Source organism: Passer montanus, unplaced genomic scaffold, assembly GCF_014805655.1.
Source record: "Passer montanus isolate IOZ18808 unplaced genomic scaffold, ASM1480565v1 scaffold31, whole genome shotgun sequence".
Taxonomy (NCBI): domain Eukaryota; kingdom Metazoa; phylum Chordata; class Aves; order Passeriformes; family Passeridae; genus Passer; species Passer montanus.
In genome coordinates, this window is record NW_024367819.1 from 2,849,643 (window position 1) to 3,426,358 (window position 576,716).

Sequence of the window (576,716 nt, forward strand, 5' to 3'; positions counted from 1 at the left end):
GAGTTAAAAGATGTCTTTTGTTAAGCATCTTACAAGAATTAGCCATACACTTGCATAGCTAATCCAAGTTACTGATCTTCAAAAAGACATGACAACATAACACATGGGCTGTAACTTGTTAAAATGCCCATAAATCATTATGACATGAATAATAAACTTAGCTAAATGCATGGCTGTCAGTTCTATAGGATTAAAAAGTGCATTTGAAGGGTTTAATTTAAGGGGTTTATATAAATATCCCTAAGGCCTTGCATTAATGCACAAGTTGTTTTGCAAATTTGCTTTTTAAATTGCCAGTGACAGTAAAAAGAGAATTCTTTTTTTTTCCTTTGGATAAAACCTTTACACAAATGCCATAAAGCTTTCATGCCATGGTGACTAAGACTAGATCTAATGAAGAAATTAAACACCTACAACTTAGGTCCTAAAATGTTTTAATGATTAGCCCCTCCTCAATAACAGAAGCTCAGAAATAGGTTTGGAGTTTGCTTCAAGTAAATAAGGCGTTCAGATGTCATACCTTTTTTTCTTTTAAATCTGGATGTTCATTTCAGTTGGTTTTCATTCACTCTGAAACCACAGAACGATAGGATGCTAGGAAAATTGCTCAAAGTTTTTCAGGGCTTTATCCTGAGAATCTGGAACCTTGAAAATCTTCAAGGATGGAGACAGCATAACCTCTCTGGACTGCCTCTTCAACTGCTTGGCTGCCTTCAGGGTGAAAAATAATTTCCTTACAAAATACTATTTCTCTCTGTGCATGCTGTCTGTCATTTTCCCACTGTGCACCACAGCAAAGGTGACACTATCTTGTTGATAAACTATACAGAGGTGCCACCAGGCTGCATTTATTTCCACCCAAAGCCCTTTCTCCTCCAGGCTGAACAAGCCTGGTCCCTCAGACTCTCCACACAGGAAAAGTGACACAGACCTCAGCCAACTTGAGGGATCCCATAGCTTGGAGTATACAGATGGGAGCTTAGGAGTGCTGAGCAGAGGGGGATAGTCCTTCCCCTCAGTGTCCTGGCTATGACCCTGTGACTAACTCCCAGGGTGCTGTTGGCCATCTCTGCACCTGGACACGCTGCTGGCTTGTGCTCAGCTGGTGTTTTGCAAGGCCTCCCGGTTCTTTCCGTCTGCCTGTGCCTGTGCTCCCTTGTCAAGGGAAGCACTGACTTTGCTGTAAAGTTCAATACTATGAACTGACTGAAATAATATGCCTAGTGTTACTTCTCAAAAGCCTGAGAATGAAAATAGGATCATTAAATCCCCAGATGAACCAGCAATCGATTGCTGCTAGATGTTCTAGCTAGCAAAGTATTGAACTGCAATCACATACTTTCTGAATTTTTGGTGTGGTGCCTTAATTCTGTCTAAAGCCCATTTTAGATTAATATATCTTTTACTAAATGGTTATTGATAGCTTCTAAACATATGGTCTTATAGAAGAACATTCACCAGACCCTGTCATGTTCAAACCTATTCCAGCACTACACTGTTCTTAAAGTCAAGTCTTGTAGGATGTTTCCTTTGTTGTTACTTTATGGTTGTGTTTGTCTAACAGTGTTGGTTTTTGTCAGACAGTTTCCTGGCAAGGTATAACATTCTGGTCCACCTCAGCTATCAATAAATGAGGATGAAACATTTCTGCATCCACTCTAAAAGCAAATACACTGCTGGGATTTAGCATTCCACAGGAAATTTATTTCTGGAGTTACCCAGAAATGTATAGATAAATATACTGCCATTTTTCAAAGAAATTAAAAGGTAGAAAATGTATTAATTTTCAAAAACAATTTTAAAGCAAATTTGAGGAAAAAATAGCCTTTCAGAAGGAATCTAAAATTGTTCTCTGCTTAAATTAAAATAAGCTGGCTGTCATTGTGTTCAAATAGTGTACAAAGTGAATTAAAATAAAATTCTCTAAATCCATAGAATTGTGGCAGTAAAATTATGTATCTCTCTTCTGGAGGTTAATAGAATATTGAACTGTGGCCTTAGTATGAATTTTACTAATGTTCGCCCTAGGTTGTCTTTAGAGTCTGAGCATTTTTTTTACTTACAAACTAATTTGGGAGCTCTAACAACATTCAAGTAAGTTTGAGGTTTTTGTAGGTTTTGTTGGTTTGTTTTGTTGGGTTTTAAAGTGAAGGCAAAGGTTCAAAGGTGTCCTCTGAGAGGACTTTACAAAGAAAAGAAAGACAGAATAGAATGAAATTCTGGGACCAGAAAATGTCATAATGGAGTCCTCTTTGTTCATTATTTTCAGCAATTTTTCCTTCTCTTCCTGCCATCTACTGAAAAATCCTGTCTGTTTTTATAAAATCCTGTATTTGTTATATCTTGTATTGAAAATGAAAAATGGTAGCCAGATCCAGCAATTTTCAAGCAAAACAGATATTTCAGTACCAGCTCTTTTGTGACAAATATATTTTTTTTATTGATGGCATCTGACAATTCCTGAGCTCATGATACTAAATGAAAGCAATTGAAACTTTTTCAAAGTCTTTGCAGAATTTGTTGAAGTGTTATAAAGAATAGCCAGGTTTTTGTCACTACTCTTTCCATAACTTGCCTTTTTTTTTTTTTAGCCACTGTTTATACAGGAAAAAGTACTTGTATATTTTTCTTACAGAAGTTTAAGTTGTTAATCTTTTACATTTTTATTTGCTTATCTGTGTTCATTTAAGCAAAGCTGGCCCATGGGTTTGGAATCTTTTTCCCATAGTTCAAGCTCTTGTCAAATTCTGATTTTGCATTGCATTAAAATATGCTAATACTATATTCTTCTTCCTACTCTCCCACCATATCTAGCATTGAAATTTTATGCTTAAAAGTGAAACTGCTTGTATTGGTTTTTGATATCAGGGGGGCCACAAAGACCTCTCCTGTGAGAAGTGGCTGGAAGCTTCCACCATGCCCAGCAGAGCCAGTCCTTGATGGCACTGAAGATGGACAGGCTGCTGGTCAGGGCTGGGCCAGTTATAGAGGCTGGTCACACCTCTGTGATAACAAATTTAAGGAGAAAATCAAAACATAGTTTGGGTGCAGTTTTAATTCCATCCAGAGAAGAGGAGGAGGTGAGAGCATGTGAGGGAAACCACATGGAGACACCAAGGTCAGTGGAGAAGGAGGGGCAGGAGGTGCTCCACGTGCCGGAGCTAAGATTCCTCTGCAGGTTGTGGTGAGACCATGGTGAAGTAGCTATGCCCCTTCAGCTTGTAGGGATCCATAGGGAATGAGAAGATCCACCCACAGCCCGTGGGGAGGTGCCCATGCAGGAGTGGGTGGATGTCTGGAGGAGGCTGTGATCCAGTGGGAGACCCAATGGAGAGAGGGGCCCTGCTTCCAGGCTGGAGCAGCCTGGCCTTGGAGGACTGCATACTGTGGAAGAAGAGAGACCCATGTCGCAGCAGTTTTGGGAGGACTGTCTGCCCTTGGGAGGGACTCACGTTTGCAGCAGGTGCAGTTTGGCTGCTGGTCCTGAGAGTGGAACCATATGGGAGAAGTTCACGGAGAACTGTCTCCCATGGGAGGGATCCCACAGCCTCACAGGGGAAGTACTCCTCTCCCAGAGCAGTGGAAAAAAATCTCGGTGATGAACTGACCTAAACTCCCATTCCCTGTCTCCCTATGCTATCAGTGGGAAGGAGGGAGGGTCTGTGGGGAGAAGGTGTTTTAAGGGCTTATTTTACTCCTCATTATCCTCCTGGGATCCTGTTAGCAATAAATTCACTTTGCAACTAAAGTCCAGCCTGTTTTGCCCTTAAAATATTTTCTCCTTGTCCTTATCTCACTCATGAACCCTTTGTTAATTTTTTTCTTTTTTTTTTTTCCCTCCCCTGTACCCAGCTGTGGCAGGGGAGGGTGAGTGAGTGACTCTTGTGGGTGCCTGGAGGTGGGCCAGTGCAAACCATGACACTGGTTTACTAAATTGACAAGCATTCTGATCACAAATGCATTTTTTAGTAAAATTATTTACCATGAGAACCTGAAGAAATTATTTCAAACTGAAAAAAAAAATGAACAATACAACAGCAACAGAAAAAATTTAAAACTGGAGGTCATTTAATAAGAAATAAAAGCAACATCATTATAACTTTTATACCTAGTTATAAAATGGTACAGGCAAATGTCCAATCTATTCAACAACAAGTCTGGTATCGCAACCTAACTTTTGCAAATATTTCGAAGTTGCTTTTGCTCTGTTGTGTTAAAGCAATCTTTCAGTGCTGTAGCAATTCTTAGACAAAAAAAAAGACAAGTAATTTTAATTTCTTTTTTAACTGCTTATGCAGGTTACAATCCTCCACAAATACAAAAAAAGTACTTTGATGTATCTGATGTTACTATATTTATGCCAAGAAAGAAGAAGATCTGCCAAGAAAAATTATTCCTGTTGAAGATTGTTGTGATGCTTTTGATGTGGCATTCTGCCCTTTTTTTTTAACCTTGAAAGCAGTGGTGTTGCATTGAATATATGATGGCTGAACGGTCAAAGGATTAACAACAGGACATCAACCACAACACATGCTACTCTTTTTAAAGTCACATTGAAGCTGAGAAAAATTATTCTTTTCAGTGACTTCATTGGATGCACATATCACCAGCTATTGCTTTTCATTGACTCAAAAATTCTGTGGATAGCTGTTGCTTCTACTTAATGTCATGAACCTGAAATTTGCTGCTATATTTGAAATGAGTTGTATTTGTTCTTAAATTTTATAATCACACTTTCTTTATCATGGGAAGCTGTCATGGCACCTTTAAAAGGCATTTAATTGTTTCTTTCATCCAGTATAGTCTCTGAGATATCTCTTTATCTTCATTGGATTTAAATAAGTATTTAAATTTAGTTTCAAATTAGTCAAAGCCTATATTTTGCATAGATACTGCAAGCTCTTTGTATAATATTTTTCATTTTAAACGGCTCTTAATGATATATTTAGTACAGAATGATTATCAAAAAGCATGATGTAATTTTTTTGCTTGGTATTCTGAGGTACCATGTTCTTACCTTTTCAGTACACTAAGGATGTGTACAATTGATAAATTCTTAATACAGATAGTGTAATACTTAGATGTCCTACCATGTAAGCAACCTGCAGTGATATGACACAGAACAAAAGCACACTGAATGAATCAATCATTGTTGAAAGTCAACAATGTTTTTTTCCTAGAAAGAAAGTATTTTCTTCAAGTGTTCAAAATAGAAAAATTAATTACTTTTATAACTAAAGGGTGTTATAAAAACAAACAACTCCTCCATACATTCCCACTAGTTTAGTTTGTTCTGTGAGGTTTGAAAAATCCTGTAAGGTCAAACTTGGTCGATTAGACTTTGGCTGAATGCTTAAATCATGAACCCTGTGGGGTTCATGAGATTTAATGATTTTGCATCTGGTGGTTATTTACTGTTATTTTTTTCTCCTGTTGCTCTTTTGCTTGTTTGTAAGTTATTTTTAACTTATATCTAGTTGTATTCATTCCTCATTGGTAGAAAGGGATTTTTTAAAACTAAGGGGAGATAACTCAATTTAGAGTACCCACCTCCTAAATTATCTTAAACCAAGACAAGCATATGATTATTTCCGCTGAATCATTTGATTTTTTTCACTGGTAAAATGATGATAAAAATGAAGTTTATCTGGTTACAGTTTTTAAACTTCACTCTTCTGTAAAGTCTTCTTAAAAAGTTTAAGTTTTTTTTTTTCTGCAGTATTAGATTCTTTGACAGGACTGCTATAAAGTTTTGTCTCCATTCCCTTTTACGCATTCTTCTAGACATGTCTCCTTGTATGACAAAGAAGGAAGTAATTCTCCAGTGATTTACACATGAGAGGTCTGACATCCCCCGAGAAGGAATCCATTTTTGTAATTCTATTTCCTGCTCTGGGCAGGTAATGAGGGGAGACAAGACCTTATTTTAAATGAAACAGATCATACAAGTTGACAGTATAATTTACTCTAACAAATAGAACTTGTCCTGAAACCCACCTCAGAAATACCAACTTTTTTTTTTTTAATTCATAAAGGAAAAAAACCACCAGGTCACTACATTTGTACATGACATTTGGGTAAAATGAGTATAAATATCATCTTAAAGAAGGATATAGACTGACAGCACTAGGATGACTAGTGATTAGTACCTGTATTTCATTACATAGCACACTCTTAGGGTTTCAAGGATTTCTTGTTGGTACAGTTTTTCTGTCATCAATCACCTTTCTTACTGCCATATTCTCTGTCTTCCAAGCTACACATGTTGTTCTCATTACAGCTGGCCTTTATCCTTCCTTCATACAGTGCTTGGTTATATTTGTCTAATATTAAATTAAGCCTTATGTATCTGTCATGCTCAATCAGTTTCATAATTTCTGAAAAGATTTGTCTGTATGAATGGATGCTGAAGTGAATATGAAAAATGGGTAGAATTTTAGATGATATGTAATGTCTCCCACATTTGAAAAATGTGCTTATTTACTCTGATATTTTATGCCACAGAGAGAAATACTAATTAATTTTTTTCCACATGCTGTTATCTGTGCAGTCTATCTATATTCAAAGCACTCATTTTATATGTTTTTATGTCATTGCTGAGTCTGTAAAATATGAATTTAGGGAGGAAGATGATTTTTATTAAATATAAATTGTTGGAATGCCTATTGTCACTGCTTCCAGGAATGTTTGCAAAAATACTTAGAAACAAACAAAACACAAAACTAAAGCAAAAAAACCCCCAAAACAAAAAAAACCAAACCAAAACAAAAAAACACAAACAAAAAACCCCAAACAAACAAACAAAAAACAAAAACAAACCCAAAACCAACCAAACAAACAAACATACAATAGCAAAGAAATAAAAAAACAAACTTGTATTTCTGCCTCTCTCCTACTTTTCCCTCCATGGCATGGTGAACAACTAATTCCCGATTCCCTTTGGTAATGTCAGAGACTGGACTACCATTCAAGCCATGTAGGTATTGCAAAGAATACTTCCATCTCAAGCACCCTAAAATCACCCAAATATATGTAAGTATCATGTTAAGGAAATATCATGGTAAGGAGGATGTAATTGTTTGACAGCTACATCATACCTGTTTATTATTTTCCAAATAAACAAACAAACATACAAAAGCAAAGAAATAAAAAAACAAACTTGTATTTCTGCCACTCTCCTACTTTTCCCTCCATGGCATGGTGAACAACTAATTCCCGATTCCCTTTGGTAATGTCAGAGACTGGACTACCATTCAAGCCATGTAGGTATTGCAAAGAATACTTCCATCTCAAGCACCCTAAAATCACCCAAATATATGTAAGTATCATGTTAAGGAAATATCATGGTAAGGAGGATGTAATTGTTTGACAGCTACATCATACCTGTTTATTATTTTCCAAATAAATTAAAGTGTAATCTGTGAAGGAGCCCAGAAGATTTTTGATACCTACTAGGCTGCATAATGCTAAGGGTGTCAGAAAACTGCTTATGTCTCTCTTATGGGTATTTGAAATACCCATTTTTTTCAGTGCTGATAATTGCTTTCAGCTTACTGTTTTGCCAGCCAGGTTTCTATTCTGCTGTCCCCCAGTGCTGTGTCATTAGCAGTAGGATTAGTGCTTCCTACTGTCTTTTAGTCAACTGCATCTGCAGAGTGGATTTGCAAATGCCCAAGTCACTTTAATTAGCTGTGTTACCTCTTTGGGGTGATATCAAACGACAGAGAATTGAGAATCCCAGTATTTTTCGGGCACATTTCCATGTCCTGTGGGCATACCAGGAGTGTAATGGTAAAAAATATTGTTTTGAAAAGTCTCACTTAAGAAATTATTTAAAATGCAATATCCAAGCTCATTCAATCAAACTTCTCTGCTTCACTCTGAGTACAGTGTTTTAATGAAAAATTGTTCTGTCAAATTATGTCCACTGTAGAGGAAGAACATGAAAGGTATCTGCAGCTGCAGGCTGACAGACTGCATAGAATGCCCTAGCTGTCCTGGTATTTTAGTACAGTGCTGTGTGCTGACATGGTGGAAAAAAGAACAACTGATAAAACCTCCATAATGTAAATATATTTGCTATTTTAAATAGAGTAATTTAATTCTATATAGTACAAACACATTTGCTATTTTAAATCTAGCAATTTAATTCTGAATACTCTTCAGTACACTTGGTTTTATAGGAATTTGCTGTGTGAACATTTCTTACGTTCTGAGACCCCACGGCAACAAAAGCCGTTAAAACTTTATCTTTTCCTTAAAGTAAGGTAGAGAGAGATATCAGAAAGCTTTTTATATTTAATGATGTTATATTGCAGCATATTTTATATTGAAATTAATTTTGAATGTTTAAAAAAGTCAGTTTTGCCAGCAGATACAGGTTCTGAAAGTCATTTCCTCCCTTCATCTCAGTCTTACACTTTGTAATTCAGAAAGTTATCGCCTCAAACTTGCCCTCATTTAGCAGTTGTCAAGGGCATCTTAGGCTGGTAAAGGCTCCACACAGTCATCACTGACTCTTTAGGAGAGTCTGTTGTTTTTTTTCTTATCACACCAAAGTTTGGCTCACAACTCTCCTTCTGCCACGTTAGAAATTTCCAGTCTCTCATGGGCAATGGTCTCTCTGTCTGGGGTTTGGTGTGGTCATCTGGTCTTCAAGAAAGATCCAGCCTCTTCCCACCTTCTTATAGTTGTGCCTTACCCAGCAAGCAACAGCAAGAAGATGGTAAAGTCAGTCTTTCCAGCTGCCTTTAGTCAAATGTAGCATGAATTTAACATTAGGTAACCATAGTATTATCTTCATCATAGGAAGCAAGCCCATTGATCCTCCAGGTGTACAGTTATCAGCTGCCAGCTAATAGAAGTGGAGTCAGCAAAACAGAAAAAGGTAATTGGAACATCAATACCACTGTTTGAGCAGCAGTCACTCCTCAGAAATGTCTTAGCCATCCAATATTTTTAGGAAATCCAAAGAATTTCCTTTCAGGAAGCTTCTGACCTTCATTTAGGAATTTGACCTTAAAGTTGCAATGAGGTTGCACAAAGAGCAGTGACTCCTAACTGAAGTGCATTCCTAAAAGTTACAATAAGTTGAAATAGTTTTAAAGTCTCTGTACATGCTTATATAAACTGTCATATGTTTTCTTTGTATACCCCACAACAAATCAGTCTTAATATAGAAATAATCAGAATATTCGTTTTTGTCTTGAGTGTCAAGCAATAGCTTCCTTATTATCCCTGCAATCTGAATCCATGTCAGAATGCATCTTTTGGAAGCTTTGGACTGTCCTCATCAAGAGACAAAACTCAGATGTTCAATTTTTGCAAACCACATTTCTGTTAGTTGCACTCACAATGACAAAATACTTAGATATAAGAAATTATTTTGAGTCTTCTGCAATGGTAATTCACTGAAAAGCCATGCAACCTGTATAATAATTAATAAAGGTATATCCTTACATACCAAAAATGTGTACTGACAGTTCATTCAGGTCCTATTCAAAAATTATTTGTGAAATGAGGTGTGGCTTTCACCAGAGAATTCCCAGTGGAAATCAGTCCCAAGGATCTTAGGAAAGTAGTCTGTATTAGCAATGATTTTTTGTGAGCTACTCAGGTATTCTAAGCTATACTTTAAGCTAGAATAAAATAACAGAAGGTCTTTTCTTTATTCCTTTCCCCTTCTTTTCCTAAGTTATCAAAGACTAAATGCAACAGTTTCAAACAGAAAATGGGCTCACAAACTGCATTCATTCCCAACTCTGATTTTTGCCTTCAAAATGTTGTTCTCTTCTGCTGGGTCTAGCTGTGTTTCACCACATCCCTTTACTCTGGATGTTTACTTCAGCTCTTTATTTCCTGTAGATGGTATCAGCGAGGCACAAAAATATTGAAATTTTCAATTTGCATAAGTTGGAAAACTCTATTTTGTATTCCATAATGGAAACTATTACTGCGTCCTAAATATCCTGCAAACATTTTAAACATGCAGCCATTTTTATCCATTTTCTGTAAAACATTATCCACAAAGGTTCAAAAAGTTTCATTAGGGTTGCTATAAAAGTCACTCTTCTCTTAAGCTGAAGTGTCTTATACCTAATAGAAAGTACTTTGTAGACCACTCGCTAAGTGTGTGGCAGACAAACAGTGTAGGTGATTCATTTTTATATGGAGTGATAATATTAGAAGAGTTAGAAGCTAGTACATCTTTAGTCAATGATTTTTCTTTAGTTTTCAGTACATGAAACATTAGTTCATGCCCATTTTTCTATTTCTGTGCAGTAGTTTTGGCTGAGGTGGAGTTAATTTTCTTCTTAGTAGCTAGAGCAATGCTGTCTGTTGGACTTCACATGAGAATAATGTTGATAACACACTAGTATTTTAGTGGTTGTTAGGTAGTGCTTACTCTGATTCAAAGGATTTTCAGTTTTCCATGCTCTGACAGTGAAAAGTTGCACAAGAAGCTGGGAGGGAGCACAGCTGAGGCAGCTGATCCAAACTGGTCAAGGGGTTAATCCATACCATAGAATGTCATGCCCAGTACCTAAGATCATCCTTGAGGGAAAGGTTGCTTATTGGGGATTGGCTGGGCATTGGTCACTGGGTGGTGAGCAATTGTGTTGTGCATCACTTGTTTTTCCTGGCTTCTCACTCTCTCTAACCCCTTGCAATGCAATTAAAAGTAGTAGTTGTAGTAGTATGTAGTAGCTGTAGTAGTAGTATATTTTTCTTTATTTCAATTATTAAACTGTTCTTATCTCAACCCATGAATTTTACCCTTTCTCTATGCTTCTCCTCATTCCGTGGGGTCAGGGAGGGGAGGGTAGCGAGCAAACATACGTGTCGTACTTGCTGTTTGGGGTTAAGCCGCAGTTGTCTTTCTTGGTGCCCAGTATGGTGTGGGTGATACAGCAACAAAAGTTTTTGAGAAAAGGAAGAATAGCCCAAATCTTTCTGAAATCTGATTTTGCCATAAGCCAAAGTAAGGTCAAGGGGCCTGCACAACAGATACACTTTTTAGGAATAAACTGGCAAGAAGTATGTTGTCAAATGCCGGGGGATGTGAAGAACAAGATAACAGCAATGTCTCCACCAACTAACGTAAAAGAATCACAAGCTTTTTTTTATCCATTGGGCTTTTGGAGAATGCACATTTCACACTGCAGTCTGATTGTAAGCTGTCTCTATCAAATGACTGAGAAGAAAAATTATTTCAAATTGACCCCTCAGCAATGACAAACCTTTGAACAAATCAGGCATTAATTAGTTCATGCAGTAGCCCTTGGGCTAGTCAGGACAGAGCAAGATGCAAAATTATTCCCTCCACTGCACCTGGAAAGAATGGCCCTATCTGGGGCCTCTGGCAGAAGACACCAGGGAACACCAGAGGTTTACCCCTAGGCTTTTGGAGTCAGGGATACAGACGATCTGAAGCCACTGTACTCCAACTGAGGAGATAGTGGCAGCTTACAAAAGGGTTTGAGCTGCTTCAGAAGTGATTGGTACTGAAGCACAGCTCTTCCTGACACCTCAGCTGCCAGTGCTGTGCTGGTTGTTCAAAGGACGGGCCTCCTGTACAGATCATGCAGCTGATGCTGTATGAATTGAGTTGCACTGATTAAACAATAAGCTCAAATAATAATCCCCAGTCATTCAGAAATCCTAGAAGTGGTCTGTCTGACCAGGAGGCAAAGACTTGGGAATGCCACCAGAGGACAGTGACCTGTGCTGAAGAAGCTCCACTGTGTAATAAATTACCAGGAAGTGAGAAGACTTAATGGGTCCTGCTGTACTGTAGGAAAGCATCAGAGGTTGAAGGTGGTTGTATGGAGTCCCACATGACACATCAGAGAAACTGCTGAAGGAGAAGGTGAATCAGTTTGAAGTCAGTTTGCAGAGGTGAAAGCCATCCATCTAGCTTTAGACATTGCTGACCAAGAAAAATGGCTAATATTCTCTCTTTGTTCTGGCTCATGGGTGTCAGCAAATACCCTGTGAGAGTGGTTACAGAAGTGGAGGTAGAGCAACTGGCAGCAAGAACTAAACACCTCTGAGCTGTGGCAAAATGTTGCTGCTTGGGTGAAGAACCTGGTTGTGAAGGTCCATCATGTGGATACTCAGGCACACAAGAGCTGGGTCACTGAAGAGCACCAAGACAACCAGCAGGTGAATTAGGTTGGTAAGACTGAAGTGGCTTAGGTGGCTCTGTGGCCCTGCACAATCAAAATTTCTATGTACTGTATGTTGAAAAGGGATAAAGTTTCTCAGAATCATAGAACCACAGAGTAATGAGGTTGGAAGAGACCTCTAAGATCACTGAGTTCAACCTATGCCTAACATCTCAACTAGATTATAGCACCAAGTGCCATGTCCAGTCTTTTTTTAAACACATCCAGAAATGGTGATTCCACCACCTTCCAGTATTTTATTATTCTTTCAGTGAATTTTTTTTCCTAATATCCAACCTATACCTTCCCTGATGTAGCTTGAGACTGTGTCCTCTTGTACTGTCAGTTGCTGCCCTGTGGAAGAGACTGACCCCCACCTGGCTACAACCTCCCTTCAGGGAATTGTAGAGAGCAATAAGGTCACCTCTGAGCCTCCTCTTCTCCAGGCTAAACAACCCCAGCTCCTTCAAACGTTCCTTACCAGGCTTGTGTTCCCAGCCCCTCACCAGCCTCATTTCCCTCCTCTAGATGTGCTGAAGTCTCTCAACGTCCTTCCTAAAATGACGGGCCCGGAACTAGACACAGCACCCAGAACTGGACACAGCACTCAAGATGCAGTCTCACCAGCCCTGAGTACAGGGGAAGGACAACCTCTGTGCTCCTGCTGGCCACACAATTCCTAATGCAGGCCAGGATGCCATTGGCCTTCTTGGCCACCAAGGCACATTGCTGGCTCATATTCAACCGGCTGTTGACCAGCACTCCCAGATCCCTTTCCACCTGAATAATGTCCAGCCACACTGTCCCCAGCTTGTAATGTTTTTGGGGATTTTTGTGGCCAAAATGTAGAACTCAGCCCTTAAACTTATTAAACTTCATGCTGTTGGACTCTACTACACAAGTTCATACAGGGACGTTGACTCTTGTGGAGTACATCCCTCCCTTTGCCACTCTCCTTTTCTCCTTTGACTGTCATGGTTTAACGCCAGCCAGAGGCCAAGCCCCATGCAGATGCTCACCCACCCAGCCAAAAGCAGATTTGAAGAGAGAATAGCAAGAGTAAAAGGTAAAAAACTCATGGGTTGAGATAAAGTCAGTTTAAGAGGGAAAGCAAAAGTCATGCACACAAGTAAAGTGAAATAAGGAATTATTCATAGCTTCCCATGGGCAGGCAGGTTTTCAGCCATCTCCAGGAGAGCAGGGCCCCATCACATGTAACAGGGACTTGGGAAGGCCAAAACCATCACTCCAAATGTTCCCCCATTCCTCCTACTTCCCCCTAGTTTGTATGCTGAGCATGATGCTGTACTGAGTGGAATATCCTTTTGGTCAGTTTGGGTCATCTCTCCTGGCTGTGTCTCCTTCCACCCCAGGAACTCCCAGCTTCCTCATCAGCAGGGCAGTAGGGAAAGCAGAAAAGGCCTTGGCTATGTGTGAGCCCTGCTGAGCAATAACAAAAACATCTCTGTATTATCAACCCTGTGTTCAGCACAAATCCAAAACACAGCCCCACACCAGCCACTCTGAAGAATATTAACTCTGCCCCAGCCAAATACCACACATTCTATTTCTTGTGTCCTGTCAGGCTAATCTCAGCCTCCAATACAGTCAGTTGTTTGTATCTCCCTGTCACTACAGGCGAGTCACTGATCAATACAGAACAGTACTGTATTTATTGATAATTGTTTCCTGTCCTACCTAGTAAAATAATTTCTTTTTTTTTATCAGGGCTCAGGACCAATAGATAAATAAATACACTTCTATTTGGTAGGAATATAGAGCTGAAATTTTTGATTCCCATTAAATAATAGCTTCCATTTCACTCAGAGATATAAATGTGTCTTGATAGGATGGAGATTTTAAAGTATATGGAAGAGAAGAAAGAATGTCCCGCAATAGAACTCTATTCTCTTGGCTCTTCAAGAAAAGGTAAATAATGTTTTAATAATAATCTGACAGTTTTGGCCCAGATAGAACTTTTAAACAAACCTCATATCTATTTTCAAAATCAGCATTTCCAGCATCTGCATTTTTCTTTATTTTTTTTTTTAGTTGAAAAACTGCTCAACTCTTATGTTAATGCAGAAGTATTTTGCTAGCACAAAGTTTTCCACTGGATCAGATTAATCCTGTAAATCCTCAATTTAGACAGGGCCTATTTCAGTACAAGTATACACTGCTGTGTTAGCACTGTTGCAGTGAATGCTACTTTAGGCAGAGCAAATAACATCCCTAGAGCAGCAAAGAAAACCTGAGTTATAAAATAATTTCTCAAATATTCATTAATAGTTTTGGGAACCCCTCAAAGAACTTTTCATCCCTCACCTGACACTCTGTGTAAAAAACTTTAATCTTGCTTAGGAGTAATAGGTAATTTGGCACCAAATGACCTTATCAAATTTTATCAAAAGGAAAAGCAATACAACCAGATTCCCTCAGGTAATTTCTTGGAAGAACTTTTAATATAGCATTCAGCCAGGGAATTTTTTTATCACTTTCTTTTAGCACAACTTTATCTGGGATCATGTTAAACTGATGCTACAACACTTTCATCTACTACAACTCAAGCATTAACTTTTTTACTTAAACATGTCATGTTCTATTTTTAAAAAAAGCTTTAGAAATACATATAGAACATTTCTGCTCTTTGTACCCCTTCTTTGATTTGTATATAGAAGCAGCTGAAAGCTGCTGAATACATGAGGGAAACTGTACTTAACTAACCTGATTGCCTTCTATGATGGCACAAGGGCTGGATAGAGGAGGGAAGAGCAGTGGATATTGTCTGTCTTGATTTCAGTAAGGCTCTTGACACTGTTTCCCATGATATCCTCATAGACAAGCTCAGAGTAAATTTGAAGTTTTGTGGAAAATAAACTAGACATGTGACGGTGGGAATCAGAGTATGCGATTAACTAAATCTTTTAAAGGAAAGACCGACAAATTTTTACGACATTATGAATTAGGTAAAGATAGAATTACCAAAAAAAACCCACTTTGGATAACTGTGGACCAAGTTTAATAACTTCTAATGAATGGTCTTTTCTATAATGCTTGTGGTAAGGATAGCTGAGGATCTGTTCTTCTGAATATATATTCATGTTACTTGATTTTAAATGTTGAGTTCAAAAATTGAATGTTAAACAAATATTTTCATAAAGTCATCGAAAAACTAGACACCAACTTGAATTATGCATTATTTAAAGAATGCAACTCATCTTTATTTTTGTAAGTGGAGACTATTACATATTTTTAATCTGCTGTCTTCTATAAATTGTTTAAACTTCAGGGATGTTTACTGAATTACAAGAAAAAAAGTTTATCAGTGATTTGGATCAATGGAGCTAGTTGAAACATTTATCTATTCAAATATCCTAATATATTTCATATAAAATCTCATTCTGTACTGAGATCAGAAGCCAAGTATCAAAACAAATACAGGAAAAGCTATAACTGTATAAATTCTCCCATGTTTAGGGGAGAGCCACATCCTAAGAGTGATACACATTTTTTCAGTCAAGTATCTCGTCAAAATCCTTTGCACTTGATTGTAGAAATTAAACTGAATTTCTCATAATGTCTTTGATAATAGGCCCTCTTTTATAAGAGTAATATACAAGAGAAGACCAACTCAAATGGACATCTGAGAAGAAGTAAAAATGCAAATAACAATGAGCAGCTGATGAACACAACATTTCTGAGATATTTTGAGGAAAAAAATATATGTAACAACCTAATTTTTACTCAGAGTGTTTTGGTCTTGAGCTCTTAGAAGTAAGGAAATGAGGAGAGTAGGAGAATTGAACAAAACTGAGTAAATGCTTGCATGATGAATTGTTGTTAATGAGTAGAAAAGTCAAGTGTAAAATTTGCACCTATAAATGTAGGAATCCTAAGTAACAGCTGATGTCCCACTTTATCAGTTGTTGCATACAGAATTTCTGGGATATTTATTTGGAAGATGCTCAAAATCCTGGACTGCCTGGACTGCCTTCAGAAGCAATCTGTCTCAATTATGTATTATAAGAAGGTTTAAGGACTGATTGAAATAGATCAAACAAAGTTAAAAGCCTTCAGTGATATTTCTTTTGGCTGTTGAATCTGTAAATTCTAATTTTATTTTGTAAGTTTATTCACATATAAATGATTGTTAAATATATTCATTCATGCTTAAACTGATCATAGATCCATGTTGCACTCTAAAATTTAGTGGCAAAAATAAAAATAGTACTTTTATTGCAAAGAACACACAAAAACAGACTGTGACTCTATTACTCACTAGAGCATGCTTTCAGAAGAAAAATACTGAAGATCATAGTTTCATTAAGATTTTTTCAAACTAATCCATATAAAAACTGAGACTGCATTCATGAATTCAAGTGATGTGTATGTTAATATTTGGATAAAAGCCCACCATATTCAATATAGAACAAATTAAAAAATCTGACAACAGATGGATGTGTGTTTTGCACACAGTTTATACACAAATACATATATAAGTATATATACACTTGTATTAACATATATCTGCATGTATGGGTATGTAAATAGATATAGGTGTATAGCTGCATATAAGCCTACAAAAGGAGATTTAATGACAGAAATAAAAATAAGGCAGAGAAAGAAGAAAATAAATCTTATTTTTGAATCAATCAATATATTGCCATTTTTATCATTTGATAAGTTTCTAAATTAAAGTCATAACTTGACTAGAATTAAAGCAAAGCTCCCTCATTCCCTAACAGAATCAAAGTTCTACCCCTTATGCTTACATTCCTTGTACAAAATCATTCAGACCAGTCATTACAAAATCAACACTTTATATAATTCAATTGAAGAAAAGGAAATATGTAAGAGATGCATTTTCTTCTAATCCTTTCTAGTTTCTTACAACATGAATATAACTCCAGATCACAAAGATGTCTTAAGATTGATCTCTTATTCATTGGTGAAATAGCTAAAGAAATAAAGCCAAAACATTTTCACAGGTTTTACTTCCTTGAATGACTAACATGGTCATTGTCATGGTTTGACCCTCACACAATGCCAGAGCCCCCATGAAAGGTGTATTTCCAAAATGGTTACTGTGAGATGTGACCCGGAAACAGAACAAAGCAGGCTCCAACTTGGGAATGGAGGGAAAAACACAACACTTTATTAATTATCTCCCGCTAAATACAGTCTCCGGGTCACAGGAAAAACATGGGTCTGTCCATGGCCATACAAGAAAGAGTCCAGCTCAAAGCCACTCCATCATCTCTACCTACCTAGGATTCTTCTCACCTCTTCTGACTTCTCTCACTCGTACTCGCTTTCCTCACACTTGCCCACTGCTTCATCTCTCTCTTTTCATTCTGATTCAGGAGGATCAGTATTTGTAAGGTTTCCATTATTCTACCAAGGGGTTAAAATCTTCACCTCTGTTTGCCCAGGACTCCCACAGCTGCCGGGCACCTTCTCTCGCCGCATCCCCCACTTCTGGCCGGCTGCACTGCCAGCACAGTCTCTATCACTCTCTCCAGAGGGGCTGCCCAAACATCCCAGGTCTCCTCCACCCGTGCACCTTGCAGGGCTCCGGCCTCTCCCCACAGGCCGCATGGCCTCCCCCTCCCCCACCCAGACGCAGCTGGGCAGGGGAGAGGTCAGACTCAACTCACCGCTGCCGGACTCCAAAAGAGGAAGTCCTCTAGGAATCTTCTGCTTTTAACCCCTGTGTGTTCTCAGAGGCGTATCCACGTCCCCAGTGGCCACAACAGGTGCCAGTTTCAAATCTGGCCACTGTTTGGTTTGACCACAACTTTTCCAGAAACTCACTTCCTAGTGAAACCACGACAGTCATACACCAGACTTATATGAGGAGGAGCATTAAATCAAGAAAACCTTAGCATTCATGTATTCTAACTTGCTAGGAAGAATATCTCACTTAATAATTATTTAGATTGTAAACTGAATACCCTTTGAGATCAATACCCAAGTGAAACTGATCATGTTACTGAAAATAAGGATTGAGAATAAGTGGGCGCAGAAGTGCGACATATAAGAGAAAGGAGTAAAACTGACTTTTAATGAGAGGGAAGTTATTAGCTCATTATAGAAACAATGCAGGAGGGACTGTTGTATGAGCCAAATGGGGTGAATAACTCTGAGCTGTCAGTAGGTGACTGTAGCAGATAATACTAAGTAAAATATAAATTTAAATCCATGTAGGAATTGTCCATCATAGAAAAACATTATAGAAGGCAGTATTCATACTCTTCAAAAGTACTGTTATTATGATCAAATAAAACCTTTACATTTTGTAATTTTGAACATCTGGTCATTATAAGGAGAAAGTCCAAAGCAAAAGGATTCTGTTTGTTACTCTGCCTCACATGCAGTTGTGGAAACTAATATTCTGAAAATATCACTTTGGTATTCCAATAAGGAGCTTAACCCCATGGCACACTCAAGTTTTACATTAGAAAACCTGACTGAGGTTTTTAGAATTCTCCCTTTTTTTTTTTTCTTTTTTTAATTCATAAAAGCTACAGAGCTCCACAAGAATTATTAAAATAACTTCTATCTTGTTCTGTCTTGACTCCTATTCTTTACTGAGAGAGTGAGAGTGGTGGGGGCACCAGAACAGGTTTCCCAGATATGTACATGTCCCATCCCTGGAAGTGGTCAAGATCAGATTGGATTGGACTTTGAGCAACCTGGTCTAGTGGAAGGTATCTAAAAGATCTTTAAGGTCCCTTCCAATGCAAGCCTCTCTTTGATTCTGACTTTCATAGGTTTGGATATATTACTGTGATTTACTTGTCCTCAAATATTTTCCTTATCCTCAATTGCCAGTTGTCCAGTGGATTCCTACCTCTTTCTCTTTTTGCACATCTTTTCCATGCGCAAATTAATTCAGTAGTATTAGAGTACTTCATGTGGAAAAAGAGTTCTTTTTGCCTGGGATTGTATTATTATAATTGACAAGTGTCAGGGTCCATCACATCTGTGTCACTTCTTTTTACAAACTGAATAGATTGCACTTTGGAATACCATGAAAAATAACTTGCTTCTAAAAATGCCACAAAAATATCATCTTGAGAATTATTAATAAGGTATAAACCTTCATTTTTTTAACAAAAGTAGGGGAGGGAATGAAACAATAGATCATTTTGGAATTTTTTATCAAATGTAATGTATTTACCTCTGCCAGTCTGTCAAAGTACTTGTATTTTACTGTCAATTTATTCTGAGGAAAATGGTTTCACTCAGCATCATAATACATACAAATTCAACACAATACAGCTGAGGTAAGAAGTCTTAGCTGCTGTGGAGCTATTTTATTATCTTTCTCATTGTATTGAGTTCCTGGAAGATCTTTAAGGTCCCTTCTAATGCAAGCCTCTCTTTGATTCTATGACTTTCATAGGTTTGGATATATTACTGTGATTTACTTGTCCTCAAATATTTTCCTTATCCTCAATTGCCAGTTGTCCAGTGGATTCCTACCTCTTTCTCTTTTTGCACATCTTTTCCATGCGCAAATTAATTCAGTAGTATTAGAGTACTTCATGTGGAAAAAGAGTTCTTTTTGCCTGGAATTGTATTATTATAATTGACAGGTGTCAGGGTCCATCACATCTGTGTCACTTCTTTTTACAAACTGAATAGATTGCACTTTGGAATACCATGAAAAATAACTTGCTTCTAAAAATGCCACAAAAATATCATCTTGAGAATTATTAATAAGGTATAAACCTTCATTTTTTTAACAAAAGTAGGGGAGGGAATGAAACAATAGATCATTTTGGAATTTTTTATCAAATGTAATGTATTTACCTCTGCCAGTCTGTCAAAGTACTTGTATTTTACTGTCAATTTATTCTGAGGAAAATGGTTTCACTCAGCATCATAATACATACAAATTCAACACAATACAGCTGAGGTAAGAAGTCTTAGCTGCTGTGGAGCTATTTTATTATCTTTCTCATTGTATTGAGTTCCTGCATATTCTGTCCTCCATAAAAAGAAACTTGCCTATAGACATGACATCCTTTATTTTTCTCACAATTTATAGGAATTTTTCTTAATTTCTTTGTTTTCAAAAAGATCAGCAGCTTTTGAGCATTTTCAAAACCACATCCTCTAACTGATGGCCATACATATATAAATAGAAAGCAAGGTTACATGTGGCCTACTAGAACATATGTGGAACAGAGCCCTCTGAATCTTTGGGATGATTAATGGGAAAAAATGACAGCATAAAACCCCTCTGATTGATGTAATGCTCTTGATATATAAGTTTAAGACCTGGTTTACCATCAGTGTTACTCCGATTTTTTATTGGCACATCCCGGTGAAGTCAATTGACTAAAGTTGATAAATGCTATCTCCATTAGTTTAGAAACATTTTAAATACTAGTGTTTTTTTTCCAGTGGACAGAAAATTCTGTCACTTCTATTTCTTCTAGTCCTATTAAAGCCCATTAACATTTTTGCAGATAAGTTAATATGCTGCAAGTTTTAATCCAGTGTTTAAAATTAAGCGGTCTTGAACATTTTCTTACTACAAGTGGTTTTTACCTGTGCTGGGTTTGGTTGGGGTAGAAGTAATGTTTGTTGTAGTAGCAGGCTGGCATGGTGCTGTGTTTTGGGTTTGTGCTGGAAACAGTGCTGGTAATGGAGAGATGGTTTTGTCACTGCTGAGCAGTGCTTACACTGAGTCAAGGCCTCTTCTGCTGGGGTAAAAGTTGTGAGGGTACAGAGCTGGGATGGCTGACCCCAACTTCCCAAAAGGCAGAATGTACCATATGTCATCAAGCCTAGAATACAAAACTGTGGGAAGAATAAGGAAGGAGAGAACATGTTTGGAGAGACGGCATTTGTCTTTTCAAGACATTGTTGTGTGTGATGGGGCCCTGCTTTCCTGAGATCACTGAACATCTGCCTGCCCAGGGGAAGAAATCAATTAATTCCTTGTTTATTTTGCTTGTGCATGTGGCTTTTGATTTCACTTTTAAGCTGTCTCTATTTCAACACATGAGTTTTCTCACTTTTACTCCTCCAATACTCTTCTCCATACCTCTGAGGACAAGTGAGTGGCTATGTGGCTTAGTTGGCTGGGGTTAAACCACAGCATTACTTTACAGCATTGTCATATACCGAGGTCATGCACCTAAATAGGTGAGTGCAAGTAGTCCTACTCTCTCTCATATGCTGTCAACCATCTATGAACAGCATCAACTCTTATAATTAGTTAACTGGCACAATTAACAAACTGATGAGCTGAAGATAGGTGCTTATGGTTTCAGATTGGGCACCAGAGTAAGGTAGTTTGACATCTACTAGACCCCATCTGCCTGACAGATGTACCCTTCCAAATAACAGGCCTTTTTTGCTACAGACTAATCTTTCACTCTGAAAACAATAATACCAAGCCTACCCAAAAGATGCAGAATTAGGGCAAATTGTGGGATAAGCAACACGATTATATACTTTTTAAAATTTTAGACATCCATCCAGTTTACTAAATGAACTAGAGGTCAAACAGAAAGAATAGGATTTATTAGAGACTGCATTATTGTGTATAGTACGTTTTGCAAAAAATATGTGCAAAAAGAATTAAAGGATGGTTACATATTTTAACTTTACTGGTTCATAAGCACCTAAGACCAATCATATCAGTTCAGATCAGATGTGCAGAAACCCTCAATCCTAGTTTCAAGAATGAACTAGATACTTTGAAAAGAGCACTAGGAGAAATAAATTATATAACAAGACTCATCTAGACACCAGTTTTTTTTTTATCTTAGCAACTTCTTGAACGAGAACTGCTATCTGTATGTAAATAGTCCTTGACCTTTTTTTTAAATTTTAAAATTTATTTTAGGGTTTCATCTATTTGGTTTTGCAGTTTTCAGAATTCAGAATAACATGTGGTAGGGAGTTTCATGGCTTATTAGATTGTCTGTGAAGAATCAAATCTTTCAGTGTGTTTTGAATGTTACTTGGATTCATGTAATAACCTCTGGGGTTGTTATTAAGTGTGGAAGATAAAGTCACCTACAATTCTCACAATTTTCTAGACTGCTCTCTCTTCCTACCCGAGTTATCCTTTGTTTCTCTACATGGCAGCACTCTAGCCTATCCACTGCACAAACATCAGCTGCTTCATCCCTGTGGTTATTGCTATTACGTTCTTTGAGAATGTGCCAGTTTTAGTATACTCTTTCAGAGAGGGAAGCCCCAAACCCGCAAGAGCTGATCAAGATGAAAGTTGACACACAACTGTGTCCAAGCCCAGGTTGGATGGGGATCTGGGTACCTGGTTAAGCCAAAGGTGTTCCTGCCCACAGCAGGGGGTTGGAACTAGACGATCTTCAAGGTCCCTTCCAATCAGAAGCATTCTATGATGCTATGAAGGATTTTTTCTGTTTTGTCCTCTATTCATACCAGGTTGATTTCTGACATCTGTTCACCTTCTGCCCAAGTTTTAATTTGGGAGTGGTGTTATCCAGTTCAGAGCCAATCTTCTGTTATGTAAAACTAGGGCTCTCATTTTGAAGGTATGGCATTTCACATCCATGTATGTTGAAACGATTTACTGTTTTATTACATAATTTCCCATATTATGAGATCCTTTTGCAAACTGGTCATGTTTGGGTAACATTTTTTTACCTTGAATTCAGTAGTCAGCAAACATTATTATCTCAGTAATTCTAATGTTTCCAGACTATTCTTACTGATATGCTTAGTAGAGATATTTGATTTGATGGCTTGGCATCTCATAAAGTGGCCTAGAATATTTTCTAATAATTGAAAACCCATCATCTGTCTTAGGGTAGGACAGCATTTGGCAGTTTGAAGGGGAATTTCATATGAAGTCAGTATTTCAGGTGTTTCATCCTTTGGGAGTTTTTGCCAATCATATTCTCATCCTTGTGATTTATTACAGTTCTCACTAGCTTTTACTGAGTATCCTTTATCAGCAAGTTTTTAATTCAAGAGAGAACTTCCCAAGGGCCACCCATGTTCTGACATGAATATTTCCCTTTCTGTTCCTCTTGTACTGCAAAAAAAATCTTACTATTTTTTCAACATTTTGAGGTTAGTCTTCCTTTTTTTTCATGCTTATGTCTTCTGTATTCTATATATGAACACAACTTCATGTTTAGACTGAGTGCTTAAAACAACACAAAAACAAGAATGCAAAATGTACTTAGCTAATTCCCTTTTTTCTCCTCCCAAAATTCTTCTGTAGTCAACTGGCTTTACTTACCCTCACCATTTTTCACAAGTCTGCTCAGACTCCCAAGTGCAACCTGTTTCTAAGCAGCTAATATTTCTTCTGAAAGGCTCAGACCCTTTATTATAACTTTTGGTAGTAGTTTTACCCCACCAAATGTCATTAGAAAATTTGTCTGCTGATCTGTTGTCTGGTCTTCATCACCTGTGCATTTAAATGTTTCTCTTACTCTGATAAAAAAATCATTTCATGGTATATTAGGGAAACAACAATTTGAAGGTGAAAGCAAATTGGTTATATAATTTTTTTTTTTTTTGCTTGAGGAGAGGCATAAATAGATTAAATAGTAAAATACATTATTGATTCATATTAAAAGATGCTAACTCCGTTATGTAAGCACACTAAAACATGCTTCTTAGTTTTGTTAGTTGTGAAATGAGGCTTTAAATTAAAGAAACTGTGTTTCTCCTGACTTAATAGACATCATGGATGGGATAAAAAATGAGGAGAAAACACAGAAATGTTTGTTATATGAAAACTTCATTGCAGCTTACTGGATTGTTTGAAAATTTTATGTTTAATGATCATATTGTGAAGTATGGGTGACTTAGATTAGAAATCTGATCATAATAGGCATTTCTTTTATTACTGGCTAAACATAAATCCAGGGATTATGTTCCTGGCAGGGATGTCTATTTTGACTTTGAAATTTGTCTTACAAAAACATTTCATGATGTTTCTGTCAGTAAGTTTCCTTCACTAGAATTATTCTAGAAAGTAATCAAAATGGTGATCACACAGAGTTAAAATTACATAATTTAAAAGATACTAGTGTTTACCTAGGTGCAATTATCCTTTGTTTACACTTGTTTCTTCATCCCTTGATCCATACACAGCTACAAATGAATAAACAGATCCCAGGATAAAAACTTAGACCCCTCATTACAGTGCTGCACTGCAAAACCTCAACACTAGCAAGATCCACTTCTGAGTACTAAAATGCAAATTGAGACAGTTAAGGACAAATTAATATCTCAAGTTAATTATAGCTTCTGGATTTAGGAATACTCATGAGTTTTGAGCTATACTCTCATGCATACATATTTATGCTATTATTTTATTTAAATCTATACAGAGGATGTAAGCAAATATATTAATTTCTTTCTTGTCTTTACCTGTCGATAACATGTTTGTCAAACTTTCATCCTTTGTAAGAAGGGATCATAAATTACAGAAATCATAGAAATCACAGAAACAATCAAGTTGGAAGGATCCAGTTTGGGTCATCTGATTCAACCTCCCTGCTCAAGTGGAGTCATCCTGGAGCACATTGCATAGGATTTTGTCCAGATGGCTCTTGAATATCTCCAGTGAGGGAGGCTCCACAACTTCTCTAGGAAACCTTTAGTGCTTGGTCCCCCGCACAGTAAAGAGGTTCTTCCTCATATTCATGTGGAACTTCCTGTAAATTAGTTCCTGTCCATTGCCTCATGTCCTAGAGGCTGGCACTACCAAGAAGAGCCTGGGTCCATCCTCTTGGCACCCCCAACTTTAGATATTAGTACACATTGATGAGGTTCCTTCTCAGTCCTCTTCTCAAGGCTGAACAGGCACAACTCCCTCAGGTTTTTCTTACAAGAGAAATGCTCCAGTCCTCACATCATCCTTTTTGCCCGGCATTGGATCTGCTCTAGGAGCTCTATGTCTCATACTGAGGAGCTCAGGACAAGACATAGGACTTGGCACTGGACCTGCTCTAGGAGCTCTATGTCTCTCATACTGAGGAGCTCAGGACAAGACATAGGACTCCAGATGTGGCCTTTCTAGGCCTGAGTAGAGAGGATTTCTTGATATATTATATCTCTGTGATTTCTTCATTCTTATTTATTACAGTCACTTCTGAGTTATTGTTGTACCAGTTCTCAAAACCAGTTCACAGAATTTTGTTGATGATTCATAATGACTTCCAAGCAGACTCTGCCTATGTATCAAAAAAGATGCATTTTCCTTTATCAACCACTTTTTATGAACAGAGTTTCTTTGTGCACCTGTATTACACATAAAGCTGAAATAAATACTGATAAACCTTTGGGATATGGTACCTAACATCATTTGTAGGAGAAACAGAAAAGAAGACTAGATGAAGAATTGCTTAAAGGACAGTGGTAATATTTTTTGTTTTGATGCATTTCTCTTGATGCATTTGATTTGGCTAAGGAACAAATTGTTTAAACTGTCATTTCAGTACTCAGACTTTGTTCTTTATAAATGACATGAACATAATGTGAACTTAAGAATGAAGTTGACACAAGGAGTTATATTCCTGAACTGGGCCAATGAGGACAAAATTGAAAAAGTAGAAGAGCCTCTCAGTGCTCAATCTACCACCACTGATGAATCATGTTATCTGTTATGGTAAGAGTACACAGTCATTTTAAAATTGCTTTGTGTATTTTGTTCTGTTTTTAAATAAATATGTGCAATAGAAACTGGATATAAATATAAATCTGTAAAACATATAACAGTTTTTTGAGTGATGATGCAATCACATTAATACAGGTGGATAATAAAAATACAGTGCAACAAATGGGTTTTGGTCACAGACCAACTTTTTATAGTGCTTTATTCCTTCTTCCACGTGTGTAGTCAAACACTGAAAAACAGCCTTTGGTTTTCCTCTGTTCCTGTCAGTATAATTGGGGTGAACACCGCCCACTCCTTTCTCCCTAAACACAGCAAAAACAATGCTGCTCTTTCCAGGTTACATTGTTTTGGTAGCAATAATGACTGATTTGCTTGGGGGAAACTGTCAAGTCTCTGTGTAAATTATTAACAAACATATTTCTGTATTATTTATAAGACATTGAAAATATGGCTTAATGATCACTTAAAATGATGGTTTTAGAAAACAATTGTTTCTTTACAGTTCTTATTGACACAAACAATTTTTCATTTTATATAGGGAATATCTCACAGAGTAGCAAAGAAAAGCACAATTTTAATAGCATGATTTTTGCTTTTACCTCAACATTTTATATCCCTTTTATAAAGTAAACTTTTATTGTAACAGACACAAAAATTCTGAGGAGAGAGTATGAAATAAGCTTTACTGTGAACATAGCTGTAACACATTTTTTTTTTAACATTTGCAATTTAATCATGTTAAATTGTTCCTCCTTGATGAAAACCATGAAGAAGACACACATATGTGATAACTATTTCTCAAGTTCATTAAAGCCCTGGGGAATACTACACTAATGTTCAGGTCCTGAAGAAAACAAGCTATATAAAACATACTGTGCTCTTCTGCTGGACTTCAGAGAGGGAGCTTGGTCTCATAGTCAGGAACAATCTCTTCCACAGATACCTATCCTGAACTTGGATGAATACATTACCCTCTGTGTTCCTTTATGTTTCTGATTTTAATTAATTGTGTTGGTAACTTCTCTGCACACCTAAAGTGATGTCAGTATTTACACACTGTATGTCACTGTGCCCATATTAATGGGATCACTGATGGAATATTTTCACTGGAGCACAGCCTGACTCTCATCTGGGACAAGGATGTTTGCATCAGCTTTTCTGAGAACACCTGCTATAAAGTTTGGTAAAGACAATCAAAAACTTCATCATTTACCTTAAAAAGTTTTTAAATCAAACTTCTTAATTTAACTCTGAGATTGTTTGAAACTTTAATGCCTTCCTGTGTGTGTGCCACATGCTTTCATGGATACTTCCTTAATTTGAGAACTACAATTAAACTCATAGCTCTGATTCTTGATAGCAATTAGGTGAGATGTCTTAATTGTAAAGAATGAAAACAAGGCCTATTGTTGTTTAATGATTTGTTGGACATTATTTAGGGTGTAATTATTTAAAGGAAACATTTTATGTTAATTCTTTCTTTAGATATAATTTTACTTATGAATTATGTAACAATTCAGGGGTATAAATAATGAAAAGCAATATTCAGTGTCATCTATTTTTCAGTTTGTCTCTCTTGCATTTTTTCTTCATTAATGAACATTAGAAAGTGAAGAGTGTCTCTCTTTCAAAGACAATAAAAATATGAAGTTCTATTTTGTTAATCATCAAACTGTTTTGAAATATGGTGAGGTTAATTTTTTTTCAAGCAAAATTTGGATTTTGGAAAGGAATCTTTCTACTCACATGGAGCAATATCAGCTCTTTCCTCCAAACTATTTGGTCTTCATTAACACTCAGGTGACTGCTGTGAAGGTATCATAGGAAATTCTTCTTTATTCAGTCCAGCTGCATCAAGAAAAAGTGTTCAGACTCCATTAATTTCCTTTTGTTACTATCGCTGCAGGCTTTCTAATGGGATTGCATCAAATAATGGGCTATCAGAGACTGCATTGACAGTAATATAAGGAGAAAACATCCTTTCATCAGATTGTGTCTATTGATGATCTGAGTTGTGTAGACAAACGGATTATAGTACCCTTATTTCCATCCATCTGTACGTGTTTTTTCAGGGTTGATTTTGTGCATGAAAGGATGTGGCCAGGGTCCAGAACATTGCAGCAATTTTCTGGCAGACAATTTTAAGTAGCAGAGCATGTTATGATATTGTTTGGGCTGTACATCTTACACTTGGAGCAGAGGTATAAAAATACTCTGAATATAATCAACAATTTAACAGCATCCCATTTCCTTGCCTTATGTCATATTTCATTCTTCTTTTAAATGCAAGGGCGCAATGCATGAAAGCCAGACTGGTGGGCAGAAAACATTTCTGCTGGATTTCCCTTCTCTCCATTAGAAAAGTAATTCAAAAGGGAGTTTGAGAAGAAAAAGTCAACTTGTTCACTAAAGTAAAATTTCATACATTTTTACCTAGAACTGAATCTGAAAATTCACAGGCTGCTGAAAAAGATATACACAAATGATGACACTGACTTTTTTAATATTAATGAGGTGAATGCAGCTATGAGAGAAGCTAATAAAAATATTTTTAATCCATTTGCTTGAAAGGCAATAAAAATTCTTGTTCCTTGGTGGAAGAAAAGTGTAATACAGCTATTAAAGAAATTGCAGGGAGAGAGAGATCTAAATAAAGCTGACACATCACAGTTAGTATAAGGCTTAATGGCATATAGGAGTCTCAAAATGCTATGAGGCTGAGAGAAAGTATATATTGCCATAAGTTTTATTCAAGTGTTAGATGAAATACAGTGTCATCAAAACTGAGATGAAGAAAAGGTCTACAATGCTAGGATGAGTAGAGGCATAATTACATAAAAAATGTATTACTTTGTGAAATTCGAACTGTGATTGTATATAATGGAAGGCTTTGTTGCAATGCATCTGTGGCACCTTTTGATGCATTAGGGCAGGATAAGCATAAGGATGATTTGAGTGGCTATAGAAGATGCCCTGATAAGAAGCAGATATATCCCTGTGTCAAAAATAGGTGCTACATTTAATTCATTAAAACTCACCACTTTAGAGATGAGTGGTATATGGAGCATTTCACTTACAGGCATCTTTGATTCTGGCTTTATGACAGTGAGAAGATGAACATAAATGTTCTCCTTTAAAGGTGATCCTTCCAGTAAGTAGAGACATCCCTCAGTAAAAAAAAAAAAAAAAAAAAAAAATGCTGGAAAACACTCCTACTCACCTTGCTCTTGTCTGAAAGATATACTGCTTTTATTCCTTCCACTCTGAGTGCATCTGTATTAGCATTCTAGTTTGGATCAGAAGATCTTTTGCTGTGGGTCTCCTGATTCACTCTCAAATTATTTTGATTTTGAAATTGAGTGATCTTGGAATTCATGAGATATATTCATCTTGAATGATGCTAAACCACAGATACACATCAGGAAGCACACCTGGTACACTGCATCCACAAATGAACATTCAGGGCATGGGGACTCACGAGGGTCAGTTTTACATACCCTCTTCCCCCCATACAGTGTGTATATTGGTCCTCAATGTCAACTATTTTTCTTCATAAATTCATACTTATTTGCACATGGTAGTTGCTGAAGTAGCCATCATGTAGCCATCATGTTGAGTACTCCTCGTTATTTGAGGATGTGACAAAAAAGTAAAAGACTTTAAATCAATGGACTTTAGTAAGCAATAAGGCATAGCTAGTGGAAAGGGCTGCAAAATATTTTTTTTTTCTTTATGAAAATAATCTCATTCAAAGTTTTTCTTAGTTAGAGTGCAGGAAAAAGGTTGACATATTGATTTTGTCCTTGAAGCTTTCAACAAAAGAAGTCTTTTCATTAGTAAACCCCATCTTTTTCCTCCCTCTAGTTTTAACAAATGAGCAAGCCTAGCCAAAGGAAGGCCTGTGCAATTTATTGTAGGGTTTCAGTAGTGATTTTGTTTGCTAAACCTATTCAATCATTTGTTCTAAGTCTATTTAGAGCATGCCATATTGAGCTAATATTGAATGGATATTTGCATTAGTTTAGTACATTGAACTAAACAGGACATGAAGACTCCAGTGAAATCACTTGGTTTATATATCATAACTGATTAATCTGTAGTAGATGGTAAGAGCTTCTTTTGGCTCAGCAGACAGTTCCAAAAGACAGCTGAAGTTCAAAAGTGATGTTTGAATGCCTTGTTAATTTGACCTTTATATGTACTTTGTCTTGTTTGAGGAAAAATGAAGAGATGAGCAAAGACAGCTTCTCATAAAACCGCAAGAAAATTCTTATAATCACTTAATTTACTATTGTTTTCTAACGTAAATGTTTTCTATTTATCCAGTAGAGGGAAATTAAAGGGCTGGGAAATTTCAACTTAGATTAAGTCCTATGAGCCATATGGGAAGCAAAAGTCTCCCTGGTTAAAGAAAAGGAAACAGTCTTAGGAAAGAGTAATTAAAGTGCAACTAAAGTACTTTCATGAAACACAGATTAGTGAGTCCCTCAAAGTAGAAAATATGTAATTTTACATAACATTATGACTAGGTCTGATGATAAAAAGATAATGTAAACTCCTAATACAATCTTATGATTCATTATAAAAATCCCCAAACATTTTTTCAGAAGTTTTCAGACTGCCTCAAATTTCTAGATTTATGGATGTTTCTTTGAAATTCTGACTGCAATCCTTAAAAGCAAAAGATAAGGAAATAATTTAGCAAATGCATCTATGTAGTGTTCATACTAACTGTGGTGCTTAATGTCTTTTTTTATATTGTGGCACCCAAAACTGCACACAGGACTTGAGGTAAGGCCACTCCAGTGCAGAGCAGAGTGGGACAATCCCCTTCCTTTCCCAGCTGGTGATGCTGTGCCTGATTCCCCCCAGGACATTGTTGTCCCTCCTGGCTGCCAGGGCACTGCTGACTTAACTTGTCATTGACCAGGAACCCCAGATCCCTTTCTGCAGTGCTTTTTTTAGCATTTCTCTTCCCAGTCTGTCTGTACATCCAGGGTTGTCGCATGCCAGGTGCAGAATCCAGCACTTTCTCCCACTGAATTTCACATGGTAGGTGATTGCCCAGCACTCTGATTTGTTGAAGTGTCTGCAGGACCTCCCTGTATTGGAGGGAGTCAACAAAACCTCCCAGTTTTGTATCATCTGCAAACTTCCTAAGTATCCACTCTAGACTTGTTTCCAAGTCATTTATGAGGATGTTGAAGAGCGTGGGGCTGAGGTTGAAGCCCTGCAGAATCCCACTAGTGACAGGTCACCAGTCTGATGTTGCCCCATTCACTCTTACTCTTTGTGCTCGACACAATCTGAACACAGTTCTGTATTGGGAAGTCACCAAGCCTATGTGCTGTGTGCATTGGTATTACATGGAAAAATCCTCCAGTTCTTTCCATATAGCAAAAGTACTATTAAATTAATAGATACTGATCATAGAAAATTGGTGTATAAATATTCATGTGGGTGAATGCTTACATGTTTGTGGTAATAAGCTTGCACAGCAAGACTTCCACCTTAATGTTAAAATTCTGTCTTGAAGATGACCCAGTTATTATATCCATTTCCTTTCACATATGCCAACATTAAATTTTTTTCCATGTAAGCGACCATTGCTAGACATCAAAATATCAGGAGAACAAGTCTGGCTATTTTTTTTAGTATCATTACTTTTTATTATATATGTAGTGCTCTTGGCTCTTTATAGATGTGTTAGAAGAAAACTTTTCTGCCAGTTACCACTAAAGAAGCTATAGCTGACCCATCCTTCTGATGAAAACTTTTACAATATATTGCTTTATCTTATTTGCTACTAAAGCAGATATATAAACTTTTTTTTTTCTAAGAGCGAAACGCACACTGTTCCAGTTTGAGAAGCTCAAACTTTCATTATCTCTGTGCTTTTAGGTTCTCTTTCTCACCACCCTTATTTCACTTTAAGAAATGAGATTTAGCAGGCTATTACAACCCTTAGGTATTGTGGTTTACTTCTTCACTCATTTTGTCTTTTGTATTTCATTATGCAAGTATTTCTTTTCTGCTGCCCTGAAGCATTTCTTTTTCATTATGTTGACCAGAATTTGCTTATGTGTCCTCATTTTGTTTGTATTAAAAATTTATGCAAAAGTATTTGTAAATAGGAACAAACCATACAGCTCATATCTGGAATCAGCACAGTGATACTCTGCATATACACTGCAACATAAGAGACATAAAAAGGAGAATTTAATGTAGTACCCACTACATGGGAAAAGCATAAAATTAATTGGCAAAATATCTGTGGAGTGATTTAATATCATGATTTTTAATATAGGAAGGAAAAGGCCTAACATCACAGCTTGTCCCAGACAACCTGCAGCATATGGCAATCTGTCACAACAGTATTGGAGTATGCTAAATGTCAAACCAAATGGTCAGCCCATCCCAATCCACACATGAATTTTTAAAATCTTTTGAACCAGAGACAATCCAGGGACCTTCAGAAGATATCCTCACACAAAATAGATAAAAATAAGATGGTTTTTGTGTTGGTCATTCTCTTTTTTAAAATATATTAAGTTTATTTAACATTTTATATCTCAGATAAATTCCTTAGAAATTAAAAAAGGGATTAGAAAAGGAAATATGAAACCACATTCTTTCTCTTTTATGTATTGCATATTTATCATTCCATCTTTTCTTGTCATCCATACTGACAGTATTTTCTTTTGTTTTTTTTCTTGAAAATGCCAGTTCTTCTCAACTGTATAGGTTTCCATATTGTTTTCTTTAAATATAAAATGCTTAACATTCCATGATTTTTTTTTTTGGAAACTGTGCTGCTCAGGAGCCAGAGGAGATCAGGTGCTTTTCTCATTTGGTCTTTGATTACAAGGCACAGTGCAGAGAGTGGCAGCAGGCTGGTGATCCCACAGCTGACACCTAAATCCTGGTTATAAGGCAGCAATTTTGCTTAAAGAGCTCCAAGATAGTCAGTAAGGGTGGCTTCCTTGACTCCTTTCAAAGCCAGCCCTGTTGGAGCCCCACTTAACAAGTTTTCCCTGGAAGATAATGCTGCTGGTGACTGCTCCAGTTGCATCAGACCCAGCTCCACATTACTGGGTCCTACTTTAAAAGAGTTCCCTACTTCCCAGCAGATGTTATTTCCAGACAGGTCACTCTGCGTGGCCAACAGGATGGGGTGAGACCTTGTGGGCAGAAAATATATCCATGGAGATGCAAGGGCCAAAGCTATTCATGGGGATCAGGCACCAGATTTCCTGTGGTGACAGGAGGACAGGCTGCTTTGGAGAAGAAGGGAGCTTGAGCAACAGCAAATGCTTTTCTGCCACTAAGCCTGGAGGAAAAAAATGCCTGCATTCCTTTTGTTTCTTGTTGCCCTCCCAAGACCTGGATGCTACCGACAGTGGCTCTGATAATTTATTTACTTCGGCTTTGGGTTAAATGCAAAAAAGAAGCTCTGCATGAATTTTAGTAAAACTGCTATAAATCCTGACTGAAATGTGAACAATGCTAGCAGGTGCCTAAGACTCTTAGGAACAGGCCACTGGAAACTCATTTGTGTCAGCTCAGTGCTGTGCAAGGAAGAAATGAGCTTCCTGATGTGTGGATACTCCTACATAATTTAGACTATAAAAAAATCCTTTCTCGGTTTATTCACTGTGTTAGTTCAAGGTCCATGGAAGCTAGTGTCATGCCACTTACTATGAAGCCTTTTTTTGTGCTGAATTTCTCTAAATCTATGCTCATTTTGTCAGTTGTATCCCATGCTACTTTGCAGATTGTCATTTAATATTAGCAATATTTTAGAGGATGGCAACAGGCTCACTGTGAAGTAAAAAAATAAACTCTGAAGTTTGGAGAATAATTTTTTTCTTCTTAGTTGATGATTCATCTTTTTTATTATGTATTTGAAATTACTGGGTGTGTAACTCACAGAAAAAAGCAAAAAAAGGTGACAAGGGAGGGGGGAACTGTACAGATGGCAACTTGAATACTTTTTCTGACAAAGCTATAAGAATCCCAGGGATTATTTCCAGACTGTTTATTATACTGGGTCCATCCTACTGTGTGGTAATTACATTACTGAGAGCTTGAGACCCTTGTACAATATGGAATCAGATTACAAGCAAGTACCACTGATCTCAAATTCTGTTCCTTGTCACTGTGAGTTTCCCTTTCTTACCTTGTAGGAAGGAACGATAACTGAAGACAGGGGAGGCCTTTCAATGGAGGCTTATAGCATATACTGGATAGTGAAACAAGGGTCATGCAGGCAAAATCATGTCTGTGTGCACAGCTTCCTGACTTGACACAGCATTACTCCTCTTTCCAGTCGGACTCAAAGGTTCGTCATCTGAAAGCAACCTTTGGACTGCAGCAACTGTGGTTCTGTATCAGCAGGACAGGTAAGAGTGGCATGATCATTACCATAATCCATGGTCATCCAAATCCTATATAGTGACCTAAGAAGTTGCTGTAGAGGAAGCTAAAGCATGGCATATGTGATTACATAATTGTTAACAGAGGCTTTGAGTTTATACAATGAGGTTGCCTTGGGAGAACAATGTGTCCCTGGCTGGGAAAATTCCTGTGATTGCTATCCAGCTCTCTCTCTTTCTCTCTGTCTCCCCCTGGACACAAACACTTAGTTATCTCGTTGGTGCACAGGTTCTTTATGATGAGTAGCTCACTTCTCCTTTTTACTTAGCACCATCATAATGTACTGATACAGTCAGCATTTCCTGCAGAGCAGACTGCACATGGCAGCCAGCAGCTCTTGGGGAAAGTGGGGCTCCACTCATAATGGTCGCTTGGGAAGGCAAACGTCCCACCTCCAAATGCACCCTGCTTCCTTCCTCTTCCCCCTCCTCATATGCTGAGCATGATGCCAAAAGGTATGGAAGTTGGTCAGTTGGGATCAGCTTACCTGGATGCATCCCCTCCCAGATTCTTGCGTACCAACAGCCTGTTTGCTGCTGGGATAGTGTGAAAAGTAGAAAAGGCTTTGATGCTGTGCAAGTACTGCCCAGCAGTAACACAGACATCCCTGTGTTATCAACACTGTTTTCAGTACAAATCTAAAACACACTCCTATGCTGGCTACTATGATAAAAATCAACTATTCCAGCCAGACCAGGTACATGAGTGCACATGCAGATGACCCAAATTCTAGCAGTCTGCACACACTGCAAAACTTCTGGGCAATACCTGGCGTGTGGTACAAATCTGCTATATAAGTGCTAAAACCCATCAAATTTCTGGTGGTAAAAAAAAAAAAAAATTAAAAAAAAAAAAGAAAAAAAAAAAAAAAAAAAAAAAAAAAGAAAAGCCCTCCATCTAAATTAGTTGCGCATCAAAAACCTTTATTGTACAAAATTAGAATGATTTACAAGACATCATCCTTAAACAGCCTGAGCATTTGATAAATATCTGTTTTGGCAATATATATATATATTTGAAAATATGTGATTCTTCTGTTCAGTAACACTTGCACTCTCTTTTCAAGCAGTCTTTCATTGCAATGTTGCATGACTTCAAATATGTACAGGATTAAAACCAACCTTGCTATAAAAATCATGCCTCACACCCAACACAAGCTTCTGAATTGATCTTTCATGGAGCAAAAAAAAAAATCAGTGAAGAGGAAAAGTTAACAGCTAAATGCTGGCTTCTGTAGATCTGAAGTAGCAAGGAAGGAATATATGTATTTCAACATTTTTCTCATTTGGGCAAAGAGAATTTCCTGTGTGGTTTGAGAAGTGAATAGTAGTATGAATGTATATGAGTTTGATATGTATAATGTCTGAAGTGTTATTGAGTACAGATCACAAATCTTCACTGCCTAATTTCACAAATTCCTATTAGAGTACTATAATAACACTGAGAAAGGTACACCTTGCAAATCCAAGCTTTTAATGGTGGCCTATTTGTCTTGCAATGATTGCATTTGACCAAACTTTAATGAAACATAAAAATTTGCTAAAGCTCTCACAGCCTTCGCACTTGTCAATGTCCTTTCCATTCTGTGTGAGTAAGACCAAAAGATGAATGAGCTGTAAGTCACTTAAGTCCACACAGGAGGTGAAATGAAACTACCACTTTGAAAAAACATCCCACAGATAGCTTTTACAGTAACTAAATTGCACCACATGGCAATGTCAGATTTTCTGTCTTATAAAATCCGATAAAAAACCCATGCAGAAGACAACCTACATTTTTCAACAACTCACAAGTCAATACAACTGCCTCAGACCTTATCTCAAAATCAGTAATTATAAAGAAATTACTTCAGTGTTGCACTAGCATCCGAATTTAAGAATTAGCAGAAATTCTACTTAACTTTCATATTATATATGAGAATCTGCAAATATAAACAATGCATGGTAAACGTCCACTTAGGTCAATGTCAGCTAGAAAACACCAACACCATAGACACACTCTTACAGTGACTGTATGATGTGAATGTGTCAGCTTGTCAGTGAAAGGTGGGCTTTTCAAGGTGAGGATTAAGAGGGTGCTTTATTCCCTCATTTCACATATGCCTTCTTCAGATATGCAACATGAGGCTTTATTACTTTGGGCGCATAAAAGCTCCATGCAGCCTTGAGTGGGTGCCTTTGCAAATAGAAATGTATTCAGACATGTCTTTGAAACTGTGGAGATTCAAATCTTCAAAGCCCTACATCAAAGAGGTTATGAAAAAATGGCAAAGACTAAGTTTCAGAAATTAAACCAAAGACCTATTCCCTGCTCTACCTACCAAAATATGAATGTTTAATTAGTGAAGAAGGATCTGTAGTCCATTTACATGAGACATCTGTTCTAAGAAGGCTGTGGGAAGGCCCAAGTCCTAGGCAGGTATGGCTGGGGAGAGCGTGGATGAAGTCCTGGAAGAAGAGGCTGGTTCCATGCACAGAGCACCTCTTGAGCAAGGCTGGCAAAAGCATGCTAAGCCCAAAGCACAAAAGGAAAAAATACGAGGAGAGTTAGCATCACCATTCCTGCTCTTTTTGGATTCTTCTTTGTGGTAAGCTCTAACAGAGATTGTGCTAGTTATTTTATCATCTGGCTTGGAAGTGACCCCAAACAGTATGGCAAATCTGTAGTGAATCCTACACTGATCTATGAAACAGATTCTAATTTATGTAATCTGAATAAATACAGTTAACTCTCATTTTTTCCTCATAAAAACTATAGGATCAGTTTAAAAAAAAGAAACAACAACATAAGATTGACAACTCAAAAATGCCCCTAATATACAAAGATTAAAAGCAGATAAGCTGTAAAGGAACTGTTCTGAGACAGGCCCATTGAATCATAAAACCTCTTCTATGTGTGAATTGAAGCCTTCTATTCAGTTTCTACACTGTAGGCTAGCTCATGAATTCAGTTGTGCTCTATTGAAACAACTTCCTGGTTTAAAACTGCTGACCTCTTCAATGCAAAAGGCAAATCATTACACACTAAAATAACAGTAACAAATAAATAACTTCACCGTAGTACTAATAATTGTTTGTTACCTGTTCACAATAAATTCGTAGTGACAGTGAAATTTGTACTAAAAGATTACTTCCCCTGGTGCTTATAAACTCCATTTCATCTGAGAGTGTTTATCACAGGTCTTTTGCCTCTATGAGTTTAGTTTAAAACAAGAACAAAAAAGAATGTGAGGGAAAGAGTGAGCGACCTAATCTGTTTAGGAAAGTTTTGTAATTCGTTTTTCCATAAGCTACTGAGAAATAAAAGTATGCATTCTCAGTGTGCTATTTCCCATTACACCTGAATAGAATTCCATCAAAAGATCTCATTCCCAAATTCCGGATTGCAGATTTTTTTCCCTAGTCTATGTCATAAACCAATTCTGAAGCTTATTTGAACATAAAGTAGTTAATTAAATTTTGTAATTGGCAAAGTAACTAGCATGCACTCCTTAAAAAGGAAAAGCCCTTTTTCTTGGATTAGTTTTCTGCAATTTTACTGACTTAATCAGGTAAGCTTCAAGTCAGGATATAATCAGCAAAAGAATAGAAGAGGACATATGACTTCTGTCGCTGTTAATTTGTTTCTACTCATAAGAAGAAACTTCCATTCCTTTTCAAAACTTCAGATATCAATATGTGGTCCTCTTAATGATTATGCAGTATATACTTACTAGCTGCTATTTTCAGTAACAATTTCTTAAATTTTCTTAATATTTTGCTTTTACATTTAATGAAAGATGTCTTTCTGGGAGATTTCTTTTTCTTAATAGGAGTTTGAACTCCTCTCAAATTTCAGAAATATTTTCTTGATAAATCATGTAAAAAACTGTGGGAATTGATTTTTTTTAATTTTATCTAATTTCATTTCTAAGAAGTTAAATGAAAGAAATAAAATGTTTTCTTTTGAAAAACTTTTAAACTTGACTTTTATTCTCAATGAGCTAGTTGTGGAAAGTCATTAAGCATTGATGCCTAAAGGATTTCTTTAATTAGTAGTGGCAATTTTCCATGGTGAAATGTATCCTATTACTATTCATCACATACATCATACTACATTAAATAGAAATTATTTCAATTTCTAAAACCTTACTAACATAGGTAATTACTGTTAGAAATAATAACCACACACTTTAAAAGGTGTTTTTTGACGAAAAAGCATGTATGCTTTTAGAACTGTATGTACAGGATACATTCCAAAATTTCTCCAATTGCAAAAGTTTTGATTAAAATGAGAAAGTTTTTTGTAAGTGCTTGTAGAAACAAATCTTTCATAATAAAAAAAAAAAACCCTTGACCCTATTTCACTACTTTCTTTGCAAGGGGGAAAGAAAAAAGTGGGAGGAAAGAAGGTCCTTTTAGGGATAATGTCTTATGACTCATACAATGCATATGTCCTGAACAAAAATTGTCCATTCAGGATGTTATAGTCTCTTTTAAAACCCTATTTGTCTTAAAATTACTGAATTGTAGAGATAAAGATTACATCTGTACTAAACTGCATTGAGTTTCATTTATTTTATTCTTCTTCTCCAATACCCCATGTTTATAAAGGAGGTACACATAGTGATTGCTACTGTGTCAACAAAATAACTTCTTACAAAACTTACAAAACTTACAAACTTACAAAACTTTGGGTTTTGTACATTCATGTAGTAGATAGGTAATTTTATTTAAAAAATTGTTAGATGCTTTATCCAAACAACTGAAGCACATTAAAAAAAAAAATAAACAAACTATAACAGTAGATGTTAAAACTTCACTGTAGAGTGCTTATAACACATTTGTTTTATAGTCATGACTGTTGTTTCTGTTAATAGCTGAGACTCATCTAAATGTCGCAGCAAAGAAAATTCTCACAGAATTCCTGAATAACTGTAACACACATCTTGATGAGATGACCAGTCAAAACATTAATATATGGTTTTCTTCAAATGTTTTGAGTACAAACATAAAGTGTCGCGAAATGAATAAAAGATCTGTTGACATATATGTTTAACATTATTACAGTGTAATAGCTTTATCTGTTGATCTATCTTCATTAGCAGCAAAGTTTTGCCTGGCACCAGGTTAATTTTCAATTTGTGTCACTTACAAAGTCTGACTTTCAGAGATGCTGAACATGAAAAAATTCTTTCTTTTGTAGGACTGGAAATGCTCAACTGTTCCTCCAACACAAGAATCCAACTAAATCCACCAGTACTGAGACATCCAGGAAGAATGATCCTGTGGAAATGAGGTATTCAATTCCTTTTTGTCCTCTTTTATAATGAGCAGCACAAGTATTTTCTAGGGAATTTACAAGGTTCTGTTAATTGATGACTAGTAATTTACTTAAAATCCCTGAAGAAAATGTAATTTTAAAATATTATTATTTCTCCTTCAAAGTATGAGCTTTATTTCTCATTTTACAAGAGGAGCATTTTGTCTGCCTTTCTGCTGGCTAAGTTCCAAAGTGGGAATATTTTTAATTACCTGCTAGAATGACAAGGGCCATTAGGCAGCTTTGGGTGCAGCTTCTCATTGAGAAGCCAGTGCTTCCAGCCTACAGAGAATTGTATGTGCCATCTATTGCACGGAAGTCAATTAAAAATCTGAAACGTCAGCTGAAGAAGAGAAGAACGAGCTGTGATGGCGTTATGCTAATTGATTCCTGTAGTTGTACTGAAGTGACTCATAGAACAATATTATAGGGTTAGTCATTCAAATGGATTGGAATCATGGAATCGTTCAGGTTGGAAAAGACCTTTTAAGATCATTGAGTCCAACCATTAACCCATAATGCCAAGTCCACCACTAAACCACATTCCTAAGTGCCACATCTACAAGCCTTTTCATAAGATAAGATGAGTGCTGTTTCAAGTAAAGCTCATTTTGTTTATCTAACCTTTGATTAATGTTTTTTGAAGTGGTACCATTTCCTGCCACATATTGATTACTTCAATTGAACAGTGTTCTAGTATCTCAGCAAGAGCACAAAAATCAGACATTCATCTGAGCATGTTTCTTGAACACACAGAAAAATTATGCATCATGATACTCATATTGACAATTATTTCTGTAAATATTCTAGAACATATGTTTTCTGTCTTACCATTTCCTGCTATACCAAAACAGTCCATGTGAATTTGAATTGCTTTTTACTTGGTATTATTCTTGGTATTGAGTATCAATACTCAAGAAAGAACAGAAATATAGCAGAAAACATTTCTTAACTTGATTTTTGGATACCTTCACTGTACTTTTGTTTGCAGAGAGATTAATGTTTAAACTTACAGTATTTGTAAACAAAAAATCTGAAAATGTGATCTTGTAAAGGATGAAGAATATTTATTGTCTGGCCTGCAGGATATTGCGTACATAATACACTGCAGGTATTATGCACATCATGAAATCTTCTTATACCTATTTTACAGAATGGAGAGAATTTCTGGTTAAACAGCAACTCCTTTGACTCCATGCAATATTCCAGTCAGATGGAAATATTCATTGTGAATTAACTAAAATTGGGCATGTTTAGACAATAATGAGTCATTTAAATCACATTGATTTCTATGTATCTTTCCAAATATTACTCACAGTTATGAAGGAGGAAGAATGGGATGCAAATAGAATAATCAATCAATTGGTCTTGAGTAAACAGTCAAGTATAGAAAGGATGGCATTAGACAGAGGTTATAAAACTGTATTTATCAAATAGATGATAAATGATGGGATAAAGCTGGGAACTCCACAAACAACAAAGCTATCCTTTCTAAGAAATCTAACAAATCATTCAGGTTTATCATAACCTTCAGTGTAATCATGCCAGAAAATATTTAGGTACATCATGGCTATTTACTAGTCAGTTAAAATGTATAGAATCCTTCTCAAGTGGAGTTCTATTTTGACAATAGGTGAAGTAGTGGATGTTCTTAAAAAATTTGAGAATGTTACTTAACCACACAAGAAAAATGAACCATGCAGAGGTAACTTCAGTGAGAATGTAAGCTATAGAAAAGGGTGAGCTCATGACTGTCAGAAACCACTACCCTTAATTAATTATTCCTAGCTCTCGGGATCTCCTCTAGTCTGGTTAGGAAGATCCCAAGGTGTGTCTCTGTTAATAGTCTATTTTTTCAGGGATGTCCTGGGTTCCGACACCTAGATATTTTTATTGTGGTACTCCTCTTCTGGAGCCTGCACCAAAAAGCAGGACGTTCCATTACCAGAGACTGTGCAAAGTGAGCATTGCTTCTTTCTCCTTTGCCCTAGCAAAGCCCCCTTCATCCACTGGTCCTGCCTCCCATGGTCTCTTTTTGTATGTGTGTTCGTTTCCTTTAAACTGATTGTTCATATTCCCACTTCCTTTCAACATTTTCTCTTGGCTGAATCTCCACTAAAATAGCTTTCTTTTAAAAAATGGGTTTTTCATAGTGTTACAAAGTGGAGACTAGGGAAAAGAAAACTCTGACCTATTTTCTCTGACCTAGGTACTTGAGAATGAATTCTGCTGGTCAACACAGCAGGATGTTAGTCTTTGATTGGAGCTTGTACCTATTAATGTCACAAAACAAAGTTTGTCACAGCTCAAGGTGTGTGATGCAGTCATTCTCTTTTAAGAGGAAGAAATAAAGCAAAGGATGCTTTTTTCTTTAATTCTTTTTTTTTTTTTTAATTGGTTTGTTGTTTTGTTGAGGATATTTTTCTTAGTTTTGTTACAGTTCCTTGGACCACTATAAGCTATTCTGATATTTTATTTCTGGTGTAGCTGGAGGCGTCTATTTATATTTAAAGGGCAGAACACTGCAGCTATATATTGATGTAATACAGACCAGTTGCACATTCATTTGAAAAGGACCTGATAGGATATCCATCAGGAACGTCCTTGTGATTTTTGGAAAATAACCAGTCATCCTGATTGCACAAAATATCCACACATAAGAATTATTAAGAGGACTATATAATGAGTGATTGCTATTTCTTAAAATCTAGACATAAATCCTTATCTCCTATTGAGACATTGAAGAACTATTTGAATTTAACATCCCAGATAACACCTGGGAATGCTCATGTCACAGCTCATGTGCTTGGGGTTGGATCGTACTCCATGTCTAGATCACAAGTTGTAGCCTTTTCACCTCAAAAATGTGTAAACAGACTCCAAAAACTTTCCACCCAGCAGAGAGAGGGAGCATTCATTGCTATTATAAGGAACCTGACAACCCCTGCCTGCCATTAATCCTGCACTCCAAATTGTAAAATAATTCAGATTTCATGAAATAACATTTCTCTTTAGTTTAATTTAACAATCCTGATTATTGACTTAGTGGAGGATTATAAATTTTTAAATGAGAACAAGCTTATGTGGTTCAGGTATATTCAGCCTGTAACTAGGGATCTTTCTTTTCTGGACATGCTGTCATCTGTATTTTCTAGATGGAAAGCAGAGTGTCAGCATCTCATTGGTCACTACACGTCCTTAATCCAATCAATAGCAGGTAAATGACATAAGCAGGAGGAACCTCCACAGAAAAGTTTTGTCTAATTTGTGTTGAGTTGGATTCAGTATATGGGGGAGGGGAAGCTTGTTTGGTTTTGTGCTTGGGAGTTTTTGTTGTTGTTTTTAACCTCAGATAGCTGTTCGCCTTTGAAAGCATATTAGCAGGTCATTTTTGTCTACCTAGCTTCACTGTCACCAACCTCCACATTTAGTGAGTCCCATCTGGATCTTGGTAGCAGATCTAAATGTTTCATTTGATATTGTTTTCAATATATATTGTTTTATATTTGGTTTATTTTATACTGTTTTCTTGAGTCACAAATGGTCTTATTTCTAGGGTGACTCAGCATTTGTATCACTGCCCTTTCTTGCCTCCCATGTTCTTTATGAAAAGTTTTAAATTCAGCTTTGCCTATCACTATTATCCCAATTTTGCTGCTCACATAAGAATAGTGAGAAATTCTGCAAAAAGTTGGCAAAGGGTATCTAAATCAAGGCAGGAATGAGATTTCAGTGGGTAGATAGATTTCTGTGATAGAAGAGAAATAAGAATGAGGAAATTTGGTTTTTTTTTGTCCATTCCCATCTGTTTTGCAATAAAAGCTATGCAGCCTTTGTAAGTGTACAAGAGAAGTGACTGTAAAGGACACACAGCATTTTTGATCAAAAAAAAAAAAAAAAAATCAATTTATTTCCCGGTACAGGAGCTGTTAATGGCAATTGTTAGCACCTACATGGAATTCTATTTTTCTTCTTTCCAGGCATACTGAGCCGCATTTCAACAGAAAATAAATAGCTTATTACTTTCTGGGTTAGGAAATAGCTGCTATAGAGATTGTTGACTGGGTAGATGAGACTTCTCTCTATATGAAAAGAAATTACTTGTGTGTCATTATTAGTTTCATTCTATCTGTATTAAATTATTTTAGATGTGTTTAATTAAGAAAAAGGCTGCTTTTCTCCAGCTATTTTTATATTATGAATGGCCTTTCTTTTGTAATGGAAATAACTCTGCCATCTTCTAAAGGAATCTTGCTTCTCAAAAGTTAGCTAGTACAAAATCTGCTTCTTGCTCCCATGTTGATTGTATATTAGTTAGGTATGGAAAGTTGAATACAATCCTTTTTGTAAAAACAAACAGATAAAGCAAAGGATCCTGTATTGGTATTTTCTAACACTTTTGACATACATGTCACAGCAAAAGCAGAAAAAAAAAGGGGAAAAAAAGAATATTTAGAAATATTTTTGCAGAGTCAAAATAGCATCCTTGTTTGTTTAGCCAGTTATGGAAATGCATTAAACAATCTGCCCTAAAATGGAATATTATATTTTCTGTAGACAAAGATTACTCACTACATTATAAAATGTAATGCTTGATAGTTTTCTGCATGTAATTTGCATGGAATTAATGTTCTTTAGGATTCTTTTGATATGATGCTGTTGTCATGTTTGGGATTGGTGTAACAGGAGCATTCGAGCCCCATTTGAAACTGGAATTTATACACTTCAGCTCATAATGACAGCAAACACTAAGTGCTCGATATGGACATCATGCAGCAATATATTTCAGTTTAGAAATACTGTATTTTGCTAGCCAAGGGTCTTTTGCTGGTCCACCTGGCCCATACTCACTCATGCATGTAAAAGCCATTAAAGATTTTCTTGCCCCATGTTGCTTTCTGCCCTTGGCAAACACCTGTTTGTGCATATGGCAAAATAGGCCCTATAAGACGAGTGTTTCTTAGCAATCACTACTTGATTCATTTAATGCCCGCCTTCCCTAACCAAAAAACCAAAACACAAACCAACCAACCAAACAAAAACAAACAAAAAACCCCAAACCCACAGAAAAATTACTTCATTTGGGCATTTGTGGTCAAAATAATTTGGAGACTTTTTATCTGATATTTTTATTTTTCCTAGAATCTCTTCTAATATTTTATTTCTTTGCAGCAATTGATAAATCTATTTGCCTTTACAAGGAGGGAGGTTTAAGAACTCTATCCTGAAAGACATTATTTTTTGCAGTGCTCCAGTGTAAGTCTGGTATTGTTCTCTTAGCTACCTATATGCTTCATGAATTTTTAATTTCCCCCCAAAGGTTATCTGTTTCTTAATTTTTAACTTCTTTAATGTTGAAGAGCATTTAAATGAAAAATAAACATTTAAATGAAGCTGGAAAAGGCCTTGTTTGACTGGCACAGATTGTTCTTAGCTTTGCAGATCTTAGCTTATCTATAACATGGCACGACTTGCACTACAGCTACACCTAATCACTGCCACATGTGCAGTGAACCGATTGCTTTCTGGCATTTCTGGATTTACACATCAAGGTTCATGGGCAGGCTGCAGTACAGCTCAGTGTGTGAAATCCTTGGGAAAGACAGCAGCTAAATGAGAGCTACTGCTGCCTGAGCACTTCAAGCAGTCTGATGTAGGCAGACTGAAATGACCAGTTCAGATAGGTGCTCAGGTCATGGCAATTTCGCCTTGAGGCTGACATGAACCGCCCTCTGCATCTAGAAGTTGTGTTTGGAGCATCTGGGAAATGGAGGAAAGCTCAAACTAAATGGGTATTTTGTGCAAACATCTTTAGGTTAAATTAACTATTTGTGGTAATGATAAAACTTTTAACTGTACAGGCTATTTCCATCACAGACCATAAAGAGGAGATAATAGCTCATGTGCAGATGTAAATAGCACCTGAGAGAGTGATAAAGGTTAGCAGGTAAGGTGATGCCAGCCCTCTGTTTCAACTGAAGACAAAAACGCCAGTCAGAGCCCAAGAGGACTTTTTTTAATTAATTTTTTTTTTTTTAGCAAAAAAGGACCTTAAGATTACCCTTGCTCGGTATTTAAAGCTTCCTTATGCTTAATCTTAATGACAGTCTCAAGCTCCCTCCAGTACAGGAAGTCTACTGGGGTTTAATCTGACATAGTGCTCAGGGGAAGAGGGGGAAGAAAAGCTGAGATATCTTCACCAGAGGCCATTCACCATTTGCCTAGGAAGCCATTCCCAGGAGACCAGGTAAACTGGGACGGGCTCAGGCAATCCTAAGGGTGATGCAGAGCAAAAAAGGAGTATGTAAAAGCATCAGACTCTGTTCTATTGTTACTATTACACTTTATTGAGAAGGGACAGGAAAAAAGCTAGCAACTTATAAATTACTTGTGTGAGACTGCTTTTAAGTAATACTGTATTGATTGCACAGGAAAATAAGATTCTAGCTGTAAAGTACCAGACTTTAATGAAGGGTCCATCTCAAATCACAGTATACTATGAAATCACTTTATATAGGTTGCTAAGAAACTTTCTATGAGTAGTTCCCAAGCTCATATATCATATGGGATATATCACTTGGTACTATCCATAAACTACCTAGAGCCACATGTGTAAAGAGGTAATGGTGAAATTATATCATTGAACTACTGCAGGCATTATTAACAGTAACTGGAGTAATAGGCACACAATCAACAACCGAGGCTAACAGAGAGCCAGGCATTTCTGGCAAAGCTCATCTGTCATGAGTTCAGAATGATAATGGTCCTGTTGCCATGGATAACTAAAACACTGGCAGTGCACAGCAGTGCCCTGACTGTATCATTTATGAGCTTGACAGTGTTTAGAACATTTATTTACAGTTATGGTGATGTACTAGCGTCTCAGATTGCTGCAGTCTTTGGAACACTTGACTACAAGAGCCATTCACTGAAGAAAGCATGGCGTATCTGATACCCAGTTCTGAGGAAGCAGAGATACAACAAATAGGAAGGTTAAAGTATTTGTTGTCTTTATCTGTGGAGCTGCCATACACCAACATGTGTATGTGTGCGTAACATCCCTTTATCCTTTCAACCTTGAAGAAGAAATTAAAAGGAAAATGAGCCAGTTTTTCACTGATAAATCTCCCAACCTGACAGGATCAGAGCGTCTGGTGCCTGAGGGGCCAGCTTGGCCCTGCTGGCACTTATCACCCTGACTGCCTGGGTGTGACTGATTCTCACTTACCTGGGGCTCTGTGAGACCATCTGCCCCAAAGGCAGGAGCTGCCAAGGAGTGTCAAACACCAGCTCTGGATGTCCCTAGGGTGGGGGTCAGCCAGTTTGTGCTGGCCACACTGCCCTGGTTGCCTGGGGAGGGTAGTGACATGTACTGAGGGAACATATGGAAAACAAATACAAGCATACCCCAGTATTAAAAGGAAAAAAACTTCTATCATGAACACCAGATTCTGCTTGACAAAGACATCAGGATTGTTATAAGTAAAAATTAAATATGCCCAATTCCAATAAAAATAAAAAGAATTTATTTCGCGACCATAATACAGTCCCAACAGCCAACAATCAAATGGACAGCATAACACTCCCAGGAGGTAAGCTGGGTGAACATGGGAAATGGCCTCTCTACAGCACCAGATCCCCCTCGTCCACACTGGCTGCTCCAAGGCAGTGGTTCTTATACTCTTTAATTTGCTCGTGGCAGAGTCCCTTTGTTTCTTTTTAGAGTTCTTCATATTCAAGTTGGTTTCTTTCTTCGGTCTGGACTGCACAAAGCCTTCGTCCAGGAGTTGATTAATGCGCTTCCACGATTCCCGGAATCTGGCATTCAGATGGAAGGTGTTGATAGCTCTGGTCATCTCAGATAGGTGTCTGGGCCATCATCTTTTGGGTGTCACTGGACACATGCCTTTGTGAATGCCCATCTCCTGTGCAGCCGAGGTGTCCTTCGCATGTAAATGTTGCGGTGCCTCCCTGTCCATCTGCCGCAGTTTCGCCATCCAGAGGATGAAAATTCTTCTTTCTCCCCTCCCCTATGTACAGTTGGTTTGGTTTATATATTTTATACAACTTTATCTGCATGAATTGCTAACTATATCCTTAACAAGGATGCTGATGGTTGTTGCAAAAAGCCAGTGACAGTCACTAAAGGCTGTCAACTAAGAAGTTGCATAGAAATGCAGGCATAAGTGTATGTATGTATAAGGGTGTGAATAAAAATTTCCTCTATGCTATTAATTTCCTTAAGTTGCTGAAAACTAGGGATTGTTGTAATTTGACTGAAAATTTAGTGAAAATTTTAGTGAAAAATCCATATTCAGTCTCTTCTCATCATCACACACCTAAATCATGCTTTTTTTTCAATTAATTAATTATAACTAGTTCTCATATAAACAGTACTACTCATTAAAGCACTTTGCAAAAGAGGTCGACTCATCAACTGCACTTTGCCATCAGTGAAACTGAAGCATAGAAGCTGATGTCACAACTGATCCATACTGCTTAATTTTTGAATACATATTGTGATTAAAATAAAAAAAATTAAAATCTTGCTGCAAAAAAAAAAGCTTTTTTCTTTTTTAAATTCACAATAATTTAAAAGTTTGTTACGATTATGTCTTGTTTGCTTCCTAAATTGTTAGTAAATCAACTCTGAAACCAGAAAGACATAATAAAATCCAGAAACAATACATTCGAGTGGTGTTCAGCCTTATAACTTGCATTTGACAAACAATAAATCTTTGGGTTAAAAGCAACAGCTTGATAATTTTCTGTCAAACCTGACCCTCTTGCTGTCAACCCTAGTGCCAGCTAGGTACATAGCCCAAAGTTGACTCAGCCTACAAAAACAAAATACAACTAATTTTGAATTAGAATTGTATACACAAGAGCAGCTTTCTTCCTCATGTTATAGACTATATAACTGCATGGCTTTGTTTGCTGCTAAAGCCAACCTTTCTCACCATATTTTCTTTAAAGAGAAGTTGATTCTAAACTTACTTAATGAGGGATTTTTTATTTCTTATTGCCTATTCCAAACTTATTTGTGTTGAGGAAAATGGGAGAGAGTGAATGACTGCAGATCCTACTGAAAATCTGTAATCTTCAGAATTTTTTGAGATTCTTTTATATGAAAGAAAAATATTCTATTTATCATAGAATTATGGAAAAAGAGAGTACTAAGCACTGAAATGGACATTAAAGTTCATCTAGTCACATCCCCCTGCCATGTGCAGGGACACCTCCCACTAACCAGGCTGCTTAATTCCTTATCCAACCTGCCTTTGAACACTACCAAGGTTGGGGCAATGCATAAGTACGCATTTTTTCACACATAATTTAAATTAAGAAAAATAAAAGAATTTTGTGTTTAAATGTAGTTTCAATTTTATGCTAAAATTATACAGTTCTATCTATTTTTGTCTCTGACATGTCCCTGCAAATCCATGGGAAGTGTCTTTGAACTCAGTGCAAAACTCTTTATATGTGCAACTAAGTACTGGTTTAAAAAAAGTGTTTCTCTTATTTTCTTTTTTTTTTTTTCTGGTCTCTTTCCTTAACTCTAGGTGTAATTCAGAATCATACTACTTTTATTTTGCTCCTTATTTGCTTTTTGGTTTTTAATTATGCTAGTAATGTGTAGGTTGTGGGTTTTTTCTTCTTTCAGACTAGGGTGAGAGCAAAAGGGCAGTGTATAAACTGACATTGATTTTTCACAGCATGACCAATAAAAACTATGGCAAAGGCTCTTAGAAAGCAGTGTCCTGCACTGACATGCCTTTCTGAAAGATCAAGGTAATCTGTATCTTTTCACAGTAACCTGCAGGGAGTAACATCATAAACCAGTGAAGTGCATCACATGGTGGTTATTTGTGCTGTAGACCAGCAGATTAATCCCAGATAACAGGCTCTAGATGCATGTCATATTACTAAGCCACCTGTAGAGAACAAACAGACAAGGTCACAGAGATTTCAATACAGTGGAAAGAGTGAAAAAGTTTACAAGAATAAGATATTAAGTTAACTCCTGGCACCTGTTTGTTCCCTTGTACTATGGCACCCCTTCTGTCTCTGTTTATCTGGTGCTGGAAAAAAAAGCTTGAAACACCACCATCTTAATCCTAGCCTAAACTAGCATCATGCAGACATGGTGTCAAGAGCAAGTTGGTTGCATCTTTGTGCTTTAGTTAATATATTTTAAAACATATATGAAATAGAAGGTAAATGGAATCTTTCCTGCCAGTTTCTCTGTGGCTGTTGCTTTAATGGCACAGATGTGTGTGGAGAAGTACTCCTTGCCCAAAATGATGTAAACAAAATTTAAACACTAATAAGCTTCCATATTTTAGTTCAAATTCTAGTTATTAGACTAAAATTTGAACCACAGTTATTAGGCTTACCCTTGTGACTGAGATCCCAAACAGATATTTTAATTTTCTCAGACTTTAAGCAAGAGTATGAGATTGAGTTAAAGGAAGTCGGAAATGGATGTAAAAGAAGTTCAAACAGCAAAAGCCATTTCTGGCAGCAAGTCAAATCTTGTTTAATCAGGACTTTGGCACAGGCAGAGTTGGGAGTGAGCAATCACATTGCAAGTTTGTTTTGCCTGACAGGAAATCACAGCGTGATATACTCAAGTGCTTATTTTCCCTAAGGCAAGGGATTTCCATGTCAAGCCTTGATTCATGCATGATCTTCATCTAAAACATAGAAAATATTAATAATATTAAGAGTATTTCTTTTAAAGTTTCCTTCTCACTTTAGAATATATTTGCTGAGCTGATTGATTTTCCTAAGTAATATAACCATTTTCCTCATATTTCTCTTCTTTTTTTAATTTTTTTTTTTTTGTGCAGAGATGATAAAACTACACAAAACATTTATGCACTTCCTGAAATGTATTTTGATTTTTTTAAAGGTGTGTGTTTATGTGGATTTTTTCCCCTAAATAGTTATTTTCATGGAACTAATAAATATAAGAAATGTTTAAAAATACCTAAATATAATTTTCATGTCTGAATAGATAAGGAAAAACTGGATAAATACTTTTTTTTAGATCATATCCTTATATTGAAAACCTCTAACCAGGAATATCAGGGAAGAGCTAATATTGTGGAGGTTTTTCTATTTTTCCCTTTACCTGCAGTGTTCATCCTTTTTATTTGTGTTTTGCTAACCTAATTTCCTTAAATTACTTTCATCATTCACATCCACTCTGCTGAACCTCACAGTGAAAACTTCAATCCATCTTGAAGGAAGTTACAATTTCCTAGTAGGTAATCTGATCTCAACACTTACTAAAAAAATCCCCCAGAGCTGCTGGACTAAGTGTATAAGACTTTCTACAAACAGTCTATGAGAACTTCCCAGAAACACAGTTCTGTGGCTTGATTAATTTCCCTCCCACCTGATGAAGTTTTTAAAGATGATCATAAATTTGAAGAAAGAAAAGAAATATTATAGTGCCAAAATGGCCTGCAGCCATCTGTGATCTCATGACATGAGTTAATTTAAGTATGATCAGGGACTTCTAAGGAAAGTCTCATTCAATAATCCTTTTTTTATACTGGGAAAGTAACCTATTTATCTGCTTTAAATACATGACTTTCAAGAATGTTTTGACCTAAAAGGGAGTGTGACAGAAGCAGCTAAATGTCTGTCTCCATCCAGTTCCCTGTATTAGTTTATCTGTTCCAGCTGTTATATCTACTACTTAAGAATGGGTTCAAAACTTATCCTGAAAGGAAGAAAAAATGAAAATTGGAAAGAAATTTTTCCTGTACTCAACTTTTTATGTGCTTGTTCAACTGTCAGTCACTGTTCCTTCAATCTTACATCATGTTTTAATTCTTCCTGTTACCTCAAAAGTTTCCTAGATAAAATAGGTAGAAAGCGAGTGTTTTAACCACACCTCATATCATCTTATTTGGTTTTGCTTCCTGCTAGTCTGCTGCTTGATTACATGATGCCGTAAGGTACTTTTTTCATTATTGCTAGGAACCAGTCTTTTGCCCCTGAAAGTATACAAGGCCAAGTTGGTGTCCTGGGAACCCTGATCCAGTGGAAGGTGCCCCTACCCATGGCAGGAGGGTTGTAACTAGTTGATCCTTCAGGTCCTTTCCAACCCAAACCATTCTATGATTACCTTGTTGCCATAGCACAAGTTACCTGCTTTATGAGACACTGGGCCAATAAATTAAAAACTAGCATGGAAGGAAGACACAGGAAAGAGTTTTCTCATCAAAAACTCATAATGATTTGTTTATCAATTAGTAAAGTCAAAAATAGGAAACAGTTACCCCTTGGAAAGATCTAAAGCATGGAGCTGGAAACTTGATGCATTGACAAGCTAGAACTGGAACTCAAAACTCATTGATTGGTTTTCATTAGCGTCAGTAAGGTAGTCTTTAGCTGAAAATTTCATGTGCAGAATTAGCAAATGCAAGATACTATGTTGCATCCATGCAGGAGCTGATTTTTTCATCATTTCTTGATAATCAGCTACTATCAGTCAGTGTCAGAGCCATTTACTGTAGGCAGACTCGTTTATGTATTTGTGTAAATATATATATATGTATATAAAACTGTTAACTCTCATTTTTTCTTAAAAAAATTCTTAATAACAGCAACAAATAGACCCAAGTTTGTCTTCTGCATTAGACGATATAGGGGTGAAGGGTGCTAATGGGACATCAGTGCACGTACAAAATAATTTGCAGGTTGCAAACTATTAGGATTTTACTATAAAAATGTTTTTGAAGGGAAATCTACAATAGAATGCAATACTCCATTTGAAAGAATGATTATAGAAAATTTTATCTTGACTTTCAGAGATAGTGCACTTGTCAGACTGTAAAAGGAGAGGCTAAGACATATAATTAGGCAGGTTAGTGGTGTGGCAGAGAGTCACCAAGCAGAAGCTCTTTTAGGGGGCAGCTGTACAGTCATTTATAAGAAGATTTCCTATCTGAAGTCAATAGGAGGTCTGAGTCCATCGGGGATTCAAAACAAGCTCATATAGGAAAGAGTAGAGACAGGAAGTCAAGTGTCTGTTGTTTGCTCACCAAGAAAGACCTAAGGGCAGGGAAGATCAATACAACTGAAGAACTGGAGTTAAGAGGAAGATTTATGAATTATTTCTCAGACTCTTCATCTTTGAAAGAAGACAGAGAAAGAAAGTATCCAATTTTCTTGTGTGAAAGTTGTTTTTTTTTCTCTTCTAGCAAATTTCAAACATGTAGGTAGCATTTTATTGACGCTAAAGTTAAGAACTGGAAGAATTTTCAGAAGTATAGTTTTTGCTAAGCTCTTTAATCTCTCATCTTTTTTCTCACTTTATTTATTTTTTTTTTTAGCCCCAAACTAGCTCAAGGTCAAAAACTTAATCGCATCTTCTTTTACCCAGTCAAACTTAAGCTGAGGATTCTTCCCAGGATCATTAAACATAACATTCCCCCCTCCCCCCTTTTAAATATATATACAATTATACAGACTTTCTCAGTATATTAAAAATAAACCCTGGTGAACTTTTCTAAACACATCCTCAATATGCAAAGTGTAATGTGCCAGTGCCAGTATCTTGTATGCATATATATATTTATCTGTCTTGCGTGTGTGTGTACACTTGTGTGCATTTAAAGTCATAAGCATTTCTTATATCCTTTTCTTATTTGAGCTTCCCTAGAGCTATAAGGTATTTGTAAATATAGTATATTTTAAAAACATGTCAAGAACTTTAATTAAAAAAAAGGCAGTAACTTTTCAGTAAGTTTTAGACTTTCAAGCTAAAATTATTTTACTCTGCTTTGGCATCTTTGTAATCAGTGCAAATAGGAAGATACATACTCTGTAAATGACTGGTTTTATTTATAGGATGAGCTTAGATGAACAGCCTAAACAAAACATTTAAGTTTTATTAGTCATATTAGTGCTTTTGCAATTGCATTCATCTTGAAAATGAAAATACACATTTTTTAAATATCACATATTTATTTATAACATTAGTAGTGATATAAGCAATAAAACACACTCTATTATGAGTTACAAATAATAGGTTTCCTTCATACATTGTTTTTGTTTTTGCATTATCTCTACAATTTTAAACTTAAATTTTGTGTTATGCACCAGTTCTAACTTGAGAACACTTCTCATTTACCATTTAAGGAAAGAGAAGAGAATGAAAAAGAAATCTTAGACAAAAGGAAAAATGCTAAGTGAAGGAATGATAAAAAATCCTTTAAAAATATCTTAATTTAGTAAATATTGGAGCCTGACAATGAGTTAAAGAAAAGATTAATTAACCGTAATGATTTCAATACAAAAGAAAGACTACTAGAAATTAACATTGAACATAACTTTGTTATTGTCTAATTTAACCGTAATGATTTCAATACTTCTCTATACTTTAGCAATAAAAGAAAGACTACTAGAAATTAACATTGAACATAACTTTGTTATTGTCTAAACATAAGTGGTAGTGGAGTAAAAAAAATATTTTAAAAAAGTTGAGTTACTTTGTTAGGAGCAAGTAACTCTGTCCACACCATTATTACAGGGCTTCCTTACAGGTGTTTCTATGCAGCTCGATAAAGCTGCTGTCATTTTAAAGGACACAAATGACATTGTCCTTAAGGAAAATAATTAATTGAAGTATTTTATTCTTGAATTACACTGGTTTCAAGTAAAACACTATTTCACACTGTTCGCATGTGCATACTAAAATTAAAAATTCAAATATTATTCTCATACTATTTATGTGTTGTAAACTTGCATTCTTAATCTTGTGCTTTTATTACCTTTATGAAAAAACAGAATATTAGAAAATACTCTGATAGCTATATCCAAAACCAAATGTGAATTCAGATTCTGCTCCCCTTGAAAGCTAACATTTCATCAATTTTCTTTTCATTACTATATTTATATTTTTGTCCATATTCAAAAGGATTATCTGAAGCAACATTTCTAGGAAAGCACCTGTTGAAGCTGGTATGTCTCAGATAACCAATATAATAACATATATACTATATACTATATACTATATACTATATACTATATAACATATATAATATAATAGCAGTTAAATAAATAAGCAATATTAACAAGAAGGCACAATTCCTAGTCTTTTGGATCTAGTTTCTTCAGTTAATGGTGCTGATTTGATGTTGCCTTATAAATGTGTCTTAGCCATGCTCCTGATGTTGTTACACCTCAGCTCACAGACGGGATGCAGCAGGAAGAGTAAGATGACAAAACAATTCAGTTGATATGAAGTATCTTGCAAACAGGATCTAGGATATTCAGAAACTGCATTTGGTTGTTGCCCCTGTCTGATTTTGTTTATTTGTTTGTTGGTATAGAGTGGGATTACTGTGGGAGTGTTGTGGGACCAGCTAGTGAATGAAAAAAGGAATAAATAATTTACATGTTTGCAGAAGAGCTTGTGAAATGGCAGGAAAGCCGGGTTCATCAGCAATTTTGTCCAGTTGAAGTAAGTGGAAGTAGCAGTAGACATCCAAAAATGCAGGAATTGAAATGTAACCTCCTAATTCTCTGTCTTGTTTATGCTTTCTTTATTAAAGATAGTTTGTGAGTAGGGAGAATTAATTCTATATGTGCACTAAAGTCCAGATTAAACTCACCATGATGTGGCAGATCTAAGCTATGTTTTTAGTGTGTCCTCTAATTTGACCATAACCATGACCTATATTGCTGCAAAACAGCTTTTACTAGAAGCTTATATAAAAATGGATGTGATAGTATAAACTACTTCCAGATTTTCTTGCAGAAAAATATGTTAGCTGGTCATAAAGTATAAGAAAAGAAAAATAACTTTCCAATTTTGTGTGATATTGAACACAGCAAAGCTATTCTTGCATCTCCAAATTATCTGTTACATTCTGGATGCAAATGCATGCATGTAGCTCTTTTCAATTTCACTAGAGCCTGACTCATTTAAGAAATGAGTATTATCCTGTGTACCAAATTTAGAGGCACTGGTGCAATGAACTGAATACTAAAGAACTATTGAATCCTGGAAATTTCTACATGCAAAGTGCCTGTAAAAATACTATTCCTATGTCTGAATAATATAGGTAATTTTTTAAAAGAAATTTATCTTCTGTCTAAAAGTCTTATTCTATTAAAGGGATTTGTAGAATATCTCAAATTATACAGTAAATTAGATATTAATCTTGATATTTATACCCAGGAAATCATTCCTGTGTTATTTAACCTGGATAGTTTGACTGCTTCCATTTCGCTGTTTTCCTGCACTGTCACTAATTCACTCTCTCAAAGTCAAGACTTCTGGCCCACATCCATTATCCTATTCATATTCGCCTCTATATTGCACTAATTTCAGAGGCATCTCCATGTGCCAGCATTGCTCACATTCAGTCTGAAAAACACTTTGGCTCACCATCAGCTGCAGAACAGATCCTGTGTGGCTGCTCATCGTTCTAGAAAAATATACTTGCTTACCATGCAGTTACTGATAGCAAAAGTCTGACTTTACTGAAGATTTGTACATTTTCTGGGCAGCTTTTGTGGGTTTGGCTCATTGATTTTAGGGGGGGGAAATTTTCCACAGAGGTATTTCTCAAAGACAACTGGAGTTTTGGGATATTTTTATGAGCTCAGAAAAACCCAGTTTTGTTATTCTGAGTTAGTGCTTGTATTTTCATAATTTCCCTCCAACCTGAATTGATATACCTCTAAACAGTTCTCAGTCCTGAACACAGAAAGGATTCTAGTGATATTTTTTCAGAAATAAGAATTATTTCCATCAAAATTTTGAAGAACATGATTACCTGAAAGACAGTGAAGTTTATTTGTGAAAAGCAGATCCTATTAATATCTTCAGCAATGACTAGTCCCAAAGTATCTGACATCAGAACTGACTGACCAACTCAAAGCAAGGGGAAAACCAGAGGATTTGAAAAAAAGGAAGGAAATTAATTCTATTAATTTTTCACTTCTAGAGGGCCTGAGATGTTACCACAAAAATATAGCCACTGAAGAACCCAGAAGGGTCCAGATATAGTCCTCCAAATCTCTCTTCTGATGCAAAATTATAAAAAAGGTTGTAGCACTAAGTTGTTCAGCTGCCAGTACCACATAAATATGGCTCATATTATAAAAATAATACGGCTATCAAAATTTTTTTGATACTTAATTCTCATCTGTTGCAGTGTAAAATAGATGCAACACTGCATTTTTAGCACCACATATGTCTATATTTAGTTAGTTAGTTTTTAAACACAGATAAAGTTTTGATGCTTGTCTTCCACCCAGATTCTATGGAAAGCAGAACAATGGCAAGGTGTAAGATGACTGAGAAATTATAGACAAGTGCAATCCTCTACATCTATGATACCCAATTTGGTATCAAACTGATTGAATAGCAGGCCAACTGGTGCACATTTCAAATGAATACTCTCTTCTGTTCTTAGATTTAGGATTAAGTAGATTACTTGTTGTATTCTTTTGTCCAGTCCTGCTGTAGAATTACAATGAAATAAATAAGTAGTATTAACAAGAGCTAATCATAGAGTTTGAGCTCTTCAATGCCAAGCTTTTGTCTAGAAGCTTAGTAATCAGACATGTTCCATCCTATTTTATAGCTCCAGCAATTGAATCGCAGCTAGAGACAATCAAATCATGGATTTAGGAAAAAAATCTGTTAGGGAAACAAAACAAAGTAGAGAAATGGAAGAGTAGGGTTTGTATAATGAGACAATACAATTTAATAGGTTTTAATCATTATATTGGTTGCATTATGCAGTGTAAATAGAAAAGAGAATCTCTATGTGATTGTCTTGAAACACACAGTAAAACCAGATTCCTTTAAATTCTATCTGCAAAGACCGGAATATCAGAGGTCATGGCTCTTTCTGAAATATCTTGATTAACATGATGAACTGTAATTTTGGACCCCTCTATGTGAGAACAAGAAGTGTGATTTAATAGTACATAATTATCTTTTTCCAAGGTGAATTGTACATTGATTATTCATATTCATGTTCTTTGTATTTCTAAAATAACAACTACAGCACACTTAAAAATCTTCCTGTAGCTTTTTGCCAGAGATTTCCATATTTCAAAATACATTACAATAAAATTTCAATACACAACAATATAGATCCCATTACAAATTAATATGGATACCAAAGCTCTTTGCAGTTTTCTAGCCTTCTTACTACTTTCTCAATAAAAAGGCAGAGGCCCTTCAGACTGACGAAAAGTTTTCTTGTTTGATCTGTTGTATTTATGGGTATGGGAAAATGCATTTCTATCAGTCATGCTTGTTTCAAAATCATTAATCACCCTGGACACAAAACTTTACCTCACTATCATGGTTAGACCCTGGCACAATGCCAGGGCCCCCATGAAGGGTGTATTTCCAAAAATGGTTCCTGTGAGATGTGACCTGAGAACAGAACAAAGCAGGCTCCCATTCAGGGATGGAGGGAAAAACACAACACTTTATTCACTGCCGCATCCCCTGTTTCTGGCTGGCTGAGTTGCTAGCACAATCTCTGTCCCTCTCTCCGGGGGGGCTGCCCAGATATCTAAAGTCTCTTCCACCCCTGCACGGTCTCCTCCACCCCTGCACCTTCTGGGGCTCCCGGCCTCCTCCCTGTCATGGCCTCTCCCTCCCCCACCCAGACGCAGCTGGGCAGGGGAAAGGTCCAGACTCCATTCACCAATGCCAGATTCCCAAAGAAGAAGTTCTCTGGGAATCTCCTGCTTTTAACCCCTGTGTGTTCTCAGAGGCGTATCCAGATCCTCAGTGGCCAGCATTAGATGCCAATTTTGAATTTGGCCACAGATTGGCCTGACTTAGACCTTTCCAGAAACACATTTCTGGGCCAAACCACGACACTCACATTCTTCTCCAGTTCAAAATAGGAAAAAAAAAAAAAAAACAAAAAAAAAACAAAAAAAAAACAAAAAAAAAACAAAAAAAAAACAAAAAAAAAACAAAAAAAAAACAAAAAAAAAACAAAAAAAAAACAAAAAAAAAACAAAAAAAAAACAAAAAAAAAAAAAAAAAAAAACAAAAAAAAAACCCACCCAAACGCTCTGCAATAATTAATGTCCCAAAAGTCACTGAAATTATCCTGATGCTGCAGCCAGTTTCACCAGTCTTGGTAGAATAGATGTATTTACACCAGTCTAAACTGCAACTGAATCTGACTATGTTTACTGCTGATAAAACTTTCACTTTTATGAAGATAAAACTATTCTGTGCATAAATCTATCAAACAGTGCTGAAATGCATTTTCAATTTGGGCTTAACTTAAAATATACATCCATTTTATATCAAGATTTGATTGGTTTAAAATGATACACAATACTAGGTAATGAAATAATGGCTGTGCTTCATTAAAGGAAAGCTTTTTTGGTAACTGCCGCAGACTTTCTAGCAATACTTGATGACATTAATATCCCCTAATGAAAATTGATTTTGTTTATGTATAGTCATAATGGATATGGCCACATAATTACTATGTGTTGACTGCTACTTATTAATTAATTATTATATTTTCTTCTATAATTTATTTTCCAGGAGAAAAAAATCAAGTATGAAGCAGCATCTGTATTCCAGTGAAGTTCTGCTTTGACTTAATTTCACAGCTGATCAAGAAGGAAAACATGGAGCTTGAATAACTTGCCCAAGGTCACCAAGACTGCAATCTGCCTTGATTTGAGCCAGGTGCAAATTGTTTTTCATTCTTGTGTTCTAGACACTCATGCTGATGTGGTTTTAGTTTTCAACAGCTGTTCCTGAAGTTACCAAGAGAGGCCACAATCTTAGATTATTACATCAACCACTTTCTGTGTATGGCAGCCAGACAGGCAGAAATTCTTCAACATTGTGTAAAAGAAGAACAATTTGAACATAAAGAGAAAAAGAACACCACATTTTCACTGGCTCTTTCCCTTTCCCTTTCCCTTTCCCTTCAGAAACAGGCTTGGGGTAACAGCAATAACTGTAGCAGAATTGAAGCAGTAGATTAAAATCCATCAGGTGGCTACAGCCTTACAATTGGTACCATCCATTCTGCTTCTCTGATGCATGTCCTTGCTATTAAGGCAGGCACAGCTCCTACTGCATCAGTTCTTGTAGCAGGATGGTTTTCATCTAGATATATTAATAGAGAGAAAAATAATTTGTTTTGCCTTGATGTGCCAGGCTGCAGATCACAGGTTTAGCAACCTATCTGTGAGACAATCAAATGTCTTAGGTTAGGTAAGCACCTTAATTTGGAAGACTGCTTATGTGGTTTAGGTGGATCCTGCAAAAAGATACCTCCTGACTCATCTTTTGATTCAGATATTTTTCATATTCATCCTGGACAAAATACCCTCCAAGTGCCACTTGCACTTGCCTGTGGAAGTTGGAGTACAGAGGCTGTTCTGTTCTTCTACCCTGTGTCTGTACAAGGGCAGTTTGCTGGCAGCACTGGCTCCAACAGGACAGGCTCAGAGTCCTTAGAATGTATCATTTCAATACAGCAGTCATGCTTTAAATAAGAATGCTGTTCTACAGGACTTCCAGATTCTATTCCAGACTTATTTTTAGTTTGCTACTCTCATCCCTCCTTCTGAAGACTGTCATAACACAAATAAAAAACCAGAGAATTCTTGGGATCAGAGAATAATCATGGAATAATATGACTCTAGATCTGGGAGAACTAATATCACTACAAAAGAAAGATGCTGGCTTCCCCAAATGCTGTGCAACCTAAAGTGTGTACATGTTTTCTGGCTGCAGAAAGAAGAGTCTGTCTCTCCTTTTCCTTTCTCTGGAGGACTGGAAAGCTATAGCTGATGTCACTTCTGTTGTTTGCTTTTCTAGACTTTTCACAGCACCAAGCAATCACATATACAAGGATTTGAATTCAGGTATGAAAGTTCTTATTTTCAGGGTACTTTATTAATGGCAGCTAGAAAAATGAAAAGCATGGCAAAAGAAATGGGTTCTGAAATAACTTCAAGACAGTATAATGACCCATTGAAAAAAAACAGCAACCAAAAATTGATCTTAGAACCATTTAGAGTTACAGAAATTTACTGGAGATTTAAGGATAATATGCACACCTTGAAGACATAACTGCAAATATTTTTGTTTCGGAAAACTAAGTCTAATAAAGTATATGTTTACAGTGGTACCCAGGTAATAGATTCTAGGAGTGTGTTTTAAAATGTAGTGAAAGAGACAAATAAAATTGGGCAGTAGAGTAAACAGGAATTTTATGTGGGTTCATGAAGATCAAAATTCCCTAGAGACCAACTAGGAATAATCTTAAAACCTATTTTCCTCTATAAGAGGGAGACAACCACAGAAGCAGTGTCTACCATGCCAGTGCCTGGGAGTATGACAGCATAAACAAAACAAAGCATTCTTCTTTTGGGGATGGTGACTCCAGATTTCAGCTAAAGCTGGAACAGGGTAATAGCTGAAGTGTTACTTGAAAACACATGCACTGCTGTGCCGAAGACTGCTATCATGGGAGAAAAACTAAAAGATATTTCCAGGCAAGCAAAAGCATCGTGCTTTTGCACTATCAGGGTTAAGATCAGTTTTACTAACATATTTCTTAAGTGTTTTGATCAAAAAATATAAGACACAACAGGTGAGTCTCACAAAATGGTCATGGTTAAAAAATAATACAAAGACAGAAAATAGAAATTAGAAATTCATGGAATCTCAATGCCTGGAAGGACAGGGCTTGGAACCACAAGCTGAGGAATAGAAAGATGTTCTTATGAACAACCCGGGATGAAATTTGGATGATCATTGTATTACATGGAGAGGTAAAGACATTTGTCTTTCATTTTGTTTCTTTCAAATACATCTTCAAAGAATCAACATCCTCTTGCACAGGAGGCCTCAAATATATGTAATACAGATAGCCCTTGGAAAGTGATAGTGCCAGTAATAGCCCAAAAAGTCCCAGTTGGAAGAGTACATGTAAAAATCAAAACATTATTTCTTGGTATGGAACAGGAAAAAAAGGTAATCTAGTATTCATAGCTAGCATATATTCTCTAGAGGTTTTTTAAATATCCATTGTCTTGATTCTATCATGCTTATATATGCAGTTCCGTTTCTTTGCCTCTATTTGATCTTCCTGGAAGCAATGGTGTATGCAAGAGCACCTAGGCTTTGTACAAACTGAGACAGCTAAATGAGAAACAACAAAATAGGCACCATCTTTGCCTGAATCTGTTGGAAGATTCAAGCCAGGAAAAGAAAAAAAAAAGAAAATTCTGAAAATACTGTAAAAGAGAAGGGTGACTAACTTGTGAGGGAACATTTTGCAAGAAGAGTGCATGTATACCTAATGGCTGCAAGAAAACATGACATATTGTCTTAACAAAGTGTTAACTCCAAGAATTAAGAAACAGTACTTCATGTAAGCCTTGAAGAAAGAGGTAGGCATGGTAAAGTGAAATCAGGTAACAATTGCTGTGAGAAAAATCATCACTGCAGCAGTATTTTTGGAGTAGTCTCCAAAGGCATGGATTATGGGTTTCAAATAAAATATCTGAAAAACACTAAAAGAAACCCCCTATTTTCAGGAACCATACCTACTTTTGCAGCAATTAATAATCTAAAATATCTTCCAATTGTAACACATCATACCGGCACATATAGGCATACAAATACACCGGCACAAGTCAGGAGCAGCAGAAAAAGAATATCAGTAAATCCTTTTTGACAACTATAATATTCCATTATGTAAATCTGCCACCTAAATAAATCTATAAGGGTCAGACTGTTGTCTCTTTTTTGGTGGATGGTGAGGAAAAGTTGGTGTGAAAATCTAAATGAAGCTCTTATATACAGAGATTTTATATGTCTCCTCCTCTGCAATCTGGTCCTTCAATTGCTGGCTTCTATTCCTAGAATGTAGGAGGATGAACTTAAAGGCCTCACTAAAATGACTAAATTAACCTCCCAAGTTTAAGGGTACTTTTGAGGTCCATCATCTTTTGAACTCAATGGAACTTATCCAGATGTTGAATTGTGGATTCCAGGCAATGCATTTTTCCCAAATTTTGTGCTTATTCTCCTAAATATGTATTTAAATTTCAAGAGTAAGTTACCCTTTTTCCTCACCAAAACTTAAGGAAAAAAATTGGATGCTTTTATCTAAAGGCAGATGCTGTACTTCTGATATTCTTGCTGTTACTTATTTAGTAGCTTGATGTCAGGAATGTGCAGCCCCAACCACACCTGACACCTGTGGTGCAATGTTGCTGTAGTCACAAGAACTGAATCAGTTTATTCCACCTGGGGACTATGTTCTCTACTACCAAAATTATTTCTGGCAGTTCTGTATTAATATAAAACTTGGGAAGTTTATTTTTTTCCTTCTTCTTTTTTTTTTTTTTTTTTTTTTTTTTTTTTTTTTTTTGTGGGGGAGTAGCAAAATTATCACTGAAGGAATGCTGAAGAGAGCAAGACTCAGAGATAAAGCAATTTATTTTTCTTTTGTCTAACCTGCTTGATTACAGAGTTCAGTATCCAAGGGTCAGATCAAATCATGCAACCTGTTGGGTAGGTTTACACAAGAGACAGTGCAGTCCATTATCTGCATTGTTTTTAAGCTGCTACTGACAAGTAGATTGCCATTTAAATTCAGGCAGCCAGCTGCTGCTACTGACTACTGTCATTAATACCACGGCTTTGAGCACTGTTTCGCTGTTGCAAATGTTTCTTAAATTAGCTTTTCTCTCTTCTGCCGTGCTCCTGTAAAAACAACACCAGTGGGTCTTACTGGGAGTTTTGAGAGCAACCAGCCTCCATGGCATTTATTAGTGGCAGGAAGCAGCAGAGTTTTGTGGGCTCCGACAGAGAAGTTAAATAGCTTCAAACATTTTCTATCAGCTTAACACAGTGTGCTCAATGGTGCAAGCACACACTTTGCTTCCTTTGCCTTAGAATCACCCTGGGACACCCACTCTGAAAGCAGATTTGAATGAGCTTGAAAATTCAAGATAGGCTTCATTGCCAATCTGTCAACAGACCCTTAAAATAATAAAAAAATAAAATAAAGTGACAACTCAGAAAAGGAAACTGCCTGGCACACTCCATGCCCTGCTTTGTCTCTTCTGACTGTCAACTATCAATATTTATATTCAGTGGGGTAAACCTGGCTAAATTAGAGACATAAGAGGGCACCGCTGAAATCAAAATTCTGTCAAAACTCACAGTTGGTCTTGACTTTTGTTTCATTAAAAATTTAATTGGAACCAAACTGTGCAGTCACAAAGCTCATCAGTGCTTCCTGTTCACAACACTAAAGAATCAGATGCTCAAATACAGCAAATTAGTGAAGAGCATGTTTACACTCTGCTCCCTTATTACTGAAAATGATTATTTGATAAACAAAGAGGCACAGCCAGGAAGAAGCCAGCATATGTTGACAGAATTAGGAGGCCTTGGTGACTGCACCTACTGCCTCTGTGTGGATCAAGAATGGTACTTCAATGAGTAGTCTTGAAGAGCTGATAAATAAAAGAGAGCATCCAGCTGCCTCTGCGCTCTATATTCACCTCAGGGCAGAAATGGTAGGGGACTCTGACTCCAGCAGCACTGGCAGTGCTGCTGTAAACCAGCAAGCTTTCTTACGAGCATAAAAGGGAAGCCTGTGTGCAATACACAGAAGGAGCTCAGGGGACAGTGCACCATTGCAGACAGGATCTTTACCGTGTTCACTGTGTGCTTCTCACATTGAGAGAATCACTCGCAGGTAGAGCAGATGTTCCTGTGTCGGAAGGCACATGATATCACCCTAACCTTCCCATTTTAAAACTTACCCAGTCCAGCCATTCTGTGCGGCTGTCCAGTGAAAATTGAACTGAAAACAATGTGGGGTTTTTTTTAATTTCTGAGGCTTTAAAAGATCAGGCTTCGCCGTGGGAATAAAGGTATTGCTGAGAGTCAGACAAGCTTTTATATTGTTTAATTTCAAACAGCTTGCAGCTGGAAGACAGAATAATAAAAATCTCTTAGGAAGGTAACAAATACCAAGAGGTCAAGGACAACAGGACAAATCTACATTTCTTTAAATGGCTTCTTAGCTGAGATCAGTACCTATATGAGAAATTGAAACTCCGGCAGGTAAAACTTAAACATACATGGCTAAATAAAATAAGGGAAGAATAAAAGTAATGTTATAGTCATCTGTGGAATTACTAATGAGGAATTTATTAGAACATGTATTTCAATATGAAAATGTTAATTTATAGGGATCAAAATTAATAACACCCCTGCTAGTTTTATTGCCAGTGGGATTTACATGAAATTGTTTTACACTAAAAAATATACTTGAGGTACTTGGAAAGTCTTTTGTATTTGATTGAGAAGCCCTTAAATCTGCTTAATTGGGTCTGATGAATCACACAAGGAATAGATTTAAACTCAGAGATAGTGGGAAACAACTGCAATTTATGTGGTTTCTATTTCCTCTTAAATAGGATTCAAATTATTTTAGTAATCCCTGCCTGCAGTTTGCGCTTCAACTACCCCTGCATCAGAGCACTCACAGCCTGCTTGCTGGGAAGCCCAGTCAGAGCCACAAGTGTCTCCTCCTGGCCGTTTGGCATAGATGTGTCCATACTGAGGCGTTCCCAGGCTCCAGCTGTGTCCCCTTGCACTTATTGCTTGGTATGTGCAGGTGCTACTCTTCCACTCTCCTTTACCACTCTATAAGTCTTTGGGAAAGTCTGTATTTTTGGAATTTTTTAAATTTTTTTTTAATTATTATTTTTTAATAATTAATTCATGTTAATAATATTACAGTGGTTTCGTTAGGTCACCTCACACCCACCCACCCAACTTTTAACAATGTTACAGCTTTTATGTTTTTCTGGTTTAGGAATCAGTGGTTTTATCGTCATTTAATTATTGATTACTTCAATAACACCTGCATTGGCAAGAGTGCTGTGTTACTCAATGCACTGGCTACAACACTATCTTTTACTTTCCTTTAGAGATTCCAGAACTATTATGAGAGAAATTATCTGAGACTGGCCATACAGGATACTTCTCTAATAAAATAAATCATTTGACTGGAAATGCTTTTATCCCAATGAAAACAAGATGTAACAAAACTGGGGAAGTATCATGTCTGTTTTCCTGCCATGAAGCAGCTTCAGTCTTACCCTCTTCATGTGTTTCACAGCCCATCATTGGGGTGTATGTGCAGGTGTGTGTGGGTGTATGTGTGGGTGTATGAAATATATTCTAAAAGATGGTCTAGAAGCATGTCTAGGCTACACATTACTGTGTGCAGTAATTCAGTAATTAAAGAATTACTGCAATATTTTACTGCACAATGTGCAGTAATTTAGCCTTTGAATCAACAAAAATTCTTGGACTTGCATAACAAACCTGAAGGTCTGTCTTCTAATGGTACTGTACACCTAAAACCTTATGCAGCCAGGCTCTTGGCCAAAGTGTTTCACACTCAGCTCATGTCTATGTATCTATGGTGTTATTGCTGCTCGAGGTAAAGTGAACAAAAATAAATTGCAGAGTACATAGGTGAAAGCAAATATGGTCGTGCAACGCCGTTATATTCTCCTACTTCATAAATAGATGAAAGTTGTGTGCATTGGGCCTAGGTGCCCCGTTGGTGGCGGCAGGGCCGGGGCGGTGCTGGCGCTGCCCGGGCCGGCCCCAGCGCAGGGCACGGCTGAGCCCCTCAGCCCCGGGGAAAGCCTGGCCAAGGGAGGGCAAAACGCTGCCCGGCAGCCAGGGCTGAGCCAGGGGAAGCGAGCGAGAAACAGCCCTGCGAGCCCCGAGGGGACAGCGGGAGCAGGGACGGGGCAGGAGAGGCCCGGCAGGGATGGCCCTGCGGCCTGGCAGAGAGCCTGGTGGGGCAGCTTTTGACACCATCTCTCACAGGATCCTTCGGGACATGATGTCTGGCACACAGCTGGAAAAACACGTCATGTGATGGGTGAACATCTGGCTTACAGGTTGGGCACAAAGGGTTCCAAGGAATGGGGTCACATCGGCTAGTGACCTGACAATAGTGGGATTCCATTAGTGGGGCTCCATCCTCGGCCCTGTGCTCTCCAACATATTCATAAATTATTTGGATTCAGAACTCAAGGGATTCTGGGCAAGTTCACAGATGATGCAAAATTGGGAGGAGCTGTTGACTCCCTGCAGAGAGATCATGACAAATCAGAGGGCTGGGCAATTGACAGCCCTATGAAGTTTAGCAAGAACAAGTGCAGGATTCTGCACCTGATATGGGACAACCCTGGATGTACAGACAGACTGGGCAATGAGAGGCTGGAAAGCAGTGCCATCAAAAGGGACCTGGGGATCCTGGTCAATGGCAAGTTGAACATGAGCCAGCAGTGCCCTGGCAGCCAGGAGGGCCCACCATGTCCAGGGCGAATCAGGCACAGCATCACCAGCTGGGCAAGGGAGTGGATTGTCCTGCTCTGATCTGCTCTGGGGCAGCCTCAGCTGGAGTGCTGGGAGCACAGAATATAAGAAAGGCATTAAGCTCCTAGGGAGCGTCCAAAGGAGGGCAATGAGGATGATAAAGAACCTTGAAGAGAATCTGTTTGCGGAGTGGCTGTGGCTGAGGTCACTTGTTCTGTTGAGCCTGGAGGAGTCTGCAACCTCCTCGTGAGGGGAATTGGAGGGGCGGGCAGACACTGTTCTCTTCTCTGTGATCACCAATGACAGGATGTGAGGCAATGGCCTGAGTTTGTGTCAGGGGAGGTTTAACCTGGATTTCAGAAAAAGATTCTTTACCTAGAGGGTGTTTGGGCACTGGAACAGGCTCTCCAGGAAAGCTGGTCACAGCACCAACCCTGACAGAGTTCAAGAAGTGTTTACAAAGTTCTCTCAGTCCCATGGTGTGATTCTTGGGGATGGTGCTAGGCAGGACCAGGAGTCGGACTCAATAATCCTTGTGGGCCCCTTCCAACTCAGCACACTCCATGATCCTGTGATTTTTTGGTCTCAGCCCATGAAGGTTTCCATGTTATTTTTTTCCCATGTCCTGTTGGGAACAAGTAAGAGCAGCTGAATCAGTGTGTGGCAGTCAGTCAAGGTCCACCCATGACTTTAACTCAAGAAAATTAAGTCTAAACATTTATTTTGCATGCTTCACTTAAAAAAAACAAAACAAAAAAAAAAAAAAACAACCCCAAAACAACAAAAAACCAAACAACCAACCAAAAAGCACAAACAAGCAGAAAACCCTACCATTATTGAGAACTATGCAGCATACATAATCTTGAGGTGGTGTCAGCTAAATTCAGATTTTGCAAAGATGAGAATGTTTTTAATTTTTTTCTTATTAAGTGGCATATTATTTTTTTGAAATCATTCTTCTTTGAAGAACTGATTCCTTGCCTGTCTTTTCAAATCTCTTTAAACAGAAGTAAGATGGAGTTAATCTGCCTCACTCCACTGTGAGAATATCCAAGTGTTATAAATTAAAGGAATTCCAAAGCTTAGCATATCTAGAATTTGGGTGCCTTAAAGGAAAGCTTAATCACTATTGATATATGAATGAAAGCTCTAAATTATCCCCTCACAGACTTTATCCAATTAGGTGAGCTATCATCACATGAGAACAACATTTTTTTGGAAATACTATGGTGCTAAACTCATAAAGTTATAATTTTACAGGCTTTTTTTAACTTTCCGCTCAGAAAACGGCATTAAATCCAAGTTTACAGGGTTCACTTATTTCGATACAGTTTTGTAATGATCATACTCCTTGAATAACGGATGTTTTATTGCCATTTCAAATGAAAGGGGAATTGTTCTCTGTTTTCCTTAATTGCATTGCTATAGCAGAAACCTGGTTTACTATTCTTTTATGCCCATCAGCTTAATAGAATATTAAATAGTTATTGACTTTGGAATAGGTGAACCATCATGATTTATTGAGCTGAGAGGTAAATATTCATCAAGCAACTACACTTAAGCTTCTGCTTGTGCTCTTCATTTACAGAAAATGTAGATGGTAAAAAAAAGGCTTGTGAAATGTGAAAATAACTACATCATTAAAGCCCAATTACAAACTGATCTAAAGAGGATCTGAAGAACAGCAATTTATAAGTCAACACAAAAAAAATATTTAAAAATAATAATAAAAAAGCACAAAACATTTTATTTCCATCTTTGCTATCTCTGATCATGTACTTGTAATTCCTGACAGGCTTCAGGATTATAAGGAAAATGGTGAAAATCCTCCTAAAGCATCAAGATAGTGTTTAATGTCATTAAGCTGAAGCAATGAATTACTGCAAAGTTGACATCATAGACTTTGCAGTTTTGTTGGTTGGCATTTTTTTATCGCCCCTAATTCATTAAATGAGAAACCGCCAACATTTGTTTCTGTTTTACAACTCCATGAAAGTACAGAAATGATATATCACACTGTATTTTCCTCCTCCCTATGTATGTGTTCAGATAAGAACGGTGATATTGGAGAGTTTGGATGCAAGAGAGGTAATTGTCTACTAATTTAGATTTAAACTAAAACTGGAACATTATTGCAACCATCACCATTACTGATTACAGAGAATGATCTGTCAACACAGAGCTAATGTTAAGTGTGATTTGAACTGAAAGAGACTGATTCAAGTCTTGCCATAAATCCTTTACATAATTATAATCTTAATGAAAGGATGAGTGTAAAGGAAACAATATTAGTCACTTACAAGAAATTTGTGACTCATTTTGCTGCTTGTCATGCTGTTACAGAAATGCAGAAAGTAATTTAACCTATATGAAAAAAACACCCAAATAAACAAACAAAATCTAAGAAATTAAGTATGGTAGGAGACTTCCATTGGCTATACCAGAGGTCAGGTATTCCCCAATCTATGTCCTGGTCCTGCAAATGTGTGATATGCAGTGACCAACTGTTATGCTACAATCCCCTTTTATGGGAAGGTCACTTGATTCACTCTGGGTAGTGCATTACAGAAACGACAAAATTCTCAGAAATTCTCAATAAATAAGATTTACTTTTAAACTTTAGAATAATAAGGTAGAATAAATTGCATGGCAAATTTTAAAACAACATCCAGACAAAGTATGGGACTTCACAAACTTTAACTAAGCATGCTTAAACTTAGCCAACTTTAATTTATCCAGACACAACAAAGCACTTACTAAGGCATTGACTGGAATTTTTTAGTCTGGCTTACAATATACTTTGAGAAGAAGTTAGGAAAAAAAAGAGAGAAAGAAAGAGAAAAAGATGGGAAGGGAAGGGAAGGGAAGGGAAAAGGAAGGAAGGAAGGAAGGAAGGAAAACAGTAGAAAGACAGCACCACCTATGGATCCAAGTTCAAGACTCAATTGCTGCAATTTAGATATTAATTGGTTGAAGTGATGGTTGCAGTCTTGATCTGTTGTGGGTGGGGGAACCCACAAAATGCAAAGCTGAGTGTGTTAATATGTGTTTAGGTTAACACGGGAACATCCAGGGGATGTTGCAGCACTGTGGATCCTGTGCAGTCCTCTGAGGTGGAAGGCCTCAGAAAGAATTCTGGGGGGGCTTATGACCCCTTCAAAGACATGACACTCCCTCTCACATCAGCTCAGTGGAGTTGAGCCAATTATGCCCCATCAGAAGGGATGAGCACTTTCAGGCCTATGCGTGAATGTTCCAAATATATCCCCTGGGGTTGGGGGAGTTTTACAACAGAGCCAGTTGGGTAAGGGAGAGCACGGGGATTATGGAAAGTACTATCTCACCTCCACAGTGTCAGCTTCTTATCATCCTCCTCCCTTGTTTGGCTCAAACCCCATCTTGTTCCTAAACAAAGGTTGATTTGTCATGGTCATCCTCTGGTGATCACCCCCTCTGCATCTGGTCTGCTCGCTTGCACACTGTCAGCAAAGCACCTGCTGTTTTTACAAATGGCTGATTGAGTTATTAAACATTATCATCACAGTCTCACAGCCACACAATGGCTTACTTCCTGCCTGTGCAAAATTTTTACTCTAAAAGTTGGGACCTGCAGTTAACACAGTTCCAAAATAAAGTTGAAACCAGTCCAGGTGCTCAGAGGTACTCTTGAGTCCTTTTCTGAAGCAGGCAGTGTTTTCTCAGGTCAGAATATTTTTTTACCTCATGAGGGAGTGGCAGCTACTGCTCCTTGTACCATGAGGCTCATCACATCTGTGAACACACTTTGCCAGTGCACAGTGTCACAGACTGTGAGCTTCAAATCAGGTAAATCACCTACTGTGTTTTTTGCTGTTGAAATTTTGTTGAATCACAACTTTGATTATTTCAAGCAGAAGAAAACACAAGCATGTATTCATTATTGTATTTCCTCTGACACTTCATTTTAATTATCTGATTCTGCATGATTCATTAAATGTGAAGAAATGTTGTTGATATTCCTGTGGCAGTAATGACTCTATGGGACATTAATGCTAGAGTGTAATGCAACTCCTGGTACAGAAAATGTATATGTCAAGGGCTTATATAATGAAATTGTTTCATTTTTGATGCAATAATAACACATTTTAAATGCACTTATAATGTGTAGTTTCATAATATAATAATTTAATAGTGTTTGTGCAAATGCTCTTTACCATGCTTAGATGTTCATGCATACCAAGTGAAAAATCTTGCTTTAATGAGAAAAAAAAAAAATTTGTGGAAGATTTTTGAGCTAGACAATTACAGAGGTGTACATCCTGTCCAAAGACCAGGTTCTTTGCTTTCCACAAAAGAGCAAGACAGGAAGTCAGATTTTTAGAGTATTTTATTTGAAGATGTAATTAAGTGACTAACCCTTTCCTTTTGTACTTCAAGGAATGATTTCCACTCCCTGTTGCTACAAAGTTCTAGGCCAGTGCACAGTTTTTTGTCTCTGACGTAGAGGGGAAAAATAACTCCAACAACAGAAAAAAAGAAGGAAAAAACCTGACAACAACAAAGAAAAAACAAGCAAACCACCCTCAATGGGGAATCCTGACATTTTGTGCTACCCTGGCCACTGTACCCACACAAGACTTCTGTTAGCGCTCATGGGAATCTAGTCACACACAGGGAATATAGTGAAAAGCTTTCTGAAAGAGACACTGCTCAGGCATTATTAGCTACACCTGCTCAAAAACTTCACAGGAGTCATTGAATTTTAGTACCAGCCAGTTCTACTTTCCCTGAACCTGCCATTCTCAGCTACTGCAGGATAAATTAATTTATTTACATAAATAAGGAGGATAATAGTTAGCTAAATACAAGAACAAATAACTCCTCTTGTATTCCTTTGCTGCAGCTCTAATGCTGCTGCAAAATATTTAGATGAGTTATCTGTCCCCTGCGGACATCCATATTCTCAGGCTTTATTGAAAGAAATCTGTAAATGTGTGATTCTTCTACTGATCCATTGCAGCAGCTTTATTATATGACAGACACCTCTCCACTGCTAGGTCATACTACAGGCTGTGAAGGGACATGCAGGCATTTATAACTTGTGATTTCCACATGATTAAATAAGTAACACCTCTAGGTCAAGTACAAAGCACCATTAAATAGTGGAATTGAGAAGAAGCCTTTCAGTGGAATTCTGCTAAATTTAATACAGTGTAAAAGAAATTGTCCTTACTCCCCCTCAAGTCACAGAGAATAGACCATTTGCATATAAATTTCACTGCTGCAGCTTTTGCATAAAGACAAAAATGCACCATTTCAAAGCTAGTTCAAAATGTACAGTGTGGAAGCCTCAAGAAGCTGGTTTTACATGTAATTATATTGGATATGGTATTTTGTCTTGGGTAGTATGAAATGGAAAATTGTATATATCTTAATTTACTATGATTTTTGTGACCAACACAGATTTTTTTTTTTTGTAAAATTCTCCTGTTTGTTTTTGTTATAATCAAAATAATGCCAGTTGTAGCACTCTTAACATGGCAGCCTCTTTTGCATCTCCTCAATGATAATTGCTCTACTAACTTTCATACATTTAATGATCAAACTTTTTTTTGATGTGTCTTAATTTAGCATGATTCAAAATATGATATTTACAAATTATAAGATAAAAAATCAAAAACACAAAGCAGTGCTAGCTGCTGCAAAAATTGCATTGTAAACTTTGTGAAAAAGTTGCAAGAACAGAGACTGAACAGGAGAAATGTTGCAGATTACATGGCACATGAAAAAAACCTCCAACTTTATTTAACCTATTTACCTTGGATCTGATTGTTTTCAAAGTCTGGGGTTTTTTTCCAAAAATAAGTATGCTTTTTAAATTGCTGTATTCATATTTTACTAGAAATGTTACCTTTTGTTGTTGTTACAAATAACATATGGAAGATCTACTTGCAGCCTATTTTTTTCAAAATTATGGTGACTAAGACAAAATCAAGCACCTTAATAGGTGTAAGGATACATAATTATTAAATATGTACTTCCTAAATAGTAAAATTTAATAGTAAATTTAATTAGTTTTAAAATTTCATCCCGCACTTTGAAATTGAGTGGGCACATTTTTCAGAAGATATCATCACTATGCTTTCATAGATAAGCCAGATATTTTAAGGACAAGTCTTTAACAAGTTACAAGAACTGGTAGGTCTTAAGGTTTCCACAGAAAGATTTTAAGATTCATGTTGCTCTTTTCATTGTATCTGTACATGTTACTACATACAGACCAAATAATGCTTTTTTATCCTTAGCATTTTCTCTTTCTGGCCAAAGCTGAGAATAAGTTGGGAAAAAGAAATTCGTGTTTATTAAAGTTTATGATGGTGGTACATGTTCTCCTTAATTAGGGTCTGGATTGGCTGGCATACTTCTTTGCCTTCAGTTTTGTAGTATCTGAATTTTTTTATTACACCAGCTGTGTCAGGATACTGCCTGCTCTATAAGCACAGGTAAAAAAGTTGGAAATTCTGATCTCATTGTCTTTCAGATCTTTTATTTTTAAAGATTCTGGATTGGTTCTTCAGTTTTAAGTTTGTCAAATTCTTCCCTTTTTGGGGGCTCATTTTTGGTTTGTTGTTTTTTGGCTTTTTTTTCCTTTTTTTTTTTTTTTCAGTGGTGGTGTTGTTTCTGAGGAGTCATAGAATGATTTGGATTGGAAGGGACCTTAAAGATCATATAGTTCCAGCGCCCCTTGGACCTTATATATTTCACTGGTCCACGTTGCTCAGGGCTCCATCCAACCACTCCTTGAACACTTCCAGGGATGGGCCATGCACAGCTTCTCTGGACAACCTGCTCCAGTGCTTCACCACCCTTAGAGAAAATAATTTTTTGTAATATCTAATCTAAACCTATCCTCTTTCAGACTCATTTTCCCATGCCCTGTCACTACATGGCCTTATGAAAAGTCCCTGTCCATCTTTCCCATAGGTTTCCTTCAGGTACTGTAAGACTGCTATAAGGTGTCTACAGAGCCTTTTCTTGTCCAGTCTGTATAACTCCAGTTCTTTTAGCCTGTCTTCATAGAAGAGGTGCTTCAGCCCTCTGATCCTCTTCTTGACTCTCCTTCCTCCTCCTCCATTTTTTGTATAATCTCAAATACTTGCTCTTATTGCTATCATACAGTTTCCCAGTTTAGTTATCTTTGTAAGACGTAGTAGTTGAAAACTTGTGATAGGTTCTGAAGATTTTCAGGGGTACTGTTGGAAATAAAGCTGTCATCTGAAAGTCTTCCTTTTTGACCCACACTTGCTACTCATAGGTACAGATGCACCTGTGAGAACTTGAACAGTTTTCTTACATATTTTCAAAAGGCTTCCTCTGCAGTGATGTTTTCAGCTGTCCAGTTCATACCTGCAAGGTTTTTTTTTTCCTGCAGCCAAAAATTCTGCTACCAGTCTGTTTATGTTCCCATGGCATAAGATCAATCTCTTCCTTTTACCACTGCTTTCAAACATGTTATGACAAATTCTTTCATGTGTTAGGGAATTGTTGCCATTAATATGCCCCTTTTAAACTTTTATATTTTCTTTGTTTTCACTTTAAAAAATCTAAAGAACAATACTTCATCTGTCCTTACATAACTCAACCATTTGCTAGTCCCGTGACTGAAAAATAAAGTTGTTTTCAGTATTCAGTTTTTGTCCTTCTTCAGTGCTCTTTTTTCTTTTTTTTTTTTCTCTTTTTTCTTTTTCTTTTTTTCTTTTTTCCTTTTAATTACCCAGCCCAGAGAATACTCTGATTCTAAGAGTTTCACTGCTGCTGTGGAAAAATGAGTAGCTGCATTTCCTTCATGTAGATTGGGCTTCTTATTGTATGTTTTGTATTGAAGAGTTTTATTAAGTGAGTGGCTCTTAAATAGTCAGACAAATCCTGAGGCAGTGTTTGGTGAGAAAACCTGCTGCTTTTTAGAAGAGGTTGAAAACCTAAGGGACATAGCAACCCTAATTAAAGCTCAGGAGAATTCTGAAGCCGGGAAGACACAGAGCAGCAATAAAAACTACTGAAGTTTGTGGTCATAAAGTCTAACATTAACTATTTCCATCTGAAGTGAAGCATAAAATGAGAAATGTCAATGCCTGATTTTAACAATGCCTGATTCTCAGGAGACAACTGAAAGAGAAGACATCTAGATGCCTAAGAAATCTCTCTTGTATGGCAGTGACTCTTCATTTTTTTGGTGCTATTTATAAATGACAAAGCTCAAGCTTCGTAACTCTTCAGAGAACTTCAGTTTAACTGCTTAAAAGAGATGATAAATCAAATTGTGAAACAGTTTTTTAAGTAACATAGTGCCAAGAATAAGTACATAAATCAGTTGTTCAGAAGTCATATTCAGATACCCCAGGGTCAAGTCAGAGAGCCCAAAATGAGGCATTATTGATAGATCAGATGTGCAGAATAGTTTTATTATACCACACCCCAGATTCGAATTTCTGGCACAGTACTTTTTACGAATATAGCTCCAGGGGAGTTTAAGAATGGCTGGTAGGGTGCCATGTGTATAGCAGCTGACAAATACTTCCTCTGCAGCAGTGTATGATCAGCTAATAGGAGGTAAGAACCACCATATTCATCTCTAAACAGCCTTTAGGAAAAGAGCCCCAAACCAGAATTCTCGTTACAGAAGAAAATTAAGTAGGGATATCTGAAGTAAGCTGTCATGGACTAGATAATCTCTATTTTTCTGTGATTTTTTACTGAAATAGTACTGACTTGTTTACTGTCCAGTAGTCGTAGGTAGACATTACCTGTGGTTTTTTACATTATTGTAACAATGTAGGTTGTTTTCTATGCCATTGATACATAAATCACATAAGATTTTTTCATCTGAATGAAAAGAGATGCTAGCCCTCATGCTATTCAATATTTATTTTATACAATCGTTTGTTAAATTATAAGCATATTTCTCAACATCACCTTTTTCCAGTTGATTGTAACATGCTAATGAGACTGTCATTCATTCAAAGTCAGTTTTTTTAGATTAAATAGCAGGAATCATACTGAGATGCTAAAATGAATATATTACAATAATTGAGCTTTCAATTTACTAAGAGCAAACAGCATGAGTGACGGGCAACAACTAGATAATCAGAAACTTTCTTTTGCTGCTTTATGCATTTGATTAGTTTTTTCACAGCTTTGCCACATTTTTTTTCACCCTGAACTGACTGATTTATTGACTTCTGTGCTCCACTTTTTCACTATAGCTTCATGTCTTCGTTTTCCATGCTCCTTTTCTTTTCCTTCTTTTTACCTGCTTCCTGCCATTGAATTGTTTTAGATCATAACAAGGTTTATGAAAGCTATGTCATGAAGTCCCAAGCAAATAGTTGCTTAAATGTACATCCAGTCTGGTAATGTGTCTTTGACAAGCTTTTTCAAAAGGTGCCAAGAATTTTGGAAGCTAAAATTGTAAACTCACTGATATTTTGGTGTTGTAGACTCATATTTGTGACTCTTTTCCTGCCTTGTCTTCTTTCTAATCTCCTGCATTGAGATGTCAGGTCATTAAGGGACAGTAGTAATAAAAAAGATAGAGATAAATTTGATTCTAAAGGTTTCCCAGAGTGAAACTTTAATAAAAGAAAAAAAAAATGCACCTGTGCATGAAAACACTATGTGTAATGATCGATATCTAATTATAATATTATTATGTCTTTCAAATGAATGTAGATAATTTTAGCATAAATACAATTAGAAGAGTAAATGTGGAGATGTTTTTAACATGTCCCAGTATGGTCATTGTTTTAGTATTATTTTTCCTGTAAATGGGCCTGCCTTTTGTGCCCCATTTACATGTGACAGGTGCATAGTTCTAATATTATAGTAATAAATGTTAAATAGCAACCAGAGGCAGAATTGTAATCTATTTGCTTTTGCATTTTCAAGCTATTGTCTCTCCATCTGTGATCATTATGTGTTTAACCCAATTTGTATCATTATCTACAATTTACATCCTATTATTTTAAAAGGAGTGAACTCTAGCCCTGGTAACAATATGAACAATCTGTGTTAAAGAGAGAAATGTACAGCATAGGCTGCTTTCTCTATTCCCTTAATTAGACTGAAAGGTCTGTGTTACTGACAACCTGTGACTAGGGATGCCAGATGATTTTCTACATTATTTGTGCTTCCTGATCCAGCAGATTAATAGAAGTCCTTAGGGAATTTTGAACCCCTTTTCCTTAGAGTTTTTATTTCCATACTCTAGTTTTAGCATGATTACAAGAGCAGTTAAGCACTATAGGAACTGCATAGGTTGGATAGAATTAGATGTAGTTTCTCCTCTTTACTGCCATAAAAATACACAGAAATAAAAGACAAAGTTCACTGAAAAGTTGATCAATAATTTCACATGCAAACATACAGAATGGAATTTTTCTTGATCACATAAATGTTAACATGCTTGCATATTTCATCTCTTGTAGTTTCTTTCTCCCAAAGTGTTTTTTATTTGCTATTAAGAAGCAGAGGAAAAGGTCTCTGTATTCTCACCTACCTAAATACATTTTAATACAGTTTACATTTGATACCAAGGGTTAATGTCAAATTTTCAAATTTCAACACCTCTCATCACTCACTATATAGATAGGTGAAAACTGGAAGGGTTTTTCCTGGGTTTCTTTTTGGTGGGGGAATTTGTATACAATCATATGAACATGAAGGCAATTATCCTGTAGTTGTATACACCCATAGATGTCTGACTTCTGGATTAAGAGAAAAATGTTGCGTACTGCTTTTCAGGAGGAATAGAGTGGCATAGGTCTGATCACTCAGTCACAGCAGGAAAAATAACATCACATTTTTTAAAACAACCTTTGCGTGGAAAAGCACGAGATGCTTCCTAAGCAGTGGGTTCTTTGCAGTGTAGTTGGCCTAAAAAGGCCAACTGATACGATGGAGCTGTTCAAGCCCAACAGGTACTGTGATCCTTTCAAGCCTTCTTTCTCTGCACTGCCCGATTTACTGCTTGAAGAGGTGAGAAACCCAAGAGAAAATCCATTTAAAACAGACCACAGAAATAAAATAAAAAATAGAGATATTAACTCAGGCTTGTTTCCTGCAAAACCCTCTCTGCTTCTCTACACCAAGTAGTAATAGACAAAAATGGTAACATTACCACTCTACTTCTGTGAATAAAGTGCTACTATGCTACTATGCAAGTAGATGACACTAAAAGCTCCACAGTGAAAAAGGGCTTAAATAAACAAAAAATAATTTTCTAAGCATTGGATAGCATTTGGCACTATTTTCATAATACTTTGCTAAACCTTGCTATTTAGGTCAGCTTATTGTTTTCCAAAAGCAAATATTCAGCTTTTCAGAAGTACCTTCATAAACCAAGAAGAAAAATCACATCTGGCATGAATGGCTTACAGTGCCTGGAGAGGGTACTTTGGACTGCCAGAGGCAAGAAAGCTTCTCTTCCTTCCCTGTGTATTTCAATACACACTTAATATAGTTAATAATTCCTTTTCTACTGTAAAACTGCTGCATTCAGCAGGATATTTAGCTCTTGTCCCTTGGAAAGATTAACTTCTTTGTATTTATTTGGCTATCCTTACAGAAGTTAAGTGACCACAAGTTTTGTTTTTTCCTGAATTACTGCCACTGGGCGGTTTTTGCATTTTTTATGAGATCTGGTGAACTAGGACTTGTATAAAACTTTGTTTATTCTGACAGAGCTGAAACAAGATAGCCAAGTAAATTCTAGCTGTTGCTTGGCAGTATTGTCAAAATAAACAGAATTTTTCTTAGCACACAAATATTCAATATTGCAAGTATTTATTGCACGTCTGCTTCTATTCCAAGTTTTAAGTAAAGACTGTGGCTCTTGAATATGAATCTGTACAACAATCTGGACTTTACTCTCCTCCACCTTTTAATATATGATTCTCTATTCTTGAGACAGAGCAAAAGCAGGTACTCACATGGAGGATGGAGTATTGTTCTAGAGCCTATTAAGAGTTTTGAGTGTCCATATGGAGAAAAGAAAATTACACTGGGGAGATGATCTCTACATGCATTCTGCATTCTTGCTCAATGATAAAATGACCTGCAAGACTTCTGATGATTTTTGCTGTTTCATGGAGGTGTTAAAAATGTACAGCAGTATTACGTGACAGAGTGATATTATTTTTCCTTGTACGTATAATGTTTACTTACTGGCTTCTTGAGCTGGACAATATGCTATTTGAGACTCCCAGGAATTTGAAAAACTTACGGGACTTATGAGAGTTTGCTGTCAGAGTGTTTGTAGACTTCCAGTACTGCCTCAAAGGTAGTTTGTGTAAGGAGAAAAACAGTCAAACTCAAGCAGCATTCATTTTAAGCTAAAAAGTTCAGACAATGACAAAATGATTCCATGAAAAGTTTTTATGTAAGCCCCTGCACCATCCCACAAAAATGTGTAGTGGAAGGCAGAGCCAATTAAGCTGATTTTACACAGAGACTTTCTTGCTCCATGCTTTGAGCAGTGCTTGTTTCTTAATTCAAAATTGTGCAAGATGATTGTTTTAATTCCTGCTCACAAAAGCCCCTGAAATCCAGAGCATAGTGTAAATACAGCCAAACTAGGACAAGAAAGTGCAGTTAGGACTCTGCCCAGGTTTTTCCATTGTGCATGCAGAACTCAAATTAGAAAGCTAGGCTGATACTGAACTTAAGCAACCTATTGGACTAAATGAAAAATGTAGAAGTGATCTATTGCACTTCCATATTTTGACAGTGGCTCTGAGACTGACAGCTCTCTCTTACAAGCTGGTGCCATACTTGACCTGTAGCATGAAGAAAGAGTCTTAGAGAAAAGAATTAGTCTGAGACTATGACTAGTTTTTTGTTAAGGTAGAGAAGAAAAGGAGAAAGCTACTCATATTCTAGTGATGGTGTGCTGGGTCATTTCCGCTCATAACTGGTGATAGGAAAATAAGAAAGTTAATACCTATATCTAAATGTGAAGCTTTAGGCATAGATAACTGGTCCAAGATTTTTCACAGTGTGTAGTTCATCACCAGTATATGTCTATTTTATCCAGGCCTTCAGTTTAACAGTGACATTATTCTTAACTCTCTGTATAACTTATTTGGCCAATTAAGCATGTTGATTTGGTAAATTACTGCCTTAATAAAATTGATTAAAACAGCCTAATGAAATAAACCTGGAAATCTTTAATTTATCTGACAGTACTTATAAGTAATTGGGACTGAATCAACAGTTAGCTAAAAAGACCCTGTAATAAAGAGCAGGTACTGGGATTTATCTTCCAGTTTGCAGAGATGAAGCAAGCAAAGTGACCACCAAAATGATGTTGTTGATTTCATGAAAGCACCAGGACAGCTGATGATGAAAAATTGCAGGTACATAAAGCTGTTGCTATGGCATTCAATTCTCACAGCACTGTGTCGGGATTTAGTGCCTTAGACTGAAGCCTTAGACTGAATTACAAAATCATATATTCCAAATGCTGCTTATCATTTCAACAGAGCCTAGTAATAAATGACAGCAAATATATTACCCATCCAAGATGTGTACCAGTGGATGAGAAAAGATTGAATTCAGGAATTCTAAAATGTTGTTTTTTGGGGGTTTTTAAACTGCTGTTTGTCGCTCCTAACATATATTTGTAATTCCAAGGCACGAGGTGGTGTTTGAAGACCAGATTCAGAGGCTGTGAGCAGGTAAGGACAGTGTCAACATGAGGGAAGAATATACAATACATCTGTAGATCTCATAAAAATCCATGCTTTACAGCAGAGGGGAAAAGAGAAAACAATTAGAAATGTAAACTTTAAGTACCTCTGTGATATTGCTGATTTTTTACAGCACAACTATATGTGCTATGCAGTACCACAGAAGACATTGCTAACAAAAGAGATTTTCAAGTGGAGTTCTGAACACTCATAATAGCAGCCACTCTGAGACAGGGAAATGGGGACAGGCAAACCTTTCTGAAAGGGAACAAATGATGGCACCGATACTTTTTCTTGACTTTCTTTGACCTTCCCTCCTTCTTTCCAGTTTTATTTTTTAATTTCCTCAGTGTTGACCTGTTTTGCACTTGACATTCCCTACCTTTCCCCTTTCCTGGAATCTTACATCTTCTGGTTTCTTGACCTTCTTCATTATTACTTTTATCCCTTCCACTTTTGACTTCACTTATGTCCTTTTTCTGCCCTCTGGTTCTTTTCCCTCAGTCTCCTCTGGCCTTTTTCTCATCATACAGTCTTTTCTCATTTTGAAACAAAGAAAAATCCAGGGCAAGTTTCAATATCTTATGTTTTAACAACAGCTTCATCCTCCAGAGTGGCCTTCAAAAGCCATCTTGCTCCATCCAAGTAACTTGAGAATACTTTTGCAGAGCTGATGTTTAAATGCTGTCATCTCATTTAGGTCACTTTTCCTCTTGATCCCTTCTCAGGGATTCCCCATTTTTTTTTTCCTTCAGCCTACAGGACATCTCTTTACATCAGCTGTCCCAGACAGTTTAATGCAGTAGTGAGTCCCTGTTCCAAAGCTCATAAGGACACAGAAACTTTCAGATGTACATCAAAAAACTGAGGAGATAATCAGGAAAAGTGTTGGGGTTTTTTTCTGTCCACATTTTTTTCTGAATACATTGTTTTCCCATCAAAACACTTACAAAACATTTGTATCTATGTAAAATGCAGGTTCATGACCCCAGTCCAGTTTTGGACTGTGTGAAATTGTTACCTTAATCTCTGAGTAAAACAGGAATAACTTAATTTCTTCTGTTATGCACTTCTAATGGGATTGATCTCTCTTTCTTTTCTGCATAGTGGTCATGATCAAGGCAGAAACCTAAAAAATGTTTCATATCAGAGAGTATAAATAAAGATTTTTCTCTAAAGTATTTTGAAAAGACAAAGCTTTAAAAGCTTATCAAAATAATAAAAATCTTCTGAGATCTGGAAAGATTTAATGTAATTTGAAGGGAAAGTGATTCAGCAGTGTAGATTGAACATATTAAATTTTATCAAGCAAGTTATGCTCATAGGTAGGGACTTATAAAGCAAAATAATCGAATATAATATCATACTTCAATCAAGTTTAATCCTATGATATTCTTCATAAATACCTGTGTGAAGGTTTTGTAGAACTTTGATTTTTGTATTTAATTTAACACGAAAAGTGTTACATTAACTATGCCCTGATTGTCTGTACAGTTCAAAGAAACTCCCTATCCTTTCTTCAAAAACCTAAAACTTGAGACATGTTCCAGTGCCTTTGCCTGAGTGATTGTAACTTACCTGTTTCATTGTGTAGTAAGGAATTGTTAGTGTTAGGAATGAACAACAGAGAAATAAAAATAAGGAAATAAAGAGGAAAGATAACAAGAATTGTGGAAAAAAAAAGCTGAAATATGTTCATATATCAGGGCACATTCAACATTTTACTAAGGTAAATTAGAAGGCCATAGAATTTGGTCTAATTTTAGGCAGCAGTATGAATTAAGTGATAACTCTTTTCATAGGAATTTTGACAATATAGCAAAAAACATGTAAAGGTACTTGCATTAAACAGAATGAGGAGACTTTCATAACAGGAGACAGGAAACTTTCAAAACTGGAGATTTGTTTAATTTGAAGAGTATATTCGGGTTCTAATTTGCTAATAGCAACACTATTGCTTCCCAGTTTTGCATTTTACAAGGGGTTTTCCAGCTAGAGCAATAACACATGGTACCTCAGCAAAAGTAAATTATTTTTTGTCTCCGTCTCTCTGGATGCCTCCCAGTGAACCCCGGCCAGCCCCGGTTCCACAAACAACGGGGGGCAGCCCCGAAGTGACCGACAGCGGTGGGATACTGTCTGGTGCCCCGAGGGTACTGAGGGCAGCTGGGCTAGTCACCTTTGCATCAGAAGAGACACTGGAGACATCGGTAGAGGGTAAAAGGCCGACTCTCAGCAGGGTGCCAGTCCAAGGTTTATTCGGAGCTCCTCAGGGAGCCCCACACCTCAGTGGGCGCCTTGCTCAGAGTGCAACAAAGGAATCTCAAGGTTACATTTAAAGCGGGGGAGGAAACCGAGGGTAGATACATTTGCTGACCAATAAAGACCCTCCAGGGATGCAACCTTAGGGATGGACATTTGGGATAGAGTATAAAATAATACTTAGGAGGCTGACCCCTGGCCTCGGACTAATCACTCGACGACTTTGACCGAAAGTTCTAGATAGAGGGGATGGGATGCTGAGTGACTGACAGAGAGCCAGGGCGGGGATTTGGAGTATGATCTCAACACAGGAGAATGATTTCACAGGTAGAGGAAGGGGGTACAAAATGGGGGACATCATTTGGGGAAAATAAGGGGATACAAAATCAAAACTATTACAAGTATTACAAAGTATAAATGCACACTGCAACAATTTTTGCTACTTATGTTTGTAATCTCAGCAGTCTAGAAGTGCTGACAGTGTCTCAGGTTATGTGGTGAGAAGGTGGGAGGAATCCCTGGAGAGCAGCTTTTATGTGAAAGGCACTGACGTTTGCACTTTCTTCTGCAGCCTCAGGTTCCATGAGAGGAACATTTAGCACAGGGCTGTTCCATGTGATTGTAGCAATATGAGATGCTCAGCACTGGTACTACACCATGGATCTTAGGAAGACCTTTACAGCAGTGAATGTGAAGCATAAAAAACTCTCATTGGGGAAGGGACTCTGACAATTCAGAAATTAGTTGCAATTTGGATGTGGGAGGCTCCAGCTTCACAGTCCCGTAGGAACTTGTCTAAAAAATTAAATATTTCAGTCAGTGAAAAGAGATTCAGAAATCAATTTTGAGGCAAGTTTTGTTGCTGTTTATTCAAATTAAATACTTCTGCTGTTTATAAAGACAGAAAATGATTGAAAATTATGCAGTGACTCTATTTTTCACTCATGAGCTCATAAGCTCAACCCAAGAAAACAGTGAACTTGCAGTATCTTCTTCATTTTTCTTTAAGGCAAATGTTGGTGCAAGAGCAGTGCAGTGCATCTTTGCCCTATGAGTGGCACCATGCAACTGAAATGATCTGAAGTTTAACAATGAAATGAAATATGTTTATATTCTTTCAGTTATTTTACAATCGACTCTTCAGAGCTCCGACTTACGGAAACAAAATGTGAAATTAAAGCACTTCACAGAACAAAATTTATCTGCAAAGATTTCACTGGCAGGGTAACAGCTTTTGGTACAGTAAGATCAAAGCTACCTACACAACTTCTTAGATGTCGTTGAAGACTAATGCCACTCATATTATCACTGCAGATTTTCCCTGCAAAATTTCTGTAGGTGAGTATTTTCCTCAGTAGAAGCTCAAAAAAAATTAATCTGCCTTTTGCTTCTGCCAGAATCCAAGGTGGGTTGTTCCCCTCCTAACCCCTCCTACTGGTATTGGGATGCCAGGGCTCAGGGTGTATTTCAGTTGTCTGCCTTTGAGAAATCCCAGGCTGCTGAAGAAAGTGTTAAATGGAAGAGAGTTGCACATTAAACAAAAGCTTCCACTATGTGGAAGGTATCTGAGAAACAAGTATTCAGAAAAGCTGGATGAAGCACGAAGATTATCAAAATTTTTCATCTACACAAATAAGCTTTTAAAATACCCTCACTACAAAGTAATCTGCCCTTAAAAAACAAAAACTATCAAACAAGAACAAAACACCTGAATTCTGTTAGCGTGAACATGTTGTTTCAAAGCATGGGAATAAAAGACTTAAGATTTGTCTTTCAAATAATATGTAAGCCTGGGCTAAGAGCCAGGTTAAAACTGAAGGTAAAATTGTAGTGGTGACATGCTCTAAGTGACACATGGCCCTACATCTTATTTTCAGGACCAGTTTTGGCATATTCTATCTAATGTGTCAAATTACAATGAAGGAGATTTAGACTTCTTCCTCATTAAAACCCACAGAAGACTGCCAGGAACTCATTAAGCAATCTACTTGGTTAGCACTCTAGCCATGTCTGTGTGTAGCACAGTTTATTTCAACTTGTTAGTTCCTGCTGTCAGTGGTTGTACACCTCAAGCATTCTGTGAACAGAGAAAGATAATAGGTCAATGTGGCCACTAAATTAAAATAAAAGGCAAAGTTTTATGCAAAATATAAAGCATTATCCTTGCAAATGCTGAAAAGAGGCATGCATTCTAGAGATAATTCCAAATCCTTTTCATTCCGTTTGGGAGAAGCATCTGCCTTCATCAGTGGTCTTGAAGCAAAGCCAAACTGTTTGTCTTGAGGTGACTTAGGATCTGACTTTTTCTTCAACATACAAACATATTAATTATATAATTCGTTTTTGGCAAACCAGGATTAGAATTCATAAACTTCTCTGGCTAGTTACACTGTTATCCCTGAAAAGTTGCTGTTAGTTAGAACTCATCTGTCTCAATTCATGTTTCAGTGGCAGCACTCTGGATGGGACATGGGACTGTACAAAGCAAGAGGTTGAACCAGAGGGCCCTGAGAGTTTTTTCCTCAATCATGTTTTAATTCTATGAAGTTTTAACAAATGTTTTATGGAGTCATATCTGCTTCTGTGTACTAATTGCCATTATAATTAATCCTGTTGTTCAAAGATTAGATGTTATTAGCTGTATCTCTAGGAAATCACATTTGTTCTTCTGATTTCACAGGACAGACCTGAGGCTTCTGCTAATGTGCTTTTACATTTCCTACTTATTTGGGTTTTTTTCTTATTTGGTCTATAGTCTAAGATGAGAGATTGGACCTGGTCAATCAGCTTTTTTTAATATCTGGTAGATTGTTTTTTGAGAGGTGAGTCAGATACCACTTTTTCCCTATGGCTATGACTGGTGGTGATAAAGTGCATATGTTCACTAGGAAACTGAGAGACTCATAAGGAATATGGAATTTTCTGCAAATGTGGAAGACATGATATTTTTAGTACCTTACTGTCTGTTGGGCAAAACTTACTTTCAATCCATATTTCAGCCAGTGCCCATTACTTGAATATTGTTTTGTAGAGAGCTTTAGCCATGTCAAAGCTCTGAAAATCTGGATTTCAGCCATCTTACTACTAATTAGATCTTCAGAGGTGTCTGGAATCTAAACAGTATGGTATGCAGAGATATCGTCAATCATTCCCTGCAGAGATTGCATTCACTGAAGATATTCAGCAGGCTTGCTGTTAATAGATGCCTGTATATGTGAATCTCTCAGTGGGAGGGTAATAGAATCATAGAATATTCTGAGTTGGAAGGAACACACAAGGATCATGGAAGTCCAAGTCCTGGCCCTGCACAGAACATCCCAAGACTCACACCATGTGCCAGTATGACCAAAACACCTGACAGTATTGTCCAAAATCTTTTATCAGGGTTGGTGCTGTGACCACTTCCCTGGGGAGCCTATTCCAGTGCCTAATAACCCTCTGGGTGAAAAATATTTTCCTAATAACCAACCTAAATCTCTCCTGTAACAGCTTCAGGCCATTCCTTTGTGTCTTGTCACCAGTCAACAAGAAGAGATCATGTCTGCCACTCCCAATTATGAGGAAATCGTAGACTACCATGAGGTCTCCTCTCAGTCTCCTCCAGGCTGAACAGACCGAGTGACCAAGCCATTCCTCATATGGCTTCCCATCAAGGCCCTTCACCATCTTTGTAATCTACCTTTGGACTATCTCTAATAGCTTTATATTATTCTTACATTGTGTTGCCCAAAATTGCAGACAGGACTCATGGTGAGGTCGCACCAGCACTGCAGTGGGGCAGGACAATCACAAGTGAGGATCTACAAAGTCTCATCTTCAAAGCTATTCTTTATTATCTTGCTCTGATGCAAACCTTCTTTGTTATGCATTGGTAGCTTGCATTCCTATTTAGGTATGCTAATGTGCATCTTTTCTAGTTTGTTTTCAAATTTCCCCTGCAGGTATCTTCTTTTGCCTCAAGGTGGTCCCTGATGACTCCATGTTACCACACTGGTAGCATATCTGGTCTTTCCCATCCTCAAGCACTTCACCTTTGTGTTTGGAAGTGTCAATAATTTCATACATTTTTATGGGTGTATTCAGGATCTGAGAGTCCTCTGCTTTCCCACTTTTACCTTCCTATACACACACTAAAAAAGGCATAGAAGTAAGAACCATTTCCACTCCTTTGATAGTACACAGGGATCTTCTCATTAAACACACATGACTTTTGCAGTGGTCAGTGAGACTTTTTAGGGCAAATTTAAGTTATGAACACACTTTTCTTTCTCCAAGATTATATAAGAGTCATGTAGAAGTTGGGCACAAGGGAAGGGACTACCCACAGATTTTCATTAAAACTAGTGAATGACAATTTTTTTAAGTTTTGCTTTTCTGAGGATTCATTTTTCTCATTAAAAGCCAAAATTATTCTGTCCTTCCAAAACAAATAAAAAAAAATTAGAGTAATAAAGTCTGTCTCTTCATTCACTTTACTCATGGGAGCCAGCCCATAATTCTCAATTTAGCCTACAACAGTGAGTTGTTTGCTCTAACCACAGAGCAGAAATATGTCATTTGAAGAAAGATCATCAAGGAAAAATGTTATTGACAAAAAATATTTGTACTAAAAAGGGTCCTTAGCAAAAATTAAACAGATAATTTTCAGATATAATGTAAGTAATCCTATACTCATCCACTCTAGTAAAGCATCAACATGTTCCTTAATACAAGCACAGTTCTACCATATGTAAAATTTACCTAAAGTTCAACTGATGTTTATCAGCAGATTGTGAAAAGTACATCTGTGGTATTCTGTCCTAGCCTCCAGCAATATAAAACTCAAAGTCAAGTAGAACCAGAGGCAGCATTTGAATTTAACAGTCTTTGTCAGATTATTTCTTTAAGAGCTTTCCTAATAATTCTTATTTTGCAAAATATTTGCCTGTTCTTGTATCTTTGTATATTCTTTTTCTGTTTAGATCTTTAAAAAATAATTCTTAAAAAACCAAGCAACTCCTCTGAGATGTAATTTTAAGAACATCTAACTGTGGTGTCCATTTTTTAAAAAATGTAACTAGAATAATCTTTTTACCTTTTCTTCCTGTTCTGTCCTCAATAAAATTATAAGTAGCAGAATGGCTGTTATATTTGCTGAAACTTAGCAACAAACTATTCATGTAGAGGAAACTTAATAGGAATCAAAATACATAGTTGCATATTTAATTTCATGTGCTCAAATGACATTTCTCCTAAAAAATAAAAGTCAAGTCAATTTACTTTAGAATGCAATACATGCACTCATTACAGATTCAGCTAATCCATCACACTCTCTGTTTCTGTCTCTATCCTTTTTTTTTTCCCCCCTTTGGTCTCAAGACATTTGCATGCTTTGGTTTTACTTTACATTGTAGTTCAGAAGGTCAGCTTTTACTGCAGGTTAAACTGGTTTACTTTTCACCTAGAGATTATCAAACATAGGTGCCCTTATGTATTAGGTGCAGGTTACAGAGAGAACCAAGGCATGCAGCGCTCAGGTGCACATGTTTTTCTGTGTTGCACTAATTGTGTCAAACAGAATGATTTTGTGACATTAGGTTAAAAGATCACAATGACAACTATCTTCTCCATACCAATCTGAATGCATTTATGTGTATATCTTTTTTTTTAATATGCTAGACAATTAATTCATACCTCATCTGACAGCACAGCAAGGACAAAGACCTCTGTTGTAGGCCTGGAAAAATTCAGTTTCATCTATGCTTTTAAAATTGCTAAGCCAGCTCTGTACTTACAGTGATGCTTTCAGACCATTAATTAAATGTGACAGATATCTGATTTCAACTTTGTTTCTCTCATGCTGACCTCCAGATAAGTCTACATCACTTAAATTTTGTTATCCTATATTTTTTAGATATGTACAGCATTTTTCTTGATTGCCTCAACTTCCTATCACAACCTACACAGACTATGGTCAGACATTCATTACAGAGAATGTGTGTGACATATAGAAATGTCATACTAGAGTGACACTGGACTCTTAAGACCTTAACTAGCATGTCAGTTCCAAAATTTCAACTTTTTATTAAAAAATCTCTTAGTCTTTATGTTAATCTTTAAATCGGGAACTACTCTATGTTTTAATGACAATTGGAGCTGTTTCTTGCATTTATCCCCAAAGCAGTAATCCTTTCCACTGCAGCTTCATTTTAGAGTCTTTAGTTTTCCACATTTTAATCACCTTTACTTAGTTTTAGTGGTGATTTTGAGGTGAATAATTTATCATCCTCTAAACAGAAGCAAAGAATCAGAGTAAATGATCCTTCACAATTAGATTTAGAAGGTGACTTAAAAATCTTAGGGAATTGACCAATATATTAAAAGTAGTCAATTTAGAAATTTAATTAGAAAAGTAGAGCCTGGTTTTGTGTGTTATATGTGTACTTTAGGTTCACCCTGAAGAAGATTTCATTAACATTTGCTCATTTTTATGCATTTGTGTTTTTAAGATTCTCTTCTCTATAATGGATCTGCTGCTTCGGTTTTTAGATAGACGCAAGACTAAATACACTCAGGCAAAACAGATACGAAGCTATTAGTGAAAGGGCACATTTCTGAGCAGTCAATTAGGATAGTCTGGTCTATTTAAATTCTAGCCAATTTATTTTCCCTACACATTTAATTCATTAAAACAAGATAGAAAAGTTGAGGACTCTATATAACGATCTGAGTATTTTTCCTTACAGAGATAATCTTACAGAGATGACCTTAATTCTTGCACTGTGGTATACAAACACATTCCTATTTTAGTTAGAAGAAAAGACTGTAAGGTTATTCTACTCAGATCTTGGATGTTTTGTATTGTTTTCAAGGTATCATGTCTCTCTTCTATATACGTAAAAAAATGGCAAGTATTACCTCGCTGCATTATTTTTTTCTTACAGGAAGTTGAAAGCATGATGGTAGTTCTGTGGGTTTTTTTCGTAAATATTAAGTGGTTTAATAAATTGTTTATATGGCAAATCTGTACCCATGTTGATAGAATCATAGAATCTTGAAACTAAACCCCATCTCCCTCAGCTGCTCCTCTTGTGCTGCAGGCTCTTCACCAGCTCTGTTGCCCTTCTTTGAACACCTCAATCAATGTCCTTCTTGCAGTGAGGGACCCAGATCTGAACACAGGATTTAAGATGTGGCCTCACAATGCAGAGGGACAAAAACTGCCCTAGTCCAGCCAGGACACTATTGTTTCTTGACCACCTGGGCTCATGCTGGCTCATGTTTAGCTGGCTGTTGACGAGCACAGGTCTTTTCCTACCAAGCATCTTTCCAGTCACTCTTCCCTAAGCCTTGTAGCATAGGCTGCTTGTGACACTAGAGCAAAATCTTCACTTCACCTTGTTGAACCTCATACAACTGGCCTCAGTCCATGGATCCAGCCTATCCAGATCCCTCTGCAGAACCTTCCTATCCTTCAAAGATCAACACTTCCACCCTACATGATGTTCTCTGCAAACTGACTGAGGATGTGCTTGATCCCCTGCTCCAGGTCATTGATGAAGATATTAAACAGGGCTGCCCACAATACTGGCCCTCAGGCAACACCAGCAGTAACCAGCTGCCAGGTGGATGTAGCACCATTCACCACTACTCTTTGGGCCCAACCATTTGGACAGACAGTTTTCTATCCAGCCAGGAGTGCTCTCATCCAGGCCATGAGCAGTGTCACCAGGACAATCCTATGGGAAATGTTGTCAAATGCTATATTGCAGTCTAGGTAGACAACATCCACAGCCTTTCCTTCATCCACTAAGGATGACATCTTGTCATAAAAGGAGATCTGGTCATTCAAGCAGGACCTACATTTCATGCATTATCTTGTGTACTGTGGTGCATGATTGTGCTCAAGGTGATCTGTTACATCACTGAGGTCTCACACTGACAGGCCTGTAGTCCCCTGGATCCCTCTTCCGTCCCTGCTTGTAGATGGGTGTCACATTTGCTTACCTCCACTCAACTGGGACCTCCTCTATCAGGATTTTTGATAATTGATGGAAAATAGCTCAGTGAGCTTTTGCACCAGCTACCTCAGTGCCCTTGGGTGGATGCTATGTGACCCTATAGACTTGTGAGTGTCTAAGTGGTATAGCAGTTTGCTGACTATTTTCCTAAGGATTAAAGGGGCTTCATTCTTTTTCCCATCCTTCTGGGCTTCCATCTTTCAGCTCAGGGCCCAGGTATCCTGATAACACTTGGTTTTACTTTCAAAGACAAAGGAGATATTAGGTACCATAGCCATTTCCTCATCCTTTGTTATTATGTTTCTGCTTACATGCACTAAAGGACAGAGATTCTCCTTAGGCCTCCTTGTGTTGCAGTTGTGTTTATAGGAACATTTTTTAAATCACCTTTTACAGCAGTAACCATATTAAGTTCCAGCTAAGTTTTGGCTCTTCTAATTTTTTCCCTGCTCAACCCCATGACATCCATGTAGCCCTTCAGAGCTCCCTGCTCCTACTTCCAGTTTAAGTTTCTGCTGTAATTTCTGGGGAGAAATATTCTATGGCTCACCTGGAAGACTGTGATTTTCAATCTGTTTTCAAATTGAATTTAAATACTTTGATCTTGAATAACACAGAAAGGGTTGGTGGTTTGGGTTTGGTTTTGTTTTTTTTTTTCTTGTTCCATGGCTGTAAATAGCCTTTGAACTTCACCTTTTGAAGATGACATCAGACTTACCAATTTTTTCTTAACTATCTTTAGAACTAGGAGAAGATTGATTCCTTCAGTGTCAGGCATTATACTGAGGCTGACACTTCTGGAGAGCTGCAATGTTAAATAGCAGTTCTTTAGCACTATTCTTAGAAATAATATACATACAGTATTCACGGTGTTTCTAAAATTATATTTTTGCTAACTTAGACTGGATAAGTGAGACCATGTAAGCATTCTTCTCAGTATCACTGTCAATAAAGCTGACCTTTGTTTGGGAGAAAACCTTATTTTTAGAATCTAAATGCCATCAAATTTGTTTTATAAGCCATCTTACCCTAGAACTCAATAAAAATTTAAATAAATAGGAACAATAATGATTGCTTTTACCAGGAACCTTTATGATTTTATTTCAGGAAGAAGAGCAAAATACCTGTTCTGTGAAAGAAATAATTAATTGCAGCTCCACAGGATATTATTTTCATGCATTTTAACTCAAAGGTGAAAGTATCTCTTCGGGGAAGGGTAAGCTTCATTACCAATTATAAATCATGTTTAAAACATCTTATTTGAATGAAACATGTAGGACTAAGAGTGAGATATTGGAGCCTTTTGAAATTATATAAAAGTATGCCTTGACTTCTGCTAGATCTAAAATTTCAGACAGTTTAACCTAACATTTATCCCCAGTTGAATAAGTTCTATTGAAGCTTGTAACAGAAACTTTTCTACAGAAATCTGTGGGAAGATGTCCACTGCTGTGGGACCCTAACAAAATTACATAAGCATCCACAGATTCATGTGTTTATATATTTTAAGATATGTTTGTGATACAAAAAAATAACATTGATTCTTTTTGTTTGCTTTTAGATGATTTTGAGGCAAAACCCCCATGTGGTACTAAATTGCTTTTAAAAACTCAAAATAGTTTCTCAAAATGGCCTAATATATTTTCTCACATGACAAAATGAGACAAAATAAATGGAGTTGATGGAGTTGCACTAGTATATGTCAAGTGTTTTATATTCTATATTCATGTGATTTTAAGAGTATGAAAGACTTTACAAACAGAAAATCAATCATAAGCTCTGAGCAACTGAGATAAAAAAGAAGTAAATTTTTTAGAAGTTCTGCTGATAAAAACAATTCAAGGCATGTTACAGGACTTGAAAATCATTACTTGCCAAGTGGATGTCTAATGATTACTGTGTCTTCTAAAACTTCAGCTAAACTAAAATCACTATGTGTGATAACTGTGTGAGTCAGCTTGTTAAAGCATCCAAGAGCCTTCTCAGAATTTCGGTATTCTCTTTGTGGGAGAATAGTGGACACAGTCCAATGGTTTCTTTCCCTTATTTGCTGTGGTTTGGTATTTGGGGTTTTTGTTTTTGATTTTTCAGTGTGAAGGAGCTGGGGTGCATGACAGAAAAAAAGTGCAGGCCAAAAGAAAATATAGTTGCAACAGCTGGAATGAATTCTTGTCAGTCAAGATGGCTTGGAGGGTGGAGACATGGGAAGATTTATTCCAAGGCTATGGTAGATTTTGAGGACAGAGCAGTTAGAGACATTCCCATTGTGGAAACCATTTGAATTTTTTAATTTTAATTTTTTAAATTAAGTTTTGAATTTTGTCTATTTGGTGGAGTAAACAGATTAATTAACCTTTCTTATCAGTGAAATTAAAACCTTCATAAACTCAAAGGAAAAGAGAGGCAGTATCTGTATGTTAAACAGGTCCAAAAATAGTCCTGACTTACCTAAGACACAGAATTATTGCAGCAGAAGAGACTGGTTTTAATGTGCCAGCTGTACTGTTCAGCTAAAACTAGTGAGCGAACTAGCAGAAACAAGTAACCAATTATATCTCTCTGAGTGCATCAGCAAATACCCAGGTAAAACCAAGCATAATTATGAGTGAAGTTAAGCTTAGTGAAAAGCTGAATTTGTTTATTTAGTTTGACTTGCTATCTTTAGTTAATCATTGGCTAGCCTTAGTATATCAAGTACTAAAGCATTAAGTGCATTTATTAACAATAATTAAAAATCTGAATTTTTGTTACTTCAGTAAACTGGGCTGTTTGTGAATCTGTGATTGTGAAAGTTTTTTGTTCACTGCAACTGGACTTAAATAGTGTTGAATTGGCTATAATCACAAACTAAGCTCAGACTCACCCAGCCCTCTGTAGATCAGTTGGAAGGCAAAGGAGTTTATTTTCCACCAAATTTCTTTAGTCTTAATACACCAGTATTGGGGTAACTGTGTGTCTGGAAACCTCTGCAACTCATAAAAGTCATCACATGAAAGTATGCTTCAGGAATGGCACTGGAAATTTTAGATTTTAATTTTTTTTTTCAAAATAGGGGCACTAAGAAACAGAAAAACTGTTTTCAGAGGTGAAAGTTATATTGGCATTTGCAGTTCAAGTAAATAATATTTTATCAGTTCATAAGCAAATACTGCATTTTTTATCTTTATTTACCAGAAAAGTAAATACTGAATTTAATAAGAAGCTACCAATGTGACAAGGTAAAGATGCTCACAGCAAAGTTAGATTGTAACACAGGCTGTGATTCAAACCCAGATCTGTGATTACTTTGGCGAAAATCAGTGATGTCAGAAGTCTGTATGGGGTCTGAAGTTGTAAGCCCAGATATTGATATTGGCCTTGTGTATTTTATAATACAAACCATGCCTCTAGCACCATGTAAAGGTGCAAATAACTTCTACAGATATCCTATATTTCTTTATACCTGCTTACTTCAAATATAATCTTAGGCGATGAGTATTTTATTTATTACTTTGGAGGGTTGTTGTTTTTGGTTGTTTTTTTTCTGCTCATAAATAAAACACTTCAAAGCATAGAGGAAATTGAAGTGAGTAAGTTTCTTCTAATCATTAACTTGAACTTTTTCTCATAATTATATTTGAACTATGATTTTCATCTATAGAAAAGACTTAATATACTCTTCCTTGATAATTTTATTTCTAATACAATAAAGACTTACTTTAGGAAAAAAGTTTTACATTCTGTTGAGTAATGGGAAAATATGGCTATTTCACATAGAAGGAAAACATAAGTACATTTTCTGCTAAACATGGCTAGAATCAGTACAGGCATTCCAATCTGAGTATGATTCTGTATCTCAATAAAAGTCATGAGATTAATTGGGGAAGAGGATACTAATTCTGAGAAATAAAGTACATTTTTAGTAAAATAACTATATAATGAGAATTTTTCTTGATTTTTGGTCATATTTTTGCAACTGATGATGTACTTGATAAAATAATTAGGACTATAGCAATTTAATACAGTGCATAAATGCCAGAACTCAACAGTGTGAATCTTGCTCCCTGAGGCAGTGAAACCCTAATTGCATAACTGGATGTGTTACCCAAGGAGTTTACCTCAATCCATGTTAAGCAAGGGAAACATGATGTTATAGATAAATTTAGGTTACTTAATCTGTTCACAAAATTTTTAAAAGTCATTGATCTAAATTACTGCAATTACAGTAAGGGCACACACTGCCTGATGTCTGTATTAAGACAGAACAGCAGACTAAAAGGATTGAGTTGTAATTGATCTCAGTGAAACCCTCTCAAAAGCACGACTTCCTAAGCCATGAGCAACACCCAGCCTTTTGTGCCTGCACATTTGTTCTGTTTGTAGAAATGGAACTACCTTTTCCTTGAATGGGTTTATGTGAAAATGTACCCATATAGCATAGACTAAACCTTATCAAAAACAAGGTACAAATTAACTTGGTTTTCTTTTTCACTTGACAACATCTCATTTATTTATTACCTGTTCTTTTGCTCTCTCTCACTGATCATAAAAGTGCTTGTAATAGGAACTTGAAATCCTTCTTGTCAGGAAGCAGGCTCTAAACAAGTCTACTTTTAAAGCAGCAGCATAATTAATCTGCTCAACTGACAGTTGCTTGAAAATGTGAAAACAATTGCAGATTGTCTTGCAGGCAAGTGATTCTCTACTTGATAATCATTGTATGTTCATATTTGTAAGTGAGGTCTTGTTTCACAGTGAGATGGCCAACTTCGTCTCTTCATCCTAATATGCAGAGAGTGAGCAGAGAATTCTTCCTGCTGTCAGGTAACAGAAAAATTAATTTGACAGGTTGTTGAACATGGACTTTAGCAGAATATTCAGTATTGCCATTGTACTTTCTTAAGACAATCCCAACTGCATAACACTGGTTAGAACCAAAAACACAAGGGCAGAAGTTCTCTAGGTAGATTTTCTTTAGTAACTTGGTCATTCTGGCAAAGCTTTTTATCCATCTTAAATTTAGTCTTGTTTCAGTAGCTGTCATTCAAAAACCCCAGGGATGATGACTTCCTGGCTCCATAACTGCACACAAAAATTTGCTTTTATCAAGTTTTTCACTCATCTCCTTACCCAGAGGTACTCAGTAAAGAGAGATATGGGAAATCATGAGGCTCTTTCTCATCTCACAGACTTTAAAGGTGAACCAAATCATGAGAACTATGACTGCCTTTACTCCACTAAGAATTGGAATATTTCAGTAGAAATAATGATTTAAAATACAGATGCCTTGGATGTACTGCAGTAATGGGAATAGTGTTCAAAAAACTATTAAAAACATAAATTGGTATACTTAATTCTTTACAAATATGGAAGTGAAAATATGTTTCTCTAAAAAAATTGGCTGCTCTTTCTTCTGTACACAAGCTTGGATTAAACAAAGCATAAAATATTCTCCTTCCTCACATAAAAAAAAATCCATGAAAAAGGATTGATAATAAAGAGGAAGTCTGGAGTATTTGCTTGTATCAGACATATAAAATATGTGTATTTTAAATTACCTTACTTCTCCAGTTAAAATATTGTGACTGTATCAAGGCTGTATGCACTTTTATCTTTTCTTAGTTTTAAGAAATTCTCTGGCCCATATCAAACAGTAAGAATTAGGAACAAACAGCATGGGCTTCCTAGGTAAACACTAGGTATGGCTATTCTGGTTTTAATGTTTCAAACTGAACTGGAATAAGTAATTTTATACTGAATCTACTGCTGGATGCCACAATCATTCTATAGATATCTATGACATACCATTGTATTGTGTCAAAAGCCAGATTAAGTTCTGTATATTTTTTGTGAAAATTTTGAGTAACAAAGCAAAGCCCATAGTGAGTCAGAAAGACAAATCTTTAAGTGTTATGTGACTAAAGACATATTAGACCATTTTTGGTATCTGATTTTTAATGCAAGATCCAGTGTTAAAGAAGAGGTCACTGACTTAAAAATATTATCTTATTAAATCTTGTAACAGATAGTTATTTGTGTTATATTCACTGTCATAAACTGTCATAATCTTTTAACTTCCTAAGGGTTTAACTGGGGGTTTTTGGTTTTGTTTTTGTTTTTTTTTTTTTTTTTTTGGGGGGGGGGGGTGATGTCTACATAGGATTAATAGTTTAATTACAGTTTCTACTTCTTTGAGCCAGCCAAAATTTCTCCTTGATTTCTGTTGCACAATTCAGTTATCAATCTAGACCTAAATAAAATTAGATTATTTATTAAGGTGTGATCTGAAATCTTGAATTTAGAAGATAGATGAGCAAGAAATCCAAGAAGTAGCACAGTATCTTATCTATCATAACTAGTGGATTTATATGACCAGGCATTATGGCAACAACATCACCCCTTTTTTCAGGGCGATGGCAGATTGGTTACAAGAGCCAGACTTGCTTGAAATCTAAATGTGCCAGTTGAGAAATACAACAGTGTAAAATTTAGGTGAGACACTTTTATTGCCCAGGAACTATGAAATATTAATAAGCCAGGATCTATGTTGTTGATGTAATTTATCATTAAAATAAGGATAAGACATAGTTTTGTCTAACCTATACAAAAGTAACACAAAAATATTCTCTATTCTAAGAGAATTTCTGCCAACATATTTTCTTATAGACTGATTAGACACAGTCTATCTTACCAAACAAAATATTTCACATAGAGCTACTGTATTTTTAGATACAAAATTTCAAGTAATATTACTCTTTAGACTCCCATGGAAAAATGTGTATGTAAATAGAAGACTTAGAAAAAAATACTGATATAGTAATAGTGGAATTACTCTTTAGACTCCCATAGAAAACTTTATGTAAATAGAAGACTTAGAAAAAAAATACTGATATAGTAATAGTGGAAATGAATAAAGAGCATAAAGAGGAATTTTTAGAACATGTAATTTTACTAAAAGAGATGGAACAAGAATGTCAAGCCTTGCTGTTTATGGTTGCAATAACAGTTTCTTCTATTTTTGTCAAGCATACTTTAAAACATTTGGAAAATGTGAGAGTTTAAAACAATCAAAATGTTACATTAGTGATTGCACGCTATTAATTTTTCCATTTGCTTCCATAAAAATCCTGTGGTAAGTAACAATTACTTCCAGTTTCTCTGCAGTTTTATTTAAAATGTCTACTGCCTGGTTTCACAGTTCTGACAATTCTGAAATAAATTTTAAAATGCTGCTTTGAAATGAATGTGAGCCTTCATTTCAAAGATGGGAGAAAGGCTGGGGTTTGGCTTTTGGTCTGACAAGGTCAGCTATTAAGCTACCATACTGCTCTTTGTATTGTAGTCAAATACTTTGTCAGGGAGTACAGAAGACATATATCCACATGTTCAATAATCTGTTTATGACAATTATTTGGGGAACTCTAACTTCTGAAAGCAGTAGTAAAATGAGAGGAATTACTGTAAATTATCTGAACTTATTTCCTACCATTTTTTATTTTAAAATCTCCATTTTTGTTTGGAATCCAATCAATATTTGTGTGATTTTGAGCTACAAGAACAACTGTTCTTCCCTGGGCACATGCCCAATATCAGTGTTCATAGTGAAGCTTGTGGGATTATTAATAGAGAATTACCAACAGCTGGACTCTAAGAAGACTGGAGTAAGTTCAAACTAAGTGTTTACAGTATGCAGTGTAAGCTCTCACAGCACCAAGGTCAGGGAAGATAAACCAAAACCTTAAAAATAAAGCAGATGTCCAGGATGTCCAAGAGTAGGATCTGTTACAAATATCCATAATCCAATTCACTGCAGCAGACCCCAAATTTTAACCACCAAAGTAAAGTATGCTTTGTTGTATGCAATGGCAAAAGACCTCCTAATGGGGCCATGTGGATTGTGAAGTTTTCCAATTATTCTGTTTGTCAGTGAATTGGTCATAATGTAAAAAATGGTAAAACACCCATGATTTGAAGCTACAAGCAAAAATCCGCTAATCAACATCAGTTTTACTAAAAAAGGAGAGGAGAAAGAGAAATCCTAATGACAGGGTTTGTAATTTCCATGCTAGGCACAATGTGAGAGAGATATCCAAATCTCTCTTGGCTTGGATAGAATAAATAAATTTTAAAAAACCCAAACAAACAAAAATGCCACCACCACAAAAAATAATTGAAAACACCAATAACAGTTGAGAAAAAGCCCAGTAAAGCTACCCTACTGTATATTAATTCAGCCTAATAGAGGAGGTTTGCAAGTGTCATGAAAGAAGTAGTCGTTGGGAAAGAAAATAGTGAAAAAGTAGGTGGCAACTTCTTATGAAGATTCTTCTGTGATCCTTCATTTATGTGAGCATTATCATTAAATCTGGACATGTAATATCAGCTTCTCATTCATGAGAGAGTAGATGGCAAGGGCAATCATATTAGACTGTGTCTCTATTAAATGTACTGTTCCCTTAACTAAAATAGCATATTCAAGGTGAGAAAACAAGTCATGTCTATTTTTAATTCTGATAAATATAGTCTATGGCTTCAGCAGGCACAGAAATAGGAGGTTATAAGCTAAAACTTTCCTTATTTGGAGACAAAGAAGTGGCTTCTACGTATGCATGTATATATATATATATATATATATATATATATATATGTATGTATGTATGTATATATGTATGTATGTATGTATGATGTGTCTTCAGACTCCATACATTATTAAAGTAGCAATATGTTTCCATGTCATAGCTAGTAAATATAAATGAAATATTGCTTTTAATGTTCTGAATGACTGAAAATAGGAAAATGCAAAGCAACTGACTGGAGGAGGATGGATTTGTGTTGGTTTTGCTCTGAACTACAATCACAAATAATCAGGTAATTTCTCTTTTAAAAGAAAGAGCAGAAGGTACAAGAGCAATGCACATTGTTTGCAGACAGATTTTTGAGGTACTGAGAATTTTTTAGCTATTTCAGTAGCTATTTCAAAACTCCCCAGGACACAAATTAAGATTTCCTGTGCCACTGAATATTGTCCTGGTCTTTTATGTACTAGTCAGTACCTCAAATATGCAAAGCTCATAAATTGGACATGGCACAGGCAAAGATAATAAGTGACATTTATAATGATTTCAAACAAGCTGTATTAGTTTTTTACTTGACTTTTGGCCTCAGGGGCTTTAGAGCACATTTGAGTTACATTTGTCCTTCTTTTCTCCAAAGCTGTGAGAACTAGGAACTTCTAAAATGAAGCACAGATTTTCTTCTAATTACATGACTGCAGGAACTGGAGCTTAAAGATCGTACAACATGGGGATTGCAATAAAATTAGCAGTTGACAAGTGTGTCATAGAAGAAATCTTAGTCCAAAACCAGAATCTTGACATAAGAAAACCTGGTAATTATTTGAAATTATTGATCCATAGGCATGCAAGTATTAAAGATGGAATGGTAGCACCCCCGCAGGACCAGACCTATAGAGAAATCCACTGAAAACATTAAAAATTATCTTTTTTTTCACATATTTCTATCTCATATGAATATAAAACTCTATTCTTGCCTTCTCGTACTCCCTTTTACTTAACTTTCTAATATTTACTTCATGGCAATTTTCAAGTTTTCCACTGGAAGTATAAGGTACATTTTTCCTACTCCTAAGTTAAGGATTTCTGTCTAGAGGCAGTTCTGCATTTATGTCATCATACTACAGAATGTCATCATATACAAGTGCTGGAAGTGACTGTATTTGGTGATCAAGGGTCAGGCATGTTTAAGGGCTACAGAGAATTGCAGATTGCATCAGCTGGTCTGATGCAGAGGTAGCCTTCCATGTCTACTCAAATGTCATGAGGATTAAGAAGTCTTATAGCATGTGAAGAAGCCTTTTTAGTGGTGATACACCCACTCTGTATAGTAAACAAGCAACCTACACTGATCAAGTTAATGAGATCTGGAAGTGATAAGCATCTATATGGAGATGGCCACGTGTTTCTGAATGAAGAGTGCAATTGTCACCTATCTATGCTGAAATAGTATGAAATGGTTCTGGAGTAAATTCTGCCAGACATCCAGGAGAGAAAATATTTATCTGAAATTCCAAGGTCATTTCCCAGGCCTGCAACAGTCTCCCCTCACTCACTGTTTTTTAGCTCATAAAACACAACCATGAATAAATGTAATCAGAGGAAAAAAACTTCCAAATTGAATGGGAAGTCATCTCTCGCTACTGTTCATTGTGACCTTTTTGGTATTTAAAAGGAGTTTATACAAAAGATACAAAAGATGGAGAGGTACTTTTCACATGGGCAGATAATGATAGGACATAGGGAAAAATTTTAAACTTATAGAGGGGAGGCTAGCCATGAATGCTGGAGGAGGCTTCAAACTGCAGGATCTTTAAAGTTCCTTCTAACCCAAACCATTTTATTGTTCTGTAATACTGTTCTTGCCAAAACAGCAGCAGGTGCCATTGTCTGTCACCTAATGGCAACTTGCCAAAAACCTTTTGTGAACCACTGTGTGTTAGGGTGCTCTGCATCATTGGTTGAGTTAAAGTAGTTGGATAATCACTTAAATATGGCACAGGTCAGCTCCAGAAAACATGGCTTGCTGTACAGAAATAAAATGTATATCAGGGTCTTGCATTAGCCTCATGTTCCTGAACTGCAGTTTTCTCAGATCTATTCTCTGTTGCTAAGGACTGCTATGGTACATATAAAGTAAGCCGTGTTTTAAAAAATATGAAGAAATTTGGATTAAAACTTTTTGTTGATAAACCTCCTGTTTTGACGCTTGAGCTGTTATTTCACAGTGAAGCTTCTTTACTCAGGTTCTACAAAAGGGCTTTTTAATTTCTTTATGTGCTGAGAAAAATTTCTTAATGCCACCATGATGAAAAATACACACTTATTGGAGGATTTTAGTACTGAATGTGTTTGTATCAGTTGCAAGCACATTCAGAGAAGTTTTTACAGCAAGTAATATTCCCTGTATTTATTTCAGGTTGATGCTGGTCTTGATTGTCAGTGGGATTAAAGTTATGTCAGTTGTTGGTATCATATAATGTATTAATAAATTGCAGCAACTTGACCTTGCAACCTAACTTGTTCCTAATATTACCTATGAGACTACTCTAAATTACTTAATAATGTATTTTCTTTTTTGACCATTTTGTCAGGATTCCCAAAAGTATACATTTACGAGCCTTACCACCATGTCTTGATGTAAAAAGCAGGCTGAGAATTTTTTGTAAAGTTACTCATCCTTCTAAATGAATATACATTTCAAATGTACACTTAAACTCTTCCAAAATTACTAGATACCCTCCCTTATTGTATCCTCTCTAGTACATTTATAGTCTAATTACCCTAGTGAAAACCTTAGTTCAAGGTTATGTAAATGACATCTGACCTCCTTAAATGGCATTGGGAAAAAGATATAAAAATATACCTGCTGGTGTTAAGATATAATGCTAGTTACAAGAATATATCTAGATATAAATGAATATAATAGAATTTACAGGAAAGGAAGCCTCTGTCTCAGCTAGGTTAATGCAAATTAACTGAGTACTTTAAAAGTCCTATTTTGACAAAGAATATTCTGTTGCTACTTTTTACACATGAAATCCTGTTAAAAGCAATAAAGTGTATGTGTGAAAACAAGATTTTATTTTTAGACTAATCAAAATATAACAAAGTTACTACTTGTACAGTTAACTAATAAGACATTCATTAGCATTACAGTCAAGATTTATATGCATATACTTCCTTGTATCTGTGCCTTTTCTTTAGCACCATGCTCCCTCTACCAATATCCATTTAGTTCCTGAGGTCCAATTTACAACTCTTTCTCAAGCAGAAATGGCAAGAGATTATGATAAAATACTCTAAATCTTCATAATGTAACATTTAATGCTAGCGAGGGAGGAAGGAGAGATGGTTATCTTCCGTGTTCTTTAGAGTCAATTAAGACTATCTTTTTCCTCAGGTTTTGTTACCAGTCTACTTTTTATACACAGTAGCCTCCTTAAACCCCGATTAAGCCAAAATGTGTAAGGGTTCTGAGTTTCTTATCTTTTCTTAATTACCCTGACTAGCCTCGTCTGGAACGGATCCTCACCATATCCTTTCCCTGTAGTGCCATGACATTTATTTAAATTAGATTTGGACACCCATCTTTTTCTTAAGGTGAATTAAAGTGATCTGTTTTCAGTCCTGCTTTTAGCCTCAGCTTGTGTATTCACCTATGGGAAGAGGTATGAAAACTAACAGTACTGAATTATTTAAACACTTCTTGTTTTGCCTCCATATGTATCTTCATCAATGTATCTTAAATCAATGATATATAACATTTTACAATGTTAAATTTTACCAAATAATGATAAGTGAGAAGAAATGTATTTAATTAGAGGATGATGTAAAATAACTGAGTATCACTAATAAAACATTTTTTTCCAAAATCAGAACTTATGCAAAGTAAAGATGCTGATAACACTCAACTTTTTAAAGCAGAGTATCCATTAGTTTGTGCAAAGTGAGTTTCAATGTAAAATGTTAGTTTTCCATGCCAAATTTTCAATTGATCATTGTGCTGGTTTAGTCTGGGGGAGAGTTAGTTTCACTCACAATAGCTAACATGGGGTTAACAGCTAACATTTGTGCAGAAACAGTGTTGAGAATACAGAGATTACTGTATTACTGCTGTACAGTGCTTACATACACCAAGGCCTTTTCTCTTTCTCCTACTACCCTGAGTGAGGGGGCTGGGGGCAGACAAGAAATTAGGAGGGGACACAGTAGGGACCCTTGAACCCAGATGACCAAAGGGACATTCCATATCACATGGCACCATGCTCAAGATATAAGATGGGGCACAGAACAAGGAAGTGGAAGAAGTTTTGAGTGATGGCATTTGCCATTCCAAGTCACTTTCACGTGTGATGGAGCCTTGCTTTCCTGGAGATAGCTGATCATCTGCTTGATGATAAGAAGCGGTAAATTAATTCCTTGTTTTTCTTTGTATATGCAACTTTTGCTTCACATCAAACTGCTTTTATATCAAACCATGAGTTTTCTTATTTTCACTTCTCAATTCTCTACCCCATCCCACTGAGAGGAGTGAGTTGTGCTGTTCCTTAGCTGCTAGCTGGGGTTAAACCATGATATGCATGAAACTGTTTTGTACAGTTGATAGTGGGGTTTAACATTTGAAATATCTTCCATTTGTAAAACTAAAAGGGAAAGTGGCTGGTCTCTCATCATACACTTTCAAATTCTTTAGTGATCTAGTAACATGGAGATATCAGCTCTGAAGACAGCTATAAATAATTTGAGCATTTCACTTTGCAGGAGGAACAATTTTACATATTGCTTTTTAAAATTCTGTTTCCTATCATACTTCACAAGCACAGGTGAAAAAAAAAATCTGAAGTGGAAGCAGACACTATACTCATGTTAAGGATGCTGACTGTCAAGTCTGTAAACCCAAGGGAGCTGTGCTCCTCTGTACTCATGCAGAGTCTTTGATCAACTGCATAACTACTCAGACTCAAGATTATGAGTATCTTGTGTGCATTCATTTTGGAATGCATTTAAAATTATACTTAATGATGAAGGGCAACTAGATTCTTAATCTAACTGCTAGTGTGATGATTATCAATTGGTATTCATCTTGAACTAGAATTTGATGTCATTCAAAAGGGACTGTTTAGGTTGTCCTAATGTTTTGTTCTTGCTATACTTGCCACTATGCAAGGTCAAGGTCTTCATTCCCCCACCTGCCCTATACTACTTGAAAATTTCACAATATGACGATCTCCAATGCTTATAAACCACACTTCATTCCCCGCTCTTTTAATTTTTCTGGACTTCAAAGTGTTTAGGACCAGTGGTAATTAGGTATCCAAAGCATATATACTAAATGGATTAATAATACATCTTCTTAAAATGAACCTTAGTAACTTGTTTTGCATGTTACCTAAAAAGTCATCTTTATGCATCTATGTATCAATATCACACTATTGCTGAGGCATGTGAGCAATTATGGCAGACCTGCTGTGGATGAATAGACCACTCACTGTAAAAGACTAATACAATTACTTAGAATCATAGACTATCCTGGGCTAGAAGGAACCCTCAAGGATCATCAGTGCCAGTTCCTGTCTTCTGCACAGGACTGCCCCAAGAATCACACCACTTCTTGAACTCTCTCAGGCTTAGTGCCATGACCACTTCTCCAGGGGAGCCTATTCCAGTGCTCAGCCACCCTCTGGGTTAAAATCCTTTTGCTAATATCCAACCTAAAACTCCCCTGACACAAATTCAGGCCATTCCCTCAGGTCCTGTCACTGGATACCATATGGAAGAGATCAGTGTCTGCCTGTCCTCTACATCTCATAAGGAAGTTGGAAACTGTCATGAGGTCTCCCCTCAGTCTCCTCTTCTTCAGGCTGAACAGACCAAGTGACCTCAGCTGCTCCTCATATGGCTTCCCCACAAAGGTGTTCACCAACCTTGTGGTCCTCTTTAGGACAATCTCTAATAGTTTAATGTCTTTCTTATATTCTGGCAACCAAAATTTCCTCCAGCACTTGAGCTGAGGCCGCCCCAGTGCAGAGCAGAGCAAGACAATCCCCTCCCTTGCCTGGTTGGCAATGCTGTGCCTGATGCACCCCAGAACATGTTTGGCTCTCCTGGCTGCCAGGGCACTGCTGGCTTATGTTCAGCTTGACATCAACCAGGACTCCCAGGTCCCTTTCCATGGCACTGCTTTCCAGCCTCTCAAACCCCAGTCTGTCTGTACATCCAGAGTTGTCCCATATCAGGTGCAGTATCCTGCACCTGTCTTTGTTAAAGCATATATGGTTGGTGACTGTCCAGCCTTTCAGTTTGTCCAGGTCCCTCTGCAAGGCCTCTCTGCCTTGGAGGGTGTCAACAGCTCCTCCCAATCTGCAAACTTGCCCAGTATCCTTTCAAGTGCTTCATTCAAATAATTTATGAAGGTGTTAAAAGAGCACAGACCCTAGGATGGAACCCCAGTAGTGGAACTCCACTAGTGACAAGTCACAAGTCTGATGTCACCTTATTCACTATAACCCTATAACCTTATAACCTCATTCACTATAACACTATAACCTCATTCACTATAACACTATAACCTCATTCACTATAACACTATAACCTCATTCACTATAACCTGTAAGCCCATCACGATGTGGTGCTCTCCCACCATGATGTGTTTATCCAGCTGTGTGTTGAACATTGTGTCCATGAGGATCCTGTGGGAGATGGTATTGAAATCTTTACTGAAATCCAAAGAGGATACCTCACCTGGCTTTCCTTGCAACTTGCATTGCCCTACTACAGCCTTTCTGCTATGCAAGTCCACAGCTTTCTTTTTCTTAACATCTTGCTTCTCCTGGATGATGTTCATTATTTTCCTTGCTCTTCCAAGAACACATGCAGGTATCTTAAAAACTTCAAGATACGACATAGACGTGCCAAAACTCACACCCCTAAATGGTTGCTGTGAGTTTATTGCTGCAACTTCATTGGCAATAACAAGAGATGGTCTTCCTCTCTGTCCACAATAGTCTCAGCCTTTGGGCTCCAGTTTTCAAGCATTCTTTTTTTCCTGTTTTTACCTAGTTTCTTTTTTTACCTAGTTACAGTGTGCATTTCAGCACTCTGTCTAGACGGGCTTTTTTTAATTAAAATTTCCCCTCAATGTTTTTAAAAGGAGTTAAGGGAGCACTGATGCGCTGATATAGTAATTCTAATCTTGTCCTAAGTGCCAAAAGTAGTGAAAGTGAGGTCTAGCATGACAGTAAAACTATATTAGATAGCTGACAAATATTACACCCAGAGAATATACTCTTCACACAATAATACAAGTACCTATATGTCAGTAAGAATAGTAAGACAATTAGTAGTGGAAGATTGCCAGAAGCTAGAATTTTGAGAGATTGTGGAAGCTTTCTAACAGCTCAAAACAACACTAAACAAAGTTTGTGCTTTGGTTCTGAAAACAAGAACAAACAACTTGCTAAACTCATGCCAGAAAACGTTTAAGTTTTATCTCCGGATATCAGGAATGACCAGCCAGTACAATGGCAGGAGTCAATCCCACAATAATTATGGAACAACTTTCACTAGAGAAGTTTGTCTTCTGAACCTTAATATTTTGCTCACCTACCATGTTTACATTGTTCTGTATTTATTCTATTTTCAGTAGACATATAAATTTTTTTTCTTAAATACAGCAGTCTAAGTCATAGCATGCCACGACAGAAGCAGGAGTGAAATATCTACATGTAGAAGAAATTGTCAGTCATCTCCCCTTTAAAGCATTAAAATGATTAATGCATTGCTCTTTACAAATAATATTTAAGATTGGTGCTCCTCCCCAAAATTGTTGAACAAATGAATAATGTTTTAACTATGTGTATATAAACAGCACACCCTGAAGAGTTGCTGCTGTGACTGTGTAATTTGCTCGGGAGTGGATGAGGAACCCTGTAGCAAAAAGCACAGAAAACAAAACATTGCTCACAAGAGTGTTACAGTGCATATGACCATAGATGGTTAGGTGATGGATTGAAGTAAGTGATGCAGAAGCATTGCAATATTTTAATAGTACCCAATTAATATAGCTGGCTGTTTGATAACACAAAAAAAATAACCAGAAAGAGTAATATCCAATAATCATTTAAGGTGAAAACTTAAATCCAGATAGACTTGTAAAGAAAGAAAAGACACTATAAAAATAAAAGCATTTATTTCCTTGGTATCTATTTATTTCCTACCGGTATCAGAATATACATTGCCTGTCTCACTGTGTGTGCTTTGCTGAAGATTTCATAGGTGGGATCCCATCTTTTTCAGAAAATTAGCTTCTGATTCAGAAAATTTTGGCTTCTTATAAAAATATCTTTTTATTGGTTTTAAATAACTTTCTCCTCCAGTTTACAAGCCTGGGGAACTAGGTCAACTGTTGTACAGAACAACGTTTTTTTAATTACTTGAGAGGCTTAGTGGCTTTTCTCTGACAGAACCTAGGCAGATCCTGCTCTGATTTAGAACCAAACAATAGACTTGCCATTGTACTTAGCTGTCTAAAGAACAATGTGCCTTTATAAATGCCTTGGTGATGACTCAAGGTATTGATAATTTCTTTCAGGAACACACAAAAATAAGCTTGATCTGTGTTTGTGCTTTCCCTCTAAAACTGACTGAGAATTTAATATGTGATCATTAGGATTTTCTTCCTCTAAAGTACTCAAACAGAAAATACTGCAGGCCAATTTAAATGTTAATGTAACACATACTGTGATGGTCAGTGCAGAAGCTGTGTGGGAATATAGATACTTTACAGGTGTCAACTAAAATTACAAAAGAAATGTAGTTTCTTGAATGATAAATAATTCAGATACTAAATATGTGACCATAATATCAGTGTCTGTGAATTTGGGTGTCACAGTTGTGGACTCTTGTTAACTACCTGAAAAAAACTGTCAAAGAAAAGTTTATCTATTAATTTTGGTATAATTTGTTGGTGAATTCTGACAAGCTCAGATTTTTCTCTTACAGTTTTGTTCCCAGAATGCTTTTTCAGGTATGACATCTTGTACTCACTTCTATCTGTAATGATAATTATTGTACATTTACCAATGTAACAATTATCATATTGCTACAAATATTATTCAGTACATACTGTTTATTCAAAACAGACTTATCTCTGTTAGGTGTATACAATTGCATAAATAATGAATGTAACTTTGAAAACACTTAAATGATAAAGAATTAGCTTGACATTTTACCAGTTGAATACCAAGGAAGTCTAAAATCAAGCAGCTTAACTGTACAGATTTTTCAAAGAGCATGTTAATGGTGATAAAAGGCAGTCTGAGGTGATAGACTGATTTAAGGCTATGAGCTAATTAGTGAGATCCTGGTTAGAACCACAGGGCCTAATGATTTGATAAAGCTGTCTTGCAAAGCATCGATCTCTAACTTTTTCATGAAAGTCTACAAATAGCCCTCATTAAGTGCTAGTAATATGCCTGAAATTAAACATCTGGATCCCTGGACTGCATTCAGACAACCCACTACAAAACCCAAAAATTTTGCTCATCACTAAAGTTAGAGATGAAATGAGGGTGAACAACAATGCTTAGTTACACCTCCACCCAACAAAAGCATACCTACTAATTTCTGGGAGAACAGAATTATCTGGAACACTAGTAAAATGATAATTATGGATGGTTCACCACTTTTACTCTGCTATTGATTTATCACTGCTCCTTTTTTGTGGTTCAAATTGAGGTTCCTATTTTTTGTTTGCTCTTTTTACCTGTTTCTGAGATGAATGTAGGATGTGTAGGTCAGAATTCTCTTGTGCTTTCTACTGTGCATTTAGTTTTCTCTAGTTCCAAGAGCAATAGATAATGATAAACATCTTGCCAAAAGTGTAAACTCAGAATTATTGTGAGATGAAGTCAACATGTGCACATATAAAAAAGGCACACAACTTCCTTAAAAGGCTCATTTATTTATTTTTATGGTATGTTTCAGCTTTCTATCTATATATTTGTAAAAAACCAAGGGAAGGAAAGTGTTGATATCAGTACTTCTCTTCCTACAGTACAGTCAAATGGGTGGAAAAAAATGGAATAGTAGTTCAAAATTCCTTTTTTAATGCTGAAGACATTAAATTTAATTTACTTCTCTCTCCAAGGAAGTTGCCCATCTTTCCTTTCAACCAATGAGACATTACTGGGTTATCTATGGATAATCCAGTAATGGTTGGTGTCCCAACCAATAAGCTGAAAGAATTCTACTGATGGCTCATAAGTAATGAAATAAATGTGCAAAGCAGAAAAGCCTCAATGTTCCTGTGTAGTATCCAATGAACTCTCTTCCCTTGGCCAATCCCCAAGTCCCCAGCCCTGGAAACATCATTAGCTACTTACCATAGAGTTAGCCCTCCTGGGGGAAAAACCAGTCTCCCAAATGGACGTTTGTGTATCAACTTCCTCTGGTTTCTCCTTCCCCTGTCCCTTCACTGGCTTGGCATCCCTGGTGGCCACCCCCCTTGCCCTGGAGCCCAGCTCTCAGCTCTCTGCCTTCCACCCATTCCTCTTCTTAAGCTGCCTGCTCAACGTGGTTCACTTTCTTTCTAGCCGGGTTTTCCTTCAGCTACTGTTTTACTCCGCTGGAATAAAACCTTGCAAAAGAGCCTTTCTTGCCGCTGTTGCTGAGACAGCTGCAGTGAGTGTTGAGTGGAGGAGTGTTGAGTGTTGAGTGAGCCTGAGTGTTAACTCAACTTGCTTTTCAACAGGAGAGGGTTGTTGCAGACAAGAAAGAGGCAGCAGCACCTACCATTCTAACACCTGCATTTTTATTCCTGCTCTGACATCTCCCCAACTACTGCGTCCCAGAAACATGGATAACTGTGCTGGATGATAAGCCCCATCTGAAATACTTGAGGTGAGCAGAAATGAGAATATAACACTTCCTCTTTCAGAACTGGAGTGTTTTTACAGAATTGCATGTCCAGAGTTTGATGGCTTTATTCTGACAGTTTAATTTTCTTAAAAAAAAAAAAAATCCCCTGCTTTTGCTAAACTAAAAAAGTTTATTTTGGTTATTTTAGAAGGATTAAAATACTCTGCTCACAATTTTTTTAAAACAGTATGAAACAAGGTCAAAATTTTGTGTGTTTTTGGTGGGGTTATTTTGTTGTTGGATTTTTTTTCCTTTCCACTCTGTAAATTTATAAAAGAAAATAAAAAAACCCTAAATTTTTAATATAAAGGTGTTAGTATAACACCTCTTTAACTCATCCTCTGACAAACATAGGTTAATACCTTAAGACATTTTAGATAAGTTTTCAAATATAAGATAAATCGATATTGTACAATCTCAAGTATTCTGTGTGTAAAATAATGTATACAGTGCAATCTTGAACTAAAATATGTATGTTCATTGTTTTCAAATATAAGATAAATCCATACTGTACAATCTCAAGTATTCTCCATGTACAATAATGTATACAGTGCAATCTTGAACTAAAATATGTATGTTCATTGTTTTCAAATATAAGATAAATCCATACTGTACAATCTCAAGTATTCTCCATGTACAATAATGTATACAGTGCAATCTTGAACTAAAATATGTATGTTCATTGTTCTATATCTTGCCCAAATCTCAGTCCTCTCACCAACGCTTGGCTTCCAGGAAGTTCTGTTACCCTAAAGATGCTTCCTTCCTACCGTGGTTTCTTTGTTTTTCTTCTCTTGGCACATTGGTGCTTGCCAAGCAATAAGGATGGCTTAATTGAGAAGAAGGTAGATAGGAGGCAAGAACCTTCCTGCTGGCATTGCCTGAAGTGATAAACAGCTCGTGTGTTACTTGAAGTGCTTCTATTAAGCAGCTGCATCGCTTCCTCCTTACCCAGCACTGACTGTATGGGTGAAACACAACAGCATTCGAAGCACAGCAACCTCTCTGAGAGCAGACGTGGCAGACTGATTTGTCAGCTCTTGCTGTGACACCTGTCCTCAGAATGAATTGATGGCATTTCCTGCTGGAAATCTCCTTTGTTTTACACTGGGGCCATGGTGTGTGAGCATACAATTGTTCTGAGATGCTGTCATGGCACAGTACAAACAAGAGAGCCACTGGCAGCGTGTGCAAGAGTGTCTGTGCTGCCTGTAGAGATACTTCAGGTAACTGCAGCCAAACCAATACATCTCTGTGGCTTTATGCTGTGTAATAAAGGAAAACTGAGATATGAAAAGGGGTGTAAAAACAAAGCATATAAAGGGATATAAAAAAAAAAAAACAACCGAAACCCACATTGTCCCATGCCTAGGATATTTTCATCTGGGATTTAGCCCCATAAAAATGTTACATAGATGAAGCTTTATTCTGAAATTTGAGATCATTTTGAAACCCTTTGAAAAATCCTTATAAATTGCACAATTCACATTGCTTAGGTAATGTGCATATATCTTGAGATTGTAATGAAGATGGGATATCTAGAGATAGCTAGATATCTATTTGTCCTTTAAGCCAAGAAAAATCCATGAAAAAATCTAAACAATCTTGTGTAGAATCGCTACATCCTACCTCAAAGCAGTTGTCATTTCTTTGTCTCTTTTGATCACAGTTAATGATCTATTAATTTGTCTTAAGTATGTTCTTATAACAAAATGCCCACAACTACTAACTTTATTCACTGAATATAGGAAAGCAAATATAATTCTGAGCTTTTTGAATGCTTTGTTTTTGTTTTTTCAAGTGAAGTGTAAGTGAAGTCTTTGGGGATAGTTTTAAGAAAGTGTCAACATGCAGTAGGAAATACTTCAAGGATCTTGAAATACTTGTTTGAAGTGTGAGGGTCTGAATGTGTAATTTGTCTTTAAATTTGTGCATATAAATCAAAGCAAAGAGAAAATAAAAAGGATCAGAAACCCTAGGAAGTTATGTGCAAAATATATACTGAGGCAAATCCCAAATTGTCTAAGGAATAATTTCTTTTAAACATAAAATGCTGTCGTAAATCTTTTCCAAAAACTTCAGAATGAAAAGAGGTAGAAAAGAGTGTATAAAGCTAATTGATAATGGAGGCATAAAAAGAAAACTTAAAAGTTGAAACCACAGCAGAGAAATTATGAGGAGGGTTTTTGGTTGGTTGATTTGGTTTTTTGCATTACTATTCATCACTGAAAAGACTGGAGACTTCCTGCATAGAAATCCTGGGTTTAATCTGTTAGGGAATCTGTTAAATTGTTTGGTAGAAAAAGTATGGAACATGAACAAATGAGAAAACGAACAAATAGAGATTGTGATGATCAGATGATATTCACCACAGACTTCTAATTTAAGTCAAAACTTCTCAACACAATTAATAGTTGAACTATCTCTAACATAAAACTGCTGTGGTATTGCAGGCCAGCAAGCAGCAGAAATGGCACCAGTGGAGGCTTTTAAGGTTTCAAAGATCATCTAAGTGGCTGCAGATTAGTGATTCTGCTGTCTGTACAGAGCTAATTACTGGAAACTCTCCCAAAAAGTAAAATTAGTAAACATAGATTAATAGACTATGCTATTTAATATGATTTATCATGATTTTATAGAGAGAAAATTCCTGCCTCAGGGGGTCAAAAAATCATTAGGAAAACAAAGAACAGGTGCTTGTAGATATCCGTTTGTTCCTTGAAGTCTGAGCCACAAACTACTGGGATCTATAGCATATCCTGGGGAATCATTAAGTTTGTGTGTTCTCATTGCTTCCTATTCATTCTGTCGTTGACATGGTAGGAGGGAAATGGTTGACCGATAGTCACATTTCACCAGACTTGTTATGATCATGTTCTTCGTGGTGAAATCTGATGGTGGGAAAGGGTGGTGTGTTGAGCTGGACTTTCTAATTTAGTTAGAACAGATTTCTGCTGCTGGTTAGTATTCTGGCTTCTCGTGTCTGCGCTGTATCCCATTCAAAAAATAAATATTCTCCAGAAGGAAAAAGAAGTTACAGATGTACAGATGGTATATACAGCAAATGTATGACATTTTGCCATTACATTAATCTAATTTTAATATCCCAAAGAAGTCTGACTTCTGAGATAGTAGCAAGAATTTATCACTTCTCTATGGGCCTTAAGGAACCTATTTGTCTGTGATTTAGACTCTGTACTTCAAAGTAAACTGACTGCATATTAATAACAAATAATGGCCTGTCATCAATAAAGCTGAGGATTTAGACAAACATTGCTATGGAAATGGATTGCAGAAACTGGCAAATAGTTTGGTATTGACTGTTAGAAATAAGCTACTGTGCAAGATATGCTGTGTGAGGAATCTGATCAGCAATGGCAGCTACACAGCTGCTGGTTTTACACAAATAGGTCTGTGAAGATATGTGTACAGATAACATTCACCATGATTTGAACAATGCAAATTGTAGTTCCTGAAGTGCATTTGGATTCGTGTATTGTGAGTTATTTGGAAAGTTTCATTCAATATAGCTCCATCTTTCAAATTTTATCTGGTGAATTCTAAACACATTTCCCAAAAGATTATGTGTTTGTCCTGGGAATGGGAATATTCTGTTTGTAATGTTTCTATTCATTCCAGTTCCAGCCAGTCTTGTTTCCAGCTGTCTTTACACACTGTGTGTGTGAGTGTGTAAAATCAGCATTTGAAACTGTTGGTATAAGAAATTGCTACAGCTAGTTTGGACTTGTAGAAAAGTAATAATACAAAGATGGAACTCTTAACATGAGTATTGGTAAGGTATTTTGGATTTGTATTTTAAATTGTTTATATTGCTTGGTTTCTTATACTTCATATTTCAAACTGATTTAATTGGCGAGATTTTCCAGAGTGACATTGAACAGACACTGTGATTTTGTTATTCTTACTATTTGAGAAGAAGAGATTTTTTACACCAACACAAATCTTTCATCAAGGCAGCATCCACAATCTTGTAGTTATGGACAGTTATGAAATTCTATGCAATCCTGCTGACAAGACACCCTCTTTGATTATTAGTCCCTTATACAAGAAGCTTAAGTGTTTATCAACTTTTTAATCTACTTATTTGTCAGTTTGTTTTTTTCTTTCACACACTTTTTTCAAATTAAAATATTATGCTACAATGAGTTGGTGAGCAAGGTTTTAAATAAATAACAGGAAATAGATCATGTTGAATCTGCCAGGTATATCTTTATCAAAAGTATTATTAAGATTTTTTTCCTCTCATTGATCATGTTTTAATCCTTTAATTCTTTAGTACTTGAATTAATTTTTTATTAATAGTCTTGTTTTAGCCATTTAATATTTCATCCAGCATCAATATCAAGCTGACAATCTGTTACCATACAGATCCCCTCATTTACCTTTTGATGTGTATGCCAAACTTTAGCTGTCTTCCACTTGAAACTTGGTTATTGTGCCAAGTTCTGTTGAACCTTGGTATTTCTGCTCCAACCTCTCTCTGGAAGCAGGCTGTATGGGAGCAAGGAATCTGGGAGCAATTTCCCAACATATGAGTTGCAGTTGTTTATCCGTCCTCTGGTATAATATCACTTCTCTTTCCAACTTGCAAAAAAAAATCAGCCACAAAAGCTCACTGAAAATAAATTTACCATTTGCTTGAAATGCATCTACCATTTCTATCTAGAGAGTCACTTTAAGTATGTTCATTAATTTTATTTCTGACTCCTTAAATAAGCACAAGACTCTATGCCCCCCCCCATTGTATTCATTAGTAATTTATTTCTTTAGTGTCCTTTCCTTCTTTTATTGATTTCAGCCCTATACCACCTAATTTTTAACTTCATTCATATCTACTGCGCTCAGCCATTACATATGTAAAATGGATTTTATGAGAGCTTTTTTCCCCATAAGAAACATACTGATTTTCTTAAATTCCTGAAACTTTATTCAGCCATAGGATTCTGATTTCTAGTGAATCTAGCCAAATAACTCCCAATTATTATTCAGTTTTATTAATATTTTATCAAATTGCTTTTATCAAATAGTTTGAATGTCTTTCATTTGAAAGTAAAGAGTGTGGCATTTGAAAAACATAAATGCATAGCTTTTAAAAAAGTGGAAGGACCTAGCTACAAAAATGCTAATTTACTTTTAATTATTTCTCCTGCTTAAATAGAAACTCTAATGACGGTGGCTACTTCTCATAAATTCTCCACAATTTAGGCCTTCTGGATTTAAGTGCATGCAAAAACTCCAAACTGTAGATAAAATTGCAGAGTCATTCAGAGAAGAGAATCTGTTTGGTTTCTAAATATTAGAGGAAGAATATATACCAAATATATACCAAACTGGCTCCCAGTTGCAAATGGTTAATTATACACAAGACAGACACATATGCTATGACATTGGTCCTCTACTCCTTACTGTACCTGTGGGGAAACAGATCCTGAGAAGATTTATGGGGTTGAATTTGGAATAAAATGAAAGATGTTGACCTGGTATTTTGTTGGAGTCTGCTCCTCCACTGCACGTGTGTTGGCTCTTGAGTGAAAAGTGTCAGCATACAGTATGTGGATGTAATCTTGTTCAGAAGTTTCAATAGAATATTCCTGGGAAGTAATTGTGTCTCCAGTATCATCAGTTTAGCAGGCTGAGGTAAAGTAAAAGTTCTCAAGTTCAAGACAGGACTTGTCTCAGCTGGTATGCACAGCAATTGCAGCAGAAAACTGTGTGGCACAGCATTTTCTACAGAATTAAAAATGTGCCTATATTCCAAAAGAACCTGCAAGGCAATATGTAACAGCATCATACACAATGTAATGAATTAGTCATGTGAAACTATTAATCATACTCCTTTCACCACTTGCTCCTCTATTAATCCATTCCTGTCAGAAATTTAACATTACAAATTCTTCAGATGTCTCATACACCTACCACTGTTTAAATTAATGTTCAGCTTCCTCAAGTCTCATTTCCCTTCAAAATACCTGTTTTTCCCAAGGAATGAGATGGTACAATTCCCATAGGAAGTTAGTTCTTATAAATACTGTGAGAGCCAGTTCTGAAATTAAAAACCTAGAATTATTTCATGCTTAGCAATGCATGACTACTATAGTTAAACTTTGTAATATTTTTTGCTAACTGCAAAATAAAAAAGAAGCAAAGAACCCAAAGTTTCTTTATTTTATGGATGAGTGAGTGCAGTACAAAACTGTGACATATTCAGTACTTGCAAGGATCTGAATATGAGGAAGCAGTAGGAAATAGATACCTGTGTAAGAGTAACACCATGTGATATCTAAAATACATTGCTGACCTTTGAAGAAATGGAATATAAACCTGGAGGAGGCTGCTGGTGATATACTCTGTCTGTTTTGGGAATTAATGAGAAGCTATTTTAGGAAAACATTTACATCTCAAGAGGATGGTATTGAAACAGTAACAGAGCAGGTATCATTCTTCAGAGTCTGATACCTCTGGAAGGTGACTTGAGTTTCGTGGTGTGACTGATGTTTTCATGGTTATGTTTTTTTGGCAATGCTTCATATGGGAAAATGGAAGCTCTTTTAGAAATTGAATATGGCAATAGAGTGACATGATCATAGGACAGGATCATAGAAGATCATTCAGGCTGGAAGTGACCTCAGGAGCTTACAGCAGGGTCAGCTTGTAGTAGGATATTTTGCCTTGGAACGTGGTCAAGCAACTCACAAAATGCCCTATTTTACGAGTTATCAGTACTGGATTGAGAGGGGGTTCATTTGCTACTTTTGGTATTGAATGATGCTAAAACCAGTCTGGCTTATAAGCCCCAAATTAATATTTTGACAGGGAAGCAAAAATTTGGCAGATAAACTGCTAGGGTGATGTGCAGACTTATGACTGGCGGTCAATCCTATAAAAGTCCAGTTCACTACCATAAAGTAGGTTACTCTAACATATTCCTTCTTCGAGTATGTCTGTGAAGTTTCCTTTCTTGAAGTGGGGATGCCTCTTCAAGGATACTCCCTCAGGTTGAGCGAAAGAGATGTGCCCGTGGTGAGTTACATTCATCTCTGCTTAATATTTAGGGCTTTTTTGCATATTTAATTTAATAGCTTTGATAGAGGGCACTATACCACTACCCTCTGAAATCAGTAATTGACACATTTTTGACTATAACATCTTAATTTGTTTCCAAGAATGTTGTGAGGGACTGCTCATGTGGGAGTAGCTCAGTTACTCAGAACATGGTGCTAACAATACCCAGGTTTTGAATTAAATCTCTCTATAAACCATTCACTTTGGAGTTGAACTTGCTGATCCTTGTGGGTCCAACTCAGTATATTCTGTGATTTCTGTGATCTGTAACTACAGATACTGTTCTCCCCCTGTCCACAAATACACTAATTTTATCACTTTTTGTATCTAATGAATTACTGGGTAAAAGGGAAAACTTAGGCTTTCCTATCTGGGGGGAAATTTCTGGAAATAAATACAAAAATTATCAGAGAAATATTTGCAACTCTCTGTAAATACTGATGAAGAGAGCAAGCAGAACTGATGCATGGAACACAAAGGAGGAATGTATTAAATAGGAAAAAAACCCAAAAAAACCCACCATTGATGCTATGCCTCTGTCCTCCTTGCAGAAATAAGAAAGGCAAAAAAGGAGCCTAAGAATTAGAAAAGTAGTTTACAGTGGGTTTATTACAATGAATGTTTTAAGTGAAGGCATTGGGATTAAATTTGTTGCAAAAACAAGCAGGCAACTGAGTCCATGTTTCTCAAGATAAAAATTACTGTTACTATACTTACCTCAAATGGAAGCACCTATAGCTGCTAATTTTTCCAACTTTCATTTTTAGCTGATAAGCACAAGGCAGCATTAAAAATTCCTGTCTTGCTTTATGCACCTGATTTATGATGAAATTATGACTCAGATATAATAGGCGATATTGATCTCTGATGTCTATAAAAGGAGATTAGCTTAAGAATATTTGTCTACATCATGGTTAGATGTGTTTGGTTTTTTTTTTTGCTTTGAATCATCACTCGGTTCTGCAGCTGATATTACGGTTGTCCACCAGAGGAAGATTTAAGTATAGATGACTGCTATAATTTTATCACAGTTGTTCAGATTTTGGGTTGACTCACAATGCAACTTTAAAAGTTTTGGTTTCATACATTCTGTTTTGCCATCAGTGTGACTAGCAGCAAAAGCTTTTAGTGCCACACGCTCTGAGGGGAGACCACGAGAGACAGCTACCACAAACTGACAGGGAACATGACAGCAGTAAAAATAGATTGTCACGCTCAGGCAAACTCAGTGACAAAATACTGCTAACACTGGAAAATACAGGGTTTTAATGTTCTCTCATTCAGCATTTGTCTGAGTCATGCCTTTTAAATATGGTTGTTCGGTACAGAAACATCCCATGGTCTGCTTTATACTCCTAGGAAAAGTCAGCTTCCACAGTCAGTGCTGGGAACTGTAGTTTTATGTGAACACTAATCATCAACAGTGTGACATTACGATAATGAGACCTAATTGTGCCTCCTCCCACCCCTTTCCATCAATGATTTCTACAAAGAATCATAATTTATTATAGCATTGTCTTATCAGTTGGATAGGTAAATTCTAATGGTCTGAAAAGCCTCAAAGAAACAGTGTAGCTGATCATTGTTTGCTTAATTCACTAAGTAAATCAGAAGTTGAATTGAGTTCACAATGCATAGTTGATTTATCTAAATAGCAAACTGAACACTGAAAAAAATTTTGACAAATTAATGGAATGTTCCTCGGTAATAATGGCAGGCTCATTCACCTCAAAAATTCTTCATTTTTACTGCTTATTCCTTAAATTCTTTATTTTTCTCCTAATAAATATCCCTATACTTAAAGCATAGATTGCAATTTTCCTTACCACCACAAAATAACAATCTGTACAGTGGCTAAAAGGAAGGTAAGGGAATGCAGTACATATCCATTACTGTGAAAAATTTCATATCTATGGGTAACCCATTATTTTGTTTCAAAATTGTTTGTTCTATGAAAATATTCAGCACAAAACATAAAAAAATAATAGTTTCAGGATAACAAGTAATTTTGCAGTTGATACAAAATCGGGAGGTGCTGTTGACTCCCTCCAAGGCAGGGAGGCCTTGCAGAGTGACCCGGACAAACTGAAGGGCTGGGCAGTCACCAATCATAAGAGCTTCAGCAAGATAAGTACCAGATTCTGCACCTGAGATGGAACAGCCCTGGATGTACAGACAGACTGGGCAATGAGAGGCTGGAAAGGGCAATGAGCAGTGCCGTGGAAAGGGACCTGGTCGATGGCAAGTTGAACATGAGCCAGCAGTGCCCTGGCAGCCAGGAGGGTCACGTGTGTCCTGTGGGCCACCAGGCACAGCATCACCAGCTGGGCAAGGAAGGGGATTGTCCCACTCTGCTCTGCACTGGGACAGCCTCAGCTGGAGTGCTGGGAGCAGTTCTGGGTGCCACAATATAAGAAAGTTATTAAGCTGTAGGGAGTGTCCAAAGGAGGGCAGAAAAGGTGAAGTGCCTTGAGTGGAAGCCGTGTGAGGAGCAGCTGAGGTCACTTAGTCTGTTCAGCCTGGAAAACAGGAGACTAAGAGGAGATTTTAGTGCAATCTATAATTCCTTTCAGTTATGGGGGAAGGGGAGGGGCAGACACTGACCTCTGTGTCCAGTGACAGGACCCGAATGAATGGCCTGAAGTTGTGTCAGGGGAGGTTTAGGTTGATACTACAAAAAGACTTCACCTGGGGTTGAGTGAGCACTGGAACAGACTCAAGGGAAGTGCTCACAGCACCAGCCCAACAGAGTTCAAGAAGCATTTGGACAATCCTCTTAAAGCCATAGTGTGACTTCTGATATGTCCTATTCCAGGCCAGGAGTTGGACTTGGATGATTTTTGTGGGTCTCTTCCATCCCAAAATAATCTGTGGTTCTTTGATTCTTTTTGCTGTATGGTTTGTCTTTTACATTTTTATTCAAGTATACAAGTAACTCTGCAGTTACTTAATACTAAAAATAGACATTTTACAGCTAAGAGCTATCAATTTTAAAGTCAGAAGTTTCTGCTTCTGCAATGAGCTAATCCCAAAAATTAAATTTCCACTATTTACGAGGTTTTTAATTGTATATTCACATGCATTTTCACAATAGCTAGAATATCTTGTTATATTGTAGTCCTTTGTCTGTACCAGAAAAACATTTTATGAGCAATCCTCAGGTATTGAAATCACTCTGCCTTTTAAGTGGCAGGACATTTTATTTGCAAAAGCATCTAGGAATATAGCAAAATTCATTCCAGAAGCAACATGAATTTAACTGCGCAACAGTTTCCTCTTTTGTTTTGGAATCAGATGTTTTCAGTAACAGTATTTCAAGAGCATTATGGTGAAACTTAAGAGCTGTTACCTTATCTTAAGTCCACTGGTTCCTTTACTGAGATTAGCCTACACTTATATTGCACTCCTAAGATTATAGCTAAAGTCTGTATCCGTAAAATAGAACACTATAAAGACAATATAATTGGATGATTATAAATTTTAAAATAAGTTTTTTCTATACAACATATGGACCTCACCTGCTGTATAATTATAACTGATTAAGAAAATAATTTGCAAAATGTTGAGTAGGTTGTGTTTGGATTTTATCCCAGGTAAATCCACGTGGGATATACCCAGGTGGGATATATCCAGGTGAGATATATCCAGGTAGGATATATCCAGGTAGGATATATCCAGGTGGAACATCTTGTTTAGCACCACTAATTGTCAGCGTGTTGACAATTTGAAACAGCAGTTGATAAAATGTTGTTGTGGTTTGTTTTTTTTTGTCTTCACTAGCCAATCTGTCTGAAAGATGTTTACTGAAGTAATTTTCACTTTTTTTTTTCCTTGCATAACACCTTCTTTTTCATTAAACTTACACATATTTCGTCTTTACTAGCCAATTTGTCTGAAAGATCTTTACTAAAGTAATTTTCACTTTTTTTTTTCTTGCATAACACCTTCTTTTTCATTAAACGTTCACATATTTCTTCTTTGTATGTATTGTCTTATATCAGAAAATGTAGGGGAGATATAACTTATGCACCAGCTTACTTGGCTTTGAGTCACATGTTTTTAAAAAAGTTAAGTTTTTAAAACTCTTTATGTCTTTTTAGGAGTTCTGTTCTTTTCCAGTCACTTGATGTAAGATTTTTTTGCAAAATTTGATATTGTGTTGCAGTTAAATATTCATTTTCTTCCCCTTCCAATCTTCAACTCTAATTTTGTTGTCTTCATAATCATCTTTGCTAAGATTTTTAAATGAACACATTAACTTTATACTAATTTTACTCAAATATAGTAGAGGTTACATTTTTTTCTTTGAGGAAATTGAAATAAAGGATAAAACCAAATTAAGGTGATAAAAAAATGGAGATCTGTATGACTGGTGAAAGAGAAAAAATAGAGCTAAGAAAATATATGGAAAAATTATAATAACATGGAAAATTTGATAAAGTAAGAACAAGTAGATGGGTTCACAGTTCACTAATAAGAAAAAAAATGAAGATCATGCCTAAAAATTTTATTTTTCCAAAGGAGAAATATTATATTAAAAAATACTCAAAGTAATCTGATGGTTGAGAAGCTGTTGATCCAAAACCACGTGCCTTCCACAATAGAATAGCTGTTTCATGTAAAAATTAACCTGTCAAAAGTCTTTCAATCCCAAAGACCAGACCATAATGTTTTAAAAAGTATTCTCCCACCTGGATGATGCTATTTGAGCTATCTCAAGTAGCACAGTGTGAGTTTTTATCAAAAGGGCTGTGATACATTTTACAATTTTAGGCTGTGACAGTGTATTGGGATAACAAATGCATGCATGGCCTGAAAGATATCTGAATAATAGAATAAGAATGCATGGTAGCATTTTATGGCATTTATGTGTCTCTACAACACACACTTGGCTGACAGCCCAAGAGACCAAGTTGTTTTCTTTCCCATTTGTCCATCAGCAGTCAGTGATTTTCTTCTTTCCTGCTCAAGGAGACTTCCCTCTATACCTCTAGCTCCAGTGATACGGCTTTTTTTTAATGTATAGTGAGAAGAAAAAAACAAAGACCACAAATGAAAAGGAGCTCATCTCTAGAGTTTTAAAATAAAATTTGGTACAGAGCTAATAATACCTGTAAACCTTCATTTGCATGGAGTACAGTCACACTGACCAGACCTACCACTTTCTACTTGCTTTGCAAGTAACATCCTATGTGCTACCTTGTATCAGCACAGTTTTTATGGGAAAGGATATGCTTTTTAAAACTTTAAATATAGCATCTAACAACTGTAATATCATAACCTTGTTGAAATTGCTTGATTTACTTTTAACATTTGAATTCTTGGACAAGGAAGAAAGGGCCACGAGGGACATGAAATCAACAGTCACATTCAAGTAAGAAAAGGTCAAAAGCAATAGGGATGCAAATGATACTTGGATTTAAGTTCATAGCCAAATTCCAGTTATCTGAAAAAAAATCTTGCAACACCCTGTATTCTAAGCCACTCTTGATATAGGATGCTCCTTGCATTTTCTTTCTTTCTCTGTGAAATTAGTTTTTTCAAGCATGTGTGTCTGAAGAATTAAGGCTCATTATTTTACATGTAGTCTTAGAGTTGAAAAGTCTGTAGCCTTTGTGTTTTACAAAGTATTTTCCTATGAAAAACCTCTTATTTAAGATTTGTTTCATAGGTCCAAGGTTATATACAGGTTACTAAAATACAGATGCTTACCAAGATCTGCAAATTAAAACTCCAAAGCCTATTTTAAAGCTTTTGGATCTTGTTTAATCAGCAGCATAAGAGTAGACAATTCCCTTGTGTGCTCCAGTTAACTGAATGTTATTGCTTAGATAAACAGTAAAGCTATTCTGATTAGGTTCATGTTTATTCATTGAGTCAAGGAAATAAGGGATGGAAACACCTCTGAGGTCATCTTGTCCAATGCCTTGTAGGTGTAGGATTGTTCCAATGGGAATAGAAGTTTTGTACACTCCAGCTTTAACCAATTCAAATAATGTGGTTTCTGTCTGTTCCAGTGAGAATCATTAAGCAATTTAACAGGCTTATCAGACTTAAACACTTTTAACAGTCTTTCAGGAAAAATTGATAATACTCAGTTTGCATTTGATTTTGAGTTTCTGTCTGTTACATGGGATATGGCTCAACCAAAGATCTATCTTCCATACACAGTGTTTTCAGGTAATGCTAGACCTTTATGAAAGTCTTATTTCTTAGCTGATGAAAAAAAGACTTTATAAAGCTAGTGGTTTTGATTCATTAGATTTTTTGCTTTGTTACACATTCTCATAATTTTGAAATCTCTGTTTCTTCTTCAGCTGTACTCTTGAAAACTACTTACTGGTAGCCTAGGAGATTTTCGAGAGGGGTTAGGCTCATTTTTTTTTTTTCATGGGGGTGGTTAGAGGTGGATTTGTCTTCTCTTTGTTTAAAATATTTACATCATTATCCTTTTTGCTTCTTATCAAGCTTTTTATATGAAGCATTTTTGAAACATCTCAAAACGTGTCCCAGGTTGACTTTGCTTTGATTTCATTGCTACAAAATATATTTTTAAAAGGTGGGAAAAAATTCCACAAATATGGCAAACAAGTTTATGTATGTTTGAATAGGTTCCATTTGAAAAATGTGTTTGTAAAACATAGTCAAATTAACTTTGATTTCATAGCTGAAAGTTCATGCATCAGTATTTAGAGATGGCTAGTGGCTTTGTCAAGGGAAAGAAAGGTCCCTCAAGTAGGGACTGCTTAAAAATCCATTGCATCAGCAGTTTTCTGAGGCCTTAGTCTATAGCACTCCAGGTGCTATTCTTTTCTTAGTAACTGTGTGCCTTCCTTTAAGCACAGAGCTCTTTGCCCTAACAGTCTTCTACATCAATTATATATCACCCTCTCCATGATCTTTACTTGTGAAGCAATCAGGAATTCTAGAGAAACCGAAAGCCTCACATAAATTCACAGGAGGGTCAGAACAATTAAACCAATGGACAACACGCCATACTTCTCAGGTTGTCCATACCCATAGATCTTAATCCTGTCTGTAAGCCTGGAATTCCCTTCTAATACCTCATGATCCCAAGACCTATCCATCCTCAGCTGCTATTGGGAAGGCATCTTTTAGTAAAAGAGTTGGGTTTCTGTCTTGTTAATGGGTAGCATTTTGTGACTAGAACAGAAGGAGTGCTTTAATACATAACACCTGTGCTACTGTATAGTAGCTGAATGCACAATCATGGTAGTATTTGAATGTCTTCTCAGAAATCAACTTTATAAATATCTGTCAAAACAAATTCCACCTTTTGTTACTTCTATATAAGCTACAAGTTTTTAAAACATCTCCCTTTTTACTGACTGGGTTGCATCTGTATGTTAAATTTCAGCCTGTGTGAATTCAATAAATATATTTATGAGGGGTGAGTTTGGTATAAAATCTTATCAGCTCCATGTTTTTGACTGAGGTGACTGAGCTTGAATGTATATTTAGCTCTATAAATAAATTAAGTTCATAGATATAAATGGGAAATGAAAAAGAAAAATCAAACCATTTGCCCTTAGAAAAACAGCATAATGCCTTGCTCGTAAAAATCAATTTTTATGGGGTTTTCATTTTGAAACAATAAGGTCAGTTAGACATAATAATCTTTAGCTTCCAACTCACTAGTATCTGCTGCAGTGAAGTAAAACCTGCAAACTCTCATTTTATGCAGAATGTGAAAAGGAATTACCATAATGGTGCCTCGAGGTCTAAATGCTCTGAAGCAAACACAGAGAAGTGCATTGGTGGATCAGTGGACAGGATTTCTTGGGAGTCCCTCTTTTTCTCAGTGGCAATTTTTGTATTTTCAGATGCAGTGTGGGAGCTGGCTGCTCTGTAGGGTGTAGCCACATTTTCAGCAGTGTCTTCAACCAGAGCTTTTGCACCATGAATGCAATTCAAAGATGTTTGCCAGGGCATAGAGGGGATAAAGGTGAGAAGAGGAAGGCCCTGTCTGAACAGTCATCAGTGTTACTACCTGAATATTTACCTAACCAAGAGGTGGTGGTTACTTAGAAGCTATGAACGGCTCTTAAATAGGAGGTCTCCACAGCCACCTTTCCTATGCTCTATCCCCTTCTTTTAGGATAGTCCAAATGTGGTTCCCTGTTGTGTATCAAGAAGAGACAGGTAAAAAATACACTCATTCTTCCTGACTCTTCAGAGTCAGTACACACAGTACCTGTGCTTCATGGTAGTCAGAGAGACAGAAAGACATCATCACAGAGATGTTTCCATCAAAGCAGTGGCCCTGGCTTTTTATTATCCGAACATGGTGACACATAATGGTCCAAAATATCTTGACCTTGACTACCAATGCTGAATACCACCTGGACACAAGTCTCAAGCAGTAAAACATGGTTGGATGCTTTTAAAAAGCAACTGCACTTAGGTTTATCATCACCTGAGTTCTGATACAATAGAGGAAAGAAACAAAGCTACAATCCATTATTAAAATATAGTTAAAAATAACTGAGGATGAAGAGTAAAGGCTGATTCAAACACTCTGTAGCTGGGGTTGCATCAATTGTTTTTAGTTCCTTATTGGCAGGCATTTTGAAATAATCTAGAAAATAGAATCCACTTGTTTTGCTTTTAACACTTATTGCTATTCTTAGCTTCCTTACATTGATTATATCAGTTGTGATCTATGTACTTCAATAATGTGTGATCAAATAGAATGGGATTGTGTGCATTCATATTGAATTTTAGAGAAAATATTTTTTGCCTAATGTAGCATAGAACAAAACCAAGTGGAATGAAATGCAATAAAAAGCCAGAACACAACAAGAAAAACAGGTCTGTAGGTTATCTGGGATGCGGAGATCCTTCAATATGGATAAAGACTGCAAACTAACAATAACACAAATAAAGAAAACTTAATTAGGTAAATGAAACACAGTGATTCACTTATAGAAAGAATAACTAATAATGGAATGCACTGACAAAAGCAAATACAGTTATGAACAAGAAACAGATTATATAGAGTTATAAATAAGCAACAGACAGAGGAAATGGGTCACTCAGCAGTATATTTTCCTAGAAGATAAGGCAAATTAAGTTGCAATAAATTCCCCCCAAATCTACAGCTTTGTGAGAGAAAAATTTTCCTTTTAATCAAGCTGAATGGTACCACATTAGAAAAATGGGGAGGCAACAAATTCATTTGGTCCTATCTGCCATAAGACAATGGATTAAATACAACAGTGTGAATGCAGAAAATAAGAAACCTACCGAACTAGAGTGGAACTTACTGCCTTCAGTTTCCAAGGGAAAAATAAAAGCTTCATGCTGTTTCTGCCAGCATTTGAGCATTTGGATACAGTGCAAACACACTTCCAGCAACAGGAAATTGTCAATGCAAAAAAATTAATGTGATGCTCTACTATAAAAATTTCCTTTTTATTATTAAAAATGTGAGGCATTGCAAGCTTATATACATCGGCTGATAATGAACTGAAAAGTAGTAGATGAGTTACAAGAGGAAGGAAGAAGATCAAAAAGCCTAGCCTTGGACTGACAGTGAAATAAGTGGTTGTTTTAGGGCAGCTGGATGAGAGGCTATTAACACTTCTCCTCCACTAAGTTTTGCTGTATTCATATGTAAAATAGAGCATGAACATCAGACTAACATTATAACAAACTAATCAAATTACTGCTGGTGAAAGCAGATTCTGGCACATTAAGTAATCTCCTTTTCTCCTATGATACTTGTCACTTCAGGGATTTTCTGATTAGTGTAAGGAAAAAACTTACAAAATCCATTCCTATTCATGGTACTGAAGATGTAGTACTTCAAGAATGGGGCAGTAATCTTCTGTAGATTATGTTTTTCACTGTAGAAATGAAAAATGCCATTAACATAATGTAAATTACCTTCTTAAGGTTTGTATTGCTGATCCCTTGCAGGGGTCAGCACTAATAATACAACATCCATATATTCAATCCAAAACACTTTTATATTTTTTACTTTGGTGATACTTATATTTAGTAAGGTACCTACAATTAGTAATCCCTGACACTAAAATCAGAGACCATTGAATTGACTTTCTGGAGCCCCAGTCCTCTTAGTAACGGTCCCAGTCCTCTTAGCAATAATGACCCTTCCCAACAGCAACAATTTTAAGATTTTTTGGTATATTGGGAGTGCAATATTCTTATTGTAAATGTACTGGTTAATCACTGAAACTCTGGTAGTATCTATAATTTTCTATAACTTACCAGAAGTGATAATAGTTCCTAAAGCTGAAATCCAGCTGTGATGCAGTCATCCAAAATCGGTATTTTTGTGATATCTTTGAATTATATTGTTCTCTTGAATTGTGCAGATTCTAACCAGCAAATCTGTCCAATGATAATATGGGTCTGACTAATTTTATTGAATGTAAATCCAAATGCTGATCAACTTCTACATTGGGCCTCCTCTACCAATTTCAAAACTGGTATTTTATTGCAGTTGCATTAAATTTTGTGTGGCATAACACTGAAAATATCAAAGGAACTGCTTTTCCTTTACATCAGTAGGAGGGAAGAGAGCACTACCATCTACTCTGGCTTTTTAGAGTATACCATTTGCTTTTTTAAAACCATGTGCTTAGTCTGTATTTCTAGCTATAATGTTTTATCCTTTACTAAGCAATTTGAAGTGTTAACATTGAAAATATGCTTTAAACATAAAGGTACATTTAACAAAGCTCAGTATGACTTTCCCCTGGCATGAAGTAAGTTAATTTTTCATCACTTGGGAGTATATCTTCTTGCATAATAAAGGCAGATAATTCATTGATGTTTAACGGTATTCTTGAAGAGCTAGAATACAGTATTTTGAATTGGCTTTATTGCGCTGAAATGCCTTGGGTTTAGATGATTTTCAAGGAATTTCAAACAAGCAAGAAAGCTCTGCTCCTAAATAATTTCATTTCAATCCAAACTTCCTTGAGAAATAGGTGTGAAGCAATTTCAAAGCAAACAAGCATGAAAGCTCTACTCCTAAATAATTTCATTTCAATCCAAACTTCCTTGAGAAATAGGTGTGAAGCAATACTAATCTTATTGGTTTACAGCAGATGACGGAATATTTACCATAAAACACAGGAGGCCAAACCTGAGAGGTGGGATGGTGCAAGAGCCCCAATGTGCATGTGTGGTTTTTCATTTATATCAGCTCTAGGGTGCTCCTACCTGTGCCTAGCTTGCTCCCTCCTTGGGTTGCTCCTCCCAGCCCTTTTGGTTGTACTATGGATGGAGAAAGAGGTGCAGACCCTATTTGGAGAGTTATCCTGTCCTCCTGGACAGTTCAGAGATGTGCTTACCAACCTAGGGCCGCCATGGGAGATGCAGCCAATACCAGCAGTTCCTGCATCCGACACCTGCCTGGGGCATGTGCTCTGTGCTTATCCCAAATGGGCACCATGGCGGAATTCAGGCTGTGAATGCCAGGAGATTGGTGAGCAGGGGGAGCTGGGAGAGGCCCTGGCAGGAGTCTACCCTGTGCTCAGGAGGAACCACAACATCCTGGACCACCCTATCTTGATCTCTCAGCCCACTTCAGTACCTATCTCCAGCCCTAACCCCATTTCTTCACCAGGAAGGCAGGAAGGGAGGACATATCCCCACCAGCCTGAAGATATCTGTTGGCTCCATCAGATGTTTTGAAACATGTAGAACAGTCCTACAAGAACTTGAAGAGCTGCCTTGTGTATAAGACTGGTTTACACAACATATCGCTTTCTTCTATGTGTAAAGTAGGAAATAATCAAATACCTTCAGTAATGGAAAATTATTTTCCTGAAAGTGCTTTGACTAAAGTTACTACTGCTATTCTCTTTATAGCTTTTCATTTGTTTGTTGTTTGATCTATAGAGCTGACTTCAAATGTCTTCATTATTTAGTCCATAATTCACTCAGTTTAAATGGCAAGTTATGCATCTCAATATAAGTTGCAATGCAGTCATTCAGTCTGCCGTGTTTCTTAGTTAATTAATCATCTGACAGTGACCTTTCAAAGGTGTCCTGGAATCACAAAAATCCAACAATTCCCTGAGAGATAAACATAGCTTCTACATCCTGGTAATATGATTTTCTTATAGCAGTTATACAGGCCACTGAAATTATAATTTTCTTGTAATTAAGCTTTTCCTTAAATACTTTGATAGTGCATGTGCAGAACATATCTTTCACATTAATCTTACTTACACTTCTGTGGTAATTATGTTTCCTATTGTTACTACTAAACTTAATCTTTGACAGTTATTCAGAAAAATAAATATTTTCTGTGGGGAATCCTTATATTTGGACATGGACTGTTTTATTGACATCAACAGCTTTTTCTATAACATTTCTGTTAGGATGTGCAATAACTACTTGTTTACGAATACTAAAAGATGAGAAATTAAGGAAAAAATGAAAGGGGAGCAAACACAGGTTTGTGGTTCACGATATGGAGCAATTCTGTGTTATGAAATAGAAAGTGAATCTAGTTAGAATATGAAATCTTCAGGCATCATTTAATCCCCAGGCTCTTCAGAAAACAACCAAGGAATAGAAAACTGCACTGCTGTTTCTCAGGATTTGTTTCAATTTAAACAGAGAAAAGGGAAACAAAATCTTGCAAAACAGAAAAGAAAGACCTACAAACACTCTGGAAAGGAGATACCATCAAATGAAATGCAATGGAAAAAAAACAAAACAAAACAAAAACCCAGTGCAAAGGAGCAAAACATGCCAAAACTAACCTCACAGATGCTGCAGTAGCAGGGGAAACAATGAAGGAGGAAGGCACAACCTTGAGGGGAAGATCTGAGAGACATGACATGGATACTTAACAAAAAAAAAATCCTCGCCAAATTGAAAGCCCCCAAAAGGCATGGGATGCCATCAAGTGCAGGAACATGGACCATAGCTTGCCCAATTCATCCCCATTGAAATTGCAAGAAAAGAAAGACTTACACACACTCTGGAAAGGAGATAGGATAAATAAAATGCCATTGAAAAAAAATAAAAACAAAAAAACCCAGAAAATTTGGACATTTAGTGACTACAAGAAAATGGTCTGGGAGGAAATGAGGTGCAGTGCAAAGGAGCAAAACATGCCAAAACTAACCTCACAGATGCTGCAGAAGCAGGGGAAACAATGAAGGAGGAAGGCACAACCTTGAGGGGAAGATCTGAGAGACATGACATGGAAAGAAAACCATTTAGCTCATACTCTTTTGAATAATGATTTATTTAGTGACAGCTGAGATTTGAGCATGAACCTGACAGGATCCTCCAGCCTGAGTGGGTGAAGCTGTCATGAGGGTGTTACTACAAACACTCTGGAAAGGAGATACCATCAAATGAAATGCAATGGAAAAAAACAAAACAAAACAAAAACCCAGTGCAAAGGAGCAAAACATGCCAAAACTAACCTCACAGATGCTGCAGAAGCAGGGGAAACAATGAAGGAGGAAGGCACAACCTTGAGGGGAAGATCTGAGAGACATGACATGGAAAGAAAACCATTTAGCTCATACTCTTTTGAATAATGATTTATTTAGTGACAGCTGAGATTTGAGCATGAACCTGACAGGATCCTCCAGCCTGAGTGGGTGAAGCTGTCATGAGGGTGTTACTAGAGGCACCACACCAGATTTAAATGGCTCCAGGTACCACAAATCACACAGAGTGCAGCAAACAGTCCTGGTGGACAAGAATCTCTGCATGAGCCAGCAGTGTGTCCTTGTGGCCAAGAAGGCCAATGGGATCCTGGGGTGCATTAGGAAGAGCATTGCCAGCAGGTCGAGGGAGATGATCCAGCCCCTCTGCTCAGCCCTGGTGAGGCCACATCTGGAGTGCTGTGTCCAATTCTGGCTCCTCAATTCAAAAGAGTTGTGGAGCTCCAGAAGTGAGTCCAGCAGAGAGTGAAAAAGAGGATTAAGGGACAGGAGCATCCCTCTCACAAAGAAAGGCTAAGGAAATTGGGTTTCTCCAGTCTTCAGAAGACACAACTGAAAGAGAACTTCATCACTGATATAAGATTCTGAAAGGGAGTGTGTCAAGAGAATGGAGCCAGGCTCTTCTCAGTGGTGCCAAGCAACAGGCCAAAAGACAACAAGCAGAAACTGGTGCACAGGAAATTCTACCTGAATATGAGCACAAAGTTCTTTACTGTATGGGTGTCTGTGCACTGGAACAGAATGCCCAGAGAGGGGATAGAGTCTCCCTCACTGAAGATACAGGCACAGAAAAATCCTGTGCCATGTGCTTTAGGATGACTCTGCTTGAGCTGGGATGTTGGACCAGATGACCCACTAGGGTCCCTTCCAACCTCACCCATTCTGGGATTCTGTGTTGCATTTGTGTATTGTTCTCCAAATTCAAACTTAACTGTGAGGCATAACAATTTATCTTACTTGGTCTCTCTGAAAAAACTATCTGGAAAAAATCCTGTGCCATGTGCACAGGATGACTCTGCTTGAGCTGGGATGTTGGACCAGATGACCCACTAGGGTCCCTTCCAACCTCACCCATTCTGGGATTCTGTGTTGCATTTGTGTATTGTTCTCCAAATTCAAACTTAACTGTGAGGCATAACAATTTATCTTACTTGGTCTCTCAGTTCCACAATATGTTTGAATTTCCATTAGGTTTTGGCAACCTGTTCTTAAATGTAGCACATACTTTGCTCAGTGATTATGATGATAAATTCTTTGTAGAGGGAATCTGCAGGATGAGGCATAGTGTGAGACTGCTTATGAATCTCCTGGCAAATAGGCAGGACTCTTCCCTGTTTCTCACAGAGCTGTCAAAGAAACAATTAATGTGTTAGTGTGATCTTACACTGTAAAGCTTCTTATGCTGCTGGCAATAATTATGTGACCCAGCTGAGTAATTTTTTTTTTCTAAAGAGAATGAGATACCAGATAAATTGCAGCCAGTGAAATCAATAGCTTTTTTTGCAAGGTCTGAAAGGCCATTTTCTTATTTTCCCTCTTCTGTGGAGAACAGTCATCAAAGTAGCTGAAATATGTCTGCAATAAATGCATTCATTTCTATAGTTTTGATATGGGCAACAGTCTTACGCTTTGCTAGGGAAACAGCAGGTCTGCTGTTTCTATTCCTGTTTTACCAGATTTCTTTTATCTTGCATTAGGAAGTATAACCTCTCAGGAAATATGGCTGATATATGGGGACACATGAAACTTGGGAGTCATTATAACATATTCAAGGACAGAATAACCATACTGATGCTAACTTTTCATGACACTGTGTGTTCCTGTGTTCTGCATGCTAACAAGACAGCACTAGAAAATGTTTGAAGTCAAACCACACTATTGCTTCATACTTAGATGGAGAAAGGAAGCACGACTTTTTTCAGAAATTTACTGATCAGATAATGTAATAAGTTTCCCTGTGTTATTTAAACTGTGTAAGTAGCTAAAAATATTTCTCAATTTCTGAATTAAAATTAAAAATTAAACATAGTGGTGTGGGGTTTAGATGGTGGATGCTGCTACCTATTTCCCAATAAGCATCGCCTGTGGAAAAGCCACTTGGGTAAGCACTCAGGCAAAGCAGTCAAGTTCACTCACACCACACTCACCACGGCTAGCTCTGTGAAGAGAGGCAGAAGGGCCTTTTGTATGATAAATTCCAGCAAAGGTTTATTCCAGCATGCCAAAGGGAAATCAGGGACAAAAGATGAAACCATGTGGTGTGAACAAGATTAAATATGGGGTGAGTGGCCAATAGTCTGAGGGCTTGGGGGCAGCACAAAGGGCAAACAACATTGCCCTACAGGGAAGACAGGGCCAGCCACCAGGGATACCACAACCAATGAGGAAACAGGGAAAGGAGAGACCACAAGAATTAGGGACATATGGGGAAAGGAACTGGGGTGGTTCTAGTGTTGTGCAAGGCTCCATGGGGGAAGTTTTCTCTTTCAGCCTAGGTGGAGACTCTATTGGATTATTCTTCTAAGGCAAGGACCTGGGGATTTCCCTGAGGGTTCAAAGGATTCCAGAACTCCCGTTTTTTCTGACTATGAATACTTCCCCAATGGACTTCTGCAGGCACTTAACTAAACAGGGAAACATAAAAAACAATTATTAGAACAAAAAAAATTCCTTTAACAAAAGATGAAATCCATCCTGTCAATCCCCATTGTCCGAAAAGTTCATTGAATCAAATGCGTGTGATATGGCATGTGTTGGTAGACTTAACGGTGTAATGAGTAGTTTCAAAGATGTGATGCTTGATGTGAAATTTGGATTAGCAGTTCTGCAGCCATTAACTCCAGTGAGGTCTGCCAGATGACTGAGGATGTGTTAGAGTAACTTAAGATATTGTGGTGCTTCTTCTTGCAAATATGACAATGGTAGTAATGCAGTCACAAAGCCTGAGAAACCATGATGACTGGAGATAATTTGGGGTTCATCTTGTAGTTGTTTAGCATTGCTACAACTAGAATTTTACTGATGTGTTTGCTAATAACTAGGATTAATAATATGTCTTTTTTATATTACTCTGACATCAGAATGCCCATACATTTATAGAAGAAACTGAATATCTAATAGAGTGATGTTACAAGGCAGGACAAGAAAGGCACCAGAGTCTTTGGATAATCCCCTAGTGTTGTAAATTAATCATAGTCTGTGTCTAAATCCTTTCTAAATTAAGTTTAGAATTAATGTACATTCTTCTACTACTTTTCAGAGTTCCTCAGTTTTGGACAGCAAGAGATTGCAAATTCCATCCTCTAAATAAAATTCCATTCCCAGTAGCCTGTTTTTCAAAGTCTACAACAATGCAGTTCTAGCCCTCTTCTACTTGAGTGTAATGAGACCTGTGCAGTTTTACTAACTGCCTCTGTCCGTCATTTTCCCCTGTAGTAATTTTAGAATACCCTGGTTAATTCTGGACATGGTTTAAAACTAGCAAAGTTTTTAAAGTTTTATTTTCAAAGATTCCTACATATTTTCTGAGAAGAATAGCTGAGTTACAGCAGAGATGAAAACCAGTCACCTCTGCTGAGAGGAAAAACAAACAGAAATTAGTTCCTGATATACCTGGAGAGGCTCATCAGTGTGTGTATATATCTTTGGGTTACCCACAGTTTTCCTCTCTTTTTGCCTGATGGAGTTGTCTTGGAGAATTGAATTGATTCATTTGAGGTATAGAGGGAAGATGCAGTATTGGATAGGACAATTAAGGACAGAAATGTTTATGTCTTACTTTGCATGATACAAAATTTTTTTTAAAATAAATACTTTCTATAAAAGCCATCTTTCAAATATTAGTTTTGCCTTGCCCATGAAACCTTACCTAAATGGTCAGATAAAAAGATAGTGCATCAGTGGCAACATTGTTTTGTTGTTTTCTTTTTTCGTAATAAAGATGAGTTAGAATGAGCAGTCTTCTGCTGTTCCTGAACCATGCTTAGGGTAATTTGTCTTCTGAGGCTTGTGACTAATGGCTTAAACATGTCAACATTCACAAGTGTTTATTTCCATTTTGCAGATTTATAAGGGAACTAAATCTGTTCTATTTAAACAAAGCAAGATGAAATCCATGTTTATGATCTATGTATAAAAAATGTAAGGAGAAGGAAAAAAAGGAAAGAAAGCTAATAAAATTGTCTTAGGGCCATAGCACTTTCCCTTTGAAAACAGGCATAAAGTCTGGAAGTTAAAAGCTTGCCTCAGGCATAGTGCAGAATATCATGAGGCAAATTCAGAAGCTAGAAGCCTCAGTCCTGGATCTTTTTTTATATGTGGAGTCAGTCTAATATGGCAGCAGTGTCGTCTTTCTCAATAAAGTAAGTAGTTTTGAACACAGGTTAACTGAGAATGGTGTCTCTTTTCATGCATCTTGAGCTTCTCCAAGACAGCAATGAAAGTCTAAATAAGGAAGTTCAGTGTAAAAGCAATAGCAGAACATGAGCAGAATAAGAACTGAGGAAAACCTCAGTTCTTTCAGCTGCTTTAGCTATTAAGTCAAAAGAAAGTATTAAATTTTAAAAAAGATCATATTTTTGGAACAATAACAGGAACACAATTATTCTCGAATAATTTTGGAATAAGGATGAATATGTATTTTATACCATAAGAAAGTCATCCCAACTTTGAAAACCAAAGAAGTAATGATGTTTCTGACTTAGACTTAGCTTAATACAAATTAAAATATAAAACATATTATATCAACACCTCCTTTTCAGGTTTCCACCACTCTTTGAAGCTTTTTTTGGTGTCTTTTTCCTAAACTGCATCACAAATTAGTAAAAATACCTTTTATCTTGAATTTAAATTAATTTTGGTTATTTCTTAATCAAACAAGAGAATAGCAAATATGCCTTATCTCTTCAAAATACAAACCAGCTAGCTCTTTTCTACAGAATGAGTGTCTCCCACTCCCTGCCCCGAATACAAATTTTGGGCTGTATTCTAGCAATGCATTGACAGTACAATTTGAAATTAATGTGTACTTTGGAAAGTAAGGGAATTTTTGCTCTGAAGAAAAATAAGTGCACTGTCCTTGAAACAGCAAGTGCTAATCATTGGAGCATGTGACATCCCAGATAGGAATACTATAGGGTCTGTTTTGTTTTTTCTCCGAACAGTCACTACATTGAAATCAAATGCATTAATTGATCTTGTTGATTACAAGTAAATATTTGATCAATCTAAACTGACTGATCTGCTGAAGTATGAAAATAGCTCAAAGCAGAATGCAGCTGAAGTTTCCTTTCAGGAAGCTAACACGCTGAGTAGTCATTTCTTAACACATCCTGGGGACTTAACAAAATATTTGATCAATTTTCTTTGTATTGCATCACACACTTAATTCCAACAGTTCTTCAGCAGAAAAATGCTAGCAGTGATTTAACCCTATGTGAGTTGTGAAGCTGAATGAGAAGGTAGTGTGTCTTCTGTCCTCCACAGAGAAAACCTCTGCATGTTAACTCTAGTTGTGATTTTTCCCTTTGGGTGAAATATAATTAATTTCACAATTATTTTCTTCATATTACTAAGCAGTGCAGATAATTGGTGTTTGTTCTTGGTTATAAAGTCAAAAATTCATATACTGTCCTTATGAGGGAAAAGTAGTGTTAAATTGATTTAGAATGAGAGCTGTAACAGCATCAGAAACTGGTGGATTTTTTTTCTTTTAAGGTAGTGGGAGGAAATAATGACTTTGTTACTGTTCTTGGCTAAAGGCCTGGTGGTTAAAAGCATTTTGTGTTTGTTTGAATTCATTATCAGAGCTTTGCAATCTTAAATTAATCTCCATAAGCCTGGTGATAATTCCTGTGGCAGGTTTGTGGGTGTAGAGAGAAGGAGGCAGAGCACTTGATCCAGCGTCCATGGTTGCTAGGGCAAGAATCTCATTGTCTCTAGAATGGGATTCTGTGAAAGCAAGACTGTGCATAATTGCATTTTAATGACAGCGCAAACAAGCAGTTCACCTAAAGCTACTGGAAGGGTTGTTGATGCCCAGTCTCTGTTTCACGTAGCCCCTCCCAGCAGAGGTCAGCCAGCTCCAGCAATTATTGCTGCACAGCCTCTAGACCTCCTTGGTGGCTGTTCCTACTAACTCTTAAAAAAACCCCAAGCAAACAAAAGCACAAGATCCCCGGAAGAGCAGAAGAAAAAGCCCCTATACCTGTTCCCTACTGACCATTGCTTGGGGAAAAAAGTCCCTATATCTCTTACCTGATGAAAACGGCTTGTTTGAAAGAAGAGTTTTATGGATACAACAATGTATCGCAGCTACTCCCAATGGGTACTGCAGCAGGAGTAGTTATTTGTAGTTACTGTCTTTGAGTGAATAAATATCAATTTGCATGCCCATTATGAGGTTTTGCAAGCATAATGTGTGCAAAAGCATTTATGTCAGGCACAGTGAGATTTCCTATAAATCTTGAAAGCAAATGTTAAGAACAAAGACATGTTTGAAGTTCTGAGTACATAGGAAAACAGGTTGCTTAATGAGCAGCAGAGGGCTTGAATGCTTGCAACACTATTTCCTTTAGGTTTTCGTTCTGATGTTGTCTCAGTGTTCGAACTTGTCAGATGGTATCCTAAGTGTAATAACTGCCATTTCTAACAGATCTGTTTTCCCTTTCTTTCATCTCCCTCTTGGAAGGAAGAAGTGGGATTAGCTGTGCATTGTAAAATTTTTTATCTGTTACTGAACATGAGCAAGCCAGTTCCTCCATGAGACAGAGTTTGTGGATATTCAATTAACCTTCCTTCCCAGGTGATCATTTCTGTCCTGGTACTGTGCCCTCCATTCCCAAGATGGAACTGTTTGTGGGGCTGTAATAGCATCTGAAGGATCCCCACTTTGCAAGTGTGGGTTAAAAAGAAAAAAATATTGTTTAAACATAATTAGTTTCCATATTGCATAAGGGTGACTTCTTCTGCTACTATAGAGATACATTAATATATCTGAAGGATAAGAAACTATATGACAAAGTACATGTTTCTGTCAGAGGTGTTTTCACTCTTAAATGTTTGTTTCACTGTAAAACTGTCATCTTGCAGGAGTCACCAGGGTTCTGCATATCCATGCTCTGTGATTACTATGAGTGACACAAACAAGGGGATACCCAATTGCCACTTTTTCAATAAACAGATTTCTGATAAAAAGCATTAATGCAGACAAAAATAATCTTATATGTACCTTAATGTATAATAAGGATTTGCAGCCACTGAACCTATATGAAAAAATGTATGAATGTAGCAACATATAAATACTATACAGATTATGTTAAAAAAATATAATTCTGGCAGCGGAATTTGCTGCTGTCATTTTTATCAAATTGAATTTGGCAGGCAATCTGAGAGGAAATTGCAGTCAACAATAAGTATTATAATGAAAGTGTGGGTAAGGGCTATTGTAATATTCTAATTAAAAATATGTGATGCATTGCAACATTTCTAGAATAAAAGACTACTGTTAAAATAGAAAACATGGCAAAATTCTTTGGACTAAATGTATAAGAGTATTTTTTTTAACAGACTTGCCCAGAGCATAATAGCTGGTTTAATTAAATTAAATTATGTAGCACAATAACTATAATAATTCCAAGCTGAGAAACAAAATTTAAGTGTGATAAATCATTTCATCAACTAGGTATGTTTGAAATGTGAAACTACAGCATACTCATAAAAAACCAGAAAATCACCTCATAATAGTTTCAGGTGACAAAATACATTACTAATTGTTAAGGAGCTCTTGAGACTTAAAGCAGAATTTTTAGCACTCTGAAAGAAATTAGAGCACTGAGCGCATAGAAAGTCCTAAGCTAAGATCACATAAGTGTGCAAGGATCCTAAATGAACTGTGATATATCTCACAAAAAATGGTATTCAGAATTCTCTACATTAAATCTCCCACAAATATATGAATTGATGAAAAAGTAAGATGGTGATAACTAAATTTTCTTACACTGGCTAAGAATTTCCAGGTTAAAGCATATCAACATGTTCAATAAATGCCAGAGCATCATGGCAGGTCCTGGAACTGTTTCACATAGAACAGAGGAAACTTCTGAGAAATCTGGTATAGTCATTGGGCTGTTCTTCCTTCTCTGGTGGAACAGTAGAGAAAACAGGTAACTGACGTGTTAACAGTATCAGCTTACATTCTCACATTTTGTTGAATAATTCATTGATTTTTTCTTCTTTTTTTCCTATATATTTTCGACCTTCAAAAAAAAGACAGACTAAATTCACCAGGTTATCTCTTACTTGGCCAAAGAATTTAGCATTTCCTATCAAATACCATAGTCTACACCACAACTATTTAATTTTTTCAGGCCCTAGATAAGAGCTTTAAACTGATCTTAGGTATTTTAGAATTTTCACCTTAACATTTCCCATCCCTCAAGATGAGAAGAGCTCCTTATTTAGCTCTTGTTTTCTATATGATAAACTGTAAAATACTGCAGAGCACACATGAAAGCACACATGAGTAGATGACATTTGACCTGAAGTCCTGCAACTATTGTTAAAAAGTTGGTCCTGTGGTGTGTCTGCTCTGTTTTCCACAGTTCGTTTGGACTCATGACATGCTCAAATTGAGCAAACCTTCCTGAAGTGCCACTCTCACTCCCTTGAAATCTTTGGCAGCAGGGCTCATAGCACTTAGTACCTCCATTCACATTTGGGAAATAGATAGCAGGGGATATTTTAAGAGATAAGGAGCTTCTGGAAATAAGCTCCATATCATCCCATCAGGCCTCAGCTGGTCAGGCAACTCACGGTATGCTATAGCGGGGAGTAGATGAGCTTCCTTGATGATATGAAATAGAATGAAGGCAGATGGGTTCTCTCTCTTTCAAAACTTTTCAAGGAACTGTAGATGTCACACAATGCTTTCAGTGCTCTCCTGTCTCCCTTGACATGATTAACCTCCTTTCCAAAGCTCTGTGAATCTTATGAACTCCCTATTTGCAAGATTTGAAAGGTGTTTTTGGTTTCCTGTTGGAGCTTATTTTAATACTAACAAAGCAATACTTGTACTGTTGGTTTCTGTGTTCTGTTTATTTCAAGTAAATGATAAATAGGCCAATCTCAGAGGTACCTGAGATGGTGCTAGGGAACTCTATATCTTTCAGGGAAAATAAAGGAGACTTGGAGATTTGGTGGTGGCAAAAGCATACAGAACTCATCCAGCCCTGTCACAGCCCCTCTGGAATAAGCCACAGAAAACATGTCCCGCAGCACTGACTATATTACAGAAGCTCTGTAGCTTCTCTCTAGATTCAGTAAAATGTCTGATATCTGGGAGGATGAAGTATGAGGCTAGTGCCCACTGCTGAGCTAAGAGAACTATTCTAGCTTCCTTCTGTTCATTTTTATCTTCTAGGTATCATTGATCAGATGATCAATGGAGGAAGAACTATGACATGAGAAAATCCTTTTCTAATATCCAGAGCTGCATGTGAGCTATTACTGAATTTATAATAGCTGTCTGTCACACTGCCCACGCAGTCCCAGTCATTATCAAGTCAACAGTTTGCAAAGCATCCTGTGACTCAAAACACAAACATAAAAATGTCAAAGACAATTTAACAAGATGCCTTAATATAATGTATCAGAAACAAGACACATGATTTTAATTAGATTCATAAGCTTAAATACACGTAACATTGTGTTGGATGGTTTTTTTTTGTTTGTCCACAGGAAGAACAGTGTCATCTCATATGAAAGACAGTACTGCACCCTTAGCACTTGGAATTCTTAAAGATCTCCTGTTACTTAATGCTGAATTAAAAATATGGTTATAGATATAAAATTTGGATAGATCCTATAGAGACCACTAAAAGTCTGAATTGATACTATTGCAGCACTTAGCTGCACTCTGTGCATATTCACAAAGACGTCTTCACAAAAAAATCACCTATGCTTGGGAAACTATCATGTTAAAGGGCCCCAAGGAGTTTCAAGTGACAATATGTGCTTCAAATGTAATCTCAAATAATGCAGGTAGTTGTATGACAACTGAAAAACCCCCAAACATCCCTCCAAACACAATTTTGAATATATTTAAGCTTATGAATCTAACTAAAATAATGTTTCTTGTTTCTGATCCATTATGTTTATACATCTTGCTAAATGGCTTTTAAAATTTCTACGTTTATGTTGTCAGCTTGAGTATATATTACAAAATCACTGTTTCTACATAATTATTTGCAGATTTCCTCTTAATATTTCTCTCATTTTAAACATCAATATTTGTATTTCTTAGAGTATACATGGCTATAAAGGAAACTATACTGCTTAGGGTAATGATAAGTTCCCGTTTTCCAAATTGCTTTTCCCATGACAAAACCATTACTGTAGAATTTGTATTGCTGCTTTCTGCACAGCAACAAATTGTGCTCGTGAAAGGAATATGTACAAGTGCCTTTTTTTCCTTTGTATACAAAATGAGTAGTTTTTTCATCTTCTATTTATAATTCCTAAAAGCAAAACCACTTTCATGTTAGCACCTTGATGCAGCAAAATAACCAGTAATGAACCAAACATATTTGGATTTTCCAAGTACCCACATGACTCAGGGCCTTTAGATATGCAAAACCTTCTCCAAGGAGAGATGAATGTTACCCTATGGTTTCTACTGGTCTTACTGCTAAAGTTTAATATTTTTGTTCAATTGCTACCCTGAGAAAATGGAATGAAAAAAAAAAAAATTTAATATCACGTTGAAATTCAGCAAAAGATCCACATCTGACTTGTGTTTGTGGCTTTCAAAAATTGCAGTCCAGTAGTACAAAGCATAAAAGCTCCTCCTAAGCTTTTATGAAACTTACACTCCTGGAATTCCACAGGAACTTAATCTAAATTGTGATTTTATATCATATTCAAGCAATTCATGTTTTCAGTGATTTTGATGTGGAATTAAATACAACCTCAAAACTTGATAAAGTTAAAATATTTTGAATCATTAAGAACATACCTCTATAAGCCCTCTAAAAAAAAAGGTAAATTAATTTTCTAAGCACAGATCACAGAAATGGCTTAAACCATAGATGGCAGTGGTTGACTGATCTGAATTTTGAGATGTAACATATCCTATTTCTGCAAAACTCTGTCACAAAAGGTTTGTGACAGCTTCTTAATATCTTCCCAGTGTAATAGTTTGGAAGATCTCAGTGGTAATCAGTTTGCAAAGATCAGTGGCGCTTGGGTGGCTCTTGGTGAATGTTCAAGGGACTTTCTCTCTCCAACTCCTCACAGACTCCAAGGAAATAAAACTTGGGCTCTGGAAGGTGTTCACTGAGGGGTTCAGCACAGGTAAGAGGAAAGTATTCCTCGTCCTTTGCAGCATCTAAAAAGCAATACAAAGCAGGTCAGTAGTAGGATGCAGAAATTAAGATTGTGGTTGCACACACTGATGAACCATACCACAAAGATGAGCTGGAAAGGGAGGATGAGGAGAAAGTTGGGTTAAAAAAGGAGAGGAGAAGAAACTCAGACATGACACCATAAGAACTGGCTGAGTGGTGCACCCAGAGGGCAGTAATCAATGTCTTAATGACCTGATGATCAATGACAAGAAGTTCTCTGCAGGATTCCTAGGACCAGGAGTGATTAATATCAATATTAATGGCATAGACAGTATGGTTAAGTGCACCTTCAGCAAGTTTTCAGATGGCACAAGCTGAGTGGTGCAGTTGACAGACCTGAAAGATGGGATGCCTTCCACAGGGATCTGGAAAGGCTCAAGAAGTGAGCACACGTGAACCTCATGAGGTTCAACAAGGTACAAGGGGCTGCACCTGGGTCAAGGGAGCCTCCAGAATCAGCACAGGCTGGGGGATGAAGAGATTGAGAGCTTAGTTCTGCTGAGAAGGGCTTGGGGTGCTGGTGGACCTGATCTGTCAGTGTGCACTTGCAGTCCAGAAATCTAGCTGCATCCTGGGCTGCATCCAAAGCAGCATGGCCAGAAGAGTGAGGGAGAATATTCTTCCCCTTTACATCACTCTGGTGAGCACCCACCTGGAGTGCTGCATCCAGATTTGAGGTGCCCATTCAAAGAAGGTCATAGAACTGTGGTCCAGAGGAGGATGGAACATTTCTTCTAAGAAGACAGGCTGAGAGAACTGGGATTGTTCAGCCTCGAGAAAAAGAGGCTCCAGGAGCTTTTCCAGTACCTAAAAGGAACATGCAAGAAAGTTGGGGAGAGACTTTTCAGCAGGGTCTGTTCTGATAGGGCAAGGGGTAATTATTTTAAATTAAAAGAGTGTGCATTCAGACTACATAGAAGTAAGACATTTTTTACAATAAGGGTGGTGAAACCTTGCCTGAAGACTCGTGTTTCCTGGGCTGTTGGGGTCCAGTTTGGCTAGCTATAGACCCTTGCCCACATGACAATTCATAGATGAAGGTAAAAGATTGAGAAGTGCTCTCCCCCACGTGGGAAACATTGTCCTTTATTCCAAAACACACATCAGGCGGACAAACCCATGGTAGAAAAGAGGGTGTTCCCTGGCAGCAGGGAGCTTTTATACCCCCCGGATGGGGACAGGAAGAGGTCCACAGCCAATGGGACACCAGTGAGGAGTGGCAAGGGGATGGTAACCCAGGGGAGAGACCACCAGGTGGTACCAGGACAGGTGAGGGAAAGACCAAGTGATGGGGAAATGGGGTAACAAACCACATTATATAACATAAGCTATACACTGCAGTATAAAACTATTCTGTGCAAATTCCCAATCACCCTGTGCAAGAGAACAACTAAACTGGTGCACCACAACACCTCCCCCTTTAAAAAAAAAATAAAATTAAAAGCATTGGACTGTCTCTGTTACAAATTATGGATTTGTTCACAATACAACAGTCCACCACTCATGACCCCAGAAAGGTGATGGATGTCCTTGAAAATATTTGAGGTCAGGTTGGATGGGGCTTTGAGTAACCTGATTTGCTTGAAGATGTCGCTGCTCTTTGTAGGGGTTTGGATTAGATGACCTTTGAGGGTCATTTTCAACCCAAACCAATCTATGACTGATCTTTGAAGGCCTAAGAGAGCAGGCAAATCCACTGAACAACTCTATTCCTTGCCTATTCTGAACATCAGCTCTGACCATGCCTTTATAACAGGGTGGTATTTTCAGTACTATTGAAATTTATGTGTGAAGCCAGAAACAAATTTTATGTCTGAAACTCCACTGTCATCAGACGGAGTGAAAAGCTGCACCAGTATGTTAATATTTTTAAAAAATGAAGGTGATGGAAATCAGTATATCCAGACAAGTGGAGTATATTTTCAGCCATGCTTTCTGGGAAATTTTGCTGTGATAAAAGGAAAATTTATTTTCTAGCTGCTTTGCATACCCTGAGCCTTTTTTTTTTTTTTTCCCCTCTAAGAGAGTGTGGAATTTACGGTTACTCTGAAAGGCTGATTACATAGTAATGAAGTATTGTCAGAAAGTTGGGAGAGAAATATATGGCTGTTGAGCTTAATTGGAAAAAATTACTTTTTTTTAACAAGGAAAACCTCCTGTAAATAATCAGCCCTGAAGCAATAATACCTCTGATTTTTTTTTTTTTTTTCCTCTAAGAGAGTGTGGAATTTACTGTTACTCTGAAAGGCTGATTACATAGTAATGAAGTATTGTCAGAAAGTTGGGAGAGAAATATATGGCTGTTGAGCTTAATTGGAAAAAATTACTTTTTTTTAAAAAGGAAAACCTCCTGTAAATAATCAGCCCTGAAGCAATAATACCTCTGAAATACTATGTTTTGTATATGAAGATAAAATACAAGACTGTTAACAGCCGAATGAAAAAATACAGTAGAAGCAGTAGTTTTTTCTTCTTATGAACTAAAGATCTGCCTAGTTTCATGAAAAAACCATGACCTAATTGTGACCTCAAGGTCAAGTTCAGTAAGGCTTACTTTCCAAGAACTGGCCAAGCAGTCAGCCATCTGAAACTGCTGTACAACAATGGTCTTTGATGCTCAGATTTTCTGCTGCCTAAAATCATTATGCATCTGCCTTATTTAATGCTATTATGTATAGAGATCTATTTCGCATTGTATGATGAGATTTTTAAGATTTATGGGCCATTTTCATGTCACGCCCTGTCACAATTTAAAAAAGAACAGTTTTTGACAGAAAACCAGATTTTCCCCAATGATTATTCATTCACAAAGAAATTGTTCTTTATGTAAGAAAAGGTTATCTCTGGGAAAAAAAAAAAATCTAAGCCAGAAAACATTTTTTTTTCACTTTCACATCCACAGATCCATAAACATCTGTGGCAGGCAAACTTTGCAGCTTATTAAGGCCAGCATGTGATACTATTTCATTGCTATTCCATAGGCCAACTTTCCCAATATCTCTAAAATATACCTCTCCCTGCCTTGTACCATGAAATAATTGTCAGTGCAGTGTTGAAATATCTGTCTACATGCACATACATTTAAAATCCATAGTCTATTTTTATCTTGTATATGTTACTGAAAAGGAAAAGAAAAAAGCCCTTCCACCAATCCATGTTAAAAAAAATCTAATGCATTGGGGGTTTTAGCTTTATCCATGTGGAGAATGTGAGTGTAAATGGAAAAAGGTAGTTTGTATTTATAGAAAACATGTAATGAATGTGAAACCTCTAGAAATTTAAGTAAATGGTTTGGTTTATTTTCCTGGTGAATGATATGTTTTTGCTTCAGGAATTACTCGCATCTCATTGGTAAACCTGGGAGCAGATGAGTTTGACTTAGTCTCCTGTCAGTTCAATGACTTTAGTAATACTTTAAAGGCTTTAATGTGACTGCACTGAACTGCACAGACTTTAATAGCAGCTTTCAAAAGCAGTGATGGGTTTGGTCTGAAGCCTGACTTGTCACTTGGGACTCGAGTTCTTGTAAACAAGTTTAGCAGATGTCTGTGCAATCACTTCATTCATATAATTCACTCTGCAGAAGTACTTGTTTCTCCTCAGGAAGGCTGAAAACAGATTATTTGTTTCTATGTGGGTATGCAGTCATTTTGCAATTACCCATGGAAGAGCACTACATTTGACACAGCATTTGAAACACAAATTGTATTATATCGATGATAATACAATTATAGAAAGTTAAATATATAAATTACGTTTGTAAAATTTATTATATACTCCTTGTCTGCCATGCAGCTCAGTAGAGACCTCTAGCAATTGAGGTGTTGGTACTCATTCAATTACTTCTAAGTTCAGTAGCCCTGTCTTAATCAGCAGAGATCACAGCAATAAATAAAAGTATAACACATATTCTGATTAGTTTTTTATTTATATCTAAAGTACTTTTAAGTGTGGCAAAGTCAGAGGTCTGGAAAAAAGAGAAGAGAAATAAAGAAATTAGATAAGAACAATTCGGTGTTGCAGTGATTTTAAGATCTTAATGTGCTATACATTCCTCTTCCTTTGTACTACAAAGTCCCTCCCAAAAAGTACTAAAGTAAGGTAGCAAATCAGAATATTAGACCGCTTAGCTCTTCTGCATGCCAGTGATAGACTTTTTCTTTTTTATTTTTTTAGCTCCTCTATGCCTTCTTTTTAATAGCATAAAAATAGCTTGGGTCTTTTTAAAATTGTAGTGGAGTCTTTGTCTTTGTGCCACCCTGCAGTGCTGTGAAGGACAGTTTAAGACATTTTCCCTTTCTATTTTCTAAGCACATTATTTGTCTTCAGCTCCTACATGCAGTGGCCTGTTCACCAGCACTGGGGCAGAGGTTTACACAGCAGGAGACAGTTACTGCAAGGTGCACAGGAGAATGAAAAGAATTGTCCCTAGAGTTGTCTTAATTGTACAGTACTCAGGGAATAATGTGCCCTTGCAAGCAGTAGGCAGTTAATGAATACCCCCAAAAATGGTGCTTCGACTTCCTTGACTGCAGGAGATAGATATTTCATCTTCAGGAGCATCCTCATCTCGCTTGGGAGCCATCATCAACTGGATAGTGCTAGTGCAGCTGGTCTTTCAGGAATCAAATTGTGCCTTTGCTGAAGAAGCAAGAGAAGAGCCAAGAGCAGGATCAACATATTGTCAATATGATGGCAGCATTCTGTAACCCAGGCAGGTCACCTCTGAATGCAAATCATTATTTAATTGTTTCACTAGAGCAGAAAGAGGATAGCTGGTGAAGGTTTTTAACATGCCTCTAGTCCAGGTTATATAACACCTTAGCCACCCAATTACAGCTGTTGTGCTTGGGGCAGAAACAGCCTAATTGTCCAGAGGTGAGCTGAAAAGGCAACAACTTAGTATGGTGAAAGGTGAGATGAGATTCTTATTTTGGAAAGACTTTTCCATCTGAAAGACTATTTCTGGAAGATCTGGAACAAAACATGTTCTGCAAAGAATGTGCGGGCTGTAAAATTGGAAGAGGCTTGTACTTGTTGATCCTATCTCATCCTGAGAGACTGACTTTATTTACATCTCCTTTTAAAACTCTCCTTCCCTATTCCACAAGAGTTTGCATTTAATGTCGGTAAAGAAGAACCCAAAAACAAATAATGGCTTGCTATTTTCATTTCCTTTTGAAACTCTCCTTCCCTATTCCACAAAAGCTTTGCATTTAATGTCGGTAAAGAAGAACCCAAAAACAAATAATGGCTTGGAAACTCTGAGGTGGAGGGTTGGGTTTTTTTGAGGGAGAGCAGGAGGAATTATATTACAACAAAATCTGCTTGAAATGCTTGAAGTTTTTGGGGGATTTCAAAGGCTGTTTTGGCAGCCTGACAGCTGTGTGGCACCTGACACAGACTCTGGGAGGCATTGCCAGCACATCTTGGGTGGAAAGGTGCAGTGCTGCAAATAGCAGGCCCCTAGCATTGCTAAGGCTAAGGTACCATGGTGCCCACCACAGCCATCTCTGACATCTTCTGACATAGAGACATGACTGGGTTATCCAAACTTGGGGCAGGACAGGGAATGGCCATGACACTCTGACCTCCCCTGCCACACAGTGCCAGCAGCCTTAATCAAACTGAATATATGTGGAAAGGATACAACAGAAGACCTTTAGGACACAGGAGACTTCATACTATCTGTTTCCTTCAGTATTTTCTGAGGATCATATATTATCTGATTCTGAGTTAGCATTGCTGTCTTGACAAAACCTACTTGAAATGGAAACCTTTTATTTGTGAGAACTCCCTTTAAGAAGGAAAGGGTAATTGGTTGGATAAATCAATCTTCTTCCCTCTTTGAATTTGGATTGTATCCTATATCTTCCAAAACTTATGGGACTCAGATGCCTCTGCAATACTTTCTTGTTTATTCTATTCTAATTTGCATCACATTTGAACCCGTCTAACTTGTGTTCCACATAAGTACTTCATGACAGCTCTCTGAGAAAGAGGAGCTCCTTTAAAGTACAGAACAGGAAAAATAAACTTATCTTAAAATTTCAGGGATGAAGCTTTGTTATTATCTCAGCCTCTTCTGGAAGGTGGAAAAGTAAATTTTACTCTGAGGGTGGCTGTATGGTGCAGATAGGGTCAGAGCATGTATATGTGTATATATATATATATCTATATATATAGACACACACACATATATATACATACAGACAGACATATATATATACACACATCTATATATGTATGTAAATATATATATAAATGTAGATGACAAATTTGTATCTGTAACATTTGGAATAGCCAGCCCTGGGATTTTTCCATTTTATAGATAAAAGTTTTCAGTGTCATACGCTCTTGTAAGACATAATGAAACAAATCAAGTTCACACACTAAAATAAAACAGAAAGTACTGCTGCTTTTGTAATCTAGGTTGGTTCTGGGTGCCTTTTTTTTTTTTTTTCTGAAATAGTGTGGGTTTTGTTAGTGGTCGTTGTTGGTTTGGGGGTTTCTGGGGGGAAGGGGGATTTCTTTGGTCAAGTAATCTTGCTCCCAGAACAGCCAGCTAACTAAAGTGAAAGAAAAGTTTCTGCAAGAAAAGTGAGTGCTTGAAAATAGGTGGTGTTAGTGATTTTTTTTATTTTGTTGCTATTATTCTCAGAATATGGTGTCACACCATCATCTTTCTAATCTGTATCCTAATACATAAAATAATAAAAATGAGTTTGACTGTGCTGTTTTGGAGTTTAACTTTTCCCTCACTTTGTGTCAGCTGTTCTGATGCTCAAGTTTTGGATTACTCTTGAAAGCAAGGCAGAAAATCTCATTACAGAAAATATAAAAGGGAGGCAGTCATCTGGGTATGATGGTTTCAACAGTTTGCACTCTTCCTGTGGTATCTTTATTATTATTTTTACTCAGTTAAGACTAGTCCCTTGTGCCAAAATTTGCAAGATGAATTATAAATTATGTGAGGCTGGTACTGAGGTTTTTCTTCATTTAATAAGGAAAGGATGTTCACGCATTCTCTGTGAAGAGCATAGCCCCTTCAGCTCTTGAAAACTCAGCTTTTTCACCTCACAAGGACAGCATGACAATGGCAGAAAAGTCACTGCATCCATGTTTCACTCTCTAACCAGCAGGGCACACTGCAGCATGCGGAAGCCTGGGCAAGTCCTCCTCTCCTCAGTCCTGCTCTCCAAAGCAGCCATTTGTCACTGCTCCTGACAGCCCTTGGGCTAAAGGACCTCCTAAAGGACCTCCTAAAGGACTGAATTTTTACTTTTAATTGTCTCTGAATTCACCCAGCAGCTCTTGAGAGCATATCCCTGACTTGCTATTTCCTTTTCATCATCACCTGCTCTTTTTCCATGAACCACAAAGATTACAGGTGATACCAGCTTTTACTCATTCAATCCAGTCCCCACACATACCATCAATATAAATGTGAAAGCTCTGTATCCTACAATCAATGGTCTTAACCTTAAAGTCCCCTGAGTTTCTATGTTTAGATTATTATGGAAAGAATATAACAACTAAAATTGTGTGAATAAGCTATGAGGAACAATTTGTCATACAAATGCCTCTATTTTGTCTTTTAGGAATATCTCCAAGTAAATTGACTTCTGTTTGTTTCTTGAGTGGCTCATTGTCCAAAAGGAAGCTTTTCTCTTTCATGACTAATAGTTAAAGCTACTTGTCATGTGGTTCTGACTGTTCCCTAGTCTTGATTGGTCAAACAGGTCACATAGGGATTTACCTTTATTCTAGAATACAGAAAAAATACTACCATAAATATTTTACAGTGCCATTGCAAATTCTCTGAGCAAAATAATTAATGCTCTTCACTTGCTCTAAGTGAGTGACTGAGGTATTTTTTTACATAAAGCTTCCAAACTACTAAGCCACTAAAGACAAATGTAGCTGGTGTCATGGCTGGGTTTACTAGAATACAGGTTGCAGTATCTAGACAACGATCTCAGCTATCCAGGTTGGCTAAAATGTGCCACACATGCAAACACACACACATACAAAAATGCCCATGAAAAAATTTAATTCATCCTTTATGTAAAATAAACTTGTATAAAAATACTGTAGCACTAATTGGGAGATTTTTGGTGAAGATTTAAGTAAAATTTCAGTTTAATTTATTTGTTACCTGGTAAGTCTGTTGTGCTGCCAGTGATTTTATCCTGCTTCTTCCTTTGAAATCAGGATCTTAAATTAAAAAAGAAGCATCTGCTACTATCTGCAATGGAAGTGTCTGGTACAGTAACAGGGGTTGCCAATTTGTATGCTTAATCTTCATTAATTAGAGAATTAGTACCGTTGAGACTATATATTCTGAGCAAGTGTAGTGATATATTGGGGGTATTCACCTTAAAAGATATCACCAGATCAGTTATATAAAGGAATATTATAATACACCCAGCACTATAACTACTGCACCTGTCTCTTGTCATGCCTGCAAGAGGGTAGCTGCCTAAAGTTCCTAATCCACCATTGTATATCAGGGTATAATTAGATCCACAACTCTAACAACAGTTGTATAAAATAGCACAGTCGAGTTCAAATCAAAGTATTTTTTGAGTTAGCTATGTTGCTTATAGCACTCTTTCTCACTGTACAGTTTCTAACTGTAATTCTATTTCTATGTTTGTTTTTTTTCTTGTGTCATATTTTCTGCTTTGGATTATACCATGTTCTTGTATAAATTCTTCTGTTTTGTCTGTAAGGTAAATGATTGGATTCTTCTTCACAGAAGAATCCAATCATTTACCTTACAGACAAAACAATTGCAGGATATCTATTAATTTCCTATAAAGACATAATCCCAAAATAAGCACACAAATGTCTTTCAAATACCTTTTAAAAATATCTTCTTCCCTCCCTTAATCATAGCCAGAGTCCAATATGTTATTATGTAAATTTAATGCCTTTTGTCACAGAAAAGTACTTTTACAAACAAAGGTAGCATCTGAAGGTGTGCTTTTTGATTAATTTTTGTTCCTATTGTTGTGATTTAAATCTAATTTACTAATATATTTAAATCTAATTTCTAATATACGTGAATTGTCAGCTGGATCATAAGAAATGTTTTTAGATGGAGTGGAAGGACTGAAATTATTTGAGTTGAGAGCAGAGACAATACAAAAAATTGCTGAAGTGATAAACATTGCTGTCTATAGCATGTTTTTATTTCTGTGCATGGGCATGGAGACACATGCATGTCTCTTCCTCCTTCCCATTGCCCTGAACGTCTGTTTTTACATTGTTTTGAGTAATACGTGATAAGATAGAAGGAAATTATGAAAACACAGGAGAATGTAAGTGCAGACTGGAACAGATGTTTCAAATATGGCAAATGTTATTTTAGAATCATTATATCTTCTTTTTGTGCATTTTGAGATGGTAAGACCTGAAATGTCAAAAATCCAGGGGATTTTTTTTGGGTCTTTATGTAGGGCTTATATTACTACAATTAAATTGATGGATTTGATACTGTCTTCTTTGTTTCTCTTATATTTGCACATATACAAAGATGCTTAAAATCATACTACTGAAAATGCTTTATGGCATGTATTTTTTGTACTTTTTAAAAGGTATCTTACTCGTAACTATTTGCTATTCCTCATACATGAATTCATTCCCCACGTATGAATAATTTAACAACGCGTTCATGGGAGCGCTGTGCTATAGGGATAAGTTCATTCATTGAAAGCTGATTCTGGTATATCCAAAGGCAGTGGTTAAGGATATTTGCTTGGAGTACCTTGAAGCATAAAGGCCAAATTTAAGCTGGTCCTGGAGGTTGCTCCAAAGGGGACCCTGAAGAATTTCTTATGAACAGGATAAGTGACATGGCCTGCCCACATGCTCATGTAGAGAGGTAATGCAGATTTGTGGTTTATAAGTTCTCAGAAAAGTTTTTGTGTGTTGAAGAGTCTGTACCTTGTATGGTTGTAAAATTTTGTAGTAATTGTGGCTGTCAGCAGATAGACTTTACAGTGACTTTATCTCACTGTACTGCACAACAATCTATATGGTTCAGATGGATGACGTCAGTTTCGTTTATTGCTAGAAAAAGAATAGTAGCTACCCGAAGAAAAAGATGTGTTTAATCTTTTATCACTGGTCTCTCACTAAGTACAGATTCAAACTTCCAGTCAAAATGAGAGAGAAAACAGGCTGCTTTGGGGCTAGTAAGTGTGCCCAGGTCTTGGACATCTAGTCTCCTATAGGGACTTGAAGTCATTCTAAAGCAGGCAATAGATGCTGTAATTTAAGCAATGTTTATCAAATCACTAAATGGGATTCAGCCAAGAATTTTTACTCTGACCATACTGCAAAGCAGAAAAATTCTCCTGTTCAGCACCTGTGACCCAGTCTACTCTGAGTAGTGCTGATATGTACTAACCAGTTGAAATGAACATCTGGATGAGTTGGGCTGCCCGCAGGCTGCAAACTAGCAGTGTCTGAGGTACAGGGTGGGAGAGATACAGACACAAATACAGCCACCACTGTGGGATGTGACCTGTTACTGCAAGGCTTTCTGCTTGTTTGTATCAGCTGAAATAAAGCCTGGTATGTGCACATACAAAATGGCTGGAGAACTGAGAAACACCTAAGGCCCTGACTCCTTGTGTGTTTTTTAAAGCATGGCCAGCTGAATTTTCTTTGGGTTTGTGGAAGTAAATTAATTGCTGTTCCCTTGCAATGAGAACCATGCAGCAAGGCTGTGCCTGCAGAAGGCAGTGCTGCCATTGCAGTACTGCTGGAGAAACAAAGTGCAACACATTTCAAAAATGCTTCGTGTGCCTTCTAATAAGAAAGGGCTTCTGTGCAGAAAAACGATACCATGATTTCTTCTTTAATATCGAGTCAACTGTCTCTGGAACCTATGATATAAATAAAACCAACTTGTAGTAAAGCCATGTCAGTGTGGGTGTCATTCCTTGAAGCATTAGACCTTCCCTTATGCCAGAAGAAAACTCATAATTTAGTTGCAGAATGTGTCAGCTAAGTTGGTTGGTTCTATCTCAGCATTGCGCTAGAGTAGCTCTCTTGCTGCTTGTCAGCAGGAAGCGCAGGCAGTACACATTCAATTTCCAAATGGAATTTACCATTTAAACAAGTGCTATACCAGCACCTCAATTTTTATGCCAGTGTGATTTGCATCACCTTAACTATGTACCGTCTGAACTGTTGATTATATGTTGGATTAGATAATGCTGTAGGAGCACTATCTTGTTGATTCATTGTATTATTATGGTCTTTATCTGAAGTTCAGCTTTTACTAACTGCAGTCTTCCATCAGTTTGAAGTAGTCGTAGATTTCCCCACTTCTAACAGAACATTGTTTATTTTAATAGTCTTTTTTATTGTGGAATATTTTTCTTTTAGCTTATTCTTAGTATGACTGTTTTGGTGCAGGAAGGCAGATTTCTCCTTTGACATTTACAGAATCCAGATGGGGAAAATGATGGATCTGACTAAATTTGCTTGATGTTGATGCTTCACCTGTGCAGTCAACTTATGTTTGTGCCTGTATGATACAGACTCAGTGTAATGGCAAATTAACAACTCTAGCTATGCTACATAGCTCCTTCATCCTTGTAAGTATTGTGCTGTTTCATAAGCTGATATCTTCAAATATGAAATAGCATTAATAGCCAGAAAGGTGGAGGGAGACTGGCAGATTTATTAAGAAATAGAGACTCACTCACAAGAATCTAAGAGAGGTCTTGGCAACATTCACTCTACATCTCCATTAAGATACTGAGTGGTCCATTACATTTATTCCTTTAAAACCTTCACTGATATTTTATTTTCAGAAATAAACAACTTTCCAGAAGCAGACTGTTAGAAGAGTTGGTAAAACATTTGAGACATGACAGATGTCTGAATAAAAAAAAAAAAAAAAAAAAGACAATAAACTTTAGATTTGCTCTGGTCTATCAGTTATAGAAAAATATAACTGAATCTTTCCAGCTTTCTGATGTTGAAGAACATCAGTAAAGTAAAAATGAATTTTTTACTTTGCTTGACACAGGCCAGCAGCTAGCTTGCTTTCAATATTCTTGAAAGTAACCTGAAGACTTCTAAATTATATCTGACTTCCCCTTAAAGGCCTAGAGCTAGAGATTTGAGAAGAATTATGGCAGCATGGCTCCTTTCTTTACTCCCAGCTGTCTGTTCTAAAAGGAATATAATATAGACCCAAAGGCTTTATATGTGCTAGTATCCCCTGATACTGGAAAAATAGCTAGGTAGTTTGAAAAAGGTACTGTCTTTATATTTTTTCATCACAGGAAAATCTCAGCATTTACTGAAATAGTTTCTGAGGTAGATAAATAACAATAGTTAGTATGATATACACTCCTACTTTAAATTGTTCTTACAGTATTCAGCTCTTTAACAGTTAATTCTGTGCATAGAGTTTATTGATGAAAATAAGAGAGTTTGTTAGAGATTAAAACTTTGCTGATCCCAAATTTTTAACCCTTCCCCTTCAGAAAATGTTTTAAATCTGTTTTTGTTGGTTTTGCTCTCTTTTTTTCTTTTACATTATTGCAGAAATTGTGTACACAAATGTTTCCAGAATATAGGAGTTTTGTATTGCTCCAGCAATTATACCATATTGCAGAGTAGTTATGCTAATGCTGCACTACTTTTGCATGCAAATAGATGAAATGAGAGCACTGAAATGCAGCTACTTGCAACTAGATCTCTGCTACTGGTTTTCCACTACACAATGTCCTTCATCTTTCTATGTAACAGATTCTGCTTCTCTTGTGGTTGCCTACCTCTATTTCACTGTGTGCCTGTGATTATGGTGTGAGAGTGTACATGACTTTTTGTGGGCTTCTGTCTAAGCATGGAGGGGTGTTTATGAGTTTGTAAGGACTTACAAAAGCAGAAGTGAGCAATATGTGATATAAATGTAGTTATTTTACTCTTTTGGTGCAAATTCCATATGCTATCTGAAAAATCCATCATTTATGCACAAAATATAAAGCAGAGATGACCACCAGATATGTGCTTTATACAGAAAAGTAACCAAATATGCAGTACTTTGAAGAAGAAATATTTTGAGGATAGCAAAAGAATTCCAAAAAGCTGACTTCCAAAAGGAATTAGTCTTAGCAGCAACAAAGTCCTAATATGCAAAACATTTGATATAAATGTTCTGTTGTAAATATTATATAATACATTGATAACACCTTATTCCAATGTTGTCCCTTATATTAATATCATAGTATTGTCTACATTATAGAATTAGGTAATGTTACATGTATGGCACTGGTGCTACAAAAGCAATAACTGTTTCCAGAGTCCCCTTCTTCTCTTTGAATTTCCAGTCTACCATTACTGGTTTTGATTGATTTCCTCCAATGAAGCAAAATCACTTAATTTATTTATATGTAAAGTTTTATTTACAGCACTGGACAAGGTTAAACAAAGGCTTGATAACATAAAAGATACAGAACAAAAAATATATCTCTCTTTAGTTATCAGTTAGGCTTTACGTAAGGTAGTCTGAGCTGTGGCAGTCAACCACCTCAACATTGTTTTACTCTAGTAATTGATTTCCAGATGAGTGTCTGTGGCTGTGTATAAGAGTACCTCATTTAGGGAAATGTTATATTTTGAGTTTGATTAGTTCCAGGGGACTTTAAGGAAAGGAAATGTATCATCACCTAGGCTTGTCAAAAACTTCAGGTTTGATTCTTTGTGGTTTGGGATTTTTTTTTAGTTCGAGGTGATGGGCTTGCAAGCCCTTGTAATTAAGAAAAAAATAAAAAGAGCAAGGGGCAGGGCATATTAACCTCTGATACTCGAAAATTCTCACGTATCCTAATATTGAATAATCCACAATCTCTCAATAAGGAAAAAAACCAGGACTCAGAGGTTTTTCTTGATCAGATTTTTTTGCACCCTTTTTATTATCTTCTCTCATTAATCAAACATAATTGTTTGATATAGTTCCTTAATAATATAATAGGTAACCTAATAGTTACCTAAAAGTATAACCAAATTTGTACCTGCATTGGAGTAGTCCTTTATTTAAGACAATTAGATTTGAGAAGAGGCTGTTAGTGTCCCAACACCCCCTTTGTACTCTGGTCTGGTTGCAGCATTTAGCAAAATAAACACATCTATTACAGACTAATCTATTAATTATATAACCAATACTTTGTAATTTTCTGTTAAGAACTTGTAGTATCATAGTCTAAAGTGTAGGACTCCCTTTCCCAGAAAAGCGGTCTAGCTACCAAAAGACACTGTCACCATTCTTCTATTTGTCCCAAATGATACTTAATTATCTTTAAAAATAAACAAACCGCAATGAGGTAATAAACCCTCTCCCATTGGTGGCTAAGATGTTACTGTAGGGTAAGCAAAAGAATGTATCAAGTATTCTCTGGCAAAGGAAATAAATTAATTGAATTCAGGGTGACTACCCATGCTCTGTTAGATGAAATTGTGCCAGCATCTGTTCCTCCTCCTTTGGCTGTCCTTTGACAGGAAAGAATAATTCTTTAATGTTTTTTAAAAGATAATGAACTCCGGATGATTACTCAAGAGCTGTGACTCCCAAGTGAAGGGCAACCAGTGTAAAGAATCTAATTGTCCCTGAAAGGTTGAAGGTTTAAAAGCCCTGTCACGGATGCTTTGTGTTACCTTGGGTAGTTCTCTCTCTACCCATCAGCTTTCAAAAATTGCATTCCTCCTTCTCTGCATTTTATATAAGGAACTAGGAAAGAAGCTGTTACTTACATTGTGTCTGAAATCCTATCAATTGGGGGTCACAGACTCACATTACAGACTCAGATTACAGACTCAGATACGCACTTAATTTATTCATGTAAATATACTGTGGTTCATAGATGTGGGTAATATCAAAAACTTTAGAAGGAATATATTAAAGCCAAGGACTAAAATCCTTATGTACTGAAACCATAGAAATTTAGTAAATTTTACATTTTCCTCTGTCTTTTATGGTTATTCTTTCTGTACAGGCAGTGGAAACAAGGATATTTATCCTGTGAGGAACACTGAGACAGTGCCTGAATGGGGATGGGATTACGAAATCTAAGTCATTGTTGGAGTTGAATTTGGCAAGGGGTGCTAAGAATAATGAGGTACACAGTAGAAGAAAGACATGGACCTGTTAAAATGGTTCCAGAGACAGTCCACAAAAGTCATCAGATGTCTGGAACCCCTCTGCTATGAAGACAGTCTAGGAGAGTGGGGCTTGTACAGCCATGGAGATCTTTCAATACCTAGAGGGAGTTATAAGAAAGACAGACACTCTTTACCAACACCTTTTCTGTCAGGAGAAGAGGTAACAATTTCTAACTGAAAGAAAAGGCAGACTTAGATTGTAAGTAAGGAAGATATTTTTTTCTGGTGAATATAGTGGCTGAGAGAGGCTGTCCACAGAAATTGTGGATATCCCATCACAGGAAGCATTCAAAGTCTGCTGGGACAGGCCTTTGAGCAACCTATCCTAGAGAATTATGTCCCTACCCAAAGCCCCATGGCAGGGGCTTTGGAGAAGCTGATCTTCAAATGTTCCTTCCAACTCAAACCATTCTATAATTCTATGATTTTGATTGTAGGATCCTAAACCACAAGCAAGAAGTTTTCAACAATATTGTAATTCCTACAAACACCTGAAAAATTACTTTATTGTCATTTACATTCAAACTTATTCTCAGCAACAACTACTGTTCATGCATTTCCACTGCATTACTGAAGCTGTATGTAATCTTTTTGATATGTATAGTTATATGGACATCAAAGGGAAGAAAATAATGATAAGAAATCTCTATTCCCACAGAATCGTCATGATATTAGTCTAATGCTTTCCCAGCTATGGGCCATCTTCAAGACAATTCAATATTTGGATTGTAGGCTCTCGTCCTGAAATCTGTTCTGTCTTGTGTGGATGTGGGTGTGCTCAGTGACGGATACCGGCAACGCCCTCTGGAGAGGGGGGAATTCACAGCTTCTTCTCTGGCCTTGGTCCTGAAATGCAGGGAGGGGAAGAACAAGGGCTGCTGCTGTTTAATAGCTAAAATGAGGTCCTACTGCAGAAGATTCCCAACTGTTTACCTTCAAGAATAGCGATTGCGACAGACATGTCACCTCTATGTCACTCAGGGATTAAGCTAATGTGAAAAGGATTTTCAGCTGCCTTCCCTGTGCATTTTCTGCTGTTGGATTTTGTAAAGATTAGTTGTGTAGTCAGGAAACAAAATGTCAGATTTGCACAATAGAGAAATGATAGCAGTGTTTCAAAGAATAGGAAATCTTGCCTACAAAAGAAATGGAAATTGTAGCAATTTCTGAGACATTGAAATTTGACTAGTTCACAGTGATCTCAGGTATCTTGGTCTTGTTTGCATTTCTGTATATGCACATAAGTAATGAATTCACATTTCAAAATACACCCACAGTACTAATGTGAGGGGTTCTATAATATTCAGCATATGAATTTCTGTTTGTTTCTTTTATCTTTCATGAGTTAAGATTAAAATGTGTTGTAATGAGTCAGTAGTAGCAATAAACACCATTCAAAATGCTGTATGGAGATGTGATCAAAGTATAGAACAAGGTACTGGAAACTCCAAACTTTTATTCCTCACCTCTCTTTTTAGATGAGCAACTTCTCTGTGTTTCTCCCATGTTACCACCTGGGGAGGATAACTCTTACAAGCCTCACCAGGTTGTTGTCAGCATTAATTATAATGTTTGCAAAATGCTTTGAAGATAAAAAGTGCTAGGTAAGTGCTAAGTAGTATTTTTATTCTGCTGGAGTCAGAGTAATGTCAAAGAGAATGTCAGCTTCAAAGACTTTGCTGTCATATCTCGAGTGCTCACAGGATAGATGAAGGTTATTTAATTTTACCTACACATACTAAAATAATAATGGTCAATATAATCTTTTCTTTAATGCAAGCAATGCTGAGATGCTTGTATATTATAAAACTATTTAATATAATAATATTTTTTTTATTTCATGGTTATTACAAAATGGGTGGGTTCCCAAAATCTGCCAATTACAGCCAGAATTATATAATATACAAGACATATGCTGTAGAGAGCAAATGGTGCTCTGAGTTTTAATACCATTGTTACGGAATCTTCTCAGTCTAACCATTCCAGAGGCTCTTGCAGTCAGACTCCCAAGGCCAGAGACATCCAGTGCTGGGACAGAAGCCCCTTTACAGGGGGCAGCTCCAGTGATTCAGTGGGTCAAGCTCTGCTTGACTCCCTGCACACTCAACTCCCACACAGTCAGACCACATTTCCCAACTGGTTCAACCCCAGGTTTCCCGAGGCAGAGTCTCAGATGTCTGGTTCCATAAAACAATTTATTCATGGTGCAGCAACACAGGAAGAGACAAAACCGGTGCCTCTGAGGAGCACATCCAACAAAGGAAGCCCTGGGCTTTAAGTCTTGACTTTCCTCCAGACTCTTTGGGTCCTGCCCCCTCCCTGTGTCTATCCACATCGTTGGTCACAGGTCTTCATCTCCTTTGTTATCCAACAAATCTGCAATTCCCAGCTCCTGCTATGTCCCAGTGCCCATTCACCTGGCAAATGTTACCCATTTTCATGCCCTTTGCTATCCCAAAGGTTGGCAGTTCACAGCCATTGTCTGGGGCTCACATCCAGAGCTCAACTTGCATTTCAATCAGCATCTCAATCAGTAGCTTGCAGCCAAGCTACCTGGATCAGATGTATTCTTCTACAACTTAATGGTTTCTTTGGGGTGATGGGGCGTGGGTGGGGGGGAGGGTGGAATAATATCTCAAAGGAGAAGCTGTTTTATGTTTTAAAGAAAAGCTAAGTATAGGTGAAGAAAGAAGTCAAAACCAGCAGAGAAAATTTTAAATGGAGTTTAAACTTGTTCAAGGTCCATGCTTTGTACAACCTCTTAAAGAAGAATTTGGATACTGTTAGTGGTTATGCTTTACATTAAAGCACTGCAGTAGTATGATCTACTACGGTCCCCCTACAAATTTTAAAAATACGGCTTTCAATTGGACTTGATTCAGTTTTGGGTTTCATTTTAGTTTCATTCTAGATCTTTGTTTTAATTTGATTTTTTTTTTAATTCATACAAGTTTGTTAAAGGTAAGACTTCTCTTAGTGTATTTGTGGCTGCTGGACCTTACATTTTGACATTTCTACAACCTTGAACTTTCACATCTTGTTTCATAATCCCTGTCAGGTTGAGAAGCATTTCTAAAACCTTAGCCCCCAAAATCATGACCCTTCAGCTTTCAAAATCATCTCAACCTTTAAAGGAACTTGAGTTCAGATTTGAGTCAAGTAATTATGTATTTTAAGAACTGAAAAGACACTTATTTTTTCAAATAAATCACTTCATTCAGAAATACATCTTCACTGCTACTATATAACTCTATTCCTTATATTTTTTTTCTCTTTCTTTTAATTTTCTTTTTCATTTTTTCTTTCATATGACCATTATTCAGAATTGAAGCAGTAAAAATACTGGATTTAACATTTAAGCCTGAGTGGTACAGGAACCTTGTTTTCTTCACTGACTTGTCCTGGGGTGTAAGGCCTTATAATTTCATGGGATTCAGTAATAAATATATGTAATTAGCATTTGGGACAAGGCTGACCTTGCTTGGAGATCCAGATGCACAACCAAGCTCAGCCTCTAGTGAAGAACTGAGACCTGTTATTCAAAGGGAGAAAATCCTCAGTTTCAAAGTTCTACCTGTACCTGGTGTTTGAGGATGGGTGGCAGAAAAAAAAAACAAACCACCAACCTGTGTGGGTTCTTCAGTATGAAGATCTTGCTGCATGGCTCATTTCCTTGGCTGGGGAAGAATTCTAAGGATTATCTCTCAGAAGTCAGGTTCAGAGAAGCACCAGCTCCTCACCTCATCTCTTTTCATCCTGTCAGGAAGAAATCCTTACTCTTACCTACCTTACACCAGCAATAACTACTTCAGAGCTAGGTCTGTTCCACACCTTCCCACACATGCTCTTGCCTCCCTCTATTGCATGCTGTTTCCTTTGGTTAGAGCTGGTCTTAAGCTGCAGCAGCTCATCTTTGAGGGTTACAAGCTGATTGCACTTGGTAAATGGATGTATTGCCTGAACAAGTGGTTGTCTTTTCTGTAGTTTGGCTTAAGCACACTGCATTCATTAGCCTGCTTTTGATACTCTATCTACATAAAAGGCTGATTTACATAATAGCATTTTTATTTTGAAGAAGCTTCTTTTAAAAATTATTTTCACCTTCCACCCTTAATAACTTTATTTTGCATTAAAATGACTACTAAATTGACTGCCCTGAGTTGGAAGAAACCTATGATGATCATTGAGTCCAACTCCTAACTTCACACAGGGCAACCTAAAAGTTAAACCACGTGTCTAAGAGAGTTGTCCAAATGCTTCTCAAACACTGAAAAGCCTCGTACCACCACTGCTTCGCTGGGAAGCTTACTTCTGGTTTTCAGATATCCTTTAAGTAAAAAAACTCCAAAACTTTATTCTAACTGCCTGCTAACCTGATATATTAAGAGGAACACAAACCATTTAGCTCATGCTGCTAGAGCATTGTACTAACAGCACCAAGGTTGTGGGCTCGATATAGGCCATTCATAACTGATAATCCTTGTGGGTCCTTTCTGTCTCAGAATATTCTGTGATCATCTGTGATTACCTACATACTCTTTTTGAGTTAACCTCCTTATGTGCATACTGTTAAGGTTATAAAGTGATTCTGTATTAGACTTCCCTTTCTCTCAAATGGAGTGCTTAAGTTGGTAGACAGGGTTCATGCACATCTCTGTCTTAAATTCCAGGCTTCCTGCAACCCACAGACTAGGCTTTGAGCTATAGTTTGAATGTTTTGTGTACTCAGAGCATGATAATACAAGCAGATTTGAGGATTTTTGGTTATGTCTGAATGTAGTTGCAGAGAGATGTGACCTTTCTGTGCACTGTCTGTGTCAGCCTGAAGAATATTTGTGCTGTTTTCTTCTATGATCATGGGGCAGCTACATTTGCAGTGTCATAGAAAGGCAGCATAATTTATTTAGTTATTGAAGACTGACAGAAGAAATACATTTATAAAATGTGTCTTGGATAAAAATCTCTCTTTGCTTATATCTTCAACATGCCATATGAGTCCCTTCATTATCTCTTGGATTGCCAGCTATCAGAAGTGGAAGGTGCTGCTCTCAGCACAGTTTCTGCTGTGTGAATTTTCTGCAGGCAGTAGCAGTCACTAGTAAATCTTGTCCATGCTCAGAGCAAATACCAGCTGTCCTTGCCTGCACCACTCTGAACCAGCTGGATGCAAGCCAGGTTTAAACTAGAAGGCATGTAGCTGTGTTAGCACGGCGCTGAGCCGGAGTGTCACACCAGCCTGAAATCCCTGTCTCCCAGCAAGGCTTATTAGCTCAAACTCAGTGCCACGTTAATTGTACCTCAGCATCTTCTGGTCTGCTGCTGGCTTACATTTAGCCAGCCTGGAGTGCAGACAAATCCAGTCACGACTGCCCGTAAATGCCAGGTAGTTGCAACCCATGTTTCTTCACACAGCAGTCAGCCTTCCTTTTCCTAAACCCTCTTTAAAATAAGACTGTAAATATGTAGTAGAAGCCTTGTGCTTAGAGGCTTATCCCTCTAAAGAAGTGGCTCTTAAAATATCTGGAGCCAAGTAGGGAGTATGCTTTGATAAATGTAATGTTGATAAATAACCCCAGCTGTTCCTTCAAGAGCACTTACCTCTCATTGTCTTTCTTGCTCAATGTTGTAACTGTTTTTCTCCAGTCATTTGGATTCAGGTGAAAAAACGTACCCTTGGTATATATCACTTGAAAAATTAATATTAAAACTTCAAAATATATTTAAGCTTCTGTGCATTCCAGAGATATAATTTAAACTATTTAAGTACTGTGGAACATCCTATGTCATACTGCATTTAATGGTATAACATTTCTTAATTAACTTCTGAGTGGCAGAAGATCTCACAACAGCAATTTTCAGGTATTGTGTAGTTTATTGTTGCCATAAATTTGTTGCCATAAAATTTATTATTGGCATATTAAAAGAAGGCAGGAAGCCTAACTAATAGCTGCTTTAAGGGGCTTTTTCACTATAGTATTACAAAAATTATTGAAGTAAAAAAGTCTGTTCAGAACTTGAACTGTAATTTGCTTTGAAAACTTTACTGCATGCTGAGTGAACTCATAATTCTAAATGTTTGTTTCTGCATTTCAAACAGCATAGTTTACTATACTGATGAAGTAGCCACAAGGTAATTTTCACATTTCAGCAATGGAGATCTTATCATAATATCCAAAAGGCACATACTGTGCTGCCATCTGCTTATTTTTTTTTTATTAAACTGAATATGAGATCAAACTTTTTACAAAATATGTTGTTTAAAATATTTATCACCACCGAGCGTCTGTGCATGGTAAATATGAATTTATTTTTAGTTTACAAAAATGTTTTTCTCAAAAAAATTTTGATAATTATGTTTTATAATCACTTTATTAATCCTTAAACACAATGTGCTTTGCTCTTTTTTTTTTTTTTTTTACAGAAACTGGTTTTGATTTTAATTTTGTTTTTTTGCCAGAAACCAGCACATATTATAAAGTGAGGAGAAAACACACACAGACACACACAGACACACACAGACAGAGACACACAAAAAAACCCACAAAAATCTACAAAATGTCAAGGACAGAAAAAATGAAGGCTTATGAGAAAGGGAGAAAAACTTGTAGCAACCATGAGTAACAACTTCATTCAAAATGGGACTTCTGCTAGCAGAAAAGGAAGGACTGAATATTTATAAACATGATGACAGACAAAAAGGCCAACAAACCTGACTTGTTTCAAATCATGTCTGTGGAAATCAGTCCATCATAACTTCTCCAGTGAGCAAACATTTTCATATCCAATCCTAGTCACATCTAGGATTTTCTTGAGGACATGTTATTTTTATCTGGTGTTTAACAAATATCTCAAAACCTGTGTTTTCTTCATCACCCTAAAAGGATAGTTTCTACTTCACCTTCTTTTTTCTTAGTACACAAAATTATTTTAAACCTTAGGAGAAGACAAACTTACGATTTACTGTCATGTCAACTCCTGGAACAAAGAAGAGTTTCCTTTGTCATACACTTAGTGACTCAGTGAAAGCTACAGAAAAATATCTGTTCCCATGAGCTGATTTTCTGACTTACTGCTGGAAAATATACTTTGATTGCATTACACAGTTTTGTGGTTTGTTCTGCCTTTTGTATAAAGGTCCTACAATAAAAAGAAAAATAATCCCAACATTGATAAGGTAGGTACCTGTCTGCACTGCAAAATGAGGCCAGGACTGTTAATTTCTAGAAGAGGCTTGGTTTTGGTGCACAGCCAAAGATGGAAATCTTTGCATGTGTCTTATTGCTAAAACATAAAGCATTCATAGATTTACTTCAGATTGCTTGTTGTTTCTATGTAAGACAACAGAATACAAGCCCTAACCATTTGCTAGACACACAGAAAATTATATTAAAAATCTTAAAATTACTTCCAGAATGATAGCAAGTTATTCTTACAGACAGCATATTTTTTTTCCGTTTCTGTTCCAGGTCAGATATTTTCCCATGTTGTGCTGTTTGCATCTCTTCCTGTATAGGATGTTCTAGAACTTCTGCTTAGATCAAGCAAGTGAGACTTAGGACTTAAAGGAAACTGTAAGGAAGAGCAAGCAGAGACAGAGCTGTACTCTGGGGCTGCCTGAATGGTTGTAAATGCAAATGGTGTAGGCACCTGAATTGCACCCCTGATGACCAAATGCATGATAAGTTCTTAGATGTTAATAGGAATGGTCAAAGTTGATTGTGAACACCAATTTTCAGGAATTTACATAATAACTCTTCTTGCTCCCTCTGCCCTTTTTATCTCTGTTTTGTCTGCAGTAAGAACTTCACATTTTCCTGAAACCAATACTTTTCTTTACCTTTATCAAAAGAAAAATGGGACTCCATATATAACACGTAATGAAAATGACTATACTGTATGCAGCTAATTTGAGAGTCCTGTTTCTGCCTCTGGAAGGGAGAAGTTACAAGTTGTATCAATCTGTACCTTAATTTTATATTTATATAAGTGTTCAAAAGCTTGCATTTGGGTGAAGTTGATCCTCTGTAAGGGCACAAGATATTTGGCAACAGCATTAAAAAAAAACCTCCTCAGAGGCTTAACAATAAATTTACATGTCATAAATTATGTAGATTTTTGAAAGGACAGTTTTTCATTTTGGGTCTCCGGTAACATCAGGCATGGAGCAGAGGGTGTTGGAACAGACAGTCTCTAGAGGTAATTATCACTAAAGTGATAATTATGGAAAACAGTGATCATGAAACAGAAAAGACCATCATAGTGGCATTCCACTTTCCCCATTCTCTCTACCTGCAAAATAGTGCCCTTGTGGCACTATTTTCTACAGTTTTCTCTCCTATTTTGTTTTTTCATAAAGCTTTCCATTCTTCTCCAAAGTTCATGAAACTATATTATACAGCACCATTTGATGTAGAAAGAACCACACAGCACAGCAAACTCTGTCATCCCTTTCAGCTCTGTTCTGGCATTAGAAACAAAAGCATATTGAAATTTACTCACAATGTTATACTTTCAATTATTATAAACATAAAATACCTTCATGCTGCATGAAAACACGAGGAAGTCAGCTTTACTTACAAACTAATTATATTTTTTAACTATCACATGCAAAAAAATTCTGAAGATCCTTATCAGTATCACAAATTATTTCTCATTTGAGATTTTAACAAAAGGCAATAAATAAATAAATTTAAGTGATGCATTTTCATACAGAAACTCCTTCCATGCAGTAGATTATTCTAAATTATCACAAACACCTTCTCAGTCTTAGAGTTTATATTTTTTTCTAAAAGCTTATGAAAGTGGGATCTGGAAAAAATAATGCAAGGTTGAACTGTCATGTTTTCTTTGCATTTAACACAAAGATAAGCATAAAAATATTTTATACTCTTGAACAGTTTACTCAGATACCTCCTTCCCCAATGGTGAAATGCTTCCTAAAAAATTGAGACTGTTGCTTTTAAAGAAGAAAATACTATATAATACTTAAGAATCCAAGGAATACTTTCTAAAAAACACCAAAACCCAGAAAAGGAATAAAACAAAATATTTTGTGACCTTTCATTGTGAATGCTTCATTACCTGCTGCCTGCTTCATGGCTCATGTGGATACAGAGCTGTTGAATCCATTTGTGATTTTAGAGGAGGAATTGATTAGGAACAACAAGGATGAAATAACTGTTAATAACTGTTAACTGGTGAAGAAATTATTAAGGTTGACATACCTAAGGCTACCTAATAAAACAAATTTCCTGCCTTTTTAGATAGTTCTGAAAGCATTAGGTCCCTAAAAGATTTGACCCTCACTATATGTGCTACAGAACTAGAATATTATTTCCTCTGGATAACAGTATCCAAGGGAAGGCAGTTTTGGAAAACTCATTAAATCCTTGAAGACTGAAGAGCTCTAGAGCAGACTATCCTTCAGGTTTCTTGACTGAAGAACCATAGTAATTCTTCCAAGCATCCTCCATAATTGCTCATTACTTAAAATGAACTGTCAAAATGAAGAAAGAAGTGTAAATTCTTGAAAGGGAAAGGTTTTAAAGTGAGTATCCTAGCTGCTGCTAATTGAAGCCATAATTCTATGGACATAGAATCCATCCATATATAGGGTTACAGCTACAATTCAGGAATTTCCTGAAACAGATGTTTAGAACTGTGGAGGCTATAATTGGAAGGTATTCCTATTGACTGTTGTTTTTCAAATGTTTATTTTTGTCCACTGTTATAGATAGAATGCTGGGCTAAATGAGTATATGTTCTGATCCAGTACAACAGGTCTTACTAAGCAGGTGGATTTTTAGGAATAAGATCTTTAAACAGTAAGGAATTTTTAACCCTAATTTTAACAAAAGAGGCATTTTGTCATAGCATTGTTTGCATTTTGCTGAAATCCACAGGAAATAAATTGCTTCACTGTTGTCCCCCACTTGGTATGCTAATAAATAAATAATACATTTGGCAGTGAGTGGTCTCTCAATCTCAGTGACTGCTGGTAAAATAAAAGGTGGCCTGCAATCAGGAAGGTAGTTTTAGTTGAAGGAACTTCAGCATGAAGTATGATGTTTTAGCTCTAAGATGTCAGAAGCAAATCCTTATTAATTCTGACCTGTCTACATTTTGCATATTTCTGATCAACTCTCTGGTAGTGCTGCTCTGTCAGACAATGGATCTTGGGATTCAGAGTAAATAGACCTGCCAGAGCAGGTTTCCACTGTGATTGGACCAGAGCCTGGATTGTCATTCCACAGTTTCTTCCCCATAAAATTCTTCTCAGCGTCTCCTCAGCCTTGCAAAAAGAAGTTACACATATCCTGGTATGCAGCAATATTACAGTTTTACTTGTTGCTTAATGTTTTCATTGATGCTTTCTTCATCATCCTCTGGGCACAAACACTTTAGTATTTTAAACCATCTGTTAAATTAACATACTTTTTAAGAAAAGTATGCTTCCATAGCTTCTGTTCAGCTTCCTTTACCAAGTGCACATTTGCAAATTGTGTAGTGTCTATGTGTCTGCTCTGAAAGCCCCACCAATTAAGATTTGTGAATATTGAACAATTTTGTTCTTAAAATTCTGTAGACATGAAATTAAGATTACATTCTTAAAACAGAAATGCTGCCACTTTTTCTTTCAGCTTCAGAAATTATATATTCAAGCTTAAGGACCATTTTGCATTTAAAAGAGACGTGTGTGGAGGTTATTCATAATGCCATCCTCCTCAAAAAAAACAGTCTGAATGAATTCATCTGGTCTCCAAGACAACAGCCATGGCTTTCTTATGCCAAACAAAGGTTCTAATTAATGTCATCTAGGTATCTGCAGGCATCATTGCTGATCTATGGTCTTTTGTGTCTGATCTATCTGAAAAATGTCTGTGTTCCATAAGAAAAGGGAAGATGTGTCGATGTTGTAAAAGTAAGTGAACAGATGAAAGTGAAAATAATTAAAAACCATTTTTTAAGAAGGCAACAGCAATTTTTTTTTTTGTCCTCTTCATAGTTCTGTTGATAATGTGAAAATGGGTCCTTTACACTCCTGACTATCAGTTGCTGTTCTTTTTACAACACTGAATGACCATTATGTTAGATTACCTATGAGTTTTCCTTAGGGTTTCGAAGGCACCTCTGTTCCCTTGCTTAGTTTCTTCTTAAGGGGATCCAAGAGCTGGAGTGCATACCCAGAATAGTTCCATTGTTTCTTGTGTGCAGCAGAAAATGAATATTGTGGTTTGGTTTGGGTTTTTTCATTGCTTCGTTGAACTTTGTAAAGAATGCCTAGAGGGTTTGGTGATGGTTTTTGGGGGGCAAGTACTGGGGATTTTTTTCAGGGGAAAAAGTTGGTTTTTTGGTTGATTAGTTAGTTGGTTGGTTTTGTTGGAGTTTTTTCATTGATTTTGGTTTTGGGTTTGATTTGGTTTGTTGGAGTTTTGTTTTGTTGGAGTTTTTTGATTGTTTGGTGTGGTTTGTTGGAGTTTTTTTATTGAGCTTGGTTTTGGGTTTGGTTTGGATTTGGTTTGGTTTTCTTTTGTTTTTTTAGCATGCTTTGACTGCATGAGAACATTATTTGAATTTACTGCTTTCACATCTTACATGGATTGGCAAAATAGTGTGATGGTTACTTTTACCCGGCTTTTTGGGGTCTTTTTTGCTCTTACTTATCCTGTTATACTATAGTTAAGTCCACTGTAGAGAAAGACAGTTTCTCTGCTGTGACATTGTGATATTTTGTTTGGACTGTGTAGGCACTTGAGAAGCTAATTCAGTGGAGTGTGCTGGGGTGGCAATGCAGATTGAGGTTGTTGACAATCGTAAGTGCTCTCACTCATTCTTGGTCACAGCAGTGCTGAATTGAGAGTATCAGTTTTATCTCCTTTGAGTAATGCTTTCTGTGCTGTGACTCTCAGCTTAGACCAGTATGTTAAGAGCATAGAGATCTAGGAGAAAATAAACCCCCTTGCTCCAGTGGGTCCTAGGGAATCAGAGGGACTGGGTGCAGCTGGGCTTAATTTCTGATTAGAACCAGTTTGGAATTATAAGTCTGATTGTGTTCAGTAAGACTCCAGATGAATAAATAATGTGGGCTACACTCTAATCTGACCTGATTCACAATGAGAGAGTCACAAATAGTGAGTTTTAACCAATTAAACACTAAAAGTCTGGATGAATTAAAAAGGAACTTTCAGGAACACAGGTTCACCAATAGAGCAGCTTACTGGAGCAACAGGTTATGGATTCTTTCAAACTGCTGATGATAAATTTACTGTGCATGCAAAATGTAAGTGTACAGCACAGTGAACAAGAGTTCCTGGGTATACTCCAGCACAGTTGGATGTGTAAATCCTATCACAGAGGTGTCCTAAATTTGGGGAGAAAATAAGAGCAAGCCTCATCCACTTGCATGCAGGGTCATCATATTCTTATCCTCTATCGCTGAGGATTTCAGATGCCAGTTTATACTTCTGGAATAAGTGGAGGTGAGAGTGTTGTCAAATATTCTGTTACTGCCATCATAAATGGAGGAAGGAGACAATTTACGTGTAAATGAAGGATATCAAGATTTACAAAGAATTATTGCAAAGGCTCTGGGTCATGCACAAGGACATAATTGAACTGGGACATATTAGAGCCCCACTCTTCCACCTGAACTACTGCAGAAAAAAGGGCTGTCTGGCTTCTGCCTGAAAATGTGTCACCACCTCAGCAGACCATCACGTCCACAGAAATCCCATCTCACCCACAGAAATCACATCACATCCACAGAAATCCCATTACCACATATCTCATGAAAATTCCTTTACCATGTATCTCATATATATCATGGCTATAGGCCTCATTCCCACACAGCGTCATAAAGCACATTTGGAGACATCTGGAAGATCCCAAAATGTACAGCTTATTTGGACAAATAATCTTTGAAAAGGAAAAAAATGAGGCAGAAAGTACATATGCATGCCAGCAGCCCAGCTCTTGGAGTAGAGGAAAGAAGATGAGAAAATTCCAAATAAGTTGATTAATTCATTTTTTTCACACAAATACAATATTTGAAGTCCACTTCAAGGCATAATGGTTATCATGATTCTGGATGCCATAAAATCATTTCAGACTGGGGAGACGATGGATGCAGCACAGTTCAGGATGTGGTACTAATTTGGCAGAGCTGATAGTTTCCTGGGGAACAGAGGGGGTTGTGAGCTTTCACTTTTATTCACATATCTAGAAGAGTGCAATGAACAAGCAGCTCAAAATAATATCTTGTATAAACCATACAGAAGAACTCGCTGTTTACTCCAGTGAATGTGTCTAAGCATGAAATTCCATTAAAAATGGACAAGAAAAAAAACTAGAATTCATTTTTGTTTCTGAAGGGTCTCTTTTCTTCTTGTGCTTGCTTACTTGTTTCTTTTTTCAGGTAAAATAGTTTTGGATTCTATTAGTTGATGCTTTTAATTGCTCTCCACTCACCCCCTTCCAGTGAGGCCATGCATTTCCATCCAGGAGGGCTTTGCCTCTTTATTACTTGCTCTGATATGAGCAGCAGCCCATGGAAAGGACTAGAGTGAACCATATAATATCATTACTATTAATGGGCTCAGAAAGCACAGTCCATGAAAATACACTAGTTCAAGCCTGGAAAGGAAAAAAAAAAGAAAAAAAAGTAGAGTTTTTACCTCATCTCATTCAAATGATGAATGAAAATGCTGAACCATTTCTACAAGACAGATGAATACTCTGAACTGAAGAAGGATGTTCAGGCAGAGTGCATGTGTGAAACCTATGGTTATGAAAGATGACTGCAGTATCTTTCTGTATCAGTATTAATGATGCTTATAATGCATTCCTGAATATACACATTTGCTTACAGATACAGATAGATTTGAAGGCATGTCATGCCTTGTGGCTTTTTTCTTTAACTAATGGATTATTGAAAAAGGCTGCCATAGTTCAGCTTCCTAACTTCACTAATACAAGTTGAAAAAGTTTGGTTATCATTTGACAAATGTTCCTGTCTACATCAAATCCTCTGAACCATGTAAATTTTTATCCTGAGATGTGCCAAAGTACTTGAGAATAATTTGGGCAGCTGCTGAACTGTTACTCACTAGTTCACAGACAGAACTTTCACCTCTTCCTTTCCTTCCACTTTGGTAAATTTGGCTAGAAAAATGTTAGCACAGTGGAGGAGGTTTGGCTTCACTAAAATATTTTATTTATCTTTTAACATGTTTTTTGTACTATAGTCACAAGTGCACTGACACACTTATATGGTACGCCATGGAATTGCTGAGATGGTAATATAGTACCACAGAATATCCAATATTACTTTTAACTGATTGAACTGTTGATGAATTGATCTATGTGAGCCACACTTCAGTGTTCTCTTGGTAGCCCAATCCAGGTGACTGGTGACTTTTGGACTGCAGACCTTCTTGACTAGCAGAAATACAATGAAAAGCTGGCAGCTTGGGAAACAAACACAAGAGATGCAACAAAAAAAAAATCCCATTCTGTGTTCTACTGGCATTCCCCGACCTTGACCCAAAAGAAGTATTGCAGTTATCACTGCACAGGAAGCTGAGAGTAAGTTCAGTAGTTCCTCACCAGAAAAGAAGGGCTTCAGGCAGTGAAATTTGCATAGTAAACATGAAATTCACAATGCTCTCAACTCTGAGCCTCAAGCTCTCTGTCTGAGAGTGCTGCAACTTCTTGTTCAGCAGGTACTGGAGTGCTGTTTCTTAGGCATATAATTTTATTCTATTTACCTTTTAACATACTATTCTTTTATTGGCTACTGTCTGATGAAGATTTTTTACCGGCAAGTATTTATACTGAAGAGAGCAATGAAAAATGTCTTTTCTCCCACTAATTCTTATCAGGCTACAATCGTTATATCCTGATTAGGATTTCCAGTTGATCCACAATATATTTATATTGAGGAAAAAAACCCAAGAACATATGTTTTAATTTTCATTAGTGATTCAGGACTTGAAATCATTTGAGATAAATTCTGACATGTTTCTTCTGGAAGGAAGTTTTGAACCATCATATCAGCTTCAAACAATTAGCATTAAATTGAAAATATTTATTAAGTTCATACTTTGAAAATAACCTATGAATTCAGAAGGCAGTTGCATGAAGAAATATCTAGAGTAAGTGATGCAGGTATTGTTCACCTCTTCAGCAAAATATGACAGGCTCAAACAAACAGATAAAATGATCCAGGCTTAGAACAGATTGAGAGTGATTCTTCACGGATGGCAAACAGAGGCAGCAGAGATTCTTCCAAGAATAAAATTAAATTGTGACTGCAATTTAAAAGGTGGAGCTGCTGCGTATGATGGGATTCTTTACAAGGGCACTACTGCAAAATTTTATATATCACAAAATACCACTTTGCTTTAAAAAATGCCAAGGGTAAGCAATAGTGACTGCCTATGTAACAAGAGAAGCTTGAAATATTTTATGATGTTCAGGCATGAATAGCAGAAATAAATGTTAGGTCTCTAAGCAGAATCTGATGTACCCAGAAGGTAAAATACAGACCAAGCAAAGTCCATTAATTTCCCCACCAATCTGGGGCCAAATCTGTCACAAAACTAATTCATTTAGTGGAAAATGTTACCCATTAAGACAATACAAATAGCTCCAAACTGTAAAAATAAATACATACAAATTAATAGTCATAATAAAAAAGTTGCAAAGCAAAGCATACACTGGAGAAAAAAATATCATGAAATGTCAATTGAAATATGTAACAGCTAAGAGCTTACTCTTTATGAAGAATTCATTCCAATAAATCTCTTAGTTATGTCATTCAAATATTTCCTGTTGACTCACAATATATATAGACAAAAAAAAAAGAAAATAATAAATATATATGAAAATAACTTAAGAGTTAATTAAACAAATGAGAATATTTTAGTCAACTTTATCAAATTTACCATTTATTGCAATCTTGTATGAAGGCTAGGGCTAGAACAAACAAATGCCTATCTAGTCTAAATCATATAATTGGAAATTCCTGTATCACATTTGTGGTCATGCAAGCTTATACATTTATCTAGCTTTAACTTAAAAACACAGTGACGGGAAAGTCACAATATTCCACTGCAATTTTTTTCTTTAGTTAAGTATAAAAATGTGCTTTTGATTGACTTTTGCTATTATATTCTGGCTAAACAGATGAAAGGTCCCTCTAAAATTTTTTGTCTGTTTTTTTTATCTGTTTACAGACCTTGATCAGTACTTAAATTAGCCTTTCATGAATTTGATAAGATAAATACATTTATCTCCTTGTATCCTTCACTTTGTGATGGCAATTTTTGAATATAAAAGGGAATTGGCAGCTAAGATATTATTGATTAGAGCCAACCTCAAAACTTTTTTGCCAGACACTGCTGAGAATAATAGCTCTGTAAGTCATGAGAAAAAGCTCATAGAGTACTTGATTCTTTGACTGATCAACTTCTAATGCTATTTTTTTCTATTATGCACATATGCATCCTCATCTGAAAATCTGCAGATGACCCCAAACTGAGTAGTGCAGCTGACACACCTGAAGGATGGGATGCCATCCAGAGGGACCTGAACAGGCTCAAGAAGTGGGCACACTTGGACCTCAGGAGGTTCAACAATACCAAGTGCCAGGCACTGCCTCTGGGTCAGGGCAAACACTGCTATCAACACAGGCTGGGGGATGAAGAGGCTGAGAGCAACCCTGCGGAGAAGGGCTTGAGGGTGCCGGTGGGTGAGAGGCTGGACATGACCCAGGCATGGGCATTTACATCCCAGAAAGCCAAATGTGTCCTGGACTGCATCCAAAGCACCGTGGCCAGCAGGGCCAGGGAAGGGAATCTGCCCCTCTGCTCTGGTGAGACCCCAGCTGCAGTGCTGCATGCAGCTCTGGTGTCCCCAGCACACGAAGGACTTGGAGTGAGTCCAGGAAGGAGTGAGTCCAGATGAGGCCACCAGAATGAGAACTATGAGAGAGGAAATTTAGATTAGATATTCAAAAAAAAATTCCTAAGGTAGTAGGGCACTGGATGTTTGCATCAAGGATGCCCCATCTCTGGAAGTGTCCAAGGCCAGGCTGGATGGGGCTCTGAGCAATTTGGTCCAGTGAAAATTGTCTCTGTCCATGGCAGGGGGATTGGAACTAGATGACCTTTAACATCCCTTCCAACCCAAATTATTCTATGATTCTATGATCCTCTGAATATTTTCAGCAAAATCCAGATACCATATGGAATTAATGTATTCAAACAGTTATTGGGGGTTTTTCAGTAAAATACTTATTCTACTTTTGTAATTGTCCAAACAAACAAAGATACTTAGCCACTACAGTCTCTTATTTGTGTCTCCATCCATTTGTCCTCATCTCCAGTAAAAGACAAAAGAAATAGCTAAAAGTTCTTATCTATTGTATACAAGTCATCTCATCATAGAGATTTCTTCCTGTTTATTCTTCAGCTCTACCAAAAGGTCAAAACATTTTCCTTTAGAGACATTTATTTCTCAGTACAGTGTCTCGCAGCTGCCACCGGGTAGCATCAACATGAGATCTGTGGGTTGAACAACTCCAGGTCACAGCCTGAAATTTATCTTAGTTTTTCATCTTTGTTCTCTTATGTACCAAATGGTTATGTTATTTCTCTGCTTGTCATCTTATGGACCCCTATTACCATTTTACTGATTTACAAAGGATCAAATATCATTTTAGGTTGTCCTGTAAGTTTACTGGACTGCAAGGGTATGATGAAATAGGGATTTTTCTTGAGTAGTATGAAGATGTAATGGGTTGACATTGATTGTCTGCTAGCCACTCTCTCACTTCTTCTTTTCAACAGGACATAGGGGGAAATAAGATGGAAATTCTCAAGAATTGAGATAAGGACAGGGAGATTGCTGACGGCAATTACCCCAACAAAATGGACCCAGCTTAGGGGAAAATTAGTTTCATTTCTTGCCAGTTAAAGAGCTGGATGGTGAGGAAAAAAAAGAAAAAAGTAAGCCATCTTCCCTCCATTTCCCCTTGTTTCCAGGCTCATCGTCAGTCCTTCATTCCCATGAATCTTCTCCTTCACAGAGGGACGCACAGGAATGGGAATGAGAGGGCGCTCAGCGCACAGCAGCTCCTCTTTGCTGATCCCTTCTTCCCACCTTTCCTCCTCCAGCCCGGACCATTCCCAGTGGCCGCAGGGAAAGCGCAGCCGGGCCGGGCTCTCTGCCAGGCCGCAGGGCCATCCCTGCCGGGCCTCTCCTGCCCCGTCCCTGCTCCCGCTGTCCCCTCGGGGCTCGCAGGGCTGTTTCTCGCTCGCTTCCCCTGGCTCAGCCCTGGCTGCCGGGCAGCGTTTTGCCCTCCCTTGGCCAGGCTTTCCCCGGGGCTGAGGGGCTCAGCCGTGCCCTGCGCTGGGGCCGCTGCAGCCGCCGGCACCGCCTGGGGCCGGCCCGGGCAGCGCCGGCACAGCCCCGGCCCTGCTGCCACCAACGGGGCAGGGAAAACCCAGCTGAGAGGAATGAAATAATGAAATAATCAGCTATTGCTTTCTTCCTCAGCTCTGTGCTGTGTTACTTCCCCATTGTACAGCACACAGGAAGGGATTGGAAAGCAAAATGAGGTGTGTTTAGAGAATTTTTTTTTTTGTCAGAAAGGAAGGATTTGTTGATACATTTAACAGGTTGTTCTAGATTAGCCTATTTCAAGGTAGAATAAAAATAAACTTAAAGTTCACTGAGTTGTGTTGTTAACTGGTAATGTTTATAGACTAGTAATAGTTTTTAGTCAAGGTGTCTCTGTCTTACCTTGATTGTACACTTTTAATCTCCTGGGTCTCTGTGTTAAGGAGTTGACAGCTGAGGATATAGAATCCTACAGCTTGATGTTGTTGTTGTTGTTGATACTGCTAAAATATTCAAATTGCCTGAAGTCGAAATAAATTTTAAAAAAACACAAAAAACCTAAGGCGGGAAGCAAAGACAGAATATCAGGTCATAGAAGTCTGAGTCTGAGTTTGCTTCGTGGAGAATCAAGGTATTCCTCCCAGAAGGTGTTCTCAGATATCTACCTACTGCCAAGGCTCCTGAGAGTTAGAGAGACTGCTGGTAAGCCCAAGGTTAAATTATCCTTGATGCTTTGGCTAATTTTCCAAAGAAAATTTTGTAAAGTATGAAAATTAAGGGCAACTTCTGCACTGGTAAAAGCATGTACTTAGAATAAGTTTTTATAAGGAGACTAAAGATTGAATGAGGATTAAGAGAATATGATTTTGTGATGAATGTTTTTTGGATAAATAAATAAGAAGTACCAAACAGAGCTACATGCATAAATGTCTGTGAGATAATTCTGCTCTCCTATAAAAAAGACACCATCCTGGAACATACTTTTGGCACAACTAAGACTGATCAAGTTAACTAGATTCACAGTCTTATTTCTACATACCATACATTTGCAAGTATGTGATGATACTTGCTAAAAAGCTGTTAAAGTGGCTTGTCATTTGTGGCTGAAACTCTTTGGCTTGTCCTATTTTATTTTTAATAAGTATCCTTACTGCTTTTTGTAATTTTTGTTGTTTTGGAGGTTAGGTAATTTTAAAATTGAGGTAAACCTATGAAGCCATTGGCTTCATCTACAGAGACAGATGGGCTGCATTTTGCAACACAATGTGAACACACAGTACATTAATTAAAAGCATAAAATATCATAGGTAAATTTTACACTGGGCTACCTCACCTATATAGTAAATCTCTGCAGAAGAATTCTCAGAAAAGAGTTAGAATATATGGGAAACCATTCTATTTTTAACAAAATTGTATATCATTGTGGATAGTTAACTTAGGAAGGCTACCACACAGAATGCTCATATTTACAGCATATAGGATTTCCATACATTTATTGTCATTGTTAATGTTGCATTGCATATTGATTGTCATACATGCATTATTCTTAAATGATATGTACTGAGAAGTGTTTGCTAAATTTTGTGAGTGAATCCTTAGAAGAATAAAAACTAATCTTAAAACATTAGATTAAAAAGGTGGAAGAGTAAAGAGGGAAAAGTTGCATATTTCTCAGTTATTTCTTTGAATATATTATTTTTTTAACTCCCATCACTCACTCATCCCTAATTCACTGACATAACTTGACTCTTTCTAGTAAACCAAAACATTCTAAAGATACTATGTTTCAGTTCAAGACATGAAAATAATTATTCTTGCTTATTTCACTTTCAAGTGGAAAAATATGAAGTTAACCATATGCACCAGTTTACAATGCCAGTCAGTCTGTACCCTGGTAAAAGAAAGGACAAGTAATTGGTCCCTGGTTCTAGAATTGAGTAGCCCAGATTGGAACACAGCCTGGGGCTTGCTTTCCCTGGGAAACACTGGCCATGCCCTTCCAGTCAGGAAGTTCTCCTCTGGCCCTAAAACTGGTGTTTTGGTAGATTTGTATGAGTTGTGTCTGAATAAATATGAGACTTGTGTTATTGTCCGCCATGGTGCTCTCTCTGCAAAACTCATTAGTGGTGTGTTATAAACCTCAGATATGGCATGGAGATATGCAGACACTTGAAGGCACAAGCATGGCAGAGCTGTGGTTAAAAAGTATCAAAATGTATGTAGTCTCTTTAATTCTGTTTATTGAATCATGCCCTGGTTATGTACAGTCTCTGTTGGTGAGATTCAGAACAGAGCTAGGGAGCGAGCTATTAAGGAACAACCAGGGGTTCAATGCTTAGATTCATTCTTTGGTCTTCTAGAAGTGTGCATATTACAGACAATCTCTAAACTGGCTTCCTTGACCTTGTAAATCTCTGAAAACTTGTGGATTAAGTTCAGTATTGTTTTGCATGGTTCGGTTGTTTGTTTTTTTTTTCTATTGATCTGCTCAGCCTTTTTGAGTTTCTGGAATTTAAAGTCTGAGTCTCTTTTTATTATTTATTTTACTATAGAGCAAGTGGAAGGGTGAAGTCTTGCTCCTTAATTATCACTTGTAAAATGAACCTTGCAATAAATATTTATTATGGCTGCCTGTTCCCTGATTATCTCTGTGGACACTGTCTTATGGTTATAAATTCTTTTCATCTTTTGATTGTCATAGGGTTCTTTGTAGGTTGTGTTTGTGTATGTTTGGGGGATTAAATCCTTTTTTTATAGGAGGGACTTAAACTAGCCCTTTTTTAAATCCTGTGGTTGTTTAGTCGAATGCAGGATTGACAGCAATGTGTTCAAAATCATAAATTTTGCAAAACATTTTGCTTCTTACTAATTACAAACCACTGTTTTCTCAGCACTTCAGGTCCTGTGCTCCAGCAGTGCCATTTTTGGACAGTAGCTGTAATTATTATTTTCCAATAACTATTTGATCCAGGAATCTGAAACTCTGACTACCACTGCAGGCTGTTTATATCAGAAATTTCTCATCTGATCTTCCCTGATCTCTCTTCTATAAGCTATCTACTGCAGTGAATAGAATGTAGTTCTTGGCATAATAAGTTCTCTAACACATCTGCTTCAACAGCCCTTGCTTCAAAGTTTGAGAAAAGGTCAATGAACCCACCTGGACTAAAGTGGTATGTATGTAAAAGAGTTTCAAAAGAGTTTTCTTCCATAATTTTTTAGCACATTGGGAAGTCTACGAGTAATTCCACTTTTGAAATTAAGAGGGATGTTGATCAGTCCCATATTTCTTCCCTTTTTCTTTTTTTATCCTTTTTAATCAATCAAATTTGTCATTAAAATTTTTATTGCCAACATTTTTTCAACGCCTCTGTGACAGTACAATTGAATTCTGTCAACAGAATTTAATATTCTGTTGTCAGCTTCCTTGTGCTGGTATAGACATCCTGGAATCAATCTTTAGCATTTCACTGCCTTTCTACGGGAGTTGTCCCAGAATTAGATTTAGTATTCGACATTTTTTTGATGCACTGTTACCAATCCATCCCCTGCAAAAGCTACATATGTCAACATTTTAGGTTTGAGCTTCACCTTTGCATGCTTCACATGCCCTGCAGTACAAAGACTATCCATCAGGTGAGCCAAACATTTCCTGTGTATTTTGGGGAAAGTACTGCTGTGGAACTTCAGCTATCATATTGACCTGCAGAGAATGGTTTACAATTACCTAGAGCTCAGTTCTGTTGAATATTTTAAGAACGTATCTCTCTCTAGAGGATTTCTCATAAACATTTTTCTGATTGTACACTGTGTGGAGTCTGTGTGACAATTTTAATTTTTAAGTCTTTTCCATGTGCTTTTACAAAATTGTTTTAACCTTTGCAAAGCATGGCCCTATTTCCATGCCAAAATACTGCTCAGGTCTGTTAAATTCCATATTAAAATTATTTTTGTCCTTGAAAACATGGTTTGTCAGCATTATGAAGACTCTGTGGAAATACTAATGAAATTTTTTTGCCTCTCTGTATTACTGTGTATCTGTGTTATTTTTCTCTGATTCCAGCTGATATTTCTGTCTTCCTACCAAACTTACAATATGGCACAACACTACTCTGCATGCAGTTTGTAAAATTTTATTTTTTTTACATAAAATCTTCTTCCTGTTGTTTTCTCAGTCTGATGATCCCATCTAGGACCTGAATATAAACTAGGATTTCAGAAGCCATCTATATACATCTGTGATTAGTAGAACCCAATGTTGTTATAAATAAATGTGAAGTTTTTTCCCATTTCAAAATTACATGCAAAATGTATATATCAAGTTCATTTTGTTCTTTACATCTCCATAGGACAGCCTGAAAATTGTGTCAAAATTTTTAACTTGGCTTTCACCACTTTATTTGGGAAGAGAGAGGAGAAAATAAGGTACTGTCTTTCTAAACAAGGCAGACTCACAGAGTTTTCTTAGAAAATCTGTAAAAAATAAAGTTCAAAAAGTTGAAATTAAAGAAAAAAAAAAAGGGAAAGTGCATTTTGCTTGAGACATTTAATTGTGGACTGTTGAATTTATGCCAGAAAGCAAACTTTTCCCCTGGTGATGTTTTTTTGCTCTGTTTACTTTTTAAGGGATCCAGTTATCTACATGAAGAGATTTCATATGTGTTTAAATTATTTCTTGTTGTCTGTTGTGTTCCTTGAGAGCTCCAGTTGTAACTAAGCTTTCCTCATTGTTTGTGTTACCTATATTTTTCTGGTGTCTTGCAGGTACAAGTACATTCCTAGATGGTTTTTAATAGGGAGTTCATATTTGAGCTCATAAGGATGATAAGCCTTCATCTCTCAAACCCAGGAAGTTACAGAAAACCCCCAGAAGAAACAGAAAAGGGTCAATAGCAATATATATCTCATAGCTTAATAGCAAAATAACCAATTACTAGCTTAATAATCAAAATTACAGTATCAAAAATTTTCCATGATTTTCTTTTTACCTTGTTGCATACAGTATACTTATGGCAGCCTTGGCTGGCTGGAAGGAAACTGCTATTATGATTCAGTGTAGACAGAGTGAAATTTAAGAACATACAATTGCAGCCTCTTGATGTGGGTGTTTCAGTGAAAGGTTATATTAAGCTCTTGCTGAGAGCTAACATCGTCCCACAAAAAAATAGTAACTGCAAGAAATGTTCTCATGAATCAGCCATTTTGTTAAAAGAGTGTTTTAGCAGAGTGGTGTTGACAAGATCCATTTCAGCTGAGTGAGAATACCAGCTTTTACTGATTGATCAACAACCTATCCTGATAGAATAAATCTGTGAGCAACAGGAAGGCAATGACTGACCCTACAGTCTGTATATGAAAATACATAACTTACAATCTACATTATTAGTAGCATACGGCACAACACCAGGTGGGTCAGGAATCATTTCTTGGCTTTTATCTGGAAATATAGCTGGATGGAACATCTTGTGATAGGAGAGAGCAGGGAAAAATGATGTATGAATTTCACAAACAGGATCATAAGCTGTCAGGCAATGATAGCAGTGTGCAATATTAATATATGCATCTCACATGGGGAAGTGATAAATGAGACAGCCCTGTGACAAATTGCATAGGCATGTAATAAATAAGTTTACCACATAACTCTGCAATTTATCAGATGCCTTTTGCCATTACCTGCCCAATAATCCATCTCTCAGGGATTTATTTTCACAATTCAGATTTCCTCAGCAGCTTGAAAAACCCTACTTCTCTTAAAGTTCAACCTGTCAAAAAAAACTTTTCCCCTGTTCTCCCTACAATGAGCTAGCCTGGGCTGTTGAACATTAACATCTTTTTTACATCCTCACAATTCTAACATTCATTAATCATGAAAAAATCATAGTTTCCTGCACTTCACAATGGGCCACGTAACTCTTTATTCTATTAAAATCTGTTGCATATATTCTTTGAAACTATTTTACTTTTCTATGTGTCTTGTTTAACTATTGCAGTTAGCCATTTACTGCTGCAGCTGTGTTTTTGTGGATTTAAAATAAATACAATATTCCACTTCTTAAGGGATGTGGCCAACTGGCCAAATTAATCTCCCCAAATTTATTAACATCCCTTCGTAATCCAAATTAGTCTGAAACACCAGCTATTTAAAATACTAAATATACTTCCATCTTTCACCCTTGCTTTCTTTTCACTGAGGAATTGCTTCTAGAAAACCTCAAAGCCATAAGCCTGTGTGGATTACTGACTTCAAATGTGTTACTTCATAATTATTACAAATGAATATAAATTAAAAGGTAATGACATACTTGAGCAGGAGATGATTTAAAAATGCTTAGGCAAATAAGAATTTTCATTTATAAGTGATGTGGTTTTGTGGGCATGGTTTCTTCGTAACAAAAGTGTAGGTCTTTTTCAAGGTGGCATTTGGGGGGGGGGCAATTGTAAGCATTTATGAAATTTCACAAAGTATGGTTTGTTTGTTATTTTTCCATTTTGAATATCCCTATTTAATCCACTTTCTTTGAAGAGTCATAGAAAGTCTGTCACAATGCCCGTACTGGATGCACAAACCTTCTCTACTCTTTGTTTGTTTGGGTTTTTTCATAACTAATATTGTGAAAATTGACTAAATTTTAGAAATTTCTGATAAATATTTTAGTGTGATATTTTATGAACTAATAGCTCCAGTTTGTTGTCTGATTAACTCCACTGCCTCAAATAATTTTTTTTCTTTAGTTTTGATGCTGTGAAAATATTTTAATGGCTATTCTCATTTGGGATGAAATGAAGCTCTAAAAACTGATATAAACTCTTGTGCCTATGAAAGAAATAAAAATTAAATTTTAATTATTAACTTATTTCCCCAAAAATTGTTAAGAAACCCCAAGGTAGTTCAAGGTTCCTATGGTTTTGGACATTATTGTCTTAATTTTATACGACAGAGATATACAGATAAATTTATTTGAAGCCACTTGTAAAATTTATTTGAAGCCACTTGTGGTTTTTTTATCTGCTTTTCTACCCTATGTGGTTGGGTTAGTGGAATTCTACTGTTTTGATTTTATTTTTCTTTATTTCTTAAAGGAGAAATTGAATAAAAGTGCATGAACCGAAAAAGTTCTGCCTGTATTAGTTTCTCTCACTCTTTTAGGCTTTTGAAATCTATCCAAATTCATACTGATTTCCTCTACCTAAATATTAAAGAATTAATTTTTAGATTTTTTTCACATTTTTCTGTCTGTACCAGTGTAGTAACAGTAAGATCTCTTTTAAGGGAACTTGCCATCTCCTGACAACATGATTGACAAATTACAATGATATTTAATTTACTGGTTTGCTGTCTTAGTAACCATTTCTACTTGACTTTATAGGAGCCATGATTAATTCTTCAGGATAACCAACAGTAATTACCCAGAAATTGGGTGTGCCCATGAGTTTTATGTTCATAAAGATCAGAAACTATAATAATGTGCCTAAATTAAATACTTCAAAGTTACATATCCTGAAACATTTCAGTCAAGCAGTCTTTAAATCATGAAGCTCAGCATATGCTAGCTGTTTGCTCTAAGTACTCTGTGTTACTTCTTGATGAAGGATGTGCTGTGTAAATGATGGCCCATCACTGTGATGTGGAGGTCACTCTAACTCCTCTTTGCAGTGTTTGCAATATATAGGCATTCAGCCAGTACAATGTTAAAAGGTCATAAAATAGGAATTAACTGGGTTTATCCAAGAGTGGGCCATTCCAAATGTCAAGCTAAAGCTTGGCAAGATTCTTGACTTACTATTCTTCTTGTCTCTCATTTGGCTAGGCCACCATACTGTAGGCATATTTTACTCAGTATCAAAATACCTCCTTCTGACCAAATACAAACTAAACAAAATAAGGTGTTTGAACTAACTCATTCAAAGGGATTTTTTTTTTTTGTTGTTGCTTACATAGTTTTTGTGCTTTTAATATGTAATGTCTAGGATCAATATTCCTATCACAGCTACCTTCAGTGAGAGGTGGACTCAACAAGCTTTTCAAATTCTCTTTGTAGGGATTCAAAGTCTGCAGTGTTCATAATTCATGAGATGTAGCTGTTGCAATAATATTCTCTTTTTAAAGGCCAGTGAACATTCATAGATGTGTGTGCTGCATATGATCTGCAGACCTGGCCCCTTTGTGAACTCTGGGACTGCTCTTTCCTCCCCTACCTCACACATGGATTTTCTACTTTGAAATCTGAGGAGGAGAGATGAATTTCATTGAAATATACTGCAGAAACCTGAGAAATTCTGAGTTCTCTACTCAGAAAGGGAACAGAGTTACACTTCTGTGCCTCTGGTTTAGCTTAGCCAAACACTAGGTGAGCTGATTGCCTTTAAGAGAAAGTTTTAGTGTAGAGAGGGTCAGAAAACCAAACCTAATTCTCTTGTGTCCTAGGCTGTAGTAACTGTTATATCATCCTCATCCTTTGTCTTGTCAGTTGTAGGTGATGAAAGCTTTCTATGTCCCAGAGTACAGCTTGGGTTTCTTAAGATTTTGGTTTATATGTTGGGGGAGAATTTAAATAATATGAAGCATGATCTTGAAAATAACTTATTATAGATTTCCGTTAGTGCTACCACTGTGAGGGAGGAAAGTAATGTAGTTTTCTTAGTGTGCCATTTATCAGTGAGCACAGTGGCTCAAAGCAATTTTGTGCTCTTCTCATGTCCCAGGCGCCCTCATATGGATTTTTGCTTCTGCTAGCAGGATGGAACTCCTAAACACAACCTTGATTCTGTGACTTGGTGAGTGCTATTTATTGACTGTATAGGTATTTGTTCTTACAGCACAGGGGCAAAGTCAAATTTATGTCTTGCAAAGCGATCCTTACATTTGTTAGTTTCTTTCAATATCCCATGAACAGAAGTTTAAAAATTTTTTTAAGAACATTTCATTATTGATCAAGAACCTATCTAAAAAGGCTGAGCCATCACCATAGAGTTTGCTGAGAACTTGTGGTTTCTGAGGACACTGAACAGTAGTATACAGAATTTCCTTGCATATCCAGAGATCATTAGGAAAATTAGAATAAGAAAGATGAAAGATCTTCACAGCAGGTTGTGTAATAAATATAATAACTTGTGCAGAGAAGAAAACATGAAGGCTATTTTTATTCAGATCAATCAGATTTAATATCTGTATCAATCAGTAAAATATTATTTTCAAAATGCTATTTTTAAAGCCTTTCAAAATATGTCAGAGGTATCAGAACTGTTGCTTTGTGTTTATGTCATGAAAGATGGCACCAGGTTCTTCTGGGGTTTTCAGGAGATTTCAGAAATCAGTATTTTTTCATGTGCTTTTATTAGTTTTTGTGTCATTTGCAGACAGTAGAAGGGGTGTGACTTTGGGAATGAAATATATTTACATTGTTTAGCTGCTGTAAATATGAAGTATGTTGTGAGAAAAACAAAGCACTTCCTTCTTGGTTTATACTCTTCTCTTTAAACTACCATTGCTTAAAGTGACACACAGAGAGTACCCTTCTAATTTTCATGTTATTTCTATTGAGTTGGCCAAGTTTCACCAATTACTGCAGACTACTGATGTGGGGAAAAAAGAAGCAAAATTACTTGAACTAAGATAATTTCCATTTCTGTATTTCACAGCCATAAAATCCCAAGCAAAAGATCTTTGAGCACTTTGATTCAAATTTTGAGTATCTATGTTTATAACAAATTTTATTCTTGCAGTTTCATGTAAAAAAGTAATGCACCTGATTCACTTAATATGTGAACATCTGTAGTCTATAACTCATGTATTTTTTTCTGATTTGGGCTTTGGAACATTTGCATATGCTAATTTGCATATTTTATTTATTTCTAAGCTTCTGAACCAATTTATATCCATTGAAGAGCTGGAGTTTTATGTAGAAAGATTTGAACGAGATTATTTTTTCTTTGTTTCTTTTACATTTTTTCTGCTGTGTGCCTTTAATTAAAAAGTGATCAATGCCATTAACTTGAAAGAAATAAACTTGTTCATATAGTGAAATGTGTCAGCATATGAAGGCATCTTTTTTACGTCGATCCACAGAGTTTTTAATATCCCCTTGGCTTTATATTTCATTTGGTCTGTATATTTTCAATCAAATAGAAGAAGATGTTAATACCATATTTTATGTGTTCTTACTTGTTTTGTTAGTAGTACTGTAAGAGATAGAAAGGGAATAATTCGGATGCATTCTGAAAGTAAAGGGAATAAGGAATTCTGGAAAATACAAATCACTGCCTGAGTGCTTACCCTTTTAAATGCTATTTGTATGCAGTACACTTTGTTAAAGTTGTGTTTATAATAACTTAAAGGAATCTCATTTTGCCAGGGAACATGGAATCAGATTTAACATCTATTTAAGCTACACTTCACTTTTATGAGGAGGAAAATAATGCAAATGTACATTAATACATATGTTTTTTGGGAGCTGGGGGAATAGAGGGATAGTTTGTTCAGTTCCAAAAATGAATCAGCTATTTAGCTCTATAAACCAATAATTTTGCCTATCTAGTCACATGTGCAGATGTATAATTTGTAGTAGAAAGTTGAAAAATATTAGCTTGTGAAGGAGCATATTGATACCTCCTTTCTTCTGTTGGTAAAGTGGCTCTTTGTAGATGAGATTAGTGTGGTATTGAGTGGTGTCTTTGGGTGATACAAGGAGATATATCCTCTGTAACATCTTTTTTATCTACTCATAGGGTAAAGTAGTAGTGGCTCGGTCACTGTCACTCCACATAAAATACTGGAAAGAAGTATTTTCACAAAAGAGAAGATCGATGGCATCATGTGCTGCTGGAAGGTGTGAAGATGACATTAACTGTGAGATAAAATGATCATGACACTTTGAAAGTGGAACTGGTCTTTGCTGGGTATTAGCATATCCATTTGAATCTGTCAAACCAGAACAAAGAGTAGTCATAAGATTCCCTGTGAAAGAGCTGATTATTTACCTCCTTCCCCCATAACAAAGTAAGATTTAAAGATTTTTAACTGTAATTTAGATTTAAGATTTTTAACTGTAATTTAAAAATTATAGTTGTAGTTAACATGGAAATTTGACATAAAACCTCTTAAGTAGCTGTAAGGGATATACCAGTTCTGTTCTGAACAAAATTAATTTGGAAATAGCCTCTGTGTGCAAATGGATCAACAGAAGTACAGAGTCACTGTCACTTTCCATACCCACCCAAATTCTTTATAGATTATCTGATCTCTCAGGGTCATCTTGTATTAACCTCTACTCAAAGTGAAATCTTAGTGTGTTGCCATCAAAGTTCAGTGTTTAAGGATGGAGATACCACCACACTGAACAACCTTTCTGAAGACAGTGATAAAATCCTCCCTTATTATCTTGACTGAAGAAGGCCAGCTCTCACCACCTTGCCTCATGTCCTCAAGTCCCCCTTTACCACATTGCTAGCCGTCAGTTGTAGTCACTCCCTTTTTCAATTGTTTTTTATACCTTGGAGCCTAAAATAACATAGTATTCCAGATGTGGTCCAGTAGTGCCAAAAAAAAGGGAAAGTGGTGGCAATGCTTTTGCTGATGCAGCCCAGTATACTGTTGTTTCATCATTGCAAGATAGTATTTGATGCCTGCAAATTTCTAAAAGTATAGCTCTCAACTCCAAGTTTCTCACATCAAAGTGGTACATTGTGTTCATCTTTCTGTGGGCAAGTGAGCCATACTTAAGGAGAGAACAGCTCTTCTTCCTTCAGTGTCATCTGGCTCATAAAGGTGATGCCTTTTGACCAATTGCTGTCAATTGTTGTACCCATAGTAAGAAGCACAAGACTTCTTATTGTACCTGCAAAAAACTATGTATTTAAAATTGGAAGCTTTCACATTTGCATGAAAAGAAGCAATGAAATGACACCTGCTCTGTCTGAGGATGGCAGGAACAAAGAAGCAGTGAGTTTTATGTTTGCATGGGTTGGTAGGAGAGAAGTAGAAAATAACCTCCACTAAGAAATTGCTGAAAGTCCTTGCATGAATGTAAGCCATATATAAAGTAGGACCTACTTATGGACAACTGCTATCACTTCTAAAGTAAAGCAAGTACATTTTTTCAGTGAGAATGTTTGGGGATGTAGCTGATAATAATCTTCAGGTACTAATGAGCTCACGTATTATTTTCTTTTGGCAATATTTTCGTAACACCAACATATTTTTTACAGGTTATGTAACATTTTATAATGTAACAGTTAATTTTTGACGTTTTGACAAGCTAAACACATTAGTCCTTGACTGTTGAGGAGATCATAATGTGAAAAAAAAAAGAAGTGTGATACTTGTAATTGTGGGTGGATTATAGTGTTAATCCTGAGACAGAGTTTTAGTACATGCTGTAAGAGAGCACCCAAGGATCCTTCTAATTAGTACAGAGATAGCTCATTCCAAACCTGTCAGAAAAAGCTGGTACACTTTTGGATATTCTGTTTTTTAAGGGTGCTTTGCTGATGGGGGGGGAGGGAGGGGAAAACACAGATATAATGTAAAAATCTCAAGGAATAATGATGAAGACTATTAATGCACCATTGTCAATGAAAGATTGCTTCTTTTCCTTCCAAAAATCTGCAGAAGGAATTACTAGTTTTCTTTCAAGATTCCAATAATCTTCCACTTGCAGAGATACAATTGTATTCTCCCTCAGACCTATGCAGGAAAAACACTGATGTCAGACAGGTATTCAATCACTGTTTGCATTATTTATGTAAGACATGCAAATACTTTGCAGTAATATCACCTCTAGAATTAGGTATTTTGGTTTTAAATACAACTAATTCATTTAAGCCATATTATAATAATAACTTTCTGTAGCAGGAGAGATACTGATTAATATCTTTGTTGATCTTTTATATTGAGCCATTGTTCTAGCTATCTTCATAATATGAAATCATGGTATAATTAGTGACTTAGTAAACAATCAGTAAATTAATTTTACTAAATTTAATTTAGTGAATAATTAGTGGATTAAAAAACCCCGATAATCTGACAATTAGCAGACACAACAAACAGCTAAGCTTGTGAGACCTGTGCTTAGTATTTTTATGATTGTCAGCAAGTAAAAAAAAATGTTACATCTGCTCTGTTTTGCAGTTCTGATGGATTTTGTAAACACTATTGGCAGAAATCTATTGGGTTTTATGATTACTGAGAAGTAGAAGTAGAAAAAAGCAGCTATTCCTTGAAATCAAGAGAGGTGAAAAGGTGGCATTTAAAATAATTTCTGGTTTTTCTTTCTGTGTGCTGGCTCCTGAAGCCATAATTGGGAAGAAACAACAGCATGGTACGAAGTCCTGAGTAATTAGTAAGAAGCTGTAATAGTGCAGCTTGCTTTGGACAAAAGGATTTATTTTATTAGGTAATAATGATGCCTTAAGTTTTATCTTTCATATTTTTCAGATTCTGTACTGCCTTAGTGTGTAACTCTGAACCTCATATAAAGTGTCAGCAAGTTCTTTTCACAGTTTAGTTAGACAAAACAATCCTTTTCCAAACCGAAGGACAGAGGACACTGTTGCAGCTTCAAGCCCAAAAAGTGAATTGAGGAGGGCAGTCTGGGAGGATGGGACTTTATAATCTGAAGCTGTAATTAGGCAATTAACCCCAATATATAAATAGACCAAAAATTATAAAAGCATTAAAACTCGTGACCCATTGTCCATATTGGGTGAAGCCCTGGCCAGGTTCTTGTACAGCCCAAGGTGTATCCTTTGAAGGCCTTTTAATAAATACCTCCTTGATTCCTTTAATTCTGTCCAGCCTCTGCTCCAGACAGCCTCTCAGGCATCAATAACAGAAGATCATTGAATTTTTATTATTAAATTTATACATGATTAGACAGTACTTGGTAAAAACAAAATCATTTGGAATTTTTGTTGGTTTGGGGTGGTTCCCCTTCTCTCAGGTATTGCAGAAAGATGAGTTTATATGCCGTAACAGTGTTGCAGAATTTTGCTCTGCTTTTTTATTGCCATTAATGCCATTAATTTTATTGCCATTATTGCCATTTATTTTTCTGCCTGTCTTTTGTCTAGTAAAATCCTGTCATCTAGTTGTTTGATTTTGGGTGTTTTTTTGAAATTAAGAATTTTTTTGTGAAGATGCCAGCAGACAACTGGGTTTTCTGTGATGCCGACAAGGTCTAAAAGATAGGCTGCTTTTAAATACATAAGAACTGAAAATATGTATTTTACTTTGGGTAAAGATATTTGCATGATGCTTTGACCTGAGGCCTTTGGATTATTATAAGCAGAAGCTCTAGCCAGTCTCAGGAACAGTGCTTTGAGGACACAGCTTCATGTATTGTTAATGTGAGTGATATTTTATTGCAGTACTGTTAGGCAAGTTGTAATAGTGCTACATACCTAGTAAGGCATGGAAACGAAACCTGTAATTTTGTCACATTCCCCTCTTCTTTGGGTGTAATGACCTTTTATTTGACTATAATTTTCCTTTGCTTCAGAATAGTGTCTTGTTCCACAGAGGCTCTAAATTTGGCACTGAATGACCACAGCTTAAGATGAGACTTTTACCTCTCTACTCTGAAGTCCATGATTGCATCCTTATTGTGTCCTGCCTTGATGAATGAAATTTATTCCTCCCTGGATTATGTTGTATGCAAGTAACAGCCCTCCAGCTTCCCACACAATTGGCTATTACAATTGTTGTATGCACAGATTGCTTTGTCTGTTTTCTGTTAGGTTTTTATTGGCCTTCAATAGAAAAAAAAATCCTTGCCTTAGATGTTTGAAACATGGATTAGATTTCTGCAGTAATTCTTCATGCAGGTATTCTTTTAGTATTGAAAACAATCTAACCATGCAAACAATCTATACATGCAAAATCTGTCCCCAAAAGAACCAAATTATAACTGTTAGATAAGTAATCTAATACATTTCTCTGCACAAAAATTTGAACACCTCAACAGCTGTTGAGAGGTGTTTGTTTTACCGATTAAAAAATTCCTTATTATTTATTTACATTATGTGTGGGTCTCTTTGGAATAGTTTTAATTTCTGACAGTACATCTGGAAGGGCTTTCTTCCTTTTTCGCTAAATTCTTTCTTTTTCTATCATTACCACAAATTTGCATGTCCTTTAATGGAGGAAGTGTTAATTGTTTGATTTCTTTAGAAGAGATCCACTGAGAAAAATCACAGTTAAAATTTTCTGAAAAAGAATACATGGTATATAAATATGAAAAAATCTCTCTTCGAAAGAACAGCAGTTTTTTTCAAAAGTATTTTTACAATTCTTTGCTTTAAACTTGGACCATTCAGTCAATTATACTCTTCTTTCAAAAGTCTTTTCAGACATGTTCTCCCTCTTTTTTGTGTGTTTAAACCAAGAAAACTCATGTTTTTTATTCTTTTTATGTTTTACCCAATTGGCAAAACCGGTTTTAATCTTTCCTCCTTTTAATGCATCCTTCTGCCTTAGTCTCTTTATTTCCAATGTAGGGAAATGTGGGAACAGTCCTTTATACTGTGCCATCTCTCAGCTTTGAAGCACTGCCAAACTTCTACTTCAAAGCTGTTTCAAGGCTTCAGCTTTGTCGCAAAACCGTCACGTGCAAAGCTTTTACCAACCCACACAACCGTTTAGCTTTTAAAGTGCATCTTTGTTACTGGAGAAAGGTTAATTCTGCTGATTCCATAAATTATCTCTGCAAGTAATAACTTTTCTCCAGTATATGGAATATACCTCTGGACAATACTGTTGAAATGATTCATCAGTAAATTAAATTACAAAAAATTGATGGTGTTATATCCTGAGAATTATTTTTATCAGGTAATTTTCCATTTGACTAGTATTCTGTTTCTAAATATCTGAAAGTGATTTTGAAGAAAAGTTCTCAATAGATACCCTAAAAGTTTTGTGATATTGAGCTAAAATACTAAGTAATTTTAGATTTTTAAAGTCATAACAGTTATTTTGTTTTTAGATTATTGTGTATATATGGAGGTCCCATATATCAGGTTTTAAATACTCAAATTATGTTTTATAAACATATTAATAATATTAATAAGGTTAATATGGAGGAAAAATATCTTATTTCTGGTGCAGGTACATCTAGGTAGGTATATGGGCTATAATCAGTTCATCCTTGCTGAAGCAGGAATCCTCTATTAAGGAAACTTTTAGGTTCACATAAGTAGATTCTGCAGAGAGCAGTGAACTGAGCAGAGTCTGACTTAGAGTTCTGAATGCCTTACACTCAGATGGGCTAACCTGTAGCTTGGCTTCAGAAAGTTTTTTCCTTATTAAAAAACCCAACTAGGTTTGACAACAAACATACCCTCAACACTTAAAAAACCCCCTAAATAGTATAGTCTGTGATATGACGGGGTCAAAAAAAGAATTGAAAATTAAGAAAAAATATGATTCTTGATTGGGAATTTTATGGTTCTTTAATGGGTTGCTTGGTTATCTTTTTGGAAGTTGAATTAATTTTTAAATTCTTAATATTAAGGTGATTGTCTCATGACTTCTTTAGCAATGAAAAACAGAAAATAAAGAAATTGTGAAAACTGCATCTTCTAGGACAAAATGGTATTAACTGTGAAAGTTTTACCCCTCCTATTTATAATACTTGAAATAAACTCTATTGGTCAGGTCCATAAAACTCTTTTCTCTACCTGAGCTAATGCATTCTGGGTTACTACAGTGGGTTTGTTAACATAAAATGAATGAATGCTACAGAAGATTTACATGAAGTCTAGAGCTATCTGTCCAATGCTGTGACCTTCTGTGGCTGATTAATTGGGCAGATTACTGGGAACGTAAATGGATAATTTTCACTTTGCAATTACATTTATGTGAGTTATGCTCAGGTTAAATCACACACTAAATAGTCATTGTAATACCAGCCTTAACCCAAATTTAAGGATCATGTCAAGTCTCTCATAAAATGGAAAAAATGTGCAATCCAAGTGCTGTTTAGTTTCTTATTTATTTTTTTCCCCAAGTGCATTGAGGTATAAAATATTACTGGTTTTATCTTTAAAATTTTTTAAAGTACATTACAAACTTTTAACTGATTCCTGAATTTTAATTTGTGAACATGTGTCAAGGCAAAGAATACAGAAAGCTTTGTGAGCAGATAAGTTTAGTACAACCTCTGCCAAAGTGACATTAAACAGAATTGCAAATTTAGTGAAGCTAAATAACTGTCTAAATTGGGTAGTAAAGAAAATAATGAGGAATGCTTTCAGATCTATTAGCAGCTAATGGAAAAATCAAAAAACAACTCCTTGTGCCTGATGTGGCAGGAAACAGAAAAACATGCTGACTACTGGATCACTGCACAATATAAAGGGCTGATTAGTAGAAAGCTGTAAAATCAGAGATTTTAAGTGTTCCAAATAAATCAGTTGCCAGCTCTATCCCTGCAACAGGATTAACTGGACACTCAGGATGGAGATTAACCAAGCCATTCCTCCATTAGGAGGAATACTGCTGTCCACAGATCAGTTACTATTTCCAAAAGTGGAGAACTTCTGCTTGATTTAGACTCTCAGGAACATTATCTAGGTCTAATGCCCATTTTTCCAGAGCATTGTTAAACTAGGAAAACACAAACATGCCACTTCTGAATGAAAGAGGATTAGCAATTCTGATCCTTTGCGATAATGGAAATGATGCTCAATGGTTATAATAAATCATTAAAAGTAGGTAGCAAATAATTTCTGCCTTTTTAATTTTTAACATTAGTTTTCTGCAATTGCATTTAATACAATATTTGTATTTTTAAAAAAAAATGTTGTTTTGAGCAAAACCCACAAAAGTGCCTCCAATTTATTTCTGCATAAATTTATAAAAAATAGGTCGTGTATGAAAAAAAATCAACATTAAATGTGTCATACTTTTTAACTGAAAAGGTCAAAAGTAATTTTCGCCATTCATAGTGTATTGCTAGGAAACCCTTATTTCAAAGTATAGTTCAGAATGTAAACACAAGCATAGACCTCTGAGGCTACTTTGACTTTTCATCCTTATTAGAGAACAAGGAATTCTGAAATGCAGTAAATTCCTTCAAGATATAAATGTTTGTTCAACTGTAATAAAATTCAGGATAGAATATATGTTTCCCTCATTCGTTTGATGGGGAGGCTGTTTGGAAGGGCTGCTCATAATTCAGAACTATGCTGTTTGCATAATGAGTTGGAAAGGTCTTTGAAAAATTGCATTTGGCTAATGAACAAGACATACATCAGTTCAGTTCTGTCGCTTTTGTGGACCCAGATATCTTCCTTTCTCTTCATATTTTTACTTAATGTGAAACTCTTTGTGAAGTGTAACACTTCATACAGGATGCATGAAAACTTTAAACTCAATGCTGACAATTTAAGTCCTTGTTGCCCAAGAACTACTAATTTAATTAGAGACTGCTATGCTGGAATTAAGAGGGAAGCAAAATATCCCTTCAGAGAAATTTCATTGAAGAAGATTAAGAGTACAAGTGGAAAAAAGAAAATTACATACAGAAGCCTGTTATTTTCCATTGACTACAAAAGGAGTTTAGGATGACTAGGAGAGCTGGACATGCCTACTTGTAGACATGTGATGTTAGCTGAGCTGATCTCCATTTTGTCATTCAAAGATTAGTCTTTGCTCTCCTTAGTAGATGTTTCCCTTTCCATGTAGATGCTTCCAAGTTTTTGTTGGGAGGGTTTTTTGTGGGGAGATTTGGGGAGTTTATTTTGTTTTGTTTTCCATTTGTTTTGCTGTGGAGATTTTTTTTCTTTAATTAAAAAATAGTTTCAATCATTGAGACACCTAATTTATTTTTTCCCCCTACTCTTTTCCATCAGCAGTGAGATCTACCTATGTGATATCTAATTGAAAATAGCCCTCAAAGTCATATTTGTGGTAGTTAGAAGTTTGTCTTTTTACTTGCATGCCAGAAACCTTGCCCAAGAAACTGTTATGTACTGATTGAATAACAAAACTAAATAACGTATTCTGCAGTTCACCATTATTGTTCCAGTTCTGAATACTCTGTGAAAACAACTTGTATTTAAATTACGCTGTTAAAAATAATATTGGTGACTAATACTGCTTGATTACAGTGTATAAGTCTAATTACTATGTTTCTTAATCGGTAAGACGATTACTAACTGAAAATAAAGAAAAAATCTCTGGTATATCTGATAACTTTTGATCTCATGTTTAATTTATTTAAATTACTGTGGATTTGCATTAACCCCACTGAAATACTGTACTAGAGCATAAGTATGAGACTCCATATCCTAGGATTCATTCTCCAGGAGAACTGTTGTGGTTGTGGTGTGACTTAAGTCACTTCTCTTGAAAACTATCTGAACTCTGAAATATTCTGTATTTCATGTTTATAGAGAAGAAAAGAAACCTTACTAATCTGTAACCAGGTGCTGATTTAGATTAATTTATTTTTTCATAAAAAGTAAATATCTATGATAACTTTGTCAAAGATACAAACAAAACCAATTTAAGTAGCTCAAACTACTTGAATTAAAAAGTTGAAGCTATTTAAATTCTTCCACTGGTCTCACTAGATCCTTTATAATTGTCCTGATGAAATTAGATTATCCTAATTAAACTCATTATATGAATAAAAGAATAATGCTTTTAGTCATGCGTATGCAGTAGCTAAGTAAATTGTAATATATTTAACATTTTAATAACTAGCCTTTTATTTCTCTAAATATGCAAAACAGCTGAACTGTCGCAACCTCAATTCTCCAGCTACAGATGGTCTTAGTGTTGTCAGATCAGCAGGTTAGGAACTTCTCCCTCACCCCAGCAGTGACCTACAACTGACCTGCAGTAAATTGCTAAATCAATGTGTATTTTATTGCAGGTTCACTGGAGATCCCTATCCTTAGGCAAAACCTTTACACACCATAAATAGATTCCGAGTACCTCTTTCTTCTTGTCTCTGAATCGACTATGTCTGTAGGAGATAATGCCTAGGCTGAAGAGAAGCTGTATTTGAACCCCTCTCCAGCTGCTGACAGCTTGGGCATGGCAGCACAAAGCTGCTGGTGGTGTTTCTGGTGAATTGTCACAGGCTGTGCTGTCACTGCAGCTGCACTGACAACAGCCTCATACCTGGTTTAAATGTAGCTGAGACGCAGGGACCTGAGGTGCATACATAACATTAAGTGCACTATGTGTGTCTCTAAGGCAAGACTGACAAACCAATGGCAGCCCACCCGCAGGATGGTTTTATATATCCTCTGCCAGTGCTTTACAAGAGCTGCTGCTGTCAACATTTAAGTGATGTTTAACAGGTAAAGGGCACGCAGAGTACCACTGTGTCCAGTCAGGGCTCAGTGCCAAAAGGCAGGAGTTAGTCTAGCACAGAGCCCATGGCCATTATTAACAATTATCATGTTGTGTTTACTGTCTGCAGGATTCTTACGGCAGTATGTCTGAGCTGATGACCCAAGGAAAGGGCAGCTATCTGGCTTCTCCAGTGAAGTTCGTTCTCCCTTGGTCAATCTCAAGTACTAACAGCATGAAAGCCTGGTCATGCATACATTTGTTTTGCTATGCATTGTCCTGACTGCAGCACGAACTAATAATTATTCGAGTTCATAGAATCATAAAGGGGCCTGGGTTGAAAGGTGCCTTAAAGATCACCCATTTCCAACCCCCTCTCATGGACAAGGACACCTTCCACCAGACCAGGTTCCTCAGAGCTCCATGCAACCTAGCTTTGAACACTGCCAGGGATGGATGGGGTGTTCATAACTTCCATGGGCAACCTGTTCCACTGCCCCACCACCCTCGCAGTAAAAAATTGTATCCATCTAATCTAAACCTGCTCTTTCCATTTGAAGCCACTCCCCCTTGTGCTGTGACTACATGCCCTTGTAAATGGTGTCTCTACACGTTGCAGGTTCCCTTCCTGTACTGAAAAGCCAGAAGTCCAGAAGTAAGTCATCCCTAAGCCTTCTCTTTTCTCTGAACAAACCCAATCCTTTAAGCCTTTCTTCTTAGAGGGATGCTCTACCCCTTTAATCAAAAGTTAGCAAAACTTTCATCACTGAAAGAACTTGTTTATGATAATGTACCCCGCATGCATAAAAGTAAAAAGATGATGTAGGAAAATGTAATCAGAGATATGTAGACTGCCTGATTTTCCCATCTTCCCTAAGCTCAAAGGTTTTGAGGTTTTTTTGTAGAAATCAGGGTTTTTCTGCACAGAATCATTTCCTGTATTAGAGCTTGCACTTGGATAGCACTTTAAAAATCAATTTAAAGAATATATTTTGTCAGCGTCAAGAATTGACAATAGTATTGTTTTCAGTAGTTTCTTAGAGCACCTGTCCAGTTATGACCAGTTATATGGTGCTGGCATGGAGCTATAATAGCAATTTACAGATTTTTTTCAAGAGACATTATATATGTCAAGTAGGGGAGTTGACACAAAAGGTAACTGTGACTTATCAGTTTACAGGCCCAGTGCAAAGTGCATCTAAGGTACAGGTTTAGTGATTTATATTTTATTTTAGGAGAGTCTGCTTTCCAGAGTATTGAAGAAGGATCAGCCTTGCACTCTTTAAAGCTTTTTGATAGATACATAGGCTGGGAGAGCGTGTAAGCTGCTATAACTTCTTATATCGCTGTGCTGCATATATGGGCTGGTTCCAACAGGAACAAAGCACAAAAATGTGTTTGAGCATTGGGAAATGTTATGTAAATGGGCTGCACAAAAAAATGCCATGTGCCTTTTCTGAGGAAATTCAGTGTCACTCTGCCTAAATAATTGCAGAAGGGAAACACTTGGCATCACAGTTACCTGTGCTTTAAGTGTAATCCAAGCATCAGCTATTTATTCATAAGAAATTAACAAATTTGTTCTGTCAACAATGAATCTGAAGGATGTATACAGAGATGAAAATTTTACTCCTGTGTGAAACCATGCAATATATAGTGAAAGACTGAAAGGGAATAAAGCAGAACAAGGTGCAATAGAGGAAAGGTTTTATTTCTACTAAAGTTGCAGAGAAATGAAAGGACAGAGAAAAGCAATTTACTAAACAATAAGAAGACCAAAGAACTTTCAATGGCAAAACAGAATTCACAGGGGTTTAGGACTGTTGTTATTCTTTCACATCCCTGTGCTGAATTTTCATAATTCTAAGGCTGAATTATCACAAGACACTTGAATTAAAAACTGGATTTATTTCCCTTACATGTTTCTGAGACCATCTAGGTTCATACTTGACTGTCATACCCTTATCTGTAAATTTGACATGGACTGAGCTGGCAACTATGAAATCTCTAGGGAACATGAACAGAAAATCTCCTTGAAGAACTTCAGTTCAATTTATGCAAAATAGATTGTTTGGCACAGGCTACTGAAAACTGAGTTTAAGCACTTTGCGAGAGACAGATTGTTTTCCAAAATTTTGCCTTTTGAAGCAGGGCCAGCACTTATTATTGGAACTGCTATAATTCATGAGATGATCTGAAGCAGTTTCTTCTGGGGGAGAAGAAGAGGGGGGAGATTTCATAAAGACATTTGAGAATTCATGCTCTCTCCAAATCACTGGTGAGAATAACAGAATGTCATCCAAAGACCATTGCTGTCAATGGGACTGTATAATCTTCACTGGACACCACAAAGAGCTCTCAGTCTCACATAATCTTTTGCAAATAAATTAAAAATGGGTTGGTAAATTAGTGATGCTGTGTAGTCATAGCAGTCTTTTGGGGTATATTAAAAATACTGAACTATATATTCAATAATGTTCTTTTGTCTTATGCATGTGAAAATAAATGAACTAAGTCTTGTGTAAATCACTACCAAGACTTTATGTTGCTGCAATTCAAGACTAACTGCAGGAAAAATCTAACTGCAGAAATGAAATTATATAGAATGTACAAATGTTTTTAAAAGAAAGGAGGATTCCTCTGTCTTTTGAAATTCATTTATTTTAAATTACCACTTTTCAATATTTTGACATTTTGTTTCAATTGAGGATGCAAACAAAATCATTAAAATTTCACTTTTCAAAGGAATATAACTATTAAAATTCTTGTGCTTTCCTAGTTCTGCTTTTCTTAGTGACTATGAAAGTTATAAGAAAACCAGCTTTAGTAAAAATATTACATACAGGCAAAAAACCTCCCACAAACATACCTCGGCTTCATTTATAAATTGTTGAAAATTAGTGCAATCTAAGTACAATAGCAAAAATTGACATATTATGTATTTTACATTCTAATCAATAGTGCTTTTTTCCATGTATCAAAGAATTGTATAGAATTTATGTGGAGTTTCTTGTATATCTGCTTTGGATTTTTGTTGGTGGTGTTTTTTGGGGTTTTCTTTCTTTCTTAAAGGTCTGGGTCAAGTTCATTGATAGTTGAAAGTTCCTTTTGTTTTAAAAGGCTATTTGAACTGAGCACTCTCTGTCTTAAATTACTGTATCTAAGATGCATTGTGAAAGGTAGGCAGTAAAGTGTTCAAGATGCAGCACATCCTAAAGTATGTTTCTTACTGAAATATCTGCTGATAATTTAATGTGATACTCATGCCCTTATGTTCTATCCTGAATCACATAAATACCTTCAGCTGCCAGACACTTTTTCACTGCAAAATTTAACTGGGATTTTAAATGAGTCCTACTCACTTATGAAAAATCTCATCTAAATGTATTATTGCCTTCATGCTGGCTTATCTTGGACTACAGGCAAACATATGAGTTCAACTTTTGCTCTTGGCTGATAACACCATGCTTTGCAGGGAGATTGGAGTTTAAACCACTGTGGTGCAGATAACAGTCCTTTAGTACACCCCTAAAAAGATTTTCAAACCTATCTTCCAAAAATCCAGTAGAAGGGAATTGAGGAATAAGTCAGCTTTTTACAGCCCGGTTAATCATAGGATGTTCTCCCACAAGGCCTGAGAAGAAGCACAAGTGAATGTAGTACAAGAAGAGGAAAAGAATGGGAAATGCCCTTTCTAACATTTTGTGTAGGAATATGTCTTGCTGACATAGATTATAGGATCGTTTAGTTATGCAACTCAGTGCCATGTAACTAATTGTTGCAAATGTTATCTGTCAGTCACAGTGTGAGCTGTTACTGTTTAATCTGTAAATATCTGGAGGGGTACTTTACCATGAAAATGGAATGGGCATTGAAAGATCATTCAATATGTGATTTTCCCCCACCCCCTTGGTATTGTTTATCAGTAGTGTAAGTGCATTGTTGGTATTCACCCCACAGAAAGAGGGAAATCTAGAGGGAAATATGCTTTCATGTCTAGTGATAGGGAACAGAAATAGCAGTAACATGCCTAGAACCTTTCCTCATACATCCACACAGTTCAGACTATCTAATCTATATGTGAGTCCAGGGTTAAAAAGTACAAAACAAGACTGGGCCTCATTCTTAGTAAAGAATGCAACTTCTTGATCAGATGTGGCTCTGATAAAATGTAGTCCTAGAAGGTAGTGGGCTAATGTAAAATTCATAGTTATTCTGTCTGACTTCCCAGTCTGATGGGAAATCTTGTGAAGGATGACAGTAAGGAACTGATGTGGAAATAGTCTTCAGTAAAAATGAAAGTCTACATAGTTGTGCTTCCAAGGTCAGTTTTGTTTCTCTGAGGGAAAAAAAAAAAAAAAACAAAAAAAAAAACCAAAACAAAAAAAACCACCAAACCCAAAGGAGATAAAATAATCTTCTGTATCCAAACCACTTCTTGAATGTTGCTTTTTACATTCCTCCTTTCTTTTCAGGACATGTCCCTTACATGCCCTCTGTATGGAGCTGAGTAGAGATATTGAAGCTGGTGGTCTTAATATTTTTTAAGATGGATTCAAGATATACCAAAACAATTAGTTTGCTAGGAAAGGGCATAGTTGTATATCCTTGTCTTACAGTGCTGTTTGAAGAGACATGCACTGACTAAAATTAACTGTTTTAATACAATCAGAAACAGTAGTGGATTTAAAAAGTCTAATACCTGATCTGATGGATATGTTGTGCTTACTGATCACCCTAATCTATAATCCATAATCAGTTTTGGATGTGCATTCACTCAAATGCTGCTTATTTGGGCTATTTTTTGTTTGAGGGGGTTTTAACCTGCATAGATAATTGTTCAGAAATCTATTGCACACTGTCAGACTGTTAAGGAGCTGCTAGACATGTGCAAATTCTATATTCAAAGAAAGATTTAAAGGGTCATTTAAGCAGAAAGCAAACAATATGCTGAATTTCTCAGACAATAAGCAAATCAGAAAACATGGGAAGAAAGCCTGTTAAAGTGTTCACAGGATGTGATGGTGATTTCTTCTTTACAAGAATTGCAAAATTAGTATTAAATCTGGGGAGAGGAAGAAGACTTGGATGGGAGAAGCAGGGAGCACAAAAAAAGGAATCCCAAAGGAGACCCCTAATAGGAGAGGGTTTTGTTCGAGACGCTTTGGCCAATTCATCACTGTGTTATCCTCACAACTGGTACAGGCATGTTTTAAATTTTTGGATTTTTTAAATTTAGTTCATGCAGCATTGCATTGTAAATATCATGAAACACTGACACTTTTAACTGACAGTTATGTTGAGTTTGGAGATATCTTTGTTGTATATTGATGGAAGGAAATATTTTAGAAAAACCATCTGAGTGGATTTAGGTCGGAGACTTCTTGCATGCAGGGTAGTTGAACAGAAGTGTAATATGCAAGGGTACTAAGTTGGGGAAAATATACCCAAGCCTATTAGGTTGTTGCTGCATCTGCTCCCATTGCTTCAACAAAACAGAAATTGAAGATGGAATGAGTTTTGGGAAGAAGAGAGAAGCCAAGATATGTTCACAGGTAGGACAGGGAGCTAGGAGGCCAAGGCAGTGTGTGTTTGAGTGCCACCTACAAGCTGGCAATGTCTTCATTCATTTCTTCGTATGTCTGTTTGATCAGAACTCACTGTGCTTTTTCTCCCTATTTGGGTGTCTTATGTCCCCTACTCTGTTCAATAACTTAATGTTGGCATGTCTTATAATTTAATCTTTTTTTTTTTAATCTGAGTGTTGGGTTTTCCTTTTAATTAGCCTTAAATTTCCTAACCTTGTTATTCTAAGGTGTTCTGGGATGTTTGTTTATCATTTGTTTACCTAGGTGCCATCAATACAAGTCATACTCATGGATTGTTCTCTGCAGTATGTTCTTTGTCTTTTTTCCACATGTGGGCATTCCCATTCATTTTTCATACATACTTATTTCCACATTTCTATTGCACTTCTTTACAACAGCTCTCCAGCAGATTTTCTGTTGTTGGAGTCTTGCACTGCGTAGTCAAAAGTACAATATGACCCCCAGGCAGTGGAAGTTAAAATCAAGAGGATCTGCTTTAGGGATTACAGTAATCCTACATGTGAATACTTCCATGCTTGCACAAACCACTCACTATGCTGGCAGAAATCTGGAGAGCTAGAAGTTTAGAAAATTTGAAATTTTATATCCTGCTGCATTGTAACAAGCTGGCAACAAAGTACCACTAATTTTCTACAGTCTATGGTATGCACTATCCCTTTGGACCCTGTTCTGGCCATGTTCCTTCCCAGTTTCTTGTGCAGCTCCTCACTGGCAGAATATAATACTGAAAAGTTCTTGATTCAGAGTAAGCACTACAGAACAACCACCAAAACTTCAGCATTATCAACATTATTGACATATTGAATCTAAAGCAAAGCTCTGTACCAGCTACTAAAAAGAAAAGTAATTATTTCCCAGCCAAAACAAGGACTTCTGATTACACTACACAGCTTCTAACTCTCAAAAATATAAACTACCACAAATTATTTTTCTATTAGTCTCCTATCTTAAGTGAGAGGTAACATTTGAGGAATGAAGTTCACATTCAACATGACTAAAAACATCAGAATCTACACCTCACTGAAAAAGAGATATTAAAAAGCTGAAGTAGTATTTTGACTCTAAAATAAAATAAGAGTGTTACCCGAGAACTAAATAAAAGAAGATATAATTTTGGCACTGTAAAAGACAGCAGTGATCACTACAATGTTTGAAATACAGTGTGCAGTTCTTAGGAGCTCATTATGATAGAGGTATTAAGGAAATGAGGCAATAAAGAAAAGGGCACGAAAGAGCATTTACAATTGAGACTCAAGGATTTCAGTTATTTAGAAAATTAGATAATCAAGGTTCAAATACTAGAAAAAACAGATTAAGCAGGGAAGAGACTGCAAGGGACAATTGATAGAAGATAATTCAAGCTGGTGTCAAGTTAAAGAATCAGATGGCAAAAGCTCAAGATCACCTCTTTTTATTCTAGAGTAATTAATAAATGAAATAGCAATAGAAACCACATTTTGTAAAGTACCCTTGTGTGTGGTGCTTTCATAGTTTCTCTGCTTAATGGATTGATAGCACTTTCTTAAAACAGATAGAATGCAAATAAACAAAATCCTTCCTTTTTTCAGAGAAAGGACAGTAATTTTTAAGAATCAAAGAAAAAAAGATAGTATAAAAGATACTGTTGTTTCATAAGGTTCCACATAGGCTCTACACATAGAAAAAAAGCTTCATTGCACTCTGTGAGTTCACTCTGACCCTTGTCCTGGTCTTATTAACCTGCAAAATATAATGGTTATATCTTTCCGTTTTATCATGTCTTGTTACATTTAATTTTATGCTGTAGAATCTAGCAGTTAGTATCTTCGAAGAATATAGTAATAATATATATGCCAAATAATAAAATCAGAATATGACCTGTGTTATAGTTTTGAAACTTACTTGATTGCTTGGGGTTTGGTTTTTTAGTTACTATTATGACTCGTGGGAGATTTTACTCAGAATTTCTATGCACTGAGGATTTCCAAGAATGCAAAAATTTTGTTAATTTTTCTCATATCCCACCAGTGGGAAAAAGGTAGGCTGCTTTAATTCTTTCTGTGCAGTTACAGGAGGGATAATAGTGTTTATCCAGGGGTCTTTGCAAATATAATAGTATTTATTGGTAACAGCTGGACAGATTTGAATTTGAGACTGAGCAAAACCTGCAATCGACAGTATCAAAACAATACACAAACACACATTTCCTCTCACAGAAGGGAAGAAGAAAAGAGAAAGAAAGATTGCTGATAGGGATAGTGATAGGGAGACAGAAAAAGAAAGATATCACTGGGCCTTGTATCCAACAACTCTGGTCATTACGTGGTGGTAATCCACTGGTGGGCATGCATTCCTCCTCCTGAGACTCAGTCTTTTTAGTCTCCAGTTTTTTGTCCTCAGTTAAAGGTTCAGACCTGGCCTCACAAAAGCACCACCCTGCTTTTGCAAGCTGCTGGGTGTCGGGGCATTAACCTTTCTAACTGTTTCTTCTCTCACAATTTTTGATTAGGAAGTACAACTGAAGTACTTAATTTATGATGATGTGTGCATATGAAACCAGTTGTGATGTTTGAAACACTAGTGAAGCGCATAGTGAAGAACTGTTAGATCCTTACCAGCTCCCTAACCCCCTTTATGTTCAGTGATGTTTTTATTTCTTTATTCTTTCAGTCAGAAGAGCTTCTGTTATCTCTGTCTCTCTGAGTTGTTCAGAGATCATTCAGCACCAAAGAATCTGGTGGAAGGTAGCTTCTTTCAGTTTTGCGTCCTTACTAATGCCCTGAGCAAGACAAACCTCTGAACCTGAAGTTCTTGTCACAAGTATTTTTTTCCATGTACAGGTGTTTCCTTTTACCCAGATGTATTTGGAGATGGTACATTTCCCTTGCCTGTTATCTATATAAACTCTCCTTGTCTAGGGTGTTTGAAAAAGCGCCCTAAGATGACTTTAGAGATTCACATCAAATTCTTCCCACATATTGTTCAAGATTTCTGTCAGGAACTGCTTGTGAACTACAAGGGCATTCAGTCTGAGGCATCTGGAACACTTTAGAAGTCTTCATAGATGTACTTTATTTGTAATGGATGTGTGTGGGAGTTCCATATGTCCTTCAGCCTAATCACAGAAAGAATTTGCTGCCAAACTTTCTGTCACCCAAGTACTTCAGGAAAATATCTAAAATCCTATTTCTTTTTTTCTTCCTCTCCTCTCAGGACAGAATTGTAGGACAGAGAAATGTTGTTTGTGGAAACTAGGATATTTTGTAACCCTGGTTATATAAAGAAAGGATCAGTTAGCACTTTAATACTTTGGACTTGGTAAGATAGATTTATGGCATAAATTATTTTAGTATCTAAATGCAGAAGGAAAGAGCCATATTTCTTTGATTCATTTGGCCCTAGTAAAATTGTAAGTGTAAAATTGTAAGTCATATATGTAAAACATCGTCTAGGATGCTAAGTTATGTAGATAGTACTCCTCCAATTTTTTTTTTTTATTATTTAAAGTTTTTTCTCTGTACCATTACATTACATGGAACTCTTGTACAAGCTTTGTGTTATTATCTATCTTTCCACAATAGATTTTGTGGTGCTTCAGTACCACAAAAATGATGTTGAACTCAACAATTTAAGATCTTAACCTTTGTTCTTCATAAAAAACACAGCCAAGAGAAGCTTTCTCAGTGCTTTTGGGAACTATTCCAGCCAATTTGGTTTCTCTAATTCACATTTCTTATACTCATAGCACTGATGTTCATTGAGAATTATTTTTTAGCAGGTGATTAACATAGTAAACTTTAAACTATCCTTTAAAAAATAGAGATGTTTAAATTCATTGCCATATTTAACTAAACAGACTATCAAAAAATACTTAACAGGAAGATAAGCTGAGAGAGTTGAGATTGTTCAGCCTGGAGAAGACTCCATGGAGACATGATATCAACCTTCCAGTACCTTATGGGGGCCTAGAAGCAAGATGGAGTGGGACTTTTTATAAGAGCGTCTGGTAAGAAAATGGGTAAAAACTTTAAAGCGAAAAAGTAAAAGTTTGGATTAGATATTGTGAAGATATTAGATAATAGATATGCTTTATTGTGAGGGTGATGAGACACTGGAAGAGTTTACCCAGAGAAGTTGTGGCTGCACCATCCCTAGAAATATTCTAGGCCAGTTTGAATGGCGCTCTGAACAGCCTGATATAATGGAAAGTGTCCCTGTCCATGGCAAGACGGGGCATAACTACATCATCTTTAAGGTTCCTTTCAACTTAAACCCATTCTATAATTCTGTGTAATCACCATTAAACCAATAGTTCTTCAATAATTACCTGTAATGACAATTAATATTGTGCAGTGCAAACCCTCTTGCAAGTGATGTATCACCAGTAATTAATGTTAAAAAGACCTCCCCTACAGTTCTGAATTCATTCTTCAATTAAGTAATTAATAGGATGTTAGGAAAGGGGAGATGAATCCTGATGTTTTAACTATATTGTCAAATTGCAATGATTTGCCACAATTTTCTCTCTATTTTTAAATCTGTATGTGTAAATATAGACTATGATACCAATTATTCGTGAGAGCTTACATGGAAAGTCATCCTGTTCAGATTGCAAAGATCTTCTGGAAGGCATTTATTGCCATCTTCTACCTAGGAGAAAATATTATCTGGTTGGTCAGGGCCTTTCTATATATAATGTTTTTCCTCTCTATGTATAAATAAACAAGATGCCAAATACTTCAAATTTATTATGACTCTTGTATTTATTAATTTGCTGGGTCAGCTCTGGGCTTCTTAGTATTCTTGTAGTTGGACAGCTGCTTGTACTTTTTTTAAAGCTCTGATAATTTTTAAGTAGTCACTGAATTCTTTATCTGTCATCAGATAAAGAAGAGGATGACTTTTCTAACTACACATTACCAAATTGCAAATGCAAACACTGAGCAGGAAGTAAGTCAGAAAGATACATTCAGAGGCTCCATTGAATCATGGTATTATAATGGTTCCTGCAAATTGTTTTAATCTTTTTGGTACCATATTTCTGAATGTTCGTCATTTATTAAGACCAGATTTTTTTGCTGATGGTGTTAGAGCATCATATATGGTGTTTTTGTATTTGCAGTGCTGTTGATGTATTTTAAATACTTAATACTTAAAGTCAATGAAAGTAATGATCCAGATTTAAAAGACAGCATGAGCTCTGTACAGCATGCACAAAAGTAGCTATTGTAAGGACTAAAGTATCATTGTTATGATTGTGAATATAAGAGAGAGGCTGTCAAATCCTTTTTTAGAACAACTCTGGTGTCAATAGGGATCTTTCAAAATATTATATCGCTTCTACCAACATTTTTTTAAACAATTGTTAAAATGTCAAATTAATCCACTTATGCATATGACAGCCTTGCTGGTGATATTTTGGGTTTTTGCATTGTCATGCATCTAACACACTGTGAGCAATTAAGAGCAACGAGGTTTTTTTCTGAATTGTTGGCTATTCTTGACCAAATTGTTCAAAACCCTACACAAAAAAATGAAAAGAAAAATTAACCCCTATCCATTCATAATTATTGAAACCACTCCAGCCAGATAGAAAATCCTTGTAATCCCTTTTCCCAACCATAGAGTTTTAGAACAGATGTTCTCCTTCTGTTTCTTTTGATACTAGGAGACATTAACAATGTATTTGGTCTTATCTGTGAGATCTCATGGTAAATATAGTAGCTTTGCACTCACTACAATTCTTTTCACTTGACTGAGATGCCAGGAGAAAGAACAGCCTGGTAATATCCAGATGTGTTTCTAACTTCTTGAAAGGAAAAGAAGTTCGGTGACATGGTAGAGGAGATATGACAGAAATAATGATCAGTGGTTCCTGAGGAAAATTATTTTGCCATTTCAAAAATATTGAAATATTTATATATATATATATATAAATTCAGTAATCAAATCTGATTATCAAAACCATCATAGGTGTTATAGTAGATGGAACATTGGAATGCTTAGACAAAAATATGTATTCCCAGACTGCAGATAATCTGAGACAATTTCAGAATATTACATTCAGATCAAACACTGCATTATAGTTTTATCTGCCCAATGCAGGAGTTTGAAAAGGCTGACAAAAATCTCACAACAAACTTACAACAAACTACATATTGAATAGAAGTATATGCATGAGTCTCTGAGTAACATTTCTTCTATTTTTTTCCTCTCTTGGAAGTGGAATTACAGGTTAATTGACACTTACACAAGTGCTGGCTGCAGAACACAAAATACTGCTGAGTTCACAAAGTCATTTGCAATTGCTTTTTGGAAACATAATGCATTCCTGTAGAAAATGCTCTTTTAATGTAGCATAAAAGTACAATTTAATCTCTAAGCAGGTGTGACTGTAAATGGGGAGAAATTGTAGTTACTGTTCTTTCTTGTCATCAATTCCTCTAATTATTTTGCCTCATCATAAGAATTATAGTTTTTATAGTGTCAGAGCTAATTCATGTACCTAAAATGGATGATTATATTTATCTTTTTATGCAGAAATAATAGTTATGCATTCTACATTAACAGGAAACACTACTGGTTAGAAATTTAATTTCTGAAGTTAAATAGCTAATATGTTAGATGTAGGATAAGACAGATGGTTAAGTGGGTAGAGCATCAAGTTACTGGGCCATGACGGTGATGCAATACTTAAACAGGAAATGTTCCTCAATCTGGTCACCTATGAGCATATGTATTCCTTCTTCTGCCATTTTTTTTGAAAGCAAACACTAGTACTTGCAATGACATGCTTCTAAATGATTTCATTTTTTTCTTTATCTGCATTGCTTCAAAACGTGAGAAATAAGAGGATTAAAATGTACTCACATTTATCTCAATGTGAATTAATTGCAGCAATGCATGTTGATTTTATTCTTATAGAGAATTTATTAACTTCATAAAGTTAATAAACTAAACTTTTTTTATACATTTTATTATTATCATTATCCATAGGCCTAATTTAGTTGGTCTTATCTGTACATACAACAATAGCAAATTTATTATTGCAGTGAACATACTACTTGAACTACCAACAGAGATTTCTCTCCTTTGCACCTAGTAACTTGTGAATTTTCATGGATATCTGAAAGATCAATTGTTATTGCTAGTAATCTGGAAAACTCTTGAGGAACCAAGAAGCAAATATTATGATAAAAAATTGTCAGAAATTCTTGTTGAGATTCAGATAACTGTTTCAGTACATTGGTATCTAGTTTCTCAAACTCTTTATGCTTTTAAAACAATTAGACATTATAACAATTTGAGGAGTCTTTATATAGGCCACATCTGTCATTGAAAGTATATAGTATTATCTATGATGGGCAAATTGTTGAGGAACATGTAATTACTGATTTTCTGAAAATATCTGGTTTATGGTTTTTCGCGATTTATATGTTTCAACCTTATCAATAAGAAATCAGTGAGAATTAGACTAGAACTCAGGTTTCTAATTTTTGAGAATCTAGTATAAATATTAAATATGTGTTACTCTGGGCCTTGTAATGAGGAGAGAGGGAAAATCTGCTTATTCATTATCATACTCAACTTCTTGTCTGTGCTTTTTTCCTGAAATGTTCTGTCTCATTCATCATAAGCTCTACACTATTTACAACTCATGAAGTGCAGTTCTAAGTGGAAACAGACACTTTCTATGTTTGTTTTTTTTTTTTTTAATGAAGTAGCAGATACCACTCTGAAATAGATGAAACCTGTAACTGTATATGATAGTATAGGCACAAAGTGATGGAAATAAATTTCCTTTAATTTTGATGAACATTACTTCATCCTGTTAATGCTGTTGTAAACCATCTTTCAATGTAATGTATGTATTAATGCTCTTTGATTCAAATAATTGTTATTTAGGCTATCACAGTACATTGAAATATAAAGCATGAGATCTGCAGTGGTTAAGATTTCTGAAGTGATGAGCTGGACAAGGTTTAATACAAAAAAACTAATTTTGACTGTCTGCTCTTTGCAGAGAATGAATTAAAATTGGTTTTTCTGGTCCAGTTTTTAAGGGCTGCTATACTCCTTTCCTTGTGCTCCATGTCCACTTACACTGTCATTTCTCCGGAGAGATGAAAATTGAAAGAGATAAAAAAGTCAACAGGATGGAAATATTATTCTGGTTGGGAAAAATTGGAATTTGTGACATGAAGAGATAAAAGACTGGTTTAGGGTTTTAGAAGAAATCTGTTATAAAGCCAGAAGTAGTAAATCAGATGCATTAAGTTCCAAAATGTAAGAACTTCATCTATAGTACAGCTATCATCATCAAGCTTTCCATTACATGAATTCTTAATTTTCTACAGAAACAATAGAATCATTTTCTCATTTATGATGTCTTTATTGAAAGAAACCTGTGAGATGTTCTGTAAGTGTGAGGCTGTTCATCTTCTTGGTGACAGGATTAGATGTGGAATCTTCTGTGACATTGGCTCAAGCCCTATTACAACTCCAGTAAATTCACAGCAACTATGGTAGAAAATTAATATGATAGGTCTTTTATAATCATTGCTAGGATTTTTTAAAGAATTATTAGAAAAAAACCAAAACCCAAACAAAATAACCCCTAAAAATCCACACCCCAAACCCTACCTGCATATGTTTCGAGTCTCTGTAGAGATTTGGAACTCAAAATCTTTTATCTTCTCCAATTGGAGCAAAACTAGTGGCAGCAGCAGCACATTGTTATTCTCAGAGTGCGCAAAAGGCATGGAGGGATGTGATACCCCTCTGAGCAAACAATCTCAGAGTCATGAGACAAACAAGATACTCTAGGAAGCATGATTTTGACTTTGTTATTCCCTGTGCTGGAGAGGCCAAAACTGTTTATAACCAGTACAACAGCTGTTAGTGCATTCAGCTTGGCTCAATTGTTCATAAGTAGCAGAGAGATGTGCATCACTTGGGGCACTCAGCCTCAAAGTCAGTGAACGTTTCTTCATATCTATGTTATACATTCTAAGAGGGGAAAATATTATATTTACTGTCTTCCTAGCACAGCTCTCTGAGTCTTCCTTGTGTAATACAGACAGTAAAGGGAATGACATTGGAAACCTCCCTCTGCTTCTCAGCCCTAGGCATTATTATTTCTATCAATCTATTTCTGAGAACAGAAGAATATATGACATGTTGTCTTATAATCAAATATCCATTTGCATAAGCTGAAACTAGTGATTTTTCCCCAGAGATTTCACAGAAACAATTAGGTTGGAAAACACCTCTAAGATCATCAAATCCAACCTATGACCTAACAGTGCCATGTCAGTAGACCATGGCACTATATGCCATGGCAAATATTTCCTTAAATATTTCCAGGGATGGTGACTCCAGCACCACCCCAAGAAGCTCATTCCAAAATCTAGTCACCTTCTCTGTGAAGGTGTCCTGCCTAATCCTCCCATGGTGCTATTTAAGCCTGTGTCCTCCTGTCCTGTCACTGTTTGCCTGGAAGAAGAGACCAACATCCACCTGGCTACAACCACCTTTCAGGCAGTTCCAGAGAGTGATAAGTTCACTCCTGAGCCTCCTCTTCTCCAAGCTAAACAACCCCAGGTCACTCAGCTGCTCCTTGTAACACTTGTGCTCCAGACACTTCACCAGCTCTGTTGACTTTTTCTGCACACTTTCCAGAATTTCAATGTCCTTCCTGAACTGAGTGGCCCAGAAATAAATACAGCACTTGAGATGTGGTCTCACCAGTGCCAAGTACAGGGGGAAAATCACTGCCCTGGTCCTGCTGGCCACACTATTCCTGATCCAAGACAGGATGCCATCTTGGCCACCTGGGCACAACTGTCTCATGTTCAGCTGCTGTGGACCAGTGATGGTCTTTTTCCACTGGACAGCTTTCCAGCCACTTTGCTCTTAGCCTGTATCCCTGTGTGGGGTTGTTTTGGCCAAAATGTAGGACCTGGCACTTAGTTTTGTTGAACATTATGCTGTTGGTGTTGGCATATCAATCCAGTTTGTCCAGGACTCTCTTGCAGGGTCTTCCTACAGTCCAGAATATCGACACTGTGACTCAGCTTGGTGTCATCTGCAAATTTGCTAATGCTAGACTGAATCCCTTCATCCAGATCACAAAAAAAAAATATATTAAACCGGACAGGGCCCAACACTGATCCCTAGGGTACACTGCTACTGACTGGTCACCAACTGGATGCTGCACCATTTATCACAACTCTCTGGGTCTGGCCATCCAGCCGGTTCTTAACCCAGACACACTGCAGCTGTCCAAGCTGTGGTCTGCCAGCTTTTCCAGGAGAATGCCATGGGAAATGACATATGCCACTGTTAAGGCTTTGCTTAAGTCCAGATAAACTACATCAATTTGTACATAAATGTAATAAATGTGTTTCTTCTCCTCAAGGAGTTCTGTTGTCCGCAGAATCATTACAGGTCTTTTCTGTTCATCCTGTATTTGGAATTTAATACTCTATATTTTATTTCTATTTTTTCAATTTCTAAACAACGTTTTTATAGAGAACACAGCAGCCTTATCCACTATATAAGATTTCCAAAATTGTACTGGGGGAGGAATAGGTAGACAAAATACTTATAGGTCATGAAAGGAAAGATAGAGCATTACTTTTTTAAAACTGATGTAGGTATCACATGGATTTTCATGTCAGTCTTTCATAAAGATTAATTCCATGCTAGACAGATGAGAATTGTGACATATATTATGTTTCACTGAAAATTGGTAGTTCCAAATAAAACTCTTTCAGTGCTTAACCTAATTTTTGATAATGGGAACAAGTATGTAAATTTCTTAAGGATTTTTGAAAGTGTTATACCTTTAGTAGAATTCAATACATACAAAACCAATGATACTCAAATTTGCAAAGTTACTATCCAGAGCTCTACTAGCATGATAAGGTATTTACAGAATTTTGTGTTCATCATGGAATGAATTATGCAACAGACGTAAGAGCAACTGACTCACCGTGGTTATAATTTGGAATATATTTAAGTATTTGTTCACTTGATCATGTAAACAATCCCGTTAATTTCAACTACACTACTAATTAGGATGTGTGTGTTTAAATATTTGTATGATTTTGTTCCACAATAAGAGAAAATCTCATATAAAAAGATGGAGAGTAGTGTTGAAATGGTTGAAGTTATTTATGAATGTTAATGAAAAATACAACAAATAGATCAGGAGAACTTTTTGACATACAGCCCTTTATGTGTAGCCATGACTTAAATCACTCATAACACCTGTGGAGTTGTCTCACTGAGGTGAATGGATTTGCACATGCTGGACATTACTAAAGACATAGAGAGAATAAAACCCTACTCCTGTCACTGAAATATCTGATAAGTATGAAACATGCTCATTATTCGATTTGCCCAGCCCTAATAACAAGTCCCATCTGTTTTGTGAGGCCTGTGAGTCATAGTACGTCCTGTATAAGTCATCTCTCTATCTCCCATTTTTATTTTTAACATAAAACATAGCCTTAGCAATAAAATGTAATAAATATACTTTTTGATTGTTGTTTAATAGAATTGCCTGGGAATAATTTTTATTTCATAACAATGCAGTAATTTCTCATAACAGTTTATTATATTGAAAGAATAAATCAGATAAAATGCACAAATTGCCATTAGACCTTCAGAGTTCCATGTCACATTTTTTCTTTCTGTAAAATAGACCAGATTAATGTCTGCTTACCCTTTTCCATCATTCAGTTGTGAATATAGTTAAGAAAATCTCTGTTGCAGGAATGATGCTTCTCTGCAGTGACTGGATGTTTATTTTATGGGTATCCTTATCTCTAGGTGGGGTGTCATTTGTCAGATGTTTGTCATTCTGTAGTAACAAAACCTGGTGACTCATCCAACAAAGAAACTTTCAAGTTGATCCCAAACTCTTTTCCTGGAACTGAAAAGCCAGTAATTTAACACATTTAAAATTTCAGCAAGGGATCCAGGTACTTCCTTGCATATGACATTGTCCTTGAAATAATAGCAGCAAACCTAACTAAAAGCCGCCTATATAGCCATATAACCAGGAGAGGCAGAAGGAGGCAGATCCTGTACATTAAATCCACTTTGACTAAATGCAATTTCTACCTGTAATGTTAATGGAGCAGAAAGAGCAAAGATTTTTTTCATAGATGGAAAAAGAACTTGCCAGAGTTCCAAAACAGGCTGTATGATGGGGGAGGGGAGCAGGTGATGGCAATACACACACAGAAGGAGAAAGGCTCCTTCATGTTCTCCTCCTTTTTCCCTCAAGCAAAATATTTTCTCATATACCAGTGGCAAGAAGAATAGACAATATACAACTAATATTTTTAGTGTGATAATTTAAAAAACTGCAAGAGTACAGTCTTGTGTTTTCAAAATACCTCTTTTAACTGACTTTTTTCATATCATGTTTTTTGCAGGTTTGAGGGGTTTTTTTTGAATGCAAGCATTTTTGTAGCTTAGGGCAGATATTGCATGTTTGCAGTGTTAATGTATGCTTGTATATATGTTTCATGTAGGCTTCTGTCTTTCCCACCACACACTTCTGTAATATAAAGAATAAATATAAAACCCCTGTCCTATTTATCTAATTGATAGGAACACTTCCTATTTGTTGGCAAGAATTTCTATTTGAGGCAAAATTTGTTTATATCTTCCATTTTTTTTCTTTAGGAGAAAACAGATTGTGAAATTCTATGGGTAGGATTTTCAGAGTGTTTTCTTACAATCTCTATTTATCTCAAGGTAAAATTCCTCAGGTTTGAAATTTGAAGAAACAAAAATCAGTATATTTTCTTTTGTGAGCTGTGGTGGATCCTCAGTGAACTTAGCTTATGTGTGCTCAAAGGCATAGAGAACATCATGATAAACAGGAAATATTTCTCTGAGAAGAAGTAGGCAATGACTTTTGAAGTAGCACCTGCCTTTGCATGCCTGTCAGAGAGCCCAAAGCTGCTGTTTCTGCCAGAGAATTCAAATTCAAGAAGGAACGAAGGTAAGAAATATACTTCTTACCTCTGTGCAATAATCTGTCATTTGAGTAGCTGATATTGGAGCTGATGGAGAAGGAAGACAAGAAAGAGTGTTCTGACTAAAGTATGCTTGTTTCTTTGAGTATATTTATGTGCACATATGTGGAGAACTGACTAATGGGGGAAGGAGAAAGGTTTACATTCATGCATAGTCTGATAGAGCTGAAACAGATGATGCTGCTGCTGAGATTTACCAGTATAAGATTTCCTGTATAAACCCTTAATACCATTTATGGTATTAAAAGCATGTGACTATTATATTTCCCTGTGTTGCTGCACAGTTCTAACAGTGTTTTTCATAGAATCATAGAATGGTTTGGGTTGGGAGGGGCCATAAAGATCATCTAGTTCCAGCCCCCCTGCAGAGGGTAGAGATGTCTTTCACAGGACCAGGTGGCCCACACAGCATAGTCTTGAATATGTCAGAGGGTTCAATACAGACAACCCACTGACATAATTTTACTCTTTTTCAAAGTCTCCAACCAAATGGCAACAATCTTAAACTGAAAGAGGGTAGATTTAGGTTGGACATTATGACAAAGGGGTTTTTATCATGGTGGTGGTGAGAGACTGGAACAGGTTGTCCAGGGCTGTGGATACTCCATCACTGGAAGTCTTCAAGGTCAGGTTGCTTAGGACTTTGAGCAGCCTGATCAGTATTGGTCGATGTGCCTATTCCTGGCAGGCAGGTAGACTACATGATCTTTAGAAGTCGTTTCTTACCCATATCATTCAATAATCTAAATTTTAATGGCTTCTCTTTTCCACAAAATAAAGACATTGTAAAAAGAGGGGAAGAAGTGTGGAGACTTCAAAAATTTGTAAACCAAACTGTTTACATAATCCACAAATATCTAAAGCATGGACCCCATCCCTGTAACTCTCTTGGATAAACCTGCATAGAGTATTTGTGAACTAGAGGCAAAACTAAGCATCAATAAGATAAATGCGTGTTTCATCAAATAAGCTTCCCAGAGAAAGTGCATCGAATGAAGTTACCTGTGCCTTCCTGAAAATAAATTTATATGTATTTGCCTATCTTTTCATCACTCTATAAATATTTTTAAAAAAATCTAACTAAGGTAGTTTCAGAGGACTGAAAAACACAAGTCTTTAGTTCTGAGCAAAAAGAAAGTTTGCTTCAGCTGAATGTTTAGTAATGCAATGTCTATGGCCAGAAATAAGAAGCAAAATACAAAAGAACTTTTTTGGATGCTTTCTCTCTGCATTTACTGTTCTCTAAATGCAAGCTAATAGTGGTCCCATTATTTAGGCATTGCATCTCTTATGACTTTAAACAACAGGAGGATTCTGATTTAGCACATGAGCTGGTTTATTGATAAGTAGTATTTTATTGTCTCTTTAATTTTGAATTTGCTCATATTTTTTTGAGATGGGGATAATCCAATGAAATTTTTGAGTGAATCATACAAACCCATTTTTAATTAACTGATGACTTATAATGTTTGCTCAGATTCCTAAATCAATTACTGTAATGAAACTCATATAGAGGCAACTAAAAGGCACTGTATCTTATTAAAACCTTATTAAATATATTTGGACACTCTATTGAATTGAATACAACAAATAACAAAAAATCATTAGAGACAAAACTAACATCTATTAAGCTTAATTGCATTTTTGGTCTCATTGCTTGCTAATTCCCTCTCTGCTTGAGACTTGCTTTATACTAACATTTTACACATTTTAAATAAATATAAACCAAGATGGTTTTCATCATTGCTTATGGCAAAACAAAGAAATTATTTAAGCCAAAATATTTGCATTCTAGATTTGCCTTTCAAATATTCCTATAGTCTAAATGCAATCAAATGTGGAACCATCATTTTGGTTTCATTCCTGGTTTCATTCAGTGCCACAATACAGGCTCTGTGCTCAGTAGTAAGTAAAATAGCTACAATAATTGAGGTGTAGATGACTCTCATTTTTGCATCTCCCCACCTGCCCAGTCAACAAATTTTCTGAAAAAATGGGCCCTCATCCTCTCCCCACTTGTATCTTCTGCTGTCAGCCTTCAAGGCTGTAACAGAAATTTTGGTATTTGTGGAGTTCTTGACTTTGATGGATAAGTCAAAAGGCACCTTAAGAAGCTCCTGCTCCTCCTCTGGCTCTTTGTTATTGCCACAGCAGTTGTGTTAATGTTACTCTGTATAGGTTGTGTTACACATCATATTACTGGAAAGGTCCATCTAAAATAGAACCTCAAAGGTGGATTATTTTAATGGCCAAATATTCTCCCTTTTCTTTTCCTTATAGTACAATAACAGCTATACAATACTAGCACAGAGGAGGGTGCAGGTGAGGTATAAATATTGTACCAGAAAAGATCTTAACATAAGTGACAGGATTTTGTCTTTTCTTTATGGATTTTCTTTTTGTTTTTACTTTTATTTTTCTCCTTTGATTATTTATATAGTCATTGTCCAGAATTCCCATTTAAGCCTTCAGCTCTAGAAGTCTGTATCAAGGTAAGTCTTTCTGACAGTATGTGTTAGAGCATCATGCTAGGCTAGGTTAGGTTATGTCCACCAGGAAGCATAAAATATTCAGGTGGTGTTGGATGACTAGACATAGTAGGGGACTGCCTTTTTCAGGCCTGAGTCACCAACTCAAACATAAATAAGGTGTCAAATAAAGTCAATTTTGTCCAGTTATAAACTCAAAAAAAAAAAAAAGTTGCAAAGGTTTGCACTGAAAATTATTTTGAAGATAACACATTTGGTGGTTTAATTCTGGGCCAAAATTAAACTCTAAATAAGCTACCCCACTTCCCCCCAGTCTCTCCAGTGACAGAGGGGCAAAAGCAGAGAGGGTTGAGATAAAAAATTACTGAAAGCAAAAACCGATTCAATAAGAAAAAGAACAGTAATAGCAACAAAATTAATGGAAAAAAGTGCACAAAAAGAGAAGGTGCATTACATACAAAAAGGTGTTCACCAGCTCAACTTAGTTCAATGTGGCTGCTGGGACAAAAGCAAGGTGGCAGCTGTTCCTGTGAGCAGCACTACATGGTTTCACAGACAAAGACAAGATGAAGGATACTCCTTGCAGCAGGCATTCCCATCCCTGAAACAATGAAAAACAATGACAGACAAATCTCAAAAAATCTGGATTGTCTGCACTGTACTGCCCATTGCTTTTCCAGACCACTGCGCTCTGCTGATTCAAATCCATGTGGCACTGACACTTCAGACTGCTCCACCCTGCTCCATGCAGCACAGCTCAGCTTCTTTTGGCTCATCTCAGCTAGAACTGGGCTCACCTCTGCTGCTCCATTCCCTAGAAGTTAGGGTTAGGATTAGGGTTAAGCAGCTGATGATGCTTTTCAGCACTGTGTGTTGGAGCTGCATCTCTGTTGGAATGGGAAGGGGATGGGGAACCTCAGAGAATGTGGTTCACAGGGCTGATCCTGGCTACCCCTGCAACGAAGTGAGGGAGACAAAATGATGCACTTCCAGGGGTACTTTCCTTTTTCTTCCCCCCAAAGCCACTCTCCCCCAGTGATGATGTACATGGTACAGAACCTGGCCATGCCCACACTACTCCTAGGTTTCACCCCCTCTCTGCAACCAGGATGACATCACTCGCACATATTCACTAATTGAGAAAAATATAATATAAACAGTAATGCTTCAGAGCAGAATGCTGTGACATTTCAGGCCATCTAAGTATTTTCTCAGGAGTTGCCATTTAAAACTAAACTGGTTTCCTATGCGGAATTCCCTTTTTGTTGCCAACTACTCATTCAGTGGGTAGCACTTTTGATCTGCCTCTTGGATGACCAGCAGTGTGTTACAGCAAAGGGTTTTCAAGCAGGGTAAAAAACACTAACCACCAAATTGTAACAGAGGAGCTGACTTCTAGGGAAAAGAAAAAAGCAAGTATCAAAACCTGTCACAAGTATGGTTCCAGAGGTGATAAAAGTCTAAGGGTCAGGAAAATTGCTTAAAAAACCCCAGAAATATGTGCAGTTATTTACATGGACAAAAAGAATGATAGTAAGTATACTAAATATTAATTATTCTTATGAACATATTATAATTCACTTTATAATTTAAGTCCAGTCATCTATTTTTAGCTTTATCTTTGTAGCTGCAAAAATGCACATTTTGACACGCTTTTTAGGTAAGAACTGCTTCTTGAGTATACATTCACATATTATATGACCTTGCATACTAAAAAGAGTAAATTTTCAAAGAAACATAAAAGAACCACATGAAAACAACAAAAAAAAAGGCAATTTAGAGGAGCCAAAGAGTTTTATAAAAATCCCAGCAAATATAAACTATACCTGTTGGGAAAAAACAAACAAAACTATCTCAGGGAAGAAATTACAAAAGTTAAGCAATTAACCAGTATGCAGTTTTAAATCATGTGAACAAAAGTAGTTGTAAGTATCCTTTCAATGCATACATGGAAAAAGTCATATCTTGTATAGCATTTGTATTTTTCCTTTGAAGAATGACCTATGAAGTAAGGAATTTAAACACAGGGAGACATCCCCAAAATAATAATTTTATTTCAATGAGAAAATTTATTTGAAACAACAGAAAAAATATTGCAAATTATCCTTATGACTTTTTAGATGTTGAAAACTAGGATCTTATATCACTCATTCACTGTCGTTTAAGATAGCTTCTTTAGTATTACCTAGTGCCAGTAAAGAATTACATTCTCAATCCATTTCACCAACTTGATGATCCATTAATATGCAGGTTAGTTTCAGAATAAGGCAGTGAAGTGAAACCTATATTATTTTGATATTGCACACAATATTGTCCGTTTTATTTCTTTTACTTATTTATTTAACTGTATCTAGTAGACAGCAGCAGTGGATCACTGAACTGTTTTACTAGACCACTTTCCCAAACAGTACAAGTTTCCATTTTCCCTCAGACTGTTGACATATGTTCTGTTCCCATAAAACCTGTGAACATGACAATCTATAACCTGAATACCCTTTTTACAAGTGTAGGGGTTTTTTCCCAGCTGCCTCCACTCGTCTGCGTCAGTCTGTGGACAGCACTTCTGAACATGTTTTAATATTCATCATATACAATGTGTTAAGATATGAGAGAGGATGGCATTAGGCCCTTAATGTGCTTTCCATTCCTTTTCTCTTTTTTGAAAAACAAACAACAAACCCTGCAATTTGGGCTCAAATCATCCTCAAATATGTAGTCTGGTCTAATAGTGGAGGAATGTAAAGAAGATGGCACAGTTAAGTCATTGATCTCTAGAGTGTGAGGGTTTGCTTATATCATGTATTTATTCATGTTAGAAGAGCTTTTTGAGAAGTTCTGTCTAGTGCTTTTGCTGTCAATGTGCTCAGGAGTATCAAGCACTAGGATTTTTGGATTTCAGTACCTCAAAAACCAGCAGAAAAAATATTCCAATGTCTTTTTTGATTTTGTCACTCAGAATGAAAAATATCTCTACTGTTTAGAGTAACTACTGTGACAGAATAGAATGAGTTGATAAGGGCTGTCTCTATAAGTAGTCAGGTAGGTATTTTTAATTTTTCTTCTAAGCCTGGCAAATTGCAGAGCAACAAGTGAAGAAACAGTGGAGCAAAAGGTACCCTGTGGTTATTGAGAATATTGTTATTGTTAAATTCATCTGTTCTAGTGCTTGATCTTCATAGAAACAATTAGAAACAGAAAATGAGAAGCATTCTTAATCTGATATAGTTGTAATAACTATGTTTATTGGAAACAATGTATTGATTAAATAGACACTGTGAATTAAATAACATTAGTTCTGAACTTTCTTCTTCTGCTCCCAAAGTATGATGCAGTAACATGATCTTTATTACAAACCACCTCATTCCATGATCCAGTTCAAAAACTATTTTACTTATACAGATCATTATTTGGTCAAGGTCACATATCTCATTTGGTGAATGCTATGCACATCCACCATTTTTAGATTCAGTGAAGTTTATGGACATGTACTTATTAGTTAATAAAGAATCAGTAATTCTGTAATTTTCTGTTTGCTGGGACATACCAACATCCCTGCAACTGCGAGTCAAGTATAGTCCTGTGTTGCCTTTTCTTTTTTTTTTTTTCTATTCTAAGATAAGATCATATCTATAATCTTGGCTGTCTCAGGTTCTTGTGTTTCCTTAGAGAAACTTGGCGTGTGTTCATGTTCTGTGATACCTATGAAGAAGCATGAGGAATATTGACACAACATGTGTGAAATCCCAGAGCCCATTTAGTGTCACAAGCAACGTGAATGACGTTGCCATGGAGAAATCAGGATGTCTTAATGTAGATTCTGTGTTTAATTAACACAAACACAAACATTGTTGTCTTGCTCTTACAAGTCTACTGACGAGTGTTGCATTAGTCTCAAGAGATGAAAAGTGCTTTTTCCTCTTTGGCTTACTAACTTCACTGGTCTGCACACTTTTGTGGATGTACTCAATGCGGCTTGCTTTGCCTGTGAATTTACCGAGAGCATGTATTTTCCCCACATTCTGTTAGAAAGCTGAACAGAAACTACAATGATGTCCTCCTTTTTCCAGCACCTTGGTGTGCCAGCTGTTATAAGCTCAGTGCAACCATTATGAACTCGATGAAGAAAGGTGTCTTGTTCTGTGAGTTTTTTACTGACGTTTTACTGAATGTAACCACCCACCAGAGAAGGGTTTCATTGTCTGTCTCCTAAGCTTTAGTTGCAATCCTTCAGGCTGTTTGAGCTTCATATTATTGGAATCACATTGCTGCTGGCTTTACAATGCCACTGAAATGGGTCATTGATCCAATAGTGTGATTGTAAATATGGCAGCTGGATGGTTGGCAGCTTCTTTATTGCACAGTGTGCATATTGGAAATGTCTGTGACAGCGTCCCAATGTAGATGCTTTCCTCTGTTGGAGGTATGTATTTACTATATATGTAGCTTTTTTTTTCTTTTACATTGCTGTCGTATTCAGTTTTTGGACATTCTTCCTTTATGATTTTATTTCTATGTTCTTGAATGAGTGTTCCATCCTGCTTATTATACTTTATATCAGTAGCTACAAAAACTTACAGTAGTAAGTAGTGCAGTGCAGATATTGTTGAACTATCATTAAACTTGTGACCACTGAAGTTGAATAGGATAGAGGTCATACAGGTCTGAGGAGTTACCCAGATTTTCGTGGCATTTTTCAAGAATGTATCGAACTTTATGTTGCAATATGTCTCTCATTGATGTGAGAGATATGAGAGACTGAAAAGTCTTTCAATTAAAAGTAACTTTACTGTTTTGGGTTTTTTTTTTTTATGATGATGGTGATTCAGTTTCCATTGTTTTTTCAGAAGAAGTTTCCTTACTGCTGTTCTGTTTGATTACTTTCTCACAGAGATTGCTCGTGTTAGATGATGAGTCTGTCTGTAATTAAGAAAGCTGTACCATTCCAGAATATTTACATGAAGGTCAGCTTTAATCTAATCTGTTTTTGTTTTGATTCTTGGTTTCAAATGAAAAATTGCATCTCATTATCTTGAGAATTATGTTACTCATTGTACAACTTTACCAGGTGCAAACATATTTTCATTTCTAGCATTTGTTTTATTAATTTCTCATTGCTTCTTCAGTGAAATAGAAAAAAATCCACTTATCTTCCATGCTGACTCATTTTTTGGTACCATTTACAGTGTTTTCCTTTCTGTCTTCATTTGGAAATCTTGTTTACCATCTAGGTTGAGTTTTTCTATTCTCTAGTCTGAGTTTTTAAATGCTGTGTAGTTTGACTGTGGTTTTTTCTTTTAGTAGACCACATTGTTCATGGCTCTCAATGTTTCATTCATTGTGTGCTGGTTAATAACTACATCAAACTAGAGGGTTTATTTTATTTTTAGAGTTTTCTTACCAAAATGTGACTATTGCAAGTAGAACAGTATATTCACTCAGTATCACACTCTGGCAGCCTCTGCTCTTCCATGCAAGTTCCATGTCATTAGCCAATGCTGATAAGAAAGAGAGAAAATTACTCTGTAGAGTGAGGATCTATGGATTTTACTTGCTACTTTGGACTCCTAATACCAAAGCATCGCACAATGAGAATAGGAATCAGGCCTTGCATTACGAAGACCAGTGAAGTAGGTGGTTACATGAAATAGAACTTCGTATAATAGCCCTGTTACATGGGGTTGTGGGTTGGAGACAGACACACAACACAACACAACACATCAAGTCATCACAGAACAGCCACAAGTTTACTATGGCTGCCATTTTTACAGGGGCTTTGAATTTCCCAGGTTAGATAGCTGTTTGGATGGGATCTCCCTCTACCCAGTTCTCTGGCCAGTGGTGTGTCTGCATCTAAGCTTGAACAGGGTTGCCTGAGGTGTCTGTTGCCTCTTCTCTAGAATGAGCCAGGTCAGCTGAATTGGATTTGTTATGGCCAGATTTATCTTGTTCAGCTACACACTAGCTGTCCTGTGACAAGGCCAAATCTGGAAAACCCTAAGAATCTATTTCATTATAATGCTTAGTTTGAAGATTAAAGCTAAGGCTGGAAACATAGTATTTTTGTGATAATTTTTCTAGTTCACAATGTCTCTGTTTCATGCTAATAGAAGCAACTACCATATATACTGTTTTTCCTAAGATAAAATCAGAAACAGAAATGTTAAGTGGAAAACTTAGGGGTAGAGAATGAGAAACACAAATAAAATTAATGTCTCACTGCTGTACTTGTTTAGGCCTTAATTCAGAGCTAAGTGTCAGCTTCATTCCACTTTATTCCCTCTTATCTTTCCATTAATAGGGGAATTACTCTATTGCAGAGATAAGGTGTATCTAGCACCCCACTTACACTATATTTAATTACAGGGAAAGAGAACAAAAATAATTTAGACTGAAAACACATTTTGAAACTGGAACACAGCCAGCATGTCTGATCCTGCCATTTCCTGAATGAAAAGTGTTTGAAATGCATTTGTCCCTCATTCTTTTTATCATTTCCTGGTAATTGCTTTTGATTCTTTCAGGATCAGTGCAGAAATAAATTCTGTAAATCCATCCAAAGACTTGGTTTTAACCAGTGTTAAAAGAAGCAAATAAATAGATGGGTGAGGTTTTTCTTTCTCCTAACAGGAATTCAATGCAATATATCTATCATTCATATTGAGTCTTCTTTGTACTGAATTCTCATGAAATTGAATTTATATAGAACTGATTCTTTTTGGTCTCTAAGGTATCTGCATGGCATTAACTTAGAGAGAAAAGTGTTATCTACATCTGCAGTGGCCTTGTTGTGCAAGGTATTGAAGTGCATTCTTCTTTTCACCAGGTTTTTCTGGTGCCACCTGCAATATTTAGGACAACAGACAACAAAGGGGGGAAAAAAACCAAAATATGCATTTTTATTGTCTTTCCCTTTGTTTCTATAAACACTGTCTTTAAGCAACATTTATAGGGACCTATTTTGATTTCATTTCATAACACTTTTTGATTAATCATGTCACAAAGAATGGAAGGAAAAACCTTTAAAATTGTGTTCACATTTAGAATACAACCTTTTGTTAAGCTCTTTTTAGGCTTTGAAAGTATTTATTTCCTTCCTGTTTTCCAACTTGAGTTGGAAATGCTGAAATACCATAAAACAGGCTTGGACAAATTTGATAGATTCATCTCCAGACCTAGAGTTTCAGTGCAGTCTTGACTGTAAACATGCCTCTCACTCTCCCAAATTACTACCCTTCTGTTTATGTACTGAAAGGGAAGAGAATTTCTATTCTATATCTCATCAAAAACTTCATGCTCTGGCTTTCTACTTTCCCCTGTTCCCATTATACTGCATTGTCATATTGTTTGACATCTGTCTTTTGTTACATTCTGCTATGCCAGCATTGATTGTTTCCACACCATCTTACTATGTGTCCTGTGTACAAAGGGCTTTGTACACAGAATGTTCTGGTCCTTATCCCTTATAAGGAAAGCTTCCTCAGCACTTTATTTACTCTTACATGAAAGAGATTAGAGAGTTCTATTTTATATATTGTGTACATTGCTAACTATTACAATGATGGAATGCTGCCAGGAATGCCAGAGATACCAAGATTTTTAATTGAAATAAAGTTGACAGTGTTAAATGTAGAGCAAAAACCTAATGCCTGTGTTTTTTATGTTTTCAGCGTGTTTTACAATTCATATTTTACAGCATACTATAAGACAGAAAACAAAATATTTTTCCCTATTCTGAATTCTTTTAAAAAATCATCTGTTCAGGCTTTGTAGGATTTAATGTTGCTATATGTTTTGTGTTTGCATGACAGTTTTTGGTAGGGGAGGGGCCTACAGGGGTGGTTTCTGTAAGAAGATATCAGAAGCTTTCTCCATGTCTGGCAGATCCAATGCTTGCTGCTCGAAAGACAGACATGCCAAGGCCAGGCGAAATAGAAATGGTGGTAACACCTCTGTGATAACAGATTTAAGACAAAAAAACCCAAAAGTTATTGGGCAGAGGTAACTGTGGCCAGAGAAGAGTAGGATGAGAACATGTGAGAGGAACAACTCTGAAGACACCAAGATCAGCTCAGAAAGAGGGACAAAAGCTGCTCCAGTCACTGGAGAGTCGCCTGCAGCCTGTGGTGCAGACCGTGGTGGAGCAGCTGTGCCCTTGCAGCCCATGGAGAGCCTCTGGGATGCAGAGATCCACCTACAGCCCATGGAGGAGACCTGTGCCAGAGAAGGTGGGTGCCTGAGAGGAGGCTGAGAACCCATGGGAGGCCTGTGCTGGACCTGACCTCCTTCCTTTCAGGGACCTGAAGACCCATGGAGAGAGCAGCCCATGCTGCAGCAGAAGTGGGATAATAACATGATGTAGCAAGCAGAAGTGCTTGCTGAGCAGCTTTCCATAATTTCTCAGAAGCCCTGGCTAACTGGGGAGGAACCTCCCAGTTGCCTGGAGTTTACCAAATACCACTTCCATCTACAAGAAATGTCAGAAAGAGAATCCGGGGAACTACAGGTCTGTCAGTCTAACTTCAGTGCCAGGGAAGGTCATGGAGCAGATCATCTTGAGTGCTGTCACATGGCATGTGCAGGACAACCATGGTACTAAGCCCAGCCAGCACGGGTTTATGAGAGGCAAGTGTTGCTTGACTGACCTGATTCCCTCCATTGACAAGGTGTCACACAAAATGCATGAGGGAAAGGCTGTGGATATTTTTTTACCTGGACTATAATAAAACTTTTGACACCATTTCCCTCATAATTCTCCTGGAGAATGTCTGCTTATGGTTTGGACAGGTCCACTGTTTTCTGGGCAAAAAGCTGTTTGGATGGTTGATCCCAGAAGTGCTGGTGAATGAACCTACATCCAGTTGGCATCCAGTTACAAGTGGGGTTCCACAAGGCTCAGTATTGTGTTTAGTCCTGTTAAATATTTTTGTCAATGATATGGATGAAGGGACTAAGTGCACCCTCAGTGACTTTGCAGGTGACACCAAGTCCAGTGTGAGTGTTGACTGCTGGAGGGTAGGAAGGCTCTGCAGAAGGATCTGGACAGTCTGGATCAATGGGCCAAAGCCAGTGGTGTGAGGTTCAATAAGGCCAAGGGCCAGTTCCTGCACATCGGTCACAACAACCCCATGCAAGAGTACAGGCAGGGGGCAGGGTCTAGAAAGCTGTCCAGTGGAAAAGGACCTGGCGGTGCTGGAAAGGAGTCTCAGGGGAGACCTTATTTCTCTCTGGAACTACCTGAAAGGAGGTAGTAGCCAGGTGGGTGTTGATCTCTTTTCCCAGGTAACAAGTTACAGAATGAGAAGAAATGGTCTCACAATGTGTTGAGGGAAGTTTAGAGTGGATATTAGGAGCAATTTCTTCACGGACAGGATTGTTAAACATTGGAAAAGGCTGCCCAGTCACTGTCCTTGGAGGTATTTAAAAGACCTATAGATGTGGTGCTTAGGGCCATAGTGTAGTTGTGGACTTGACAGTGTTAGGTTTATGGTTGAACTTGATGATCTTAAAGGTCTTTTTCAATGTAAAGGACTCTAGGATTCTATGAAAAGGTGTTTAAAAACAGATAGTATTCCAGTGTAAACAATTCATTGCAAGAATGTACTGCACCATGTTGCAAAACAGGATCTACTTCTCCTTTGGCTCCTAAATTGGTAGTTTGGGTGTTTCACTGCAGCTCAGAGTAAGGAAAAAAACATTGTCTCAGCACCACTGTGTATCTTTCATGACTCCTCTTTATTTTTGCAAAAATATAATTTCTTGGTGCTTGGGTTCATTTTTTTCTTTTCATTATTTTGTTTGATTTGTTTCCGTTCAGAATGTTTATTTTGTACATATTTCACAAAAGAGCGTCTTCAAAAGTACAAACACACCACAGGCTTGGACTAAGTAATATTCTTGTTCCCTCAATTATATATCATCAACTCCTTGTAACACCTGTTCATGCTGTGAAACTATATTCAGCATGGTTATCTTCTTTATTTCCCTCTGCTCTTTCCAATAAAAAAAAAAATACAGTAACAAATCAAACCAGCATGTCATCTGCAGTGACAAAGTCTTGGGTTTTGTTTCTCTTGCTTGAAGTTTCTGAGAATATCAAATGCCCAGGTTTTCAGAGAGTTTTACTCTAAAAACTGCTTAACATCTGGTGTAACATAGGCTAGATAGGGTGCTGAAATAAGAGGAGGTGGAATACCTTTAAGTATAGAAAAAAGATGCAGAGCTTAATACTAGAAGAGGAGAAGCAATATGAAAGGATGGGGAGGCCATCATGGCACCACAGAAAAGGAAAGAAAAAATAGAGGTGTTGCGATGACTGAGCAGGATGCAATTCACGGATATGAGAAGAGGTAGGTTTTATTGTTCAGTCATAGGTTTCAAAGCTGACACTACTTTTTACCTCTCATACATTCTAAAACTCTTCTGCAAATACAGTATCCACAAGGTTTTGACAACCTCAGCTCTCCAGATACTTAACAAATGCCTTTTTAGTATCAGATAATTATTGTTTGAGTGTCTGTTTGAGGCTCACTATGAATAGGACCTCCTGTGGCAGTACAGCTCCTTTGAACGCAAACACGGCATTGCTATGACATCCTAAATCATAAGAGAAAAAAATTGTTCAGTGCAGCTCTGATCTGCTCCCTTTAAATTCTGAAGCTAAATTGGAATAATACCTCTGAGTTGGTTGAGAAAGTGTTTTTCTTTACTGATATATTAAAAAAGAGTTTGTTAAATGTAGAAAATACTTTAATTTATCTAGACCTGAATTTACCAAAGAGCTAAATTAGAAAACCATTAAGTAAATTTAGGGACATCAAAAGCAAAAGAATATGCAATTCCTGACAAATTGAATTTCAAACTTGATCTGCAAATAGAAAAGTGTGCATTCCTCCTTATTTCTGATTTTAATTTCTTTTTATTGTTTCTTTTCATTTGGTTTTGGCTACTAGACTCCAGAGACTTTCAGTGTCCGGCATGTCTTTGTGAAGGCAGTTGTACACTGCAAACTAATTACTTCTCAATTTCTATCTATTATCATTTATAATAAGCCACATGTACTGAATTTTACTACACTGCATTTCCCTTTACAAAATATTTCTTGCCAACCCACGAAAGCTTTTAAGCTTTTTATTTGTTGCCTTCTTAGTTTTCTGACATTTTAGTTGGGAACATAAGCAATAAAATAATTACCTTTACTGACATCAGAGATATAAAAATACCTCCTTACTTAACCTCTTTACTGGGACATCAGTATAGTGTTCAGTGCTGTTTCCCATGGTCTCTCCTCAACACACTGGAAAGATGCAGATTGAATGGGTTGTATGTGAGAAGTGTAGGAAGTTGGAAAGAGTTCACACCCAGAGGATGGTAATCAATGGCTTTTGCTCAGGTTGGCAACCTGTCACAAGTGAGGTCCCTGAGGGATTGGCACTGGACCCTTTTTGTCCCACATGTTCATGAATTACACATGTGGTGGGATTGAAAGCACCCTCACCAAGTTTTCTGGTGGTGCCAAACGTGGTGCTGAAGTGAACATGTCACAAGGGTAAGCCATCCCACGGGGAGACCTGGCAGGATGGAAGGTGAGCTAGCGAGAACAGCATGGAATTTATAAAAGACTAGTGATAATTCCTGCACCTGGGATGAAATAACCAAAAAGCTCACTGCACATCATCATGGGCGTGGCTGGTGAGGAACCTTGCTGAGAGGGATCTGGAGTCCTGGTGGGCAACAAGCTGAACATGAGTTAGCAGCAACAATGGCAGGTCTAATTCCTGGGCTGCACCTACCAAGGAACTACATTCCTCTGAATTATTCCATGTGGTGTATTTTGCTCTGGCTTGATTTGTTGGGTTTTGAGTGATTTTTTTTCCCAACAATTTCCTTACATATATATGTGCGTATATATACATAAAAGCATTTTTAAGAAAATCTAAAATTAATATTCTTCACCTACACTATAATAATGTTATTTACAGAAGGAACAGAGGGAACAGAGATGACTATTGTGATAAATCAAATATAGATTATCCAAATTTAAGGTCAAAATATTCATTTAAAATAACATATTTGATCTGATACTCTGCTAAGTGCTTATGTAGGCAAATTAGACAAAGACCTTTATAATAACATGCCACTGCCAAAGCTAAAAGGAATCTGAAAAAAAATTGAGCAATATTTACTTATTCTTTAAGTATTATCTAATTCCTTAAATTTCTCCCAATAAACATGTGGATGAAAAGGACACAGAAGTTTTTTCAGGTCTTTGTAGCTTAGGCAATCTACCAAATGTTTTCCCAGACCCAGAAAAGATAGAGATATACTTGAATGCACTTCATGGAAATGGCCCCCTGAGAGTCCTACTGATGTTACAGAGATATTTACAAGTGCAAGGATCTGTCAGAATTACTTTCAGATCTGGAGTTTAGCTTGTAAGTTCTATGGATAACAACTTGGTAAAATATATCTTAGTTATTTTGTTGTGATTTCTTTTAAGCAAATGGTAAAAATGTGAGTTATAAAAAGAGGATGAAACATTTGTATCAAAGTTGAAGTTGAAGGTCTCAAGCAGTAAGTACTTGAAAACCTCGTCAGTTATAATTATCCATTACATTTGTGCCTTCGTGCAGCACAATATGTGTTATGTCTACCTGCTGGTCAGAGGGACTTTTTCTTCATATGATTTTGGGTGTCAAAAACAGTATGAAGGAGTTCAAATCTTACCAGAGTGTTTAATCAGGTAAACAACCAAAAAAAAAAAATTGAAATATTTTACCTTCCCCGCCCCTCCCCCGACCAAGGCTCATAGGTGTTTCCGAAGTGCAACTGTGCAACATGATTTCAAGGTTAACTGTCATTCCCACCCATCAGTTTCTTACATGTACTATGAGCAAGTATAGACTATCCATCAGCATGACACTGTGTGAGACAAGAAAGTATAACGGAAGGACGTAAATTTTTCCATTAAGCATCTAATCACAGTGACTCTTATGGATGTTTTTGTTTTTGTTTTTGTTTTTGTTTTTGTTTTTGTTTTTGTTTTTGTTTTTTTGTTTAGTACTATTGCTGTGATTCAGCCAAGGAGCAGCAGTTAGGAATTCTGGGAACTGCAGAGATTTCACAGTGGAATTAAATCTGCCCCACTGTGAATCCAAGGGAGCTGTACTATTTTTGATTAGCACAGCATTCCAAAAACCTGCAAGATGCAATACATCTTGCACCATGTATAAACTGTGAATTGCATCTGAAAACACTTCTTTTTCTGTGAAGTTCAGCATTTTGAACATTATCTTTGTGGCTACTGCTATATTCTTTTGTTGAACTGAGATTTTGACAGCCTTCCTCTGAATGACCATCTAAAGAGTGGCACATACAGACAAGGACGTGACAGAGGTCAAAATCTACTGCCTCAAAGAGCCTAAGAGGCATCTTGTCATGTACAGTGACCAGTTGTCACACTAGTGGGGACTTGGATAGCCACCATTCTTATTACCTTTCCATTAGTTACACACGCTGTGTTTTTAGTAGATCTTTCCTCCCTCTTGCTGACCAGTTCAAGTGGAATGCTCTAGATCATTTTACCTCTCTTCTTCTCCCTTATCTTGAATTCTGTTTGAAGTCTAGGAAGCCTTCCTTCCCCAGATGGTGTCTTGTACAGCTAAGGATTGTGGATAAATTGGAAAAAAAGATTGGACAGAAATAGCTGTGGACTAAGAGTTTTGTGGGACTGAGCAGTTTATTTTAGTGATTGCATAATTATGTCTGTCTGATGGAATGGAAGATCTTAGAAGATAAATAACTTATATGATAGGGACAATGTCAAGGACACTCAAGGTAAATATTCAGAGTTGGGAAGGGATCCAGGAATGCTTTGCTGTAAGGATTATCTAGGGAGCAGAGTAGGTTGGTGTTCAAGGGAGGGATGACAATCCAAACTATTGACCATAAATTTAAACAGACATTAACAATTACAGACCTATGATAATACATACAGTTTGTGCAAAATTTCAGGTAAATACCATTCATCAATGAAAAATAGAATGGCCAGGAATCAAAGAGAATGCAATAAGGAATGCGTGGTATGATGAAAATTCCTATGTCCTCTTATCTTGACAATTTATTTTTTTTTTAAATGTAAGATTTACAGTATATTTATTGGTAATATAAAGTAAGGAAGAACACATCTCAAAGTACATTTATATACATTTGGGAAAAAAGCTAGGGGGAGCTGAATAAGTGGAAGAAATAACAATGGCCTTGAGAACACCTAAGTCCTTAAGTGGCACAGAAAAATTGAGCAGGCAATACCAAATCTTGACAGAGTCTGAGGTGCTGGCAAGGTGCTCTGCTTTCCGGGACCTCATTTAGCAGCAGCAATCTTCTGTAATACATCATCTGAATAAGGAAACAAATGGCTGCATAGGTTATGTGCCAAGCTCCACAGTGAACTTCCTTACAGTCTTTGTGTGGGCTTGCTTGATGGTGCTCAACAGAATGATAGTCATATCATAGATAATCCTTTGGGATGAGTTGGGATAAAGATACATAAAACTGTGTCAATGGCTGATTTAATGATTTTCTAGAAACCAGCAGAAGCTGTGGCTAAAGTAGTAGTCTCGGGTAGGTACTGACTAAAATTTTGCAGAATAATTGTTGAAAGAATAATGAAGGATCTCATGTTGATGAGGTAGCCTTCCTTACCCAAATAATGATCCAGAGCAGGATGGGGTTGTGTATTCCAACTCTATATTCTTAACACTGTAACCTTAAACCATAAATTTCATCTTGCTGGAATTCATTCTATACTGCATTTTCTATGTGTCATTTTTACTTCTTTGGCTAGGTTTAAGGCTTGGTTTAAATAATTAATTTAAAAATAATTCTACTGAAGTAATTATATATTAATTTTATTTTACCCCACCATTTCCTTTGTATGTTACAGAGCTTAGCGTCATGTATTTCTATTGAAGTAACTTATCTCTCCTTCAAAATGCACATCTCTCCCAGCCATTTGGAGTCTCATGCTCTAACTTCTCCTTTTTAGAATTGTTGATTTTTGCCTACAGCTTTTGTGAGACAGATTACTTCGTAGCCCAGAAGGACTCTTAGTTACACCACAGGAAAACACTTCCAATTTGTAAAATGCCATACATACCAGTGACTTATAGATCTCTAAACGTTACAGCAAAATTCATCATATAGAATGCATTGGTGTCTATGGAAAGAAGAAAACCAAATACTTCACCATCTTTGAACAACTTTTCTTGTATTTTAATTCAAACATTTTCCTGTGAGCTTTCCTCCCATTTAAAAAATAAAAAAACAAGTTCAGTAAAGAAAAATAACAGTTAAGGGCCTTGCAGAATACTCTAAGGCCATCATAGATGCACTTAAAATACACTTAATTTTCTTCTGTTTGGAATAAACCTCCTGATCATTGTTTATAGAGTATTATCCCTCATTCTTTTAATAAGAGGCTTTTCAAGAAAGCTTTTTTTACCTCAGCTTTTCTAGAGCCATTCATTTTATTGTAAGCATTAAGCAATGGCCAGTACTTACCAGATGTACCTAGTTTGTTCTTTCCATCAAGTATATTATAAGTGTGCATACAGGAAGAGTAAAATTCCCTTCTTTCCTTACTCTAAGTTTTGCTTGCTCACTGCATATTTTGAGTCATTTAACTCTAGATTATTCCATAATAGTCACTAATTTGGAATTTGTTTCACATATTCATACATTTTTTGATTCTTATGATTTCACTTTGTGAAAAGTTTCTTAAATTGAGTTTTTGTTAGTTCTTCTAGCTCAGTAAATGGTTCTGAAGGGCTCTAGGTGCTGTAGAAACACAAGCAACATTTCTGTTGAATTAGTAACTGTCCCTAGGGACTCCTCAAAGAGGACAATTAAAGATCTCCATGTTATATTGTCAGTGTCTACAAAGAATCCCTGTCTAATGAAAATATTAATTGTTGCAAGTCATAACTCTTTCATAATTAACCCCTAAAAATTAACATCTAATTAGACTTTTTTCAGAGGCATTCATCGCTTCAAATTTTTCATTGCTCTCTGTTGTCTGTAACATTCTCATCTGTGATGACACTACAGATTTTAATATCTATTTTATTGACACTGGTGGAAATGTAAGCACAGTCATATCTACTATGTAATGTAGCTCTTGATGTAAAGAGTGACACCAGTGAGAACAATGATCTGATTTGTCAAGGTACCTGGTACTTTATATAAACATAAAATACTACAAAATCTGCAAGACAATGGTTTAGACAAAAAATTAATAACCACAAATAATACAAAAAAATTAATGTGTTTGTCTAATTTTTTTCACTAATCATGCAACAGAATTGAGCAATAAATGTATTAGTATAGCATTAAAATGTGCATTATTAAAAAATACTCTTTTAAATGTGTGCAAATATATATTAATTTTATTTAGTCCACCACTTCTTTTTCATAATAAAAAGCTTAGCATTCTGTCACAAATACTTTAAAGATTTGTGTCATCAACTATATCAGAGGTCAGAAATTATGCATCTATTAATTATGTCCAAATTTTCCAGTAAAGGATTTCCAAGTAGTATCCCTATCTCCAAATTCACAGTGTTTTAAATTAAGCTTTAATTGTAACAGCTTCAGTGTAAGGATTCTTCTGAACTGTTTGGCTTCTATATGCAACTTTTAAAACACTAAAAATTCTAATCAGGAAGGTTCCTGAAGTGTAGTCTGTGCTGCTCTGGTCAAATATTTCTAACTGGGATAAAACATGTTGTCAAACATTTTTTTCTCTTGGAAGTTCTTCTTTCACGCTTACTGAAATAATTACAACAAGAAAATAACCTGAGTTGAATTTAACTCCAAAGCCAAGATTATTATTTTTCAAAAAATCATAATACCAAGTTTGGAAGAACTATATTATGGATTATAAATTGAAAAAAAAATAAATATTCTGGTAGAAACTCAGTCACTTTTTTTGTATGCTTTTAAATTCCAGAACATAAGGATCATTATATGAAGTATTAAAAACCTCTAACTCACACACATGGACACACACACAAGGAAAGCTGAAATATCAGACGGGTAAATTGATTTTTACTTTCTTAAATTAGAATTATTAGCTCATTGAAGAACTAAAAGGCTGTGCTGATTTGAAGAAGTGAGAAGTCAGCTAAGGTAGTTGATTTAGTACTTGTCAGTAAAATTGTACTTCTTTTGTCAGAACAATTTCTATTCTTTTCATATTTTTCTATTTGTTTCCGTATTTTTCATATAATAAGGTCATGATACCTTACTTGGCTGGTATATACGTAAAAGACATTTGGAAAGCATAATTCAGTTTTTGTTTCATTTATTTCTCTTGGATACCATGCTTTCAAAGTCTTTTACCCCTGAATTTAATTAACATGATTTTTTTCTAATCCTCAGATCCATATTCTCACTGTGTTTGATGTGTGACAAACTTTTAAATACTTTTATCATTTCAAACTCTGATTTTTTTTCCCCCACATACATAAATATGGGGAACTTTTATTAAGTAAAGACATCTATGAAAAATGGCTTACAAGGACTTATTTCTTCATAGTAGGTGGAGTGCTATGATGAAAAATATAGCTGCCAAATCTAGAGACTCCTGGGCTTTGTGTAGGGACAATTCACTATTAAAAATGACTCATTTTCTCCTCAGATTAGCTCTTCATTTCAAGCAATAGGAAAAGTAGTGGCAAATGCAGTAAATATAAATTCAGATTAGATTCAGACCTAGCTCACTGTTTAAGTACCCCAAATAGGTGTCTGCTGTGCTAAGTTCTTTTAATGTTAAAAATACTATATTTGCAACATTCCCTGAAATGCATTTATTTTCTTTAGATTATTTTCTCATTGTAATAGCAGAGCGTGCTTGCAGGTCCTCAGATGTAGTTCTGCCTGCCTTGGGAATGTCTTTGTGGTAGATATATACTTATGACTTCAATAGGAAAAGCATTGATGCAAATAAATTCCGCTTCCTCTCCCTTAGTCAATACATATTTCTGTATTTCTTAGGGAGCATCAGAGTATATGAATCAGTGAAATAAATGGGGCAGATTCTACCAGCTTTATTCATATCTTACTCCCCATTTGCAGAGGCATTTCTCCACCAGGTTTCGTCAGAACCATAAACAATTTGAAGTAATCTAGATAAAAAAGAAAACAAACAGAAAATACAAAAACACACACACAAAAGAAAGCAAACAAACCTCACACCCTCAAACAAACAAAAAACTAAACTGACTTTCCTTAAGAACAGGTTACCAATCCCTGGAAGTTGCAGAAAGATTGTATTGCTAAGTGCTAGTCGGAGTCTGAGATCGTGTTTATGTCAAGAGGCTGATATATCAAGAGGAGGTGATTCTGCCTGTCTACTCAGCTCATATGAGACCCCACATGGAGTACTGCATCCAGCTTTAGGGTCCTCAGCACAAGGAAGACATGGACTTTTTGGACTGGGTCCAGAGGAGGGCCAGGAGAAGGATGAGAGGGAAGACCACCTCTCTTACAATGAAATGCTGACACTTTTTTTCTACCTCTTCCTTACTCTTTTCTTACATGCCTTAGGTTCATCTGGGTCTGCTCCTATATGTTTCTAACATACATTGTAAACGTTCCTTTTTCTGTTAGTCTGCAGCTCCATGGTACGTCTCAATAGATAGCTTGCCTTTTCTCGATGTTAGATGCTGTTTGGTATGAATTCCCTTTGTTCCTTCTAAAACCAAGCAAATTTCGTCTAGCTCCAGTCTACATGCCTTTAACTGTATGTGAAAAGTTGCTTATAGTGAAGAAATCTCCCCTCTAGCCTGTGTCCCAGTTCTTCTCATTGCATGCCTGTATTCCCCTGTGCTGCATCTTTGATCTCCTGACATGAGGACACCTCCTGGTATGAGCTCTCTGCTCTCACACCAGGCTTATTTTTCTTTATACTGTAACTTTATATTTGAGTCATAAATATCTCATTGTAGCATAATTGTGTGCTACTGTCATCTCTAGAACTATGATCACACCATGAAACAACAACAAAACAAATTAGCCATAGCTACCCCATGTCAATGAGAAAGATGATTTTATTGAAGCTAAACCACACAAAACAAAGGTGCGGGCAGATGAAAATTTCAGACAGAGGTAATCTGACAAGTCCTGAGACTTCCAAAGTCAGTAAAAATCTTGTGGCCTGTTAATATCAATGACAACATTGACTATATTATAGGGCTACAGGGTAACAAAACTCAGGTTGAAGATAGTGTAAAAAGTCTGTTTGGCATGTAATTGGAAATACTGTACTGTGTTATCATCTAGTAGAGCAGACTATAAAGTATATTATTGTAGACTATAAAGTATATCATTAAGTCTAATTATATAACTATTGCATCATAACAAAATTAATTTTTTTAATGTTATGATGCAATAGTTATATAATTAGACTTTAAAAAAATATTTTTTGAAGAGAAGATATTAATGACTTCCTTTTATTTTGAATCTGCAGTCTAATTAATTCCATACTGAAGAGATAGTAATATCTCTTTTGCTTTGTTTTGTTTCTTTCTTTTTATTTGTGACATCAGTAATCATGGTAGTTTGTTTTCCATCATGGTATGTTCTATAGAAACATATTAAAGTAGCATGTTTGTGGAAATTTATGTTACATTTATCCAATGCTTTACCACATGCTAGCCATACCCATTTGGAATATTTCTTCTTTTTTGACTGTCTTTTGACAAGAATGACTGCTTCTATAAGTGAATACTGGTGTAATAGAGTCTCAGAGGAGAAAGGTGGTTATGCTGTGCAAGAGGAGGCATACAAGGGTTTGAGGCTGACAAGAGAGTATGGGGTATAGTACCTTGGTGGTATAGTACAGTCCCACATAACAGGTGTCAGAGAATGGAAAGATTGATGTTTCAAGACACTTTGGAATGCCTGTGTGTGTGGTAGGGGTGGTGAGACAGTGTCCTGCCCCCCATGCCCCCCAGCCCCACAGTATCTCTCAGCCATGGCACAATGGAGGCAGCCCCTTGATGCCTTTTCACTGGTCCTAAAATCACAAGCCAGACAACTTAGGTGATAAAAAGTGGTTACCTTTATAAGGATCCATATGGTGCACAGCTTGCTGGATGGAAAGCACCGAAGATGCATACGTAACATAAAATGGAGACAACTTCTATATGTTTAAAAATTAGCATAACTGAAAAACATCTAGTTAGAAACATAAGTGATGAGGTAATTTGTCCCTGGTTCTGCCCTTTTCTGAGTTCCCCCTGCACTTCCCCCTTAGATAGGAACTAAACTTTTCTTTTGAACGTATGTCTCAGAGAGCTGGTTTCAACCTTGACTTCCAGAGAGCCTTACCTTGGACCCCCAGGGCTTGGAGATGCTGGGGAATTTATTTTGTCTTTCTGTCTATTAATAGAATAGGTAAAATGCTAGCTATGACTACTTAATAGCATACAGAGCTACAAATATATATGTAAGGAATGTAGAGAATGTATAAAATCAAACAGGAAAAAATCAATTCAGCATCACCCTCAGCGTTTCTAAGCCCCTGAGTGTCTGAGAGACTGGAAGTTCCATCTGGGGGAAAGGCTCATGAGAGGCAAAGAGTTTCAGAGGGGTTGCCGGGAGACAAGCACATTGTTCTTTAACATTTCCTTCATCTTGGAGTTTTGTATCCGTTACATCGCTGGAACCAGTTATATGTCTGTCTTTCTATATCTTTCCTGTCTTTTTGTCTTTCTCTCTTTCTTCTTCTTCCTCTAACACTCTCTTCATGGAATGTAACATCAAATGAGTGCAAACAAAACTTAGTTTGCTAAATTGAATGGGCTAAGTCCATGCAGTGATAAATATTTTATGTTGTACTAAGTCTTTTGCCAAAGTCCCTTGATTTTTTGTATTTTGCCAGAAAAAAACATTTGTGTAGTTTTCACCTCTCGAGACTATGTGGTTGGAATCTGTCGCTTTTGCCTACCCAGAGCAGAGAAACCTCAGTTTACTCTGCACATTTAAGTGTCCAGGTCTTACAACATGTCTAGTGACAGTTACCATGGTGGCTGTGTGACCCAAACACTGCTCAGCAGATACAGGGTGCTGTGGCGGGGAAAAGCATCCCCTGAAAGACCCTGGCCTTTGTCTGCTGGGTCTGAGCACACCTTCCTGCAGTGCAGTAAGTCAATCCCCAACCCAGGCTGAGCTTGGAGAGTCCTGTGGTGGCCTTAGGGCTCTGGCTGCCAGCTGAGAGAGGAAAAACAATGATCAACCTAAAGGGAGAGAAATGAATAAAATAAATTCACATGACAAAAGTATTTGTAGAGATCCTGATTTTGATGTAAGATGTTTACCTTCATGCCAGGCAATTTGGAGCATTAAGCTGTGTAAACTTTTTATTTTCCAGCAATAATTAACTTCTTCAGCTTTTTCATAGCACTTAATCATAGGTTCCTCCTTTCACATGTTCATTTCAAACTTGAAAAATGTGTTTACTTTTGTAACGAGTAAGTTGCATGAATGCTTATAATATATGAATGATACAGCAGTATAGTTCTCCACTTCCCACTGTTAGTCTTATTTTTTTCTAAAAAAAATAACAGAAGCAACTTTTGTTAATAACTAGAAATTTTTGATTGATTAGATGGTTAAGGTGATTGCTGTAATTGCAAAAGGAGTGCAAAAAAAGAACATCTTATGTCTTCAATTGAACACTTTTAAATCATAAGCAAAATATAACCACTATTTAGCTTTCTTTTCAATGTGAAAGTGATTGTGTGCTAATTTTTCTCTTTTTTCTCTTTTATTCTTTTTATCTTATTTTTATTTCTGGCTTTTCACATTTTGTTTCATATTGAGTGACATTTGAATCCAAGACAACATGCTATGTTAAAAGAGACTCTGATTCGGGAAAATTAATTCAAGTCATAGGCCAAATTTATTCAAACTTTTCCATTTAGTTTTTTGAAATATTTCAGAACCATCCCTCCACATTAGGTAACTTGCAGTCTTCACATTTTATGTCCTTGATCAAACTATTTCATAATATGTTTGACATTTAGAGCATGTTCATTTTCATATCTTTTTTCTTAAGTACTTAAGAATAGTAGCTAACACATGCTGAATTATTGCAATAAAGTGAAATTTAAGATTCTTTTAGGATCTATTTATACTTGAAAACTAATGCTGTGAACTCAGTTATTTTTAATCACTTTTCAAAGATTTCATTAAAAGAATGTTTGTTATTTAAATTATGTATTTTTATTTGGTTTTTTTTAAGTTTAGTGTGCTGTTAGTAGAAAATTAATTGCACCTAAATATTACTTGATGAAAGAGAACACTATCAGTTTTTGACTCAGTTAATATTTCTTTCTCCCTGGGGTTCTAATACTGCAAATATCAAATCTTCTTAATAGGTTCTTAACTAGTTTGCTGAACATTAAAAATACCCATTTCCTAGTTTCAATGCATTTTTATCATTAGAATCAAAGCAATAGCATGCAACAGGATTTATATCTCATGTGAGACACAACTCTGCATTCAGTGTCCTGCTTTGATGAATGGGGTTCTGTGTTTTATTAAAAGAAACATGTATGTCCTATGAAGTCATACATATCACCTTGCAATCTTGCTGGTATAACTAATTCAGAATATTCAATTATCTCTGTTTGTTCACCAGAAAAATTCCTATGCAAGGTGCTAGGAGAGATCAAATGGTTTAAAGGTTGTCAGCATTAACTGTGGCCTTAACAGGAAAATGCATTTTATTTCATTATCCTTGCTACATGGAATGCAAGCTAATGTGATAAATTTGCATTCATCTCCTTGACCTTCCCTTGTACAGAAGAAATTATGAGAAAATATCACCAATACAACTAGTTTTTGAAAGAGTTTTTCTGGCTGTTATTTGGACTCCATAACAGAGGTGGGATTTTTCCCCTTTTTGCATATTCATTCACATTCTTGGTGAAATGGCATTGCACTTAATTTACATTGGCTAGTCAGAAGATTTTCACAGTTCTGACTACCGTGCATAATACGACAGGCAAGATACTTACCATATCTCTACTAAAGAGCCTGTAGCATGAGTTTAATCATGCTATTTAATTGCTAGGCTTAATTTGAAAATAATTGTTCACAGCAATTAAGTAAATGCCCCAATTTCATTAACAGACTTTCTAATTAGAAAGTACAACATAAAAGTGCTAATGTTGCTTCATTAGGCTTGAATTACGGGTTCTAATACTACTTTTTTACTGTCTATACGATTTCTCTCTGCAGTAGAATATCAGCCTAATAAACTGGTACTAGATTAGTAACAAATTTCCTGTAGTAGCACAGTCATGTCCTAGCCAAATGTGCAATGTTTTATTACAAAGGAGACTCAAGTCTGTATTTTAAATTTTAAGTATAGTCTGAAATTTAAAGAACTCTGCGATATAGCAATATCAGATAAAAATGTATAGGACTTAATTGCTTTGAAGAACAATACAAGTTTTTTTCAAATTTTATGTCCCAATATGTGTTTGCCACTTGCTATATATGAAAAATAAATGAAAAAAAATGTGGCTACTGATAATATATAGTGAAGACCGAAATAATTATGGTAGTGTCACAAGATGTCATTATAGATGCCACATGAGATGTCATTAACATCTTTAACTGTCAAACCTATTGTCTCTTTACAACATTGAGGAATCATTATAATTTTTTACTGTAAATTTCTGTAAGAAGGAAGAAGGATATTTATATTTCAATCAAAAGGATTCCTTTTTTGCATATAAAAAGTGTGAGTATTCAGTAGCTTTATCATGCCATGGAGTGGAGAAAGGAAAATGTAAAAGAAAAAGTTACACATAAAAGCAATAAGAAGAAATCTAAAAGATTGTAAAAATACGTAAAAGCACAAAATAGAATAGCCCTTGCTTGTTTGTAAGTTACCTTCAAGCTTTCACTCAATTTCCTTTATTGTTTCCCATACTGTCTCTTGCTTAAAATATAAGTATGATTAAAAATAAGTTACTAAGAAAGACATATTGATATATTTCTTGTGAAGTGCTGCCAGCTGTCTTGTGTGCTGATCATTAGTAGATGAATGTAGCATTGACAACATTTATGTAACTATGGATTTTAATATTTGTAAAAATATGCATGTAGCTAGAGTTTGTGATTTTTTAAAAAAGTTTTAGATTGCAACATCTTGTTTCCTTCATGCATGCATATGTATGTACAAATTGTAAAGCTCATAAGCAGAAAAAGAATTATTTTTATGTACTACTATCCATCTAAAAATACAATATCCTGATTATGTGTATGGAATGTGGCTATGGAGAAAAAACTATAAATATGTAAAAATGTTGCAAATAGACCATGGTGTTCATCTCATGGTTCAAGAGGAGATCAAGTGAATTTTCCCTATTGAAAGATGGAATCAAACTCTTCTCATTACTGAAAGACAATGCAGCAAAGAATAAATGTCTTGGTCTGGATTGTCTCTCCAGGACATCCAGCCTGTGTTTTTGCCTAGGACCAGTGTAAGCCTGCACACACAGACCATAGTTGTGAGGGCATTGAAGTCAGTATTCATTTTTTTAAAATGCTAACAGAATTAGTTATGTGTGTGTGTACATTTACACATATACTTGCTGAAATAAGTTCACCCTGATTCAATAAAGCAGCAAAGCATATCTTCATTTCTTTTCTGATTGTCAAAACCTAGCAAAGTACTGCAGGATTTACTCTTACATTCTCTCTGATGGTCCACTGTATTTAGAAAGATTTTTTTTTTAATCATCAAATGTAACAAGGACCACTTTGAGTAATGTCCTGCTGATTTTATACAAGGACTGTTTGGAATTGTCGTTTAGTCAGATGTGATTCCAGCTTCCAGAAGTGCCAAAATAACCTGGATTTTAATTAATTACTAGAATGATATTCAACTTACTCTTCCCTCTTCCAGGCTAAAACAAGAAAAAATATACTCAGCACATACTGAAATAAGTTTCAATGCTGCAGTCCATCTTCTGTAACATACGAGAATGAAAACAGAAAACTGCACAATTTTTTCTTCTTATATTGTTGAGTTTTAACAGCCTTTGACCTTTCTGGAGGTCTTAGAGTGCTGCTATTATGTTCTCTCTGTTTGCTGCTACCCATATCATGCAAGGAATTTCTTTTACAAGTTCATCAGCCAGAGTTTTGTTTTATTCATGTATTTAATGAAATTTTTATATCATGACCGAAAAGTTATGATAATTAGCATAGCTGGAATTGTCTGTCTTTCAGCCCCCATGTTTGTGCATTTTCTTTTACTTATTATTTCCTCATTTTGAATCTGTGAGAATATGGGTCTTACTGTGTCTCTGTAGTTGGTTTGTGATTGCAGCTGAGATTCCATACAAACAGACACCTCTACAGTAACCCTTTCAGTGACCCTTACAGAATTAAAATTACAGCTCTTATCTTTTCTTTAGACAGTTTGAAAAGTGGTTTTATTCCTTCTTCTCTTATCCCTGAGCCGATAGATTCTTTCTGACATGATTAAAATTAGTTATATAAGGGGGAAGTTCCAAAATCAGGCCGTATATGTGTGTACATCCACTCACATGTTGAGCTTAAATTGCTTTTTCTCCATATTTATTGATTTTTTTTTCTCCATGTTTGGTCAACGCAACAAGATAAAATAAGCCAAATAGTACTTCAATTTCAAATGGAAATGTAGAGTTTAATGTTTTCCTCTGGTTATGAATTAAAAAAAGACAGGAAAGAACCTTTTGTTTGATAAATGGTGCTAATAGGATATTGCATTATATTTAAACATATATTCATAGGAAATGTATCAGAATGTCATTGGCTTTTGCTATTTTACTTATTAGATTTCAATTTGGATGTCAGAAAGATATTTTGTGATAACCATTTCTATGGTTTGTGTTATTTGTCATCTGTCATATGGTGAATTCTTTATTTTTTCATCATTTAAATCTGATATTTCTAAATGAGAGATTTTGGAGGGAAGGAGACCATAACAAAGTTTTGAAATGTTAAAAAGTTGATAATTTTAAAGGGTCTTTTTGAGTAGGAATGAAAACTAAATTAAAGCAATGTAAGCTCACCTAGGGAAATCCTATGTATGTTTTCCCAGTGAAAAATTATTGAATACCAATAAAAGGGGAACTTTTACATGTGCTTATATATTAAATTGAAAATCAGTCACCTCTTCTAGCTCTCAATTCTTTCTCATAATTATATCCCATGCAATTCCTTCAAGTAGGGCTCTGGACAGTCCAAAGTCTACTCTCATGAAATCTAGGATTATGATACTGGTTTTTGTCTTGTTCCCTTCTCTTGGGATCTTAAACTCTGGCAGCTCAAGACTGTCCCTGACCTTCACATCCTCAGCCAGTTCTTTCTTGTTTGTCAGTGGCATATCAACTTCTCTGTCATCTATGTCAGAACGTCGTCACCGGTGCATGCATCATGTATGAATTGTGCCCTGTTGTTTTGCCCCTTCAGCTGATCCTGGAGCAACAAAGCTGATTTTATTTCAGAATTATATGAGATATTTTGGCAGTCTGAAAAAAAAATTGAGATTTTTTTCATTCTCTTGCACCGTGGGAAGCATAATATGAGCCAGACAGTTATGTGACTTTTCAGTCACTTCATCAACAGCTCAGCAGGCTGAAGGTGCTACTTGCAAATTATGACTATCAGACCTAAAAAAAATATTCAGTGCCATTAAATGGTCATGATATGAAGCAATCCATGAGAACATGATTGTGATGTCTTTGGTTGCCTTCACACTGGAAATTACCATTGTACTATCAAATAGTTTTTACAGCAGCTTCAGTTGACGTTCTAGTAACTGACCTGGCAGTATCAATAGCAGCAGGACGTGAAGGACTTGTTCTTCATGAATCAAATTTCTTTAGATTAAGGGCTACTGGTGTGAAAAAACTGCTGCAGACTTTGGTTATCCAGCAATTGCTCTGGAGAATCAGGATGACAGAGAGCTTACCTGAGATTTTTTTCTTATGCATCAACAGCAAACCGGTATTGAAATTTCTATTCCATTGTTTATTAGCCTGCAGAAACATGATTTGACTTTACTATACAGATTAATGTGCCTGAAATTATGAGATAAATTATTACTTTAGAAGAAATGCTGAGGGACAGATTACATAATTTGTCATGTTTAAGTTCTGCAGTATTTTACTTCCATAGTTTTCCCAGTTATACACAAAGGAGGAAGCCAGGTTCCAGGTTCCTCCCCTTTGGCAATGTTTATAACCACTGTTTTCTCTGATCATTTATATACTGTGAAACTCATGTCTTTACATATATTTGATTCTTGTTAAATGCTGTAAGTTTTAATGGTGTTGGTACTCTGCAGCTTTGTCTGCTGGAATGATACCCTAAGCGCTAAGCATTGCTCCAAATAATTACTTAATTGCTTAAAAAAAAAAAGTCAAAAGCACGTCTTTAGAAGAAGACATGGTGGCATTTCCATGTACCACACCAGATTGTTCTGTGTGGTCTGTACCCTGAAGTAAATTTGAATATTATGTTTTCCTCCTTACCCTCAAGATGGAATGGTTAATGAGAAATGTGAGAGCTCTCTGAAGTTTTTCTATGTGCAGAACTTCAGCACAGGCAGCTGAATGTCCCCCTCAAGACCCTACTAGCTCAATTTATGAGTGCCAATATTCTTACCTTCAAGACAGGGTGCATTGTTCTTATTTTTATCTGACATATTAATGAACTTGCAAGGCCTGGTATTTCACATGTAGGAGGTTTGACTTTGTACACCTTTAAATAAAATTTTCTTATCAAAATTCTTCTACATTTTAATACATTCAATAAAAAACTAAATGCATCTTACAGGAAAATGTTAATCATTTAAGACAATATACTTTAAAACAGAAACTTAGCAAAAAGGATTACAGCATAAAGGAAACAAGTTTTGAAACTTGTGTTGCCTCTAAAGTTCTGTCTTTTTGATTGATTGTGTAAATATGTATGTGTGGCTTTCTGCATGATTATTCATCTAATGATTGAGAGGCTGGTTTAGAAAGGCTCTAGGAGGTGGATGATGAACTTCTAGAACTCCTTGCTCTTGCAAGTCACCGAATTCAACTGGAGGGTCAATACAGCCGATGGGGGACAATAATGGTGTTCATTTAGCTCTATCACTTTATGGTACTTTCAGTGTTTGATTATGTAATGATGATTTAAACAAGCTGGTTTCAATGGAATTTTTTTTGTGTGTGTGCTCTAAAATCTTTCAGAGTTGGGTTTTTGAGAGTTTTTCCTATCAAGTCTTACCAAGATTGCTCAGTCATAAGCTTCAGATCACTTAGATATTCTGCCCTGCTCCTTTTCAGACCAAAGAAATCCCTTCCAACCCCTCTTAGCCTCACTTTAAATTCTCCAAATATAACCTCCTTTGCCTGCCTTATTTCCTTTCTATATTTGACAAGTGTTGGAAGTCTACTAATGATTTTGTACTTCATGGTTACCCTAGCAAATATGGCAGGCCTGTAAGAAGTACAGAAAAAAACCCCCAGAAGTTATTGGGGTTTTTTGTTCAGTTTCCATGGAAACAAATACAGAAATAAATCATCAGTTTTGTGCTTCCTTTCTTCTGACTTCTTCCCACTACCAGGGAAACATGAATTTTACCCCTCTTACTTCTGTATTTAGGTACCCTAGTTTGTCTAATGCCTGAGCTAATTTTGTGGACTTTGCCTGGGGAGCTTGGCTGCAGAGCATCTTTGAGTGATGTAGAAGTGCACTCACTGCAGGGATCTTGGATGAGTAAGGACAGGGACTGCAATTCTGCAGGAGCATCTTATGTCAGAGGACTTGGAACTGATTTGTGAGGAGAAAAAGCAGAAAATATACCAGAAAAAAGTGAGTATACATTAGCAGGATATACGTAAATATTATGTTACAAGTACTACTGGACTGGAACTATACTGGGAGAGAGCAGCTCTGTCATGTAAGAAGCAAAACAGAAAAACTCTCTGCTTGAATCATTGTACAGTACATTGCCTTGTACAAAAAGATATGCTGTAGCGAAAGTCCAGTTTTGCAATTATTTCCTTCAGAATAATGAGAGTTAACATTGTTCTTTGCATCTTCTATCACTGTTTCTGTATTTATATACTTGTAGGCAACTATATGCCATGACATGTGCCCTAAATGTTTGCAGTTTAAAAAAATTTTATGCTATATAAATAAATATATATAAAGTGGCTACATAAAATGCTATCAAGTATATCTTATAAAACACCTCGATAAAAAGCTGTGGAATATACCTCATACAGTGATGATACAATGCCATGAAATTTACCTCATAAAGTCCTAGGAAACAGACAGCTAGGGCACTGATCAAACTGTGAAACAAATTAATTTGGATGGGATCTACTTTTGCAGTACTCAAATATTTTTACTTAGAAACTAGTGTAGTTCTGGTCTCCCAGTTGGAAGGGAAAGGGGAAGGACAGCTCAAAGTCACTGTTTTGAGCACATTAAGAAAAGAAAAGGCATGACAGGCTGCTTGTCTAGGAGTGAGTTGGACCAGGAACTATAAATAAATAGGCAAAGTCAGACAACACTATAAAACACATTGTTCATGTGACAATATAAATCAGTTTATCAGACTGACGTAAATGCAGTTTATCCTGTCCAGGCAGGAGGAGAATAACCTTTAAAATACCAGTGTGTATCAGCACATCATGGATGTTTCATTTGGCAAATAAACACAGGCTATACTTTTTTATTCATATTACACACAAACTATAAAAATAGGATTAACTTAACAGAAAGGATGCTATCCAGTGTCTCTGTTTTGTAGCTTCCTTAGAGTCTGTTTTCAGAATCTGAAGTCAAGAAAAAAATTAGAACTCCTGAGAGAGATCTCATTGTCAGAATGATAATGGTCTTCTTGTCTGTGGGTTTTATTATCCCTCTGTGCACTGCTCACAGTAAAGTACAGCTTGCTGATTGCATTCCCAGTCAAAATTTATCCTTGCTTCTTTTGCTATAAATATAAGCATCTCCCTGAGGTCCAAATTGATTGCTGGCTTCCAAGGAATTTTCTCTTCCTTGGTCTTGTTCCAGAACTTCCAGGAATCCTAGGTGTCACTCCTGTATACTCTTCCATTCTAAGTGCCTTCATTATTTGAGCAGTGACTTACAGAGGTTTTCTAATATTTTTCTTTCCCTGGAAATAAAGGTGACCCAGGATCTCTGCTGATCTCCAAGAAGTTGTGTGATATATGGAATAAAACTCAATATTACCACTCATACAGGGAAAAACTTTTCTGTTCATATGATTTGATCTAAATCAGGATTGAAGCATTTATGAGCAACAAGTAATTAAAGAGTAATGAGAGAACTATGTCTTCAGGATTGGTGTCAGTGATACAACAGATAGACCACAGCAATACATATTTAGGAGGTGTTTGCAAAAGACCTACAGAATTGTGAGTACACCTCAATACCTAATTTCCCCCAAACTGTAACATGCAGAGAGCACTGCAGACATGACCCCTGCGGTGGATATTAAGCATAAACTGGCCTTGAGGTTAGTTCCTGTCATGTGTCTGTGTATGACCACTGGAGTGCTGAGCACCTGTTGGAGCACCACAGGCCTGTAGGGAGAGCTTCCTGTGCTAACAGTTTGTTATATGCTTGCTATAACCACATAGGAATATGTAAACTGTTGTATTATTTAAGTCTGTTAGTCAAAGTAAGCAAATTTCTTAACTGTCTGCATTAAACCTTTAATTAACCTTGAGCCAAAAAGCCTTTTAGTTTAAAAGCCTAACCTAGTCAGATTCCTCAAACTTGGAAGATGCAGGAAGAAATATGGCTTTGCAGTATTTTATACCAGAGGCAGAAAGACCTCTGGTATAAAATGAATATGTAGAGAACTAGGAAGCTTAAAGGCAATATCCTGAAATACATCAAGTCCAATACCAAGAATGCATTTACATAATACTTAGATTTAATTTGATGATTGCCTGGGTTATCTTAGGAAGGCTTATACATTTTGTTTTCTCTTCATTGAATTTACTGTTTCAAAAGGAACAGCTTTGGGAAAGCTGGAGAATTAAATCCCTTTATCTGTCCACTGAATTAGTTCAACTGTGGGGACAGTTGTACTTATCTGTTGGACTTAAACCAAGAGCTATTCAACAGAGAAGGTGCTTCTGTCTGCTGAGACCACTGACAAGAATGCCAACAGGGATACAACTTTCTGAGCCAGTAACTTCAAAGGGAACTGCGCTTTCATTTCAGCACAAGTTAAGGGTGTATAGCCAGCAATTTTGTAAAAATCTGTGCCTTGGCATTACTTTAAACTATCTTCTGCCAAATGTTTTCAACAGCAAAAAGGTTATAATGTGTAAGGGGGTCTTTAAGCAATAGAGCGATGTTTCTGCCACAATTTCCTACCCACAAATCTGAAAAAACCCTGCTTGCTTCCCTTGGGGGTCCTTATAAGTCTAGGCTTCTAAACCCAGAAATGCTGAATATATGTACACCACCAAAAAATCAACTGTCTGTCAGAAAAAAAATACAGAATAGACTTATACAAGCTCATAAACTACATCAAACTGTCATCTGAAGATGTATGAACATATGATAACAAAGAAATATGTGCATGATTTGTGGCAATATGGTGTGGAATTGCAGGCCTGCTAAAATAATAGATGACATAGATTTAAGGCTGTCCACTTTGAATGAAAGATCAGATGATACCAGGCAATGAAATACATCTGTGCAGTTAATTTCCTTAGCAGATGAAGTTCTTTAAAATGCTACTGCCTCCACACTCTTGTTTCTTATTTGTTGTTTCTCTGATGATGGACTGTAGAAAGGCTTTTGTGCTTGAAATCTTATGCTTTTTTCCCCCTAACTATATCAGTGTGTCTATGTAAAAGATTCTTATCTCCCAGACAACCTTGTCTTTTGTATAACCATAATACTTAATAATCTATCAGCAATTTTTTTGCCTGACACCATTGTGCAAGGCAAAAAATGGAAGAAAATCTATGCCGTGAAGAGCAGTGCAGCAGTGATCTTATTGTGTGTGAGGATGTAAAATTCATTATTCGTTATTGTAAATGTTATTGACATCAGTCACTGAAAAACCTGTTTTCTCCATGGTCAAACTTTTTATCTTAGTGCCTTCTCTCCTCAAATGACATAAAATTTAGATCAAACCATTCATACAGGCTCAGAGGCTGCAATCTCAGGAGATGATCTATGCTTGTGAAAAAAATCAAGAGATGAGAGGCATAAGCAGGAGAGTAACAGTTTTGCTATATGCATACATGAGATGCTTTAAAAGTGCCAAATGAATATATATAAAATATGACACATTTTTACACATTAAAATGTATTCTAAGCTATGAAACTATGTTCCAAGTGAATACCATACCTGAAAAAAAATTAATAGCACATTGAGAGATAGTCATGCTGTTAGTTTTCTTGTGTTTCTACATGACAAAAAGTCATAAATATTAATATATAACAAAATTATGTTCTGTTGAGAAGTAGCAGAATACGTTTGACACACCGAAGAATGAGAACAAAAAGGAAATCGTAACACTTCACGTTGCTTAATGTATGACTAATCATCAGTTATCCATCCTTTTATTTTTAATAACTATAGCTTCACAAATCCAGTATCAAACAACTTTTCATTTATTTAATGAAAAATTTTTGAAAATATAGATTTTTCGATTAATGTATCAATTCTTATATGACTAGGTAATGGAAAAATATAATTTCCTGGCCTACTATCTTATTTTTAGAAATTGCCTGGAGTCTAAATGGCCTTCTCCTTGACTGCCATGTCAGCAGAACATGTATGATTCTGGAGCTCTAACACAAATTTGTAAGTGTAATGAAAGCAAATTTAACAAGATATAGCCTAAAAATCTCAACTCTAGTAGGCCAAATGTACAAGCATAAGTACACTGTCAGTGGTTTCTGAAATGGCAGAAACGGAAATTTATGTGATAAAAACCAGTTTGTTGCTGTCAAAGACATCATTCAGGTTTCTGGATAAGTTTATTGTATATTACTTAGATAAATTCATTTAGATAAAATCTAGTATCAAATTGGATCATAGCTTATCTTATCTGAGAGTGAAACCTATGTTTGGCCAGTGATTTAACTTTATTCCCAAGAAGATTTGCTTGTAAGTTAAACTGTACACACTTTTCATTGACTCACATGAATCAAAACTCACTGCAACACTTCAGTATAACAAGAAATGTTAGTGACTTTTCATGTTGGTGTGGGACTCAGGCAGTAGTAAGTAATAAAAAGAATGCACATAAAAATAATTTTGTTGATTTTGGGCAAAATACTGAAGTGTCATCTATGAAATGTGGATCTTGTCAAAGAAGTTATGCAAATCAGTTTTACTGAAATAGGGTATCAGAATGTAAACAGTACAACTAAAAAAGCTACCATGAATGCTACACTACTTAAATAACATTAAAATCATTATATTTTTTGATAACAAATTTTATTTATTTCACTTCTACACCTGCTACAGTAAATAAGATTCCTGTGTTGTTTTTACAGCTGTTGGAAATGTAGGAGTGCTGATTCCATAAGAACTCTCCTCAAGTTGCCCATGCTCTGCCCCTCACACACCCCCATCCACCCAAGCTGAATGAGAAGTGCCACATGACATTGGGCATTAGGTGCCTGCATGGCTCCTTGTTGCACTTCTCAAGCTTCAGCATCACAGAAGTCTCTAATGCTTATGTGGCTTTCTCTACTGCTTTCACTCCTGGAGTGAAATGAAAAGATGGAATTCGACTCATCGTTCAGGGAAAGCTGTTGGATAGACAAAACCAGAACCAGGGCATTAGTAAACTCTACCAGATTATGGAATAGTAAAAGCTGAAATAATTATGAATCGTGGCTTATACTGTAAGAAGCAATTAAGAAAATCAAAGCTGTCCTTATTCCATTAAATTCAGTCACCCTGCTATCAAACATACAGCGATAAACAAAAAAAAAGGTTTGTGCATCCTAGTTTGGAATGGTGGAGGCTAACAGAAAATACATAACATTAGATTTGTCCAAGTACTTGTGACCTGACTGATCCCCAAATACTTGAAAGAATTTAATCCTGGTCTGAATGAAGGGTGGATTATGTTACATCACAGCCAGTCCATGTTATGGGGGATCCATCCTATTTTTCTGCACCCACACCCCAAACATTTTAACCACCCAAAATTTCATCACTGCTGTTCTTGTAAAGCCATTACAAGACTGCCAGAATTAGAAGGAAATAGTGAGTTTCTCCTTCCAAAAGAAAGAGAGATATTTGGAAAGAAAAAGGACATACACAAGATATTGTTAAACAGGAAGATGTCAGTGATGTGCAAAGAAAAGCCCTTAAGACAAAAGAAAATAATCTGCCTGACATATACAGTAAGCTGAATGATTCTAAAGCCAGTAAGTTTTGCTAATTTTGAGGGAAATGCCACTTTTTTTTGTTTTGCTTTTTTTTTTCATTTCAAGGAAATAAATCTAATATTGTAATCTCATATTTAAGTGAGGAATTCTTTTCAAAGAATTACAAACTTCCTTAGAAGTTTGTAAGTAAAATTGAAGATCCAAGTCAAAGAAATGAAGAATATACATATTTGGGTATGCAATAGCTATAATAAATATATATATATATATAAAAAAATATAAATTTTAATCAAGAAAGAACAGACGGCTAGGTCAAAACATGGCATTGCCTCTGGGAAAGCAGAACATGTTGAGGGACCTAATAAAAGTGTTAGCAATAGTCTCTAAAGCTGCAAGAAATAGTCCCTTTATAGAGTCATTAATGGTGTTATAATTACTCTGAACAATTTTTACAATACTTGTGTTCACTCAAATAAATAACAAACTGATGGATCTGGTGACTAATTTTTTGTAAAGCACTGAGCTGTAACATTAAATTCTAAAATCAAATATTAATCCTGATTTTCATCATGTATCCATTATTAAAACATGAAAGCATTATTAAAATGCTTTGTATGCATTTTTTCCTTACCTTTTTTTTTGTTTAAATCTGGAACTCTTGCCCTGTTCTTTCACAGTGAGTGTCTGCACAAGTGGTTTAAGTGCCTTTTGTCTTTTCTGTCTTTTCTTCAGAAGTACCACCTGTGTTCTTCACTCTGTTTCGTTCTGTAAGTTTCTCATACATCACCACTTGTCTCCACCTTTTTCTTCTAAATTTCTTTGATCCTCTATTAACTTTCTTTCAGGGCTAAATCCTGATTATGGAGTGAATTGATGCTTGCATGTGTCAGAAATTTAGGCTGCAGATATGTCCAAGCCTTGATTTTTATTACCTACAGTTATTAAGGCAGCCCTGTTTTTGTAGGCAGTCCAAGCGGAAAGCAGAATACACAGATTCAGATCCACTAGCCTTAGGCACTCCAGTCTAATAATGGAACACCCAACTGGATATGAAGCTACGAAAGACAATCTTCAATAAGTGCTCAGAGGAGAGGCTGATGAGCTCTCTCATTAGGCTGCTGTGGGAATTTGCACTATGGTTGTGACTCTAGTGGTGTACATAGTTTATCTTAATGGAAAGAAAAGTTATGTTAGAAGAATGAGGCTTCAGTTTCTGCATCCTCTGTAAAACATAGCAAATAATATACATTAAATTTGGCAGTGAGATGGAAGGTAAGTAAAAAACGGCCAGATGAGGGGGTTTGGCTCACTGGGAGGTATGTAGTAGAGAAACAGGTAGGCAAACTCAATTCTGTTGTGTTTATTAATTAATCTATCCCTGCACATAACCAAAAGAAAATGAGGGGGTTTGGCTCGCTGGGAGGTATGTAGTAGAGAAACAGGCAAACTCGATTCTGTTGTGTTTATTAATTAATCTATCCCTGCACATAACCAAAAGAATAACATATTTTGGAATAAAGAAACACTTTAAACACCAGACTATTAAGTACATTTTAGTAGGAAACTCTTCCTCTAACCTCCCAAATCCCATTTCTATTGCAGCTTGCAGAAGCTGACAACTATCAGCAGTCAGGACACCAATTGTTGCCTCATCTTTCACAGCAGTGCAGGGAAAGGTATTGATGCACAGCTGTGCCTGATCAGATATACTTAGGGAAATCAGGCCACTACATAAGATGCTTTCTCAGGAAAGGAATAGGAGAATGAAATATTTTTGTTTATGAAGTGAAGAGTCTTTCCTCTGGTAAGTTGGGATTTTTTTTGTTTGTTTTTGGAAGTGTTTGTGTGGTGACATTGTTAGGGTTTCTTGGGTTTATTTTTATCAGGTGACTTTTATGTCACCTAACAATGTCACCTGTCTCAATGAGGCAACCTATATTTCTGTTTTCAGTTTAAAATTTAGTTCGGTTGCAGAAAGCAGTGAAGGACAATGCATATTTGTGGTAGTCTGTTTTGTTGTGTTTTTTTTTTTTTTTCATTAGTGAGCAAAGTAGGGTAATAATATACTTGGCTTTCAAGTCTTTCAAGGTCTTAAAATCTGTTTCTAGTCTGGTAGGTTAATAATTGAATGCAATTATGTGGTCCAAACAGTTCTCCTGGTGAAAAAGGATATTTCTTGATTAAAAAAAAAATAATTAAAAATTACTTGCTGTAGAGAGATGTGTAAGTTAAGCCATTTGCTGGAAAAGAAGATTATTTTATATTCAAAGGTATCAAAGATCTTAACTATCAGATCCAGGGAGGTAGAGGAGAAAACTAGGCTTTTGCACAAGGTTAAACTTGTATCCTATGGATGTCCTTCATCTCCTGAAAGACAAGACAATGGATGTCTGAATTTCCTTTTAAGAACTACCAATTTCAGCTTGCTGCAAAGCATAATTTTTTCCAGAAATGACTGTGTAAAATAGATGATTCTTTCTAATATTTGTGTTCTTCATGTTGAAAAGTTGAAGCCCTTTTGATTGATATTTATCTATATGACAGTTATAAATACTTGTTTGATGTTGTTTCTGGCACTGTTTAGTATTGCTATAAATGATGAGACTGAAATACTAAATGTACAAGAAATATCTGCTGAACTATACAACCAAATTCCTTAACATTTTAAAGAAGAAAAAGTAGATGGGAGAAACTATTTATTTTCACTTTTTCTGTATGCAGTGTTTTTACATAGTTGATGCTCTCTATATTAAATTCTATGAAGTATATGCTAGAATTTCTGTGGGAAGGATACATAGTCATTACATATTACTGAATGATCCGTGGATTTTTATTTTTTTTCTAAGAGCTAGGGGGTTTGGGTTTTTTTCTTTTTGTTTTGGTTTGGTTTTTTAGTTGTTGTTTTTGGTTTTTTTGTTTTGTTTTTGTGGGTTTGTTGTTTTTTTGTTTGGTTGTTGTTGTTGTTTTTTGGGGGGTTTTCTGTTTAAATAGATATCTACCAGGAATTAAACTTTTAGATCCTTTTCAGTATCTCCCTAGGCCTTGCTTGTATGTATAATTGAAAAAATCTGCGTTTAGTCTCCTTTGTGTGCTGAGGAGATTAATCTTGGTAAAAGGAGATAAACTAGGGGTCTAAGGAGCTAGGAAGATTGCTTATATACAGCTGTAGCCATTTCCTTTAGTAAACTTGTTTGAAGTTACACCTCAGTTATATAGTGTAACATGAGGTGCATACTCTTCCCTTTTTTTTTTACTCAGAAATTTTCTGGAGTTGTATGAGATGTGTTGTCTTCCCATGTTGCTGTGGACCCCTTCAGCTGTGGAATATTAATTGCCCTAAGTATAACTGTTGCCTAGAAACCCCTTTATACTCAGGAAACATAGCAGAAAACCTAAATTCCCTCTGACATTGCTGTAATCATGTCTGCCCTGTGCTTACAGAGGAAAACTGAAAAAGGGTAGTGCTTCAAGTATGTAATGTCTGTTGTACTTGTATTTTCAATGGATTCTTCCTCACTGTGTGGGTAAATTGTAATAACTGTACACTTAATCTCCATCCACATCCAATACCTTTGTTGAAACATCTTATTTCTAGCTTTGATTTGTGTTGCCTGTGATAGTGGTTATTTTCCATTCTATTTTTTTTAAAGAAGTGGTGCTGTTTGCTTTCTTCTGACACTCAAGATATTTATGCTTTGCACTTTTTCCCTTGAAGCAGAAAAGGCATGAAGATGTATTTGTAGTTGTTTAGAGGGCAAGGTGGGAAATAATTGAAACAGTGCAAGGATTCTTTCTGCCTCAGCATTTCCCTTATGTAACCTTTAAAAGGCAAGAGTTCTCCTTTGCGATGGAACCCTGCCTAGAAATTGTTATAGAATGACAGGACACAATTATTACCTAACACAGTCTGTGATTTCAACATAATTACTAAAAAAAAAAAGAAATTACTATTTTACAGTACCGTGATGGAAAATACTTTGTGTATAGTATTTTGTGTGTTCTTTAAAGAACTGCTTAGCAATTCATTAGAATAAGCTATCTAAAGTTTTCTTTCTTTTTGTTAATCAGGTTTTATATATTAATTTAGCACTTACAGGAGCTTAACAAGTCTTCTTACTTGTATTATTGTTTCCTGGGGTATGCAGGGAGTCACTTTAATGTCTTGACAACTTTTGACTATTAACTGGCCAATATCTTCAGCAGAAAGGATTTTGCTGACTCAGTTCTAATATTCTTGCTTTATCGATAAAAAAGACAATAAGCATGAAGGCAAGACACTTAAAAGATTTGATTGGAAATTCAACTGAAAGCAAGCATGGATACTCTGTCGTAAACACAGCTAGGCTGAATGCCTTCCTGAATTTTTTGTAATGCAGTTTTATGGTGTTTTTAGCAATGCCAAAATTTTTACTGTTAAGTCTGGAACATGGTCTGGACTATCTAGGTTGCAATCTCTCTTGCTAGGTAAATAGATGGCTTATTTCTGAAATTGTTCATGTAACTGCATAATGCATTTTTTTATGAGGTGTGTGCCTTTGTTGTGCTTTAGTTTGTTTTTTTTCCCAGTGTGTTAAATCTGTACAGAGTACAAGCAACTCTTGGGAAGATTGGCTTATGCAGTAGAGACCTACAAACTAAAGAGAAAGCTTGAATTTTTTTTGTTAGTTTGCCACTTTTATGCTACTGAAACTTGAACAACAGTATTAGGATTAATTAGCCTATGAATAAATTTGAATTCCTGTATTAGTTATAACTGCTTGTTGAAGATCACTGGAGATCCTCTGGGCTTAACAAATACATTGAAGGTGGAAATGAATGAGCCTAATGTCTGAGTTTCTTGAGTAACTTTTTCAATACTTGAGAGCTGAGCTTAAATACAGTATTGTGAATACCCTCTAGAACTTTTGCAAAAGCTCCTAGAAGCCTTTTATTGCTTTGGTATAATTGCTAGAAATGCAGAGAGTTTATTATTGCAAAAGAAATTTAATCCACTTTTTTTTTAAAGATCACTTTCATATGTAGCTGTTCCTTTAAGTCTTCAGTTCCTGTTTACTTATTTCAGTAAATAATGGTTTGTGAAAAGTGTCATGAAATTACTGGCTATGCTACTTTTCAGCCTATGTAGCAAGCTGCAAATTTGAGTTTGTTTTTTTTTTTTCTCCTTACTGCTGGACTTTTCTGAAAATGTATCCTGGTACTAATACTGAATGTTTGAGAAAATACAGATTTCCTAATTTCCTCTTTATGACTGCTTTAGGTGTTGATTTGGGTCAACACCCTTTTTTCCCTTTAACATACTGCATTAGGGTTCTTCTTGGGAGTTTTTTCATCTGTTTAATGTGGGTCTTGAAGCAGGGGTGAAAATGCATCTCTTTCAAGGCAGTCATAGCAACACATCAAAAAGAGCAGCAAAGGGAAGCACTCTGATGTTTTTTCTCTATATAATCCACATACTACCAAGAGGCATTTGAAGTATATGTGTTATCCTATGGAAACTAAAATTTTCTCAATATTGACAGATCTTTCCAGCTATGATTAATGCAAAAGCCTGACTATTCTTACACAGTTATGATGGCACACTCTTTATTTGGGGGGAAATCCCTTGTGTAAAAATAAATATGATGTCTGGCACTGCAGGTCCCTTGGAATTTGTAGGGTTGAAGCTCTTTACTAAGGCACAATAAAGCTGCTGAGGTAGAGTTATCCAGGGCCTCTGTAGCCCTGTTTTTCTTTCTTTCCTGTTATGTTGTTAATCCCAGACTGCTGGTCTTGTTCTCTGTACCTGATATTGTTGTTGAGGCGTGACTGCCACTGATATAAAATTCATCTTTCCCCCTCTCTAGTTATTTTTTTGTGTTTTGTAGACTTGATTTTGTACTCTTTAGTGCATATGAGACTGGATTATTGAAGATGAATGACTCATTTGCCCATCTGTGGTGGTGTCAGGGTATTTTGCTGAGGCCAGCAGGAGGTGAGTTTTTGCGTGTGTAATGGCCAGTCTGCCTAAGACAGAGGGTGAAGCTACAGGCCAGGCTTTGAGGCATTTAAGAGGCAAACTCTGCGAGGTGAGATGGTTCCTCTTATGTCAATTGCCCTCCTATCATGGGCTTTTTGATCTTACATTTATACAACTTTTCTCAGGTTTATTTTAAATGTGTGGTTTTCCTTTCATTGATTGCCTGTTCCTTTAACACAGACATGCTCTTGGTTTTTTGCTCATTTACAGCACTTTAAAAGGCAATAGACTAGTTATAGTAGTTTATAAAAATAAACTGATCAACATTTCTAATCATTAAGGTTAGTTGGCCAAATGAAAACAAAGGAGTTAAAAGTATTTAGACACAGGAGTTATCCAAGTTTGCTATGTGTGTCTTCAGGGAGATAATGACTTATTGAGAGAGTCATTCTTCATGTCTTCTTCATCAGAAGAAAATATAACAAGAAGATGAAGCATAGAAAATTTAATAATAAGTTAATGCTCTCCAATTTAAATGAGAGCTGGAAGACCTACTGATGAGATAGAGTTGTGACTTCAAGGATGCTCTTGAGAAGAAATATGGGAACTTTGAACAGGATATGAGAAAGACAGCCTCCATGATATGTAGGGTGTTGCATAACTAAACACTTAATATATAAAGCATAGGATATAATTTTCTAAAATACTACACATTTTAGGGAAAAATTATCCTCATTAACATTTTAGAATTTCTTGGGAGCTGTGGCAAATATGTACAGACTTATATGAGGCATCTTGCAACAGGCCTCTGGAAGTACCCCTACAGTATTGATTAATAATACTGCATACTAATTTGACTGATCATCCATTGCTATCTTCATTAGCTCTTTATTTAGAGATAGGAAGACAAAGGATTATTTTTTCACATTTAAAAAAATAGTAGCACACATACTTGTAATCGGCCTCTATTGAAATATATTAAATACACAGTGTTTTCCTATGCATCTCATTCTACTAGGTTTTTTTCCATCCCCTTACAGTGATTTTTACTCCTTTAGCTCTTTCGTAAGGTCTTCTTACTAAATATTCACCTGAAACTATGGAGCAAAACATTTCTGCTGGAGGAAGACAGCATGCATTATGCTATTGTTATTAGTCAAATTTAGAGGCTGGAGGTAGATGCCTAGAAAGATAAAAATTCCTGTCATGACTGGTTTGTCATCACAAAATGTTATTGGTTTTACTTCTCAGTCTGCAGGGAGAAAGGAACGCTACTTTAAAAGACTGCTTCTAGCACCTAGGTTAATACACTACACTGCTTCAATCGGAAGATGATATATATAAAGGTGTAAATATTTTTTAAATGGTGCGTTAAAAAAATCACTGAATCCAATAAGGAACTGTATCCTATTTCTGCTTTCAGGTGGCTCCTATAAGGGGAGTAATACAGCTTCAAATTACTCCAAAGAGGGAAGAGACTGATTAGTAGGGAACACTATATCTCTTTATAGGCTGGTTGGCATATATTATTTAAACCCTCTGTTCTTCTGGAAATCTCAGCATTAAGGAAATAGTCAATATTTGAAGATGGTTTAGGGTCTATATTTAGGTAGGTATCTCCATTTCTCTAAACAGCTCTTTGTATTAGGGTGTTCTTGAGCAGTTAAAACATATTGTTCAGGAAAGTGGATTTCTTAGTCTGCTCTATCATCTATCCTAAAATGACTGTGCTGTCATTCTTTAGTATTAATCAATAGGTATCCTATAGAGCTGTAAAGGGGTACCTTTTTCCTGGGTGAAATCTTGCTAGAATGAAATATGACTCTTGCTAGCATTTGTAGGTCAGGGTTTTCTTCCCCTGTGCTGAAGATGAAAAATAAGGATAAATCTGAAAATGAGATTCTCTTCATGCAGTACAGCACGTTTGCATTTCTGACCTCTCTTTCCTTGCTTAAATTTTTTATGAATACCTTTATAAAATATCTGAATCTTAGGCTGTATAAAGGATTTCATTTAGTCATCTGAGCAATGCCAAACTTTTGTTGACATCTGAATTTTTTTGTGGTATTTTTGCTTTGAGAAGTAATTTCTGGGGATTTTTTGCTTATGCCTATATTGCTAAGTTAAATAAGTCTATGGGTATGTAATGAGTACAACTGTACTGTGTCAGCTAGCCTTAATGCCAGGACACTAGAATCCTAGTGTTTAAAAATATAATTGCTGTCTCTAAATTGGCATTTGGGAGTAATTTCTGAACACTGGCAATTCCTGAATTGCGCCCAAGAATAGTTTGGGAGAGCACTGTTTAATCCAGGCCAAAAACCATGCCAGACACGACTGCTGTAACAATTAAAAGGACAGATAATTGAATTCAAATGCTGTGGAACACTTCCTAGTACTTCTAATGAATGTAGATGTCTATGCAACATAATAAACTAAAAAGTGTTTTGGTTTCGTACATTTCAATATGTCAGTTAACTTCAGAATTGGCACTTATGGAGGCATACACAAACTGCCTTAATAAGGAAACATGTAATGAGTTTAAGCTGTAGACAAAATAATTGACACAGCCTTGAACAGTTCAGTTCACTCGTGTAGCTAATCAACTCATGATTTTGTAAAATGACATGTTTTCTTTGTTTTCATTTGTCTTTTATTTGTTTTCTGTACATGTTCTGTTTCGTTATGTTAGATTATTTCAAATATCAGAGTGCTAAGATCTGGAGAAAAGTACCTTTAGACTCAGGATTAACCAATGATGCACATACAATCTTCCTACTTATTTGTCTTCTCCCACTTTAGTTAAGGCTGTAGGGCTTTTGAGCATCCTCAGTGTGAGCAGAAACTGAAATCAGAACTTCTGGCTTTCAGCTACCAACATATGACAGCATACATCTGTAAAATATTGATCAAGTATGTTTCCCCACTGCTGTACAAATTCCAAGTGTTTATATAGCATGTGTTCATGTTCAGCACTTAAATATTCATCAATGTTTCTGGAGCACCTAATTTGTGCAATTGTAGGAAGAATTTTATAGCAAAGAGTCAACTGCTATAACTGATACACTGCTATCTTACGGAATTTGTTACAAAATAGAAAATGTTAACCTTGCTGTGGGACTTTGTCTTCATCCGTTTGTGCCACAGAAACTTGTCATCCTTGCTCTCCATATTATACAGACATTCAGTATTCTGTTTTTAAGGGGAAAACCTGAGATTATTGTTTTTCGTTTTTCTGTATATTTTATGTACTTCAGAGTCACAAAATTTCTGTGAAGAGCTGATAAACAAAAATGGTCTAAATGCAATATGGACTTACCAATGTATGACTTTCAGTTAGCTCTTCAGTGGATCATCAACTATGAGAACCAGAATATTTTGAGTGAGGGCAGAAGGAATGAGCAATGAAAACATCAGCCACCAATATAGTTTTCTAACAAGGGATTTCTGAAGTGATAAAGAACCACTTGGAAAAAAAATCTGAGAGAAAGGAAATATTTAGGTATAGTTTTATAAATGATTTAAATATACTGTTACAAGACGCAGTCAATCACATTTCCAGTGTCAGCACCAGCACTTCTTGGTCTGACTGCAAGTTAGCTGTGTAAAATAAAGAAAGCTGGAGCTGTTTCTCTCAAGCAAAAGCAATTGTATAAGTGGTAGTACTAGGAACCTCCTTTGCACAAGCAAGGAGATCTGAAAAAATTAGATCATCAGTGAGCTTTAGTAGACAGTAGAAAGCTGGGAGCCTGAAAAGCAATGCTAATTGGTTGTTGAAACTGCACTTTGGCAATCTGCCTGAAACAGGCTGCTGCACAGCTCTTTTTTATTTTTTTTTTAAAGAAAGCAAACAAAAAAAATCCCCTCAGACACTTTGATAAAGTTATTTTGCATGAAGAGATCAATCCATATATCTGAAGCAAGATCTTTCTATTACAGACTTATGAATGCACTTGTTATGTATCAGCACTTCCCTAGTTGCTGTCAAGATGTTTTTAATCTTAAAACTGGATGGTTTGACCTCAGGATGCTTGTCTTCTGTATTCTAAATCCATAGACATTGCTTAACCACAGCTGACCTCCTCTCCAGAGACAGATAGAAAGGTGAGGGAAGGGAAAGCATTCTTAGAAAACAAGCAGATCTACTTGATACCTAGGATTCACAGCATAATACTACATGAAAACTATATCGACGACTACCTGGAAGGAGTATTCAAGAAGATATTTACAGCGAGGGTCTGGAATAACAACTGCTAACCTATCCCCTCAGAGGGGTTGTAGTGTTGCATCAACATCCTGTGGAGAAGTATAGAAACAGTCCAGAGAAATTGCTTCAGGATTTTTCTGTTTAAAATAGCTTATATACAACTATAGGTGAAAAAATGTCCTGTTATTTTACAGGGGGTGGGTTTTTCTTTAGCAGAATTGGGCTGTCATTAGGATGCTCACAATTCAACAAGTAGGAAAGAGATGGCAACAGAAATGGTATCTTTCAGCAGTGTTGGTTTAAAACTTTATAATGCATGCAGTACTGAAGTCATTACTTATTGGAGAGTAATACTGCAGTTTATTACTGTATATCCTGTTTAAAACATGTTGACAGTTTCCTAGTCAGACTTGGCAGTAAGATATTCCACGCTTCATGTGAAGCCTTCATTTTACCAGAGTAGAACATAGTGATTTAAGGACTTATGGCATTAAACATCACTGATTGTGAGATCACTTTAATAATTCTCTTTATGTCACAGTAGGAAATTTGTTAACTTTTATTAATACCATATCTTGAATATCTGTCCTGATAAGCTGACACATTTTGTGCAAAGTAATTCATTAAAATAATCCATTTTCATATTTTTTTCCTTTCTGGGTGTATTAGGTATAAAGTTTAAAATCATACTTGTAACAGTGGAGGTTGGCTCAGTGAGAACTGTCTTTAAGATTCTGTTCATTTGTGACTTAATAGCATACTGGTTTTTTTCAGGTAACTCTAGTTCGTCTTCCAGCAGTCAGTAGATGAGGATAAATAGACTGAAACCCGAACAGAATAAATTAACTTCAAATGAAACAATCTGTCAGAAGAATGAAGGGTAATGTCTTGATTTATAATGTGAATTCTTTCTGTTGGAGAATGTGAGGTAGCTGAAATATATATTTGATAGGCCAAGCTGTCTTTGATTTGTAAGGGTGTCATGGCTAACACCAGCCAGCAACCAAGCACCGTGCAGGTTCTCACCCACTGGGATGGGCTAGAGAATAGGAAGAGCAAATGAAAACTCATGGTTTGAGATAAAGTCAGTTTAATAGGGAAGTCAATAGCAACATGCCCATAAGCAAAGCAAACCAAGGAATTAATTCATCACTTCCATGGGCAGACAGGTACTCAAACACATCCAGGAGAGCGGGGCTCTATCACATGTAGCAGTGGTGACTTGTGAAGACAAAGGTCCTCACATCAAACATCCCACTGCCCATTTCCCTCTTCTCCTCCCATCTTTATAAACTGAGCATGACGTCCTATCACAGCAAATGTCTCCTGGGTCAGTTAGTGTCGCCTGTCCCAGTTGAGTCCCCTTCCAACTCCTTCTACATCCCCAGCCCCCTTGTCCCCCGTAGGGCAGTAGTAAAAGAAGTAAAGGCTTGACACTGTGCAAACCCTGCTCAGCAATAAAAAAACATTCCTGTCTTACCAACACTGTTTCCAGCGCTAAGCCAAGACACAACCCTGTACTAGCTATGGTGAAGACAATTAATGCTCAAACAAGGACAAGTTGCTAGCTTTAGGTTCACTCGGACTTGTTCTCCAGTATAAGAGTGTGTGATGGTGTTTTTGCCTAGACATGCATTATCTGACAACCCCATGTGGGATATATATAACATTTATAATATTATATAATTATATAATTTATATAGAAATATATAATTTATATGACCATGTGCAACAGGTCATATAAATTATATTGACTATTTTATAATAAATTTGAAAAAACTGAGAAGTAATTAATATTTCATTTTTTGAGCAATTAAGCATATTTAGGGCATTATTTCAATAAGATAAAACTTAGAGGTGCCTATTTCTTTCATTACAATTTTGGGCTTTGTTAAGGAATAAAAGAGAACAGAATAGTATTTGATACACATCAAACCTGTTAAAATGCATTGACTCTCCTTCAGACATTTGTTCTTCATGGCATATGGAGTGGGTGGGGAACGGATGGGGAGTTGGAGGCACTTTCATGTAGGATACTGTTTGACTGACATTTAATATAATACTTGATCCCAGTTTAAGTCTTCAGATTTATCATGTGTTGTGCTGCTACACCTGAAACAGTTTCTGGTTCTATTAAGAACACAGATCCTGTGCTGTTTCTCTGGGAGCAGCAGGGAAATGGTGAATATATCTTTCTGGTTACAACAGCTCTTACAAGAGGAAAAATGCATCTTGTCTTTGAAGCTTATAACCGTAAGATTTTTTTTGCATGACAGTCTTGTCAGTTTTTCCCCTTGCGGAAGGAAATTAGTTTGGAGGAAATCATCCTTGCAGTGGAGACACAAACAAGTATGTCTAAGGGGTAAAGAAGTGAAGTGAAAAGAAAGCATGACAGAAGAATATCTCTTAAGTTGAAACATCTTGGCTTTCTCTCATATTACAATATTGCATTGTAACTGCAATTGCTACAAGCATGACAAGCGATGCCATCCAAAAAGTGGCAGTAAAAACTTGCTCTGTAGTTGAAGTACCTCTAGACTTGTGTGTTCTTAAAGAATGAAAGTTATTCATAGTATGTAAAAAATTCACAAAATTGATTCAATCATTCTTTATTTCAGTTTTATTTTTTGAAGACTTCTCCCATGATAAATTAATCTAGGTACATTATTTTTCCTTGCAAGAGAGTTGCTGTGTTCTATGCTTTACCTGTAACATGTTTTTGCAGTATTAGGACTAAGTTTGGGAAAAAGCAATTTGCTTTCCTGTATTCCATGTAACCCAGTGGGATTAAAATTCCTACTAGTATTACTGCGTGCTTGTAAGGTAGTAGGTGGAGAGGGAATGTGGAGAAAAAGTGAACTGTTTGCTACTAGAGGCCGGAGAGAATGCAGGAAGTCTGGCTTTGAGAAGTCTTTACTAATTCTTACTACAGTTACCAGCCCATATGCTTAATTGTAAACTCAACTGCAAGGGGGAAGGAAAAGCCTGGAATAGGCTTGTGACGCAGCAGACCTTGCTAGAATGGCTGGTTGCTCTCTCCTTAGATGTGGGTACAGGTGATGGTCTGCAGGCTTAGCAGCCTTCCTTTCTTTTTATTTTTAACAAAAAATTTTAAAAAAAGTAAATATACTGTAATCTGCAAGTTGTAAGATTTATTACATATGTTATTGCATTTTCTGTTCAGACCACCATTGTGAAACAAAAAACTCGTGTGTACAAGTGGTTTTACATGTTAAATTGCAAGGCCAGCAGGAATTGAATTCTCAACAGTACTGACATCATTACCTAGCACAGAATTGTCCTTAGCCAGATTAATCTCTCTTGTACTGTCTACCGGGGAGTTATTTTATGTGTCACCCCTTAAAGTGGGTGACAGTCTTCCTTAGGACAAAATTCACATTAAGTATGCACATATAGGAATATGTTCTGTTCTACTACAGAATAAATTACATTGTAAAAGACCTCTGAGATCAAGTCCAACCTCTGACCAAGCACCTCATCAACTGAGTCAATGCATTAAGAGCCACATCTAATCTTTCCTTAAACTCTTCCAGGGATAGTGACTCTACCACCCCCCTGGGAAGCTGATTCCAGTGCCCAGTCACCATTTCTGTGAAGAATTTCTTCCAAATGTCCAACCTGAACCTTCCCTGGTGCAGCTGAAGATGACACCCTCTTGTCCTGGCACTGGTTGCCTGGGAGAAGGGACCAACCCCCACCCAGCTGCACCTTCCTTTCAGGCAGCTGTAGAGAGTGATAAAATCTCCCTGAGCCTCCTTTTCTCCAGGCTAAACAACTCCAGCTCCCTCAGCTGCCCCAAGCCCTTCACCAGCTTTGCTGCCCTTCTCTGGGCATGCCCCAGCACCTCAATGTTTATTCTGAATTAAGGGACCCAAAACTAGACACAGAATTCAACATGCAGCCTCACTAGTAGGCTCACAGATAATCACTGCCTTCATCCTGTTGGCCACACTATTTCTGATATAGGCCTGGATGCTGTTAGCCTTCTTGGCCACTGCTGGCTTATGAGTCCACTAAATGTGCAATCTGTCTTCCTGCTATTCTGCAGTTTAAATTATGACTCAGACCTATTCCCATTACTTTTGCTGAATTATGCTTGGAAGTAAACTAATTTTGTTTCTGATTAGTTTTGTTTGTCTTTCCCATTCTTATCCATTTAAGTTGATATATGTCGAAGTGTAAAATTCAATGCCAAATAATGTTGTGGTATCAGTTTGATAAGGTGGTGCAATTAGATTTGAACAAATTACCAAGAAAATAAAAATTTAAGAGGAAAATAAAATATGCTAGCTACCACTTGAGACCAGTACTGAAGGCTTTGAGAATCAAAGGCAATCATATACTGGTTTTAAGATCATTAAAAAAGATGCATTTGGCTGTCTCCTGGAATAAAATTTTTAAAGTTCTGAAATAGTTAACTAACTGGAGAAAGCAGTATTAGCTAAGTAAAATTCATATTATACATTTATAAACTTTATAGATCTTGAGAAAATGCACTGGTTTACTTTGTGGATTGGGTTTTATCTCTTTAAACTGAATGTGGATGTGAATTTACCATAACAAAAGGGGAAAAGGCAAAACTGAAGGCAATAAAATATGAAATTCTGTAATTTACTAAAACACCTCAATTATATCTACTTCTCCCGGTGTGATGTGGCTGTCCTGGGCAACCAAGGCCAACCGAGTTACTTGTCCTTTATAGAAATTCCTCCCCTACTCCCATCCATATCATGGTTGAATTTGAATCTGGATTTGATGTTTGTGTGTTTCATCTATTTTAAATGTTATCTTTGAAGGAAGGTACTGTTTCTAACTGAATTTTCCTGATGCTTACTAATCTTCCTTTGGTAGCTTTTTGTCTTTATGGTAATAGGCACTAGTGAGTGGGGAATGTTATTTTGACTTAAATCTAAGAACTGAGGAAAACCTGAAATCTGCAAATTTGGTATAAAAACCATTATTCACTAGTTATGGTGCATCAAACAAAAAAAAAATTCAGAGAATGTTTCTTGTATTACAAAGCAAAGAAAGAAAAAAGTATTTGTTATAATAGGAACAGGGAGCCTTAGGCTGCTACACTTTGTGTTTCTTAGTACGTGATCTCTCTATATTTAGCATATAAAAGTTTTTTGTTCCAGTTTGGGTCATTATTCTTTATAACAAGGACTTTAAAAAATAAGTCTGAAATTATAGGGAAGCTGCGTTTCTGTCATACTTTTGGCCTTACCATACATCTGTAGGGAAGCTCTATACACAGGAGGAACAGCTGAATGAAGGTCGCTAAATAACTTGAGAATAATCTGGAGAGGTTCAGTATGATAGCAGTCAGCATTTTCCTAAACCTATTTCCTTGAGTTGCTGCTTGTCATGGGCTCTTTGACTTTATGTAGCTGGTCCAGCCTGGGACCATTGTACTTGACTCCATGAGTCTTACAAAAATTCTTAGTTTTTGTGACCTTGAACTCTAGAAAATCTTTCCTAGGTGTTTTGCAGGGACTGCCTTCTCAAATCCACTTCAGATGTCTCTTTATCAGGTAACGAGGCATCTGTGGTAACACAGTGACATAGCCATTCCAGCCATTGTGAACACAAGCAGCATCTGGAAAAAAAATTTTCAGGATGTTTATTGCATTTGGAATGCATTTTGAAAATTTTCAGATACACTTCTTATAAGATGATGCTATTTATACCTCTTGTACCTCTCTACTCCAACCACTGAGAGGAAGAAACATGCTCTGTATAGTGCACTTGCCTTGTTTTGTTGCTGTAGATTTAAGATACTAAAGCTTGACATTTAGTTTCTGAAATTAAATTGTTATTGATATCCAATCATAAGGTTTAGTCTCTGAAATTAAATTTTTATTGCTATCTAGTCATAAAACAATACACCATTCAATTGAAAACTGACTGTGCAGTGCAGCTTTTTGAATATATCTTGTTCTTGCAGTGAAGTTATTGGTTCATAGAAAACTTTTGAGGAAATATTTACTACAGAATACATTTCTTTACTCTTGCAAACACATTAGTATGGCAGATTTCTGTCCCTTGGTTATGTAATGCTTGAATAGTGCCCTCATTACCAGCTCAAATGGGGAAATTGAAGTATTTGACAATGGATTGCTCTTTCTAATACAAGCATGATAAAATGTCTTGTGACAGGAATAATGCGACTTTAAAGTATTTCAATTGCAATAGAAGCTTGCAAAAATGAGTTCTAGCCCATCCCTTTGGTTAGAGTGACCAAAACATCCCTTAGTCTCTTCATTTAAGTAGCTTTAAGCCTCCTGATTGCTCCTGTAAGTTACTATATACTTTATTAAATATAAGAACTTAGATTTTTGTCTACTTTATAGTCATAGTTCAATAAATCTGCTTTGTCCTGAGATGAAGGTAAATTTATGAAATACTTAACATTACAGTGTGAGAAGCTACTCCAGTACACAAACCAGAAATGTTTCTCAAATAGAGAAGAACCAAGTCATTGCTTTGGATTTTTTAATCTAAGTGAAGCTTGTTATAGTCTCAGAGAGGGAGCAAGGAGGAGAGGGAAACAATGTTTATTAAATAGTAAAGGAAATATTTCTGTTCTTACTTTGTGGGAGGAAAATCTTAACTTTTGAATTGAGTAATTTACCTTTTCAGCTGGCAAGTTCAACTATTTCCAGAGCTGTCATGCTCTGTTTAGTACAGAGAGAGAAAATGGAATTTTGTTTACCAAATAAGAAAGAAAAAGCATTGTACTATGGAAGGGAAAGATAGAAGAAGAAAACATTCCTGCACAGTGCTCCTCAATTTAATTTGATCCATTGTCAGTTTATGTGACTGTTTATTAAACTTGTTTGGAGTAATTTTAGGCAAAATGAATGAAATAGTTAAAAGAGGAAAAAACAAAAGCTTCACTGTAAAGGCTAACATTAACATACTTTGAAAGGGAGGAAAGGTAAATACTTTTTTGTTAATGGGGAAAAGTGATATGTGGTTACCAAAATAGATTAACAACAGACTGTGGTTGCAAACCACAAAAAACCTCAACTACAGTCCTTCCAAAAGACAGTCTTATGCACAGCAACAAGATTAAGTGAGGAAGATGGTCAGCTTTGTGTGCCACCTACTATCTCCTAGGAACAGCATTGTTAAAAACATTCTTTTATTGACTGTAATTCTATCTTCTGACAGCATCTTGAACTTGTAATATGGTCAAAATGCTGGTATCTAACATTCACTTTTTTCCAGTCTGTGTACTGGCAGTAAACTACTGAATATCTCGCACATGTCATATGAAAGATAAAAGATATGTGGAAATTTAGTCAGATTAAGGTCCAGTATGGTGACATACATGGGATGCCTGAATGCTGATAGCACAGGTGGCACTAAATAGTTTGTTATACTTGTGGCACTCACCTGATGCTCATTCAACACACAGTTAAGCAATGTCAAGGTATTTTCTAGTTAGGATCTTAACTAGATATCCAGTCAAGATCTTCATGTTGGTTCTCAGATAAATTGCACTTGATGGATTACTTGTAACTATAATCTAAATTATTATAGTATTATTTAAATTAATAGAATAGCTATGTATTAATAGTATTATTATCAGTAATATTAGTGTTAGAATGATACTATTGTCTTAATATTATTATCTAAGATAAACTTAGATCATTTCTACTCCCCAATACCCCAATAATTTTATGTGAGAAATGCTTATTTGTATGTTTCACTACTATTACTGCTTGTATGTAACTCTTTAGATGAGCTCAGGCATACAAGGAAACCATTCTGAGGTGACAAAAAGCTCAGCTAAAGCTACCTGTGTGTATGCCTATATGAAAACATATAGTTTGCAAAACTACCCAAACTACCTTAGCTTAGGTTCTGAAAAAGGTCTACTAACTCAAATTTCTTTCAAATGAAATGCATCTATTTAAAGTGAGAGAGATATTTTATTGTATTTGAGCTCATATTGCCAAAAAGAGGAAAGAAGACAAATCCTTTCTCAGATGGGTACTTATTTATATAAAATGTCAAAATCTCCAAATACTTCGATAATTTCAAGGAGTAAATAATAAGGTATTTTACAGCTAGATAGGCAAAACAGTTAAATCTAGAAATCTTACTCATGATTACAGAGAAAAAATAATATTTTTTTCCAAATTTAAAAAGAAAAAGTTTATTTAGAATCTACTTTTGCAACCTTTTGTCTTTTGATTAGTTCAGCTTTATTTTGGACAATTCTTGGTCCTACTAAGGTAACACATTACTTAGAAGCATTACTTTGATACAACTATATGTTATATCCTTATTAAGCACTGAATATGTTTAAGATACAGAATTTCTGCATGGTTTTAGGCCCACTATCTTTGGAAAAGGATGATCTTTAGTTCTATCACAATTAGGGTAGCATGTACGTATCCCACTTACCTTAACAAGTCATGGCTCTATAATGATCAAATGAAGTGAAGACAGTACCTTGAGATTTGAATCTGAAGGGAAAGTTCTAATTTTAGTGCTCAATTATTGAACTCTTAATCGCTATTATTTAAAAAAAATTCTTGGGAGTTTTTTAATCTCTGGATACCTAATTATTCCCCAAGGATACATGTTTGTCCTTGGACAGGTAGTTCATAGAATATTTTTCTTTAGAGAATTGTGTTAATTTGCAGAGAGTTGAAACGGCAAAATGAAAACTGAATGCTTGCACTACTGAGACTGGAGCTACTGAAGAGTATATTGTAATAAGATCATGAACACACTCTCTTAGCAAAATAAACCACAAAAAATCCCCAAACCAACCAAAATGCCAAAAATCCCCACAAAACCCCAAATACCAGATGTTAGCAGCTGAAAGATGAAATTAATAATGTCTAAGATCTTAATAGTACCAAAGGAGGAAAAAAGGTACTTATAAGTTATTTTGATAACTTATTGGTGTCATTGGTCATATCCAGACCTGATTTTAAACATTAAGGTTTGAGAACTGATGCAAATTACAATTCTCTGCTGCTTTTATTTCATCAAAGCTTTGCTAGTGGTCAGGGTGACTGAATGCAGAATGAAATGTGATGTCACTGAACTGAGAAAGACTACACACTTGATAATTGAAAATGTTGAAATTGAAAGTAGTGGGAAAAAATAAGATGCAAAACTTATAAAGAAATATATTAAAGCAGGAATTTAAAAATTGCATGAGTATAGGAAGTCAAATAAATGTTCAGGTCACAGCTATTCTAAAAACGCTCAGTAATGGACCTCTAGCTGAGCCATAGGCCAGGGATATCCTGCTGTTCTGGGGAAAAAAGTAAATACTATATTCTGGTAAAAGTGAATCTACATTCTGTAAGGCCTTTTGAAATAATCCTGCTCTACAGAATACTGGGAGGATCTTGGCTTCTGTCCAGTTCTGAGCTTTGCACAATTGGAGAAAGCTCAGAGGGGATAACAAGGGTGAGCATAGGTCAACTAAACATGGCTTACAACAAAAATATGGTTCAATTAATGTTACTCTGTTTAAGATGATACTCTTAAATATGTAAAACACTATTGCAAAGAAAATTGGAATAATTCTTTTCCATGTCCAGGAGAAGATAAATATAATTAATTCATGAAACTATATGAAATATTAAGGTTAGATATTTTAATTTTTTTTCAAAATGCATAGGTAGGTAAGCACTGAAATGAATTGACTGGATGTAGCTTTAAACTGTGGAGGAGAAGTAGATAAGCAGGTCACAGAAATTATGTAGATTAAAAAATTAATGTAAGGAAATAGACTTAAATGATAATGCAGCATGTCTTTAAACCCTGTAATTTCGTGGTAAATGAAGAATAGGTATGTCAGTCCTTTAGCCTTAAATAATAGAAAACCTTTCAGTTATCTTCCACTCACGTTTGTGTCAAGGGTATAGAATCCTGCACCTTTTTTTCTCTCCCTCTGTATCTGCTTGTAACCTTCTCTGGCTGTTCCTGTGCTCTCGGTCTCCTGTTCTCCTTGCCTGTAACAAGGTAGCAGTCAGAATACTTCAGTCTTGCTCATGCTTGTCATCTTGGGATTCAGGCATTAGAAAGGCTATCCCTTGCTATCACAGCAGAGAAATTGCACTTGGATGATCCCACTGAAGAAGGTAAGGTTTTTTGTTTAGATTTTTGTTTGCTTTTTCCCAGTGAGGGTTTTATTTTTTCCTTGATCCTGAAGTTAGGATGAACGTTCATATATGGTAGTCATTCTTTCGGTTCACCCAACTTTTTTGTTCACACACTATTAAATGTTTCTGTGACATGTTTTAAGGATTTTTGTAGTTTTTAACACAAGGCCGACATCTTTCTTGTCCTGAAACAGTTCACTGCCAGTGATATTGTCCATCATATTGATTTGATGAATTCAGCTGGAATGTACAGAAGACAAGTGAGTTTCTAAAGCAGAAGACGGTATCACGGTATTTGTCAAAAGCTTTTATATCAGATGAGATAATTTATCTCCTGCTTTTCAAGAAATCTGATTGTGTTGACCAGACTAAGGTTAAAGCCTCTTTTCAACTGACACGGAGATTGGTGCGTTTGCTCTTTTAATTCAGTACTGCTTTGGACTGTACCCTGGGGCTGTATACCAGAAACACACAAATCTTCATAAGATCTGTAGACCATTAAAGGTTTGATATATCTGCGATAGGAAGCAAATATTACACTTTGTAAGGATCTAAGAGCTCATATTTAACCGGTTATATAATCTGTTGCCGTTATGTAACAAAGACTCCAATTCTGTCACTAAAAGATACTGAGTCATGCCTTATGTGTGAATATTTCTGCTGACTTTCTCACAATTTCTTTGGTTTGTAAAATTCACAGAAGCTGAGATTCTCTTATGCCCTTTTGTCTTCCCCTACTTGTACAAAACTTGATTCAGTTTGGCTACTTCCAGCCATTAACTACTGCATGAATAATGAGCAAAATACTGTCTCTAATACCTACTTACTGTGAAATGAGGCTTTCAAAAGGATGTTTACTTTCTAGGAGACTTGGGGCACATCACAGTGTTTTTAGTCCTGAAATGAAGATATTCATGAGCAATCATCATGATTACTGAGGATCTATGCTCATATAATAAAGTGCATGAATGCTAGGACACTGGATTCCAGACTCTCTCTTAGTTCTCAAAAATATCTTCCCTATAAATCTAACTTGCATGCAGCTAAGTCCAAAAAATGGATTGCAAATTTTAATTTTTATGTTAATGATTTTATCCCAGTTTTTTTTTGTTTTGTTTGTTTTTGTTTTGTTTTGTTTTTATGAGTAGGAAAGTGGAGTTGCTGGGGTTTTGATTAGCTGGGAAGGCATTGGACTTACATTCCCTGCTTTTTTATTTCTACCCCCAGAACACTACCCCCAGTTCTTGATTTTATCTTGCCAGTCATACATCCTTATTTGCAAGAGTAACATTTATATTCCAGGCAGTGTGTGGGACATGCCATTATTTGTAAACCAGTCTAATTAACTTACTCTCCAGCTTAAATATTATATTAAGTAAACAAAAACTAATTATCATCTGGTGGTAACAGAATAAATTTCACTTCTTTCATTGACTCCTCATCACTCCTTCATTGCTCTGAAGGAAGAGCACTTGGTTTGCTTTCAGAATGCAAAGATATTCCAGTAAAGATCAATCTCCTGAATTTTTTTTTTTTAAAAAAAATATGATTAAATATCTTGGTAAATATATAATTCTATGAAAAAGACAACGCAAGCATTTTATTGCTTCTAACTTCAGCTTCTTTTCTCCCAAGAGATGTGCAACTTCTTCACATTTAAACAAACATGTGTCGTAAATATTGAGATATAATTGTAAGGTTTAATAGTTAGGTTATTTGTACTGTGATTAATAACAGAAATCTCAATGCTTTTTAGGTGGCCTCTTAGAGATACTTTTCTGCGTTGAAATCACAACATACTTGCACACACCATGCTTCAAAGACAGGCATATGGGCTTTGCTTTAGAAACAACATTTCCTGTCTTTCCATGATTATTTTGCAGACGGCTAAAAAGTATTTGTAGTTTTGTATTGTAAGAAATAGTGCTTTCTAGAATATGAGCATAGGAAGAGTATATGGACTGAAATACAGACTTAATAGTGTTAGTGAAAGGGATCCATATTTCTCGCTGAAAGAATTTTTAAAATATTTTTAGATTTTCCCTTTATTCCTGGTCTGCAAACTGAGAGACTAAGACAGTTAAAAGTGACTTTCCATTTAGGAAGGAGGCACTGGTAGGCTGTTTCCTGAATAGCCTTACTAGTAGCTTGTGCTGTAGACAATGATCTATGACAGGAAAAATGCTTTTGTATCTTGTGGTCTTTTCTGAGCCCTAATATCAGCAGTTCTGAAGGATGCCCTAGAGAACTAGTGTGGATCTTCCTGTTGCCAGACTTGCACACTGTTGCAAAGCATTGAGAAGTCATATTTTTCAGAAAGCTATTCTGTTTATGGAATTCTTTTGTTGGGTTTTTAGTATTTTTTGGTTTTTTTGGACAATACCTCTAAGAGCATCAACTTCAACTGTTAACCCAGAACTAAGTCCTGTGTCCCTAAGTGCCACATATATGTGCTTTTAAAATACCTTCAGGAGTGGTGACTCAACCACTTCTGGGGAGAGCCTCATGAGTTCTCATTGTGAACAACACTTTCCATGAATAAATATTTTGGTAATACCTTATCTAAACCTCCCCTGGCACAATTTGAGGCTGTTTCCTCTTGTCCTCTTTCTTGAAACTTGGGAGAAGAGGCCAACACCCACCAGGCCACAACCTCCTTTCAGGTAGTTGGAAAACGAGAGAAGATTCCCCCTCAAAAAACTCACTTTATATATAGAGATTTGTGAAAAGTAATTGTAAAATACTGCAGATAATTTTTGGTTGTTTTACTGAAATTCCTACTCTCTTTTGGGATTAATTGCTCAACCAAAAAAGAGGGAATCAATATTGCACAATATTTACGTGGAAGAGCAAAGGAATGAAATAATCCTGTTTATATTCCTACTTCTCTGAAAGTGTTTCAGTCTTCCCTCTCCCTCCCTGAATCCCTTTCTTGAATTATGCAAGTGCTTGAATACAATAGTGTCTGACACCTGGATGTTTTATACAGAGGCATGTATAAAGCATAATCAGTGGTGCACTTCAAACTTTCCAGGTTTTTGTTTGTTGTTACTTTTTTCTTATATCAAGGATATGTGAAGCTGCCTTCTTGTTCAGTATATAACACTCAAATCCTGTCCCTGCAATCTAATTGGCAACATTTGCATCTTATTCTTTGACTGTGGTTCAGGTCATCAGAATAATTTACATGTGGGAAAGGTTTTCTTTGTTTTGTTTTGGTAGGGTTTGTGTTTTCCCTTCCCTTCCCTTCCCCTAGGCTTTAAGTTGTACTGTAAATATGCTTACATGGGTGAAAATCAGTTTGTGAAATTTCAGATGTGTGTGGTCAGAATAGTCACACTGTGAAAAGACTTCTATTTAAGAAGAAAATGTTTAGGAGGAAAGAAGAATCATGTTCATTGTGAACTGGATGATTGAAACACAAGAGTAAAGTATACATATTCATACATAGCAATCAGTGGCTGGCAGGGTAGGCATTTAAATCAAGACCTTCAGAGAATTGGAAGCCTCTCTCCTTTTACTGTTACAAATTATTAAACTGCACGCAAAAATTCAAATGCAAATTATATAACTTTTTCTAAACTGACAAATACAAATTCCTTATTACTGATGAGTGATTTGATGGATAGTGAAGAGTTTTAATGTCTGGATAGTTAGAAAACAATTGTGGAAAACAAAACTATAATAACAGCACACTTTGGTAAGCAGGTGTTTCTTTGTAAATGTTAAAAATGCAAAGAAGTAACAATAGCAGGGGAGAAATTATGGCTTGTTAGCACTGCGCTCTGGCTAGGTAAGAAGTGCCAAGTATACCTATGCAGAAACCTGAGCTATATGTCTGAGGTCCTTTGTTTAGCACATAAGAAGCTCTGATCTCTACAAATAAAACCAATGGTGACAGTAACCCTTACACAAAAGCTGCTGCCTTGCTCTACCCTTACAAAGTGTAAATAACTTAGAAAGTTATTTATTGTGTATCTGACTTGCAACATGATGTGAAAAGTAGGAATGTATGTTGTTTTTAGTCTTTCTACTATCTATTAGTGACATATTTGAGATCAAGAGGCTTTATCATATTCTTTTGCAACAAATGACTTTTCAACTGAAACCCATTTTGGGATGAAGTACTAGATACCATAGAATTAGATGTAATGTCAAGTATAAAATTTTCATCTCACTGAATAATTTTTACTAAAACATGAATTAATTCCTTGAATATGCAGTGTTGTAGCTGTATATTTTGTGCTATCTTGTAAGGGGTTTTTTTTGGTATGGCAAAAGGTAATTAAAATAATTGAGTCTTATGAAATAAAATTCTTCATATTAAGCACTATCAAATTTAAGATTACTGATATAAGTTATCTTTTTATGATACTTCCATGAGACCATCTCTTGTTTTGTTGGTTTGCAGCAGGAATTAGCACCTACTATTTTTTAGCAATTTCAAAAAATGCTATTTTAGCACTAAAGTAGGGTTTTGCATCAGCAGGTACCATTTTCTGCTAAAAATCCTAGGTGTTTTTTGAAAAAAGATTGTGAACTGATTTTCAATCATGCATTATTTTTATTATCCTTTTGATGGAATTTCAGATCCTTAAGAAATTACTTCCCAGCCAACAATATTTTCAAATAGGTTTTAAAAAATTGCTCAGGCTGAACAAGGAATTTTCAGAATGGAAACATATAAATGGTAGTAATAAAGCTTTTGATGCATGCCGCTGTTATCTTGAAATAAAGCCAATGTATAAACACTATTATATTTAACACTACCGTAACAAATAAATTTACTGGTTTTTAGTTCAACTTCCTACTTGAAATTTACTCCCTGTGGCAAAATTAATGGTCCGTGTTGTTTACTAGAAGAAAATGGTGTACTGATATTCTTCATGTAAAACAGAAGCTGAGGATCGGTAATCAATTGCACACTGCCTAGTTTTTACTAGTAATGATCTAGTAATAATTTCTTAGGATGCTTGTACAGTTTTTAATGCTTCAGTTGAAGAAGAGTATACTGTTCAGTGCTACATACACTCCCTAAACCAGTACAAGCAACTATCAAAAAGGACAGGGTTTTACCCTTCTTTAAAGTAAGGATTTGCTGTTTAATCAAGGAGGGCAATTGCCAGTACTAGAAAACCTTTTTTTTGTAACTAAAGCACTCTCTTTCCTTAATTAAGACGTGACCAGACTGTGTTGCAGGAGGAATGAAAAATTGGTTTTGCATGAAGGACTTAGGAGCCCTTCGTAGAGGAATTCAAGAGAAAGCTCAGCTCTAGAAGTAACACCACTGTTAATGCCACCACTATCCAGGAGATCTGAGAAGAGAGCTCTTTTGCAATAACCCTGTGAGAATACCATGAAGGTGTCTAAAAATGGGTTAATGATTAGTTCATTGCCTTATACAGTTTCCTAAATAAGTATCATCCGTAGCACAATGGAAGTCTAAAGCACACAATCCTTATTCTGATGATACAGAGAGTATAGGGAAGGTAGTGAGGTTTTTTATGGCATGTTAGTGTAAGCATGCTATATTTAGGCTCTTATTTGTCATAATGTTTAAAATTGGTTTTGGTTTCATGTTAAAAAAAAAAAAAAGCTTTTACTTGCATTCCTCTTACTTTAGATTAACCTGAATGGTTTTGAATTTTTTTTGAAAACAAGACACTGATAATGTAAAGGTGTCCTGAATTTATATCTTCACACACTTTTCAAAGTGTGGTCTGGCTTAAAAGGATTTGAGGGACAAGCTTAATACTGACTTCTAGTAACACTAAATGCTTTTTGGTGTGCAGTGAAATACTGGGGTATGTACTTGAACCTCAAAGTCACAAGAGGAATACTATGTTCATAAAAGATAATTGATTAATAAAATTTTTAAAAAGCTAATTTATTAGTCACCCATCTAAATATATTTACTTTCTTCATGAAGTATAAGAATATGAGATTTGAAAAGTGGACTATATCTTCAAGTACAAATCCTGTATTATTTTTTATTTTCCTAAGTGGACCATATTTCTTTTTCCTGACAATCATCTTTATTTTGTCCTAGTAAAATCTAATACAATAACTTCAAAATGCATCAAAACAGAAGAACTGCATCTCTGAATTGAACTTGTGGTTCATCTGCTGATTACTACCTCCAGTAGTGCTCAACTAAGGACAAAAAACTTGTAATTGCAGTTAGGACATGGTGAATGAAGCCTGAATCATCAGATATAGCAGCTCTCCTAATCTGCTCTGAATTAAGGGTCCTTTGTCCTTTTTCAGTATTTACTCACTTTTTTGAAATTCTGTGACAATCATGGCTTTATTCTGCCATCCTGTGACAATGTGCAGTAAGGTGAACGTACAAGATGGTCATACATAGTGCAGGAGGAAATAGAAGAATACAGTCAATTATTCTAAATTTACCAGCCTTACTCTGAGGGGATACAGAAGTTCTTGTTCTACCAGGACTTTTACCATTGCTACACTACTGGTGCAACCATTCTATGTATTGGTGAGGTTTAAAAAAACCAAAAATTTTTTTGAAAACGGTTATAAGTTATAGTTGGGCTTTGACTCTTCTATTTTTATCTTGCACAACCTCATGACATCCTTACACAACCTACTAGCATCTCTATAGTCCATTCTCCCTGAGGTGAAGTCAGTATTCAGCCAGAGAAGTGAGCATAGGTAATCTTCCATATCATACATCCCAATCTCCCAGGAGGCCTGTGCCAGGGAAGGCAGACCCAAAGAGATATAGCAGACCTTTCTTGGATTCCTCCACCTACTCACCAGAGATCTGTCACTAAGAAGAGAAGCTTCTCTACCTGAAAGACTTTGTTCTTCCCTCTAGAAAGAAGAATCTGAGGGAAAGGTTCTTATTTTTTCAGTTAAAGCAGCAGGGTTTGAAAAATAATAAGCAGTAAAGTGGTAAAAGTAGAGGACTTAAATGTTGTAATTTAGAGCCAAATTTAATATAGTTCATGTATCTCTGTTTCTTTTGTTTTCAATTGTCCTTCTCTTTCCATGAGGATGGCACAGGAGACTAGTCAGCAAAATACATTATTTTTTTTACTAGCTAGCCTTTACTTAAGAGTGGGCTGCATAAATGTCCCCAGTGGTTGTAACTCCTTTGAAGGGGACATGGGAGAGAGAACCTATTGTTCAGGAGAGCCATGGATGTTCTGCATTTGAGAACTTCTAGTTTTGCCCAGCTTAACTAATGATTTCATTTCTCACACAGGTGTCATGAGGAGGGAACTCAGGACACCTAGCATACTGAGAGTTCAGTTTGGAACAGGACTTGCAGGATGTTACAGTACTGCATGTAAAAAGAAGTGAGTACTTCTCTATCAGTTAGCCACTTTTCTTTCCTGGAACTCCCAAAAGTATTTGTGGATAATTTAATGCAAGCCGTACATTTGTCAGCCATGGAAACTCATATTCCAGAAGTCTCTTGGAGAAGCATATACCTGTGACAGGTTCAGGATTTTTAAATTATGTTATTCAGTTATAATTATCCTGTGAAAGGCTGATGGAAGAGACATAAATGGATAATATCTCCACTTCATTTTTAAAATTCATGGAAATATAAAATATGTCCTTATAATGTGTCACTTTAATAATTATTGTAGTCCTCAGCATAGTCAGTTGTGGTTGGAAGTTATGATAGGGAGTTCTAAAGAGTTTTATACTCAGATTTCATTGGTATAGTTTTTGTGTGCTTGGATACTCGAGGACAGTTTGTAAGTGTGAGATTTAAAGATTTTGATTGCACTAGGATTTGGTAGGAGCAGGTAGTTCTCCATAATCAGTATTGACTGTTTACCTACATTACAAGGTCAGATTTACATAATCAAACTCTTAGCTATCTGTAAACACTTAAGTAAGCTATGATGATAGAACATAATTTAATCTAATTTCAAGGAAAAAGTTCCCCAGTGTCAGCCTTATCTTTGCTTTTTAACTATTGTAATATTAATAATTTCCATTTTTGAGTAATCCAAAATGACTGGGCTGAATAAATGGCTTTCTTAACTGGCTAATTAAAGAGTTCTTACTGAACAAAGTTTAAATATTGAAATATACAGCTTTTGAGACATAAGAAGCAAATATTTTTATTTTTTCTTACTATGTTTAGTACTTCATTAAATAGGATCGTTACTTAAGTTTAATTTTTGAGGTAAACAAGACCTCATCAAGATACAAATGATACTGGTGCAGTGAAAGAAGCTATTCCCTATTGAATTATAGAGTCAATGAAGTATGAAAATGATGACATTTAATATCTTAAATGAAAGCTGCTTTAGGGAATGCTTCAGCACTTTAAACTGGTAACATAATTTGATCTCACCTGGCTAATTCAATATCACAATACAGCTGCCAACTTTTCAAACTCCAAGTTTCTGGTACTGCTATCAGATTTAGAAGGAAAACATGATAGGAGAATATGCAACAATAAATGTGATATCTATAGACATTCCTAATCAGGACATTTTTATGAGCTGTAATATTTATGCAGTTTTCATTTAAGCATATTGTAATATGACTACTACTTCAGTTAGAAAAATTAACCTAGTTGCATAGCTTTTCCATTTCTCTGATATTGATGAAATATTAAGGAAGGTGAAATCTTCAATAAAATAAATTGTCTTTCTATAAGAAATATATTATAGAGATTTTGGGAGGATTGCTGAACCCACACAAAAAATTTCAACAGAAATCAAAATAATGTTATAATTTTTGAAACTTAATTCTATAATCTATCTCAACCTCAAACGGGGCAGTATTTTTTTCTATGTGAAATATTCCATTACTTTGGAGAGTAGATTGGTCTTATTGTACCAACCCTTAAATATGATGTGTTTTGAAGGAGTGGGTCCTGCCCTTGGCTCACAACAACTCCAGGCAGCTCTGCAGGCTGGGGGCAGAATGGTTGGAAAGCTGCCCAGTAGAAGAGGACATAGGGGTGCTGAATGTGATCCAGCTGTGCCCAGATGGCCAAGAAGGCTAAAGACATCCTAGCCTGCATCAGCAGTAGTGTGGCCAGCAGAATGAGGGCAGTGATTGTCGCTCTGTACTCAGCACTAGTGAAGCTGCACCTTGAATTCAGTTTTGGGCACCTCACTTCAAGAAAGGCATTGGGGTGCTGGAACCTGTCCAGAGAAAAGCAACAAAGCTGAAGGGTCTGGAGCACAAGTCCTATGTGGAGTGGCTGAGGGAGCTGGGTTTGTGTAGCCTGGAAAAGAGAAGGCTTGGGGGAGACCTTTTTGCTTTCTCCTATTATCTGAAAGGAGATTGTAGAAATATGGGGGTCAGTCTTTTCTGAAGAAGCGACAGAACCAGAGGAAATGGCTTTAAGTTATGCCAGGGAAAGTCTATATTAAGTATTCAGAAATTTTTTCACTGAGGTTGCTATCAAGCCTTGATACTAGCTGCTCAGAAGAGTCACGGAATCACTGTCCCTGAATGTGTTCAAAAAACTTGTGGCTATGACAACTGGGGACTTGATTTAGTGGTGAAAATGGAAATGCTACCTTGATGGTTGAACTCGAGGATCTTAGAGGCATTTTCTTACCCATGATTCTTTATACTTCTTTTATTTACTACAAGAGCACATTGCTTATTGGGGGAAAAATTCTTTTAAAACCAGGTTTCTTTTGGATGGTGTTCATGCACAGAGACAGTGTTATAGATATTTATTAATAAAGCTAGTTGCTTGCAAGCCTCTTTACAGTTGCAAATAGAAGAGGAAAGCATATACGTTATGGAGATCATGGAGCCTGGTAGCCTTGCATATTTAACTAGTATGAATATGTACTTGGACATTTGAGTGTGGCAGGGTAAATTTTAGCATCAAATTTACTGAAGAAAAAAAAAGTAGCATAAGGACTATTTCAAAATTAGGGTAAAATAATAAATGCATGCATTAAAAATAGCTATCTTTTTCTGTTTCTCTATGCTAGAATAAGAAGAAAAGACCTCACACAGGGATGCTAAGAGCTCTAGCATATCTGTATCAGAATACATAATGGTAATTGTGGCCCACTCTGCAATTTCAAAAATGTATAAATTTTATTGGAATACTTCCCTGATATATGTCTGCATACCAAACTAATGGAACATGCTTTATCTCAGCGACAAAGAGAAGTATATGTAAGACAATGGAGCATAAAAGTAGTATGTGGTCCTGTTTGATTTGCTCATAATATTTATTGTATTCCCTACTTGATTATGTCTTGAATTGCTGAGATTTTACTCTTCTTTGACTTGTTAATTATAAAGGCTTAATGCTTCTTTTCAATGAAAACAGTAAATACTTAAGAATCGAAGTTTTAGGGAAAAAACACAGAAGCAACACAGGTTACAGGAGTTGAAATGTCTGAAATCCAAGGTATTGTCCTAAAAATCCTCAGGTTTAGTACAAAGAAAGGTAACTCTAAGAGGTAATCTACAAAGGCAAGTTTTTTCAACTACATACATAATTTCAAATTGCAGACCAGTTCAGAACTTCTCACAACTAGCTTTTAAAACTCTTTATCAGTATTCCACACTTCATAATTTCTAATGCAATTAAGCATAACATGCTTACTTATCTTCCACGTGAAAAACAAAACCACCATCTAATTGAGGGAGTTAGAATGTGATGCAGATACTCAGATTGGGTTTGCTCTGAGGGGAAAGACACCTTAAAAGTTCTGTTTTCTTGCATAGTTACTTCACCCAAAGAAGTTAAGGTTACATTTATATGATTCATACTGTATTCTGAATCTAGCTGAAATCAATGCAATTTTAGAAGCCTCCTTATATCTAACACTTATTTCTAAGTTATAGGCAAAAAAAACAGTGTAGTCTGTTGGGAAGACGGGAATAAGGATTGGGGAACACAGTGAGGGGATGTATCTTGTACATTCAACTAAATATCAATATAAAGCTGAGAGCTTAGATGTGGGATATCTACCCAGCAAAGAGCCAAGCTGGAGTAAAGAGGGAGAAAGCAGTAGGTCTAGGGGAACCCTGGTTGTGCTGCTGTCAATTAGTATGAATATCAATGCACCAAGTGATGTTTTTGATCACTACAAAGGCTTTTTTTTTTAAAAAAAAAGGCCTTTTAACTCTGCATTTTAGTCTAGCAGACCTCCATGATGATCCCCTCATATTAATGAATCACATGTGCTTAGCTCTGAAATTTTTATCATCTTTCCAACTATTAATATTCATCATGCTGGGGTTTATGGTTGTAGACCACATTGTTATTAATAAAACATTAATTGCAGAGTTGAACAGCAGGCACATTCTGTAGTGGAATAGGGAATCGTAGCATATGGAGGGAGTGGTCCTGACCTAGGGAAAACCCAGGCAGTGCTCAGACCTGCAAGGAAGTGTCAGCTCTCATGTGAGCAACTGATGAGTTGTGTGTGGGGCCAGGAGGAATGGTGTCACCCCCGATGCCCACAAAGAGCAGCCCTGGGGAGCAGGAGGAGCAGAGTGGGCAAAACAGGCATGTCAACCAGAGCATGGTGAGGCAGTTTCCACAGGAGCACATGCAGGGCACAGGGTGCTTCTTTGAAGGAGAGGCCAAGAGGAGAGACTTGCTCCTATGTCTGTTGGAGATTCCTGGAATGCATTAACAATAGCTTCCTTCTCCATGTGATAGAGGAGCTGACAAGGAAAAGTACTTTGCTGAACCCTGTTCTCACCAAGAGGTGCTGTGGGGAATGTGCAGCTGGTTACAGCCGCTGTAACCATCAAACCATGGAGTTCAAGATGCTAAAGGCTGTGAGGAGGGTGCACACCAAACTCTGTATACCCTGGACTTTAGAAGAGCAAACTTTGGCCTCTCCAGGAGTCCACTTGGTAGAGCAGGATAAAATAAAGCCCTGGAGGGAAGAAGAGACCAAGCAAGTTGGTTGATATTCAAGGATCACCTCGACAACTTCAGGAGTTATGCATTCCAACCAAGAGGAAGACAGATGAAATGACCAAGAGGTTAATAGAGGGAAAAAAGGTCTCCTGGACAAAGACAAACATAAAGCAAGCCTGGAGAGCATGGAAACAGGGACAGGTAGTGGTAGGAATATAAAGAGATTGTCTGGACAGCAAGGGATCAGGTTAGGAAACCTAATGCCCTGACAGAATTAAACCTGGCCACAGGTGTCAATGGCAAGAGGTAAAGTTCCTATGGGTTATGTCTCTGATAAAATGAAGACTAGGGAAAATATGGCCCCACTTCATAAGGAAAAGGAAACCTGATTTTCTGGCATTTGAAGAAGGTAGAAGTGCTCAACAACTTTTTTGTCTCAGTCTTTCCTGACAAGTGCTTCAGCCACACCGTCTGAGCCACACACACAGAAGGTAAAGGCAGGGACTGAGAGAGTGAAGAACCACCTGCTGTAGGAGAAGATCAGGTCTGAGATGGCCTAAGAAACAAGACAGTGCACAAACCCATGGAACCTGATAAGACGAATCTGTGCATCCTGAGGAAACTGGTGAAAGAAGTAACTAAGCTGCTGTCCATCTCTGAGAGGCCACAGCAGTTTGGTGAAGTTCCCAGTGCCTGGAGTTACCCCTTCAAAATTAGCAGTTACCTCTTCAAAAATGAGGGTGGGCAGGCACTGGAACATGTTGCCCAGGGAAGTTGTGGATGCCTCATGCCTGGAGGTGTTCAAAACCATGATGGATGGGATTTCATGCAATGTGGTCTAGTGGAAGGTGTCCCTGGCAGGGAGTTATTACTAGGCGATACTTAAGCTCTCTTCCAAATCAAACAACTCTGTGCTTCAATGATCAAAAGATGGCTAAGACAAGAATCAGGATTTTTTAATAACTTAATTGCTGTAAGTAAAGGGAAACTATGGCAAGGAATTTGTTACTGGGTGGTGAAGGAAAGGCTAAAAAATATTCCTTTTCTAGTCATGAAGGCAGGAACTAACCATCTTTTATTTTTTTCTCTCCTCAGCTGTTTGTTAATTTAATTTTTTTTAACAGGAAAAGAGTATTTTTGTTAGGCTGTGACTTCAAACCGCAATAAGCTATGTAAAAGGGTTTTCTGCCTGATTTTGCTTTCTTGATAGGAAAGATTTTCAAACTCGTATTAATGCATAATTTAAGGATTTAAGGCAAACTATTCAGTGCTTCTTTGGTGAAAAAGTACAATACGGAATAAAGCTAAACACACAGTTCTTCTAAAGTTGATTTCTCTTAAATACTTACAACTCCATGAAAAATTTTGCAGTTGTCTTTCTTTGGTAGTTCCCAGAAATTATGCAGCCTAGCATATGTGTTAAATGTGAAGCATGTGTATTGTCCTGCTACTATTATCTTATTGTTAAACTAGACAACTGTGGGAGGGGAAAGGAATAGTTTTTAACTCACGCATCAAAGGTATGACCAAGGTCTTAGAACAGGATCTAGATATTGACTTGCATCTAGTTTTTCTTTGAAGTGTTCCCATTCATTTTATTATTATGGTGATAGTTATTAAAACAATATATAACTTGACATTCCACTTGGTCAGGGAAGTATAACATGACAGTATTTCATAACACTTTGTTTGTCTTATCAGCCACCTACAGATTTTTAAGTACTTACTGACATAGTTAGTATATGAACTGCTTTTTGCTTTAATTAACCTCTAACGGCTCACCCATTAGTACATGTAAAGCACGATCACAATTCAAGAGACAACTGGCATCCTGTGACAACACAGCTAATCAATAGAAAAGTAGCTGAGACAACCCAGCCCTGGCACTGTATGAACTCCACCTTTTAGATGTACAGGGCTCCCATAAACAGTTGGATGCCAAATTTTCACCTCTAACTCAAAGTAAACAAACCAAATCATATACATCTCAAATATTGGCATTTCTTTCTCTGAAAAAAAAATCTGGTTTGAAGTTTTCTTTTTATGATTCTCCTTGCACAGTTATAAAGATCACAATGGTATTTTGAAAAACTCCACACAAATAATCCATTCTAGTTTTAGGTCTGCGTATGCATTTTAATAAAATTTTTGTATTAAATATTTTTGTTCTTGCAGTCATAAACTGGAAATACCCAAGTTTCTAGTCTAACACTAAAATGTGAAAAATAACAAATCTGATAAAAATATTATCAAGAGATTTCTTTTATGAGAAAGTCATGGCTTGTTTATCTTTCAGTCTGTCATCACCTTCTTACAGCTATTATTTTATCTGCATATATTTTCTTCTCTGACTTTTATTTTTGGATGAAGTGAAGGTTTTGGATATGTTGTGGTTGCTGTGACTTTCAATCATAAACACTTCAAGGAGGTTGTAGGGGATCTAAATGAAACTGATGTACTTCCCTCTTGTATTGCAGCTTTGCTGTTGATATCTCTTTTGAGGAATGGAATGAAGGCTTGTTTTTAAGAGAAGTCTCTGAATGTTTATTGCTTCTGCTATAAATGACTACTCAAATCTATGTGTGATGCTATGTCCAACAGGGTTTGGATGCATCAGCGTAAACCTGACCTGTGTATTTACACAGAACCAGAGGTTGGCCCATCAGGTACCTCAATTTCTTTAAATGTTGCTTAGCAGAGAAAATGCTTAACTGTAAGGAGTAGCATAAACAAGGCTTGATTTATGTGCTGGAATGCTTCCCAAAGTTTAGACAGAATTATGGAGGTTAAACCTAGAGTACCATATATTTACCTTGTAAATACTCAGGAATGGAGATTACAAATAATTTAATAACCTAACTTTCATTTTATTTCAGTAGTGCTTGGACTCCAGAGTGCCATAACAACTGGAGCTTTGTAAAACCAGCTGCATTTAAAAATGGATCATGAAGGTGGCTCTGAATTCCTCTAATGCACAGAATTACCTGTATAGATGAAATTCTGCTGTTTGCAGGATTGGATGAAAGAATGTCCTCTTTCATAAGAGAAAGATGAAAGAGAGAGAGGAAGGCAAGCCATGGAAATGTTTTCTTCCAGTTGAGTATAGTTAGTGAAGGTGAACGAAGTTAATAAAGATTAATATCCTTTAGCTTGAAAAATTGATTTTGGTATCGGAGACTGTGGATGTGTTCACTCATCAGAGTTTAGCAATCTAAATTCAGGATCTTAAAGCAAGATACCTAGGCCCTTTCTAAAAATGAATAGCTATAGAATAGCCTTTGAAATGGCTGAATGATCTGGAGAAGAAATCTCACACAGGCAAGACACCTGTGTAATGTTATAAAGGAGCTTTAATTTTTTTTGTGCTCTTATTTCAAGTGGTTAAAGCTGACTGTGTGTGTATCCTTTCTTTCCAATATATATTACATTCTGACCTCATATTATGTATGTTGGTCATATAACAGGAGCTGTGACTGTAATGAAATGATTCCTCCCCTGAGGAAAACACAAGACCTTCATCTCTTCTGTAGACATTAATTTTTGCTGTGTTATGCATGGCCACACTTGCTTCAAAGTGCACTCTGTTAGTGTATATCATTCAAAGCACTGCCAGGAATTAAGGGTCCTCTTAAGGAAAGCACTTAATTCCTCTACTTCACTTACAGCTAGGGTAGTCCAAAAGAACAAACAAGATCATCTACCTCCTTAAACTGAGGGTAATAGGTACCTTGGTTACTTAGAAGTTACTTTAGAATTTTAAAACTTGTTTGTTTCTATGTTGTTTGATCATTGGAAGATGATTTGTTGTAGATTCTAAGTCAGCTGAGTATTAATTATCTATAAAGCATGAAAATTCAGATATGCTTATGAGAGAATTAAAAGTCGTGAGAAAGCAAGAATAAAAATTAAAATTATTCACTATCTAAATATTTCCCAGATCTCATATATTGAATGATATTTGTAATACTTAAAGGTTCATATGAAGGTTGCTGTGAATAATTCAGCTCCTCTGGGAAAACAGAATGGGAAAAAATATTTGGAAAAGTTATATTAACATATGAACAGGATTTCATATGGAAATGGGTATGTTTGAGATTTTCTGCATTTGTAAATTTGACTTTGCAATGCCAAAGTCCTTTAATACCTCATTTTGGACAAAAGATTTCTTCAAAATATGCAATAAAATAGGATAACAATATTTAAAGTACGAAGAAAGACAGCTTCTCTATAAAACATGGAAGGAGAAATATTATTCAGCTGCAGAGTGTATCCTTTGTTCTTTCAAGTAGCAGGTTGAAAAAAAAATTAGTGTTTTCAAAATTGCTGATTTTATTCTCACACTATTACATCTAAATATATCTTGAATAAATAACTTGACCTCCAAGTGCTGAAGTGTTTAGATGTGTTCAGGTAATGTAGAAATATTTCTTAAAATATTTCTACATTACCTGAACACATCTAAACACTTGGAAAAATGTGTATTTGAAAGCAAACAGCATGTGATATTATATAAAAAATATTGCCTGAAACTTCGCTTCTATACATTTACTGTAATATTTTTTCGCATGCAAATACAAAAAGCTCCTCTGGACCCTGTTTGCATTGCAGAATATCTAAAGAAAGATTTTTGTTTCTAATAAGAATTTGAACTTGTGAGTACTGTTCTATGATAGTTTTTGTAGATAAAATCTATGGAATATTCTCCAGTAGATATATAAATGGAATGTGGGGATTTTAGTGTTATGGTTTAGTTTAAGTTTCTAGAGGTTTTGGTTTTTTTTCCTCCTCAGATGTAATTGTCTAGCAGTAAAGTAAAAACTCTCATAAAATGATGATTATAAGACTAAGCCTTTTGTTTGTTTGTTTGTTTTTTAAAGATGAAGGAGAATAATAGGGCTATATAAAGATTCAGGCCCAAGGATTAGTCTGAGTAGGAACAACCCACCTTTTACTATCTTACCCTACTTGGAATCTGAGCTAAGAAGATTAGCTCACAGAAAGCTAAATAGCCTAAGCTGATTAATACAATTTTGTAAACCTTTGTCTCAACCTTGTGGAGCTCTGATAGTGAAAATACAATCTGTAGTCTGTATCAACATAGTATTTCCCTTCTCTAATTCCTAGTTTAAACTTCTTATCTGAATGCCAACCACTAAACAACATACCAGTTGGAGACTTGGGGACTATCAGTACCCAGGATCATGTTCTTTGCAATATAATTGCCCAAAGTCTCTCAGTGATGTAACCACGCACTGGTTATTACTAGTATTCCTACTTGGAATAACATAGCACAACTTTAGCACTTAAGGATACTAAAATGGTAAAGCATCCTTATGGATAGAGTGCCCAAAACAAGTTGTATGAAGTGGGTTTATTTAGTCCCCTGTAATTTTGACTTTTTCTTTGGCAATGGAGAAAAGATCATTCCTAACTTTTAAATGCCAGTAAAATTAGTTTATATTCTGGGCTGTAGATATGCTCTGCATATGCTCAGCCTGCTAGGTTGTTTTTTTGGGGGCTTTTTTAAGCCTGATAGAATTTCCCTAGTGTTGACTCGAGATCAAACAAAAGAGACATCACTCCCACTTCATGTTCCAAGACCTCACGTGTTCGATCAACTTTTTTCCTTTCAGTTTATAGAAGCTTTGGAACAGGGCTCTCTGTGTATCTGTAATGCCATACATGTTTCATGTTCACAGGGTAGACTGGGCAGAAACCAAGTCATTCGGATATTATTCAAACCAATAGAGAATCCCAGAACTGTAGAATCAATTAGGCTGGAAAGGACCTCTGAGTTCATCAAATCCAACCTATCACCAAGCACCATCTTTTCTGCTAAACCATGGCGCTAAATGCCACGTCCAGCCATTCCTTGCACACCTTCAGGGACAGTGACTCCTCCACCTCCCTGGGCAGACATGATATCTAACCACAATATCTACTTCTTTCTGTAAAGAATTTCTTCCTAAAGAAAGATGGCCTTTGGGATCCATGATCTTTTGAAGAAGTCTCTCAAGTAGATGAGCTTCAGTCATTCGATGGCTTGGTAAACATAAACATGTGTTTATGTGTATCATGGGTTTGCTCTTGTACTTATTAAAATAAATGAAACTTCAAAATTATTAATTTTTTTTTAGTAAGAAACTCTGGTCTGCTTCATTATGATAATTAGTCCTCTGACATCACATTAATTGTTGGAACCAATGCTGAGGAAAGTGAAACAGTCATCAACAGGAAGTATTTAATTTACAAACCAGTGTACTGAAAAATATCAATTTTAAAACACAAAGTGAAAGAGAATTATTACAAAGAAAGTATGAAAGGAGCTAAACACTGTCTTGATAACATACCATTACATTACTTCCATGACCATTGAACAGCTGTTTCATTTTTTCCTTCACTTTTTTTCATCCAACAATATGCTTGTATGTTGTGGTTTTCTTTCTGTTAGTGGCATCTCTTCCACTGATGTAAAAAAATGTTGAACACTGGATGGTAAGTAACCTGGTATCCATAAGAAAGGGCTGAAGGTATTTTTCAAATGCTCCCTTGGCTCAAGAGCAAATGGGAATAAAAGTTGCTGTTACTATTGAAGCCTGATTGTGTAAAAAATGCTATTGTTATGAAATCTGCTATATTACTAAACTAACAAGCAATAATCTGCAAGGGTGTTTAATTTTTTTTGTTGGTTTTTTTGGATAATTTATGCTATTGCATATTTTACAACTATTTATGGAGAGATCTCATAATGGTATTAAATATGTAAGATAATTATTATCTATATTTTCCATGTCAGAATGGAATTCTATTATAAAAACTCCAGTAAACACAAATTATCCCTTTCTATTTTTAAAGCAAATTAGAATTTGTTATATTTAAGAAATGCAGTGCCTTTAAAACATGAAGAAAGCAATCTCATTATCATGCTAGTCATGTTATCATTATTTTTTATGTTTTGATAAGTACGTTACTGAAAATGTTCAATAAAAAAATGCAAACAAGATTACTAGTACTGCAAGCTGTTATATTTTGCTCTATTGCCATAGAAAATGGCTGTGCCACTTTAATATGGTTTGGTGGTTGTAAGGTACAGAATGGTTGTTGAAATGGATAGGTCCTTATATAAATGGCAGTGAAAACCAAATGCCTCTCCTTTACGCAGCTCTGCAACTATCCTACAGAATTGCTTTAAATATTTGGATGGCTTTGTCAAGACTTAATGAATTCTGGCCATCATAAATCTCAGATGCCCTCCCTGAGTAAAACCCAGAATTATCAGACTTTCATAGCTTAAGCTGCCCTAGCCATATGGCGAGTGCAAATGTTTCTAAAGCAGCAAATGTTCTGTCAAGAGTTCCCAGTGATGTTTTGATTGGATTGCTCTATTATCTGAACAAGTCTGCCAAAAGAAAGCACCTGCACAATGAAAAGTGTGCAGAAGCTGCCAGTCTGTAGCAAGGGAAGGAAAGTGAAGCATGCAGTGATAAGTTACCTGTCATTAGAAGATGTGCTGCATAGGTTATAATAGATTCTGCAGCCTACCAGATCTCACAAATTGTCTCTCACAAAAAAAGAAAGGCGGGGAGGAAGGTGTGTGTGTGAAAGAACTAACTTAGCTCCAGTAAACTTCTGCCCCTGAAGATGCCAAATCACAGCTTAATGTGCTGTAACAGCTCACAAAACAATGAACTCCTCTGTGGCTTCTCAGCCAGACCTTTCCAGAGAGGTTATCAAACAATAACTCCAGAGAGGTTAGATATGTTCCTTTTCCATATTCAGTTTTGCTTCGGTTTTAAGATGCCAATGCTGTATGCAGATTTTTATTCTCTTGGACAGTCTGGCCTGGAGCGTACTATTCACTTGTTATAATTGATAGCTGAATATGCAAATGCATTAAAGAACTGACAGAAGTAAAATTATTTTTTCTCTTCTGAGAAGGAATATATAATGAGATCCCTTTGCTATAGTCCACTTTTCTGGACTGTATTTCTTCTTTAAGTAGATTAAAGTTATATTTTGCACCAAAAAAAAGTTTCACATGAACATGTAACAAGTTTTATCTGTTATGTACGTAGGTTTACAGGTCATTACCATTTCTGTCACTGAGAAGGATATGTAGCTATCCTGCACCTGTTGTTCTTAAGAAACAATAAAATTCAATCTTACGTAGTAGCCAGAAGTGTGTGAAGTGTTACCAGGACATGATCTCTGTGCAAATCCCTGGACTCAGCCTTCGTACTGTAAATTTTGCTGTGTACTCTGTCATGGAACTGAGGGAAGAGAAGTGATGTGGAGAGGGAATTGTAGATCAGATCAAGGGAACAGAAATAGACTCTGTCAGAAAGAAAAAAAAAACAACAACAAAAAACAAGGCAAATGGATGGTGGGAATAGGGTGGGGGCTGGGAGATTTTTCTTTCAGTAAGGTGGGTTAGAGTTGAGTGGGAAAACAGTAAAAATCTGGGGGGGCAGGGGGTACGCAGAGGGGAGGTGGGAAATGGGTAAAGATAGATGGTATTAACAGTTTTATGAGAACCTTTTGGGACTGATTTTTTTATTTTATCCCCACTGTAGAAATGAATCAATTAATCTTTTAATGGATTTTAAAATTCCAGTTTAAGGTCAATAAAATTTAATTATCCTCCCAGACATATCTTTGCATATTGTAGTTCTAAATTTTTCCCACAGTAAAATTTCATCAAAAATAAAAGGGAGAACTGGAGTATAATAAAAGTGAGTTGCCTCAGTAAAATATTGCCTCAGTATTGTCTGATCTTCTACCGCTCACAGGGTCAATGCAGCTTTTACACAGACACTGCATCAAATGCCAGTTGTGCACTGTCCAAAATCTAACTATGTAGATGTTTTGAAAGAATTATGTTCTAGACCATGCTGTTACAAACCTCATCAAGCATGGCATCAGTCTTGGGACTTGCAATGTTTAGCCCTCAGTAAAGTATTCTGTTAAATAAGCTAGTTCAAAATTCCTGGAGGTTATGTCTTACTGTTTAAAATTTCAACTTAGAATAAAAGAAAATGTGAAAAAAATTTACATTGTCTTTGGAGATCTGTTTGATAGAGGCAGAATGATCTCTGCTACCAGTATTTCCATAATTCATGGAGTGTTGAAGTGATATTCTCACTTTCCCTTTCCCAAAGTATCCTTTGGGTATTTAAAGACAAACCATTTTGACTTTTCTTTATTCTACTCTGTGCATCCTTTCATAAGTCACCTGAGTATAAGGTTGACCAACTAGGAATAAAAGCATAATGCTGCTTTGCTAAACCTTTTTCTGTGTTCTCTCACCTCACCATCAGTCCACATTTGCCGGATGGTTTTCTTGTTTTCTCTCTTAGTGTACTACTGTCCAAACTAAATTGCAATCTAACATGGCTCTAATGCAAAATTGTTTATTCTCACATCAGTGATGTATCCTGTACACAATAATTATTTTCCATAAGCTTTTCTGCACCTTTAAACTTGTATTTTTTTCTCCATGGATGCGAAGTATGATTTTGGGTTTTCAGAGTGCTTTAGGCAGTAGAAATTAATATTATGTGGGTATTAACCCTATCTAATACTAGAACTCACAACTATTTTCTTCCTTCTTTTTTATTATTGCCCTACTTAAAGTAGGACATATTGTAAAATAAAAAAGCTCAGAAATAGGGGAAAAATAATTCTGTGATTACATTGTTTGAATGCTGCAAATATGCAAGCAGATCTCTAGAGACTATCTCTAAAGACTACACAGAGTACCTCTTAGATATTACTGCATAATTCAATAATAATGATATGAATGTTATGAATACAATTGGCAAGAAAAAAAAAAAACTACTTAGATTATCCCTTTTTCTGAAAGATCAATTTGCAAAGCAGCGAAGTTAACACTGGTGGAAGGAAATACATTATATTATCTTTTAAAATCTGCTGTTTGGAGGCAGTGAAGAGAATGTACACACCATGATCTGGTAGTTACCCACATTATAAGAAAGAAAATGCCTCTGACAAGGTAAATTAATTAACTTATTTATGTGGTAGTCTTGACTTTTTCCATGAAGCAATAGAAATTACCCACTGGGTTAATACAACTAGGTTTTGGTTTTGGCTCTGTTGTTTTTGGGATTTTTTGTATGAATGCCCAGAGGTGAAAAATATCTTGTTTTGCTTATACATGGATATTAATTTTAATGACATGGAATTAATACTAAAACCAGTCTAGGTACAGAGGACTGTAACTCTTATAAGCCACAGCACTACAGGCATTTCTTCATGTGTGTTTTGAAGACCAAAGCACTTAAAGCAGGTATTTTATAAATCAAAGGAAGCACTTCGCTCACAACTGTTGCTGGCAGATCCACAAAACTGGTACACCTGCATGGCAAGCACTGTATCCTAGTGATGCCAAAATATGGAAGAAGTCAAGGCACCTGGTGACTGGCCATTTTGTTGCTAGACTTAGACACATTGATCAACCACCCGGTTTATATTGAATCCATTAAGTGTAAAAAAAGATTTGAGGATGTTTTTTCTAAAAATTTCAAGCAACTTGCTGCACTTGGTTTTTTTGTGAGAACAATATTCAGAACAAGAAAAAGGTTATTTCATTCTCTGATGCTTTAATTCAATTATATCCTAAAACTCATTGTGTGCTTCAAAAATAAATTAACTTGAGATGTTATTCTGCTCTCCATCTGCTGCATTTCTTTAAATGCATTACTTCCACGCCTAGATCAGTTTAAGTGATTTTTTTTCCTTTCAAACCCACAGGCATATTTTGTTGTTTTTTTTTTTTTATTGCCTCTGTTCTAGAAATTGCCTCGTAAACCATGTGACTCTCTAGTTTACTCTTTTTTTTCCCTTGCATGAAAAGCAGCCAGTAAAATGCAGCTAATGCCTGTTTTATGTCATTCCTGCTGTAGACTTTGTAACAGCATGCTTCATGTTTTCCATCTGTGGTCTGTGTCTCACTCGCAGAAGAGGGTGTGTGATTGTAGAGCAAATGATCAGAGTACAGTTGCATTGTTGCCCCTTAATGCTGAGAGGCAAAAGAGACTATTTCATATAACCAGACTTTGGGTCATAATTCATCTGGTTTCCTCAATCTTGGATGGTCCCTTCCAAAGCATTTCTGCTTTAGTTTGATCGGCTGATACAGATGCTCAAGATTTCTACTGTTGTATTAGCCATGCTAAATAAAAAGTGTAAAATGTCTTTATAGCATGTCTCCTGTTTGCTCTTCAGGGTTTACGTACAGCTTTAAAATCAATGAAGGAGTAAAATAAACTTATGGAGATTTCTCCCAAGTATTAAATGAACCTTGAATTAGTAACATAGCTAAATACTTCTGGTTAACTAATAAATCACAATTATAGCTGGCTAATAGGAGCTCGAGGAAAAACATTAAGTTTCACTGGTTAGCAAATGGGGACTGGTCAGCACATTTCTTAAACATTTTAAATACTCTAAGATATAATAGCACTGTCCAACTTTGAAATCTCTTCATACTTTTGTATTCAAATTATTATACAAGGAAGTCAACCATGCTTTTGTTGGACTAAGGGTAACTTGTCTGAGACTTTGTCCAGGAGGCCAAAGAAGTTGGTACAATTTCTTTAAATGCATGATTTGAGGCTGGGCAAACCACTTATTCTTGCATTTATGTGAAATACGTGTAGTGCTTGTATACTTTAAAGAGTTTTTATTACGAGCAATTTGCATTTTAAAAATTGCTTGGCATCTTTAAATGAAGATTTATTAAGAAACACAGAAATTAACAAATCTTCAAGATAGATATATGTGCAGTTGAACAGATGTCTGTCTTGATACCTTTATGCTGTTTTAATACTGCCTTCATAGAGACAAAAATTGAACAGCTGTTGAGTTTTCAAATGAGTATATGAAATTGAACATTCATATCATGCTGATAGCAATTCTAAAAACAAAAAAGGCCAGTTTCATGCCACTGCTCCAGTATTTAGTACAATTAGTGTTAAGAAGTCCTATGTAATTGGTTTGTCTAACTGTGTTAGCTGAGGTTTTGAGCTTTGAATAACTGATTCAAGTCCTCCTTCCTTCCCAGTAAATCCCATAACTTTTAGAAAAATGTTTCCTGTTTTTCACTGCTTGTTGTACATGGGTGTGCTGGTTTTGTCTAGGGTAGAATTCAACTTCACAGTAGCTGGTATGGGGCTGTATATTGGATTTGCATTGAAAATAGTGTTGATAACATAGGCATGCTTCCACTTTTCCCAGAACCAAGAGCTTTTCTGCCCCCATCCCACCCCACCACTAGCGTGGAGGCTGAGGGTGCACACGAGGAGGGGACAGAGAAGGCTGGGACCCAACTGAGCTAAGGGATATCCCATACCATATGGTGTCATGTTTAGCATAAGTATCAGGGGAAGAAGGAAGGGAGGGGACACATTTAGAGGACACGATGATGTTTGTCTTCCCAAGTCATCATAACAGGGGATGGCGCCCTGCTTTCCCAAAGTCAGCTGAACACCTGCCTCCTGAACACCACTTGAAGGGGTGAATGATTTCCTTTGCTTGTGTATGAAGGTTTTACCTTGCCTATTAAACTGTCTTTATCTCAGTCCACAAGACTTTTCCTATTTCCTCCCCGCAAAGGGACAATGAGCGAGAGGCTGTGTGGAGCTTAGCTGCTTGCTGGGGTCAACCTATGACAATGGCTTATGAGATTCAGAGGTTCAAAGCAGACTAGGACACAAAGATTCTATCTGAAACACATACATGATTCAAGTTTTCTTTAGTCTGTGTCTGTATTTTCTAAATCAGAGTGAGAACACTCTAACTGTAAAGGGCAGAAATTCAATCTGATTTGAATCACCTCTCTTTCTTCACAAGACTGCATATCCTAAGGGGTGATTCACCATTATTTTTGTCTCAACCAGACCAGTTTTTCTGAGGAAGGAAGCTGCTATTGTCCTGTTCTCTTCTCACTTTGCCTGGGATGTTCTCTATCTCACTGATACTTAATGAATCCAAAGCATCCTCCCCAAAAGAGAAAATATTGGGAATTTTCAATCTTCTTTTGGAAAGAAAGTTCTTTGTTCAAACGGAAAGTGAACTTAGAGGCAGCAACATCTTCTTTTTTTTTTTTTAAATTTATCCTAACAACACTTACTTTTCTCAAGGGAAATGACTTCCAGACCAGAAGATGAATACTGTAGGTAAGCAATGGAGGCATTAAGAAATTTCTTATTATCATCTTCGATTCTTATTTCAAAACAACCGTGTGTTTTGTTATTAAACTTTTGTAATCATTGAGCTACTGTGAATGAGGAGGTGGAAAGAAACCAATAGATGTTAGGTGTCAGTGAGATGTGAGAAAGAATATAGCAATATAGAAAAAAACCCCTTCGTCTTTAGTGACCAAGTGATTTGGCCCTCTGAAATATTAATCTAAGTATAATGATGACCTTTACAATAGTTTTATTTTATTCTAATCTATATATAAGACTATATTTTTTAGTTTAGTGATGTATTTGTTGTTTCTAATTTTCATAAAATGTTAAAATGGACACATAAAACACTTTTTTCTTGATTTACTACAAAGGCCACTAGCTCAAATAACTAATGTAGTTGAGCTAAGGTATTTTTAAAGGCATTTCACTCTGTTTAGACTAACATCTGACTAACACCTTCTTCAAGGTGTCTACTTCAAACAAAGTCCTAAGTATGTGACTTTTGTTGTAGATGGTAACCATAGGTATTTTCCCCTTCTTTGATTTCGAGGAATAACTCTTCTCATATCTATCCCTGCTTAATAACTGCTTCCAAACTCTTCTCAAACACAACGTCTGAAAATGAGAATGCTTCTTTTCCAAGTTTCACTGCCAAAAATGTGATAATTCTCAGTATGGATAAGAATAGATCACTTTTTTCTCAGAATAGGCGGATGTGAAATACTTAGTAGTTAAAAGTTCTGTAAGTGAAAAAGTTATCAATAAATGTTATTAAATTATTGCATTTTTCTAGGAAAATACATCATCATTTCTAGATGTACTTTTGATACTGTGAAAGCTAGGAATAGCTGATTGAACACAAATACAAAATTACTCCAGTTAACTGCTTCATATTCCATTACAACACATGGAAAATACTGGTTTATTCAATTATGCTAGTTATAGGTTTTCACAAATTGCAACATTCAATGACAACAATCAATAAATAATGAGAAGCTACAGGAAAGTGTAAATAGTAAAATATTTTTGCACCACCAGAAATAAATGAGGACTGAAATACAATGAATTCTTATAGTATTATAATTGAGGAAAACATGCAAGTCTGCAGGTGAGTCACCTGATCTGGTGACAGCAATGTGGGTGAGAATTTTTAAACTCTATAATCTCATATGATTTTTACCCAATCTTGTCAGTTCTTTCTAGCCAGGAGATGTCACAATATTTTACCGAGAGGTCAGTAGTCTTTTTGTTTTGTGTGTTGGGAAAACTAAGATACAAAAAATAATAATTGGATGTTCTGGGTACTCACCGTGCCACAGTGGAGTGTCTACCATAGTAGAGTGGAAACACAGCTCACATTTCATGAGTCCTCTCTCTTGACTGAGTGGGAGGAAATAGTTGCTGTGTTACAATTTAAGAACTCAATTAATGCTGTTCAGTGAACTTACTGATTCTACCAAAATTCAGAAATCCTTCACCTTATTTGAGGCTGAGTTTCAGTCAAACTGCATGCCAGTAACTATGGCATTTGCATTAACTTATCTCCAATTGTCCTTGATATTCATTGATCTATTTATATATATGTAAAAACTATTGTGAGAAGTTACTATTAGGTCATTAAGGCAAAAACTTTACATCTCCAGCTTGACATTTAAAAGCCAGAGTTAGAAATTTAATGGCTCAGTATGATAGATTTGTATCCCATGAAAAGCTCTGGTATCTGTGATAAGAACCATGCAGGGCCTTATTAGTGTTTTGGGGTTTTTTTAACATTCTCCTGAACCCAGATGTCTTGTAATAATTAGGAAGCAGGTGGAAAGCCAATTTTCACTCCATATGCTTTTGGACCAGATAGAAAACCAATTAATCTGATTCTAATAGACTATAATTAGGAAAGTAAAATTCTAAGTGGTGGGGCTAATACAGACTTTCTGCAGAACTCAAGAATCATGGAGAATGTCTTACAATTTTCCTGTGCTTCTGTCTCTTGTTGAACAAAACAAATTGTCTTGACACAAAGTAAAAATAGTGGAGGACTAAGCATCCATCCAATTTCCAGTGTTCAGTCCTAAATTATACTAAGAATCTGTGAAGGAGAATGAAGAACATCTCCAAGAAATCACCATCTCCAAGAAGCTGTGTGATGAAATCCAGATATAGGAAGCAGACAGCATCTTGCTGCAGTGAATTGAGAGCCACAGAAAGGAGTTGTAGAGGTGAAAAAGGAATGAAAGGGTGAGTCACTCCTTATTACTGAGATGTCTTCCAGATGTCACCTCTCATAGGCACTTCCACTGCAATAGTGGGGGGAGAAATGCAGCAGCTGAGGTGCTATGAAACTGATGGAGCAGCCACCATTAGCCATGGCAATTAAACTGTGGGAATGATATATTCCATCAAAAGTTATAGGTATCTGGGATGGTACATTAGCACAATTAACTTTTTCTTTTTCATAAAACAAGATCAAGAACGTCTCATAGACCATTTTTCCTGCATGAGTAAACCAATATGATATTTTTAAAGTATTGTATGCCCTCTTTCCCCATCCCTCAGAAAGTAAATTTGCATTCTCACACAATCAGTGTAGAAAAAATACAAGTATCTTATTCTAAACAGACAGGAAATGTGCAATAATCATGCAAAGGAGAATTTTTCATCCAGAGAATGAAATTCTTAGTAGCAGAGGTGATCAGAAAATCCCATGTTTATGAATCTTTAAGCAGCTGAAACGGATGGGATTAACATAGTGGTTTAATAGAGTATGAGAAGAGAGAAGATAGGCAAAGAACTTTTCAAATCCTGGCAAACAGAATAATAAACAGACAGTAAGTAATCCATAGGTTGAGGAAATTGTATTGTGAAGAAATGATTTTCAAAGCTATCTGAATGAAAAATTTGTCCAACACAATATAATTTCTCTAGTGCCAGTCTTAAGAGTGCTTAAATGGACTATTTTCCATTAACAGAGCTTAAAGTTATTGTAACAGTAAGATAAACTTTAATTGTTGGCAGACATAGGGATTTTAGAGATCTCTTGCGTGGCCCCACATTTCCCAATAATGCACTGTTTTTCTTGGAAGTTGCACCACTTTCTGTACAGTAGGAATTAATAAGTCCCCCTATGGATGATGAATGGTTTTAGCTTTTCTCTACATAGTTTTGTGACTAAACCTCCCACACAACCAGCAGATCTTGTCACAACCAAACAAAAAGAGCAAGTGAAGTCCATATTTCAACAGGCATTTTGGGTTGCATTTGTGTGTAACACCTCCATTTGAAGTTTCAGTCTTCCATTGATTTTTCTTCCATCAGTACATGAAAATTTTGTTGGTTTTATGTCACTGAGGAAAATTTTAGTTACTTTTCATGTCATTTTGTGTTCTATTGTAACACTTTAATTTAAATGTAAAGATCATGCAGCAATTCTTCAGACAAATCCCATACAGAGCAATCATAAGGACCATTAGGTATGACAGGAATGCCCACCCCACAAAGAAATAAATTCAAGCCTACTGAATGATATTACTGTTGAAACAATACCCCTTTGCAACAGGAGTTGCAAAAATGTCTGACATGCCCATTGTCAGCATCATCTTTTTGAACTAAATCAAACAACAAAGCATTTAAAATTCCATTTAGAGTCCTCTGTAAACATTTTTTGACAAATCTTCTTCCCAATAAAAGGAAAAGCATGACTGAATTAAGTAGCTATTCCTCTTAACATATGCAGACACAAATGGGCAGCATTAGTTGTGTTTGTTTTCTTAAGAAAAAGATAACTGAATATTTACTGGTTCTGGAAGTGAGTATGTGATAAAGCAAACAATCACAGAGTTACTAAAAGAGGAGTTATTGTAGGGTGTCCATCACTGAGCAAACAAACAAACAAACAAACTTGTAAGAAATGTTTTTTTTTTCTCCTAAGGCCTCTTTATAGAAAAGAACAACCACATATCTATGTGGATATATAGATGGATAAATATATCTAATTTTCTATGACTAGAAACATGTATGAAAATTACAGTTTAAATAATTTCATAGTTATTCTTAATTAAAACAGCTGTTCTGATTCCAAGAGCATCTTCAAATAAACAATATATTTGTTTCTATATATTTTCTTCCAATGCTGTGCATTTCATGTACTTATATTTACAAGTGTCAAAATTAATGAGGTCATTATGGAAGTAGGCTGTTAAAGGACATACACAATGAAAAAGTGTTTAAAATTTAAATATTTATTTATTTATTTAATTCATATACTAAAGATACAGACTTGGGTAGCAATTTCTTTGGTTTTTAAGGGGAACAACCTTTGGTTTTGGGTAATGACGTACACTGGGAATTAGATTTTGATCTCTGTTCCACATCTTTGTGGAATTACCCTAATGTCACAAACTACTGTGTAATCTCGGTGAAATTTGCTTTGAAGGATGAGTTTCTTATCTTCCTTCAGTTTGTCTTGTTTAAGTTTTAGAAAAATATATTCTACTGGTTGCCTTTTGTTTTTCAGTGTCACAATTCTTACACTAATACTCTAATCTCGGTGGGGGCTTTTAGATCCTATTGGAATACAGATTCTTTTTTTCCTTGAAATTTATTCCACCATTCTTGAGAAAAGCATTTTGAGATAAATTTAGATCTCTCCCTAGAAGAGTAACTGTGGAGGTGCCTGTAAAATAAAAGTGAGTATATAATGGACTTCACTGAAATTGCTAATAGAAATACCTGAGTTTAATTGGTGCTTAAGTGTTCGTCAGCTCCTGACATTCTATCCTCAAACCACAGGACTTAGTGGGGTCACACTGCAGCTTATTTGACAGCAGCAGAAACCTAATTCGCTAAAGCCTAATTCTAAATTATTAACTAGTTTGTCAACCTTATGGCAGATCTAACATCAACAGTGTTCTCTTTCATAACACCAAGCAGTGCAGGTTGAGTGGATTATAGTCATCAGCTAAACTGCATCCACAGCTATTCTGTTTTACCAAAATAGCATTAAAGTAACTGAAGTGCATTCTCAAATATCTCTCTACCTCTTTACTGTCAGTCCCTCATTTTTCTTCCACAGCCACAATATCTCTCATGAAGACACTGTGTGTTCCTTTTCAATACCGTTAACATACACATTGCTATATCTATCCTTTAGCTCATCTGTTCTTATTTAACACTGACAGCAGTCTTGGGAAAGAAAGAAGAAAACACATTTTGAAGTCACCCTCCTAAGGACTAGGAAGAGCTAAAGGTCTTTAATGGCTGCAGATATGCACTGGTGTTCTGGGAGGTGCTCAGTGCTGGCTTGGATATCTTAGGGAGATGGCCAGATGAAATTATTTTTCTGGAACTTGAAGGTGTTCAAACCACTCTATGAGCCAGGTGATAATATAATGAGGGAGTGAAGCAGCCAAACCTTATTTCTTTCTACATATACATTGTCACGTGCACAGGTTACATGTAAGCATACTTGGCAGTGTTTCTAAGTCTTAGACTACTTGGGGAAAAAAGTGCTCAGTCAAGTTGAATACAGTGGAGAATTATTGAAAATAAATAGTTTTACTAATACAGTCATATTGATAGATATGACTGTATTAGTCATATACATAGATATTTGTAACATCTATCTTTAGAGGAATTACATGAAATTTCCATTCCAAGAAATGTCCAAGTTTCCTTCTGAAGTGACTGCTGTATCTCACTGCTCTTAACAGCACTGAAACAAACTGTCACCTTCCAAAACATCCTGTGTGCTGCTTTTCCCCCTGAGGAATAAAAGCTAGGAGATGTTTGAGCAACTTACACTGCTAGAAGTCACAGTCACATTGGTAGGAGTGTGAGGTAGAGCCATTTTGCAGCTGGATAGTCCTTTATGGAATTTCCCTGTTGGAAAACACCCATGAGTCTCTAGTGTTGAACCTTCAAAACACAAGAGAGAACAAGCTATTAATTAAAAAAAAAAAAAAAAAAAAAAAAAAGTTAATTAAATATTAAAAAAATATTTTGAAAGTCTTGAAATATTTCAGTGTACAGTTTTCAAGAGTGTGTGCACTTTAGGGTATGCACTTTTTCTTTAGGGGGAAGAGCAAAAGGAACTGCACAAAGCACTACTTTTTCTACAGACTCTGTGTCATATTTAAAGGATTTATCTGCAAATCGATACATTTTTCAGTGAAAATAGGTGTAAGATGAAATCGAGAGGGACTGAGTCAGGTAAGTGCTTTATCTTATTACCTGAACAGTGCATCTACATATTTATTATTTGGGATGTATTCATTGGTGCTCACTGTAGCACCACCACTGTTTCACTTGTGGGTTTGGTTTACCTCAGCACCTACTTTGGTATGAAACTGGATTCTGAGGCATTGGATTTCCACAGGTGCACGTGTGTGTGTGTGTCTGTATTGGTTGTTCAAGAGAGGCTCTGTGGCCAGAATGACCAAGGTCTCATGGGGTATTATTCTCACATGAATCCTCCCAAGAAGCAATTTGTGATTAGTTTTGTGTTCTTCATGGAAGATTTCTCTTAGAAGTTTTCATTTTTTGCTATTCAGTACTGAAAAATTATGGAGACTTGTTTTGAAGACTGAACAGGCTTCCATTTCCAGAATGGCATTTTTTTTTTTCCAAATTCATCTGAGTATTTTAATTTCACTTTTTTTGCTCCATGGAGTGACAAGTGACTTGTCATAACCCAGGAAACCATAGTGTATTGGCACGTGACTGCATGGATAAAAAAGTATATAATATCCTTTTGACAGAAAATATTGAAAATTCTCATTAAAGATATAGTGAGTGATATTTGTTGATACATCAATGATGACATGTTGATTTATGTAATTTGGCATTTTATATCCACTTCAGCATAGCTTCCTATTTAATAATCAGTAAAGGATATTTTCATTCTTTTATAATGTAGCTGAATATTTCCTGCCTTTTTTTTTTTTTGCCAAAAGTTCCTTATTCTTGTTTTTAATCAGGAAAAAAAGTCTTCTGAAGAAGTGAAAAAGAAGTGAAAAATTTGGTGATCTGTAATGTGTACGGTTATTGACTTGATGCACACTTTACCCTTACTATTCTTGGGATAGGTATCTTTAACTTTACTATGTTCAGGGGATAGGAAGCATGGTTCTTGTGCCATTAGATCCATGATGATCAGTACTAATCAGCCATTTATCAACTTCTGCCTAGAGTGAGTGCTGTACCAAACAAAAACAGACTTGGTGAAGTAGAGGCCAACTCCCAGGACAGCTCTATCAAAGCTGCTTACATGATAAGCATGCTATTTCCATTCTTTAATAAAGGGAACAACACAGTATTTTGCATTGCTGGTAGTAGGGTACGGCAGGTAAAGTTTCCCATAGGTACCCAAAACACGTAAAAGGAATTAAAAATTAAAATAGCCTTAAAATGTGAGAGGATTCTTGTGTAATTGAACCTCATTTTGGACGTATGACTTAAGGTATTAAATTAGTTCTATGGGCCAAAGGAAGATTAATTCTATGGGCCAAAGGAAGTTTCTCATTTGCTAGCTCTAACAGTCAAATGGTATGGTTTCCTTCCCAGAACTCTCTTTGGAAGGACTTTCTCTTTTTCCAGTTTATAAAAGACAGTGAGACTATGTTGTTGTAGTGGTAATCCTGTCTAATGAATGCTTTACGTCTCCCTGCCCAATTGGCCCTGCACAGCTGACATCAGGAGCTGGCTGTTTCCAAATTAGACGGGCTGAATGCATGCTGAATACCACTAGTGGGACAACTGAGAATGACAAATATGTTTCAGACACCTTTGTGTGCATTCCCTCATCAGTGTTTTTGGCATGTGTAACATATACACTTCTCTAGTTTGTGCACACATCATGCATTAAAATTTAGCTGAGCTCTGCGTACCACCAGTAATTTGTTACCACTCATGATAGCTGTGACAACAGAGCAGTTTTCTGTTCCTTCTGCTGAGACCTCTGCCTTAGCTGCTTTCATTAATCACATTCCTGCTACGAGAGATCTTCACTGTTTCAAGCTGAGAAACTTAACTTTTCAGGATGATGGTATACAAGCTGTTGTAGAGTAGGTATAACCTGCAGGAAGTGGTACTCCCAGGCATACCATAGTAGAAGAAACAAATTATAAATATGTGATGACCCATCACTCACTGTGTGTTAGTAGTGAAACCATCTGGGTCATCTCCTATAGGCATGTTTCTTTTGTTTAGAAGCTGCTGATCAGGGACACAACACCCACTGGTGGGACAGGGCAGTAGTATGCAGTTGACATGACAGTTATAATTTAGGAAATATAAAGTGCACGTGTGGATGTCTCCCTAAAGGTGCCTTGTTCTTGCTACAGAGGACAAGCTCACTTTCGTAGATTTAATGCATTAATAAAGAGGTTGCTATCAGCAGCCTTTTAATATTTGTGCTCTTTCTAAAATAACAAAATAGAAAATAGAACTGTCTGAATCTCACCTTTCATCTCACAGATGGGATTTACTTCCAGCTCCTACACTAGCTGTAGCACAAACTAGGAGACTGATAAAGCAATCTCTGTGCCTGGTGATCTGCCCTGAAATAGCAAAATATATTTTAAAATGTTATTAGAAAATATTTTTCTCTTAACATTTCTTATAGTCTTGTATATAAAGTGATGAGTGTAGTGTTTTGTATTTTTGTAAGGAGATGTGCTTCTGCACCAGGATGAGGATTCCTCTACAGGTCATGGAACACTGGTGTAATTGTTGCACACCAGAGGAGCACAGCCTTGTAACCCTCAGCACCTTATATAGCAGGTGCATTTGGCTAAGCTCAGAAACTCACAAAAACTCATTGAGATGTGAATCAACACATAGGTTGAAGATACATGAAATAAAAAAAAAAAAATAAATAAATAAAAGGAAGACAGCAAGGATTCACAAGACATAATTATCAGACGCTATCGTAATAGTGCTTAGCCTAACTCCTTAATCCTAGCCTTTTATGTGAATTAGCAAATAAAAGATTGCTTTCTACTGTGGTTAGATAAAAGGTAGGAGACTAGAGATAGTGGTGAAGGTAATCTGGCCCCTAAGGAGTTACAGCTGTGCTAATTATCAAGGATTAAGAACAAGCCTGCTCTTAATAGGCCACAGCTGGATCCAGTTAAGAGGGGTATTATAAAAGAGCAGGTTGGCTGATTGAGTTGAGCGATGGAGTTTGTTGTTTGTGCTGAGAAGAAGGAGTCAGTGCTATGAGGAGCTGTCCCTGAGATATCACCTAGAGGGTATGAAACCTTTGCAGCAAGACGGCAACAGTCTACTACTTAGATGGTGTTTACTGTTCCCTCAAAATTTAGGAGTTTCATCTTCCTCAGAAGAGATGTTTAGCATTTTCAGAAACAGGTGATCAATGTCAGAGATCAAGACAAATTTTTTATTGTCAATAAATTCAGCTAAATTATGGGAAAATAATTTTTAAATTTGAAAAGATTTTTAGTGATAATTGTGATTTTATTTATTGTTTCAGACAAGCATGTCCTTTCATTATCCAGCCTCAGTTTCCTCTGTGACTTGAATTTTAGTTTCAAATCTTCAGTCAACTTTATTGACCTCTTAACCCTCCAATTAACTTTTTATTTTAAATGTCCTCTTCCCCTTCACATTCCTCAAAATCTGCATATTTATTGTTAAGCTTTTAGTTGTGGATTTTAAATAATCAGGGGCACTTGGTGTAAAGATTGAACAAATCATAGTCAGAAAATAGAGAATTTTTAAATTTTTGGATTCATGAAGCTGAGTCAGCCAGCTGGTCAGTCCTATAACATTATTCCCTCAAAAGCCACACTCTGTCTTTATTTAAACTTTGTTTAAATATGTTTTTCAGAGGTGAAAACTTTTTCCACAGACTTGTGTTTTCTTGGGGAAATTTTTGGTTTTTCTCCTGTTTGGACCCAAGGGATGCTGAGCAGGCAGGATTGCTGCTGGGCTTGTATTCTGCTGCCAGTCCTCCTGTGACTATGGCACAGAATGCTCCTGTGCTCTGATGCATGGCCACAGCTCCAAGCTGGCCACCTTGTGCCACAAGATCAGCTCCTTGGGAAAGCTCTCATCCAGGCTTTTGTAGGGCAGTGGAAGATATGCAACAGCTGGAAATTACACATGGAAATTAATAATTTCCTAATTATCCTCTATTCTTAGAACAGACTTGCTGTCTTGTGTTCTGAGCTACTGTTCTGAGCTACTATTTACACTCGAATCAGTCTTACATGTTGCTGCTCTGATACTGTGAATGTTTTAAGACTTTTATGTCAAGCACGTGTGATTCCACAAAGAGGTAAATCAAGCTCTAATTCTGTAAATTCAGTGTTGTTCTTTGAGCCTGATTTTTTTTTCTAATTCAATAGAAGAGAAAAAATTAGACTATGTCATATTTTGCCTTCATTTTCATGGGATTAGCAGGTCAGCCCCTGTATGTGGCTTGCTTATTCTGCCACTTTATTAGACAATTCAATCCTCTAATATTATAGCAGGAGCAATTTGCACACTACATTTGAATTTTAAAATAAGTAGGTTTTGAATATTATCAGTGTTCCAGGAAGGAGGATGTTTAGAGCTGTTTCATAGATAAGGAAATGGATGACCTTATTAAAATATTTGGGTCTAAACTTTAAAATGTTATTACAGAAACGACCCATACTGTGTTTTACTGCAAAAGTGAATATTTGGGGAAAAAAAAAAAGTAGATCAAAAGAAGGAACTTAAAAATGAAACCTGTTTGAAGGTCTGCTGCATTTGCTGGTAGCATGAACTGTTTTGCTTACACATGCATATTTATCATTTTCTTCTTCAGAAACCCAACACAAAGCAGAAAATTTCTTTTTATCTGATGTCAGTGAAAGTGATAATGCTTACTGATATCACACTGCTTTCTAAATGCAGTGTTTCTTTCCTATCCTTGTCTGAGAGACCTGCTTATAACCAATATATGAATACAGAGCAACATTGATATTTTTCTTTGTAAGCATGCTTCCATGTATATACAAACACAGACACATTATAAATATATATAGTCTACACAAATGCAGAAAATGCAAGGTAAGATCCATTTCTGAGTTCCTTTTTTTTTTTTTTACATTTGCAAATCCTATAGCTATATTACCTAGCCTAATGTTCTCAGCAGATTCCGTGAAGAGATTCGCACAATTTATGTAGTGTTTTTCATGCAGGAACTCTATAAAATTATGTAGGCATCTGTTCCTGCAGATGCTTTTGGAGACATGTTGAGCTCTTAGATTGAATGCAGTTACAGTATGCACATTCTAAAAATTATGAATGTATTGAATCTTCTCCAAGAAGATAAAGATAAGAGCTAAAAATGGATGTTTCATTTGTTTTCTAAGACCCACACATATATATGTGTGCGTGTGTGTGTGTGAATGCACACATAGAAAATAGAATTGGTGACTTTTCAATGACTTCTGGCTTTGAGACAGCAAGCTAACATCCTTTTCATTTCTCTTACTGAATACTCAGCTGTTGACTAGTCCTTCTTGCATGAATAAAAATAGAACATAAAAAAGAATTAAAATATCTGCCTCTTTTTCTAGCTCCAGGTCGATTGGAGCCTATCAAGTATCAGCAAAGATACTGAGTTTCTGCTGCTTTTTCAGTCCTCACAACAAGATTTGTTTTCAGGCAGATGGGAAAGACACGTTCTTCTTTCAAACTCATTAATACTGTTGAAAATACAATAAGAATTTTAAAATACTGATTAGCTACTGTGGTTCTGGAGCATTTTAGAATGTATAGTTGACAATATATCCCACTTGTAAAATCACAAGCCAATTCTATTTCAGATTACAAACATGGAAATAAAGTTAGGAGTTACAAATATAGGCATTGATTTGATGTGTAGAAATATTGTTAAAAAATAATAAATCCAAAGAATGTGAAAAAATACAGGAAAAAACAATACTGAAAGGCATGAAATTAGATAGCGTATTGACAGGGGATTTTAATATCAGCTACATCAGAAAAAGGGAACAGTGATTTTTAGCTGCTCTAATCAATGCCATGAATTGGAGAAGCAATGAATCTTTTTTAAGCCTCAAAACTTCTGCTGCAAGTGCATTGTTGCCATAATTTTTTTAAAGTATCTCACCAGGATGCTGTTTATAAGATTAAGGTTCAGAAAAGAGCAATGAAAGTTATTGGGAATAAGAGAGAAAAATATCTGGAAGGAGAAAAACAAGAAACATACAACATGGAGAAGTGCTTGACTTAACTTTAACAAACTCATACATATATTAATTACCTGATTAATGATACAACAATACAATTAGCAGATGTAATTTAAATATTCAGATGTTTTAGCAGTTGAGAAATTGTTGCATGTAATCTATCTTTTAGCATAGTAGTGTGTGTCTGGGGGGAATTTATAGTTCCATTTTTTCCTTACAGGAATTGTGACTGTGGAAAGAACAATGTTCTAAGAGTTATTTGAAGCTTAATTTTATGCAATCATTCATTTTCTATTGTCATGTCATATTTTAGTTCATATCTTCTCTATAGTGAACTGCCTGTGAAATAACAGGTGGACTTTTCTTTGCAAGCCTTTTTTCATCTTAAAAATTCCTTTCCGAGAGAGATGAAAAATTATCTCAATTTGACAGGTGGAGAAATGGTACAAGACAAGGTAAAAATTGTTCAAAACATGCAGTGATTTTGAATCTTAATCTAAAATGACAAAGCTTAATTTTTTCAAGTAATTTACTATTTCAATTATATTTAGTAATTTTGAGCCACTTTTGTGATATTCATGGGTACTCAGTAAGCATTGTCAATAAATTCTGTATTTTGGTCATTTAATGAGATGTAACACGAAAATGATGGTCATTTGTGAAAGGCAGTCCTGGGAGAAAAGGTTGTTAACCATTGCACAGAAATTTTGAAAGAGAAGACAGCACCTATTTCTATGGGGTGAAGTGCAGCTGCTCACGGCTGTAATCCATTGTCTGTTTTGTGAGAGGTTTTTTTGCTGCATCCTTCCCACTGGAAATAAATACCTCGGTGTTCAGTCATTGGTTTGTTCCTTGAAGGTGCCCAGTTCTATGTATAGAACAAGAAAAATCTGCAGAGAATTGACTATTGAAACCTAAGAAGAATGGCCATTAGAATTGGACAGGCAATTTTAATTCAAGCCTTCTAAAATTTTGTGATCCTTGGGTTTGTGACCTTTTTCATACATATTCTAAAAATATTCAGGAAAATTATGCATTTCAAAACTTAGACAACTATTAGAACTGTGAAATATTCCTGAGATTGACAGATTAGTTTCCTGACTGGTGGGCAATACTGATGCTCACAGATCACAATTTTTAGTTTGAGGTCAGATCTTTTTTTGTTTAGGAGTACTGTTAACTATAGTCTGTTCCCACCATGTCTTACACTCATTTTTGCAAGAAGGCAGAAGAGCACAGAGAGCCTGGGAGGGCAGGACCATGTGCTCCTCTGGCAGCCTCAGCTGCACCAGCAAGCAGGCAGGTACTTTCTCCAGAGGAATGAGAAAGGTATGTCCCTGACGGATTGACAACTGTGCCTTAAAATTCAAATGAGTACAGCACCAGCAAGTTAGCTGTGAACAAGCAAAACAACAATAAAAAGGGTAAATAGCATTTCTTTACTGTAATTATGAAAATAGTTTCCTTTTTGCTACCTTAAAAATTAATAGTTAAGTATAATATGATGAGGTAAATAGCTACCATGAAAAGTTTCAACCTTCATGTATGAAGTTTAACAAAATTATAAGAATCTGAAAATGGATCCAAGTATTGGAAAATAACATGCAAGATTAAGTACAAGTGAGCTAATGTTTATAAGTTGAGCAATGATCCAGAGATAGATTCTGCCGATGAAGTTTAAAAATTACAGAGAATGATATATCTATTCCTTTTCAAGAAAAGAAAGAATAATCATAAAATTATTTGGGGTGGAAGTGATGTTAAAAATCATGTTTCAACCCCTCTGCCATGAGTAGAGACACCTTCCAGTAGATGAGATTGCTCAAATCCCATTGAACACTTCCAGGGATGGAGCATCTGGATCTTCTCTTGGCAGCCTGCCCCAGTGCCTCATCACCCTCACAGCAAAGAATTTCTTCCTAGTATCTAGTTTAAGCCTATTTTAACCTCTTCTCTTTCAGCTTTCTCCCTGTGCTATCACTACATGCACTTGTATATTTTGTAGGAAGTTCTATTTTGTATCAAGGCATATGTTGAGATTCAGTTACTGAGAGATGCCTCTGTCCAAATTAAGGAGCAAATAAGAGCATATGCCAAAGTCAGTACTACAATTTTTTTTTTAACAATGAATGTGAGGTAGAGAGGTAGAAAGAATAAAAAAGAGAGAAGAGAAAGAGATTAAGTACAAGATAGACAACACCTGTGAATCCAGTAGTGTCTTGATGGTCTTTCTTCATCCTGGACTTCTCAGTGGCGGGGATCCTGAGGTTGTTCAAAACTTTTCACCATTTATACATTTAGGCAAACAAAGGAATTAATACTCATTGGCTACACAGTTCTCCTATTCTATTGGTTAAATTATGTCTTTGCTTCTGGTAATAACTGGTCTACATGCTCAGTTTTTCTCTTCTTTGGTGGGTGTTTGTGGGTGGGTTGTGATGTTCCCCTCCCAGAATTATTACCTTGTATACAATCAAAGCTGATTCAGCACAGTTGCTAAATTGGTTTTCCTTGTGGTACATAAATTTTGTTTTCCTTGTGTCCAATATCAGTGATGTGTTCTTCTCCCACAGTTTTGCTCACCTCCCCCTAGGTATCAGAAAACACCTGGACAACAGTACCTCCTTCACCTTATCCCAAGTTCTCTCAGTGATGGCTTAACTTGCACTTAAGGTTCTGAGTATCCATGCAGGCATATTTGGGGGTGCTTTGTTGTTCATTGGTGGCAAATGCCATCTGTCCCATAATTTGGGGTGGTCTTTGTTTGACCAGTGGTATGTGTACAAGCAGTTACTTTACACAGTTTGCCATGGTGGGAATTTCTGCCTGGATGTGTTAACCAGGATGAGCTAACCAGATTTTGCCTCTGTGAGGCCTGGGGTTCACGCCATCCTGTTGCCCCATTCTGTTCTTATTTCATGGCAAAGTCCTTCTGTGGCCTGAAGAGCGTTTGAGACAGGTACCTGTGTTCTTTAACTCCTCACAGTATAAGACACTGTTTTGACCTTAAGAGTGAGTCTGTCACACAATTCTTACAACTCTTTTGTAATAGAGCAGTAACACATAAGGCCTTACAGAGAAATTCAGCATTGTTCAGTTATACCTTTCATAGTTTTCTAACACTTACAGATGTAATATTATTCTAAGTGTCATTAAGAGTCTGTTGCTGTTTCTAGGCCATGGAACATAAACTGGCTTTCCAGTTCTACATGCATCTGGAACTGCTTTGGGAATGCTTGTGGTACTCATCTCCATGATATATTGGAAAAAGTGTTTCAAAGACTAATCTTGATATTTGTCTGAATTTCTTCCCGGGGGCACATTGAATAACTAACTTGTACTTATCAGAAACATTCAAACTCTTGGCTTCTGTTTCCTAATGCAAAGCTTGTTTATTATGGACAAAGGGTTTCATTGTTGCCTACTTTTAATGGAAGTCTAGAGGAACTTGAAGGCATTAAGGAAATAACAGGTGGAGTTGTCTGTGTCAATGCTTGAGAAGTCCTATGATAGTTTAAGCATTGCAAGTTTGTTGTTTTTTTTTAAGTGTCACAGCATGTCACTGAAACCTAATTGTGTATACTGTATTCCCACATCTGCAATTATCTCATCTCACTAGCATGAAACTTCATTAATATAGAGTATCTCATGCTGTTGTGTTCTGAACAGCAAGCAGTGAGGGAGAGATTGCAGACAAGACCCTGAAGCCTTGAAGTTTGGTTCATTCATGGCAGTTTGTCAATTTCTCACCTAAAGGTTTTGTTCTGTTCATAGTGTGAGGTTATGACTGTCAAGAGAATTTCTATAAAATGAAATTTTACTTTCTTCTACATGTCTCTGGAGCTGAAGAAAGATCAAGCCTGGCATATTTATAGCTCTACATAAGAACATCTTTGGCCATCACTGTCAGCATATGTAAAACTTGCATGGAGCAGCATGGAAAGACTATTAAAAAATAAAGAAGTAGGCATACTGTAGACACAGTAACCAGCAAAACCCCTTAGTACACAGAACTATTCAGTGGTTTTCATTGTGCCTCTCTTAAAAAAATCTGAGTTTATGTTGAACCACGATGTCCATCCTATTTACTAGCATTCATTGCATGGCAAGTTGGAATTTTTTGAATACTTTGGCAATCGACAGAAGTTTTGAAATTTTGTGCCCATCAGAGCTCAAATATAATTATTTCACAGGGCTTACTCTTTGAATTGGTAAGAATTCTTATGAATTTATAAAAATACATAATCTTTGACCCACAGACCATATATTGCTTGCATAAACTAATATTGCTTGTCCATATGTGCCAGAAATAATCTCATAAGTTTTGCGTGAAATGGTCAGTGATCACAAATTCAAAAACATTGTTCTCCAGCACTGCAGCATTACATGCATGCATTTGTGCAACAGAATAGTATTCACTGGCTTCTTGTTTCTCCCACACAGAGCAATGTCAATCCTCCTAAAGCAGAGTTGTCTTATTTAATCTGTTAATCATAGCATTTGTCTTCTGAATTTTGGTATAATTTGATGATAATTAAAATCACCGTGTTACATTTTTCTTCTCCAAATTAGACTGATATACTAGGGAGAATGATTGCAATGAATTTTATCTTAAAATTTATCAAGGAGGGATGGGTAACATAATGCTTGACTGTGTGACTGCAAGATAATTCCTTGTTTTTCAGCTGTCAATTTTCCATGAAATTGAATTAAGATATTTCTTAGAACTAGCACAATTGTGGTGATATTACACTGACTTTTATTGCCTAGAAGCAATGCATTAGATATTTATCTGATTAGAGCAGTGGCCACCTTATTGATCACATCAGTATTATCCTTCTGTGAGAGCTGTATAAAAAATCACCATCTTACAGAAATCGCCTATTAGCTATGGAAATTATTAGTATGCTGGCCACTGGCTGGCAGAGTCAGACTATGCCCAAGTTAGTAAGGCTTCCTTTTATTCAGACTTGTTCTCCTTTGACTGTCAGAAAGTTCAAATAAGATACTTTTCACCAGATTCTTCAGAAACTCTGTCTTCTGTAAATTTGAATTACCCTCTTGATCTCATATAAGAGCATCTGACAGGCATAATAGAGATGCAACTCACAGTGTCACTTTTGATTATTTAAAGTTTAAATTGACTGATTCAAATATACTGTAAATAGTTGAGGACACCATTACTTACTGTTTTAGAAGTTTTAATGTAGTATATTCCTTAATTATATGTTTTTCAATATAAGCTTCATAATTTGATTTTTAAATAAATCTTTCTATAATAGTTTTTCTAAATAATCATTCAGGTGCATATAGAAAAGCATTCCTAACTAGTGCTATTCTCAGAATCTTGACTTTCAGGAGTCTTACATGACAAGTGAACACTACAAAAAATCCTAGAACATTATTTTGAGAGGAATCAAAGGAGAATACTTAAATAGTTGTTCTGTAATCCTTGCAGTTAGTGACTTGGACTAGAAACCATATTTCAGAGCAAGGGAGCATAGGTCAGAGGATGTTGAGCTGTCACTTATGGGCATAAATATTCACAAAATTGTGGTTTATTTTTAAACTTAGAAACATAACAACAGGTTTGTCCTTAATACTTCTCTATTCACAGAATTACTAAGATGAAAACTGCTGATGAAACAAAAAGATTTATGTTTTGTACTTGAAGTAAAAACAACATAAACTATAGCAATTAATCAAATTCATTCCACAAGCCATGTATCACATAGTCCAATTATTATATTGCAATCATAATACTTCCAACCAGTGCCCTAAAAATTCAATAATATTTGTATAAGCTTATCCTCTTTCCAAAGTAAACTAAACCAGAAATTTTAAAAGTATATAATGGATGGTAATTATTATTTTGCTAGATTGAGGTTACTTAAACAAATAAGCAAATAAACAACACCCCTTACAATTTAAGTAGGTAGGTTGGGTGAAAAGTGAGTTAGCAGTGTCACAGCAGATACTGCAATTATTCTCTCACCATGGTTTTTATTTGCTTTTATTTGAAGATGGAGATGTTAAGGTAGGGAACACAACATAAGCATAGGACAGTGAAGCAGCAGCAGGAAAAATGTGAAGGAAGATAATCTGTAAACAGCCACAGAATTGTGGAATTTTAGATCTATTTATTTTAATAAGTTCTTCCTATATTTTATAAAAAACATGTGTTACATGCTTCAGCAGAACTTTTATCTTATAATATGCTTCTGGAGGTTTTATGGTTTCCTTAAGGGACCTTTGGAGATTCAAACAGGGATAGTCAACAGTTTGGTCCTTCCCTTGTCAACTCTCAGTACAGCAGAATAAATTTAAGGATTTGCTGATTCCTTTTCAATGCAATGAGTTTTCTTTACCTGTAGACTATTTTGTGACACCCTGAGAGAAGCTCATAGGTCATACTTTCTTATTCCTACTTTTGTCAATATTCATCATTGTACAATCAATAATTTATCAGCTGCTTTCCTACAGCAACACAAAGTAAGTGACACAAAACCAGCTCAAGAACATCTGTGTTATTCATGGCTCCCTCAGTCACTCACTTTTATTGTGACATCTCAGCAGTGACTTTATTTATGCAGTTATCATGCTGCTACCATGTACCTTTGGCCCAAAGCTATGCTATAAGTCACTGGTGCCAATTTTGCACAATCCATTTTACTAAGTGGGTACATTATGTCCTGGGAGAACTGCATTTCAGTGATGAGTAACAAGGCAGAATCTTAAAGGAAAAAAATATCTTTTTGCTATTTTTGACAACAGTAGTTGTCAAACTTGTGCATCAATTATTATTGATCTCATTTTGGTGCTTTTATAGCAAGTGTTACCTTGCTGCATGAATGGTCTGAAATGAGATCAAATAAGAGTATTACTAGCATAGAAGAGCCATACCAACACTCCTTTCAGTAGGATCATGCATTGCTCTGGGAGAGAAAGGTACTCCCACAGTGATTAAAAATTATCCCAAACATTATTTCTTTCACCTAAGCAGATTTAGAAATGAGGGCTCCTCCTTTGGCTGAGCTTACTCTTGGGCTGTATTAGCAAGTATTCAGAGAGCCAAGAGAAGTCATTCTTCCCCTCTGGCATTTATAAGACTGTGTCTGGAGTACCGCACCTGCTTTTGAGCTCCACAGTACAGGATGGTCTGTGACATAGTCATGGAAGGCAGAGGGGAGAGCTAATTTCTATACAGATGTGAGAGGATACAGAAAAAACAGAATCAGCTTCCTCTTGGAGGTGCACAGTAGTAGCACATGAGGCAGCAAAGCCAACTTGGAGTTAGGAAGGGTTGGTTAGATATTAAGGAAAAAGGAATTGATCCTGAGTGTGGTCCAACACTGACCCAGGTTGTTCATACAGGCTGTTAAATCCTTGTCATGGACATATTCAAAACAAAACAATATAAAGTCCTAAATAACCTGACCTAAGTTGCACTGTTTTAGAGCAGGAGGCTGGTCTGGATGAACTTCTCAAGTAATTTTCAAAATGTAAGACTTAGATATCAATGACTCCATAAAAAACCCCAAACCACAGCCTAAAGGAATGCTTTACAATATGAAAGTGATAAAGAGAACACTACAGAATTTTATATCCAAATTGTCTAATCTGTGTAACAGATGCCAATATTTGGATCATAAGGGGAAATATAAAACCATTAAAATATATAAAAGTATATTACCATACATGTTTACCAAAATTTTGATTATTATCAAAGTAGCTAAGGAAATAATATCACATATTTAGGTCATCTTAAATGTGTACATTGTAATTGTGCTTGTCACTGCAGTACATTTACATTGTAATTGATACTCTTGGCTTAAGGTGCTCTGTGGCTGCTCTACTGGCATCGTATTTTATCTTATTTGTCAGCCACAGCTTGTTATATGTTATTACATGACATAAAGCTGTGCAACATAAAAAAGGGTGAAAAAAGGAAAGCAATCCACTATGACATAATTTCTGTAGTGCAAAACAATTTTTTATTCTAATTCAAGCCTCAGAAAAAAAATACATATTGGTTGTAAATTGTGACTTCTGTTAATGCAAATATATTACCTGCTAAAATTAAAATAAGACTTCAGTGATACTATTTGTATTTTGTTATAAACAGTTATTTCCTTGGGTTTTATTATATAAGGAGATTAGATGTCCTACATAAAGCATATTAAAAGTGCACTTCCAAAACTTGTTTCAAAAGCATAATTTTAATTACTGTGCAAGTTTCTTTCCCATCATGATGGCTACCATGATAGTACAAGATAAAAGTGTATGTTAAATCCTAAAACTAGCCGATCAAGTCACACTAATTTGAATGAAAATAAAGCCTGGAAAAATAATGAAATTGGAAACAGTTTCACTGAAGACAAAAAATGTCCTTTGAAGAAATATTTTCAGATTTTTCCTCTTATAATGTCCATGATTATATCATCTCCCATATGTTGATACATTTTTCATCACATGCACATTTTCAAATAGAATTGCAATTAATGTAATTTTTAAACTTACTTCTTGATAGACTATCCCCCATCTACTGCAGTGGTAAAGTTCATAGTTTTAGTTGCTACAGGATTTTAATTTTTTTCTGGAAAGATTGCATATATACCACTTCTAAAAATTTTGTGAATGCACATTATTTTAAGGACTATTGACAGAAACTTTAGTGCCTTTTCAAGTGTTGTGCTGATAGAATTATAGTGCTTTCATAGAGACTAGCTCTTATGTTTAAAAGATAATCCTTCTGGTAATATGAGAATGACTGTTTCTGTAATACACATAATGTGCAATCAATTGCTGGTTTACATACCCAGTTTCATATGTGTAAATTTCTTTCTTTAAATATAATTGCAGCAGAAGTCCAAAGGAGACTTAAATACTTGGATTAGCACAGACAATCTCAAACCACAATGACAAAGACTATCAGCAAGAGGAAAATGTCAATTGTCTTCTCTAGATGACTTCATAATGTATGCAATGTAAGTTACATGTATGAATGTTTAAATTGCTCTTCTATTCACAAATCAAGTATGGGTATAATAAAAGTTTGGTATCATTCTATATACGATTTTAAATTCAAAGATTTTTTTCTTAAGACTCAAAGTAGTTACATCAAATAAACAAGGTGATTGGCTAAGTAGAGAAGGTCTAAGAAGATCTGAGATTTGTCTTAGATAAGTTACAAGAATGATAATTTATGTTATAAATTTTGATAAGCTTGCAGTACTTACTCTCTGTTAAACTTTCATGTATACCTTTATAACCAATAGATGAGAAATTGAATCCTTTTATGGCAATCCAGTCTTTACCAATTGTATTTTCCATAATGAAATTGTGTACTTTGATTTAAGTATAATTCAATGAGAATATCTGGGGCATTAAAACCCAAGCCATTGAGTTGCCCTGATATATTTGTAGTGTCTACTGTATTCTTAATGTGAAATGTCCCATACAAGATAGGGTCTAAGAAGCCTGGCACAAGTTTTTATTTTGTATTTTTGAAATAAATTATATTCATGAAACAAGCTGGAAAATCTACTCTATAATTTTTTCCTACATTATTTTTCTATAATGAAAATGTTTGATTACTTTTCTATAGCAAAAATGCACCTTAAAGGCAGGAAAGCTTTCCTCTCATTTGTCATTTAGCTTTCTCTTTGTTCTCTTGGAAACTAGAAGTCTCTCTCTGTCATTTCTTCCTTCAATTTTTGAATGATTCATTATAATAAAGATTAAAATACAGTGAAGGAAAAAATTATGTCTAATTTTTTATTCATTGAAGGTTTTATCTTCTAATTTATGTCCTGAGTTTTCCAGCTGGAATTTCAGCATATAAACTTGAATTTAGTAAACTCTGTTTCCTCCAATCTTGTGTCCCCTTACCTGGAAGAGCTTGAGAGACATGGCTCACTCCTGATCAAGTTTGGGTAAAGTCTAGCACTCATTGACTCAGCAGATATTCCACTCTCTTATTTAAGAATGCCCATCCAGGCAGACCAAAAAATTCCTTGTATAGCTTTTGAGGCAAGATATCCATGTTGCTCTGCTCTTCCACTACAGGACTTTCTAATCATTTGCAGTGGCACAATTACAGTACAATTCCTCTTCTTTTAAGATTTAGCTTTCAAAGAATCATCATTCTGGAATGATCCTATTAAGTGATTTAAAAAAGAGGATAATGTTGCTTGTAAAAATGCTAGTGGGGAAAACTAAGGCATCCCTAAAAATAATGTCAGAGATGAGAGGAATTTACAAGACTGATTCTAAAAGTTATGATTATTGTTGTAAGACAATATGGTCTACTGAAATTATAATTAAGGAAAAAAACAGCAATAAAAATAAGGCAGATCACCTCAGCTGGCTGCCACGTGCCCACTCAGCTGCTATCTCACTCCTCCTCCTAAATGGGATAGGAACACAAAAGATTTAAAAAAACTCATGGATCAGAAAGAAAAGCAGTAAAATGAATGAAAGTAAAGGAAGCAAGAAACAAAGCAGAGCAAAATTATTTTTTCTCTTATTTTCCACCAGCAGGCAGAGTCCAGCTACTTCCTAAAAACCAGGGATTGAGTATGTATTATAGTTAATTTGGAAAACAAATATCTCTACAACAAATGCCCCCTCCAGACCTTCCTCTTTTCTCTCAGCTTCTATTGATGAACATTACATCATATGGTATGGAATATCCCAGGAAAAGAACTGCTTTCTACCGCTTTCTACCTGCCAATGCAGACAGCTCTACTAAGGCTAATATGGTGCCCATTGACTCCATTCCAAACACAATCAATACAGAACATTTTGGTATTTGGTGGTTATTCATTGTTTGTAGAGAAAATGAGAGTGAGTCTAATACACCAGGATGTCAGCTTATGTATCAGTCACTTTTACAAGTTCATAGTTTGTGTAGGCAAATGCAATCTTTCTTCATGTCTGTCCATTGAGTGCTGATACCATATAATTTTATAATCAGTTTTATTTTATCATATTATTCTTCTGCTCTGTGCATCCATTTTTTGTTTTGCTTTCTTAATTCTGTAAAATAGTACAAGCTTATCACTGTCACTCTGAGGTTGATTAGTTCATCTTCCACCCTTTCTGACATCTCTAATTTATTATCACAAACATTGGTGCAGACCATCAGTCTTTGCTGGCGGCTTCCTTCATGCTCCTTATTTAAGCTCAACTAGGGGTTTTTTACTGTTTCCCATAATTGTGCCTGAAAAAAGAAAGTAGATCGAAAAGCTTCCTTCATGCTCCTCATTTAAGCTCAACTAGGGTTTTTTTTACTGTTTCCCATAATTGTGCCTGAAAAAAGAAAGTAGATTGAAATGTTTTTCTCTTCAAAAGTCTCCTTAAGTTTTTCTTGTCTTGTGTTGCATATTCGAAGTTGCTAATAGCCTACATTTCTGTGCTCTTCTCTACTACAATTCTTCCTGTAGTTTCATTGTTTCAATTTCCTTTAAGACAATTCTCACTGTTTGTGCAGCATGAAGCTCAATGGAGTGAGGGTCTCTGAACAGGTCCATATGTTATCCTGATATTGTACTGATAAATGAAAACCCACATTATTCACAACCAGTGTGGTGATGAGTTGGCTTTTTATTCCTGTTTAACTAGCTGTGACTAATTATTAGGTGCTTTAGACAGTTTTAAAATAATGGATTTATAAATTGAATGAAAGGCAGTTTTTGCTATAATGATGAATGTTTACAGATTCGTATACTAGAAATTAATAAAAATAATAAAGACAGTTATAAGTATTTAGCGGTTTTGTATTCAACTGAAATCAGCGGTAAGGAAGACTTTTTAAATAATAAATCATTCAATGTAAATTTGTTCCTGCTTGTTTTGGTAGAGCTTGCTTCTACTGTTGCACGGGGTTGTTCATACACAATATATTATTTCATAGTGTAGTGTATGAGCAAGTAAGGAAGAGAAGTTTGAAGTGGTGGTTATTTGGAATGTTTATTTTTGATAGTAAAATCTTGCAAATTGGCTTTTCTGTCAAGAGTTAAAATCTGCTGTTAACAACGCATTCTTTCCACTGCTCATATACTGAGAGAATTTAGTCAGTTTACATATTTTATAAACTGAAGGAAAAATAAATAAAAGGAAAAAAGAAAATAAAGTCAGGAAGCAGTCCATGTTTCTAAAGGCATTGCCAAAGGGTTTGCAGCCTGAAGACAGTTTTAAAAAAAACAAACTAACAAGCCAAAGCAAGTAACAAGCAAACAACAAACTTATACTGAGACATTTTAATCTCAGTATAACATAGCCATCATCAGCCTGAGGAGTGCTGAGTGAGAGATTAAGTATGTTTACTAGCTTGAGCTCTAATTAAAAAACTGTGTGACAAAAGAAATTAAGGAAAACATTTCTTATAAAAAAATTCTCGAAATTAAATCCTAGCTGCTGACAGAACTTGGACTAAGAATAAAGCTGAGAAGTTATATTTTATTCAATGTCGAAGACAGGCAGATAGCAGTGTTCCAGTCTGTGGCAGATGCATAAAATCTATTCATTTAAATGAAAATACATATATAAATTTTCTCTTATACCCTACTTACCTCCAGCAGACAGGTATTTGTATTTTTTGAAAACAAGTATTTTTTTAAGAATTACCTTTATGCACAGAAATAGTCATATTTGTTGTTGAAGGAATTGAAAAGGCAATTGAAGGCTTTCAGATTATCAGCATTGTAATGAGTTGAAATCCTGTCTTTCACTAATACGTTAGAATAATTAGTCTGATTTCTTAAAATTTCCCAACTTAAAAACATGCCAGTGAAATATTCAGAAGTGAGTTGAGAGGAAGATGAAGGTCTAAGTTCTTAGAGAAAGAATAATGATTTTAGGGGCACAGACATCAGCTTTCCTTGTGTTTATTTCCCCCTGCAAGGGTATGATTAGGTTATGTCTGCCTTGATTTTAGTTTGACATTTGCAAGAGTCATTCTAGCCCATTGCAAAAATTGTTACAATGACAAAAATGGCATGGTATCATATACTATGTCATGTGTGCAGGTGGTAAATTCTAATGGGAAAGTTGCATGAAGTACTTGCATCATGTTTTTAAATCTCATTTGAATGAGCATTTTAACTTTCCCCCCCTCAAATTCTACCTATTTACTTATTTTTCAAAGACATGATTTATAAGCATAAAACATCCTGTAATCTGTTTTAGGAATGTTCCAGTCTTTTTGAGTCTTTATTTCCTTCAGCAACTTTCTCTTACTTTTGGAGAGTTTTCCTCTTTCTATATAACATTGGTCTTTCCTAGTTTCAAGTAGGTGCACCAGTGGTGGTGTACTTTTTCCTTAATGTCCATTAGTTTCTACTTTCCTCAAATTCCATCATTACAGTCCTTCTAATAGAGACAAAGTTAACAGGTTAACTCCATAGTTTATATGAAAAGACTTGATTTTCTTTTAGTTCATAAGCAATGAATTTACAATTTTTCTTTGTCTCTTCATGTTTATATGGTAAATTTGCATTAATATTATTAAACATGTTGTAAATTACATATAAAGAATAGAATCACAAAAAAACCCTCTAAAATTATTGAGTCCAAATGTTAACCTAGCACTGCTCTGTTCACCACTAAACTACGCTCCCAAGTGCCATATCCACACCCCTTTTGGACACTTCCAGGGATGGTGACTCAACCACTTCTCTGGTCAGCCTGTTCCAATACCTGAAAAACTTTTCCATGAAGAAATTTTTCCAAATATCCAATCAAAACCTCCCTTGGTGCAACCTAAGGCCATTTCCTCTCGTCCTATCACTTGTTACTTGTGAGAAAAGATCGACCTCTTGCCTTGCTACAGCCTCGTTTCAGATAGTTGTGGCAGGCAATAAGGTCCCTCCTGAGCTTCATTTTTCTCCAGACTGAATAACTCCAGATCACTCAGCTGCTACTCCTGAGACCTCTGCTCTAGACACCTCTTTGTGCTGGTGAAAACACAGAATATTGATTGAAAAACTCATTGATATTGGTGTTATTAGATGAGGCAAAAATTAGAATGGTAATTTTAACTAAATGTGATTGAATATAAGCCTATATTTGGGTTCATTTCAGAGGAGAACTTAACTACTTAATGAGAATTTTTGCTTCTCTTAGATACCTTGGACAATATTTAATATTTTAGACATCACCTAGAGAGATTACTCAAAGAGTGGGTGAAAATACTCTGTTTAACAAATAAGATTGTCAACTGTTCTATATTGATTTTATTATGTCATTTTAAATATCACAATATTGTTACATTTTAGGCAAAGATGTAGAGGAGAACATATGCACCTTAGGTCTAACTGGCAACACAATTTTAGACTAAGCTCATTAATTAATATTTTTAAATATATTCAGTCATTTTCAAAGCACCTATTGTTCTTAGGAAAAAAAAAATGGAGTATATGACTCCAGTGATTCCATATTCTGGAAAGAAATAGAAATGTGAATACAGGAAGAACAAGGAATGTGCCTGCAACATTTTTCAGAACTTCAGCTTGTCTTGAAGGAGAGAGGAATAAAATTATTAAGGACAGAGCAAGTCATTAATACTTTCATTATTAATGAAATTAATAGTCATTATTTTGGAGACTGGAAAGATCGGGATTGGATAGATTTTCTGAGTATTCTTTGTGTCTTCTGAGTCTTTGTGTTGGTTTTGCACAGCCTGGTTTTTGGTAGGGGGCCCACAGAGGTGGCTCCTGTGAGAAGTGGCTGGAAGCTTCCACCATGTCCAGCAGAGCCAGTCCTTGATGGCTCTGAAGATGGACAGGCTGCTGGTCAGGGCTGGGCCAGTTATAGAGGCTGGTCACACCTCTGTGATAACAAATTTAAGGAGAAAATCAAAACAAAGTGTGGCACACAGTTTCAATTTCTTCCAGAGAAGAGGAGGAGGTGAGAACATGTGAGGCAAACCACATGGAGACACCAAGGTCAGTGGAGAAGGAGGGGCAGGAGGTGCTCCAGGGACCAGGGCCAAGATTCCTCCACAGGCCAGGGTGAGACCATGGTGAAGCAGCTGTGCCCCTGCAGCCCACAGGGATCCATGGGGGATGCAGAGATCCATCTGCAGCCTGTGGGGAGGTGGCCATGCAGGAGTGGGTGGATATCGGGAGGAGGCTGTGATCCAGTGGGAGACCCATGGAGAGAGGGGGCCCTGCTTCCAGCATGGAGCAGCCTGGCCTTGAAGGACTGCACACTGTGGAAAAAGAGAGACCCATGTCACAGCAGTTTTGGGAGGTCTGTGTGCCCATGGGAGGGACTCACGTTTGCAGCAGTGCGGTCGGGCTGCTGCTCCTGAGTGGAACCATGTGGGAGAAAAACTGTCTCCTGTGGGAGGATCCCGCAGTCTCAGGGGAAGGACTCCTCTCCCTGGGCAGCAGAGGAAAACCTCAGGTGATGAACTGACCAAAACCCTCATGCCCTGTCTTCCTGCCCTGTTGGTGTGAAGGAGGGAGGGGTTGGGAATAAAAAGGTGTTTTAAGGGTTTATTTTACTTCTCATTATCCTCCTCTGATTTTTTAGCAATAAATTCACATTGTACCTTTAAGTTGGGCCTGTTTTGCCCTTACAGTGTCTTCTCCTGGTCCTTATCTCAACTCATGAACTCTTTGTTAAATTTTTCTTCCTCTGCCCAGCTGTGGCAGGGGAGGGTGAGTGAGCGACTTCTTGGCTGCCTGGTGTTTGGCCAGTGTCAAACCATGACAGTTTTACTTTGAGTTATGCAGACATTCAGGCTTCGTACACAAGTTCCTTTTTAACAATGTGGTGGAAAGCTGTTTGTTTTTCATCATCCCAAATGTTTTATAGCTTGTGGAGGATATTTAAAGGTTGTCTGGAGTGCCAAACATAGTTTTTAATCCTAATTTCTTTGTTTGAAGAGTATAATCAATGGCACAATTTCCTTAAAGTCCATACTTCATCAGCCAATATCTACTTTCAAAAACACCTCAGAAATGAACTTAAAGATCGTTCATTTGAAAGATCAGGTTATTTCACACACAGAAAACTACTGGTGACTTCATAATTTTGCCAACTGACATCTAATCCATATTACTGTTATTTTCTTTATAAGTAGCTGATAGCTGATACTGAGGCTGAACTGATAAGGAGTAATAGATATTAGTAATACATTTGAGAATTTACATCTATTCAAACTGAATTAATGTCACAGCGCTTCTTTATTTTCTACTATGACATTCAAGTTTTGAAGAGCCAGTGTAGCTTGGATACATGACCAAATGTGGAAAAGATGTAAAATGTTAATATCCCATGGCAGAAATAAAACTTTTCCTTCCCACTTAAATATTACCACCTAGCATTTTATGAAATATAATAGCCTATGGTGCCCAGGTGGCTTCCTCCCCTGGTATCTTGATTAAATATTTATTTTGTTTAAGAGTCAACATAGGACAGAAAAAAACTCAGAAAATGCATTTTTAAACATTCTCTAAAGGTTCATATTAAAAAGGAATTTTAAACAGAACTCTGTAAAATGCAATTTATTTGCATTAGAAAAATATTTCACATCATGTTTCTTAAAAATTTAGACAGTTGCACAAGATTAGGTTTTGAATTATTCATTTACAGATATTTGCTATGTAAAGACATAGAGGGGAAAAAAACACCCAAAAAAGAACCACCCAAAAAAACCACCCAAAAAACCCCCAGATCCTGTTTCAGATATCTTAAATGCCAATTAGCAGTTACAAATAAATTACATCAAGCATGGCCACATGAGTTCATCATAATCCCATGAGAGAAAATAATTCTATTCATTTAGGACAGAGGCTCTAAGCAATCTGATGTTGAAAATGTCCCTAGTCATTGCATGGGCATAGGACTCCATGATCTTTAAAGGTTCCTTCCAGCCCAAAATATTTTATAATTCTATGCTCTGAAATTTATTATTAAAAAAAGAATTACTTGCAAGTTTTAGGGAAAGAATTTGTGTGAAGAAAGTCTGAAAAAATTGAATATTATTGCAAAATTGCAGCAGTATTTAGATTAATCTACAATAGCAGATTTTTGCTGATTTATTTCCAGAATGAGATGGTGTTTAAAAATTTTAAGGAATTTCAAAGAATGGAAGAAATTAAATATCTACCTTTATTTAAATGGGAAATATGGATATAAGTAAGACTTGTCAAAAGGTAGACAAGTTGTCTAGAAGTTGTGGCTATGCCATAAGAGAAAACCTGTTCTTTCACTGGAGGATTTGCTCAATAACTACTATCAAAATGCAGTCTTTCTTACTACTGTGGCAAAATAAAAGACCAGCTATAATCTGAAGGCTTCATTTATTACAGGTTATCATGTGACCTGATCTATTTTCTGGAATGACCAGAAGGCAAGATTTCCTTTTGCATCATTTTTGTTTGTACTGCTGTGATAAATAAGGAAGTGTGGTAGGAATCCCAGTGAAATAACCAGATTTTTTTTCCCCACAAGCCTTAGAAGGATGGTTTGATAGTAAGATATATTTCCAGCATTGCACCACTGTCAGTCTTATGTAAAGATTGTTAGTTTCCAAAGAATGTATGAATGGACCTAAACCTCATGAGATTAGACATATAAGACAATCTTGTTAACCTTAATATTTTATTTTTTTAGCTTAAATTTCTGTTCCATTTTAAGATTATAAAAATTGGTAAAATTCTGTTTGATCTACTTCTTTAAGAATCTGATTCATTATAGATAGTAAAAAAACCCCACTCCAACATGATTCAAAACAGAACAGGAGATTAAAATATCCATCATGAACCCATGAGGGAAGGCATTTCCTGTGAAATAGACATGATAAAGCTTGGGAATATGCCTCAGGTGGGCACTATGTTGTCAGCACAGACTGTTTTGCCCATAGAGAAAAAAAAATCTCACTTTTTTTTTTTTTTTTTTTTTTTTTTTTAGCTGTATCACTGGTCTTGCCAGTAAACAAAAAAAGAAACAATGCAACAAAGCCCCCCAAACAAATGAACAAATGAACAGAAGCAAAAACATAATCAAAGTTCACTCTCAGAGAAATGTTCCTGTTCAATCCTGGCTCCGAAGCTGAGGTGAATCAAACCAGTAGGCACCTTCCAAGAATGATAGATCTTAGGGGTTTGCTTAACCAGCAAAAAAATTGCGATTAATAAAATGGAGTTGCTCTGTGAGCACTTTTTAATGTCTGAAGACTGGTAAAACTGCTGAGTTTAAGAAAATAAAAAAAATTATTTATTTTTGACAAGTTAACATGAACTTTTATGGTCCAGTGCTATGCTTTGAAATATATTTGCCAACAAGTCACTGTCACTTATTTCTCTTGCTGTTTTGAAAGTCCTGCTTTTAAAGATTTATTCCTAGTGCAATTCATGTTTGTTCCAGTCTGGTGTATACATGTACAAAGTGTTGAGAAAAAAAAAAGTGGTTTTTGAAAAACATCCAGAATCACACTTTCCAGAACAAAAAAGACTTGTTTAGAGATAATTAAGCTACCAAGAAAAAGATGCAAGAATTTTAACTATACACCTGACTTAAACTGGATTTTGTTTATTTCTTCTTTTATAGTAATTTCTTCCATGTTCTTATTCATAGTGGATGCAATAATTCTTTTAAAATTTATTATAAAGAAAGTCCTTTCTCTTTTAAATTTAATGCTTATTGTGTATTAAAATGTGCAAATAGATTTCATGGATATAGATGTTTCTATTTTAATATCCTGGCATAATTTTTTTAATGACCTTTGCAAACCATTTTTTATGGTCTTTGCTGTAGACAATTTCATTGAAGAGTTTCCTTAGTTGTGAGAGTTTCCAGAATTATAGTTGTCTTTCTGTAAATGCAAATTTCAAAAACAATCTAAAAAGGAAGAAAAAGCCACAGAAAAAGAATTGAGGATAATTTATAATCTAGTAGAATTACTGTTGCCATAGTACACAAACCTTTTTATGTTTGGAGGTTTTTTTGGTTTGGTCTGGTAGGGTTTTTTTTGGTGTTTTTGGTTTTGTTTTAGTTTTTTTTGGGTTTTTTTTTGTAAAGATGCAGACACTGAAATTGTGATAAACATGAAAATGCTTATGGAATTAATCTTGTGTGACAAAAGCAACTGGGACCATAAAAAAGACAGTATTTTTATTTGAGAAAGAACTACTTCAAGAATCAATTTGTAGTACAAAGGATAGAATATCCAAGTGGTTTTTCTCTTCTGTCAGACAGTAAAAGAAAAAAGAGAACAAGATCAAAACAAGGAGATCTTCAGTGTTGAAACAGGCAAGCAACCAGAAAGAGAATTTGGTAAATGAAACCATTTATACTAAAAGTCTATGCTGAAGCATTGGTTACTACTGAGATTTAACTAACACCTCAGTACTGGGAGAAGAACCAATTATACAAGCACAGAGATTTAACTAGGGAGGCTGAATCCTCAACTACCTCAAACTTTTAAAAAGATACTCGTTTACAGACAGAAAGAGATTTTTGCTTTCCTTGTATGTTTTCAAAAAAGGAGCCAAACCACTGAAAATAATTCCCAGAAAGATCGGACATTAATTTTATTTTGGGTTGCCATGCAAATTTTAGGAGGGTTTCCAAATGTATTTCAGCATGCTAAACACCTTAAGGAAGGTTGTTCCCCCCACACCTTTTCTGTACTTGTTATGGCTGTTTCATATTTGTGACGTAGTTGTGAGCTGATCTTTCTCTATCTGTAGACCCAGGAAAACCAGAAAACATGAAAAGTCTTCCAATGTAAAGTCATAAATAAGTCTTCCTTATTTTTTAACACATTCAAAATTACCTTCAAATTTTCCACAAATGTTTCTTATCCGATTATATTGCTAGACGATGCTGATTGTTTAAATGTTTCCTCTTTATTGGACTATGGTATACTACTTGATCAATAAAAAGAAGATTATTGATTGCTTTGTATTTACTATTTTAATCAGTAAAGCTTATTAAAATTCTTATTTTACAGCCTTTTGTTAATTCTAAAATGCACATGATTTTAAATTCAGGCAAAGCTAATTTGTAGCACGAGTACTTTCTTGAGTTTCTAAATTAACTTCATCCTCAAATCTCTGCATTGATTGTCTACAGATATGACATCAAATTAAACGTTGTTCAGTAGTCATCAAATTCTTTAGTCATAAAAATTGAGTTTGTCTCTTAGACCTACTCCTGCCATACACTAGAATTCCCTCAGTTGCTCCCAAAGACAAGCAAGTGTTGAATGTCTGACACTTCTAGAACAAGAACTAGAAGTTCTTGAGAAGCTGAGATTTCTTCAGTTTTCCATCTGTGAAGTCAATGGTTCTGAGTTCTGCAGGCTTGTGTTTAAATCCAGATGATGGGGTTTGATCTCTGTTATCAGCTACTGCCCTTCCATTGCTATAACCTGGTACATAGGAAAAAGAAGCTGGATTAAAGCACAGCCACACAAAACTAGCACAAGGAACAGCTTCAAACCCATCATATCCAAGAAATAGTGCTCACATGCACCTTTTGAATGTGACAGTGATCCAATTTTGTATGTGGTTTATGACCACATTCGTGGTTCAATAGAGCAGCTATTTAGATGGGAAAGAGTCTGGAGGTGGAAAAGGTGAAGACTCATATTTTTTCCTCACAACATGCTCCTAGAAAAAGAAGTGTTTTTATGGATTTTTCTAATAGCATGGTAACTCCAGCCCTATTTGTGTGGTTATCTCCTCAGAAAAGTTGTTGCTGTCTGCAATTAATAGTTTAAACCCAGATATAATTAAAAATCTTGATTAACCAACAGCAGGTCTGCTTAAGTCATGTTTTGATCTGACTTGTTGACCAGAAGCAAAACATTGGTTTTCAATGTGAATCCCCAATATCTTAGATTTTATAGTGTCTCATTGAAGAGGCATTTTTTTCCTGTCTGTATTCCCAAAGAGTCTAATTTCTTGGCCAGCCTGTATCTTTCAGAAAGTCGTAAATTAATGTGTAAATACTGAGTTAACAATGCTCAGTATCATGATCACAGAAGCCCACGAGACTAGAGAAAAAAACATTTTGAATAACTGTATCTAGAGAATTCTGATTGAGACAAAAATCTATATATGAATAATATAATATGATTTGGTATTTGGTATAAGTGTAGTAATCCAGAGTTATTTGGGACATCTGGATGCTTAGCACAACAGGCAATAAAATTAGCAGCTTCCTAACAAGCAAATTTTTAAATACTCATAGTAAAAAGTGTATTTCCACAAAATATACATCAACAAAGCACAACTTTGAGATTTATGTGCTTTGTTCCCTGAAAACTACTGTCTGTCTCTATTTAGAGCTAAAAATGTCTGTTCACCTTGTAAGGTGTTATAAAAGTCCCTACTGCTTTTCTAAGTAAATTATTTCTGTGTAGCCTGAAGCTGCTAACAGTACCTGAAGAATTAATAATGGTTTTGGCACAGGTCAGCATGTATCCTGCCAGTTCTCTCTCCCACTGAGCACACACACTGATACAGGACTTGTGACTTCAGTGGGGTTTATTACACTTGCTTATGGTGAAGATGGTGGAAATTTTAAGTGCCTAGAGAAACAGGAGACCACTAAAAAAGATGTCGCTAAATAGAACAACAGAAGGAATGGAGATTTTTTGGACTCCATCAAAAAGCCCTTGGAAGAGTTGGGTTATCACATCCTCCCTCAGTGCTCCACTGGGGAATTTTCATTTCTTCCTGTGAGAACCTGGTAAAATTAACTGATTTTACCTTCCTGAAATTTTAGACAGGAGTTTGAAAAATCAAAATAACAAAATCTGATGTTAATTAATAGATGTCATTTGGTTAGCTGCTGGTTTGTTAGTGTATTGAATACTTATCTTTCTAGTAGGTTTGAAAAGCCAAGTGGTGTTCCAGTACACTTAATGGGGCCAGGAAGCTTGTGTTTTCTTCAGGCTTCCTTGTATGGGTTTTTGAAGCTGCTTTGGAGACCAGATTTAAAAGTTTTAGGAAAATTTGATTTATAAGGCTGAGCACTTTCTGATTATGATTGGTTTTACTTTTTTTCCTGCTGTGAAAATGAGGCCAGAGCAGGGTCCCATTATAGAAGTCGGTAAGCAAACATATAATAAAATGCTAATCCCTGTCATAGAGACTGCACAATCTAAAAAATAGCCTGACATTTCAACCATGCTAATATAAGATATATAAGTGGAATTTTATTCTCATTACAAAAGAGATAGTTAAGCCCTAAGAAATGCATGACTATGAAAACAACTTGCCTTACAAATGAATATATTTTAAATTATATTTTAATAAAGTGGGATAATTTTGAAGCGATGGATGTTGTGTTATAGCAAGACATCAAATTTTTTAATTTAAGAACTAAATTTTTTGAAAATATTATATTTTAGGGAACATAATAGAAAATTTTATGGAAACAACCAGATATTTTCCATAGAAAAACATGCTAAAATTCTCCTTTTGGGGAGATCTTACATAAACTTGGCACTAGATTTTCACTCATTAGTTAAATTACAGTATTGCTAGTTCTAAAGATCAATTTAAATCCCATAGACACACCATGAAGAGTTTGATCACTACGTTCATTTCTGCTCTATCCAAGCTGAAATAATTAATTTTATTTTACAAAAGCTATTCTGACTCGGTTTAGACATGTCACGCTAAGTTCAGTGATGCTACCAGAGTACCTACGGACTGTCCAAGCTGCCAAGAACGATCAAGTGAAGGGAAGTGGATTACATGGAAGTGCTGCTCGCCCTCCGCGGTGTGCGCTGACAGCAGATGGTGCTCTGCCTTTAACTTAAGGAGCATCGCAGCTCCCCCATCACATCTGCCTGTGTATGAAAGTTTGGGTCACACTTCATCTGCCTTCCTTGGTAGGAGGGCACGTGAAACCTGAAACGTATTTTTTGTTGTGTTTTGTTTTGTTTTAACCGGTATGGATTCACATAAATATGTGTTTTTATATATGGTACATGACATGACATTTCTGGGGTTTTTTTAGTTTAGAAGTTCTTGTGGGAGTTGTCCGCTTTGTGAGGCTTTACAGAGCTAGGTGGTTAATGTTCCAGTTAGAATTAATCTTCTCAGATATGACACTCTTCCTACAGAGGAGAAATCTCCTGGTTATTTATGTAATGCTTTAAAGCCTGAGGTGGATAAGGCATATGGAGCTGCCTACAGTGGAGAACAGTTCACATCTGTGACAGGTTTTACTTTGGTCATGATTGCTGTTTTTAAGTTCCTTGAATGCACTTTTTTTTAAATGCATTTATTTATTTATTTTTATGCCAGATATATTGAAGGGCAAGCCAGGCACAGCCATATCATTTAATTTTCCTGGGGAAGTTTTGGGCTTTCGTCCTCAAACAAGTTGAACTCCTGCTCCAGCTGTACAGTTTAATTAAGCGATAGATCTATAGATTGTGGTGAGGTGTTGCAGTTCTCTATGTAGAACTGAAGCTGAATTTAAATGTCTTTGACAGAAATAGTCCAAGCAAGCAGTAAATTACAACAAATTATCACATTCCTAGAGGATCTGGTGAAGATATCACAGTGAATAGTTTGTTATATGAAATATAAACCAATTAATTTAACTTGTCTCAAGGAAGGGCTAACAGGCTAATCAAATGTACAGAATGTTATAAATCTCTTGAGATTTCTCCCTCCATAATACTTTTTAAATACAGTGTTTCCTTTCTGTATTCATATATCTCCACTGGAAAAAAAGAGGTTCAAATAGAATATTGTATATGGGAAAAAAGGTCTATATGCAGTCTTTGAAAAAGTTTACAGCTCTTTATGAGATCTAATATGCAAATTATTTCCTTATTGTGGAGTATCATGAATGATGAGACACAAAATGGACTTGCTAATTAAAATCCAGCTGAGCATTATAAAAGTATCACTACCCCTGCATTGACTACATCTACAGAGACTCATGTTCTATTTAATGAGACAAAAAAAAGGAGGTTAGTATTGCATCCTTTACATCCTGATGGTACCTAAAACAATTACTAAAGTAACCTACTGAATACCTATTTAAATACTTGCCTGCTGAAGCTAAATGAAAACCACAGTATTTGTTGTATTCAATTTACACTCAAATGGATGCAAGGAAGACCATTACTGACAACCTAATTATCACTTGGAGCTGGATGTGTGATACACTTAATCTTGAAACTTTGGGGCCTTTCAGTTCTATTGATAGAGAAGCAAAGTGATGAATTCTTTCAATAAAAGTTGTGATTTATATTAGGATTAAACTGCATACTGCATTATTGTTTGCAATATTGTTTGCAGTTCAAAACAATAAATACAGTAAAAACAATAAATACAATAAATACAATAAAAACAATAAATAATGAGAGATTGATCTAATTACTTTTAACATAAATGGAGAAAATAAAAGAGATTTCTTAGCATTTTTTAGCTTTCTTATACATGCTAATTATAAAATGTGTTTTGATTATATAACTGTTTTCAAGAATGCTGCTCATGTTGAGGGATTTTTCTTGGGTAGTGTTAAAAATTAGGAGAAACCAAAATAAATACAACTTCCGTTTTTTTGTTCCTTTTTTTAGTTTTTGTTTTTTTTTGCCTTACTGCATATTGCTAAGATTTAATTTGATATTTTTATTTTTTTTGTTCCTTTTTTTAGTTTTGTTTTTTTTTTTTTTTTGCCTTACTGCATATTGCTAAGATTTAATTTGATATTTTTATATGGGTCAATTAAGACCCTAGTGTTTATCATCCTAGGAGATATGGTAGGTACTAACCAAAGAGCATGGGTTGGAATCTCATAAAGGACTTAATTTCTTTTAAAAGTTTCTCTTAAGCATACATTATTTGCATGTGCTTCAATTCTTACTTAATTTTTGGATAAAATATATTTTCCTTTTTTTATTACATCTGAATATGCATCATATTTATTCAAAGTGAGTGTTACTCCAGAAATATGTATTCTGTAAGGAAACATTCGGGGTTTGCTGGTGATAGATTCATAAATTTTGCAAAAGACTAATTAAAAAAAAACAAAAAACAAACAAAGCAACAAACAAACAGATATGCAATTGCAAGCTTCATTTTGCCTCCTTTTAATAATGTTCTTTTCTTCATATGCTGGATCTTGTTTAAAGTTAAACACTTACCTAACTCCTTCTTTGGTGCTGATGTTTTATTAATCGTCTTACAGGTGAAAATATTATTTTATTAAAATTTCAGAAAATATTTGGAATAATGTCATGCTTGTAGCAAATGTCACTGAAGTTCACTGCAGTTCTTTTGGAACAAAGTTGATACAGTCATTAGCAGGGAAACCCAGAAACAGCTTGTACAGCTTTAAAAGTATGCCTGTCTAGACAGCAGATGAATGGAGAAGAAATTCTTCCTGCACTGGCCTTGAGCAAACTCTACACAAAATTACAAGTACTTATGTAAGCCAAGACTGCAGTGACCAGACAGGAGAACTTAAAATCCTCACTCTAGATTATATTTTATGTAATCATGACTTTGATTACCTGTTATAAATGAGCATTTATCTTATGTGTTAGGTACTCTGCAATAGTATAATGCATGGCTCATGGAAGCCCAACATTAAAAATTTATATATAGAAAGAAATAACTCCACAGAAGGAGTAATGATAGTATTCTTTCATCTCTCACTGTGTGCTATTCTTGGCAGAAAAAATAAGCTGCAGGACAGAGCCATTAATCCAATCTTGGTACTCTCAGCAACATTTGTAGTGGTTCTGCAGGCTGACAAGAACTATGAGCCTTCCCCAGTGAAATCCTTGTACTTGCTTCCCCAAGGAAGTGTAGACCAGAAGGGTCAGTTCTTTGACAGGGAAGCCACCCTCTTCCTCCAGGGAATTTCTGACATCCTAAACAGTGTATGAAACATGATGAGCAAAGAGACACGGAAACTCCCAATGCTGGGTTCTGTCCTGCAGTCACCAAGAAATACAGCAGTTGGCTGATGGCTTTCACTTCCTGAGGGCAAGGGAAATCTTGTTCAAATATTCCCTCCCTTCCCCCTTCACTAGTGTGGAGGCAAATATGTACTCTGGTAGATGTTCACACTTGAAGTCAAAATATGTCATGAATAGAACTAAGGGCATATATCTGTAGACTTAACTCATATATAGTATAGCTTAACCCACAGTGAAAGAGTTCAGATAAATCACGTTACCGCACTATTGTTGCAAGCTAAGAACATGCAGTGAATGTGAAAGGTAGCTCAGCAGATGCTTGGTAAGCCACAGTAACTTGATTCATTATCAATTCCCCTGCAAGAGAGGCCACAAATCGTATAAAGTTGCATAGGTTAAACTCTCAAGAGGTTTTCACGGATTCCTGGCATAATGTACTCAATATATGACTGTCAACATATTGACATTTGCGAGATTTAGCTGAACTCTCTTTAAAACAGCTTCAAAAGAGAAATTCTGCTCAAGATTTATTATTATAAATGACAAAGATGGTGCAGAAGATATTGAATGTATCAGAGTATGGGGTCAAACCTCAGGAATCAGGCAAGGAAGATGTAATCAACACCATCTCTAAGTGTTGGCATGGACTTGATAAAAACCTCAGGGGGAAGTAAGGAAAGATAGCAGCTTGAGCAGCTGTTTTCACAGTGTGCCAACATAACATCAGTGGGAAGTAAAAACTGGACATAGAGGATGGATCTTGTGCCATTAGTGCAGAACCTGGAAAGGTTCCCCTAGGTCAGCACACACAGAGAACCTGGTGCCATTCCAAAAAGTACTGCATTATGAGCTGTGAGGATAAGCAATTAAAAATGATGGTAAGGAGCTCAGTGCAGCAGCGATCTCACTGAGCCATCTCTGCCACTCATCTCTGACTTGGGAGGATCAAAGACTGAATAGTGACATGCTTTAACTGGAGGAAGCTTAATACAAAGCACACATATATTCAGCCCTGCTAAGTCAGCCTCTCAATCTAAAGACAGTGGCAAAAAAGAGGCATTTTCAGGCACAGAATACTTAATGTTTTACTGGTGCCCAAGCTTACATCATTTTCCATTTTCACAGTTAATACAAGGTAAAATATGTGGAATCTGCTTGTCACATGAAAAATTAAAAAGAGGGCAGCACACTGGGATGAGTTTGGTGTAGCTGATATTTTGCAGATTGTATCAGAGAGTTAAAATTACTTGTTTCTTCAATCGTCCCAGCAGTGACATAAGCTACTGACTGTCAAAATTTTCTTTGATCTATTCTCAATTGAAAAAAAATACTAACTTTTCCACATTCACCATGTGAGATATTGTACTCTTTTATACTCAGTCTGCTCTGTTTTGAGGAATTTTTCCACAACTCACTGATTGGAAGGTAGAAAGCAAAACTTGGTCAGCAAGAAAAAATTTCCTGAGATTTCCATTTCCATTTTGGATGTTTCTTAAATTCATTAAGTCATTTAGAACAGTCACTGAAAAATCACTTTAGAAAGTCATATTAGCAAAAGGGAAAGTAAAGTACATTATTGTCTTTATTCATAAAATAAATAAAATTTCAGAGAAATTAATGGTTGCAGCCTTGACAGGATAGGCACAAAATGAGGAGCATTAATATAACACTTTATGGAACAGTTAAAGAAAAATCATTAGTTTTGTTTCCTTTCCAAATCAGAAAATGTTCATGGTTATTACTTCTCTGTATATAATATATGGAACCTGGCAGTAAATTCAGGATAGTACACTTGGTTAATTCATCATGTTAATTTGAATCCATATGAAAAAAAATTATTACATGGTTTTTTATCTGTCTTAACAAATAAGATTTCCTTTTGCTAAGGAAGTAAATCTACATACCATTTTTCTCTGAAGTCTTTAATGAGCTTCAGACCTTAAAAGCAATTTGATTTTCTTCTACCAGATACCTTGCTTCTCTTGCCAATGTTAATAAAGCTCTTAATTTTATTTTATTTTTCTATTGGCAGGAAAAAGTGAATAGGAGCTCTCAGTCACAACCTTCTCCTCAAGATTTCTGTTTTCCCAGCTTTCCCAGAACAGGCAGAGACAAGCTGGCAGTCAGCCTGGAGGAGGAGGAGGGGTTGACAGTCAGGGCACTTAGGCTCCAACAACTTGCCAGAGAAGTGCATGCCAATTTTATTTTCCCCCTGCAGTGAGAAAATTAGTTGGATAAAAGCCTTTCAGACAGGCAACAGGCAAACTACTTTTTTTTTTTTTTTTCCCATTTGTACACCCAGTAAGGGATTTTTCTAGAAATCATCCTTTCCCTTCTCATCTCACTGATTTTAAAAACATTATCCCAATTTCCACCATCAAAAATACCTACAAAAAGCATGGAAGGAGAAACAGATGGAGACAGATAGTGTTGGAGAGAAGACTGAAGGCTGAGTAGCTTTGTATGGTTAATTGGCTGGTTAATAGCTCATATCACTTTGCAGTATTACGCAGCAGCTGGAAGATTCCTGTTGAGGTGGAGTTGGTTGAAAGAAGTGCAGCACGGGATTTCAGAGGTCCAGTGGACTTCTAGAAAAAAAAAAAAAAGGATGTTTAGCGTTGAAAATAATGTTTAGAAGAATAAGAGCTACGTTGTGTGTCTGTTGGAATCCCTGATCTAGCCTTATTATTTGCTAAAATATGTCAATTAATAGATTCAGTTAAACTGTATGAATACTACGTCAATATAGGAAATGCAAAGAGCAGCTTTGAAGACCAGCTAATAGGCTGTAGGAAAGAGAAAAGCATTCAGCAGCTGTGTGCCTAAATAGTATGGAGGAAGACACTGCGCTCTATCTTCTATAATTGCTAGTTACAGAGCTTCTGGAATTTACAGACCGCAATGTTCTACTTTGGTTTCTTCCAAAGCAAGACCCTGAAGAGGTTTTAAATAAATGTTTACAGTTAATCATAAACTTGGAACATGTAGTGCAGTTGCATATACTTGGTTTGTCGCAGTGAGGCAAAATTTTATTTTCATACTCCTTGAAGAACAGAGTGAGGACTCTGAGCTTCTTCAGCAGAAGTAGGCAAAATTTTGTATCCTCCGTGCTTCTTCATATGAGTGATGACCAGGATATTTCTGTAACTTCCATTATTGACTTTAAAATGTGATTCTAGATTGCAAAAAAGTGGGAAAAAATAGCGTTGATTTATTTCCAGGATATTACTGTTACTCGTGCATTTTATTTAAATCACACTCCCCCCTCCTGGAATCACTTTTCTGGGATTTTTTGGTGTTCTTACTTAGGTTATTTTCTTGGAAAATCGGTTGCTGGTTTTTAATTTAATTTTAGGCTCTGAAGTGTCCTGTAATCAATTGAAAATATGACTGAAATATGTTTTCATTTAGGTTTGCTGGAGTTAATTTTATTTTAAGAAAGAAATCAGCAGAACTCCAAAGCCATGGGTTTTTTTGTTTTTTCCATTACTCTTAAGACAGTCTTGAGATTTTGGAAGGAAAGCTGATACTGAATTCTTGTGGCTGCTAGTGCTATGATAACAAATATGTGACTACATCAGGAAAGAGAAAAATTCAAGCAGTGTGTCACATTATTTCAACTGATTGTGGATGAGGGAATTTAAAATTTATTTCTCGACTTTACAGAAGTATGTTGGATTCATGCTAGTCATAGACAGGAGGCTCAGATGAAAGACAGGAGAGTACCTTTATTTATACCTAAAAAATTATGAGAGGAGACACAGGACTGGCTGTACTTGCTAAATATTTGGCCTTGCTGAGGACTGGTCTGTTGGGCACAAGCCAGTAAATTGCAGAGGTACCAGCACCACAACAGGCTCACAGAGGATTCAATGCTTACTGTTTCTTTGCTGTGAAAAATGTAGTGGTTATAACTTGGGCTAAGGATAAGATGAGATACAACTTGTGGTTTTGGTATTAGATCACTGAAATAGCTAGTTCCTCCAAAACACTATACAGAAAATAATACACTGGACAGACTTTTTGCAAGTGCAGATATTCACTTATCACTAAGCTTTAAGTGCTGTGCCAATGTGCATCAATCAAAGATCTCCTTGACTAGGAAATATGGAAATACAAGAAATCAAGATTCACCCTAAGCCACATCATGAGATCTTTCTGGGTATTATTTTTTGTTTTCTCCTCAGGTCTGTGGTTAATCACTTTCATGGTATTTCTTATTTGTACAAGTGAGCTGTTGAAGAGGGACAAATAAAGAAAAAGTGTTGACTTATGGGACATAATGTTAAACGTTTACCAAATTTTGTTATATATTAACATTTTTAATTCTCAGAATAAGCAACTCCATCAAGTGTACAGTACAACTAAGAGGTCAGCTGGGCACAATTGTATGGTGGTGTTTCAGAGACTACTCACGATGGATGGATGTATGGTGCTCAGCAAAAAGAGGGACTGAAGTGTTCTTGAGGAAAGCATAGATCTGTGAGCATAATATTTGACATCTGAAACCAAAAGACAGTTGTCTATATTAAAAGGTGAACCTTTTGCAAACTTGTGATTTCTCAAAAGAGCAAAGCCTCTCCTAAAGGTATGACCTGACTTAAATTGAAGTGAACTTCAGAAGAGGATTTTTTGTTGCCATGCATGTGCTTGCCCAAGGACATGAGAAACAGATCAGGGCTGATGCAGCAGGTAGAGGATGTCCTCGTGCACTCTCAGCAGTCTGCCCAGGGGCCAGTCCTCTTGCACTCTCCAATGGCCAGGGGCTACCGTAGGGATCACATTGCAGCTACTGGGTCCTGATTGCAACAGCTTTGGCAAAAGAACCTTTATCCATATTTTATTACAGCTCAGACATAAACAGCAGCTGCATATCTCCCCTACATCTATTTTTTCCCTTTTTTTTCATTTCACTCTTGAAATGCACATAACTCTGATAGAACCAAGCTAGAATTTGGAAGAATCATCAAGGAAAGATCATAGGAATGTAGTTAAATTATAGTATCAAATTTTTACAACAAAAATGTAAAGTGTAAGGCCATAATACAAGCTATGTGAGCTTACATTAGCAATTGTATGATCAGCAGGATCCGGGCAGTGATTATTACCCTGTACTTGGCACTCGTGAGGTCACACCTCAAATCTTATGTTCAATTTTGTGTTTCTCACTACAAGACAAGTCACTGAGGTGCTGGAGCATGTCCAGAGAAGGGAAGTTAAGCTGGTGATGGCTCTGGAGCATAGATCTTATGAGGAGCAGCTCAGGGAGCTGGGGTTGTTTCGCCTGGAGAAAAGGAGACTCAAAGGAGACCTTATCACTCTCTCCAAATGCCTGAAAGGAGGGTGTAGCCAGGGGCGGATCAGTCTCTTCTCCCCAGGACAAGAGGAAACAGCCTCAAGTGGCACCAGGAGAGGTTTAGACTGGATATTCAGAAAAAATTTCTTCACTGAAATGGTGTTCAAACAGTGGAACAGGCTGCCCAGGGAAGTGCTGGAATCAGCATCCCTGGAGGTATTTAAGAGATGTGTGTATGTGTTTCAGCAGTAGTACTGGGTTAAGAGTTGAACTCAATGATCACAAAAGTTTTTTTTAACCTAAATAATTCTGTGATTCTATGTAATGTGTGTACAATTGTTTAGCAGACAAAGATCTAAAAGTGTCTTTCTTCTCTATCTGAAATTATTCCTTTTCTGTTTGGCTGAGAAATTCACCTGATTTGGAAGCTGTAGCTATAAATCTATAGTATTGGCAGAAGCCTATTCATAAAACGTGGAGATTTCACTGTAAGTTCTGGAGGAAAGTCAATGTTGCAAAGTGAAGTGTAAAATTATTCCTGTCTCAGTGTTATTTTTGAGTCATATATCTCTGCCTTTTATGAACAGCAGGCATATTTGGAAGAATTATGTCTGAGTCATAAATCCCTATTTGCCTGGGACATGACTAATAGGTGTCTTTAACACAGTAAGATGATATTACTGTCTTAGCTTGCAATTTTTTTTAACCTCTGAAGCACATACAACAGATGAAGTTTAAACAGTACAATGACATTAATCTATGGTCTGTCAGAATGTTGTTACCACCCTCCTTTTCTGGTCCATTGATTCCAGCCAGCAGACGCTGTAATTTATATGAGTCCCAAAATTTATTATTTCAATATTTAGCAAGCACAATCAGCATGGTTGCTTTCAGAACCTGCTGAGTGTGGTGGTCCGTGGGAGAAAAGGAGTGAGACAGTCAAGGCAGGGAAGGAGGGAGGAGATCATTGTTCCTGCACTCCCTCGTGCTGCGTCGGCTGAGCCGTGACCAGGGAAAACAAAAGTCTGTTTAAATGAATAATGTTGCAGATCTTCCTGCTGCAGCTACCAGTGGGGGCCAGTCTGTTTGTAAGCCATTACCAAGCCCTTGTGTTTTGAATAGCTATGCATCTTAAGTACAAGAAAATCATCTTCAAGAGCTGTTTTCTGTCATCCTCATTGTCTTGTAGAAAAGACAGAGAACTCTAACAACACATCTTAATATAAATATTTAATATCTGTGAATATCTCTGCTATTCTAAAGGCTGACAAGCATTTCTTATGAATATGTTCTGAATTTTGCAGAAGAGCTTATTATTACAGTGGAAACCACACCACTGCATTTACTAGCTGCCTCCTTGCCATTATCATTATTATTAGCTATTTATTTATCTCTTGTAGGTTAGACTGTGCACTTCTGCACAGCATTATGTGTGGTTACGCTAGATGCCCCAAATTATTCCCCTAAAAACCCAGTTTCTTCGTAACTGTGTATATATGTGCAATGTGTTACGTGACACGGTGATAAATATGATATCACATAACAGGAATGAACAATACTCGGTGTTTCCTGAACATCCTCAATTGTTCCTGAAAGTGTGTTACCTGCAATATTAATTTATCTTGGCTGTGCAATGTGTAAATACCATCAAGAAGTTTTTGTGGGAAATTTTTTTTTGGTTTTTTTTTCGGAATACTGAAGTTTATACTTCAATATTCCTGATATGTGATTTGTCCCTTAAATCACAATGCATTGTGTTTGCTCAGTCAATTAGATGGCCTAAATTCCTAGAAGAAAATAACTGTTGAGGAGTAATGAATGAGGAATAATATATAATACATCATTAATATGGAAATTAATCAAATTTATGCAGAAACTCACAAGCCCTTCTGCAATTATCAGCATTTTTTATAAATAAAATGGTAGCTGCCCAAGTGTTTACAAACAAATAACATGCCCTACCACTATTATGGGCCTAACTGATTATATGTGCCAAAGCGTCAACAAATTATGGTTTATGCTGTTTGATCAATTCTAATTAATTCTAGATGTTCCTCAAGGGAGGTTCTGTTCAAATGAACTGATTATTAGCAGTGATGAGAGCTGCATGGTGACAAATGTATCCTTTTCTACAGTCTTCAGGAATGGGACAGCATTTGGTTGGACATGAAAAAAGGCAGTATTCTGTGAATTTAAATATGACACATAAAAGATATTTTCTTCTGGTAGAAAGGACCATCAGAGGCTTTGTGTGTTTATTTCTTCCCACACCCTTTTAGTTAGAAACAGACAGTGCAAGATAATGCTGCAACACTCTAAACCAGAAAGTGACTGACTGTGGCTAGGATTCAGCTCACCAGCACCTACCTCCAGATAAAGCATGCTGGTGGTTATTTAGTTCAGTACCGGGTAGGAATTTATAGTTTTTACAGTGGAGTTTGACTTTGTGAGCTTTGGGCTCTGCTTGAAGAAGAAATGCCATCTTGAGGTACCAAAAAGTACACATTTAAAACAAACAGCTGAAATGACAGCAGCTGTTGCCCCCAGGCTGATCAAGCTGAGCACTGAAAAGGATGATTTTATCCCTGTGCTGTGAAGACTGTCACTTTCTGATGCAAACAACTAACATGCAGCATTTTTTCTTATAATTGTAGGCAACATGCCACAAATGAAAGAGAAACTGTGCTACTGCATCTGCCAGCCCTTGAAGGCTACAAGTGGTGACACTGGCTCCAAAATTTAGACAATTACTTGAATTCCTTTTAATTTCATTATGCTGAACTGTTTTAGTGGAAGAATGAAAAAAGAGCAGCTGTGAGAAAACTGCAAGGACAAAGTTGATAATTTTTGCTTTGTATCCAAAGTAAAAACTACTATGTTATTGTGCTTAATTTTAAATACACATTTAGACATGTTTGGAGTGTGGATTTCTAGCTTCAGATATCTAGCTTCCTCAGACACCATTGCTTAATGAGTGCAATTATCAAATATTCATCCAATTTCTTTGCAATTGAATTTTCTTCATTACTAAAATTTCATACTACTTTTCTACATTCATAATGTCTCTTGTAATTATTCCATGTTCTTAGTGTTCTTTCTCACAGAATCCCAGTTTACATATTTTTCAGGTTTTTATGGAGCTTATAACTATTTTGTGTCTTGTGTAGTCAGGAATGGGTTTTTGCTAAATCAAGGAGATATAATTAATTGGCGCTTGAAATACACCTTCATCAGAAATCTAGTTTCCTATGTTAAGAGAAATTAAACTCCTGGAGTGACTGCAGACATTGCTTCATGCTACTTTTAATCAAGGACGTTTGTTTAAGACTAAAAATACCTTTTGAAAATACGTTGCTTGTCAAATATTTTAATTTTTTATTTAAAAGGTTAATTTTGTTTCAGAAATTTATGATTTCTGATCTAATTTCTGACAATACATTGCACTCCATCTACCAAAGAACTCTCAGACTGTAGTCTCTGTTCAGAACCAAACTGAGTTACAAGCAAACTGTGTCACTGAGTATGTAGATCAGGAACTTCACAACCAGGCTCCCAGACTGCTTGAAAACCTCCTTCAGGAAGTTTATTATTTTAATTGTGTGTGTGACCACAAAGCAAAACAACAAACAAAAATCTGGCTTTAACACAATTTTCAGATTCTTAATAGAAATGTTCTTCAAGAGCCGTCAAAATCAATATATTGTGAAAGGTTTCTGAAAAACCACTGAAGTATTCAAAATGTTTTTTACAAGTTTAAGATGCAATCTCATTACCATACTACTGAGGTAATAAGAAAAAAGTATTCAAATTCAAATGTTTGAGTTCAAGTGCAGAGAGAGCAAATAACTTTGCAGAGAATTTGAAAAAAATATCTTTTCATTTTGACATATGCTGTATATACTGTTGGCTCAGTAACCTGCAAGGGAGAGAAAAAAGAGGAAAAATATCCACCTTAGCTGAAGTGTGATTGTATATATACTACTGAGTAGGTGAAATATCATAATCTTGCCAACAGTAGCTCTCTGTTGGCAATATCTGTGCTGGGGTTTTTTGACAGAAGTTTTTAGAGGACCAATGGACTAAAGAAACTACAAAGCTTTGTGCCTTACACATCATTAAAGATCTTGTTAAGATCATGTGGTAGTAATGTAGGAATTGCAAGAGAAATGCAACTTTGATGTCAGATTTTTATTTTGGCTGGCATATAAAATTATCATTTTGGGACCCATAAACATCATAGCAGAGTACTAAAGGAGAAAAGCTCTGAATTCCCATAGAGTTTTGTTATAGCATTCCTATTAATTCAAGTTGATCAGTGGAAATTAACTCTGGAGACAGAGTTAATACCAGAAATGCCATCATTTTCACAATGGAAGAAATCAAATGCATTGTTTTAGTGAGGATTCAACTATGAAACAAATTCCTCTGGAGGTTAACAGTGCCATGTAAGAGTACTCCTCTGCAGTAATTTCAGTGGAATTCCTACAGACATACACTTTATTAAGTTACTACTGTTTCATTCATTGGTGGTCAGGCCTGCTAAATCTACCATTGCGTTCTCTCCATAGGTTTTCTTTGTATTCAGTCAAATTTTATCAGAATGTGTCTGGCTCACATCTCTAGCCAGCATGGATCATGACATTTCTAAAGTATTTCTGTCATTTCTAGGATAGAAAAGTCTAGTCCCAGAATACTCCCTTTTATTTTTTCTTTCTGAGAAACTGGTGTCTTTTCCCCTTCCTAAGAAAGTGGCAGTGAATACAGAGGAAGAGATTTAGAAGCTGGGTTAGAAGCTGAGTATTTTTCTGGCAATGGAGAGTTTTGGTAGTTTGAAAAAGCACTGACGCTTACCCAAATAAAAAGTTTCTGAAATCCTCCTTTGTTAGATTTATGCTTAAATGTTCTGTTTGTATATCCATTTATGCTGATTATTACACATTGTAGTGGTGTGGGTGGCTTATTTGTATCCATAGCTTCTTTATACTTCCACTTTCAAAAGTTAAAGACATATTTCTACTGAGAGTAATAAAACAAAACCAAATAATTAACTCAGTTAAAGTTCTACTGAGAGTAATAAAACAAAACCAAAATCTGCTCAAGAGCTGCTGCATTGCCTCTGTCTTTGAAATAAAGGATAGCTGATGGATATATAGTCTCTAGTGAGTTTTTACATGCATCTTGGACTAGAATTTTAGCAGAATCTAACCTCCTTCTGCAGAGAGACATAAGTCTTGCTTCTTTAGCTGCTGCTAGCAAGAAGGACATCCTCCATTATCATCAGCATATTTATAGATATAAATTTATTTGCCTTTATATAGAGATGGTGTTAGTCATAAAAATCTTAGTAGACTTTTTTACTTTACTGTGTTCCTCTCCCAATTCAGCAAAATGCATAGTGATCTCCCCAAATCAGTACAATTTCACTGATTAAACATTTTTTTATTTTTACTGGAAGGATGTATCTAAGAATTACCAGGGACCAGTTTTTCAAGATTTATCTTATCTTCAAGCTTCATTAAAACACTAAGGATATAATAGCATTAGAATTTTATCTTGGACATGTAATTTAATCAGAATTATTTCTCACTCTATTTTTTCAGCTCTTCAAATTTCACTTGTGCAAGTTATTCTTAATGTTTTCCAGTTGCAGAACAATCAAAATCAAAGCTTTCTAAATGAAACAGAACTGGTGGAATTTCCTGTATTTTAATAACACTCCTTTCCATTTATTATTATTTTATTTTATGTTTATTTTCTTTGCCCAGTGCTTTTTGTTGGTTGGTTTTTTGTTTTCTGTTTTGTTTGCCTTTTTTTTTTTTTTTGGTCTTGAAAAGAGTCTCCCTGGTAAGTATTTGAATATGTAAAGTGCTAAAACATATGAGAAATTAAAAATAAAATTATTACTTTTTCCAGCCAAGTAAATTTCCACAGTCTACACACAGTTTCTTAATTACTTACTAGTTTCAGTTTTTCAGGTATTACATATGCAATATTATCATTACCTGGCACTAGCAAATTAATACTTTATAATAGCGTCTGCCTCCATCATCTGCTCACTTGCTTTCATTGCTTGAAGACTATGTCTTGAAGAAAACTAGAATAAACCACAAATGAGTAGAAGGAAACAGATGATACTGAGTTCAGTTGGGGAAAGAAAGAAAATCAATTTTTCACATGTTCAAAAATCAGTTATTCTGTGATTTTCTCTGTAAAGTAACAACCTTCCCAGAAATAAATGCATATGTTAGCAGATCCTTGCAAAAAGATGGATTGACTCCCACCAAGATACCATTCAGCCAAATCTAAGAGTATCAAGTCTTACCTTTCTCTCAATAATGGAGCAATGTTCATATGTGAGGGGGATTAGAAAATGAATTACACATACTATTTCCTTTATCTGTATAGAATCCCTTCTTACTCATTTCTGGGAGCAGGTACCAGACTTTAAGCAGTGTATTTTAATTACTACAGGTGTCATAGGATTATAAAATAATATCTTCACACCCTTTATTATCTTATCTGTAAATTCTTTTCATTTCTGTCATGATAAAAGAAGTCTGCAATAATTTCATTATATATGTTCAATATTCTGAAGCAGAACAACAAGCCTGCATTTCTTAATATATTAAAATTCTCTTTAATGTTTTTACATAATACAACAATTTCACATCTCCTTGGAAGTGTGTCTATACATAGAATTAGACCTCAGGGGAAAAAAACCTAACAAACTTGTGTGTGTGTGTGTGTGTGAGGTGTTAATGAAAAAATAACTGTTTGATTCACAACTCTGTTTTGATTTCCCTGACTCATCTACTTAAAAATGACATAAAGATGTTTCCTTTGGTCCTCATTGTGCTTGTTACATAAAAGGAAGAACTGGTTAGGACCCACACTGTCCCAAATAGAGACAACTTCTTTTCTTAGCAGTGGTACTATGTGTTGCCTGCTAAAACTTCTCTTCAAAGTACAGTGTTGGAAAAAATGACAAATATTTCAAGATTTTAAGCCTAAATCTTTGACTGCTATTTCAGTATTCTCTTGGAAAAACAAATTGTTCAAGAATACTTTTAATTGAAAATTGAATGAGAAAATGAGCCATTTTCTAGTGTTTGAGACAGATATCAATCAGCTTGTTTCTTTTGTTTCTATAGTGAGTGGAAAAAGAACCAGGCGGATGACAGAATGCAGCATTTCAGTAACTAAAAAAATCTCAGGTGTTTATTTGATTTCTAAGTTATATGAAAAATAAGAGAATATGTAGCAGTTTCATATCTGTAGCTATTAATGGACCTTGCAATAATCTTGTACAGACAGCTGTATTTTTATGTTGCAACATGCACTTAGACCACATCTGTATAAGCCACTGGCTGAATTTTTGTTCCATCTTATTTTAGTCCTCTTTCTATTAATGCACTTGGAAGCTGGAGTGAGCAGTCTGTGTAAATATAAAAAAAATGTATGAACAGTACTGAAAGTTTGTTGAAATGAGTTCTGCATAGAATTAAAAAAACTATAAAAATGTAACTATGTAAGTTTAGAGATAGTAATTTCCACATACTATAAGATGCAATTAAAGTTGAAAAATTTTTCAAGAAGACAATTGCTTCCTTTCCTATTTTCAGTAATATTAATTTGGTTCTGTTCTAAGCCGGATAAATGTTCATTATTTATTTTTGGCAGGGACAGTCAAAGATAATTTTTGCTTTTATTTCCAACCTACTACTTTTTTCATCTAGTAGTAGTGACCTGTTTTCAGTAAGATGGATGGATGCACTGGCCTATGTACATCAACAATAACCAGGGTGCAGAATCAAAGAAATAACTCCCAACTAATAGATGTTTTGTGGACTGCAAACATATGTTCTGTGAACACAGGGGTTGGAGATCCCTTGATGTTTCTCAGGCATCTTTGTGGAGAATACTGAATGAAATACTACTGTGCTAGATACTATATTCACTTATCCAGTGGCCGATAAATCTTGCCACCTCCAAAAGCCTTAGGAGAAGAGGGTAATGAATTTCAGGGTGATGTAGAGGTACACAGTAGAAACAAAAGGAAGGGCACTCTCTGGTTCAGACTGACTGATGTTAGAACACAAACTAGATGTGAATAGACTAGAGGAAGCAGGAACTTGTTGAATTGCTGCCTCTCAAAGAGAAAGCCAAAATACCCTCTAAGAATTTTTCTCTCTGTAAGCTCTAAAGCAACACTTCATCCTGGTGTATGTATGGTCAGGCTCAATGGGTTTTTCCTAACCTGAATTCCAGGAACAAACCTCTGACTCTTTGGTAATCATGTGGCACTTTTCAGTGCCCCAGTACCTAGTGCTTCACTATGAAAAATATCCAATCTTCTCCCAGAATAGTTTCTATCTTAATGACAGCATCTGTATTCACATTTCACACATTAGTGTAGCAAAAAACATAAATTAGAGAACTTGTTAAAAGTTACAAGAAACTTGTAAAAATGGTGTGTTGATTTTTGAGGTCAGAATAATAATTGCATCCAGTTTCATCAGTAGATATTAGGTACATGTAAAATTCATGCTGCTCTTTTTTTGGAGGATTTGCAAACAAGTATGTGATATGACTTTTTTTAAGGTCTAACATGCTGTTCCAGTTCAGTGATTTAACACTTATCTAGCCTTTGTTTATAGAAACCATTCCCTCAATTAATTTTTTTCTTTATTATTTCCTTGTGAAAATAGTGCTGCTACTGCTATGAAAACTAATTTTAGATCTGCATCTATAAAATTGTTATTCAGATGTAACATATATGAGGTAAACGCTTGATGGAGATGAGTACATAGTACATAGAACATACTTGCAATCTTAGCAAGGCAATCTTAGCAAATGTAATTTTAAGAAGTATAAAGAATGGAAATGTAGGTAAGTGTATTTTGTTTCTTGAGAGAATCTTTGCCTGGATGTATCATCTAGATAAATATATAAAATGACAAAAGACTTTTAATAGTTGCTTTAGAAATAAAAAAAAAAAAAACCTGCAACAAAATATAACATTGTTTTAAAGATAATGTCTATTGCTTAGAGGAGGTATTGTATTGGGATTTAAGAGTTTCTGAGTTGCAGGAAAAGAAATTTACCTCTCAGTGAAATAAATTCACTGTCTTGTTAGAGATGCAGTAAAATAAGAAATGACTAAAAATGGATTATGTTAATATGTATGTATTTATAATTGCACTCCTGTGAAAAAGCTTGCAAAAATCTTAGGTTAGTGATAACAATTTATGGAGATGTACTTATCCCCAGAAGAAAACTGCTAGAAACTTGCTAGAACACAACAGTTTCAACAGTACTATCAAAATATATAATGTAGAAACTTGCAATTTAGGAAATGTGGGTCAATAGAATACATTATTTAAAAGCAAAGTTTATAGCAAAATTAAAAACCAAAAATTAACTATTTTATGAACTACTATCGGTGTACATTAGATTTCCATTCTGTGATAACCACACATAGTTCTCATCTGTGCTACTGACATAACTTTGTATTTCTTAATAACTGCTAGAGCCTTTGCTGTCCCTCTCACGTTGATAATCCATTTGGTGTTCATGATTCTAATTAAGTTCACACACAGCCAGGTTTAGTTTGCATCAGTTTGACACATTTCATAACTGTACAAGTTAGTTATATGGTTCTATTTGTCTTATTGCTTCTATGAATGCATGGAAACCTGACTGTTGTACTGAAAAGTGGCATGAGTAATCGTTTGTTGACAATGTTGGTGGAGAGCAAAGCTAACTGAATTAGTAGGCAGGCCTTAAATAAGCCACAAAAGAAGGATGCAAGAAGATTTTCCTCATGCTTTGTTTCATGTTTTCAGCAGTAGGACAGTCAAAGTGTGACTCAGTGCTGGAATCACCAGCAAGGAAAACTATTCAGCTGGTGAAATCTGCTCTCCCTTTTTTAGCAGTCATTATGTTTAAAATACAAGAGTAAAAAAAATATCAACAAATCCACAGAACACATTTTAAGAAGTAGTATCAACTGTAAAGTTGAAAAAAACCCCTAAGCATTTTATATTAAAAGACTTATGAATTAAATGTGATACAGGTTATGTTTTGTGTCTAAAGGTACATCTTCCAATGGGTAGATGGATAAAAAGCACCACAATCTGCAGACATATAGACATTGTGGAAAGTAGGCAGTTGAATGAGACAAAGATAGTGGCACAGACACTGACAAACTGAAAGCTTTGTGGAAGGATGTAATAGGAAATACAAGAAGTTCAAAATGCTTCATGCAAACACTATTGCACCCTATTGTTTTGTCTCTCATTTCCCGTGTTGACGATGACAATTAAACAGTCAGTCATGCCTGCACTGTTCTGTTCATAGTGTGCTGCTGCACTGATTGCATCTGAGAGTTCTCTCTCATGTTTTGTTTAAAGTGCAAGTTCTTTAGAGAAGGACTGATTATTAGGATAACAGCATGACAAAGAGAAAAATGGCATTGACCCTGAATAAAGACAGTACTCAAATCTGAAGGCATTACCTTTCTAATAATCCTCAGGATGTGCCTTACCAGCACAGAGCACAGCAGCCCTATTGTATCCAGTATTAGACATTTAATTTTAGGAAACAGGAAATCTGTTGAATAGAGTAGAGAGCAGAGTAAAAAGAATGCTCAGAATCTAGGAAGCAAAAAGTCCTGTGAAGAGAGATGGAAGGAATGGGGATTGTTAGAGATGATATATCTGTATTTCATATCTGCATGATATGAAATATCACAGCAAAAAGGAAGAGAATAATACGCATTATGCTAAACCAGAGTATATGTAGAGCAAAACCCAGAGGACTTAAATTTCAACCAGGCAGTTTCATGTTAAGCACCTGGAAAATCTTTCTCTTGTTAATGTAGCTAAAATGTGGAAGAGGCTAGTTAAGAGACTGTGAATTCTCTGTCCTCAGAGATTTCTAGGACAGATTAGACATCATATGGAAACGACACCTGTCATTTCTGACTCTGCTTGTGACCTTAGGGAAGGATTTCAAATACTATCCAGCTCTCTTAGAATAATGCTGGATCTCTGGTTGGTTTCTCTAGATGTCACTATAACAATCTGTATTTATAACTACAGTAAAAACAGAAGCCTGATGGCTACATGGATAACAAAGTGGGAAATCACTTAAGAGGCAGGTTACCACTTTATTAATGTGATATACTGATTTAAGTTCAGGGAGGTCTAACTGCAGAAGTATCAGAAATTATGGAAGATCCCATAGATTCCTAGTAAGTGTATCTATAAAATTAAGCTTTCTCTTTGAATCTTGTCTAGAATAAGGTTGCTCAACAGAAAGAAACTCTCAGGCAAAGACTGCTTGGCTGATCTTGCATGTATATAAATATTTATCAATTAAAAAAGTTCATAAATGAAATCTTGGATCCCTTTTACCTATGTTGTGCAGCATGTGGGCTTTTAATCCACTTTACATGTGTAGATGAATGAATTCTCATCAAAAATGGCTAAACCTTGACTTTTACCATGCACAAGTCAGGCAAATAAGTAGCTGCATAAATAAATTCATTTATCCTTTTAATTGTGTTTCCATGATGTTGCAAGGCTAAAAAAATCTCAGACTTTGTTTTGGATGGCATAGGAAATCTTTTAGACTCTGTAAAGGGTATTTGTCCAGCCCGCATTTTCTTAACAGAAATCTTTAAAAAATCTTAAGAGCAGCAAGAAAAAGAGGAAACTTAAGTTATCTGGACTAGTATTAGAAGAATTTGTAGGGATTTAGGGGTAAAATGCAATTATGTTTGCTTTTACTGGCATGCAAGTTTTTTTTTTTTTCAAAAAAGGAGGAATTCCAGTTCCTCTGGATGCATTGTCTTTCATGCTACATACATTTTCAACTTTAATGAGTATTCTCTCATAAATAAGTAGCTCTACCTCTCCTTTAGAGTGACACTAAGAAATGAGCTATTCATGCTTCAGTGTTTTCTAAAAAAATTTTTTTAAAAACAAATGGAATTTTAAACCACACACATACTTCTTTATGACAGATAGCAAAATTGGAGGCTAAAATTAGCAATTTAACTTTGTGACTCTGCAAGGACTCACATACTCCTTTGTAAATGATATTGGTCTGTTTTCTAGGGTTTGCTTTGAACTTTCAATTGTCAAACTTTAAATCAAACTGTAAATATGAAATAAAGACAGTTTAAAGTAGGCTTTTAAGTGTTTCAGTACTTTTGCAGCTAGTATGAGCTTTATTGTTGGTATATTCCATTGTAAGAGAATAACTAGACTGAATGAATTTTTTACAGCCACTTCTATATTATCATTTAACGAAATGCAATAACAACATTTTCCTTGTCATCAGCTAATAGAATTGACAAACATGAAAATTATACTTGCTGATGATCTCTTAGATTTAAAATATGGAACATCTTCAACTATTTTCCTACACTATACATCCACTACACATCCAAACTGCTATGCTTGGAGGACACTTTCATGTCTTGTTCACATGATGAACAAAAAAAAAATAAAAATTCATTTTTAAGTCCCTAGAAATTATTTCAATGTCATGAAACCCACAGCTTTTCACACAACAAAGATAGGACTCCGTGTAAGAGGAGAACCTAGTGGCTCTGATAATTTATACAAACATCTCTTAGGGTATGAGTTTTTTTCTGGTTAACTACCAGCATTTCCACATACAATACAGTAACTGACAGTTCTGAGGAAGCTGGACTTTGAGAAATAGCTCATGTATTAGTTCTGAGCACACATCATACTGGTAAGGGATGAGAGAGATCTACAGGACAAGGCTGTTGCAGGACTGGGAGGGCTGACCAGCTGTGGAGGAGAACATTTCCCTGTTATCAATTCTAGAATCTTTCATCTTGATGGACTTGGTGCTCACTAGGAGGACAAGGTTTTAATTTAGTCATGCTACTTTTTCTACATGATAGCTCAAATCTATTAACTCTAGGAAGAGAAATACCCTTTTTTCATGTTATCTGTGCACAGAAAACCATTCAATGAAAGCCAGTGTCCAAAAAGGAGACAGAGGAGTCCTGCAACTTTATACGGGGAGACAGTCCTTTGGGACACATGCCCGGGAATTTCTCTTTCAAGGTTTTGGAGGCCTCAGCCTCCTTTAATCCTAAACTCCTGGCCATGTGTTGCCCTGTTCCTTTCCCCATCAGCCGAGGTACCAGGAAGGTACAGCCTTCTAGAACTGCCTACCACATATTCCCCCTTGAACCTCCTATTTTACCCCAAAGTCCAGAAGTCCAGGCTTGTGCAGACCACCTTGTTTGTTTTAGAAGCCAAGGTGTCTGGGCTCTGTAACAAACCTGCTGCTTGAAGTTAATAGAGATAGTAAAGCCCATTTCAAAGATGTTAACACCCATCCCTTCACCCTTGAAGTTGTTTGTAAAGACATTAACACACATCTTCCCTAGCACTAGGAATTTGGTTTTAGCAAGTATAACAGCTACATGCAGTTTGATTTCAATTGTAACATAGTGTGTGGCATGGGCAAAGATAGAGAATCTTAATTTGTCATGGCTTAGCCTAACATCTGTGGCTTTATGACTTTGTTTTGCTGGAAAGCTCAGCAATCTCTTGCAACTGGACAGTACTATGAGATCTCCTCCACAATATAGCCAGTTGTGCCTATATATGTGTGCATGTAAGGATGCACAATATGATCAATTTGGCAATGTCCCTTGTGCTTCTGAACTTTATGACAGTGTCCGTCAGATATACCCATACTTTTTATTTCTTCAGCACATATTCTGCTTACCTTTTACTCTCTACAGAATGTTCTCAGACTTGATCTGGGAAGCACACACGAGCAGAAAACAACTGATCAAGACTTTTTAGGGCTCCTCCAATGACAAATCATGGATCAGGTGTATTTTTCTTTTGCAGGTACCATGTTGAGAACTGGAATTACATTGGGGAAGCAATTCCCTGAAAGGGAGCTCAAAGCTGTCCTGCAGCCACTGCCAGAACAGCACAGCACACCCTACTCTCTTCCACAAGTTATTCTTGGAGAAGAGGGCAGCTGCAAGTGAGCCTAGAGGTCATACAAATTATCCTAGCAGGCTGCAAAGGGCCCACAAGCCAGAAGCCAAATGTCCTGAACTATGTCTTTGTAATGCAGAAAGCGTTCCCTGTTTTGACTGAGAGGAAGGCCTTACCTCATAGGTGCTTTGTGTTTCCCCGAGTAGTTAGGCCTGTTTCCCTATTTGACTAAAACTAATGAAGTTGCTGTCTGCCACATTAAAGTCCATGCATGTTTCTGTAATTTATTTGCCTGTCTCTGTCAAATGAATATTATGTTATATATAGCACTGCGCTTTTTTCAACTAAATTGAGGGGAAACCCAAGTGTGTTTTTTCTAGACAGGCTAACTAATTTGCAAGTACAAACTTCAGAATATTGAAATGCTATGAAGATTGTATTATCCACATGGAAGAGGAAGTGCTAATGTTATATTACTCACTTACCTCTGTGTATTTTAGCCAGGTTTGTTTTGTTGAAAATTCAAGTTATTTTAAAATGTTCTATTTTTGCAGTAATTCATGTAGCATACCTTTTAGTTTAAGTCAGAAAAGAAGGTCTCAGGCTTAATTTGCTTTAAAACAGTTCTTGCCTTCATATGTACCCCAAGAAAGAAACCAGAAGGTGGTGTATTTACTATGAGGGTCTAGAAATAAAGTTGTAGGTCTCTACAAGTAAAGCATTCAATATCCTTGATGAAATGGTGAAGTCATATCCAATAAATAAAATTAAAGACTGGCCAAAATTAAAAATTTTTCTTCTCTAGGTATGCTACTGTGACTGCGTATGCCACTATTTAAATTCTTTTTTCTTGATTGATTGAAGTACAGGCATATTTTTGGTCAGAAATATCGGGAGTTTATGGGGAAAGAAAAAGATTATGATCTCTGGATGATAGATTTGAGGCTTTTTTTCATTTTTGGCGGGGGGGGTGGGGCAGCTTTTTATGTGTTTGTTTTTTTATTTTTTTGTGTGTGTGTGTGTGTGTGTGCTTTGGTTTTTTATGTGGGGGACGTTGTGGTTTGGTTTTTTTCTTTTTTTTTTTTTTTTTTTTTTTTTTTTTTTGGGGGGGGTGCGGTTTTTTGGTCATGGGTTATATCTACTAGATTGCAAAAACATCATCCTCCCAGTCAGTCAGTTAGTTGATTGCCAGGTCGGGTGTTTTGGTTTTCTCACTGATTGTAACCCAGCTTAAAAGCGTCCAGGTGGGGATAGTTTGGACAGTCAGAGGCTTTTTAAATACAAAAATAAAAAAATTGATTTTCCGGAGCTTCAAAAGCACAGCGCGGGTTTCAAGAAAGGGGTTAAAACTAGTTTTCACAACTCACAAAATTTCAGATGCAGACGGTGTATTTTTGTGGGAGGGGGTTGCCGAAAGGGAATCCTCAGCACCAATTGGCTGCTCTCTATCAGCCGCAGCTGAGCTCAGGCTGCTGCTGAAGTGCAGTATTGATCTGAAGGGTGAATGTGTAGGGAGCCTCAGAGACCGGTTCAGAGGCGTTCTGAGAAGGGAACCGACCTCTTCCAGTAAGAAAGTGGTTTCTAGCTGCCTGTGCTGCCCGCGGCATCCTTGGTGAATGAAGGGGAACGCGAGCAAGGGCAGTTTGCCGCTACAGCGATTGAGCGAGCGAGGTGCTGCCGCTGTGGTCGCTGCTGCTCCTCTGCCTGCTGCTGCTGCTGCAGCTCCATGTAGCAGGTAAGGCGGCTTTTCCCGGGAAGGGGGGCAGGCAGGGATGGCCCCGCGGTGCCGGGGCTGTGGTGTGGGGCCCCCGGAGCCGGGCACCAAGGGACGGACGCCGCCACCGCCGGAGGAGCGGCAGGGCCACTGGCGGGGAGCCCGAGCGTGCGGATGCGCTGCCTCCATTCCCTGCTCATCCCGGTCTGGAACCGCAAAACTTCAATAAGTTCCAAACAAAGTGTGCGAGCCCGCAGTGCCCGAAGGGAGAGAGACCAGTGCAGGGAGAGGGAGCAGGGCAGGGGGAGGAAGGAGCTGCAGCTTCCCCTGCCCGCCCTGCAGGTGTCCGGCCCTCCGGCCGGCGGGCAGCGGCTCCGGGAGACGCGCGTACCTGGGCGCCGCGAAGGTGTGGGTGCCGCCACATCGGCTGGGCTGGCTGCCGAGATCAGGGCCGAGAGTCGGGAAAATACAGCGTGCCAAACTGGGCACTCACTTAAAAGGGAGAATAGCTAAGAGATGGTGTGAAACTAGTGGGACCAGACCTTTTTTTTTTTTTTTTTTTTTTTTTTGGGAGACGCGCGTACCTGGACGCCACAAAGGTGTGGGTGCCGCCACCTCGGCTGGGCTGGCTGCCGAGATCAGGGCCGAGAGACGGGAAAATACAGCGTGCCAAACTGGGCGCTCACTTAAAAGGGAGAATAGCTAAGAGATGGTGTGAAACTAGTGGGACCAGACCTTTTTTTTTTTTTTTTTTTTTTTTTTTTTTTTTTTTTCCCCCGAGCGCTCAGTACTCTGTGTGTGTGAAGACAAGGAGGCAGGGGGGAATTTCTGTAGCATTGACGTTTGAAGTAATAAGGTTTAATTACAGGAAAGAAGGTAAGGAATGTGAATTCGACTTGAAACAACTTTGAAAACACCTGAGTCCCCCCGCCCCCCCCCCTTAAAACAAATAAATAAAAAAAAAAGGCACTGCAGAAAAAATTTAATGGGGAGAAATAAAATTTAGCCCTGACACAAGGTTTTCAAATGTGAGCCATGATTTATCATTATAATGTTTCAAACAGATCTTCTATGAATTAGTCATGTGATGAACAGTATGACATGCACAATCTTTATAAGAACGTTTTAATAGTGGGTTTTGGTCTGAATTACAAATCATGCAGCAAGTGTGCATATGACAGCGACGTGTGAAGGTGCTTATCTTGAGTATTTCATGTAATTTTTGATGTTAATGGCTATGTGGCTGTGGTATTTCAATTCTTTATATTCAGTCTAGAGTAAGGAGGAAACATAGTCTCTTGCCTTTTAAATACTCATTTCAGAGCATGCTATGGTGTGGTGGTTATGATGGACTTTGTGTAAATTTCTGTGTTTATTGAGTGACGGTTAACTGTGTTTTTTTCTGTATCTGCAAATATCTGTACAGAGCTAAATAGGATGCTGGATAGTATCAGTGAATGGTTGAGGTTACTGGTATTTCTTTCTCTATTTTCAAATTCAAATATAAATAGCAAAATCAAACAATTCAAGAATAATAAGTAGGTTTTATTATAATGCACCTTTTGGTGTGTATGTGATTGCATTTCAGATTCAGAATAAATCCGTATTAAAATATTTCCATGAAACCATGCTTTTATGAAATTAACAAATGTGTCAGGATGTCTTTATTTTCAGTCTTCCAAACATGTTAAACCTTTTACTGATCACAGTGTGTTTTCAAGAGGTCTCAAGGCTTCTTACAAAATATTTTCCCAGATCTGAAAGCTGATGGTTACATTGCAGAAGTCATAAGTAGTTAATTGCTAAACTGATTTGAGTGCTCAAGAACACTTCAGCATGCAGATCAAAGTCTTCCAACACAACTGATCAAACTAGTTACCTCATGTTGCTTTTTTCCGAGGTTGAAGCCCCTGTGAAGAGAGCTCAGGGGAAAAAGATTCTCCTTTGGGGAAGCAATAAACAAAATACTTGTTTTGAAAAGACTGTTTTATAAGCAAATTTATTTTGTCATTCTTGCATCTATCCCACAGATGACATTCATCCTCAAGTTTGCTTTATTTCGATTAATTTGTGCCCTTTCTGCCCTCCTCCCTCCCACGTGTTCTGAATGTCAGGTCTATGGTACTTTTTTATCCACTGTGCTGGAGGGATCCCCACAATTTCTATTCATAATATGTAGACAGAATTCCCTCAAAATGTTCAATACTTGGTAATTTTTTTCTTCCAAATGTATAAGAAGAAATAATATTTCAGTTGCTTTCAGTTGCAATAGAAAGTAGATTACAGAATAACAAATATAAAGGCTACCGTTGTCTCACTATAGGCAGTTTCTCATTTTGCACCCATCAGTTGGAGTTGTGTTTCTCTGAGGAAAAACATGACTTGTAATCAGTATTCAGAAGGAAAGCAAATGCTTATTTTGCTTTCTTTTAACCTTAAATAACCCATTAGTTCAATAGTGATGCTTGAGATGATTAAAAAAAATTTATAGGTTAGCAAATTCTTAAATTACTTTTCCTTAAGTGAGTTTCAGACTAACAGCTTTTCCAGTACTCAAGTAATTTTAAATACTTTTGTATAAGATCATGTTTTAGAAATCATTGACACCTGTGTAATAGAAAAATGTCATGATGCTTTTGTCTTGTCTGGATGCTACTACCACAGTATCTTAAAGGTTTGGTTATAAGTGTTTTGTAAAATGTTACAAAGTTGTGCTTCAGTAAGTATTTAAACAGTTATTGTGGAATTAGAGACGGGGGTAACTTACATGTAACTGTGCAAAGCATCATTATCAAATGTTTCAAATATTATTATAATCACCCACAGCTCAGGTAAATTGCCTTTAATGTGTTCAGAGGACCTGCTAGTCTCATATTAGCTTTCCTAAACTATTCTGACATGGACATGCAGTGTGAAGTCTTACAGTAAAACAGAGAAGATAAAGTCAGGGTGCAACATTGTGCTGTCTTCATGTAGTGAAGCACAGAGGCTTGGGGGTGGGCACACAGCCTGGTGCTGGCTGTGGGAGCCACTGAAGTACATGAAAACACCTCATTGGTGGGGAGCAGGGCTCTCCTTACCATGTGCCCTGCTGTAAAACTGGTAAAACACTCATCATTTCCTGTGTGATGACTGGCTCTTAAATTATAAAAAGAAGGATTATTTGGAGCACAGTTTTCTCATTAGACATAACATGGTAAATACCAACTTTCTTGAGAAAGCCATCTAATCGAGCTTCTGCAAGTACATTTCTTCACAACAGTGCCTGCCCAGAGGGACCTTACCTTTTGCTCTGGAATGTATTGCTTTTACTTATTCTTATGCTTTTAAAGATTATGAGAGAGTGCATGTGCTCATTGCATGTCTTTTCCTTATTTTCTAGCTATAATAAAATTGTCTGAAACAACAAAGAAAAATAATGTATTTCAAGTTTTGATATATTTATTTTAAAAGCTTGATTTTTGTCATATATTCTACTTTTGATTCCAACAACATATGCCGGTTTTAATACAAAAATATTCAAAATTTACTAAAACCTTTGCCTCTATTGCTTATATTTCATTACCAGACATTATCTATTATTATTGATACTTACGTTATTATTTAATAGTACTGTGTACTGTGTGAAATAATTTTATGATGACAACCAGCATTTTGATTAAATTACAGCAGTTGTCCCATTCAATCATAAGGCTTTGAGAAATGATTGCATATATGTATTGCTGTTGAGCATCTCTCCTTCTTTTAGAAATACCAAACTATTTTCAGAAAATTTTTCTTAATATTGACCAACAGTGATGTGTGTGTGTGTGTGTATGTACTGGGCTATATACATATCCAGTTGAATAACTCATGCTAAGAGTCTGCAGCACCACTTTTATGAGGAGCAGCTGAGGGAGCAGAGGTCGTTTAGCCTGTAGAAAAGTAGTCTCAGGGGAGACATTATCACTCTCTACAACTGCCTGAATAGAGGGTGTAGCCAGGTGAGGTTGATCTCTTCTTCCTCAGTCAACAAGTGACAGAATAGAGGAAACAGCCTCTTGCTGCACCAGGGGAGATTTAGATTAGACACTAGGGAGTGGTTTTTCTCCATTGAGAGCATGGTCAGACATTGAGATAGGCTGCTTAAGGAAGTGATGGAATGGTAATGCCTGGATGAGTTCAAAAGTCATGTGGCTGTGTCACATTCCAACATGGTTTGGTAGTGAGCATGGCAGAACTGTTAGTTTGACTCAATGATTTTAGACCTCTCTTCCAACTTTAACAATTCCACGAGAAACTATAAATACAAAGTCAAATACAGGCAAATTGATGACAGTTCTGCTGGAGTTATTGAACATTTCTTGAAAGGATAGAAAAGAAACATAGTTCAATTTTAGTGTGAATTGTTTTAAGCAGTAAAATATACTGATTTTTTTTTTCTCAGTATGTTGCTGGGTGGAACAGCCATATTTAATCTTATTTCCACATTGTCATTAATTTCTGATAGTTTATGTCTTTGAACCTGTATATTAAAGATTCCTAATTAAAAAAAAAAATCCCAACACACAAGAGAGAAACACAGAACAAAAAAGAATTAAAGCTGATGCCATAGTGTCGTTGATTTTTCTTAATTTAACCATGGTTTTCTATTCATGTGTGAAGAGAAGAAACTCTAGTACCTCTGCATTTGTCTGCTACCCTTCAAATCATGTGTTTGCCTACAGCATCAATATCTTTGGTGGTTTCCAAGTTATTCATTTGCAAAGCTCTTTGAGGTATCTTGAATGCAAAAATTGTTATGAAGCCAAGTGCTGTTCTGCTTTTAAGTGACTCATAAAAATGCCTCCACTTAAAGCATTTTATGTATACATCAGTTTGTGTGTGTTTATACATACCCTTTAAATGAAGAAATTTTTATAAGGCATTTTAAAGTGCGAACATGATTTGAGTTTGTATAGCACATTGAGTTGAAGGTATTGCAAGGAATGAATTATGGTTCAGGGTGGCAAGAAATAGACAAATTTCTACCAAGAATGTGTGTTACATGAACTGTTAGGTTTTATAACTGCATTATGAAAAATATCATATGATCTTTGCTTTTTCTTAGATACTTGACTGTTCACTAAAGGAACTGGAATATAATGTCTATTATAAGATATGGTTCCTCTTTTCTGCTCTAGATTTCACTTTTAGAAAAGTCTTTGATGTGGAGGGAGGTCTACAGTCTGCTGTGGTGCATTAATTTCTCTCAGCGTATTCACTCCTACCGGCATTTAGGAGCTGTATGATACTTATAAGTGGTTGTGTCACAGTAGTGGAAATAAAGTTGGGTATATTTTCACATATGCCTTATTTTGTATTGTGATACTATCAGATTTCACAGAGTAGATGTGGCAATGTGCTTACTTCTCAAGGGAAAAATTAGGGTAAAACGGTACAGATTCTGTCATCCCTCATTAATACAATTTGCTACTCAGAGACCTAAATTTCAGAAAGGTGGTTAAGTCTGTCTCTTTTTAGGATGCCGCTTAAGAGTCTGCCTAATGTTAAGGATAATTCCAGTATATGTCAGTATGGTTCTAAGAAGCTGTCTGCTAAAGCACTCTTTTTCCCTGAGACATAGAACAAGATATTAATCACCTCTCATCACTGAAAAGCTTACATTGCTATTGAATAAGACAGGGCTAAGACATACTATTTTGGCTTCTTAGTTTTAAAAGAACTTCTTTCCTAATTTCATTGCTCTTTATTGGTTTATCTTGGCTGATTTGTTTTCTTCTCTTCAGTAAAACCAATTGTGCGGTACTCTGAAATTCGTACTTTGCTAAACTCCAGAAAGGGATTGCATTTCCTCGACAGATCAAGTGAACCTGTCATAGCTTGTTATAACTACCTCCTTTTTGAAATCTTGTAACAAATATTTTGCTTCTTTTTTTTTTTGCTTTGTGTTTATTCTCTGCTTTGTCTCAGCACATACATTCGTAATATCTATAAAATTCAGTTATAAACTGAATTTTGAGATGTCCTGACCACTGCTTCAGTGTAGACACTCCTGTTGCACTTACTGTCTTTTAATTCCCACTGTCAGTTAACAGATGACAGATGTTTTTTTTCCCCCAAACATTTGTCTTCTAGTAGCAGAGTCAGAGGTGGTAGACTGTGCAAAGCATTCACTCATAGAAGCAATCTCTTTTTTCAGTTCTGTGCTGTACATTACATCTTTCTTATAAACCACTGAAAACTTTTACAATAGCATGAAAAGCAATGAGATTTTTATGGAATTAGAGATTAACCTTGAAAATTACTTCAGCAACAGGAAAACACTTCAAAATAACAAAATGGGTCTCATGGATAATTTGTTAATGGTCTGATGGATTGAACTGCATAATAAAAACTAATGATGGTAGATAGGTTTTATTCTTCTTCTTCTACCTTAGTATTATTTCTCTATCTAAAGTTAAATAAAAGCTCTTTGCTTCAACTTTCCTGTCATTGATGGAAATAGCCCTACTTCTGGTCCTTGTCAGAGAGATAAAGCTTCATGATTCACTGAACAGACAGCTCAATGAACAAGCATGACAATCTTGATTCATCAAAATCTTTCATGTTGTATTCCAGTAGTAATTATTTATTTCTGTGGAAATTTACTTTGAAGCTAGATTTTTGGCCGGGTTGATTCTCTAGCTTCTATAGGAGCACAGAGCAGGAATAAAACTGGCTTAACCTTGGCTGGAGACTCCCTCAGTCACAAAGCTTGTACTGTTCTGTGTCTGGCAAGCAGCAGCCCTTTGGCCGGACAGAGTATGGCCCCCGTGTTCCTGCCCTGCCTGTTGCACACCTGCTAGTAGGGCTTCTTTTGGAAATTGCTGTTAATATGGTTTAGGGAAGCCCTGAAATTAGTGATCTTTAATATCTTTATCAATGACATAAACAGTGAAATCAAGTGTGCCATTAGCAAGTTTGCAGATGGCCCCAAGCTGAGTGGCCCAGAAGGACAGGATGCCATCCAGGCAAGCTCGAGAAGTGGGCCCGTGAAAACTTCACATGGTTCAAAAAGTCCAAGAGCAAAGTGCTACACCAGGGTTGAGGCAATCCCAAACATGAGTACAGACTGGGAGCTGAGCTCATTGAAAGCAGCCCTGTGAGAAGGACTTGGCTATTGGTAAGTGAAAAGCCCAATGATCATGTGTGTTTGCAGCCCAGAAAGCCAAATACATTGTGGGCTGCATCAAAAAAAGTGTGGCCAGCAGGTTGATGGAGGTGACTGTCCCAGTCTTCTCTGCTTCTGTGAGACCCCATTTTCAGTGTCCAGCTCTGGAGTCCTCAGCACAGAAAACATGTAGACCTGTTGGAGTGGGTCCAGAGGAGGGCTACCAAGATGATCAGAGGGCTGGACCATCTCTCCTACACAGGCAGGCTGAGAGTTGGGGTTACTCAGCCTGGAGAAGAGAAGGCTCCATGTAGACCTTTAGCAGCTTTTCAGTACTTAAAAGGGGGCTTATAAAAAGAGGGCCAGTGACTATGCAGATATTGATAGGGAAAAGGATAATGTTTTTAAACTAAAAAGAGAGATTTAAATTATATGTTAGGAAGAAATTCTCTACCTTTGAGAATAGTGAGACACTGGCACAGGTTGTCCAGAGAGGCTATGTGTGCCCCATCCTTCAAAGTGCTTGAGGCCAGGCTGGATGGGGCTTTGAGCAATCTGATCTAGTGGGTGACATCCCTGCCCATTGCAGGGTTTTGGATCTAGATACTCTTTAAGGTCCCTCCCAATCTTAACCACTCCACATTTCTATGAAATACTGGTATTCATTTTCTCTTTCTTCTGATAGCAGAGTATCTTGGTAATAGGAACAAAGATTAATTACATTTATAAACAATTATCAATATAAAAAAAAAAGGCAAAAAAACCCAAACAAACAAACAAACAAAAAAAAAACAAAACCAAAAACCCAAAGTGTTGCTAACATTGGATTCCAAAAGCTCATCCATATAAATCAGGAGACAAGAATGAACTTTTCAGTACAATGCAGCTATTATTTCTACAGTATGCAACTCAAAAGAAAATTAATTAGGTGTCAACGTCATTTGTTTGGCTATGACAGAGAGAGATGATCAAAGAATAGTTTGCAGGGTTTTTCGTCCTATATTCATAATGTTTGTCTTAAGCAGTTGTGTTGATTTCTATACATTCTTCCCTAATTTATTAGTTGCCTTGTACACTGAGAGAATGCATTTTCATTTTTATTAAATTACTAGATCAAATAGAAATCAAGAAGAACTCATCAGTGGTCTGCATACAATTATAACAGTTTAAGGGTAAAAATCTTCTGTCTATTAAAGTTGATATGCTATTTATATTTTAGAGACAGTTATAGATATCAACAGGGAGGTTCCAGCAACACAAGTGTAAATCAGACTTCAAAGTTAGAGGAGGGTCTGATACAGCAGCTTACTCAAGCATTTAACATTCTGCAAAGGTTGTGTGTAGTTCATGGGGATTTTGTTATTATGCACAGGAAAGGTGTTTCACTGGAATTTTTTCCCACAGCCGTAGAGTGGGAGTGTAGAGTGAACTGAGTTGTTTAAACATGAATATAAATGTCCTTCTTGAAGCTGCAACTGGAGAAAAAATATTGCATACTGTTATACTTGGCTCTTGTCAGTAACAGCAGTATCCCCCACTGAATTTCAGTCCATCACGGGAAAGTGTCAGAGGATCCTGAGGAATTATGCAGGTAATGAGTACATAATTTGAGACTATCAAAAGAAAAGCGTGTCCCAACAAAGAATTTGGCAAAACAACAGTATCATATAGTAATTTATTATGGTAATGAAATGTAGAAATGTAACTGAAATTGTTCTATGTGGATGCCCTAGAATTCACAAAAAGTGCTGCAATACACAGTCCCTAAAAACACCTTACATATTCTTGGAACAGCTGTTTAACAGAGTTATATAGCAAATGGTCACAGATATTTTTCAAGTTTTCAGGGTAAAAGTGAAGAATGTGGAAGCTAATTATCCATCCTTTCTAGAAGGAAATAGAAATGTTTTCAAGTGATTACCAATTTATCACTATTATCAAGTTCTTTATTTATCAAGTTCTTTGGCATCTGGTCCTCCCAAGTTATCCATGCAGTACTTGGAGAAGATCTTTTCTTCCCAACTGTGAAGCCCATTCCTACCTTTTCCAGGCAAAACTGGTTTGCTAGTGTATAGTGATTTGATTAAAAGATACATTCATTTCCTTCCCTTATTGCAAAGAATTGCTATAAAAATAAAACAATTTTTGGTAAGGATATATAATTTGTGATTTAAACTTGATTTCTGGAGTATTTAGGGGAAAAATAATTCCTTCTTCTTTTATGGTCCAGCAGTCTCAGAGGATGTCCATATTTCCTTGTTGTGTCCATAACTAAATAAAGATGCAAGGATGCCATAAGAAAAGGAAGGTCATGGGAGTCCTTGAAAGGTTTGTCTTAACTGATTTTGAAGCTCAGTCCTGTTATCAAAACTGAGCACTGAAGAACTGGTATTAACACCTGGACTTGGGTTTATGCAAAATCCGGAGTTCCTAAGGTAGCAATTAATTGTCTTAATTCTGAATTCTCAATCTTTTTTCTGAAGGACAATGTTATTTGTCATGTAGTGCTGATTCAGAACAACTGGAAATGCATTAATTTTCTACACTCCCAAAGTCTTTACTCATGCATTATGAAGGTTTGTGAAGAACAAAAAATTATCAAATTAATGATTATGTTCTTTCCTCTTTAAGACAAAACTAAAATTGAGACACATGCTTTTCTATAGAAAGATACCTTCTAAGAATAGGAATACCTTTCTATCTGTGTGCAAATAAGTGTTTTAGTGGAGCATTTAAAAATTATTCAAGCCTAAATCTTAGGTTTTCCCTTCATTGCTACCTATCCTTTAAAAACATGCTTAGAATCTCTGTTGTACTTGGGCTGTATGCTCTAATAAAATATAAGATCTTGGAGCATTAACAAATCTCTCAGCTTTTAAATAGACTGTGACCTATTCATTTGCAGGGCTACTTCAATAAAGCAATAGCTCACTTAGGTTAATGATGGATCATGGTGTGATTCGATTTGCAGAGTGCAGACTTGCCTATTATCCCCTAATGTTTGTATGGGTCATGTTATCACATCCAAATAATGATTCATGCCACCCCTTGTTCCTGAAGATATCACAGTGATTACAGGAAAGCTCAGCGTGCTAGTACATAAAGCCTTTAGGGTTCTGTTGGATGCTGTTGAATTATTATTTTTGGCTAGAGCATGATAAAGCAGGGAAGTCTCAGGCTTCTCTGTGACACCTTCCTCTTGTGATTCAATTGGCCATCTGGCTGAGCAGACGGGCTGGACATTTGCAGAAATCAGATCTGTCTCTCCCTGTCTTTTGCTTCTCTTTTTTTTCCCTTCATTTAGGTGAGGAAAGTTAGCTGGCTCTGACCTGCTGTGACAGATTATTTACAAGTCAAGTGCCTTATGACTTTCCCCACTCTACCCCCTCACAGCTTGAGTTTCTAACATGAAAATAGAGCAATTTCCAAGAGGAGGAAAACATCAATACTATGTCCTGCTCTAGTTACCCGCAGGAGAGATGCAGGCTGGTAGCCACACCGAGAAGGGAATAAAAGGATATGTTTTCTAGTTGTGAATACACTGTGAGTATCAACATAATTTAATCTCTCAGTGTTGCAACATTGTCATTTACACTGAAGAATTGTTGTCACTTAGGCATAGCAATTCAAAACAGTCTAAGTGATGGGATGAGAAGACATTTTGGCTGTGATTGTAAATGTTTGTACAGTGCTCTCAAGGTTTATTTTTACTTCTCATTTTTGGGAATTATCTGGGTTTCCTCACCCTACCACTGTGTTTGTGCTGAATGACCATCAGACTGCTCACTGGTTCAGCTGCTGACAAACACTAAATCGTGATAAATGCTTCCAATAAAACTGCCATAAACTTTACTAGCACTAAACTCTCCTATACATGAACCATTCCTAGTTAATATAAAGTACAGCTAAAACATGAATGGGTAGAGGAATAGTTGCCTTATTTTTCTTTTATACAAAGATATAAGACCTATGGAAATTAAAAATATGAACTTTGTTTCCTACCAACTGCACATACAACCTAGATACAGAAGAAATTGCCATAAGAAATAGTGCTGTTCTTCAAATTAATTTTCTTATAGCTGAATTCAAAGATTCTCCATCAGCTTCTGTCACTAAGGAAATATAATTGTTTCGGTCAGTCAGCATTTTTCTAAGGAAAGCCACAGACAGTGAAAAAAAAAAATCTAACTTGAAAGTACCTATTAACATTGTTTCTTTCACTTTCTCTGCTTCTATACTTTGGCAAACAGGCACATACAACAGCATCAAGTAGTGATAAAATGCTTAAAAATATGCTCTTTTTTAACCCATTTGACTTTTTCTCATCCACCCATGAAAGCATTTCCTAAAGAGTTTGAATACTATAGAGGGAGTTTGTTGCTCAAATCAGGCATTAGAGATACCATTGCGATTCAAATAACATTGCTGTGTTGACCTGTTTGGCATGGAATTTGGTAAAAGGATAGGCACTTAAAATATTTCATCTATTTGGCTCTTATTATGTAATAAATTTATTTTGTTTTAGAAGTATTATACAAGGACCTTCCCAGGAACAGTGCCAAGGATCTCAAAACTGTAAGCAGATTTCAAACCTAAATTAGGTTCCCCAGCTGCTTAGTGATATATACTCACATTCAAATAGTGAAGAATGGCTTTTGAAATGTGTACTACATTAAAACTCTGAGAAGTTTTATGTATTTTAATTTTCTGAATGTTGCAGCAAATTTCAGACTTGAAAGTCTCTTGTGATTGCTGCCTGAAGCATTTATAGAAAGAGATTTTCTTCCTTTTCCCTCCCTTACATTCAAAGTATAATGATTTTTGAGGATCAATATTGTATTCCTGCATTTGGAAGCTTAAACTCATGCAATTTTATTTCTCTCCAATGTTTTCCTACTTAAGCATGTTGGGCTTATTGAACTTTGAAAGGATATTCAAACTCACCATTTCCAATCCAAGGTCATTCTCTCTCCTTCACAAATCCCATTCCCAGTGATAAATTTATCAAAAATATCCTGGTGTTTTAGTAATATCTAAGAAATATATAGACTTAGTTTATAATCTGAATACAATGACCAATCCTTTAAACTCAATGGACTAATAACAGGAACATGTGTGCTTTTTGCAAGCAAGACAAAGATTTTCACTCAAACTATAACCATAGTTGTAATTATTAACAATTTTTATTTAATAATTTTACAGCAGAGTGATTTTTGTTTTTTTGCAGTGAAACATAAAAACACTTCAAGATTTCAAAGTTTGTGTTAATGCTGATAATTGTAGATTAAGCTGGCTGTCAGGTATAATACAGAAAGCATAGGATTTTTATTTTTATGTTTATCTTCAATATCTAAATATAATGCGGCATATCTGTATCACAGTATCCTTATTTTCTTTACATTGAAAACAGCACAATGAAAACATGTCCTGAAACAAACTCCTGGTTCTATTGTTATTTTTCATATAGAGAAGTGGAATCCATCCCTGGAAAGAAGGAATTGTAAATGTCACCACTATGAAATATCTACATAGGAGTTTCTGGAATTGTTTATTTTGTGTATGAAAATATGTACATGCTTAACCATTATTCTTTTTATTGTCATTGAGATGATAGAATTAGGGTTCTTGTTTTCATATCTTGATATTTTAAATGGGAAATGATGATCCTTAGAGAATTTAGGGCTGTAACATCCTTCTGTTGTATTCTAGCTCTCAGGTAGCAGCTAAGTACTCAGATTTTTTTGAGGGTTAAAATATTATATAGAGACTGAACCACAATGAGAAGCAATGCAAAGCAAGAAATGATGCTTTTTATGTCAAGTGCAAAGTGGAAAGCTTTGCTTTGGAATCTGTCAAATATCTCTTGCCTGTGTCTTACCTAAATACCCACAGACATGTAGACTTACCCCTGTCAGGGGAAGCTCATTAAATCCTACTCTTAGGCAAAGCACCTGACAGGAAAAGAATCTTCCTCTCACAGCTTCTCCTGGAATTTTCTTTGTCATGATATTTTTTTGTCTATGAAGAATAGACTTTTCAAACTTTCCTGGACTTAGTTTAGGATTATAATATTACACTTTCTTGTCCAATTAATTTAAAATTACATAGGAAATGTTATTTCTGCCTCAGATATAATGTAACAGTTCCGAGAAAACCTTGCTGTCATGGTATATTGCTAAAAGGAATGAATAAGAGAGAAAAAAAAATGACCTTATTTTAGTAACAACAGTGCTTTTCTAATGACCAGTATCATTGTATCATAAAAATTCAATTTAATCACTTATATATGTAATATGTGAGGCTAGGCAACACTAATGTTGACTGGTAATGTAAATTAATTTTTGTGTTTCAGCTTATTTTTGATGCTAGGCATCTAATCCTGGTGTCCTGTACTTCCATATTGTGTGTAACAATTTCTTATTTTGAAACTTTTCTTCTCCTGTTAAAGTCACACAGTTGCAACAATAAATGTTGGTATAATGAGATTCTTATAAAAAAAAGGAAATGAAACCAGTGGAATCATAAAATCATGGTGGTTTGAAAATTATGTGATACTAAGTAAATGTGATGGTTCAGCTTTCACATGTGTGGAAATGAAAAGAGAACTACTTTGCGAAATCTTGAGAATGAGTCAGTTTTTCCAGCCTTGGTATGAGCTGTAGAAGCCCTGGTGAAAACCTTTCTGAGGAAAATGTTTTTCTATTGAAAATTTGATTTGTAGCTGAAGAAATAATTTTGGAAACAGAATTTGCTTTCCTGGAGAAAAAAAATTGAAGGAAATAAATAGTTGAAACAAAATATTCTGCAGACAAAGACATAAAAACTAGAAGCATTTCATTCAGAAACATTGCATGACATTGTATCTGTTGCCTCACGCTCCTGACTGAAAAGCAGAAATGCTTTTTCTATGTCCCTCCATGTAATGCTTCAAGGCCTTTTCAGTCTTATTCACTAAGGAGAGTGTTGGTTTGTAGAACAACATGGAGAATACAGGGAGTAGGAGCACTCCCATTTAAAAAAAGAGTAGGACTGTAAATCTGAGCTATCTCTCTCCTATAAGATCAACAAAAATTATATCTTGTATTTTGACCCCTCTTTTATCTAAAAAGTAAATACCTTTATTTTGAACATTGTTTAACTCTCTTATTTAATGCTACTTTAGTTCACACTTTTTGCATAAGATTTAAGCCCCCAGAGTATATTTTATCTGTTGCTTGTGAGCTTAATAATGTGGAAAGTTGTCTTTAACCATCTTCTTTATAGAGGTTTTCACCTCTAGTTTATTCAGCACTCACTTTATTCTATTGCTTCTTCACTCCAGATCAAGGCTTGGAGGAGTACAAGTGACACCACAGACTAAATTGTAGAAATTTAAGAGCTTGGAAGAATTATTAGGCCCTAGCTGTTGTCTGACAACCTAAATAATTATTTTAACATCAAGGCTTGACCCTCTTCTACACTTAGTGAAAAGACTGCATGCTGTTTCTTCATTCTTGTAATAGCTAAGGCAGATTATTTTTCATCTTTCCTTGAAGATATTTATCAGCTAGATAACTTAATGTTGGTACCTTATGATTTCTTGACAGCTGGCCATAAAACCTGATAAATGCTCCTGCCAACGAAACAACACGTGGGTTCCAAAAAAAATTTGTGATTTTTAATAAGGTAGATTATTTGATTGATGTGCAGTATGCATTCTAATTAAAAAAAAAAAAAAAGAGGAAGAGGAAATTTGTCACTTCCCCATTCATTATTCCTTAATTAGACTACAACTAATCAGAATTTATGATTGGCTAAAATAACCCCAGATTTAATTTACTGCACTGCCATTACAGACAGATAAAAAGAAATCATGAATTATATCTCGCTGCCAAGACAGCACAAAAGGACAAGGAAATTGGATGAACCTTGAAATATTGTAAACATGACTGTCTGCAATCTCTCAGATTAGTAATTTATTTCAGCAAATGAAATGTTTCTCTTGTGAAATGACAGAGTACATTTTTTCAATATGCAATATTTATATATATTTTGAGTACCAGAGTAGATCAGTATTGCAAATGAGACCAATGCATTTATTTTGGTTTTGGCTTGTAACAGCATTTTGCATACTTTACATAGCATCAAAATACTTCAAATGAGTGGTGATAATAACACAGCTCTCACATTGTTACAGCTTCATTGTGGAGCTGAAATATAGAATGGAAACTTTCACTTAGATGTGTTTTTTTCCCTAAGTCAGCTTTATTCTACCAGTCTGGGTTTAATGTGGTGTCTGTTATGTGCTTCCACTAGCTGCATTGCTGGTCTCTGTTTTAATGTGTGTGTATTAGGGGAAGAAAGTAGGACAAAAAGAAATGAGTACAACGTCTCAGTTGTACTAATTTTCTTGCATGGTGACGTCAAAGTAACTTGTCTCTCCATGATACAGCCATGTGCATATGAAAGCAATATATTTGTTTTCATATGGAAATTTGCTGACATGCAGGCAAACACATCAGGTGCCTGTGGTGCAAGGTGTGGAAAATTCTGATTAGTCAAAGTTAGTTCTTTTCCTGAAGCACTGTCATTGTTTGGTGTGTCCAGAAGAGGAAAAGAGAGAGATAGAAGAAAGATGTCAAAACAGAGATTAGCACAATGGTTAGACGTTAAGGAATGCTATTGGGCTGTTAGAAAATAAAGTTTAAATCCCTGTTTGCTTTGACTTAACTCAGGTCTCATTTTAAACTGGGTAACTTTGCCTCCATATTTTACAGCTTGAGTCTCTCCAAGGAAGTTATTTGAATTTTTATAAAAGCGAAAAGATCATTAGTAGGGACAGGAATTGTAAATTACTCAGTAGCACAGTGGGCAGAATACTTACCCACTCTTTCAGAGGCTGGTTGGGTTTCTATTCTGAATTGATCCAAGCAGAGGCTTCAAACCTTGGTCTCCCTAAATCTCAGATGAGTTGCCTTCTGCAATATTATTTGGTCTAAAATATAGCTTTAGGCTTTTTACAGATGATTCGATATTGCCTGTGAGAAGTGTTCCCACTTGCAATCTGAAAAAGTATATAAGTACAATAGATACATGTTAACTACTTCTTTGTTCAACTTTTTTGGTGTTCTAGTTTAGGGATTGTGTTTTGGCTGAATTTATTTTCTCTTTAGTTAGTGTAGATCCAAAATGCTTCAAAAATAAAGGCAGATAGTGAGAAACCTTAATCTGAATTTGTAATCCTGAATTTCACAGTGCAAAAGCTCTCAAGGTCCTGGCTACAGTAAAACCAAGTCATTGAAAATGCTTATCTCCTTGTAATACAGCTGCACACTAAAACAGCTGTTGTGACTCACTGTGGGCTCAGCAACAAGCCACAGGGTCATTTTTATTTCCTCTGATTCTATGTCTTATAATTACGTAGGTGCAGTGCGTAAGATTGAGTCATGTACAGTCAACCATTGGTTCTTACTGCTTTAAATAGCATATAAAGATTATCAGTTCACTAGGCTGTCATCAACAAGGAATCGCTGAAAATGGCAGAAAACTGTGTACTTGTGTCTGTTTTTTCAGTAAGATTCTTTCTTACCTGCTTTTCCAGGCAGAGCTTGTCCATAATGTGTAGGGCATATTTTCTGTGTATGTGTGCACAAGTGAGATCTCAGCATCCTGTTAGTCCTGCTGCTGCTGATGTTCTCATTATCCCCCTTTCATCTTTTTCTTTCTTCTAAGCTTTTGATTATTTTTTTATTTTGCTTTTTCTTTTTCTTGCATATTTCTTTTCTCCATCAATTTCTACCTCTCTGGTCTTTCTGTATTTCCCCTTCTCTCACTGGAAAAAGGTAATGTAGTTCAGTAATGATACTGTATTAGATTTAAGGAACCTTCTGCTTCATGCCAAGAAAGCTGGGTCACATCTGCAGCAAACAATAGTTCTCAAATGCATCAGATACAGGGAAAGAAGCCTGAGGCTTCATGTAGCACAAAAAGAGCTGGAATATTTTTGTAGTGAACTTCATTTGCATCATGCTTGTGCCTTAGTAGACATCTCTTATTTGATTGCAGAGGTGTTTTTACTTTTGTACTTTGTAGCTATGCACAGTTGCACATAGCTTTGTAGCTATGCACAGTTCACATGAGGATGTGAAGACACATCCAAACTCTATAAATATTTGTCCGTAAAGACAAGAAAATACAAAAGTTATTAATGGAAATGATGATGGACATCTATATTATGGACTGATCTATGAGAAAATTATTTAAAGGAACAAGATGGCAACTCCTCGGTATCGGTAATCAATATAACTGTATTTCTGCAAAAGTTCTCGTAGCATTTTATTATGCAAAGCTGAATCTTAATTCTGATGATTATTAAAACATTATGTATTAGAATGTCTTCTTCACTACACAAGAAATATTTTCCTAATGAATTTTTTCATTATTGAGACACTTTAACAATTAGGCAACCAGCAAAGAAGAAATGGGACAGTCTATCTAGGCTAAGCCTACACTTGTATGCTTTTGGAAAGGTGCAAAATTATTTTTATTATGTTCATTTACTTCAGGCACCTTCTGCTTGACCTTGGTGAGGCTTGCAATGAGGACCTATACAATATGATTTCCAGGAAAATGGATGCATTTGAAGTTTCCACATGGATTCATACATCTGAGCAACCTTTAAAAATGCCCAGTGTTGTTGTTTGTTTTTTTTTTTTAAGAATAGAGATTATTTCTGTCAAATATACAAGCTCTGGTTTTATTCTGAACTTGTTGGGAACTTCTGAATGCTTTCCAGGTGCTGCTGTGTCTCTTGAAAAACTAAAACAACAGCTTTGCAAGTGATGCTATCTGCCTGCATCCTTTGAAATATGTTAACTGAAAACAAGTAGCCTTGGAAAAGTATTAACTCTTTAAGTGCTGACCACAGAGGCTGCAGCTGAACCCTTAATACTGTAAAAACCCTGCCTATAGTTGCGGCTGCAAAGCCACACAGAAGCTTCTCTGATGTGTCACTGAGATCGTGAACTCCAGGTGAACTCCAAAGAGGTCCGTGACCTTCTCAGACAAGAAAATCTGTTCCTAATAGCGCCTAGCTAACAAATGGTGTCTGTGGGTTAAATGTTTCATTGTTTCTTAGTTTAGGGAGGATTTGTACAGGTGAACAAATGAATGCTCTTTACCATATTGCCAAACAGGATGGGACAAGAAAGTGCTAAATAGGGAAGATGGAAGAGAATGTAGTTTTGAGCACTTGGCTGTGTGAATGGAGACTGCACAGAAGTTAGTTGATGAGTTTAAAATTGCTAATTGAGTGTTTCAGCAGATAATTTTTCCCCAAGGGAAACTATCCTTACTTTATTTTTCTACAAATCCTTTTTCTGAATGTGTCTTGTTCATCATACAGAATATGTTAACACTTTGACCTGTACAATATTTTCTTTGTTTTTATGGCGGACATCTAGGGGCAGTAACTTTGAATTTAAGGTTTTAGTGAGACAAAGTAGCACAATTTTACTGGTGATATCTTAAAAAAAAAAAGCTGGAAAGTATTTTCCAAAATATATTTCAGTCTATATTATATATAAAAGAAATATGTAAAACTTCATCTAATAGTTCCACCTGGCATAATTACTTTTGGCATAATTAATTTTGCTGTTTATCCATATGTTGAAAATCAGATTTTGTCCGCTTTGAGTTTAATCAAAAGGCTGTAGCTGATTAACTTTCTTTTGTTAGAGTTCTTCCATAATGGAGTCCCCATGACACCAAACAAAAAAATAACTAATTGGTCAGCTGCCACTTACCATTTCTTCTTTTACACTGCCTTTTTCTGAAAATGCTTCTCCTTGGCCTGAGGCATAATCCTGAGATATGCACACAGTTAGGGATGGTGATGCTGCAGGACAAAATAATCAAGCCATATAGATGCAGTGACAAAGAAAACAGGTCCCCCGTGTTCTTTACGTGGCTTGATTTTGTTAGAAATCTTATTTACACACTGCAGGGTGTAAGCAAAGATAAAACAATGCAGACATGGTGTCATGAGCATGGATGGATACAGATTCTACATACACAGTGTATATTAGAAAGCTAAAAGCATAGAAAAGCACAGCATTGATAACATGATCCAATGGTTTGTGTCCTAGGCATTACAAATTATATCATATATCTGTATTTTGTAGATTGTATTCTTCCTGAAAAGTGGCATAGCTGGCAGCATCCTAAATCAGGGTTTGTGACAGAGTACAGGTGAGAGTCTATGTAGAACCTAAGAGTTCTCAGAAGGAGAGGTATCTTGGAGGACTTTGTTATTGAATAATGTTATATTCATTAACAGAGAAATACACTGCCCTAAATAGAGCAGATATGTGGTATTTTTTCAAGCAGATGTGTCTATTTCATCTTGTATTATTACATAATCTATGCTTCTGACAATGCAGCAGATTTATTGTTTCAAGATGTCTTGTTTCTGACTCTTTCCCTGGCTTTTTTTTCTCTTGATGAATTGAAAGAGCATTGCTTTTATCCTCTGAGAACGAAAGAGTATGTTGTTACAAGTATTCTTTCAGAAGTGAATGTCTTCCACCAGCTTTAATGACAGCTGGCTTAGTGACTTCTTCCAAGTTTTGAGAATGTATTTTCTGATATCTTTACATACATATAAGTACAATATTTACTTCCACCTTGCCTTGCTTATTCATGCACTTAATTGTCCCTAAATGCACTTTTCCCATGTTAACAGATTTCTGTTTCTATTTTCCATTTAGTTTGTTCATTACATGTTGGATTTAATCAAATCATCTTAGCTCCTAAAAAAGCATTATCTCTTACTTCTGTAAGGAATTCATTTAAGATGACCTTCCTTACTCCCTCCTACTTGACTTGCTCGTGTCATATGTAGACATATGTAGAGGGTAGAGTTACCCACTTTGAAACAGAGTAAGGCTTTCATAGGTCATTAAATCTGTGTTGCCATGAAAACAACTTTCTCTAGGAGGCTTTTTATTAGCAGTGGGCAAACTGAGTTTCTATCTTTGGCTCCTGGTATCATATTTGGTATAATATTCTTCTGTCTATAAGGGCCCAAGTGTTGTGAAAAAAAGAAGTAGCAGTGAAACAGAGCTGATAGTGTGGCATCTAGGGAGAAACCAGGAGGGTTCCTTCTGCAAGCATAATATTTCAGTTAGCAAATACTGTATCACAGCTATCCTCAAAACAGCTATCCTCAGAACAGTATTTGCCTCTGTGTCCCTTGGAGCTTTATACCTGAAAGGGCAGCAGCAGAATAAAGACAGTCACAATAATGGACCAACAGTGAAAGTGCTACTGGTACAGAAGTTCCTGTTCCCTCTGCTCATGTGGGTGTGCAAGCCTCTCTATGCAAAAAAAAAAAAAAAGGAAAGAGGTGAAAAATTTCATTATTTTATTGTCATTTGAAATCTTAAATTTGTATTCAAGCTGTCTGCTGAATGGTTAGATTGCCTTGCTGGGGTTTTTATAGCCGCAGTGTTGACTATTTGGATTTTAATTCTCAGTTATTAGGGAGAACTGAGATGCATTTTACTCCTTTGAACATGACCTCTGCAAAGAAGAGGAACCTCTGCATTCACTCAGTGCATTTGTGCAATATTGTTACTCATAAAAAGACCAGTTTTATCAAGAAAAAACAGTGAACCTGTTAATATAAAAACATTTTAAGGCAATTTGCCACACAATTATTATTAATTCCTTCTGTTTCTGAAGCAATGCTTTATAAATTTATCAGTCAGATAGTAAAGATGCATAAAAGATAGTGGTAGCTGCTGTTAGCCTATAGACTATCAATATATTAGATAAAATAATTTTCTTACAGTGTAATTAACTACTACACATCTCTACTAGCAGATGAAATATTTTGCATGGATTTATATGTCCTTGAATGTCTTTCTAATGCATTTCAGAGTGCTTTAAATGCAGTTAATTTGCAGTTTAAATATTCAATTGTTTCTCAAGCACTGTGTTTCTTGATATGGGCTTAGTCTATTATTATGCATTTCAGCATTTAGGATTTGTGTGAAGTGCCAAAGTTAAGTAATAGAACTGGTACTCAATTTGCCATAGAAATGTGATGGACTTTATACTGTTACTTTGGAAGAGAAAGAGTGAAATACATCTGTCACTGCACTGAGCAGATAAATGTAACCATTGCTCTGTGGTATTACAGAATCAGAAAAACAATATTTATCTCTAAAAGTCTTTTCTAGCATTACATGTTACTTGATTACATCACCTTACCCCAATTTCAGTTACCTTGAAATAAGTGCTGCTAAATGACCGCTGAAGCTTAGCTTTATTAGAGGTCACGGTTTGAAAGTTTTTGCATGGCTGAAAATACAACTTTTGATTCTGTACTTGTTTCCATCAGTTTCTCAGTAGTGTCACCTGATGGTTTTAAGCAAGTAAGTTTTTGAGTTTGGCAGAGTAAATGAGAGCAAAACCAATGTGAGGTCTTACTTTGCACCTAACTGGTTAAAAAATGAAAAATAAAAATCTTCATCAGGCAAGAAGGGCAGTGTTTTACTGTGCTGGCAATTCCCAGAAGTTATCTCTCTTCTTATGATATGTCATCCACTAGCACTACAGTAAAGCCCATAATCCGCAAAGCAAAAAAGAGGACCTATAAAGAGGTTTTTTTAGCTCAGTTTAAACCTGTCTTCTCTACAGAGATAACAAAGGTGAAATACAATGTCTGTGTACACACTTTCATTAAGATCTTAAAATACCTGAATGTCCATGTCTCAGTTACACCACTTGCTTCCCCTGGTTCTCCTTAGAAAGGTGCTTAAGAAGAGGAATAATAACCCTACAAAACTGTCTAAAACAGTTGGCATACAATTTTTCATACAGGAACACGTCTCTAGACACTGATTCCATTGCTAAAATGCAAAGGAATTTCACATGGCAGTTAGCATATCGTATGTTCATTTATCAATCTTAGTCTGCTGGGTTTTGGTTTATTAAATGTGCAACGTTGGAATCAGCTACTACTGAAAACTGTTACTGGTTTTACAAAACCATTTCTGAACCACACTTTTTTTTCTTTGTACATATTTGTGATATACAAACTCACTTGATATAAATGCTTATTGTTCGGTAATATTTTCAGTTTCTTGTATTTCGCCTGTTGACCTATTCTATAGGAATTTAGGTCAGATTTTTCTTCAAATTAAGCAATCTTTTTCCTGCTCTCCCAAAGACCTGTTATCAGTTTCTGAACTACATATAGCTACACTTGCTAATTTTTGATATGATATCTATTGTTAAAGAGGTACTCGTATATATTGATATGTATGTATCAGGCAGGGACCAAGTGACCTGGGAGACTTGAGAGAAAGAGAAACTCAAGAGGCGTTATCCAGTAATGAGTAAGAAAATGAGCAAGGAAAGCAGAACAAATTGTTTCTTCAACTGAAAAAATTATTAGAGACGGTTTGGGGGTAACTGCACTAAGTTTTCACTGTCACAGATTCTTGGCAGTAGCTGTCCTAGTTTCAAGCAGCAATGAAGTGTCTGAATTTATAGCTGGTGTGAAATTACGTTCTGGTATCAGAAAACAGAAATACTGAGTTCAGATCATTCCTAAGTGCTTCAAAATCTAGAGCTCTGAAATACATGTTTAGGTATCTAATTTTAGGCAGTCTGATTTGAAACTGGACCTATTATTTGTATATGTTCTGAAGACCAGTTGACAATTTATCTCACCACTTTAAATCTCCGATATTTCAGACAGTTTCACACTGCTAGAAGGTATGATATTTGAAAGGCACTTTGCTGTGTAGCAAAGCATTCATTCTTACTTCAATGAAAACTGCAATAAATTTGATGGAAGTAAACAGATTTGAAATGTAATAGACTGACAGTTCACTAGTTATATCTGAAATATCTGACCATGAGCAGTCTAAATTTCAAACCAGTTTTTCAGTGTCAGAGAATGTATTTGGGTTTTAGCTGAAGGGCAACTAAATGGTTCCATTTCCTGCTCAGACCCGACTGTATTGTTTTCTGTGATGATAAGGACCCGAATAAATTCAGTACTAAATTAATTTTAAGATTAACAGCAATAACACCAGTGGTTGTTATTGACTTATAATAAAAAGCTAATAATTATTGTCTTTTCAACTACAATATTCAAGACTAGAACCCATGAAAATGGGTGTTTTCAATTTTAATAAATATACCAACACTGAGGCCACAAGAGCATGAATGAACTTGGAGCATTTTGGAAAACAGGAGAAATTTCAGCTCACAAAGATCAGTCATATTGCAAAGGTTTGAAGAATTAATATTAGATACTAGAATTTCAATCAAATACTTTTATAGTAAAGATAAATGTAAATTTTAAAACTGTAATAAATTATTTATAATTTTGTCAAAATTACAACTTGCCAAAAACATGCATATTTTGAAATCATTTCAAGAAAGGGGTCAAGTTGACATTGCTTTTGTGGTTTTTCAAAAATTCAGCCTTTCACACAACTGTTAGTAAATTATTAATATATGGCACCTTTAACAGTTGGGATTTAGTGTGTGTAAGACTTTTGTTATACGGGATAGTGATATCAAATTTTGAAGTGGACTTTTCAGTAGCCTTTGAACAAGTGAGGCATTTGCACAGGTGACCATGTTGCTCAAATAAATTACCTCCCTTGCTGATTTGGTCTAGCAAAACCCTTGTTAGCTGTCCTAAGTTCTTGCACTTAGATTGCTTTATAATGAAATTATTGAAGAGAGGTGAGTACATCTCAGCAGTGAACTGAACCAAAGATTTTCATGTAATTCCACAACAAATTGCAGAGTTGAGGTTGATTTAATATTGCAAACAAAGCTCTTTAGAAGAGCTTTATGTACTAACTCTCTAATTGCATATATATATAGGTTTAAAAGGAGTCATCTTATTAAGAAAAAACAATGACATTTTAGAAGAATCCTATAAATGTCAAGGCAAAGGCAGTCTTGAGGAAACATTAATATCCTCTTAATTGTTGCAGTCACAAATGAAGTTATCAGAATGGAAAATGAATGAGCTGATTGGTTTCATGGATGGTTGAAGTGTGAATAGTATCAGCACTTTTGGCAGAGTGGCAGAACTGAGAAGATCTTTCCATTACAAAAACACGGTGGCATGGCCAAAATCCTTTCCTTCTGTGCTTACAAAATTCTTTCTTTCTTATGTGCATAACAAAATCTTTCTTTTGGCATAAAATGCTTGCAACAAGACTATATAGCTGGTCAGAAAATACTGGTATGGTTTAGGTTTTTAATTTTTTCTTTTTTTCCCAAAAAAGCCAGGATATATTTCAACAGGGATTTTCTCAGGAGCCATTCTCAGCTGTAGCACAGCCTGCAAGTATTACAGTACAGGCTGTGTGTGGATGTCTGTGAGAATAGAGTGATATGAAGGACCCAAAATGTTCACCTCTGATACACAAATTGCAGGCTGACGTCTTGGTTCCAGCTGGCAGAACAAGGAATTCAATTTGCATTGAAGTCTTGAAATAGAAGACTTGCAAGGGGGAAATGCAAACATCATAGACACACAAGAGGTGGTATTTAAGTATTTTTAAAAGGTGGAAGAACATAAAATATTAAACAAGGCATTTACTTCCAAGCTCTTTGGTCACAGACCTTGAAGTGTATAAATAAACAAATTAAACCCTCTAGATAAATAAAGCAGGCATTCACCTGTGTCATCTGTGGCCCAATTGACCAGTCTAACCACTATGCCTTTAGCCATACAATCACAAGACAACACCTTTGCTGACAGGAAACAATGTATTGAATTTTGGGAGAAAGCAGCATGACTGTAGAACATTCTGCCTGTTGCTTGTGTTGAACAATGGGAGGAAACAAACGGCAGCCGTACGTGCTTAGACATAGCTGTAGGTCTTCTGTGGCTCTAAAGCAAAATATTTTGAATAAAAGTTCCTTGGATCCAATTCTTTTTTTAATCCTTCCTCACTGGTGTTCTCAAAACCATTTTTTATTTAATTCCAGTGTTATTTTAAAATCTTACAATTGCTATGGAACATCCTGCATTTTGGTCAGTTGTACTCAAGAGTTTCAATTTCTCTCCTCCAAGTACTGATGTGAAACAGTTGTTCTAGGTTCGAATAGTTTTCCTATATTAAAAAAAAAAGGGGAAAAAAAACACCAGCTAAAATTGGGTTTTGTATGATAGTCATCAGTGGGTTGCAGATCTGTACCAAATCCCATTGAATTTGATGAGGTGACCTGCTTAAAGATGCCATTATGGCATATAAGGACAGACATTTTAAAACAGAAGAAAACTTACACAGATATTTAAGTAAGTATATTAACACACTTGAAATATCCAAATTAAAAAAAGAACAAGAAAAAAAATCAAAACCACCTTTATAATTAGTAAGAAAATATAGCCTAAAAAGAAATTTCCAGTAATTATTCTATGTACAGTCTTATTCATCCAATGGACCTTGTTTAATTACTGCATTAATAATAAAACTACACTTGGCTTTAATTTTTTACTCTTTTGCTTTTTGGGGCAGTCAATAATTCCACATCAGTATTACCTGCCTAGCATACTTGTGAGAATAAAATAATTATTGAGTACTTGGACAAAAAACAGTGTTTGCCACTTGGTTGATCTGTTTGAATATGGAAGATTAAAGCAGTTTTTTCACTTCTGCTATTTACTGTTGGTACTCTTTGATGGGTACATAAATCAGGTGACACTATTTCAGCTACTTAATTAGGGAACTGATGTTATTTAGGGGGAAGGATCCTAAAAAAAAATATCAGTAAATTCTTTATTTTGTATGTGTATGCACACATTATTCATGTCTTTGATGAGAACTACTGTCAGTGCTCATGCATTTCATGCATAATTATTGTAAATAAGATTACAGAGAAAGGAAAACAAATCATGTCCTGTTGTGTATGGCAAGGTTTTAAGCTTTGATTTTCCTTTATGGAAGAAAAAAAATCTTAAAATGTACTTAAAATATACTACTAGAAAACCTCACATCTGTCTCAAGGAACCCCTGGTGCACAAATTGTTAAAGGATGGGATGATATTATTGGGAAAAAAACAGTAGATGTTTGCCATGTTCTTACACTTTTCCCCCAGGCATATTTTGTTGATCTGGAAGAGACACTACACTGACATAGATGGATATTTTATTTTAACCTAACTCTGTTATCCAAAGTGATGGTTTCCACCGTTTCCTAGTCCTCTATAAGGAAACTGCTGACCTATATTATTCCAACAACCTATCCTCTGTGCACACCTCAGCATGTCAGTGGCCCTCTCCAAAAGTTCTCATGGTTGGATATTTTCATGAGATTGATTTAGTGATTTCTCATGAATGAAATATGCTATAAGATCACAAGAACTTAGAAACTTGTAAATTAATCTTTTGGAATAAAGTATAAGAAAGTTAAAACTGATCTAAAAATAAAAAAAAAATTATCTTCATGCAAAACAAAATTCAAACAAAAATTAGAAGTATTTAATGGAAAAAATTCTAATTAAAATTCCTTTTTTTTTTCTGGGTCCAGAAGAAATTTTTAGTTGGTATTTATTTTCCCTTACAGTAGTTTGGGTCGTTGTTACTGGCAGCATTTCAACTTGAACAAAGATGGAAAACTCAAAACTTAGTAGCTTGTTTCTCAAGCCTTCTGAAAGTAATTTATTCTCCAACAAATATTGTGACAAAGGTAGTTCTTTGGAACCTTATGTCCAACCAGTCCAAATCAACATTCCAATCCTACGTTATATCTGGAATTCATAAAGGTTATCCTAAGAAACCAGACTGTTGGAGGTTTATTGGGAGTACCACAAGAAGAATTTGGTAGTATTTTAACTTGTTGGGTTAGCTGTTTGTCTGTCTTAATGTTTATGTGGACTATTTCTTCTCTGTGCACCATCATAAATAATCTATTTAAAGTAGGTTTGTTAAGTTCTCATAAGTTTTTTTTTTTATATATTTTGAAATAATACATAATAAATAAAAAATGTTGTTGTTGCCACTGAGGGCCTCCTCGTTAACCAGGATTGGAGATGAAATTAACTGAATTGTTTCAGTGCTAATGATGTTCAGAGTCTGGTTTTTGTAATAAGAGATGAAGTATAATTTTTTGTTCGACTTCTCAAGATATGTGCCCTTGTTAATGTCTGTGGATTAAGTTGGCAGTGCTCTTAATTCATCCTTAGATATGTGTTGTGCAGCATAATTTACATATTTTCAAATGCTGCAAATCTGCGCTAGTGAAATAAGAATAAGTTTTAATGTCTACTAACAAAAGACACTAAATGTAATAAAAATGTAGAAGAAGATAAATACCATAAAAATCCCTTTTTAGAGTAAGGACATTTTTACATTTAAAAATAATGCCTAAGAAGGGCATTTTTAAAGATAGTATTAACTTTTGCATGGTTGTCTCAATACATTTCATTGGCAATACAATAAACAATAAGTTAAACTTTCAAGTACTTATTACTTTAATTTTGTTTGGTTCCCTGTTTACAAATGTATGTGCCTTTCCTCTCTTCCTTCCCTCTAGTGACATCTGGATCATAGGTGTTTATATAGTATCATATGGTTGAGGTGCAGTGATGAGTAATAGGGTTATAAGACCATTTTGAGCCAGGAAAAAAACAAAACTATTAGTAAAATACATGTACATTTGCAGCTCTAGCCACACATGAAGTATAGGTTCTGCTGCAGGAAGACATGAAAGTTGAATTAAAGAAGCATTTCTTCTCTGGTCTTAATATTTTCTTGATCTAGTTTGATAGTTGGTTTGCAAGAAAAGCTGAGTTAATAGAAGAAATAACAGTTGATGTTTTTTGAGTATATTTATAGTAAGGAAGAAGACAAGGTTGTTAGTATGGAAATAGGTTAGAAAAGATACATAAACATTTTTATAAGTTAGGTTATGTGTATAAGTAGATGTGTAGGTGCCTTATTAAATTCCTGTAAAACTTTTGCCAATTATATTGACACTAATTGCTTTGCACCAATGAATATAATAAGTTATTTTAATGTAGTTAACGACTTAACATCAGGCTTTGTTAAGAGTATATAAGCCGGAGAACATGCAGAATAAAAAAACTTTTTTCTTACACCCTGGTCACGTGTGTGGATGTCATGTCCAGCCTAACGGTGACACTAATAGTATTTTTTTGACTTTGAGATTCACTTGAGGGACTATACCTTATGAAAGTACTATATCTTATGTTCATGACTAGATTAAACCTGTTCTAGTGGGAGATGTCCTGCCCTTGGCAGGGGGGTATTGGGACTGGATGATCTTTAAAGTCCTTTCCAACCCCTTAACATTCTATTATTCTATGCTTCAGTGAAATTAAACTTTAGTTTATGTGGACTTCACATGAAGTGCAACAAATGCAGATTATAGTGGAAATGTAGTATCAGAGTTCATTAAAGAAGTTTTTCTGCAACTATTTTGAACATAAGATTGACTAAGATATTTGTAGACATCTGGACAGGTTAAAACTGTAAGGAACAGTAATTATTATTTTTTTTAATGCTAAAATGAAAACTAAATCTAATTATGTCCCCTTAATACTTGATTATGCACTGAGCATTGATAATACTTTCTAAAGAAATTATACACAACATGAACTTATGTTAGAGGATCAAAAAATGAAGTATATACTGAATTATTCACTTAAAACTGATTCCAGCTGTCTTTATGAAGAAATATCAAGGTATCTGACATAATAAAAATATTATCCCTTAAAGAAGGACTGTAGATTTGCTTGATTAACAGGAGGCAAAATAAGCCCTAACTTAGCCTTGTTTTAAAAGATAATAAATACCATGACTTCCTCCAAGTGAAAGTTATGTTTGAATAATACTCTGTATAGTTTTAGAATATGTCACAGTGACATCTGATTTTTGTTTTATTTTTGTCTTTTCTGGATCACTTGCATTTAGACACTATTTTAGTTTTTTTTCTCTTTTGTAATCTAAACTCCAACTCCTGTGTTGTATCTTCCTTAAAAGTTCAAGCTTAACAATGCAAGTTGTGCATAATGTGTTAATTATGCTCGCTCTTTTATTATTTCTGGTTGAACTAGGGCATATGACATGAAAGGTCAATAATACCTAACTGAAACAATGATTAAAGTGCTGAAAATCAGCTCTGGACAGAGATATTCCCTCTTGAAAATCAAAAGAACAGACTGTCATTGAGCTGTCCTGTTCCATTCTTGTATCTGAACCATTTATTAACCCCCTAGCACTTTAAAATAAGTTACATAAAGTTGAAATTTAGATTTAAGGAAACAGATAAAGAGTTAGCTCTCTGACATTGTGTCTGGTCCACAATCCATTTCATATGCTGCAGTCAGACAGAATTTTATGGTCTCTTCAGCCAACAGAACTGTCTGGACTAATATTGTTATACTCATATTGCAATTTAACACATTTGATGCTACAGAAATTGAATTTGTGTCCTTTCCAATAATCATAAATGTGATCACTTTTTCCCCCCAAGGATTCTGGGGAAATCATTGTAAGATCCTTGAGAACTACTACAGGTAGTACTTGTTTAGTGTGTTTGGAAGGCAACTTTCTAGTTTCAAGTGTTCATTAAAGATAAGGTATGCAAGGATTCTGGGGAAATCATCGTAAGATCCTTGAGGACTACTACAAGTAGTACTTGTTTAGTGTGTTTGGAAGGCAACTTTCTAGTTTCAAGTGTTCATTAAAGATAAGGTATGGTCAAACAATTATGGCTATGTAAGTGTCAGGAGAATCAAAGTAGTATGCTTTTGGTTTTTTTTCTTTTTGCTTTTTTGGATTAAATTTATACGGAAGAATAATTTTACCATCTTCCTTATTCTTTCCCAGCTAATTGTGAAAATCTGATATGTGGACATGAATTTTCTAAGTTAGATCTACATTTTCCAGATTGAATTCAGATATAGACCTTTTTAAACAAAATCTCCTGAGAAACAATATAGACAGAGAGATAATTTTAGAATTTCTTTTCAGAAGTTCACTGACTTGTTTTAAATTCTTTTTGTTTCTAAGGGCTGCTTGGTTAGAATTCTGTATTTTTCAGTGATTTCTTCTCTCCTGCCCATTAACATTTACTGGTTTTCTATGTTCTTGGTTATTTTTGTGCCTAGAATATATTCTGTAAATGACAATGTTGGAAGGCCATAAGGATATTCTTTTATCATATTCATGTTATGCTCTTCCTGGTTAATGTATCATCTTTTTTTTTTTACTGTTTTTATAATTGTCTTCTTGAGTAACAGTCTCCATTTTAATGTAAAGTTTATGCTTGTCTTCCCATGTTGAGTATGCTAAGTTTTTTGATAGGAGGTAAACTACAGGTATGACAAATGGAATAATTTATTAAACTTATTAAAACAGGATGTTTTTTGGTTTTGGTTTTTTTTTTTTGGTTTTTTTTTTGTTTTTTTTGGTTTTTTTTTTGTGGGAGGTGGGCAGCTGTATGAATCATTTCTGTTACAAAAACTTCCTGAGTCCATCATAAATCTGTGACGAAGTCATGTTCTCATACATCTTAAATAGCCAAAGCCAATAAAATATATTTCTCTCTTAAATGACGAAAAGCTATAGAGTCCATCTCATTCTGTGCCCTACCTTGCAAAAACTAGATGGAGAGAGAATTTTTTGAACAACTTGCAGCATACTCATTGTGATAGAAACATCAAGTGTGAGATGCAGGTAGAATAGCTGGCAGATTTTAGAAATCCTTACCCCTCCACTGATTGTGTTAATTAGCAAAATATCTGCCTTTTGGTGATTATTAAAATATTAAGCATTCTTTTTCTGGAATAAGGTGACCATTATTTGTATTTTAATAATATTTTTTTTTGTTTCTTCCAGTTACTTAAATGTTTTAAAAAACCTCCACGTTTTTCTGGAAATGGCATCACAGTGTCTTCTTTCTTTTCAATAATTATTCTGATGTATTTATACCAAATACTAAGTTCATTTTCTTCTCATCACTTCCTTACTCTTATCAAATATCAGTTGTGAGTAGTACAGCTGGTTTCACTGGTATCTTTCACCAATATTCATGAAGCTAACATTGATGTATTTTCATTTGCTTATGCCCACCTGTGTGCCTGCCAGGAAGAAGTACATTCATACAGTCTATACAAGAGCTTTTTAGTAAAATTAATGCTATGTTCAGCTGGGTCTTCAATCAGGAAGAAGCATTCCACAGGCAATGATGCAGCACAGAAGCTCTTTAGGATAGGAAAGAAGAGTTTCAGCCTCAGCTCAGATTTTCAGAGAGCCTTCAGTAGAAAACCTGAAGAGAAAGTATGAAATGAGAGAAAACTTCCATCATGAATCAAAATTAGCCTCAAGCTGGGCAAAACCTAGAGATGACTTGCTGACAAATACTATCTCTTCTTTCCTAATACATCAAGAATTCTCAAGAAGTAGCATGTGGAAATCTGCTCCCCAATGGCTATTGATGCCATTGGGAGATACCAGTTGGCTGGCCTGATCTGAGTTCATGCACAAACTGAAATGAAGGACTTCCTCAGATTAGTTTTTATTTCCAGTCAGGCATCATTCTTGATTTACAAATTCCTGGTTTAGATAGTTCTCAGCAGTGCTTGGCCAGTGGGTCCAATGGCTAATTACTGCCATTATGGAAAGCAGCATGTGCTTTATTTGCAGGGTGTATTCAGTTAACATTAGCTTACAGACATGGATTGTTTTTTGTTGTTGTGTTATCATGAGCTTTTGATAATTTTACCTGATAGAATGGAGTATAATATTATTTTGTTGTTTAAATGGGGGAAGAAAAATTCACGAGTATCAGAGATCCAGGTCAGTAGTAAAATAAAGCAGTAAAATAGGAAAATCTGGTACAGTAGATTATCAAATACTATGTGTTGTAATATTTGTTTAAGATTATTTCCTCTGAATGTCCTTAATTCTATGCACATTTTAACACTGCAGCTATAAAGATGGCAGTATTAGCTAAATTTATAATATATTCTATTAAGAAAGGTAGGGGAGGGTTAAACGACTGTCTGAAACTCCTGGAAATCAAAATGAAAATTGAAAACCAAAATAGATTAACAGATTTTGTTTTGGATTTGGGGAATATAATTTTAGTTGCATCTTGTCCTTGACTGCCATAGACTAGAACAGTCAAAATAGAACATGTAAAGATGACATTTTTAAAGAAGCTAAACCAAAAGAGAGTCTTTGGACTTGAAGCATTGCTTCCTCTTCCCCTTCTCCAGAAACATAGGATAGAGTGTCTCAATATTGGCTGGTACTTAGGAATATAAACAATAGTTATATATTAGGACCATCAAGCTGTGAAGTTACATCTTACATGAAAATTATCTTAGAGATTGTAAAATGCTAGCAATATTTTGTTTTCTTGTCAGATGTGACATATAGTCTGATATAGATTGGGGATATTACAAAATTGAACCCATGAAATACTATGTGAAGCATAAAATTTAATTCTTGGAATAATTTTAATTTTTAAAAATATTTTTTTTTATAACCGGATATGAGATGCCTCCTTTTATCTGAAGCTGAACATAACTGCACAATAGTTATTTCCTATATAGGTCATCGGTACTTTGTGCTGCTACATTATTCTCCTACTCTTCCCTCCCCAGTCTCCCCAGTTAATTACAGCATCATTTTTCTGCATATGAAGTCACATGTAAACTCTCTTTGGTGTTGTTCTCTGTCTAAGATTTTGTAATCTTAATTCATAAAATCCTCAGTGACTGTGCTTTGTTTGCTTTGCTTTGCTTTGCTAAAGCATCTGCCATATCCAAGTGGCTTCATGCATAAGCCAGGGACAGAAGATACTCACTCTGATCTCTCTCTCAGGCTTTGGTATTCGTACAGATGTGGTTATTGTAGTTCAATCTGTTTACACTCCCTAATGAATTCATACAAAATTCCTTTGAGATGCAGAGGATGTACTGCTCTTCCCTTTTTATAAGTGGGTGTTGAAGCACCACAAAAAAAAAAAACCAAAACCAACTGTGATTCTTTTAGAAAAAGAATGGATTTTTTTTTGCTTTTGCTTTATATGACATTCAACACTTAGATCTCTGAAGTCAAGATCCCCTGTGATTCTTTTAGAAAAAGAATGAATTGTTTTTTCTTTTGCTTTATTTATTTATGACATTCAACACTTAGATCTCTGAAGTCCAGATTCAAAAGAAACCCTGCTAATTCCAACTGATGCTTAATGACTGGCTGGGAGATGTGACAGAGAAATTGCTATGGCTGATGGCCCCATCTGGTGTGGTAGAAGCTTGTAGTCTGGATGACTTCAGTGCTGCCCTCATCAGTCTGCCTAGTTGGGACAAAATGTGAGTCATCAGCAGACAGAACTTCCTATTTGGCAAGATCTGCCCCGACTTTAAATAATAGCTTTCTAGACTGTGTACTTCCTAATGGACACCTCTCTTGTGTTTCGACCTTCATCTTCTTGATGGACTGGGATCTGGCTCTTTAATGGCGACCATAGAAATGACTGGACCACAGCCAGATTTTCTTTTCCCTATTTCCTCTTTTTTGTTGTTGCTCTTTTTCAGTTTTTTTCTAGCTAATAAAACCATTAGAATCTGTGTGAAATTCTGCTCATTAGTGCACAGGTGACAAAAGGAGAGGTTTTACACTCTTCAAGAGATGTTTTATTAAATCTAAATTTTGCAAAGTTGAGCACTGAAATACTTTAAACAATCTGGGAGTGTATATATTTCCCAAGATCAAATAGGTGTGTTCTGTAATATTTCTAATTTGTCACCAAGATTTTTGTCTTTTCCTGATTTTATGTATCCATGCCAGAGATGCTGTACATGGAATAAGAACTACCAGTATATTCATTTGTTTTTCATTGCAAGAAGAGGATTCTTATAAGATAGGGTACTGAAAATAAATTACCTCTCTTACCAAACACAGATGTTTTGAGTCTCTGATGAGGTTCTGAATTCTAAGTCTATATATTCTCCTCAATTTCACACTCCAATTTTCCCAACACTTCCTATTAAGAGTGAATTAGGGTAAATTGCATAGAATTTAATAAAAAATAGTGTGGAAATGTGAAAATGTACATGGGTTTTGTAAAAATACTTCCACTGTATACTTCTCCGCAGAGAATCTGGTTATTTAGCATGCCTTATATATCCTCTTTAATGAAAAAAAAAAAAGAAAAGAAAATTTGAAGTTGCTTTAGAATGAATGGCGAATCTGAAGTTTTGATGTTTCTTGGTTTGAAGTAAATAAAGCAAAATGTACAATCAGGATTAGTATTAATTACTTAATTTGGTTGAATTGCAACTGGTTAATTTTTAATTTATGTAAATTCATTTATTAATCTTAACACTGAAGGACTTTCATGGGGGAAAATTTTTCAAAAAGGAATTTGTATTATTTTATATGCTCAGCTTATTATTACACAGTACTAAGTACTCACTTTTATTTTGATACACAAGATCTGACTTCCATTCTCACTATAATTAATAAGAGAGGGTAAAAATTTATTTATCTGAGTGCCTGAAGGAAACCAGAATATCTGTTTGCAGTAGGCAGAGTCCAGAGTGAAATAATTGCTACAGGGTTATATGGTTAAACAGAGAGATGGAGAGTCCTGTGTGTGTTGTAGGGAATGCATGAAAGCTGCCATGGCTAGTGTAAGGCTTAGGGTCCACTTCCCTCTAAGTCTGAGGATCACATTCTTATTTTCAGTAATAACAAGGGTTCAGATGTATTCAGTTTCTTTTCATGACTATACTTGTGAGAGAGCTCTCAAAATTGGATTTAAAATATTCTAGCCCAATCTTTGCAGTTAAGCCAACAGTCTTCTTTAATCATCAAATAATGCAAATAATTATCAGATTCATACATAATTTATAGAGAATATCATAAGTTTAACCACGCATATCTGTTTTCCTGTAGAGGCTAATCTAGCCTTTATATGAATTAAATTTTATTTAATATGAATAATGTTTTTTGTTGCTACATAGGGGCCTATTTATTAAATTATCAGAGTTATTGAAGGAAATATTGGAGGCCTATTTGGTATGTTTAGGAAAAAGGAAAAAAAAAATCAGATTGTTCTGAGTTTTAATCAGTTTCAATGCCTTGCATTTGGTAGAGTTAATACAAATAAAACATTTTAATGTTATGTTTCCTGCTCAGATAATATCTCTCTTCTTTCATTTTCAATGGTTTGTCCTTTTTCAAGCTTCTGGATGACAACCCAAACTCTGCTGGAGGTCAGCCTGGTGCAGGAGATACCAGTAGATAAAGCAGATGGATATATCTTGCCTGAAATGAAGCGTTATCTTTCCTGTTCATGTGTGTGTATTTATCTCCACAGTCATTACAGGTACTGTTAAAAGCAATGAATCTTTTCAAGGAAATCATCTAGCTGAGAAAAAAAGAGAGAGGAGTGAGAAAAACCAGTGCCCCACACCTAGTAATCTGCTTATATAGTAGATGTCAACAAAAGAGTTTGGACATCTAAGTATCTGCTGCTTATTCAAAACAATCATTTAAGAGTTTTGCTGCATTTAGACTTCAGAAAGGGTAAGACAGCTCTTACCACTGGTCTTTCACTTAGTTTTAGAAAATCAAGTTTTACTAGGAAAAGGAAATGCTTTAGGAAGTGTTTCTGTGGAGGGTAATAGTGCCAATAAGATGCTAATGTCTGTAGGATCATTATTTTCTTTGTAGAATTGGCAGAATTGTGGGTTTCTGAATGGGGGAGAAAAAAGTATCACTTGTATGTATTACAAGAGCACAGAAGAGAGAACAATACCAAATGTAATTTTGAGAAATGAGATTTGCATAAGGTCTTGGTTCACAATGTTTACAGATGTTGTGGCAAGGGCAAAATAAATTATTTGGACAGGTCAAGGTGAGGAAAGTACCCACATTTATATCAGAATACTTGTCAGAGTGGACAGAAAACCCAACAAGGGAAAAGAAGAAGGTGCCTTTTCAATGCAAGAGAGTCTTCAGTATGAAAAAGAAGTACAATAATGGCTAAGGAGGGAAAAGGACCAAAAAGAAGGAAATGTTTTTAAGTGAGGGGGAAACAGCTATAAAAATAAAAAATTTAAAAAGTATAAGGATTTTCTAAATTTATGATGGGAAATTGAAATTATAAAATGTGATACTGTGAAGAGGAAACAGGAAGCTAATATGATGTTGAATTTAGAAGCAGAGTTAAAATACCAAGAAAAAAAAAAAGAAAGCTCTGAAAGTTGTAACCCTTGAATAAATACTTTAGTGTTACTACTGCTACTGCAGTAGTACTAAAGGTGAATTACTAAAGGTAAATTAATTTTAAAAAATCCTCTAAATTATACATGTCCCTTATTGATTTTGAAAACCAGGTATCTGAAACACCAGCAGTCTGTAAATAGAATAGCCTTTAAAATGGAAGCTGGTCAGAAAATGACAAAACTGGTTCAGGATTGTAACATTACTCTGTTAGACTGTAGTGAATAAGAGAGTGCTAGCTATTGAGATTTCACCCACTTAATGTTTTGTCCTTTCTTGAGGACACAAGAGTATAATTTCATTATCTCAGAGTGCTGATTACTGGACAGATTAAAATTAGCCAGGAGTCACAACTGAGACTTGTACTTGTTTAGCCTTGTGTTGAGAACCTGTAAGGGTTCTCCAGAAGAATCTGAACTCAGTCTCTGTGTGGTGCAGGATTGTGAAAGCATTTGTGAGCTCAGGATGCTGCTGGAAGCTTGATTTTGACTTTCAGTTTTCCAGTCTTAGGTTATACGTTATATACACCTCCACCTAAATGAAATGTAACTTATAGAATCATAGAATATGCTGACTTGAAAGGGGCCCACAAGGATCATCAATGTCCAACTCCTGGCCCTGCACAGGACCATCCCCAGGAGTTACACCTGAGAGTGCCTGAGAGTGTTGCCTAAAAGTGCTTCTTGAACACTGTCATGCTTTGTACTGTGACCACCCCCTTGGGAGCCCAGCACTCCCAAACACTCTCCGGGCAAATAAACTTTTTTCTGATACAAAACCTAAACCTCCCCTGACTTAGCTTCATGCCATTTCCTTGAGTCCTGTCATGAGTGAAGAGATCAGTGTCTGCCCCTCCTTTTTCCCCTCACAGGGAAGTTGTAGGCTGCAATGAGGGTGCATTGTCTCATCAGTCTCTTCTCCAGGCTGCACAGACCCAAGTGCTCTCAGCCACTCGTCATACAGCTTCCTGTCCAGACCTTTCACCACTTCATTGCCCTCCTTTGGATGCTCTGTAATAGTTTAATGTCTTGTATTTTGGCACCCAGCACTCAAGGTGAGGCTGCCCCAGTGCAGAGTAGAGCAGGACAATCCCCTCCTTTGCCCAGCTGATGATGCTGTGCCTGATGGCCCCAGGACAGGGTTGGCCCTCTGGTTGCTTGGGCACTGCTGGCTCATGTTCAACTGCAATCGACCAGAACCCCCCAGGTCCGTTTCAGCAGCTTCTTTCCAGCCTCTCATTCCCCAGTCCATACACACAGCCAGGTGCAGAATATGGGACTTACCCCTGTTAAACTTCCTACAGTTGGTGATTGTCCATCTCTGATTTTGTTGAGGTCTCTCTGCAGGGACTTTCTGCCCCAAGGGAGGCCCTGTGTTTGATGACATCAACAATTGCAGAAATACAGTAAATATTTGAATGAAAGTTTGAACTCATATAATTTGAGTAATTTAAAATGGTGTTAATATATAATTATGAATGGTGTGATTTCAGTTGAGATAAGATTTATCATTTTACAGGTAAAATATGTCCCATTGAAAAGAATGGACAAAATGAAGGACAACAAATTTAAACAAAAGAATGGGCAGCAAGACACTGAAGTTTTAACATTTTCTAGCCAAGAACTGCATAATATTTCAGATTCATCTCAGTCTCCTACCCCTTTTAACTGGGAAGAAATGTATATTGACAGAAAAAAAGATTCATAGGTTAGCCTAGAGCAAAATGTTCTTATTTTTCAGAATCTTCCACTGCATTTGAGAAGATGGCCAGTAGTATGGTTTATATTTTTCTGACATCTCCGGTTTTCTCTTTTGCCTAAAGCAGACTGAAAGTGTAGGCAAGAAGGAACTGTAGAATCCTCCTTTCAAAAGATGCTGAAGGCCTGCTGCTCTTCAAAGTGGAATTTTTCAAAGGACAATTAAGGGTTTCTGACTCCCAACTAAAATCTTATTTAAATCTGAATCAAGATTTAACCTAGAAGTTTTAACTCTTCTCTTCTAAGGGTAGGAGAGCTCTACTTAGTGGAGTGAAATATACTTCCACTTCTTTAAATAACTGAAGTTTCATATTGATAAAAGGAACTGCATTAAACAAATCAGTTTAAGTAATACTATACAATATTACTGCCTCATAGGAGAACTCAAATGTGTGCTGATAAACCTTGCATCATGATTCACAGAAATTCACATATTTTTTTCTTTACAGCATAGCTGTTTTCTTTCTTTAAAAAGACATCAAATATTTCACATGCGCTATGTGAATGAAACAGAGGTACTGAGAGGATACAGAAGAGTATTATAAAGAAATAATTATAATAAAAAATACATCTAGATTATTTTTTAATTATTGTGCTTAGAGTTGTAAATTTTTAGCATTTCAGACTTGTGTCAAAACGTATTCCAAGATTTGCAAGGATGGGTGTGGGCAAAATACTTCACATCTAGTTTCTAAATGAGATTAAAATATCTGTGCATACAAAAAATGCAACCCAAAACTTGTTTAACAAAACCAATAACAGTGTAATCTTATGTTCAATTTTCTTCTTACCAAAGACCCTCACAGGTTGCACTGGGAGTGTATTCAATTAACTAACATGTGGAAATGATATGATTTTTCAGCATTTAAGATAGTCTGTCAGAAGGGATTTGAGGTTTAAATTAAGAGATTCAATATTTATTGCAAGTGGAATTTTGTCTGAGGTATTCTAGTTTATTAACCAGGAAAAGTACCCTACAAGCTTTTCTGGATAGAATAAAAGTCTTGCTAAAAGTTTTTTTGGAAGGATGTTATTTGCTTCAGGATGGTGCTTCCCCCACACTCAGCTGTGGGAAGTGCAGTACAGTTTACAAGATGTTCTTTCAGCCCAATTACCAGCACAATTTGCTGGATGTTCCAGGGATTCTTCCCTCATTCAAACATTTCCCTCATTCAAGAAGGATGTGTTCCTCATCTTTCTACTAGGATAAAAGGATGTGACTGCAAACCAAGACAAAAGAAGCAAACAGATCCAGGAAGCACTAGATTTAGGCTCAGTACTTTAGGTATACATGCTCAGTGAAATTGAAAACACTTGAGATACAGATGTAATTTCAATATATACTTTATTAGCACACTAAGTGGCAATACTCAGTATATTAAGCTTCTGTGAATAGCAGTTATAATAATTTTGCCAAAGTTCAGATAAATTGAATATACAATTGGTTTTGCTTTAGTACTGATGCTTATAATTTGTTTATTATGTTCTATTACAGGAACTGGATATAGTTCATTTATTCTATTTGTTTCTAAAATGAAGATATTTCACAAGACTATTAGCTGACTGCAAGAAGGAAATCAAAAGGCTTGATAGAACTAATATTAATCAGGCTACATCCTACCTAAGCATGTGCACACGGTACATGCTAATAGTAATTTGCTAAGGCAATATGCTAAGGCATAATTTACATGTATATATATATGGTATGCATATATGTGTGCAGTATGTAAATTTGTTTATAGATACATGTTTACATATATTACACATATATATCGTCAAGTTCAATAACTGTAGATGAGTGAATTGAACAATAAAGGCTATTTTTCTGCTAAGTATTGATGTGTAGATATTAAAGGAGCTTTCTGGTACTAACTCATTCTAATATTCCTAACTTTCAAAAAGGTTTGCTCTTTTCTCCTCATGATGTACCAGTTTCCTGCCTTAGGTAAGATTTATAGCCAAGAGTTGTAACTTTTCATTTTATAAATTTACCTGACCTAAGGTTAAGTGTGAAATTTACCAGTTATCTATTTTACTTCTATAGTAAAAAAGTCCTTCCATGTTTGTGATCTATTATCTGCTGGGAGATAAGAGGGAAGCCTTTGGGAGTTTGGGTTGCTTCAACTTTGTCAGTCCCTAATTAGATATTTCTCATGACCCTGTGAGCAGCATATCAAAGTTTTTGTAATACCAAGAGCCACAAGACAGAGTTTATACCACGTAGATAGCCAGAAGGAAATATGTGGGCACTCCTGAGAAAAGAGGTAACTATGGTTTCCCAGGGCTTGCTCTACTCTGCTGGGGCAGGAGATGTGATTGGATTTTTCTAGAGACAAGTGCAAGTATATAGCCTACAGCCAGGGCAAGGAGCAGTTTGGATGTCAGCAGTCATTGCTGGCTTGGATGCACCTGGGCTGCTTCAGCTGCATGCAGTCAACAGCCACTGGGTATTCACATTTCACCAAATATTACTTAGATTCAAGGCAAAAAATTATCTGTAGAAAAAATTATCTGCTTCTTTTCAGAGCAATTGTATCTGGGAAGATTAAATATTGCTCCAACATGAAGTGTCGTCTCTAGCAAAAAGTGGCAAAAAGTTGTAGCCTAAAATAGTATCAAATGAGGGCCACACATGGAATCAGGATGATTGAGATTGAAAGACACTTCTGGAGAAATACCAGGACCAAGCTCTCTTCTCAGTGCAGGGCCAGTTGAAGCAAGTTGCTCAGCATTGTGTCTCATTGAATTTTGAATATCTCCAGGAATGGAGACTTCAAAATCTCTCTGTGTCATCTGTCTCAGTGTTTGGTCATCCTCATAGTATAAAAGCACATAAAGTACATACTTTTGTTTTGTGAGGTGGGTTTTAATTTTTGTTGTTTTTTCTTTTTATTGTTTGAATAGGGTTTTTTTGCATCATTTTATGCCCATTGTCTCTTGCCCTGTCAACAGACCCTACTGAGAAAAGTCTAGGTCCTTATTCTTAACTCCTCCATCAGGTATACACATTGATAAGATCCTCCTGAGCCTTCTCTTCTCTGGACTGAAAAGTCCCAGCTCTCTTTTGACTTCTTCTATGTCAGATGGCCCCAGTTCCTCGATCATTTTCATGGTCGTTGCTGGACTTGCCCTAGAAAATCCATATCTGTCTTGTAGCGGGAAGCCCAAAACTGGACACAATATTCTAGATATGTCTCATCAGGGCTGGGGAGATGGAAAGGATCTCCTCCTTTGAATTACCATCAAAGGCCTTCCATATACTGCCCAGATGTTGTTCATTTTTACTTCAAGCACAGAGTTGCTAGTTCATGGTCAATTTGTTGTCCACCAGAGCCCCCAGCTCTGCTAGAAAACACTGCTTTTCAGAAAGTTGCCCTCCAGTGTGTACTGATGTAGGGTATTATTCCCCTTACATACAATTTCCATTACTGAACTGCATGAGCTTCTTGTCAGCTCATGCCTTCAGCCTACTGAGGTCCCTCTGAATGGAAGCATGATGCTCTGGTGTATCAAACATTCCTTCCAGTTTTGTATCTTCTCCAAACTCAAATCCATTGCCCAGGTCATAGACAATTGTTTGATGTGGTATCAGCTCTTGGGGCACATGTAGCTCCACCCTCAAGGTTCAGGTCACTGACTTCCTGAGCTAAATGTCCTTTCTGTAAATTTAGTATTTTTAAAAGCATGTATGAATTTGTCTGTCATGAACTTTTCCTCACCTCGTTCAAGCAAGGCACTTGCTGGTAGAGGTAACTTGCCTGGATGTCAGTGATGCTCAGGATTTCAGACCTGTCAACAGAAAACCACAGGAGGGTCAGTAGGGTGCTTTCAATTCCCAATGGTCACATTATTGTTTCTAAGAGACACTTGCTTATTGGACTCCTAAAATTTATTTAGTGGTAGACCTCACATAGTCACAGTTTCTGCTTATAAAGTGAAAATGGGAGAGCTTAGACATTGTGAGATATCTTTTGACAAATACTGTCACAAATGACAACTATGGTATTAGTTTATGAGTCCTGTTTAATTATAAGCTTTTAAAAATAATTGCACGCAAGTTATATAAAATTTGCATTTTAAATGTACCAGTTATGAAGAAAGTTGCCTCTGGAAATCAGAAACAAATTATAATAATTCACTAATTATAATATAACTCAGTTTGTGTTTAGCTGATGCTTTTTCCAAGTGACTGACAAATCAATAGAATTTGGAATCAGTTTGTTGGCTGAATAATTTTGAAGCTCAAATTTAAGATAAATGGTCTAAGTGGAATTGAGTTTATCAGATTTTTAAAGGTTGATTGATGTGTGAAGGAAAAATCCATTACAGTAGTATAGTATTTGAACACTTTCCAATGTGTAAGAAGCACACAATTATCTATGATAAATATGGATGCTGTAAAGGTTTGGGGGAATTATTTTTAAAATTCTGCCAAGGACATCAAAATGAAAGTGATAGTAAGAAATTACAACTCTAAACATGATTATAGACCAGTCAGCATTTTTCTACAAATTAAAAAAAAAAATTGAAAAAAACCCTTTTTTCATCATTATTTTTCTACATTTTGATCAACTTTTTTTGTTTAATCAGTGAACATTTTTCAGAAACACAGTAAAACTATACTTTTTTTTATAAATGTCTGGCTCCTTTGTTTATTCCTGTTTAAAGAAAAAAATATATATATACTTGTCACTCTATGAACCTCATGCTATGTTACTGAAGTTTGCGTTTTTACTGAAATACTTTGAATTTGACTTCAAGGCTTTAAAATGAGAGAACACTCTCCTATTGAGACTTTTTATAAGTAGAGACAGAGGAAAGTGACAGCCTAACTTAATAGACTTTAAAAAAATACTGACAGAAAACCATTAATTTCGCACACATGTTCTTAATTTCATTATATGACAGGGGTAATTTGGAATGCCTTTCCCATGGTAGCAATACACTGTATGCAACAATAACAGAAATCACAGTTCATTCATGATATCTCAACCTCCACCTTTTTTTGAGCAATGGGAAATCAGATGGTTAGATCATGATATTCTGTGCTTCAGAATGTGAGGCTGGTCTGAGTTCAGCATTGAAAAGCATTTTCCCATACCTTTGAGACCAAATAAGGTATGAAGTGATTTATTATCTTTTATGACTTGACTCCTGAAAAGATGAGCTAGAAAAAAAAAATCAAAATATCTTTATTTCTAGAAAAGGAAACAAACATTTTAACTTATAATTTTTCTGTTGTCAAATATTTTTGCTGTGGGTCTTAGAGGCGTTTTGTAAACAAAATTGTGCTTTTACATTTAGGTACGTGTACTTGTAACAATAGTGAATTGCTGAAATTCAACCAAGTGTGTTTTATTTGTCAGTTAATGTACATTTCAGGTGTGTTGTATGGCTGAGTGCTTTTATCACCTGATGTTTGTATTAATAGGCTAATAAAAAATGCCCTGGAGTGTTTTAATACTGTTACTGTATGTCTCTTTAAACATCAGTTAATTTACTTTAACTATATTTTTAAAACATTTTTTCTCTTAAAATTACTTCTTTCTATATAAAATTAAAATCCCTCTAACATCAAAAGAATAAAATAGGAAACCCACTATTTTAATGTCAGTAGTATTTTTTCATTCACTACGTATTATTTTATAAAATATTTTCATTTGCATTCCCTTTCCTGTATTACATTTGAATCTTACTGTCTTTTTCTTATCCTTCAAGCACAGCTCTACTTCCTTTCATTGCTTTTCCAATTCTTTGTATGTTTTTTCTTTCACATTTCAGCAAATATTCTCTGATGCACAATTTTCTTTGTTATCTTGTTTTAATTGCAACTGCAATTATCCTTATATTTTAAGCTACTGAATTGCTTAAGAACTATCCTAAGCTTTTAAGAACCTCTAGGGTTTGTTTGAGATGCTTCATCAAAATGGCCTAAATAAAAATGGTAGCTATAGAAAGATGGAAACTTGTGCTAAATCTTATATAGACAACTGTTCTTCTTGTAGATTGTCAGGTCCCTCATGGGTTGAATAGATGTGTTGGCTATTTTAAGCCCTCGCAGACCATATGAGCTGTGCCCTTTAAATTCTGTGAAAGTCAGTGGTAAAAATGTATAATGTATCCAGGAAAAATATTCCACTTAGGAATTTGTTATGCAGCAGAATTCTAGTATGTCTGACCTTTTCCTTAGCTGTGTAGATGTCACCCTAGAAATATAAGTGCAAGCTGCCAGTTACTTTAAACAAAGTAGTTATATGGGGCAAATTTTAATCATAGCATATTTCAAAGAAGCATTGGATTTTTTTATCATTTCTATAGAATCATTGTCACTTAAAATAAGACCATGCACTTTGTACAGATAGTTTCCGTAGACTTCTGTTAGATAGATTCTATGCTGTCCCTTGTGGATGGCAGTCAAGGTGTTGTAAAAGGAAAAATTTGGGTGTCTCTACCATGTACGTCAGAAAACTTCATGATTGCCATTTAAGAATATAAAAGCCTTTTAAGGTCCAGCTACAACTTGAAGTGCTAGGTTGGGAGCTTCCACTTATCATTCTATGTGAAATAAAAATGGAAAGTAAATAATTTCAACTTGTCTGTAATGCTAATGAGAAGAGCAGCCAAGCTTCAAAGAAAATTGTCATCTAATTCTGGAGTCCACCAGTTACATCTCTCAGTCAGCTCAACTGCTGAAAGGCCTGCCTTTCACCACTGAGGTAAATTAGCTCTTTCTGAAGTGCTACAGCCAGACAGGAAGGGCAGTTTCTCTTTGAAGTTTGACCACTAGCACTTCTTTTTCAAGGAGCTGAACTTCAAAGGGAAATATTGTTTCTCTTCTTTTTTGGATGTTGTATTCAGTTGTATATGAGACACAGCTGGCCTATATGTGTAGGGGAAAAACATTCTTTTAAACAATATTTCTGCAAACATATTAAATTGAAGTTTCAGATTACTTTCTCTATGATTAAATAAGCTGAATAATGGTTGGGAAGAGCTACGAAAGACTTATAACTCTCTAATTTATTGGATTTTTAAGAACGGGTAAGAAAGACAGAAAATATCAAAATGGTGATTTTTCTTACTAGCATTCAATTTTATTTACAGTAGGGACCAACCCTCTGCCAAAGAAGCCTCCAAATCCAATGACTGCTCATTTGGTTTAACTTTTGTGCTTTACTGGGTAACATTTAGGAGTTTGTTATAGAAATGGTGGTTAGAAACACGTATGGAAGCCATCCAAATTCCTGATTATCACCAATAGATCACATCAGCTCTGGTTTGGTCTAATTAAGTCTTAGAAGTTGACAATGATGGAGGTTATGCTGCTTCCCTAGGTGACCTGTTCTACAGCTGCAATAGCCTCCAAATATCTAATTTGAACCTCTCAGGCAGGTGACTTTAGCCATTTCCCCTTTGTTGTCTGCTACCTCTAGAAAAAGTTAGACTGAGACATCCTTGTAACTTTTCTTCAAGTGCTCTGGTTTTCTCTTAAATTGGCCTTTGACCTTGGCTTCTCCAAATGAAATAAACACATTTTCCTCAACCTCTCTTGAAGGTCATGACCTTTTTCAACTGTGGGGCCCAAAACTGGTCACAGTAGTCCAGGTTTGGGTCCATTGCCACTGAGTAGAGTGGAATAAATGGTCTGGTGGTCACAGTCCTCATAATGTAATTTAAGATGCTGGTTGCTTTATTTGTGATGAGAGACCACTGCTGGATTATATTCAGTATTGTGTCAACTGTAATACCCACTTTCTTTTGAGCTGGTTTCCATGGAGCAATAAAACTATCAAAACTGCAGCTGGTCTGATTCATACCAAGCAGCCCCAATAATATGCCACGGCAGTCAGAGAAAGAGTAGTTTGTCATTAATACAGCTATCTGGAACATTTCCATTTAGACAAAGCTTAAGTAATGCTGCTCATAAGCTCCACACTTTTCCTTTGCATAGGAGTGTTTCTTTCACATTAATAATATCCTGAAATTCAGAAGAATGAGCACCAGCTGTAATGATGGAAAGAGCACTAGAGTCTTCAAGACCTCATGAATTATCTTTAGAACTTTCTTCTCTCATGATTAAGCACTTATAATCTAGACTTACAGGAAACGGACTTACATCCTTGAAATATTTAACAGTTTTGTATAGAGTAGATGAGCTGTAAAATTACATAAAGTCTTTCACAATTGACCATTTTCAATTAGCTTCAAGGAGGGATGTTAGGAGTAACTTAAAATTTTACTACATGCTGTAGCAGTTACGAACATCAATAGGAAACTCTCACTGACTTCAGTAGGTCTGGAGGGAGAGGTAAAACACTGATACACACAGTTCCAAATGAAGAGGTAGAATGGTGCAGCCCCAAGCCTCACTGCTTTTGCCAAGATTAATATGATACAAAGCCAAAACAATAGCAGCATATTTCAAATGTTGAAATAGAATATAACGAATCTGTGTTCTACAGTGACAAGGAGAGGCTTACAGCTGTGCTAAATTTTTGCAGTCTCCAACATCAATTAACAGTCCCATTAATCTCTGTTATTCTTGATCACACTTTCTTAACTGTGTGTTTCAGGTATTGTTTGGTTTTACTTAATTGTAATTAATTAATCCTAATTTGCACAAACATTTTTATCTTAGCCTACATGTTTTTGAATTTTGTTATGCATAGGAGAGACAGAAGTTGCATTGTTTGGCATCAGAATTGTGCTGAAATCTTTCATAACAAAAAAGTCCAGTTAGATTTTCTGATAAGAACTTTTTTAAAATTGTGTTTTATGATTTTTCTATTCAAGTTTTTTTTGGTCTGTTTCATTCATTATAAATATGCCGGTATTGTCGAAAAAGGAATCTAGACAAAAGAAGTAAACAAAATGTGCTAGAAGCCTGATCATTTTGCTATAGCATGAGTCAAATATCGTACTTTGTTTTCATTCAGTGTTGGTTTTGTAGGCATTGTTTCATCACAGAGTTCTGGCTGACTACTTCAGTTATGGAGATATACATGATTCACTGAGTTGATTGCTGCTACAGGAGTAGTTTCTTGTGGAAGTATTCAGGTTTTCTTGTACATCATCCCTGTAAACAGAACTGTAGAATTTCTCAGTGAATTGGCAAAATTCTGAATTCATACTTTCACCTGCTGGAGTGAATAATTTAAATGAAAGAGCTGATTTATCTAGAAACACAATAGTTTGTTTAAAAAAAAAGTGCAAATAATCAAATTAAAATGTTATTGCCCCACCAGTATAGAAGAAAAAGAATACAGTGGAGATTGCTCTTCTGTTAGACAAAGCTGTAAAGATAAATGTTGGGAGATATATGTGTGATTTATCCAAGTTCTTGTAAGATAGTAGTGGGTAAGTCATGGCTAACAGTCAGATCACCACACAGCTGCTTTCTCACTTCCCCTATGAGGGGACAGAATAAAATAAGAAATCTTAGGGATTAAGGCAAAGATAGGGAGATTGCTTTCAGTTAATGTATTACAGGCAAAAAAGGCTTTATATGGGGAAAATGAATTTTTTGTTAATTTAATTAGATTTAACTGGTGAGCAACAAGAGACAAAAAATAAAGCAACACCTTTCCTCACCCATTTGTTATGCCTAACTTCACCTCTCCACTCCCAAGCCCTCCCCAAGCAGTAGTGGAAGGTATGCATGAAGAACGAGTGTTATCTTCAATATTTATTTATTTTAACCTTTCATGTCAGCTGTAGAAAACAGATGATACTTGGTTTGATTTTTTCCCAAATTATTGAAATAGCAGATTGAACTTTTACCATATAAATTCTTTGTATGATATAATCCACTATTTTTATTTTAACCTAAACCCAAATCGTACTGAACTCTAACGTGTTTCTTCTGGAAGCTATATACCAATTTACTCAATTGTCATGGAATTCTACTGCAAAATATAAACTTTATATATATGTATACACACCAGACTGGTAATCTGATTTTTAATGACACATTTAGACAATATTTTGAAGTTCTTGCTCATTACATTGCATTTGATTGTTTCACCATTTCTGAAAGAAGGGCGCTGTTTTGAGATGTTTGCACTAAAAAATTCTCAAAGGTAGATGAGTTTACTGTTACTAATGTCAACTGACATTTTATTACCAGTGTAGTATATTTTACCACTCCATCAAGTGCTTTAGGAAATGAAGCCATGTAATGTAACAGAGATATTGCTTCAGAAAAGTCAGTCCTCTACAGTAGGTGGCTTGAAATGTGTGTGCCAAGTAACATGGAAAAACAAATCAGAAAAAAACAACTCTTCATAAGCCTCTGCTTCCCAGTATGAACTTTATAGCTGACATCCTGGGTTTTTTATTGTTTGTAATCTTATATTGAAGCAGTCTCTGTCTCATAACCCTGAAGTTGTTTTTCAGAAGTTTTTTCTCATTAATTCTTGCTTGAAGCCATGTAATTAATACCTCACAAGGTGTTTCTTGGTAAAAGATGAGTACCTTTTACATGAAGATACTACACAAATCCCACTCTTAATACAATGGACCTTCTCACCTGGCGCTCTCATAAAACCAAGATGTTGCCAAGTAAATTGGCTGCAAGTGCTATCAGTGCCCTGCAGTGCTTTTGTTAATTATATTGCCATAGTGCCTGACACAGAGAGCAATCTTTCCAAAAGAGCAGGCAGATTTAAAGAGGCAGAATTAATTAAAATTGATTTTTGCAGTCTGTCATGTTGAGCTCTGCTGGGAGAGTTTTCTTTCCCCTTCTCTCTGTAATTCCTACTGCAGTAGTAAATGCAACAGGTAGTTGCCTCACCTTGGATTACTAACTGTGGTGAATGAATAGTTTTGTCTGCTGTGATAGACACAGGACAGAACAGGATTAGAAGACATCAAAATTTACTTCATTTGAGTATCACAGAGAGAAAATATCTTTTTTCCCCAACTTTTTGGGTTCACTAAAAAAAAGGACTAAAAAAGAAAAATTCCAAGGTCACAGTTTTTTCAGTTAAGGTCATAGTTTGGTTTATTATGTCCAAAGATTCAGGGCTGTAAACCTTTGTTGCAGATATTATAGAAAATGGCAGTGGAAGGTGTGCAAGAATGAAAATACTCCAACAATGTACAGAGAAATCCCAATGTGAGCAGTGAATTTATTTCCTGTTTATGAGGCTCATTATCAAGGAATACTGCTCAAGAATTCCTGAGCTCTTTTATCCAGTTCAAATTTTATATACAATACTTCTCATATTTAAAATATCAAAAAGTTGAGAATTAATAAATAATCTTGAAGAAAATGTCAACTATTTATTTTGTAAAAATTTACCTGTCCTACTGCCAAATAATGGCCATGTGTGGGAAGAATTCATGTTCTTTAAGTATTTACATCAAGTCTCTCCAAGATGGATTTTCAAGAACTTGCTACTTTGAAAAATCCTTAACTTTTAAAATGTTTCAGATGTAGTGTATGGTTTGCAGTCAGTGTTTTCCAACTGTGATTTATGTATATAAAAGTAACTTTTATTATTTGGCAAGGTTAGATAGGGATATGATGAAGACATAAACTGTAAAACCAAGGTTCTCCTTATTTAAATAATTTTTTCTAATGTTAGGGGGAAAAAAAGTGTATTTAAAATAAGCGCTAAAATGTATTTATTAATGAGGGGCTTATCAAATATAACGTGATACATTCAGTAGATTTTTTTTTAATCCTTTCCTGGACTTTTTAAACTGCAAAACCTTTACCTGGGTTTCTGGTGTTGGTGTCACAATTTGAAAAGAATATCTCAATCTAATTTTGAAGACTGATTATAATTTGTATTTTCTGTGAAGAACTGGATGAGTATTTTAAGCAAAAGATTGCTTTCATGCAGCTCTTTACTAAATCGAAGTTAGAAAAATATATTTAAGGTGCCCACAACTGTTGAAAACGGACACAGCAACTGCTTGTCTTGCACTTTCTTAAATTCTTATAGTACTCTGACTGGGTAAAAACCAGAGAAGAATCAGACCCAATATGCTTCAATTATTATTTCCATATCTAAGTCTAACAAGTATGCTGTTTCAGTTGAAACTGGCTATTCGTAAGTAGGATTTGCTTTATTTGCATCACATTTATAGAGATTCACCTGGGGGAAAGGGCAAAAGGGGAAATCTGTAACACACAGTAACAAATAAAGCGTAAAGAAGCTAGATAGCAAGCTAAATATGGAAATATAGCCAGTACATGCCAAGATGAGCATTTTGCCTAATGGATTTCTTTCATGATGATCTTTTGAGCCTGGCAGTTTAGCCAGCTTTTAGTCCATTTCACTCTCTGTTTATTTTGTTTGCACTTCATCCAAGTAAGTCTCACAAATCAGTTTGTTTATAAGCATGATACAGGAGAAACTGTTGAAAGCATTACTAAAGTGAAGATAAACCACTCCTTTCTCCTGAATTAGTATCTGGACATAGTAGTTTTCTATTACTCCTTTTAAGTAAATGGTGCTATATGAAATGTATCATGAGTGCTTAAGATAACTTTTAACCCAAAAAACTAGTGAAATATATGGGTCAGACATAAAAATATTACTTGTAATCATAATATTAATAATTGGAGTGCTTAGGATTTATCTTCTTTTGCAGTGCAACTTTTTAACTGGCCTCAAAAAATCTCTGATGATTTCAAGTATATTTACTATCTCCTTAAGGCTGATAAACTTTATTGAAAAATTAGGTTTTACAAATCTATTTTGAGACTTAAAAATCTGCTTTGAAAGTCTTTCAGTCATGTGCTATAGCCTGATGAAACCAATTAGAAATCTTGAACAGTAAATCTGAATGGAATAATGAATTAACCCTCATAAGATAAAAGTACTTTTTACCATATAAAAAAGTTGAAAAGAAGTCACCGGACCACTACATTTGTAGTAGATTGGTTGTACAGAATGGCCAATTACTAAAAACTTGAACGATTACAGTATTGAGATAATGCAAATCAAAGGTTCTCCTTTGATCAGATTCTTTTGTAAGAGAAGAGAATTTGTATTTTCATCAACCCCTTTCCAGTGACAGATTATAACAAAACTTCTACCCAAACAACTATATTGATATGCAGTTAGAACTCAGCAGATGTAAATACTTTGATGGCAAAAAACTTTAAACAACAGACCTATGAAAATTGATTGTATTGAACTTCTTTATTTGCTTAAAATATTTTTAACATTGTGATTTAAAGTATTTAAGCAGGGCCAATATGATTGTTTAAATAGGGATTAGGAACAGAGGTTTCGCAGCAAGTCTGCTGATGACTAAGTGTTACTATGTGTTATTTGTATCTAAAATACAGTGCTTTCAGGTGAAGATAATTTCCAGGTTTCTGAGGAGCCCTTTAATTATTTCTCTTTTGAGTTACAGCAAGTAGATGTGAGGTTAAAACAGCGGGGGGTGGGGGAATAAAAGAGCATTTTAAATTATCCTAACAAGAAGCTGCAAGCTATTCAAATAGAAAGGATTAAATCACAAAATGAAAGCTGCACTATCTACCCAGTAATAGAGTACTACAAAAAATCAATCAAATGTTTAGGTTATATGAACCAGTATTTAAAATCAGTAAAGTTACACTGACCTACATCATCTGGAAACTAGGATTTCTTTATTTTTAAAAACATACCACTGAGATGCCCTTATTAAATGTATGATACTTGTATATATCCCAGGTCAGCAGCAGTGTTTCAACAAACCTTGATAAGATTAGTTTTGAGAAACCTGTACTATATATCCTTGGTGACAGATAGGAAAAGCTAGAAAACACAGAGGAAAGGAATGATGTCCTGAGAGTTTCAGGTAAGAGAAAGTATACTGGAATTTTCTGATTTCCTAGCACTTTTAGAAGCTGAATGAAACCTAGTATGTGACTTGGGAGAAATAAATCCTGCCATCTATGCTTCAGTTTTCCTTTCTGCCCTTGCCTCTCTTATTTGTTTGTATTCATCTTTTTTGAACCTGTGTTATTTCTGGCAAGGAATTTTCAGTTGCTGTAATATGAACTAATTGCTGGAAACAGAGACATTTGATTATTCAAAGTGATCCTCAGACGAGCATGTACAATCATCATGACAGCCTCTTTTCTAGAAATGGCCCTCTAAGATGAAGAAAGCAGCTTTAAAGGCATAGTCTTGGCTAAATTTTCTCATCTGTGTTTTTAAACAAATCACAATTATTTTTTTATTATATACATGTATTAAAGACAAACAAAGAAAAGCAAATATAATCCTAATGGTTCTAATATCCAATGACATTGCAGCTGTATTGCTCCTTTCAGATTTAACAGATTTTCTAACTCTGGACTAATGGTACCAAAGTGGAAAATACGTAACAAACATTTATTTAAATAGTTTTTTCTTAATAAGGAAAGAAATAAAAAACAAGGCACAAAGAAGCAGTGAGCAAATGTTCTATACTGACATCTCTTAATCACAGTTTCTTACGATTATCTTTTAATTTGGGTTAGAATTACATCTGGGACATATCCTGTATATCGTCAACTAAATTAAGGTGCTAGACATGTATTTATAAATTGTCTTCTGGGCGGGTTGACTTCCAGAGGTCCCTTGCAAGCTACACCATTCTGTGGTTTTGTGATTCTTTGAGATATCCAATAAAATTTAAAAATAACTTGGAGAGTTCCATTTAAGTATTAAGGGGAATAGTGAATCTTATTTAGTCCTATATGGAACCTTACAATGCAGTTAATTTTCCATAACTCCATCCTGTGAAAACTAGTTCAGAAATCTTTCAATTCACTTTAAAGAGCTATCTTTAATGACAGTATCAACAAAAGAAAAAAAATGTATTAAGCTCTTTGCCTTCCAGAATCAAACTTATTAATTTTAGCAAACAAAGTTTGAATTCTTAAACACTTCTTCATGAATATACAGTCATAACAACCTGACACTTTAACTGAAGTTGTTAAGTGGTAAATACAATGACTTTGAGATTTGTTACAGGAAAAGTTCAAGCTTAGTCGACTGCAACGCTTTGATTTGCACCCTTTCTCTAGTCACGGCAATTTGTGCTCTGCTCCCACATGCCAGAGTAGGGAGTTAAAGATTCTTGAGTCATCAGTAACTCTGTTAAACTTTATATTATCACTTATTAATATTGATGTCGGTATGCTAACAAAGCTTTCAAGCAGTACAAGTATTGAGAGAACCAATAATGACAGAAGGATCATTAACAGTAACCAATCTGGGCTACTTGGAATAAGACCTGGAAGAAATACGAAAAAAACCCATAAAACCAGAGATTTTGAAAATGGAATAATTTCCTTTTCCTATTTTGGTCTTTGTGGTCTTTGAGAATTTACTCCTCTGGCTTTTTTTCTTTAAGACAGACAGTAACCAGAATTGTAAAGGGCAATGGTCTGAAGTGCGGTTCACCATTACTGTTCTCAAAATCATTACAGTTTCTCAAAAAGAGAAAAAGAAAACCCACAAAAGCTATCTAAGTTTTAGATACATTTTTATAACACCAAATAAAAATATATGAAGCATTAAAAATTATGGAATTTTAAAAACTGGACTTCCAACTCTATGGAATGGACCTCACAGTGATACCAGCAAGGGGTATATACCTGGAAGTTTTCATGCCTGTATGCCTTGAAGGAGAAGTGAGATTTACCTTAAAATAGTATTATTTAATTAGCCTAAACTCTTTATTTCATGTAATGAGAAACCAAAGACATGAGCATGAGAATTATGTTTTTCCAGAATTACGTCTGAGAGAAGTGTCTCCTATAACTGAGTAAAAGCAATGATTTTACAATATGTAATATCTTCCCCCCCCCCCCTTTATTAAAATTTGTGGCACCTAGTTACACCAAATTGCCCTTCTGCAGACTTTGATATCAGGTCTGTGCTTATAAAGCCCGTTTTTCAGATTTCTTTTGTTTTAATAATATTTAGCAGTAGGGTAGGTACTTGTACTTTGGATTCAGGCAGTTTTAATTAATTCTTGGATATCTAAAATTGTAATGATGTAAATAGGCATCTGGTGAAAACTCAGAAATTCTTTTAACAAGCTCTTGTCTGAGCTACATTACCAGGTCTATAGTTCACACCCTGAAGCAATTCAAAGTCTCCCAATCAAATTTTCCTTTTGGAAATAAGTCCACAGAAATAAAAGTGTGTATTTTTTAGTCCTTGTTAGTCATTATGATTTGCCATGAGCTTTTGAGAGTGTCCTACTTGAAGGCCATCTAAAATACTAATTTAGACCATTAGTCATTCACACTAAAGTTTAAACACGGAACTACTCAAGTCCTTGAGTAGCTGATGAACGTAGTGCTTTTCAAAGGCGTCACATGACGTCCCAAAATGCCACGACGGCACTGGCGTGGAGCTGCAAAAAACATATCGGCTACAACTCTCACAGTAGTCAACATGGTCATTTTGTTTATGGCTCTGTGTTTAACCCTTCAGATCTTCTGCAGATTGTATAACATACACAAACATTATGCTCTGTAATTATTTGAAGGGGCAGGAGAACTACCCTGAGCAGCACTATTTGCAGTGGTAGTCTGTCTTTTGATTGTTCTCATACATTTCATTAAACATATAAAGTGATTTCCCTGACCAGCTAAATGTGAGGTTCTTTGCTATCTCTAACAGCACTCTGCAGTGTTTAAATGCTTAACATTTTCCAGGGTTGCACACTTACTATTCACCAGAGTCTTGCTTCAATGAATAAAGAGAAGGTTGGCTATAAGAGAGTATTCCCTGAATATTCTTCCTAGCAAAAATTACTATTGTTTTTCCAATAGTAACATGGAAAATTTCTAAAACATGCTTGAATTACAGGGCAAAGATGATTGTTTTCTTAAATTTCTAGATAGGAGTGTAAAATACTCTGATTGTAAATACAAGAGGATCCATATATGAAACAGCATTCTTAATGTCACTTTTGTTCTTGAGAGATAGAAAATAAAATATTGTAAGTGGTCACATTTAATTTGGTAAGAATTTCTATTGACTACATATATGTAATTTTTTACCTTTTGCCTTTACCTTTTTCTTGAAATAAGTGTTGATACTAATATGACTTTACTATTGTGAAAATATTGTTCTGTACATAGAGAGGACAATTTTTACTACTTTTAAAGAATCTAAAATCATGTCACAGAGACTGTGTTATTTAAAATCTTTTTCTATGTTCTAAGGAAAGATTTAGTGCTTAACGAAGAGATGTTTTTATTTTGTAAGTGGTGTTTTAAAAGGTAAGTTGCTGCATATTACAGAGTTTTTCTATTGTTTTGTATTGTGTTTTGGAGTGATTGCTGAACATTTTCATTTTCCCTTTCCAAGTTTAAATAATTTGTGGCAGAAAATACAGCTGTCTGCTCATACTGAAAAATGTTTCTAAATAGCTCTTAAAGTCCTCTTCTCTGAAGGGTGTTGGGATTCTCTCACAGATCACTTATTGCTTTATTTCTCCCATCCATCTTCTTCAGGCATCTTGACATTTTATGGTGCATTATTTTTTACACATCTTGAATTGAAGCTCTTAACCTGATCCAAGAGTATTTTTCACTGAAGTGGGAAAAAAAAGGACTTTTGGTTTTGATCAGACAATCTCTGGGCCACCTGCCTTAGTGGTACATGATCAACTGCTGTGCCATACTTCTATTCAAGTCTGTGTCTAAAGAAAATGCCACATAAGATTACATTTATTTAAAGAACTGACAAATTTTTTATTGCTGCTTGTTAATGAAAAGACAAGGTGACCTTATTATTTTCTTCTTTTAAAAATCTTTTTGTTGTTTTGGGACTGGGGCTAGAGATAATTGCCATACTTCTTAACAGTCTCTAAAGACCAATTAACAACAGGGAGTCATGTACTCTGCCAGTCTGAGTTTCAATTAAATGTCTGCTCCAGGAGGAGCTAAACTAACACACAGCTATTGAACAGCAGTTACACTATTGATATAGCTGAGTCCACCACAGAGGACAAAGACTGTTGCTTCATGACAGATGGCCTAATGCTCTGGCAATTAATACATTTTTATGGCTTTTAAATCTTTCTGACCTTTTACTTTTCTGTCTGAATTAGTAGGGCACAGTTTTATTAGTGGAATGGAAGTTTAAGAATATGTTTATATGACATCTTTTGAGGAACTTATTTTTTTTTTAAATGTAAAATATACTCTGTTGGCAAGACTTAGCAGTCCAATTTTTAATCATGCAGACTGCAATGTACTTATTCTGACTGTAGGGAAGGTGGCTATTTCTGGTGAGATCCTATTGTTTTATTATAGCTGGGCTGCCAAGGTAGCTAGAGATTAGAGAACAGAAATAATTAGTAAATGTTATTAAGAACTCAGTGATGAACACGCATGCAATGGAATTTGGTACTTGTCCTGAAAATAGTTTTCCAAACATTAGAAACTTAAAAATCAAATAATCATGGCAGATATTTCCATGTAAGCATTCTTTCAAATTTCCAACTACAGTTTAGAAGTATCTGAAAATTTTGATTAGCTTATACAGTAAGATGGAATCTGAGAAAATGCAGTCAATTTAGCATTATAATAAATCATTCCTGTATTAAGAAATTTAGCAGAGTTTCACTCATTTGCTTGCTTCTTCCCCCAAAATATCATCCATATAAGGTTAAAATAATAACAATAGTAATAAAAAATGAAAATAATACCTTTCTCTCAGGCATACTTTATCCTGAGTCAGTTTTCCCAACATGGCTAGTTAGAAATTATAAGTGCTTGGTATTTGTGAAACAAACACATGTCTAAAACCAAAGAAAAAATTATGAAAGACACAAATTTTTGTGTGCCTATCACATAGTGAGATTGTTTTAAACATTACTTAATTACTACTCCTCTAATTTTTTTAATAGAATAAGGATTGGACTACTTCTGTATGCGCAGAATGCAATATTTCAATATGTCTTTATATTACAGTTTTTCGCTCTTTCTATCAAATGTACATCATCTGACCAATGAAATCACTTTATAGAAAACAAAGAACACTCACAATTATGAATTTACTTGATTTCTAGGCTACAGAATATTGCTAATTTATTTAAACTTATATTTGTGTTCTAAGGCAAAGTATTTTCATTTAAATCCATTAATTTGTTTGTGGTTTTCCCTAGTATCTAAGTATTAAGATGATCTATAATGAATTTCCAGTATTAATATATAAAAAGTTTTTAGTATTATTTTGACTGCAGATAACTTAAACAAAGCACTTGTGCTAGTGATAACAAGAAAGTAACACTCAGGGAAAAAAAACACACACAAACTTTTTTGTTCTATAAAAGATGAATTAGATTCTAAAAATTCACATGTGTATCTCCTCTCTGCCCCCTAATGCACATACATATTCTTAGAAATTAAGATTTTATTTCTCTGCAGATTTATTGAAAATCTTAAAAGACTGAAGTGTTAACTTTTGCTATGGAAATCAACTTGTTGGGGATGTCATATATACTTTCTTCTGACATCAGCAGAAAATTCGACAACTTAGTCAAGTTCCAAGTTAAAGCATCCATAAACTTTGGGAACTAGTCAGCTGACCAAACTCACATGTTTGGAAATTTCATGTGCTCTCTGTGAAATTTGCTGATTTTCATTGGTTATTCTTTATTGGCTAATTAAAGTTTCCACATCTAAATTGCATGCAAAGTGTTTAATGCCTACATTCTTCTGTCTAAAAGTGTATCTGCTTTTCATCTGTTATGGTATCTAGAAGTAAGATTCATTTTGTTACTTCCTGGGTATATACTTTTCTTCCAATGTTTTTACTGTGTGTGCACAACTTTTCATTGTGCAGACAAGAATTGAGTAAGACTTTGTCTGAAAAAATGAAAACTTAAAAGAACAGGGCTGAAAATTCTATTCTCTATCTTTCTAAGATGGCCAAGGTGAACTCTGAATCTAGATTTAATTTTAGTTTTTTTAAGAGTGTCAGACTATTCAATGTCAAGGAGTTGATATTTACGCATTGTCTGTGCTAAACATAGACACTAGTTATTACTTGTAGGTGATCTAAATAAATAAATAAATGAATGCACCACCAAGCCTCTAAAGGATTGACTAAAGAGACTCTTGTTTTATTTGTACTTTTTTGGGTTTATATATAAGCCTCTCAGTTCTCAAGCAGGCCTTTTCTGAACTAATTCACCATTCACAAGGGAAAGAGGTGCACCAGATTAAAGATACCAGGACTTTTTTTTTAATGTAGGAACAGATAAACTATGGGTGAATATTTGGCTATCTAGAGATAAATGGAAGGTTTACCAAGTGAACAGAAGCTTAGAATTATGCCTGCACTTATGAAAATGAGATTTATTTGGAAGTGGAAGAGTTTGGTTTGTTGTCTTCAGAAAGTTCAGGTACACTGTAAAACCTATCATTATTTCTGCCATATAAAAAGTGTTTTTGTTTTCAGTACACATCTTTACAAGTTAACATAATATTTTTAGTATCTCATTCCTTGTGAACAAACCTCTCTTATTTTGAAGTTTACTATGCTCTTATCACTGTGCAAATGTATTCCTGGTGAATTTCCTTTCTTTTTTTTTTCTCTTCAGTACCGTAAGACAAACAACCTGTAAATGGGTAGAAACTTTAAAGTTTTGTCTTTGAAATAGTGTTTTTCTATGGATTCCATTAGTCTGCAGTGATAACTTTTTTCACATAAGTCTGTTATCTCCATTTTACAAAGTAACTTCTAACCTTGGCTTTTATCTTTCATAGACTTTTGGTTTGGGAGATTTATGGGCATGTGAGAAACTATGTGAGAAATTTGCATTTTACTTTCCAGCTAGGTATTTGCTGTTCATAGCAAGTGACTATTGAATGGAAGAAATGAAAATCAGTTTTTATTAATAGCTTGGTTATAATTTTATTGCTCACAGAGCACTCCAAGCTGGCAGCACTCTAGAATGCTATCAGTTGCTTAGCTGGGTGTAAGTATAGGATCATTAAATCTATGCTTTTGATAGTCCTATTTAGTGAAACTCCAGCTCCATTTAGGTGTATGATACCTTTGGGAACAAGAGTTTATAACCATTCTTAAAGCTAGTTCAGGGTGTGTGAAGATCTACTTCTATAGTGTATGGTTCGTATGGTTTGGTAGGATTTTATCTTCTTTATGCTTTCCTTTTTCAGTCTTCCATCCTCATTTCTTGCAGCCTTCTTTGGCACATCTCATTTTCCTTTCCCTTCCCTTCAATCCCTAAAACAAACCACAGCTCACACTGAACTTCTTATAATTTCCTGCTACCTGATTGAAATAAAAATAATCTGCTAACCAATGTTATTCCAATCAACAAAAATGCTGTGAGGGAAGGCCCAGGGAACTGTAGATTTGTTGGTCTAACTGTAGCTCCTTGAAAAATTACAGAGATGATCATGGTGGATACTAGTGTAAGTTATTAAATGAATAATGCAGTCATCAGATACACACAACATGGGTTCAGAGAGGGAAAGTCCTGTTTCAGTTATTTGACATCCTTTTAGGATAAGGTCACTCCCCTAGTGGATGAATAGAAAGTGGTAGATGTAGTTACCTGGAGTTTAGTAAAGCTTTTGATACTGACCCTCACAGTAGCCTTTTGAACAAGCTGTCCAGCTGTGGGATGTGTGGGTTCACAGCACTCTGAAGGGAGTGGCTTAAGGGCAGATCTCAGAGGGCTGTAGTGAATGAAATTACCTTTGGCTGGTGACCGGTCACCAGCGATGTTTCTCAGGGTGCAGTTCCAGGGCCAGTCCTGTTCAATCTGTTTATCAATGGTCTGGATGCAGGAGGTGAACCTATGATGAGCTTACTGATGATCCCAAAGTGGAAGACTGGTAGGTGGTGTTGACCCTCTTGAACGACAGGAGGCCTTGCAGAGGGATCTAGATAGATTAATGCTTTGGGCTATGATTATTGGGATGAAATTTCAAAAGGTCAAATACCATTGCCTCTATTTCGAGGCAAATTTAAGAGAAGATGCTCTGCAATGAGTAGTCTCCTCTAAAGGTTTCAGTAATCCCCCTCCACCAACAGAAAAATGAATGCTAAGGAAAGTGGGAAAAAAAACCACAACCAAAAAACAATGGTTTATTAACAACAGAATACTCACAGAATTCACCACCCCCTGCCCCACACAGTCACAGGAACAAAGCCTCAAATATGTCCAGAGAACAGGGCAAAAGTTAAATAAATACCCCTGACATATGGTGTGACATGGCACTGGCTTTCATGCTGAGGGAAGTGGAGCTTCCAAGGAAGAGTTTCAGCAGCAGGCAAAAACCTGGTGGCTCTCTGGCATTGACCTCACCACAATGCTGATGGTAGGCGAAAGAGCTGAGCTGGAGCCTCTTGATGTACCTTCTGGCTTGGCTACCCAAGGCTTAGGGAATGGGGCAGCCCCACTCCCACTTCTCTAGGCTCCAACTAGCAGCTATTCCAGTCACCTTGACTCAGCTGAAAGATTCATGCTGCAGCTTCTCCCAGAGAGGGGAGGGAAAGCTTTTTGCATGGGCCAAGAAAACCAAGCAAAACCAAACCCTCAGTTCCACGGAATGCCTGGGACGTGAGATTTTGAAAAATGCTTGCCAAAGATCCCAGAGCTTCCATGGTCCCACACACACCCAGTCCCAGGCCTTAAAGGTGGTACTGCCATTTTTTGGGCATAAAGCAGAGAATCATAGAATGGGCTATCACCATAAATCACTCCAAGATAGCTGTATACTGCACCTAGGATGGAGTTATAATAGGGAAAAGTATAAGTGAAGAGAGGCTGGAGAGCAGCCCTGCATGTAGGGGTCTGGGGCTGCTGGTCAGCAGCAGCTCAGTTTGAGCCAGCAGTGCATGCCTGGCAGTCCAGAGGGCAAACCACATCCTGGGGTGCATCAAACACGGCATCACCAGCCAGTCAAAAGAGGTGATTATTCCACTGTATTCAGTGTTGGTGTGGCCCCACCCTAAGTGTAGTTCTGGGTCTCTCCATTAAAGAAGAACGTCAAGGTCCTTCAGTGTGTCCGGAGGACAACAAAGCTGGCAAAAGAGGTGGAAGGAATATCCTGTGAAAAGCAGCTGAGGACTTGATGCTTGTATACTTTGGAGACAAAAAGGCTGAGGGGAGACTTCATTGCTCTCTACACTTCTTGAGGAAGTGAAATAGAAAGTCCTGATCTCTTCTCCCTGCTGTTCAATGGTAGGATGGAATGGGAATGCTTCATAAATGCACCAGTAGAGGTTTAGAATAGACACTAGAAAGCATTCCTTTACCAAGAGGGCAGCTAAACATTGGAACAGGCTTCTGATGAGGTGGTTGATGCCTCATGACTGTCAGTGTTTCAGAAGTATTTGGGCTTGACAACTCGGTCAGCCCTGATATAGTCAGGCAGTTGGGCTAGATGCTTGCTCTATGTTTATTCCAACTGATGTAGTCTATTCTAGTCAGTTCTGTTCTTAGTCTGTGTATTTGTAGGAAGATTAATCTGAAAAATAAAATTGGCAAGTATTTAATTATGTATACAAAAACATTTTACCTTAAAACACAAGGTATTAAACAGATACATGCTTTTAAATAACAGTGAACAAAATATCAACTTCACAGGAATTTTAATATCCCAATTTTGAATTTGTTCCTACTCCAGTATTGTTTTTGAAGATACACTTGTTTTGAGGTTTGAAAATGTTAAGACCATGATAAGCTCAAGTATTCAAACATCTGTTCAAAGCTTACAGATGGTCTTTTGTGTTCTCTCTGGGCACTGTATAATTATATGTGACACTGTGCTTCTCAGGGAAGTGTTGTAATGTACAGATATATTACAATTGAAATGTTCCAAAGGGTTTTCCTTAATACTTATTATTATCTATTCTTCAGTGTATTCATCATAACCTGAAGACCAAAGATTATGTTCTTGTACAATGATTTGTTCTTGTTACAGAATTCCTGCAGTTGAAAATGACTGTCTTTTGGTTGAAAATATCAAAAAGCTTTCCTTCTCTTTCTGCATAATTTAATAGAGAAAAAACCCAATGTTTTTAAGCTTTTCAAACCCTGCTACAGAAAATTATGCTTTTGATGTTTGCATAAAATAAATATTAAAAAATTACTTTCTAGTAACATCAGCATAAACCTTTTGGTTCATGTTTGCTTCTTTATTATTCTTAGACTTTCAAATTTCTCTCCTCAGTGAGAATGCCTCCTTTCTCAAGTAGGTTAGCAGTCATAGAAATGTTTCTTCTGTTTGACTCCCAAAATCTTCCCGGTTAACCTCACAGAATAAAAATGAAAGGGTTAAATATCGCAATGTAAATCTGAAGTTGGTTGAAGAACCATGTGGAATTTCTTATGGATTAGATTTGTACACCTGAGTATTGAAACAAAAAGGAAGAGAACTATCCTGAATTATTTATTCTCCTAGATTCTAACAGCACAGGTTTTTTGGTTTTTTTCTTTTTTTTTTTAAAGGCTCTTTTCTTTTTGAATAAATAACCAATTCCCCAATGTATACCTGCTACAGTTGAATCATATTAATCTTAATATGAAGGACAGGAAGACATTTAAGCAACCAAAACACCATGCAATATATGAGGGAGAAGTGACAATATGGTAGACAATTTCTGTAGAGGAAAGAAAAGGAAGCTGCAAGATATTGCTCGAAGTGTATTATACATTTTATACTTTCAAATCTCTAGGCATAGCTTGAATATTGTTAGGTTTTCTGTTTCTTAATAGATCTTTGTACTGCAAAGAGCATGGAAGCACTGTTTTATTAATGCAATTCCACAGTAACTAGGAAGCGTTTAGTTTGTTTTGTTTGTATTGTTAATTAGAAGATCAGGTAACTACAAAATAATTAGATAACTGCTTCTGCTGTCTACAGCAGGGCCTTGCAAATAAGTGCATAATGAGCTGGTGGTCTACTCTTCATTCTCAGTACCTCTTGACAGTTTAATCATCAGGATGAGAGCTGAGTAAATTTTATGGTCATTATTTATAAAACTTGCTGCAACTTCATCCATACAGAACTTTGCCCACTTGAAAGTACAGGATAAGCAAATATTGGCCAAATCATGATGTTCTTGCTGTTTTCTGCTGAATTTTCATTTAGTCCTTACTAAGCACTCCTTGTGGGAACTCTGTGTTTCTAGTAATATTTTAGAGCAGTTCAGCTCCATTGGAGCTATGTATAGTATTCATTGTAGTAGAACTGGAATAATGAATTCACAGGAATAATGAATTCACTAATTAAAACTGCTGTTCTCAGGAAAAAAAAGGTGTTTCCATTATATTTTTAAGTGTAAAGATTTTTTCAACAGTCTGTATTCAGCAAAATCATTACTACAGCTTTTCTTAATTCTATTGACTTTGGTGATACCCTGGGTATTCAAAACCAAAATAACAATTCAGCCTTCCAGTTTATCCTAAGGAAATATTTTTCTTTATTAAATGCTCTCTTTTTTGTTTTCTCATTAGAATGATTACAGTATAATGAAAGGGGGGGGAAAAAAGATAAAAAATGAAGGATTTTCTGAGGTTTTTAATTCAGCATTTAATTTCATTTACCTTTCAGAATGTGAGTCACCATAAATGTGTATTTACGTCAACCAACTGATGGTATTAAAAGAAACCCCTCCATGCATACCTATTAAGTGTACTTTTTCTTAAACATAGCCATGATATGTGCAGGTGAGGGGAACAATGCACACTGAGGTAAAAATTACTTGCACAGGATTACCTTCATTCTGGTAAGGAGCCCCAGCATTTTGACTCAAACAGCACAGTGCTTTGAGGCATAAAATATTTTCTTATTAATTTCTGTTCAATATGTGTTTCTCTAGAGTTGCGTAAAGTTTTGCAGGATTTAAAAGTGACATTGACTTTTGGAATTGGGTTGCATGAATTTTGCTTTTTTTTTTAATTTAAAATAAGCAAACTTCCATGACAAGAAAAAATGTTAATAACTGATTAGTTGCTAATAATTACAGAGAGAAAATATACTGATTTTAAATGTTGTTCAGGCTATTGTAAAATATGTTCCAAGAAAATAAGCCAAACAAACAAGAGTAAAAAAAAGAAATAGAGCACTGATTTTTGAAAACTATTTCTTACATTTATTGACTCTGGAAACTCAATTACCAGCAAAAGTCAAAGTAGTGAGTAAAAGCCTTTAAATTTTATCCCACTTCCCTTGACAAGACAGTATTTTCACTGGAAAATTTTAGAATCATATCAGATTTTTATTAGAACTGATGCCATGTGGACATAATGTTTTTATCTGGCATGTGTTTCTATCAATTTAGCTAGAAATTTGAACTTTTTCATTATAGACAGGCCTCATGACCAAAATTTATTCAAATGACATCTTTTAATCAACTCCTGTAGCATGTTGTCAATGGTAATAAACTAAAATATAAATAGAAAATCTTAATAAACCCAAATGCTATTGCCTGGTTCTACATAGATACATTGCATCAATTATTTAAGAATGTAGTTTACGTTTAAAATCTGAATTTCAAGATAAATATCCATAATTGTGCTGAGTTTCTACTCTAAGAACAATTTTTCCTCTCATGAAGTAGCTGAGACTAGCCAGATAAAGTTATTTCCAGATGATCTTCAAGTTATGTGGGACAGCGTTGTTTTCCCTTCAGCAATAAGTAAGCAGAAAAACAGGAGGGAAGATGGAGTCTTAAAAGTGACCAATTGACAGCCAGTTAAGGTTGAACCTTTTAAGTAGTTTGGCGATTTAGGCAAATATCCAATTCTCATATCACAAACAAAATTAGACTACTCTATATCTTACCTGAAAAAAACCCTATTAAGTTCATAATAATGTGGAAATAGACCATTTTCTGCAGAAATACCTAAACAAAGGAAGATGCATAAGAAATATAGTAATACAATAAACATAAAAATACCAGCAATGCATTGCAGAAATACCTTTGCAGAGTACCTCATGCCTTTAGAGATTATCAGGAAGGGAGAATTAACTGTTTATCAATGAAATTGCACATCACACTAGGGTGGAATTGTTGGCATTAATCAAAAAAGAGGAATAGGAAGCTAAAGGGTATTCAAACATGTACAAAAGCAAGATGAAAGCCATCCTGGGGAGGGAAACATTTAGTGTAACTAAGGAAAACAAACAGCATGCTCACTGTCAGCTGGAAGGCAGTAACACCTGAAAGAACAAGGCTTACTGTCATCACAAGAGACAGCAACATTTCCATGAGCACATCAGGAGAAATAAAAGGAAAACTAATGCAATATTAGGCTTTTTGAAGAACAGAATATTAGTAATGACCGTCACAGACCCTTAAAAATGTGGTCCAAGTGTGACCACATCCTGTTACATTCCTTGGATTGATTAGTATTATTTATGCACTTATTATAGCATTGTTCAGTGAAATAATAGGGAAAGAAATAAAAAATAGAAGACAAGCTTTTCATTGTAAACATAATTGTTCTTCTGCTTAAATGGGAATCTTTTGTTTTTCCCCTAGAAGTAGTAAAATGTGCATCCCTTTAAACACTAAAACTCTTAAAATACCTGGGAAGATCAGTCTTTCTCATCCTGACAAGAGGGACTATTTAGTGGATGTTTTCCATTTCAGATTTGGCTATTTCTAAAAAGAGGATATAGTTATTTTGTCATACATATTTGAAGTATGTCTTCATTCTGTATGTCCATGTGTATGGAACAGCTAGGTTTCCAGCATCCTAAAGAAGTAATTCTCCTATGTTACTATGCCTCCACATCTACTACAGGAATCACCTGGCTGGCCAAGCAGCATGTCCATTTTACACAGTGACATATGATTGCAAGTAGGACTTACCTGGTTATTCTGTGACTGATGTTGCACACTAAAAAGAATTCATAAAACCCTGCAATGCTAAAAAACTTTTCCAGTTCTGGTAGCATGCACTCTTCACTTTGTATAAACATTTTTGTAAAAGAATTTGTCTAAACTGTACCATTACAATGTCCTTTCGAGGATGAATATTGAATCTTTAACATTGCTTCAAGCAATTTTTTATGTGCCACCTCCAACTCACATTCAGGCCAAAGATGTGTGTCATGAAAGCTGAGATTTACATCACCTCTCCATAACTTGCATATCCCAAAGGCAGTTCTGGACTTCAATCTCTGCTCCTAACCAGTTTAAACAAAAGAGAAATATTGCCACTTCTATATGTGTGTGTGACTACACTTGAGCATGGAATTGTTTGAAGAATAAAAGCCAAAGAGGACAAATATTCAATCACTATAAGAATGAAAGCACACTCTTAGAATAGCAAACGTAAGCAAGTTTAATTTTTAATTATCACTACTACCAGTAGTCTTGCTCTAATACTGTTTTTTGGTTAACTTTTACACTTTTCCATGAAAAAAGAGCCTTCTACCTGTAAAGAAAACATAATATACTGACAAGTATTGCCCTACATGTCACAATTTAGACTTGTTGATTACCTGTGGCAGTAGACAATGCATGTAAAAGTTGTTCTTATTTGGATACTTTCAGAGTGCTTTTCTGCTTTTGAGATAATTTGAAATAATTTTTATCAGTTTCTTTCAATTGGGAGTGATTAGTCATTAAGAAATGGTTCTTAGAAAGAATAATTCCTAAGAAATATTTTAAAAAATATTTAGCTATAGTATGTGGCATGGGGACTACTGTCTGTGATCCTGAACTAGCCTCCATGAATATGAGAAGGATAATGCCAGAGGCATTTTTAGTAGATTAGACAATAACTATGACTTATTTTGGTATGTTAGGGATATCTTCTTCCACAGTCTTGTTTAATGAATTGACACAGCTTTTCAACAGTGAATTCTTTGATCTGATCTTGTGCAAAATGTCATAACTGCCACCATTTAAATTATAAAATGGATTTATGTAAAGCTATTTAAAAATTTAAGGTGCAATTTAAATGTGCAGAATTATAATTTTAAATACAAGAAAATGCAGAGGATTTTTCCCAGGGTGGATTGTAATGATCAGCAGTATTGCCCATAGTCAAAGCAGGAGAGAGAAACATATGATCTTCCAGCTGTGGCAATACAGGTTGTTAAAGTCAGTAATAATTTAATAAAAACCCTAAAATCTGTATGCTACATTGCACAGCTATTTGTCAGGCATGCAAGTATTTAGGCGCAGAATAACACATAGTTATCTGTTTAAACTGTAGGAGACAGAATCCTCAAGTTTAAATAAAAGAATACAATTTTTTTAATGTATTTATCATGCTCCCTCCTTCTTTTTGGACCTCCTAACATTTTATGAATGAGAAGGATGAGATGTTGCATTATTATACACTGCTTATCATAGTGTACTGGTAATTATCCTACTCCAAATCACAAAGTTCCTGTAGCTCTGATAATCCTTTTAACCCAGGATGGCACTACTGAAAAAAAAAAAAACAACAAAAAACAAACAAACAAAAAAAACAAACAAAAAAAAAAAAAAAAAACCCAAAAACCCCCAAAAAAACCAACCAACCAAAAAAAACCAACAACAACAAAAAAAAAACACCACAAAAAACCCCCTAAAAAACAACAACAAAAGGAAGCCTCTTTGAGCCTTCAGCAGCTTAATTAGGTCTTTGTGTTCTTTACATTTCAGTTTGTATTTCTCTTTAGGAAAACCCCCCCAAAAAACAACAATAAAATCAAGCCTCTTTGAGCCTTCAGCAGCTTAATTAGGTCTTTGTGTTCTTTACATTTCAGTTTGTATTTCTCTTTAGGAATTTGGCATATCAAGAAACCATTTTCTCAAGAAACTCTCAAATCAGAGGACATCTTCATTATAAAGAAATGGTGTGAATTTCTGAGGAAAGGGCAGATGGTCATCTATGAAAAGACATCTCATTATCTATCTAGTGAAATACATCTTTGTCAGCCTCCTCCTGTGCTAGAGCTTCCCTGCAGTAGGATTCAGATGATTTATGAGCAAAAGTCAGACTAGAGCCAGAGTCCAGAGCAACTTGCAGCACTGAAAGGATTGTGGTGGATGAGGGCAAGTTCAAGACTAAGTTAACACAGATAGGAAACATAGCTGGGGACCTTCATCTCTGGAGACTTTGAATGAAAACCAAATTCCAGACTATTTGATAGCACATATAAGAAATGCAAGTATTTTAAAAACAATACTAATTTATACAACATGTTGAAAGTGACTCCAACAGAAAATATGCTCAATATCTTAAGTTACTCAATATCTAAATCAAAATTAGCTCTCCAGCCTCAGAATTCTCTAGCCTCAGGAAGAGGAAAAAAAAAATCAGTCTTAATTGTCATTTGTCATATGTTTGCATTTTTTAGTATGATGCAGTCGTGATCTTCAGATTCTAGAATAATAAAAAGTGTGAGTAGTCAAGTGTAGTATGTCAAGTATCACAATTGAACAGAAAGTTCTTAACAGGAAGATCTTATTGACAGTGCAGACGCCTGTGTGCTGGAGCAGATTGTCCAGAGCCATTGTGAAATCTCCCTCACTGGAGATATTCAGGAGCCACCTGGACAAAATCCTGTGCCATGTGCTCAAGGATGACCCTGCTTGAGGGTTGGGAGGTTGGACCCAGAGCCATTGTGAAGTCTCCCTCACTGGAGATATTCAGGATCCACCTGGACAATTCCTGTGCCATGTGCTCAAGGATGACCCTGCTTGAGGGTGGGGAGGTTGGACCAGATGACCCAATGTGTCCCCTTCCAGCCTGACCCGCTCTGTGATTCTGCCAAAGTTTTCAAATTCAGCACTCATATGTACAGTAAATGTGAACAGTTGTCTGAACATTGTTATCTGTGCCTTCTGCCAAACAGAGAGTTTTAAAAAACAACAGGTATTTTCTAAAGAAAAAAATTCAATTATTTATAAAAAGCAATCCCAAATTATAAAATTACTTTAAAATGACCATGTGGAAAACCTTAAACATGCATTCTAATGGGAAAAGAATACGTCCTTGTGCTTTTCTTTCCTTTTTCTTTTTGTTGTTTTCATTGTTTGTTTGTTTGAGGCAGAGGGTTGCTTGGGTGTTTCTGTGCTTGGTTAGTTGGTTGGTTGATTGGTTGGTTTTTTAGAACTTAAAAGTTTTCATATTTAGAAGGGCAAAACAGGTAATTTTACCAGCAAAGTCAATTGTTAAATATTTGAAATAGTTTTCTGCATCTGAGAATCTCCAATCTTAATTTGTGGTGCTATCTCTAGAGAAACAAACTGGTATTTCTTCTTTAAATCTAATGAACAATAATAAAATAATATGTTTTCCTGGATTTCTATTAATTTGTTGTTTAACTTTTTTTTCTTATCATATCAAAATGAGGCACAGATTAAGGCAGTTCTTAGACTATGTAAAAGAAAACCCAGCTCGCTGAATGAATGCAGTGTTTGCAATTTGCATTAGACTGATTTTGTTTATCTCATGTGAGTTTATTTATAAATTTACCTTAGCCTGGCTCTTTTTATCTTGGTTGTAACTGAAAAAACTAAAAAGTTATTTTTGTTTTTCTGAATGCATTTTAGAATGATTGTATCATTATCTGTTCATTACTCAGTTTGGGTAAAATTAATATGTAAAACTAGGTAAAACCTTTTGTTTAGTGGTATATGTGGCATTAAGCAAATGGAATTATTTAATCAATGCCAGAAGGAGAAGTGTGGGTTTACAGAGCCCAGCAGCATTGATTGCACATGGAATTACATCCACATACATCCAACAATATTCAGTCCTTGTTCTTTGGACAGTTAAATTAGAAGCAGTTATTAGAATGCCTTCCATGAACATAAGGGATACCATCCACATGGATGCATCATAACCAGCTCCTGGTTTGCATGGCTATCACATTTCTGCTCTACAAACAAACTTCAATTCTAGATAACTCCTACTTTTATTGTACAAAGAGACTAACTGAGATGTTTTTCGGCATAATTCTATGAGTTAATTAAAAATCTTGATGATTTTTTCTTTGTTTGTTTTGGTTTCTTTTGTTTTGCTTTGTTTTTTTCTGAATTATAGCAAAACACTTTTACCATCTAAAATTTAATATGTGTTTATTTATTTCCTCCTGTAGAGTTTTAAATAAGCTGCATGGATTAAGTTAAACTAGGATAGGATGAATCTACTTAAAATTTCCTCTTGGGGGAATTAGTTTTGAATATACTTCATACATTTTAAATCCTAAATTTTATTTTAAAAAATCAGGTAATTAATTTTAGTCTAAAGAATTATGCAAAATAATAGCTGGATTTATTAAACTTATCTTCTTAAAAGTTTAAGATGTCACAAGGACTTCTTAAAAGACCTTTTGAATATTTGTCAGTATATAATTTATTCATATTCCTGATGTTGTCTCTTTAAATATATGTGGCATATTTTTTCACCCAGTAGAGCCAATCACAAAATTTATGGTCAGATATTACCCAGTAAAAAATGCTTAATGAATATCTATGAATTCTGAGCTAAAGGTGGAAAAAAGATCTTTGATATGCTTCTGTAAAAAGCAGAATTACCTCGACAAATAAATCTATATTTGTATTCAAGTTCTGTGGATTTCATGGAAAGTAGAAATTCTATGGCATATGTAATCCAGGAAACACAGCAGATTCCCAAACTAACAGTTCTTTGCCTTCTTCCTAGTAAGGAATAGTTCAGAGTTTTCTCTAACATACTAAATGTGCTTTAATATTTAGTCTGATTGCCAAAATATATTTTATTAGTGAGGGCTTATATTTGGCAACAGGAATTACATCTTTCCCACATGCCATTCTTTTTTATATGTCATTATTTATCTCTCTAGTTTCTAAAGAAAGAATGGCCCAAAGATATTTGCAGTGTCTTAGAACAGCTGTGATAAAACAGGAATAAAAGTATTTGTTGGCATTTATATACTTTGCATGCTTACCACATCCCCAGCTGTTACAACAATTTTCTCAAAGACAAAATTTAATAGAGAAACATTGTGTCACATGGTTACATAGCTACATGTTCAGCTACAGCTTTTACAATTATATAACAACTTTTAAACAAAATAGCTGAAAATCAGAAAGGCTTTTAATTTTTCTTATTTTCTCATAAGATCCAGTTTTTGAATGCACTTTATGCTTTTCATGATTGAACATTTTAGTTAGATTGGAACTCCAAATATCCAGACTTTCCCTTTTACATTTCTTCTGTAAGACAATGTTTCTACCTTTCAATATTGTAATTATGTAATTATGATAATAATAATAATAATAATAGTAATATAATCTCATAAGCCCAGTAACAAATTAACAATGAACGATAGAGGGCAATGAGTCCAAAGAAAATACTCTACATCCATTATTAAAAAACCCTTAATTCTTACCTGCTAAAATGTCTTTCTGACTTTTTTAACCTTATCAAAACATCCTTTTGAAAGACCTAGATTCTTTTTCTCTATTTACAATGTCTTTCCTACAATAATACAAATACTAATACTAAAAAGTGGAGGAGGAAATGGCTTTCCAATATTTACTGCAGTGCAACAATAAGAGAAAATGCAATGGCAGTTTTAAGCAAGCTTAAAGCAAATAAACCAGGTTACATTTTTAAAAGTGCAAGATAGAAAGTAGCTCTGATTGCCCTGGAATGTTACCAAGGCTAAAAGTATGTTTAAAAAAGCCATCTAGCAGTGACCAGCAACAAATGTCACCCAGACACAATCTCATTTTCAGTCACATATTTAAATGTTTAATTATGTCTCTCAAGGAATTATCATTTTCTGTGCTTCTTTTGCTGCTCCTTCCTGCAGTGTCTGCTGCTCATCCTTCTCAGGATTTCAGGCTACACAGACCTTTCGTATGGGCAATTACAGGCATTTTAATGTTCACATTATTCCAGTTGTGCTTTCTGCCTGGTTTCATTTAGCTCTTTTCCACCACTTAGGATCTCCATTAGAGCCTGAACATCTGTAACTTCCTTTGCTGTGCTTGGATTCAGCATCTTCCTTCTCCATGAGTCCCATTTCTTTCTTTCATTCTTTCCTTCCTCTTAGCCTTTTCTCCTGGCATGTGGAGAGGGCATTTGCTTTCTCACCTCTTTTCATTGTGGTGTTAAATGCCCTGAAAGTGCTTTTGGTTGAGCTTTGTCTCATCTCCTATGTTTTGGGGTTAAGCTGTGAAAAGTCTGTGTAGAAGTGTGGCCTGTGGGAATTATAACAAGGGCATCCAAGGATGCCAGTTGTGGAACTGAATCTGAGGAGTTGCTAAACACTGCAGTATTTTCAGGTTTGATTAGGCCCAGCAGTCCTTGGGTATCACAGGCACTACCTTGGGACAGCACAGGCAAAGTCATTTCAGGTTGTTTGCTGATCAGCAGCTGTGCAGTGGGACAGGGGCAGGGACAAGGGACAGCCACTGGCAGAATAGCAATCCAGTCAGAGAGGTGAGGCTGACAGAAGCTGCAAGTGCAATTCTCAGACAACATAAAATACGAGAAATACAACATAAAATACAAGAAAAGGCTCTGGGGCTTTGTACGATTAGCAAAACCTGAGACAAAATACCAAACAAATTTCATGTGAAGTAGAAGGTTATTTTTTTTCTGATTTAACAGCTTGTTTTTGTCCTCTAAATTACCTTCTAAGTTATCTTAGCTCTTGTGTAATAGCAAATATATACTCATGGAGAAATTAATCTTCAGTCTTTTCAGAGAATAAAAGTATTGTTTTCTGTGTTTCTATTTCTGAACCTTGAAGAAGTTCTGGAGGCCAGGAAGTGCTATGTTTTGCTTTATTAACAAGCAGTAATTAAAAAAGTAGAATACAACTAGCTGGGTTTTTTTTGTTGTGGGGTGTTGGTGTTTTGGTTTGTTTTTTTTTTGTCTGTTTATTTTATTTTATTTTATTTTTAAATTCAGTCATTTCTGAGGGGATTAACAAGCATTTGAGTGCCTGGGGGATATGAAATTTTGTTTCCTACTAAATTTCAGACTTTCTTTTTTTTGCTTCCTAAACCAAACATCTCTTTCACTATTTTAAGTTGTCAGTTTTTCTGATTTTTCAATCAACAAATTGTTTGCAATCAATCCCCTACTGATGGAATTTTTGGAAAATGCATAGTGTGTCCAGGCTTCAGAAACTCCAAACAAGATTCAGTTAGATGAATTTTAGCTGGATGTGGAGATACAATAAAGGGTTAAGACAGGAGACAAAATGAAGACCTATAGGGTGAGGGGGAGAGAAAATGACAGTCTGCCATGGGAAAAACTGCAAAACTTTTATAACTGTCAGAGATGTCTGGGAAAGGTTTTCACTGATGGTATCTCATGAAAGAGGGTCATGGACAGTATTCCCTTCTCTCTTAAAATCGAGATTCTTGCTAAGGCCTATGAGGGGAGTGAACATAATGCACAGGACAGCTGTCTTGTGTACTCTCTGTCACTATCTCCCTTTACGAATTAGCATGTTACCCCTTATGTTTCGATAATTATTATTTATTTTCTGTTCCTTGTCTCCCCTTATGTTTTCCACACTTTGATTTACTTATTTACTTCTAGTGACTCTGAAGCCTTTTATCTTTTCTACTAGAACTCTTCTGAATATCCTTTTAAAATACATTTTATATAAAAACTATTTGTTCTGGGGGGTTTTCCTTTCCTTTCCCAGAAAGTGAAATTGAATATGATTATGATGCAGGTCTTCTAAACAACCAAATTTGTTCTGAGCCAAATAAAGTATTTTCCAAAACCAGCCAGCAGATCATTTCTCAGCCTGTCATTACTTTCACATCTGCTGCTGCTGATAGAATCTTCTGCATTGAAAATGTGTGCTTGAAATGAGCACTGCACACAAATGGCAGGACATAAAGAAATATAATGAGTGTAAACGAACAATAAAACCCACTTTGAAATGCCTTTTATAGGCTCAATCTTGCAAGCTACTTGAAAGTTTCAGAGATTATAAAGGGCAATGTATAATCTGAGGGAGTGGTCAGGACCTTACCAGACCAAGATCTGTAAGGCTGTGACCTTCCTTTCAAAAGTTACTGTAAGAAAAACTCTTCCTATTGCCAAGATAGAGGTCTGACAGAAGAGAGGGAAAGCATGCAGGCTTATTGTGACATGGAAATACAGCTCTAGCCTACTAAAATTCAGTAATTCACTGAAAAGGTCAGCCACCTACTGTTGACATTTCAAATGTCATTTTTAATTTCTAAAATAGTAAAAAAGTGAATTTTTGACTCTCAAACTGATTTTTGAACAAAATATAAAGCAGCAGACAAGCCTGTCACAAAACCCAAAGCTCTATAACAAATTTGAATTCTATCAGAAGTCCAAAATTGTATCTAATAATGTCTGGGCATTTCTTGTTGCAAAAGTAGAGTGGTACCATCACTGTTTCATTCCCTGCTGGAAGGACAGTGGGTCACTATTCTGGACTATTTGTATCTCATCTGCAAAGCTGACTTATATCTGCTCATCTGCTTCCCATGCTGTATTTTTTTTTAAATTTATTATATTCTTTACTGGGATGTCAAACCATGAATATAGCTTGTATGTTTTCTGTCTCAGCACTAGTTGGTTCATAAATAATGATAATAACAGGTATACCAATATTTTATTCTGCATTAGTTGTTCTGTCATAGGTCTTTGCTTCTGTCTGTTTTATTATTGCCAGAATTTAAGTCTGAGGATAATATAGCCCTTGGTTGCTGTCTCCTTCAGTCTTACTGTTTGAAACAAGTTTTAAGACAGAAGCTTTACTAATATATTAAGAAAAAAAGCAGAGTATTATTTATCAAACAAATTCCATTGCTTCTTAGTGTTGGCAACTGATTTTAGAATGAGGCCAAACTGCAATTTTTTCCAATATAAAGGTCTATCAAGACCACCATCTTTTTGTCCTATCTATATCTGAAAAATAAGACTTTCAATATCCTTGTTTTTATCAATTCCATTATAATAAAATATTTCTCTAAAATAATTTGCTGAACGGATTGCAGGTGCCAGTTGTGTCCCGTATACCGTAGCTCTAACATTATTTCAATTGATTTTCATCTCAATTTTGCAGATGTCAGACTTCTAGAAATAATTTCTTGAAGAGATCTTTAATGCACATCCCCTCACTCCCTCCTTCCCTCTCCCTTCCCCCTCCCCCAGTTTCTAATTAGCCTGGCTGAAGTCTAATTAATTCAGCAACAAAATTTGGGCCCTTTTTTAATGACTGTGAATGTGTTTGCTCAATAACTACGTGATGCTTTTAAAGGAAGTTCTTAGGATCAGAAGTTCTCTGCCTGTAGCGTAAGCAATTATGTATATGAGACTTAAAAGTCCTTCAGGTTTAATTTATTGTCTGGCTGAAAAAACTTCCCATGCTATCATACAGTGTTCATTCAAATGATCGAGTTGTCTATAGGCTACCTAAAAAGTCTGTCAGGTGGAAGAAGGTGAGTGAGAGGAGAACAATGTCTTGAATCATGGAAGTATGTGAAGGAGTGATGCTGGACAAAAATTTGTACTGTTAGTTCCATTCTTGGTCCTCTTCCTGAGCTACCAGGTGACCCAGACAAGAAGGAGTAATCCATACACAGAGGGAGAAGGCTACAGAAGCAATCTTTAGACTTGCATTTTCATACTTTGTGAGTTGTTACATTGTTTTCATTCCTTCAAAATACCATAAAGCCTATGTGGATGACTTGAAACATTTGCTTTCCATTTTTATTAATTACAGAAGGACTCATTTAAGAGTGGAGATACTTTGTTATCAAATTATAAGCAAAGCAACGTGACTGGGTGGTCTAGATCCTCTATCCTGCCCTTCTTTGTTACTGAAAATTTAGATTCATTTAAAAGGAAAGCCAACAGGAGTCAGACTGAGTTTGGGGCTTTAAATTAGAGTGAGGAAGTGTAAAAAGAACAAAACAAAAATAAGCTTTGCAAAATAAATAAAGTCTCTCCAGAGGAAGTGATGGTATCTCTAATTAGTAATATTGGCCATGGCACTTATTTTTAGAGAAGGGCTCATGCTGCCTTTAGCCTTACTCAGCATAATAAAAGAGAAGGAACCTAGGATTTCATTAGTCACTTGTTGTAGCTCAAAATTATTTATGAAGACTAGCCATTTGATGACTGGAGGAATATCAATAGGAGGAAAAGATATCAACATGTAGCTGCTAGGAAATATTCTTCTCTTAGACCCATTTATAAAGAACCGTGCATGAAAAATGTGTGCAAGTACCTGAAGAATGCACTCAGAAGATCCCAACAGTAAAAGGTTAGGCTGCTATGTTAAGTTACTACTCTATACTTCCTCCTTTGAGCCTAAGAATTGCAGGAGATTTCCAACCAAAATTTGGCTTTCCTTTAAAGACAGTTTTGCTTTGCTTATGTGCAAGGTGGCTGAACTAAGGCCGCAGAGAACATCTGAATTCTGGCATTCCCTCTCTTATCTATACCAAATTAAACAACCTTTGATGTCCCAGTATGTTGTTGTACACTAGTTCATATACAGAAAACAAAGACTTCCTTCTGCATTTATCAGTCTAGGCTGTTACATAAACTGACCTCTGAACATGTCACCTATCACCTGATAGCCAAGAAGGAATTTAACTAACAGTTTTTGCAGATTAGGATAACAGACTCACAGACTTTATGGATTTCTGCAAGAACATATGTACAATTAATTACAGATGCTGTTTCTTGCCCTTTCCCCTGACTCTTATCTAATCTTTGCTACCTTAACCTCTAACTGCTGTTTCTTCACCTTTCCTCTACTGTTGCATTTCCATTTCTTGCCAGGGTATTTTATCCACATTTGGCTTCCTATTGCCTGCATCACAGCATGGACAGTTCTGAGGAAAAACACACAGTGAAACAGGCTAGCATCTGGTTATTGTCCATATGTATTTATCAGATTAGACTTAGTACGTGGAAAGTTTTTCTGTATAGCTTCACAGGCAGACAGGAGGTACTGTTGCTAAAACACTGTAAAACTCTCTGTGTATTTTAGGTTTTTCGGTATTTACACTTAGGAACTCTGTATTGTTAAATATTGCCCTGTTGTATAATGAAAGATTTGCCCCAGAAAGTTTATTGTATATGATGTGACTTATTCAGATTTTCAGACCTTAGATCTTTGAAGATAATGAAAAACAATATTCTAAGTCTAGGATATCTAAATAAGGTTCTCACTGCCTTTGCTTTGAACCTCACAATTTTGAAACTAGAAGACCTGTAAAATTGTGCAGTCTTCTCATTCTGAGATATGAATTTTATTAATCTTTTAAAAAGTCTTGCTTCCTGCTAAAGGCATATTCTTGTCTGGATCATTACCAGTAGACATGGCCTTTAATTTCTAAAACCAAAACTCAGATCCTGATCCTACACAAGGAGCAACCAAAGGGACTAAACCACCATACCATACAGGCTTGAAATTGCTTACCTGTAGTCTTGATGTCTTTACTGCTTTTCTGGTGATATAGTTTTTATATAATATTACCTTTCTTCATGCTTGTGTTTATAAACTCAATTTACACTTAAAGTACTTTGTGTTCCTGCTGCCATCTACTCCAACAAAAACATTTTCATGTAATTCCAAGGGTAACAATATGGTAATAATCTCTTTGAGGAACAGAAGTACTTTACAGACTGAAGTGGGATGCACAGATTGATGTACATCCCACTTCAGTCTGTGAAGCATTTCCTTTTCTGAAAACGCAACTGATTCAAAATAGATTCCGGTATCCAGAAGATTTACACCAACTAAAATTCTTTGTTCTTCCCCATCTAATACTGCATTCTAAATTTCTAGAAGTCTTTTCATAAGAAACAATCAAAGCAAATGATAATATTTTTAAGAAGGGTAAAAATAGCTGGAGAGCTACAGGATGGTCAGTCTCATCTCTGTGCCTGGTGTGATCATCGATCATATGCTTCTGAAAACTGTGCTAAAGCACATGCAAAACAGTGCAGTGATTACTGGTAGCTGGAACAGCTTCACTAAGGGCAAACCGTGCCTGAAAAATGTGGTGGCCTTCTATAACATGTTTAATGTATTGGTGAATGAGGGAAGAGCAACCAATATCTACCTGGTCTTGTGCAAAATATTTGATACTGTCCCACATGTCATCCTTGTCTCTAAAATGGAGAGACACAGAGTTGATCAGCCAATGGATAAGGAATTGGCTGGATGGTGTCACACTCAAAATGTTGTGTTCAATGGTTCAATGTCCAAGGGGAGACCAGAGATAAGTGGCATCCTCAGGAGTGCATACTGGGACCAGTACTTGTTAATATCTTTTCTGGGGACATGGAAAGCTGGACTGAGTGCATTCTCAGTGAGTTTGTGGATGACATCAAGCAGTGTGGTCAGCATGTTGGAGGAAAGAGATGCTTGACAGGCAGAGGGATCTTGAAAGGCTTGAGAGGTGGGCTTGTGAGAACCTCATAAACTTCAACAAGGCCAAATGCAAGGTCCTGCAGCTGGATCAGAGCAATCCCAAATATGGATTTGGGCAGCAAGTGGATCGAGAGCAGCACCATAGAAAATATGTGGGGTTTGTTGGTAGTTGAAAAGCTCAACATGAGCCTCAATGTGTGCCTGCAGCCCAGAAAACCATCTGCATCCTAGGCTGCATTAAAAGCAGTGTGATCAGCAGGGTGAGGGAGGGGATTCTCCCCCCCCCCACTATTGAGTCTGTCCTCAATAGACTCCACCTGGGTTGCTGCATCCAGCTCTGGGATCCCCAACATAAAAAGGTCACGGACCTGTTAAAGAGAGTCCAGGAGAAGGCCACAAAGATGATCAGATGGATGGAGCACTCTTCCTGTGAAGACAGGCTGAAAGATGAGAGAGTTGTGGTTGGACAACATGGAGAAGGTAAGGCTTCAGGGAGATCTAGCATTCTTTCTGAACCTGAAGGGGCTTACAAGAAAGCTGAAAAAGGTTTTTTTACAAGGGCATGGAGTTACAGGGCAAGGGGCTTTAAACTGAAAGAAGGTCCGTTTAGATTAGATATTATGAAAAAATTCTTCACTCTGAGGGTGGTGAGGAACTGACAGTGGTTGCCTAGGGAGGTTACGGATGTCCCATCCCTGTAAGTGCTCAAGGCCAGGTTGGATGGGGCTTTGAGCAACCTGGCCCAGTGGAAGGGTACCTACACATGGCAGAGGTGACTGGAACAAATGATATTTAAGGTTCCTTCCAACCCAGACTATATTTTATTTGGCTAATTTGTTAACTAGTAGATACCTCCTACAGATTTGAAATTCAGTTTGGAAGAAGAGTCATGTGTGTTACACTTCCTAGTAATTGATAGTCTGTTTGAAGTATTTAATAATAACTAAAAAAGCCCTTTAAAAACATACACATTGAAAGATAAATGAGTCATCTTTTCTCAATTGTTATTTCCTAGTCATGTTAACAAGCAGATGGTTATTCTGACAGTATAGCAGCAGATTCTGTGTAGTTTTTCCAGCTGGAGGTACACCTGTATATTTCACCCAGGGTTGAATATTGAATATATATTTCACCATATTGAATGTATGCACATCTTATGTGAGCTTAATTTGACCTAATTTAGTTCAATGTTCACAGACTTACAGAATCATTTAAGTTGCAAAAGACCTCTAGGATCATCAAGACCAACCTTTGACCGAACACATCAACTACACTACATAACTAAGTGCCACATCCAGTAATTTCTTGAACACTTACAGGGTTGGTGACTCCACCACCTCTCAGGGAAGCTTTTTCTGATGCTGAACAAACCTTTCCATGAAGAAATTCTTCCTGATACCTCAGGCACAGCTTGAAGTTATGTCCACTCACCCTATCACTAGTAGCCTGGGAGAAGAGACTGGCCCCCACCTTGCTGCAACCTCTTGTCAGGTGCCTGTAGGGAGTGATAAGGTCAGCCCTGAGCCTCCTCTTCTCCAGGTTAAACAACTCAAGTCCCTTCAGCTGTTTCTCATAGGAGTCACTGGACTCACTCTCTAGACTCTTCACCAGCTCCACTGTCCTGGACAGTGGTCTAGCACCTCAAAGTCAGTCTTGCTGTGAGGGGCCCAAAACTTGACACAGGACACTGAGGAGGTTGAGGTGTGGCTTCAGCAGTGCTGAGGACCTAAGGACAATGGCTGCTCTGGTCTTGCTGGCCACACTATTGCTGGTACAGAACAGGATGCCATTGGCCTTCTTGGCCCCCTTGGGCACAGCTGGACCATGTTCAGCTGCTGACAAACAGCACCACCAGGTCCTTTTCCACTGGGCAGATTTCCAGTCACTCTTCCTACAGCCTGTAGCACTGTCTGGGGTTGTTGTGACCCAAGTAAAGGACCTACCACTTCACCCTATTGAACCTCATCCCTTTGGCCTCATTCTATCAATCCAGCCTGTGCTGATCTGTTTGCAGAGTCTTCCTACCCTCCAGCAAATCAACCCTCCCACCCAATTTAGTATTGTCTGCAAACTTGGTGAGGGTGTACTCAATCCCCTCATCCAGATGATCAGTAAAGATATTAAACAGTACTGAGCCCAGTACTGAGCCCTGAGGAACCCAAAGAGTAAATGGACTCCAAGTGAATGCAGCGCCATTCACCACCACTCTCTTTTAACACGGTGAAGAGCGAACCTGTCCAAGCCACAGGCTGCCAGCTTTTCCAGGAGATTGCTGTGGAAGATGTTATCCAAGGCTTTGCTGAGGTCCAGGTATTGTTGCTATGTTTACCTGAATTTAATTTTGGTTTTATGTGGTTTGGTTTGCCTTGATCAAGGGCTTGTTTCATTAAAAGAGGAGGAAGAATAAAGGCAATATCAGATTAATAACTGACTTGAAAGATACTAAGATTAAGCAGACAATGGAAAGAGGAACTGATTAGAAAGGGAAAAAGGAAATTAAGTCTGTGTTTTAGAGCTCAGTAATGAAAAAAGTAAGAAGTGCCAAAAGTCAGGTTTGCAGAGGAATTAAAATGAGAACCACTATTTCTCCAAATGTATGCATAAAATGAGATGAAAAAGGAAAGAAATAGCGGGACTGCTATGTAGTGGAGATTAGGCAGAAATTAAAGAAAATCCTTATTTGTCTAGATTTTCAGTAAAGATAATAATGGAGCTCATGGAACCAAACTAAAATGGCCCCTAAGGCAGAGAGAACAAAGGCAAAATGAAAACATAAAACATAACCAAAATAGTCAATTTCAAGGCAGATGGATCATAAAAAATTAACTCTGGAAAAGGTTTGTCCTGCCTGGAGAATAAGGGGCTTCAGGAGAGCCTTAAAGAAGCCCCCTTGTACTTCTGTGGATTTAGTGAGAAGACAGAGATGGGATCTTTATAGAACTACACAGCCAGAGGAGCAGATCAACCTAGTCTGACTTCAGAGCTGACCCTGCTCTCAGCAGAGGGTAGGACTAGGGACCTCCTAGGGGTCCCTTCCAGCCTGAATGAATCAATGTGAAAACACTGCCCCAAAATAAAATGAGGCCTGAGAGAGCACAATCACTGTCTCAGATTATGTATGAGATGAGACTGAACAGGAGGAAATTTAAAGAGAATTACTGGCTCAACAGCAAATAAATATGCATACATTGACCCTGAGTCAATTCAGTCTGGAATGAAAAGACCCTGTTAGGGTCATGAAGATTTTGAAACCACCTTCCAAATGGCAGTAGTGAGGCCCAAGACTAAACTTGTTTTGTCTTGGAACTTAATTCCTATATGGAAAGAATTACAGTACGTGTCTTCTTGCTATAGCATATAATTCCAGGTCTGTGGCTAGGCTGATCTTCACAAGACACATCTTTTTCTTAAGAAAACTTCTTTGTTGTGATCTACTCTTGAATACCCAGGGGTCTCTAAAATTTGTTTTAAAAACTTGACACAACAGACTTTTGACATCCTCCCTCTGTGGGCAATCAGTTGTAGATGTTATGAAGAGGTAAGCAGAAGAAACCCATGCATTCACCAAATAGAAAAAGAAATCTTGTTTCTGCTGGTCATCATCTGTTTGCACTCATCATGCTCAGTTGAGTAGCTCTTTGAGATGCGGGGGTTATTGCTCCATTGTAGTTAGTGTTCAAGGATTCCTTCCTATTTGGTTGTTATTAAACAAATTTGTATTAATGTCCTTCTTTTATAATTGAAATTGAGTATAATAATTTTGAGAGTTCTTTAATGAAATACTGTTGTGTTTTCTTCCTACAGATAAGAATACTTTCTAGGCTCTTAAATTCAGCTCTGCAAAAAATAAAATTTTGTGTAAACATTTCTAGAGTTCTAGATCATTTAAAGCAAGAGTTTCAAAACTTGAGATAAATGCCATCAAAAGATAAGGGGGGAGAGAGATTGAGAACAAATTTGAGTCTTTCTGTAGAATTATTTTTTTCATATATCTGTGGTAGATTTACATTTGGAGCAATTTTTTCAAAGAACAAATTTAAACCATCTGGTAGCATAATACTTGGTTAGTGCTTCATATCTATGTACTGGATGCACAGAAAAGCTTTGATTTACACAATGTCTTTCTGAGGCAAATGAGATACACAATGCATAATTCATGGCTGTACATCTTAGCATTGCATGGCAGTCTTGATTCTGATCTTAGAACCATTTTCTTTTTCAGAAGATTGTGACTCTTTAGGAGCGTGATTGCAGTTAAGTGCACTGATGAGCGTCAGATATAATGAGAGGTTGTATCTCTGTCTTATGTCTCTGTTCTGAGCATGTTGTTTTAGGGCAGCCACAAGCTGCAGGCCTTCATGCCAGTAATCCAGTAATGAAGTGTGGATGAGTGACATTACCAATATGCCTGGAGAAGATCAGTGAAATCTGAGTTTGTTCCAATCTTTGGATAATTCTAAAAAAATAATAAAAAATAAAAAAGCTTTAACTGAGGTAAAAAATCATAACTTTAAAGATTTTAGAAAACCATGGCAACTGTCAGTCACATTGCTTTATAGATGGGTTATGCACCTGTTTCATGCCATTCACTAACCCTTACATTTGCTTTAGTCTGAAAACAGATAGGGGACTTGGAATGGTTGCAGAGATGCATTTTAGGGCCACTGTGTTTTGCACGTGAAGTGCCTCTTGTCTGGCAGATCAGTGGAGGGAATGTTTTCCTTCAGGGTGCTTTTGGGCTTTTGGGTTGATCCTAAGACTAACTTCAGTGACTGTTGACATAACACTGAAGTAGCTGTCCCATCTGTTCAAAAAGTGTGTTGCCCTTCACTGTGGAGAGAAGTGAATGTTTTCCCCACACATGCATTTCTAGGACTGTCACCCTGATTTTTTAAGCCTTCTGATGTTTGCATTCTTGTATCAAACTTTCTCACACACTTTCTGTAAACAACTTATTGTTTTGAATTCTTTTATGGAAGAGGAGAAACTTGATGGTTTGTCCAATGTCCCTGGAGAGGTGGCACTTTCACCCTCCAATCCACTGTCACTTTTGAAAATCTATAAATATTGAAGTCAGAAAATAAACCTCCCTTTTTTTCTACCTTGAAAGCAACAGCATATCTGCGTTGTGTTGTCTCGTGTCCTGTAGTAACATAGGACTATATTTTCTCAGTAAATCTCATTGTAGTTCCAGTCTTGATTTCTCTCCTCTCTAGATTCTTTCTCATTATGTCTGTTTAACCTGGTGATAAAAACATCTTCTGTAACAAATGTTGTGTTTATGCATGCTCTTGGATTATTAACATAGTTGTTTCATAAAATAAATCCAACCTCTGAAAAATGCAGTAGTCTAGCAGATTAATCTCCAGACTCAACATATAGCAATATCCTTCAATACCTTTTGTAATCAGCTGCAATGACATGGCTTTCATTACTTCCTAATTGTCCATAACATTTCCTTGTATTTTTCTCATTAAAGTTAGCTTTAAAAAGCAGCCTGGTGTTTGAGATGGTCCAGAATCATCAGTAATCTAACCTTCTTCTGGAGAGGTTGCACAATGACAACCGCGTAAATCCTTTATTTAAATTAAGGGAAATATGATGCAAGCAGCAGTAAAGATGTTTTTGTCTCAGAGCTATTCCCACCTCGTAGATATGAATATCCTTGAGGGGCAATTCCCCAAGCCTATTTAGTCTTTGGCTACTCTTATGAAATTACTTACAGGACTGCAAATTAACTTGCTAATAATAGTGAGACAGACAGCTTGTACATGAATTTATAAATACCTTTCCCACTTGTTAATAAAAAGCCTTTGAGCCATCAAAGCCATCAAAGTTAGCTAAGACATACCCTTGTGCTTTTAACACTAACATTTTTTTGTATTAGCTTTTTCCCTTTTAATGTTGTACTCAAATGTTATTATATATGCTCCTTATTTTCCATTTCTATTTGTCACAATCCTTGGAACATTTTTTCCCCTATTTCTACAGCATTTAGAAAAATGAGTCTCAGGATGTTGGCTGGAATTTCTCTTCTAGTAGAAGAGATTTCACAGCATGCAATATGTAATTACTTTTCTAAGATGCATCAAAGAAAGAAAAGTCTTACATTATATGGTAAATATGAAAGAATATACCCAAAAGGGACCATCTTTTTCATCCTCTTGCCTCAACTGCTCCTGACAGTTATTTCAAATCCTGGTAAATACCTCCAGTGATGGAAATATCACAGTCTCAATTTAATTTAGTGCTTAACTGTCTTTACAGTTAAAAGTTTTACTAATGTATAATCAAACTTAAGGCTTTAATTTAAGCCTCTTACTCCATGTTCTATTCCCAGTGGACATTAACAGCAAGTTGTTCATTCCTTATGTGCAACATCCATGTAAATGTACAAGGCTGTGAATGCTGCTCTTACTGTAAGCTATCCAAAGTGCCCTTTCTCTTCATACACTGCTTTCTCTGTAATTGGTCTCTTTTTCATCTAATGTTTATACCTTTTGAGAAATAAAGAAATGACCTCCTAAATTCCCTATATGTGGCATTTCTACATTTGACAGCTTAATTAACACCCTATTTCTAAACTCATAATTTTTATTATGAATATCTAAATCCTGAATTTGTAAATAATTGTTAATAAAGCTTGAATGTCTGCTTTTTTCACATTTCACATTATGATTACTCTTCATGAGATGATATTTTCTTGAAAGGAAATTCTAGTTGTACAATTGTGGAAGTCAAGCACCCTGAAATTACTTGGGTTAGCAAATGGATGTATTAGCTATAGTAGTGTACATCCCATCCCACTGGTAGGTTTATCTTTGTTCAATGAAATCAGAATCTTGACTAGAGTTTTTAAAAAAACCTTTTTTAAACTTCAATTAACAACTTTATTACTTCAATAATGCTAAGTCAGCCACTATAATGCAAAGTGTTTATTTGTCAATAATTTTAAATTCAACTGCAGTGAACTATTAATCTCTGTAGAACAGCTGCCTAATGCTGGTAGTTCTACATGCCACTTATATTGTCCTTGTTTCTTGTCCAGAGCAACACCAATAGTGTACTAAGTTCACTTAAAAATTTATACTTCTTTAATGGAGCATTAATACATCTGATTACAATGCAGAAAATCTATAAATTTGAAATGGTTTTTCTTACTTTGGACATTAATGAGGTGCATGGAATTAAGTAGATCAGTCTGACTCTTTAGGTATGCAAAAAAGCAGGTGCAGTGATTTAACTCACTCAAAGTTTAGAAAATCTATATTAAACCATAATTTACCAAATTTAATGCCTCACAGGTTTGTGGGTGTTACCTAGTGCTTATGAAAGCACATGTAGATACTGTGTCCTCTTTTAGGGTCCCAACACTGAAAACAGTGGTAGACTTGAGGAAATTCATCTGGCTGGAATCTGGAGCCGTTATCCCATGAGGAGGTGCTGAGGAACCAGGACTTGTTCAGCCTGGAGGGGTGGCTCCAGGGTGCACTGGAGCAGTACCCACCACGACACCTGTGAGAAGACGGAACTAGGAACTAGGCTCTTCACAGCACATAAGGTGAAATAAGAGAGGATCAGGCTATAAGAGGGGTGGAAATCATCCTGAGAACAGTCTAGAAGTGGAGCACCTTTCCTATAAATGTTGTTCAGTCTCCATCCTCAGAGTTTTTAAAGTCAAAACCAGATAAATACCTGAGCAGCCTGACTTGACCCTATGTCTGACCCTGCTCTGACATCCCTTTCATCCTGAATCATAATGTAAATACAAACTATAGACAATTTAGTTACTATGCTTTTTAAACTTATTTGAAAATACTACGGAAATGCAGTTGTTCAGTCAACTGTGCTTGTTTTCTGCATTTACTTGTTATTAAGTTTAAATATTCCTTATTATTTCTTTTTGGGGGTTTTTTTTTTTTTTGGTTGTTTTTTTTTTTTTATAATGCAATTACTTTTAGAGACTTCTTTCGAGATTAGGACATGTCAAGGAGTTCATTGCAGCATGTCAGCACATTTCCTGAGATGATGAAAGATAAATTGTTAAAGCCATCATAAACAACCGTGTTTTCCCTCCACCTCAGTAACTGATTCTTTGTATGATTCTGAAAAGCTCAGTTGCATGGGTCTTTTAGCAACTGGGTATCATTCATTTCTGAATACTTGAATTTATTAATTTGCAGAAACCCTGACATATAAACCCTAAAGTTAACCAGAACTGTGTGAAATTTTTTAGTATATTCTGTGAAGTGTTCTGTAAAAGTATACATTTGATGATACTTACCAGATACTTCTGACAGTCTTGTCTTAATTTTCTCACTTGTAAAATGAAAACTTAGATCCAGATGAACTTAGAGAAAGGTTGGTATCAGTATTTCACTTTCCCGTGAAACTTTGAAGAAAAAAAAGACATGTATGGAGCAGGTCTTCATTGGATGAAACAGGGTCTTAGGGGAAAAAAAACCGTATATCACAATGTCATAGAATGTGCGAAGTGGATAATAGTGAATCAATCTGTTCTGCTCTTATTATTTGTTTTTTCAGTCTTAATATTTTTGAAGTAGTTTACGATTATTCGTTATTGTTACAAAAAAATATTTGAGGCTTTACTAAGTAATGCAGTTTGATTAGAAATCTGTTATATGATCTAAACACAGGAAAACCTAATATAAATATAGGAAAGTGGTATTTGGATTGGAAAAGGGAGACTTGCTCCATTGTCACAGCATTGAAAGAAAACCTCCTAATAAGCACATACAAAACTTCTTTTTTCTTTGCTTTCTATTTTAGCTTTTTTCACATGAGTGGAGATTGAGGGACTCATACCTCATTGATATCCATATCACTGTTTTGCAAGTGAATTCATTGTATTGTCTTTCACTTCAATGCACATCTCATATATTTCTCCAGCAGAATACACAACTATCTTGTGAGGAAAGCAGCACAGCAAACTAAAAAAACCCACAGACAACAGAAACCATCACTAGTCACACACCACAGGTCATTATTATTGTTGCTTTGCTATCATCTTGTTTTTCTCTGTCTTGTCTCTCCTCCTGGGTGGAGAGAGCACATCTGGCTACAAAACCAGAGGTTTTTCTTTACTGAGGAAAACATTTCTATATTAGACATTCTTGTGGTGTTTTTTCCCCTTGGTTATGAACTAAAAACCATCTGTCCAACAGTGGTGAAAGGCAAGCTTGAAACAGTATCCTTGAGGGGACATAATTTGCAGAAAGCTTCTTGTAGAAAATGAAGTTTACAGAAGGGATACCTATAATTTGCATATGTATAATCTGCTATCCCTTCATTCTCTCATATCTAACACAAAACTTTTTAAATAGTTAGTATAATTGAGCTGTTCCATGTCGACTCATCCTTTTGGTCAACTTGGTTTCATTACTAGAAATGAGGGCTTTGAAATTCTGCAGCAGAATAATCAGATATTTTTGTATTTTGTTTATATAAGTGAGCAGAAGTCAAACCCAGTCTCTCTTGGCCTAGATATTCATCTTAGTAAATGTGAGACTGTTCTACCAGATAAGCACAGTCATACTTTAATTTTTCAAAGGAGTGTTGCCACCTAACATAGCAGTCAAAACTTATTTTCTATGAGAAACTTGCTTTCTCTAAATTTACAAAATCCTTGTCCAGCTTTAAACCAACCAGTAAGAGTATGCACTTAGTCTATTTACATTATGTCACCTTGAATCTTTTCTCCCTGACAATTTAATGCAGTCTGCTTTTCAGTTTCTTGTGGAAAAGAGTGCCATACAAATACGAATCAGTCAGTGATAGGTTTCTCTATAATGTTTACCCAGCAGTAATTTTCCCTCCAAAGTGCAATGCTAGTTTAACCTCTTTCCATTACTGAATTCACCAATTACCTAGGAAGCAATTCAGGGTTAACGTAAGGTATTAGGACTAATCTTGTTAATTTGAGTTTATGGAGATACAAGTCAGGGGCCTGACCCCTACACCAGCATTGAGAATAAGTCATAGAAGTCTGATAGTTTGCAACTCATTAGTGTGCCTAGGCTGTAAAATGATCCCTTCTCAGTATTTCTTTGGGAACAATCACTCCCAAGTAAGACGAATAGAGGTGGAATTCTTAGCCTTGTTCCTTCCTTTGCTGAAATAAAGGCTGAAGTACATGTATAAATGTAGAAGCATTCACGTGGAAATGCTGGATGAATGAAAACCAAAGAAAAGGATAAAACCCATAACGTGATACATCAGTCTCTGGGGAGGGCACAGTCTTTAAGGCACATGCTCCTCTGAGGTTTTTCAGATGAGTCAAGAGATTATGTCAGCTGATAAACTGACATTTTTCAGTTTTCATAACACTTTTCTAGTCCTGTGCCAATAAAAGCCATTCAATAGTTGGCAGTATGAAGCTGGAAGCAATTTGTCCCAAATTGGAAGGGAAAAAAAGTAAACCAAATTAAAATATGTTCTGCAACTGGTTTTGTAGTTGACTTTTTTTAATAAGTAAATTTACAAAACATATTTCAACATGTTTAACACAGTAGAAAAATGTACAGTAAAAAAATGAATGACAGGGAACTTTGTGATGCATTTATTTGTCCTTCAGGACTTCTCTTCAGTTGTCTGAAATGCCATCACTGAGATAATTCTAGTGTTTTCCCATGCAATTGAGATCCAATTACTGAGATGCCTTCTTTGTTTCTGAAAAATGTTACAAACCAGTAAAAAACATCTTCTGCTGATACCTTCCTATCTTTATTATTTTTCATTATCTCACTCCCATTAATTAAAGCTTTTTATAATGAAATATTATTTCATATGCATGGAATAATCCATATTATCATGAGAATATTTGTATTCTCTCATATGGTTTCTATTTTCTTTAAAATGTTGCTTGAAATTATAGCATCACTTTTTATTATACCAATAACACCTATACTTTCTTATCTATGTTTAGCTAGAAATTATTGTTAAAAATTTGAAATTGTATGTAAGTATTATAATGTCTATTGAAACCTTTTTAATCACTCTGAAGACAAACCACTATCATGATCAGTCAGTCATTAGCATTATGTATGGAAGGTTCACAGTTTTTTCTTAGAGAAACAACCATTAATTTTATTTACTCATGTTATACATAAATATATTTGTATATTTATCAAGAAGAAAATTGTAAATTGCTGTAATAGGAATATCTAGAAGACTGATGCCATGACTCCTACAGCAGTCATTTCATCCAACTGCCTGACCACTTCAGCCAAAGGGTTGTTAATGCCATTGTCCAAATATTTCATAATCACCTACCGTAATAGGGCATCCACCACCCCTACAGGAAGCCTGCTCCAATGTTGGACCACTCTTGGTAAAGAGGTGTTTCAAAATGTCCTTCTCCCCTAGTGCAGCTTTCCACACATCCTGTTACTGGATAGAAGATCTCAGTATTTCTGTCTCCTCCTTCCCTCTTCAGGAAGCTCTAACCAGCAGTGAGGTCACTTTGCCTGCTCTCCAAACTCGACAAGCATAAAGTCCTCAGCATCTTCTCATAGGATATTCTTTCCAGCCCTTTCACCAGCTTTGTTAGCCTTTTTCAACCACTTTGACAAAACTTTTTGAACTGGGGAGCCCAGAACTACACACTATACTTAGGGTGGGGCCACACCAACACTGAATACAGTGGGATAATCACCTCTTTTGACTGGCTAGTGATGCCATATTCGATGCACCCCAGGATGTGCTTTGCCCTCTGGACTGCCAGGCACACACTGCTGGCTCACATTGAGCTGCTGCTGACCAGCAGCCCCAGATCCCTACCTGTAGGGCTGTTCTCCAGCCACTGTTCTCCTCATTTATACTCTTCCCCAAAATTTTTGTGTCCTAGATTCAGAGTCCAGCATTTGAACAAGTCAAATTTCATCCCATTAATCATAGCTCAAAGCACCAATCTCTCTAGATCCCTCTGCAGGGCCTCCTGTCCCTCAAGAGAGTAATGGCACCTCCCAATTTGGGATCATCAGCGAGCTTGTTAATGGTGCATTCAACTCCTGCATCCAGATCACTGCTAAACACATTGAACAGGTGTTCCTGCACCTGAGGAATACCACCTGCCACCACTCTTCAGTCAGTTCTTCTATCAACACACTGTGAATCCACACATCCCACAGCTGGACAACTTGTTCAGAAGGCTGCTGTGAGGGTCAATATCAAAAGCCTTATTAAAATCTGGAAAAACTACATCTACCACTTTCCCTATATCCTCTAGGGGGTGATCTTATCCTAGGAGGATATCGAATTACTGAAACAGGACTTTCCCTCTCTGAACCCATGTTGACTGTGTCTGGTGACTTCATTATTCTTTAAATAACTTCCATTAGTACTCAGTATGATCTCTGTAATTTTTCCAGGAGTTGAGGCTAGACATAATAGTTTGGTAGTTCCCTGGATCTTTTATAATGCTCGTCTTGTAAATTGGAATAGCAATGGTCAGCTTCCAGTCAGTAGGGACCTCTCCAGACTCCCAAAACCTTCAGTAGAGGATCAAGAGTGGTTCTGCCATTACATCCTTTAGTAAACTCGGATGAATCCCCATAAATTTGTGAAAATTCAGAAGATACAGCTGGTCTCTTATCATGTCAATATCCACAATTATGTCCAGGGACAAGTGGTGTTCCCCAGAGGCTGGTACTCGGATAGGCACTGGTTAATATCTTTATTAGGGACATGGGCATTAGGGATTACATGCAGCCCAAGCTGAGTGGTGTGTTTCATACCCTAGAGGAAACGGATGCCATCCATAAGGACTTCAGGGCTCCAGAGGGCTTTGAAGGTGGCCTGTGTACTCAGGGAGATGATGTGCCTATTTGTAGTCCCTTGTGCTTATCCTGCTGTCTCTTGGTTAATTTGAGTTTGTTGGGTGCCTCCTTTGGGCAGCTGCAAACACTTTTAACCCTTTTGGTGGCCACATTCCATATGAAATTACTTTATATGGCATTTTATGTATTTGTTGGGTATCTGTTCTTTGTTTTGCCTATCTCCCAGGGTTACATCCTGATGATGGCATGTAATGCTTATTGTTGAATCATTCATAGCTCTTCATTTTATCCTGTCCTGGTGACAACCTATGCCTCTACTTAAATCACATGGCTATGCTAGTGTGCCACTTTTTTCTGTACAGAGTACAGAAAGTACAGATTGTACACCATCATAACTTACTACTTTCCAGAAAGTTATTCCAACAGGCATAACATGCAGTTTTTCAAAGCTAAGCAAAACTGAAATAAATTAAGCAATAGTAATCTCATTGTTCGATAACTGCTAATAGAGCAAAACAAGTTGAAACAAAGAACTTGGGAAATGTAAGGAAGCCCAGAGAAACCAAGACAAACAGATTCTGGTTCTGAGCTCTTGCAGAGCATTAGTAGAGCATTAATACATTATTATCAGTGATGGGAATTTTTCTTGCTGAGGTACAGGGCAATGCGTTTCTTAGAAGATGGATTTCATTTCATGCTTGTAGCAGATGAGCTGCATAATCAATAGGGAAAATAGTTTGAACAATGTATTTAATGCTAAATATTTGTATATAACAACAAACATATTAATGAAATCAGCACATTTTTAGAAGAAAGAACGAAAATAAATGTTGAATATTGAAAACATTGACTTTTTTTCTATTTTTATCCAACTACAAAATATAAAAACTGAAACATATTTTTACTAGTGAACAGAGATGAGTTACAAGGCTGCATTCAGCTCTATGTGCAAATAAAATGCTGGGAAAGGAGTTTGTTCCTGTTGTGTGATCCCAGACTTACAATGAAATCGACTGCTAGGAATGCTTAAGAAAGTTACCACAGAAGGTAACTGAGGTGTGATAGCAATAAACTGGAAATGGTACAAACTGAGTTTGTACATACAGATATAACCCCCCACATGGGTATGTGTACAGACATATATCTCTCTCTATACAGAGCAGAAAGTCATTCTTCTGAGAGAAGTCCTAAATCTTCCAGCCATTTGCCTCTGCCAAGGCACCGTAGAGCTGTTTTTCTCAGGTCATGTATTTATACTTTTTTTCTTAGCTCATAATGTTAAAAACTACCAAAATTATGTATATTCACATTTATTCATATATTCACACAATAATAGCTAAAAATTCACCGATTGAGACATATGTGTGTCATGTCTCTGTACATGGAAGTATAAGACACTTCCACATGCAGAAAGTGTCATTTGACTAGCGGAGATGGTTTATTATGATAAGGACTAGAAGATTTACATTAGCATAACAGTGTTTTGTTGTCTTACAAGCCGAATGATTTGGTAGAGTATGTTTGAATTTCAAAAGTCCAATTATTTAGTTTTCTAAGAAATATGATTAAGTAAAAAAAAAAAAGAAAAAAACCAACCAACCAAACAAACAAAAAAACCTCTAACAACCCACACCAAAAAAACACAGAAAGCAAAAAAACCCTTACAAAATAGCTTAAAAATAAATCCAGAATTCGAACCAAGAACTGAATCAGCCTTTAGAGAACCAAGGACTGTACCTACTTTAGGTCTTTAAGAATAAAACTGTAGCTTACAGTGAATCTAAAGTACAAAACCCACACTTTAAGGTAAGACAGTTTGTCTCAGCAGAGAAAATATAGCTGTTTGATAAGGCAGATAGTATCTGTTCCTAAGATCCCATAAACTGTTCTTCCCAGCAAAGTACTTACATAGAAAAATTTACTGACTGTGTGATAATCAGTGAACTTCAAATGCTACAGGGTCTGAGTCTGATCATTTTATAGGTGAGTGGTGCAACAAATGAGACTTCCCACAAAGCCTTACTATTGCAGCAGTGTCTCTGTGCTTTGGTACAGCTGTGTAATTGAAGATTTTACTTTATAACAACACTTGGCCTTAATAGAACCTGGAGTTTTGTGCAATTTCTCAGGTATTGAAATGATCCAAATTAATTTTTCATATCAATGTACTACAGAGTTGCCCCCAAGAGCTTCTGCTGTTGCTGGAGAGGAGGACTTGGGACAGTAGGAAAAGGCAATTTCATATAATATTTTAAAATAGTCTCACTTGGTAAAGTTGAGAAACATTCAGAAACACTGTACAATAGCTGTAGGCCAGACTGGCAGCCGAGGTGATGGACTGGGCATGAAGGGAGAAGGAGTCAAAACCGGGAACTGGAGACAGACGCTCAGGTGGCTTCTTGGCTCAGCAGGTCTGGGCTTCCCACTGCACTGGGATTTGGAAGGGCTCCCTGGCACCTAAGAATGAGCAGAAAAAGAAAAAAAAAGGAAAAAAGGAAAAAAGCAGGGAGCATAAATTCTTAGAGGTCAGTTGGAGTTTTCATCAAATTTAGATTGAGATTTTATCTGTTGCTGTGGTGTCTGCCCTCAGTCCCTCCTCAGATGGACTCAGATATTATCTCTGGCTACCCATCTCATTATGGTAATACCAGTCTATAAGGAAACACCCTTAAATGATGTTCAGAAAAATGTCCTGCAGCATAAAGGGAAGAATGGGGGGAAATATATAAATGTATATATTCAAAAGAATCTGAGAAAATTTCTGTTCTGAATATTTTCAGTTTTCTTTAGCATTGTGTGAAATTAATATTTTCTATATACATTTATTGCTTTCAAACACAAGGAATGTAGGAAACTGTGGATAGGAGTCCAACTTCACCTTTCTTTCTCATTCTTCTTTGCTTTCTCAAGAAAAGCAAATAGGCTGAAAATGAATAGACGTGGAAAACAAATTTGTAATCCACAATCACAATCTGAAATATTTGTGTTCCTTAAGAAAGTAATATTAGTTACAGAAAAATGCAACTTTTCTTTTTAATTCAGAATACAAAATATTAACTTTAATTACAGGCAGTAACTAAACCAACATTATCAACATATTTCAAGCTTTGAAATTATTGTTATGTTTATTTTTTTATTAAAAAAGTTTTCAGGAAGCCTTATTGCAGTCAGGCATATAGAACTATAAATGAAAACAATCTCTTCTAAAAATTGTTGTGGAAGTTGATAATAATTTTTTTATTTATATTTCTATTTGTATTTATATACATGCCATTTACCTGTAGATAATACAGATAATAGTGTAGTATAATAAACCTATTCTGAGACATGCAGAATTTATGAGGAAGAGGAAAGGAGATTTTAATTCCTTAATCTTCAGCTTCATGTTGATAAAGGAAAACAAAATATTAGTTATTATCCATACTGATCAATTTCCTGTTTGCATTGTTCAGGAAATGCCAATTCAGTTAAGTAATACTGCAGGTTTTGATTTTTTGTGCAGTGAACATTGGAATGTTGAGAAGTTGCTTGTTTCTGTGATTTTTTCCATGTTCAAATGAAATGCATGAATAGTAGAAGTTTCCTTGTTTATTTCAGTTTATTGCTTCTCTCTCACCTTACTAGATTATGTTTGTGCTAATCAAAGTCACTGTTTGCACTTATTTAACAGTATTGACTGAAGTAACACTGAATCTCTTTCAGTGAGGGCTGATTTAGCTACAAATCACTGTTCCAGCACCAAGATCATTAATCAGCCTCAGGCTAGATCCATTATGTAGATATTCAGTATAGAGAAAATATTAACAGCTCCACAGAAGAAATGTTACCATCAGATTAGCTCTGACTCCCTACTGGAGCAGCAAATTACTCTGAAGTAATAATTATAATACATTAGTAGAGGTTTAATTTCCAATAAGTGCTGTATATTTAAGGGATGGCAATCTCACCATACTTCAGAGAACGATAGATCATGTTATCAGCAGGAAAAATCTTCATGGAATTTAAAAAGGAAAAAAAAAGGACAATAAAAAATTGATTACAGTCTCCAAATTGAAAAAAAAAAAAGTCCGCAGAACTTTCCTAGCTAGAGCTTTGTGGAAAAAAAATCCTATTATTCTAATTGCTAAAACTTTCCTGCAGTGAGTAAGAAAGGATAAACATTTTACCTGTAAGGTAAGGCCTGATTATGCAAACTCCAGCTTTCTTTTCAATAGTCATTTCTGGAACATGCTGACATCTGGTTTAGGGTATATATAAAGCAAGAAGGAAGAAAGGTGTGCTGTGCCTGAAGTATTTAGCTTAATTAAACATAGCACATTGACTTTGATGGTGTTTACCATAGCTCAGGGTCTGGACTTCTGTCTATATCCTGAAACCTGGGTATGAAAGGATTTGATTAATTGGCACAGAGCCACTGCACACCACACCATGGAGTTTTTCTTAAGGATCAGTAACAGCAAAAAAAATGTGTATTTTTTTTATCAATTTCTCATACCTCTCTGCAGATATCCAACACTTTAAAACTTTTCAAGTCACAAAGCCTGTGCTTAAAGATATTTTAAGTCCATATGTTGGCAGTCTAAGGAAATAAAATGGACAATTTCTTTCACATGGTGGCTTTGAAATATGCAGTGCAGCTCTGATCAATGCTATTGTCTAAAATCAGTTACTAGAAATGTAAAAACCCCTCAATATCTGATCACTACAGAGGTGTTCCAGGAATGACCTGTTGCACTGTATCAATTTTCTGTACTCCGTGCTTGTTTGTGAAGTTTGGCAGAGAAAGGAGGAATGGGAAAAACAAAGATGCTGGATTGCAAGGGAAGAGGGGCAACATGACTTTCATAATGTAAGGATTAAGATATTTAGTAGATCAATATATAATCTACTGTACCTTTAGTTGCAAGTATTGTCTCCTGTTTTGCCATTTTAATCATACATTCAGTTCCTTTGGACAATCAGAAAAAAAAAATAAATTCTGGGTCCTGGGGTGGAATAAAGCTGATAAGAGTAAATACTACAAAATGCAGATAAATAACCTCACCTAGTTGTTCCGTGACTGCCACCTTTGCCTCAGATAGGACCAGAAATGATAATGGAGACAGTCTTTAGTAACGTGAGTCAGATTTGCTGTCTCAGCAGAGGAACACATCTGCTTCCCTGAAGATGAGCAGACTGGCAAAAACTGGCCCAAAATACGATTCTAGACAGGAAATCAAGGTAGAACAGCATAGAAAAAGCCATGCTAGGTGTGCTCCCCCTACTCTCATTCTGCAACAAGAATGATCATTCGATCTATCTCACTCTATTTTGAAATGAAAAATTAAATGGAAAAAAAAATAGATTGTTATGTAGCAAAAATATTTGTACTTGTTCAAGCCCTATTTAACTCAGGCTTAATTTTTCCTGTAGACAAGCTGATTTGGAATTTAAATCTGATGCCTTCAGAGTTAGTGAGTTCAGGAGCTTCTTCTTCTCTTTCTGTCTGTTGTATTGACATTTAATTTTTTTTAATGTGACCCAAATCTGATCACATATTCTGAGAATTGTTCTCCATTTTCACTTAAACCTTGATTATGGGATTCTTTGTGGCTCCATTATAACTGTAAAGAGATGAATATATTTTAATTCTGTAGATTTCTGATTTGATTTATGTCTCTCAACACTTGAAAGTTTTTCCTGTTCTCTTTTTTTTCACTTTGAAAATATTTAAACCATATTGGCAAATATAGAATAAATACAAGCTGTGCTGTCTGGATTTAAGCTTTTATAGCAGAATTAAAAATATAATGTTGAGAAGATATTGGGTCCAGATCACTTAAGTTCTGCAGAGTTTGCATTACAGAATTGAATTAATTTCATTCAGAAAAGAAATAAGCTTCTCAGTTGCACTGAAACAGCAATTTCTGAGATTTAAAAATAGTTGAGCATTCTAATTTCCTTTGTGTAATGTCATAATTTCAAACTAGGCAATGAGCTGGAAGAAAGTATCACAATGTTTCAAGACATGCTGTTTTCTTTGTATATGTGGTCAAATCAGAATTATTCTTTGAACTGCTTACACTCAAATTAATTCTTGTATCCTTTAATAGCCCTGTTACATTAGAAGTCCCTCAGCTTTAAAATGTTTATGTGAGACTCCAGTATTGAGACTTAGTCTTAAAGCATCAAAACTGCATTCATATTCATCATACTCTCCTATGTAGGAATAAGGATGCTTACACATAATTCGAGCTTCTGTGAATAGCTGAAATAGTAGAATAAACAGAAAATTATATTAATTGAAAATTAAGATGGATAACCCAAGAAAATATTTCTTAAAATCTAGTACCTATGTAGCAATTTGGTACATTTCTGCACCTATGTTGTCCAGAATGAATCCATCACTGCTGATTTTCTATGTGACTATGAGTTTGACTCATTAGATCAAATAAATATAGATTTGTAGCTTATTCATTTGATTACAAAGAGAGAGAACAAAATTATGATAAGCTTTACTCCCTCTCCTGCAATAGTGGATAGCAACCAAATTCTGGATAACATATTATGTACTTCAAATACTTGTACAGAGAATTCTAGTTAACTCCTTTTAGGTCTCACTATATTTCAATGCAAAATGATAAAACTGTGCAATCACAGACATGCATATTGTTATAAATGTGAGTGCAGCCAAAAACAATACTCAGAAATGCATAGATATATAGCATATATAGATTTTTTTAACAAAATCATCATTATGGCAAACTGTGAAACTTGGAATTCATATAAGCTAATAGACTACAAAGTATTTTACTCTGTAACTTCAGGACAATGATATTTTCTTTCTTTTATTAGTAGGTCTTTTTCTACCTGAATTTTGTTGACTGAACATAGGTACTGTTTACATGAGTATGTTTTATGTTGAATCAATGCACGTAGTACTTTTCATGAAAACGAGGCATAATTCCTCCAGTGCAGATGGGTCATGGTAACTACTTTACTGAGTCTCCGGCAGCTAGGACAGGATGATAGACCATAGTCTGAGAAGAATTTCATGTAAAAGTAAGTATTGGAAACAATTGGCAAGACATGTTCTTATAATATTCTGAATATTAGTTTGAAAATTGTATCTTTTTATGGCCTTTCTCTTTTCGCCTGTCCATAACTTAATTGAGAAAGGAAGAGAAAAAATAGAAAGAAAAAGAGGGAGAAAATAAACCCTCTATTTCCCACTACACCTTCAAAGATTAGAGAAAAAAACCCAAAAACCTTCTTGGTATCAAAGAATTGTTTTGTAATCTTCTATTTCACTTTAGCTACAAAAAGCCTGTGTGAAAAAAGGTGATTTTTGCTATCCCTGAAATTTAATATATCTTAACACTGAATCTCAAATCCCCATCACAAATAGAATTTGTTTTCAAGAATCTATACAGTTCTGTTCAGGGGAGTGGTAAAAAGTTTAAAAAATCAATTACAGCTCCTAGGACTCTGAGTCTTGATTCCAAAGCTATTGATCTTAACTCGCAGTACACTCATCAGGCTTACTACCTCAGCCAACTATTTTGGAGACTACAAGCTGAGTTTTTTAGCTTACTGCACACATGCACTAATTTAAGACAAACGGACAAAACCGAGTATGAAAACTTTTCGGCTCACTTTCTATTCTGTCCTCAAAGTAAAGACAGAGGATTCTTTCTGGTTCAATAGCATTATCCAAAGGATAATTCCAAGTGTATGGAACACCAAAACACGCTTTCCTTTAAACATCCTCCATCCTCTTTTCTGCTTCCTATAGGTGATACTAATTAGCTTCCAGTCTGAACAATACACCGCCCTATTTTTCAGCATTTCAACTGCAAGCCCATAAAAATTTGTTTCTGTAGATTTCTGAAGAAGTTCTTTGTAGAAATCCAATTAAATTTTCATTTTGCTAGAGAATACGTTCTGTAAATTGCAATTGAAACTGCAAAAAAACATATATACTTTTACATTCTCGTTGTTATTTATTACAGATTGAACGTCACTGGAAAAATATGAGATAAGGTAAAGCATGCAAAGCTTACCAAAATAGAAAATAAAAAACATCTTTTGAAACTTACTTTTCTTCTACTGAAAACCAAAGAATAACATTTTTATTACTATTTTTAACTTAAAAATAGGATGATTTTCAAATTTGCAGGTTGAGGTTTCTTTTTCATTTTTACACTATATAAACCTTAAGACCATCAGATAATTCTAATGAAATCTTCTTATGAAACAGGTGTAAGCATGATAATTGATCATCAAGTATTGATCTACTTTCAACTGGCTACCTCAAGTTTCAGGATCAGGAGCTGCAACTTCAAGGTATAGAAAAGTCCTACTCTACTATCACAAGCACAGTGTTTCAAAATACTATGAGAAAATACTTCCAAAGAATAAAAATAGTTATAAATCAGAATTAATATTATAAATTTTAAAAGCAAAGATGTTTCAAGATGTTTGCTCTTACAAAAATAACTGGGTTCACACAGGCGTTGGTTTATCTAACTTTCAGACTCAAACTTTTTGAACTTCTCATGTTAACTAGCTCTTTGGTTTGAATTCATCTCTGTCCTCAGATCAAAACCATCTTCTGAAACCTTCCAGCAGTTTTCATCCTTTCAAACTTTTAGAAGTACACCAAAGACAAGGTGTTGATGTGAGAATAGACTTGCTGCCTGAACTGTTACAGACATTGGGAATTGTCATTCATTTCATCATTTTCTCCGCTGAAAAGGGAAATAAGCTATTTATGGGCCCCAAAAGAGACACAAGCATGTGAAGCAGAGAGATCTTCTAAAATTTTAATTAGTACTAAGCATCCTAATAAGAGGTTCGACCACCACAGCACCAGGTAAACAATTAGTCAATGTCAACTGTAAGAAAAATATGACTAGGCTTAGTGCAATTTATTTTTTGTCTCACTGGCTTTGGTATGGTCACCTATTTGCAAATTATAACACTTTACTAAAATTCCTTTGTTGCATTTTCTTACTATATTAGTTGTGAATTTTTTTCATTTATACTACAAACCAGAGAAAATAATGATACCCATTTTTAAGGTACAATAAGTCTAAATTTAATACACTTTTTTTTAAATTCAAGTAGAACAAATAATTTTCCTTGATAAATTACCGCTGAGCCCACTAGCCATAAGGAGATCAGGTAAAGCTCCTCATCATGTTTGTTGGAACTTGCCACTCATAAACTGTGCAAGTGCTCAGGGTCTTAATGATGACTTGAGAACCTAACGTGGACAAAGTGGACAAGAGCCCCAAAGAGACTTTCTACTCACTTCTGATTGTCAGAGTAAAATGCTGTGTACCTCCTATTGAGGGAGAATTACCTGTGGAATGTAAATTTTGAGACCCAGGGGCAAGGTGCTCTACAGACTTTCAATTACCTAATCAACCTATTTGATCAAATTTATTTCTTGGGGGACAAAATTATTTGGTGATCCTTTGGATCAGTAGAGAGAAGAGAGATGATAATTAGAAGTGAACATTTGCATGAGCATAAGATGTGAAAATCACACCCATAATATAAAAGCCCTCATGAACACAGAGTATAGACAGAGGGTATTTTCAGCTATTTGAAGAATAGCTGATCTATCTTATTCTCTTTGTGGAAGGGTGGCAGAAGGGTATTGCCGTGAGAGAATTAATTGGAACATCAAGATTGGGCTGCTTATGGTGGCAATTTACTTAAACATCAGATGTCCTACAATATGTATGGCACTACTTAATACCCTTTCTCTAGGGTGGTTCTAGAGCAAGTAGAAACACTTAATCAGCAAGAGCTGTGAGCCTCATGGGAGTTCCCAGGGCCATAAAATGTGCATGGACTAAATAGTCAGATGCTAAAAATATCTTAAATGGCATTGATTAGGATTATACCTAATAGGTATATTGTTCTTTAGAAAGTAACCATATTTTTTGTTGATGTGAGGGAGGAAACCCAAACTGTCAAGAACTCTGCCATAAGTTCCAAATTGCCATGGTTTAATGCCAGCTGTCAACTAAGCCACACACAGCCATTCACTCACTCCCCTCAGTGGGATGAGGGAATGAAGGGAGTAAAAGTAGAACTCCTGGGCTGAGAAGAAGACAGTTCAAAACACAAAGAAAAAGCTGTACATACACAGAAACAAAGCAAAACTTGGAATTAATTAACTGCTTCCCTTGGACAGGCGGGTGTTCAGCCATTGTCAGGAGAGCAACGTCCCACCATGTGTAACAGGAACTTGGGAAGACAAACACCATCACTCCAAATGTCCCCCCTCTTCCTCCTTTCCCCCCTGCTATATTTACTGCACATGACATAAGGTACAGAATATCTTTTTGGTCAGCTGTCCCAGGTGTGTCCCCTCTGAAATTTTCGAGCACCCCTGGTCGTCTTGCTGCTGGGGTGCTGTGAAGAACAGAAAAGGGGTTGACTTTGTGCAAGCCCTGCTCAGCAATAATGAAATCATCCATGTCTTGTCAACACTGTTACATAGCCCTGTTCTAGGTGCTGGGAAGAAAACTAGTTCTATCCCAGAAAAAAACAACGAGTACACAAGCAAACTTTGTTTCTTGATTTATACTCTTGATTCATCCCCTTTAATAGCCACAAATAAAGTTAGAGATATTATAGTGCAGTAAATTTAAGTGAAGAAGACTTGACTTCAGACTTCACTATAAGAGATAACTCTGTTTAAAATATACGTCTTTCTATACATACACACAAACACATACATATATGTATACTAAGGCTTTAATAAGGTAACTGGCCTTGTTAGAAGAATCAGAGTTTATTTTAACAGTGGAAGGTATGATATCCTCAAATCAGACACAATACCTGTGGCAAGATGCACAGTGACCTTGAGTGAGACTGTATTTCATACCTCTGTTATCCCATTTTACTCAATGTATTCATTATACTTGTGGTATAGCTATAATCCATGGTAAGCATGGGATACTGTATTTTGTTATGTACTGTTAGTGCATTCATACACACAACAAAGTGACATTCCATAACATGCATTTAAGCTAAATCTTTTTTATTCCCTTTGAGCAATTGAAAAGGAATTATTTTTAACTGATGTTCACGTACTTACTTTATATTTTCACACCCTCTTATCTAAATTTTTCTATCTATATTTTCACACCCTCTATACTTGACTTCCATTTTACTGCAAAAATTTGTTTTCTTTATAAAGAATTTATTTTCTTTATAAATTCTCATTTGGAGTTCATCAAAAGTCAGTTTTCCTTAGTATAATCTCCAGTCTAATCAACGCTTTTCCTTTTAAACAATTTTTTGTTCTAATTTAAACAAAGTTTTGTTCTAATTTAAACAAAGTTTTTCCTTTCAAACATTTTTTGTTCTTAATGTTTTTTCATCTTCTCCCTCAAAAAGAAAAAAAAAAGCTTATTTTTACTTTCCAAAAACTTTGTCACTGTTTCCTTTTTTTTAATCTTATCTTGTAAATAGACAACATCACAGAGAATAAGAGAATTCTGTTATGCTCCCAGGGACAATTTAAACTTAAACTCCTTCTTGAATACCTTCTTTTTACTGAAAACTAAGTGGTGTAAGCATAGCTGAAAATTTCACTACTGCGTCTAGTGAATTAAAGCAGGACAGCTTATGTAATAGATAAGAAGAAATCAATTAGCCCCTGTCTCTTCATTAACCTGCATGGGGAAAACACCTGGGATCAATGTGAGAGGTTCTGCTGTATGAGGGAGTGGCAGGCAGGTGGTTTGGGTGGGTTTAAATGTGATGGAGGTAGGGAGGGGTCCTCCTGGGAGGGTCCTGGTGTTCCTGAATGGTTTTGTGGTAAGTTGTGGTTGAAGCAAGTTCTGTGTAATTGTTTCTAAAATATTGTGTTGCAGAGCAATTGATTTGGTTGGGAAATTTGGAATTACTTAGTTTCTGTTACTTAGTAATTTGGAATTACTTAGTTTATTGAAGAGTTTTTTACTGGAGCAGTAACTTGGAACAACCAAGGGAAATTTGGAATTACTTAGTTTCTGTGTGACTGAGGTTTTATTGAAGAGTTTTTTTACTGGAGCAGTAACTTGGAACAACCAAAATGGTATTACTGAGCAGTGTGATTGGAGTTGGTTTTGTTTAGCATGCTTGTAGGGAGCACAGGAATACTTCCTTGAGAATTTTGTTCTTCAAGCTTTTGATTGAAGCCCATGAGCAAAGCATATTACAAAGCCCTGTGGTTTGTTTGTAGGAGCTGGTTGTTCTGTTTGTGGCATGAGTTCTATTTAGATGTTTTTATACTACTCACAAGTTCTCTTCTCTGTTTTTATGTAGCTCTTACACATTTAAAAATGAAGAGAAGGTTATAGGTGTGAGCCTTGAGTAATTACTACAATTTTCATGGATACGATGTTTCAAAGGCTTATGTTTCCTTTTTTTTTTTTAGTGTTAGCACTATTGACTGTAGCAGTATGGACTTTAGATCCGTTCAGCCTTATTTTTTTTCCCATAGCCTGAACACCACACAGAGCATCAGTCCTAAAGGCTGCTACTGTTAAATGCCTTAGTTGTTTGATGTTTTAGGAAACACGGTGTTATAACACAACAACAATAAAATAAACCCCAAACCAAAAAGCAAACAGCCCCCAAACTTTTGTTTCAATAAAATAATCATCGAAACCCTAGGATGTAAGGGTAGGACTCAGATATCTATACTTCTAAAGAGCTTGGATAAATTTCCTTTCACGAATGATAATTCAATCAGATATTTTAAATGTTTGATTAAATTTTATTGACCTCAAAAGTAAACATATGCTTAAGTAGCTTGATTACTAAAGCTTTATTAAAAAGAAAAAAAAGAAAAAACTGTGCAACTTTAGTAGTAATATTGATAGGATTACATTTCTTGGGCTTTTTCATCTTAGTTCTCGGAAATATTTTTATGTTAGTCTAGTGGATATTTTGGAAAACATTTTAGTCCCTTCTGAAAACTCAGGCTTCTGTTATATGCCTGGTTTCAGACTTCTCTGCAGCTCACAAAGAGAAACTGGTGTTCTAAAACTTTGGCATGCTGAGTGAGAAATACATTAGGGATTGTTTTAAGTTATTTCATGTTTGTTTTTTCTCATGTTTCTTTGTGCCTTCAGTACCTGCAACAACTTATCAAACCCAGTACTATTTTGAGATTTTGTTTTTGCTCTTCTCTGTGTTAAATAATATTCAAAATTGCAATATAAATAAAATATGGATGTTCTGTACTCTAAATTTTAGTATTTAATTTCAACAGATAAACAAAAACACAGCCGTGTTACTATTTTCTCCTTTTTTATTGCTCGAATTGCTGACTTCATAAGTACCATGTGCAACTCTTGTTTACTGATTTAATTGATAATTCATGTTTTAAGTTATGGATAGAACACAGTCCAGTTTCTATTCCTAGTAATTTTACCAAAAAATATCAATCTGGAATGTTACTAGAAGAGAACATTGCCCCTTGCAAGTATGTTAAATATAATTAATGAATGACAGCCTAATCCTGAAGTGTAAGGAGCTCTTGCTGTATGAGGAAGGGTAGTTGGAGACTCCCTTCTAAGGGGGATGGAGGGCCCAGTGTACAGACTGAAGCTAACTCTCACTGAAGTCTGCTGTCTCCCAGGGGCTCTGATAAGGGACATCACTGGAAAACTCTCTAGTGAGGTCCTCCGATTACTATCTGTTATTGGCTGTTCAAGCTGGCAGCATTGAAATATCAAAGTTCAAGGGCAATCAAAAGAGACTTCAGAGCCCTGGGAGAATTGGTAGAGGTCTCAGGAGCATGGATTGTGATTTCCTCAATTTTTTCACTACCAACAGATAATAGGAATAGGCAGGCCCACTGGATCAATGTGTGGCTACAAGGTTGGTGTCAGCAAAAAAGTTTCATTTCCTGACCACAGGATTTTCTACTCAACACCTGGTCTACTGACACCTGACCAGATATGTTCTCATGAGGTGGAAAGAATTCTAGCACAGGAGTAGCAGAGCTCATTGACAGAGTTTAAAGTAGCTTGGAATTGGGGAAAGGGAGAAACCTGTGTTGCCAGTGAGGGGTAAGCAAGGGGATGATGTGCCAGAACGTGAGGAAATGAGTACTAATGAGATCCCTCAGTATGTTTGAGGAGTGGTTGGCTACAAACAAGGTACCGCACCTGAAATGTTTGTATCTAATGCACACAGCAAGAGGAAGCTTGAGTCTTTGGCCAGTCCAAGATTTGACACTGGTATAAGTGAACCTGTGTGGATGAGTCCGGTGACTAGATTTCCCTGTTGGATGGTTACAGGGTCTTTAGGAGAGATAGACAGGGCAGAAGAGGTGGAGGGCTGGCATTGTGTGTAACAGTGTTAGAATATAGGGAGCTCACATTTGGCAATGGCATAATTGAGAGCTTCTAGGTAAGAATCAAAGGACGAACAAATAATGTGGATGTCTTTGTGGGTGTCTAATTCCTGGCCAGAACAATGACACTGATGAATTATCCTATGAGGAACTAAGGGATGCTTCCAAGGTGATTGACTTTCCTTTTATGGGGAACTTCAACTTGCCAGAAATCAACTGGGAGCATCACAGAGCTGGTGCAACCTGGGCCAGAAGATTCTTAAAAGACCTGGATGACAACTTTATGGAAGAGGGCCTAGGGGAGCTGACTCAAAAAGACGCCCTCCTTGATCTGCTCCTTGTCAACAGAGAAGTTCCTGAGAGCAAAGTGGTGGTTTAACTACTATAAAGGATCAAAAATGATTATTTTATTTGCTTCCAAACAATTGTTTAGGCAGATATTATCAAATGTGACTGGGTTTTTTTCCCATTGTTGTCTTTTTTTCTTCATCCTATGCCTCCTCTGTATTTTTTCTTTGTCTTTCAGAAGTAACAATTTCTAGGTAATGCTGGATAATTAGCCGTATAAGAATTTCTTTGCTTCTGTCAAATAATTTTTTAAGCTCTTAGTTTTTTCTTTGTCTTTCAGAAGTAACATTTTCTAGGTAATGCTGGATAATTAGCAGTATAGCAGTATAAGAATTTCTTTGCTTCTGTCAAATAATTTTTTAAGCTCTTAGGCTACATCTTACAACAAGCATCTTAGTTTTGTTACTGAATTTATGTTATCCTTGGAGTGTCTGATCCAATTATACAGTCAGGTGAGCTTTGATACAGACAGCTAAATTAGCATGTGATTAGAACCATGGTTTAGAATTGTTCATAAACAGATAAGTGTTTTGTTAAAGCTCTGCTGGATGTCATCCTTGTTGATTAATACCTGTAAAAGAATAATCATAAAGGTGTAATTAGGAAGGATAAGAGACATAATTTCATTAGATATCCTAAATTTTCATCTTATTAACAAACACCCCCACTGTTCCTATGTAACAGAAAAAAGTCCTAAGAATAAGTACAGGTTTTATTGTGTTTTATTGAACCTAGAAATAATGCTTTCAACAGGAGCCAGTCATACGTACAAATATTTTGTGAATGCAGATGTAGTGAGTAGTTAATTATTAATTTATCTGGCCACCTAGCTGCCTAACCTACATTTTAGACAACACCTATCAATCTTCATTTTTCATGGGCTTTGTGGCATTTCCTACTGATTGACTTTTATGTTCAAGACCTGACTGTACAGAGGGAGAGACGTTAAGAGCTTTGCCTGAGCATTTCGTAGTGCAATTCCAACACATGCTCCAAAGTTAATTTTCTGCTTCCTGTAATGTTCAAGTTTTGACAATACATAACTTCTTGTCAGAGTTAAAATACACAGTGCTTGGATAATATTTCTAAAGAATTCAGGAGTTTAAAGTTTTTTTGTTCTCTGTCTCAGTTTTTTATAACACCACAGACTTAGAAGGTAGTATCAGTTTTTATAGCTGTGCTTAAGGCTTTCAAGTGAATTTTTTTTTCATTAATGTATTCCAGAGAAATGCAAAAAGTGGGGGAGCAATTACTTTTTTTTTCATGTGTCACCTGTAATCAAATTCTTTGGGATGGTTTTGATGCATAACATGCTGTGATAGATTTGTAACTCTTCCAAAATAAGAGCTTTTTAGATCATGCTGATGCTTACTGTCCTAGCATCTAGTTAGATCAGCTGCATCCTTAATTACTCTTGTACTGTGTGATGTTTCATAATCAGAATATGATGCTGCTACAGCTAGAGGCCTTTCATTATTGTTGCTGCTGAATGACTGCATTCAGTTTTCTGTATTCCACTCCAGGGAGTACAGCAGACATCCTTTTTACAGATTCTAAAGCCCCGTTAAAAACACTTGAATTTTCCTTCCATTCAATGTGGACTTTAACTGGTTGTATATATAAGTGCAATAAGTTGTGTATATAAGCACTGCATCAAACAAATTTTATAGAGCTCCTAATCCATTAACATGAATATGAACAGTTTTGAAGAGTGTATAGAATGCAGTGAAAGTGCCAAAGTAATACTGATTTCTTTTTTTTTAATATGCTTATTTTCCCTGCTCAGGATGAGAGGAGGCTAAGTACAGAAATGTGAGATGTAAGAAAGAAGTTCTCTCTGGTTTTATTTAATCAGCATTTTGGGTGAAGCTGTCAAACCTTTGAGGCTCACTGAGCAATGACTGTGTCATATTAACAGCGGGTATTCTCCACACTTCTGTCACACTAGGATGTGCAGCCTAAGAGAAGCCTCTGACCTATCCACCCTACTTCTGTCCATTTAGTGCTGTGACATTATGGGTTTGATTTGGGGGGGATTAGACATCACTCTCTTTATGAAGACTTATTTTTTGTCTCCCCCAAATTATTAAAAATATAAAGAGTGAAGCAACTTCATGTTTTGAAGGTAGACAGGAAATAGTTGAGTACCACTCTTCAGATTGTGGGGGATCTAAAGGCATTGTTCTTGGGTACCTTCACTGGAGGCTTTCAGGCCTGTTCTTTTTAGCTCCTCTGTCTGGTTACCTCATGCAGAGTTTTGTAAACTTCTGATATGTTCTCTCTCTACTCATCTCTCCAGCTGGAGTTGTGTAGTAAATGTTTATTGGATTTTTAGGCTCTCAGAGGACATGAAGGCACCTAGTCTCAGTCACTTAGTGTTGTTCAGAAACAGAGTAGATTAACAGGCCTTTGGAAATGCAGGATTAACTCCTCTGTTTTAAAAAAAATCAAATTTCAATATTAAGAAAGCAATATAGTTTGCTAATAGTTAGGAGTGTATTATGGTCTGATACTGCAGAAGGTTTGAAACATTAAAGTGAAATCAGTTCACTGGTTTATAAAAAAATATACAAATGCTACTAAATGATGCATAATATTTCCCAGACAAATCAGTGTGGGTTTTTTTTAAGAAAAAGAAAAATCTGGTTGCATACACTGGAGTGAACTTTTTCTTAAAATATGATATTTAGAAAAGTGTGAAATATGAGAGCTGACTACACTTGTAGTAGATGGTTTCAGCACAGCCGACGTTTCTTGTAGCATTATCAGTTCAGTTCATCTTTCATTAGTCTTTTCATACATCTTGTTTCTAATTGGAGCTTCCATTTGGAAGTTACTTGATAAGCTATGGTAAGTGTGGGATTGTTTGAAGTTAGACTGTTTATGTGTGAAGCATGATCAAGTGGGTTTACACAATATTGTGTTTAAAAATTAGGTTTTGGGAAGCACAATATTCTCATCTGTTAAAAAAAAAAATTACTACTCTGACCCTTTAAAGGGATATCTCTTTTAAGGGTTTTTAAAGCAACAGAATATTTTGTTTCCAGGATAATATCTGTATGGAAAAATAATTTGATATGAACTCACATTAGCTAATTTGAGCTAAGTGTTTGGTTGAAAATGTCTGATTTTGTCTAACTGGAGTTTAAATCTGCTTTTCTCCCTCCAGTGAACTAGAGATAAGAAGCTGATGTTTGCCTTTAAAGCTCGTAATTTGATCCTCTAGCTATTGATAGCAAGGATAACCAGATTTGGTTTAAATGTGCTTTTCTCCCTCCAGTGAACTAAAGAGATAAGAAGCTGATGTTTGCCTTTAAAGCTCGTAATTTGATCCTCTAGCTATTGATAGCAAGGATAACCAGATTTTTTTGTATGACTTCAATATAAGAGGTAACTAAATTTTTACCATGAGGAATAAACAAACTGGCTAATGGCTTATAAAATGATGAATGACCATGAATTAATAATTTTATACTCATTTTTCATGTCTCATTATTCAGGAATGAATGACAAAAAGAATAACAAAACAGGAGGTAGAGAACAAATGGAAATATGTATTTATCATAAAAAATGCAATTGAACTGTGAGAATCTTCTTGCCAGCAGTCAGCATGGTAAAGCAAAGTGTAACTGCCCAGAAGGATTAGATAAACTCATAAGTTCTTCAAGAGGTGTTAAACACTAAAGTGAAGACTTTAACTACTTTTAAGAGTCCAGGAAATATAGATTAACATATCTCAGAGCAAAGAAAATCTCAGAACTTGTGTTCCCAAGTTTTTTTTTCTCAAGCACACAGTATCCTTTGGTGTGCCTATAGTCAGATTGGATGCATGCTACTTGGTCAAGAAAATCAAAATGCCTTTTGAGATTACAGAAAATGAAGAAACTTACTGCAGAAGATAAATGGGGGATGGAAGGGCAATGGGGATAAGGGGACAGCAAGAAAAAAACAAAACAAAAACGAACCACATGAATTCTGAATGAGGTAAGCAGGTAGGGCAACTAAAAAAAAACACCAAAAACAACAACAAAAAAAAGCAGACCTAAAAACTGCTGGTACTTGCTGAAGGCATCCAAGAGACTAATATGCTTTGCCTAGAGGCAGAAATATACAGGGAAAAGTATATCTGTGGATATTTGGCAACTCCCTGACAAGCTTCAAGCAATTGCTAATGAAGAGCCAACTCTGTAATTATTCTATTTTGGTATTGAATTTTTGTGTGTTACTGGTGCTAATTGTTGACACAGATAGCTTGTTTAATCGTAATTAATTTCTAAGTTTGTTTGAACATACAGTATTGCTTCACTTCCAGCATAAGCTAGTTTAGCTTTCCTGGCAAATTGTTTATCCTGGATATATTTATCATTATTTCATCATGATTCTGATGTGCCTTGTATATCAAGGCCTTCTTTGGATCTAGCTATGCCAGCTCCTTTCTCTTAGGTTTTCTTACTTGCTCATCCCTGTGTGTCTCTTAGGGGCTCATGTGTTCTGGCTTTCCAGATTGCTTGAGCATCTATTGGCCTCATTCAGAGGCCTTTCACTTAAATAGACTAAAAATTTAAAAAAAACCCAGAAGTCAAGGTGAAAAGGAGGACAGCTGTGAGTCTTGAAAAACTAGAATCTTGAAGTAACTGAAAGAGGAATAAGAAGACCTTCCCCAGCAGTACCCTTTGATCCCAAAGATATCCAGACAGATGAAGCCTCAGGGACCTAAGAGCAGGAACAGATTTCACCTTGTTTAAGATCCTTGTGACTGTCTGGGCCAGAGCAGGGATGGGGTTTGAGGAAGAGCTCCTGTAACTTGCTGACGTCTTTGTGAGTGACAATTTATGAACTATGAAAGCGGATCCTGCTGAGCTCTGAAAAGGAGAGCACCATGCCAGTGAGTGCTGTGCAAGATGTGTGTGTCCAAGAGCACTGCAAAGGTGCCTGCACTCATTTCTTGAGAAGCAGCAGGTACCAGAACCAAGCCTGACCCTCAGGGCTGCTCTGTGCTGCTGAACTGTTTGCAAGGTTTTGTCTGTGTTTGGTGGGAGATGCAGGGAATGCTTACTTGTTAAATGTGTTTGTGGCTCCCCCCGGTTCTCTATAAGAATATGCTGCCCAACATTACCTGAAATTTCTACTTGTTGGCTGGTGATCTTTCCAAATTTGATTATTTTTGTGATTTGGTGCTTTGAAGAGTTACCCTTCCTGCTTCCTCACTGCCCTCAGAAACTAACTAGTCTGCTGCTTTCCTGCTTTCCTTGGTGGATGTAGAGGGGAGAAACTACTCTGATATTCAGACTGTTCTGTTGTCAGTAGCAACATCTCCAGGTTATTTGAGCCTTTTTTTCTCCTTTGTTTTCTCATACCAATCTCTATAAATTCTGGGAAAATACTTTTTTTTGCTGCTTCACAACAGTATCTATGAACAGAAGAAATCTCAAGATGGAGCCTACTAAACTTTGATTTCTCAGAATGCCTAGTTTCTATAGGTTAAATAGAGGGGTCATCTTAAATTTCATTTATGATGTTGAAGATATCAGACCATTGTTTTGACATTTTTGGTTATAATTGTCTGTACCCAATGTACTTAAGCATTCAGTTTGCATTCCTAATATTCTGACAACCAAACTCCTCAACTTGTCTGTGGTGAAGTCCAACATTCATGTTAACAAAAATGGAAAAAAAAATCACTGAGAAATTCAATAATTATTCTGGAGGTTTCTTATCCTCTGTCACTGAGAACACAAGTTGTAGTACTCATGTTACCTTTTATGTACTATCCTCTTGCTTGTTTTGTAGCAGAAGCAGTGTAGCGTCACCGGGGAAATGTCATCCATTTGCTAGCTATTTCCGCTTCCAAATCATCGACTGCATAGACCCATGAGATTTTTCTATTTAAAAATAGCTGTGGTTGTTTTGAGGAGTAGCTTTTAAACTTTATTTCCGATTGCTTAATTAGTTTCTAAATCAAGATATTTGCCCCTTAGAAAACTACCTAGTACACAGCTGGTGACATAAAGCTAAATTATTGATATCCTTTTGTGTAATTACAATGAAATTAATATTCCTTTAGGAAAGATCTAATTATATTATTTTTGAAAACTGAAGTTAATTAAGCCCATTTTCATCTACTCCCTTTCCTTCCCCCTGCCCCCCCATTTTGTGTGTGCTTACAAAAAGTTCTCTGCTGGGTTAAAGGAGTGAGATTTCTTTCTCCTCTACCCATTTCCCCCTTACTGGAGCCATGCTGGCTTGAGTCTATCAAGTTATATTTATCCAACTGTTCTGCCATCCTATCTTTAATTAGATTCTCTATCAGTTTACTCAGTAATGGGACAAATCTCACCAGGCTGTAAATTTTAGTTTATTTTTTAGCAGCATTATTTAAAATTAGGTACTGCATTATTATTTTCTTCACTATTCATCTGCAATGTAACTGTTTCTGTAAGGATGTTCTGCAGATTTCTGTTTCAGCACTTTTTAAAATAGTTTTTTTGTTTGATGTTGCAATTTATTCTCAACCTTTTCTGAAGTACCACCCAATCTTTAATCCTCTTCTTCTGTAGATAAAACTTGTTTGTCTGATGTCAAGTCACAGGTTTTACACTAGTGATTTGAAGACTAACGTATGCATCCGTAAAGGGTACTTCAGAAAGAAGTCTTTTTTTGACCAACATCTATATTTCCAGTGGAAGGCTTAGCATTTTATTGTAGAAATATGGTGAACCCACACTGCAGTAAAGCCACTGACAATAACTGGTTTGAGCAATTTCTTTCTTCTTCTGGTCTTTGCACTTTATAGCTAATTGTAGTGCATTTAGAGTTTCCATTTCCATTTGGAAAACCAAATGTAATGTGGATAAAATCAAAGATTAAATAGAAGGTAATTAACTGCAAGGCCAAAATTTTCATACTGGCACCCACATGGAGCAATGCAGATGATCTGATTTACTTAACTTTAGTCATATATAGCCTCATTCATGTACATAGTAGAAAAAAATGTTTTAAATTGACTTGAAAGCACTTTCACACTAGCTCCTTATTAAAATTTTATTTGAAATGTAATTTTTACAAATTAATCTTGAAGCAATATTTTCATTAAAAGGAAAAGAGGGAGATGTGTTCTGATAGAGTTAGTATTTCAGCTTGCTTTCAACTGAAGTTGTTCACATGGCTCTACCATGAATATGTTTTCACTGTTGCTTATGTTAAAGTTAACACACCTGTATCATGCACAGTCTTTTCCTGGAAATTAATGCCTTTTCACTTAATGGATTTGCTTATGATACTTGATTTGGTATCAATCATATTTAGTCCATTTCGCATGTATAGAGCTAAATATATTAACGCCATGTTAATATGCAATATCTGGATATTTGTGAGAAAGGGGATTAGCTGCAAAGTCAAACGTAATAAGAGGGGGATTACTTGTTTTTTAACTATATATGGACCAGAAGGCTTGAATTTTAGGATTCCTTGCTATGTCCAAGGTATGATGATAAATCAGAATATCTGTGTTCTGTCCCCTGATTCTGGAAGAAAGGAAATAAATATTTTGAATTGTTATGAAGAGTTCTGAATATTTTGCTGTGATAGGTAGATAACTGGCTGGCCACCAGATGCCTGCCCAGCTGCTCTCTCTCTCCCTCACTGGGAGAGACGCTGCCATGGAAGAATGTGGCTTTAAACAGAGGGTGGAATCCCTTATGAGTTACTATCAGGCAAAACAGATTTGACTGTGGGGGAATCTGTATTGGCATTTTAAATAGATCTGAGTTGTAAGAAACAAAGACTTTAGAACAACACTTTTGTTCCCCTGCCCTTTCCTGGGCTGACCTTCATTCCAAGCTCTTAGATGCATCCTCAGGTGGCCCTGGTGCAGAGTGTGGGGGATTGGATTGTGGTCAGTCCAAAACAACTCTTCTGTGCCTCTTTCTCCTCACACTTCTCTCAGCTCCATCTGGGTACCTTCCAGGAACAGCAGAAGGGCCTTCACTCCAGTGCCCAGGGCTCTTCTTTCCTCTCTCCCCTCGGGGTTTCAATGTACAGTTCCCAGTCTCATTTGATTTGGGTAAACTGAGGCATGTGTCTTAATATGTGGGTTTTCTTGTTAGAGAAAATAGCATTTCCTCCTTTCAGACATTGGTTTATATTATTTTGTGGCACTTTTACTTCAGTAAAGGAAGAAGCAATTGAACTCTTTACTTGCTTTCTGGCACCACCTGTGTTGCTTGGAAATAAAGAGGGGGATTTGGGTTTCTGGACCTCACTTCTGTCCCTTGGGTGTTTCTTTTAATCTTTGTTTGTTTTGGTCAGGTTGTTGTTTTGGGTGTTTTATGAACTGTTGGTCTGTTTTTAAACAATTCACATTGCAATTACGCTGCTTTAAATTTAAGGTCTCTTCAATGAAAATTGTGTTTTTACTCTGTAGGTGATAAAACCTCTTTTCTTTCTTAAAAAAAAAAAAAAAACCACCAAAAAACACTTTAGGACTAAAGAGCTTGTATCAAATTGCAATTAGAGAAGTAAAAACCTAGACGTAGCTTAATGAGTAAATGAAGAGTTGGATAATGGTTGTCCCTTGTAAGAGATTTTAATGTGTAAAATGCTCTTTAATCATCTGATGATTATAGAAGAAGAGCAGCAATCTGTGCCACTTTGATGCCCTGGCAAGGTAATTTACTGTATTTTACTTTCTTGCTGTGAAACTGAATAGCCTCATTCTGTGCCCACACAGCAATCTGAAACATCTGGAGTCTGCTGTATTCAGGAGTCTTTTTTATTTTTAAGTGTTCATCCCAAATTGAGTGGAGAGCGGGTGCTTTTCTGCTGCTGATGCACAGAAACATACAGGGGCTGTGGATGTAGTTAGGTATAGGATTATTGCAAGGTACATTTTGTGAGCACTTTGCTTTTCAGAGAATCTTTATACTTATTTCTGAAAGCTGGTTTGTTGGTTTTTTTTTTCCTAGGAAGTGAGCCAAATGCTTTGACTGGCTGTCTCAAAATGAAAAGCAGCAGCCCCCACCAAATGCTTATCTGCTGCTGCAGTGAATGAAAATGCCTTTAAAACTAAAGGCTCTGAAGTGTTGTGGCACTTTCTTCACATAGTGAAATATGTAAGAGGTTAAGCCTATAGATTGCCCTTTCTGTATCTAAGTGATGAACTTAGGATAGGCAAAACACCATTCTGTGTGCGATCAACCCCTTGTTTGCACACGGAATTGTTATAGAGAGAAAGGAAAAGAGGCTTCTCACCTTTGCTCACAAGTAGAGTGTCATCTTAATATCTAGTATCAGCCTACTCTTAGTTTAAAATAGTATCCCTTTTTCTGTGCCATTGTAAAATGTCCTCTCCAGCTCTTTTGTAGGCCCCTTGTTAGAGGCCACAGTTAGGTCACTCTGAACAACTTCTTCTCCAGGCTGACCAACCTCAGCTTTCTCAGTCTTTCTTCATAGGAGAGGTCTACAGCCATCTTGACAGCCCTCCACTAGACTGGCTACAACAGTCCCATGTCCTGACAGTGCTGGAGACCCCAGAGCTGGATGCAGCACTGCAGGTGGGCTCTCAGCAGAGCAGAGGGGAAGAATCCTCTCTCTGGCCCTGCTGGCCATGCTGCTTTGAATGCAGCCCAGGACACATTTGGCTTTCTGGGGTAAATGTTCATACTGCCTGGTCATGTCCAGCCTCTCATTCACTAGCACCCCAAGGCCTTCTCATCAGGGCTGCTCTCCATCTGTTCATCCCCTGTGTTGATGCTGGGGATTGCCTCAACCCAGGTGCACCACCTTGCATTTGGGTGTGTTAAACTTCATGATGTTCCTGTTGGTCCCACTTCTCAAGTTTGTTCAGGTCCCTCTGGATGGCATCTCCTCATTCAGGCATGTCAACTGCACCACTCAGCTTGGTGTGTGCAAAATTGATAAGGGTGAACTCCATTGTGGTTATGATGCCAATAAGTTAAATATAATTATATCTCACATTGTTTTTAAGTATTTTCCATCTGCTTTGTTATTTTTAAGTTTTTTTAGTGTCAAGTCCTATGTTACAATGTTATGAGTCTTCTACTGCAATAGAAGTGGTTACTTTGTGTGTATAATACTATAGTCTTAGGGCTGCTAATTGTTAATGTAGAATTCTTCTGGTAGAACCTATTAAAAAACATCCAAACCAAACCTAAAACAACCCAAAAACTCTAAACCACATCTGTGTGTAAGAATATCTGTTACTAGGCTGTCTGAAATCCTGTGAAAGATGCTTTTTATGTTATGATGACAAGATAAAGTTAACCTTTCAAAGAGTGATCATGTTTTTCATTAATGGAAGCCTATTTAGATGGTTATCATGTATGTAAAGTCAAAAGAAGTGCCTGATTGTGGTTTTATTATGTATTTAATTATCACAACTGCTTCTAGAATAGTATGTAGATGGTGGATTTGCTAAAAAAATCCTTTTTGAAAAAAAAAAGGAAAAGAAGAAAAGTCAAGGCAGAGATTTCACAAAGCAATGGATTCAAACACCTGGGGTTTTATTGTAGTTTTTGGTTTTTGGTTTTTTTTCTTTTCCTCTCCTTTTGCCCTGTGTTTTTTAAAGAAAACAATGGCTGTGCAGAGTTTTGGATGAAAAAGCAAAAGCTGTGTAATGAGAATACTACAGCTGTCACAGTGCAATTCCATTGTACTGCTGTGTCCGTGTCCCAGTTTTCCAGTAAATCATAATAACCAGCTGACAATGCAAATATCGCAGCATGTTGTCTGGGAATTATTCTGATTAGTTTGTAACTTGCAAAGGCTCCTCTCACTCTTGAGCAATGAGTTTTTCTCTCATGGTTGCTATTTTTCCCCGATACTTTGTGCCATAAGAGATACTGAGATTGCAGTGGCCATAATTCTGGTTCAAAGGTGGTTGCTATAGATTAGGTTTGTTACATTTCAGGGCTTTGGGGAGTATGCTGTTAACCCAGAAGATTTTTTTTTACTATCTTTTCTTGCAGACTATCTATAACTAGATTTTTAAATCCCTCTATAGAGCTTTGGTTTTAAATCTTGCACAAAGACAAAAATGTATATTAAACCACTGTATGAACAAATAGTCTGCATATGTTTGTAACGTCTGGAATTTCATAATTTCTGTAGAGGAAAAGACTTGTAACATTTGTATTCCTGCATACATCATTAGTATTTATTGCATATGTTTTAGCTAGGAATACAGTTTAAGCATCTAGATTCAATTTCTCACTCTGCCACAAATTTATCAAGCTGTACTAAGTAATCTAGCTTTCCTATACCTCAATCTTCAATCTATGTAATAGATTATTATTTAATAAATATTCTTCCCATTGTTAGAGAATATACTCTGTAACTGTGCAAATAAACTTATGATGGATTCCAAAATGCTTAGGAAGTGTGGGATGGATCCACATGCCAGAGTTGGATGTGTAAAGAAGTAGTTACGTGCCCCAGTATGACAAGTGAGTTCAACCAAACAGCCTTGTCCCAGCATATATTTGAAATGTTCAAAGAGTTATACTAGCTTCATATTAATTATAGGACCCTTGCAGTGTTAACAGAGTAGGCTTTGGTTTTAGGGAAAAATACAGACTATTTTTTTAGAGTACTGTATTATCACCTCCTGCTAAACATGAAGCATTTTAGCTTATAAGTATGTACTTCGAAAAGGAAGACAAATTTCATAAAATTATGGAGGTGAAATATGGAGAGACTACAAATTCACTGTATTACAAGCCATAGAATTACAGGATAGTTTGGGTTGGAAGGAACCTTTAAAGGTCATCTAGTCCAACCTCCTTGGCATGAGCAGGGACATTTTCAGCTAGATAGGATTTCTCAGAGCCCTGTCCAGCCTGACCATGAATGTTTCCAGCAGTGGGGCACCTTCTACTCCTTTGGAAAACCTGTTTCAATGTTTCACCAACCTCATTATAAAAAAATTTCTTCCTGATACTTACGTGAATTTGAATTTGTCATCGTTTAGTTTAAACCTTTACCCCATGTCCTCCTAGAGCAGGACCTGCTAAAAAGTCTTACCATAATGTTATTTTCTTATGGAAGTGTACTTGGTTTTTAACATAAAAAAGGAATGGTTATTGCTTCCTTTATTAGAGTATAAATAAAAATCCCATTCCTGAGTAAATATGTTTTTTTTCTCCTGCTTTTCTCAAGATGCATTCCTGGCAACAAACAGATAAAGTTATTAGAAAAATCTACAAAGAACAACTGCTTCATTACCAAAATACAAAAAAGAAATTCAGCAGAAAAAGCAATTTAACTGGGAGAGAGCTAGTGGGAAAAGAACTGTAAAGAAGGCCCCATGCTTCAAGAATTCTCTGAAGGACGAAATAAAAAATGCCTGTTTTTTTTAGAAAGAATCATGGGCACATCTGAACATTTTAGATAAATGTTTTATTGGATGAATCACATTCTAGCAGCATATGCTGGCAGCAGGGGTTATGACTGAACTACAGCAAATGCCAAGATTCAGTTAAATGTTTCAGAATGGCTGGGCTGGACTTTAATTACCTACTGTAAAAATAAGAAATTGTCATGCCTGGTGTTGTAGCTTAAACGCAGGCAGCAGCTGAGCACTACTCGCTCACCCCCAACCCTGGTGTGTGACGGGAGAGAGAATTGCAAGGGTCACACTGAGAGCTTGTGGGGTGAGACAAAACAGTTTAATAGGGAGAGAAAAAGCTATGCTCTCCTGGCTCTGGCCAGGCCAGGGATGATTTGTGTCGAGGAAGGGGCATGGCTGGGACATGGTAGTAATTCTATATCACTTCACTTTGTTCTCTGGGGATGGGAGAAGGGGCTCCCTTCTTGGTTGGGGCAGCATGGTGGTGATTGGATCAGGGTCCATAGTGAGAATTTTCATGCGGATTTCTTGCCTCTGTCTTGTACACTTTTGTTATTAATATTGTTGCTGTTAGTGTTCATTTTCTTGTCTCTTTGCTGTTTCCAGTAAATTTTACTTGTCTCAACCCCTTGAGCTGCACCTTTTGTGCCTCCAGCTCTCCTCTTCAGCTCATTGTAGGGTGAGGGGAGGGGGAGTGGGCGAGTGGTGCATGGTTTCAGTGGGAACATTAAACTGGAGAATACTGTTACTAAACCATGATGCATGCATGAGCAAAACAAGGAATTCATTCCCTGTTTTCCAAGTGCTCAGCCATGATGCACAGCGCAGGGTCCCATCACTTGTAACAGTTACTTGGGAAGACAAATGCCATCACTCTTCCCTTCTTCTCTCCTGCTTTATATACTAAGCACGAGATATCTCTCTGATCAGTTTGGATCCGCTGTCCTGGCTGTGTGCCCTCCCAGCCTCTTATGCACCCCCAGCCTCCTTAACGCTGGTGTGAGAAGCAGGAAAGGCCTTGATGTTGTGTAAGCTCTGCTCAGCAGTAATGAAAACATCCCAGTTATCAACACTTTCCACCACAAAAACATAGCCCCATACCAGCTGCTGTGGAGAAAATTTTACTCTATCCTAGCCCAAAGCAGCATACCTGCTGATACTGGAAGCAGCATCAGGAATTTGTACCTTGAACGCAGCAGAGTATCCAAGAGGGTCACGTATATGCAACTTACTGTATAGGCACCTCACCTGCTGCTCACTGTGACATCTTGTGCTACTTCTTTGAAGGCTGGGTGCCCACCTGCATTTGTGCATCTCCTCTGAGTTTGTGGAGATGGGCCTGTGATGGGCAGATTCCTCCTGGGATGGGTCTGAGTGCAGCTGAGTGCTCCCATTCCTGCCATTGCGTGTCTGAGCTGCTTTGTGTTTCTGGGGATTAGCTCTATCACACAACCTAGCAGTATAATGCCTTATGAATAACAGGCTGTGTTTGCTAGTTAGTTATAATGGAGGATTACTGTTATACAAGTTGCAATGTATGCAAGTCTCCAGAGAGGAAGATGTCCCTAATTGAAATAATTATAAGTTAGATTGTTTTGCTGAGAATATTATGTTGTTTGCATTTGTCTTGTCCTTAAAATACTCTTCATAACTGATCCTTTTGACATCGGTTTTTAATGATTTTTCTTCAGAATACTCAAACTGTATATTGTCTTTCACAAATGAGTTTGTAAAAGGGGAATTAAATTACTTTGTTCTCTTTACTCTTCCCTAGCTATCTGTCATGATGTTTATTTACAAGGTTATGCTATGTTCTACTAATTGTTGAGTTATTCTGGCATGGCAGTATTGTTTCATGTAGAAGTTTTGCCTGGGATAAAGTCAGCAGGAAAACAAGTTTAGGCAGTCCTGTGATTCAGAGCTTTCTGTGCACTCCAGTGCACAGAACTGCCTGTCAGTGCTGCAGCAAGATGAAGCTGAATGGGCCATGAGAGAGAGGGATAAATGCTCTTTATCAGGGAATTGAGACCTTTCTGAAAAGTGCCAGCCAACTGGGGACACACAGCATGAGCATATATGCCCTGCAGATGTAACTCTTCTTTCTGTACTTTGATTTCTAAAATAAGTGACATGGTGATAGTTGTTGGAAAAGATTGAAAAAATATGGAAAATTTAGTAAATGCCCTTTTGGCTAGTATAATATTTATTAAAAAAAAAAAAAAAAGGAAAGGCTTCCAGAATCAAAGACGCTAAAACAGTCAGCTAGTATGCTATCATGGGATTTTAACATTGAACTGAGTTTTGGGTTTCTTGTCTGTTTGCGATATGCATAAGAATTTATCTCCTGGTTGGTGAGTGTTTGGTTCCCTGTTAGTTACCTGAAAGGAAGCACATAATTTATAAGCACATAGTGTGAGACGAAGGGAGTACTCAAAAGTGCTTACTGGAAGGCCTTTATGAATTGAGCTTGACTAATTATATTCAGTTGTTTGTGGGGAAGTAGAGATGTGAAGCTTTCACTGGTGGATGCCAGTCTCTGGAATATGTATTTAAGTAGGTTTGAGTATGTGTGCAGCTGCCTTTTCTCAAACTCTATGTCTTATCATTGGTATGAGAAGCCATGATGAAAATCTTGATGAAAACCAGCCTGTAATTGAAGTAAACCCCTTGTATTTCTCAGATCTCCTCTTCCATGAAATATTCTGGGGTTTTTAGAGGGAGGCAGAAGTGTTGTTAAAACAGCTACTTCTTATCCTATTTATATCTGCACAGATGATAAAGATTTAGTACTTCTAAATATTTTTTAATAAAATCATGTCAACAAAAGGTTGGAGTCAGTGTAATTTTAACATTCATATACTCTAGTAGCTTCTTATTAATGGGCTTCTTTTCAACTATCTTAGAGCAATCCATCAACAAACAGGGATGAGAGGTAGTGATGGGTGTTGCAGAATGAGAATGTGAACAAAGAGCTCAATGTTCAAATCAAAGGTTTTTTTATGTAAATATATCTCATTCAGGCTTAACTGACTGAAAATTAGTCATTATTACAGCATCTTTGTAGGTTGACTTTTTAGCATTTTATCTTATAATAGGCAATCTATGACTGCCCATACTGTATACAGGCAGTTATTTTATTCAACTTGATGGTCTAAAAAGTTATCAGATTGTCTTTTGAACAAGATTTTAGCTTTTGTGAAGCTAAATTATCTGAATTCAGCTTCACAATAGTATATTTTAGTGTTGGGTTAAAATTCTATTTCTATGTGACTATAAAGCCTGTCTGCCCAATGGGAAACCTTTCTAGATTCGAGTGAATTACTGACCTAAAAAGAGGTCTGGCAGTTTGGCTGTATATTTGAGGTAATAGATGTATCAATGGCTATAGATGTAACTGCTATTACCAGTTTCATGTGTATATCCAGTGTTTTCAGAATCTCTGCCTATAATACAGCAGTGCTGCCATCTTACAAATATTAAAGGAGTAAGAATAAATTCAGTCTTTGAAAACATCAGTTAGAAGGGCTGGATAGTACCTTCTGAACATGTTCCAGCCACTAGTGGTTTAAAAAAAATGGAAGCTGCAAAATTTTTATAGCAGTTAATTTTACAGAGAATATTATAATAATATTTGTGATTTGTTAGAATTTTCTGAACATTGTTTAAATCCACACAACTAAGTTTGACAGCTTAGTATCAAAGTCCTTTAAAATAACTTCTTTTTTTTTAGTTTCTCATATCTCATTAAATATTTGAAAAAGTTTTCAGAGACTCACTTGATATCTCACCTATAATGAAAAAAAGTTCACTGTAAATGGAGGTGTCTTGAAGAGATCTCAAAAGGTCATATTGTCATTATCCCTGCTTAATGAAATCAGGAGATGAGGTGTGTTTGAATATTCAAACAGTCACTTGCAGCATGCATGTGTTTTTTCTGTTGAAATCTTGGATTAACTATGCACTGTAAAATGCAAAGTCCAATAATTAGTGTTAATAAACTTCAAAGACAGCAGCATGGGAAAGCGTGTAGTAATTACAAATGTAATTACAAGCTGTTATGATAGTTTACAAAAATATGTATGTGCTTTATGTTGCTTTCTGCTTTGATTTTTGTATGGAGGTTACAACAAATAAAATGGTCTCCAGAGATTATTTCTCTTGCTGCTGAGAAAGTGCATCTCATACTTAGTATGCAGCTTTCTAATTCTCCACCGTTTCCTATCCCTTGGGTATGAGCTTTTATCTTGTAAAAATGGGGGATTAACATTCTGAGTCTTCAACGTTGAAACAGTGTTGCCTCTTGCTTATTTTCCCCTCTGTATTTTATGCACCAAGTGGCTTGTAACTCAGCATGGCTTATGTTTCCAGCTCTAGCTGGATTCCAGCTAGATTTCTGGATTTCAGAAATAAGCTGTGCTCTGACTGTGAGGGACAGCTGCAGTTGTGCCACTGTTTGCTACTTAAAATGAATGTTGGGAAAATAGAAATATTCTTGCCTTCCCTGAGGTAAGCAAAATGACTGGCAAAGTGATGTTGTGTTTGAATATGAAGCCATCATACAAGTTCAGATCTCCCCATTTAGTAAGATTCACATTATCAGTCCATGGAAATAACTCTTGCATTAAGGTTAGCAAAATTGAAGTATGCAAAATACACAAATCTTGAGTGCTAAGGAATGTACAGGATTGGACAGGATCATCTGTTATGATGTCCAGCTTTTCATAGCTGTAATTTTGCATATAAAATTCTCTACCATTACTATTGATGTATTCTGTTAAAAATATTTATTCCAAAACATGAATTATGTTTTCTGTTTCCCTCTGCAATTATTTACTATTTCTCTTACCTGAAATAAGACTAAATAATAGTTGGAGTTTTTTTGTTTTGTTTTGTTTCCTTTTTTTTGGCATAGCATATCTAGCTAGACTTGGCCTGATTAGTTTTATGTCATCATTTTTGCCAACGGAACAATTCCATGATGTGATAAGATACAGCTGGTCATGCTATCAGTTATGTTGATGAATGGCAAATGATATTTAGATTTAGGACAAGGTTGTTTTTTTCTCTTAACCATTATCTGTCACATGTCATAATGGCTTAGCCCATCCAGGATATGCTTAATGCTTTCTGGTTTTGGTTGTTTTTTTTTTTAGTCTCTTTACTTTTTGTTCTATGGGAAACCAGAATCTTATCTCGCAAGGCTTTTTTAACTAATACATTATGGGTGTATTATGTGGTTATGGATGTACCTATCTCATTCTATAGCTGTAGAATAAAAATGTCATTGTCAGTAACTAGAGGAGGTCAGGAAATAAGAGCATGCTATATTCTACCGAAATATTGTTGAGAGCTGAATAAACAAAAAGCTGAATGAACTAGAATTACAGAGGGTTTTGGGTTGGACCTTAATGATCATCTAGCTCAACCCCTGACATGAGCAAGGACACCTGCCACTAGAGCAGGTTGCTCAAAGTTCTGCCCAACCAAGCCTCAAACCCATACAGGGGTGGGGCATCCACAAGTTCTTTGGTCCATCTGTCCAATGTCTCATCATCCTCATTGTGTAAAACTAAACAAGTAAACAAAAACTAATAAAATACCCCAAATATCCCAAGAAAAAAAAAATCTTCCTTATATCCTTCTAAATCTACCCAAAATCTACCATCTTGCAGTTTAAAACTGTTGCCTCATGTCCTGTTTCTACAGGCCTTGATAAAGACTCTCTTCCAGTCTGTCATATAAGCTTTCATACATTGAAAGGCCACAATGAGGTCTCCCTGAATCTTTCTCCAGGCTGAGCAACCCCGACTGTCTCAGCCTGTTCTCATAGTAGAGGTGTTCCACCTCTCTGACCATTAATAGATTTAAACATATATTATGTATGAAGAAATAGTTATTGAAGACTTTCCAAATTACTGTATTGAATGTTGAACAAAGACTATAACTACACTTCATGTGAGTTATCAGGAGACTAAACTAGTAGATCACAAAAAGTATCTTTATTATTTAGGCACATGTACATTGTGAAAGATAACCATCTTTTGCCTGTTTCTTTTGATGACTCTCAGCAGCATAAAATCTTTCTGAATTAAATTACTTTAATGATGATGTTATTTTTTAAATTATTATTTGGAAAAATAGATAACCTAATCAGGTTAGAAGATCAATTGGCAAGTGGCAGAAACAGACCTGCTGAGAAGATTGTTGTTAAAATGGCACAAAGTACACATGTATGCAAGTTCTTACAGCCTAGATTTGGATCTAGAAAGGCTAGGTTATTAAAACAACACAAAATTTGTGGATTTCTTGAAAAAACAAGGATTTCTTGTGTATAGTTTGTTCAGAAACATTTTCCCATTTCAAGGTTGTGGATGATGCCAGCTAGAGAAATTTAATTTTTGTTAAGACCCTGGGCTGAAATTGATAAATGTTTCTACTGCTTTTCAGGAAGTAATGGTTTTCCTTAGAACTCTTCAACAGTGGTTTTAACTTTTGTGGTCTAAGCCTTACTGGAGATCGAAGCAGCTACGTCTTTCTTATGTAGTTTTTCCTTAACACTTTATAATTCTCAGTAAAACCCAGATTTTGGGAAGTGCATTGATACTGTTGACTGTCCAGTTCCTAAGTTATTACTTGTCCAACAGCATGCAGGAAGTACCATGAAGAGTTAGTAAATCTAACAGGGGGCAGCTAGAATTTTTTTCAAGTGAAGCCTTAGCATAAATTAATGTTCACATGCATTTAATGAATCTGTTCATAATGGTGGGTTTCAAATTGCATCATTAATACATTAGCACATCATAATGGTCTGGTTTCTCCCTGTATTGCACTTAACAATACTGGGTTTTTTTAAAAAACTGAATGTTCCAGAAAATTGATATCAAATTCCTGGGAAGTATTATTGAGTCAATGAATTATTTCAAGAAACCAGTTAATATGGCAGGCTTCAACAAACCATGTTTTTTTGAGTGGTGTGTTCATAAGATTACTTATAATGCACACATTCTTATAATGCTTTTACTAGGAAATTATAATGTAAAAATCATTTTCTGCTTTGCTGGAGATATATCTGCTTTCTTAAAGCTGTCTACCAAGCCTGAAAGGAAAAGTTTTCTTGGACAAGTGTGATTTTTGTTTTTTTGGTTTTTTTTCCTTTTGATTGCTTTGTTTCCATTCAGTAGTCTGTGCTCTGTAAACATAACGAAAGGCAAACAAATGAAACCAGTCCATGAATGGAACTGCAACAGCCCTACCTGGAAAACAATTCATAAACTGTTAGGAGTCCAATCTTTTTTCCTGTTTTCCATAAATATACTGTAATAATGCATTAAGAAAACAACCCTGAGTTTCCAAGATGAAGGGATAACTAGAATAACAATTAACATATACAATTAAGAAAAAGCTCTTGCTGGGAAAGAGGTAGATATGTCATAATGAGGAGCCTCTTCCAAGCATAAATGATAAACTATGCGAGGTGAAAAGAAGAGTGTGTTTCATGAAAATTTTTGAGAATTATGAGCGCAAAAAGTAGTGGATGCATACGCAAAAAAAGCATAAAACTAAACTGAAGATGGTACAAAGCTGAGCCTTAGGCTAATTAAGAGAATATAGCTTTTTTAGAGAAAGTAGAAATTCCTTTGCACATTATTACTGCCTGATGCATCTAAGACCACCTTTTTATTTCTAATTTTCAATTTTTTTTTTGAAAATTTTTTTTTTTTTTTTTGGTGCGTGTTCTGTAGTCACTACTGAGACTGGATAGATGAGTTTGACTTTCTGACAAATCAGTGCTGCTTCTCTTAAATTTATTTTGGTGTTCAACTGCTGTTATTTTATAACATGTCTGTCTACTTAGGATGAGTTGGTAGCTGTCGCTTTAGGGAGACTTACTGTCAGTTGCCTTCTTGACATATTGCTTGCTCCTAATATTTTTTGTTTTTACTATAAATGAGAAAAAGGTAATTTTTTTTCTCAATTTCAGCCCTGTAATAGAACATGAAAGAAATCAAATTTGGTGCTTCTTATATTGGTAGACTTAGATAAGTCTGATCCCTTGGACTGCAGAAAAATCTTGTGTTGTAAAATTAAGCAATATGATGACGATCAAAAGATCAGTACTGTACAAAAGACAGTAGTAATGATCTTTCTTATCAGTGAAACGTGCATGTTTAGACCACTTTACTTTTTCAGTGTCCTTCTTATAGACGTTCCCCGTATAATGTCTTTTTCCCCCAGTTACCTTCTGGGATTGATTTTTTTTTTTTAATCTGCGCGCTCTTGTTAGCACATAACTTTGTGCTTTACAACCAGGGTTGCAAACCTTGTTTGCCTTCTGAGAAGGTCCCTTCCTTGTTTTGATAAGGACGCCTGTATGAAATTATAACCCAACATAATGGGTTCCATCCTTATATCTACTCATGGGCTAATTCCATGCAGAATGAAACAATTTTTTTTCTTCCTTTTCCAAGAATCTAAAGGGTGTTAGATAAGTTAATCTGGTATTGTAGTTGTAGTAATATCTGTTCTGTTGAACTCCAGTCTAAATGAATGTCTGTTTTTGTCTGATTTCTCATGACTCCATAGCTGAAAATGAACACCAAATTAATACTGATGCTTTATTAGAGTGCTCAAATTAGTTTTAATTTGAAATGTGTGTCTTAGCATCACAGCATACTCTGAAATTTGAAAATGGAATAGACTTCAAAAATAAAAACTGAATTGTTAGTTTCAATTTTCAATTAGAAAACAAATTGGATTTGTTTTCATTTTTAAAATTAATTGACTTGGTCTCCTGATTATAACAGATTGACTCGGTATTCAGGCCTGAACTTCACGCCTGAGTATCACCCCTCTTCATATGACTTTAATTAACCATCTTATTTTAATGATAGTACTGTAAACAGCCTGATAAAGTTTAAAAAATTCATCCCCTTCAATAATGGAGAAACAGTGTGTCTATACTGCTGTATTATTTTATCCTGTTGGTGGGAATAGATTTGAGTACATGCAACTGGGAAAAAAAAAATGAAAGAGAATTAAGCCCATAGTAAAAACATAGTATATAGTTGTGTGTTTGAATCTCTGGCAAAATAGGTCCTGGCTAGTTATACATGTGTGTGTAACTGTGCATGTGGATGCATTTCAAACACTAGTAGATATGTCTGCCTGCACATGGGTTTAAAGGAAAGGGTTAAACTAAAAATCCCTTTGTGTTTTAGCAGCACTGCACTGGGAGTCAGTTGAGATTCCAGTCACATGTTCTGTTTTTCCTGAAGTTTTTCTTTTATTTTCTGCGGTTCTTGAACAGAGGCAGTTTGTAACAGAAGACTGCTGCCTGCTACAGCGAGTCTTCAGATTAGTCAAGACAACCACCAAAATCAAAGGCTCTATTTCTGTCGAAAATATGTGTGTATAATTCTGCATTACAATCATAGAGTAATTGGATTCAAAGGGGCCTTGGGAGGTCTCCTGGTCTGACTTCTTGCTCAAAGCAGGATCAAGACAGAGTCAAGACCAGATCTTAGAAATCTACAAGGATGGAAACTGCACAACCTCTTTGGAGTACTTGTTCCACTGCTTAATTATCCCCACAGTGATTTCTCTGCTCCCCACCACAAGTCCTTTCCCCCTTATATCAAATTGCAATCTGTGTTTTTTAGTTCGTGTTCATTGTGTTTCATCTTCCAGCTCAGTGCAAAGAGCTCCTTCCCAAAGGCCAAGAGCTTGGCTTAGCCCTCCCTCGCTGAACTTGACTCAGTTATTCAACATCTGCTTTGTACCTAGGGCCCAGAACTGGACACAGTATTCTAAATATTGTCTCACTAGCACTGAGTAGGGGAATCTAATCCTCCCTCCAGCCTCCTGGCTGTGCTCCTGTTAGCACACAGCAGGATGCTGCTGGCATTCCTTGCGGCCAGGATGCACTGCTAATTCAGGCTGAAATATAAACAACTTTGCTAGTCTCTTGGGAATATAAAGTTTGCCACAGAAGGCTGAATTTTTTTCTTTGCAATTCACCTGTGTGCAATATTTCAGATGAAAGTAGGAAGTCATGAAGTTCTAAATTGGAGCACAATAAATTTTGTGATTAATTTGCTGCCTGACGCATGGGTGTTCTGACTAATCTGCACATTGTTCTAAAAATGAAAAAGCTCTTTTTGGCTATGTGAGTGTTAGCATCGACTTTCACAGCTCCTTTACCAAGGTCAAAATGATAATATCTTGAATAAAGTGGATCTTAAACATTTTCACCACTACCAAAAAATACACTTCATACTTCTTTCATAGTCCATACTTTCTTTCATACTTCGTACTACTTTGACTGTATTAAAAACAGTCAAAATATATCCCGAGGGTGGAGTTTGTTTGTTTTTTCTTTTTTTTCCTTTAAAGAAAAAAAAAAAGGTCATTCAGACAAGTATCTCACGATTTGTGTTGTATTATACCTTTAAGGCATATGATGCATCTGTTTTTGAAGTTGTATTCATATTTAGAAATAGTTAATTATTTCAAATTGCTTCAAGCTTGTGGAAAGGTCCTCTAAGATTTAATCAAATGCAAGTTATTTGCTTAAGGAATCTGACAGAAAAATAGTTTATTCCTGACACATTTTTAATAGCTCTAATATAATGTATAAAACAATTCCCTTCAGTAACTTTCTGTAGAATATGCTAAAAAAAAAGGTCTATTTAACTACCTTTTTTATAATAGATAAAATCAAAAAGAAAGTTCTTTTTGCTACTTTTCTGGCTGCTTGTCCCCTTTCAGGTTAGTACTAGTAATACATTTCATCTGTTATCATAAAAGAAACCTGGCCAAAAGCAGAAATAATAGGAAGAATTTTATATTTTGTTTTGTGGTTTTTGTCTTATCAGTTCAGCCAACAAATATATCATGTCAATTTAATTTATCTCTGAAACGTCTTGAGCCCAAAACAAGAAGTGCAATTACGAGGAATTTATAAGAGGCTATCTTTTTAATTAAATTAAAGGACAATTTAATTACTCTAAAAATTTATTGTCCTAACAATTACCTAAAGAATAAAGCTTATATGCATATCAACAGTTTAATCTGAATTACAGTTTGCTAGCAGATGTTGAGCCAAATATTCTGTTCATGGATATCAGTGATAACTGAAAGAAAAGGCATTAAATCTACTTGGGAAATTTTTCATTTTGCATTTAATTTCTTTTCACAGATCCTTACATTGATATAGACTTTGTTTTTTGACAGTTGCACTTATGTTAGCTTGTCTTATTGTTGGTGATTATATTTAATTTTAATCTTCTTTTGATTCTTGTATTTTCCCCACCAGTAATTTTAAATCATTAAGTGGTGGGAAAATTACTTGTAGAATTGTTATCCTTTATCAGGAAGCTAACTGGTTTGTACATAACTATGCTTAAGGGATAAGACTTTTCTGCCTTGGGCTTCTGAACTAGCCAAAATTCATTCACAACAGATGCTGGTGACTTACCTTGCATCTTTAAAGTCTTGCTTTTTTCCATTTCACCTAAATGATTTTGTTAGAATTGGAGAAAGAAGTAAATAAGGCATTTAACCCTGCATTATCTATTCTAATGCTTTTTCTTTCATAGATGCCTAACTTTGAAATCCTCTTTAATTTTACTCTAGTTTGCCTGAAACCTTCAGTGTAGATGATCTGAAACATGGTTTCAAGGGAAAGAAAGGAAAAAAATGCAATAATGTTTTTTATCTGTGTTTTACTGTCTATGTACAGTCTTTTATTTTATATAATTGAGCCGTGTGATCTCCTTGAGTTTCTCTCTCACTCTGTCAAGGCAATTATACTTCAGGCTTGGTTTCCTCCAGCATATCTGTCTACCTTCATCTGTTGTAAAGAAGCAAATATAAGAGAAAATACAAGAGGAACTTGTGATAAAACATAAAATAAATGGTCAAATTTTTCTGTGTAATCATTGTCCTATATAAAGGAACTGTTAATTGTGCAGGATTTTCTTCCCTGCACCTTTGGTTGCTGCTCATATAAAACAATTCTGAAAAATCCTGCAACTTCTATAAAGATGCAGCTGGTAATTAGCAGCTCTGATCTGTAATGCAAGAAAATACCTAAGTACGTAGAGCATAGTGGTAGTCTTTAAGCTCATATAGATGGAGGGGGAAACTAAAGTCAAAATGATGGAACTGGATTAGGAATATTATTTTTGGAACCAAGTTCAGCTACTATTGAGCCTTTAATGCTTTAGAAACTCTTAAAGGGTTTGAATTTTAAGAGGGTTTTAATGTTGAGGGTTGTTGGTTGGTGTTTGTTTTGCTGTTTTTTTTCTTCCAAAAAGAGTTGGAAATATTTTTTTTGTTGGTAAGCTTATGTTTTTGTTTATGAGAGATTCTTGTTCCTGGTAGTTGTGCTGGATCACATTTCCTTGCAACTTAATGTGAGTTTTTAACCTAAACAGTTGGGTGCCATCCATAGTCCTTATGGTCTCTAATTAAATTGAAAGGGAAAAAAAAATTGAACACCTGATGACTGCTTTAGGAAGTATATTTGTCAAGCACATAAGCTGGTTTTATGTGACTCTAAAACACTGCTTACAGTAGTTCCAGTACAGCCAAATTCTAATTTGGAAAACTTCCCAAGGCCAGGAATGGTGTCTAATGATTGCAATTAGAAAAAAACACATCAGTATTATACCAGTTGCTCATACTTGTGTTATTTCCATCACTTGACTAATTTAATTTTTGTTTAACTAGTCTCCTCCTTTGTCTGCATCTATATGTGTTTTCTGCTGATAATCTTATGCTGCAGATGTTTTTCTGACATGTTTCCTTGTCAAAGTCTGTTTTGTGTTTGGCCTGGTGCAGGTTGCTATTGCTAGGGCCCAATTCTGCTCCTCTGTCCCTGACAGCTGACTGAAATGACAGAGGAGTCAGCATGCAGTGTTGTAGCTGCCTGTCCCCGTGGGAGTCTGTGAGCCATGCTACAATGCTCTGACCAGCCCTACCTCTGTCTCTGCTGGAGTGCTGCTTGCTCACAGGTGTGATAGGCAGTGACTTGGCAAGATATTTTCTTTCTCTAATATTAAATTACCAAAATAACCCATTGCTAATCAATACATGGCAGAGTTATAAAATAAGTTTCATGAGCACGAACTGAAATCCAAAAGCATCTGGATTGTATGACTCATGAAACTGTAGTATTAGATTATTTAAGGTGTTTTGGACTTCGGGACACTACAGTATTTTCACTTGCTTTAGCTTTTGGAGATAAGAAAAAATTTTGAAAAAAATGAATTAAAAATCATTTGGCAAAAGAGACCAGCATACTTTTGGCTTTCTAAGTTACTTGTTCTCTGAATTTACATACTAATTAACACAGTTGAAGGCTGATGTGGGAAACTTTATATGATGGATAAAATTAAAGAGGAGTTTTTCAGCATATTTATTTGCTTATGTAGACAATATTATATCCTGAACTATGAAGGCTGTGGATCAAGCATGGAATTCTAACATCTGTGAAAAAGTCTTGGGAAATAAAGGAGTTCAGTGAACAAGGAAGAAGTTAGTTTAAGTTATGTAATTATTGTCAAACTGCTAATAGTTATTCAGGGACAAAAACATTGCCTCATGAAGTGTAACAGTACGAATAAGTAATATTACATCATCACAATAATAATAGATAAAAATGTATTGAATTTCCTGTTTATGAAGTAATTGAGTAGCAGTAAACATGGGATAAACTGATAACTGCTGGAATGAACACAAACAAATAGAAAATAATTATGTCTTTTATAGACAGAATTAAAACATTCCCATTCCAACATAATAATAGGAATTAAGATTAATCTAGATGTAGAAAAGAAATTCTGCTAATTTGCACGATCATCACCATGCCTGGTTTATCCAGCTACAGGTGCTAATCACAAGAACCTTAGTAAAAATAATGTCTTTACACTTGTATTATAATGTGCATACCTACCAAAGAATTTATATGCCTAATTCAAGATGTCCACCAGGTAAAATGAAAAGCCATATGTTTCATTTTGAAAGGAAAAATCACATTATGTGACATTTATGGTGTGTGCCTACATGCTTCACGACAACCGTGCAAAGTTGTTGTGAAATATACAACTCGAAACCAAAATTTTATTGCTTGGTTATAAACATGAAGAAAACAAATTCTGAAATGTCTCACCATTTAAAAAGATTGCTTTAGAGTAAGTGGGATCTTTCAGACGTATCAGTGAGGAAAACGCTGCCAAGTAAGTTGTATAAATGTGCTTGCAGGCTTGACAGAAATCAGGCAAAAGGTAACAGCTAGTCTTACAAATCCTGGGATCAGTGTTCATCCAATAGACTTTTTTTTCCCCTACTGCTATGCAGAGCAGATTGTTGTTTTTGTTTTGTTTTACTGAATATACCAGCTTTTTCTTCTAGATGGCTTCCAAGGAATATAGGTGGAATTTTATTCATAACAGCCAATGAACACCAGTTTAAAAGAATCACCTTAGTTTCCTTTATTTCCTTATCATAGGAAGTAGCTTTAGTAAGCAATTTTCTGCCATATGGAAACCAGAAAGTAAGCTTTTTTTTTTTTTTTTTTGATGGTTCTCAAGAAGGGCTGATTACAGCATTTTGGAAGATATTGTGATAGCGTAACTATATGAATATCCTAAGTGGGTCAAAAAGCTCCTTGATGCTGGTATTTGTACCCTCAACCTGGTCTATTATTCACAGTCAGACTTATAGTGCACAAAAAGCCCTGTAACTTAGATCACTTTTACTCACAGATCCAATACTTTAAAGCCTATCCAAAGCCTGTCTTGGCATACATTAGGCAAGATACCTAATATACCTATGGTGTGTTAATATAGGTAGAATATATTAAAGTCAATGTCACATCTATGAGCATCTTACTATGGAAGACAATTTTCAACATTTTTACATTTTTTTTCCTAATAAGTGCTTTTCCATATTTTCCATGCTAGCTTCAAAAGAAATGATCCAAAATATAACCTTTCATCAAAAATCTCTGACTTGTTTATAGAACCTAGCCCATAAGTTATTTTCTTAATGAAGAAAAATTCTGGTATCTATCTTTATATGTTTAGCATATAAATGCTTTTAAATATGTGCATAATATATATCTAGCAGTTCAGAATATTTAGTTATATTGTGGCTGTACTACAAAGCTGTAATATTTGAAAAGGGTGTCACACATCTTGGTTGACTGTATCCACTCTGTTCTTGTACTTGATGGTAAAAGGACGTGAAAGATGTGTTTGCACTGACAGCAAGACAGAATTCTGGTTGTCACAACACTTGAGCACCTTTGTTGGTTGCTGTAGTGGTATTGGCATTTTTATGTTTTTTGAATATTGCTGAATAATTCTAGCCTGAATAATGTAAAAAATGGATTTGTTGCACATCAGCTCTCCTAACTGGATTCTTAAATATACACACATATTTATTGAAATGTCAATTTTTAAATGTGAGAATATATCTATATTATGTATTTATTAAACCCACATTTCATTTCTTGCATTTAAAATACTTGATGTGTACCATTTTGCTAGCTGCCATTGCAGACACCTGACTTTTACTAGATAGCTACTTTTTTCCCCTGAATTTACAAGCTCAGAAAATGGGCAATTTCATAACTCTAGACAGTACACCTGTGCTGGTACCCATAGGATTAAATATTTTGCCAGTTGTCATAGATAATTTTTTTAAGCCTAAGGAAGTTCAGAACAAAAAGGAAATTATTCTCTTCAGGAAAATATATAGAGAAGTGAAAGGATTGAGTACCTAATAAAAGGCTGCTAAATCTAGCTTTGCTTATAAGCACCCTAATCTTTCTCTCAAGTACTTTAATACGACTGGATTTCCTCTGCCAGAGTGTAGTACAGGTTGTATACAGTACAATGCAATGGCTACCTGTTGTATGCATCTGCACAAATGTACAGCAAAAAAATATAGTTTGGCTATGCCAGATCATGGTCTTGTCATAAGGCAAGTGACCCATGATTCTTTCAAACAAGCTGCTGTCAATACTCATACATATGTGCATATATCTTTATATATCTGTATAAATATGTGCATGTCAACTTTTCCTCTGCATGTTATTCTCATACCTTGATGACCAGTCCTGTGTCCTTTTTTCTTGGGCAAAACAAAAAGGGATTTTTGTGGGCAATATTTCAAACATTTTGATGGGCAGTGTTTCAAATAGGGGAACTGACTTCTCTGTATACTTCATTACTTCATACTTGTCATTATTAAAAATAAAAGACTTCAAATTTGTGTTCTGTAATTTGGAATATGATCTCCATTTACAGTTAAAAAAGTATAATTTGGGCAGTCTCTCCATCTGCTTATTAATTTATGCATCTGTGGTCTTGTAGGGCATGAAATCTGTGGGTTAATAGAGTGTAGCTTTGGCTTTCTGCAGTTTTGGAAATTGTACTGATTTCTGCAGCTGAGTTACAAGGCTGTGCTGAAGTTGCTGGGTAAAAAGGTGAGAACCTATTTCTGTAAAAATTATATTGGTGTGAACTGGTTTTTTTTTATTTATTTCTCACCTTGCTCCTTTTTTAGCCAACATAGTTGCATGTCTGAGGATCCATGGGAAGATGTGGATAACAAAGCACTAGCCTTCCTATGGGAAAATGTCTTTTCTCGCCTTTGCTGTTTATGTGTGATTCCTGTCTCCCCTCATGTTGGTAGCCTAAATGTTCATGTCTAATATAAATTATATATCTGAGCCTCCTCTTAAGTTATGTGTATTTCAGTAAGGACTATCCCACCAGCCTTTCAGCAGGAAGACTTGTCCTTTTGGCTGTGCTTCTCTTGCTCCAGGCTAAATACCTCTGGGGTCAGCTAAGATGGAAAGCTGAGCTGTTACAAGCCAGCTCAAGTCAGCCCTACTGACCTTAACTTCTTATGTAGCAAAGGCCCAGATGCAGCTAGGTCAGCTGGCTGGATTTCTTGCCTCGGATACCAAGTGAGTGAACCCCTGATTGTGAATTAAACCATTATGACATTCTTGCTAAACCAGAGGGAGAAATCAGTTAACTCTTACTGCCTTTCCTTTTAGTACCTTATGCCAATACAGAAGGAGAAATTTCTGCTACCAGGCACTGCAAGGACATAGAAGTGTCAGTAATTCTTTCAGAGTTGTAGTTTCTTAACTTTTTACTACTTCTTTTGAAATTGTATTTACACAATTTTGCCAGCTTTACCAGCTGTTGTCAGACCTAAACCTAGAAGCTTCTTCTTTGGGATATCTGGGTTGTTGCATGTTTCATCACTTCCCCTTAGGTGCTTTGATCTGGTGTTTTGGAGCAGATAGCAAGACCAGGGTCTAAGGGGAGGAAGCTGAAAAGCAAAAATGTTCTCAAGTGATGCTGCCTCTTATGTAGTACATGAACAGCTTTTGTTAGTACCAGACATTTCTTCAAAGGATATTATTTGTCTCTGTCTTGTGGTGTTAGACAAAAAACTAGCAAAGAATTAATGATTAGGTGTCATGATATTTCTTGACTTCTGTGTTTCTTGTAGCTAGTGCTGTCTGTCTCTGCCCAAGCCAAAGTGGTGGCTATCCATTATTTTTGTTTTTCTACCTTCTCCTCCAAGTATTATTGACTCTGCTTTGCTATAAGCCAGTTCATAATGAGTGGTAAGATTTTAGGAAATTATTTTAGACTCTGGAAAAAGAAAGAGCTAATTAAAATTACTAAATGATGTTAAATTTCTGAAGATGTTGTGTATTGGTGCGGAAATATCGTACAAATGCACCCTTTCAGTCTAAGAAATCAATAGCAGTCCAAATAATCACAAATTGGCTGTACAATACTGACTAAAAAGCTGAATCTACATGTAGAGATTCAGCCCCGGTCATGAAAACCCCACCCCCTAAATGAAAATGTTGTATGTTGTTTAATCCTATTCAATACATATGACTTTTTTGAGCCAAGAAATGTTAGGTGGTGTCCTTTTTAAAGCTCTCTCAGTAATATGTGGTTCAGTGATTACATCTCCAAGATAAAAAAACCAAAAATTAGATAAAAATGATTTCTCATTAGATTACTATAATTGGCTTTAAAGGCAGACTAATGACTACATAGGAAAAACGTTGGAGCTTGAAGAGGAGGTTAAAATTGTATTTTGGAAGAGGCAGCTTGAAGATGTTTTCTGATTGTGCGGTAAGGAACTCTTACAATATAGTAATTTATCCTTATAAATAAAACAGATGGAAGTTGGGGAGATCCATGTTAAAATCTGAAGTTGTCTTAATGTGGTTGAGTCATCCCTATGCCAATCATAGTACTTTAAAAAAGTTGGATAAGTACTTGACAGACTTCTAAGCAGGAAAAACTAAAAATGTTAACAGAGTTTATCCTCAAGTGGAGAATATTCCATGTGTAGTTTATCTTATTATTTCAAAGGTTTATATTCCTTTTTCCTTTGTCTGCATTTCAATATTGCCTTTAAATTCTTTTTTGAGATTAAAAAATATGCAAACTAGATTTGCATTTGAGTGGTTTGTATATTGCTTTTGGTGACTGCATCTTGAAGTTGTTTTCTACTAGTTAATCTGTTAATTCTGTAAGAGGTTACAGTTTAAAAAAGAGAATGAGAAATTTCAAAACAAACTTTGTGTAATGAACCAGTGCCTCTATATTTTTGGTGCACATTTAAATATGCTGATGTAGCTATTCTGAAGATGCATTGTCAGCCAAGGAAATGACCTATAATTCTGTTGTGTTCAAACACAAGGAAGTAGCAGCTGGAACACAGTACATAGACTGAAGCAATATAAAACCAATTAATATCTTTTTTTGGTTGCTTGGCCAAACACTGAAACCAGAATAAGACCATTATTTCTGACACTACTAAATTTGTTAAACTAATTTTAAGAAACTTCAGGAGGCCCTCTTTCTGTTGTGAGAAAAACATTCAAGGCAGTTTTGTCTGAAGCATTACCTACCCAGTACCTGTTAATTCCCTGAATCATTCTCTGACTTTAATGATAGCTTTATAACCCTGGAATTAATTTAGTAATTGATTCACATAACCTTAATTACAGTATGAAGTAATGGAACTCTGATTGTACATGAGCCAGACTATAATCAGTGATGCATGCACTCTGGAAGAAAAATCCTGTCAGAAGTGCATGATCTTTATGGGCTGTGGATATTTAAAAGTACAAGATGAGAAAAAAAATCCAAATAAATAATCAATATCTTCTTTTCCTAATGGACATCCAGTTTAAGAGAATTCTCTTGTGTCTGTATGTATCAGGAAATTCAGCATAATTTTAATGATTTACTGGCTTTCCAATAGAGTCACAGTATCTGTGTCTGTCAGTTTTCTGTGATAGCTTTTGAATATATAGGCTAGTTCATCTTAAATTTGTCAGGCAGTAGAAGCCTGCAGGCAGTGAAGGAGTTCTGGTAAGTCCTGTGAAATTCTGTGGTGGAAGAGGAGTTTGTGCCTCTGTCCATGCTGAGGGAAGGCTGGCAGGGTGCTGCACATGAGGAAGGGCAGGCAGGTGGTCTGGCCCCTGGTGCTGTGCCCAAAGAAGATTTGTGCTGCCTGCCAGAGCTTTGACATGGATTTGACTTCTATTTTAGCTGTCTAGCCAAAAGTGGAAACAAGGAGTGGGAGGAAGGTGAAATGCTTTAGATAGTGCAGAGGAAAAGGAGAAAAAACATTGTGGGAAAGAGGGTGAGGTGAAGTGAGGCACATGCTTATAGTAAAAGAAGTTACAGCTACATAGACAGAGGACCCAGCTTACTGAAATATCCACAAATTAAGAAGACTTAAAGACATGTTTATTTTTGATCTACTGCTCCATATAGAAAGATGGGGAAGCTCTATCACTAATTGTGTACAGAGACTGTATGTCAAATCTTGACCTGCAAACATTAGGTATCTGCCCTATCTAAATCAAGCTTATACAAAAAATAAGTTTTTTCTGGGAATACATATGTTAAAACTAGTTTTCTTATGGGAAAGAAGTTTGTAGAAGATGGGTAATTGATGACAGTTAACCCAAACCACAAGTTTTGTGTTACCTATTATAGCTCTAGGAGATAAATAGGTAAGGAATTTACATCTGCCCTGCTTCTGACATTTTCAGCTATTCATTTGAATATCCTACAGGTTAAAAAAAGTATCTGTCTCTGTCTGTCCTTTCAACAGACCTAGGAAGTATTTGTGAAATATGAACAGGTGCTGGAGGCAGTCTGAAAAAGTGTCCAGATACACTCTACAGGGTAAAAAAGTATCTGTCTGTCTGTCCTTTCAACAGACCTAGGAAGTATTTGTGAAATATGAACAGGTGCTGGAGGCAGTCTGAAAAAGTGTCCAGATACACACACACACACACTATATGTACATATAAATATATTAAAGCACTTTGATGGCTTGGGAGAATGAAAAGCAGTATAACAATATCTATTCATCCAAATCTCCCTAAAAATCAGTATTATTAAATAACAGAACTCCTTAAAGACTTTTTTGAACCTGTTTGCTCCCAATAAAATTCATGTCCAGAGAAAAAGAATTGAAAAGAAAAGTAAATCTGTTTGCAAAAAACCAACTTTCTGATTGCATAGTACATCAAAATCTGAATATTACTTATATATTCAATTATATACATCTTATACATTAGATACTGTATTTTGAAAGACTGGCAGCAGTCACCTTGACAGAAGAGGTTACAGTGACAGTGCCACTTTGTTGCCAGTAGCAACATCTGTGTTAAATGTGCTTTAATTAATTTTGAGTTTTGAAGTTTATTGCTGTCACAGTACTTGGTGACATTTTGTGAAAACGAAGTGGGAATATTAACACAGCTCATCAGCCAGGTAGTCTCTGCCCATTGCTCCTTCTGCCAACTTGATACTCCACGTCCACTGTCCTCAAGAGAAAGATGACATCCTGCTGGAAGACATCTAGTGGGAAAGGGTAGAAAATTCTGGGTTCAATTAATGCTGCATTCAGACACATAAGTCAGGTTCACTGGGGTGAACTCCCTTTATGACTTCGCTTCATGAGTTAACTCCAGTGTGTAACTCACAAAGTTCTTTGATGGTAGAATCCAGTGAATTCATATGGCTTCATATTTTCCTACAACATTTACAAAGTTATACATTGCCTAAATTGTCCTCTTACTACCAAGTTTAACTTGGCTCACTGTTTGAGACTCTGCTGAATACTAGAAGCTCAAGTGAAAAAAGCAACAAGGATTTACAAAACCTGTCAGGAAGAGGTTCCATTTTACCTGAAATCCACATTACTAGTGACTTTTGAAAGACAGTCAAAACATTTCATTACTGCTAAACATAATACTTTTACAATTAGTTATATTGGGTTTGTGTGGCCAGGTTTTGGTAGCCAGGGGTGATTGAAGGGAGGCACACAGAGAGCTGTGAGAAGCTGGTAGAAGCTTCCTCCATGTCCAACAAAGCCCATGCTGACCAGCTCCAAGATGGATATGCCACTGGCCAAGGCTGAGCCAATCAAAGCAGGTAGTAGCTCCTCTGTGACAACATATTTAAGAAGTAAAAAATAAAATGTATAGCACAGATTCCATTGTGCTCAGAGGGGAGTGAGAATATGCAAAAGGAACGACTCTGCAGACACCAAAGTCAGTGGAGAAGGAGGGGCAGGGCCTGCTCCAGGTGCCAGAGCTGAGATTCCTTGAGGCCTGTGGTGCAGCCCAGGGTGAGGCAGCTGTGCCCCTGCAGGCTATGGAGATCCATGGGGATGCAGAGATACACCTGCAGCCCATGGAGGAGACCCACACTGGGGCAGATGGATGCTGCGAACCTGTGGGAGGCCTGTGCTGGAACAGGGTCCTGTCAGGACCCGCAGACCTGTAGAGAGAGGTGCCCATGCTGGAACAGTTTTCCTGATTGGGCTTTGGAGGGGATCCACACTTGAGCACAGTGTGCCTGAAGGACTGCACCCTGTGGCTGAAGACCCACACTGTCACAGCTTGTGGAGAGCTGCTGCCTGTGGGAAGGATTCAGGCTGGAGGAGCTCATGCAGTCATGTCTCCCATGGGTGGCAACTCAAGTTGAAGCAGAGGAAGGACTCCTCTCCCTGAGCAGTGGCAGAAAATCCTGTGATGAGCTGACCACTCCCTGTCTCCTCTACCTCTGGGGCAAGATAATAGAGCCCATGAAGGAAGGAGTGGAATTAATGTATTTTTAAGATTCATTTTAATTCTCATTATCCTGCTCTGATTTTGATTGGTTATAAATTCAATTAATATCCTCAAGACAAGTGTGCTTTGCCTGTGACAGTAATCAATGAGTGATCTCTCCCCGTCCTCATTTGTCTTTCATTATAATTATTTTCCTCTACACAGTTGCAGAGGTGAGTGATAGAGCACCTTTCGTGGTGGCTGAGCATCCAGGCAGGATCAAAGACTACACTTAGGCTATTTTACGATGTCCTGTTGCTGAGGAAAAGAAGCTTGTTGGTAAACTAAAGCTGCAGTGCTTTACAGTTTTTTATGGTGCTGGGTTTGTTTTCATTTTTATTTTTATTTTCTTTTTCTATTGTGTTGGGGTTTTTTGTTTTGTTTTGGTATTTTGGTGGGGGGAAGGTTGTGACAGTTAATTTTTCAGCTTTCATTAGTTTAATTTACAAGTGTCAGCAGTGCTGAATGAATGTATATACTTTAATGAAATGCAAGACTGAAATGTTGAACCTTTCTGGTTCCATCATGTAGATGTAAAAGTTGTAATACCTGTGTGTGTGATTTTCATTTGATATATTGGCCTATTTGGGGTCTTAGGTGCATGAGACAAGTAAGATTAATAGGGTTCCTGCATGCAAAGCTGCAAAAATAGTAGTAAAAAATTAGTGGAAATTCTAAGTAGAAATTGGAGAAATACTCTTAATTATACTGTGTAAAGACCTTTCAATTTGCTACTTAATCTGTTTAATAGAAAAACTTGTCACTATTTTTTTTCTATGTAGTATAATGCTTTTTCTAAAGAGGAAGGGGAAGGTTGAGGTTACAGAACATTACTCTGTTATTATTTATGTGGTTGTTGGCAGTGAGACTTGTAGTATAAGGATGAGGTTGATTCAAACATTCATAGATGTGTCTGTGGTTTGTTTGTTCTTTTCTGATACAAGTTGCATGAATATGGATATGTGAGATGAAGCATATTGATGAATACTGCTGGAAGTTTATATGCTTTGCAAATATTGAAAAATATTAGCTATCTCTTTGCTAATTCTTCTATTCTTTACCACAGATCTTTTCGTTTACAACTTGTGTTCAGTGAGGTACATTTAAATCTGATTTTTGTTTACCCAATGAATTTTAACCAGTGTTTAACCAGTGAATTTCCTATGTCTTTACTACAGAACCATACGTATGCACAGACAGAAATTGTTAATATATAAATATTGTTCAATAATGCAATTTTTGAATGCCTATTGCCATTATTCTGTAATGTATTTTCTGCACTTGAAATGCAGGACCAATTTTTTAGTTGTTTTATTGGTTCAGTGTAAAAAATAACAGTTGTTAAAAAGCAGTCAAAATTTAAAATTGCGTGTTGCATCTTTTTCTGTTCTTGGTGGAGGAGGAAGAACTTAATTTCCCTATTGATGTTTTTGATGTTATATTACTTAAGAAAAAAGGAGAAATATAAAAGCCTGTGTATAGATTTTGAAGGCATAATTGTGATGATCAAAAACCTTATGGGGAAACAATTCTAAATGAATTTAAAATTCAATTTCTTAGAGAACAAAAGAGCTCTGAAAGCTCAGTGTCACTCTGAACAAAGCAATTAATTACCAGCCTGTTGAAACATCAGTTTTATTCTAATAGAAATCGTGGATACAACCCATAATCAAGAAGTGCAATTTGAAATAAATATTTTTGTTTTAAAGCTGCCAAAATTATAATAGATTCTAGTGTGAGTTATTAGTTTAATGGCTGAAATGTCTGCATCAAGTCCATGAAAGGTAATGTGAGGTACCTTTGCCTTCTGCATCACTAATTGGAGCTGTGGCAAGATAAAACTAATTTCTTGCAGGTGCCAAGCTGAAGATCTTGCAAACGTGTTCCCAGGAACATTGGTGTTGACCAGATCAGTAACGTGGTCTCTCAATTTCCCACACTTCTGAGCAGCTGTTGCTCACAGGTTAAAAGCATTCACAAGGCTCCCTGCAACCATTCCTTTACCTGCAGGCCACAGGTGGCAGGTTTCTGCATGAAATGTGCCTTATTGGCAGTTGTGTTACTCTGATATATGATAATGGGTTATCAATGAAATGGAAGTAAACCAGGCCAATAATCTATAAAAGGAAAACTTACTGCAAGAACTGGATAATCAGTTGAAAGAAAAAACTCAAGTACTTGTTTTATGAAGAGCCTCAGTAACTGCTCACAGTGGAATTATTATTGTTTGTTTGACAAATAATAAATATTGAATAGAGGAAGTTATGCATCTATAAAACACCTGCATGCAAAAAGTATTTAAATGAAGCTAAGCAGTGTGGATTGCAACATGAATATAAATTGGCAGGAAAGGATAAATACCACATACAGCTCAGAATTTTGTTTCACTCTTTATGCATGTTAAGAGAAGACTAGTGGACTTTAGAATTGATGGCAGTTATCAAAAACAGAGAGGAGGGCTTGCCATCCCTGATAAATGCCAGGCTGCCACTTTTTCTCTTCCTGTTATCCCTAATGCACCAGTGTACATGCCTCCTCACACACACATCGTGAATGTGGCTGGCTGTAAGAACATCACCTCCAATTGTTCAGGTGTCCCAGACTGATAAACAGACTCATATAAGGCAGAACTGTACGTGTAAATCTTGTTCTTACCCACTGGCTAAACATGTTCAAACTTGCACTCAAAATTCCCTCTGTTAGCTCCTCTTCGACCTACATTCACACTCATATCCAGTTGCAGATTTCCAGTCTCTCCTATCTTCACTTCCTTGCTACCTAGTTAAGTTTGAAATTTGCAAGCCTCTTGCTTACTCAAGCACACACGGAAGAGACAACACGTTCCTGAAGGTAGTAAGTTTGGAGTAGAGTTTAAAAAGAAGATAGGAGGGTCTGTCATGTTCAGGCACCAGATCTCCTCCTGCCTGCGTTCAACCAGCTGCTTTCATTCCTGCTTCTGTCCTCCTTGCTGTGCCTGCTACTTCTGAGTCACCTTAATCCCTCTGGTTTTCATCCTGTCTCCTCACAGGTAAGCAACCTGCCCCAATTTGCTTTTAATCTTTAGGGCCACTGTTTACACAGACATTCTCCATTTTGGGATTTCTGGTGTTACTGAAGGTAATCTCAGACTCATTTTAGCCTTAAGATGTTTGCCAAAGTTCTGTTGGTTTTACAAGACCCCCTGAAATGTTTCAGTGATCCCCATTCAGTTATTCATGTATCTGTTTCTCCCACACCCATCCTCTTGAACCATTCAATGAAACCCAGCCTTTCCTCACAGTGCCAAGTATAATTCTTATTTATTCTTGCCAAGGCTTATGTTGTGTTCAGCAAATTCTCACACGGTCTTCAGGAATTTCTCTCACCCTCCTCAGTAAGCTTAACCTTACTTCAGGGCCCAGTTACCTGCAGGCATGCTTCAATATTACAGTTGTTCTCTTTTGTTCCTCATCCTGACTTTAACCTATTTTTCAGTCCAGCTTGCTGGAGTAGCTTCTGCTTGGACTCAGAGAGAGTCAGTCTAACACTGAAAGAAGCAACTTTTTTTCCCCATTTTTGTTAATACTGATTGTAATATTAAGTATATTTGTACAAAACCAATATCTCACCCTTGTACTTCACTTCTGCATATGAATACATGTGAAGAACAGGAGGAAGTTTGATTTGCTGCAAGGCGCAGTAAAAGATCCACTTTTTAGAAATAAGGAATTAGGAAAACATCTGATTGGCAGTTTTTCAGCGGAAGTTTGATTTGCTGCAAGGCGGAGTAAAAGATCCACTTTTTAGAAATAAGGAATTAGGAAAATGTCTGATTGGCAGTTTTTCAGAATGTGTAAGAAGCTGATTCTTGCACTTGCTTGCAAACAGGCATGAATTTAAATTTCCTCTGCAGGACATCATTCTTTTTCTCAAAACTAATTAATTTCTCAGAAATAACTGAAAATTGATTTAATTAATTAATTAGTTTATCAGCAAGGCTGATATTTCCAGATAGTTCTGTAATTTTATTTTGCATGGGGAAGAAAAAAGTCTGAATTCACTTGCCTCCTTGATTTTGATAAATTCCAATGAAGTTATTATAAAATAGGTCAGGCCTTCAGGAAGCTTATAGTACATTTTCAGTAAACAGGGGAAAAATCATTCCTACTCTCTCTTTATTCAACATCAGATGAAATTGAGAATTTCTGAAGAAATACTTGAGAGTGGCCTCTGCAGATTTCACGTCCGTCAATAACTGGCAGATAATGTGACACTATTAAAAAAGACTCAAGCTCCTTAACTTTATCACACAATAATACCACCAATGTTATCCAAGTATAATAGTCTTCTATAAGCCATAACCCAGGCCACTCTTCACAAGTACCTTGCCTTTCTGGAATATGAAGATTGGCACTGTCATGCAGGAAGAAAATATTGAAAAATTACATAAGAATATATATTTCACATAACCTACAGCTAATCCTTTCAGATAATTATTTTCTCCTGCCACTTGTGTGGGCTCCATTTGATTTGATGTTTTTAAGGAAATATGATCTTTCCCCAGTGTTCTTGGTAATGTTTTATGTTTTTACTATTTTTTCTTGGTTTTATATTTTAATCAATCTGTGATGTAATTTAACAGTAAATGAAAAGGAATGATGTTGTAGTTAAGGAATATGAATGGCAGAACATATACTACTAATTTAGCACCATGTTTACCACTCTGTAACTGTTAGAAAATCAATAAGTTACTGAGTTCACAAAGCAACCAGTAAACCATGATGTGTGACTCCTTGCACAGTGTGAGATTGTTCAGGCAGTGGCTTCTCCTTTAACAATGCAAAGCTTGTTATAAAGTTAAATATTGGAGCTATAAACCCAGAAACAGTAATGCAGCATTTAACAGTGGGATTCTCATTAGACCTGAAGATAATAATTTCTCTAGCTCAATATTACCTTTCCTCAGCAATGATAGACTAGACAGGATCCCTTCTAAGAGGAAAGACAATTTCAGTCTTCCACATTCATGGTGTTTATCACTTAAAAAGGGAAAAAAAAAAAAAGGAAGAAATTATAGTGATATTGATAATTCACAATAGTGGAAATGAAAATGGAATGGCAAATTCTGCCAATGTGAATATTGTTCTTATTTATTAATTCTCGGTGCCTGATTTTAAGAGTTGTGGATTATATTAACAAAACTTGAAGAAAGCTGGTTATTATGGGCCTGAGTAGGTACAAGTGTAAAAAGAGTAAACATCAAAATCTGAGAGCTGAAAGATCCTTTCACAATTCTTCTCTTTTGATCCTTGGAAATGTAATAGTGGAATTGATGTTTAGGTGCTCAAAGACCTTTCCCTTTTGTGCAGAATAGTGGAAATGTTGTGCCTCAGTGTCTCACCCTTGCATTCAAAATACTATGTGCAAAAGAGAATGCACCACAGACCTGTACCAGCTTAACTGCAGTCAAAATAAAATCTACATGTGAAACTCATTTATTATTAGTCATTTGCAATAATTATGGTTGTAGTCCAAAATAATGCCTTATTAATACTGCCTTATAAAATTATTACACAGTAATTTGCTAGCACCTATATCTGTAGTGTGCAGTGCTCCCATGTCTCTTTGGGCTTGCTGTAGCAGAATAGTGCTGAGGTGCTGCAGGATGTTGTTAGCAACTGGGAAATGTTTGATGCTGGTGCTGACAGCCACGTGTTCCTTAGTTTGAAGGTCTGTGAGGAGTTATTTTATAACGGAGGAATCATATTTGAATCTCCTGAAAGGTTTCTGAATGGACCTTTTCAAATGCTTCTGTGACTAAGAATCCATGAGAATGGAGGAATATTGAAAGGAGTTTGGAGGTACTGTGAGGTGACAATCCCAGTGGCATTCATGAGTTGTGTGTATATTTCTCAGTCTTAAAAGCTCATGCTTTAATTAAGCACGTGTTTCTGTCCTACTTGCTGACAGAGATTGTTTTTGAAGCTAGTTATTTGGAGTTGGCCTTACAAAAACTTTCTTATTTAGAGTAAAGGTTAGCTCTCATTTATGACTTGCTAATTTTATATATTTTATTAGAAGTAGAAGGGCAAAAGAAATTCTTAAATCATTGCATAATATTTTAATTAAGGGTTTGAAGAGAGCTTTTTTAATTATGGAATTTCTGTCATGGACTTTTCCCTTGAACCAGCTCTGAGTTCCTATGCAGTTCTAGTGAGACTACAGACTGGAGTTATAAAAAATTTGAAAAGGAGATTCAGAGAAAGATACACCTATGGGTGGTAGTCTTCTGAAAATTGGAAAGTAGGACATGGAGGTCTCTTTCATACTTTTGTTCTTAAAAAAAGCTTCTTTGGGTCATCAGAAGTGCAAAGGTCATCACACCTGATGATTTTAATTGTAAGGTCTGCTGTAGTTGTAGCTGTTTTTCTAAAACCCAGGTTTCTGATATAAAGGAACAAATGAATCTTGGGTTTCCTTAAAGAAAGAGCATTCTTCTGATGTCTGTAGTTTAGGAGTTCTGTGTTGCAGAATGATAATCTGAGAAGAAAGCCTTTTTTCATCTAATTTCTTAAAAACATGGTCTCTTAATAATCAGGCTGTATTGTGTTCCTAGTTTGGAATTTCCTAATTGTAATTTCTCTGGAAACTTAAATTGCTGCTTTCCTTTTTATAGAATTAATGGGTGAAATAGCTTAATACTTGGAAATTATTTGCTTTCTACATTAGATAATTTTGGTTTTTGTTTTTTGTGGGTTTTTTTTTTGTTGTTGTTGTTATTTTTTTGTGGTTTTTCAGTTTTGTTTTGTTTTTTTCTAATTTTAGGACTGCAAATATATTAAAATATTTGCAACAAACCTGCCTTTTAAAATATCCCTAAGTATTTTATTTTTTTAGCACTGACTTCAACTGTTATATATGTTTATTTATTTTTTATAAGTAATTCTATATCAGATTTAAATGTCTGTTTTCATACTGAGGCAGATCATGTGAATTCACCTTGCAATTCCTGTGCTGGTATCATTATCCATGGAGTTGGATTGGGCCATGGTGTTGTAGGATATAATTCAAAGTTCACATTTCTGTGGGCATGAGTTATCAAATGTTAATTGTTGCTCTAAGTATTTTTGGCAAGGTCTGAATCTGAGAGAATCTTGAAGTATATCTTCTGGCACCTTTTCTTTAAAATAGATGCACTGAAAATACTGAAAAGCTTCCAGCTGAGGTTTAATGAAACATCAACCAGAACAAGGTGTATTTTTTGGAAAGAGAAAATTCAGCTTTTGGCATCTGGAAATGACAGGAACTGGAATCAGTGTCTCCCTGCTTATTTTGCTCTTCTAGAGCCATTTGGGTTTTTTTCCATGGCCTTGCTCTCCAAGTGATTTCCAGTTCTTCACACATACACCTCTAGATCCAAAGTTATTCTAACTTTGTCTGCCTCCTCTGAAAACTTGGCAGTACCTTTATCTCCTTAGGAGTTTCTCAGCATGCACCCTGTCTGCAAGTTCCTTCTGTGCTCTGATGCTGTTTCTGCCCATCATATCTCGATTGAGCATCCTCATTTGCTCTCAAGGCCATCTCTCCATCCCATCCAGCATGTCCTGTTAGCACACAAGCACAACAATTCTTGTGCTCATGAATCTTTAAAAAAATACTGGAGTGTGCAATAAAAGATGAATAAGGAAAAAAAATGATACAATCATTAAGACATGTGAAATGGACAGATGGACAAGTCCAAAACTTGTTCATCATCCCTCACAGAAGTTAAAGGCAACACTGTTAAGCTGTAATGTGACTTGGCATGACTTTCCTTCTCTAGCTAATCTGTGTAGGAAGTGTGGAGTTACATGACATGCTAATATCCTTTTGGATGAGATTAAAAAAACATCAGACAATACTACTACAGGGAAAATAGTGCAGGGTAAAATTTTTAGAAATGTTTTAAGATGTACCACCTTTGATTTTGTTTTTTTCTTCTGAAACAAAGGTGGTGAATGCTTTGGCATCAGAGAGCACAGTACCTTTTCAGCAAAACTAGCTTTACCAATGTAAGTACATCCTCCATTTATATATAACTATGTTAAGAGAACTTGGAAACAGGTCATGCCTGCTGGCAGGCATTGGCAAGTGTCTGACAGTTGTCTGAAAACACATGTACAGACTTGTCATGTTTTATGGCCCATCGTGATCTTCTCACTGCTGAGTCTGTTTCATAACTCCCTGAAACCATGCTACATGGAATACAAATACTCAAAGAAGAACAATACGGTCTTTTAACAGTATTTTCATTTTAAAAAACGATAAGTCCTATGAAAATAACATTATGATTTTAGGCCATGATGAGAGTGCAGTACTTTCCTTCAGAAGAGAATATAGTACCTGGAAAGATTTTCTAGTCTTTCTGCATTGAAGTTTCTTATTTGTTTCTGATTTTTCATATATTCCACCTGCCTGTTGAAGAGGGAAAAGTGTATTTAGCAGTTGTTAGGATCTCAACCTGAGATGCATGTAGATAATATGTATGTATCTGACCATGACCACATGTGGTCCACAAAACAGCTCCTGCTATTTTATTTGCTAATTAGCTCGGGTGGGAAGCAGTGTTGGAAAGGCAGTGAGCAGAGAGTTGTGCAGGGCATCTCCAGCTGCCCTGGTGCTTTCTTTGCCAGTTGCAACACTGCTGCTGAGCATCAGTACAGCTGGGTCATATGGGATCAACCTCCTTGTTGTCTAGAGGCACTGCTCTAAGCAAAGCTCTTTAGTGCGGTGGTTGAGGAGAGGCAGACTGAGTTCTGGGTGGGAGCCTAAGACAAGATGCTGTGAAGTGCCAACCATTTGGTTAACAAAAGGGCATGTACAGCGGTCCCACCAGCCAGGACAGTAGACACAGACACAAGAGAAGACAAGGACCCATCTGGAAGATCCCAGACTATGGCACACTTAGACGAGACAAGATGCTGTGAAGTGCCAACCCTTTGGTTAACAAAAGGGCATGTACAATGGTCCCACCAGCCAGGACAATAGACACTCAGACACAAGAGAAGACAAGGACCCATCTGGAAGATCCCAGACTATGGCACACTTAGACAATGAGGATATAAAAGCCCAGGGGTTCCTTTGTCAGGGGTCCCTAAAAGGGGTCCCTCAGAGGCAGCAGCTTGGGCTTTTTCTGTGTTACTGCACCATAAATAAGTGGTTTTATGGGAAGAGGTAGGTATCCCTTAGCAGAATCTGACCTAAGGTCAAACTGGTCAGGCAATCTGGTTGACTGTGTGAGAGGGAGGATGTGTAGGGAGTTGAATGCACACACATTGCTCACTAGACCCACCAGCTGTGAAAGACTTTGGGCCCAGCAGTGAAAGTTTCTGGTAGTGGCAATGTGACTGCAAGAGTGCCTTCTGAATGGTCACAGTGAGAAACTTCCTTAGCAGCGGTCATGTACCATCAGTGCTGCTATCCACATGGGCACTCTGACTTTGCAACTGCTTTTGCAGTACAATCAAAGCAAAAATGAGAGGTCAAAACAGACTGACCCAGCCATCTTTGACAAAGATACAGGATACCACACTAAAACTGCTGGCTCTAGTGGCTAAATACAAACTTTCTTGCTAAGAGGTATCTGATCCCCATGCTAACATCCTAAGTGCTTAAAATTAACCTCTTGTAAGGTCAGACATGCAAGACAAGAATAGGTGTACCTTGCTTTTAGATAGTAATATAAGTTACCACAAGAAAGCTTAGTGCCCAAACTAAGATTATTTAATTAATTTTGATTGATATGGGTAGGGTTTTTTTTTTTGTTGTTGTTTTATGTTCTTGAGAGGTTAACTACAGAAACCTTCAGATGTAGTTTCTTTATGCTTAGCTCAGATGCAAATCTTGAAGACTCACCAAAAACTCTTGTGAAATGTGACTGTATTAAATAAGCTTTAAAATTCTGCTGCTGCATATAGTTTGTAAGGTTTAGAGATATTTGCAAAAATGCAGAGAAGATAAGAACTTGGAAATCCATTCAGGCATGTGATTGCATGAGAAAAATGAGTGTGTAATTGAAGATTTCATTTGTGCCAAATTTTAATAAGCTTTTTGTGTGTGTGTGTGTTTCTACCTCCTGACTGGCTAGCTGACTGTAATAAATTGAGTACATAGGTACACACATAAGTGAGGACCTGAATGTTATGCTATACAGAGCTGATTAAGACCTTAGATCATGTCAGAATGTGGATTTTCCTAACTTTCAAAGACTTGAAACTATATTCCCTCCCTAGGTAAAGTACTTATTTTACAAGTAATTATTTTTCATCCATGCATGTATAAACAGTAACTGGAAAAGTGCCTGTGTGTTACCACCATGGAAATTCCACCCTACAGGACGATCCTAATCAAGTTACATAAAGAATTGCTCATAAATATTATCAGGAGGGAAACTGAACCAGCACAGTAATATGGCTCTAAAGAAGTTCCAGCAATTGGATTCATGTCAGCTCTGTTACATTGTGAACAGCAAGATGTTGCAGAACAGAAAATTAATTTTGGAAATTTCTGTTCATGAATTCTGAGATGAGTTAATGTCTTCTACTCTGTCCAGTTTTTTAATCTCTATTTACAGTGTAAAAACCTGTAAACCCTAATATTTTACACCAATCTCTATTTACAGTGTAAAATCCACTCCAGGAAAGTAAAAACCTGTAAACCCTAATATTTTACACTGCTCTAACAGGAAAGTTATAGAAACATGAAATTCAAGCCACACTCTGTGATCCTCTGACTGTTGACGTGTGGTATGTACATATTACAGCTGTCCACTCTTGGGGAATTCCAGCCAGGATTCATTGATACAAAGTTAGTAATTTTTAAATTTTAAACAATTCATTCTTTAGCATCACAGCTTTTAATTTGCTCCATATTAATAAAGTAATGTTTAGTTTAGATGATTGCTGAAATATTGTAGGATCAAGGCTTTACTTAAGCACCATACAGCTAGTATATAGCCCCATATTTTGGCAACAGGCAAGTTTAAACAGTATGCTTCAGTTTTTAACAAGGAGATAATCTCATAAAAATGTCACTTAAATCTATAAAAAGATTCTCAAAAACACTTCATTTGTTTTCTGTAAGCTGTATAATACTTTGCTGTTTTCAGGGTTTAAAAAAAATCAGAGGGTTTGATTGGTTTACAGTGAGTTTTTTAAAATTTTGTTTATTTGGGGTGGTTTTTTTTGTTTTGTTTGTTCTTTTGGTTGGTTTGTTGGTATTTAAATTAGAGGAATGTAGATTCAATCTTAGGGAGACAGTCAACTTTTGGTCAAGACATTGACAAGAGAATGGTAGCATAAATATATATTTATGTACTTAATTATAAAAGTCTTTCAGATAGTTCTATTTCTCTGACATTGGGAAAGAGCCTTAAGATTGGACTATGGCAGAAGAACATTTAGTTCTACATGTACATGTAGTGTGATACTTCTGCCGATTCATTTGACATGAAAGTCAGAATTTGGAATTATTTTGGAATAATGAGATATGTTATTGTTATACATTCTTTCATGGGATTTTTTCTTTTTAATTCTATGTTTTTCTGTAGATAAATTTCTACCTCTCTGTTTTCAGTCTTGCTTGACTGTGGTGCTCAAGGCAGGAGAAGGCAGGTACTGTGTTGCGTTGTTGGGTACCAAAGACAGCTGAGGCTGGATCATAGCTGCATGTGCCCAGTTTTTCCTGTGGGGCTCATCTTCCATTGACCCAGGTCACCCCTGCTGTAGTAGGTCCTCTAACATACAGGTCAAATCAAGGAGTTTTTTTCCCTGAAATGAAATCTCTTTGAGATGCACACTTGATTTCCTCACCAAATACACCAAGGTCCTCTGTAGCCTCATGAATGTGTTTGCCAGAGGAAGGAGCAACGCAGTTGATTCACAGCCCAATCAGTGCCACGTGTCGACTGTGGTGACAAAGTGTACAGGAGCTTTGTTTGGGCAGGGCCTGGCCAGTTGGCCTCTAGTGCTAACAAGGCGTCTCCAGTGAAATTTGCTGAAGATACAGTTAATTCAGGATTTCCAAAAAGGGATAAAACTCTTAGTCTGGACATGATTTTGCTATGCTGCTTTGAATGTGAAGGCAGATCAAATTTTCAATACTTTTCTCTGTTCGGAGTATTCCTTGTCACTCCTTGTAAATTGTTGCCATACTCTTGCAGAAAAACAATTTTATGAAGACAGAGGGCTTTTCTTTCTTTCTAAGCAGTTAAAAGTTCTTTACTAGAAGTAGTTTTCAAGGCTGAAAGAAGTCAATGCAAACATGCACAGTTGTGTGACCCAGAGCACATGTTTTACTCTTTGATCTTCTAAATCCCCCTGATAAGCTTCAACTTTAATTTTTTCTTTCTAAGCAGTTAAAAGTTCTTTAGTAGTTTTCAAGGCTGAAAGAAGTCAATGCAAACATGCACAGTTGTGTGACCCAGAGCACATGTTTTACTCTTTGATCTTCTAAATCCCCCTGATAAGCTTCAACTTTAATTTACTATCTGTAAAACCAAACTTTAAAATATATAGGATTTGTTTTCAAATTCTGTTTTTTGGCTCCTATCTTTTGAGTATGTTAAATATTTTGTAATAATTCTTAGGAAACATGCAAGCATGCCTTTAATTAGAGGGCATTTCTCCAGAGAGGAAACCAAAAAATAAACTTTCATTCATGTATTTTGTTCAGAAAAAAAAATCACACTCAACATCTTAGATTTTAGTATGTGCTCTGAAGATATGGAGGATTCTTTGCAACACCAAATACAAGTTCAATTCTTCAGTTTTCTAATTTTAGCAAAAATCCTTGGAAGAATGACCCAGGTGGAATGGAGAAGTTGTTCAAGGTAGATTGATGTATTTTCTTTATTTTCATTGAAGTTTTGAAGCAGAAGAGAAGCAACACTTGTAAATGTGGCAATTTCTGAGAACTTGTATACTAAACGTTTAATTAGGTATTAGTTTAATCTACGATGGAGTATGTAGAGACAGGTTTCTGCCAGAATTCTGCCGGCAGACTAAAAATGCTATTGCCTAGTTTTTGTCATCATTCAACAATACCCAGTAGGTGGCACAAGTACACAAGGAATTTGTACAATTCTTTTCTTGTCGGAGTTCTTTTATGTTTGATTGATTGATTTCAAAGATTCTAATTTAAATGAAATTATTTAGCTTTTTGTTGTCTTTACAATGCTATGCAACTTGTTACTACAATTTTCAGGTAACAGTTTGTATTTTGTACTGTAGCAGGAAGTTTTTATTTTGGAACACATATAAACTGATGTCCTTAATCATAGAAAAAACCCTAAAAGCTCCATCAATGAGCAAGTCACAAGTGAGGCTGATTTGATACATGGGGAAAGATGATTGTCTTCCTTACCAGTTTCCCTGACAAAACTAAAGTGGTTAGTTTTCTATGAAAACATACAAGGATGCACATAGGAAGGAATTTGGGTTATAATTTTATTTCCCAAGTAACTGATCATAGATGGAACACATTACTTATGAGGAACAGAAAAAAAGCTGTAGTGCCTTATTGCAAAGATACAGTCAAGGCATATTGTCTATCTACTGAATTAATATTTATCAGTTATTTGTATAGTTATCTGTTTCTTCGCAGATTACCAAAACAAGGAAAAAAATATTCTTTCACTATTATACAGTTTATAAAGTGTTTTGAAGAACAGTGCACTTTAAGACCAGCATATATCTACAATGTAAATGCATCATATTTATACTGCATTAATGCTGTCCACATCTACTTGCTTAAGAGACTTCTTTGTCTCAGAATATATCATTAGATCCCATTCTTCATGCACAGATATTTAGATATGGTAGCTATTTTTCCTCATTTTGCATGAGGAAAGAGAGTCAATCTAACTCTAAGGAAGCCCAGACATGATGAGAGAAAATAGATCTAAGAGGATTGCTACCCTTTAAATCCTTCTGTGAGAAGATTTTATCAATGGGTAAACTCCATGGACTCCTGTTGTAATTGGAAAACTTCAGAGAGGAGGCTGTACATGGAGCTTGTGCTGCCCCCTGAGTAGCAAAGGCACAAAGACTACTCAGTTTACTCACAGCAGTAGGCTTGTAAAAACGTCTTGCTAAAACAGAACCCAATCTCAAGTATCATGTTGCTTGGCTTGTAAAAATGTGAAGACAGCTATCATACTGTTTTTAATTTACTCCCTTGGCCTGTAACTATGATAGTCTGTGTAACATTGTGTCAGTAGTGCTTCCTTTCAGAATATCAATCCAAGATACCACTGTGGTGACAGTGGCTGCGGCTGCTGAATTTTTCCATTCTTTTCTTTTTCTTTACTGGTATCTGAACGTCAAATGATGGGTTCCTTGAAAAGCATACCTGAAACTGTATGTGTATTTTAATTTACATGACTCTCATTAGATGAGAGCTCCTCTTTAAATAAGTAGTGTCTAAATATAAGTTTTACAAATTATTATAATGGTGTAGTTTTTTGCTCTGTTGTTTGGTTCTTCTTTTGAGAAGGAGAGGATTTCTTTGTTTATGTAAAAATTTAGGTTTTGTAGTAAGAAGAAACTACCTCCAAGTGATCTAAGAATCACATTAAAAGATTCTAAACTTCAGATTTGATTTCTTGTTAATTTTGCTGTTAAATAAGAAAACTGACACAGTTGATGGCAATAAGTTTCCTACATAATTTGTATTTGCCTTAAACTACTAAAAAGGTCTTCATTAAAATAAGAAAATACAGTCAGGTGATCCTTGCATTTGCAGTTATAAACCTCAGCTTTACAAAAGTGAAACCATATGATAGCATCTAATAACTTCATTTTCTTCCATGATGCCTGCTAGAATGATGGAATTAGTTCATAAATTTTGGCATTATTGCCCAAATAGTACCAAAAACAAATTATGATGTCTATATCTAGGAATGTAGCATGGTGGGGTTTGTTTTTTTAGGGGGGTTTGCTGTATGGTTGGTTTGAAATACTGTATATTTGAAATAGAAAAAAAAAATAGAATCTGAAAAGTAAAAAAGACAAATCAGTGGTTTGGTTTAGCTCTACGATACTAGTTGAGTTATTTAATGTATCTTGTGTGTGGAAAGGCTTGTGAATATCGTAAGAGTTCTTACTGTTATGGAGTATAATTGAAAAATACCTTTAAAATGATGAATTTTTACTTGAAGTCTTTTCTACACTCAAGGATTAAAACCCCAACTAGAGAAAATTTCAGTAAACTAACCTTGTTAAATTGATAATTTTTGTAAATTTCTGGGTTGTTATTGAAATATATTTCAAAGTTATTTTTCATACCTGTTTTGTAATGAATCTCAAAACTGCTTGGTGTTTGCCAAGAGAATGTGAAGGAAAACCATGTGATTGAATTGTTATCCATCCTGATCAGTCCTCCAGGAAGTAACTAGTTGCTTGGGTTTTTTACAGGCTCCAGGACAGTGTTTTTATCAGTTGCTAACAAATGTTTTGGATAAATCTTTTCCTGACATGAGGATTAATTACTCCTAAATTACATATTGTGAGACAACAATAGTATAACTACTAAATTAACTATTTTGCCATCATACAGCACAATGTCCCACCTGACACTGCAGCTGCACAAAGATTTGGCAGTTTTCTAAAATATCTTATTTGCAGCCCCCAACATTTTTTGTTTTGGTGTGTTTTGGTTTTTTTTGGTTTTTTTTTTTTTTGGTTTAGGTTTTTTTTTTTTTTTTTGTTTGGTTTTTTGGTTTTTTTTTAATACTATGATTAGAGATATTTCAAATCTTCATTTTCAGCTCTTCTTTTTGTATCTGTTTCTAGAACTCTTTGTTTTCCTGGATAGTCACCCTAAAAAAGAATCAATGTAGTCCTAGGGAACTGGGGGCTTTTAAAAGGTCTTTTTCATGTAATCTTACAGATAGGGGTAAAATACAATCTGAATAGTAAAATGTAAACATTAAGAAATGCCAAACAGGTTTTACAGATAGTATCATTTGACCTTCATCTAACTATACCTCAACTGTATGTTGTATGTAAACAGATATTTTTGAAGTAAAAATATTTAGTAGTCCATAGGACAATCTGATTTACAAGCTCCAAATGTATCTGAGCAAATGCCTATCAAATAGAATATATTTTTAAATAAATAGTTCTCATTTTAATTTAATTTTCTCAGCTAGCTTTTCAAAGCAATAAGGCATAAAATGAGTGAGTTTTGCAAATAATTTTCATTTCACTGTGCTGAATAGGGGGACTGACTCAGGTCAATATTATTCGGGAGACTGCTGAGTGCAGGTCTTTCCCCTTTCCTTTTTTTCTGGTGACCAGCGTTAGGAATTGCCTCAGGAAAAGTCTAATAACTGAGAACTCTCCTGTGGTGCCTGAATGCTGATGAGAGGAATATGGTGGAAACATCATCCTCTTCCACCAGTTGTGATTATCACTGGCCACTCTGTTGCATCAACTTCATTCAGCACTACCACAAAAGCTTCAACCAGTGTCAGGTTTTTTTCTAGTGTCCTCGTTGTGAACAAAAAATAAGAGACTAATTTGATTCAAATAATCAGATTTAGGTGGAATAGATTTATTGTAGCCAAATATAATCTTTGCTAATGTGAGATACATTTCACAGATGAAGCAGTGGCTGTCATTACGTTATTGAATGTGATCTTAGAAAATATGCTAAGAAAAATTAGTATAGTCTTTCAATGCCGCTTCTAAAATTCTTTGAGTAAAAAAATTGAAAGGAATTCAAATATATATATATACACATACACACAGATATATATACATATATATATATATATACACACACACACACACACACACATATATATATATTTTTTTTTTCCAGGAAACTTCTAGAGATTTAGTGGGTTTTAGAGGAGGTTTTTGTTCCATCAAGTGATGACAAAATAATGATAGGTTTGTTTGATCAAAGCTGATTTCATATGGCATATATCATAGCGATACAGTGACTTTCCATCCCTTCCCATCACTCATAACAGGAAATTAAGACCTACTAATAATACACTGAGACAAAACGACCATGATTAGGTTGAAATCCAGCCCACTAATTTTGCTCTTTCTAGCTGTGAAGTGGATGATGTACATAAATTTGGCTACTTGGGAACAAACATTCTGGCAGATCAATAGACAGGATAGACCCTGAATCCTGGGAAGGTTTATAGTGAAAAACACATGAATAAAATGAGCAAGTGTTGCCTTTACTATTAACAGGTGAAGGAGAAGGGGATGTGTGTGTGTAAGTATTGTAGTTAGATTAATACAAAGATTGCATAATCACACAGTAAAAACAAGATTAAAAGACTGGTAGCATAACTGAAGAGAATAGAATTTGTGTTTGCCCTGATAAAAGTTACTAGTGAGAAAGTCCAAGCTATTAGCTTTGAAATAACCTGGATGCATGAAGAAGCATATGGCAGGTCAAGTGCAGAAGGATTCTCAGTCACCAAGGATGGATCCCTGTAGGTCATGTATTTTGCAGCTAAGTTGCATAGGGTTCACACATGTTCGATTACACATCCCTTTGATGAAAATTAAGGTTGCACCTAGCTCCTAACTGGGAATAGGGGTCAGAAATTTAAATGAGGTTTCCAGATAATCAGTAATTGTTTACTTACTGTTGGCCAAAATGCATCCACTCGTGGCTCATGTGTTCTCCATTATTAGTGAATTGTGGAGTTGCCAGTCTCAGTGCCAAAGGTGTATTGCTCTTGCTTCCAATCTGTCTGAGAGGTTTGATTTGACAGAGCAGAGTATATGATGGCACAGAGAAGAGAAAGGAATCAAAAATAGGGCTATTTTCCATGTCTTTGTCTTGTCTCATATCCATACTCTTGAAGGTAAAAACATTAGAGGACCATCACATCCTCCCTGATCATGGATGCTCTGAGCACTGGTAACAGGTGCATTGCTCAGAGCTGAGAAGAAACTTGGGTCGGTAGCTGTATTTTAACAGAACCACAAAGACATGCCTAGTGTTTCATTAAGCACTTCAGTTTGACTTCCTAGCTTCAGACAATGCTGTTATTGACACTGATGCTTGCTCCAGTGAACTAGGGAAACAGAGAGAAGAGTGCCGTTTGTGTTTGTTTGTTCTACTGTTCCAGCTGGATTAAGCTAAATTATTCTCATCCTAGTGACTCACTGCAGACATAAAGGGTTGTGGTTCTTACTCTGTTGAGAAACAAGAACATTGCCTCTGCTCCAAAATCTCTTGTTCATTTTATCTTTTTTTTATTTTTTTCCCCTTATGAATAATGTGTTCCTCCAATATTTGGTAGTTAAGTGAATCATAAACTTTTCATGCTCTGCAGTGGGTATATTCATATGTAAAATTACCACTATGCTTGTCATGAAATTGTAATAGGACATAGCACTTATCACAGCTGTGAACTTTTTCCCAGCCATCTGAATCTCCAGGTGTGCCCTTGAATTGACAATAACAAGGTGATATGCTACTGTTATAACTTTACTGTATTTTATGTCAGTGTCTTGGAAAATAGTTTCATAAGAAAGAGTTAATATAGGTTCCTGGTCCTAAATTTTTTGCAAGATCCACATTTTTTACGTGTTAGGAATTTCACGTGAAAACATATAAATGCATAGATGAAAAAAAGATATATAAAGCTTCATAAACTTTATGGATTAAAATGTTAAAGTAATAAGACCTTTTATACTTCAGATTAATAAAAATATTCTATAAAACTGATAGCCAAGACTTTATATTGTTGAGCATAGTTTCTGGCTGCTTAATCGTTTGCATCAATGTAAATCATAATGACCTGTAATCAGAACACTCGAATTCCACTCTCTTTGCAAGAAAGGAATGAATGACAAATATAACTTTTCTGCCTTATGGAAAATCCAGATACAGGAGGGTTTCTTTGTTTTACACCCTGACAGCCCCCTTCCCCTGGTCCCCCTAGCTTGGAATTCCATTATCTTTGTTTAATATTTCTCAAAATAGTCAATAAGGGTGAAATTCTTCCACAGATCTTCAGCAGAAAGCTCTTTATTGCCACTGCATTTTTCATGTAGTTGGAGAAGAAACACAGACAAAAGGAATCTCAGGTTATATTAGGACTACCTGCTCTCTCCCTGCTACATCTGTGTAGTTGTGGCTGTTGGCACCACAGTTAAATTGACTTCTGCTGCCACTTTTTCAGATCCTCCAGAGGACATTTGGGCTACTCAATGACTTCCAAATGTCATTATGTTGCTGGAATAATTTCACAGGACTTTATATTCACAGGTGTTTTTTCATCAACATTCTGTTTTATAAACTCCAGAACAGAATAAAGCAATTTGAAGGAACTGAGTGGATTTTGAACTGTTCTTTGTTAGTTGATTTCTATTAGTCTGCTTAGTAAATGGATGTTTTTCCAGGCATTGTTAGGGTTTTTCTTTATACTGAGAACTAATATTTCAGGTGATGCAGTGAACCTGATTTTAAGCTATTAAAATTTATTGTTTCCACTTTACAATTTTAAAATTCCTATAATTAATAAAAAAATCTTAAGGAAATTAATTATAAAAGATATTTTCATTTATAGCATAGGCATCTTGGTGACTTATACACAAGCACCTTCTAGTGATATATTATTTTCTGATGGGAGAAGGGAAGAACCTGTTTTCACTATTTTTTTCTTAAAGGTGGATATATTAATCTGTAATCTGTCAAGAATTAAGTATGAGACCAGATTTAGTTGTTGAGTCTGCAGAGTCTTGATCCCTACTTTACTTACAGCCACCACCTTTTAGATGAATCTAGGCGTAACCACAGAACTTTGTTACACAACCTCCTCAGAGTAAGACCTCACCGTATCTGCACGTGCTGTTGTATGTAAAAATGTGCTTTGCGTAGGTATCTTGGGTTTAGCATTTATCTGTAGATTACAACATTTTTTGGTTTGCCCTAACTTTCTACAGAACTTACCTGTAAAGCAGCTAATGCCTAAATCACATAAAAGCTGAATCTCATAGAATGCACTGTGAATCACTGATGGTCAATAAAGTGGATTTTCCTTGGGAATGTGGGATTTTAAGCTATGATAATTAGTGATGCATGTTTTCTTTTAAACAATGTAATTTCAGGACTGTAGAGGAGCCAGCTGAGCTGTAAATGTAAATTGTAAAACCTGTCGAGATTTTAGCCTTTCTTTTCTTTATAGTTTCTTATTTTTAGGAGACTATTTTGTTTTTAAAACTTGAAAATTACAGTTCTTATATCTTTAGATCTGCAACTGTTTGCTCTTTTCTTGAGAAATAACTTCATAAATAAATTTACCAAAATATTTTACTCTCTTTGAAATTCTACTTGCCAAAAGCAACCACATAAAATTTTAATCTGGAATTTCTATTTTGGAAAGCATTCTAAAAGAAGAAATGGAGCCTAGAACCCCCAGGAACAGTCATGACCAGTGAAGTTATGCATGTAATGGGGGAATAAAACACTAATAATACTGTCATTATGTTTGGTAGAAGTGCTTAGATCAGTTCTTACCACAGAGATAAAAGAAAAGTAATAACTTAGTTATAGGACATAACTGATAACTAGATGCTTTGAACAATGATTTCATTATATTTTTTTAAATTTAAAATTGAAAAGCATAATTGTAAATTCAAAGCTGTTGTGTAGATAAGTTAATTTTCAGCACTGGAGTCTAACCCAAGACCTGCAAATAGATAGACAATGTACATTTTTGAACATTTAGAAAAGTTCCAGTGCACTGGGTTCTGATAATATGAAAAAAAGACTGTGGCTTCTGAGAAATAAAAATAAAAGGTAGTGCACTGCCAAAACCTATCATGTTTCACAGTGGTTTTCAAAAAAAGTAAATAATTTTGGTTTCCTCAAGGTATGAAGTGATAGTAAAAAGTATCTCAAATCCTGAGAGGTTTGCAAAATGCAAGATGAAGTTGCCCTTGTACAGGTGGGCTTAACTTCTCTTCAGAGAGCTTGTTTCTGTACATGAGTAGACACTATATCATGGCTCCAGATGCCTGGCTGAAACTGAGGCAGGCTGCTTGTTCTTTCAAACTTCTGCAGAATAGATCCAAGGAGGGTACAAAATTGCATGGTCATCTTGTTTTCAAAATGGTATTTCCTACTGTTAACTTAAAATAAATTTTAGGGTGGTTTGTATTTAAATGTGCTGGATAATGGCCACCTTATGAATTCAACTTGAATCTGTTGTGTTAGACTAATAAGACTAGAAAAAGCATGATAATGTACTATATCAAAAAAGAACATATGGCTTCATTACATTATATTTCTTTTAATGTTATTCTATTTTTACATTGCCCATGTGCTTAATGGAAGTAGTGTTAAATTGACAGTAAAGGCATTGTTCCTTTTTTCCCTTAAACTTTTAATATTTATATCAAATAAATCAATTAGAGTTACTGGGAAAAAAAAAAAAAAACAAAAACAAAACAATGAAAAACATGTTAAATTTAAAAGAAAACATGTAATAAAAATCTGTTATGTAGTAGAAAGAAATTATATTTGTGCGTTTATGAGTCTGTATAAGTAGGTTCTTACAGAGGGAATGGAGAGAAACTAAGAGAATACCCATTTATTTTTCCACTTAGATGAATTGTCTTTTTACAGCCATTAAGCAAGTAGACATATGGTATGATTTCACAGAAGAATTTATGTATAGCAAATTATTCGTCAATTTCCTGTTGTTCCTGAAACAAGCATGCAGCACAAGTATTGTGTGAGCTATTCAAAAAAAAAGATGTAAAAATATTTTGAAAGTTCTTGATGATTTATTCTAAGAAGTAAGCCATATATATTTAGAAGTAATCTTAATTTTTTTTTTTCATTACAAGAACTTTAAAAGAACATCATATTTCTCTTGAGGCATGTGTATGATACAAAAGGACATGAAAAAGACCAAAAACCTACCTAGAAAATCACTATATTTTGATCTAGAGATAGCAATAAACTGGCTAGTATCACAAATAGTCTAGCACGAACATAGATAATCCTCTCGAGAGTCCACAAGATGGTTTTCAGAAGGCCAGGTATAGATTTTTCTATGTATCACAAGAATTCTGTGAAAATTTTGACTGCCTAATGATAAGTCCAAATACTTCTAGATGCCATATTGCGCTCTTGGTATTTGAAACCACATGAAATCCTGTCTAAAAATTCAGACAGAATACAGATGTTTAAGAAACCATGAAATAAATTTAGCGTAATGACAGCATACTTTGTCTTAATTCCTAGACAAATCTTGAACAGTCAATATTTAATTTTTTAGTAATATTTATAGTAGAAATTTTATAATGGTTTTCTTGACTCATTTCTGTGAAGAAGGAGCCGTAGGATGGAAATAAATGTCAGAACCAAAGGCTTATTTGATTAAACTATGGCAACAGCATTAATCTTCAAAAGGAAAACAAGATAATAGAGGGGTCTGGATGGACCAGGAGATTGATAATTGGTTATAAAGCTTTTGACCTTTGAGCCGGTAGTTCAGATTCAAGCTAAGCCAGTAGTGACTGAAAATCATTACTCTCTGATAGCAGTGCAATTGCTGTGTGAAATGGGTGATTGGTTTCATTCCAGTTTCTAGCGAACTGGTACTCATTTTGCAAAAATAGCTAGTGCCATTGTCAGGGGCTTAAAGAAGAAAAGGATGAGAAAATTCTTTACATGCTTATCTTAGGAAGTATTTTGGGCTGTGAGAGATAGGAGAAGCTGCAGTCCATTGGCACATTGAAAACATCAACACCCTGTCAAAGGTCTTGTTAAGGAATTAAAGCCACCTGTTTTGTCCACATGGCACTTCTCACTGACCTAAGTAAAAGAGAAAATTTTGTATGTGATGCAGCTGTGTACACCCTTATAAAGATATTTCTCATTCTCATGAATTGTTTTCACCATTTTTAGCATGAAAGAATGTGTTTTTTGTTTTGTTTTTGTCACTTGTAATTCACAGAAAAAACTGTCATTCAAGTAATTTATATGAATCTGTTTGACCTTGGAGTTGTGCTTGACCTGTTTTAAGTGAATGGATGACTCATACCTGAAGTGAGTTGCTAAAGATTTGTAACTGCTTGACTGTGTTGGGTTGTGTTCTTCCTCCTTAATTGGATGACCTGACGTTAATAATTAATGTCACCTGAAACCAGCACAATTCAATTCTGTAAGAAATCATTTAGGTTGCTGGCAGTCTCAAAAACCACAGAGTCATATTAAAATGTTGGAGCATTACGAACTTGGTAGTTCTGGGTTAGTGGCTGGACTTGATGATCTTAAAGGACTTTTCTAACCTAAACAATTGTATGATTTGTCCTCCTCTTACTCTTCTAAGTAAAAGTTATATTTATCACCTCCTTCACTATGCATTATTTTTCATTCTTTTTAACTGTGGGGAATGTGGCAATATTGCTCACTCAGGCAGTCTTGTGACTTCCTTTAGGTTTGCCAGTTTCTTCAGTCTGTTTTCTGAATCCTTAGCAAACCAGGAGGAATTCTATTGCTTCAGCATGCTTGTATTCCCATGTTCTTTATAGAATTTATGTTTAATTCAATTATGTGCCTATTCTTGCCTATTTCTCTATTTCCTTTTCTTTTAAATGCCTTTAAATTAATAGTTTGACTGTGTAATGTGTATTGTCACTCTAAGGTATTAAGTTATTTTTCTTTCAAATACAGCCACCTTGCCTCACCTGGAACCCCTCCCAAATTCCTAGAATTTAAATTGTAATTAATCGCTGTCTCATTTTTCTGTAGCTAGTCCAACTAGTAGGCTTGACTAGTAGAGCTTTTGTGTAGCATTTAGTTCCAGAGTAAAAAAAAAAAAACCACAGGAGAGAATAAAAATAACACTGGACCACTTAAAACTCAAAGCTCATGTTGTTGTAAAAATTACATTAAAAATGTGGCTGAATTCTTCTTTCCATGGAGAAAAAGCTGGTTTAGAAACCCACTGGACTTTTGTAGGGTCTTTTGGGATCCTTTCAGATATGTCCTTCTAAAATACAACGTGTGAAAAGGGTGAAGAAAAATTATTATTTTATAGCAAATGCTGTAGTTTGCTTTAGTGTAATGAGTGGGTCTCACTTAGACTGCCAGCAATGTCAGGAGAAAACCTCCATGTACTTCAGGCAGAAGAAACAGGGAAAACGCAGGGGTGTATGCAAAGACTTACCCTGAAGTGCTGCAATTCATGAAAGCTTTATTACTGAATTCTGCCACAGCAATCCCAGAATTCAGCAAAAGAATTAATGCTGCTTCTTTTAATATTGACTTGTCAATAAGTAAACATGAAAGTATTATTAGCTGTACACTGTTGCATAATTGTGTTGGAAGCATATTTATCAAATAAGCCCAGAAGGAAATGTTGTTCTTTACAAAATTGACTACTATGGTTTTGAAGAGTGTGTTTGACTGCCAAATATCTGTAAACACACTAGTGCTGTTAAATGAAAAACTAAGGATATTGAAAAGTACAGGGAGAAGTGAGGCCTTTCAGTCTATGATTAAGTTCTTTCTGAATGACCTTTTTTGTGGGGAGTTTTTTACCCAAACACATTTGTTTCTGAAGAATAAATGTTGATATAAAGGGAATGTGAAAAAAAAATCCTAAAACATGGACCCAGATACCAGCTTCACAGAGGATGAATCATCATTATCATTAGCAGTTGTGATCCACCTCTCCCCAGTTGGGGGCAAGGGAGCTCAGACAGAAATTCAGTCCCCCTGCAAAACCAAAAGAGAGTCAGGAACCATAATTTCATGTAAGAAAATTTAGGTGACTTCTAGTTAAATGTTTTACTGTGAAAAATATCTGTAAATGAAAGTGAATGATATTTCACCAAACATGCACATTCTTTTTCACTTTATACTTTTTGCAGTTTCACAGATGACAGCAATCCTGACATCTTTAACTTTGTAATGTAAATGTATTCAAAATGTTCTTTGAATGTCTATATATTCCAAGGTACTCAATGGCACCATGGTTCCCAGTCAATCTCCTCAGGTTAGACAATTATTGCAAACTATATATTACAGTTTTCATCCTGTACTTTTCCTTCAGCTAAGTAAACTGGATTATTTGCAGAAAAGATTTTTCAAATTTAATCAGTGCAACTGAGAAAAAAATCAATAAGGTTTACAGAACCACTCCAGTCTTAATTTGCAGTAAGAGTCATTGGTATCTCTTTTTCATTGCCAATGTTTTTGGTAAGAGGTGCCAAGCAATAAATAACTAGGACTGTATACTGCATTTTAAGAATATTTTTAAGAAGCAGGAACATGCTATGCTAACATCAAAAAGCTGCATTCTTTTTATTTCCTTGGCTTTTATGAGGTTCTTTATTTATTTTTATATTAGCAGACTCTAGAGTCCTGCAATGTGTGTAGTTCTGGATGCATGTTTCAGCTGCTCTTTTGAACTGATATCAAGTGTTATTGATCCATTAAGTTAATATCATTACTGTCAAATTCAATAATGTGAAGAACTAAGATTTTTACTATACTGAAAAAGAGCAAGTTGTTTTGTTTACAATTTCTGTTTTCTGTTAGGGGTTTCTGCAATAAAAGGAGCTTGTACAGTGTTGGGATTCTTCTCCTTTTGGACTGCTTCTTTTTGTTCGTAAGTTTGGTTTTTGGCAGGTGTATTAAATTTTTAGTGTAAGGACTACAAGTAAATTCTTCAAAAGAAAAAGGAATGTTTTTTCAAGCTTACCAAAAAGGTTTGGTAAGCTTGAAAAAAACCATGTGATCCAAATTCTGTTTGAATTAACAAGAAACTCAAAAAGAATTCTGTTGTTAAGGGGGTAGGTTTACTTCTGGTGCTGCCTTCCTCACAAATATGGTGAATTTAAAGGGTGAAATATATCACCACATCCATGCGGACTGTTTAAATTGTACCAGCTATTGCATTGGAGTCAATCATTCCTACAGTAAATTCATTGTCAGTGAATAGAATGTCTTGGGCATAAAAAAAATTGTGGTTGAAAGATATTAATAATTTCAAAATTTAATTAAACTAATTATTGAACAAATATTCCTTCCACTGAACTTAAAGATAATTCTATTATTCCCTCCCCTTTCCCCCACACCCCCAAAAGGTATTAAAAGTTCTGAAGGTACCAAAAGTGCTTCTGTGTTAATTCAGTGGAGGGGAGTGGAAGTACTCTAAGCAAGTTATATATTTATAAATATGCAGTTTATTATAGTGTTTCACTAGGTTTTCTTTTAATGTTTTCTTGAAGTATGGTGAATTGGGTTGTTGATGTCATGTGAATGTCTTATTCTCCTCTGCAGGCATAACTCACCTGCAGCTCCCAAGTTTGTACATTCTTAAAAGCCTCAATTTAATGTAATCTAAAGGTTTGACTCAGAGTGGATATTATACCTCTCTTTAGTAACCTCTTATCATAGATGAGGACACTGCCTGGGGTATGAAAGAAGACAGAGAGAGTCACCATCTCAGTTGTTTGTCTTCCCTTGAGTTTTTTCTTGTTTTATAATTTTGTATCTGTATGCCATCACTCTCTTCATATTTTTCTGGTTTGAAAGCAAAAACAGCGAGAGACTCCAAGTCAGAAATACAATTTATTAGGAAAAGAGAAAAAAACCCCAAATACATCCAATAATACAAAAGAAAAAGCGCTGACAGTGTCAGAATACAACCTAAAACCCTGCTAGTTAGAGTGGTGGTAGCAGTCCAGATGAAATGGTCTTGTTGAAGTGGTGATCCAGTAGAAATGATCTGGTAGCTCTTGTCCTCTGGAAACCAGTGGGTAATGGCAGTTGTTCCTCTGGGAATCCAGTGGAACAACTGACTGCTCGTCCCAAATCCCAGATTATATCCAAGTGGGGATGCTTAGCTCCTCCCCCCTGGGCAGAGCATCTCACAATGAGCTGATATCGTTCTGAGTCGTGTGGTGGGTCCTTGATTACCTGTTAAACAAAAATGGCTCCCAGAGGGAGTTATCCTGAGCCCTGTGGCAAGGCATTGATGGGCCCATTAACAGGAAATAAGGAAAAAACCAAAGTCCCTCCTGGTTTCAGCAGCTCCTGAGGATGGGAATAGAAAACATTTTTATATTGTAATCTGGGACAAATATCCCTCTAGTCTTAGGTTTGGAATCCTGTGTATTTTAATTTATTTTTTTCTCTTCCTCCCTATTAATTTAGCTTTCTGTCCATCTGCATTAAAAAACTCCATTATGCAAACAACTAGACAATAAATAAAAGCAGCAAAGGGCCTTCCAGTTTTTCATCCTATTGAAGTAATATAAAATATTTTCCAATATTTTTTGTTTGTTCCCCCCACCTCCATCATCTGAAGATCAGACTGAGGTTCAAATAACAACGTGTCTCAGAGCTGTAATAGAAACCAGATCACGATGGGCTAGTTATAGAAGTTGCTTCTGTGAGTTACAGAATTGCATTTAAGAGAAAAATTGCAATCCTGCCATATATGATACTGATTTATATGATTATAGTAGTGAAAAAATTTGCTGTAAAACCATTGTGAAAAGAACAAAACATTATATGAGATGTCCTTAGCTCGTATTATCGCTACTCCATCCTTTTCAAAAATTCTTTGCATGTTTATTTTCATGCTGTGATGAATGATAGCTGACACAGAGGAAACCCAGCCAAGGCAATGCATACAAATCAGAGCTGTAATATGATGTTCTGAAGTAATGCCTACTGGCAGTAAAATCCCCCAAGTTTTAGACAGCTATAAAGAATGTGAGCAGTTTAAATCTGAGTGTTTTCTCAGTGGGGTCCATCATCTTCAAGGGATGTCTGTGTCCTGCTCCTCACCTTGCCATATTTAGTCAAGAAGCACAGAAAAAGTGCTGTCTGGTGATCTGTTAATATTTTTTTATGATAAATTGATTTTCTAATAACACATCATTGTGCTTTGGCTGTTATTCTTCCCATCTTCATGAGGAACAATCATTGACAATGACAATTTAACTTTTGTATGTTTGTTACAGTTAAGTGATGCAATCTGTTGAGGATTTTCGTAAATAAGGCCAGCTAAGAGCTGAACTTCATTGGTATAAGGTCTTGGAAAATGTGGCATTATATTCACAAGTAGACTTAAAAAGATGTCTCTGTCATCTCAAAGAAATCTGTAATAATTGTGATGAACTTACTGTGTTAAACCTGGTGTATTCACTTCTCACTTTTTAGTTGGTGGAATTTTTTCTTGTTTTTTTGTTGTTATTTATATATTAAACAGAATTTAGTTTTAGGCCCACTTAACTGAGCTCAAGAAATTGGGGATTATAATTATCCTTGCTGCATATCTCAACAAAAATATTTCGTGCAGTCTAGAGATATTTCATTGCTGCAGACCAATTCACTGTTTACAGAGAGCTGTACTATATGTTACATTCTTCAGATTATTTCAATTTAGATGTAGATTGGAGAACATAAAAGCACCTTTGCAGTCTATTCTGTACCTCTTAAAGGACAGAACCTAATTTTCTCTTTGAGCGTTGTTTTTATGATGGTTTTTTCCTTGTATTTGCATGGTATAATTTTTATCAAATGGTATTTGTCTGCTTTCAAAGGCATGCCTTGGCAGAACCCTTTCACACAGGTCAAAACCAGTGTAACAGGCTTCCTCATGTTTGTTAATACACTATTGTTTGCTTCAGTTGTTGCATATGGAGTGTATGTAAACTGGTTTTACTATATTCTGGACAACAATTTAATGCTGGGAATGACCAAAAAAAATTAGATATGAAGGTATGAATTTTATAACTTTAGCTATAATGCATTTTGAATGAAAAGCCTAAATGAGTTTAAAGTACATTCTCAAAAGATTGCAAAGGTTGGTGAATATTTTGGGGTTATAATTTTTTTTAGTAATTTGGTCTATGAATCTTGGTTAAAAGTGTCTGGACCTAGTTGTTTTTGCTCAAGTCTGTATTCATTTTCTTTGAGACAAGAGCACAAGGCAATTTTCAGTTATGCATCTTCTCTTACAAAACTCTGGGCTTCTGACCAGTCAAAAGAAATTAGGAAATTGAGATTATATCTCAGAAACTCTGACAAATAAATGAAAATAACTTCTCTGATGTCAATGCGATCAGCACTTGCTATCTTGACTAGGCTTGCTGGAAGTGTGCCAGAAGAGCTTAGGATGTGACTATCATTTCTGCTTAATAAAATGGTTTGGATGACATATTTTCATGCACTTTGCCTTTAAGACATTATTTTTTTGACACCTGGATTGTAATTTAAATTGCATTTTGTTCCCGGACACTCAGGTAGACAGTGCGGGAATGTAATGTGGAATTATTTTATTGAATTTTTTTTTGGAATTTAATGACATCAGCACTGAGTAGATTATCTTCTAAGAATGCCTGTGTGTGGACAAAGTCAAACCTTGTAATGTTGGGTGTATGATTTGTTGTTGATAATGAGTTTATATTCTCATTGCATTTATTATGGAATAAAATTTTAAGCTGGTTGATTATAAAATTAGGCACATAATTAAAAGTCTGGCTCAGCTTTTCATGTGGCTTATATAACCCTCTGAGTGTTTGACAAGTTTATATTGATACGTGTACATAAGTACAGATGTGGAAATCAGCATATTAATAAATATGTAATAGAGAAGTAGTAGAATAACAAAAAGCTATGTATTCACCTCATTTAGAATGGTTTTAAATGTTCATACGTTAGGTTTAGCTATGTATATTTCTGGACTAGGAAATTAATCTCCTTGTGAACTTTGAAGAGCGTAATGGATAAAACACACATTACATAGCTGTCTGCTCTGAGCCTCGCAGCTTGTTCCCTCCCCTCCTTTTTGCTTTTTTTTTTTTTTTTTTGGTCAGTTTTTACAGTGGAACATGTTGGTTGAACGTGAGCAGAGCAGGCAGTAATCAAGGTCATCATAGCATCACCCAGTCTGGAAAAACAAGAGTGATAAACAAGGGAAAAGAAAGACTTTTGCTATTATCAAAGAAAGTTTTTGTCAGTTTTTACAGTGGAACATGTTGGTTGAAAGTGAGCAGAGCAGGCAGTAATCAAGGTCATCATAGCATCACCCAGTCTGGAAAAACAAGAGTGATAAACAAGGGAAAAGAAAGACTTTTGCTATTATCAAAGAAATGCTACAGGAGAGATCAGGAGGCAGCTTGATTGTGGGACAACAATCCATAATTTACTTTGCAGATGTCTCTGTAATTTAAGCAGCAGGCAGAACAACCGCACAATTGTGGATGCTCTGGGGAAAGGATACCCAGAGCCTCGTAAATCATGGTAAGGATTAAAAGCAATGAACATTCATCTTCTTAACCTCATAAGGTGGTATTGCAAAGCCAAGGATTATAACTTACTGTGCATGTAATCTTTGTTCGGGGATAGAGGGTGGCAAATTTTTAAAATGCTTCTCTCAATTAACAGTAACGCATTTTGAAAGAGAAAAAAATCTGTAAAATTGATATTAAAATAATTTCTGCTATTAAAGGAATACTTAACATTTCCCACAAAATAAGGGAAAAAAATATTGATTCTTGCTGAGCCCATTGTTTTTAAGCTCTGATCTGCTTTTGAAAGTTAAAATTTAGAAATGTATTTGAAAACCTTGTTTAATAGGTACTAGACAAAAATAATACTTACCTTTCCCATTTTACACTGGTGGATTCCTGAGCAACCCTTTGCCTTTGAATTGAATTGCCCTTTGCCTTTTCTTGAATTCAGCTACTTTTTCAAGTATAAATATTCAACTAAAATACTCATGGTGATTGAAGAACAACCTCACAATGAAAACACACAGCATGTGTGCAGTCTGCTAAATAAGCACCATAAAGCCTGAATTTATCTGTTCGGTTTGTAAATGTTGCCAGTATACCTGGAAATAAATTTTATCCACCAATGTATTGAAAATATTTTACTTCCATACTCAGAATGCCAGTGTAGAGGGACTGAAAACATTTGTAAGAGAACTGAATGTATGTGATGTCATAAGAAGCCCCTTTCGTAGCCCTGCAAAATAAGAAAATCAGGGAAGCAAGAACTTTTGGGTTTTGGTCTGGTTTTGGTTTGTTTTTTTGTTGTTGTTTTGGGTTTTTTTTTTTTGTTTTGTTTTGTTTGTTTGTTTTTTTAATTCTGATATGTGACTCAAAATTCTATACATTTCTTTCAGGGAAAGAAATACAGGAATATAATGTTCAGCAGAGTTCTGTACTGCATGACTGACAATGCTGGTGATCAGTTTCATGTAATATGAAGGAAAAAAAATTGAAACTTCTAAAGCTCTAATCCATGCATAATTAGCACACTAAACCAAGAAAACAAGAAAGATGGAGAGACACCTTTTACATGGACATGTACTGACAGGACAAAGGGGAATGGTATCAAACTGAAAGAGGTTTAGATTAGATATTAGGAAAAAATATCTTTACTGTAAGGGTGACAAGGCACTGGAATGAGTTGCTGATAGAATTTGTGGATGCCTTATCCCTGCAAGTGTTGAAAGCAAGGTTGGATGGCTCCTGAGCAACCTAGCCTAGTGAAAGATGTCCTTACTCATGGCAGAGGGATTAGAAAGAGATAGTCTTTAAGCGCCCTTCCAACCCAGGCCATTCTATGATTCTGTAGTCTAAAGGTGAAAGATAAAGTTGGACCGCAAAGTTATGTCCTGAAAATGAAAAAAGAAAAGGAAGATATTTGTGTGTAGTTTTTCTTGATAATTCAAACCTTTGTGTTGCCAACAAACAGGCAAAAATGGCATTAGAATGTTTATATTCAGTCATTATGTACAGGCAGTGTTTTCTAGAGAGCACTTCCTGAGTATTGTCAGAAGATCTCAATCAGGAGAATATTGGTTCATCAACTGCTTCAGGCCTGACTATTTGATAGCTGCCTAAACAATGCTGTAAAGTTTTACAGGCCCCCAGCAAGACTTCTTCTTCATCTCTTTAGGATAGCTGTTTCCTCTGATTAGCTCATAGAGATTGCACTGGAAATGTTTTCCTGGGCAGATTTTCTGTGGTAATTTTGCTTTTAATTAACTTATTTAACTTTCTTAACTTTTTTCCTACTTTGATGAAGTGAAAGTTCATTTATTTTCCAGTATTACATTGGGATGTTTGATTATTCTAGAAATCCAGCCAATAAAACAGATGATGCAGGGAGAGAGAGTTTGCTTATACATCTACCATGCTAGTCAGGAATGATGCTGTTGCTATGAAACTAAACACTGGCCTTGAATACTATTTGTAGATAGACTGTTTTATTTCTCTGATTCATGTGAACTTGAAAATTAGTTCTTTTTCATAGTATAGATATGTGCTACATGCAGTTTCTTATCCTCATAAAACACATCATTCTGCATTGGAATGGATCACAGATTAAGAGTCCATGATTCATGAGAACCATTAGAGTAAAACCATGAAGGAAACAGCTGTCTGTCTAGTGAACTGGCAGAAACTGCTCTTTGTTTAGGAAGTTTAATTTGGCCCAATGTAAATGTCTTTGTTTTCTTTTTAATAAAGCCTTCTGTAACTTGTACTATGCATGACAGAAGTGTAACATGCTGTTTTGAGAAAGCAGGATGATTAGGTTACAAATGCATAGCTGAGACACATTTTTATAATCTCATACTCAAACACATGCACCTTTCAATACCAGTTATTAATTGGAATTCCTTAGATTTTAGTGCCAATTTGAGATAATTTTTTTAAAAAAAGGTTAATTTTCTGAGCATGCATCAGAAACAACCTGAAAACAGGTTTCCAAGAATATACCTGATGACACTGAATTCAAAAACTGAAGTCTTAATCTAATCCAAGGTAATCAAGTTCTTTAGAAATTATGAATTTGCTTCTCATGACTGAAATGAAAGGGCTAAATTAAGCTGGAAATATGCAATATCCTTATTCACCTGAAACAAATATTTTAAAATGGCAAGTTGTTGTAATGCTAAAAAATTTTATAATGCCTTGTAAAATTTTAAAATTTTACAAGGAAAATGGAATATTTTGGGGATGATAAGTTTCCTTAGATATATTTTTTTAAAATTGCATAATCGACAAATTGCTTGTCAATTGTTAGACAATTATTGTGTCTCTATTTTTGTCTATCCATCTTGTGACATCATGTTGTCACCCATATTTCAAAAAGATTGTTTGGTTAGCTGCTTTTGCAACATAGGCCTGTTGAATTTCTGTGACAGTGACCAGGTCAAAACATAGGAAATCTGTATTCCCCAGTGATGTAAAACAAAAAAAAGCAAACAAAAAAATACTTAGCTGCTTTCTTATATCAACCGTTCACCTGACCAAACCTAAAATCTTTATTTGTTAAGATCTCTGCTGTAAAAGTTATAAATGGAATCAATGTCACTGTTACATAATTGTAATCTTAATACATAATGCTTCCAGTTTGCTGATAAGTGACCTCACTTATAACTTATAATTTTTACTTTAGAAATGAGAGCTAAAAAATAAATTAAATTATAGAAATTCACATATTTTGAATCAATTATGTCAAAACTCTCTAATCTTGTAGCCTTATGGAGAGAGGAGAAAATAGGTGCCTTAAATCCTGACTAAGAAATTTGGTACTGTGTTGCTTAGTGTTTTAATCTGTGTTTCATCTAGATGTATCAACAAAGAGAAAGCACAAAGTTGATTGCAGACCTTCTATATAATGAAAAGATATCTTGTATTTGGTGTGAAAGTGTGTAGTCATAAGGATCTTGTTACGGGCTTAGATCCGGCTTTATTCAGTAGTATCATTAACATGATGGGTGATGAAATAGAAACCTGTATTTCGTATCAATTTTGTAAAGATCAATTTTTAAATTTTGCAAAGATAAATTTGCCATCTATAAAGCTGATGAGAATTTACTGTGTAGAGGCTAGACTCTGCATTCAAAATAAACCTGAGGAGCAGAGAAGTAACCACTAAAAGATGTGGTGAAACTTAGACAAATTGAATATCCTTGCATAAAAATCACCAGAGACAAAATACAGACTGAGGAACAATTGATTCAGTAACAATTCAGGAGAAAGAAGGAAGAAAGAGAGGAGGGATTGCAAACTGAAGCAGATGCTGTAAAATTATTTCAGAATGAAGCATGAGAAATTTGGGACATGATGTGGTGACTGGGGAAAGGCAAATTTTGCACACATCTTCCAAACAAGGCCCAAAAGACAGTAGAGGAAACTACTATATAGATATCTCATTATAGTTTCTGAGGGAATCATGGAGTTTTAAAACTCACATCTGGGCCCCTGAAGAAGAAAGCTGGGGTTGGGAACAGTCAGGCTCCCATTCATGCCTGGCCAACCTGATTGCTTTCCGTTCTGTGAGCATGGAGAAAGAAACAGGTAATATTTGCCTTAAATAAGTCTTACGTTGTTAGTGTTGAATATTGCACTCTGGATAGCAGAAAACTAGATGGATAAAAAGCTGGTTGGTTGGCTGAGACAAAAACATACATGATGTGCTGCTTGAAGGCCTGTGATAAATTAAATATGTGAGGGTTCTAACCTGGGCCAGCAAAGGTGGCATCTAACCTGTATTCATAGGGAAACAGAAAGGAGATTGAGGGAGCGGGACTACCTCTCTTCTGTTCAAAGCCTATGAGACCTCATCTAGCTACTGCTTACAGTTTTGGGATCCTCAGTACGAGAAAGATGTCAACTAGCTGAATTGGGATTAGCAGATGATTCCCAAACTAGTCGGGAGTTGGAGCATTTTTTCTTTGAGGATAGAATAGAGGATCAGGGCTTGTTCAGCCTGAAGAAGAGACTGCTTTGGAAGAACTTGTCAGCAGCTTGCCCATGCCAGCAAGGGGGTTAGCAAAAAATGGAGCTGGGCTCTTCATGTCCATTCATCAGAGTGAATGAAAGGCTACAGGTATAAAGTCAGACAAGTGGAGTTCAGACTGGATGTATGGAAAGATCTTAGAGGTCATAGGACAGTCAAAGTGTGGAACAGAATTTTCAGAGAGACAGTTTAGTCTCTCTGTTCTTGGACATATTCAATACCACACTGAATAAAGCCCTGAGTATAGTGATCTGACCTCACAGCTTACTACTGCTCTGAGTTGAAAATTGGACAAAAGATGTCCTGATGTCTCTTCAGCCTGAATAATTCTGTCATTCTATATATAGTTTAGGAGAAATCTCTATTCAGCTCCTGTATATATATAGTGTTTTTGACATTATACTTTGAGATACCTGATTGGTTAAAAAAACCATATTCATTGCATGAGACAATCTTTGAACAGGTATATCTTCAAAGTAAATAGAAGATGGAAAAATTAGGTGTCTTAATCTGACATGATAAGTTCCTGAAAGAGGGAAGAATAACTTGGTTTTTTTTCCCAGGTCAAATAGGGCAAGAATTAAGTGCTTTTTAACTTTATAGCAAGAGAGACTTGGATTACATAGAATTAAAAATCTTATTATTAAAAATATCATTGAAATAGACTGTGTAGGAGAATAATGAATTCTTTATTATTAGAGGTATTTAGGAACATAAGCATCTGTCAGAAACACAGTGATTTCGAGAGCAGAAAATGGAATATTTGAATATATTTTGTATTGTGCATTGAAGGCTATGCTGAAATGATTTTAAGCTTTCCTGACCTCAAGCCTCTATTGTTTGCAATATGACTGGGAGGTAATTTTTTTTAAAAACCTTCAGACACTGAGTGTGTCAGGATTTCTTCAAAGACTGACTTAGCTGTCGGTTTCACCACTTTTCTCTGTAAGATTTATGTCAAATCATGTTAAAATATAACAGTACGTTTTTACACATGTCTATGTAAAAAACACGCAATCTTTTTAGAGTTTGGACTGGTGCAGTTCACGCATTCATGGCATGTATCCTTAAATGCTTCTAATAAAATACTTATATGATGCTTTGGTTTTTTGTTGTTTTTTTTTTTCTGCAGCTCATTAAAAGTGTGAAAAGCAGGCCATTAAGCTGTTATCATATTACAAAGTTTATTTATCTGAAATAGAAATAACAACTGACCCAGGAATTAGTGATCCTGTTTATTTCAGATGTTTTGGAACCACAGCTGTGCATTTTCCACCACACGGGCAAGGTAAGATAGCCTTGTCTGTAGTATGGGTTTCTGATGCTTCTTTTTCAGGTCCCTTTAAGTCTGCTTTTTGCTGGAATGCAGTCAAGCTAGAGATGAGAATTAGGGTAGACTGCTTGTCTGCCTATATGGAGATGAGGGTGAAGGCTCTAATTCTTGGAAGATTAAAGGCTTTAAGTGAAATGAATTGTAAAGGGAATAATCTCTTTCCTATATTGTCAAGGTTGATAACTACTCTAAAGGTCAAACCTCAGTTTTAGTCTGAGCGGTCTCTGAAGCAGACATATCTTATGCAAGGACTGACTCACAGACCAAGTAATTTTAGAACTGGATAAATAAAGGAAAAAAAAATTACAATATGCCCTCTACAGTGTGTTTTTAAAGTGTTGTTTTGCTCCACAGTCTTGTGGCATTTTTTTTCTTTCAGTCATACCTCACAGACTCTATTAGGAACTAATTTGAAGCAAAAAACCCCCTCTCTTTAGTTGCAGTTTATGTGAGTTAGAGTGGTATTTCACCCAACTGGTCAGGTGATAGAGGGAAAAAAGATTAAAAAAAAAGGTAAAATACAGTATTAGTTTAGTTTGTTTTAATATTCCTTTGGATGACTTTGTGGAGTAGAAGAGATGCGAGCCTGAAACACATCTGAGCTATCTCAGATGGTTTCTCTGTGAAAATGCAAGTTTGTACTACATAAACTGGCATATATTTCCATGTTAATGGACAGCTCGTGTTTCTTACCTTCTTAAATTGTGATGCTGCCTGTGGGGTGACTTCACGCACTTAGTGTTGCATGACACTAGAAGAGAAATGAGTTCTGATTGACTTGCTTATCCTTCAGTGTGTCAATAGTTGTGTTTAAAGTGGTGACTCTTCATGAGATCTCATGAGTCTGAGGTTTTCCCTTCACCATTGGCAGTATTACATGAGTATAATCAGTAGGGAGAACTCCACTAATTGCCAGGAAGGACATCCTTATCAGACCAAACTAAACATTTTCCATTTTTTTACTGAAGTCATGGTATTCGCATCTCACATGCTGGATATTCAGTTTGTGCTACAAATCACAGTTTGTGAATTTTTATTGCTCATTTGATTTAAGTTGCATTTTATATTGATTTATTTATATTGATAAAGACAATAGTGGCTCTTGAAATTTTACTGCATTATATATATTATATGAAATACTATAATAGTATGGGATACAATTATACAATTTATGAACTTTGCAACTAAGGCTGGTGTGGTAGTAAATATGTTACAGAAAACTGAAAAGATTAACGACCCAGTAAGAATGTTAGTTTGGATTGATTCTGGTTCTTCTCTCAGCTACCAAGACCTTTGACAGCTGCAGTTCATTTTGTGTCCTATTACTTATGATATAAAGATTGGATGGGTGTGTTGACTTTACGAGCTAGACGAGTGGAGTACAATGAAATATCATCTGAAGCTCGCTTAGCATCCCCTGACATATGGTGATTTGTATAAGGTCTTGTATGCAGAACCTATAGGCACTTAATTTTGTAGTAAATGTTTCCTTGTATTTTTGCACTTTTTCAAGTAGTGTGAGTGTATGGTTTATTTCTGAAAGGTGGCATAACTGCCTCACGCTGAGCAAAGTGTGTCCTCTCCGTTGCTACAGATACTTGAGAGAAGTTGAGAATAATCCCTCAGTGTGGTTTTGGGGTGTTGCTAATTAGAAGTATTCTCAGATACTTCTTGGTTCTACCTCTCATTTCAAATGGAAAGCTCAAAGATGTGCATAGAAAAGTGGTTTTTTGGTTACTTTATAAAATTAAAAGAAAGAAAAGTCATAGTGGAACTGTGTAATACCCTCGGTAGAAATATCTTGGACAATATGTCAAGTTAGAGTTCATGTCTTGAGTTTGGGAGAAGAGTGAAATCTTAAAATTCAGAAATTATATAGAATTTCATAGTAGCAGATCAGACTGGAAAATCTTGAGTGAATAAAAATTGTCACAGTAGAAAATTCATCTTTTTGGAATCAGGGACACTCGCCAAGTAATGTAATAACTGATTATGAAATAAATGAAGGATGATGAAATCAAAAAGTACAATATGGAAGAGCCTATATCGATGTTCGATTGATTGCACCACTTCCCTTACCTGGCAACAAGGAATGAGTTAGGGAGGCACACAGAACAAGTAACAAGATATAAAGTACCTTTTTGCCCCAGTCATTTTCCATTAGGAACAAAAGATTCTTCTGTGACTGAAGAAAGAATTGGGCTAGAAACGATAAATATTTAACTGTCTGAAAGTGTTAATACTATGAGACAGTTCCATGCAAAATATTAGATAAATAATAGAGTAGGCGTCAGCTTTGTCTCCTTCTGGAGCCCACCAGCTGGATTGGTAAGAACATTAATTTTTTTTTGTGAATAAATGTGGAAGCTTGAGGAAAAAATGTGCATACTTACATGATCAGCTGTTGGTATTAATAAATGTAGCAGACTTCTGTGGATGAAAAAGGAATCTTACAGACATGAAAGTGAGTCAAGAACAGAGCCTGCAAAAAGAATGCTTTATTGTAAATTTTAGCACTCCTTTTACAGTATTTTGTGTCTTTCTTACTAATGTGTATTTCTGCTGTCATTACCCCCCATAACTGCCATGTACAGACCAGCTATAAAGTGCTTCAGTGTACCACTTACAGCTGAGTTTTTGATAAATGTTGATGCATTTCAATGCACTTTCCCATAAATTCATTGCATTTAAAAAAAATTTTGTATGACAATCAATTCTGTTTATGGAAAAAAAAATGTTCACTATGTAGACATTTGGCAATGGAGATAATAAATTTGTGGAAGTTTTAAGAAATTGAGATGACTAAGATTTGAGGATAAGTGTCACATTCTTTCATAATACTAGACATCTGAAGCATTTCTCTGAATCTCTCATGATCGCCTTAACAAATGATCTATTTAAAACCTTTTTTCTGAATTTCCCAGCTTTAAAGACAGTCTCTGTTTTTTTTTTTAAACACTTATTTAAGGAAATTAGTAATGAAATTAAGATAATTTTGTTCCTTGAACAAAAGCTTATAGGATTACTATGTGAATTTTCCTTCACATCTCATCTATTTTTGCTATGATGTATTTTAGAAAAGTGGATGGGTGGGTGTCAAGGTAGGGCCAATATATTAATATATACAAATCTGTATTCAAGACTGAAAAATTAAAATATTTCCTCTAATTCAGAGATACCTTTTAGCAGTTGAGTATAAAAAGAGTTGGAAAGTCTTGTATAAGTTTCAAGATCTCATATATGGGCCATACATGGGAAGTTTTTTGTTGTCCTTGAAGTGTTATTTTGTGACAGAAAGTTAAGTCATTATTATCTGTGTCATTAATTGTAGATATTATTATATTTTTATGTTGCGCTTTCACAGATTTTTTGTTCACAAGTAGGATAGCTTTGTTACAATTAGTGCTAAATAAAGTAAAATAATCTCCTGTCAACCTATAAAGTGTATAATTATTTTTTCTTTTAAATGGCTTTTTGACCATCATAGCTGTTTTTCTGACCTATGTAAGGAGAGAAGCTAATGTACAGAAATTGCATAGGTAATTCCTAGGTCATGATCATTACAATTTTTCTCACTATGGGATGACAGTAAGTTCAGAATATGAAGTCAGAATTTAGTGCCTGCTAAAATTATACTGTAAAGTCATACTCATAAATAGATTTAAGTGCCATGAGTCTGACTATAGAAAATGCTTTTACTGAAAAAGAGTAGGTTTACATTAGATCTCCAATAAGGAATCTTGGAAGTCCGGATTTCCTTTGTATTTTAGTGAGAATTGGAGTATGTAAATAAATGTGGCATCATGTGGTTTTATTATACAGCTGAAAAAATTACTTTTGTTTGGCATGGTAAAAATTATTTCTATCCTGTCAGTGATTTCTAGTTTTTTGGTTTTATTTTTCCTCTTGTGACCATATTTTTTAGATTACAAGTACTATTTACTCTTTTATTCAAATGAGCCATCATTTTCTGGATAGTGTGTTTTTTTCTCTAGAAACCTCATGCTATGGTAAGTTTAAAGGGAAAACTTCCCTTTTTTTCTCCTCCATTGCATGACTCTGAAAATATGTTCTGCAGTTCCCTCATTTAAAAAGACGAAACAACACAGCACAGAAAAAGCAAGAGGTTAAATCCTGCTTTACCTACAGCTTAGTGAGCCTACGAAAATGAAAATTTAAAGAATGGTCTGGTAATACTTCCATGCATGAACTTCTAGACTCTACCACAAGGAATTGAGTTGGTGTATGTTTCAAAGCCGTGATCTGCACATGATACTCACGGAGAGTTTTTCCTACAATATATAATTGCCTTTGCACAAGCAGCCTTTTCTGTCAGTGTAATTGGGTTTTCTAATGACACTGTGTCTGTTTGGATCACACCTACAGACATCCAAGGTGTATAGGAAGGATAAAATTTAAAATCTAATCTCACATTTAGTGTTTATTGTAGTGCATTGATTAATCTATTTGCCTGTGTTGTTTTGTGGGGTTTTTTTCAATCACTACATTTATTCAGATATTCTACACTGAATAAAAGTTTAAATAGCAATTATAGATATTACTGAGTAACATTGTGCTGTATTTATGTGACAAAAAAAAATATGAGACTTTCTTTAAAAGTTATGGGATCCTCCCCACAGCATTGTGTGGAGCTGTATTGTATAAGTAGAAGGAAGAGGGAAATAAATTGAAAAACTGTAATTCTCAAGCATTATTTGACAATCATTACATTCTGAAATCAATGCAGTGAAAGCCTTTTAGGGAGAAGGGAATTAATTTTAATTTGTTCATAAAGTGGGGCAGTCCAGAGAGAAGTTTTGGGAATGGAAAGAGGCTATGTAAGACTATCATCTTCTATGTTGATACTGGAAGGAATGTTTTTTACTATCACTTAATTTTATTCTGCTGTTCAGTGTGGATCACGACCTGGTTATGTGCTCTGGATTGAGATGAAAGAAGTCCCACTTAAATGATTAAACATTAAATGATGAAAGACATCAAATTATAAGTGAACATATGCTGGGGAGGAGAAAAGCTAGTGGAATAAAAGGGGAAATATAAAAGTTTGTCTCTTCTTCTGAAATCTGTACACTGTATTGCACAATAATAATTATAAATTGACAAAATCTTAGTGACATTTAGCAAAATGTGGAAGATGTGGAGTGGCTATTAAAATGTGGAGGACTGCTCTGTGTTTATTGATACCTTTTAGGGTAAGAGAACTTTGGTCAAAATCTGGTTTCAAAGAAAATACTTCTGCAGCTCACTGATCCAGCTCAGGCATAAGGAGACTTCACAGAGTAGTGAAACTCTAGAAGTAAAATTATATGCAAATAATTGGTAATGATAATAACAGAATGGTAATTGAATTCTAATTTGGTTCCATTTTTATCTGTAAGTATTTTAAGAAAATATATTTTAAAAGTAGGTAACTAAAACTACTTGGTATCTACAATTACATGGACAAGCTGAAGTGTTTTTTCACTTTTTTTTACTTTCTGAGATTTTTTTGATAGTACTTTTGAAGTCTTAGAAAAATACTGGTTAGGTGTAAATCCCGCTCCATGTTCAAGTTCAGTTATTTTACCAAAGATTTTATATTGCTTACTGCACAGTTCTCAGACTAGGCTTTAGAAGACAGATCTGCATTGCTGTAAGGATTTGCTAGGTATATGTACATTGCTCTGTTAATGGCTTCTCCTGGTTCCAGCTCAGATCAGCAGAAGAAGGCAAGGCCAAGATATTGTGTTATTCGATACCGCATTACACCATTGCCAGTGGCAGGGAACAGCTTCCAGGAAAGAGGGTCATGCTTTTCCTGTGGATCAAGTGTGACTTCTGCAGCAATGGGTCCTGACCAGAGAGAGCAGCTTGGGTCGAATGGTTGTGGCCAGATTGGGCTTCTGCACTCTCCTTTTTATATAATTTTGTTATTAAGTTGATGTTGTTAATGTTTATTTTCTTATTTCCTTGCTGTTTCCAGTGAACTATTCTTACCTCAACCCATGATCTTTACCTATTGTGCCTTCAACTTTCCTCTCTCCATTCATGGAGAACAGGGTAGGAGAGAGGAAGAGTGTGTGAGCAGCATGTGGTTTTGGAATCTCAGAGAAGGGTGGGGGGGGGGCAATAAATTGAGGAGTACCATTCCTAAACCATGACATATTTAAAGAAAATTACTTTATTTTGTAGAATATAAAATTCAACAACATCTGGAAGCTGTTCTTATAGTATATTCTGTAGCCTGAGTATGAGACATTCTGCTGGGCTGAAACTGCACAGACAAAAAAACAAAAATCAAATACATGTTCACGTGGGTTTTTTTTGCAAACTCTTTATGATTAACATTACATATAGAGGTGACAGCATTATTGTTCTATTTTGTGAGCCTAAATGAAACCTGGTATCATTGCAATACTTATGTGGACTTCATTTTGTAAATGTGAGTACAATTCATCATCTGAAGGAGTCTTCAGATGAAGATTGACACTAAGTCATTGTCTTGGTTTGAAAAGACAGGAGCCTGTGAAGGAAGGCAAAAGCCTCCTGTCCAGAGACTTCGAGGCTATTCCATATGAGCACAGAGACATTCAGGAAACATGCTTTCTGACTGGGGCTATTTACCGGCTTATGCTTGCATTTGAGGATGAGACTGCTTAACTTGAGATGTCTTTCCAAATTCTGGTTTTGTTTCTTACCTTTTTTTTTTTAACTTTGTGCTAGTTCTGTGTTTCCAAAAGGGAGATGGTAGCATTATCCACATTGCTGCAATGTGTCTATGCATCATACTGATGTTTATAAAGGGAAATCAAAACTTTCATATGTGGCTGTCCAAAACACCTTTATTTACTTTGGCAGTCACTTCACATGGGGTTTAGTTTAGCATCTGCCACTGACACATCCTGTATTTTGGTTTTTTTTCCTATTCAATTCCAAGATCATTTGGCTTACTGCAGTGATTCTCAGTTGCTTATTCATTGGCTAGTACCCTATAATCAGTCAAGCATAATTTTAAGCTGCTCTTGAAGCTAACTTTCTATCTTGCTATAGGGACAAGCACATTTGCATGACACCTTTTTGTTTTCTGTATTGCAGCTGGTTTTTATCATTGCCTCAAAGGAAGAAGTACACATAAGATGTATTAAATCAAGAAGGAAAGAAAGCAAAGGAGAACAGAACTAAGGGAGTTTCAGGAGCAAAAGGTGAACTGAAGAAAAAGATGGAATAAGTAGTGAACCATTAGATTTATTTGGGACACACATGCACAAAAGGGGAGGTCAGAGAAAGGAAAACACATTCAATGCATGCCAAAGCATTTTGATTTTTGCATTTGGAAAAATTCTCCTCAAATAACCTCCAGCATGAAATCACACCTTAATAAATTCTGTAAATGGGTGTAATAATCATGTTGTTGCAATATGTGACTCAAAGAGGGACTCTTAATTGTTAGCTAAGATTTTTTTTTTTCCTGTGAATTGATATTATGAAGTTGTTGTCCCAGGTAGAAGCGTCAAACTAGTACAGATGAAGTAAAACGACATTTTCAATCTATCTTTTATTTGTAGGTGCTTGAATAGCATGGCCTTGATTCTGAGGGTGGGAATAGGGATAGGTGGGTGTTCATTGTTTGACTTCAGCAAGGAGGTTTCTTTAAGTTTACTACATTACAGCACTCTTTTGGTGCAGCAAATATGTGAGGTTTTGTTTCCTGGTTTTTTGATGGTTTGTTTTTGTGGGGTGGTTTTTTTTTGTTTGCTTGTTTGGATTTTCCAAGACCAGAGAGTGAGAGTTAAAATGGTAGATTTACTGGTCCTTACATGATGATGTTGACATTTTCAGTTTTCACTTGTATCATTAGAGAAAGCACACTGAAAAGCAGATAATTTCAGTGCATGTGTTTAGATATTATTCTGCTTCCTTTGAAGCTGTTTTCTTCCCAAACCACTCCCTTCACTTAGAAAACATAAAACTTATGTATTATTATGATTTTCTGCAAAACCTCTTGTGAAGACACAAGACCTATATTGAGACATCAGATCAGGAAACAAATGCATTAAAATAAAAATTCATGAACATGTACAATAGAATAGACTGTGAATAGGATTTGATTCCACTTTCTTCTGGTCCATAAATGAGCAGTAAATAAACAATTTTTCATATTCAAAATAATCTATTCAGACCTGAATTCTTCTTTCTTGTAACTTTTCATATACTTACTTTATTTGAATTTTCATAGTACACTACAAGATATATTTAGCATTGACTTCTTTGAGCTTTTTACAAGGGAGTATTGTACTATAGCAGAGTTTTAAACCTATAATCTCCTGAAGAGCTTGGGGTAAAGGGCAAAAAACACCCAAAATCACATTTTCTTCTTAAAAAACCTAAAATAAAATGTTATGCACAAATAAAGTTGTATAATGATCAAATATGGAATAGCAAAAGGATGTAAGTTTTGTAACTTGTGCCATAAACCAGCAGTGCCATAAACCAGAGTTGGATAAATAGAGCACAGAGGCTTATCACAGTGTTGAAGGTCCTTTCTAGAAACTGTGAGGTCTTCAGTCTGAAGTAACTTGAATTGTGGAAGTTAATTTCCATCCTTACTGCAGGATTCTGATACATCCAGAGAAGGTTTTTCAAGCTGTACTTCTCCCTTGAGAAAACATTTTGAAGGAAAATAATGTCACCCCCACCTCTTCTGGAAACCAACACTAAGGTGCCCCCATACTTGGGTAACTTCTTGTTACAAGACTGTAATCAAAAAGCAGTGTTTTCTCCCCTAAGGCATTTTTATTTTCTCTGTTCATCCAACAAATACTAAGCATAAAGTGAGCACTGATTGTAACCTTTTGATAAACAGCAACAAGGAATCAAAATTATTTCATATTGGATTTCATACCAGTGTCTTTACTAGAGGCCATATGTAGCTAATAATATGGGAAAGCCAAAGCCCACATGGAGTTGGGTTTTTCAGGCGATGTAGGAGGAAATAGCCAATTTTACAAGTACATAAAGAGCAAAGGAACAGTAAAGAAAAGGTATTTGTCCACCTTGTTACTGAATATTTATCTTGACAAGAAACAGAATTAGGTGCAGTTACATAAAAATTTTTTTTGGGTAGTAACACAAAGCAAAACCCTAAACAAAAAAATCTCCCAAACTAAGACCATCAAAAGTGGGCCTGCTGCTGAATGCATCTGATAAACGGCTGACAAGGAATGTGTTAAAGGCAAAGACATTTAATGTCTTTTCCTGTTCAGTCTTTACTGGTAAGTCAGCATTCAGGAACTGTAAGAAACTAGGCATATGTCAGTCCATGTAACTGGATAGGTGGCATTTAGAAGTGCTGAGGGAGCTGCTGATGTCACTGTGTAGCCACTTGGTTATCTTTGAAAGGTCATGGCATTCAGGGGAGATCCCTGAACACTATAACAGGACAAACCATAGTCACTCATATTCAAGAAAGCAAAGAATAAAGATCTGGGAATTGATACTGGTCAGTCTCACTTTAGTGCCTGGGAGGCCAATGAAGCAACTAATCCTGGAAACCATTTCTAAATGTGAATGAGAAGCAGGTGCTCAGGAGTAGTCAGTGTTGATTTATGAATGATAAACCATGCTTAGCCACCCTGATAGTCTTTAGAATGAGGTGGCTGGCTTACTAGACAAAGAGAGAGCAGTTGATGTTTTTTTTACCTGGACTTTAGTAAATTCTTTAACGATGTTTCCTGTAACATCCTTAGAAAAGACTAAACGTGGATTGGATAATTAGACAGTGAGGTAGGTTGAAAATTGACTGAGTGGCTTGTCATAGAGAATGATGATCAGTGACAAAAAGTCCAGTTAGAGGCAAATCATTAGTGAAGTAACTGAGGGGTCAAGGATAGAGCCAATACTGTTTAACGTCTTCGTTAATGAGATAGATGATTAGGCACAATGTGTGTTCAGATAGTTTCCAGACAATTAAAAAAAAAAAAACCACAACCAGAACTGTAAGAAAACTGTAAGTAGCTGATCCATTGTGCATGCGATTCACCAAGCTCAACCCAAGTTCCCAACAGTGGGAAGTTCCAAGTTCTGCAGTTGGAGAAGAGTAACTCCAGGAACTGGTACAGACTAGGGTTGGCCAGCTTTGAAGCAGCTCTGCAGAAAAGAACCTTGGGATCATGAGGAACACCAAGCTCACCAGGACCCAGCCAGCATGCCTGTATGGCAAAGGTCACAGACAGCTTCTCAGGCTGCATGTAGGAAAATGTTGCCAGTAAAGGAAGGTAGTTATTTTTCTTCTGTATGATGCTGATTAGACAAACTCTGGGAGTGCTGGGTCCAGTTTTGGTTCCCCCAGTCCAAAAAATATATGGACTTTACTAGAATAAGTCCACTGAAGTGCAACAAAGATGTAAATGCAGCATCTGCAATACAAGGAGAGGATGAGAGAGCTGGGACTGTTCAGTATGAAGCAAAGAAAGCTCGGGGGATCTTATCAATTTGGAAAAGTACCTGATGGAGAGGGAGTGAAGGAGAGCTCATGTCAGTGATACCAAGTGACAGGACAAGAAGCAATGGATGTAAATCTGAAAATATGAAAACACATCTGAACACAAATTCCATGATTCTGTAAAAACAGCCATACAGACAAAGGAAAGAAATAGAACATCCTTCCTATGTAGGTGCAATCATACCATTATTGCTTTAATTTAATTTGAAACAGCGGTCTTCTATTCCCAGTGAATAAGAACTCACTGAGTTCTGATACAGTGTAAGACTAAAAGTCATTGACATGAAGAAGAACCACAATCTCTGTTTCATCATTCATTACTGTAATAAATGGACAGTTTATGAAAACAATAAAAAATTAAGCCATTGCTTCATCTACACATAGACAAAAGAGGAAAAGCTGAAATATTAATAACTCTATTTATGCTTCATAGTTTTCTTGCCACAGCAACCTGGTCTATGCTTCAGTCAGTCCTGTACATAGCAAATCAATTAAAGGTTTATCACTCTCTAGTCTTCTTTAGGTAGAGATCCTAAAGCAGTCTAAAATGACAGATAGCAAAGGTAGTTTGTGTGCATCAAGCTGAATGATAAGGAATATGTTGGTGTAGAACATGGATATCATTAAATTAGTTGTAAGGCTGTTCTGCCTTGTTTATTTTTACTGCATACAAATCTAAAAACCTCAGTGGTGGTTACACAATATGGGATATATATTTTTCCTTTACTTTTTTCATAGAGTGTACATACAAGCCATAATCATGAAAGAGATTAGATTCTTTTTTTTTAATAGCACATAACAATTCAGAATTCCTTTACAACATTGCTCTTGCCACAGCCTTCAATGACAATTTTTACTTGAAGCTTTATTGAAGCAAAAATAAGACCAAAGACTTCACTTCTGATATTCAGTGCATAGGATTTAGAAAGCTTCCGAAAGATCTGAGAATCTAATGTAATCTTCAGCAAATTATAAGCAAAGAATGAAAAAATAAAAGATGAGAGCTTAAGAATAAATTGCAAGATGAGAGCTTAAGAATAAATCAGAATTAATTATGTGAACAACTGAATGAATTGACTAAATTTAAAGACACAATTATATGGCAAATTATGCTGAAAATTAAATTGCTCACTGAAATAGAAGCAGCTCCCTGGAGGCTGTGTATGCTATGCAATAGTATCCTGAAAAGAACCAATGTAAAATGGCTTTGTCTTACTCATTGGATTTATGTAAATAGAGAACCAGTTTGATTACTTTGCTGACTGAATGTCCAGTAATTTCTGTGGCTTGTCTCTTAGTACTGAAGTTTCAACACACAACTTCAGGAAAGTAGGATGGATCATTAGCAGGATTCTTGGTTAAATTCAGATGAATTTGGTGAAACTCACTGTTAAAGGTCATCAGCATAAACTCCCAGGACACCTTAACTTCTACTTTTCATGGCTCTGATAAGCATGCACATTTCATATTGCATAGTGCTTTTAAGAAATAAAAAAAAAATGCCAATGAAGATAACAAATATTCTGAAATATTAAATATTTTTCTACTCAGATTTAAACATTTTAAATGTGTTTTAAAAACATGTTTGTAGTTGAATTGGAAAAGTAATTAAAGAACAAATGCATCATAAGTTGTGTTATTTAGTTGCCTTTTTCTTGCTGTGGCTCATTTTTTTTCTCTTTAATATATCTTTATATGCATAAATGTGTAGTATTTCTTTATATGTGTATCTGCATCTATGTATCTTCATTGAATAAAAATAAATAAGGCAGTATTTAAAGATCACAAGATAGTTCTGTTCTGTAAGTATAAGAAATAAATTGAAAATTAGACAAAGAAAATTTGAAGCTTGATGATTTTGAAGTGATGATAAGAATGGAAGTGAAGCAAAGTTTTGTTTCTTGTCATTATAAGAAAAGGGAGAAGAAAAATAATAAAAAATAATTAGTAGATAAAGCCGTTTGGAAAGAAAATATGGTTTTGAGCTTCTAAGGGAGTATATTGTAAATAGATATAAGAACAGAAAAAATTTAAAATTGCTGAGCAGTAGAAGAGTTTTCCACTAGCACTTAGTTCCCTGGTTATTTTTAGGTGTATTATATCTTATGAGGATTGTGTCACAGAGGCTGGGGAACAACAGAGTCAACGGGGAAGGATTAATGTTCTAAAAGACAAAGTTCAGGTTTTTATACAATAGGAGGCATCCCTTCAGCATGTTCTGAATTGTTTTTCTCTTCCAACATAACATTTCTTTTGCTCTGGATATCAGATTCTAGCTGTTCTTTTAGATAAGGTAACAGAAAAGAAAGAAATAAAGGATGAGAGGGGCAGGCAGATGGAAGACCTGCAGGAGGAAGGTCTGCTGATGTTATAAGGACTGTCTGATGCTGTAATGAAGGATCAAAGGAGAGGGTGCCAAACTATCTTTTGGTGCTTTCAGGAGATGAGGTTTGGCAGAACAGACAAGATGATGGAACTCTTCCATCCCTATACAAAAGTTCACTTTTTCTCATCTCAAGGCTGTAGAGGAAAGAAGTTTATGACAGATCAAAGAAAAATGATCAAAAAATAAAATCACTCAGAAATTTTAGTATGGCAGTAAACAAGGATTGAAGTGATTTAGGAACCATAGTTTGAATTTTAATTAATAATGAATGCGGGCACAGTTCAGATGTAGTTATCTCATTTGTCCTGTGTTGGAACACTAACAGAATTACAATTGCAAGAGCTAAAAGTTTTGTTCCAAGTCTTGTATAATTGGCAGATGGAAGCTGCTGAGATCTGTAATGCCCTTGAAAAAGTCCTGCTACCAAGCAACCTTTACTAGAGGCACTAAGGTAGGCATTATTAGTAAAAGTGGTGTGTAATTCTAGTGATTGAAGCGTGATCCTTGACAGTTTTTCTGCTCTGGTCTCGAGCTCTTCTTATCTGACATGAGCAAGCTGAGCTAGGCTATGAGTCACTTCTGAGGAATGATTCAGAATTCAGAATCAAAATACATGGGCTCTGTTGCAGGGGTGAGTGACAAATCTATATCTGAAAATTCACAATAAGGATTTTATGACACCTAGGTAGGACAATTCATTGACCTTACTCAGAAGCTGAAGTTGGATGCATCTGATTGTATGAAAAGGGGGAATAAATTGACATAAGAATGGTGAGGAAGCAAAGCACTGAGTCCCAATTAAAGAGTTCATTCTTTTGTAACACAATAGCTTGAAATATCTAAAATCTGCAGGTTTCATTTCACTGATATTTGTTATTCTTGGCTAATAGGATCTCATAGCTCTTCACCCTTGCTAACTGTTCCTATGTCTTTCAGATGAAATCAACACAGATTTGTGTTTGAGCCAGAAGAAAATTAATGAAATTCCATGAACAAACTTTTTCTAGCTTTGTTGTCTGAGGAGTTGCAGATGACACTAGAAATAAGGTTTTTCTTCTGTTATAGGAAGTAGTTTGGTCTTTACAATCATTAGTATCACCTATATGAAATAAATTGCTGTGTAATAATATGACTTTATGTAGTGACAGCAGCCATGGGTTTGCAATGAGTCAGCCATTTTTTAATGTGTGGATCATTCTGTGTATATTAAATGCTTTGCAATTCTGAAAAAAATTATGCTAATGCAAGAAAACACAACAGTTTCTTTTCTGGGCTATAATCAATGGAATCATAAATAAGAGGAATGCATAATACAACTTGGAGCTGAGCAAGGAGTTGCTGAGCTCCCTCCAATTTATATGCAACCTGCATAAAGGGGGTCATAGCAGACATTATGGTCTTTCTCAGTTTTCTCTTCTTGTATCAACATATAGCTGGTGAGTTGTAGTTGTAGTTGTGAAAGCAATCTATGCCACTTCAAGTTATATTGTAGTCAACACTGGATGTTACTTTTCCATGAAGTACCTCATGCGGGAAAAGGTTCTGTTGCTTGGCACTTGATTCTATTTCAGACTTCTCCCTATAATGTTGTAGAGTGTTTTAATGTCGCAGTTTGGGCTTAAATTCAAATTACTTACCTTTAAGTTTGTTGTGTAGTTGTTTCAATAGGTTGGTATTTCCCTGAATATTTAGGTGGATATTTTGAATGCTAGAGAGAAGGCTAAGTGGTACTCTGTATCAAAAATTGCTCTGAAACTGAAGCCACGTAATGGCAATGAACTTACACACATGCAAGGTTGGTGCTTTCTTGTTCTGGGTTTTAGTGGTTTCCTTTGTGTTTGGTTCCTTGGGGTTTTTTTGGTGGCGAGGAGGCTGGAGGTTGGAACTGAATGAATACAAAAGGGCACAACTTCTCTGATGCTGAGTTGTACAGATCTCCTGCAGATCAAGTATCAAAAAAAAAAACTTCATTAAATTATTCTTCTCTTCCTAAAGAAGATTGATTTGAGGTCATATGAAGAGAAACAAGCTTGGGTTTTTGGTTTTAATTTTGGACAATTTAACCCATGTAAATATTTATGGGGAAGAATAATGTCCAGAATGTCCATGTCATGTTTGCCTCAGAAGCAGTCTAAAAAAGCCTCTCATACTGCAATTAACTCAGTATCTCTGCAAACAAGTTATCACAAAAGTCAGTTTTTCAGGAAACAAAGAAATGTAATATTTTGACAACACATCAAAAGACACAAGGTAGGTGACTTAATAAACAATGATACAAATTATTTTAGGGAGGAAAATACCTATGTCTTTGAAGCATCCTGTTAGAGTGTAGGCTTTTGTAAGACTGAAACGTTCTGGAAGTTTCCATACCTCATATCAAAATGATATAAAAATACTGATTAGATAAGTGTTTTTACTCCATACAGGATAACTTCAGAAATTGCATTAACTTGTTTATTTGGGGGGACTATTGGATTGCACTTTGTTAGTTAATGGGTGTGACAGTACAAATGAATCTGTCATCGCTGAAAAAGATCAAAGCAGGTAGTGAAAACTGGGTTTCCCTGCAAACCATCTTGAAACTGCAATGCACCTTCTTGTGCCAGTCAAAGTGGTGCATGCATGTAATGAAAAATTACAATTAATAATGACTGCTATACTTTATAACTTTCCCTGTGCTTAGTAAGCAAAAGCTAAAGTCACTGAAATACAGTTCTGTGGTGTACATTTATTTCTGGGCAGAGTGTAATTTTCCCATAGTGATCTAAGTACGTCTTACATATCTATATCTATGTATCACCATCCTTGCTAGCTTTTTAAAATAAATTGTCTGAATTGTCTACATAATTTCTGCACCTCGTTGTTCACATAGGTTCAAGTATTCAAACATATATATAATCTTCATGCCTTCTAAAAATTTGAAATAACAAGAGGAGATATTTTTGGAACAGTGATCCATTAGCTATTGTTAATTAGGACATCTTTACAGATTTCCCTCATATTGTCTGTTTTTTGAGTTTTTGAGTTGTGTGTCCACATAATATTTCTTGAAAAAATCAAGTGGTGCAGTTTATGCTGAAATTATTTGAGAATGGCAGGTGTGACCAGCATACCTCTGAGCAGCGGCTTGGCTTTCTTCTTTTTCTTTTTCTTTTTTTTTTTTTAAGAAACTCCAATTGTATGCAAATCATCAGAATAAGTAAAGGGGTTTTGGAAAAACAAAGTCTATTCTGATAATTATAAGGACAACAAATAATGGACAACCCTAATGTAAAGCAAAGCCTGAAGTAAATCTCAATATCGCAAGGACACATATACCAAAGGCACCATGGTGTTTATTGTTTTAGGCTCCCATCTTAAATTTTAGTAAATCACTTCTGCCCTTTGAGTGGCATTCTCCTGGAGTTGCCCAGTAAAAGCCTACCTGGCATAGATTTGGAAAGGTAACCTGTATGGATTTTCTCAGTGCCTTTTCTAAGTGGTATAGTCTCCTTGCTAAAAGTGATTTTACACTATTGAGAAAAGTCAGCAAAAGGAACTAAATTACAGGGAACATTTCAGCCTTTAGTGACAGAACTATTTTCCATTGGAGACCTTCCTCTTTCTCAGAGTTAGTACCTGAAACAGATAAGTATTTAATTCTACTGCTAAGGTTGCAGTTAATAATACAGGTAATAATTACAGCAGTGAAGTTAATGATCTCATTTTGTGCAGTCCTAGATACTGTAAAATGCTGCTATAACCTGGATACATCAGATACTTGGTAATAGTATTTCCTTAAGCTTGTCTTGGGTAGACGGGAAGAGGAACATAATATAAACATAGAGTTTTAGTGCAAGAATTCTATTAGCATTATAAAAGTGAAGTCTCGTGGACAATGATCATTTTCCATTTATACCTGTAATTTCAGGCTAAGTATCTTCACAAATACCTGTCTCAGTCCTATTTTAGAAAAAAGAAAAAAACAGAGTTGAAATGAATTTGCCAGTTTTTCAAAAAATAGTGTCTTAATTTGGTTTTCTTTTTAGAGTATGCCATCTCATAAAAAAATGTGTTTTGTCCTGGAAGGTAATTTTGGAAATATTAATGCCTCTCTTTTTGGCTTGGTTGGTTGCGTGGTTTATTTGCTTCTCTCTTTCTTTGTTTTTATTGTTTTGTCTGATTCTTATCATCAGGAACTCTCAGAAATTCCCAAGCAATGTTCAAGGATCAATGCTGATATAGATAAATTTATATAATACTACATTATTTAGTTGTCCTACTCTTAAAAAAAAAAAAAAAAAAAAAAAAAAGTTGAAATCATGAGAAATGCCTGTCCTGAAATGCACCAAAACTTTTGGATGTGATTCTTTAAGAGAAGAAAAGGTAATTTGGAATAATGCAATTTCCATATGGTTAAACTACACCAGAATCCAACCTATCTCAATGTTACTGACAAACTCAAGCTTTTGGAATAGTGAATATGGCTTAGAAAACCATGAAATTAAATTAGAAATTAAATTCTACACAAAGTAGAAGAATTAAGTAGATATTGTACATGCACATTTATATGTGTGTGTGTGTGTGCATGGTATACATTATATATTATATGTAATTATGTACATAAACATACTTTATATGATGTATATAATATACAATGTATCTATTTTATATGTATAGGTATACATTACAAAATGTTACATGTTCTCTAAGATACATTAGAGTTTGCTACAGTTTTGGGAAATTTAAACTGCTAAAAATTATTTCTCCCAATTGATTTTTCAGAAACTATTAAAAAAAAAAATTTGGTTGATAAAGGTGCTTTAATAAGCTTTCTCAAGCTTATACTTATGCTTTCTAGTAAGTAGGAAAATATATTCTCTAGTAAGTAGGAAAATATATTCTGCATTTTACAAGAGAGAAAATAAAAATTAAAAATTGCCATTTTTATCTTCACACATTTATCTTATGCACGTTAAAAAAAAAAATCTGTCCAATGGGTATATGCTAATATGCTATAGGCTTTCACTTCAGTAAAACAACTTTGTAGGTTTAAATCCTACCAAAATAAATTCTTTTAGTAATAAATAAATAAACAGACATTCTGTCTGTTAAACCAATCCGGGTGCCTGAACAGAGGCATCAGGCATGAGGAGAAGCAGCACAAAGCTGAAGTGAACTGGTCAAGGGTAAACAGGCGGGCAGAAGTGGAGAAAAATCCCCTATAATCTTAAAATTTTATTCTGTACTGTTGTTTGAACCATGCACCTATTCCCTCCAAAGTGAGAGGTCGAGGAGTAAATCAGTGCCTTCACCTGAAAATAACAGAATAAAAAAAAGGCAGAAAGGAAGACATTCAGTCTTAAGAACTGAAGAAAAAAATATTTCTAGCTGAGCTATGCCTAGATTTCTATTAAAAGATTACACTTTCTTTTTTCCTTAAGAATTTTTAAATTACATTCTCCATTGTAGTAAGAGAAGAATTTAGACCATTACCAGAAATGCCAGATACACAGCAAACATTCTATGTGGTCTCAGTTCAATTCTAGGTGGTCTCAGTTCATACATTAAAGTCTAATGCTTTTGTTCCTAATGATGATTGTCTGGGATAACTGAGGCAATATGCATTAACCTGAGGTGCTGTTAGGTGTGTGAGGTTCCAGGGAATTTGTTGGTTTTCTTATAAAATCCTAAAGATGAGATTTTTGGAGTTAGATGATTTTTTTTTTATTTTCTGAAGGATTATTATGGCATAGGCATATTAATTTCAGGAAATGTGTTTAATGGAAATATGAGAGATAGGTGAGAAAGCATTCAACAGTTTTTTTGACAAAGATTTATTAAATCATGTTTTTTTGACAAAGATTTATTAAACCAGTTATATGTGTGTGTACGTATTTTCATGTACGCGCACATATAATTATGCCTAAAGATAGATACAGGTTATGTGTGTATATATAGGATACAATATTCCAGTTGTTCCAGGTGCAGGTGCTGGCACGAGCAGTGAGGGTCTGTGGAGCTGTGACAAGAATCTGGTGCTGCCCCTTGCTGTACACAGCCAGCTCCAAGACAAGGCCCAGGCTAAAGCCGAGAAGAGCATGAAGAGGAGGGATCAATAGAGAGAAGCTCTTAAAACTGACTGCAGTCCCTAATTCCCCATTCCTCTAAGCTGCTCAGGGAGGAGGAGGAGGAGGATGGGGAAGTGAAGGAGTGAAGGTCAGCCCAGGGAGAAGCTGGAGGAGAGGAGGATATTTTTGCTTTTGCTTTTGTTTCTCACCATTGAATTGTGTAATATAGACAATACATTAAATTAATTTTCTCCAAATGAGGTCGGTTTTGTATATGGTGGCAACTAACCAGCAATCTCCCCGTCTTTATCTCAACCTGAGTTCTTCTGTCTTATTTTTCTCCACTGTCTGGTTGAAGGGAAAGAGAGAGATTGGCTGGATGGGTTTGTGTTATCTTGCCAAAGTCAACCCATCACATCCTTGTAATGAAAACTAGAAATGAGAATAAAATATCAACCTGACAAATGTTTTAAAGGCTTGTTTTAAAAGACTAATTTCAACAGCATATTGGAGACACATGTTTTAAGTGAAGATCCTAGGTAAGTTATTTGCCGGCAAGTATCTTCCTATCTTCTGGTTATCTCTGTATACAAGGAGCTACAACAGAACTTGTCATTTTGTGGAAAACTACAGCTGTCACAGCAGAATCAGGATCCACCTGGAATTATTGTGTCATAGCGACTCATGTGTTTGGGTAGTGCTTTTCCAGTGATACTGGAGTTATTTGACAGTTGAAGGAAGTCTTGTTCAGAAAAGTTGTGTTGTTGTTATTGTTGTGGTTATTGCTGTTGTTGAGGCACTTTCAAATTAAATACTCATGTTGTTTTCCATCAACTCTGCTGCTGAATACCTTGAGAAATAAGCAGTGACTTGTATATACAGTCCCAACAAGGCTGTAGGTAATGGGGTAGTAGAAACTACTACTTTTTAATCACTAAAATTATGGAAAGAACAGGGAAATTATAAAATCACTCGTTCATACTGGGTAATTTTTTTTCTTACAGTATATCACTAAAACCTCTGCAAAAAAATCTTCCAAGTTGTTACTGATGAGCTCTTAAATATTTAAATATTGTATATTTATTACAGTCTGCAATTATTGGGGAAGAAGTAAACCTTCCCAAATACTTGGAGGATAAGCAGTTAAGTTATTCAATAAAATATCCTGTGTTTTTTTTTTATAATGATTAAGAACATAATGCATTCATTAATTATACAATATTTTAATCAAAAGTAGTGCTGTATAATGTGACAGCTAAGTGCACATACATTTTAACAAAAAAAAGTCCCTGGCAGTAAAATCAGAGCTATGCTAAGAAATTGCTTTTCCTTTTTACAATTTAAGAGACTAATCTATGAACCTGCACATTACAAATAAGACAAATGTTTCCTTTTTTTCTTTTTAATTCATGAGTTGGCAGTAGATATCCAAGGCCCACTACAGTCCATTCTTGTTATTAGATAAAATCTTACAGCAGGAAATAGAATAGAAAAAGGGAAACATCACTCCCATTTTTAGAAAGGGGTGGAAGGAAGATCCAAGGAAGACTAGTGAGCCTCACCTCCCTGTCTGGGAAGATCATGGGGCAGATACATCTAGAAAATGTGGTAAGGCACACAAAGGGCAAGGAGATTATCTGAGACACCCGTTGGAGTGATAGAAATGTTTGACAAGGGAAGATTGACCAAGGTAATCTATTTAGACTTCTGTAGGGCCTTTGATATGGTCCCACATGACATCATTATCTCCAAATGGGGAGACATGGATTTGAGCAGTGGTGCATAAAGAGCCGGTTGGATGGAAGCAGCCAGAGAGTTGTGGTCAGTAGCTCTATGTCCAGGTGGTAGCCACTGACAGATGTGTCCTTTAGGGCACCTGCCTTGGGTCCAGTGTTCTTTCATATTTTCATCGGTTATACAGATGGTGAGGTAAGTGCACCCTCAGCAGGTTTGCAGATGCCACCAAGCTGAGTGGTGCAGCTGATACACCTGGCAGATGGGACACCATCCAGAGACACCTGGACAAACTTGAGAAGTGGGATAATGGGAACCTCATGAGGTTCAACAAGGCCAAGTGTCAGGTACTGCACTTGATTTGGGGCAGTCCCAGACATGAGCAGACGTCAGACAGACTGGGAGGAGATGTCATTGGGAGCACCCTTGTGGAGGACTTGAGGCTGCTGCTGGATGAGAGGCTGGACACAATCCAGTAATGTGCACTTGCAGCCCAGAAAGACAAACTTGCCCTGGGCTGAATCAAAAGCAGCATGGTTAGGAGGTCAGGTGAGATGATGCTGCCTCTACTCTGCTCTGATGAGACTCCACCAGCTGCTTCATCCAGCTCTGGGGCCCCCAAAATAAGATGTACATGGACCTGTTGGACCAAGTCCAGAGTGGGGCTGTGAAGATGAAGGGTGAGAGCACCGCTTCTGTGAGGACAGGCTGAGGCAGTTGAGGTTGTCCAGCATGAAGAAGAGGTGGCTTTTTGGAAGAGATTATAGCAACTTTTCAGAAGTTTAAGGGGGCTTGTAAAAAGGAGGGAGAAGATCTTTTTATATGGGCAGATAGTGACAGAACAAAAGACAGTGGTTTTAAACTGAGAGAGGGCAGATTTAGATTAAAAGTTAGGAAGAAATTTTTTACTCTCCTTTAGGAAAAAGTCCTTTCTAGAGATGTGAAGTGCTGGAACAGGTTCCAAAGAATGCTGGTTGACCCACCCATGAAAATGTTAGGTTGGATGGGGCCCTGAACAGCCTGAATGTAGTAAATGGCATCCACACCATGGATCCAGGGTGCGGATTTGGATGATCTCTAGGGTCCCTTGCAATCCAAACCACTCCATCGCTCTATAAGTTACACATTGGTGCTGATCGCAACCTATAGGACGCTTAAGAAGTATAGTAATAATGATGACAATGGCTAGCATAGAAAATTCCGGAACCTCAGAAACAGTAATTAATGACTGCAAAACTTTCACTGACCAGAAAATTTGTCTGCAGAGAAGATGAATTCAACATTTTCATTAAAGAAACATGAATCTTTGTGGACATCACACATTTTTGACTTGCAGACTCTAGCACAGTAGGTGTACATCATATGAATATAGTGTGTATATATATATGCATATATATATATATACACAAAGAATAAAATCCAGTGAGCCTATAGGTTCATTAGCTTGAAATATGTTCATTTTTGCTCACAAAGTGCTGTTTAACTAGCCTGTTGACTCCATGAAAACTACTGGTGTTTATGGAAGTATATCAGAGAATGTTTTATTTTCACCAAAAAACAAAAAAGCAACCAAAAAAAAAACCACCAAAAAATATTGAAAACAGAAATTGTTTCAACAGAAATCAAGTTATACCTCAGAAATAATAATATTCAAAGATCTTTGGGGACAAAAATACTTAGCAATCATTTAGCAGAAACTTCAATGCAGTTAGATGTAAGCAAGATGGTTATTTTTCAAGGCTGTTAAATCAAATTATTCAAAGAAATTTAATAGCTTATTAATATGTAGTTATTAAGTTTGACATTCATGATTAAAAATATTTTAAAGGTAAAAGATTGCTATTCTTTTTTTCATAGAATTGCCGTAATTCTGGCAGTTCTGCCAGTTTATTTTTATAGCAGGATTTGTAATATAGTGATGCAAACACATTCATGCTTTGAAATATACTTTGAAGCCAAAGTTGAGAATATAAAAAACAGAATAGAATAGAAAAATAGAATACAGGAAGAAAAGGGGAATTCTTTTTTCAATCATATTTATACTGTGAATATGCCAAGTGTCTGGGTGGGTTTTCTTTCCTTCCCATTGTTAAAAATCCCCAGAACTAATTAATCATGTTTCAGTGAATGTCAAATGTAATCATTCTTTAGTTTGAGAAGCCCTGACATTACAATAAGGATCCCAGACAGGAGAATTTTTTTTCTGAGCATTATATTAAAGCTTATGCACCACCTGGTGGTTTTGAGAGATGGTTCTGTGCCACATGAGGTACACCTGAACAGCTGGCTCCCCAGGTCAGAGACAGCCAGAGAGAGCTGTAAAAAGCCACAATAACAGTGTAGAATGTATCTGAGTGTCTAGCATTGCTTGATAGAGAGGATATATAAGATGAGCTCTGAATTCACATAGCAGTCTTAAGTCTAGTGCTTTAGTAAGTGTTTTCTTTTTTTTCTGGAGCTCCTCTTATTTACAGGTGACATAATCATTCACTGACCTTTCCTCCTCCTCCTCAATCTCCTTTCCACAATTGCACATGTCCAAGATTGATTAAATTAATAATCTCAACCAGACTTACTCTGCTAGTTTCTTATCTGTAAACCATTGTGTGGAATTGTGTTTTTTCACCCAAAGGCTATTATTCTCACTGATTATTCTCTCAGCTTTTCAGTTCAGTATCTGGTTATATATATTTCTAAGATATGCCCTGTTTCCTTTCTTAATTATCTGGTAAGCAAGTACGAGGACATGCATAACAGTTTTACCATGCAACAAGATCACCAAGAGACATCACCTTTCTTTTACATGTACTAAGTAATCAACAAAAGGCCATGGGTCCTCACACTGTCCTCAGTAAAATACACACGGAGAACTCTTGTATTCCCTTCTCTAAGACTATATTGGAAATGTCTTTCTGTGTTGGCAACATCATGCTGTTTATTCCTCACAGTAAAGCTCATTTTTCTCCCTCTTGTCCTCCAGCCCCATTTTCTTCATTCTACCTTAGAGTCTTTTTACCCAGTTTTTCCTTCCACAACTCCAGACAAGGTTTGTTTGGGTTTTTATTTTGGCTTGGTTTGGTTTGGTTTTTGGAACTGAAGCAAAGCATTTTTAAAAATACTTTCACAAAAACAAATATATTTTCTCTAAACACATAAAAATTCTAAATTAAAAACAACACGAATTGGAAAAATATTGGAAAAACAACAAGATGAAATATTAAAAAATATTTCTCCAGTTCAGTCTGCATGAAGATGGTGAACTAGTGGCACAAAAGTAAAGAGAGATAGAATATGTTTGAAATAGACCTGTATATAAATCAGAAGTTACCAGAATATATTTGCAGGCCACCTATGTGGCAGACGTTAAAGCAAGAAAAAAACCTCAAATTATCCTGCACATATTCTTCAGGGAAATCCACTGAAAATTAATTCAGAGAAGTGCAGAACCCAATCAGTAATGACTCAATAATTTCAAAGCCTTGATTTCTTTTATTATCTCATTCTGGATTCTAATATTTTTAAAGTGTTCTTCATCCAGAGACTTGTATTACAGCTTACTTGTGCTTCATATTCAGGATCTGGAAAGTATTCGACTTTTAGGTGAATTTTTTTGTCTGGAATGGAAAAAGTGAACTCAGAACTAGTTTCACTGCAAAGCATTCATAGTTACTGCCTTCCTATGTTTTATGCAGAGTTTGGTGACTGTTAAAATCTCAGGAAACATAGAAAGGTATGAAAGATACTCTTCTGAGACAAATCATAGGGTCATATATTATTCTAACAGTTTATTTTTGGAGCCACAAATAATTTCAAAATAAGGCTATTAATTTTTTTTATAACTTCTTGCAATTTACTTCAAGATTGAAAGAAGATATATAATAAATTAGGTGTCATGCTAATTTTGTATACACCATGCTTTAAAATAAATAAATAAATAAATATACTGGACTGGTATACAACAAGCCTTTTCTGCTGCTAGGAGAAATAAAATCTATCCTAGTAGCAAACATCTTCCTCTGAACATTTGGAAAGTCAGTGTGACTTTGACTCTCCTGCAAGGTGTCCTAGATACCACCAGTCCCAACACATGGGAAAGAGGCAGAGGGTAAATATAGAAGCCACGCTCAGATTATGCCATTTACATGAGCTGCAGTGCCTCAGTTAAGGGTCAAACAGTACTATGACTTTCATATAAAAAGATATGTGGAAGGAAAAGAAAAGAGGGTACTTTTCCATTCTCTAATTTTTTTTGATACCAGGAGACATTTTTGAGTGGTTTGCCTGCCTAGTGACCTTTGAATATGTATAATACACCATTTTCTATTTATGGTTGCCTTTAGCAAGGAGTGCTATTGAAAAATGACTTATTTGGTTTGAATCTGGCTACTACTACCTTTATTGGGGGTAAGCAGTAGCATTTTATATAGTTTTTTTGGTTTCTTTTTAATAGGATATGGAAGAAAATAGATTTGTTCCATTGCAGGATAATCTCCTGGATTTTTCCTCTGCTCTTTTGCTCCCCACTCCTATCAGCATTTGGATGTTTTGTACACCTTTTGATTAAGCTCTCCAAACACCAACCTAACTCTCCTTATGTTAAACCAGAGTTCATTGTTTTATTTCTGGAAGTAGATTTATTTCTTGTCACACACCTTTATTAACCTATAACATTTTCATGTCTCATTTTGTCACTCTGTTGTTTGGGCCCCTATGAGCCTTAAAAAATTCTTTGCAATTTTTTTTGTTCTCTTAAATATCTTCATCAGCAAACCAGCTCACCTTGCTGCTTGCCTCTTACATAGGTTATTGATGAGGATATCAGAAACACAGGGCCAGAACCAGTTAGAACAGAGGCTCTGGAGGGATTCCATTGGTGGCAAGCCCTAACACCACTCCTCTATTATGCAAAATAGCTCTTTACATCTATGGTCTGAATTCAGATCTTTAAATGCAATGGCTGCTTATTTTTCTTAAAAGCCTGAGGTGAAGAAATTTATCTTAAAGTCTTTTGGAAACCTAAGGAAGACACAAGAACTTGGTCACTCTCATCCAAATGTTCTGAAAAGTCAGGTAGCTCCACAAATTTTGTGACATCAGATTCTGTAAAAGAAAGGGCTGCTGTCCCTTCCCAAGTACAATATTCACCCAGATGTTCACAATTTTTTCCTTATTCTTTCTTTATGAATACATATTAATACATCTGAAGTTGCTTAAATCCTTTTGAATCCTTTTGTAAAAACTAACATTCACATTTGCCTCCCTTCAGTCCAGAGCTATCAACCAATTTTCACTGAGAGGTTATATATCATCATTAGCATTCATTTTTTTTCTTTCCTTGAGTTCTTGTTAAGCTCTGAAGTGAGTGTCATCGGATTCCAATGACGGTTGTATGTGACTAGCTTGTGTTATTAAATGTTGGTTTTACATTCCTTTAAAAGGCCAGCATATATACTTTGCATCCATTTACCTACAGACCAAGGACAGAGATACTTTCTAGTTTATACAGCATTTTATACGATTTTAGGGCTCAGTTACATCCAGTCATGGAAGCAGAGAACAATGTTGGGATAAAGTAGCCTTTCCCCATACACACACAGGCACCCAAACCTGGAGAGGGAAAAAAATTATAACTCATTTTATAATTTTAGCTCTCTAATATGTGTACTAGATACTGTCAGTTATTTTTAATTACATAAAAACTGACATAATAGAAAACCAGTTTGAGAGCCTAGCTATAGCTAAGACAGCTCCTGTTGATGTGTGGGGAAGTTTGCTTTCTATGCACTGTACCATTTATTGTATTTCTGGTGTAATTTTCTGCCTTCAGGTGTAATTTAAGCGTGAACATATTTCTATAGACACACACCCACACTATATAGATTTTTTTTGTAGTTAAAGAGACGAGAAGCAGAGAATTAAGTGAAGTGGTGGTATTGGATCCAACCCATTTTGCATTTAAATGTAAAAGAGAAATGAAATTGCTCTATCTATTGTAAGTGGATTTTCTTCAGTCTCATAAAGATGAATTCACTATTTTACTTGTGCTCTGTGCAAAAAAGCATGAAAAATAACTGCAGGTGATTTCTGAGTCACAATAACAAAAATTTAAAAAATTATTTAATAGTTTACTAAAGCATCAATTTCCAAAATACAGCAATACAAAGACTGTTAGTTTTATTAATTGAAATCATTGTGGGGATGGGGAGGAGAAATGAAGTTTTCAACACTGACTAGCCAACAATAAACTTCTGACTTTATGTCACTAGTGAGTTTTCTCACATGAGGAAAACTCATGTTTTTCTGAAGATGACCTGTCTTGAAATAACAACATTTCATAGGGTGTTGGATGATTTCTCATCACATATAATTGTTCTGAATAACATTTTTTAATTTCATTTATTCCATGACTTTAGGAATCAGTTTGTTAGAATTCACTTCATAAGTAGATTTTCACTCATTAAGCACAGAATACTTAAATCTGATAGCTCATTTCAGGTTCAAAGTACTCCATTTTGCAAAGCAACTAGAGAGTGAATAGGTAAATCTCTCAGTAATACTGAAGGCCAAGTTTGACACATTAATTATATAACGATTGATTTAAAAATGCTGCAGGGGGCAGCTCTGAAAGCAGCAGCATAATAGGTGTAACTAATATAAAATAAAAATTAGAGCTGTAAAACCCTTGAAGGATTTTACTTTTTTCATGTGAAATCTTTTTTCAACATGAAACACTGTGACTTTTACCCTGCATATCCATATGCATATACACATATACATTATATACATACATAGTTTATATATATTGATATGTTTATTTATTTATTTACTTATTTAAAATTGAATACTTGTAGAAATCCCAAAGTGAAGATAAAAGGTTGGAAGGTGCAAAAAAATATTTTGACAGTACATAATTGTTTTCATACTCTCTTGAGCACATATATGTTTCTGAAGTTATACTGACTGAATATCATGTCCAAAGAGAAGCTGCAGAGGGAATTTATTAACCTCTATTGCCTGAACATATGATTGCTTACAAGACTAACTAATATTTCTAGTAAAAAAATAAGTAAAGTTAAGAATTAATTTCTGTGGCAATCTGAAGTTTGATGACATCTTTTAAAGGCCAGAAATTATATTTAATAGTTTATAAAACTTAACCTATAATACTTAGTTTTTAACTACATACGTTTTGTGTTGGGAGTTGTCCTTTTTTCCAGATTTGTACAGTGCCAAGCAAAATGAAATTTGACTGGAATATCATTATCAAGAAATAACTTTAGTGTACTAGGTATCCTTCTTGATCAGCTGAGAAACATATGAATGTGCTTCTTGTATGCATGTAATTGTTTGTAAATTATACTTAAAATATACTTGTTCATCCTGTTGGAAAGATTTACACAGTAAAATGACTTCTATCTCAAATCCATTTTTTAGTGTTAAAAGGAGAATATTTCTACGATAATAGTTTGTCGTTTGTCCTTTTATGTTTGTTCATCTTTGGTGACATAAACACTGAATTTTACTTACAATTTTCTCAAGAAAAATTCTTAAATATGCATAAGTATTTTTTAAAGAAATTGAAAAAATATTCAAGACTCGGTACAGTGCTTTGTATTTGCCAAAATCCTATGGAAGATTAAGTTTTTAAGAACAGTTCATGGGCAGGACAAACATGAAAAATACTGGTTCAGATTCAGAAATGCTGTGCTCTTCATCAAAATTTAGGGCGTTTGTGCCTGTCTGTATCTACTAAAGAGCTAGCCTAGAGTTTTATACATAGAGAAAAGATGAGGGAGAAAAATTGTCTTGTGCTTTACAGCCTCTAAAAAGAGACAAAAATTGCTGACCACTCATACTTTATATGAAACATCTTCTCATATGTAGAAATAAGCTCAAAGATCAATACAAATTATGTTGAACACCTGATTAACAGTCTCTCTCTTTGTCATGCCTCTTTTCTGAAGCAACTTTTATGTCCCTAAACACTAGATAGTCTTTAAAGCTATGGGGTTTTTTACACATATAAGAGGACAGAAAATAAAATGTCTTTTTAAATTGTCCAGGTACCTCTTTTCCTTTTGAAATGCTTTCTTTTTTCCTCCACTATCTATCAGGACACTCAGAAGACAAATTGGATTTTAGGATTAAAGGGAAATGAAGGGTCAGAACAAATGCTGTGTGCATAATCTCACTACTTATGTAGCCCAAGCTGTATAAACAAATCAGCAAATTTGAAGTCTTTGAAGAAAATTACACAACAAACAACTGCCTGAGTATATAGTGTGTCTAGTTGGCCAGCTCAATTATAAAGAACTATTGTGTCCCCAGCAAACACGTAAGACCAGAAATGAAAATGCAGTTCAGTGCTTTCTGGGTGGGTTGGTTTGTTTATGAACAGGACAGGTGGCTCACAGTGAGACTGTTGGTTGACACAGACCACTGGCTTGGGGTACACTCAGGTAAGGGCACACCAATGCTAATAAAATATCACATATAAAGCTGTGAATTGACAGCAAGTGCCATTCTCAAACCACCAGGAAAAAGCAGTTTCACTCTTCAAACCCAGGGGGCAAGAGGAGAGACACCATGCGGGAGCAAACCTGGAGGGGTGCACGGAGGAGGTGCAGATGGCAACAGTGAATTAATTAATAGACAACCTTGGGGAAACAGTGATCAAAGCAACATTTTATCCACATCAAGAGATTCAGCTCAGAAAGAGTACCCTCTTTCTGAGGGTACAGAAATTAAACCCTTTGACTGGAGAGTTATTTGGAAGCTCTGTTTATTAGCTACTGTTTAGATTTAGTGCTTTCAAAATGCAATTACTGATAAACTAGAGTCTCTGCCAAATCAGTGTGTAACACATATGTCATTAGAAGTTTCAAACAACCCAATCACTTTGTTCCTAGAAAAAGATGATTCATCTTCAAATGGTTGACAGTCTTGTTTAGCTGTTATAAGAGTGGCAAAAAATAACATGCAATAGCCATTTAAATGCAAAAGAAAAATTAATGCTTGTTTATTTATAAAAAGTTAATGTGATTGAACATTTTATTGTTCTTACCAATCAATCACACAAGTTTCCTTTATCTATTTTATTAATTTCTGCTATCAATGTTTTTTTCTTTTGTTTTCACAAAATATAGCAAGTGGTTATTGTTCGTTATCTGTGATATCAGTCCATAATTCATTTCTAGCTGTGTTCTCAGTGAGTTGTTGGTTTATTTTCTGTTTAAAATTCAAAGACTGAGGCCTAACGAAAATTTTGGTACTCAATCACAGGTTTATGTATTCAGGCTGTCTTTTTTTTTTAAAGATAAATTCCTCAGCCACCATATTCTCGTCTACCCAGTTTTCAGCTATTCTGCATGCTGTATAACATGAGGGTTTTTTTTCTATAGGACTGTTTTTCCCTTAGTAGTTCCATAGTGGTTCTGTGGCAGCTTCTACAGTCTGTGTCATAGATAAAAAAAAGTACTTACACAGGTGTATCAGGTTGATTTAGGGTTTGTGGTTTATTTGTTTGTTTGTGGTGTGGGGTGTTTTTTTTTGTTGTTGTTTGGGTTTGTTTGTTTGGGGATTTTTTAGGAGATATGGCTGAAATTAGGAAATCCTTAATCCTCTTCATCATGTGCCACAGCAAAGCACAGTCTAAGACTCATCTAATTCATCCTTTTGAAGGCATTCAGTCTACCAGAATGTCAGAGTTCACACTGATATTTTTTGTGTCATAATGGTTTTATTTCCTACTTTCTGAAAGGTAAACTTTTATCATTTCCAGTTGTATCTCCAGCTGTACTGGCTTTGCACACAACTCTGCCTGTCTTCATGTCTCCCCAGAAATCTTCACAATAGGCACTTTTAATTCTCTGACATGTAATGAAAGAAGAACTTGGCAAAAAAAAAAAAAAAAAAAAAAAAATCAGTAATTTTTTTCATAGATGTTACCAGTAACTAAATAGAATTAAAACCAAAATATACTAACCTAAAATACTAGTAAATTGCAAACAAGTCTTTAAATAAGTCCTAAAAAGTATATCTATGCTAGTAAGTGAATGGGAGATGCTATTATGTTATTAATTAGGCCTGTTCACCCTGAGAAAAAAGTCTTTCAGAATTTGACTTGATCAGGAAAGCACTTGTGAGCTATGCACTGGCATCATGCATTGTAAAATGGGAAGAAGTCATAGCAACACAAAAAGAAAAAATACTAATGAAAACAGATGATTAGTGTGAAATATCTAGTTAGGGTACACTTTCGCACAATTTTCAAGCTTTAAAATGTGCTACTTTAAGAAATCTGATACAGTTTTTAAGAAAGAACTTACCTATTTTTTGTTCTGACTAGGACAAAAGATGGACATTTGAAGTAAAGTTTAAATAACAAATAAAATAACATCAGCAAAATTATTTAGAAGAGCCATTATTGGGTTTTTTTGACACATTTGAATGAAATAATAGGAAAAAACCCTCACAAATGCGTAATCTCATGTTAGCTGAACTAGGAAATAGCAATGATTCAGTTACACCTGTTATTCTTTAACATTATATTCAGTGGGAAAGAAAAAGGGAACAAAGATAGAAATTACATTACTATCAAGATTTCAGGACACAGCTCATCATCTGCAAAATTTTTATGCCCAAGTTCTAGAAGTGTGCAGGTGACAGTACTTACACTGGAAATGGCCTGAGAAATGGATCTAGGCTATACTGTAAGGCAAACCAAAAGGGGTTATTTCATTTTTCCCAGAGGCAACAGCAAGAAGAGCGCTAAGATAAGTAAACCCAACATTGTTCTTCCATTTTTCTTTGCCTTCAAGCACTATACACACTATTTCTGTAATATGCTGTCAATTCTAAAGACAGATAACGATGGAGTAGCATAGGTAAATATCACAGTGATGCAGGTGGAAATAGGTCAAAGATTTTTTTGCCCAAACATTGTTCCATTATTTTTACATCCAAATCTTTGAAGCAGTTATAGTAAGTAGAGAGATAACATTATTTGAAGATAATAGGAAGAAAATTACTGTTTATGCAACTGAGCTACAATAGAGTACTGTATATTCTATGTCCTGTAGGCAACTTTTTTCCCTTGCAAACGAAAGACACATTTACTGTTTCCATTTTCCCAGCAAGTTGTGGGAGGTTTTGGTTTTTGGTTTTTTTTGCGGTTTTTGGGGTTTTTTGGGTTTTTTTCTGTTGTTTTAAAATTTGTATGTGGTGGGGTTTTTTTAGTATTACAAGAGAAATTACTTAGGAGGGCATAACAACATGGAGTATTTATTGTTAACTTAAAATATTCTATTATTTCTTCATGGTTTATATTAGCCAGACAAAAGAGTCATTCCAGGCCTTACAAATCTTTCTAGGAAAGCAGAGTGATCTTTCAAAATTTACTGTTGAACTAGTGAACAGCAAATTGGTATTCATATTAGTGTTGTTTATACTATTAACCTAATAGTAAAGCACATTCTGCTGTGTGGCAAGATATCAACTCCTTCAAGACTGCATCAGAAGCCAATTGTGATCATGAAAGAAGTCTATGACTTTTTTGAACAAAAAGTTGTTCCATTTGAGGACAACGTATCATGCTCTTTATAGTTGTGTGTCTTGATGGGAGCAGCTGTATACATGTGATTGTTGCCAACACAAGGAATGCCACAAAATGATAAGACATTTAAAATCCTTCTGATTAGAAATCAGTGTTTGGTTTAGGCAGATGTTACGTGTTTCACAGACACCACTGGAGAGTGTTTAATATCAACCATTTCATAAATGATCCATTAGGGTCAGACTTCATGGTGACTCCTGGGAGAAGTATGTGTTTATATCTTTGCCATTTACTCACTCGGCTTTCTATCCTGTTGGGAATTAAGAGCTGTAAATTCTCCAGATAGCTGTTTGTAGTCAATGAGAACCTGAGATGACTGTGACAGGATGTTGGCAGCTGCAATCCCAACCTGTCCATTGCAGGAGGATGCCATCCTCTCTTTCAGAATCTCTCAGCTTTTATTGTGGTTTTGGGGAGAAAAGGAGGAATTGTACTAACCATGTTTATCCTTGTTTTGGCATCAAACCCTTTCTAAAATTCGTATTTTTGTATGTAAATAGCATTTTGGCATTCCAGATTACTTTATGTCCCATACCGGAGCCATCTTCTGTCATCTTTATTGATAATTCTCTAGCTTCAGAGTGATAATTTTACTAATGAAGAATTAAAACACATCATCTTCCAAACAATTCTGAGCTGAAGAAAAGTTCATACTGAGAGCCAAATTTGAAGTGTGACATTTGTGGCTATTTTGGCTATTTCTTGAAGGGTCTGACATTTCCTGTAGGACAAGCTGCTCTTTAGAGCCTAGCTGATAAATGTGACATCAGTCAATTAAAGAAATAATAACAGAGATGTGTAATCACAGAAATTACAATGTAATCATGAAATCAAAAGTGTTCTAGATGAGACAAATATTAGCTATTAAAATCAAAATTACATTCTGTGACAGAAACAATCTAGTATTGTATTGGATGTATAACTGTGTAAGAAAACATAATTTCTGCAACTAACTAACATGTATTTAAAAGGAAAGAAACACGGATAAACCTGTTAACACATTTCAAAAGTTTTGGAAGAAATAAATGAAACAGAGATCAAAGCCCTCTGATGCTGGTGTCAAAAGAGGATGAAATTATCCATGTCAAAATAAGGATTACACCATTTTTAGCTCTACTTTTCCTATTTTAAGATTGTACTTATTTGTCCTTATGATTTTATTAGCTTGTCTAATGGAACATTTTTCCTTAGTAATATTTTTGCCAAACCATGTACCTGTACATCAAAATCTCTGTGATGTTCTCATTAGAGGAATTAGGATTTTTTCTTAATATTTCACTATGAAACAAATTTTCTGTACCTTGGATCCTCCCCATGGGCAGGTACAGCTGCAGGACTTACCAAACTGTTATATAAATTATCTGTCAGATAGCTTTATACAAGTCATATTTCCTCTGCAATTCTAGCTGATCTTCCCTTTATTCAGGTACACCTAAGACAAGTTGTGTTTTTAATTAGTTCATTATGTTGTATGCAGGAATCAGCTGGTTATCCTCTCTTAAATCCTTCCCATACAGTTTAGAACACTCACTCTTTTTCTTCACTGGTTTTACATGTATTCTTGATTTATACATATATGATATAGCAAATGATATAAGAATATATGTATCTCAAGTGCACCTAGTTTACCTAAGAGTCTTAATTTCTTTGTAAAATGGCCTCCAATTAGAATTATTATGTCAATGACTTTGTGTCATCTGAAGTTATAAAAAATTCTTTTTTTCCAGATAGCTCACGTAAATATGCATAAATATGTGCAGTATATTGATTTTTATTTCCCCTGAAGGACCATATTAAAATTTTTCAAGTGAATTATTCTTCCTCTGCAAATACATTTTGAGGTCCATCAATGAGAACATATCAGTCTTGTCATAGGCTGAAACAGAAACAGTAAGCACTGCCAGTGATATTTTTTTTATCTGGTATTTAACCCAAATGGCTCTAGATACTTTGGGGAAGCTAAAAAGAGGAAAAATTGGTTTACATTTTCCTGTCCATTAAATAATGAAGACATCAGCAATCTGCATATCCTCCAAGCAGGAAATCTGAGAGACAAAGATGTTATACATAATGTGCTGTTACTTTTATCAGAATTGCACTGTTCTTCATATGAATTATTCCTTTATAATTAAAATAAAACAAGTACTTCTGCCTCTTTCCATAGAGAATTGAGAAGAGCCATCAGGTTTCTTTGTTTTTAAGATAAAATAATTGTTGAGGAAGATCAGCACAGATACTTGGATAGATTATTATTGATCCAGAACTATAGGTCAGCTGATGTGGATGTTATTTTCAGACTAGAGCTAGGACAATGTCTCTGGTTTAAAGATCTTATAGACTGCATTAGAATGCAAGCTTCTAGCCTAGCATGGACTCAGCCTCAGCAAATTCATTGATTCCTCATTGTCATTTAAAATGCAGTTCTAAGATAAAAAAGTAATGATTTCTTTTGTCCTTACAAAGACTTACAAAGCCATGAAAAAAAAAATCCTCTAATGTGTTTTTTGCCATTTTTAGATGAATGCATTTCTGCTGCTTCCCCTCCAAAACTAGAACTGTAAGGTTTCTTTGCTTTGCTGTACCTCGTATCAATCGGTAGGCACAGGTCAAACGTAAACATGTTAATTATTGATCTCCATGACAACATTCCATTACCCATCTAAGTCTAAAATAGCTTATCAAATTGAGTAATCTCAGTAGGGTTTTTTGACTACATGATCCAATAACTGTGCCACATAGTGAGAAACAATATAGCAATTCTATTATTAACTTATGTGGAGGAAAACAAGTGTGAAACTGAATGCATTTACAGCAGATAAGAAAACTGTATTTACCAGTGTGTCTAATCAACCATGTTTGATAACATAAAGCAAGAATTCCCAACTCATTTAAAGAAAGATAAAGGAAAAATTAAACGCAAAGTCTTTATGTAGAACTCTTTCTGTAACATCAGGTGGTTTTAGTCAACTGTGTGGATGGTGCAACAATTGAAATGCTTGTCAAGTGCATCTTACTCTTAACAAGAGCTCCTTTCAATGGGCATAGAAGAAGATTTCCCTAATCAAGACAATTTTCAATCCACTTTTATCTGTATTTCATTGAATACAAATTTTCAAATTACATTCTGCATTATAGTAAACAGTTGACTGCATAAAAAATAGGATGTGTCCCCCTAGATTTGCCAAAATTATATTGTTTTCCTGAATTGCTTTGACTTAACTAAAACTACAGATGTACCCAAAATATAATAGGCTGACATTGAAAAAAAAAAAAAAAGAGCTGTGCTAAAAGAGGGACACTGAAAAGATGTATTCTTCAGGGATGGTTGCCAAACAGTTATAGTTTTCATTTTGCAATATGACATTACATGACAATGTCTGTTACTTTTTTAGATGCTGATGTAATTTGTTCAGTTTTCAAAGCTACAGTTTCATCCAGTGACTTTGCTTAGTTTGAGAGCACTACACTTTTTTTTTTTAATAATTACTTTTACTGTACTTATTCTTTCCCTGAAGCATTCAGGAAATTCCATTACCTTTTTCACTTTACTAATAGCCTTTAGTGAACTGGACTAGCCAATGTTTGCTGCAAATGAGAACACCTTAAATGTCTTGCTTTACCATTAAACTTTACAGAGCATGAACATAAGCTGAGCCACAGTGGCAGTGGCAGTTTGTTCCAAAAATGAATGCAGTAGAAATTTTTCACTGTAACTAGTCTGGAATATTTTTAATTGCAAAATATAGTAAGAAGGAAGAAAAAAAAAAAGGTAGAGCCACACAGTCTTGTACATAATGGAATGAGCAAGCCTAGGAGGTGTTATTGATCACAATATTGCTTGCATCAAATTGTTTTGGCTCAGGCTGCCTTTAAAAGGAGTTGTCACACTGAGTTCTCATCTGTCTCTGTCACGTTTCTTCATTTCATTACGGCACTGCCTGCAAGCTAAGGACAGGGTAAGAACACTGGACTGCAGTTTGGTTCCTTAATTCCTTTAGAACCAACATTACTAGCTCTTTGGTAGTGGGCTCCCATTGGACTGTCATGCCCTGATTTTAGCAGTGAACTTTCCATCTTGGAGGTATGCATCACACAAAGCATCCAAATGCACTGTGAGTATTACAAGTTCCAGTGATGAATGCAGGTAAAGGAAGAAATTGCAATTTGCCATCTTCTATTTGCAACAGCTCTTGTTTGAAAATATATGTAAACTCAGGGGTTTCATGTACTTGGAATATACAGATATTTTGAAACAGATGGTTGTCAATAAGTCAGATATTTCTTCACAAGTGATAGAACCTGGGAAATTTTCAATTAATGCTCAATTGTCAGACATAATTCAACAAATTTTGGCCTTTTGCCACATATATATTAATGAATGTTGCTTTACTTCCCTGTATAAGACTTGTGAGGCACTTAACTGTGCCATTAAGGCAAAAGATTGAATGGAAAATATAATAGTTGCTTCCTAACAAAAGATTTTCAATGTATAGTTTAGCAAATTAAAGACTGGGGATACTTATATATTACTGTTCACCAAATATTTTCAGACTGCAGGTTTGTTATTCAGACTAGACTAACCATTTTTCTCTGCTTCTTAAAGGATTCACTCTTACTGTAATTAAGCAAATAGGACTTTATTTCATTAGAAGTTAGGCATATATAGATATTTTATATATAAATATATAAATATATATTAGAATTTAGGCATATGTAAAGAACTTCTGGGGAGTATGTTGCATGTCAATAAATATGTTGAAACATTACATCTTCAAAGACAGGAAGGATTGTCAGTGGAAATTTAAAGAGGCAAAAATATACATAGCTTTTTCCTATTCCTGAATTGTGTAATGTTGCAAAGCCCAATATTCATATATCCTTATTCATCATAATTAAATACACAACTGATTTGCTGCAAATGCACCCATTTTCCCCTCTCCTGTTATTACCTCTTATCCAAACTCTTGCTCACCTTCGATTCTGCTCTAGCTCACTTGTCTTCTTTAATTCTCTTTCACTTAATGCATGACGAAGATAATGAAGAATAAAACCATAAAAATGGTCACATAAACCATAGTAGTGCTTGTTGAGGCTGACAGGATTTGATCTCCTAGAATCCTGTCTGTGACACAGAAAGATGAAAAAAACTGAGCTTGGTTATTTATTTTCTGACAAATGTTAACAAAAAGTAATCACTTTATTACCTTTCTATGAAATTTCAGTCGAGCTTTAAGCAAGAAAAACTCTTTCTGAGTCAACTAGCATGAGAGAGTGCAAATTTAAATCAAGTTTGGAGTTAATAATGAGCATGAATATAAATAATATTCTTAATGGATATTCTGTTTTTTGCTATAACCACTTAATTGTTTCAAAGTCATAAGTGAATATTACCTACACCACTGAAACAGTGAGGGTTACTTAACAAGTATTACAGGAAGCACAATAATAATGACGTGTGAAGCCATTACCACATCTGGGTCAAAGAGAAGGAGAAATAGGAAGGCTTGGTGGGAAGCACTTTGAGTGGGAAAGTATAATATTTTGTCATTAAACTTGAGCCAGATCATTTATTATTCAGTTATGTTCATATCTTCTTTCATGTGAGAGTAACAATATTTTGATCTCTTTTCTTTGTGCCATCTTTTTAAAAATCAGACCTAGAATAAAGTCCATTTTATTTGTCAAAAGAAGCTGTTTTTTAAAAGCCATGCATAAATGCTGTTTTCTGATCCTAAATAAGCCACAATAAGAAGAAGACCCTATTCCTTGAATTTCTAAGTGTGATCTTGTCATTGTCAGCAGTTTTCTGCCCATATCAGCCTATGTCCTGAATTTCCTTACATAAGAAGGATGACCATGGTTTTCTGTAAGTTTCCAACAGTGTTTGAATGCTAATGAGAGGAGATAATTCTTTATTTTCTCCACCACTGACTTTCCCTGGCAATTTCTTTTTTCTTAAATACAAAGCTGATATGAAAATGTTCATGTTAGGAAAATTAATCCAATATCCTGCCTTGGTGGTGTGTAGTGGATGTCCAGCTAGTGAAAAGAAAAGGTAGTTTTAATTTGAGTTTGTATTTTTATTTTAGACTAAAAGGCAGAAACAACTTATTTTACAGTGGTCTTCAAAAGGCTGTGCAATATGTAAATTGTTCAGGGATAAATCTTGGCACCAATGATGTCAAGAGCCAATTAGTCTTAACTTCTGCAATGATGAACCACTTCTAAACTAGAATAAACAGTAATATTTATGGCATGCTATGTAAAACTTTGCTGGAGCTGAATATGTGGATCCTGAGCTTTGGAAGGTGGTAGTGCTGGCAATATTTTCCATCCCCTGGAAACTTTGTACCGTGAGTGAAATTCCTAGTGGCTGAGAAAAGCACTGACATAAACATGGTGTGTCAGCATCAAGCCTGGCTTCTAGCTAAACTCTTAGTGTAAGTCTGTCAGAATTGACACTAAAGAGTTTTAATTATTTCTGCCACAGTTGCATTCATCCTCTCTCGTTAGAAAGAGATTACTGCCTGCTTGTGTTCAGAGAGCCCTGTCTCTGGAATGGCCCTGACTATGTCACATGTATCTTAAAGACACCATGTCTGGGTGAGCTCAAGCACAGAGTAGAAATCATGTATATTTGACCTGCAAATATGTTCTTGCAAGCTCTGCATGTTCTCAGTGTAGGCATATTCCCATATTCCCTACATGCAGCTGGCCTCTCCGTTCTGTCGCAGTGAGTGGAGAACCTGCATCAAGATGCTCTCACACGAGTTGTAAGATCTGGTTTTAGTGAGGGAGGAAAACTGGACTCTTTGAAGATGGTGGTTCTTGGCTGTGAAACTTACTTATTTTTCTTCTTCAGCTCAAAGTGATGTTAGTGTGTGCTTTTCAAAACCAAACCATCTCTTTTTGTCTGTGAGACAAGGATGTGCTGAAAGGAGTAAGGTCACTCATGCAAGACTCAGCAATCGATTGGCTCAATTTGGCAGTTAAAAATACAGCCATTGATGTCTTAGCAAGACAGATATTTAGTGCATGTGCCTCAATAAAATATTTGAAATATATGTTTTAGCAAGTATTTTCTTAAAAAAAATTAGTTTAGAAGATTATTCATAGGTTGACCTATCAAAAGAGGTTTTTTCCAATGTTGATAGATAGACAAAAAATTTTTATGGTCTTCTAACTATCTTAGAAACATTCTAATAAAACATGAAATCTGTTTCTAACAATGGTATGGTTTTCATTGGTTTTTTTTTTTTGTCCCTAATGATTTGAGGGAATGAGGTTTTAGAGAGACTGTCAAGGAGATCATAACCCTGCAAGGTCTTACTGGGAAGGAGTTCTACTTGTCCTGGTGAAATCGTGAATTTGGTAACATAACCTAATCATACATTATTTATATTATAATGTCATTCAAATATGCATGTCTATTAATGATTTTTCCCAAATCTGGTGTATTTCTAAGAACTGGACATCTATTTACTATCTGACTATGGGTGTCCACTGTATTTCAATAAAGATGAGCTAAGAACAAAGTCTTTTTTCTACCCAAACCATAGCCCTTTATAAATTGCCTTCTTAATCTTGCTTCATTAGAAGCAGAAGAAAAAAAATATGGGGGAAAAGGCTTAACATCTGCATTTCTTTTATCCATGTGCTCAGCCCCTAATGCTGTTTCTGTGAACTCAGAAAATAACTAGGTTCCTTCAAATTGCATCATTATAAATATTTTCTGCTTTACTGATTACTACAAGTATAAAGTCCCTGTTTATTATGGAGATTACTCTGAAAACAATCAAAACCCTGTCATTCTCAAGGTCCATGACTAGAGGACAGAGACTGTGCTGTGGAAATATGTAATGCTGCATCTTCTAGTGTAAACAGGAATTAATCTTTGACGTATTGCACATATTAATCATTATCCAAATAGCAATTCCACAGTAATGCAGCTGGAAGAGGCCTAAAGAAAGGAGTCCATCTACCATTAAAGTGGTTATTGATTGAAGGTTAATGTTGTGTGTCTGGGAGATCACTCTGCATCCTTCTTTTAATCAAATAAGTACAGAACTGAATGACTGACTAAACTGCTTGGCTAGCTGTTTATCTTATTCAATATGGGATATCAACATTGATTGTTTAAAGTAATCCAGTGGCTAAAAATCTACATCTCTGTGTCAACTGGAAATAGTCATGTGCTCAAGCATACCTACCAAAAAACCACTTAATACTTTTTTTACTTTGTTCATGTTCAAGCTGTTAACTTCTATTGCTTATTCCACTCTAAAAATAAGCTATCACCTCTTTTTTCCCCCTGTAAACAGAATAATTTATATTATCTTATATGGTACTGTGCATTTCTGTATGGTATTCATACGAAATAGAATGACAAGGTTGGATAAATGCTCCTGAGGGATGGAGAGATAGAGGTAGCCTAGGGAGCATGGTCAGAGATAGGAAGGTTCAGGTGATGTTCAGGCATAGCCGTCAGATAAATGCCAACCCAAGCAATGAATACACAGCACAGGAGGGACAGGAAGGCTGCTAAAAACAGGCAGTGGAATTAGATCTAGGTTCCCAGAATGACAAAATCAAAACAATTTCTTAGGACCACAGATTGTGCACAGATAGCTGTTCCAGTCAGGAAAATTATTGAGTTGCTGAAATTACACTGGGGGGGGGGTGAGGCTGGGCCAGAACTTCCACTGCTTATGGCAGAGTGGGAAAGGCCTGCCTTTTATTTCTCTTTTGTCTTACTAGTCAGGTAGAATTTTCTATGCTTTCAAAGTAGAAAGAGATGATGAGGAACTAAAATCTAATCAGGTAAATTAAATGGCTTAGTCCCTAAATGCTGAAGGATTACCCAGGAGTTAACACGGCATTTCAGAGCACATAAATGAAAAGCCCAATTAAAGTCTGCATAAAGTAGGTTGTGTAAATATCATACCAGTCTAGGACTTGACAGTGTCAACTTGTCAGCTGATATTTCCTCTGCTCTGATATATTCTCAGTGGATTGACGATTCATTTCTCTGTTTTTATAGCTTAGGCCTGACCTTTATTCTACAAGGGCCAAAATGAATTGTGGTGCAATCTTCGAGAAACTTCAGTAATGAATGTCGTGTGTGTTACTGTTAACACATAAAGAAAGCCATGCACAGAAGTGATTCTAAATTAATATTTTGTTACCATCTTTTTGTTGTGTGGTCTGAATTTGAGCTTTTAAGCTATGTTATACTAAAGTCAGTGACAGTTTAAAAATTGCAAAAAAAAAAATTATCCTCTTATCCTTTGTGGCAATAATAACTAGTCTGTATAATATGAATGTCATATGCTGTGCATCTTTTGAGGAGCTTAATTGTCACATGACATAATTCCCAGAACTCTAAACATTAGTCTGCCACAGTAAAGAGCCTATTTCTATTTACAAGGTAATGAAACCTTCTCTCAAATAATCAACAAGCTAATGAGACTTTCTGAATGACCCTTGACTATATGTTGGTTATTCTTGTAATTTAGATCAAACACTGCCGACAAATAAAACAAAAAATCCTTAATTAAATGTAAACATTCAAACAAGAAAAGAGAGAAGAAATTAGTTGAAGCCAGAAATGAAAAGGACAAAGGAGTTCTAAATGAAGTTACCCCAGCCAAGATGATTGTGTAGGAGGCAGAAATGCACTGCATTAATGTCTATTGATTCAAGCATAATAAAGGCATAATAAAGTTTCTCCCTGATTGCTTACTGAGCTATATAAAGGCTTTCCAATGGACAAAGTAGCAAGATTTTTCCCAAAAAGTGTCTGAATTCAGCATAATCTCTCCTTTTCTGTACTTGCTTGCTCAAATATCTGGTGTGGGGCAAGAATTTATACAAACAGCCTCAGAGGTTCCTTTGTTTTCACACGGCCTGTAAAACATGCTTTTCAATGTTCTTCATGAGGCAGCAGCATTATAAAGACCAACAAAATCTCTAAGGAATGTGCATGATAGCTGAGTACATTTTCTAAGATAGATGCAAAATTATATAGAGTTTATAGAATGTTGTTTTTTTTTAATATGCATCTGTAATGTAGCATGAGTAGAGTTTTTGAAGGGGAAAAAGAAAGAAAGAAAGAAAGAAAGAAAGAAAGAAAGAAAGAAAGAAAGAAAGAAAGAAAGAAAGAAAGAAAGAAAGAAAGAAAGAAAGTTACATTTGAAAATATTGACACTAGCCCTGAAGCCCCCAACTTGGCCACTCCCTTTTCCATATCTCTAGGGACTGGCTTCCAGGGCTTCCTGATTTCCCACGTGGCCTATATTTCACACTTCTTTCTCTTTTTGTCATTGCCAATTATCCCCTGTCATCCCTCATATTCAGTGCAGTTATGGATCATGCTGCCTGTCCTGCTTTTATGTGAGCACACTCAGAATGCAGAAAACAATCACCCCAGCAAATGGCTGGTTGGTTCTGCAGCTGAATGTGTGGGAGAACAGAGAGCAGCACAAACTGAAGAGAAAGTGTTTATGATGACACGTAGAAACTCTGGACAAACAACATTCTCATATAGATGATATTAGTGTCATGTCCTTATTTAGAAAAAATGCTTAATTTCTTTACCAGTATGATGACTTTGGTATAGGAATGCTTCATTAACAAATCTCATCAAATTAGAATATCAGTTCATAGAAGAAATAGAAGAAAAGTTTATGGTTTGGTATTTTATTTTTAAAATTTAAAGGAAGTAGTAACTAGTTATTAACATACATTTGTTAGTTATTAACCTACATTTGTCAGTATTTACTTTTCTGGAGAAAATTTCCCTCATCTACAGCTTTAAAGCTAAGTTTCTTGTATTTTATGTATGCAGGTTTCTGCCTGCTACATGTATATATTTTGCACAATGATGTGTTACTCATTTCTCAAGACACTGGAGGGTATTATATATCAAACTAAGGGTTTGGTCATTACCTTGATACATGAGATTCATTTTGCTGGTTGTGAATGTTATGGTTGGCACAGCTGTGTGAATCACAAGCATATTTTAAACAAGAACATAAAAAGTTAATTTTTTTAATACAGTGGTGTTATCCTGTGGCCATTTGTTTGTGTTCTTGAGCATTCTCTTTTAATGTGTGGTACATGATAGTCAGTTGAGCAGAAATGAGATTTCCTCAGCAAGGGTAGAAGTATCTGTTATGGCTCACTCGGAACAGGAAAGACAGGAACCTGTTGGAATGGGTTCAGCGGAGGACCATGAAAATGATCCCTCTGTGAGGATAGGCTGAAAGACTTGGAGTTCTTTAGCTTGAAGAAGAGAAAGCTACACTGAGGCCTTATAGCAGCCTTTCAG